Here is a 576,716-nt window from a genome sequence, read left to right on the forward strand (position 1 = left end):
TATGAGGTAAATAACCCAAACTAGACTTAACAACATAGCGACTTTATGGTTAGAGTGGGAAAGTCAGGCTCCATAACCTAACATTTCCCAAAGTGAGGACCCTGATTATCTTCGCCGCAGCCTGAATCTCACCTGACCAAAAAAACAATAAACACGAAATCACACTGCTGAAGATAATGACTCGCGCTGCTTAGGATGAGGTCCTTAACTCAAGAATTGTCATAAAAACTTTTGCTAAAGTTCTCTCATGGGAATTTGGCTAAGACGTACTCATACACACGCACCGTGGCGGAGTATTGTATCTAGTTGTAATATTGGAGGGGAACTGTAAGCAAGCGCTGATTTATGAAATGGGCGATAGATGTAGCATCGATAGACAGCGTCTGGCTGCAGGTGGACAAGCGGTGGGGCACGGGTGAACGGGGTATCCATATAATATAAGTTCCAGGTAACGGACTGGTGGGCCGATTACAAAGCAACTGATGTACATAAAAAAAAAATTATAACTTGGCGCGATTTACCTCCGAGGAGATTTGGGCCGAGATTCTCCTCCAACTTCCATCGTACTCTCCTAAGTTTTTCCCACAAATTGGCGGGACGGGCGGCATCTGAATTTTCACTGAGAAACTTTTCATGACAGAAATGCACTCGGAGTATTTGTCAAATCACTTCCGAGGGTCAACCCCGATTAGAAAACCGTTTTCTAATTGAAAAAACTTTTTCTAAAGTGGAACTCAGGACCCCCGATTTATACGGTAGCGTAGTCGTGTAGGGGTGGTGGACGCACTTGTGCCTGGGAGAAAATGGAGGTAAGAACTAGGTTTCTTCACGCCTATTCTTCAGATACACCTAGAAGAAGTTATTGCTTAGTTTTTGGGTACGTCATGTCCAGAGTATTTCCACATTCAAACCTTCAATCCAAGGAAACTACTAGGTCTCATGAAGAAAGTCACTTGGATAAGGTGAAGGAGATGAGGGCACAATAGACCAATGGCCGAAGTGTAGTCCTCAACAATTATCAACCTATCTTGATGCACTAGCCATTATACCCACACATTTGTTAAAAAAGAATGCACTTTTTATTTTTATTTGACAAAAAAAATCATATCGTTTTTGTTGTAAACGAATCATCGTCATTGCGCTTAATTGCTGATATTTTATCTGTGAATATTTTTTTATTTCTTTTTTTTTCTGTCTGAAGTATTTCATTCATATGTCCATATGCACATAATATATAGTGAAGTAGGTATGTAATATTGTTCATAAAAATATTTGCCGACATTCCCGAGAGAATTGTGGTACGGAAATTATAAAAAAATTTTTTCGAGTGGCAATTAAATTGTTGGAGTCAATGCAAATAATTGGATATCTATGAACTGAATAATGGTTAAGCAATAAATGTATAAAATAATAACAAAACAAGTAAGGATGGCTAAGTTCGGGTGTGACCGAACATTACATACTCAGCTGCCAAATTACACCTTGCAAAACTTTTAAATTACCTTCTTTTAAAAGTGGGCGGTGCCACGCCCATTGTCCAAAATTTTACTAATTTTCTGTTTTGCGTCATATGGTCAACCCACCTACCAAGTTTCATCGCTTTATCCGTCTCTGGTAATGTATTATCGCACTTTTTCGGTTTTTCGAAATTTTCGATATCGAGAAAGTGGGCGTGGTTATAGTGCGATTTCGTTCATTTTAAATAGCGATCTGAGATGAGTGCCCAGGAACTTACATACCAAATTTCGTTAAGTTACCTCAAAATATACTCAAGTTATCGTGTTTACGAAGAGACGGACGAACGGACGGACTGACATGGCTAAATTAATTTCTTTTTTCGCCCAGATCATTTTGATATATAGAAATCTATATCTATCTGGATTAGTTTATGCCGTTACGGGGTACCGTTATGCGAACAAAATTAATATACTCTGTAAGCCCTACTCAGCTGAGTCTAAAAACATGTACATACTCAAAATTTACTCAAGTTATCGTATTCATATATCGATACAATCCTAGGCATAGCGAGCTTTCGAAGGTGCAGGTAAGAGTTTACATTGAGTTTATCTACATGGCCGGTTCGAAAACACCATATTCAGAGCTTTTTTGGTTTGTTTTTTTTTTTGAACCGACCGTCTATCCTTCCGCTCGGCCGTTAACACAATAACTTGAGCAAAAATCGATATATCTTTACTAAACTTAGTTCACGTACTTATCTGAACTCACTTTATCTTGGTATAAAAAATGAACGAAATCCGACTATGACCACGCCAACTTTTTCGATATCGAAAATTACGAAATATTAAAAAATGGTATAATTCTGTACCAAATATGAAAAAAGAGATAAAATATGGTAATTAGATTGGTTTATTGACGCAAAATATAACTTTAGAAAAAACTTTGTAAAATGGGTGTGACACCTACCATATTAAGTAGAAGAAAATTAAAAAGTTCTGCACGACGAAATCAAAAGCCCTTGGAATCTTGGCAGGAATACTGTTCGTGGTATAACATATATAAATAAATTAGCGGTACCCGACAGAAGATGTTCTGGGTCACCCTGATCCACATTTTGGTCGATATCTCGAAAACGCCTTCACATATACAACTAAGGGCCACTTCCTTTTAAAAACCTTATTAATACCTTTAATTTGATACCCGTATTGTATAAACACATTCCAGAGTCACCTCTGGTCCACCTTTATTTCTATATCTGGAAAAGGCATCCACCTATATAACTAAGGCCCACTCCCTTTTAAAATACTCATTAACACCTTTCATTTAATACCCATATCGTACAACACATTCTAGAGTCACCCCTGGTCTTTATGGTGATATCCCGAAATGGCGTCCACCTATAGAACTATGGCGCACTCCCTTTTAAATACTCTTTAATACCTTCCATTTGAAACCCATGTCATAAAAGCACATTCCAGGGTTACCCTAGGTTTGTTTTGCTAAATGTTGATTTTCCCTTATTTTGTCTCCAAAGCTCTCAGCTGAGTATGTAATGTTCGGTTACACCCGAACTTTGCCTTCCTTACTTGTTTTATTTTATTTTATTTTATTTCATTTTATTTTATTTTATTTTATATTATTTTATTTCATTTTATTTCATTTCATTTACTTTAATTTAAGTTATTCAATTTTGTTTTATTAAATTTTTTTATTTTATTTTATTTTATATTATTTTACTTTATATTATTTCATTTCATTTTATTTTATTTTATATTATTTTATTTCTTTTTATTTCATTTCATTTTATTTTAGTTTATTTCATTTAATTTTATTTCGTTTTATATTATTTTACTTTTATTTAAATTATTCAATTTTGTTTTATTCAATTTTTTATTTTATTTTATTTTATTGTATTTTATTTTATTTTACTTTATATTATTTTATTTTATATTATTTTGTTTTATTTTATTTTATATTATTTTATTTCATTTTATTTCATTTCATTTCATTTTATTTTATTTCATTTAATTTTATTTTGTTTTATATTATTTTATTTTAATTTAAATTATTCAATTTTGTTTTTTTCTATTGTTTTATTTTATTTTACTTTATATTATTTTATTTTATTTTATTATATTTTATTTTATTTTATTTTATTTTATTTTATTTTATATTACTTTATTTCATTTTATTTAATTTCATTTCAGGTTATTTTATTTCAATACGCTCCCAGCATCGAAGTCTATTTCATCGTCGGCGCTGACCAGTGCTGAAGGCTCATCTTCGTTAGCGCTGGCAATGGTTAAACTTCTCAACCGATATCTGATATTGCCCTCCATACCAGACTCTGAAATTTCTTTTTCCGTGCTCACAAGGGCGTGCTTGAACAAAGAAAAAGTTCTTTGACTTCCAATAGCATTTGCAGACTATGTAGGTTAGGGTACAGCTCCATATCCTTAGAATTCGCTGGATCTGTAGGCCAGTTTGGTTTCTCGCTTACCATCTACCGCCGGCACTGGGGATCAGACCCTCTGCACCGTAAACTTTTCTCTTTCTTTGCCGCCCATAAAAGACGAACTTATTTTTCGACTACCCTTTTTAGTTTTTTTTTTTTCAGTCTATCACTTTTTTCAAAAGACTCGTACTCGACCGCCCCTAACAATAGAAAAATAGACGTCGTTTTGTGCCGCTCCTAACAGAACAGACACACATGTGCCGTCAAAGCAGTATGTGCCAGATGCCGCGCCTAACATGGTAAAAATACGCATCTGACGATCAAGATGTGCCATCCCTTACGTGGGTAAAACGCCAGTTCTTGGTAATTGCTCGCACGAAACCTAGAATATGTAAGTGGAGGAGGTCGGCGCCTATCGTTTTTGAATGTTCGTTGCCTCGTGAGAGCGGCATAAGCCCACGAATGGCACCAAGGGACCGTTCTACCATACGTTTTCGTGATTGACAACTGTTACAGGTCCTGAGATGAGCCTGCAGGACTTTAGACAATTCACTGCTGCGTTCAGGTTTTCAAGGTTTAGATCTCTTTTGAATAAATAAAATATGTAGGGAGTTTTGTAAGTAAAATTTTGAGTTTTTAAAGTTATTTTGATCTCAACTTAAAATTGCATATTTTTAACAATTAAAGCCAGTTATTCAAATCGGCAGTGATAACCACTCTCCATCCAGTCAAAATTCGTTCTACTCACTTCTAAACACTTGTCTAGCTTTTATGAATTTTCAAAATTGTTTCAGAATCATCGACAAGCCAATTGATGTGCACTTCCAGTAATCATTCCTTTATTTCCATTCCTCCTTTTTTATACCCAGCTGTACTTGTACACAGGGTATTATAACTTTGATTGGAAAGTGGTTGATTGTACAGGTTTAAAGGAATCGGGATAGATATAGACTTTCATATTTATTGTATTTTATTTTATTTTACTTTATATTATTTTATTTTGTTTAAATGAATTTTCGTATAACATTTTATTTTGTTTTATTTCATTTTATTTTATTTTATTTTATTTTATATTATTTTATTTTATTTTATTTTGTTTAAATAAATTGTTTATAACATTTTATTTTGTTTTATTTCATTTTATTTTATTTTATATTATTTTATTTCTTTTTATATCATTTAATTTCAGTTTATTTTATTTCATTTAATTTTATTTTGTTTTATTTTATTTTATTTTATTTCATTTTATTTTATTTTATTTTATATCATTTCATTTCAGTTTATTTTATTTCTTTTAATTTTATTTTGTTTTATATTATTTTACTTTAATTTAAATTATTCAATTGTGTTTTATTAAATTTTTTTATTTTATTTTATTTTATTGTATTTTTTTTTACTTTTTATTATTTTATTTTATATTATTTTGTTTTATTTTATTTTATTTTATGTTATTTTATTTCATTTTATTTCATTTCATTTTATTTTATTTCATTTAATTTTATTTTGTTTTATATTATTTTATTTTAATTTAAATTATTCAATTTTGTTTTATTCTATTGTTTTATTTTATTTTATTGTATTTTATTTTATATTACTTTATTTCATTTTATTTCATTTCATTTCATTTTATTTTATTTCATTTAATTTTATTTTGTTTTATATTATTTTACTTTAATTTAAATTATTCAGTTTTGTTTTATTCAATTTTTTAATTTAATTTTATTTTATTTTGTTTTATTTTATTTTATTTTATTTTATTTTATTACATTTTATTTTATTTTATTTTATTTTATATTACTTTATTTCATTTTATTTCATTTCATTTCAGTTTATTTTATTTCATTTAATTTTATTTTGTTTTATATTATTTTACTTTAATTTAAATTATTCAATTTTGTTTTATTCAATTTTTAAATTTTATTTTGTTTTATTTTATTTTATTATATTTTATTTTATTTCATGTTACTTTATTTCATTTTATTTCATTTCATTTCAGTTTATTTTATTTCATTGAATTTTATTTTGTTTTATATTATTTTACTTTAATTTAAATTATTCAATTTTGTTTTATTAAATTTTTTTATTTTATTTTATTTTACTTTATATTATTTTATTTTATATTTTTATTTATCTCTTCCTTGATCTCCACCTTGGGCTATACATTATACATCGGTTGTATACAACAAGACATATAAAACTATTTATACTAAATATACATAGGTAAATTCATAATAATCTGTAAATTACATGTCAATGTCTAAAAACGAACGAACAATGGATGTTGTTGATAGAATTACTGCCTTTTGAATAGGTAAAAGCTTATTTTCTAATTTTAGTTTCTCCAGGGTCGTCATAAGGGTTTTGGGTACCACGCCTGTTGACGAAATGATTATTGGCTTTATGCTTATATATATTATTTTGCTTTATTTTATTTTATTTTATATTATTTTATTTCATTTTATTTTATTTCATTTCATTTTATTTTATTTCATTTAATTTTCTTTTGTTTTATATTATTTTATTTTAATTTAAATTATTAAATTTTGTTTTATTCTATTGTTTTATTTTATTTTATTGTATTTTATTTTATTTTATTTTATTTTATTTTATATTACTTTATTTCATTTCATTTCAGTTTATTTTATTTCATTTAATTTTACTTTGTTTTATATTATTTAACTTTAATTTAAATTATTCAATTCTTTTTATTCAATTTTTTAATTTTATTTTATTTTATTGTATTTTATTTTACTTTATATTATTTTATTTTATTTTATTTTGTTTAAATAAATTTTTTATAACATTTTATTTCATTTTATTTTATTTTATATTATTTTATTTCCTTTTATTTCATTTCATTTCAGTTTATTTTATTTCAATTAATTTTATTTTGTAAAATAATATACTTTAATTTAAATTATTCAATTTTGTTTTATTCAATTTTTTAATTTTATTTTATTTTATTGTATTTTATTTTATTTTAATTTATATTATTTTATTTTATTTTATTTTGTTTAAATAAATTTTTTATAACATTTTATTTTGTTTTATTTCATTTTATTTTATTTTATATTATTTTATTTCTTTTTATTTCATTTCATTTCAGTTTATTTTATTTCATTTAATTTTATTTTGTTTTATATTATTTTACTTTAATTTAAATTATTCAATTTTGTTTTAATCAATTTTTTAATTTAATTTTATTTTATTTTACTTTATATTATTTTATTTTATTTTGTTTTATTTTATTTTATTTTATTATATTTTATTTTATTTTATTTTATTTTATTTTATTTTATTTTATATTACTTTACTTCATTTTATTTCATTTCATTTCAGTTTATTTTATTTCATTTAATTTTATTTTTTTATATTATTTTACTTTAATTTAAATTATTCAATTCTTTTTATTCAATTTTTTAATTTTATTTTATTTTATTGTATTTTATTTTACTTTATATTATTTTATTTTATTTTATTTTGTTTAAATAAATTTTTTATAACATTTTATTTAATTTTATTTTATTTTATATTATTTTATTTCCTTTTATTTCAATTCATTTCAGTTTATTTTATTTCAATTAATTTTATTTTGTAAAATAATATACTTTAATTTAAATTATTCAATTTTGTTTTATTAAATTTTTAAATTTTATTTTATTTTATTGTATTTTATTTTATTTTACTTTATATTATTTTATTTTATTTTATTTTGTTTAAATAAATTTTTTATAACATTTTATTTTGTTTTATTTCATTTTATTTTTTTTTTTATTTTATATTATTTTATTTCTTTTTATTTCATTTCATTTCAGTTTATTTTATTTCATTTAATTTTATTTTGTTTTATATTATTTTACTTTAATTTAAATAATTCAATTTTGTTTTATTCAATTTTTTATTTTATTTTATTTTATTTTATTGTATTTTATTTTATTTTACTTTATATTATTTATTTTATTTTGTTTTATTTTATTTCATTTTATTTTATTATATTTTATTTTATTTTATTTTATTTTATTTTATTTTATTTTATTTTATTTTATTTTATATTACTTTATTTCATTTTATTTCATTTCATTTCAGTTTATTTTATTTCATTTAATTTTATTTTTTTATATTATTTTACTTTAATTTAAATTATTCAATTCTTTTTATTCAATTTTTAATTTTATTGTATTTTATTTTACTTTATTTTACTTTATATTATTTTATTTTATTTTATTTTGTTTAAATAAATTTTTTATAACATTTTATTTCATTTTATTTTATTTTATTTTATATTATTTTATTTCCTTTTATTTCATTTCATTTAGGTTTATTTTATTTCAATTAATTTTATTTTGTAAAATAATATACTTTAATTTAAATTATTCAATTTTGTTTTATTCAATTTTTTAATTTTATTTTATTTTATTGTATTTTATTTTATTTTACTTTATATTATTTTATTTTATTTTATTTTGTTTAAATAAATTTTTTATAACATTTTATTTTGTTTTATTTCATTTTATTTTATTTTATTTTATTTTATATTATTTTATTTCTTTTTATTTCAGTTTATTTTATTTCATTTAATTTTATTTTGTTTTATATTATTTTACTTTAATTTAAATTATTCAATTTTGTTTTATTCAATTTTTTAATTTTATTTTATTTTATTGTATTTTATTTTAGTTTACTTTATATTATTTATTTTATTTTATTTTATTTTGTTTAAATAAATTTTTGTATAACATTTTATTTTGTTTTATTTCATTTTATTTTATTTTATTTTATATTATTTTACTTTATATTATTTTATTTTATTTTATTTTATTTTGTTTAAATAAATTTTTTATAACATTTTATTTTGTTTTATTTCATTTTATTTTATTTTATATTATTTTATTTCTTTTTATTTCATTTCATTTTATTTTAGTTTATTTCATTTAATTTTATTTTGTCTTATTTTATTGTATTTTATTTTATTTAACTTTATATTATTTTAATTTATATTATTTTGTTTTATTTTATTTTATTTTACTTTATTTTATTTTATATTAATTTATTTCATTTTATTTCATTTCATTTTATTTTATTTCATTTAATTTTATTTTGTTTTATATTATTGTATTTTAATTTCAATAATTCAATTTTGTTTTATTCAATTTTTTTATTTTATTTTATTTTATTTTATTGTATTTTATTTTATTTAACTTTATATTATTTTATTTTATATTATTTTGTTTTATTTTATTTTATTTTACTTTATTTTATTTTATATTAATTTATTTCATTTTATTTCATTTCATTTTATTTTATTTCATTTAATTTTATTTTGTTTTATATTATTTTATTTTAATTTAAATTATTCAATTTTGTTTTATTCTATTGTTTTATTTTATTTTATTGTATTTTATTTTATTTTATATTACTTTATTTCATTTTATTTCATTTCATTTATAACATTTTATTTTATTTTGCTTTATTTACTTTAACATTACATTATTTAATTTTAGCTAATTTTATTTTATTTTTTATTATTAAATTTGGTTTAATTATTTGTTGTTATATCGGCCTACTGATTTTAAGATCGCGGGTTCGAATCGAGCTCAAGGCCTAACAATAATTTTTTATCATTATTATTGTTATGATAAATTTTTTCTTAATTGAAAAAATTTTTAAATTAGAATAGAAGAAAGAAAAAATTTAGACAACTGCCAAAGCTCGTTGTATAGATCCATTTCGGGAACTGCTAAATTCCTTCATCGGCAACGTTTAGGCGCCGCTGCTATAACCATTCAGCCATCACAGCGGTTTTTTGTTTGTCTTCATTAATCCTACTTCTATTCTGGTTCGTGCCAATTGATATTCACAACACTGCGACATCTGTTGCAGAATGGCTGTGAAAATTGGACTTGTTTGTTGGCAATGCTGCCCTAGTGTCATATTTTATTGACACTTTTTCCCCGTGCTCTGGGATGTATTAACAATTTTTGTTGTTATATCGGCCTACTGATTTTCAGATCGCGGGTTCGAATCGAGCTCAAGGCCTTTCTTTCTTCTATTCTAATTTAAAAATTTTTTCAATTAAGAAAAAATTTATCATAACAATAATAATGATAAAAAATTATTGTTAGGCCTTGAGCTCGATTCGAACCCGCGATTTAGTTTAATTTTATTTTATTTTTGCTGTGGTTGTAGCGTACTCCGCCTACAACACCCAAGATTCTGGGTTCGCGCGCCGGCAAAGCAACATCAAAATTATAGAAAGAAGTGTTTTCAATTAGTACAAAGTTTTCCTAAGCGGGCCGCCCTTCGACAGTGATTTGGCAAGCACTCCGAGTGTATTTCTGCTTTGAAAATCATCTCAGTCAAAACTCATTTTCCTTGCAGGTGCCGATCGGAGTCGGCATAAAACAAGTAGGTCCAGTCCCGCCATTTTGTAGGAAAAATATAAAAGGAGCACGACATAAATTAAAAGAGAAGATCGGCCTAAATCCCTTCGGAGGTTATCGCGCTTTACATATTTTAATTTTTATTTTCTTTTATTTAAATTAATTTACTTTAGTTTAATTTAATTTAATATAATTTAATTTAGTTTAATTTAATTTAACATAATTTAATTTAATTTTAGTTATTTCATTTACGTTAATTTAAATTTGTAGGATGCCTTCGCTTTGTTATTGAAGTCAACCAATTCGAATTCACCCTAATTTCATATAATTTTCACCAAATTCATTTACAACGCCATCTAGTTGTGAGCTCTTTAAACGTCTACCCAATTGTAAACAAATAGCTGTCAGAACGATATGCGACATCTCATCAGCTGGTGAACTAATTTTTGTTTTTGTTTCAATTGAAGTGAATTTTTTCCGGTCGCAAATTGCGTATTTGATTACAAATTGTGAAATTATAGTGAATTTGTGTTTTCCATTTGTTATTGTATATCATAGTGTTTACAAAAATGTCTACCGGCAGCACGGACACGTTAAAACTAAATCATACAGCCATGTTTGCCAAAATACGCGCCGGTCTGCCGGCGGAGCGTAATCATACGCAAAATTTGTTAGAATGTAAGGATGATATGCTGTTTGCATGGGATTCAGGTGAAAATTGCCTTTTGGCAATTAACTGGCGTTTGGCGGCATTGGAGGGTTTTGACTCCATCCAATATCAGGTGAGTGCGAGATTGCGAAATTACATACGTTATATACTTTGCTAGATTTTGATAGTTGGCGGTTGGCGCCAAATATGCGCATTTGTTTACGTCGATCTAACTGCTAAATGATTATGCTCTTACGTAGCTAAACAGGACGATAAAAACGAAAGCTTTCCTGTGCAGTGGGTTCTATGTACTGGAGCGACTCCGGTGGTCATTTCGGTGTAAAACCATTCAATTTCTTGCATCTCTTGGTAATAGTCTAGTTGAGGGGTCGACTGCTAATACGCTACCAAAAATATCGAGAGAGGTGTCAAACGACGCGCCTTGACATCAGTATTAATAATCCGAAGGCGGAAAATAAAAATATTAACTCGTTCAAAAGATATTAAAGAAAAACCGTATTAGCAGTCGACCCCTCAACTAGACTATTACCCATCTCTTCTGAAAATTATAATCCTCGGAGCAGATCGTTGCAGCGAGACTGCTCCCTACTCTCTTGCTCCGGGAAGGTGTTGAACCTAACCCCGGCCCAGAGAAGTGGTTTTGGTGTGCTTTCCGGAAGCCAATTTATTCCCGCCGCTCTCACGCTTGTCAGTGTCTCACGTGCAAAGATAGTGACATCGAACGGGGTGTTTTGTTCTGGGCTAGATTCCAGCATACTTCGACCCATCATTTTTGTAAAACCATTGTGGCACCTTGCTCTTGTCGCCCTAGAGCGTACCATAGATTGCGCCTTTTCCATTATCTTCTAACAGCACCCGTTCTCAACAAGCTACAACAAGTACCTCGCTTATCTGAGAGCGATGCCGAGCATCAGCCCCTGACCCGTATTTTCCTCTTCTTTTCGGCACCAGCACAAGAGAACATCAGGGAGACAATACTCCTGGTTTCTGTCAGTCGTTTGCCAGGACAAAATATATACGTTTGGGACATCTGCCCAATACCGTTCCGGCACCCCGTAATTCGATGTCGAAAAAGAACGAGTATAAAATGAGTACCAGCAAAATTACAGCTTCAACATGGGTGGACCAGAGAGAGAGACGGGTGTTAGAGACGTTGGTTTCACGTTGCATTTGAAAAGCTGGTTGGTGTCATATGAGGACACATTACAAGCAGGACAAACATTGTGTATGTCGCTTCCCAAGGCAGTCGGTTCTATGTACCGGAGCGACTCGGGATTTTTCCCGACCAAGGACTGTCATTTCAGTGTAACCCCATTTAATTTGTTGGGTCCCTCCCACAAATTGTCATCCTCCCAGCAGCTCCTTGCAGCGGGACTGCTCCATATTATCTCGCTCCGGGAAGGTTTCGAATCCAATCTGGGTCCGTCTCCTGATCCTGGTCCTGAGAAATGGTTTTGCTGCATCTGCCGGAAATAGAATCTTTTTAGGACGGTCATACTCTGTTCAGTGTGTCTCGTGTAAGGGATGGTTGCATCGGACAGGTTGTTCTGGGCTTGACCCCCAAACCCGACGTCCACGTAACTTTTATAAATTTTTTTATGGCTCCTTCCTGTTCACGCCCAAGGGCGTCCCTTAGTCTACGCCTAAGCGCCCCCCCCCCCCCCCCCCCGCACTACCAGCCAGCAGCCCCGCTGCTCAGCTAGCCACAACAAGTACCCGCTGCTGCTCGCGCCCCACGGCGAGAACAACTCAAACAGCTGCTACCACTCATAACTACTATCTTCGTAGAAGAGTCGGTAGCAATGCTGAGCATCAGCCCCTGCCCCCGTCTTCTCCCCCCTCTTTTCCGGCAGCAATCGTGTAGGTCAGGGAAACATACTCTTAGTCTCTACCTCCGTTTGAACCGTTTGCCAGCACAGAATATATATGTTTGCGCCATCCGCCCAATGCAGCTCCTGCCTTGGGTGGTGCACCTTCCTAGATGTTCTGGTCTCCGCGACGGCAACCCCCCGATGGGTTTCATCGCGCCATGCTGCCAGGTCGCAAACCCAAATCATCCGGGTACCCAATGCTTGCCCAAGGACGCCCAGTCCCAGGGCCACAACAGCAATTGCATCCTAGCCTTCCTCAACCCAGGCGTAGTCACCCGTCACTTACCCACAGAGTGGCGACGTCCCCCCTATGCACTTCAGAATTCTGCAGTTAAACTGTAATGGACTAACTGGGAAGATTACGGAGATAGTCGATTTCATGAAGCGGCACAACATCCGCATTAATGCGATTCAAGAGAATAAACTCACAGCAAGATCTGCATTGCAGACCTGCTCTGGGTATAATGTCCATAGAAAAGATTGCGAGAGCGGAAATGGAGGCGGCCTCGCGTTATCATACACCACTCTGTGCAATATTATATATTTGATCCTGCATCGACCGCAGGGACAATGTCTTTGAACGATGCAAACCTAGAAATCATCAACATCTACATCCCTCGTGCCACCTGTTGCCCCAGTGGATACCGCCCTAATATCAGAGCCTTACTCACTGGCAACAATCGCATTATCTTAGGCGATTTCAATGCCCATCACGATCTATGGCATTCAAATTTGCGGGCGGACAGTAGGGGTGAGATGTTGGCGGATCAAATAGAAGAAACGACGTTCTGCACAATAAACGGAGACGCCCCCACGCGTATGGTAGGAAGCTGTCACAGTTCGCCAGATATCTCAATCGTGAGCGCAGAACTCGTAAACTGCGTCAACTGGCAGCCGATGGTAACATTGGCATCCGACCACCTGCCTATACTTATTTCGCTCGAACGTACCGCCGACTTCATCGTCACAGAAAAACGCACTTTCATAAACTTCAAAAAAGGAAAGTGGGACGAATATAAATCTTTTACAGACAACCTCTTTGCTGTCCTCCCTATCCCGACTGATGACTGCCAAGGGGAGCGTGCCTTCCGCAAGGTCATTGAATCCGCTTCGGCACGTTTCATTCCCGCCGGGAGAATTCCCGAAATTCGGCCCACTTCCCAGCGGAGGCCGCAAACTTAGCGAGAGAACGTGACCTTATAAGACAGCTTGATCCAGGCGATCCCCAAATAAGGGATATAAACCAACGCATCAGATTGCTTGTGGATGAACACAAGCGGGCGAAATGGGAGGTCCACCTAAGAGGTTGTAACCTCTCTACCGGTGTGGGTAAACTTTGGTCCACCGCAAAGTCCCTATCAAATCCGTCTAGGAACAAAGACAAAGTTTCCATCGCCTTTGGCTATAAAGTGCTGTCGGATGCGAAAAAATGCGCGAGCGCTTTCTGCCGACAATATATAATGAATTCTACGGTCGACAAAGATAGACGGAGGGCCAACAGACACGCACATAAACACAAATTCAGCGCTTCACCAATCACCATCACCGCTAAAGAGGTTCAGGACGCCATTGGTCACGCTAAACCATCCAAAGCAGTGGGCCCAGACGGCATAGCCATGCCGATGCTTAAAAGCCTAGGGAAAGAGGGTTTCAAATATTTAGCGCATGTCTTCAACCTGTCTCTTTCCGCCTTTGTTATACCCGAAAAATGGCCAAGGTGGTCCCGCTACTAAAGCCTGGGAAACCAGCTAACATAGGAGAGTCGTATCGTCCGATATCTCTCCTATCGCCAGTAGCAAAGACGCTTGAAGCCATTTGGCTCCCCTATTTCCAAGCAAATTTGCAGCTAGCCTATCATCAGCATGGCTTCAGAAAACTCCATAGCACTACCACCGCGCTAAATGCCATTAGGACCCAGATAAATTGCGGTTTAAATCAAAACCCCCACCATAGAACAGTACTCGTAGCGCTAGACCTATCAAAAGCTTTTGATACGGTCAACCATGGCTCGTTACTGCAAGACCTTGAAGGGTCTACACTTCCCCCATGTCTTAAAAGGTGGACCGCAAATTATCTGGGTGGTCGGCAGGCATCGGTGCAATTTAGAAACGAAACATCAAAACCAAAAAGAATTAAACAAGGGGTGCCACAGGGTGATGTCCTGTCCCCACTTTTATTTAATTTCTACATATCTAAGCTACCTTCACCACCGGAAGGAGTCACAATCGTTTCCTACGCCGATGACTGCACAATAATGGCCACAGGCCTAGACCCACAGATCGATGAGTTATGCAATAGAATAAACGGCTACCTCCCTGATCTCTCCAGTTGTTTCGCCTCGCGAAACCTGGCATTATCACCGACTAAATCTTCCGCGACATTATTTACAACATGGACGTCCCAAATGTCGACCATTTTGAACATCCACGTCGATGGCACTACGCTACCGACTGTCCTACACCCCAAAATCTTGGGTGTGACGATTGATCAGGATCTTCATTTTGGTGAGCACGCAGCCGCAATTGTTCCGAGAATTCAGAGCCTTAACAAAATCCTCAAATCCCTCGCTGGCAGTACTTGGGGAAAAGATAAAGAAACTCTCATGACTACATACAAAGCAATTAGCCAGCCGATTACGTGCTACGCGTCACCCATATGGTCGCCAAGCCTAAAAATTACCCACTGGAAGAAGCTACAGGCCTGCCAAAATACTGCTCTCATAATCGCCACGGGATGTCTTCTTATGTCCCCAGAACACCATCTGCATAATGAGGCGAGAATACTCCCCATTAGGGAGAGAAATGAGATGCTGACCAAACAGTTCCTGTTGAAGGTGGTCATATTAATCGTTCCCGAGATGGTCCGGCTAGTACCTAAATGGTGGTTTGTTACCGGAACGTACCGGATCTATATCCGGCAAAGAATAAACTCCCCAAAAAACCTTCGCGGAGTGTCTTTGTCGTTAATAAACAACAGCCACAACAACCGGCAACCATCAGATAAATAACTTGCGGCCAACCTTTTAAGGCAACGAGGAAGAGAGGTCCTACCAAGTTTGCAGTAACGTGACGTGGTTGACTCTATCAGGATCCGCAATTGTACCTGAATAAAATCCTCAAATCCCCTGCCGACACCACTTGAAGTAAAGATAAAGGGCACTCGTTACCACTTAAAGAAAAATTGGCCGGGCGCTTGCATGCTACGCGCCGCCGAGCTCAAAGGTTACTCACAAGATAATACAGGCCACCAACATCTGATTAAAGCGGTTCCGCCTGCCGGGGACTTAAGAAGTAATCTCCGCAAGCACAAAAAGCTCCTCAGAGATAACCACCAAAACCCGTCTTGCCTCCTAAAGTCAAATACCCTACTCTCGCAGTAGAGGAAAGCAACCTCCCAAGGTAGGCGTGCGTCACTCTAACTAATCGTCGATCTGGATACTGCACCAGGTTAAACTCTGACAACCCCGGCATATACATATAATGTATGTCCTGCTTGCAACGTGCCCGCACATAACACCAACCATGCAACGTGTCTCCACATGACTCCAACCTTCTTTCCGATTGCAATGAGGAACCAGCGCTTCTGATACACCTTTCTCTTTGGTCCACCCCTGCTGAAACTGCTTGTTTACTTTGACTTCCGTTAGAGGATATTGATGAACATGTGTGAGTAGTCGCACCTATTGCATGGGACGAAGCACTGCTACATCAACAACAAGTTTTGTGAAAATTTCATGGTCAAAAAATATTGGGGACTATCCCAATATCCTCGCTCAATGCAACCATCCTTTGCACGTGTCACATTGACAGTTGTATGGCCGTCTTAAATATATTATTTTCCGGCAGCCGCAGCACAACTACTTCCTTGGCCCGGTTTTGGGTTCAACGATATTTTAGCCCGCGTTTTCGATATAAACTACCTTGGTGTTGCCAATTAGGCCAAAAAAGAAGCGACTGGCGCGGCTTGTTGGACCGCTAAAGCCTTTAAAACGGTTAAGCGCTTATTAAGTAAGCAAGTAAGTAAATACATATGTATCATCGCATCACTCTACAAGGCCAGTTCAAACGAAAGGCACAAGTTTCTTGTCTAAATATACAAACTACTTAATGCTGTCAAATGGTCTTTGGAAATGCTGGGCTCCTATCCGCACCTTGTTGGAAATCTCGTGATGCCACTAAGCGGTTGCTTAGATAATTTAAAAATCTGCGATATGAAGTCAAAGGCTCGTAGGATTGCTTAGTTCAAAGCCATAGAAAGGTGCTGCTTTTTTTGTCATTGACAATTATTGGAATGCATTGGTAAATACAGCAAGCTTTTATTCAGCCTTCTTGCTCAAATTTTAGGATATAACTGACTTCAGAATGCCTTTAAGAAAAGTATTTTATCTGAGATAGAAAAGCAAAGTTATTTCAAGCAGAAGAAAACCATTCCATTGCAAAATTGTGTTGCTGGCCCTCTTTTTCCTATAGAGTTATTACATTGAAAGAAAAATACTGGCAAAATGACCGAAATACGGGTCAATTTAACCGAAATTTCTGTCAATTTTTATCCATCGGAACAAGATGTTGAATCAACTGCGCACAAATCGTTGATTCGTAATTGACCGTTTAGTTTAGTTGACATATACATACATACATACGTAAATATGTGAATACATAAATACGCATGCTTGCTACATTACTAACCGCACTTCAATTGGGCGTACATCAAATATGCTGGCACACGTTAAACATTATACACTTTATTATTTTGTTTTATTAAACGCACTTTCACCAAATTTTATATTTTATAATTTGTTTAATTTATAGTTTTGAACTTCGCTTTGCAAATAGAAATGAAAATAGTAGTCACAAAAGTGATTCTCAATTCTTTCCGTTGCAGCTCAGCTCATTCTCAATTTCTTCTCTCGCATGTAGTTGCCACACTTGATTGTTCGAACAAAACTTGTAGTCAGGGACGGAAAATAATAATTATTTTTTTTTTCGGAGTCGAAAAAGTTCTGGTCAAAAAACTTTTTCCATAAAAGTCCACATATAAAAGTAAAATCTGTATTTTTATTTTTTTTAGTCCGATAGAACTAGTTAAACTCGGACTTTTAAAAATAAAAGTTAAATCAAGACTATTTTTTAAGGCCGAAATAAAAGTCCCGCTTGATAACAAAGAAACGGCTTATCCGAATTAAAAAAATTTGGTACCAATAGATTCTCCTGGATTCCTAAAATTTAAAACCTTATGGACTTTTGAAAATTTATGTTAATAATACTAGAATTTTATCATAAACAAACTAGATCGAAAATCTCTTAGTATAAATGGTGAACTTGCAGTGTATTTTTGCAATAAATTTCGCTTCAATACAACTATTAGAGTGAAAATTTTTAAACCGCATTCTGCTAATTTGGGAAAGCTTTCTAAAAAAAAATGGGCGTAATCGGTCAGTAGCCAGCCCCTTTCTGTATATAGAAACTTCCGCACAGAACATGCGATATTTGAGTATCTAAAGAAACCACGTTATTTGAATTGCATGTAGTTGATCCACATAATTTTGTTGGACAATGGGCGTGGCACCGCCTACTTTCCAAATAAGATTTTTGGACTTTCAAGTGCGATAACTCGTACATCCTTTGAGCTATGTTTTTGCAAATTGGTAAGCGAACTTCATAAAAAAATTTTAAAATCGAATTAGTCACACCCACTTGTATATAAAAATATCGAAAATACACATTTTTGATACATACATACATAGCTCGTAATATCACTGCACTGTTGTCACTAGTCTTTACTAATTTCTACGTTGGAGAGCATTATTGCTAGCCACCCACTAATCACTGCAGCATACATCACAAGCATACATACATACATGTTGCTATGGATACAAACATATGTGTCTAAATACGGTCATACATAATTACAAGCAGAATTTCATATCATACTTTTCGCACCTATCATATTATAATTAGCCTTCTCATGAAATCATCCGATGTATAATTTTTGTATTTTGTCAATTTGAAATAACAGGACTTTTCCATGGAAAATTCCTATGACTAATTTTTTACAGCGTAAGAATCATTCAATTTGTAATCGTGATCAAGTGAAGTTGCTCAAATTAAAATATCTATATTAAAGCCAAGGTGTTCGCCCATTTAGTTTTTCGGTTAAACAATTGTAGGAAACGCTCTACAATTCTCCAGCATTCATTTAAGGTGTATCATTTTACCCATCATCTCTTTGTTTAAGCTTATAGTTAAGCGCCCGTTAGTCCCAGGTAGGAGCGCTAGTCATAGTGTTGCACTTCTTATATGTATTTTATATTATTTTTATACTCAGTTGAGCAGAGCTCACAGAGTATATTAAGTTTGATTGGATAACGGTTGGTTGTAAAGGTATAAAGGAATCGAGATATAGACTTTCATATATCAAAATCATCAGGATCGAAAAAAAACTTTGATTGAGCCATGTCCGTCCGTCCATCTGCTTTGAGGTATCTTGATGAAATTTGGTATGCAGGTTCCTGAGCACTCATCTCAGATCGCTATTTAAAATGACCGATATCGGACTATAACCACGCCCACTTTTTCGATATCGAAAATTTCGAAAAACCGAAAAAGTGCAATAATTCATTACCAAAGACAGATAAAGCGATGAAACTTGGTAGGTGAGTTGAACTTATGACGCAGAATAGAAAATTAGTAAAATTTTGGACAATGGGCGTGGCACCGCCCACTTTTAAAAGAAGGTAATTTAAAACTTTTGCAAGCTGTAATTTGGCCGTCGTTGAAGATATCATGATGAAATTTGGCAGGAACCTTACTCCTATTACTATATGTACGCTTAATAAAAATCGGAGAAGGATCACGCCCACTTTTAAAAAAAATTTTTTTTTTTACGTAAAATTTTAACAAAAAATTTAATATCTTTACAGTATATAAGTAAATAATGTCAACATTCAACTTCAATAATGATATGGTGCAACAAAATACAAAAATAAAAGAAAATTTCAAAATGGGCGTGGCTCCGCTCTTTTTCATTTAATTTGTCTAGGATACTTTTAATGCCATAAGTCGAACAAAAATTTACCAATCCTTTTGAAATTTGGTAGAGGCATAGATTTTATGACGCTAACTGTTTTCTGTGAAAATGGGCGAAATCGGTTGAAGCCACGCCCAGTTTTTATACACAGTCATCCGTCTGTCCTTCCGCATGGCCGTTAACACGATAACTTGAGCAAAAATCGACATATCTCTACTGAACTTAGTTCTCGTACTTATCTGAACTCATCTGGTATAAAAAATAAACGAAATCCGACTATGACCACGCCCACTTTTTCGATATCGAATATTACGAAAATAAAAAAAATGCCATAATTCTATACCAAATACGAAAAAAGGGATGAAACATGGTAATTGGATTGGTTTATTGACGCGAAATATAACTTTAGAAAAAACTTTGTAAAATGGTTGTGACACCTACCATATTAAGTAGAAGAAAATGAAAAAGTTCTGCAGGGCGAAATAAAAAATCCTTGAAATCTTGGCAGGTATTACATATATAAATAAATTAGCGGTATCCAACAGATGATGTTCTGGGTCACCCTGGTCCACATTTTGGTCGATATCTGGAAAAGGCGACCACCTATACAACTACCACCACTCCCTTTTAAAACCCTCATTAATACCTTGTATTTGATACCCATATCGTACAAACATATTATAGAGTCAACCCTGTTCCACCTTTATGGCGATATTTCGAAACGGCGTCCACCTATAGAACGAAGGCTCACTCCCTTTTAAAAATACTCATTAACACCTTTCATTTGATACCCACATCGTACAAACACATTCTAGAGTCACCCATGGTCCACCTTTATGGCGATATCTCGAAAAGGCGCACACCTATAGAACTAAGCCCCACGCCCTTTTAAAATACTCATTAACACCTTTCATTTGATACCCATATCGTACAAACATATTCTAGAGTCACCCCTGGTCCACCTTTATGGCGATATCTCGAAAAGGCGACCACCTATAGAACGAAGGCCCACTCCCTTTTAAAAATACTCATTAACACCTTTCATTTGATACCCCCATCATACAAACACATTCTAGAGTCACCCCTGGTCCACCTTTATGGCGATATTTCGAAACGGCGTCCACCTATATAACTAAGGTCCACTCCCTTTTAAAATACTCATTAACACCTTTCGTTTGATACCCACATTGTACAAACGCATTCTAGAGTCACCCCTGGTCCACCTTTATGGCGATATCTCGAAAAGGCGACCACCTATACAACTACCACCACTCCCTTTTAAAACCCTCATTAATACCTTTAATTTGATACCCATATCGTACAAACACATTCTAGAGTCACCCCTGGTCCACCTTTATGGCGATATTTCGAAACGGCGTCCACCTATAGAACTAAGGCCCACTCCCTTTTAAAATACTCATTAACACCTTTCGTTTGATACCCACATTGTACAAACGCATTCTAGAGTCACCCCTGGTCCACCTTTATGGCGATATCTCGAAAAGGCGACCACCTATACAACTACCACCACTCCCTTTTAAAACCCTCATTAATACCTTTAATTTGATACCCATATCGTACAAACACAGTCTAGAGTCACCCCTGGTCCACCTTTATGGCGATATTTCGAAACGGCGTCCACCTATAGAACTAAGGCCCACGCCCTTTTAAAGTACTCACTAACACCTTTCATTTGATACCCATATCGTACAAACAAATTCTAGAGTCACCCCTGATCCACCTTTATGGCGATATCTCAAAAAGGCGTCCACCTATAGAACTAAGCCCACGCCCATTTAAAATACTCATTGACACCTTTCATTTGATACCCATATTGTACAAACGCATTCTAGAGTCACCCTGGTCCACGTTTATGGCGATATCCCGAAAAGGCGTCCATCCACAGAACTAAGGCCCACTCCCTTTTAAAACACTCATTAACACCTTTAATTTGATACACATATCGTACAAACGCATTCTAGAGTCAACCCTGATCCACCTTTATGGCTATATCCCTAAATGGCGTCCACCTATAGAACTATGGCCCACTCCCTCATAAAATACTCTTTAATACCTTTCATTTGATACGCATGTCATACAAACACATTCCAGGGTTTCCCTCGGTTCATTTTCCTACATGGTTATTTTCCCTTATGTTGTCACTATAGCTCTCAACTGAGTATGTAATGTTCGGTTACACCCGAACTTAACCTTCCTTACTTGGTAATTTAGAAGTGTAACCATGGGTCGCAAACGTGACATTTATATACGTGATTATTTTGAATTCGATGATAGATGTGGGAAATGCAAGGTTTGTGGGCAAATGATTCAACACAATTTCACTACAAATCTGCGAAGGCATTTACAAAGCAAACACGCTAATTTATATCAAGAATATACCACCGAACGATCAAAGCCATCAAGCACTGCAACAGATTCAAAAGATAAACAAATTTAATTTTATTGTGAAATGGCCCAAAATGAGGACATTAATGCGTGCATTTACTTTACCACCAAAGAATCATTGCCTCTTTCGTTTTTCGACTCGGAATCTTTTAAAACTCTTTCTAATCAAATATTTGATGGATTAAATATGAACAAAATAACATCAAAGAACATAATGCAGTTGGCAGATGAAAAAGTAGCTAAATTAAAATCTTTTATTAAAGAAATTTTAAGTGGGAAGGTGATATGCCTCAAGATTGATACTGCCACTCGAAGTAATTGCGCAGTCCTTTGTATTAATGCTCAAATCTTCCTAAACGGAAAAATTGAAATAGTTACACTTGCTATGGAAGAAATACCGGGCCGACATACCGCTGAAAACATAAAACAAATAGTTCAAAAAGTAATGGTTAGTTAAGAAATAAAAAAAGAACAAGTTTATGCCATAACTAGTGATAACGGACGCAACTTAGTTAAAGCGGTGGAGCTTCTGTCAGAGACGGTCAGCGATAACGAGGATGATGAAAGTGAAAACGCGATATTGGAACAATGTATTAGCGATGATTTAAGACCGACTGACGGTGAGCAAATTATATCCATGAAATGTGCAGCACACACGCTTCAACAAGCTGTGAAAGATTTTCTAGAAAGCTGTTGTTTGGAAGTATTAAACAGCGCCCGCAGAGTTGTGTAACTTCTAAGGGCTCCACTTTTGCGGTACGTAACTACAAGTATACGCCTATATATATCATTATATTTTAGTTGTATGGTCTTTTGATTGATTATCATCATATTATACAGGGCGAAGATAAAAGATTTAGGTCTTTTGAAACCGCAACTAGATGTTCCAACTCGTTGGAGCTCTTGCTATAATATGATAAACCGACTTTGCCAGCTGAAAGGGTTTTGTTTGAGAAATTTAGCCGATTCTGAGAATTTATCTGATGACGATTGGCTATTATTAGAAAATATTGTGAAATTGTTAGAACTCCCTTTTAATCTCATATTAAAGCTTCAGTAGAGTCAATTACTTTTGGGTGACTTCTAAAAAAATTAGTTGGAAGTGCTGCTTCAGCTAAAAAACAACGAATACACCATCAGCAAACAATTTTTAAGCTGCGTCGAAAAAAGGGAGAGGTCGCTTCTTGACACAAGTACTATAAACGCTGCTTTGTTCTTGGATCCTCGGTTCCGGCGTCTTCTTTCTAGAGAAAAGATGGATTCTGCGAAAATGCACCTTAAAGCTCTTGTTTCTCGAATGGAGAGTTTGAAAGAGGTTAATTTTCTATTCATTATTTTAACTCACGCTATCTCTTTTTCTTATTTATTTATCATTTTTAGAATCCAAAACCTGCTTCTCAAAATCTTAGACATAGCGATGATATGTCATTTTTGATTGATGGAACATCTACGCAAAGCACGTCTTCACTTTTGAGAAGCTGTATAAGAGAGCTCGAATTAGCGGATTCATCATCGGATGAGGATTCCACGGACATCTGTGATGAAATAAGGAAGGCATTCTATCAAATTGACATGTATAAAGAAAAACGAGTGGATGTGGATATAAATATTATAGAGTACTGGAACTGCAAAAAATATAGCTTCCCGTGGCTTCGAAAACTTGCTTTCGCCATTCATTCGGTACCTGCTACGCAAGTTAGCGTCGAACCAGCTTTTTCAGCGTTAAAACTTGTTTTAACAGATTTGCGTTACAACTTGACCGAGCAAAATTTGCAAACGATCTGCTTATTAAAGCTTAACAGCAATATATTTAAAAATATGTAAATATACGCAGCCATACTAAAATATGTTCATATAAATGATACATTTACAGTAAGCGATAATAAAATATGTACAAATATATATATAATAAAAAGTATATCAATGCTATCTAAGTAAAATAATAGTATTAGGTATGAATAGGAATATAATTCGTATTACACATATATATAATGTACATTAATTGAATTGTGTATCTACCAGACGTGTAAAGAGTAAGTAATGCATTTGTACCAATATGTTGTTAACAACTTTAATAAAACAAGAATTAGAATTAAATTGCAGTAATGGCACACCGTTATCCAAATTTTTTTATATTTTATTTGGGGGCATCGAGAGTTAATATTTATTGCTCAATTTGAGATTCCTTTTCTCAATAGCTGCAGTGATATTACGAGCTATGTATGTATGTATCAAAAATGTGTATTTTCGATATTTTTATATACAAATGGGTTTGACTTTAATTCGATTTTAAAATTTTTCTGTCGGCATGCACAAATACAAATATGAAGTTCGCTTACCAATTTGCAAAAACATAGCTCAAAGGATGTACGAGTTATCGCACTTGAAAGTCCAAAAATCTTATTTGGAAAGTAGGCGGTGCCACGCCCATTGACCAACAAAATTATGTGGATCAACTACATGCAATTTAAATAACGTGGTTTTTTTAGATATTCAAATATCGCATGTTCTGTGCGGAAATTTCTATGTACAGAAAGGGCCTGGCTACTGACCGATCACGCCCATTTTTTTTTAGAAAGCTTTCCCAAATTAGCAGAATGCGGTTTAAAATTTTTCACTCTATTAGTTGTATTGAAGCGAAATTTATTGCAAAAATTCACTGCAAGTTCACCATTTATACTACGAGATCTAGTTTGTTTATGATAAAATTCTAGTATTATTAACATAAATTTTCAAAAGTTCATAAGGTTTCAAATTGTAGGAATCCAAGAGAATCTATTGGTACCAAATTTTTTCAATTCGGATAAGCCGTTTCTTTGTTATCAAGCGGGACTTTTATTTCGGCCTTAAAAAATAAAAGTCTTGATTTAACTTTTATTTCTGGACTTTTATTTTTAAAAGTCCCAGTTGAACTAGTTCTATCGGACTAAAAAAATAAAAATCCGAAAATAATTTTTATCTTGATCCAAATATATTTAAAGTCCGAAATTAACAGTTTTGCAAGGACTTATATTATAAAAGGAATAACAGTTTCAGCCCCTGCTTGTAGTATAAATGTTTGACGTAATAGAGAACTTGTAAGTTATAGAAAAGTAAAGAATCAAATCGCAGGAAGGTAATTCACCACTGGAGTAACTTTACATGTAATTCGGCAAGTTAAATTTTAGTAACACTTTAAGTGGAAACGATTCCAAAACAACTCAAACTTTTTTGTTGTCGGAAACATCAACATTAAAAAATTATATTTTTTATTATCTTACTAGATTCGTTCGCGTGAGTGGAAATTCGTAGAAACTTGAACAAAATGATACTAACTTTGGAAAAATCCTGTTCGTTCAAACAGAACTTTTGCAACAAGAGGGCGCAATTTCGCTTGGAGGAGAAGTTGCAAAATTGTACCCGATAAATAGGTGTACCGGTATCTCATAATTTTTTGCACAGTAAATTAAAAAAAGGGTTTTTCGTTTTGTATTGATAACTGAAAAACTAGTTTTTTGTTGTTTTCCCATTTTGTGTGCTTTTTCGATTTGGTGTTTTCTTATTTTGTTTTTTTTTTTTTATTAAGTGGCACCATCGTGATAAGTAAAAAGTAGAGAGCGCAGTGAGCGTAAAATTCTCTTTGAAATTTGCACATGTATTGACTGTTGATCGCTGTTGAAATGGCCAGTGAGATCAGTTGTGTTAACAGAAAAATCAGATTGATTAGGAATCTGTCAGTTTTACAGAATTTTGTTAACTTAAGAGCGACAATTTCTCTTCTGTTGGAATGACTAAACTAATTAAATGTTCGCTTGACAAAGAACTCGGTCGAATTAACCATAATTCGACCAATTTTACCGAATCTGCGTTAAGTCAAGAACAACAGAACCGATTTGTTGATTTTACTAGCACCATTTCTTTCAGTGTAGTTGACACCCTCCTTACTCACCCTGCGATTACTCTTACAAATTTTTTCTTTTTTTTTTGTTGTAATTTTGTATACTCTATCATACTCTTCTGAAAAAAATTTATCGTTTGCAATAATTCAGTGACTTAAATAGCAATTTTTCTCACATTTCTTCCCATTAAATTTGTAAATTTTTTTGTCGAAGGATAAAAACTCTTCACCCCCATACGTACGCTGGGTTCCTTAAATGGTTATTTTAGGATATTCTCGTTCGTTTCTTATACAAATTGAACTATTTTTTTTTATTTATTTTAGTAGACGCCACGGTCCAATGACTGAAAGTCGCTTCACTCAATGACATCTTCAATTTCGCTTTATTTCTTTGTTAGCACGCCGCTGTGACGCCATTCGCTAGCCTGTACCAGTCTTGTCAGTCATGCAATCGTTTGGGTACTTTGTCATACTCAAAGCGCTAGTTATTTTTTTTTTTTTGCATTTCATTACAACTTTTCTTTAAAAAAATTCAATTTTTTCCTTACACCCGAAAAGCACGATCTTACATGTCCGTGTGTCGATGATATGTCTATGCAGTGCTATGCATTCGGCCATGTATTCATGTAGTGCAAAGCACATTTACTGCCTCATCTATTTAATATCATAAATAATTGCATCTAATTAAATATGCTCAAATGAAAATGTCCGCTTTTTATACATTTTATATTTTTCTAAGTGCCATTTTTTCTCAATTTTTTTTTTCAATACTCGTTTGCTTCATTGTGTTGCGTGCAGCAAGAATGAGAGGGTGCCACACTCTGGGTTGCTGCTGGACTCAATGCCCTTTTCCGTACGCTGCAGTTGACGCGCGCGTGATGGAGCGAATGTCATTCGAAATGAAATTAAAGTTCCAATTTGAGTAGAAGCGAAGAAACAATTATAAAAGTAAAAAGAAAAAATTAAACAAAAACAAGCTCTATAAAATGGAAAAAGTGTGAAATAAAAATTGCGGATGCAAAGAATTTATTCTAGAAAAAAAGGCGCAAAAATTAACGCTAAAGAATGTCATTTTTAGAAAATGGCTGTTGATTAAGGCGGTATGCGGGTGCTTAGCACCCACCAACCTCTTGCTCACTTACTGGACAGCGCAGCAAAGGAATTTAATAGTTTTCAATTGGGAATCATTCGTTTGCAGACGCCTTCGTCCGCCTAAATGTGAGTGCGTATCATCCGCTTCCTGTAAATGTTAGAGCCAGAGCTCACTGCTTCTTCCGTTTTAACTGCTGCCTGACTACCCAATTCCTTTTTGCGGCTGTTATGCTTGTATGAAAATTTGCTTGCTGATTGTCTTCACATTTGCCTTGTTTCAAGTGTCAACAAATGAAGTCACGATTTAGTCGTTTGAAATGCTGGCCTGCCACCACATGCTTGCTCGCACCTCTACTTAAGTGGTGCCACTGTTGTCTTTGGTAGTGCCTTCTCTTTCACTTGTTCGGCATTTGCTATTATTTCAGGCATGCTTAACGAACGAAACGATATCATTTCGTTACGATAATCAACGCTAATAAACGAAACGAAGTCACTTCGTTTCGTTCGTTAAGCATGCCTGTATTATTTCAATGACTGCTGACGGCGCTTTTCACGGCATTTTTTCGCGCCATACAGTTTAATACAGTAAATTTTATTATACTCAGCTGAGCAGAGCTCACAGAATATATTAACTTTGTTCGCATAACGGTAATCCGTAACGGCATAAACTAATCGAGATAGATATAGACTTCTATATATCAAAATGATCTGGGAGAAAACATAAATTCATTTAGCCATGTCCGTCCGTCCGTCCGTCCGTCTGTAAACACGATAACTTGATTAAATTTTGAGGTATCTTGATGAAATTTGTATGTAGGTTCGTGGGCACTCATCTCAGATCGCTATTTAAAATGAACGAAATCGGACTACAACCATGCCCCCTTTTTCTATATCGACAATTTCGAAAAACAGAAAAAGTGCGATAATTCATTACCAAAGACGGATAAAGCGATGAAACTTGGTAGGTGCGTTGACCTTATGACGCAAAATAGAAAATTAGAAAAATTTTGGACATTAGGCGTGGCACCGCCCACTTTTAAAAGAAGGTAATTTAAAAGTTGAAGATATCATGATGAAATTTGGTAGGCACGTTACTCCTATTACTATATGTGTGCTAAATAAAAATTAGCGAAATCGGATGACGAACACGCCCACTTTTAAAAAAATTTTTTTTTTAAGTCAGATTTTAACAAAAAATTTAATATCTTTACAGTATAAAAGTAAATTATGTCAACATTCGACTCCAGTAATGATATGGTGCAACAAAATACAAAGATAAAAGAAAATTTAAAAATGGGCGTAACTCCGCCCTTTTTCATTTAATTCGTCTAGAATACTTTTGATGCCGTAAGTCGAACAAAAATTTACCAATCCTTGCGAAATTTGGTAGGGACATACATAGATTCCAGTTTTTATACGCAGTCGACCGTCTGTCCTTCCGCTCGGCCGTTAACACGATAACTTGCGCAAAAAACGATATATCTTAACTTAACTTAGTTCACGTACTTATCTGAAGTCACTTTATCTTTGTATAAAATATGGCCGAAATCCGACTATGACCACGCCCACTTTTCCGATATCGAAAATTACGAAAAATGAAAAAAATGCCATAATTCTGTACCAAATATGAAAAAAGAGATGAAACATAGTAATTGGATTGGTTTATTGACGCAAAATATAACTTAAAAAAAAAACTTTGTAAAATGGGTGTGACACCTACCATATTAAGTAGAAGAAAATGAAAAAGTTCTGCAGGGCGAAATCAAAAGCCCCTGGAATCTTGGCAGGAATACTGTTCGTTGTATGACATATATAAATAAATTAGCGGTACCCGACAGAAGATGTTCTGGGTCACCCTGGTCCACATTTTGGTCGATATCTCGAAAACGCCTTCACGTATACAACTAAGTGCTACTCCCTTTTAAAACCCTCATTAATGCTTTTAATTTGATACCCATATCGTACAAACACATTCCAGAGTCACCCCTGGTCCACCCTTATTGCGATATCTCGAAAAGGCTTCCACCTATAGAACTAAGGCCCACTACGTTTTAAATAATCATTAACACCTTTCATTTGATACACATTTCATACAAACTCTATGTTCATTTTGCTAAATGGTGATTTTCCCTTATTTTGTCTCCAAAGCTCTCAGCTGGGTATGTAATGTTCGGTTACACCCGAACTTAAGCTGCATCACGCTGGAACCCGCTTTGAAAAAATCCAAATTTTTTTTGTGATTTCTATAACTACAAACGATGAAATTGATTGTAGTGAAATTCATTTTTTTGTAGTTCTTATAGTTACTCCGAAAATATAATACATTGTGCGGAAACCAAGCAATTTAAGCAAATTCGGTTTTTTTCTTTTTGAAATACGTTTTAAATCGTTTGTAGTTTTTCATACGAAAAATAAATTTTTTTTTGGTCCACAGGTTTCGGAGATATCGCTAACGCATCTCAAAAAAACCAAGAACGCAGCAATTTGGAAGCACTAAAAGTACTTTTCCTATAACTACAAACGATGAAATTGATTGTAGTGAAATTCATTTTTTTGTAGTTTTTATAGTTACTCCGAAAATATAATACATTGTGCGGAAACCAAGCAATTTAAGGAAATTTGGGTTTTTTCTTTTTGAAATACGTTTTAAATCGTTTGTAGTTTTTCATACGAAAAAAAAATTTTTTTTTTGTCGACAGGTTTCGGAGATATCGCTAACGCATCTCAAAAAAACCAAGAACGCAGCAATTTGGAAGCACTAAAAGTACTCTTCCTATAACTACAAACGATGAAATTGATTGTAGTGAAATTCATTTTTTTGTAGTTTTTATAGTTACTCCGAAAATATAATACATTGTGCGGAAACCAAGCAATTTAAGGAAATTTGGGTTTTTTCTTTTTGAAATACGTTTTAAATCGTTTGTAGTTTTTCATACGAAAAAAAATTTTTTTTTTTGTCGACAGGTTTCGGAGATATCGCTAACGCATCTCAAAAAAACCAAGAACGCAGCAATTTGGAAGCACTAAAATACTTTTCCTATAACTACAAACGATGAAATTGATTGTAGTGAAATTCATTTTTTTGTAGTTCTTATAGTTACTCCGAAAATATAATACATTGTGCGGAAACCAAGCAATTTAAGTAAATTTGGTTTTTTTGTTTTTGAAATACGTTTTAAATCGTTTGTAGTTTTTCATACGAAAAACATTTTTTTTTTGGTCCACAGGTTTCGGAGATATCGCTAACGCATCTCAAAAAAACCAAGAACGCAGCAATTTGGAAGCACTAAAAGTACTTTTCCTATAACTACAAGCGATGAAATTGATTGTAGTGAAATTCATTTTTTTGTAGTTCTTATAGTTACTCCGAAAATATAATACATTATGCGGAAACCAAGCAATTTAAGTAAATTTGGTTTTTTTGTTTTTGAAATACGTTTTAAATCGTTTGTAGTTTTTCATAGGAAAAAAAATTTTTTTTTTGGTCCATACGTTTCGGAGATATCGCTAACGCATCTCAAAAAAAACCAAGAACGCAGCAATTTGGAAGCACTAAAAGTACTTTTCCTATAACTACAAACTATGAAATTGATTGTAGTGAAATTCATTTTTTTGTAGTTCTTATAGTTACTCAGAAAATATAATACATTGTGCGGAAACCAAGCAATTTAAGTAAATTTGGTTTTTTTGTTTTTGAAATACGTTTTAAATCGTTTGTAGTTTTTCATAGGAAAAAAAATTTTTTTTTTGGTCCATAGGTTTCGGAGATATCGCTAACGCATCTCAAAAAAACCAAGAACGCAGCAATTTGGAAGCACTAAAAGTACTTTTCCTATAACTACAAACTATGAAATTGATTGTAGTGAAATTCATTTTTTTGTAGTTCTTATAGTTACTCAGAAAATATAATACATTGTGCGGAAACCAAGCAATTTAAGTAAATTTGGTTTTTTTGTTTTTGAAATACGTTTTAAATCGTTTGTAGTTTTTCATACGAAAAACATTTTTTTTTTGGTCCACAGGTTTCGGAGATATCGCTAACGCATCTCAAAAAAACCAAGAACGCAGCAATTTGGAAGCACTAAAAGTACTTTTCCTATAACTACAAGCGATGAAATTGATTGTAGTGAAATTCATTTTTTTGTAGTTCTTATAGTTACTCCGAAAATATAATACATTATGCGGAAACCAAGCAATTTAAGTAAATTTGGTTTTTTTGTTTTTGAAATACGTTTTAAATCGTTTGTAGTTTTTCATAGGAAAAAAAATTTTTTTTTTGGTCCATACGTTTCGGAGATATCGCTAACGCATCTCAAAAAAAACCAAGAACGCAGCAATTTGGAAGCACTAAAAGTACTTTTCCTATAACTACAAACGATGAAATTGATTGTAGTGAAATTCATTTTTTTGTAGTTCTTATAGTTACTCCGAAAATATAATACATTGTGCGGAAACCAAGCAATTTAAGCAAATTTGGTTTTTTTCTTTTTGAAATACGTTTTAAATCGTTTGTAGTTTTTCATACGAAAAATAAATTTTTTTTTTGGTCCACAGGTTTCGGAGATATCGCTAACGCATCTCAAAAAAACCAAGAACGCAGCAATTTGGAAGCACTAAAAGTACTTTTCCTATAACTACAAACGATGAAATTGATTGTAGTGAAATTCATTTTTTTGTAGTTTTTATAGTTACTCCGAAAATATAATACATTGTGCGGAAACCAAGCAATTTAAGGAAATTTGGGTTTTTTCTTTTTGAAATACGTTTTAAATCGTTTGTAGTTTTTCATACGAAAAAAAAATTTTTTTTTTGTCGACAGGTTTCGGAGATATCGCTAACGCATCTCAAAAAAACCAAGAACGCAGCAATTTGGAAGCACTAAAAGTACTCTTCCTATAACTACAAACGATGAAATTGATTGTAGTGAAATTCGTTTTTTTGTAGTTTTTATAGTTACTCCGAAAATATAATACATTGTGCGGAAACCAAGCAATTTAAGGAAATTTGGGTTTTTTCTTTTTGAAATACGTTTTAAATCGTTTGTAGTTTTTCATACGAAAAAAAAATTTTTTTTTTGTCGACAGGTTTCGGAGATATCGCTAACGCATCTCAAAAAAACCAAGAACGCAGCAATTTGGAAGCACTAAAATACTTTTCCTATAACTACAAACGATGAAATTGATTGTAGTGAAATTCATTTTTTTGTAGTTCTTATAGTTACTCCGAAAATATAATACATTGTGCGGAAACCAAGCAATTTAAGTAAATTTGGTTTTTTTGTTTTTGAAATACGTTTTAAATCGTTTGTAGTTTTTCATAGGAAAAAAAATTTTTTTTTTGGTCCATAGGTTTCGGAGATATCGCTAACGCATCTCAAAAAAACCAAGAACGCAGCAATTTGGAAGCACTAAAAGTACTTTTCCTATAACTACAAACGATGAAATTGATTGTAGTGAAATTCATTTTTTTGTAGTTCTTATAGTTACTCCGAAAATATAATACATTGTGCGGAAACCAAGCAATTTAAGCAAATTTGGTTTTTTTCTTTTTGAAATACGTTTTAAATCGTTTGTAGTTTTTCATACGAAAAATAAATTTTTTTTTGGTCCACAGGTTTCGGAGATATCGCTAACGCATCTCAAAAAAACCAAGAACGCAGCAATTTGGAAGCACTAAAAGTACTTTTCCTATAACTACAAACGATGAAATTGATTGTAGTGAAATTCATTTTTTTGTAGTTTTTATAGTTTCTCCGAAAATATAATACATTGTGCGGAAACCAAGCAATTTAAGGAAATTTGGGTTTTTTCTTTTTGAAATACGTTTTAAATCGTTTGTAGTTTTTCATACGAAAAAAATTTTTTTTTTTGGTGGACAGGTTTCGGAGATATCGCTAACGCATCTCAAAAAAACCAAGAACGCAGCAATTTGGAAGCACTAAAAGTACTTTTCCTATAACTACAAACGATGAAATTGATTGTAGTGAAATTCATTTTTTTGTAGTTCTTATAGTTACTCCGAAAATATAATACATTGTGCGGAAACCAAGCAATTTAAGTAAATTTGGTTTTTTTGTTTTTGAAATACGTTTTAAATCGTTTGTAGTTTTTCATAGGAAAAAAAATTTTTTTTTTGGTCCATAGGTTTCGGAGATATCGCTAACGCATCTCAAAAAACCAAGAACGCAGCAATTTGGAAGCACTAAAAGTACTTTTCCTATAACTACAAACGATGAAATTGATTGTAGTGAAATTCATTTTTTTGTAGTTCTTATAGTTACTCCGAAAATATAATACATTGTGCGGAAACCAAGCAATTTAAGTAAATTTGGTTTTTTTGTTTTTGAAATACGTTTTAAATCGTTTGTAGTTTTTCATGCGAAAAAAAATTTTTTTTTTGGTCCACAGGTTTCGGAGATATCGCTAACGCATCTCAAAAAAACCAAGAACGCAGCAATTTGGAAGCACTAAAAGTACTTTTCCTATAACTACAAACGATGAAATTGATTGTAGTGAAATTCATTTTTTTTAGTTCTTATAGTTACTCCGAAAATATAATATTGTGCGGAAACCAAGCAATTTAAGTAAATTTGATTTTTTTGTTTTTGAAATACGTTTTAAATCGTTTGTAGTTTTTCATACGAAAAAAAATTTTTTTTTTGGTCCACAGGTTTCGGAGATATCGCTAACGCATCTCAGAAAAACCAAGAACGCAGCAATTTGGAAGCACTAAAAGTACTTTTCCTATAACTACAAACGATGAAATTGATTGTAGTGAAATTCATTTTTTTGTAGTTCTTATAGTTACTACGAAAATATAATACATTGCAAAATTGGGAAATTCGAATACACCCGGTTGGGTATTCCAAACAATGATTTTTGCACAGCAAATGGGTTCTTTGAATAATTCTCTCGATTTAAATTACAAGCATATTAAAGTTTTTGAATGTGCAAGTAAATATTGTTGCTTACAATTCATATGTTCAAAAATAAAACAAACTTCATTTCAGCATACCCCTTCTAACAAAAATTATTCTTACGCTCAAGCAAATGTACGTACATACATATGTATGTATGCTCATATGTAAGCTAAGAAATGTATGAACATGGTAATGTATCTGCTATGATGATCGTAGCGTATAAAAGAACTTAGATATATATGCAAACACATACATATGTATATTCTTAAACTAAAGATCAACCAACACCCCACTTCACTCCACTTCACACCCACCTCATTGATACCAATATATCCAAGCATAAGCTAACATATGTATGTTTGTACATTCACATGTTCAAAAAAAAAAAAAAAAAAAATTCTATTCAACCAACCACTTCCAACAATAATTATTCTTACGCACAAGCATGTGTACATACATACATATGTATGTTCAAATGTAAATCACAAAATCCTGAAAACTAGCTTCCTCTTTTTCATTCATAATGCTTCTTCTTAAGTTGTCCAAATTGGTGATGCAATTTGGCAATATGGCATTTGATAAAATCGTCAAAAGAAAAATGTTTGTGATTTTATAAATACCAACTTCGATGCATATTGAGGGCTTTCATTATAACGCGCATAACTACTTCCATAACTAGGCACTTTTCCTATGAAATAATACCAAACTATTTATATGCCCTAATCGAAGTAATAATATGGTAGTAAAAAATGCAAATAAAGATGCGAGTATATTGCCCAATAAATGCCCAGTAACGTATTAGCAATATAATCTAAATATTTTCATGCATTGTTCATATACATTTTTGCAAATAATTTTCCAATATGCCGAATTGCCGAGTTGGCAGAGCTTATGGAAATTTTAATTTGCTATTTGAAAAACCTGATCTTATTCTGTCGAAAAATTGTTCGCGCAGTCGAACAACCAAGTTTTCAGCAGCTGTGTTGCAGTTAATACATAAAAGTCGAGTTTTACCCGTTTCTGGCCCGAATTCGCACTGTGACGTCATATTGTATATTGTTTATCACATGTCAGTACAAAGTAAGAATTTTACACTATTTTCATAGATAAAAAGTAATAAATGGGAGGGGCGAAATGAATTAAAGTAATTTTGCAAAAAAAATAACATTATGTCGCAAAAGAGCAATAAATTCCTTTATTTTAGTATTAATAATAAATTCGCCTTTTAGCTGTCAGTTGATTAAAGCTGCAAACGGCAACACTTTTAACCACCGACGACACATAATTTGGCTCGTGCCTATTTTATTTCGTTGGCTAATTGCTACGAGCATTCATATGCATATATATATGTCTGTATACGCGGATTTACATAAAGTCTTTGGTCGCTTTAGAACGTAGCAAGCGGCAAGTTTTTTTCTTCTTATCTCAAGACGCTGCCACAGCATCAAAGCGACCAAAGTATTTATTTATATCTGCCTTTACTTTGGAGTATTATTGAATATGTATGTATGTACATTTCTAATTTGGTTCATATTTTCATACATATATATTCAATGATACAATGCTCAAAAGCTGATCGACAGGCACAGGCTTCTGTGTACATATGCACATACGTATTTAAGGGTGGAATTGATGCTAGTCAAGTGCTCTTTGACTTGGCTTATCAAACTACAAATGATGAAATTAATTGTAGTGAAATTAATTTTTTTGTAGTTTTTATAGTTACTCCGAAAATATAATACATTCTGCGGAAACCAAGCAATTTAAGTAAATTTGTTTTTTTTTCTTTTTGAAATACGTTTTAAATCGTTTGTAGTTTTTCATACGAAAAAAAATTTTTTTTTTTGGTCCACATGTTTCGGAGATATCGCTAACGCATCTCAAAAAAAACAAGAACGCAGCAATTTGGAAGCACTAAAAGTACTTTTCCTATAACTACAAACGATGAAATTGATTGTAGTGAAATTCATTTTTTTGTAGTTCTTATAGTTACTCAGAAAATATAATACATTGTGCGGAAACCAAGCAATTTAAGTAAATTTGGTTTTTTTGTTTTTGAAATACGTTTTAAATCGTTTGTAGTTTTTCATACGAAAAACATTTTTTTTTTGGTCCACAGGTTTCGGAGATATCGCTAACGCATCTCAAAAAAACCAAGAACGCAGCAATTTGGAAGCACTAAAAGTACTTTTCCTATAACTACAAGCGATGAAATTGATTGTAGTGAAATTCATTTTTTGTAGTTCTTATAGTTACTCCGAAAATATAATACATTATGCGGAAACCAAGCAATTTAAGTAAATTTGGTTTTTTTGTTTTTGAAATACGTTTTAAATCGTTTGTAGTTTTTCATAGGAAAAAAAAATTTTTTTTGGTCCATACGTTTCGGAGATATCGCTAACGCATCTCAAAAAAACCAAGAACGCAGCAATTTGGAAGCACTAAAAGTACTTTTCCTATAACTACAAACGATGAAATTGATTGTAGTGAAATTCATTTTTTTGTAGTTCTTATAGTTACTCCGAAAATATAATACATTGTGCGGAAACCAAGCAATTTAAGTAAATTTGATTTTTTTGTTTTTGAAATACGTTTTAAATCGTTTGTAGTTTTTCATAGGAAAAAAAATTTTTTTTTTGGTCCATAGGTTTCGGAGATATCGCTAACGCATCTCAAAAAAGCAAGAACGCAGCAATTTGGAAGCACTAAAAGTACTTTTCCTATAACTACAAACGATGAAACTGATTGTAGTGAAATTAATTTTTTTGTAGTTCTTATAGTTACTCCGAAAATATAATACATTGTGCGGAAACCAAGCAATTTAAGCAAATTTGGTTTTTTCTTTTTGAAATACGTTTTAAATCGTTTGTAGTTTTTCATACGAAAAATAAATTTTTTTTGGTCCACAGGTTTCGGAGATATCGCTAACGCATCTCAAAAAAACCAAGAACGCAGCAATTTGGAAGCACTAAAAGTACTTTTCCTATAACTACAAACGATGAAATTGATTGCAGTGAAATTCATTTTTTTGTAGTTCTTATAGTTACTCCGAAAATATAATACATTGTGCGGAAACCAAGCAATTTAAGTAAATTTGGTTTTTTTGTTTTTGAAATACGTTTTAAATCGTTTGTAGTTTTTCATACGAAAAAAAATTTTTTTTTTGGTCCACAGGTTTCGGAGATATCGCTAACGCATCTCAAAAAAACCAAGAACGCAGCAATTTGGAAGCACTAAAAGTACTTTTCCTATAACTACAAACGATGAAATTGATTGTAGTGAAATTCATTTTTTGTAGTTTTTATAGTTACTCCGAAAATATAATACATTGTGCGGAAACCAAGCAATTTAAGTAAATTTGGTTTTTTTTGTTTTTGAAATACGTTTTAAATCGTTTGTAGTTTTTCATACGAAAAAAAATTTTTTTTTTGGTCCACAGGTTTGGGAGATATCGCTAACGCATCTCAGAAAAACCAAGAACGCAGCAATTTGGAAGCACTAAAAGTACTTTTCCTATAACTACAAACGATGAAATTGATTGTAGTGAAATTCATTTTTTTGTAGTTCTTATAGTTACTCCGAAAATATAATACATTGTGCGGAAACCAAGCAATTTAAGTAAATTTGGTTTTTTTGTTTTTGAAATACGTTTTAAATCGTTTGTAGTTTTTCATACGAAAAAAATTTTTTTTTTGGTCCACAGGTTTGGGAGATATCGCTAACGCATCTCAGAAAAACCAAGAACGCAGCAATTTGGAAGCACTAAAAGTACTTTTCCTATAACTACAAACGATGAAATTGATTGTAGTGAAATTCATTTTTTTGTAGTTCTTATAGTTACTCCGAAAATATAATACATTGTGCGGAAACCAAGCAATTTAAGTAAATTTGGTTTTTTTGTTTTTGAAATACGTTTTAAATCGTTTGTAGTTTTTCATACGAAAAAAAATTTTTTTTTTTGGTCCACAGGTTTGGGAGATATCGCTAACGCATCTCAGAAAAACCAAGAACGCAGCAATTTGGAAGCACTAAAAGTACTTTTCCTATAACTACAAACGATGAAATTGATTGTAGTGAAATTCATTTTTTTGTAGTTCTTATAGTTACTCCGAAAATACAATACATTGTGCGGAAACCAAGCAATTTAAGTAAATTTGGGTTTTTTGTTTTTGAAATACGTTTTAAATCGTTTGTAGTTTTTCATACGAAAAAAATGTTTTTTTGGCCACAGGTTTCGGAGATATCGCTAACGCATCTCAAAAAAACAAAGAACGCAGCAATTTGGAAGCACTAAAAGTACTTTTCCTATAACTACAAACGACGAAATTGATCGTAGTGAAATTCATTTTTTTGTAGTTCTTATAGTTACTCCGAAAATATAATACGTTGTGCGGAAACCAAGCAATTTAAGTAAATTTGGTTTTTTTGTTTTTGAAATACGTTTTAAATCGTTTGTAATTTTTCATACGAAAAAAAATTTTTTTTTGGTCCACAGGTTTCGGAGATATCGCTAACGCATCTCAAAAAAACAAAGAACGCAGCAATTTGGAAGCACTAAAAGTACTTTTCTTATAACTACAAACGATGAAATTGATTGTAGTGAAATTCATTTTTTTGTAGTTCTTATAGTTACTACGAAAATATAATACATTGCAAAATTGGGAAATTCGAATACACCCGGTTGGGTATTCCAAACAATGATTTTTGCACAGCAAATGGGTTCTTTGAATAATTCTCTCGATTTAAATTACAAGCATATTAAAGTTTTTGAATGTGCAAGTAAATATTGTTGCTTACAATTCATATGTTCAAAAATAAAACAAACTTCATTTCAGCATACCCCTTCTAACAAAAATTATTCTTACGCTCAAGCAAATGTACGTACATACATATGTATGTATGCTTATATGTAAGCTAAGAAGTGTATGAACATGGCAACGTATCTGCTATGACGATCGTAGCGTATAAACAAACTTAGATATATATGCAAACACATACATATGTATATTCTTAAACTAAAGATCAACCAACACCCCACTTCACTCCACTTCACACCCACCTCATTGATACCAATATATCCAAGCATAAGCGAACATATGTATGTTTGTACATTCACATGTTCAAAAAAAAAAAAACAAACTTCTATTCAACCAACCACTTCCAACAAAAATTATTCTTACGCACAAGCATGTGTACATACATACATATGTATGTTCAAATGTAAATCACAAAATCCTGAAAACTAGCTTCCTCTTTTTCATTCATAATGCTTCTTCTTAAGTTGTCCAAATTGGTGATGCAATTTGGCAATATGGCATTTGATAAAATCGTCAAAAGAAAAATGTTTGTGATTTTATAAATACCAACTTCGATGCATATTGAGGGCTTTCATTATAACGCGCATAACTACTTCCATAACTAGGCACTTTTCCTATGAAATAATACCAATCCCTAATCGAAGTAATAATATGGTAGTAAAAAATGCAAATAAAGATGCGAGTATATTGCCCAATAAATGCCCAGTAACGTATTAGCAATATAATCTAAAAATTTTCATGCATTGTTCATATACATTTTTGCAAATAATTTTCCAATATGCCGAATTGCCGAGTTGGCAGAGCTTATGGAAATTTTAATTTGCTATTTGAAAAACCTGATCTTATTCTGTCGAAAAATTGTTCGCGCAGTCGAACAACCAAGTTTTCAGCAGCTGTGTTGCAGTTAATACATAAAAGTCGAGTTTTACCCGTTTCTGGCCCGAATTCGCACTGTGACGTCATATTGTATATTGTTTATCACATGTCAGTACAAAGTAAGAATTTTACACTATTTTCATAGATAAAAAGTAATAAATGGGAGGGGCGAAATGAATTAAAGTAATTTTGCCAAAAAAAATAACATTATGTCGCAAAAGAGCAATAAATTCCTCTATTTTAGTATTAATAATAAATTCGCCTTTTAGCTGTCAGTTGATTAAAGCTGCAAACGGCAACACTTTTAACCACCGACGACACATAATTTGGCTCGTGCCTATTTTATTTCGTTGGCTAATTGCTACGAGCATTCATATGCATATATATATGTCTGTATACGCGGATTTATATAAAGTCTTTGGTCGCTTTAGAACGTAGCAAGCGGCAAGTTTTTTTCTTCTTATCTCAAGACGCTGCCACAGCATCAAAGCGACCAAAGTATTTTTTTATATCTGCCTTTACTTTGGAGTATTATTGAATATGTATGTATGTACATTTCTAATTTGGTTCATATTTTCATACATATATATTCAATGATACAATGCTCAAAAGCTGATCGACAGGCACAGGCTTCTGTGTACATATGCACATACGTATTTAAGGGTGGAATTGATGCTAGTCAAGTGCTCTTTGACTTGGCTTATCAAACTACAAATGATGAAATTAATTGTAGTGAAATTCATTTTTTTGTAGTTCTTATAGTTACTCCGAAAATATAATACATTGTGCGGAAACCAAGCAATTTAAGTAAATTTGGTTTTTTTGTTTTTGAAATACGTTTTAAATCGTTTGTAGTTTTTCATACGAAAAAAAATTTTTTTTTTGGTCCACAGGTTTCGGAGATATCGCTAACGCATCTCAAAAAAACCAAGAACGCAGCAATTTGGAAGCACTAAAAGTACTTTTCCTATAACTACAAACAATGAAATTGATTGTAGTGAAATTCATTTTTTTGTAGTTCTTATAGTTACTCCGAAAATATAATACATTGTGCGGAAACCAAGCAATTTAAGTAAATTTGGTTTTTTCTTTCTGAAATACGTTTTAAATCGTTTGTAGTGTTTCATACGAAAAAAAATTTTTTTTTTGGTCCATACGTTTCGGAGATATCGCTAACGCATCTCAAAAAAACCAAGAACGCAGCAATTTGGAAGCACTAAAAGTACTTTTCCTATAACTACAAACGATGAAATTGATTGTAGTGAAATTCATTTTTTTGTAGTTTTTATAGTTACTCCGAAAATATAATACATTGTGCGGAAACCAAGCAATTTAAGTAAATTTGGTTTTTTTGTTTTTGAAATACGTTTTAAATCGTTTGTAGTTTTTCATACGAAAAAAAAATTTTTTTTTGGTCCACAGGTTTCGGAGATATCGCTAACGCATCTCAAAAAAACCAAGAACGCAGCAATTTGGAAGCACTAAAAGTACTTTTCCTATAACTACAAACGATGAAATTGATTGTAGTGAAATTCACTTTTTTGTAGTTTTTATAGTTACTCCGAAAATATAATACATTGTGCGGAAACCAAGCAATTTAAGTAAATTTGGTTTTTTTGTTTTTGAAATACGTTTTAAATCGTTTGTAGTTTTTCATACGAAAAAAATTTTTTTTTTTGGTCCACAGGTTTCGGAGATATCGCTAACGCATCTCAAAAAAACCAAGAACGCAGCAATTTGGAAGCACTAAAAGTACTTTTCCTATAACTACAAACGATGAAATTGATTGTAGTGAAATTAATTTTTTTGTAGTTCTTATAGTTACTCCGAAAATATAATACATTGTGCGGAAACCAAGCAATTTAAGCAAATTTGGGTTTTTTCTTTCTGAAATACGTTTTAAATCGTTTGTAGTTTTTCATAGGAAAAAAAATTTTTTTTTTGGTCCACAGGTTTCGGAGATATCGCTAACGCATCTCAAAAAAACCAAGAACGCAGCAATTTGGAAGCACTAAAAGTACTTTTCCTATAACTACAAACGATGAAATTGATTGTAGTGAAATTCATTTTTTTGTAGTTCTTATAGTTACTCCGAAAATATAATACATTGTGCGGAAACCAAGCAATTTAAGTAAATTTGGGTTTTTTGTTTTTGAAATACGTTTTAAATCGTTTGTAGTTTTTCATACGAAAAAAAATTTTTTTGTTGGTCCACAGGTTTCGGAGATATCGCTAACGCATCTCAAAAAAACCAAGAACGCAGCAATTTGGAAGCACTAAAAGTACTTTTCCTATAACTACAAACGATGAAATTGATTGTAGTGAAATTCATTTTTTTGTAGTTCCTATAGTTAATACGAAAATATAATACATTGCAAAATTGGGAAATTCGAATACACCCGGTTGGAGTAACTATAAGAACTACAAAAAAATGAATTTCACTACAATCAATTTCATCGTTTGTAGTTATAGGAAAAGTACTTTTAGTGCTTCCGAATTGCTGCGTTTTTGGTTTTTTTGAGATGCGTTAGCGATATCTCCGAAACGTATGGACCAAAAAAAAATTGTTTTTCCTATGAAAAACTACAAACGATTTAAAACGTATTTCAGAAAGAAAAAACCCAAATTTGCTTAAATTGCTTGGTTTCCGCACAATGTATAATATTTTCGGAGTAACTATAAGAACTACAAAAAAATGAATTTTACTATAATCAATTTCATCGTTTGTAGTTATAGGAAAAGTACTTTTAGTGCTTCCAAATTGCTGCGTTCTTGGTTTTTTTGAGATGCGTTAGCGATATCTCCGAAACCTGTCGACCAAAAAAAAAATTTTTTTTCGTATGAAAACTACAAACGATTTAAAACGTATTTCAAAAAGAAAAAACCCAAATTTCCTTAAATTGCTTGGTTTCCGCACAATGTATTATATTTTCGGAGTAACTATAAAAACTACAAAAAAATGAATTTCACTACAATCAATTTCATCGTTTGTAGTTATAGGAAAAGTACTTTTAGTGCTTCCAAATTTCTGCGTTCTTGGTTTTTTTGAGATGCGTTAGCGATATCTCCGAAACCTGTGGACCAAAAAAAAATTTTTTTTTCGTATGAAAAACTACAAACGATTTAAAACGTATTTCAAAAACAAAAAAACCAAATTTACTTAAATTGCTTGGTTTCCGCACAATGTATTATAATTTCGGAGTAACTATAAAAACTACAAAAAAATGAATTTCACTACAATCAATTTCATCGTTTGTAGTTATAGGAAAAGTACTTTTAGTGCTTCCAAATTGCTGCGTTCTTGGTTATTTTGAGATGCGTTAGCGATATCTACGAAACCTGTGGACCAAAAAAAAATTTTTTTTCGTATGAAAAACTACAAACGATTTAAAACGTATTTCAAAAACAAAAAAACCGAATTTACTTAAATTGCTTGGTTTCCGCACAATGTATTATATTTTCGGAGTAACTATAAGAACTACAAAAAAATGAATTTCACTACAATCAATTTCATCGTTTGTAGTTATAGGAAAAGTACTTTTAGTGCTTCCAAATTGCTGCGTTCTTGGTTTTTTTGAGATGCGTTAGCGATATCTCCGAAACGTATGGACCAAAAAAAAAATTTTTTTACCTATGAAAAACTACAAACGATTTAAAACGTATTTCAGAAAGAAAAAACCCAAATTTGCTTAAATTGCTTGGTTTCCGTACAATGTATTATATTTTTGGAGTAACTATAAGAACTACAAAAAAATGAATTTCACTACAATCAATTTCATCATTTGTAGTTATAGGAAAAGTACTTTTAGTGCTTCCAAATTGCCGCGTTCTTGGTTTTTTTGAGATGCGTTAGCGATATCTCCGAAACCTGTGGACCAAAAAAAAAATTTTTTTTCGTATGAAAAACTACAAACGATTTAAAACGTATTTCAAAAACAAAAAAACCAAATTTATTTAAATTGCTTGGTTTCCGCACAATGTATTATATTTTCGGAGTAACTATAAGAACTACAAAAAAATGAATTCCACTACAATCAATTTCATCGTTTGTAGTTATAGGAAAAGTACTTTTAGTGCTTCCAAATTGCTGCGTTCTTGGTTTTTTTGAGATGCGTTAGCGATATCTCCGAAACCTATGGACCAAAAAAAAAGATGTTTTTTCCTATGAAAAACTACAAACGATTTAAAACGTATTTCAAAAACAAAAAAACCAAATTTACTTAAATTGCTTGGTTTCCGCACAATGTATTATATTTTCGGAGTAACTATAAGAACTACAAAAAAATGAATTTCACTACAATCAATTTCATCGTTTGTAGTTATAGGAAAAGTACTTTTAGTGCTTCCAAATTGCTGCGTTCTTGGTTTTTTTGAGATGCGTTAGCGATATCTCCGAAACCTGTTGACCAGAAAAAAAATTTTTTTCGTATGAAAAACTACAAGCGATTTAAAACGTATTTCAAAAAGAAAAAACCCAAATTTCCTTAAATTGCTTGGTTTCCGCACAATGTATTATATTTTCGGAGTAACTATAAAAACTACAAAAAAATGAATTTCACTACAATCAATTTCATCGTTTGTAGTTATAGGAAAAGTACTTTTAGTGCTTCCAAATTGCTGCGTTCTTGGTTTTTTTGAGATGCGTTAGCGATATCTCCGAAACCTGTGGACCAAAAAAAAAGTTTTTTTCGTATGAAAAACTACAAACGATTTAAAACGTATTTCAAAAACAAAAAAACCAAATTTACTTAAATTGCTTGGTTTCCGCACAATGTATTATATTTTCGGAGTAACTATAAAAACTACAAAAAAATGAATTTCACTACAATCAATTTCATCGTTTGTAGTTATAGGAAAAGTACTTTTAGTGCTTCCAAATTGCTGCGTTCTTGGTTTTTTTGAGATGCGTTAGCGATATCTCCGAAACCTGTGGACCAAAAAAAAAGTTTTTTTCGTATGAAAAACTACAAACGATTTAAAACGTATTTCAAAAACAAAAAAACCAAATTTACTTAAATTGCTTGGTTTCCGCACAATGTATTATATTTTCGGAGTAACTATAAAAACTACAAAAAAATGAATTTCACTACAATCAATTTCATCGTTTGTAGTTATAGGAAAAGTACTTTTAGTGCTTCCAAATTGCTGCGTTCTTGGTTATTTTGAGATGCATTAGCGATATCTCCGAAACCTGTGGACCAAAAAAAAAATTTTTTTTCGTATGAAAAACTACAAACGATTTAAAACGTATTTCAAAAACAAAAAAACCAAATTTACTTAAATTGCTTGGTTTCCGCACAATGTATTATATTTTCGGAGTAACTATAAGAACTACAAAAAAATGAATTTCACTACAATCAATTTCATCGTTTGTAGTTATAGGAAAAGTACTTTTAGTGCTTCCAAATTGCTGCGTTCTTGGTTTTTTTGAGATGCGTTAGCGATATCTCCGAAACGTATGGACCAAAAAAAAAAATTTTTTTACCTATGAAAAACTACAAACGATTTAAAACGTATTTCAGAAAGAAAAAACCCAAATTTGCTTAAATTGCTTAGTTTCCGCACAATGTATTATATTTTTGGAGTAACTATAAGAACTACAAAAAAAAGAAATTTCACTACAATCAATTTCATCATTTGTAGTTATAGGAAAAGTACTTTTAGTGCTTCCAAATTGCCGCGTTCTTGGTTTTTTTGAGATGCGTTAGCGATATCTCCGAAACCTGTGGACCAAAAAAAAAATTTTTTTTCGTATGAAAAACTACAAACGATTTAAAACGTATTTCAAAAACAAAAAAACCAAATTTATTTAAATTGCTTGGTTTCCGCACAATGTATTATATTTTCGGAGTAACTATAAGAGCTACAAAAAAATGAATTTCACTACAATCAATTTCATCGTTTGTAGTTATAGGAAAAGTACTTTTAGTGCTTCCAAATTGCTGCGTTCTTGGTTTTTTTGAGATGCGTTAGCGATATCTCCGAAACCTATGGACCAAAAAAAAATGTTTTTTCCTATGAAAAACTACAAACGATTTAAAACGTATTTCAAAAACAAAAAAACCAAATTTACTTAAATTGCTTGGTTTCCGCACAAAGTATTATATTTTCGGAGTAACTATAAGAACTACAAAAAAATGAATTTCACTACAATCAATTTCATCGTTTGTAGTTATAGGAAAAGTACTTTTAGTGCTTCCAAATTACTGCGTTCTTGGTTTTTTTGAGATGCGTTAGCGATATCTCCGAAACCTGTCGACCAAAAAAAAATTTTTTTCGTATGAAAAACTACAAACGATTTAAAACGTATTTCAAAAAGAAAAAACCCAAATTTCCCTAAATTGCTTGGTTTCCGCACAATGTATTATAATTTCGGAGTAACTATAAAAACTACAAAAAAATGAACTTCACTACAATCAATTTCATCGCTTGTAGTTATAGGAAAAGTACTTTTAGTGCTTCCAAATTGCTGCGTTCTTGGTTTTTTTGAGATGCGTTAGCGATATCTCCGAAACCTGTGGACCAAAAACAAATTTATTTTTCGTATGAAAAACTACAAACGATTTAAAACGTATTTCAAAAAGAAAAAAACCAAATTTGCTTAAATTGCTTGGTTTCCGCACAATGTATTATATTTTCGGAGTAACTATAAGAACTACAAAAAAATGAATTTCACTACAATCAATTTCATCGTTTGTAGTTATAGGAAAAGTACTTTTAGTGCTTCCAAATTGCTGCGTTCTTGGTTTTTTTGAGATGCGTTAGCGATATCTCCGAAACGTATGGACCAAAAAAAAAATGTTTTTCCTATGAAAAACTACAAACGATTTAAAACGTATTTCAGAAAGAAAAAACCCAAATTTGCTTAAATTGCTTGGTTTCCGCACAATGTATTATATTTTCGGAGTAACTATAAAAACTACAAAAAAATGAATTTCACTACAATCAATTTCATCGTTTGTAGTTATAGGAAAAGTACTTTTAGTGCTTCCAAATTGCTGCGTTCTTGGTTTTTTTGAGATGCGTTAGCGATATCTCCGAAACCTGTGGACCAAAAAAAAAATTTTTTTTCGTATGAAAAACTACAAACGATTTAAAACGTATTTCCAAAACAAAAAAACCAAATTTACTTAAATTGCTTGGTTTCCGCACAATGTATTATATTTTCGGAGTAACTATAAGAACTACAAAAAAATGAATTTCACTACAATCAATTTCATCGTTTGTAGTTATAGGAAAAGTACTTTTAGTGCTTCCAAATTGCTGCGTTCTTGGTTTTTTTGAGATGCGTTAGCGATATCTCCGAAACCTATGGACCAAAAAAAAAATTTTTTTTCCTATGAAAAACTACAAACGATTTAAAACGTATTTCAAAAACAAAAAAACCAAATTTACTTAAATTGCTTGGTTTCCGCACAATGTATTATATTTTCGGAGTAACTATAAGAACTACAAAAAAATGAATTTTACTACAATCAATTTCATCGTTTGTAGTTATAGGAAAAGTACTTTTAGTGCTTCCAAATTGCTGCGTTCTTGGTTTTTTTGAGATGCGTTAGCGATATCTCCGAAACCTGTCGACCAAAAAAAAAATTTTTTTTCGTATGAAAAACTACAAACGATTTAAAACGTATTTCAAAAAGAAAAAACCCAAATTTCCTTAAATTGCTTGGTTTCCGCACAATGTATTATATTTTCGGAGTAACTATAAAAACTACAAAAAAATGAATTTCACTACAATCAATTTCATCGTTTGTAGTTATAGGAAAAGTACTTTTAGTGCTTCCAAATTGCTGCGTTCTTGGTTTTTTTGAGATGCGTTAGCGATATCTCCGAAACCTGTGGACCAAAAAAAAATTTATTTTTCGTAGGAAAAACTACAAACGATTTAAAACGTATTTCAAAAAGAAAAAAACCAAATTTGCTTAAATTGCTTGGTTTCCGCACAATGTATTATATTTTCGGAGTAACTATAAGAACTACAAAAAAATGAATTTCACTACAATCAATTGCATCGTTTGTAGTTATAGCAATCACAAAAAAAATTTGGATTTTTTCAAAGCAGGTTCCAGCGTGATGCAGCTCCGAACTTAGTCTTCCTTCTTGTTTTATTTTAATTTCACTGCAATTCGCTATATTCTCCAATTTACCTCCTGCCTCAACTTGTCACTGCACTTAATTGTTTATTTATTTTTTCTTTTCATTTCATTTATTTTATTTTTGTTTGTTCACTACTGGTTTGGTAGTAATTCTTTTCGTTTTAAGTTGGTTTACCTGTTGCCTTAGCTTAGCTTCCTTGCAATATGCTCTGGGTGTTTGTACCGCGGTTTGCTTTTGGTGGAAAATTCTTTATTGAAATGCTTGCCAGGCATTTGTCACGTGACAATTAAAAAAAACTGCTCTGTTATTTTTCCCGAGTTAGCATGGGTAGGTGGCGCGTTAATAGATACAGGATGAAAAGTGATTGCATCGACACCTGTTTGTTTAGTGGGTGGCTCCAACTGATTGCTAGTGTCAGCACAGTCGCTTAGCTGATTATAAGTGGCATGAAATAAGGGGTTTATTGCCAAATTTTGTAGGGTTTCGGCTTGGTTCATTAAATTAAGTGAAGGAAGTCAAGTTCTATTTAAAAGGTGCTTGTTTTAAACTTAAGCTTTTCGGACTTATAATTTCAGTTGATTATGTGTTAAGAGTAATAAGATAAATCAAGGTAAGTGAGTAACATATTTTTGTTTACTTCAAATATATTTGAACTCTTGGAACCATCAATTGTTCTCTTGGGTTCAATAGAACAAGCCAGTTCCTTCCCTAACTGATTGTAGTTGGAAACTCCCAGCCAAACCAAATTACAAAGTGGGGCACAAGTCAAAGGTACTCTCTTAAGTAAAAAAATTCAAAGAAAAATGTCAACTCGAATGCTTGTCGCATAATTTAGAAGTGGAATAAAACGTGTGCGGCATATCTTTAAGGTAAAACAAGATCAAAGTTTCTGTTTGATTTGGTTGAGAATGTTCTAAATACATACAATAACATAATTCAAGTTTCATCGCTCTTTTTTCGCAATGCGCATTTACATTTAAAGGCAAATAGTTGCACTTAATAAACTGCAATGCACTGAAACCAATGATGTCAGCCACAGAATTAAATCAAGGCAAAAATAAATTGAAAAATTTGCTTTTTACAACTTTTTGTTGTACTCACCGCTATTAAGCCACTAATTAATTGAACTCACTCGAGAACCGAGAGTACACGGAATATGGAATTTTATTATGTGTAACACTTTAATAAAGGGATAATTAAAAATTAGCGCCATTATTGGCAAAAAAGAACGAAAAGAAAATATATGTTTATATAAAAAACATACCAATATATGTTTTTTGCTGGCTCAAGGTCCAAATTAAAACACAAACGTTTCGTCTTTTTTGTCAATATATTTCGGTTACACTTCGGTAACCATCCTCAGGACACTATTAACAATATAAAAACATCACAATATAAAACAATGTACAATATAAAAAATTTTTTTTTTTTGTAAACAAAAAACCACATACATGATAAATATCCGATGTGTCTACTGTTGTCGCTTGCTCTCTAACAAATGCCTGTACAAATGTGCGCTGTGGTCTATGTCCGTTTTATAATTCTTTCGTATGTTTGTAGGTACGTTGATTATGTGAAGCATTTCCAATGTAAAACGTTTCCCGTAGTGTTGTTCTTGTTCAAGTATAGTTGCTCTGTCAAAGTTAGGAGAATGGCCGGTGCTTTTACAGTGGGACATAAGGGCTGTTTTATGAAAGTTTGTGTTGTGGGACTGTTTGTAGTCAGACTTGAGTTGTGACAGTCTGGTTTTTAACTTTCCTTTTGTTGTACCCACATATATGCTATTACATGGCTCATCCGTTTTACCGTTACATGGAATTTTGTAAACAACGTTACTTTTTTCGGGTGTTGGAATTCTCTGTTTAGTTCTATTAAATATATTCTTTAAAGTATTAATTGGTTTATGAGCTATTCTCACTTTTCCTTTATTATAACAATCAGATCTCGCTACCCGTTCTGACAATTCAGGTACATATGTTAATGATTTGAATATTTTCGCTCTTTCTGAGTTATTTTGATGGGTTTTTGTTGAAGATCGCCTTAATAGAGAATTTATAACCGATTTCGGAAAATCATTGTCTTTTAGTAATGATCTTATTTCTGTTTTTATCTCTTTGTGGTATATTTCGTCAGATGTTTGTAGCATTCGATGTATACAGGCCCTTGCTGTATTCATTATCATCGTTTTGGGGTGCTTTGAATTGAAGCTGATGATTCGTCCAGATGCGGTTGGCTTTTGATACCACTTTAATTTTAATTGATTTTGTCTTCTAATGATTATTGAATCCAGATAAGCTAATTTTCCGTTTTCTTCTAGCTCTATCGTGAACTTTATATGCTTGTCAAACGAATTTAGTGCGCTCAGTGTGTCTTGTACTTCATTTTCGTTAACTATGGCAAATAAGTCGTCAACATATTTTGTCAGTAGTCTTGGGGGACGTCGTAATCCTGTTATCGTTTTTTCTAAGAGTTCCTCCATTATGATATCCGCAATCACTGGGGATGTTGGTGATCCCATTGGTAGTCCTTTTAGCTGCGTGTATACCACATCGTTAAATTTAAAATATCTATTTTCCTGAATACAAAATGTTACAATTTCCATGAATATTTGTTTTGGTATTTTGGTGTGTTCCTTTATCGTTGACCATTTATTTCGAATTACATCTAATGCCAGCTGTATTGGTATGCTGGGAAAAAGTGAAACCACATCAAAGGAGACAAGTTTTTCGTCGTCACAAATTAGCGTGTTATTAATCCGTTCTTTAAATTCCATTGTATTTTTAACACTATAGACTGACTTTGAAGTTACATTTTTCAATATGTCGACGATGTATTTGCATAAGCTGTAAGATGGCGATCCGACGGCTGAGCAAATTGGTCTGAGTGGTGTTCCTGTTTTGTGTATTTTTGGCAGACCGTAAATTCTCGGAGCAAGAGCCGTGGTTGTCGTGAGTCTACTTCTTTCTGTTTTTGAGATAAGTTCTAATTTAAAAAGTTTGTCTACTAGGCAATTGTTTCTGTTCTGTAATCTGGATGTCGGGTCCTGTCTTTGAATTCTGTACGTAGTAAGGTCATTTAGTATATCTCCCATTTTTTGGTTATATTCATCTAATTCCATCGCTACAGTTTTGTTGCCTTTGTCCGATGTAAGTATTCGTATGTTCGGATTTTCCTTCAGAAATTTTCGTGTTTGCTTCACTGTATCTATTATTGCACAGTCTAATGCGCTTTTCTTTCTTGTTGTTGTGTGGTTCTTTATTAACAACGAAAATTTGGTACGTGATTCTTCTTGCTCTTCTTTGTTCTCAAGCGTCTGTATTAAATCTTCTCCATCCGCGATGTATTGGAAGAGGGGGAATTTGTTGTTTTCTACTGGTAAAGCGAACTTTGGACCCTTAGTCATCAGAGCTTTTATGTCTGGTGGGAACTCGACTTTGGTTTTGTTTACAAACCACTCTTCATTTTTGTTGTTGTCAGTAAACATATTGCTTCTTTCGTTTCTCAATTTTTTGTATTTTTCTTCCTGCCGCTTCTTAAGTGTTGTTGTTAAGCTGTTTGCTAAATTTTCTTCGTTTTTCAAAAAATCTGTAAAGTCTTCGCTGCTGAGTTGTTCTTTTAGGTGTTTTTTTGTTTCTTCTTTATGTTGTTGTTGTCTTTTTAATATGTTGTGTTTATGTTTAATAATTAGGCTAAGTATTTTAGTGTGGTAGTAATGTGTGTATCTGTCTAAGGTTTTGTATATACATATCTGAATGTATGTCAGAGTCAAATACAAATAATTGCTTACATCTGGTGGAATTTTTTATAAAGTTGGGGATTAATTTTGATTTCCTACACTTTAACAGATATTTTATACTGGACTTTAATTTTACCAACTTCTTTGAAACTCTTTGAAATTTATTGATTGATGTCTTGTTGTTATAGTTGTTCTTGATTGTTGCATACTCCATCTTTTGCTGTTATATGCTATCCGGCGTTAGAGAGCAAGCGACAACAGTAGACACATTAGACGGATCGGATATTTATCATGTATGTGATTTTTTGTTTACAAAAAAAAATTTTTTATATTGTACATTGTTTTATATTGTGATGTTTTTATATTGTTAATAGTGTCCTGAGGATGGTTACCGAAGTGTAACCGAAATATATTGACAAAAAAGACGAAACGTTTGTGTTTTAATTTGGACCTTGAGCCAGCAAAAAACATATATTAGAATATAAAGGTCGCTAAATCATCAATTATAAAAAACATATCGTTAACTTAAGCTAAATGTGTTCTTTTACTTTCATTACTTTCTGTAAACAAGGGAAAATAAGTATTTTACTAATTCATAAATATTTATTCATGTTGAAAAAATAAAAACAACATCATTCATGTTGAAAGTTATTCAATATTTTCCGGTGACTTGCTAAATTTTTTGTTGCTATTTTTTAATATGTTCTTACAAATGTATGCATGTTTTTATGCAAATTTGTATGCTGTCAGTCAACGCTAATTAAACGAAACTCCATTGTATGCTTTTGCGAAGCATGCAAGTCAATGAAAGGAAAGAGCTCCGGTTTCTCGAATGCTATTGGTGCGCGCTTTTTTAGTGTCCTTTTATAAGTATCACTTGGTCAGAGACAATGCACTGATTATTAATTTATTTTAACCAACATGCTAGAGGCATGTCCCTTTTTTCATTGCTATCATTATTTTCACCATCATCGTCGTTAGTGGCATCATCAGTGATGCCGAGTCATAAAGCATAGCTAATGTAGTGTTCATCGTAATTATTGCGTCTGTCACCAACTGTCGTAACTTTTACCTTTCAGCATTTGCGAAACTTATGCAATTGCCGTATTGTGTGCATTGCAATGAGAGCCACTGACACTACTACATATTTTCTCGTTACGGGCGCTGCTGTGCATCAGTTTGAGTTTTGCCTTTTTCACAACGGAAACGTCAAAATCCTTTCCTTTCACTGGTTTCGCTATACCGTCTACTTTTGCAATCCTAGTAACTACCTTAAATCACGCCAAACCTTCCTCATGTTAGACACCTAGTTGTACATAGCTTCTTTTTTCAATTGTACCGGGTTTTAACATCAATGCATCATAATTATGTTATAGATCTTTGTGAATATCGCTGCGAATTAAACATACATTTCAACAATTGATCTTACGCAAGGATAGCTTTGGCTCCTGTTGTTCCTTTGTCATAATTAACACGATTTCGTGTTGAATACCATTATTTTTTATGCTTTCTCAAGCGTATTTGTACTTCGGTTGCAATGGCAATCGTAATGACAGTGAAAAGATATACAAGGTCAAGGACATCATTCATGCCATGAAATACCTGTTACCAACATTCAGAAGTCCCTACGCCTGCGCCGTACTCACAGAAGCTTTCACGATGGCCAATTCTACGTATCCGTACGATTCGGTTACTTATGTTACTGGCCGAAAGAAAAATCCCCTCTGATCGCTTGTTCTTTTGAATTTTCGTCAGCATGAAAAATTAAGATCTAGTCGGTTTGAATAAAAATTGCTAATTACTTTGAACACAACTATTGCAACGAGCTTAATGAAAACCAGTAAAAGCATGGTTCTATCGTAAACTCGACCCCGATCTTGTCAACCGACTATGACCAACATTTAAACATGGTGCTATTTCACCTTACTGCTTTTGATCACCGCTTGACAAATCAGTACATACCTATGTACATCAGTCAAAACTATTCGTAGTCTTTAGCAGAATAGTCAAACTAGCAATTTTTTATTCTTTTTGCTCCCCGCAATTCCCTTCTTTGCATTGCATATTTATTGTTGTATTTGAAGCTGTGACCGCCATAGTTAAGTGTCATTTACTTAAACTAACTTTTTCCTTTTTATTTCGTTTTTCACCACGTTTTATCACCTCGCTGCTGTGCTGGCCTTGTATGAACTTTCGTGCGCTATCCCCTTTCGTTATGCTACACACAGCTACGCTTTTTCAACAATCAACCGGAAGCAATGTTTACAATTTTTTCCTTGTTACCTGTTCTGTTTGGCTTCACTGCGGTATTCATTTGTTGTTAATTTTTTTTTAGCTAGCTGGTTTTCGCCCTGCATCCATTGCCACTCAATGTTCGACGACTAAAAAGTATTGAAAAATCTCCAGACAGCATTTTTCCGCGCTTGTTTGTTTATTTATTTTTCTAATCTTTTTTTTTTTATATCCTGCGGTCGGTAAGGTAATTTGAAAAAATTCCAAACTCTGACAGGAGCGTGTAAGGTGAAAGTGGGAATACTGCGATGGGTCACCAGTTTTTGTATGGCTATCAATGGTTACTTTTCTCTAAGGAACAGTTCAATGTTTGTGGCTTGCAAAAAAAAAACGCAAAAAATTTATTTTATTTTTAATTTGAACTTTTAACGCAAAATCTCTCAAACTACTCAGTCGTCTGAATCACGTTTAACTTGTTCTAAAGTCATTCGAGTGTTATGCGTCGCGTAAAGGGTTCAACAACTGTTGTGTTTTGTCATTTTTTGTACATAAAGTTCAGTTATAAAGTATGAAAAGATAAAATTTATTGGACATTTACACTGTAATTCTTTTATTTATTTCCTATTCCTTTTTGGACCCTTTTTTATCTTTGCATATTTAAAATTTCGCGTACAATAGTAATTTATAAGAAAATTATTTGTATAACCACAGACTGAAAGGTGGCTAATGGCACTTACAAAAAAGTTCAATGGGCATAATAAATTAATGAAATGACAGATCAGGCAGATGAGAAAGACTACAGTAAAATTGTTTGGCTGAAGGGAGTTTTTTTGTGCTAATTATCGAAGCAGTGGTAACATTTCGAGAATTTAACTTTTAAGTTTTTTCTGATTTTAAGCAAACAAATCTTTATGTTCTGCTCTCCTAGAACATTCGTTGTTACTTCTAATACCTCTGTTTTCTCTTACGACCCCACTTCCTATATCTGATATCAACGACGAGACGTAAATTCAAACACGCCAGTATGTAGTGTCCAGTCAGAATATAAATCATGAGCGTACAGTTGCCTCTTTTAAATGATAATCTTGGCTGCTAAAAAAACAAGATGCGCCACGGGAAGGTGAGGCTGCCAATTGGGTTGGAGAAGCATTGGCAACCCCTTGAAGGTTGCGCTATACAACCCCTTGAATCATTTGGGTATTTTAGTCGCCTCTTACGACAGTTATACCTGCCGCGGGTATATTATTATTATTAATTGGTCTGGAAGCACTGCGACCTTTGTGCAGATCTATTGTGCAAGACCTTTCAGCCTAATTTTGTATCTGGAGGCTCTTGATATATCTAAGTACCTCTTCAGGCTTTTTACTCCATATCACATAGGGATTAAGAGTTGGTTATCAGATAGATTTAATTTACTTAGGTGATATCGTAGACCGCAGTGTCCCGTGTAGTGCCCAGTAAGAGTTCTAAGCAGGGAGGAATGCTTAGGTTAATGAGTTTGGCTTATACTTTCGTTAAACAGTTTGCCTTCCTTTGCCCTGGACAATCAATCCAGTGACGTCTGAATTGTTTAGTTTCCCAGTTACTTATAGTTTCCCTGTTGTGTGCCTCCAAGAAAGAATCGGCGCATTCATGCCTTGCCAGCCACGTCACTGTAGACGGATATAAATTCGATACTGTTAAGAATTTCGTCTATTGGGGAACCACCAAGAACAGCCAAAACAATGCCAGCTTAGAAATCAAACAGAGAATAACTCATGCCACTTGAACTGCTCAGTAGGCAATTGAAAAGTAAAGTCTTCTCTCGACGAACAAAAATCACGCTCTACAAGTTGCTCGTCCTACCTGTCCTGATGTATGGCTCGGAAAACTGGACGGTGTCGAGAGAAGATGAGATGGCGATTGGAGTGTTCAAGAGAAAAATTCTCCGGAAGATTTATGTTTATGTCCGTGATGCTGACGGCGAGTATCGAGGAGGTAAAATGATGATCTGTATGAGCTTTACGCAGATATGAAAATAGTGCAGAGAGGTTCTATTCAAGGGCGCGTTGGCTAGGTCATGTTAATCGGATGGGCGAAGACGCTCCGGCCAAGAAAGTATTCCAGTCGACACCGCAGGAAGACGTCCACTGAGTTGCAAGAGGCAGGTGGGGAAGACTTGACCTCTCTTTGTGCACCTAATTGGCGTCAGTTATCGCGAAATAGGGATAGCTGGCATGACTTGTTACGAAACGCCCAAAATCGTTTAGACGGTTAAGCGCCAATTAAGGATGATGTATAGGTGACACGTAACTAAACACGGCATACTTTTAGGCGCAAGGAGACTAAGAACACTCCAAACATTTATTATTTCTTTTACATTTATTGCCAATGTTTTCTTTACAAATTTTTTTCACGGCAAAAGACAATTTATCACGAAATCTCATATCTCAAAACTTAAATTTGTATAGAACATAATAATGAACAACAAATTTAAGTGTCATCAACACGAACATACAAAAAGTTTGCTCTTGGTATACAAATTATAAAAAAGACTAAGGAAAAGGGTTTTCTCCACTTGATTGTAATACAAAAACGTACAAAGAGTGCTTATTTTGGGCGCAAAAAAGAAAGATTTCATTCACACTTTTCATATTAAAAATCTATAAAAGGCACTCAAACGACAATAAAAGAACACGCAAGCCATAACAAATACTTCGAGTTAAAGCCACGAAAGAAGAAATATTTCCAAAAAGGAAAGCAAAGTACACAACAATTTCCTGTTGCATACTTTTGGGCAGGCAATGCGGAAGGCGTCTTCTCTCATATATTCCCCTTTTGTAAAGCACTTTTTTTATTAACACAAAAGCTAGTGTGACAAGCAATGAAAGCAAACACAAATAAAAAAAAATACAAGAAAATTGGCTACAATAGATGCTAATGATTTATTTAATCGATTTGAGCATATGTCGTAAGTTGCACATTTGTCTTGTCTAACCCCAACAGCAAAACTTGTGAGAACATACATAAAATACCATGTGACACATGACCTGCAAATGTGGTCAGCCGCATATACAGCAAGTATATCCTTTATAACGGGCGTGTACGTTGCAGCGCAGGTTTTTTTTTCCCTTTTTCCAATAAGTGTCATTTGTCGAACGGGCTTTTTCTTTATAGTTTTTTGTATGTGTTGGCCTTTTCTCATCCTGTTGCACGGACTTCTGCAAGCTGTTGACAAGGGTTATACGACCATATATTGTAAAGTATAAGGCAGGCACGTATTCAATAGCAAGGGCCACGCTAGTTTAAGTTGAAAGCAATAACTAACTGGGAGTAATCTTTTTTTCTGCTTTTTATGTTATGAAGTGCTGATAGTGGTCAAGTTAATTTCTGGGGGTCATAAAAGGTTCGGCTAAGAAAATTATGCTAAACGTTAGTCAATTTAGTTTTTCTTTTTTTGTAAGGTAGGTTTCATCTGTACAGAAAAGGATTGTGTGCGAAAAAGTAAGTAACATTGAAGTAAAGAACAAGTAAGTATTTGAAAAATGACACATTAATGGGTTTGACCCGCCTGTTGACTGTAGGCACGATCACGTATGGCAACACATTTTATAATGGCATGTAACTAAAAAAAAAATACTAATGATTTAAAAATAAAAGTATATAAAAGGAAAAAATATAGATAGCAAAACCAGAAAGCTTGAGAAAAAACTTTGATTATAGTACGTTTACTACGTTAGGTTAGGTGGTGATAAGGGAAGCTCACTTGGACAACATGAAGGTCCGTTGTGATACCTCATACAAAAAAATAATGGTGACGTAGATATAACTACTTAGAGAATCGTTGGGTAGCAACGATAAAGTCGCGACCGAAGTACTCTCGCCTAGTTCTGGCAAAAGCTGGGCAATCAAGCATAAAGTGATTTGATGATTCCACCTCATCATTCTCCATACAGCTGCAGCAGGATGGATTTTCCAGTACATTGAGACGTGCCGCATGGATACCCATGGGACAGTGCCCTGCCAAAACCCCAATGACCATTGATAGGTGAGCCTTAGAGAACCCAATTATTTCGGTACACCTCCTACCATCCACTTTCGGCCAGAAAGATCTTGCTACCCTGCAAGAGGTGGTGTACGCCCAACGTTTGCTGAGCTGACTCGAGGCCCAGCTATGGAGGAGCAAACCACAGGTGGCCAGCGGAATCCCTACAGCCATCTTCATCCGGTTCAGTTGTACCGATGCGGGCTAAGAGATCCGCTTGACAGTTGCCCGGGATATCACTATGGCCCGGGACCCAGACAATCTTAATTATAAAATAGTTCGATCTCAGTCAGTAATTGTTGCTCCCAATAGCTGATGTGTTTTGAACAAAGTTCACATCAAGATACTTTATACGTGAAAATGCAGGACAAAACAACAAGGGAAACGTATAGCAGACCGTTATTTTTTATCATGATTCAATCACAAGAGGTTTGCTAGACAGATACATTTTTTTGACAATTGCAGCCATTTTGCTCCCAAATCGAATTGACATCCGTTAACTGTGTTGTTTCTTTGCGAATTTTCGAATAATATTAGTAGTAGAAATAGGATGCAAACAGTTTACAAATACCCGATAAGTACTTAACTGCATAATTCCTTAGAGCATTTATTTTAATTTTATGATGAATTTATTAACTATGCCATGATCTATTAGTGTGGCTGAACATAGGTTTTATGAAAAGTGCGGACACCAAGGAATCGTGAACTTTCGTAAAGCTATGAACATACGAAACCGAAACCAATTAAAAATTCATCGTTCAATGTCAAAACCTCGACTATTAAATCCATTCACGTAAAAATGTCATTAGTAAATAATGGAGATGCGATAACGAAATGTACTCATTGTGCATGTTAACTCATTCAGGTAAAAGTGTAGAACAGGAGTCTATTGCTAATACGCGTCCAAAAATATCGAGAGAGGTGACCTCGACAACAATAATCCTAAGGCGGAAAAGAAAAATTGTATCTCTGTCCGGAGATATTTGCAGTTGAAGTTGGCAATTTTCATATGGTTGTTGTAATGTTTTTGTGCACTGAAAAAGATTTTGTGTACAAAGGGATTTTGCACGCATTTAATTTTGATCCCACCTCATTGGTCCAGGGTAATTTTGTATAAGCTCGGTTGAAGGCCGCCAACGCAACCCGGGGTCATTTTTCGGTTTTTCGTCAATATCTTTTGAACGAGCTAAAATTTTTATTTCCGCCTTCGAATTACTGTTATCGAGGTCAATATGCGTCTTTTGACACTTCTCTCGATATTTTTGGGCGCGTATTAACCACCTTCTGTTCTATTAAATCCGATGTTCAGAATATTCGTCTCCATTTAAGAATTTGGAGGTTCGGTTTATATTTGGAATATTATGCATATTCGGACCTCGTGGGGTAATATCAAATGAACGTATTCTGAATATTCTAAATTAATGGTTTATCCAGAACGCTTCCATGAATACTTAACGGAAAATAGCTTTCCGAAATTTCAGAATAAGAAGGTAAATACTCCCTGTGTAGCAGGACTGCACAAAAGCTTAACTCTTCTGTCAAAGTCTATGTAGGAATATAAAGTTCTAAGACAATAAGCCATTTTATTTTGTTTTTGTCAGTTCATTGCGGCTGCTGAGTATCGTATCACCCCATATCGGCTGCCTGTTCGTAATCATGCTATCTAAAAATATTTTTCAAAAATTTCCCAATTTAGGATTTGTCACAAAACCGCCCTTATTAGAGTTAGATTGCAGAACGCTTCATCTCAGAATGCTTTTCATTAACTCCCTCTTATGACAAAATGCATTGAACTTATGCTCATGTAGGGAGTTTTGGAAACAAATTTTGAGATAGTGCATTTTTGAATAAAATCCTAACGTACGGCATTTTTCAAACAATTTCTGAAAGAATGACCAAACCAACATAACTTTATCAATTCACGAAATATTTAGTAGAAAATTAATTATTTTCCCAAAAACTTTTGGCATTTACAAATTTAATATCACTACTAACATAGTACCAAAGATACTTTTCTACTACAATTTTCACTGAAGTGGATTGAATTATTCCCCGTTTTCCTTACTTCGCAAAAGCAACCCATGCAAATTTTTCAATTTGGGAGTGTCGAAGATCTGTCATCATTGAAGAACAAACCTCTAGTAATTGAATCATGATTTTTTATGGGTAAATTTATTAGTATTTTTTTACATTGCTTAATAATTTCATACACATATTTGGTTTCATTTAGTTATTCAAATTAACAATAGTACATCCAATTTTTTGACATCATTTTTAACTTCTGCATAGTTCATATTCACACAGTAAATTTAATTCTATTCTTCCCTATTTTTTTCTTCAAAAAACTTCTATAAAAAACTACCACCTTTTTTCGAGCTTGCGTGGTCACTGGCGATTAACTTTCTCGCGATTCTACTCTAATTGAATATGTGCATTGCAGTTTCTACAGAGATGACAAATGCTGATTCAATATGGTATCAACAGCGCAAATATTTCTGAGCATTGGACTGATTTGCATGAGCATTCTTACTGTTGAGCGCTAATATTATTTGAAAATTGATACTCGATTAAAGCATGCATACGAAAATTGCATTATGAAAAGTAACGATCAAATATCCATCATTATATTTCTACAAATACTGCATATAAATAGTGGGTTTCTGGGACTTCGTGAAACAAATTTTGTTCCGAATAAATTTTGGAAAAAAAATCTAGTCTGCCTCTACTTGACTCTTAGCTGATTTACTACTTAAAAAAAAAACAGTAAGATAGTAGTAGATATCGTCGAATATTTGATAGATTATGTCAAAATATGAAAAATTACATCAACTGTGATTTGACAGCATTGTACGTATGCACGAGTGTGTGTGCATGTGGGCGTGTTCGCATATATTAGATAGGACTTATACACTTTCTTAGAAAAATCTACATTCAAAGCACATATGTACATATGTATGATGTTTCCAACGGCGTATACGTTAATGGACGTAAATTGAGCGCATAATATCAGCCGTATGTGTGGATTAGCGCAAATTAAAGAATTGGGACGTGTGTGGAATTGTATAAAATACACAATAATCGACGGCTGAACTTATCGATGTCAATGTGTATTGAAGGTTTATACAGCTATGAAGCAAAGGAGATGATTGTACAGTCGTCGTACAGTCCCAAATGTCGACCATTTTGAACATCCACGTCGATGGTTCTACGCTACCGAATGTCCTACACCCCAAAATCTTGGGTGTAACGTTTGATCAGGATCTACATTTTGGTGAGCATGCAGCCGCAATTGTACTGAAAATCCAGAGCCATAATAAAATCCTCAAATCTCTTGCTAGCAGTACTTGGGGAAAAGATAAAGAAACGCTCATTACTACTTACAAAGCAATTGGCCAGCCGATTGCATGCTACGCATCGCCTATATGGTCGCCAAGCCTTAAAACTACTCACTGGAAGAAGCTACAGGCCTGCCAAAATACTGCTCTCAGAATCGCAACGGGCTGTCTTCTTATGTCCCCAGATCACCATCTACATAATGAGGCGCGAATACTCCCCATCAGGGAGAGAAATGAGATGCTAACCAAACAGTTCCTGTTGAATACCCAGAAACCTGGGCATCCCAACAGGTATCTGATTGATGAGCCAACACCGCCTAGGGGCTTAAGGAGTCATCTCCGTAAGCATTATGAGGAAATACGGCACCTGAGAACTCAGCCGTATGAAGCCAAAAACACACGCAGGTCCTCAGTGAACTCCACAAACAGGCGTCGAACCTTTATGTCGGGAATTGCCCGGTGAATCCAGTACTCAAAGAACAGTACCCAAAACTTGCGGAAGAGGAACGCACACTCCCCAGGGAAACACGAGTCACTCTAGCTCAACTTCGATCTGGATACTGTAATAGGTTAAACTCTTAACTATCCAGAATCAACCGCGACATACAAAATGTATGCCCCGCTTGCAATGTGTCCCCACATGGCACCAACCATCTCTTTAATTGTAATGTGGAACCAACGCCTCTAACACCCCTCTCATTATGGTCCACCCATGTTGAAACAGCAAGTTTCCTTGGACTCCCGTTAGAGGATATTGATGACAATTTGTGATGGGCCGCACCTATAGGATGGGGCGAAGCACTGCTACAACAACAACTTTGTACAGTCGTGTAAAGGCTCTTAGATCACATCTACGTATATAGGACAATTGGAGGTCACCTTATCTTATGCGTTTAATGGGAACACTGCCAGTTACATCGTAGGGAGTTGGTACGGAGGAGCCATATTCCCAACTCGGAGCCAGTAGTGGCAGTTTTGATGACTAGCATAGCCCTTTGTATGGAAGACACTGATTTTCGTATAGATGATTTGAGTAAAGCCCAGCTTCAGTTCCCTTTTTCATTTTCGCACCATATGTGTAGATTGTAATGCCATTACCACTGTTGTTGTAGAAGTAAGTTCAGCTATGGTTACTTTTCGTCATTAAGGAATATTTAAACATTCTAAAAGCATTTTTGGCCAAGTGTTCTTCCTTCCTTCCTTAATTGGCGCTTAACCGTCTAAACGGTTATGGCCGTCCAACAAGGCACGCCAGTCGCTCCTTCGCTCCGCCAACCGGCGCCAATTGGTCACACCAAGGGAGTTTAAATCGTTTTCCACCTGGTCCTTCCAACGGAGTGGGGGCCGCCCTCTACCTCTGCTTCCATAGGCGGGTTCCGACAGAAACACTTTCTTGGCCGGAGCATCATCTTTCATTCGCATAACATGGCCTAGCCAGCGCAGCCGCTGCGTTTAAATTCGCTGGACTATGTTGATGTCTGCGTATAGCTCATACAGCTCATCATTAAATCTTCTTCGGTACTCTCCATCGCCAACGCGTAGAGGCCCATAAATCTTTCGAAGATTTCGAAGAAGAAGTGTTCTTCAGTGCAGCAAAAAACAACTAGAGGCTCCCTGGCTAGAAACTAAGAAAGTTACATTGCTTGAAATGTCAACAAATCTGGTATGACAGCGGCTCCTCAGTCCTCAGAGAAAGGTCGTTTGAAACTACTGCACCACTTTTTGTTGCAAAAGGGCTTCGAGTTATCTTTCGTGATGGTTGTGATCTACTTCTTATTCTTCGAAAAGCGACAAAGATGCTTCCCGAAGGTTTTGATGAGTGTTTTCATTGTTTGCGCTTATTGCCGTGGCCTCAAAACTACTCCTCGTTTTTCGTTATTATTTTGCCATAAGAATTGATCAGGGGGGTGGGTTGCAACAACTGCTATTAAAGTAGGTGCGGAACTATTTTATAAACTGTCACCTCAGTCGAGGCAGACGTAGATGTGGAGGAAGCCCCCTTATACTTCGAAATTCTCTCTTGAACTAACGCCGTTTTAGTCCTAGTTGTATGCCCAGTAGCAAAACTAAGAGTCAAAACGGTAGTAGCGAGCTAAGCTGACGGATGTATGGACGAAAAGTTTCTTACTGAAGTTTTTTTTATTTCGGTCACCGTCTAAGAACTAAACGTGAAATACATTTTGCCGAGCCATTCGAATACAACCTAAGTTTTGGATAAGATGACTTCTTTAAGAAATACTTTAAGCAGCACATCCAAACCGTCCTGATATATTGTGAGGAGACAGTAAGTGGTCTAGTGATGAAATGAACGCGCAAGAACGCTGTGGAAGAAAGGAATTGATTACTTACCCCAAGGACTTGTAATAGCGAATGAACGATAAAGTAATTATTACTACCCAGCTCTGACAATAACCCCCACTTCCATTATCTTCCACCTCAATTTCCTTATATATGGAATCTCTATACCAAATATCGAATGTCTGCTTCGTCTGACCGACCAATTTCAATATTTTTGTTTATAGAAACTTAGTAGAGAAAATAAAGCAACTTTTAAAATCACAGTAAACGTTCTAATGCCCAATAATTTTCATTCTTTCGATATTACTGCCCTCCAAGTAAATAGAGGAATTTGTCATATTAAAGCTCTGCAAAACAAAATTTTCTATCTGCTTGCCTCTCCCTCTTCTGCAATTTTCTTTTGTTCTCATGATCTATTCATACATGTGGGAACAAGTCAAAGCTTTAAGATTAACGTTTTGTTGCACAACCGTCACATATTTATTGCACATCACCAAAAATTAAATCGTAACCATAAATAAGTATTTATTAATAGATAATACAAAAATGAATATTGTCATTACGATTTCAGAGTGGAATATCAACTTATCTCAGTTTCCATTTCGATTACGCCTTACCTTAGCATAAATTCAATATGATTTGACGTGAGGTGGGGACGATGGAAGATTTCACTTAGCAGTCGATTTATAACAGCACATCAACACTTCATTCTTTTATCTATAAAATTTCGAACTTTTTTATTAGTTATATTTGTATATACAACTGGACATCGGGTGGCTGCCCAAAAATTCCCAAATGATACCACCGCACAAAGTTCTCCTTTTACAACGCCTGGTGCTCCAGAATCACCACTAAATGCATCACATCCAGCAATTCCAGCACAAAGCATTGTTTTTGTTATAGTTATTCCTTCCGTCTTATAAATATTCGCACAAACTGGCGTCGCTATTATGTGCACGACAGTAGTTCGAAGTTCAGCTACATGATCCGTACTGAATACACTTGTTGAACCCCATCAACTAACTTGCATTGGTGTGTCTGGTGTTAATTCAGTACTGTAAATTCGAATGTGGCTTACTTGAGGACTCTTGATGAACGGTTCAGTCACTTTAATAGCACCTATATCCATATTAAGTGTTTTGGCTTTAAAATCAGATGGAATATATAACTTCTTCCCTTTTCGACATTGTCCAGTTTCGGTAACTATATCCGTTACACCAGCTTTAACCACGAGTAATTTGCTTATTTGCCTTTCAGGCAATGCCCAGCTGTAATTACCATTTCCATACTAACTAATGAACCAGCGCATTTATATTTTTCTTCATAATGTATCGATATCATATATGGGGTAGCCTCTATACTCGACACTTCGCCACCAACAATGCGAAATCGCGCGTACGCATAGCTGAAAAGGCAGCTATGCACGGCAAAAAGGAGCCTGAAATAGTTGCGTAGGTACATTCTAATTTGTGACTTTCACAGCCGAATGTTACATATAAATTAACGGAAGAAAATTCTTGTTGGTTTTATTTAAAGAAATATAGCTTGAGAAAATTTTTTAAATTTCAAAAGCAGCTGCACAAACAGTTTTTGTTCTACCAAAAAAACAAATGCAATATAATTAATTAAACTCCAGCGAAATGAAATTAACGCGAGCTTGGCAAAATATTTACTTATTTAAAAGAAAAATATCTTGTTATTGTTTGTTTTATTAATGTATAGTACAATTGAACTGTGGCATTAATACCGTGACTGTATTTTTAGTGATTAAATACAGAAAAGTACACAGACTTCACTCATTAATTTCTTTCTGTTTCCAAATTGATTATCTTATTACTTTAAACGAGTAAAAATTGTTTGTATTTCCGGAACGAACTCGGAAACGGGTTAACCCATTTGAATTAAATTTCGTACATAGATAGTGTATCACATTCTAGACTTTCTATCTATGTTTTCACAAGGTTACCACGTATTTGGAATTAAAAAAAAAATACATGAGATATTAGGGTTGACACCTCGGGTTGCCACCTCACCTTATAATTTATATCTCTTTGTACATCCAATACTATCGCGGAGACGACTGAAATTTTGAATGAACTTTGGTACATCGATAGTGTCACATTCAAAGGCTTTCTATCTAATAGAGTTTTCTTTTCTGGCAAAAGTGTTACGCTTTTTGTACGCCGCGCGAGGGCTGTAAATATATTTTGTTCTATTCTAAAAAGCAGGTAACGCCGTTACGGGGTATTTCGTTATTTTGTGAAAATTGTTGCCTGCTCGCAACGCAAAAGCGTTACACTTTTACCCTGCATAAAATGGCGGAGTGGCAGTGCAACTCTGCTAAACCAGCTGATCGTGACAATTTATTTTCGTAACTTCACAAATTTTTAGCGAAGAAAATTGAAATGAAGGAAATAAGTGCTAATGAATTTTTATTATCATTGACAGCGCGTTTGTGAATATCAACTAATACACGGGGTAGCCATTTATGTTCTTTGCATTCACTATAAATGTTGAAAATTTTCTGGGGTAGGAGTAACTCTATTCAGGCTTTACCATTTACTTAGGCAACAATTTATTTCAGAAAAGAAAACGCTATAAGTATTGCCACTGAGGATGTTCCTACAAGGTTGCCATCTTTTTGAAATTTGAGAAAAATTACATGAGATATGCCAATATGGGTATTAAGCGAAAGGTGTTTCACTCCGAATTCCAATAGATTTTTCTAAAAACTTATACATATGTATATGTATATTAGTGTGCATAGCCCCTACTATCTCGGAAACGGATCAATCGATTTGGGGGAAATTTGACACATCGATTCTAAGAATTTTCACTTGAGTAGGTGTGGTGAGGATGACGGTTTGACCTTTTAGAGTAAAATTTCCTGGATAGGTTTAAAATTCAGATACGAAAAGTAATTGACAAAGGTTTGTATTGATTTTGCACTATTCAAAAGTGTATGTTGTTGTTGTTGTATTAGCGATAAAGACACTGCCCGAAGGCTTTGGGGAGTGTTATCGATATTGATGGTCCCTTGCCGAATATAGATCCGGTACGTTCCGGTAACAAAACACCTTTAAGGTACTAGCCCGACCATCTCGGAAACGATTTATATTTTTATTTATACACTAGCGGACCCCGTTGCACTTCGTAGCAACCAACAAAAAAAAGAAATGAAAGATTATAAATTTTTTTTATGAAATCAATGCATTGTATTTCAAAATTATTAATGTCAATCCAAAACATTTGGATATACAATATTTTTAGTTTGCCCCTTGGAAGCGAGCACAAACAAACAATTTGGAGTTCAAACTCTTGAGCAGGCCACGTATAGCTGTCCATGTGAAAAGCACGGATCCTCCAAATTTAATCCGCATATTTAAAGCGTTTGTCCTTGTGCCTTTTTGATGGACAAGACAAATGATAGACGCACTGGGAATTGCAAACGCTTAAATTCAAATGGCATGTCTGTTGGAATCAGTGGAATACGTGGTATGAGTACAATTTCCTTTTTCGCTGTTGCGGTCAATATTGTCGCTTCAATTAAATTCGGTATAAATTTTTTTACTACTAATCTTGTGCCATTGCAGTTTTGGTGCATTTAAATTCCGCAGTAAAATAATTGATGAGCCAACCTTTAAATTCAAATAATGCGGTGGCATACCAGGTGGTTCCAATGAATTCAAAAATTCAATTGGATAATTCACTGCATCATCTGCATTCATTGCGCTATCAACAGATTTATATGATGTCACTGCACCTGGCAATTTTTCTTGAATCTGATAATTGATTGCATTGACGTGTAAATTTTTTGGTAGCAGTATTGCGCGTTCCTTCAACCAATTGTGATTCCTGTAATTCTGAACAATATTTGGAAACACACTTTCAATCAACTCTTCTGTTGATTGGAGAATGGTACAGAAATTGTTTGGCAATGTAATCAATCCATTTGTAATATCGACTCGAACTTTTCCATTGCCAATATCTAACAATTGCTTCGAGAACCGATCTGCAGATTGGTCGTTGTGGAATTGAACGCGCATATTTATGTTCAATGTCAATTTTTGCACATGTCGCCACAGAAGAGAAGACTTTAAATATGCGTTGATCTCATCCCCCGTTGTTGATCGTGGAACCACAGGCAATATTTGTCGAAAATCCCCTGACAATAATATTAATGCACCACCAAAAATTTCTAGATTCTGACGTAGATATTGCATTGTACGGTGTAATGCTTCCAGCGATGTTTTATGCATCATTGTACATTCATCCAATAGAATAATTGCTGCTTGTTGCAAAACTTTTGTCATCGCAGAATTTCTTGAAATATTGCACGTGGGATGTTCAATCACCTGTTAATTTGAAAATAATTACATTTTAATTAATATCAACAATTTTTGTTGTTATATCGGCCTACTGATTTGTAAGATCGCGGGTTCGAATCGAGCTCAAGGCCTAACAATAATTTTGTATCACTGTTATTGTCATGATACATTTTTTCTTAATTGAAAAAATTTTTAAATTAGAATAGAAGAAAGAAAAAATTTAGACAACTGCCAAAGCTCGTTGTATAGATCCATTTCGGGAACTGCTAAATTCCTTCATCGGCAACGTTTAGGCGCCGCTGCTATAACCATTCAGCCATCACAGCGGGTTTTTGTTTGTCTTCATTAATCCTACTTCTATTCTGGCTCGTGCCAATTGATATTCACAACACTGCGACATTTGTTGCAGAATGGATGTGAAAATTTATCATAACAATAATAATGATAAAAAATTATTGTTAGGCCTTGAGTTTAATTAATATCGATTAAATTTTAAAGTGATCAATCAATAAATTTAAGCATACCTGCACATTCAACGGCAATTTTAATGCCATCCAATAGAGTAGCAGCGATTCCCGGCGAAGCAAGTGCCAATGCAATTTTTCGTTGCGATCGAATGGATGCCAAAATGAGTGATATCACAAATGTTTTTCCCGTACCACCAGGCGCATCCAAAAAATATAATCCACCGACTTCATTTTGTACCGCTTGGATGATGGTATCATAGACATGTTTTTGATGGTCAAAAAAAATCATAACTCAAGAATGGCTAAACCGATTTGGGATTTCAAAATCAACTAACCATCATCTGTCCTTCCTGTATCTGTCCTAAAAATTTCATGGCAATCTTTCTATCCGTTCTCGAGTTATGGAGTGACAATCAAAATGTACACTTCTTTTTATATATATAGAAGATTAAACCTTCAAGGCCATCCCGCCCTCCCCACCCCCTAGTTCCATGAGGAACTTCGGGTCGACAGAGCCTCGACCGTAACTGAAACATGATTTGCCACGGGTAGGTTAGGTTGGCAATTGGGTTGGATAAGCTATATGTTGCGCTGGCAACCCCTTGAGAGGATTGCTCTAGATAACCCCTTGAATCATTTTGGTATTTTAGTCGCCTCTTACGACAGGCATACCTACCGCGGGTATATTCTAAGCTCCTAACCTGCTGGGGGGATTCAAAAGTGAATAATGTGATTAGGCGACTAGGTTATTATTACGTTCTACATACACATATTTTATTGAAGCTTTTAAGAAGTACATTAGCTGTATTTCGTTGCTAACTATTACAATTAAAACACTAGCTAGCTTACCGAATTGCATGGAAAGCAACAATAAAAAGTAATCGAGTTTAGTTAGCTAAGCGGTTTCAGTTGAAAGAAGGTAATTGTCGACCTGATTGATAGTGTTGTATAGTGTTGCATATTCAAAAATAGGGCACTATTGTGAACGAGCGAATGAAATGAACTTACGAATGTGCAGATAAACAAAAATAACAAAATAACAGCGTGGCTGCAGGGTGACATACATACAAACAAACACACGCATTTCATGTATTTTGTTTTTGTAATTCTCTGGTTGAGTGTCAAAAACATACTGCGGTAGAAGTAGAAATGTCATAGTAGCTAAAAAAGTAACAATTAGATGATACACTTCCATCATCTGTATGGTTTTGCCATAATGAAATTTGCCGTCTTCCAGTGAGTTTCACAGCTCCGGCTCACGCTCAATTCTCACGGGAATGCTCTGGATCACTGAGAGACTTGAGAAGCAGATGTCGTGAAATTTTCACACACGTGAAATGTGATAAGCAGATGCCGCCGCTGTTTTTCATTTAACTCATACGACTTAAGGCTCAGCAGCGACATCTATTTTTGAAAAAGTAGGTTTATTAAAGACAGCGTTGCCAAACGAAAAAGAAGTAATTAACAAATTATCTGGCTCACAAATTGAACCAGACTTCTATCTGGATTTATCCGGCTCAAATCGTTGTTGTTGCATTTACATGCAAAATTATTTATCTGGCTCAGGATTTTGCCACCGGATGATGGGAATCGTTTAGTTAGTTGAAGAGTTTTTTTCAAGCTCGCTTGCAAAAAAAAGCAACTATTATAGTTAAAATCTCCAGGGGACTAGGTTGTAATTACCCTTTAAATTTGTATTTTCTTTCAAGTTCTTTTTGCGGTTATTGATCGCACATTTTTGAATATATGTATAAAAAAAGTTGAATATTTATAATTACGACATATAGAACAAAGCATATTATGCGGATACTCGAAGAATACCAGCAACGCTCGGTCACCCAGGTACTATGTTATAATGCAGCAGTCGTCACCCCATAAGCGCTTTCACGCAATTTTTTTGCAACACGCTTAGGCAAGCGCTCCACACATCCCCGCGCGCACGTATTCTATCCTCTGGCCAACAACCGAAGGTGGTCTGCTGTGACCATTAGGAACTAAACTGCCATAATTTCGTGTAAAATGACTTTAACTAATATTTTTGGTTCCCCTGTACAAAAACAATAAAGCTTTGTTTGATTTATTTAATTGAAGGCGTGAAGAAGTATTTTGAAATGCATTCAAGAAAACAATGCGATACGTTAATTTTGAAAGCTTCCAAGTCCGAAAACAAAATGGAGAATAGACATGCACTGACAAAAATTTATTTCGTCTCACTTGAACTTAAAAATTTAATATGGAATATAAATATTAGTGAAAAGTTTGAAGTACATGCATGCTTTGTTTCACCATTATTAACCGGAGAAGATAATTTAAGATTATCACTCATTTATCTAATTACTAGATTCTAATAAAATATAATACAAAATAGCCGTGTTTTTTTACACGTATATACGTCTACGTTTGCGCTTACAAATAAAACTCTTATCCTCACATAGATAATACTTAGGAGATCCATCTAGCGGCAACTAGCTATAGAACATGTACCGAAAAGCAGAGACACAAACCTCTGTTGGGCATAGTGTATAAGCTATAGCTGAATCGGTTGCGGTGAATAGTGGACACACACCACTTGTAGGTCTTAGGTACTAGTCATCACACCAAAGAGGATAAATATAATAAGAGCCACCAGTCTGCTACCAGAGAAGAGTAACTCGCAGGAAATAATTAAATTGATGCCGAATGTTTTCAATGAGGGACATTTTAGAATTGTACATTTATCCCATTTATCCATGCGGTGTAGGCACCTTATACAAATGTGATTTCTGGAAAGAAAATTAATTAATTAACTAAATACGGTCGGAAAAATAAACACAAATATCCCAGGAAAATGTGTACAAGACATTTTATCCACATCTCGCCCAAAAAAAAAACAGCGACTACCTCATAGAAAAAATCGAGCAAATGGCTACAAAGTAACGAGTGACGTCTCTTATTACATTTATCCTCTTTGATCACACTCCTCATCAATCTAAGAATTAAATAGATAGGCGTTGATCAAAGAATTAAATAGAAGCGTTGGACGCCTCAAATTTATATTGATAGTCATAAGTAAGATCAACTGAACCCTAATCAGGTTATGTTGCGCCTCACATTGCTTGTCCCTCCGCGAACTCCCAAGTATTTTGATGTCACTTCTACCGGCCTGTATGTAATGCATGAACCAAATCGGACCACAAATACGAGTATTTTTAATATCTCGACCCTTGCCGCACCTAGCAGAATTTTTTTTCATAAAGTGATCTCTATTTCTAAATGTAATATGTGTTGCAAATATGAGCCAAATCGAACCACAAATACGATTTTTTTACTATGTCGGTCTTTGTGCCACCTGGCGGCAATTTTTCTTGCATATTCTATTCATTTATGTAATATGTGTTCCAAATATGAGCCTAATAAATAATATCATTTTATGAATTTTCGAAGTTTTTACAGTGTACTTTTTACTAGCTCCGTCGCCATTTTTTTATTTTTGGTTATCAACTCTGTTTCAAAGTAGCTGTGGTCACGCTTTCATAAGAAGTTTTTGGCGATCGCTGTTATAATGTAGAAAATAATGAATTTCTATTGTTAATACTAAACTTTTTATTTCAATATTCTTTTGTGGTTACATTACTTTAACTACCCTCTAAATCTAAATTCGTTCGGCATTCTCAACCACGCAAGATGTTATTTGCCTAAGAATATTTTGTTGACAATATCTTAGGTTAACTTATACACAATTAAAAGTTTTAGTGTAAATATAAAATTTTTTGTGTTAAATATATGTGTGACTTAACCAAACATGGCTTAGAATTCAAACATTTCAAATACAATATTTTGTATAATTAAAGTGTTCACCGACCGTTTTGTGTTATATAAATTTATTTTTTGCCTGCTGCAGGTCAAATTTTCGAATAAAAAGTATTTTTCTTGTTTACCAATATATTTCGGTTGCTCAACGGTAATCGTTTTCAGGGCGACTATTGACAAAAATTATACAATAAATAAAAAATCAATTAATTAACAAATTATAATAAATATTATTAACATACGTTTATTTACACGTCTGAACCGTGTGACGTGGAGTTCTGTATTATCTGTTTGTTAGTAAATGTTTGTACAAGTGAGCGCAATTTACTGTATCCGTTTTGTAGTTTAGTCCGATGTTAGTTGGTGTGTTTATAACAGACGTCGGCAAAATGAAAATGCAGATGTGTTTAGGCCGCGGCACAATGACATTTTTCATATAGATGAGTTTAACACAAGCTTATGCATTATGAGTAGATTGCAGTATTTTTATGGAGAACGGTAGAATGAGCGACACTGGCGCCATCTGATATTGAAAAGTAGCCAACTCCCAAATTTTGTTACAAGCAAAGCATAAGAAAATAATTTCACATTTGCTTTGGTTAAGAGTGTTGGCACACTTTGCAAGTGAAATTATTTTTCCCACTCGTTGGTAAATTTTATAACATTTTTCGCAAGTAAAAACTGCAATATAACAATCGAATACGACACAAAATATGTTAGCAAGTATTTTTGTTGTGTAGGGAGAATGTTTATATCAGTGCTTCGCGAAATTTTGTATGTGAATGGGCAAAGCGAAATACACTTAAATTGCCAAGTCTGAAGTTCCTTCATATTTACAAACGCAAAAGTTTGGTTGATTGTGGCGATGTTATTGGAATGCATAAGCTTGTGTTAAACTCATCTATATGAAAAACTGCTTATGTGTCGGGGCTTTTAGTGAGAGCGCGATGATCGCGCACATCATTTAATGCATCGTTCATTCGCTTATTAGCAAGCAACAAGACAAAATCGTTTATTATTTTTTTTTGTTTTTTTTTTCAATTTTGGCAATTCTACTCCGTAAAATAATGGTTTATCCTAAGATAAATTTTTTTGCAGAATATACAACCACCAATGCATATATTTGTTTACAAAATATGTACTCATAATATACATATGGACTAGAGGTTTACGCCGATCACTGTCGGCGGCGGCGGCGTAGGCGGCGCACCGGCGTACGCCGGTATTCTTACTTTAAAAAGCTTGATTTTTCTATTTAAAAAAATAATATATTAAGGTTTTCTTTGTATCTATTTAGGGAAATCAACGTTTTGGCCATTTCGAAAAGATCCGGGGTTTTTCCCTCAAAATCTCGCAGATCGTTTAAAAATTTTCAGGAGTAGCTCCTTGCGAAGCGATTGTCCCTCGTTCACTTACTCCAGAGAGGCTTTGAACCTAACCCCAGTCTTTGGGATTAGTACTGCTACGTCTGCTGAAAAGAAATAGAGATACATAAAATGGTCACACTTTTGTCTGTATATCTCGTGCAAAGCGTAGTGTGACCCGTGGGGTTAACTCCTAATAATCGTCGCGAACAAAATTTCTTTAAATCATTTCTGGCTCCTTGGCGGTCACGCACAAAGGCGACTTACGCTTGCTATTAATGGTCTATTAATACTCATAAATCTAGTGGCTCAGGGCGCCTCCAGTTTTTTCGACTGTTTTTAAGAAATACAATTCCCGATGTGCGAACAGTAGCAATCCCGGCCACCTGTAGGGCCAAGCCTCCTGACCCTCACACCATATGCCAGCACAGAAGCTATAGGACTGCGACTTCGAACTCATACCTTCGTCGATTTCACTTTCCTAGAAGCTCTAGGTGTAGCTCCGAAGACTTGCTAACGGATGTTTTTGTCGCGCTATGCTGCCAGCTACACCAGAGAAACACCTTGAAATGTTAGGGAGTGACTATTCGGTCAAGGATGCCGTGAAAGTGGGTGAAAATCGTATAATCCTCGGCGTATCTACAGCACTAAAAATTTACAAGGACCCTGGATAAAATTTTTAAAATGTAGACCAAAGTTTGCAGACGTTTGTGTTCACAACATTGATTTCAATAGTCTTCGTTAAATCAAAACGATATTATAGAATGAAAGTCAACCGATTTTAAGATGAAAGATGTTAACTGGTGTTTTCCGGTCTTATGATATAAGAGCTCATTATGGATGACCGCTTAGCTTCAGTTTTCAGACTAGTTCGACTGTCCACTACTTTAGGGTAGTAGCACACACGGTCATTAGTTCTACTGTATTGGGAAAGCTTTTGCTTCACCACTTTGAGTGTTCTTGCGAAGGACAAAGCATCACCTGGTAAAAGAATCCGTAACGTGTAGGTGATATTTAAATTTGGTTGATAGGCTATATATAATGTGGTTCCCTCCAAGGGACTATTTTTGGATAGGACCACCAACTTTAGGAGATGTCAAACCGGAAGACTTGGATGTTGAAGGATGGAATGTGAAAATCAAAATTTACAATTCATATGCTATTGTATAGTTGTGCAAATAAACAACTGATGTCTGAATGTAAGCCAAGTGATTTTTCAAACCCTTCTCATACGTACATATATCTTCAACTTAAGTATGAGGTAAGAACCATTTCAAAGTAGTGTTAATGCCCCTATAACCTACTAAAGGATTTTGCATCACTGATTTCGCTTATTCTTTCAACCAATGGCAATACAAATTTTTTTTTTTAATCGGCACCTTTTTTGGGTAATTTGCTCTTTTAACAACTTGGGTCAGTTTATTTGAATTCATTGTTTATTATTATATTTTTGAAAACAAATATACAAAGTTAGTATATAAATTTATTATATAACCTTTCTTTTAGTGTTTTGTTTTAATAACTTGGTGAATTGGGTGATCCAAAGTGCATGTTAAGCTGACATCGAAAGCTCCTATTTTTTTAAATAACTTTTGTACAGTTAGAAAGAGTTAAATTTCGCAATTAGGTTCTTATAACTGGCAGTGATGCACATCCGTTGATACCACTTTCGACCATATCCGACCAATTTTCGACATGAACAATAAATAGCCTAAACAATCTTAAACGAGTACAAAATATAATAACGCGCCGGACGCACAGTGTGATATATCATCAACCTAGCTTATATAAAGTCACGATTGGAACTAACGCTTTTACATAAAAATAAATATATTATTTGTAAATATTTATTATTATTTCACCACTTTTTAAGTTTTTATTGAGCTAAATAAATTTAAATTAATTAATTTAATTGATCTGGTAACCTTGCCGTGCGCGGACGTGTTTTTGATCGCTCTTCGAATTGTTATTCTTTTTACTTTGTAAACAAGTTTTATCTTTTATAAATATTTATTCATAGAATAGAAAACAGTTTAAAAGTTTAATTTCGTATTAAATCTTTACACAGTGCAATATACATAGTGGCTTTTTGTGCAATTTAAACATTCAGTCTGTGTGTTCATATATCATAGATTTTCACAAAAATTTGTGATAACTGCATACCTTTTTGTTGGTAGCTGCTATTAGCAAGTCATTGTGTGCCCTTTTTGCTTTGTGTTGTGTTCGCTGCTAGCTATACGCTGTCTTGCGATTTGCATCCAGTGCTCCAAAATAACTCTTGCCCATAATTTTTGAACAGCTGTTCAATTTATCTTATACTTATAGTTTCTTTTGCCTATTTTTCTTTTGGGTTTGTTTAACTTTGCAATTATGTTGGATTGCAGTGTCAAGAAGTGCACCAATCAAAAGAAAATTTCCCGTGGTGATACTTATGTTTGTTGTTGGCTCTGTGATAATATGGCTCATGTTATCTGTGCCGGTTTCTCTCACATAGGTGGTCCGGTGGTTGACCTAATATCCAGCAAAATTGGACTGAACTGGACATGTCATGATTGTCGTTCCGTAGAAAATGACATGCGAGCTTTTATGAGGCAAACTCAGAAAGAGTTCAACAACATTTTTATTGGGTTTCGTGACCTTAACGAAAGATTCAAAACGATGGAGGCTCACTTTAAAAAATTGAAAGTGATATCTGAATCCCCAAAACGAAAGAAATATATGACCAACAATGACTCCAACTTGTCTTCGAGTCAGGGGCAAAGCTGTCCTCCTACGAATGTCCCTTCAACCGCGTTGACTAATACGAACAGGCTAACCAAAGACGTTATGAACAATGCAGCTCAGAAATCTCCACAAGAATCTCCACAAGGTTGTGTCGAGACTTCCAGTGAGACGATCTCTGGCAAATTAAACGATGCACGAACTAATAGTGGTACCTTTGCGGCTGTTTGTTCTACGTCACCAATGTTGATTTTGCTGGACTCCCCAATTCATCCTACACCTCCACCGGTATTTTTAGCTCCAACAATAACAGTTACCGATACTGGGGTTGTTGCTAGCGATACAAGTGTACCTGAAAAAAAATAGTACGGGCTCGATAACCAACGCTATAACGGCCGCACCTTCCCAGCTCTCTGGTGCGCTATCCGCTACTCCTTTGCAGGTGACTGCCGTGCCACCTCGTAGGGCTGTATTTGTGTCCCGATTACACGCCTCGCTTACCGAAAATGACATTGCTCATTACGTTTGCTCTAAACTTGGTGTTGCACCCACTAGTAACATCAATGTGTAGAAATTTAACTTTAAATATGAGAGAGACATCTCCCCATTTAAAATATCCCTTTCAGATGAATATTTCGATAAGGTACTTGATTCCTCTTTTTGGCCCAAGCATACTGTGGTTCACTTGTTCACCAGAAAGGCGAGGGCCGAACCTGTTTTATTACAGCCAAAAAACGGTATGACGAACACAGTAATAACAACACAAAGGTAATTGCTGATCTGTCCCGTCTTCTCATTAATTATCAAAATGTTCGTGGTTTACGATCAAAACTTGTTCCATTCTTCCTTAATTCTTTCAACTTTTCTGCACAAGTTGTAGCTTTTACGGAGACCTGGCTAAAGCCTGATAATTACAATTCTGAGGTTTTTTCAAATAAATATGCTGTTTATCGGCGTGATCGCATCTCTAGAGCGGGAGGTGTCCTTATTGCTGTTGAATCTAACCTATCGTCTGAGTTGATTTCGCTGGACAATATCTCCCATATCGAATTCATAGCAGTTAGGCTTTCATTCGGTAGCTATAGCGTAATTGTTTGCTGTTCGTATATACCACCTCGTTCGGATATGGATGTTTATGCTAGTCATAGCTCGGCCATCTGTGATTTGCATTCGCAGTTGGGAGATAACGATCGACTTGTTGTTGTTGGTGACTTTAACTTGCCAACAGTTAGTTGGGTTAATATAAGTGATTCAAACTTTTTAACTCCCACTGCTCAACATGAGTTTCTCAATTGCTTGTTAGACTCATCTCTTTTACAGATTAACAATGTTCCAAATAGTGGAAATAAAATGCTGGATTTAGTATTTGTGGATGGCTCGGTGGGTACTGCCCTTACGCAAATACCACCTTTATCCCTTCCAGAAGACCCTCTTCACCCTACGCTAGAGATATCACTTGATATCAGCCTACCCCGTAGGATTCAAGTACAGTCTCGTCCCCGATCTAGATGCTTCTACAAAGCGAATTTCATTGTGCTCAATGATCTGTTGGCTTCCCATGATTGGTCGGATCTCTATGCTTGCACTGATGTCGATTCGGCTATCTCTATATTTTACAGTACGCTTGATAGCTTCTTTGATACCTGCATTCCTACTCGCTATACCCTATGTTCGAATAAGCCCCCTTGGTTTTCAAGGCAACTTATCAGACTTAATAACATCAAATCTAGGCTTTATAAGAGGTTCAAGAAATCTGGAGCATCTGCTGACCTCTCTAAATATCTAATAGCTCGTTCTAAATTTCACCGTCTTAATCAGCTTTGTTATAAAAATTACTTGAGTTGTTGTAAAGCCCATTTTTTTAGAAATCCAAAAAAGTTTTACAGTTTCGTAAATTCAAAGCGGAAAACTTCTGGGTATCCTTCCTCATTAACCTTTGGAGGTAAAAAAGCTTGCACTGATGACGACGTTACTGAACTATTTTCTGAGTTCTTTAAGTCCACGTATTCATCCAGTGGTTTTCATTCTGGTCAATATCCCTATCGCTTAGATAGCTCGAATTACATTAGGAATCCTGCTATTGATGGTAATATTGTTCTTCAGAGTCTTCAATCTTTGAAGCCCACCTTTTCTCCGGGACCGGACGGTGTTCCTAGCTGCGTGCTTAGGTACTGCGCCGAAAACATGTATGAGCCTATTTTAAAATTATTTGAGCTATCTCTGGGATCTGCGTCATTCCCGGCACTTTGGAAACAGTCTTTTATTATACCCCTGCATAAAAAAGGTAGTAGGTCAAAAGTTGAAAACTACAGGGGTATTGCTAAACTTTCAGTCATTCCTAAAGTCTTTGAACAGATTGTCACCAATCAACTGCAATATCAGTGTTCTAGTCTTTTATCTCCATGCCAACACGGTTTTATTCGTCAAAGGTCAACCACTACAAATTTGCTTGTATTCACCTCTATAGTTATGGAAGGATTTTTAGCGAACAAGCAAACGGATGTCATCTACACGGACTTCAGCAAAGCATTTGATACCGTCAACCACGAGTTGCTTATTCATAAGCTCGATTTACTGGGCTTTCCGTTTCACCTATTAATGTGGCTGAAAAGCTATCTTTCTAACCGGACCCAAAAAGTCCTGTTCAAGTGCAATCTGTCGGAATCGTTCGGAATTTCCTCCGGCGTGCCCCAGGGAAGTCACCTAGGCCCTTTGCTCTTTGCCCTTTTCATTAATGACTTGCCACAGACAATATTATATTCCCATACTATAATGTATGCGGATGATGTAAAACTTTGCTACACTTACTGTCCCACCGATTTGAGTTCCTTGGATCTTCTTCAGGCCGACTTGGACTCGTTCCAATGTTGGTGCACAACAAATTTATTAGCTTTAAATTGCTCTAAATGTAAGCATATAACATTTCACCGAGTGAAGCCAGCATTGAAATCTTATGTAATAGATGGTACGCCTTTGGAGCGTATATCTATTGCAAATGATCTAGGTGTCCTTTTTGATCCGAAATTGAATTTTAACATGCATATTTCATCTATAGCCAACAAAGCGTTGGGTTTACTTGGATTTGTTAAAAGATGGGCTAAACAGTTCGATGATCCGTACCTCACTAAGGTTCTTTACACATCGCTGGTTCGTCCATTACTCGAGTATTGCTCATGCGTTTGGCCCCCTGTTTCTCAAAAGCATATAAAGCGTCTTGAGTCAGTTCAAAAGCAATTTTTGATATTTGCATTGCGCGGCCTTAATTGGGACTCAAGTCTCCACCTTCCTCCATACAAAAGTAGACTTCTTCTTATTAACTTACCCACTCTGGAAAATCGGAGAATATTACTGGGGGTATTGTTCATCCATAAGCTCATTATTGGAGAAATTGATTCCGCGGACCTCCTCAGCCGCTTTTTTTTTGCGGTTCCCCCTTGAGTATCCAGACACTACGTTCCTTTCTATTTACCCCTTTGTCGACGAAGCTTTGCTAAAAATAATCCTCTTCTTATCTGGTGCGCGCACTACAATGACTTGTATAGCTGCATCAGTCTTGAATGTACTTTTGCCACTATACGTAATGCAATACTTGCCTATCTAATTTAAGAGATACAAGCTAATTTAATTTGCCGGCATTTTATTCTTCGATAAAAAAACAGGAACTATCTCGCTTAAGGATGGAGGAACATTTATCAACATGTCTCATTATGAAGGAACAAGGCAGTACTGTGTTGATTGGAATCTGGTGCATTCCAACAACGTAAAAAACATGCTTTTTCAAGAGTCACTGACCGGAATCGTATGCATTCCGGCAGTATAATCTTATGGGTCAGGCATCGAGCTGATTGGAATCCGGTGCATTCCAACAACACAGGTCATGTTACTTTTTTATGCCTTGTGATGGCGTATCCTCATTACACTACTCTTAGCAGTGCCGGATTCCCATGACATGCTGATTGGAATCTTGTTGCATTCCAACAGGGAGATTGGAATCCACTGCATTCCGAAATCATGCTGAGCGGAATCTGATGCATTCCGCCAGTATAAGATTTCGGCATAAGATCTTATTTCTGCTCATATTTCTTATTATTATTATATTCTGAAATTAAATAGTAATGTTCATTAAGATTTCTTTGTTTGTAATATAACATTGTTGAAAGCTCGATATATCTTAAATTTTATCTTTTGAGTTGTATATTTATATATCTTTTATATTATGCAGTCGACCATAGTTTGTCGTCGACTTTAAATAATAAATAAATAAATAAATAAATATCAAAGTTAAAAAAATGCATTAGAGAAAACGTATTATCGTGAAGAAAAGCATATTTTTGTATGTAGTAATAAGTAATTGCAATAAACTTAAATAATTGTAATCAAAATCAAAAAAATCTAAGTCGATAACGTTATGTTAATCGCTGAAGCTTGAGCCGAACTCTTCATCTAGGTCTGAGATGTCGGAGCCTTGATCAAAATTTGCTTCTGGGTTTGACAATAGTTTAAGTACTTCTTTGTCGTATTTGCCTTAAATTCCTTCGAGTTCTGTTCTGAAATAGAGTATATTAGGGGATCGACGACAAAAAACAAATATTGAATAAATCTTCCATTGTATATTTACGAGACATCTTTGTTATGATGTTTTGCCTGTACCTCTTAAAATCTTTATTTCTATTATCCAGTGCTTCCTCTGAGAGCTTTCCTGTTGGAAGTAATGCTTTATTAAAAATGTCTGCTCCATGAATCAAAATTTTGGGAATGTTCGATGGCATGTAATACCATCGGTACAAATCTACAAACATTTTTGTGGTCAACGGCGAATCCACATGACATAGTTTGAAGTATTACAGCGAATCGCTTAATTAGATTTTCGTCAACTCCCGTTATTTCCGTAGCATTTGAAGGGCATTGGAAAAACGTATTTCTGTGTTGCCATCATTGGTCGTCCCAAAACATGGTTCGTCGCTACTACCATTACATGGTATTGTAACGAATTTACTGTTATTCCCTTTATTTGCAACCTTCTGCTAACGTTCGAATCACTGAACTGTTGAATAAATAACTCCACTATTCAATAATGAAAAATGGCCTTTATTAAAGTACTTCACAATAACACTTCTATTGCTCGCCTGTACTGTTGCTGCCTTTTATACTGTCTGGTTTCCTCGTTGTATACTTCTAGGCTTTTCTATTCTAGAATTTACTAGTTGATTATCAGCTACAAAATCACCAGCCACAACTACGTTTATAGCTTCTTATATGCACGTGTATACGCGAGTAATACTGGCACAAATTATTGCCTTCTTTTGTGAGCATCTCAGATAAGATATATGCATGTGTTTGTGCGTCTCTTCTCCGCTGCTCGTATGGACATATGGGTAGACATAATGATTGATTTAATGATGTGCATACAAGTCACTGCTTAACATCGGCTTAGAGATGATAGTATCCCTTAGTGTTGCTAATATTCGTCACACTGCCCTCCACCTAAGTCTGATCGTCCCGATCAGACAAATCTCTCGATCTAAACGCTGCTAGCATCTCCAAATGTACCACTCTTCTACTTCGTGGTTTCCCAATGGTTTGTATGCGGTAGATGGTGTCACTGATCTTCTTCACAACTTTGTGAGGGCCTTCCCAACTGCACCGAAATTTGGATGGAACACCTTTCTGCCGGTGAGGGTTGTATAACAGTACCAAATATCCCTCCAAGAAACCTTCCGAATTATTGTTCACATCGTACCTGCGTTTCATCTTCCTACTCATTTTCCTGGATCGTTCCCTTGCACTCTGTTGTTTGGCCAATGAAGAACTACTTCGCAGAGCTTGATCTTGACGGATTGACTTTGCATCATCAGTATCGTCTTGACGTTTCACAACAGTAGTGCGCGCTGGCTTGAAATCACCCTTGCATTCTTTCTGGAAAATTCTTTCAGTCGTTTTAGAGCGTCCATTAGGGTTTCTCAATGCCAGTGTTTTTCTCGCAGGTACCTTTGGTTTTGATTTGTTTGGCCCATTCGTTCCATCAACCCTTGCCCGATCTGCTACCTTTGACTTTTTGGTTTTTGTAGAATCTCTTTCACCAGCACTCGATTACTGCCTTTCCACCTCCACATGGCGTGCTTTGAACGCTGGCTTACACAGAAGCGATGCTGTTTCCTGAATCAGAGCATGTGATACCGTTTCTGTGAATGCAGGTTTTGGGTTTGCGTATGTTGCTCGCTTCGTTTCGATATCCCGTATTCCATTAATAAAGCTCTGGATTTTTACCCTTTCGGTATATTTCACGGGTGCGTCCGCATTCGCTAAATGTGCCAGCCTTTAAACATCTGACGCAAACTCTTGCAATGTTTCACCAGGCCTCTGGAAGCGGTTCAGTAACTCCATTTGGTATATCTGTCTCCTATGCTCGGTTCCGTATCGTCTCTCTAGAGCGCCGATCAATGCTTCATAACAGTTCCGTTCGCCCTCTGGAATGGTTTGTAAGATCTCAGCTGCAGGCCTTTTCAATGCCATGAACAGTGCAGCAACTTTATCTTCAGTATTCCAGTTGTTCACTGCTGCGGTCTTCTCAAACTTTAGCTTAAAGACCTGGAAAGGAACAGAACCGTCAAAGGATGGTGTTTTTACCTTTGGATTACTCGCAGAAACTGCTGGGGGATTTAGTTGCAACTGCTCCATACGAGCTTTTAAATCATCGACTTCTGCCTGAAATTGAGCGATTTTTGCATCCTGCGCTTCCAGATTTGATGTTACCCTTGCTTCCTGTGCTTCTAACTGCAAAGACATTTGTGCCACCTGCAATCATAAGCGCTCCTCTTGTTCTTCTATCTTGGATGTTATACCTGTCTCTTGCGATTCGAGTTGGGATGATGTACTTGTCTTCTGTTCTGCCAGTTGAGATGACATTTGTGACGACATTTCGACTGTCGATGTTTGATTCATTTCACTCTTAAATTTTTGTTGTCTCCTCGCCATCAAGAGGAAAGACATACTTTTCCACGTTAATTCCATTGCCTTTCGTAGTCGTGCCTGAAGTTCGAGTTTATTGCCGGTTGTATTCAATCCACGGCTCTCCAACCCCTTCTTCAGTTGCTGGATCTTCAATTCACTCCACTTTGTCATGTCCAAGTTGAATTTATTCAACAATTCCTCTTCTGACACCAATTGTAACGAATTTACTGCCATTCCCTTTATTTGCAACCTTCTGCTAACGTTCGAATCACAGAACTGTTGAATAAATAACTCCACTATTCAATAATGCAAAATGGCCTTTAACTAAGTACTTCACAATAACACTTCTATTGCTCGCCAGATAGCGTCTTAAATCAAACTGATTGTCGTGCCTCTACTGTTGCTGCCTTTTATACTGTCTGGTTTCCTCGTTGCATACTTCTAGGCTTTTCTATTCTAGAATTTGCTAGTTAGTTATCAGCTACAAAACCACCAGCCACAACTACGTTTATAGCTTCTCTTATGCGCGTGTATACGTGAGTAATACTTGCACAAATTATTGCCTTCTTTTGTGAGCATCTCAGATAAGATATATGCATGTGTTTTTGCGTCTCTTCTCCGCTGCTCGTATGAACATATGGGTAGACATAATGATTGATTTAATGATGTGCATACAAGTCACTGCTTAGCATCGGCTTAGAGATGATAGTATCCCTTAGTTTTTCTAATATTCGTCACAGTATTTTTTATACTCAGTTGAGCAGAGCTCACAGAGTATATTAGCTTTGATTGGATAACGGTTGGTTGTACAGGTATAAAGGAATCGAGATAGATATAGACTTCCATATATCAAAATCATCAGTATCGAAAAAAAAATTCGATTGAGCCATGTCCGTCCGTCCGTCCGTCCGTCCGTCTGTCTGTTAATACGATAACTTGAGTAAATTTTGAGGTATCTTGATGAAATTTGGTATGTAAGTTCCTGGGCACTCATCTCATATCGCTATTTAAAATGAACGATATCGGACAATAACCACGCCCACTTTTTCGATATCGAAAATTTGGAAAAATAGAAAAAGTGCGATAATTCATCACCAACTACGGATTAAGCGATGAAACTTGGTACGTGAGTTGAAGTTATGACGCAGAATAGAAAACTAGTAAAATTTTGGACAATGGGCGTGGCACCGCCCACTTTTAAAAGAAGGTAATTTAGAAGTTTTGCAAGCTGTAATTTGGCAGTCGTTGAAGATATCATGGCAGGAACGTTACTCTTATTACTATATATCTGCTTAATAAAAATTAGCAAAATCGGAGAACGACCACGCCCACTTTTTAAAAAAAAATTTTTTTAATTCAAATTTTAAAATAAAAGTTAATATCTTTACAGTATATAAGTAAATTATGTCAACATTCAACTCCAGTAATGATATGTTGCAACAAAATTCAAAAATAAAAGAAAATTTCAAAATGGGCGTGGCTCCGCCCTTTTTCATTTAATTTGTCTAGGATACTTTTAATGCCATAAGTCGAACAAAAATTTACCAATCCTTGTGAAATTTGGTAGAGGCTTAGATTCTAGGACGATAACTGTTTTCTGTGAAAAAGGGCGAAATCGGTTGAAGCCACGCCTCGTTTTATACACAGTCGACCGTCTGTCCTTCCGCTCGGCCGTTAACACGATAACTTGAGCAAAAATCGATATATCTTTACTAAACTCAGTTCACGTACTTATCTGAACTCACTTTGTATTGGTGTAAAAAATGGCCGAAATCCGACTATGACCACGCCCACTTTTTCGATATCGAAAATTACGAAAAATGAAAAAAATGCCATAATTATATACCAAATACGAAAAAAGGGATGAAACATGGTAATTCTATTGGTCTATTGACGCAAAATATAACTTTAGAAAAAAACTTGGTAAAATGGGTGTGACACCTACCATATTAAGTAGAAGAAAATGAAAAAGTTTTGCAGGGCGAAATCAAAAGCCCTTGGAATCTTGAAAGGAATACTGTTCGTGGTATTACATATATAAATAAATTAGCGGTACCCGACAGATGATGTTCTGGATCACCCTGGTCCACATTTTGGTCGATATTTCGAAAACGCTTTCACATATACAACTAAGGGCCCTCCATTTTAAATCCCACATTAATACCTTTAATTTGATACCCATATCGTACAAACACATTCTAGAGTCACCCCTGGTCCACGTTTATGGCGATATCTCGAAAAGGCGTCCACATATAGAACTAAGGCCCACTCCTTTTTAAAATACTCATTAACACCTTTCATTTGATACCCATATCGTACAAACAAATTCTAGAGTCACCCCTGGTCCACCTTTATGGCGATATCTTGAAAAGGCGTCCACCTATAGAACTAAGGCCCACGCCCTTTTAAAATACTCATTAACACCTTTCATTTGATACCCATATCGTACAAACAAATTCTAGAGTCACCCCTGGTCCACCTTTATGGCGATATCTCGAAAAGGTGTCCACCTATAGAACTAAGGCCCACGCCCTTTGAAAATACTCATTAACACCTTCCATTTGATACCCATGTTGTACAAACGCATTCTAGAGTCACCCCTGGTCCACGTTTATGGCGATATCCCGAAAAGGCGTCCACCCATAGAACTAAGGCCCACTCCCTTTTAAAATACTCATTAACACCTTTCATTTGATACCCATATTGTACAAACGCATTATACAGTCACCCTTGGTCCACGTTTATGGCGATATCCCGAAAAGGCATCCACCTATAGAACTAAGGCCCACGCCCTTTTAAAATACTCATTAACACCTTTCATTTGATACCCATATTGTACAAACGCATTCTAGAGTCACCCCTGGTCCACGTTTATGGCGATATCCCGAAAACGCATCCACCTATAGAACTAAGGCCCACTCCCTTTTAAAATACTCATTAACACCTTTCATTTGATACCCATATCGTACAAACAAATTCTAGAGTCACCCCTGCTCCACCTTTATGGCGATATCTTGAAAAGGCGTCCACCTATAGAACTAAGGCCCACGCCCTTTTAGAATACTCATTAACACCTTTCATTTGATACCCATATTGTACATACGCATTCTAGAGTCACCCCTGGTCCACGTTTATGGCGATATCCCGAAAAGGCATCCACCCATAGAACTAAGGCCCACGCCCTTTTAAAATACTCATTAACACCTTTCATTTGATACCCATATTTTACAAACGCATTCTAGAGTCACCCCTGGTCAACGTTTATGGCGATATCCCGAAAAGGCATCCACCTATAGAACTAAGGCCCACGCCCTTTTAAAATAATCATTAACACCTTTCATTTGATACCCATATCGTACAAACAAATTCTAGAGTCACCCCTGGTCCACCTTTATGGCGATATCTCGAAAAGGCGTCCACCTATAGAACTAAGGCCCACGCCCTTTTAGAATACTCATTAACACCTTTCATTTGATACCCATATTGTACAAACGCATTCTAGAGTCACCCCTGGTCCACGTTTATGGCGATATCCCGAAAAGGCATCCACCCATAGAACTAAGGCCCACGCCCTTTTAAAATACTCATTAACACCTTTCATTTGATACCCATATTTCACAAACGCATTCTAGAGTCACCCCTGGTCCACGTTTATGGCGATATCCCGAAAAGGCATCCACCTATAGAACTAAGGCCTACTCCCTTTTAAAATACTCATTAACACCTTTCATTTGATACCCATATAGTACAAACAAATTCTAGAGTCACCCCTGGTCCACCTTTATGGCGATATCTCGAAAAGGCGTCCACATATAGAACTAAGGCCCACGCCCTCTTAAAATACTCATTAACACCTTTCATTTGATACTCATATCGTACAAACAGATTCTAGAGTCACCCCTGGTCCATCTTTATGGCGATATCTCGAAAAGGCGTCCATCTATAGAACTTAGACCCACGCCCTTTTAAAATACTCATTAATACCTTTTATTTGATACCCATATCGTACAAAATAAATTCTAGAGTCACCCCTGGTCCACCTTTATGGCGATATCTCGAAAAGGCGTCCACCTATAGAACGTAGGCCCACTCCCTTTTAAAATTATCATTAACACATTTCATTTGATACCCATATCGTACAAATAAATTCTAGAGTCAGGCCTGGTCCACCTTTATGGCGATATCCCTAAATGGCGTCCATCTATAGAACTATGGCCCACTTCCTCTTAAAATACTCTTTAATAACTTCCATTTGATACAAATGTCATACAAACACATTCCAGGGTTACCCTACGCTTCCCAAGGCAGTCGGTTCTATGTACCGGAGAGACTCGGGATTTTTCCCGACCAAGGACTGTCATTTCAGTGTGACCCCATTTAATTTGTTTCGTCCCTCCCACAAATTGTCATCCTCCCAGCAGCTCCTTGCAGCAGGACTGCTACATATTCTCTTACTCCGGGAAGGTATCGAACCCAATCCGGGTCCGTCTCCTGACCCCGGTCCTGAGAAATGGTTTTGCTGCATTTGCCAGAAAAGAATCTTTTTAGGACGGTCATACTCTGTTCAGTGTGTCTCGTGCAAGGGATGGTTGCATCGGACAGGTTGTTCTGGGCTTGATCCCAAAACCCGACGTCCACGTAACTTTTATAAATCTTTTGTGGCTCCTTGCTGCTCACGCCCAAGGGCGTCCCGTAGTCTACGCCTAAGCGTATCCCCACTACCTTCCAGCAGCTTCGCTGCTCGGCAAGCCAAAACTAGTACCCGCTGCTGCTCGCGCCCCACGGCGCCAACAACTCAAACAGCTGATACCACTCATAACTACTACCTTCGTAGTAGAGCTGGTAGCAATGCTGAGCATCAGCCCCTGCCCCCGTCTTCTTCTCCCCCCCTCTTTTCTGGCAGCAATCGTGCAGGTCAGGGAAACAGACTCTTAGTCCCTGCCTCCGTTTGCACCGTCTGCCAGCACAGAATATATAGGTTTGCGACATCCGCTCAATGCAGCTCCTGCCTTGGGTGGTGCCACTTTCCTAGATGTTCTGGTCTCCGCGACGGCAACCCCTCGACGGGTTTCATCGCGCCATGTTGCCAGGTCGCAAACCCAAATCATCCGGGTACCCCAATGCTTGCCCAAGGGCGCCCAGTCCCAAGGCCACAACAGCAATTGCGTCCTGGCCTTTCACAACCTAGGCGTAGTGACCCCTCACTTACCCCTAGAGTGGCGGCGTCACCCCTCATGCACTTCAGAATTCTGCAGTTCAACTGTAATGGACTAACTGGGAAGATTACGGAGATAGTCGATTTCATGAAGCGGCACAACATCCGCATTGCTGCGATTCAAGAGACTAAACTCACAGCAAGATCTGCATTGCAGACCTGCTCTGGTAATAATGTCCACAGGAAAGACCGCGAGAGCGGAAATGGAGGCGGCCTCGCGTTTATTATACACCACTCTGTGCAATATCATATATTTGATCCTGGCATCGACCGCAGTGACAATGTCTTAGAACGTCAAGGCCTATCTGTCCGGTCAGGCGATGCAAATCTAGAAATCATCAACATCTACATCCCTCCTGTCACCTGTTGCCCCAGTGGATACCGCCCTAATATCGAGGCCTTACTCACAGTAGGGGTGAGATGTTGGCGGATCAAATAGACGAAACGACGTTCTGCACAATAAACGGAGACGCCCCCACACGTATGGTAGGAAGCTGTCATAGCTCGCCAGATATCTCAATCGTGAGCGCAGAACTCGTAAACTGCGTCAACTGGCAGCCGATGGTAACATTGGCATCCGACCACTTGCCCATACTTATTTCGTTCGAGCGTACCGCCGACTTCATCGTCACCGAAAAACGCACTTTCATAAACTTCAAAAAAGGAAAGTGGGAAGAATATAAATCTGCAACAGACAGCAGCTTTGCTGCCCTCCCTATCCCGACTGATCCCCGCCAAGGGGAGCGTGCCTTCCGTAAGGTCATTGAATCCGCCTCGGCACATTTCATTCCCGCCGGGAGAATTCCCGAAATCCGGCCCCACTTCCCGGCGGAGGCCGCGAGCTTAGCGAGGGAACGCGACCTTATAAGACAGCTTGATCCAGGCGACCCCCAAATAAGGGATATAAACCAACGCATCAGATTGCTTGTGGACGAACACAAGCGGGCGAAATGGGAAGAGCACCTAAGAGGTTGTAACCTCTCTACCGGTGTAGGTAAACTTTGGTCCACCGTAAAGTCCCTATCGAATCCGACTAAGCACAAAGACAAAGTTTCCATCGCCTTTGGCGATAAGGTGCTGTCGGATGCGAAAAAATGCGCGAGCGCTTTCTGCCGACAATATATAATGCATCCTACGGTCGACAAAGATAGACGGAGAGCCAATAGACACGCACATAAACACAAACTCAGCGCGTCACCAATTACCATCACCGCTAGAGAGGTTGAGGACGCCATTGGTCGCGCTAAACCATCCAAAGCAGTGGGCCCAGACGGCATAGCCATGCCGATGCTTAAAAACCTAGGGAAAGAGGGTTTCAAATATTTAGCGCATGTCTTCAACCTGTCTCTTTCCACCTTTGTCATACCCAAGAAATGGAAAATGGCCAAGGTGGTCCCGCTACTAAAGCCTGGGAAACCAGCTAACGTAGGTGAGTCATATCGTCCGATATCTCTCCTATCGCCAGTGGCAAAGACGCTTGAAGCCATTTTGCTCCCTTATTTCCAAGCACATTTGCAGCTAGCCCCTCATCAGCATGGCTTCAGAAAACTCCATAGCACTACCTCCGCGCTAAATGTCATTAGCACCCAGATAAATTGCGGTTTGAATCAATATCCCCACCATAGAACAGTACTCGTAGCGTTAGACCTATCAAAAGCTTTTGATACGGTCAACCATGGCTCGTTACTGCAAGACCTGGAAGGGTCTACCCTTCCACCATGTCTTAAAAGGTGGACCGCAAATTATCTGGGTGGTCGGCAGGCATCGGTGCAATTCAGAAACGAAACATCAAAACAAAGGAGAATTAAACAAGGGGTGCCACAGGGTGGTGTCCTATCCCCGCTTTTGTTTAATTTCTACATATCTAAGCTACCTTCACCACCGAAAGGAGTCACAATCGTTTCCTACGCCGATGACTGCACAATAATGGCCACAGGCCCAGGCCCAAAGATCGATGAGCTATGCAATAAAATAAACGGCTATCTCCCTGATCTCTCCAGTTTTTTCGCCTCGCGAAACCTGGCATTGTCACCGACTAAATCTTCCGCGACCTTATTTACAACATGGACGCCCCAAATGTCGACCATATTGAACATCCACGTCGATGGCACTACGCTACCGACTGTCCTACACCCCAAAATCTTGGGTGTGACGTTTGATCAGGATCTACATTTTGGTGCGCACGCAACCGCAATTGTTCCAAGAATTCAGAGCCGTAATAAAATCCTCAAATCCCTTGCTGGCAGTACCTGGGGAAAAGATAAAGAAAAGCTCTTGACCACATACAAAGCAATTAGCCAGCCGATTACGTGCTACGCGTCACCCATATGGTCGCCAAGCCTAAAAACCACCCACTGGAAGAAACTACAGGCCTGCCAAAATACTGCTCTCAGAATCGCCACGGGCTGTCTTCTTATGTCCCCAGAACACCATCTGCATAATGAGGCGAGAATACTCCCCATCAGGGAGAGAAATGAGATGCTGACCAAACAGTTTCTGTTGAATACCCAGAAACCTGGGCATCCCAACAGACATCTGATTGACTAACCAGCACCGCCTAGGGGCCTAAGGAGTCATCTCCGTAAGCATTTTGAGGAAATACGGCACCTGAGAACCCAGCCGTATGAAGCGGAAAAACACAAGCAGGTCCTTGGTGAACTCCATAGACAGGCGTCGGACCTTTATGTCGGGAATTGCCCGGTGAATCCAGTACTTGAAGAAAAATATCCAGAACTCGCAGAAGAGGAACGCATACTCCCCAGGGAAACGCGTGTCACTCTTGCTCAACTTCGTTCTGGATACTGTAACAGGTTAAACTCTTACCTATCCAGAATCAACCCCGACATACAAAATGTATGCCCTGCTTGCAATGTTTCCCCACATGACACCAACCATCTCTTTAATTGTAATGTGGAACCAACGCCTCTAACACCCCTTTCCTTATGGTCCACCCCTGTTGAAACGGCAAGTTTCCTTGGACTCCCGTTAGAGGATATTGATGACAATTTGTGATCGGTCGCGGCTATTAGTGGGGCGAGCATTGCTACAACAACAACAACAACAGGGTTACCCTAGGTTCTTTTTACAACATGGTGATTTTCCCTTAATTTGTCTCCACAGCTCTCAACTGAGTATGTAATGTTCGGTTACACCCGAACTTAGCCTTCCTTACTTGTTTTCATTTTGTTTTATTGAATAAGTGTTTGTAGTTTTGTATGCTATGTTTATTTTATCTTTGTCGTAGCAGTCAGATTTTGTAAGACGCTCTGATAACTTAGGAACATATGATCCTGACATACAAATTACGGGATTTTTGGAATTTTGTTTCCGTGTGGAATTTTTCAATTTCTGGAACAGTATTTTTATGGTACGTTATAATGCGATCCATAAAATCTATTAACAGAGGAACGCCACAGGGTAGGGTATGATAACTAATACTTTGGACGCATGTAATCAACCAATTGCTTAGACGGTTCTACAGAGGACCATTCAAACTCACGGCGTATGCAGATGACGTTTCAGTCATCATAGGCAGGCAATATTTGCATGTGTATAAGTAGTGTATTTCATATTGTGACGACTATGAGTGACACTAAGTGATACTCACATCCCTAGTCTGATGCTAAGTAAATAAAGCCACAACAACAATAAAGCAGACAGTCACTTGTATCTACATAAACGAATCAATCATTATGTCTACACATATGTAGGTACACGCAGCTGAGAAGCAAAGCACAACCATATGCAGACATCTTATTTGAGCTGCTCCTAAATGTAGGCAATTATAATTGTGGAAGTGTCGCTCACACATACAAGCATGAGGTATGAGAGAAGCTATAAAATCGTGCAATTTTAGTTATAGCTGAGAAGTTTGAGAGCTCATGGACAATGCTAGTAGATTCTAGAAGATGCGAACGAGGAAACCAGAGAGTATAAAAGGCCGCAGATGTAGAGGCGCTGGAGTTCAGTTTGATTTGAGTTGTCAAGCAGTTACGACTAAGACGACGTCTAGCGAGCAATAGCAGTATTATTTTGAAAGTCAGTTTCATTTAAGCTATCAGTTTGGTTATTAAGCTATTCGTTACACAGTTTGAGTGTATTGTGAAGTATTTTAATAAAGGCCATTTTTCCATTATTCAATATTGGAGTTATTTATTCAACAGTTTAGTGATTAGAACTCAGCAGAAGATTCAAATAAGAGGATTTGCAGTAAATTCGTTGCAATTAGTGCCAGAAGAGGAATTGTTGAATAAATTCCAGAGGACTACAAGGACATGGCAAAGTTCAGTGAATTGAAGATCCAGCAACTGAAGAAGGAGTTGGAGAGCCGTGGATTGAATACAACCGGCAATAAGATCGAACTTCAAGCACGGCTACGAGAGGTAATGGAGTTGGAAGGAATTGATGTGGACGAGTATGTCTTTTATCCCGATGTGGAAGAGGCAGCGACTAAATTGGAAGAGAAGATAGAGACTCCGAATCCATTGGCGAGGGTAGACACTAACGCGATACTAGCAGTGCTGAAGCAAATGTCGTCACAAATATCAACCGATATGTCAACACAGCTCGAAGTGCAAAAGACAGATATAACATCTCAACTGGAATCGCAGGAGACACGTATAACATCCAAGATGGAAAAACAACTAGAATCACAGGAGACACGATTCTCAGAAATGTCGTCAGAAATAACATCTAAAATTGAAGCACAAGAGGCACGTATATCAGAAATGTCGACACAAATTTCAGCACAGGTATCATCGCAGATCTCTGCACAACTAGAATCGCGTATGGAAGAGAAACTAACGCAGTTTCAGGAAGGGTTCAGTGGTCGACAAGATAAAATGGAGGCCGAGATAGATGCTTTGAAAGATCGGATTCAGGAGTTACAATTGAACCGTCCAATCACTTCAACGTCTACTCTGAAGGTAAAATCCCCAACGTTTGATGGTTCTGTTCTATTCCAGGTATTTAAGCTCCAATTTGAGAAGACCGCAACAGCTAACAACTGGAATGCTGAAGATAAAGTTGCTGCACTGTTCATGGCGTTGAAAGGGCCTGCAGCTGAGATTTTACAAACCATTCCAGAGGGCGAACGGAACTGTTATAAAGCATTGATGGGCGCTCTAGAGAGACGATACGGAACTGAGCATAGGAGACAGATATACCAAATGGAGTTGCTGAACCGCTTCCAGAGGCCTGGTGAAACATTACAAGAGTTTGCGTCGGATATTGAAAGGCTAGCACATTTAGCGAATGCGGACGCACCCGTGGAATACACTGAAAGGTTAAAGATTCAGAGCTTTATAAATGGCATACGGGACATCGAAACAAAGCGAGCTACATACGCAAACCCAAAGCCAACATTCGCAGAAACGGTGTCGCAAGCTCTGATTCAAGAAACAGCGTCGCTTCTGTGTAAGCCAGTTTTCAAAGCACGCCGTGTGGAAGTAGAAAGGCCAGAGTGGGTAGACGCAATATTGGAGGCGCTGAAAGGATCGCAAAAGCGGAGTGAAAAAGTTATCAAATGTTTTAAATGCGGGAAGTCCGGTCACATTGCCCGTCATTGCGATCTTGATCCTAGTAGTTCCAACAATGTGGGTGGCCGTAAACGCAAAGCTGAAGGAGATGAGCAAGAGCGATTAAGAGGTAGAGATCGAGAGCTAGATCCAGCTATTGAATGCCCTGTGGTATCTGTGTTGCAAATTAGTAGAAAATCGAGCAGTCTTACCGTCAGAGGGAATGTGGATGGCAAAGAACATGTACTGACTGTAGATACGGGCGCATATCATTCCTTGATTCGATCTGATTTGGTCCACAGGAGAGTAAAGTCATTACCTGCAGCAAGGTTGCGTACGGTCACAGACGAGTATAACCAAGCCCAGGGAGAAGTGACATGTGAAGTCCTAATTGGGAAGGTCATGGTTTTACACAAATTCGTTGTGGCGGAGATCGTTGATGAAGTCATATTGGAAGTGACTTCTTGGTTGACCATGACATCAGGATCGATATGCGGAGAAAAATTATGCGCAAAAGGTTTCAGCAGTAATCGAGTACTGGTGGAGAAAAGGCGACAAAGGCCACGAAAGTCAAAGGTAAAGGTTGATGGATCGAATGGGCCAAATAAAGCGAAATTAAAAGTACCTGCGAGAAAAAGACCAGCATTGACAAAACCTAATAGACGCACAACACCGAAGCAACGAATTTCCCAGAAAAAATGCGAGGGTAGTTTCAAGACAGAGCGCACTACTGTTGTGAAATATGGGAACGATGCTGAGTATGCGAAACCAATCCGTCAAGCGCAAGCTCGACGAAGTAGTTCATTGGCTCAGCAGCAGAGTGCGAGGGAACGATCCGGGATAATGAGTAGTAAGATGAAATACAGGTACGACAAGGAAAATAATTCAGAAGGTTTCCGAGAGGGAGATTTGATACTGCTTGATTGATATACAACCACCACCGACAGAAAGGTGTTCCATCCAAATTTCGGTGTAGTTGGGAAGGCCCTTACAAAGTTGTGAAGAAGATCAGTGACACTATCTACCGCATACAAACCATTGGCAAACCTCGATGTAAAAGAGTGGTTCAATTGGAGATGCTAGCAGCGTTTAGATCGGGAGATTTGTCTTATCGGGACGATCAGACTTAGGTGGAGGGCAGTGTGACGACTATGAGTGACACTAAGTGATACTGACATCCCTAGTCTGATGCTAAGTAAATAAAATCACAACAACAATAAAGCAGACAGTCACTTGTATCTACATATGTGTAGACATAATGATTGATTCGTTTCGACTATGAGTGACACTAAGTCATACTCACATCCCTAGTCTGATGCTAAGTAAATAAAATCACAACAACAATAAAGCAGACAGTCACTTGTATCTACATATGTGTAGACATAATGATTGATTCGTTTATGTAGATACAAGTGACTGTCTGCTTTATTGTTGTTGTGATTTTATTTACTTAGCATCAGACTAGGGATGTGAGTATCACTTAGTGTCACTCATAGTCGTCACAATATCATTTAGTGTTCGTGATATTCCTCCTTAAATGTAGCCTTTAACTCACTAGGCTTCAGTCGCGACGTTTTATAATGCTTCATGTCGCCGACTCAAGTATTGCCCCTGATGGAGTTATTTTATAAACTGTCACTTAAGTCGAGGCAGACGTAGATGTGGAGGAAGCCCCCTTATGCTTCGAAATTCTCTCTTGAACTAACGTCGTTTTAATCCTAGTTGTACGCCCAGTAGCCTTTTCCGGTTCAGGGCATAGCGAATAAAGAGAGAGAGAGAAAAAGAAAGAGAGGTAGCGGGATAGACTGACGGATGTAATGACGAAAATTTTCTAACTGAATTTTTTTATTTCGGTCACCGTCTAAGAACTTAACTTGAAAGATCTTTTTCCGAGCCATTCGAGTCCAAGCTAAGTTTTGGTTAAGATGACTTCTCATGCGATTTTATTTACCTGATCTGGAAGAAATACTTTAAGCAGTAAATCCAAACCGTCTTGATATATTGCGAGGAGACAGTAAGTGGTCTAGTGATGAAATGAACGCGCAGGAACGCTGTGGAGGAAAGGAATTGATTACTTACCCCAAGTACTTGTAATAGCGAATGAACGATAAAGTAATTATTACTGCCCAGCTCTGACCCCAACTAACCCCAAATTCTATTCTCTTCCACCTCAATTTTATTATATAAGGAATCTATACCAAATATCGCATGTCTACTTCACCTGACCAACCAATTTCAATATTTTTGTTTCTTTTGCTTCTTGCGACGTTATTACCCTCCCAGTAAACAGAGGAATTTGTCATTTTAAAGCTTCTGCAAAAAAAAATTGTATCTGCTTGCCTCTCCCTTTTCGTCACCTTGTTTGTTCCTCGTCTCTACTTTGTATATTTCCACTTTCACATTCTATCCCAACCTCCCTCTATTTTTCTTCTTCTCCTTTAAAAACACTTGCTTTCTCTCCTTCATATCTTACCCTCGTACTTTCTTCATTCTTAACTCCATTTCCTATTCACGTTTTTATACTCAGCGTTCTTTGCACACAGAGTATATTAACTTTGATTGGATAACGGTTGGTTGTACAGGTATAAAGGAATCGAGATTTATATAGACTTCCATATATCAAAGTTATCAGTATCGAAAAAAAATTTTATTGAGCCATGTCCGTCCGTCCGTCCGTCTGTCCGTTAACACGACAACTTGAGTAAATATTGAGATATCTTCACCAAATTTGGTACACGAGCTTATCTGGACCCAGAATAGATCGGTGTTGAAAATGAGCGAAATCGGATGATAACCACGCCTACTTTTTATATATATAACATTTTGGAAAACATAAAAAACTTGATTATTTAGTAAATAATACACCTAGAATGTTGAAATTTTACGTGTGGATTGATATTGAGACTTGTGATAAAAATTTGAAAACATTTTTTTAAATCGGCGTGGCCCCGCCCACTTGTGATAACATCAATTTTACAAATATTATTAATCATAAATCAAAAATCGTTAAACCTATCGTAACAAAATTCGGCAGAGAGGTTGGCTTTACTATAAGGAATGCTTTGAAGAAAAATTAACGAAATCGGTTACGGACCACGCCCACTTTTAAATAAAAGATTTTTAAAAGGGTCGTGGAGGAATAAAATAAGCTATATCTTTGCAAAAAAGAGCTTTATATCAATGATATTTCATTTCCCAAGTGGATTTATAACAATAAGTAGGAAAAACTTCAAATTTAAAAAAATGGGCATGGCACCGCCCCTTTTATGACTAAGCAATTTTCTATGCTTCAGGAGCCATAACTCGAAGAAAAATTAACGGATCGTAATAAAATTGGGGACACAAATTTTCCCCATAGCAGGAAATATTTCTAGTAAAAACGGACGAGATCGGTTAAAGACCACGGCAACTCAGATATAAAACAAGTTTAAAAGGGTCGTAGACTAGAATAATAAGCTATAACTTAGCAAAAAATAGTTTTGAATCTATGATATTTCACTTATTAAGTTTTATTGTTAGAGGAAATGGGGAGACTTTTTTTAAACGGGCGGTGCCACGTGTTATGTAGAAGAGTAATTTATCTGAAATGAAATGTACAATTGAAGCTCACGCTGAGTATATAATGTTCGGTCACACCGGGACTTAGACACCTTTACTTGTTTTTTTCACAAATTTATTACGACTGACTGTTACATATCGTTAGCTTAACGTGAAAATGTGCTAAGTCACTTTTTTTGAAAAATTGTATTTTAATGCGGTTTTAAAACTGAACTCAAAATACAACGATCACAAAAAAAAAATATTTTAATTTTTAATTTTTACGTGCTGTGGGCAATGATGTCTAAATGTGCTAAGTCGTCAGCTGTTCAAAAAAAATGTGCTAAGTCAACCAGTCAATAATATCAATCTGAATTACTAGTAATTTCTTTGTGCGCGCATATTATTTACTTATTGAATTCATTCAGTCTAAAAGCACATGCTTTGTTGTTGTTGTATTAACTCTCCCCGAAGACTTTGGGCCGATGTAGATGGTCCTTTGCCGGATATAGATCCGGTACGTTCCGGTAACAAAGCACTATTAAGGTACTAGGCCGACCATCTCGGGAACGATTTATATGACCACATTAAACCTTCCAGGCCATCCCGCCCTCCCCTTCCCCTAGCTCCATGAGGAACTTGGGGTAGCCAGAGCCTCGGCTGTCAATGAAACATGTTTCGTCACGGGTAGGTGAGGTTGACAATTGGGTTGGAGAAGCTATATATTACGCTGGCAACCCCTTGAAATTGGATTCACCCAATTGAGACATGCCTTTGGTGTTTGATAAATGTTTTGCGCTGAGTTTTATCTACTTCAATTTTTACATGTCGATAACTACATGCTTTCTTACAGACTAGTTAAAAATGTAAAACAATTCACGTTTAAACTTATATAAGCTGTTATTAAACTTAATAACACTACTGAATCTATTTGCTATGTAGATGTATACTCGTAGTCCTAGTTATAGGTTGATTCATAGCATAATTCCTTTTATGAGTTATTTCGATAAATAACATAGGCTGACAAAATTCAACCAATATTCAGACCCAAAAATCAGACTATATATTTCCGAAGGTTTATGTTGCGCTCAATCCAAATCTGGGCTTGCTCTATCAGCTCTGGTTTTTGAGATATCCCAACCTAAAAGTGCGAAAAAGAGCGTTTTTTCCAATATTTGAGGTTATGTAGCCTTGCAGATATTTTCTCTCGCCAAAATAAAAGGATGGCATCTTTAAGTACAAGTCTTCTTCCTTCAAATGGCGTTGAGTTTGCTCAAATATCGTTTTGTCTCGCTGAGATATCGCATTTAGAAATTTTCATGTTTCTAAATTTCCCTACACCTGAAAATCGATTGAGATAACATAGACATGATATAGTCGATTACTAATTTTCTTTAATTGAGTCTTATTTTTCTTAAAATTTTGTCTCACACCATAAGTTTACTAACTCACCACACCCCTACACTATCTAACCCTCGGGTACCAAGTCACACACAGCCCTAACCTCTAGAAACCACCCCTATCATACCGCAAACAGGCTAACCCACTTAACCCTGGGGACAGCGTTTGCTCGTAAGACTTATTTATCTAGATATCTCACACGACAAGTGGGCTAACCAACTTAACTGTTAACCCATCAACTTCCATATCCCCTAACCCCTAGAAACCACTCCTACCACACCACAAAATTTCAAAATACGATATCTCAGCAAAAAAAATTATATTTGAGCAAACTCAACGCCATTTGAAATAAGAAGACTTGTATTCAAAGATGCCGTCCTTTAATTTTGGTGAAAGAAAACATCTGCATGGCTGCATAACCACTTGCACTTTTAGGTTAGAATATCTCGAAAACCAGTGCTGATAGAGCAATTTTGAGGCCAGATTTCGATTCAACGCATCAAAATGCTTCGAAAATATATAGTCCGGCTCCTCTGTCTGAGATGCTGTCGACCTGTGTAATCTATTATGCAGAAGATCACGCAGTGGAATATATGGAACGAACAAATTAGATAAATCAGAGCAATTCGTGCTAAATTTTATTACATTATAGGCAAGCATGAGTGAGATAAAAGTTCTTCTGCCATGCAAAGCCTGAAGCCCAAGCAACTTGCGCCTGCAGGTATGTGATGGGAGGCCGTCTGGCCAGTGAAGTTACGTAACGCAATATTTGTAAACATTTTTTGAACTCCCTCAATTTTATAGGAGTTAGATGCATAGAAAGGATTCCATATTATTGAGCAATATTCAATACCACTTCTGACCAAGGATATATAAATTGCGTTCAACGTCATAGGGTCCTTAAGGTCAGTGGTGTTACGTCTACTGAACCCAGCCATTGCAACAAATTTTGAAACAACGAAGTCAATGCGACTAGAAAAAGAGAGTTTGGAGTCAAAAATTACACCCATGTCTTTACTCTCTTGACAACGATTAAGAGATTTAGCATTTAGTTTGTAGATAAATGTGGCAGTTTTTTTTTTTTTTTTGGAGTAAGACACAATACAGCATTTGTTTGAATTTAAAAGTAAATTATTGTCTGCGCACCATCCGCCAAAAGAGTCCAGATCAGAACCGTTAGAAATAGTTTGACAAATAAATAGTATTTTTTGTAAAATATATAGTTTTAGTGTTATATTTCAATCATTAAAGGGGAGGAATGATGGGAAAACATATTGAGTAAAAAGTGCTAAGTCAGGAGAAAAAATTAGTTTTGAGTGCGGAAATTGTGCTAAGTCATAAAATAGCTGCTGGGTTGGCATACATGGTTTTTATTTATCTTTTTCAAAACTTCTACACTCAAAAGCCTTGCAATTAAGGTATCCTCATTCACAGTTTTGAAAAAAGAAGGGTATTTTAAAAATTATTCAGTTTTTTTCGTCTCCTGTAAAATTCGTAAAAGTTGACTTAGCACATTTTCACATTAAGCTAACGATATTCCGAAAGAAACTGATAAGCCTAAAATATATTGGAAAAGTCCAGTTAACTTGACATCGAATGATGTTGAGTGAAAAAATAGTAATAACAATTTACATTAGAATCCAGTTATTTTCAGGTTGAGAAATGTTCTTATGTGTACATTTGTATGTATATCCATGGACAAATGCCTCACTTACAAATCAAAGAGTAATTACGCATATATGTACATTAACCTGGGTCGATTTTTATTGACGAAAGTTAACCTATATCGCGCCATCGATTATTCGATAGCATTTGGCCTCAGGAATAAAAGTTCCACTACGAATACCCAAAAAAATAATTTTTGAGCCTGCAAAAAAAATCGAATTTTCGACCAAAATTCTTCTAAATCTCCATAAAAAAGTTTTTTATATGAATAAATCGGGGATTGCTCGTAGTGGGATGCGTAGTGGAACTTTTCTTTCCTGAGCCCAAATCCTATCGAAAAATCGATGGCGCGATATAGGTTAATAAATCGACCCAGTCTAATATACATAAATAAGGTAAGCACCCAGGCGGCCGTCGCATGATGTGCGTTATGTATGTAGATACGTATGCCAAAAAACAGGCACAGTGAGTGGTACAGCTATGGATGAAAGAAATACAAATTGAATTAATCTGCTTCAACAATTAACGTTTTGTTTATTTATTTTTATTTATTGCACATCACCAAAAATTTTAATCATAACCATAATTAAGTATTTATTAATAGTTAATACAAAAATGAATAGTGCCATTACGATTGTTGAGTGGAATATCAACTTATCTCAGTTGCCATTTCGATTACGCCCTACCTTAGCATAAATTCAATATGATTTGAAGTGAGGTGGTGAAAATGGGGCGATATTCCACTTAGCAGTCGATTTATAACAGCACACTAACACTTCCACATCACTTTTTTTATAAAATTTCGAACTTTTTTATAAGTTATATTTGTATATACAGTTGGAAATTCGGGACTTCCACAACCCATCCCAAATGATACTACCGCACAAAGTTCTCCTCCCACAACGCCTGGTGCTCCAGAATCACCATAACATGGATCACTTCCACCAATTCCAGCACACATCATTGTTTTTGTTAAAGTTCTTCTTATCCTCTGATACTTATTCGCACAAACTGACGTCGCTACTATGGGCACGACAATAGTTCGGAGTTCAGCTACATGATCCCTACTGTATACATTGATTGAACCCCATCCACTAACTTGCATTGGTGTGCCTGGTGTTAATTCAGTCGTGCAAATTCGAATGTAGTTTACTTGAGCACTCTGGATGAAGGATGCATTCACTTTAATAGCACCTATATCCATATTACGTGTTTCGGCTTTATGATCAGATGGAATAAATGTCTTCTTCCCTCTTCGACATTGTGCAGTTTCGGCAACTCTATTGGTTACACCAGCTTTAACCATGAGTAATTTTGCTGTTTTGTCTCTCAGGCAATGCGCAGCTGTTATCACTTGTTTCATACTAACTAATGAACCAGCGCATATATCTTGGCCATTATAATAAATTGAAACCATATATGGGGTATCCTCTATACTGGACAATTCGCCATCAACAATGCGAAACCGCGAGTTCGCGTAGCACAAAAGCCAGCTATGCACGGCAAAAAGAAGCGTGAAATAGTTGCGTAGGTACATTATAATTTTACACTTTTACTGCCGAATGTTAAGTATAAATTAACTGAAGAAAACTCTTGGTGGCGTTATTTAAAGAAATATAGCTTGAGGAAATTTTTTAAAGTATCGGCTAAAAATTCAAAAGCAGCTGAACAAACAGTTTTTGCAAAATAACAAATTCAAGATAATTAAGTATACTCCAGCGAAATGAAATTAATGCGACTTTGGCAAAATATTTACTTACTAGTCGAACCCGTGCGTTTATTGCGCAACAAAATACAAAAGATAGTTGGGAGTTATGAAAAGATAAAAATTTATTTTTACCATATATAAAGGCTATTTACACATTGATATTACAGATTCTAGCTACATATTTAAATATTTTTTACAATACTTCTTAGAATACAATATTAGACGTGAAAATAAATTAATTTTATTATTTTTGTCAAATCGTCTTACTCTAGAAAAAAGCTACATATAATTGCCCGTGTGAAAATACAGCTCTAGGCAAATATAAGCCAGCTTTGTGAAAGTTTTGGCCTTATGCTTTCTTAATTGTTCTAACGAAAGCTACTTTTAAAGGAAACGGTTTTCTTGTCATCTGGAAAGGTAGAGTTGAATCTGACGGGGTAAATTTAATACGAGGTATAATTGCTACCTTTCCCCAGTGGATTAATTTGACAGTGATTGTATTCTCGCCTAATATAAAGACGCCTCCATAAGCGGGTGTTACGCCTACAGATGGCTGTAAAGATCCTATTTGATGATATACTTGGCCGCGTAGCTTAAAGCAAAATGGACCTTTTCCGGGGATATTAACAAAGTTAGTTTGAACTGATTCAAATGCAAGAGCGTTGTTAAATTGACGTATGCTATCCAAATGGTTTCTTGTGACGGCATCATTGCGTTAGATGAGGATTTTTAATTCTTCGCATATAGCAATTTGCGGCAAACTCACCTTCCCTTTGTGACAACAAGTTGAGGAACTGTTATAGCTAATCTCCCCTGGATAAAGTTTCGCCGTGCAGCACAGACATTGTTTGTCCTTACGCCCAACGCAATGTCGTTCTACTGAATTGCCGAAGCGTGCGCAACAATACGTTTTTGGAAGCTTATCCTGCGCCCTCCTAGCGTTCACATCACTGCTTAAGGCTTAGTTTCCTCGAAAACGGTGCCGCTATATAGCGCCCGTTACATAGCGGTAGAGTATGTTGTCAAAAATCTTGCAATGTAAAAGTTATTATGTCGAGACTAAGAAGACGGTGAAGTTCACCGTAACGTAATATAGCGGCAGCGCAAAAAATATTACGACCGTCATGACGGTACAAACTCGTTCCGTCACCGTTTTTTTTCTCACCGCCGCACTCAAAGCGGTGAACAATTTGTCAAATTTTTGATTTCTTTGAATAAATTAATAAAAATAAAAACAGTTTTTAATTTAAAATTTTTGAGAAAACGTATACAAATAAAAAACGAAACTAAAGAAACCCAAAAAATGTGGAAAATGGTGAAATCAGATTGGCATGCACTGGCTGCGATGGTGGACCAACTTTACAACAAAGCGGTGCCGCTGATGGCGGTAGATAAAGCGGGTGATAATTAACGGCCGTAATAGAGCGGCACCGCTTTTTGAGGAAACCAAGCCTTTAGTCTTAAAATAATTGCCTGCTGCAAATCATTTCTACGTTGAACTATCGCTTGTTCATTTTAATCCTGTTGGTAGTTACGCATACGCTGGCTTAAACGCTGTATATCAATATTTCTTTGCTGACTTGTTTGACTCCGTCTAGCGTTTTGCCGTCTTTTTCGCTCAGCTAAGGGATTTAAGGTCCTCCTCCTAGGCATTGTAATCTCTGGATAGTAAAATAAAATGTGAGCAAAATTAATTGAAAAATACAAATGTAACAACTTACACGTATGTATGTATGTAGGTATTTAACTTAAACGGTTTTCAAAGTCTCATATCAAATATCAAGAGAAATCAGCTGTTCTATCAATCAATCAGCTATCAATAAAAACTTACATGCGCTGCCATCTGGCGAATGTTAGCAATTGCCGGTAATGCAGTGTTAGTTCTAATCAAATATTGACAATAGAAAATAGGATAAATATAATAAGAGCCGTCACTCGTTATTTTTTAGGCATTTACTCGATGTAAACTGTGAGGTAGTCGCTACTTTTTTTCGGCGTGATGTTTATAAATGTCTTCTATACATTTTCATAGGGTATTTGTGTTTATTTTTCCGACTGTATTGAATTAATTATTTAATTCTCTTTCCAAAAAACACGTTTGCATAAAGTGAGAACACCGCATGGATAAATGGGAGACAATTCAAAAATGTCCCTCATAAAACAAAAGTAGCGACTACCTCACAGTTTACATCGAGTAAATGCCTAAAAAATAACGAGTGACGGCTCTTATTATATTTATCCTCTTTGACAATAGTGCCATAGTGCAAATAGATTTCTTTGTTGTGATCACAATCGTTTATTTTTAACAAATTATTTTAATAAAATATAGCTAAACAAAAGCAATACGACCAATAAAGCCCAAAGCTCGCTAAAAGCACGAATATCCATCTTTACAACCAAAGCTTTATTTATAGATTTGCATTCCAAATAAGAGCGAAAAATCGAACTGCACATAAAAACAGCAATTAGAAATATTATTTAAGATTATTGAGCCTTGTAAAATATGCTTGTGTTTAATTCGAAAATGTAAATTGTTTTTGTTTTTTTGTGGCTGAAAAACTTCACAAAAATTTAAACAGTGCATGTGGCACTACTTTATAAACTTTTCAATCTGGAAAAATAAAACATCAATCAAAACAACAGTGGAGACAGAGCAGTTTAAAATATGAGATTTAATAAATCTTAACAGTTAAAGCTCTAGGTGGAGATATACCTGGATATTCAGAGTTCACAATATCTATCCCATATAATACCACCACCCATATCTGTCCATTCACAACGCCTGGTGCTCCAGAATCTCCGTAACACGTATCACTTTTACCACGTCCAGCACAAATCATAGATGATGTTAACTTTATCTTTTGGAACTTATAAAGACTTACACAAACCGGCTTTGCTACTATAGTTCGGAGAATATCCGAAGTAGTAACTTCTTTTTCATCTGTTAAACCCCATTTCGCGAAGCACTGTTATAAATATTCTCCCTACACACCAAAAATACTTGCTAACATATCTTGTGTCGTATGCATTTGTTATAACGCAGTTTTCAATTGCGAAAAATGTTAGAAAAGTTACCAACGAGTCGGAAAATAATTTCGCTTGCAAAGTGTGCCAGCACCCTTAGGCAAAGCAAATGTCAAATTCTTCTTCTTATGCTTTGCTTGCAACAAAAGTTACAAGTTGGCTACTTTTCCATGTCAGATGGCGCCGTTGTCGCTCAGTCTGTGCATCTATACGAAAAACTGCTTATGTGACGAGATTTTAAAGCAAGAAAACTCTTGTGGGCACTATTCATACATTTGTCATGGTTTCAGAAAATTTCAAGGCCACGTCAACCAACAGATTTTGCTCTACCAAATTTAAGATAAGTTTATATATTCCGGCGAAATGGATTTAGCGAGAGTTTGTTAAAATATTTTCATAATCTTTTTCATAAGAAATTTTTCTTTTATTTTTTATTAATATACTTATTTGTACAGTTGTGCTCTACTAAAACAACAAATTCAAGATAAGTTTATATATTCCAGCGAAATTAAATTAGCGAGAGTCTGTCAAAATATTTTGCTAATCTTTTTCATAAAAAAATTTTCTTAAATTTTTTATGATCAAAATTAAATTTTTAATATTATTTGTAGTATAAATAAAAATATTATTCGATGAATCAACTCTGGAGCAGGCTACGTATAATTGGCCATGGATGATTCCTTCTACAGATAATGACTGTACTAGAACTTTATTGGTAGGAATAATTAGTTCCTTCAATGACATTCCGTTTAAGTTTTATAATTATAAACCTTTTTCCCACTACATAAGAGCGAAGGATCAAAATTACGAAGCATAATAATTATGGAACTTTATCTATTTAAGGAACAATCGATGAGGAGGAATTCTTAATGGCTCCAAAGAGTTAAAAAATCAACCAGATAATGCACAGCCTGGGAATCTTCCACGGCTGTGTCAATATATTGATAAGTTGCCTGAGTTCCTCTTAGATTTTCTTGGATTTTGGCATTAATGATATTAACATAATAATTTTTAGGTGCCAAAATTGCCCTTTCACGAAGCCATCTGTAGTTTGTATAATTAGATTCCAAATTTGGAAAACCATTAGCTATTAAAGCTTCATGTGAAGTTTTAAGCTTGCAAAAATCTGGAGGAAAAGAAATGAAAACTGATAGTAAAAAAATATGAATTTTGCTACTACCGATTTCAAAAAGTTGTTTAGCAAAAGCTTCTGCTGAAGTCTCTCTGCCCAAATGTGCTCCCATATTTGTAGAGAGTGTTAAGTTTTGTACGTAATGCCATAGATATGAAATATCCAGCAAGTAGGAGGAAAGCACCGCATATGGGATAATCATTACCCCTCAAGTCCTACCAAGGCTATCTTTGTTTTGTTCACCACAAGTATCGTAAAGAACTGACGCTTTATTTTACCCCTTTGTTACAATGACACATATACAGAGGACCCATAAAAAATCTATACTTAAAACTCGTGAGATTCCTCCTAAACCGCTAGTTAGTTGCTGTTATTATGATGTTATAAACCACTTATGAGTAATGACGAAATAAAAACGAATCCTCATATGGGCATACATGACATAACCGTAAACAAATTCGCATTCATATGCAACGTAGAGTAAATAAAATTACATTAAGGACATGCTAATACCTATCTACACACAAACATTTGTCTGGACTTATGTGCGTGCACTTGTAAATAATTGCTTTGACACATGCAATTTTCAATTTGAGCAGCATAGACAAGCATTTTACTAATTAGATGCGAACTTTACACGATTCCAACAAACATACATACACACACAAAAATGAAAAAAAAAAACAGAAATAATCATAAACAACAAGTAAGGACGGGATTGTCTTCGACTGTGCCGAAGACTTCATACCTTTCATTAATGGGGCTGAACAATAATCTTATCCCATACGTAATATCCAAATAATCGACTGTATAAGATATGAAATATATAGCGAACAGATATACATTTTAAAATAAATAAAAAATATAATAATTTAAAAAAATTTTTAAGTTAAACGGTTTTATTGAAAACAATACTTACATGAAGTAATAATAATTCTAAAAGCTAGAAAATAATTAGGTAGGTCCTAGGTACTAGTCATCACACTCCTCAGCAATCTAGGGCGTTGATCAGACAATTAAATAAAAGCGTTGGGCGCGTGAAATTTCTAAAAATGTGAGGCGCAGCATAACCTGATTAAGGTTCAGTTGGTCTTATATATGACTATCAATAGAAATTTGACGCGTCCAACGCGTTATTTAACTTTCTGATCAACGCCCTAGATTGCTGAGGAGTGTGATGACTAGTACCTAGGACTTACCTAATTATTTTCTAGCTTTTTGTATTATTATTACTTCATGTAAGTATTGTTTTCAATAAAACCGTATAACTTAACAATTTTTTTTAATTATTTTATTTTCAAGTTTTTGGTTTTTATTTAATTGCCAATTATTTCTCATTCTATTTAGTGCATTTAGTGACTCATTATTACAAGGACTCTTTCCTGACAATTTGTTACAATCTAAGTCCTCAATACATAATCCTTCCAAAGACTTTACTCGACTCTGCGCCACGTATGATGTCACTTCTACCGGACTGTATATAATATTTGTTCCAAATGTGAGCCAAATCGGATATCCTAGGTCGCTTTCTATTCATGTATGTATTATGTGTTCCAAATATGGACCAAATCGGACCAGAAATACGATTTTTGTGAATATCTCGATCCTTGTGACAACTAGCGGCAATTTTTTCAAAGGTCGCTTTCTATTCATGTATGTATTATGTGTTCCAAATATGGACCAAATCAGACAGCAAATACGATTTTTTGAATATCTCGATCTTTGCGCCACCTAGCGGCGATTTTTTCATAGGTCGCTTTCTATTCTTGTATGTTTTATGTGTTCCAAATATGAGCCAAATCGGACCATAAATACGACTTTTGTAAATATCTCGATCCTTGTGCCACCTAGCGGCGATTTTTTTTGTTATTATTGCATTGTCATCGGGTTCTGAACTATATTCCAAGTTTCAAGCTTGTAGCTTATCGGCAAGTTACATAAATTTCAATTGCAAAATTCGTGCCAACCAGCCAACCATCCAGCCTGTCAAGTCAAGCTAAATAAAACCGTTTAAAAATAGGTAGGTACTTTGTGTGAAAATGCAAAGGTTCGCGTTTTTTGTGGTCAGCATGAAATAGCTTTGACAATGAATCACTTATCTTAACAATATATAACGGAAGCGTAAGTATTTGACGAAATTTAAAGCTTCTAGCCGTAAAAAAGGGGGCCAGAAATGACAGTTTAAATGGGGTATATACTATATATACCACCGATCTCTATTTGATTTTTTCAGACAATATATGCTATATACGTAAACATTTGGTGAAATTTGAAGCTTCTAGATGTTCAAATGGTGTAGAAATTGCGAAAAGTTTCTTATCTGAACAATCGGTTGTAGGGGACAAATGCTATATATACGAACGATCTCTTCGAAATTTTTAGACAACAATATTTGCTATACACGTAAACATTCGGTGAAATTTGAAGCCTCTAGCTGTTAAAATGGGGCAGTAGTTACAAAAAGTTTCTTATCTGAAAAATCGATTGTGGGGGAAATATGTTATATATACGACCGATCTCATCAATTTTTACAAACAACAATATTTGCAATATTCGAAAGTATATGGTGAAGCTTGAAGCTTCAATCTCATAAATTGAGGAAGATATGACAAAAATTCGCTTTTTCTGAAAAGTGCGTTGTATGGGGGATATATGCTATAGTGGTCCGATCCGGCCGGTTCCGACAAATGTCTAATCGGACACCTAAATATACCCGCTTACCAAACTTTATCAAGATATCTCAAAAATTTAGGGACTAGTTTGCATACAAACATACAGACGCACTGACGGACAGACGGACACGGCTAAATTAACTCAGCTCTTCATTCTGATCTTTTATGGACTTACAATTTTGAGATTCGGGACGAAGTTAATAGAGCATTTCATTTTCATGAAAGGCATAAAAACAACAAAAAATTAGGTACGAATTGGGTGTGTGCATCATCACAATGGCCAACTTAGTACTTAGAACATATGCAAACGCACTCGTAAACTTTGTTGCCTTTCAATAATTAAATTAGATTACTTAATTACATTCGCTAGTTTTCGCATTACATTGTTGGGCGGTTCAACACGTAAAGTGAGTTAGTGATTTTTATCACTTAAATGGGTTTTTATGTTTTTAGTTTTGAAACATTTGAAGAAAAATGAGAGCAAAATGGTTGCACCCAAATCATTAGAATGTCCTTAAGCTGTTTGGTCGCGCGTTTGTTGGTATCGTCATCCTCGAAAAAAAAATCTAATTAAGCGCAAACTAATGAAATACATCCGCATTTTTCTGTTGCCCTCTTTGCAATGCGAATTACAACCCAGCGGACAACTGTCGTCCAGCAGTTTTTGGAAAGTTTTGCAAAACTGTGTAGTTTGTATGTGAAATATGGCTCAACATGGAAATCAACGGCAATGAATCAAATTACTTAACAGCAAAAGCAAAGATGTAGTGAGTTTGCTAATGTTTTTTTAGACCGGAAATGTGAGTATAGAAGGGAAGTGGTAGCGGGTTTTCTGACAGAGTAGACGTCCTGTTTTTTTTTTTTTTGTTATTTGATTGAACTTTTTTCAGCGATGGTGTGCAAAGCACTTTTCTTTTTAGAAATTAGTATTTATTTTTGATTTATTATCTTTACTCCGGCACCCAGTCCTCACGAAGAAAACACAACATAAAATTATTGCGCTGTATCCCGATGGGATCGTGAAAACAGTTCCGCGACAGTCCAGAAAATAATCTTGAAATAGTCCCAAAATGATACCAACATTATAGTACACACAATCGCTCGATAGTTCGGATATAAAGCCACAATGATCCATAGAAAGAAAGATACACTGCATTTCTTAAAAAGGGTTGGGTTCGATACTCCCCTAAAATACTTTTTTACGAAGTGCTTCCCGAATGGTCTTGAAATCAGTAACTCCGAAAACAACCACGAAATGATGTGTTAACGCAAAATATTTGGTATCAGTCCTTGATATGATTCTGGCACATGCTCGAAATGACTTTCAAAACATTACCGAAATAGGCCTGAAATACTTTCGCAAACAATCTCAAAACTATATGAAGATAATTCCGAAAGATTCACAAAATGGTTTCGGCGATATTATTACTGTTCTAAAATAGTTCCGAGAAGATCTTGAACACGAATGGTACTGAAATAGTCCGAAAAATCATGAAAAAAGCTCCGAAAAGGTTCCTAAATATTGCTAAAGTAATAATCCTGAAACAATTCCTATCACCGTCCCAGACACAATCCCTGCGCAACGGTTCCGAAATAAACCTGAAGTAATCTGGAAATAGTCCCGAAATATCGCTTCTTCGCACTCACTTTTGTCCATGCCTCCTAAAATATTGCGAATAGGTTTATATGGCCTGTTACTGATTGGTCGTGATCATTGTTCTTGGCTAAGTCGGTGACTGCTATCTAAATGGTCGATGTTCATATTAAATAGAGAAATAGAAATGTGTGGAACGCCCATTAAGATTCAAACTTTGTGTTCTTGCGTGGCCTTTAAAAGTCAAAAATCCTAAAAACTCCTAGTCTAAAAGGGAAGATCAATAGGTTAAATAACCTTTACTTCCATCTAATATTCTTTTTATTTTAAGAGGTGACTAAAATATTCAAATGATTGAACCTTCGAGGAGTGTCATTGTCGCTACAACAACAAAAAGTATTCCTATTGAACTTCCCCTGCAGAAGATTAATAAAGACGGTATTGATTCCTAATCCATCTTCACCGACTTTAAACATAATGATGCCCTACGAAGTGGCATTACCACCCACTGCAGAACTTTAGTACGCGTTCTCGACTGTTTCAGTCATAGTCGACGCCTTTGCTTGTTTAATAGAAATCAGAATTTATCGCTGGCTATCGCCTCGCTATGCGTCCGACTAGCACCAGGTTGGAGATAGCCATACATTTTCTGGGTGTGCTTAACCATCTACCCCAGTTTTATATATTGAAAACAAACTTCAGGTCTCAATTCTCACTCCATAGTTGGTATTTTATTTCTTTGACCGCCTTAACCTTAAACTCATCTCTTTGATTACTCCGCTTTCATTCACATAAATCACTTTCATTTAAAGTTATTTCGCCGACATGCCCTCTACCCAAAAAAATTATTATTATCAAGGGTCTGTGCATCGTAATATATCTTAAAAAGCAATCGTGAAACCTTATATGTTCACAACTAATTTCACCCACTTCAGCCGTGCTAATACCTCAATTTTATTGCCTACTTTTTGGCTTTGTAAGTAATTAAAAATAACATTTGCTCATGTTGCAAACACATTATGAAAGAGATTATAAATATTTTGTATTATAAAAATCTATACTTGAAACCTCATTTAAACTCTATCGTTAATTATGCCACTCGAAACTTTTAAGCGTTAAAAGTATTACGTTGCATACTTACAGGCGCGCAAAATAAGTGCAATTCAAGAGTTATGGCTTTGTACATAATTTCAAATGTCGAAAATGACAAGCAAGACAACAGTAAATTTATTAGAAAAAAGCACGTTAATGATATAGTCACGCATGAGTTAATGCCTTTTATGAGACAAAGGCATTAAAATACCAAACCCACACACAATGCTGCTGCAATTCACCTAAAAGTATGCAATATCCAGCAAATAAAATATGACCGAAAAATTATTAGCAACAACAAAACACATTATAGCAAATGAATTTCGGCAGCAAATAACCATTTAACAGTTTGGAAAGTCACTCCATTGTGTAGCTGTTAAAAGGCTATAAATGTGGGTGTATTTAGAGCGCCGTGCAAAGCGTAGGGTATGGTGCGAGCCACATGTACGACTTAGCAATAATGTGAAACGCTGTTGAGCAAACCGAAGTGCAAATACTTACACGCATTAAGTGCCAAACGTTGGGAAAGGGTTAAAACAAGCTGCGGCCGCACCAATAAAGGTGTCATCAAATATACAAAATCAGCCGCTTTGTCCTTCCAATATATCTTGCGCAGAAAAAGTGTAGCATTGCTCAATATTTATAGGTCGTTCTAAGCTAGTGCTAACAAGTTAAGCATAGCTAGAGCATAAGCCATGAACAGTAATTTGGCTGAGGTGGCACAACATCAGACGTTTTGTCGCTAACACTGCGTGGGCACATACAATTTATGAGCCCATTGTCATTGCGGTAGAGATGGAGGCAGCTAAATGGTGGTAATGGAACCCCCACTGATATATCAGCCAACTTTATGTCAAACAAATCTTTCTTAGCTCAATAGGAAAGTTACTGTTGGGACTACTGGAAATTCAAAATTTTATGTTATTGCGCCTAAAATTCTGCTACTTACTTTGCTTTTATGGCTTAAAATACCTTGAAAACTACCAATAAGATATTTGTTCAATAAGTTCGTTTAACATCCGATCATTCTCGAGTAGGTACATCCAATTTAATTAGGTTGGTTTGGGAGTGCCCTGGATATGACTTTAGGTACATTTTAGGGGTATTTTGGAAACCTTGCTTTACCTTTATGTGATCAATATCCGGCAAAGGCCCATTTTCATCGATAATACTCGCCAAAATCGTTCGTTCGTTCGATCGGGCCCACCATCATTATCGATAATTTCCCCCAAAAGCTTTAGGGATCCTCTTTATCACTACAAGAAGAAGAACCTTGCTTTAAGACAGCTCTCCAGTTCCGCTGATATTGTCTGATAAGGGCAAATATCTCCGAATTATACTGCATTGGAAGTTGACCTGGGAACATGATTCCTACGCATCAACGCAGGGCAAAGAAAGTAGTAAAGGCGATACTTTGACATGGGTAGATTTGTCCGATTACTTAAGGTCCAGTGATCTTTTGCATAGTGGACTTAAAGTTTTCCGAATATAAATAAATGTAAGACGCGATAACCTCCGAAGACATCTTAAGCCGTGCTTCTCTGCCAATTTGCGCCGTGCTCCTTTTAATAAAAAGTTTTCCGAATAGCCCAACGGCAATTAAGACTCTGCCGGTGTGGTCGAGAGTGGTCTGACGAAGCATGACATCTTTATCACCACTAACTAGTCATTATTGCTTAGTATAAAATAACTGTAACATGGATATCTTGTAAATCAGATGTAGCGAGTAGAGTAATTCAAAACTTTGTTGGCCACCAACGGCCAGGTAAGCAAACACGGGACACACACCACCTCTGTTGCTATGCCAAGGTTCATATGCCCTAGTGATTAGTGTTTTGACAGGACAGAAGGATTAAGGGACTTCTAATATTCCCGCGGTAGGCATGCCTAACATAGAATACCGGTTTCATATCCCAAAAAAAACTGCGAACATCTCCTACACAATGGTTAGGGGACCTTTGTTTTTGAGGCTATAACAACAGATGGACACTTCATGTAATTTCATATTCACCTGCCAAGATTTTTTCAGGACTAGGCGAACATTTCTCGATATCGGTTTATTTGATAATTGGAGGACTTATACACTCTCGGAGTCTGTCTTATACAAAATTGTATCGTTGAAAAGCAGCTGTTAGCTTATTAAAGATGATTTCACGCCTATATTGTGTGGCATCACAACTGCTGCCTATTCTGACAAAGTTAGTTTCCCAAAAAAAATTGACTGGCCCATAACCAACGCTGCTCTTATCGAAGCCTCACACACCATATATTAGACTACGATTGGTCGCTCCTCTTTTCGTGTGCTGCTCTTATCGCAGCTATAAGAAAAAATCCTATTACACTGTATGTTATTCGCAACTCTATTCGCAGAATCTTTGCCCATCTTAAGCCCTTGTCGAAGCTCAAAAATGACAGTAACATTAAGCGAAACTTAAATGAACCTATCAAGGTTCCTAGTTTACCTGACCTCGGCCATGAACTGTTGGCATGGCATGGCTACATAAATGGGACGCAACAAATTAAATGGGGTTACACTGAAATGACAGCACGGCTGTCCGGCTGCTCTTTAGTACATCCGCCTAAAAGTATGCAATTATTTAGTCGCAAACGCATCACTGCTTATATTTCTATAACACGATTTTATAGCCTACTTTAGGGTGTTCACATATATTTATTACTTTGGGCAAATGTAAACAACATAAATAGACTCGCGTCTTACTCAATGACATCTTGCACAAATAAGCTTCATCTCTTTACCCTTTAGTTGCTGATATACTCGTAGCGCGTATCCCTTTTCATGGTCTTTGTAGGCATCATTTAACAAATATGCCTCTTTCGACATCAGATTTTATGCGCCTTCCTCATAATTATAATTTTACATTAACTTTTCGTTAATTCTAAGCCAAGAACAAGTTCGCCTAATGTTCAAATGCTGCCACACGCTTTCGCCGCCAATTTCTGCCCTTAAAATACAGGTTTTTACCTGCTGCTCATTGTTAACAAATGCCATAAAAAATATGTTCTTTGAGCATACTAATTTCCATCATAATCTGAATGATAGCATATTGGTGAATTAAAAATCTGTTGCTCGCTCTGTATTTATCCACTTTTCTTCTATAAATGTAAGAAAATTTCGTGTAATAATAATGGAAATTTGTATAAAAGTATTCTTAAGGGAGCTGTTAAACATATGTGTCATATATGCACGCGCCTTAAAGTATGCTATGTTTTTTGTTGACACGCGTTTTGATAATTTCGAAAGCTGTGCATCCATTACCTTTTGCTTATGGTGTACCTATGCTTAGAGAGATGAGTTTTAGAATTGAAAACTTACGTAGTTTAGTGTGAATGTAGTTCGAATCATAATACTCCACGACTCGTTATAAGGGGTGAGGTGGAAGTTAAACAAGAAGTAATTTTTTACTTAGTAAAATGTATATCTTGCATTAATAAGGGTTTACATTAATTTACTCCGAAGCACATTCAGCCATGTTGTTATTGTATTATTGAAGAGAAAAACACCAACGAAGATTTTTGGTATTCTCACCGTGATGACAGTTTTTTCCGCGCATAAACACGACAGTGGTGCGAAGGATTCAAATTTTTGTAAACCGAAACCATAACCGTTAATTTTATCTAAAAAATACCGAAAGCGTGTTTTCGATCTAACAAATAACGAAACCGTAGCGGTTTTCCGACCTTATAATGATCGAACCATGTTTGTTAAGCAAAAAACAAAACTATTGTAAATTTTTTGATCTTAAAAAAGCATGAGTCCCTAACCATTATTTCTATCTAAAGACAAGGGCTATGTTTTGTTTTCTAGATCGAAACCGTAGTCGGTATAGAAAAAAACGCAACCGCAGACGTTATTTCGGTTGAAGAAAGACCTAAACTGTAACCGTCTTCAACCAGATTTTTAAAACTACAACGACCTTTTGACCTGAAGGCACCCCTCCAGTAGATCGTGTAAGCACAGATGCCTCGAGCTAGATCTTTTCAAGAAATTACTGCAAATAGCTAAATTTGTATCCGTCCATTTGCGTTGCTTAATGGCAGCTCACATCGTTAGAACAATATTCTTTTGAGTAACCGGAACTTGTAGTTGACAATAGCCAATATTAAAAGAGAAGACTTTCTTGGTCAAATCTGTGCTCTGCATATAGCTGCAATTCATTTGGGATTCAAGGGATTGATAAGCGCAATACAAAGCTTTATAGCTACAAAGCTTCCGCAACCCAATTGTCTACCTCACCTACGCGAGGGGAATCCTGTTACAAATATGAATATATCATACACATATTTAGCAAGCGAGACTCTGGCGATCCCAAGTTCCTAATGGAACTAGGGGGTGGGGAGGGCGGTATGGTCTAGAAGGTTTAATGTGGTCATATTAATCTTTCCCGTGCTTTGTTACCGCAACCTACCGGATCTACATAGCCTTCGGGGAGTGTCTTTATGGTTAATACAAACACATTTAAGGTTGGGTTAGAGAACTAACCAGAATTTAATACGGTTTCTTTGGAACCCTCGTAGATATACTTTTTTCTTCTGTTAGCTTTGATCTTTAAATAGAAATTTTTATTATTTTCATCTAATCGGAAATATGGAACTAGTTTGGCTTTTAAATCACTACTTCTTGAAAGTCAGCATGGGTTTGGCAAATCTCGATACGTACCAATCCTTTGATCTGACTTCTGAAAAAAAGGTGACAGATACACGCTTTAGAAACTCGCTAGGTAGGCCTTTGATGAGGTATTGTTAATGATGTGGTGGTAGCGTGCACCGCCTACCACATCGAAGTTCGTGGTTTCTAGCACCGGACATAGCAACATGAAAAGTTTAAAAACAAGTTGTTTCAAATAGGAAAAAGTTTTACTAAGCAGTGCCGCCCCTCGGCAGTGACTTGGCAAGCATTCCGAGTGTATTTCTGCTATAAAAAGCTTCTCAGTGAAAACTCATCTGCCTTGCAGATGCTGTAAGCCATGTAGAATTGGATGCTAAGCTCGGCCTAAAATCTCTTCGGAGGCTATCGCGCAGTGCATTTTTATATTTTTATGTAAATGAAGGAAAGGCACCATCGATATGTAAATCACAAAGCAATCCTGTTGGCATCAAAACCTTCTTCTTTCGCTTTTGAACCTAGAGACTGTTTGAGAAATATGGCTACTTCACAAAAGTCGGTGGAAAACTTAAGGAATTTTCTGTGTTTAGGTCGAAGGTATTGTAAAGGAGATGTGTGATCCATAGATTTAAATATAAGAAAGCAACCCGTGACTTACTGCGTATTTTATCTGCTTGGTCAACGATACTTGGGGTTTTTGAACAAAGAGAACAAGCATATTCATTCATCTTACTGCCGCTAATTGTACCTGTATCTATAAAAAGCTTAAGGCTTCCCTGGTTGGTTCATGTTATGCAAATGGACAAAGATCCTCCGGCCAAGAAAATATTGCAATGGACACCCACATTTCGAAGCAGAGGAAGTGGTAAACCCCACTGAGTTTGGAGAGGCAGGTGGAGGAAGACTTGACTTAACATTCCATCGTAGGAAAGCCCGCTTGACTTGCTACTGTAAAAATCGCTTAGTAGTTAAGCACCAATTAATGATTATGATGCATTGTTCCTGTGAATAAAGCTGTAATTTGGCCTCAATTGCCATTTTTGGTAAGTATGATTCCAAACTTGCCGTCACGTGCAGTCACAGTGACGGCGATTTCTATCACACTTTCGCTACGATTTACTGTGGTACTTCAGTAGCAATTAAATAATCACATGTATGTATGTGAATATTAGCCTGCTTTAATCGTGCGGAGCCGATAAATCAGTAAATCTTGCTTACAGATTATACAGAGAGGGAGCTCCCGTCTGGAACTACTTTATGCCGGAAATTTCCAGATGGGATGATCCACCGTTTCCTTCTACTCCTCGTCTTTACACCTTCTACAGCATCGACGATAGGGCACTCCAAGCTTTTCTGTGTGCCTTCTGATTGGGCAGTACCCATTTAGTACTCCTTAAAGTGTGAAAATTGTATCCTTACTTATATTTGAAGCGATCTATTAATAACCCATTTTGGCCAAGTTTGCTTAAACATCCAACTTCTAGAATTTGTAGACATCCTTCGTTAGCTTGACGCTAAATGTATTCATTTAGAATTAGATTGCTTGTGGCAAATGACATACCTAACCGTCAGGAAGAATCTGCTTAGTAAATAAAGAGCCAAGAGATTTTATGACCGTTGGTTGTTGTTGAAAATTAAAGATTATGTTGCCATTAGTGTGTTGTCCTATGCAGACCGCGGCTTATATGATAGCTAATACTTCTGCTCAGTTCAGTTTTTTGTGCAAAACTACGCTTAGGGATTGGGCATTATCGGCCAAATTATGGCGCACACCATTCATTCGTAGGTTCAACGTTGGTATTTAGTACCGTTTTGTGTCTGCATACGTATCTGGAACCCTAATGGGCAGGCGATTCTTAAAACTCGTTTTATGGAAACATGTTTGGCTCATGGGCTTGTCCGTATTATCTTGTGATATTTTCATCGATACATTTCCCATCATTGCTCTTAAAAAAATTAATGTAAGGCACGAAAACCTCCCAAGAGATTTTAGGCCGAGCGGAACGGAACTGGGAAGCTTTTCATGGCTGAAATACACTCGAAGTGCTGGTCAAATCACTGTCGGGTTCGCCCCTCCGCTTTGATAGACTTTCTTCTAATTGCACTTATTTTATTAAATATTAATATCTGTAAAACTTCAGCGCATCGTTTAAAAAAATCTATTATCCAATTAAAATTCACCCAACAAACACGCTATAGCGCCTAAAACCATGCACCAACAATACACGCATCATCTAATCAAACACGCCTAAAGCTATATTATATTCAACATTTTACGCCATTCGAGTACCCCTAAAAAAATTACTAGCAATAAAACACAGTTTCCTACCAACAAATGAGAAAAAGGGTTGCAAGTAGCGCGCACTACCACACCGCAAGCGCACGCACACAACTGCACATGCAGTGACACAAATTAAGATTCCCTAGCTAAGCACAACCCACTCACAAGACACATTCAACTAAACGTACTCACAAATATGTTAGTGTGTGTGTAATATATATACTGTGCTGGCACGCCAAAAAACATGCGCCGTGTCCCTGTTTTTGCTTACCCCTTCCCCTTTTAGAAACGCAGTTTTGCTCTGTATCCATGAGTTCGCCTATTGAAATTCCATCAAAAATCAATAAACGACTTCGATTTCGGTGCTCTCGCATTAGCCAATGACCATGCAGCTGTGCGCTGATTGGTTGTCGCATTTATACCGTTAAATACACTTAGCGAAAAATGTGAGTAGTTGAGAAATTAATGAGTGGAATTTTTTGTGAGTGACTTGGAAGCGCGCTGGGTTGTATGTTAAGAGGTAAAGAAAATGTGTATATTTCGTTGTTGTTTCCATTTTGCGCATATTTGTAAATAACTTCGGCATTGTTTAATCAAATTTTCTTTTCAATTTAACAATTGTACCACAAAGTTAGTACTTCGAATTACTTACTTAGAACGTTTTCTACAACTACATGTATCCATAAGCGCTTAGCTCCTCGCACCCAACAGCCAACACTCATGGGATTCTAAGACATATTAATAAGGATTTCATTAGTTGTATTTATCAATTCGATTCGCACACCTCTTCTGAACCTCACGTATCAGAGATCTCTTTGTAAAATGAAAATCATTTGAAAGAATTTTTCATAAAAATAAAATTAATGTCTATCTTATCATTTGTTTTAAACCGCTTACAAAAGTAACCTTAAGCAAATACTGCCTCTGTAAAACTACCCAAACTAATATCCGGATAACGACCTACATTTCCGCTTAAACGAGGTCCGATACGTAAGTCTATACATACTATACTCCAAATCTGGCATGCTCAAGTACACTGCGGTCTTTCATGACAAAATAAAATGAACTAAAATAAAATAAAATTAAGTAAAATAATATAAAAGACTCTGCACTTCTGTAAAGTATACCTGTGGGACAGGAAGATTATTTTTCAATACACAATACAAGTTTTAGATATGTGCGACAAAACGCTTGCCAAATTGTTCTCCATTCGGCATGAACCTTCTTAACTCTCATAGTTTGTAGTCGTCTCAAATGAGGCAAAAATAGTTTTCAAAATTTGGTTTAAAGACATCCAGAATGCTATTGACCAATATGGCTAATATTTCGAGAAAATTCTTGGTACCGCAGTATCCCAAAACTTAAGGAGCGATCCTCGTATTTATTTTTGCGTAAGTAGCAACACATTCTACTCGTGCCTTTTTTGTGGTTAGGGTAGCATTTCCGTTGGTACAGCATCATCCACTATACGAATTCATCATTTGATGTGAGTGACCCAATTCATGCTTTAGGAAAATATGCAAAAAAAACAAGTAAGGACAAGACTCTCTTCGGCTGTACCGAAGACTTCATACCTTTCATGAATGGGGTTCAGCAATAATCTTATCCCATTTGTAATATTCAAATAATCGGATGTACATACCTAAGCGATTTTAAGATAAATATAAAATAAACAAGTAAAGGTGTCTAAATTTGGGTATAACCGAACATTATATACTCAGCGTGAGCTTCAATTGCACATTTCATTTCAGATAAATTACTTTTCTACATAACACGTGGCACCGCCCGTTTAAAAAGAAATGTCTCCCCATTTCCTCTTACAATAAAACTTGATAAGTGAAATATCATAGATTCAAAACTATTTTTTGCTGAGTTATAGCTTATTATTCTAGTCTACGACCATTTAAACTTTTTTTATATCTGAGTTGCCGTGGTCTTTAACCGATCCCGTCCGTTTTTACTAGAAATCTTTCCTGCTATAAGGAAAATATGTGTACACTATTTTATTACAATCCGTTAATTTTTCTTCGAGTTATGGCTCCCGAAACATAGACAATTGCTTAGTCACAAAGGGGCGTTGCCACGCCCATTTTTTTAATTTTAAGTTTTTCCTATTTATTGTTGTAAATCCACTTAAGAAATGAAATGCCATTGATACAAAGCTCTTTTTTGCAAAGATATAGCTTATTTTATTCGTCCACGACCCTTTTAAAAATCTGGATGGACATGGCTCAATCAAATTTTTTTTCGACACTGATGATTTTGATATATGGAAGTCTATATCTGTCTCAATTCCTTTATACCAACCGTTAACCAATCAAAGTTACTGTCTGTGTGCAAAGCACGCTGAGTATAATAATAGGTGGGTAGTTTGTGTGAGGATGGAAAGTTTCACGTTTTTTGCGGTCTGCATGAATTAGCTATGACAATGAATCACTTATGTATCTCAACAATATATGTGACCCGGTCTATGAAAAGATGGCTTATGACTCAAAAAAGAAATTGCGAGAAACAGCTGTTAAAGATAAACAATGCATTTCTTCAGGACGTTTGTGCTCTTCTTTTTTTGAATCATAAGCCACCTTTTCATAGACCGGGTCACATATAACGTAAGTATTTGGTGAAATTTGAAGCTTCTAGCTGTTCAAATAGTGTAGAAATTGCGAAAAGTTTCTTATCTGAACAATCGGTTGTGTGGTAGACTGGGTTGGTCCCCATACAAAAAACAAAAAAAAGTTGCCAATGTCCGCCCCGAAATGTAAAAAACGTGAAATGTAGAATACTTTATTTACTTAAGCCACAATCTCTACAAAAAAGTGGGTTTTGTCCAATACCCAGAAAAAAAGTTGATTTTGTCGCATAGTGTTATTATTTTAAATACGAAACAACAGGTCTGACTCACTTATTTACTTTGACTTCCCCTATTCATGATATTTGGCATATCTTTATTAACTTTTCAACGCAAATCCTAATAATAATTTTTCCTCCAAAAATATCATGAGTTTCAGGTCTAAGTATAATAAGAATCAGATAAAATAACAGTTGCAATAAATATTGAAAGTGCTATAACTTCTTTCTTTATTATTTTAGTAATATGGTTTCAAAGCAACATTTTTTTGAACTTTTAAGTACTTTCGTTTGGTAAGGAAAAAAACATACATTAGGGGGGTAAAATTTTGGTAGCTGACCTAATCATGTGAAAACGACTTCATAGCTTAAAAGGACATTAAACGGAAATGTGAAGCTTCTCAAGGCTAAAATAATGACATATCAATTTTAAAAATCGGACGTCAAATAACCAAGTTACAACGAAAAAACATTTTCGGCTATATTTCGAAGGACCAAAAAAAATTTAAAAAAAATTGTCCGAAACCCTCTCAACATAATCTTCAAATTTAGGAGCGGACATTGGCAACTTTTTTTTTCGACCCAGTCTATTGTGGGGGATATATACTATATATACGACCGATCTCAAACATTTTTTCAGATAACAATATGTGCAATATTCGAAAGCATATGGTGAAGTTTGAAGCTTCAATTTGTATAAATTGTGGAAAATATGAAAAAAATCCTCTTTTCGGAAAAATCGGATGTATGGGGGATATATGCTATAGTGGGCCGATCCCGCCGGTTCCGACAAATGTCTAATCGGACACCTAAATATACCCGCTCACCAAATTTTATCATAATATCTCAAAAATTTATGGACTAGTTTGCATATAAACAGACAGACGGACGACGGACATGGCTAAATTAACTCAGCTCTTCATCCTGATCATTTCGGTATACTTATTGGTGGGTCCATTTATTTTCCTTTAAGGACTTACAATTTTGAGATTCGTGACAGACTTAATATACCATTTCATTTTCATGAAAGGTATAAAAAAACAGACATAAGATCAAATGTAGTTTGTGATTCAAGGCAACCAAAAAAAACCACAAAACTGTAAAATGCGCTCATTTTGTCTAACAAATTAATCGTTGTCTATTTTTCTAACTTAAATGTTAACGATAAAGCATTTTGTACTACGAATGTCGTTAAATTTTTTTTTTTTCGCAGCCCAGTTAGTCATCCACTTCTGGTTACGCGCTACTCTCATTGCATTTGATTTTTATACTCAGTTGAGCAGAGCTCACAGAGTATATTAAGTTTGATTGGATAACGGTTGGTTGTACATATATAAAGGAATCGAGATAGATATAGACCTCCATATATCAAAATAATCAGGATCGAAAAAAAATTTGATTGAGCCATGTCCGTCCGTCCGTCCGTCCGTCCGTCCGTCCGTTAACACGATAACTTGAGTAAATTTTGAGGTATCTTGATGAAATTTGGTATGTAGGTTCCTGAGCGCTCATCTCAGATCGCTATTTAAAATGAACGATATCGGACTATAACCACGCCCACTTTTTCGATATCGAAAATTTCAAAAAACGGAAAAAGTGCGATAATTCATTACAAAAGACAGATAAAGCGACGAAACTTGGTAGATGGGTTGAGGTTATGACGCAGAATAGAAAATTAGTAAGATTTTGGACAATGGGCGTGGCACCGCCCACTTTAACAAGAAGGTAATTTAAAAGTTTTGCAAGCTGTAATTTGGCAGTCGTTGAAGATATCATGATGAAATTTGGCAGGAACGTTACTACTATTACTATATATGTGCTGAATAAAAATTTGCAAAACTGGATGAAGAACACGCCCACTTTTTAAAAAAAAATTTTTTTAAATTCAAATTTTAACAAAAAATTTAATATCTTTACTGTATATAAGTAATATAAGTCAAAATTCAACTCCAGTAATGATATGATGCAACAAAATACAAAAATAAAAGAAAATTTCAAAATGGGCGTGGCTCTGCCCTTCCGCTCGACCGTTAAGACAATAACTTGAGCAAAATCCGATATATCTTTACTAAACTTAGCCCACGTACTTATCTGAACCCACTTTATCTTGGTATAAAAAATGGCCGAAATCCGACCATAACCACGCCCACTTTATCGATATCGAAAATTACGAAAAATGAAAAAATGCCATAATTCTATACCAAATACGAAAAAAGGGATGAAACATGGTAACTGGATTGGTTTATTGACGCAAAATATAACTTTGGAAAAAACTTTGTAAAATGGGTGTGACACCTACCATATTAAGTAGAAGAAAATGAAAAAGTTCTACAAGGCGAAATCAACAGCCCTTGGACTCTTGGCAGGAATACTGTTAGTGGTATTGCATATATAAATAAATTAACAGTACCCGACAGATGTATTTCTGGATCACCTGGTCAAAATTTGGTCGATATCGCGAGAACGCCTTCACATATAAATCTAAGGGCCACTCGCTTTTAAAACCCTCATTAATGCCTTTAATTTGATATCCATATCGTACAAACACATACTAGAGTCACCCCTGTCCCACCCTAATGGCGATATCTCGAAAAGGCGTCCACCTATAGACCTAATGCCCACTCCCTCTTAAAATGCTCAGTAACACCTTTCGTTTGATACCCATATCGTACAAACATTCTAGAGTCACCCCTGGCCCACCCTAATGGCGATATCTCGAAAAGGCGTCCACCTATAGACCTAATGTCCACTCCCTCTTAAAATGCTCAGTAACACCTTTCGTTTGATACCCATATCGTACAAACATTCTAGAGTCACCCCTGGCCCACCCTAATGGCGATATCTCGAAAAGGCGTCCACCTATAGACCTAATCCCCACTCCCTCTTAAAATGCTCAGTAACACCTTTCGTTTGATACCCATATCGTACAAACATTCTAGAGTCACACCTGGCCCACCCTAATGGCGATATCTCGAAAAGGCGTCCACCTATAGACCTAATTCCTACTCCCTCTTAAAATGCTCAGTAATGCCTTTCGTTTGATACTCATATCGTACAAACATTCTAGAGTCACCCTTGGTCCACCTTTATGGCGACATCTCGAAAATGCGTCCACCTATAGAACTAAGGATTACTCCCTTTTAAAATACTCATTACCACCTTTCATTTGATACCCATATCGTACAAACACATTCTAGAGTCACCCTGGCCCACCATAATGGCGATATCTCGAAAAGGCGTCCACCTATACACCTAATGCCCACTCCCTCTTAAAATGCTCAGTAACACCTTTCGTTTGATACCCATATCGTACAAACATTCTAGAGTCACCCCTGGCCCACCCTAATGGCGATATCTCGAAAGGGCGTCCACCTATAGACCTAATGGCCACTCCCTCTTAAAATGCTCAGTAACACCTTTCGTTTGATGCCCATATCGTACAAACACATTCTAGAGTCACCCCTGGCCCACCCTAATGACGATATCTCGAAAAGGCGTCCACCTATTGACCTCAGGCCCACTCCCTCTTAAAATGCTCAGTAACACCCTTCGTTTGATACCCATATCGTACAAACATTCTAGAGTGTCCCTTGGTCCACCTTTATGGCGATATCTCGAAAAGCGTCCACCTATAGAACTAAGGATTACTCCCTTTTAAAATACTCATTACCATCTTTCATTTGATACCCATATCATACAAACACATTCTAGAGTCACCCCTGGCCCACCCTAATGGCGACATTTCGAAAAGGCGTCCACCTATAGACCTAATGCCCACTCTAAAATGCTCAGTAACACTTTGCGTTTGATATCCATATCGTACAAACATTCTAGAGTCACCCCTGGCCCACCCTAATGGCGATATCTCGAAAAGGCGTCCACCTATAGACCTAATGCCCACTCTAAAATGCTCAGCAACACCTTTCATTTGATTCCCATATCGTACAAACACATTCTAGAGACACCCCTGGTCCACCTTTATGGCGATATCTCGAAACGGCGTCCACCTATGGAACTAAGGATCACTCCTTTTCAAAATACTCATTAACAGCTTTCATTTGATACCCATATCTTACAAACATATTCTAGAGTCACCCCTGGTCCACCTTTATGGCGATTTCTCGAAAAGGCGTTCACCTATAGAACTAAAGCCCATTCCCTTTTAAAATACTCATTACCACCTTTCATTTGATACCCATATCGTACAAACAAATTCTAGAGTCAACCCTGGTCCACCTTTATGGCGATATCCCTAAATGGCGTCCATACATAGAACTATGGCCTACTCTCTCTTAAAATACTCTTTAATACCTTTCATTTGATACACATGTCATACAACCACATTCCAGGGTTACCCCAGATTCATTTTCCTTATTTTGTCTCCATAGCTCTCAACTGAGTATGTAATGTTCGGTTACACCCGAACTTAGCCTTCCTTACTTGTTTTATTTAAATTTTTTAAATGGCACTATTATTTTTAAGGATTTTTAAGGATTCTCCAATTTTTTTTTTCTTACGTATTTTTTTTTTTTTTTTTTTTAATTCTTTTTTTTTTCCTTCCACTTGCTTCCCATTGTTCCGTTTTGATGTTTATTTGTATTGCTTGCCTGTCATTGGTCCTTATCAATTCACTGCCAAATTGCACGATTTTTTCTGCAAAATAAATCATTTTGTTCAGTGTTTGTTTTTTTTTTTTTTAATTTTTCCTGTCTCTTCTTTTCTTGTCTCACTTATTCGCCATATTATCAACATCGTTTATGTCTCATTTAAGTTGCCAATTTTTTACTTTATTCGCCCATTAAAGGCTCTTAATGTGACATTTCAATCAATCAACGGAAATGACTTTTTCAAATGTCAAGCGTATTATACTTCCGCTATACGGTTGTTACGTAAGAGCGTAACGAGCGTGAATTATGTGCGCTTTGTATTTTTATTTAAATGCAAATGATAAAAAGTTTAACGTTGCTCACCGAAAAGTGTTCTAGTGAAGTATTTTTAAAACTTATTGTTGTAGCACTGTTTCGCCCTACCCAATAGGTGCGATCCCTCAAAAAACTGTCATCCAAACGGGAGTCCAAGGAAATTTGTCCTTTCAACAGGGTTGGACCAAAAAGATATGAGTGTAAGAGGTTGGTTACACATTGAAATTGAATAGATGGTTGGTGTCATGTTTGGGCACATTGCAAGCAGGATATACATTACGTGTGTCGTGGTTACTTCTGGATAAGTAAGAGTTTAATCTATTACAGTAAACAGATCGAAGTTCTACCAGAGTGGCGCGCGTCGCCCTGGAAAGACTGATTTCCTCAACTGCGAGTTTTAGGTACTTGACGTTGAGAACGGGGTTTGCAAGGCATTTATGAGCATGATATACTTTGCGTATGACTCTGAGGGCCTTTTATGCTCTTATCGTTCAAATCATTTGTGCCGAGTTTTTCGTAGTGCTTGCTAAAATGACTACTTATGTCGCTAGGAGGCGGGGCCTATTCAATCAGCTTCCTTTTGGGATGCCTAGGTTTCTGAATAGTCAACAAAAACTGCTTGTTGATTTCGTTCGTGCGCTCTGGTGACATGAGAAGACATCCCGTGGCATTTCGGAACGCTTTGGAAGGCCTGCAGTTTCATCCAGTGTGTTTGTTTCAAATTTGGCGACCACATCGGACATGCGTAAAATATAAGCGGCTGGTCAATTGCTTTATAGGTAGCTATGACCGTTTCTTTGTCCTTGTCTCAATTACTACCAGCGAGGGACTAGAGAATTTTTTATGGCTCAAAATGATATATGTTAATCGAACGCACATCCAGTATTTTTTGGTTAAGACAGTCGGTAGCATAATGCCATCGACCATATTGGGTCGACATTTGCGACATCCGCGTTGAAAATGAGGTCGCTGAAGATTTGGTCTGGGGTAGTGCCAAAAACTGGAAAGACTACGAAGATAGTTATTAGTTTTGAAGCAAAGCTCATTAATGCGAAGGCCAGGACCTGTTGTCATTATCGTGCAGTCAACGGCGTAGGACACAATGGTAACTCTTTCGGGTGAGAAGGGAGCTTCGATATGTGAAACTTAAACAAAAGTGGGGATAGGACACCACCCTGGGACACCCCTGTTCAGTTCTCCTTTTTTTTTTTTTTTTGATGTCCCGTTTTTGAACTGAACCTAGCCTGCCGACCACAGATAATTTGCTATCCAACTTTTGGGACCAGGAGGAAGGGTAGACCCTTCCAAATCTTGCAGTAACGTGCTGTGATTGACTGTGGCAAACGCTTTTGACAAGTCTAGCGCTACGAGTAGTGCTGTGTGGTGGGCTTCTTGGTTTAATCTGCATTATATTTGTGTGTTGATGGTGTGCTGATCAAGTGAGCTCTCTGATTGTTTTATAAAGACATTAGGGAAAAAGAAGCAATGTGAACTTAATCTTAAGCTGGTAATCAAGTTTCTGAGGGAATGATCAAAATCGGTGTTTCAATGAGTTTCGTCTATCATCTAAGACATGAATTTCTCCCACGTTCCACAATTTTCATTTCATTTCTTTAATAGTTAAACTCGCCATACTTTGGACCGCATTTAACATTACTTCGGGTACGGATGTGCGCTACGTGAGCTTCATGGCTACTCTCACGAACTAGGAATCCATGTTCTCGTTTGCTTAAAGGCCTCTGTTATTAATAACAGATAAGTCGCCAAGTGTGTGTTTTACGCTCCTTCATTGTTGGGCAAAGTATTCGTATTTGAAGTAGGTGTGACTTACATCGTCTGGTTCACTCTTCAGCGAGAATATGTATAGGTATGGTTCTCGTAAAGACCAGAACAGCTTCCGAGAATACTGGACCATAAGCTGAAGCGATTCGCAGCGCCCCACTACGCTGCTTTGACCTGATGGCGGTTCGGTGTTTTTTCATTGCATACGCCCGAATTTGAGCGCCGTATCTGGGGCTGATGCAAGCAGCTTCCAGTTCTCCTGCCATTAATCTACTCACATTCGATATTTTGTACGCAGCCCTTTCGCGGGTTCCACGAATGTGCTCCGTAAAATGACGGTCACTGTCTATCCTCAGGTGATTTGTTGAGGTGTGTATTTCTGTTTGCTGGTAGCAACTGTCATATTCCTGATAATGTGAATCGGCATGTTCGTGAGGATGGCAATCTCCGTTTTTGCTGTTGCTAGCCGATGAACTTAATTAGCTATCTATTTATTTAAACTGCGCATCGGCTGGCTTGATTAAAGCTGTGCCAGCTCGCAGCTTCATGCTGTTATAACAGATGCCACGTTGTCTGCGAAAGTGACGAGGAACGTGCTCTCTGGCTTGTCCAATTGAAGTAGGCAGTCGTAAGTAAAATTTCAGAGTTCGGGACCTACTACCGAACCCTGTGCTGTATGCTTTTAAACTTTTCAAGTATTTGGAAAGCTTAAAAAAGCTAGTCATGAGCTTTCTAACGTTTCTGGGATCGTTTTCTCGTGTAAACTTTAAAACTTTTTTCCCGCGAATAAATACAAAAATTATTTGTTCACAATACATTTTTTCAATTAGTCATAGTGGCTTTAACAGATATTTTGCAGACCTTTCTTTCGTCATTTTATAAAGACTGATTTTCATATATGGTCTTCGTCACCATATAAGAAGCAACTAGCCTCATTGCCGTGGCTTTGTCCAGCCAGACAATTTTTGTAATGCAAAACTGTACTTTTTTATAAAATGAAAGCTGAAAGTTTTTTACTACAAACAAAATTTCAAAAGTTTTTTTAAAGATTTCGTATTCGAATTTCACTATAAAATTGCTTCGTTGTTCTTTGAAGTTTAGAAGGATTAAAAGTGCCTGGCTAATCAAAGCCACTATGGAAAGTGTCGGCAATGAGGCTAGTGGCTTCTTATATCGTGACGAAGACCATATATGAAAATCAGTCTTTATAAATTGAAAGAAAGGTCTGCAAAATTTTTGCACAATATCTTTTAAAGCCACTTTGACTCAAGTTTTATAATAGACCAACGATCCTGCTTCAGTTGGAAGTATGTACTGACAAAATTTCAACTTTTATAAAATGACGAAGGTCTGGCAGTCACGGGCTCTTACTCTAAATTGAGAGCTTAATCATAAAGTTTTATAAGGCAACGGCTCTCAGCTTTACTAGTATAAAAAGCTTTTTAAAGCTCAAATTTTTGAAGATTTAGGATTCTTAAAGCTTACGCATTGCAAGAACGTTAGTATTTTAAAAGCTTTAATTCTTGTTAAGCTTTTTTAAGCCGTAAAGGGCTTATGAAATGTAGCCTAAATAGTTTTGCGCTCATCTTTTTGTATAGTTTTTAAGATTTTTCAGGATCAAACCGTAGTCTCGAAAACTTTTTCAATCCCTTAGCCTTTTAATCCCTTGTTACAATTTTACCCCTTTAATCAAAAAAAAAAAAAAAACAAAAAACAAAAAAAAAAAATATACAAAGCTTCGATATTTTTAAAGTTTTTGTAAGCTCTAGCCTTGTATGCTGTAACATTTCTTGCGGTTTCAGTAGGTTTGCGCTGAACTTTTATAAGTTATCAGCAATTTCGAGTTTGAACTTAAAGCTTTTTTGAGCTCTTTTGAAATCTTAAGCTTTGCTACCCTCTATAGTTTTTTGAAATGTTTGTGGTATATGGAAAAAAGAGGTTTCAAATCTGTTTAAAACCGTAGATTTCAAAATATTATTAATCTCCAATGTTTTTAGATCTTTAAGCATAAACGGAAAGGTATGAGTGGGTTTTAGCCATGCAAAGCGTCTTTTCATGCGGCTCGGAGTGAGTGCAGCAATAAAAGTTTTGTTGAATTATTAACAGATAAGCAAAAGTCTATAAAAAGCAAATTTACACACTCCTACATATATATTAAAGAAGAAAAACAATAAAAACAAAAGTAAAATAATGTTATCTTGCAGCAAACATGCTATTGTTTGATTAGCCGAGATAGGAGTACTACTCATCGAGTACATGTAAGTAGTATGCCTCTACATAGGTTACACACATACTTATGTATGCATAGTGATAAAGGGGAGGGGTTTACACGAAAGGCGTAAAAATGCAAAAGGTATGAGTGGCCTAATGAACTTACGCAGATAAATTTTCTCTTACGTGATTTCACAAATCAACGACTCAACACAAAAATTCTACAAATATTTACATACATTGAGCTAAACTCAATCCATTTCGAAAGTTATTCAAAGTCATACTAGATATGACGCTTTTTTTTATTGCCAGCAACAGAGGTGCATACAAGCAATTAATGTCCTTACACACACATACACATGCACGCATACAAACATATAATTTGCAAGGCTTAAGTAGTAAAATGTGTAGGCCAAAAACATTACAAGTATGATAAGCGACCAAGGGTGCTTACATTACCCCACACATGATCTAAGAATGTTTACAGGACATACACCCACGAAGACGCACAAACACATATGCATTCCGTTTGCATATGAAGAAGCAATAAATTTTTAGGACAATGGAAAAATGCAAAAAACAATTTTAATAGGCATTCTTCTTTTGGATTTTGTTTATCTTAGAAACATTCCGCTCAATGGCTTAAACAAAAAGGAAATTTGACTTTTCTTCGCCGTATCCTTCTACTTATAGGATTCGCCTGACCAGGGAGGAGGTCGTGGAAGCGTAAATTTTCTGGTGAATGAGTGAACCTCAAATGTAATATAAATCTGTAAACTTATAAACACTTCCCTCCCATTGTTTGTAAGAATGTGTGCTTGTAAGTACACATAAATACTAGAGATGCGCGCGTGATATCGCGGAACCCACTGGTATAAAGATAAAAATTATTAGACAAACTACTTCACTGCAGTCGCAACATAACTGACTTTTTTGACCTGCGATGCGTACACCGTGTGCTGCCATATAAATACCCTAACCAGAAGAACCTAGTGACACAGCATTGCGGTTTGTTAAGATCTTGTTTCGACTCTAATTGATGCGTAGTCCAAGTTTGCCAAAAAATCTCTCCAGAATTAACCCCCAGTAGGTTAGGGGTCTTAGAATAAACCCGCAACAGATATGGCAGTCGTAAGAGGCGACTTAAATACCGAAATGATTCAAGGGGTTGTGTAGCGCAAACCTTTCAAGGGGTTTCCAGCGCTATTTATTGCTTCTCCAACCCAATTGTCAACCTCACCTCCTGGCGAATCCTGTTCGTTTAGCAGCCGAGGCTCTGGCGACCCCAATTTGTTCATGGATCTAGGGGGCGGGAGGGCGATATGGCCTAGAACGTTTCATGTGGTACTAGGTCGTTTCCGAGATGGTCGGGCTTGTACCTTAATGGTGCTTGTTACCGGAACGTACCCGATCTGCATCCCCAAGCATCAAATGTGACAGTGCCCATTAGACTGGGTTGGTCCCCATACAAAAAAAAAGTTGCTAATGTCCGCCCCTAAATTTAAAGATTATGTTGAGAGGGTATCGGAAAAATTTTTTTTAATTTTTTTTGATCCTTCGAAATACAGCCGAAAAGGTTTTTTCGTTGTAACTTGGTTATTTGACGTCCGATTTTTAAAATTGATTGTCATTATTTTGGCCTTGATAAGCTTCACATTTCCGTTTAATGTCCTTTTAAGCTATGGAGTCGTTTTCACATGATTAAGTCAGCTAACAAAATTTTACCCCCCTTAATGTATGCTTTTTTCCTTACCAAACGGAAGTACTTACAAACTCAAGAAAATGTTGCTTTTAAACCATATTACTAAAATAATAAACAAAGAAGTTATAGCACTTTCAATATTTATTGCAACTGTTATTTTATCTGATTCTTATTATACTTAGACCTGAAACTCATAATATTTTTGGAGGAAAAATTGCAGGGTTCGCATTGGAAAGTTAATAAAGATATGCCAAATATCATAAATAATGGAAATCAAAGTAAATAAGTGAGTCAGACCTGTTGTTTCGTATTTAAAATAATAACACTATGCGACAAAATCAACTTTTTTCTGGGTATTGGGCAAAACCCACTTTTTTGTAGAGATTGAGGCCTAAGTAAACAAAGTACTATCTCCGTTTTTCAAAGTTAGCCTCCAAAAAATATCGGCTTTCGAAGTTCGAAATTCTACATTTCGAAATTCTTTTCTTTTTTGTTAACGCGTTCAGCAATTTGATAAAGTAAAAATGTGGTCGTGGTCCGCAATTGTCCATTATTTGAAGGGCTGAATTCTTTTTTTGAGAAATTTAGTATAACAGCTGTTATACGAGGTGAAAAGTCAGAAGTCAGAGTCTGACTGTAGGTCCTCCGAGTAGATGCCATTGCCGGCCTTGCTTGGAGCCATCCGAGAATGTATTCATTGGCAGTGAATGAACCTTGTAGATCTTATCTGATTTATGCCTCTCTTAGAGGTTACTGCCCAGAGTGAGGGGACTAAAATTGTTTATCTTAGTTGAAGAAAATTTTCTGGAATGATCTCCAGAAAATTATGTTTCCATATCTTATGTCGCTTCAGGCCAGGGCATTCGGCCTGACTGCATAGAAACTTAGCTGGAGCTTACAAACAAATCTATAGTAAACCTACACAACATTTGAGTGTGGAGAAAAAGCATTGCGGCGGCCCGTTGCATCTTACCCATCTGACCCCATTACCCATTCGAGTACTGGCCACCATACAGTATATCTTATCTTCTGTTGGTTGGTTTTGAGTTAGTTTACTATACAAAATTCAGCTGAGCTATTAACATCTGATCAGGGAACCTGTGGTTGTTTGGTTGCTGTGCTGTCCGGCCCGAGAGACCGCCCCAAGTACCGCTGTAGGCGCCATTTTCATGCATCAACTATTTATTGTTGTAACTTTTGCGCATTTTAGTATAGTCCATATGCCTTTTGTTGTCATTTATGGAGGATTTTGATGCCGCCCTTAAATCGGACAGCACAAAACTTTCTAAAGTACGGGACCTAATATTCGCTAGGGCTGGTCACTCGCATAGGTAATGGGTGACGAAAGTCACACCTTAAAATTCCTGTCAAAGTTCAATCTAAGCCTTAGTACAGTTGCAATGTGGCTAACTGAAATCTATCTATCTATAATCTATACAAATCTTATAAAATAAAGTCGCTAAATGCCATGTATGCACATAACTTCACATAGAATGCTCCGATTTTAAAACGGTTTTTTACATTTGAAAGCTTAGCTACGTGAGATGGTACATTTAATATAATTTGAAGATATATATTATAGGGGCGTGGCAAATTGCCAAAATGTAGCAAAAAATCATAAAATTTTTGTTTACACAGCTATAACTCATAAACGGATGGATGGATTTCAAAAATTCTACTTTTAAGTAAAACTTTGAAATATTTGCCTTCGATCTGCATCAAAAAAAAATACTTGATTCCTTTCTTATATCAGCCAAATTGTTTAAACAAAAGTAACATTTTTATCAAAAAATGCGTATGTGTGTTTGTTCGCTGTGAACTGTCCGCGCTAATTGCTTTTGAGTGGTGCTTGATGCGACACATTCATACGTACATATATAGCATTCGCTGCGTTATTTAACTTCGGGCGTAGGTTTATAGGTATGTATGGATGTACATCACTACATAGTATAAAACAAAGTCGCTTTTTCTGTCCCTATGTCCCTTTTAATGCTTAAACCTTTAAAAATACGCAACGGATTTTGATGCGTTTTTTTTAATGTGATTGAAGAGGAGGGAACCTATGAACATATTTGGCTGAAAATTGGTGGAGGGGAAGCTTAGAACCAGGAGACAGACATAGGATAATTTTTATCCCGTTCTGGCTAGGGTCTTGAGCTCAAAACGTGGACCTGGGTAATCCTGGGATATGTTTGTACAATATGGGTATCAAATGGAAGCTGTTTATGAGTACTTTGATACGGGGTATTTTTCGTACCCGCGGGTAACTAGGGTCTCGAGATATAAGCGAAAACGTGGACGCGGATATAAGCGAAAACGTGGACCCCTAAAATGTGTTTATAGAATATGGATAACAAATGAAAGCTGTTGATGAGTGCTTTAGTACAGGGTAGTTTTCATACCTATTTGTGAAGGGTCTCGAGATATAGGCCAAAACGTGGATCACGGTAACTCTAGGATGTGTTTTTACATTATGGTCATCAAATTGAAGCTGTTGATGATGCTCCATTAACTTGTAGTTTTCCATTGAGTTGTAACTACGAAAACACACCGCGAAGGTTCAGGAGACTGTTACTTGGCCGGATATGATTGCGGTACGCTGCGGTACCAGCACCCTCTGCTACCAACCGGACTGGCACTGGTAGGATATTTATTGACCCATTTGACCATCGGTCCTGTTATTTGCTGTGTTCTCTCACGATAGGCATGTCTTACCACGGGAATATTCTAAGCAACTAGCTCGCTAGGTTTGACAGCTGTTATTGGATTTCGGCGCTCTTTTCGCTGTGAAATATGAAATACTATTGAGAGCAATCGCCGCCACTTAAATAGGTTACAATGACATGTGTGGTGACTTGTGGGTGCTATCTGCACATTAATTTTGTTTTTTGATTTTTGACAGGCGTGGTAATTGATGCATATTAGCGAGATCGAATAAAACTCCTTATTAAATTTGATTCGTCTACGAACCAGTTTCGGCGTTGTGCCATCTTCAGTCCCCTTTTTCGTTCTCACTGGCACTGAAATTGCAAACAAGTTGTAAAATTGGCATATATTATAACGGTTTTCCGCACTCGCCCTTACCAAATATAGTTTGAATACAAACCAATTTCGGCGTTGTGCCATCTTCAGTACCATTTTTTGTTCTCACTGGTACTGAAATCACAAATAAAATCTAAAACTGTGGTATATTAGATCGATTTCCATCATCACTAGCTAAATTTGGCGTGGACACAAAATAATTTCGGCGTTGCGCCGTCTTCAGTGGCATTTTTATTGCCTATATTCTATGCGCCACCGTAATTGATAATTAATAATCACTCATAATTTAACAAAACGTTCAAAACGTCAAAATGTACTTGCTTCGGATCCAAGCATTACCCTGTCCCGAACGCGATTGAGCTTTTCGTCCCGCTTCCATCTGTAGTTCTAGTAGATATTTATATGCGCTATAATTTTGACATCCTTAATTAAATATTCACATACTCTTGTATATAAAATAGCAACAACTTAAACATGATAATGTCATGTTAGCGCATATTCAAGTATGAGTACTTATATCTATGAATATGCGAATGTGGCCAAGAAGCTCTCTCAAATGAAGGAAAAGAATAAATATAATAATGTATACAGTTTTATCTAAGAATATGATGTGAGTGCACTGGCATGTAAAATTTTACAATTCAAATGTCAAAAAGTCAAAAACATATACACAAACAAAGGTGTGGGTGTTTCGCGAAGATGATGAGTAACATAGACAAGACGGCGTGGGCGTCATTATCACTATGCCTATATATACAAGCGCGTTAGTCCTTTGGCTTGGCTTATGTTCCTTCTGCTCAGATGTGTGTGTGTGTGTGTTTATGCGCCATGTATGACTTTGACAATTTCTTGATACTTCTTTGTTTTCTTGTTTTCTTGTTTATCTTGAGCAATTAAATATTTTTCATTGCACACATAGTTTAACCATTTACAGTTGAATTCATTGCACACTTTTATGCGCAATCGTTCTGCTGCTCATCATATCAATTCTTTTGTTTGAAGTTTTGGGTTGTGCAATTTCTCACTCACTTTGCGCTAATTCGTATGTGACGGATTTTTATTTCGTTAATCGGCGATTTGGAAATATCAACATAATGAAGCAATTTGTAGTGAGTTTGACGTTTATCCTTCATTAAAGTATATTTTAAGGCGCAAAAAGTTTTGTAACAGTGTCTCTGAACAAAACCTTATTCACTGTACCTTGTAGGTTCTATGTATTTTTTCTTTGCTGCTCCTACTAACCTGAGCCAGTTTAGCCGCTAATGTCGCCACCTCTTCGCCAAATCCGCTAGACCCTACCTTTTTTTTGGCTAGATTACATGTTTTTCATCACTATAAGCGAAGCTTGACTACTGAATATTTCATAAAAGAATAGGATCTACGCTTTGGGGAGTATTAACTCGCGAACATTTCCGCCTAAAATCACACCACAGGAGAGCGGCAAGTCGCTTAATAATAACCTGCTAGACAACAAACAATCACACTAGCCCCCAAAACTGTCATATCACAAACGATTACATTTTTATTGACGAGGCGAGGCTTTAGTTCGTAACCGTTTCATAGGTTTGTGCATGTTAATGTGAGTAAGAGGCAGGGTACTTCTTCTGCTAAATTAGCTGACAATGACCTATGAATCAGGAAAGTTGAGGACAGAGGCGCGGGCTGAATTATTTCTAAGATCATTTGTAAACTCTACGATGTAAAACTCACGAACTTGCTTATATCTCTAAAGAGAGAAGACTTAATGGCTCACGATGGGGATATTAACTGGAAGCTGCCTTCTAGCGTTACGTGCTTATAAGTGAGGCCTCGTCAATAACAGCAGGAGGTGCGGGCTGCAGGAAGATAGGCTGAACACGTTCTATGGTCGTGTCCTGCGCTCGCGAGGTCACGGCTCCAGTTACTAGCGGCGGTATAGCCAGATCTCGAGGCAGCTATTAAGCTGGCTCCTACAATATTTCAAGTATTATCAAAAAGGGCGTGGTTATTTTATAACGTAAGTTCTGGTACCTAATTGAGGGGTTTCCGTTTGGTCTTCGAAAAAATGCTGGCAGTACTATGGACACATTCAGTCTATGTGTGATCCTCATTCACAACGTAACCTAACCTAGCTCAGATCTTGGCTTTAACCGTCTAGCTTGTTACAGGCGGCATTAATACTTTAATACCCAGCACAAAAAATGCTACTACAATCCTAATTCACGTTCCGACACGTACTTTAAGAGTGTGTACTGATGGGAAAGTGCCACATATTTCAAGGAAAGGGCAGCGAATCGGATTGAGGTTTCAAATTGAGGCAAAGCACTTTCATCGATGAGCACGTCCCCTGAATATAATTCTTCTTTCTTGGACTTTGATGTTTTACTGATGGCACGAATCTTATAGATTCATATGATAGTCTTGTAGCCTTAGGGAAAAACCAAGATCAAGTGGAGCTCACACAAACCCCCACAAAACAGGGAAGTAGAATTTATGTTTTAAGATTGAATACACACACCCACTCCACCTGGCGTAGCAGGAGCATGATAGAGCGATAGAACGGCGTATCTGCTTATAGACATATGACGGACGGAGCTACTAAATGTGAATCGTGTCGGAGATGCCTTCTGCGGTTGGGTGTTCGTCCGCAAAATTTTAGCGTCATTAAACGACATCGGAAACAACCGTGCAACTTAGATTGACCGAGGGTAGTAGCAGAGAGCGGATGGTATCGACACAGGCCACTTCACAGCGTTCGTACGTAGGTATGGTTCCATTGCGACTTGAGAGCAGCAGAACAGTTGACACCAAAAGCAGCGGAAGGGCGTACCAATAGCAGCAACATAGTGCTACGTATGAAATATGACGCAAACAAGACGCCATTCAAGATTCTGATCTGCAGCTAAACTCAGATTTAATAGCTGTGGCACGATGATAATAGAACGGTTTATTTGATTGATTAGGATTTTAGTTCTTCCACTTCACGTCGACGCCTTCATAATTGCTTGCTGCATGATCCGAATGAAAGGCATAGATGTACTAGCTGGACCTTCGTGGGGCGAGAGAAGTGCGCCTGAAGGACATAGCGATAACCTATTGTCCCACTACCAGAGCTGAGCTGAAGGGACCGTGCATTCAAGTACAATAGCCCTATTCGTGAGATTATATATGCTCGTCGATCCTGTTTAAGGTGGTATAATTTTAGGCGTAGTTTTGGCAAGTGCTACAGTGGGCGATTTATAGTTGTTACGCTCCGTTACAACCTCCTTGATGATTCGCTTAAAGTGGTTTGCAACAGTCTAACCTCGCTGCAGTATACCGCAAAATTTTTAGGCGATCTTACATGTTCAGAAACATTCCGGTCACTTTATTAAACAGACCATTTCTGAGTCGCAACTGTGCTTCTCTGGGATAGCTAAGAATATTATCTAAATTTATATGAAATTAGCTATACTTCTTTGCTCCTATTAAAGAAAAATTGTCTCTACTCTTTACAGAATCTCATTCCATCGGTGCCACAAAGCTTCCAAGTAGAACGTGTTGTCGCGTCCAACGAAGGTTCGCTCATCGCTTTGGCTGGCGCCAGAGGTGTCACTGTACTCGAATTGCCGCGTCGTTGGGGAAAAGATGGGCTCTACATGGAAGGAAAAGAAAAAATCACATGTCGGTAAGTTTCAAGAAAAAAAAAACACTAAGTAAAACGAATACAAAATAAATCAAAATATAATTAAATTTGTAAGTGCAAACAAATTTGTAATGCAAATGCGTGACAGCAATTAAAGTGGTGCATCCTTAGTTATACAAGTCACATCATAAGTACACCTGAAGGAATGCCGCATATTAAAATGCCATTAAAGGTCGCACCGAACATGTGTCATCAAAGGAGCTGAAGAAACGAAAAAAGATTTAAAATAAATATTGTCATAATTCAAGATTAAAATTAAAATTACCTTTTAGAGACTTACGCCAACAAATGAATGGCACCAACGGGCTCTAGAAGAATTGGAGCGGAAGCTAGACAAGAAATCCAAATGTGAACGAAAAGTTGTAGCGAGCTCAATTGGTGGAAGGGAGCGAAAGAAAATCCCCCAAAGTACATAATAAACTGCATTAAGAGCGCAACGCAACATTTTGTGCAATGAAAAAGTTTTTAGCGCAAAACAAGAAATAAAAAGTGGCAAGCGAACTTTATGCCATCGGCTGATACACCTTCACCTTTCGAGTGTGTCGTGTCTCTTAATGCCAACTTGTGTCGCTTCTTCCGGCTGCCACAAAATCACTGTTCAACGTTGTATCACTGCAGCCGGCGGCCGTAACTTTGCCAAATACTAAGCTTAGCTGCCGAAAAGCCATTATTATAATTTTAAAAACTTAAAAAAATATAAAGTAAAGGAAATAAATGTACGCAACGCCAGAAAGTATGCAACGCTAGATGTGTTTAATTGGTATATAAATGTGTAGACAGACGACAAATAGCAATGCTAATCGCGATTAACAAAGCACTTCAACCAATTAAAATTCGACACTGATATAATAGAATGAGCTAATTCACTGCAACCGGTCTATTGTGTCCTCTTCTCTGCACAGTAGCTAGTCCAAGCCGAGCCATTGAGCTTAAATGAGCCGAATATTTTTAGTCTCCTCGCAATAGCATCACAGCCGAGAAGGATATGCTGCACAATCTTATCCGCGCTGTCACAAAACCGACAGATTCCCAGCTTGTGCATGTGACTTTTAAGCCCGCAGTGATCTAACAATATCCTTGTTAGCATTCTCAATTTACCTTTAGAGCAAGTTTATAGTAGCTCTATCTCGCTTGTTTTTGCATCGCTCTAGCAATATCTTTGGCCGTCGCAGTCCTTCGGCTTGGTTCCAGTTTTGGACACAGATAGAGGATGAGTTATAGGCTTGCTCGTAAGATTTGCTGAAGTAAAATTATCCACCGTGATATCGAGGAATCTGAATAAGACATTAAAGATGCCCTGTTTGTAAAATGACTTCATATTATGCGAAAAGTAATCTTATCTGGAACAATTTGGTTCATTAAAGCCCGTATTCTGTCAAGAGATTGGAGTTAGTCTGCCTGAACACTGCAGCGTCTTCGGGGTGAAGGTCGCGATTATCATGGAGGCGCTGAACAAAAGTGCTATCCAGTGTATTATGTGTTATCGAGTTTAACATCTACTAGGACAGTCAAGCGGCTACCAAAGAGCTGAGCTATACAAATGTGCGATCGAGAGCAGTTGGCATGTGCCTGAAATCACTCACGCTCACAGCAAGCTACTTTTCTATAAAGACTAATTGGATGCCAGGGCATAGCGACGTCCCTGACAAATGTCGTGGATCTCTTAGTTCGTTCAGGAACGTGCGAACATGAGGTCAATCCCAGCAGGGACTTTGTTAGATCGCTAGCCACTTGCAGTCTGCTCGTTGAAAGGTGAGCCTCGACCAGTTAAGCAAGCGCTGGGCCGACGCCACCTCTTGCCGGGTCTCGAAATTCTTCAGGCCGCAAGTGGATAATAAACGCCCATCGACATTCCTAGGTTTTGTATGCTATACGTCCCTAATATGGTCGCCTAGCCTTCAGGAAACACACTGGAGGAAACTGCAGGCCTGTCAAAACAACCCGCTCAGTACTATCACGGAATGTCTTCTTATGTCCGCGGAACATTATCTACACAGTGAAGCGAGAATGTTCCCCATACAGGTGATAAATTAAATACTGAACAAACAGTTTCTGCTGAATACCTAGGAACCTGGGCATCCTTAAAGACATCTGATGGAAGGGGCTCCGCCTTATCTTCGCAAGCACTATGGAAAAAAATCCGGCATCCGTAAGAAAAAGGCTCCGATTACCCTGTGAACCCCGTTCTTAAATACAAATACCTTAAACTAGCAGTTGTGGAAAGCAACCTCCCCAAGGAGACGCGCGTCACTCTAGTTCAACTTTGATCTGGATACTGTAATAGAATAAACTCTTACTTATCCAGAAACAACCCCGCCATACTCAATGTCTGTCCCGCACATGACAAGTGTCTCCATGTTACCCCAACCATATTTTCAATTGCAGTATAAAATCAACGCCTCTAACACTGTAATTTTTCCTGTTGAAACTGGAAGTTTCTTCGGACTCCCGTTAGAGGATATAATAGAATGACAGTTATTGAGTGGTCGCACTTTTTTGATGGGGCGAAGCACTGCTACAACAACAACAACAGCTTTAATAACGACCATCTCAAAATGTTGGTTGAAGCGTTGGTGGAGAACTGCTCTATAGGAATGCATGGAGTGCGGCTCAGTATTCTGGAAAATCTTAACTGTGTTAGTTGCATTCACACTAATCACAAAGCGAGAATTTTCGACCATCTTGTCTTGCAAGTTAACTATTAAACTTTATGCTCAACTATTTAATGTAGATTAAGATCACGCCTGTTATGGCTATAAGACTGCGTGTCTGCTGCGTTCACTCACTTGACTAGAGCGTGCACGCCTTTGCCAAACGTTTACGGTGTAAAATGTGCCACGTTAAGCACATCTGTATTTTATTACTTTTAATTTGCCATTAATAAAGCATTTTTTCTTCGCTTTGACTTAAGGTGGTAGTGCTTCTTCCCTCCCCACTGCTTATAACTTACATTTTTCAATGTTGTTGTTGCACTTCATTACTCAAATATATATTTTTTAAGTTTCTCTTTATTGAGCGATTTATTTCGATGGCTATCGTCTATATCCATTTAGTACCTGATCGTTTTTATGTGCCGAATACCACACTATGTATGTGTGTAGTACGCCTAATAATATGCAATTAAATGGTTTTAAATATTGCTCACAGTGGTGCGGCTAATAAGTCAATAATATTGTCAGTTTTATGATGGCAATTTATTAAAGGATAATTTAATTGAGTTTGTAGAAGCGTGTCTGAAATGAGGTAGTGTATATGGCGTGAGGTGATGTGGTAATATATTTTTAGGCGCTTTAGAATTTTAAGAATATTTTATATATATTTTTTAATATACTGTAACGAATTTTCTGCAAATCCTCTTATTTGCAATCCTCTGCTAAGATCGAATCACTAAACTGTTGAATAAATAACTCCAATATTGAATAATGGAAAAATGGCCTTTATTAAAGTACTTCACAATAACACTTATACTTTGCTACTCGCTGGCTTAATAACCAAACTGATTGATAACTCAAATGAAACTCTACTATTGGCCGCCAGATCGCGTGCTTAATCAAACTGATTGATAGCTCAACTCAAACTGAATTACTTCTTACTCGCCTGCCCCGCTTTTATAGTTTACGCTGCATACTTCTAGGCTCTTCGATTTCCAAAAGTTACTAGTTAGTTTCGGCTACAAAATCGCCAGCCACAACTACGTGCACAAATTATTGCTCTCTCTTGTGACAACTCAGATAAGATATATGCATGTGTTTGTGCATTGCCGCTCCGATGCTCGTATACGTACATATGTGTAGACGCAATTATTTATTCTTTTATGTAGATACATAATGATTGAATTATTGATGTGAATGTTCGTAGTTTACAGTCTCTCGAGTACACATAGGCGTATAAGTAAATGCATCTGTGTGTGACATCTCTTTCGGCTGCCTTATATATGTGTATACATGATTTGATTATTGACGTAAATACTGCTTATCGTGGCCTTGGCATCGCCTTAGTGATGGTATAACTTAGTGATGTTAATATCCGTGACACTGCCCTCCACCTAAGTCTGATCGTCCCGATCAGACAAATCTCTCGATCTAAACGCCGCTAGCATCTCCAAATGAACCACCTTTCTATTTCGTGGTTTCCCAATGGTTTGTATGCGGTAGATGGAATTACTGATCTTCTTCACAACCTTGTACGGGCCTTCCCAAATCCACCGAAATTTGGCGGGAACTCCTTTCTGCCGGTGAGGGTTGTATAACAGTACCAAATCTCCCTCCCGGAAACCTTCCGAATTATTTTCCTTGTCGTACCTGTGTTTCATCTTACTACTCATTATCCTGGATCGTTCCCACGCACTCTGTTGCTCGGCCAATGAAGAACTACTTCGCAGAGCTTGCGCTGGACGGATTTGCTTTGCATAATCAGTATCGTTCCGACGCTTCACAACAGTAGTGTGCCTTGGCTTGAACCACCCTTGCATTCTTTCTTCGTTTTAGTACGTCCGTTAGGGCTTTTCAATGCCAGTGTTTCTCTCACAGGTACCTTCGGGTTTGATTTGTTTGGCCCATTTGTTCCATCAACCTTTACCTTTAAATTTCGTGACCTTCGTCGAGTCTTCTCCACCAGTACCCGATTACTGCTGAACCCTTTTTCCAAACTAAAGTTAAGTGGTATGTCCTGGTTCTCATAACGCATCACCCTTCTCCGCATATCGATCCTGACGTCATGGTCAACCAAGAAGTCCACTCCTAATATGACTTTATCAACGATCTCCGCCACAACGGATTTTTGTAGAACCATGACTTTTCCAATTAATACCTCACATACCACTTCGCCTTGGACTTGATTATACTCGCCTGTGACCGTACGCAACCTTGCTCCAGGTAATGACTTTACTCTCCTGTAGACCAAATCCGCTCGAATGATGGAATGAGATGCACCCGTATCTACAGTCAGTAACCGTTCCTTTCCGTCCACATGTCCTCCAACATTAAGATTGCTCGATCTTCTTCCAATCTGCGAGATAGAGATTATGGGGCATTCAATTGCGGGAGCCAGCTCTCGCCCCTTGCGGCTGACTCGATTTAGTTTAACGATTGAGTGGTCTTGGATATTTGCTCATCACCTTCTGCTCTGCGTTTACGACCACCCACATTGTTAGAGCTATTGGGACCGCTGCTGCAATGTCGTGCAATATGACCTGGGTTGCCGCACTTGAAACATTTAATAACTCCGGCATTTTTCTGTTGTGATCCCTTCAGTGCTACCAAAATAGTGTCTACCCAATCTGGTCTTTCCACTTCTACACGATGAGCTTTGTATGCTGGTTTACTCAATAGTGAGGCCGTTTCCTGAGTCAATGCATGTGATACCGTTTCAGCAAATGTCAGCTTTGGGTTTGCGTATGTAGCTCGCTTCGTTTCCATGTCCCGTATGCCATTTATGAAACTCTGAATTTTTACCTTTTCAGTGTATTCCACGGGTGCGTCCGCATTTGCAAGATGAGCCAATCTTTCAATATCTGAAGCAAACTCCTGCAATGTCTCATTTGCTTTTTGGTAGCGGTTTTGCAACTCAATTTGGAATATCTGTTTTCTATGCTCGCTTCCATAACGTCGTTCTACAGCAGCCATCAATGCTTCATAATTGTTCCGCTCTCCTTCGGGAATCGTCTGTAGAATTTCCGCTGCTGGCCTCTTCAATGCCACGAACAGTGCAGCAACTTTATCTTCCGCATTCCAGTTGTTCACTGCTGCGGTCTTCTAAACTGTAGCTTAAAGACCTGGAAAGGAACAGAACCGTCAAAGGATGGTGTTTTTACCTTTGTATTGCTTGCTGAAACAGCTGGGCGGTTTAATTGCAACTCTTGTATACGACCTCTCAAAGCATCGACCTCGGCTTCGATTTTTTCCTCAAACTGCGTTATTTTCTCGTCCATACGTGCTTCGAGTTTTGATGATATACGCGCCTCTTGCGCTTCGAGTTGTACTGTTATGCGTGCCTCTTGTTCTTTCAGTTGTGTCTCCATCTTTGATGTAATCTGTGTCGACATTTCTGCCATACGCGTTTCTTGTACTTCAATCTTCGATGTAATCTGTGTCGACATTTCTGACATACGCGTTTCTTGTGCTTCAACCTTCGATGTAATCTGTGTCGACATTTCTGACATACGCGTTTCTTGTGCTTCAATCTTGGATGTTATATCTGTCTTTTGCGATTCTAGTTGTGATGCCATATATGTCTTCTGCTCTTCCAGTTGAGATGACACGATGTTTGAGCAGATATTGCAGCTAAAATCATGTTCAAGTCTGTGCTGGTAACCGTCTGCGATGTTTCGTTTTTCTCTTCAATTTTTGTTGTCTCCTCGCTATCAAGATGAAAGACATACTCTTCCACATCAATTCCTTCTGCTTCCATTGCCTCTCGTAGCCGTGCCTGAAGTTCAAGTTTAACGCCGCTTGTATTCAATCCACGGCTCTCCAACTCCTTCTTTAGTTGCTGGATCTTCAATTCACTAAACTTCGCCATGTCCCTGCTGTCCTCTGGAATTTATTCAACAATTCCTCTTCTGACACCAATTGTAACGGATTTTCTGCAAATCCTCTTATTTGCAATCCTCTGCTAAGTTCGAATCACTAAACTGTTGAATAAATAACTCCAATATTGAATAATGGAAAAATGGCCTTTATTAAAGTACTTCACAATAACACTTATACTTTGCTACTCGCTGGCTTAATAACCAAACTGATTGATAACTCAAACGAAACTCTACTATTGGCCGCCAGATCGCGTGCTTAATCAAACTGATTGATAGCTCAACTCGCTTCTTACTCGCCTGCCCCGCTTTTATAGTTTACGCTGCATACTTCTAGGCTCTTCGATTTCCAGAAGTTACTAGTTAGTTTCGGCTACAAAATCGCCAGCCACAACTACGTGCACAAATTATTGCTCTCTCTTGTGACAACTCAGATAAGATATATGCATGTGTTTGTGCATTGCCGCTCCGATGCTCGTATACGTACATATGTGTAGACGCACTTATTTATTCGTTTATGTAGATACATAATGATTGAATTATTGATGTGAATGTTTGTAGTTTACAGTCTCTCGAGTACACATAGGCGTATAAGTAAATGCATCTGTGTGTGACATCTCTTTCGGCTGCCTTATATATGTGTATACATGATTTGATTATTGAAGTAAATACTGCTTATCGTGGCCTTGGCATCGCCTTAGTGATGGTATAACTTAGTGATGTTAATATCCGTGACAATACTACTTATTTCGAGATCTACCTGATCCAGCTTTTGGTGAGTTCCTTAAACATAGCTCTAATTGATATTTCACCTCTCTCGTTCAACTTATTTCCTTCATATTTCGGGTCACCTGCTTATGCCAATGATACTCAAGCGGTATTAGGAACCCTCTGGCACGAAGAACTGTCTCCGAGCAGTGTTAAATAAATACTCAGGTGAAACCCAAATTCCCCGGCCTGACAACCCCATATCATGGACTGAGATTTAAAACACCAAGGAATTATATTTAACTTATCTTGTTTGGTTGATTTTCCGACAGGGTGGATAAATGATGTATATTGGAACGATTTTCCGTCATCCCTTGTCAAATTTGGTTTTGAGACAAACCGGTTTCGGCGTTGTGCCATCATCAGTGTCGATTTTCGTTCTGATCTATTGTTGTCATTTGTCCTGTATTTATAGTTCGTAGGTATATGAGCAGGTATTGTCAAATTGATGCTTGTGTATATTTAGTTATGTGTATGTGCTGTGTGTTCGTTCAGAACCGAGGGTGGTTTACTAATCGATTTGTGTGGCTGACTGGGGTAGGTAGAAATCTGTGATTTTAGTCGTTTGACCTTCTTTGTCGGTTTTTTGTTTTGGTGTGTTAATTGTTTTGTGTTTATTTGTTGTTGTGCGTTTGTCTGTTGTACCTGTGTGATTAAGTTGTTTCCTGTAAACAAGTTTTAAAGGCTCGAATATTGTGTCAGAAATGGTGTTTATCTGTTCGTTTATTATTCTACCGTCGAATGTTTTCTGTTTGTAGATTTCCATGTTTTCGAGTACGTTGAGACGTCGGCCCTTTTCTTGTATGTGAAGAACCCTAACTGTTTTATTGATGTTTGCTGGGGAACATTCATTCTCGACCATGTGATTCGCGAAGTTAGACTCGGGTATAATGTTTGGATTCCGTATTTTTTTGTTGTAATCTCTAATATGTTCTCTGAACCTCGTTCTTATTTGCCGTCCTGTTTGTCCTATGTATGGAAAAAGACGGAGGAATCAACTATCTTGACCTCACGATAAATATTGATAAAGAAGCCAAAAGATTTAACTATGACATATATAGAAAGTCAACGGCCACCGACACAATAATACACAATACCTCAAATCACCCTCAACATCATAAAAATGCAGCATTAAGGCACTTGGTACATAGACTTGAAAGAACACCTCTTACACAAGAGGCATATAAGAGAGAACTTGAGGTCATATATAATATCGCTGCAAACAACGGATATAAAAAAGCACTAGTAGATAAGCTCAGAAGGACAAATGGAGAACCAAAAAGAAATAATGAAAAAGAAAATAATAGCTGGACGACTATGACATATACTGGAAAAGCAACATATAAATTGGCAAATTTCTTTAAAAAATACAACATTAACACAGCATTCAAAACATCGAACAATCTAGGGCGAAAACTAAGAACTAACATTAACTCAGAGGATCCGTTTAGCAGCCACGGCGTATACAAGCTTACCTGCGGATGCCAGCATAGTTACATAGGACAAACAGGACGGCAAATCGTTCCAATATACATCAATTATATTTAAAGTACTTTGAAAGTGATCAAATTCAGAAAAATGTCGTGGGAGGTCGTTGTCTCTTTCAAGCGCGATCTTGAAGGCGATGCATTTTTAAGATCTTCTTTGAATTCGGTGTGTTCCTTCTGAGTTGAGGGAGCTGATATATCAACGTAACTTGGCTTACGACAAATTGAAACATTCCATGCTATCCAAAGCGGTTTTGAAATCAAGGTTCTTTCCACACTTCAATAGGTCAATGAAAGTCGAATCGATATCATACACTGCTTCCTTATCAACTTGGCTCTCGTTAAGTATCTTACAAAACCCCAATCCCCAGCGGGTTAGGGGGCTTAACATATACCCTTGGCAGGTATGCCTGTCGTAAAAGGCGACTAAAATACCCAATCGTTTCAAGGAGTTGCGTTGCGCAACACTATCAAGCGAGTGCCAGCGCAATTTATAGCTTCTCCAACCCTACCTATCGGATTGGGTGAGTTTAAAAAAGGCTAGAGCTCTACCTCATCGTCAAGCAGAAAAGGCGTGGAACCAAGCCCTGGACTCGAGGAGGTCTTACAGCGTTAGATTAACAAAGTTACTCCTTATCATTGAAAAAATGGGACTATAGGGTCATAATGGGTATTCTGACTGGATACTGCCATCTGGTTTCAAATGCTTTTAAATTAGGCCATTACAGTGATAGCTGATGAAGGAAGTGCGGGTTGTGCTCGTTTACCTCGCAAGGCTATTAAAAGTGGCACAGCTATCAGATCTAGAGGCAGCTTATATTATTTGCAAAGAGGACGGAATTTCTGTGGTTTCTGATAGGGGTTTTCAGTTTGCTCGTTGAGGAAGCAGGTAACACTATGGACCATGTGAGGCTCTCACGGACCAGCCAATTCAACATAACGTAACTACCATGACATAAACGATCAGGCCCGGCAAAACAACATTTGATCCGACGTATCGACAGGCAAAACAAACAGTCGGTCATTTTCTGTCCGGTAAATATCGTAATTAGAGCACCAATTACAGAGGTAGGGCGTAATCAATTTGGGAAGACGTGAATTAAACTACAATCTTGGCACTGTGATAGCTTAAACTCTGCACGACGGCATCGTATACCCCTTCCAAATAACGTTTTAATTTCGCAAAAGCCACACTAATCACTATTCTATGCAAATATCAACTAAAAATCGCAATAAAAATAAGTTTCAACTTTAAAAGTTCGCTGAACGAGAATTGTACGTTGGCGGAATTCGCTGAGTTCCTTTGTAGGCAGAAATTGTTGCTACAGTATAAATAAAAAATTGTGCAGGTAGAATGTAATAAACTTTTACAACAACAAAATTTAACATTTGTTAGATGATTTTTTTTTTCACAAAGTTTGCTAGCCTACGTAGTGGTAAACGGAAGGTTGAAAAGCTTACGTGGGGTATATCGCGCTCTTGGTATGGGACGCAAAAATTGTTATTCGAATATAATAAGCAAATGGTAATAACGCATAAATAATTTTAGTTACAGAGCTACAAAAGTACCTTCACAATATATTGTAAAATTAGCAAGTTATTAAGTCGACTGTGGTTTACTAAGCTTTTGTCTCCATAAAAAGCTCCTTTGCCGCGTTTTTCTCTGCGCGCGAATTATTTAAAATCAAGCGACGCAATGAATTCCGTTCGCGTAACTCTGAAAATAGGAAGCAACGCTTGAGTATTTCTATTGCTTTGTTCTTGATTGTCATGTCCTGTGTGCAGTTGAATTGGTTGGCCGCTTTCGTGGCAATTTGCGTTTCGTGGTGCGTCCAAAACCAAGCGTAAGGACAGTGAAAGCTTTCAGCGTTAGTTGCGCGTATACTTTGTTAGGCATTAAGACAGGAAATCAGCGAAAATTTTCTACAAAATTTCATCAACAAAATAATCCTTTAAGTAACTACAATTTTTATGCTTTGTTATCTATTATTATGGCGGAAAGAGAAGCAGATAACTTTAAAAAAGAACAGAGAAAGCAGAATTTGCTTATTATGTTGCAAAAATGACAAATGAAATGAACAATCCAAAATTCAAATTTGTTGTTTCTCAGCAAACGGTAATGATACAAAGTAAGCTCTGTCTTGCAGCGTTGCGCTGCCCTTTGTTGCTTTAGTAGTGCGGTAGAAAGGGATATCACCAAATTTAATTTAGAGACAAGCATGTTTTGGCCTTGTGCCATCTTCAGTGTGATTTTTCGGTGTCATTTCATTGTAATCATCAATTCACAAATGAATACATTGAATCATATCGCGTCGTGTCGCGTATGGGTGTCATATTAACAAATGATATCATATCATCAATTGACATCACATCAGACTACTTTATCACATCTTAAGAAAGAAAATTGTTTGATTATAAGATTGTAAATATGCAAATTTGTTCTAATTCTTACAACTTGTAATTGGTTGGACTAAAATTTATTGAGCTACTAGTAAAGAGTTCGACATTTTCGTAAGAAAAAAACGACTTTCAGATTGGTTTGCATAATTTCAGTTGCAAAACTCATAGAAGTTTTTTCTTTCTTGAAATATCGAAAGTAAAGGAAGAAGAATTTATTTAATGAAAATTGCCACTGCTATGCTTCCATCATATTAGCAAATATTATCATGTGATTTGATATCACATCCAGACTGAAATTTCGAAGATGGCTAACATTTTTATGCAATACTTAATCGGATCAGCTTATCAAAATGTTGAAGATATTGAAATATGTTGCGCCGTACATATGGCCATCATATTGGCAAATGATATCATATCAAGTGACATCACAATCAGACTACCTTGTCGGAAATTGTTTGATTATTTCCCGAATTTTCGAATATTTTCGAGAACGTTTTTCAGATTGGTTTACATAGTTTCAATAACAAAACTAATTGAAGTTTTTACTCAAAATATCAAAAATAAAAGAGGAAGAACTAAGTTGATGGAGTTTGATAAAAACTGCCACTACTCTTTTTCCATCATATAAGCAAATGATAAATTGTCATATGATGTCACATCCAATAATATCGTAAGAACTAAATCGTTTACAAATAAATCGGTTTCAGTTGTCACCTACAAATACCTATTGAATTTCGTCAGTTGCTATAATTTCATCCTATAGCAAAGTTTCTCATTATATTAGCAATTGATATCTTGTCATATGACAACATAATCCAGACTACTTAAACACATATTAGGAAAATAATTTGAATATATAGGATTGCAAAAAAAATTGGTTTTATAGTTCACATACTAATACCTTTGTATGTATCTGTGTTACATAGTTTTACCAAAACAAATGACTTAAGTTTTTATGTCATATTAAGGTTATCAAATCACGTCGTACCAAAAGTAATACGCCACATGTTACTAAAATACTCTGATGGCAGAATGCAATTAGAAATCAGATTTTATTATCAGTAATATCAAATTAGGATCAATTCATATCCTACTACAATTTGTTGCAGAGTATCAAACGCAATAACTTCTAAGCATATAATCATATGATATAATATCACATGATATCGCAGCGCATCATCAAGTATTAAGGTGATATTATATCAAGCCATGTTATATGAAATCACATCGCCTCGTAACTAAATATCATATTACATTCCATTTATATCCTAACACAATCATAACTATATACATATGAAATCACATCACCTCGTAACTAAATGGATTCTAAAACAATACTGCTAATATATGAAATAGCAAGTGTTGAACTTAATCACATCTTTATGATTTAGAACATCTGTCCAAATAATATTAAAATGCATAAATCAATCAGCTGAATAGATGACTACTTATTAAATCAGATCCTAATTATTATATCGCATCATAATTGTGAATGATATCATAATTCTTCATATCACATTCTGGTATCAAATGATATATATCCAAAAGGAGTATTTCACTTCTCTGAAGCTTTTGTTTACCATCAACTGTCACATCACATCAACTTAACGCTTCAAAAGGTGTTTCCAAAGCAATCCACATGACGATCTTGATTCAACTTTTTCTGGTTTGTAACAGAAATATTTACCAAAGGGCAATTTTCTAAAATTTCCTATTCGATCTTTTTACGGAAATGCATATTAAAATACGCAAATACATATGGGCAACAATAAAATATAATCGACAAAGTATTTATGACTGTGACAAAGAGCTAACCAACTAAATTGAAACCTAACTGCTTTGAACAGCAAATTATTGTAATTGCAACCAGAAAATATGTAGGAAAATGTCGCGTGAACAACACTTCAAGAGCCAACATAGCAAAAACACAAAAGTTATGAATTAGAATTAAATATAAATAAATGTAGTATAGGCATGAATTTAAATGTTTACATACATATCAAACGAACATATTAAATCATTGTGTTGCGAAAGAACGATTCAAGAAAATTTACAGTGGCGGCAAGATAAGTATGCACTACAAACGGTAAGGTATGTGTCATTGAATTAATATTTTTTCCTGGTGTGCATTTTATCGAAATCTAAAATTCAGAAGTGGAATATGAATAATTTTGGTTCGATAAGCTTTAACAAATTTATGGTTAACTTTTCTTTATCTTGTGGTTCTTCTTCTATCGCTTTTCAAACAGTCAGATTTCAAGAACGATTCCATCAATATGGTACATAGCAGAAGTTTGTAAGAATAAGAAGCTTCTGGCATACTTTTCAGCCACTTATCATTAGCTTTTTTCGAAGTATTCATCTTCTTATATAACATTTTCCCAAGCTGCGTGTTCAGCATATCCTCCGCTTTGCTCCTCCGTAGGCCGAGAGACAGTAAGTACCTTCCAATCCTGAGTCGTTATATTTGTGTTCTGACTCTGCAGTAGGCGCAGCGTATCCTACGACTTCATCATGCATGATATACATATTTTGACTTTTAATATCGTGGGAATTTGGGCTCTATCCACCACGTAAATACGCCTGCTCGGAGGCATGGAACAACTTCCTTTAGCCACCGCAAGCTCGCGATGTTATCGCACGTTATCATCTTTTCACCATTGTACCACCTTCCCGAATCAAAGTTTGGAATGGGCTTACTTGGTACTTCCCGCAATATGTTGAGAATTAAGCTAACAAGCACCCTTTCTACAGACCTCCTCTACTTTCAGTAGTCATCTGTCGAAAAGGTTTGCAACGATCAAGCAGCGCCACGGCTTCGCAATATCACTCATCCTCTCGGAAACTGCCGCAGTCTTAGTTTTACCTCCCTTTGGCACCTCCGAGAAAGCCGAAGTTTTAGCGTTACCTCCCTTTGGCACCTGTTAGTCTTGTCTATGTGGCTAGCCCGCCACGCGGCCTTGGGACTGGGCCCCTTCTGTCTCTTGACAGCAGGCTTTTCGCCTTCAGCCGAGCTTTGCCTCTTCATTCTGCCACTCGAACCCTCTTCCTTCTCGTACCAGTTGCAGTACCGAGGGTTTCTCACGGCAAAACTCTTGAATTGGCTTCTACCTACTTCTACCGCCTCATGAGCCCTCTTCAGCCGCTCATTTTCGAGGTTTGCTGGGTCGACCACTGCTCTCTATCGTTGGACAATTTTTAGTGTTGCACGGTACTGCGAGAGAGCTCTCTTACTCCTTCTGCTGCGTACTCTTCTGCACTTACTGTTCAGTTTGAACTCACCTTCCGTTCCATCAAGAAGCTCGTTGACTCTCCTACTTTTGCTCTCCGAGTCCGATGCATCGCATATAGCGCTTTTGTCTCTCATGGCTTGAGACCATGTTCTCCCTTTCATATTCTTCTTATTACCATAAGATCTTGAGTTGCTCGAAGTTCAGCGATGAACATAATCTGTCCTACAGATGCTGTTCATATTCGGATTTAAACATGAAGTTCCCCTCCGCCAATTTGTAGGAAAAATTAAAAAGTAGTACGACATAAATAGGAACAAAAGCTCGGTCTAAGCCTTCCCGTATGTATTTCGCGCTAAGTTGTAATTATTATCTTCGCCAGAAGCAATAATTCGTGGACTTATCCCACTGCCTATGATGCTAAATCCTAATACAGAAAAAATGCAATATATTGTATGCAATAATTTTACTTGCGCGCACTTCACCTACATTGTACACATACTCGAAAAAGGATTGAGGTTACATACCTCCCACACGCGAAAACGTCATGCAAAATCCATGAGAGTAAGAACAATAGTCAGAATTGGAAGGTTTTGTACCCCTCTCTTCATATGCCGGCACTTCTGCACAGCTAAGCTCATGCGCACATACCTACATATGTTCTACATAAATAATTGCAAAAATAAAAGCGAGCAAAGAAAAAAAAAGAAAAATTCACAAGCCAACTACATCACCAATAATGACTGAAAATTGCTCAGGTTAGGTTGCTTCAAGTACCAACACCCCCTGAGTGTTTAGTATGATGTGCATTGTGGCAGCCGAAGGCAAAACTCCTTGAAAGCAAAATTTCGATTGTTTGATGGCAAGTTGAGAGCTTGGGTGAGTGTGTGGTAAAAAAATGCTAAAATCTCAAGTGTTTAATTTTTCGCATATGTGCACCTACGCCCACATGCACAACCTGCCACAGCACACTGCCCAGTTTCCTTTTTATTTTATTTTTTTACTACCTTTAAATTGTCGTCGTAAGCATATTGCTTTGCTTTTTTTTATACTTCGCTCACCTGCTCCTGATGAGATTTTTTTAGAAAACTCATGGTTATATTTGCAATCAAGTTACTTTTTCTTCACATGTCAACAATAAATTTTTTTTCTCATAATTTTATTTTATTACAATAGTCATAGCAATCGCTATCGTCAGGTTGGTATGTTGTACCTTGCTTAGTTAGTTGTAAAAACAGGGATGGGCACCTCGCATATGAATGTAATTTCCGCTTTGTTATTAATTTCACATGAATCATAAGGACGAATGACTGGTAGCGAAAAAACGCGAACATTGCCGTAGTTATGCTCGGCTACAAGTCTATACTTACAATAATTGAAGAAAAGTCAGAAGGCACACAGGACCCAGAAAATTATGTTTATAATTAAAATGGCATGGAATGAAATATCACCAATTTTAAAGAAGTCTTCTTATTCTAGAGAACTGTTACCATTTGACTCTAGCAGTGTTATACCAGAGCACATATTCACGCTGCTATAGAAATAATTTATAGAAAATCCCAATTTTCTGGTGTAGCCCTTTCACAGTGTGTTACATTTATAACCTTTACTACTCAACACCCTGAATCTCTTTGTTTTCCGAAATTGTGCATAATCTCGACAGTGGCTCATGTTTTCTATTTTTTTTTTTTTTACAAATTTAGCCCTACTCCAAGTGATCCTACGATATCAAAAAGATCTCTGGTCTTTAAACCTATTAAGGGTGAATCCTATTTGTGAGGATCTGGTGTCCAAACCTCACAGTGTTTCTAATCTGGAGGAAATGAGGAAAAAACAAAACTTTGCGTTGGCTCCACATTGCAATTGCAAAGATGGTTGGTGTCATGTGGGGATACGTTACAAACAGAACTTATGGGGTATGTCGTGGTGGATAAGTAAGAGTTTAACCTATTACAGTATTTAGATCGAAGTTGAGCTAGAGTGGCGTGCGTCTTCCTGGGAAGGTTACTTTTCTCTACTGCGCGTTTAGGGAATTTGTCTTTGAGCACGGGTTTCACCAAGCAATTATTGGCATAGTAATTTGAAGACTTTTTGTGCCTCTTTGAGGGCCTTTGTGTGCGCTGGCTACACATTTACAAATCTTTGAAGATAAGTTACTCCTCTTATATCTTTATTTAGAAACAGCTCGGCATAGTCATAGTCGAAATAAAATCTGTTTTGACTTTGACTGCGCTCTAATATTTTACCAGAAACTAAGGAGTCCCGTTTTCTTAACAAACTTTATGGATGCATAATTACACTTATCTGTGAGATGAGGCTTCCACGCAGATCCTTTTGTACAATATCGTTCAACATCCATAAATAGTGTTAAAAAGGTTCTTGCGAGAAGTATTTGAGATTTTGTCACTCTGTTCCCAAAGTTTAAGTTAGGTTGAACTGACCGGGCAATAAGGTAAGATACATTTTTTCATGGAATAACTCCGTCCTAGCTTAATCACTGCCTGCAGATCTCTGTCGTCTCTGACAAATGAGGCATGTGCTCAACCATTTCTTCCTACATCTGCTGTTACTGACCCTAACTTATAACCATGTGCGGCCAGAAGGCACTGCCCAGTTAGAATGCCCATCAGGAGCCTTAAGTCCTCTCTCTTTGGACATATGAGCAACTTGTTTAGTCTAATGTCGTAGGATTTGCACGTGATCTTAGAAATTTTGCACCCTGACGTTTCTTACCACATCTTTCTAGCTTCAGGGATCTTATGCAACTTCTGTCTCCTTTTGATTTCTACCAGGCGTACTGGGACTTCTACCATCGTTTCATCGATTGTTGCACCCTCCTCTGCCGAATCATCGACCTTTTCATTGCCTTCTATCTTTTCATGACGGGCTACCCAGTATAGAGCGATGTCTCATCAACTCTTGTTTGTATTCTAGGACACCTTTTGATGAAGTTATGTGTGAGATTGTTTCCTGTATCACAATGTATTGGCACGACTTTAGCTTAAACCAGCTGCCTTCAGAACTTCTGCTTCTTTCCTCACAGCTATAATTGCTGCCTAAAAGACAGCAGCCTGTAGGATCTACTATTTCTGGATCGGCACAGTAAACAGCTGACTCGACTCCTTCCGTTTCTTTGAAACTATCGGTTTACACGTGCATAGAATGTTCTGCCATTTCTGCACCCTGGCGCCAACCCCCCGGCTCAAGTGTGGCCCCAGATTCTTTCGAAGCTCTGGCACGGAACCATATATTCTGTTTCACTTTACTTAGATTCAACATTCCTATGAAACTAGTGGGTCCAGCTCCTTATACACTCCTAGAAATCTAAAAAAAACATTTGCGTTTTTAAGCAAGAAGATCTCATATCATCCGCTGTTGTGGACGTAGTTCCTGGCTTAGCTCAATCAAATTCACTGTAGTATTTGTGGGTAAACGTGGAATGGATTTGAAGTAGGTTGCATTAGAAGTTTATCGTGTTCTCCGCTTCGTTGCCTTAGTATCTTTTCCTTGCTTCTTTGATGGAGATAAGATTAGGAGGTCTGGTAAGCTCATTTTTAAGATGAACTCTAGGCTATCGAAAAAATAATGATGAACAAGAGTTATCAGTACCCCTGTGTTTGGTAGGAATCATAGGCGAAGTCGATCAGTATGCCTCAATGCCCGCTCCGAACGATACTTCACAATGGTTATAAAACTTGCAATCAACCCATCGTTCTTCTTCTTGTAGCTACAAGAAGACTCCCCGAAGGTTTTGGGGAGTTTTGTTGATATTGATGGTCCTGCCCTGGATATTTATACGACACGTTCCAGAAAAAAACACCATGAATGTACTAGCCGGACTATCGCGTGAACGATTTTATGTAACCAGGTTGAACCTTCTAGGTCATAACATCCCTCCTTCTGTAAGGAATTCGGTGCCGCCAGAGCCTCGCCTGCTAAATGAACAGAGTTTGCCAAGGGTAGGTTAGTTTGACAATTGGGTGGGAGGAGCTATAGATTGCACTGGTAACCACTTGAAGGGGGTCGTAACGTGACGTCTCAGCGTGAATTCCTCTGAGTAGCTTACGAAATAAATGTTTTAAAAAGTTGATTCTGAGATTCATCCTTATACACTCCATACACAGTTGAAACCGAGGGTAGCTGATAAGCAGCATTTTAATGACGTTCATAAAATATCACTTCACTCAATGAACGAAAATATTTGATTTTTGCTAAACAATTAAAACAAAAAATGCAAGCAATGCAAAATAAATCACATCAAATGAAAACTCTCGAATCAAAAAAGTAAAATCTTAACGCTTGAAACTTGCGCTTTCTTCAGTGAAATATTCAACAAGATTTACAACAAATTAATTTAATTAAAAGTGTGGTTTGGGGTTAAAACACCTACAGGCCACAATATTTAAAATGGGACGAGAACAAAAAAGTCACCTCCAAGCGAAGGAAGCAGCCAACGTAATTCCTTGGCGCTCCAAAACTGTAATGTCGACTGTCAAATGGCAACGCAACGCGTAACGGTAACTTTTCGACCGCATGTAAGCTATTGTACAACAGTGTTGCCCTCAAGAGCTTCCGAAAACTATTCGGCGTTCATTTACATGTCGTGCGAGTGCAGCAACAGAGATTCAGTAAAGCAAGCAGTCAATCAGTTTTATTTATTTATTTGTTTAGAGTTTGTACAAGGAAGACTTATACTGTTTTCACACAGACGGCTTATTGAATAATAAAGGCAGTTTTCTACATTAAGACGCTTATTGAGCTCAATCTTCCCTACAAAATTCGAATCTATAATTATTTCATTAGTGACTAATCGAATGCCTAATGAAGTCAAAAGCACAATGCAACTCTGTTGGTAGCGTTCAGTTTCTTAGTTCTTGGTGTGTTCAGTGCTTAAAAATGTCATTTGTCAAAGTAAATGTCATTGTCTGTCACACAGCATTGTCATTTTATTCGCTTGACATTTCATCCTTCGTACTAATAGAGCAGTTACTTCTGTGTGAAAGCAAAAAATTTACGATTTCATTAGAAGGTGAAATGAGATCATTAAGTTTCTGTGTGAAAACAGTATTAGTCTTTTAGGCAGTACATCAATCCGATTAAGTAATTATACGGAAATGTTACAAAAGGGAAATTTACTTATTCATCAAATTATCAAGCTCCGTTTTTAGGAGGTGTTTTAAAAAAATAATAAGAAATTTTTTATGGTTAGTTACTGAATGTAACATTGACACCAAACTCAAACACCAAACTGCCTTTATTTTCCTCAATTGCTCTTAGTTATAACTTAATTTAGCTTATCCAGTTTGATACCTAACTTATTTTACTATTTACAGTAACTGGACACTCGAGCATTGCATCAGATTAGCTAATGAAAACCGATGCGTGAGAAATGGAGTATTTGTTTATCAACATTTCGATCGGTATTGCATTCGCTTCTCTAATGAAATGCAAGTGGCTTGAGAAATGGAATATTTGTTTATAACTGCCATAAGGGTACTGTGGGAAGTTTACTGTTAACCACCCCCGTAACGTACGTAAAATCATATAAAAGCTATATGAATCGATTCGTATGGATCAGCCGCAGTGCATAGGCCTATGTTTATAATTAATAGAAAAAGTTTTTTGTAAATTCGAAAATCTCTGCAAATATCGAAATTGCCATCTGTAGGACCCATTATGTTAGTGCTCTAAGACACAAATCACGCTGAATTCGAAACTCCAAAAGCTGCATTGTCGCATAACATATATAAATACGGAAAAGTTAAATACATACAAATTTTCAATAGTACCCTGCAGTCAAGCCAACTAGTTGTATACTAGAAGTTTGCCAAAAATCCCAACTAGTATGTGTTTTGTCTTTTTTCCATATTAGCAACTGGTATTTTTAACACGGCGATGTCCTACGAAATATCAATTGCCAGCATCTGCATCAGCATCATACCAATTGACAAACTAGTCATTATATACACCAACATCATACCAGATGACATACCGGTCAGCATACCCATCAGGGTCATACCAATTAACATACTAGTCAGTCTTTGCGCCAGCATTATACCAGATGGCATACTAGTTATTATATACACCAATATCATACCAATTGACATACTAGTCAGTGTATTCAACATCAACATACCAGTTGGCATACTACTCAGTCTGTGCATCATTGTAATACCATTTGGCATACTAGTCGATATTTGCATCAGCATCCTACTAGTTAATATACTAGTCTCAGTTGGTTTGAAAAATTACTTGAAAATTGATAAATTAGCTCAAGTTCATGTTATTCATTATATTTCATTTTGTAACGAGTTTAGGGCAATTCCTCTTATTTGAAACCTTCTGCTTACGTTCGTATCGTTAAACTGTTGAATAAAACACTCCAATATTCTGTATTACAAAATAGTCTTTATTAGACTACTTTGAAAGTACTTTGCAATTAAACTTCATTTCGCAACTAATAGCATGTTCAAAACAAACTGATTCCTGCTTATTCAACTTTCGCTCCTTTTATACTCTCTGCTGTCTCGTTCGTTTACTTCTAGACGTTTCTGCTTCTAGAATTTACTACTTGTTTACCAGCTATAAACTACAGATGCACGTTTATACCCTCTCGCATAACCATATGCGCGTGTATATGTGAGTAATACTTCCATCGATGATTGCATACTTTTGTGAGTATCTCAGATATATGCATGTGTTTGTGCGTGTCTCGCCGCTGCTAGTATATACATATGTGTAGACATAATGATTGATTTGTTTATGTACATACAATTGACTGCTTAGTATCGCCTTAGAGATGATAATATCCCTGTTGCCAATATTGGTCACAATATGTATAAAAGGTATGTATATATATACTTATGTATATAACTTTAAAATTTATCACTTCAATACATTATAAATACTTTGGAATAAATTTTAATAAAAATAACTTTTAATAAAAATATATACATATATATGAAAACTAAAAAGTAACGGAATAACATAAGAATGTGACGGAATCTCAAAACGCAGAGCTAAGTTTATGGTTTCACCATGGCCAGAACATTCCCACATTAAATCCCTCAAGCCAATAGAACTGCTAGGGTTCATCATGGAAGTCGGATGGGATGAGGTTCTGACCAATGGCCGCAGTGCAATCCTCAATAAATTATCTATCTATCTAACGGAGAAGGAACGAACCAGTAGTGGTTGGCTGTGTCAAAACAGGCCAAGCTTCACTAGCGCCGTCCTGTTATGAGTGTTATTGGAGTTCAGAATGGTGGTGGTGATATGCACTTTACGGAAGTCATGCTTATGGCTGGATAACCGAAGAATTTCATTTAATTGAGGGAATCATAACGGCTTTAAACGTTTTCGTTACTGACTAAATGGATAATATCGGTAGATATTGGCTGGGTTTCCGGTCTCTCTTTGTTATTCTGGAAAGGCATAGGTTTTTAACGACTAGTAGAAAAAATGTCCTAGGCTACTGATGCCCTCATGGCCAAAGTGTTTTGTCATCGGTATAGGTCTTCCCTATGGGACTATTGATATGGAAGGCTTGGCCTTTTCAATAACTTCTTTAACCTCTGTCGAGGTAACGGTGAGGGTTGACTCGTCATGCTTGTGTTTATGTGCCCGTTGATTTGGACAATATCTAGCATTATCAACTTAAGTATGCATTGCAAATTGGCTACAGAAAGCACTCGCGCATTTCCTCGAGCCGACAGACGAAATTCTAGTCGAATAAATTATTTAAATACTAACTAGTATTAATGACACCACAAACTTATAGTCAATGAACCATTTAAAACTGACTAGTATGAATAAATCCGCAAAATTCTAGTCAATGAACTAAAATTTTTGCTGACTACTTTGGCTTTTGACTGCAGGATATATATTATCATACATTCACTTAAAACTTTAAAGATTTAGAGTAACTTAAGAGTTAAGAAAAGAAAATGCTGCTAGTTTGAAACATCCTGCTTTTTTACTAGTTTTTGTTTTGGAAGGAAGTGAACTCCATAGATAGATTGTACTGACAAAGAAAAGTCTTGAGGATGTTGTGTATTTAAACTTAGGGACCAATAGATTTAGGGTCCGAGTGGACTGACACAAATTTAGTTTTTCAAATAAGTAAGGGAGATTTTTAGAATGAAGCAGCTTATGCAAAAAGCATAGATTTCTAAGCTTTAAGATGTTATTAACATTACTTCCGAGAATTTGTTCGACATATGAAGAGATATGATAAAATTTCTTTTTAGAAAAAACGAAACGGGCAGCATTGTTTAAGGCAAGCTGCAATTTATTATATGAAGACGAATCAAGATTACCGTATATAAGTTCCCCATACGAAATTTGAGGAATTATAAGAGACTTGACCAGCTTCATTTTTGTTTCATGTGGTAGTAAATTGGCAGTTCTGTACAAATTTCGAAGAGTATTATATATTTTACCGACCATAAGGTTAACATGGTCAACACAAGTTAATTTAGACTTAATTCTGAAGCCTAAATTGGTGACCTCGTCTTGGAATAATATTTTGTCTTCATTAAGTATAACTTCAGGAAGGCTGTTCAAGTCACATGTTGCGCTTGATATTGCTAGCGCCTAAGATTTCGTTGCATTCAGATATATCTTATTTCTGTGAGTCCAATGTCCTATGCGTGATAAGTCTTCATTCAGCCAGACGAACAAGTCTTCGGTAAGCGCAATGGGGCGTGACAAGTATATTTGTGTGTCGTCCGCGTAAAGATGTATTTTCGCATTTTGGCAACGAGGAACTATGTCGTTAATTAAAAGTGTAAACAATATTGGACCCAAAATAGACCCTAGCTTGTACTTGAAGCAATAAACATCTCATGCGTCAAGTGCATGCTTAAACATTCTCCATGTAAACACATACTACTACAAAGTAAAATTTACGTTTGTATTCGATGCTCTGCCGGTGTTGTTATTGTTGTAGCGATAAGGACACTCCGAAGGCCTTGGATGGTGTTATCGATGTTGATGGTCCTTTCCCGGATGCAGATCCGGTACGTTCGGGTAACAAACAACATAAAGATACTAGCCCGACCATTTCGGGAACGATTTGGTATGACCACATGAAACCTTCTAGGCCATAACGCCCTCCCACCCCCTAAATCCATCAGGAGTTTGGGCCCGCCAGAGCCTCAGATGTTAATGAAACAGGATTCGCCACGGGTAGGTGAGGTTGACAATTGGGTTGTAGAAGCTATTCTAAACCCCCTAACCCGCTGGGGCGCTCTGCTGACGTTGTGCACCACTGTTGTGTAGAATAATGAATAAACGCGCGATATGCACAATTGAAAATGAAATGGAACGACAACGAAAATGTCAACGCAGCACATTTACACATTCTCGATTGGTGTAGTAATGGTATCTTGAGGTTGGAGGCAGTGCCAACGTTTTGTCCACCACACTCACCTTTAACGGTATTAACATGATGTGGTAATAAAATTCTTAATGTGCCATTAAATCCTTTCTTTATACCCCAACTTCCAGTCGAATATCAAAAGTCAACCCCTTCAGCCTTCAAGCTCCCATACATCCATTTGGTACTGCCGAAATTATCAAAAAAGTTTGCGACTTTGCTGCCGACGTTGCCAAAAATTCTTAAGTACTATGTACGTTGATGGAATTTGTCCAAGAAAATAAAATGTTTCCGTATAGCTTTGCTCTTTGCTCAAGACGCTACATTGTTGTTGTAAATAAATTGCGCAGATTTGTTGCCATCTTTGTTGTTGGTTTCGTTGACGGAAGATAAATACAACAAAAAAGTGTGGCGTAGGTGTTCAAATCGTTGACAAATGAATAAATATAACGGTGAATGGATATAACTGTGAATGCATAGAACTTTAAATAGCTTTAGCGGTGAATAGGTATAACGGTATTATTTCGGGTATGGTACATAGTTATATGTTTGTGGGTTTGAGTTGTCACTCTCTGTTACTGTTATTGTCAGTCTGTCAGTTTCGGTTGAAGCAATTCAATGCATTTAGATGACAACATTATAGAATTTAACAACAATTCCAACAACGAATCATCATAAAAGAGGAAGTTCGTTATTGTATTCGCATACTTTGTACATTTGGCAAATTGCACCATATTCCAAAATTATAATGAGCGTTAATTTTTGACATTCTTTTTACTATTGGAGGCATTTCAAACGTGATGGTAGGAATTTTGCTTTTCAAAACTTTTTGTTTGTACATAAATAAAGTAAAATAAATGTTCAAGTGTATTTCTTCAAGGCAAAGCCAAAATCTGAAAGGTATATAAATATATGTATGCAAGCCTATGTATGTACATATTTGAAAGACCTGTGAGGCCGATACTAAACCATGTCAATACTCTCGATACCGATATTTTCTTTTCGATAATTTTACACCTACTGATTTAGGCGTCGGGTAGTCCAACGCTAGCATCGCATCGAGCTCCTTTTTTCAATCAGCAGTGCTCCTGCATTTTCAAGTTCGTCTGCCTTCTCGTTGCTCTCAATATTCCTGTAACCAGATATCAATATTAGCATTATGTTTGCGAAGTTAAAAGGGGCTGCAAATAACCTCTTGCAACTGCTGAAGAACTTAGAAGAAGTGATGGGGGAGGTGGTTAGAAGAGTTAAAGTACTAAAAGACGCGCTGTGTTAGCGAAAGGCTTTTTTCGGTTTTCTAGGAAAATTAAAGGGAGCACGATGCAAATTGGAAGAGATGCTCGGCCTAAAGTCTCTTCGGGGTTTATCGCGCCTTACATTTACATTTAAAGGAGGTCAAATACCAAAAGGCCCATTGTGATAGAAAACACCTTTTCCTCTGTTTTCGAAGCAGACAAAACGTCTTGCAATATTCTCCACTTCTGGCAGTAACTGGATTGGTTGGTTGCTGTGTTTCTCGAATACTAGACACCCGAGCCCAAATAGCGCAAGGGAACTGAAACCAATTTCTGCTGTCGGCGGCCGCCGTGGTGCCATGGTAGCGTGCTCCGCCTACCACACCGAAGATCCTGGGTTCACGCCCCGGAAAAAGCATCATCAAAAACTTTTGAATCAAGTTGTTTCAATTAGAAGAAAATTTTTCTAAGCGGGGTCGCCCCTCGGCAGTGTTTGGCAAACATGAAAAGCTCTCAATGAAAACTGATCTGCCTTGCAGATGCCGTTCGGAGTCGGCATTAAAAGCAAGTAGGTCCCATCCCGGGAATTGGAAGAGAAGCTCGGCCTTAGATCTCTTCGGAGGTTATCCCGCCTTACATTTATTTTTTATTTATTCGGTGCTCTGTTCGTGTCAATGATATTGCAGATATCTTTTAAGGAAAATTTAGGAAATTCCTGAAGTTCCAACAGTTTGTTTCAGTTCTGATTTCTGATCCGAATTCAGTTGTGTGTTCCGGTCCCGATCCAGTCCGATTTCTTTGGTTTAGGTTTCGGTTTCTTGCCGTTTCTTTTATTTCCATTCCTCTCTTTTGCGTCTTCTCTCTCTTTCCTTTAATTTCTTTTCTTTATGTTCCAAATTTGATTGGGTCCCGTCCGGATTTCGGTTTCAGATTCGGTTCCGCTTTGGGCTTTTTGTCTTGACGCGAAGAGGAAAGGGAAACTCATACCTAGAACAGGATTGGAGACGCTGGCTGAAAGGAGTAATGCCAAAAAATTCTTTCAGAAAATCCGGCGAATGATGAAGGTTTTATGACTTAGAAGAATTTCTGCAGAAACAACAAAAAAGCACCCATGAGCTTCATCCTCCTTGTTAAATTATGACGGAGATGATATAAATAAACCCCATCGCTGGCGATGGAACCAGCAGTCCACCACACGACAATAATTGTCACTGTCGCAAAGCAGCCGGGCTTTTTTGGAGAATATCAGAATATCAACCTTTTGGGAATCGTCATCCACTACGGCACCGCGTTTGTCCATAAAAGTTTTATCATTAACAGTAAAGGCGCTAAGTGGGTTAATCGGCTTATCGGTAACTAGTGTGGGTTTTTGTATATCTCTTCTCGTTGGCCTCAATGTCTCTGTTTAGTGATGGAGGAGTCAAGCGCCATGAGCGCTGTTTGGCTTTCTATGTCCTCCGACAGGAGCATACAGAAAGATATTAGGCGAGTTGGGAAGACGGATTAATAGCGACACCGTAAGTTGCTCGAAAAAACACCTGATTTTACTTTGCAGTCCATTTTAAACCCGTTAAGTAAATATGCGTATTTTCTGTCCACCCCGTTCCGCGTCCAGTCCTCTCCTGAAGAAAACTTCACCTTATGTCACCTGTGAGCGATAGCGTGTGCTAATCAGATGACGGAGCCACGCTAGGAAGCCTTCTGAGGATACCTTTCTGTAACCTTATTGTCTCAAGTTCCAATAGTCAGACTCACGAAGTCTTACTGCCGAACAAGTTGCAGTTTCAGCTGTATGAAGCACCAGAGGTAGCTGGTTTAGGTGCATATTTAGTGCGTCAGTTAGACACGACTTTAGTGCTCCTGTTAAGAGGCCACTCGCTATATTCTATTATTGTCTTTAACATTATATATGTAGGTTGTCCATTGTCGACCACTATACTATAGCCCCATATATTCGTTTGGGTTTGAGGACGGCCGTTAAAGTATTTGCGAGTTCTTGCTTAAAATCCCGTTCGATATTCGTTTTCCAGCTGAACTTGTTAACTATGTCGACTCCCAAATACTTGATTCTCATAAAGATTGGGAACGCAGGACCACGAAGGGAGATGACAGTGGAAACTGTGCTATTTTGTTCTTGTTAGTAAACAGTAGCGGCTTCGTCTTACTAGGGTTTAGGTTAAGACTGCTTTTGGCTTCCCAGAAGTGAAGCCTTCGAAGCGTCCTTTCTAGCAGTTCACTTAAAATTGAGGGGAAGTTCCTGATACAGCGATTACGACTTTGTCTGCGTATGCGACTACCCCTTATGCCTTTCAGATAAGCTGTGTTAAGATTCAAAATTTCGCGGAAATGCCTATAAATAAGTTTTTTGTGTAGAAGATTGAATGCACAAAGTTTTTATAATCCTTGAACAATATAGTGAATAGTGATAGCAATAGTGATAGCAAACCCCGCCAGCCTTAGCTAAGAATCATCGGTAGAGATGAAAACGCTTCCGGCGTAGGCGTAGCAACTAGCTAGCTAGGGACCTCCCTTCTGGGAATGTCCAAATATGTCAAACGACAGCCGAAATAATTGAAAATGCCAGTGAAATATAACCAAATCTGTCCTCTTTACGGCGATTTCTTTAAAGTGAGATACGAAAGGGCGGTAGATATAATGATGGCCTTTCCTAACAGTATTGTTTTTATTCCCAGTTAAAAAAGAGTCATAGGTTCCTTAGAAACTTCTAAAAAAGAGTTGGTAGATTTTTAAGCTTGCGTTTTATGCAAACCCAACAGAAGTGCGCTCTTACTAAAAAACAGATGACTGAAACTCCAACTCCCGCTACTACACAAACAGCGGTCCTTGTACACCTGTCGGACATTATTGTTTATTATGTTCATACCCGACTTCCTTTCCTCATGCCTAAGCTCTGAGTCAATTCATATGTCGCTTACAGTTCACTGAACTGTAATCTTGTACCGCAAGAGACATTAAATTGATCAATTTGCGGGCCGCGTTACAAATGTTATCTTTATTAACTGTACATTATAAGCCTCAAAGAACAGCTTTTCCGTATCTCATAAGCGCTCTAACCGCGCTTGTTTAAACAAAGCATAATCATACAAAATAATACAAAAAAATTGTAAAAAATACAACAAATTCTTACTGAAACACAAAAAAAAAATGTAAAACAAATGTCCCAAAAAGGGATTAATTAAATAAAATTATGTGTTTCCGCTTTAAACGAGAAGGCGTTGTTCACTTATTTGCTTGGTTTCTAGTGGCGGTGTAGTAAATTCATGTGGATTTGGACATTAAAGGGGTTAAATCGGCGATGGAAAGAAAAAAAAGTATATAAAAACAAGTAAGAAAGTCTAAGTTCGGGGGAAACCGAACATAACATACCCAGCTGTGTACTTGCAATGATGTTGTTGTTGCTTTGTTTGGTTTATAGGCCGCGCAAATTGGGGAGCCCACTAACAACAAATGTAGAAAATATTTATGTGAATTTTGTTCTGATGGATTAATATTCGTGAAAAACCTTTTTTATTTATATACCTTTTTCACTTGGCGAAATATAGATTTTCGAATTTTACAGACACATTTTCACAGCTAATATAAAAAAGTAGGAGTGGCTTTCAGACGATTTCGCTCATTTTCATAGCAAAAAATTGTAGCTATGAAAAAAAAATTTATGCCAAATTTCGGGAGATTTGTTGTTCGATTTATGGCATTAGAAGTATTTCGGAAAGAGTAACAAAAAAGGGTCGGGTCACGCCCATTTTTAAAATTTGTTTAAGTTTTGTTCTTAGCTCAACCATACCACTATTGAAGTAGAATATCAGTGAACTGTAGTTAAATACCTTAGAGTTATTGTAAACTTTGTTAAGGCTAGACCTTTAGAAAAAGTGGGCGTGGTCTTTAACCGATTTTGATTATCTTCACTCAGTCTATATAATTTGGCAAGGATAATGTCTCTACCAAATTTCAATGTAATATTTTTAACGGCTTTTGATTTACGGCTTCTTCTCAATGTGGACGGTGCCACGCTCATATTCCAACTCACCTGCGAAATTTCATTAGCTTAGCGGTATTCGCTTTTGAATTATCTAATTTTTTCCATTTTTCTAAATTTTCGATATCTATTTCGCTCAGTTTCAATACCAATATATTCTGGGTCCACGAACGGACATGGCCTAATCAATTTTTTTTTTATTCTGAAGATTTTGATATATGAAAATCTATACCTATCTCGATTCCTTTACACCTGTACAACCAACCGGTATCCAATCAAAGTTTCAACAACTACAGCCGGGTATAAAAACTTATACGAATTTGAGTAGCGTAGAATTCCGCAATTTAATCTTTTTTTTTTGTATTCTCCCTTCCGTTTAAGAATGTTGTGTTTTATCCGTCAGAGTGACCACGAAGTGGTGTGTGTTTATAAATAAAAAATAAAAAACAAGTAAGGAAGGTTAAGTACGTGTGTAACCGAACATTACATACTCAGCTGCCAAATTACAGCTTGCAAAACTTTTAAATTACCTTCTTTTAAAAGTGCGCGGTGCCACGCCCATTGTCCAACATTTTACTAATTTTCTATTCTGCGTCATAAGGTCAACGCACCTACCAAGTTTCATCACTTTATCCGTTTTTGGTAATGAATTATCGCACTTTTTGGGTTTTTCGAAATTTTCGATATCGAAAAAGTGGGCGTGGTTATAGTCCACTTTCGTTCATATTAAATAGCGATCTGAGATGAGTGCCCAGGAACTTACATACCCAATTTCATTAAGATACCTCAAAATTTACTCAAGTTATCGTGTTTACGGACAGACGGATGGACGCACGGACGGACGGGCGGACATGGCTAAATGAATTTCTTTTTTCGCCCAGATCATTTTGATATATAGAAGTCTGTATCTATCTGGATTAGATTATGCCGTTACGGGTATGCGAACAAAATTAATATACTCTGTGAGCTCTGCTCACCTGAGTATATAAAAGAAGTCGTTGTAGTCGTTTAGTAGGTCGTTACGCTAGGGAGAGCTGCTGAACAGCCTCAAAAAAGAGCCAGAGTGAAAGGTGCAAAATGGAGAGTGCAAGAGACCAATATTGCAATGTGAGACCACCTACAAATATTTAATGATAGACAGTCGTGATTGAGATGGGCCCGGAGACAGTGCCAGTACATTGAAAGCATTGTCAATTCAGTTTCGCCGAAAAACAGTTTCCTATGGTGTTATACCCGCTTATGAGCCAACCAGCTATCTCTAAAAGTACAAATCAGAGAGAACAGGCCATTGATGATAAACTTACAACCTCAAGAGCGGTAAAGGTCTAGAAGAATTTCCAACTCTCAGACCAAACGCCGAATACTCAAAAAAGATGAACGATGTAGAGAAGCAACAACTAGCTGGCGCTGCTCGTAGCTCCTCTAGATAGGTGTTTGGTGGAAGGTATGGTTCTGTAGAGAGGTATCTACTCAGCGTCATTTTTAAGTGTTACGATACAAACTGGATAAGTCACTACCCACATTCGTGACGCTTCGTGCTTTGAATCTAGGACGGAATACTTAACGTTCGAAAGAGGGAATCGTTACATGGACGGTAGGAAGTTTTGTAAAGTTTCAGTCCTATGCTCACTTTGAGGCTTTCGGCGCATCCTCCTCTGAAACAAAAACTAGCCGCCCGGCGACGGTGGCAAAATAGTTTAAGAGCACAAAAATTATTAGGCGCAACGCCGCGATGACGATTACGATGACTAAAAGACATCGTGCCGAGCCGCCAAAGGCAAGAAAAGTCACAGTTTTGGAGGGGTGGGAGTAGCACTGATATCGGTAATACCTAAGGGAAAGGTATAAATTCCGAATATTCCGCTAACTGCAGCGTCAAACAACGAAGTACCGACTCGGAATGGGTAGGTTTTTCATTGCATCCAGACCCACGTAGGAAGGACACTGCAATAAATGTTGCATCCGGAGCTCGGAGATGTCCTAGGCTATTGACAGATTATTGTTGTGCCTCAAGAAAAGAAACCCAATTTAAGGGAATTAAATTAGAAGATGTCGGGAGAGAGCTCGAGAGCATGTAAATTGTATAAGTAAATGCGAAGGTGAATGTGATGGAGATAGCGAATGGCACGACCAACAGGAAGGGAAACCCAAAATACGGGAATCCCAGTACAATTCAAGCAGGATATGCCCGAAAGAAGGTCGATAGCTTTGAAAATTGTGAACAATGATGCTAAAGCAAAGATGGTGGAGGTGGAAGTTGGCGCTATCATTCGATTTATTTAAGATTCTTTTGGTGGATTCAAGGAGCTGATAAGCGCAATTAAAAGTTATATAGCTTCCCAGCTTCCGCAAACCAATCGTCAACCCACCTACGCTTTGGAAATCCTGTTAGACAAAATGAATGTATAATACACATATTTAACAGGCGAGGCTCTGGCGACCCTAAGCTCCTCATGGAACTAGAGGGTGGGGCTGTATAGCCTAGAAAGTTCAATATGGTTATATTAAATCGATCCCGAGATGGTCGGACTAGTTTTTTAATGGCGCTTGTTACCGGAACATATGAGATCTATATCCGGCAAAGGAACATCAACAACAGTTGCTAAAATCTTCGGTGAGTACCTTTATCGCTACAACAAAAACAACTACAACCGATAGCAACTACATTTCTTCTAGTCCGCCCCTAGTTATGTCGTTGATAACATTCGCATGTTCTCAGCTCTTTCTGAGATCTCATGTGAGAGATTGTAAATCACTTCTATTAGTTTCGCAGCCTCGATTGATACATAACTGAATGGGGTTACACTGAAATGCAGCCCGCGTCGTTCCGCTACATAGAACCGGCTGCCATGGGAAGCGTCTAACTCCTCTGCTCATAGTTTCTTATGGTTATTTGTAAGTAAGGTGCCTTTTTATACTCAGTTGAGCAGAGCTCACAGAGTATATTAAGTTTGATTGGATAACGGTTGGTTGTACATATATAAAGGAATCGAGATAGATATAGACTTCCATATATCAAAATAATCAGGATCGAAAAAAAATTTGATTGAGCCATGTCCGTCCGTCCGTCCGTCCGTCCGTTAACACGATAACTTGAGTAAATTTTGAGGTATCTTGATGAAATTTGGTATGTAGGTTCCTGAGCACTCATCTCAGATCGCTATTTAAAATGAACGATATCGGACTATAACCACGCCCACTTTTTCGATATCGAAAATTTCGAAAAACCGAAAAAGTGCGATAATTCATTACAAAAGACAGATAAAGCGACGAAACTTGGTAGATGGGTTGACGTTATGACGCAGAATAGAAAATTAGTAAGATTTTGGACAATGGGCGTGGCACCGCCCACTTTTACAAGAAGGTAATTTAAAAGTTTTGCAAGCTGTAATTTGGCAGTCGTTGAAGATATCATGATGAAATTTGGCAGGAACGTTACTACTATTACTCTATATGTGCTAAATAAAAATTAGCAAAATTGGATGAAGAACACTCCCACTTTTTAAAAAAAAATTTTTTTAATTCAAATTTTAACAAAAAATTTAATATCTTTACTGTATATAAGTAAATTAAGTCAAAATTCAACTCCAGTAATGATATGATGCAACAAAATACAAAAATAAAAGAAAATTGCAAAATGGGCGTGGCTCCGCCCATTTTCGTTTAGTTTGTCTAGAATACTTTTATTGCCATAAGTCGAACAAAAATTTACCAACCCCTCTCAAATTTGGTAGGAGCATAGATTCTATCACGGTAACTGTTCTCTGTGAAAATGGGCGAAATCGGTGGAAGCCACGCCCAGTTTTTATACACAGTCCACCGTCTGTCCTTCCGCTCGGCCGTTAACACAATAACTTGAGCAAAATCCGATATATCTCTACTAAACTTAGTCCATGTACTTACCTGAACTCACTTTTTCTTGGTATAAAAAATGGGCGAAATCTGACCATAACCACGCCCACTTTATCGATATCGAAAATTACGAAAAATGAAAAAAATGCCATAATTCTATACCAAATACGAAAAAAGGGATGAAACATGGTAACTGGATTGGTTTATTGACGCAAAATATAACTTTGGAAAAAACTTTGTAAAATGGGTGTGACAACTACCATATTAAGTAGAAGAAAATGAAAAAGTTCTACAAGGCGAAATCAACAGCCCTTGGAATCTTGGCAGGAATACTGTTAGTGGTATTGCATATATAAATAAATTAGCAGTACCCGACAGATGATTTTCTGGATCACCTGGTCCACATTTTGGTCGATATCGCGAGAACGCTTTCACATATACATCTAAGGGCCACTCGCTTTTAAAACCCTCATTAATACCTTTAATTTGATATCCATATCGTACAAACACATACCAGAGTCACCCCTGTCCCACCCTAATGGCGATATCTCGAAAAGGCGTCCACCTATAGACCTAATGCCCACTCCCTCTTAAAATGCTCACTAACACCTTTCGTTTGATACCCATATCGTACAAACATTGTAGAGTCACCCCTGGCCCACCCTAATGGCGATATCTCGAAAAGGGGTCCACCTATAGACCTAGTGTCCACTCCCTCTTAAAATGCTCAGTAACACCTTTCGTTTGATACCCATATCGTACAAACATTCTAGAGGCACCCCTGGCCCACCCTAATGGCGATATCTCGAAAAGGCGTCCACCTATAGACCACTCCCTCTTAAAATGCTCAGTAACACCTTTCGTTTGATACCCATATCGTACAAACATTCTAGAGTCACACCTGGCCCACCCTAATGGCGATATTTCGAAAAGGCGTCCACCTATAGAACTAAGGATTACTCCCTTTTAAAATACTCATTACCACCTTTCATTTGATACCCATATCGTACAAACACATTCTAGAGTCACCCTGGCCCACCCTAATGGCGATATCTCGAAAAGGCGTCCACATATAGACCTAATGTCCACTCCCTCTTAAAAAGGTTAGTAACACCTTTCGTTTGATACCCATATCGTACAAACATTCTAGAGTCACCCCTGGCCCACCCTAATGGCGATATCTCGAAAAGGCGTCCACCTATAGACCTAATGTCCACTCCCTCTTAAAATGCTCAGTAACACCTTTCGTTTGATACCCATATCGTACAAACATTCTAGAGTCACCCCTGTCCCACCCTAATGGCGATATCTCGAAAAGGCGTCCACCTATAGACCTAATGCCCACTCCCTCTTAAAATGCTCAGTAACACCTTTCGTTTGATACCCATATCGTACAAACATTCTAGAGTCACACCTGGCCCACCCTAATGGCGATATCTCGAAAAGGCGTCCACCTATAGAACTAAGGATTACTCCCTTTTAAAATACTCATTACCACCTTTCATTTGATACCCATATCGTACAAACACATTCTAGAGTCACCCTGGCCCACCCGAATGGCGATATCTCGAAAAGGCGTCCACCTATAGACCTAATGCCCACTCCCTCTTAAAATGCTCAGTAACACCTTTCGTTTGATACCCATACCGTACAAACATTCTAGAGTCACCCTTGGTCCACCTTTATGGCGATATCTCGAAAAGGCGTCCACCTATAGAACTAAGGATTACTCCCTTTTAAAATACTCATTACCACCTTTCATTTGATACCCATATCGTACAAACACATTCTAGAGTCACCCTGGCCCACCCTAATGGCGATATCTCGAAAAGGCGTCCACCTATAGACCTAATGCCCACTCCCTCTTAAAATGCTCAATAACACCTTTCGTTTGATACCCATATCGTACAAACATTCTAGAGTCACCCTTGGTCCACCTTTATGGCGATATCCCTAAATGGCGTTCATCCATAGAACTATGGCCTACTCTCTCTTAAAATACTCTTTAATACCTTTCATTTGATACACATGTTATACAACCACATTCCAGGGTTACCCTAGATTGATTTTCCTTATTTTGTCTCCATAGCTCTCAACTGAGTATGTTATGTTCGGTTACACCCGAACTTAGCCTTCCTTACTTGTTAGACTTACGAAAAGCCAACTTTCTGCATCCCTCTCATCCATCAATACATTGACAAAAAATATTTTCGTACTTACAATCATAACCTCAAAGGTATAGCTCAGTCCAAAGTTTAATACAAATAAAAATGTCATTCCATAAATACTTAAGAAATATTTTAAAACTTTTTAATCTAACGGCAACATAAAAATATTCAACTTAATAATCATCGCAGGATGAACAGCAGAACACATTCGCACTCACCTCTCATTCACAGCCACCTCTCCCACTCCAATGAAATTAATGCGCCCATTTCTATGCTAATCGAAGTAATTTGACAGTTCAGCGTAATTTCGAAAATAAGATGAAAACGGTAACGGTACTACTACCAACGACTCTCAGCCGATTAGCTAACACTGCCAAGGGATGTGAGTAATAACCAGTTTTATGCATAACACGCTTATACTTAACGGGGGGTTGCTTAGTTGGCAATCATTGGAAATCAAAATGTGCGCCAGTCATTGGCTTTGCAGTAAAAGGCAGGTGTGTGATGGCGTACGGAATTTGTTTGGTTGCATATAATCAAAAAGTGCTTATGAATGAAATGAAAATGAATAAGAAACAAGAAAGGACGGGACTGTCTTTTATGAATGGGGCTGAACAATAATCTTATCCCGTTCGTAATCTCCAAATAATCGGATGTATAAGATAAGAAATATATAGTGAACAGATGTACATACCTAGACGATTTTTAAGATAAATATAAAATAAAAAATGGCAAAAATCCCCTTATCTGAACGATCGGTTGTATGGGATATATATTATATATAGCTCCGATCGAAATGATTTTTTCAGAAAATCTTCTATGATATATTAAAATATATATCACCTAGTTTCACGTTTATACTTTCTAAATTAAGGGTGAAATGGCCAAAAATCTTTCTATCTGAACGATCGGTTGTATGGTATGTAACTATATATACACTATGGAGCAAAAGTGAACACTTAAGAATCAATTTTGCAGGTTATGTCATACAAAAAAACATAGTGTTATAATATGACAGAAATCAACCAGGTTATTAGCATTTCCATTGTTTTTGGAGCAAAAATTTATTTATAAACAAAAACAACAACAAATGCATTTAACACAATTCGTCTTTAAGTAAGGATAGGTATAGTGTTCACTTTTGCACTCATTCAAATTTTTTGCACTTGGATAAAGTAGGAGCGGCGTTAAATACCGTTATTCGGTATTTTACTAAGATAAGGAGTTTTTTTTATATTTTTTTTTTTAGCTATGATCAGTTTGTCCTAGTTCGCTGTGAAAAGTGGAAATATTAACCTTTATTTACAAAATGAAGCCGCGTAACAACAAAATGATTGCGGAGGTAGAAAAGCTGCTTCAGCTGGGCAAGTCTACACGGGAAGTTGCAAAGCAACCTAAACTCTCCCAACCACAAGTGATGAAAGTGAAGAAATTTAAAAATTTGGCCACTCAGTATTGCAAAAATGGCCGATCAAAGAAGATAAAGAGTAGCGAAGCGAAGCTTCTGGCACGTTCCTTAATGATCGGGAAAGCAAAAACAATGAAAGAGGCAGCGCAAAGTATTAATTGTGAAGCCAGTGTGTGGACTGCCCGGCATGCGCTTAAAGGAGTTGGTTGTTTACCCGCAAAAAATGCCCAAGAAGCCAACTTTTTCAGCAAAAAACCGATAAGCTTGCTTAGCGTTTGCAGCACGTCATAAAACTTGGACTAGCAAATACCAAGTCAACCCTTATCTTAGTAAAATACGAATAACGGTATTTAACGCCGCTCCTACTTTATCCAAGTGCAAAAAATTTGAATGAGTGCAAAAGTGAACACTATACCTATCCTTAATTAAAGACGAATTGTGTTAAATGCATTTGTTGTTGTGTTTGTTTATTAATTAATTTTTGCTCCAAAAACAATGGCAATGCTAATAACCTGGTTGATTTCTGTCATATTATAACACTACGTTTTGTGTATGACATAACCTGCAAAATTGATTCTTAAGTGTTCACTTTTGCTCCATAGTGTAGCTCTGATCAAAGTGATTTTTTCAGGATATCTTCTATGATATATTAGAATATATATCACCGAGTATCACGTTTATACTTTCTAAATTGCGACAGGAATGACCAAAATCGTCTTATCTGAACGATCGGTTGTATAGGAGATATATGTTATAGTGGTCCGATCCTACCGGATCCGACAAATGTCTAATATAATACAAAAATACATCCTTGTGCAAAATTTCTTTGAGATATCTCAAAATTTGAGGGACTAGTTTGCGTTCAAACAGACAGACGGACGGACAGACGGACATGGCTATATCAACTCAGTTCGTCGCCCTGATCAATTCGGCATACCTAATGGTGAGTCTTCTATATTTCTCAACGTTACAAACATCGGACCAAAGTTAATATACCATTTCATGTTCATGAAAGGTATAAAAAAGATGATATCCAAACTTATAACTTTCGACTTTTGTATGCATATTTTTGAATATTTTAATATAAGTAAGCTTAGACTAGAGATAGCGAACAAAAACAAAAGTTTGAAGATTATATGGCATGTAGTTCACGAAGTAGGTGGCTGCGTAATGCATCCACATTTGTGATCAATGATCTGGCATCTAACTTTTCATAGAGATAAAAGCTTTGCAGCCGACTTAAATGTTATATAAGTCTTGAAATCCAACGGTACAGGCGAATTTAATGCGATTTTCACATGAATTAGAATGAAATTGAGTTACTCGCAATATATATGCAATTCTTTAATAACTCTACACTTTTGGAGAGTTTGAAATTTACTTGGCATATAGTAAAAAATAGCTCTAAAATGTTTGCAATGTTAATTTTGTAGTAAAAAGTTTCTTTAAAAATTCTCTACAATGTTTGGAGAGTTTAAAAAAATATATAAGGTACATGCTAGAAGTTTAAACAGCAGAAGATTTGCAGCCGACTTTAATGTTATATCAGCCCTGGAAAACAACTGTACAGGCGAATTTAATTCGATTTTCACATGAATTAGAATCAAATTGAGTTACTCGCAATATTTATGCAATTTTTGAATAACTCTACACTTTTGGAGAGTTTGAAATTTACGTGGCATATAGTCAAAAATAGCTCTAAAATGTGTGCAATGTTAGTTTTGTAGCAAAAAGTCTCATAAAAATTATCTACACTTATTGGAGAGTTTAAAAAAATATGTGAAAAATGTACTAGAAGTTTAAACAGTGCTTATCATTATGTTTAGTTTCAAACAGAAAGTTAAATAAGAGAATTTCCTCTTTTTGAAGAGTTATTAAAAGTTGATTGAAAACGATATTACAAGGTAGTTTGAATAAATTGAACTACAATTACAAATAAAACTTCTTAATTGGAAAAACTGTTAAAGGTTTACAAAAATTTACGTATTTGCATATTAAGGCGGGAAAGCGCTTTCTAAACTTGCACTAGCGCAGGCTTGATTTGACTTAGGAAGTCAAGGGTTAATAAAAAGTGAAAAGAGTAGACAGAGAACCAATAAATTCTAAATTAAGTTGCTTAGAAACAAAAAAAAATATACTTATGAAAATTCACTGTAGCACGCTTAAAACTGTAATTAAGAAAGTGTCCACTTTTTGGAGAGTTTCAAAAACACTTTCTAAGGTATTTGCGGCTTCAAAACAAGACAACATGGCTCACGCATTTTTTGGAGAGTACACATGTCGCTCCTTTAAATTGAGTTAAAATTAAGTTTTTAAAAAATTTTAGCAAAAGCCTATTTTTGTATAACTTTCAAAATTTAATATTTTTTTACTAAAACTTATTTTCTAAATTTTTATTAAAACTTATTACATTACATTATTCCGGCGAGATTGCTTTGCCACCTGGGAAATATCTTGATGAACTGCATTCAAGTAATTCAATCCCTGCTCCCCAATTATTACCTAAAGATGTTTTATTGTACCTAAAGACTTAGGTCTTTTATATACGGCCCTGATTTAAATCCCACATTCTTTCTTAAAAAATATGCAGAATTCATCTGCAACCCTCTTACTGATCTGTTTAACCTATCTTTGAAGAATGAAATTTTTCCGAGGGCATGGAAGGAATCCTGTCTCATCCCTCTCCATAAAAGTGGCAATAAGTCGTCCATTGAAAAATATCGTGGCATAGCTAGAGTGTCCGCTATTCCAAAGTTGTTCGAAGCAATTGTTACAAATCACCTAACATTTTCGATTTCAACATTAATTGCAAGTTCCTAGCATGGGTTTTGTAAGGGCAAATCAACCATAACTAATTTACTTGAGTTCACAACTCACATTTCGAACGGTTTCGGAGAAAATCTTCACACAAACCTTATATACACCCATTTTAGTAAAGCATTCGATAAAGTGTGCCACTCTTTACTTGTATATAAACTCCACATGCTTGGGTTTCAACTTAGTCTCACTCGTTGGATTTCCTCCTATCTCTGTGGCAGCATCAAATTTCAATTCTTTGGGTCGTAATTTGACGAAAAAAAAATATATGACATGAAAAAGTTTGCTTTCCTATTTAGGAAACCGCTTGAACGAAATTTTTCAAAATCTGTGGTTTTAATTTTTACTTGAAAATGAAACAATTCAAAAAAATTTTTTTATTAAGTTTTAATATCGAAATAACTTACAAAAAGTGGAAAATGAGTTAAAAGTGTACACTTTTGTTTTTTCTTTTATGTTCATAGGTAATATCCCTCAATAAACACCAAATATAGTCTCGCATCATATTTTCATTATATTGGCCTTGATAACGTTGTTCGAAGAAAAGCCTGAAAGCTCTGCTTTACTTTTTGGTAAATTTAAATATCTAATCAAATCATTAAAATCTTCCGTATTGATGAAATTATGTTTTGGTTATTCTGGTGTCGGTAAAAACTCCTCATCGGCATTGCATTTATAAGAATTAAGAAATGAGCCATTTCTCTGCAATAATTTTTTCGGTGGCTCTGGTACTGTTCTTATCAAATCGTGTGCGACTGGAGAAGAAGAAGATTCAGATTAGGATATTCGGATTGACAATGCAAAAGTAGCAGTCTTTAACATGGTCTTTTTGTTCTCGCCAGATTCTTGGTGTTTCAAATTTTATAGATCTTTTCTCATCGCGATACCAACCTAAAATATAGAAATAGAAATCAATATGTCTACTTTATTTAATTTACTATTTAAATAAAATTTGCTTACCTTCCAAACATTTTTTACAATAACTACAAGCAACATGTGGAGCTCATGTCTTGTATTGATTCCAAACAATAGAGCCAAAATATGCTTCGTAGGCTTCACAGAGGATGAGAGATATATTTAACACGCCTATTATGAACTCATACGATACACAATAAACGCTTGAAATCTGTTATACCGTATTATGAAATAAATTCTAGCGTGTGAAACCCGATCGTTAGCGTTTATCGTTCATCGTGGTATTACCATACGCTAACTATCGCATCAGGTGTTCAATTTTCTACGCCAGCAATTGTAGATACATTTTTGCACGATACGTTAGGAGCTATTTAAATAAAATTAAATATAAAATTAAAAATCCAAAAGCATCTAACTAAAGCCTCATTCCCAACACTCTGTTTCAACACCCTGGAAAGAAACCTTAAAGTGGCACAAACCTCAAAATATTTGGGATGGATGACCTGTTTTACGGGCCCGTAAACTGCCTTCTACTTCTATTAAGACATACTCTGAAATCATTTTTTTTACTTTTAGTATGTTAAGTACTTACAGTGTACAGTTAATTTTAAGAAGATTCGAAGCATCTCTCAATTTTCTTCTTTCTATGGCCTTTGTGCGAGTTTCGTCAATTTGTTCATTTGAGTATATTTAAAAAGCAACAGAGGTTGCAGAAAACATGTTATTATTACAGCTTTTAAAAACTTTTGCCACTTTTACGTACAAGACAATTGTGGCAAGAAATCTTGGCATAGTTTTTAACAAACCATTGACCTGGAAAGACCATATCTTTACAACCTTTTAAAGGTTAGAACACTTATTACCTTACATAAGATAATCTACACGAAGGAGCCTTATTACCTATATCGAAGGCTTCAATTTCTTCATTCTACGAGTTCTTGCACATGTTAAACACCGTATGCTAATTTCTGAACGACAACTCTTCGTTAGTTCGATCCGTCTTTGGAACTCCCTTCCAGCCAGAATAAGACAAATAAGTAATGCACTGCATTTCAAAAAAGAATTAATCTTGTTTTATAATTGACTCACCTCTCCTTCTTCAACTGGCTCTCTTTAGTTATCTTGTGTCAAACAGTGTTAACTAACTTAAAATCATATTTTATTGTGACTTTGCCTATGTCGCGTTCAGTTTACAACTACTCATTCCAGATCTCTGATGTGTGGGTTAAATCTGTTTTAAAATAAAATTCCAACTTTCGCTTAGCTAAAATTCCATCGCCAAAAATCTGTTGTATACACAAACAAAGCGAAGTTACCTGCGTTCTTGAGCCGCTGTAGATTATTCACCCTCCCTCTAAACAAAGAACATGGAAGTAAGCGTGGGATGCACCATGTGGTAAGAAAATTTCTCATATAAAATGGCATGGTGAATCCCATTCCTGCGTAGTAATCGCATGGAATTGTTACAGCGGTTCGTGTCCATGGTTCTCGCAGTTCGTTAATATTGTCACGGATATTAGCATCACTAAGCTATACCATTACTAAGGCGATGCTAAGCGATATTTACGTCAATAATCAAATCATGTATACACATATATAAAGCAGCCGAGAGATGTCACACACAGATGCATTTACTTATACGCCTATGTGTGCGCGAGAGACTATAAACTACAAACATTCACATCAATAATTCAATCTTTATGTATCTACATAAACGAATAAATAATTGCGTCTACACATATGTACCATGTACGAATACGAGCAGCGGAGAGTCAATGCACTAACACATGCATATATCTGAGAAGTTTGAGAGCTACTGGACTAGTAGATTCTGGAAGCGCCTAAAAGATGTATAAAATTGTGCAATTTTAGTTATAGCTGAAAAGTTTGAGAGCTCATGGACAATGCTAGTAGATTCTAGAAAAATGCGAACGAGGAAACCAAAGAGTATAAAAGGCGACAGATGTAGAGGCGCTGTAGTTCAGTTTGAGTTGAGCTATCAATCAGTTTGATTAAGCACGCGATCTGGCGGCCAATAGTGGAGTTTCATTTGAGTTATCAATCAGTTTGGTTATTAAGCCAGTGAGTAGCAAAGTATAAGTGTTATTGTGAGGTACTTTAATAAAGGCCATTTTTCCATTATTCAATATTGGAGTTATTTATTCAACAGTTTAGTGATTCGAACTTAGCAGAGGATTGCAAATAAGAGGATTTGCAAGTAAAAGTCGTTACAATATGCAATATAAATATCTATGGTTACAAGCAACAATCGCCTAAGTCTCAGACTCCACGGATAGGTACCGCTGTAGCTAGGCCGGGTTTGTCTGGGACTTAGGCTTTTATTGCTTGTGAGCACAAATCTTTACCGATAACAATGCAAGTAATATTGCAATGTCATCGGAGTTATACATGCGTGCAAAATTTCAGCTCAATCGGACACCGGGAAGTGTATCAAATTTAACTTGCAAGATTTGATTACAGACGACAGCCAAGTGAAACTAAATAAAAGCTTATAATAAGCACACTTACACTTTCGCGACGACATTTTAGGTTATTCTAGATTTGTACAAAAACCTGTTCGTTGTTTAGTTATCACTATGAGTGCTATGAGCGCTATGAGTATTGTTACTATAACATTACGAAAGCAAACTTTATACCGAAAAAAGGTATTTTCTTTTCGTTTTTGTTTATAATAAAACAGAAAATCAGGAAATCAAATTTAGGACAAAGAACAACATTTTTTTGTAGAGTCGTGTAATCTCTAAAAATGTGTTTTCGAGTATCATTAGTGTCGCCTCTGGTGTTCCTCATGGCAGCCATCTTGGCCCGATTCTGTTTTTGCTATTTATAAACGATATCTCTACAACTATAAAATATTCTGAAATCTTGATGTATGCTGACGATGTAAAACTTTTTAAGACTTGCGTGTCGATTGAAGAACGTTCTTTACTTCAGACGGATTTAAATTGCTTAGCTGCTTGGTGCAATGTGAACCACATGCCGCGTAATCTTCAGAAATGTGAATTTATGTGTTTTTCGCGTAGAAGTTTACAACCAGCTTCTTACACAATTAACAACCAAAACCTTGAAAGTGTTAATGTTTTTCTAGACTTGAGAGTTACAATGAACTGCAAACTTAGCTTCAACACTCATATACAACTGTCACTGTCAATCGAGCTAAAGGTGTCCTAGCATTTGTGAAAAGGTGGTGAAAAGAGTTTAGCGACTCCTACGTTACGAAAACCCTTTTCACAACATTGATTCGACGGATATTAGAGTATGGCTCAATAGTCTGGAATCCGCGTTTTCAAGTCCATACTGACAAGCTCGAATCAATACAAAGACAGTTTTTACTATTTGCCTTAATGAATTTTCAATGGGACTCTTCATTTAATCTTCCACTTTGTATTAATCGATTAAAACTTATCCATCTTCCAACTTTTGCTCGTCGTAGATAAATGCTTGGCGTAATATATATGACAAAACTACTGAATGGATCGATTTCAAGCCCATTTCTTCTGAACGAAGTGAACCTTAGTGCTCCCTGTCGCACTACAAGACACTACAAATCTCTTGTTTTAAAGCAATGTAGAACGAATTTCGAACTTAACGAACCCTTCCAGTGTTTGTGCCCAGATTATAACTCTAACTCAAACACATTTGATATGTCGGACTCCCTTTTTTTCTATAAAAAGGACTGTCCTTATCTCTCTTAATCATTAATGTTGTTTATGCTTGTTTTTATATTTGACTAGAAGACCCGGCAGACGTTGTTCTGCCCTAAATTTGACCTATCTGCCCTACCCCTCTACACTTTTTCCTAATCTTTTTATTCACTCCTCCCTCCGGCATCTCCATCTTCGTCTCATTCTATCTCTTTTTCAGTCTCCGTCTCTCTTTTCTCTTCTCTCAAGGTTTTCTCCTTCTTCTTCATCTCTTATTGCCAGTCCCAGAGGGTGGTATGTATTTTGTTCCAGTCCCATTCCGAGTCTCAGTCCCAGTCCCACCCCGAGTCTCAGTCTCAGTCCCAGTCCTAGTCCTAATCCCAGTCCCTGGCCTATGGTATACTTCCCGGAAAAAAGCATCGTAAATACTAATATAGGCAAATTTATATATGAAATTTCAGGCAAATCGAATAGGACGTATGTAAATAGGTATGCGGGTATTATTAATTCTTGTCTTTATTTCCGCTTCGCATGCATATTTATCAGTTTTGGCTGGTTGATGCGACTAAATCGAATATCACAATGAACTTTAGAGCTCTCAGCAACAGCTTTCATTTGATATCCATAATACACACACATTTTATGGGTATTTGATATCCATATTGTTTTGGCCTATATCTCGAGACCCTAGTCACCTAGCGGCGTAAAACTTACTCTGTATTATAGCACACATCAACATCTTCAATTTGATACCCGTAATATAAAAAAACATTCTAGGTGTATCCGGGTCCATGTTTTGGCCTATATCTCGAGACCGTAGTCACCCAGCGGTGTAAAACTTACTCTGTAGTAAAGCATATATCAACAGCTTCAATTTGATACCCATAATGTAAAAACACATTCTAGGTGTATCCGGGTCCACGTTTTGATCTCAATACCCTAGGCACGTAGCGACAAAAAAGGTAGACGTTGGCCGATTCTCAGACCTACCCAATATGCTCACAAAATTTCATGAGAATCGGTTCAGCCGTTTCGGAGGAGTTCAGCCTCTAAAACCGTGACAGAAGAATTTTATATATTAGATTAATTTAAGTTTTACCCTCAGCTGATGATATTTCTTCTGTAGCTGAGCAGGTTTAGATCTCGACGCTTGACAAACCACTGCCCATCAATGACTCGGCAAAAAAAATATAAATATGTAATAAAATTAATAAATAAAAAAACTAAGGGACAGGATTAGCCTGGTGTCATTGGGCCACTTGAGGGGAGTGCGCTGCCCCAACGTCCAATTATTAAATACTCTCATAATTTAGAACTTGATGTTAAGCTTCATTAAATACAAATGAGTTAAGTTAATTATTTTTCTGTTTCTTGTTTATTAAATCACAAATCGTATGATAGAACATACTATTCCATCTTAAAGGTTAAAATAAATTTTTGTATACATACTATGCCCAGTTTTATAAGATAAATTTTTCTCGCACCAATGTTCACTTTCTCCTCCCTTCAGTATTTTATTCCAAAACGCCCTGTATTTAAATTCAATATATTTTGACGTGAGCTGAGACGTTTATATGAAATAAATCTGAAATGGAGCGTTCAGCCGAGATAGAGTAATAATTCAATCAGCACTTATTCACACGAACACTCTCCAGATCTACCATCAATGAATTGTTTTATGAAACTCTTAACTACTGGTTCAGTTACATTTATATAATATTGTGGATTTCCGTAGAACCCAATAACCGTAAATATTCCAATCGCACAAAGTTTTCCATTCACGACGGCCGGTGCTCCAGAATCGTTATTACAAACTCCATCACCACCTTTAGCACAAATCGTATATTTTTCCATTCTTCTTGTGTGGTAGTGGTGGTAATTCGAACATTCCTCTTGTAGTGCTATAGTTACTTCACGTTTTACGAGTATATGATGAAATGGGCTGAGCATTTGTCGAGACCATCCACTAATTTCCATCGTTGTGCCCACAAAGAGTTGACTTTCGCAAAGTGGTATTAGCCCCACACCATCATGATTTTCAAACGGTTTATCCAGTTCAATTCCAACTATATACATGTCGATTTTCTTGCATTTTGAATCCAATGGAGAAATTGTTCTCTTCACTTTGCGACGTGGTCCGCAGAAAGTTCCTGCATTTGCTGCATTAGCTGCAACGTTGATTTCACTTCTAAGTATGGGGTTCAGGCAATTTTCAGCTGTGATTACTATATGCATAGCGACTAATGAACCAGCACAATAATATTCATTTCCCCTAAGTAATGCTACCAAATAACGCCGATCGTCAGTTTGCGAATTTATATGGTCCAAAATAAAACTAAGCGTGAACACCAGGCTTGCGATATGATTGTTTAAATTCATTATAGTTTCCGTCTTTTACCACTGCTTGTCAAGTATAAAGAACTATAAAGTAACTAAAGCAAGAAACGTTTTGTGGGCGTTATTTATATACAGTGGTTGATGAAATTTTCGGGTGCAAGTACACGATTAGAAATCTGAACCTAAATTTTTAACCATTCATCGGCTTAAACACTTTTTAAAACATTTTACTACTAAATTGGAAACCTCTCCATTTACTATTGTCTTTTTTTTACAAGGTCCCGTCTGGCAATGTGTATTGAAAATCCAAAGGGAGCAAGACGAAAATTCGAAGAGAAGTTCGGCCTAAAAAATTTTCTCGGAGATAAGTCCCGCCAAGCGTTAAATATTTTTTTTTCTTTTTAATTTTACTTTAATTGTACTTAATTTCGTTTCTATATTTGTACAGTTGAATTGTGGTATTAAGTACACATTGGTTATTTAAAGTCGACGACAAACTTGGAATGGTCGACTACATAATATAAAAGATATGTATATATATATATATATATATATATCTACATATATAACTCAAAAGTTAAAATTTAAATATATCGAAATTTCAAAAAATGTTATATTACAAACAAAGATATATTATTGAACATTATAATTTAATTTCAGAATATAATAATAAGAAATATGAGCAGAAATAAGATCTTATACACTGAAAGAAAAAGACTGGTAAAATCAACCGAAATACGGGTCAATTCAACCGAAATTTCTGTTGATATTTATCCTTCGCAACAAGATGTTGAACCAACTGCGCACAAATCGTTGATTCGTAATTGACCGTTTTAGTAGTCAAATGAACAAAAAAAGTTGTTGCGACAGCTTTGTACGAAAGTACCTATGTTTCCATATAAATAAATAAATGTAAGGCGCGATAACTTCCGAAGAGATCTAAGTCCGAGCTTCTCCTCCAATTTGCGTCGTGCTCCTCTTGATTTTCCCTAAAAATTGGCCGGACGGGACCTACATACATGTTTTATGCGGACTCCGAACTGCATCTGCAAGGCAGATGAGTTTTCACTGAGAGCTTTTCATGGCAGAAATACACTCGGAGCGCTTGCCAAACACTGCCGGGGGACGACCCCACTTAGAAAAATTTTCTTCTTATTGAAAAACCTTACTTCAAAAATTTTGATGTTGCTTTTCCCGAGGTGCGAACCCAGGGCATACGGTGTGGCAGGCGGAGCACTCTACCATCACACCATGGTGGCAATTACTAACCGAACGTCAATTGGGCTTACATCAAATATGCTGGCACACATTAAAGACTTTATTATTTTGTTTTATTAAACGCACTTCCACCAAATTTTATATTTTAAAATTTATTTAATTCATAGTTTTGAACTTCGCTTTGCAAATAGAAATGCAAATAGTAGTCATAAAACTGATTCTCAATTCTTTCGGTTGCAACTCAGCTCATTCTCAATTTCTTCTCTGGCATGTAGTTGCCACACTTGATTGTTTCGAACAAAACTTGTAGTATAAATGTTTGACATAACATTTTAAATAGAGAACTTGTAAGTTATAGAAAAGTAAAGAATCAAATCGCTAGAAGGCAATTCACCACTGGAGTAACTTTACATGTAATTCTGCAAGTTTAATTTTCGTAACACTTTAAGTTGAAACGATTCCAAAACAACTCAAAGCTTTATGTTGTCGGAAACATCAACACTGAAAAAGGATTTTTTTATTATCTTATTAAATTCGTTCGCGTGAGTGTAAGTTCGTAAAAACTTTAACAAAATGTTACTAACTTTGGAAAAATCCTGTTCGTTCAAACAAAACTTTTGCATTTCGATTGGACGAGAAGTTGCAAAATTGTACCCGATAGATAGGTGTCCCGGTATCTCATAATTTTTTCACAGTACATTCAAAAAAGGGGTTTTTTGTTTTGTGTTGATAACTGCAAAACTCGTTTTTGTTGTTTTCCCATTTTTTGTGTTTTTTCGATTTGATGGTTTTCTTATTTTGGTATTTTTTTTTAACAAATGGCACCATCGTCATAAGTACAAAGTAGAGAGCGCAGTGAGCGTAAAATTCCTTTTGAAATTTGCTCATGTATTGACTGTTGATCGATGTTGAAATGACCAGAGAGATCAGTTGTGTTAACAGAAAAATCAGTTAGATTGACCAGGAATCTATCAATTTTACAGAATTTTGTTAACGTAAGAGCGACAGTTTCCCTTCTGTTAAAATGACTAAACTAATTTGTTCGTTTGACAAAGAACTCGGTCGAATTAACCGTAATTCGATCAATTTCACCGAATCTCCGTTAAGTCAAGAACAACAGAACCGATGTGTTGATTTTACTAGCACCATTTTTTCAGTGTACTGGCGGAATGCATCAGATTCCGCTCAGCATGATTTCGGAACGCACTGGATTCCAATCTTGCTGTTGGAATGCAACAAGATTCCAATCAGCATGTCGTGGGATTCCGGCAGAGCTCCGAGTAGTGTAATGAGGTACGCCATTACAATGCATATAAAAGTAACATGACTTGCGTTGTTGGAATGCACCGGATTCCAATCAACCCGATGCCTGATCCATAAAATTATACTGCCGGAATGCATACGATTCCGGTCAGTGACTCATGAGAAAGCATGTTTTTAACATTGTTGGAATGCACCAGATTCCACTGTCTTGTTTCTTCTTAATGATACAGGTTGAGGAACCCATCCATCCTTATACGATATCGTGCTTGTTTTTTACGGAAGAAATAATGCCGGCATATTAAATATATCATCGCATTTTTAGCCCTTTCACGGTGTCCCAAAAATATTTTACTTGTTTTTATACTCAGCTGAGCAGAGCTCACAGAGTGTATTAATTTTGTTCGCATAACGGTACCCCGTAACGGCATAAACTAATCGAGATAGATATAGACTTCTATATATAAAAGTGATCTGGGCAAAAAAGAAATTCATTTAGCCACGTCCGCCCGTCCGTCTGTCCGTGAACACGATAACTTCAGTAAATTTTGAGGTATCTTAATGAAATTGGGTATGTAAGTTCCTGGGCACTCATCTCAGATCGCTATTTAATATGAACGAAAGTGGACTATAACCACGCCCACTTTTTCGTTATCGAAAATTTCGAAAAACCAAAAAAGTGCGATAATTCATTACCAAAGACGGATAAAGCGATGAAACTGGGTACGACGCAGAATTGAAAATTTGTAAAATTTGGGCAATGGGCGTGGCACCTCCCACTTATAAAAGAAGGTAATTTAAAAGTTTTGCAATCTGTCATTTGGTAGTCATTGAAGATATCATGATGAAATTTGGCAGGAACGTTACCCCTATTACTATATGTGTTCTAAATAAAAATTTGCAACATTAAAAAAAAATTAAAAAAAAAAATTTTAAGTCATCAAAGTTGAATATCTTTACAGTATATAAGTAAATTATGTCAACATTAAACTCCAGTAATGATATGGTGCAACTAAATACAAAAACAAGTAAGAAAGTCTAAATTCGGTTGAAACCGAACATTACATACCCAGCTGTACACTTGAAATGCTGTTGTTGGTTTTGTGTGCTTAATAAGGGTACAACGCTGCACAATAATACATATACATATGGTTCTATTCTGAGCTAATTTTTCTTCGAGTTATGGCTCCCGAAACATAGAAAATTGCTTAGTCATAAAAGGGGCGGTGCCACGCCCATTTTTTTAAATTTGAAGATTTTCCTATTTATTGTTATAAATCCACTTGGGAAATGAAATACCATTGATATAAAGCTCTGTTTGCAAAGATCTAGCATATTTTATTCGTCGCCGACCCTTTTAAAAATCGTTTATATAAAAGTGAGAGTGGTCCTTAATCGATTTCATAAATTTTTCTTCATAGCATTCCTTATACTAAAGGCAACCTCTCTGCCGAATTTTGTTTATATAGGTTTAACGACTTTTGATTTATGATTAATAATATTTGTAAAATTTTTAGCCGAAATAACTGAACTTTGCCTTAAACAGATAAATATAATTCCTAACACGTTCGGGAGGACCCTTGATTTGGTTTTTGTTGACGATACATCAAAATTTTCTCTAACCCGGGGTGAACCTCTTACTGTACCTGAAGACCCCTACCATCCTTTCATGGAAATAGCATACGAATTTGAAAGAAATTCTCCGAGTAGCATTGCTACTTAATACGACTCTAGTTTCAGATTTGACTTTGCGAAGGCTAATTTTGGAAGCTTAATCAAACTTTATCTACAGTAGCTTGGCCCAAATACGGTGTAGATATGGAGAAAAATATTTCTGATTTTTATTCCACCATTTATGGTATTTTGGAAAAACACGTACCTAAGCGAAAACGTGTGTCTACCGAACCAATCCAAATATGGTTCACTAAAGAGCTGAGGTCTTTAAAAAACAGAAAATCGCGCTTCTTCAATTTATTCAAAAAGTCGGGCTCTCACTCCGATTATTTCCAGTACTCTATTTTGCGTCATAAATATTTTGAATTAAACAAAAAGTGCTATAATATGTACATCTGCAAGATGAAAAGGAAAATAACTTGCAATCCGAAAGCCTTCTATGATTTCGTGAACTCTAAACGTAGGGTTAAAGGGTTTCCCTCTGCCTTAAAATACCAGGATGATTTGTCTAGCGATGATCAAGATGTTGCTAACTTCTTCGCACAATTTTTCAAGTCCAACTATTCCGCTGAATTTAATTCTTTTTCAAATGAATATCCATTTCAACTTAACTCGCTTAACACAATTAATATTCCAGCAATATCTCCTGATCAAGTTTTTTCAAATTTAACGTCTTTGAAGGAATCTTACAAGTACGGTCCTGATTTAATTCCCACTGAATGTGCTCAACACATTTATCAGCCTCTAACTAATTTATTTAATCTGTCCCTAAAACGTGGAATTTTTCCATCTGCTTGGAAGGAATCTTTTCTCATACCCCTGCACAAAAGTGGTAGAAGGTCGTGTGTAGAAAACTGTCGAGTAATAGCAAAGTTGTCGGCCATCCCAAAGTTGTTTGAAGCTATCGTTACCAACGAGCTAACATTCCATTTCTACTTTGATTGCAGAACTGCAACACGGATTCTGTAAAGGTAAATCTACCATTACAAATCTACTTGAATTCACACCGATGTTATTTATACTGATTTCAGTAAAGCATTTGACAAAGTATCCCACTCCTTACTTATCTACAAGCTGGATCGGCTTGGCTTCGAACCTGGTCTCACCCAGTGGATCTCGTCGTATCTCTGCGTTTGAACGCAAAAAGTTATTTGTAACAAGTAAGGAAGGCTAAGTTCGGGTGTAACCGAACATTACATACTCAGTTGAGAGCTATGGAGACAAAATAAGGGAAAATCACCTCGTAGAAAAACGAACCTAGGGTAACCATGGAATGTGTTTGTATGACATGTGTATCCAATGGTAGGTATTAAAGAGTATTTTAAGAGGGAGTGGGCCATAGTTCTGTAGATGGATTCCATTTAGGAATATCGCCATAACGGTGGACCAGGGCTGACTCTAGAATTTGGTTGTACGACATGGTATCAAATGAAAGTGTTAATGAGTAATTTAAAAGGGAGTGGATCTAAGTTCTATAGGAGGACGCATTTTCGAGATATCGCCATAAAGGTGGACCAGGGGTGACTCTAGAATTTGTTTGTACGATATGGGTATCAAATGAAAGGTGTTAATAAGTATTTTAAAAGGGAGTGGGCCTTAGTTCTATGGGTGGGCGCCTTTTCGAGATATCGCCATAAAGGGAGTGGGCCTAAGTTCTATAGGAGGACGCATTTTCGAGATATCGCCATAAAGGTGGGCCAGGGGTGACTCTAGAATTTGTTTGTACGATATGGGTATCATATGAAAGGTGTTAATGAGTATTTTAAAAGGGCGTGGGCCTTAGTTCTATAGGTGGACGCCTTTTTCCAGATATCGCCATAAAGGTGGACCAGGGGTGACTCTAGAATTTGTTTGTACGATATGGGTATCAAATGAAAGGTGTTAATGAGTATTTTAAAAGGGAGTGGGTCTTAGATCTATAGGTGGACGCCTTTTCGAGATATCGCCATAAAGGTGGGCCAGGGGTGACTCTAGAATTTTTTTGTACGATATGGGTATCAAATGAAAGGTACTAATGAGTATTTTAAAAGTGAGTGGGCCTTAGTTCTATAGGTGGACGCCTTTTCGAGATATCGCCATAAACGTGGACCAGGGGTGACTCTAGAATGCGTTTGTACAATACGGGTATCAAACGAAAGGTGTTGATGAGTATTTTAAAACGGAGTGGGCCTTAGTTCTATGGGTGGACGCCTTTTCGAGATATCGCCATAAAGGTGGACCAGGGGTCCCTCTAGAATGTGTTTGTACCGCTAATTTATTTATATATGTAATACCACAAACAGTTATCCTTCCAAGATTCCAAGGGCTTTTGATTTCGCCCTGCAAAAATTTTTCATTTTCTTCTACTTAATATGGTAGGTGTCACACCCATTTTACAAAGTTTTTTTCTAAAGCTATATTTTGCGTCAATAGACCAATCCAATTACCATGTTTCATCCCTTTTTTCGTATTTGGTATATTATTATGGCATTTTTTTCATTTTTAGTAATTTTCGATATCGAAAAGTGTGGGCGTGGTCATAGTCGGGTTTCGGCCATTTTTTACACCAATACAACGGCCGAGCGGAAGGACAGACGGTCGACTGTGTATAAAACCTGGGCATGGCTTCAACTGATTTCGCCCTTTTTCACAGAAATAAGTTATCGTCCCAGAATCTAAGCCCCTACCAAATTTCCCAAGGATTGGTAAATTTTTGTTCGACTTATGGCATTAAAAGTGTCCTAGACAAATTAAACGAAAAAGGGCGGAGCCACGCCCATTTTGAAATTTTCTTTTATTTTTGCATTTTGTTGCACCATATCATTACTGAAGTTGAATGTTGACATAATTTACTTATATACTGTAAAGATATTAAATTTTTTGTTAAAATTTTAATTTAAAAAAATTTTTTTTAAAAGTGGGCGTGGTCGTTCTCCGATAATTTTTATTAAGCATACATATATAGTAATAGGAGTAACGTTCCTGCCAAATTTCATCATGATATCTTCAACGACTGCCAAATTACAGCTTGCAAAATTTTAAATTACCTTCTTTTAAAAGTGGGCGGTACCACGCCCATTGTCCAAAATTTTACTAATTTTCTATTCTGCGTCATAAGTTCAACTCACCTACCAAATTTCATCGCTTTATTCGTCTTTGGTAATGAATTATCGCACTTTTTCGGTTTTTCGAAATTTTCGATATCGAAAAAGTGGGCGTGGTTATAGTCCGATATTGTTCATTTTAAATAGCGGTCTGAGATGAGTGCTCAGGAACCTACATACCAAATTTCATCAAGATACCTCAAATTTTACTCAAGTTATCGTGTTAACGGACGGGCGGACGGACGGACGGACATGGCTAAATCAAATTTTTTTTCGATCCTGATGATTTTGATATATGTAAGTCTATATCTATCTCGATTCCTTTATACCTGTACAACCAACCGTTATCCAATCGAAGTTAATATACTCTGTGAGCTCTGCTCAACTGAGTATAAATACTCTTTCAAATGTCATCCATGTTCCCTCAGGCGTCCCACAGGGCAGTCACCTTGGTCCAATTCTGTTCTTGCTATTTATTAATGATATTTGTACCACTATAAAATATTCCAAAATCTTAATGTATGCTGATGATGTTAAACTTTTTAGATCTTATGCGTCTATCGAAGAAGGTCCCTTGCTTTAAGCGGCGTTAAACTGCCTAGTTAATTGGTGCAACGTAAATTCAATGTCGCTGAACCTTAATAAATGCAATTCATGTCCCTCTCTCGAAGATCTTTGCCAGCAGCCTCTTACGTAATTAATAATTTTTGTCTTATATCAGTAAACTATTTTGTGGACTTGGGAGTCACGATTGATGCTAAACTTGGTTTCAGCCTTCATATTAATGCTACTGTCAATAAGGCTAGAGGTGTTCTATCATTCGTGAAACGATAGTCTAATGAATTTAGTGACCCTTATGTAACTAAAGCGCTTTTCATCACTTTAGTTAGACCGATACTAGAATACGGATCAATAGTCTGGAATCCACAATATCGAGTTCATGCAGATAGACTTGAATCAATACAAAAGCAATTTCTACTTTCTTCTTTAAGGAATTTTCAGTAGGACTCTGCGTATAATCTTCCGCCTTATACTAGTGGGTGGAAGCTTATCAATCTTCCAACTCTTGCAAGTCGTAGAGAAATGCTTGGCGTAATATTTATGACTAAGCTCCTGAGGATTGATTTCTAGTCCAATTCTTTTAAACGAAGTAAACTTTAACGTTCCATCACGAGTGTCAAGACATTACAAACCTCTTCTTTTGAGGCAGTGTAGAAGCAACTTCGAATTGAATGAACCTTTTGGATGTTTGTGTCATGATTTTAACATCCATTCTAATTCATTTGATATAACGGATTCACTTTTTACCATAAAGAAAACTGTCTTATCCTATCTTAACTCGTAACAAAACAAAAAAAAACAAAAAAAAAAACAACAATCGAATAAACTAAAAATGTTCTCTAATTTAACAATGTAGTATGTATAAGTATAATTTCTAACTATTATCTAATTTCTAACTGTTATGTAGAATACTCAGCTGATGGTTTTAATTCTGTAGCTGAGCAGTTTTAGATCTCAACGCTTAACAAACCTCCGCCTATCAACAACTCGGCAAAAGCAAAAACAAAAAGAAATCCATGCGTCATGCGGTTGCGCCCCTCGCGCCGGTCGGGCGGGCTTTGGAGGGTATTAATCCGTTGGGTATTATTATTATTATTATTATTATTATTATTATTATTATAAAATTGATCTTATCACAAGTAGGCGGTGCCACGCCCATCTTGAAATATGTTTTCAAATTTTTATCAGGAGTCTCAATATCAGTCCATACGTCAAATTTCAACATTCTACGTGTTTTACAAAATGTTATATATATAAAAAGTGGGCGTGGTTATCATTCGATTTCGCTCATTTCCAATACCAATCTATTCTGGTCTAGATAAGCCCGTGTACCAAATTTGGTGAAGATATCTCCATATTTACTCAAGTTATCGTGTTAACGGACATACGGACGGACATGGCTCAATCAAATTTTTTTTCGATACTAATGATTTTGATATATGGAAGTCTATATATATCTCGATTCCTTTATACCTGTAAAACCAACCGTTATCCAACCAAAGTTATAATACCCTGTGTACGACTACAGCTGGGGATAAAATCGTGAAAATAAGTGGCAGAAAAAAATAAGCATTGCAAAAAAATGAAAAATTGTTGATAAATTCAACTCCTTTGTTTCTCCACGCGTTTCTGAATTGTGCAAATTGTTGAATTTAAAACCTTCTACTGTTTCAACTATCAACACATGACATTGTTCGAAAAAATTTTCTGAGCATACACCTAAGCTAAAATATGCAATATGTATGTATGTACTATGTATGTATGTTAACGGTGATAACCATTCTGAAATGAATTTTTATACTCAGTTGAGCAGAGCTCACAGAGTATATTAACTTTGATTGGATAACGGTTGGTTGTACAGGTATAAAGGAATCGATATAGATATAGACTTACATATATCAAAATCATCAGTATCGAAAAAAAATTCGATTGAGCCATGTCCGTCCGTCCGTCCGTCCGTCTGTCCGTTAACACGATAACTTGAGTAAATTTTGAGGTATCTTGATGAAATTTGGTATGTAGGTTCCTGGGCACTCATCTCAGATCGCTATTTAAAAAGAACGATATCGGACAATAACCACGCCCACTTTTTCGATATCGAAAATTTCGAAAAACCGAAAAAGTGCGATAATTCATTACCAAATACGGATTAAGAGATGAAACTTGGTAGGTGAGTTGAACTTATGACGAAGAATAGAAAACTAGTAAAATTTTGGACAATGGGCGTGGCACCGCACACTTTTAAAAGAAGGTAATTTAGAAGTTTTGCAAGCTGTAATTTCGCAGTCATGATGAAGTTTGGCAGGAACGTTACTCTTATTACTATATGTCTGCTTAATAAAAATTAGCAAAATCCGAGAACGACCACGCCCACTTTTTAAAAAAAAATTTTTTTAATTCAAATTTTAAAAGAAAAGTTAATATCTTTACAGTATATAAGTAAATTATGTCAACATTGAACTCCAGTAATAATATGTTGCAACAAAATACAAAAATAAAAGAAAATTTCAAAATGGGCGTGGCTCCGCCCTTTTTCAATTAATTTGTCTAGGATACTTTTAATGCCATAAGTCGAACAAAAATTTACCAATCCTTTTGAAATTTGGTAGAGGCTTTGATTCTCGGACGATAACTGTTTTCTGTGAAAAAGGGCGAAATCGGTTGAAGCCACGCCCAGTTTTTATACACAGTCGACCGTCTGTCTTTCCGCTCGGCCGTTAACACGATAACTTGAGCAAAAATCGATATATCTTTACTAAACTCAGTTCACCTACTTATCTGAACTCACTTTGTATTGGTGTAAAAAATGGCCGAAATCCGACTATGACCGCGCCCACTTTTTCGATATCGAAAATTACGAAAAATGAAAAAAAAAAATGCCATAATTATATACCAAATACAAAAAAAGGGATGAAACATGGTAATTGTATTGGTCTATTGACGCAAAATATAACTTTAGAAAAAAACTTGGTAAAATGGGTGTGACACCTACCATATTAAGTAGAAAAAATTAAAAGTTTTGCAGGGCGAAATCAAAAGCCCTTGGAATCTTGGAAGGAATACTGTTCGTGGTATTACGTATATAAATAAATTAGCGGTACCCGACAGCTGATGTTCTGGATCACCCTGGTCCACATTTTTGTCGATATCTCGAAAACGCCTTCACATATACAACTAAGGGCAACTCCCTTTTAAAACCCTCATTAATACCTTTAATTTGATACCCATATTTTACAAACGCATTCTAGAGTCACCCCTGGTCCACGTTTATGGCGATATCCCGAAAAGGCGTCCACCCATAGAACTAAGGCCCACTCCCTTTTAAAACACTTATTAACACCTTTCGTTTGATACCCATATTGTGCAAACGCATTCTGGAGTCAACCCTGGTCCACTTTTATAACGATATACCGAAAAGGCGTCCACCTATAGAACTAAGGCCCACTCCTGTTTAAAATACTCATTAAGACCTTTCAGTTGATACCCATACAGCACAGACAAATTCTAGAGTCACCTCTGGTCCACCTTTATGGCGATATCTCAAAAAGGCGTCCACATATAGAACTAAGGCCCACGCCCTCTTAAAATACTCATTAACACCTTTCATTTGATACCCATATCGTAAAAACAAATTCTAGAGTCACCCCTGGTCCACCTTTATGGCGATATCTTGAAAAGGCGTCCACCTATAGAACTAAGGCCCACGCCCTTTTAAAATACTCATTAACACCTTTCATTTGATACCCATATTGTACAAACAAATTCTAGAGTCACCCCTGGTCCACCTTTATGGCGATATCTCGAAAGGCGTCCACCTATAGAACTAAGGCCCACGCCCTTTTAAAATACTCATTAACACCTTTCATTTGATACCCATATTGTACAAACGCATTCTAGAGTCACCCCTGGTCCACGTTTATGGCGATATCCCGAAAAGGCGTCCACGTATAGAACTAAGGCCCACGCCCTTTTAAAATACTCATTAACACCTTTCATTTGATACCCATATTGTACAAACGCATTCTAGAGTCAACCCTGGTCCACTTTTATAACGATATACCGAAAAGGCGTCCACCTATAGAACTAAGGCCCACTCCCTTTTAAAATACTCATTAAGACCTTTCATTTGATACCCATATAGTACAAACAAATTCTAGAGTCACCCCTGGTCCACCTTTATGGCGATATCTCGAAAAGGCGTGCACATATAGAACTAAGGCCCACTCCCTCTTAAAATACTAATTAACACCTTTCATTTGATACTCATGTCATACAAACACATTCCAGGGTTACCCTAGTTGCTTTTTACAACGTGGTGATTTTCCTTACTTTGTCTCCACAGCTCTCAACTGAGTATGTAATGTTCGGTTACACCCGAACTTAGCCTTCCTTACTTGTTTATACTCAGTTGAGCAGAGCTCGCAGAGTATATTAGCTTTGATTGGATAACGGTTGCTTGTACAGGTATAAAGGAATCGAGATAGATATAGACTTACATATATCAAAATCATCAGGATCGAAAAAAAATTTTATTTAGCCATGTCCGTCCGTCCGTTAACACGATAACTTGAGTAAATTTTGAGGTATCTTGATGAAATTTGGTATGTATGTTCCTGAGCACTCATCTCAGATCGCTATTTAAAATGAACAATATCGGACTATAACCACGCCCACTTTTTCGATATCGAATATTTCGAAAAACCGAAAAAGTGCGATAATTCATTACCAAAGACGAATAAAGCGATGAAACTTGGTAGGTGAGTTGAAGTTATGGCGCAGAATAGAAAATTAGTAAAATTTTGGACAATGGGCGTGGCACCGCCCACTTTTAAAAGAAGGTAATTTAAAACTTTTGCAAGCTGTAATTTGGCAGTCGTTGAAGATATCATGATGAAATTTGGCAGGAACGTTACTACTATTACTCTATATGTGCTAAATAAAAATTAGCAAAATTGGATGAAGAACACTCCCACTTTTTAAAAAAAAATTTTTTTAATTCAAATTTTAACAAAAAATTTAATATCTTTACTGTATATAAGTAAATTAAGTCAAAATTCAACTCCAGTAATGATATGGTGCAACAAAATGCAAAAATAAAAGAAAATTTCAAAAGGGGGTGGCTCCGCCCTTTTTCGTTTAATTTGTCTAGGATACTTTTAATGCCATACGTCGAACAAAAATTTACCAATCCTCTGGGACGATAACTTATTTCTGTGAAAAAGGGCGAAATCGGTTGAAGCCACGCCCAGTTTTTATACACAGTCGACCGTCTGTCCTTCCGCTCGGCCGTTAACACGATAAATTGAGCAAAAATCGATATATCTTTACTAAACTCAGTTCACGTACTTATCTGAACTCACTTTGTATTGGTATAAAAAATGGCCGAAATCGGACTATGACCACGCCCAATTTTTCGATATCGAAAATTGCGAAAAATGAAAAAAATGCCATAATTCTATACCAAATACGAAAAAAGGGATGAAACATGGTATTTGGATTAGTTTATTGACGCAAAATATAACTATAGAAAAAAACTTTGTAAAATGGCTGTGACACCTACCATATTAAGTAGAATGAAATGAAAAGTTCTGCAGGGCGAAATAAAAAACCCTTGAAATCTTGGCAGGAATATTGTTCGTGGTATTATATATATAAATAAATTAGCGGTATCCAACAGATGATGTTCTGGGTAACCCTGGTCCACATTTTGGTCGATATCTGGAAAACGCCTTCACATATACAACTACCACCACTCCCTTTTAAACCCTCATTAATACCTTTAATTTTATACCGATATCGTACAAACACATTCTAGAGTCACCCCTGGTCCACCTTTATGGCGTTATCTCGAAAAGGCGTCCACCTATAGACTAAGCCCCACGCCCTTTTGAAATACTCATTAACACCTTTCGTTTGATACCCATATTGTACAAACGCATTCTAGAGTCACCCCTGGTCCACCTTTATGGCGATATCTCGAAACGGCGTCCACCTATGGAAATAAGGATCACTCCCTTTTAAAATACTCATTAACACCTTTCATTTGATACCCATATCGTACAAACAAATTCTAGAGTCACCCCTAGTCCACCTTTATGCCCATATCTCGAAAAGGCGACCACCTATACAACTACCACCACTCTCTTTTAAAACCCTCATTAATACATTTAATTTGATACCCATATCGTACAAACACATTCTAGGGTCACCTCTGGTCCACCTTGATGGCGATATCTCGAAAAGGCGTCCACCTATAGAACTAAGCCCCACGCCCTTTTAAAATACTCATTAACACCTTTCGTTTGATTGCCATATTGTACAAACACATTCTAGAGTCACCCCTGGTACACCTTTATGCCGATATCTCGAAAAGGCGACCACCTATACAACTACCACCACTCCCTTTCAAATCCCTCATTAATACCTTTAATTTGATACCCATATCGTACAAACACATTCTAGAGTTACCCCTGGTCCACCTTTATGGCGATATCTCGAAAAGGCGTCCACCTATAGAACTAAGCCCCACGCCCTTTTAAAATACTCATTAACACCTTTCGTTTGGTACCCATATCGTACAAACACATTCTGAGTCACCCCTGGTCCACCTTTATGGCGATATCTCGAAAAGGCGTCCACCTGTAGAACTAAACCCCACGCCCTTTTGAAATACTCATTAACACCTTTCGTTTGATACCCATATTGTACAAACGCATTCTAGAGTCACCCCTGGTCCTCCTTTATGGCGATATCTCGAAACGGCGTCCACCTATGGAAATAAGGATCACTCCCTTTTAAAATACTCTTTAATCCTTCCATTTGATACCCATGTCATACAAACACTTTCCAGGGTTACCCTAGGTTCATTTTCCTACTTGGTGATTTTCCCTTATTTTGTCTCCAAAGCTCTCAGCTGAGTATGTAATGTTCGGTTACACCCGAACTTAGCCTTCCTTACTTTTTTTTATTGATATTAGAGAAAAATTGCATGGCAATTGCTTGGGCGGTGGTATCTTAGCTATGAAGCTGTTCAATAACGCGAGAGCTATGGGCGACTGGGATTCATACAAAGTCGCGCTAACATCTTACAATAAAGAACTTAGGAAATCTAAAAGGGCTACCTGGAGAGAATACTGTGAAAAGATTAATGATCTTCCAGCAGCGGTTCGACTACAAAAAGCTCTGTCTAGAGATCACAGAAATGTAATTGGCACGTTGAAAAAAAAACAGATGGGAGCTATACCATGCGGCCGGAAGAGACGCGCAAACTATTACTCCATACACACTTTCCCGACTGCACAGCAGGCTATCAATCATCACCCATAACGGCAGATTTGCCAACCATCATCGGTAATGAAAAAAGCCTAGCGACAAAGCGCAACACTGTGAAACGAGTGCAATGGGCTCTGTCTAATTTCAGCCCATTCAAGTCACCAGCCCCGGATGGGGTCTACCATTGTCTGTTACAGCAAGGTATAAATCATATAGCCCTAGTCCTTTCCACTTTATATAAGGCATCACTACTGCTCGGCCATATCCCAACCAGATACGCAGAGGTTAAGGTAGTATTTTTACCAAAGCCAGGGAAACCCGAGCAACTGCCCTCGTCGTATCGACCAATAAGCCTGAGCTCGTTTCTCTTAAAAGGTATGGAGAAAATCTTAGATCAGCATATCAGGTAGGTCACCTGGTCACTGGCGGCCACCGTGGTGTGATGGTAGCGTGCTCCGCCTATCACACCGTACGCCCTGGGTTCAACTCCCGGGCAAAGCAACATCAAAATTTTAGAAATAAGGTTTTTCAATTAGAAGAAATTTTTTCTAAGCGGGGTCGCCCCTCGGCAGTGACTGGCAAGCGCTCCGAGTGTATTTCTGCCATGAAAAGCTCTCAGTGAAAACTCATCTGCCTTGCAGATGCCGTTCGGAGTCGGCATAAAACATGTAGGTCCCGTCCGGCCAATTTGTAGGGAAAATCAAGAGGAGCACGACGCAAATTGGAAGAGAAGCTCGGCCTTAGATCTCTTCGGAGGTTATAGCGCCTTACATTTATTTTTTTTTTTTTTTATATCAGGTAGGTCAATATAAATAAACTCCCTCTGTGTAGGAATCAGTTCGCCTACCAGTCAGGGAAATCCACGGAGACGGCTATTCATAGTCTCCCGGTAAAAATTGAAAAGGCTCTAGAGGCTAAAAATATAGCCCTCTGCGATTTAATTGATATATTAGGGGCTTTCGATAACACAACACATCAAGCTATGGAACAAGCTATGATTGACAAGGACATAAGCCCTATTATAATTCGATGGGTGCTGTCCATGTCAAAGAGTAGAAAAATCTATTTGGAACTGGGAGGGACAACTGAATAAATTGCGGCCACAAGAGGATGCCCACAAGGAGGTGTGCTTTCCTCTCTCCTGTGGACCCTGGTCATAGATGACCTACTTCAGTTAATGAAAACCAAGTCATTTGATACACAAGGATATGCAGATGACCTAGTTATTTGCATCACAGGGATGCACGAAGATAGAATATCAGTACATAGAGACGTGGTCCGATACCAAAGGATTGTCTATAAATCCTAACAAAACTGTTATAGTGCCTTTCACCCGGAGAAGGAAAGTATCCATCCCAGAACCATCCCTGGGTGGTACAAAAACACAATTCTCAATGGCGGCTAAATATCTAGGGGTCACACTGGATAGAACCCTCACGTAGAATACTCATTTGGATGCTATCCTAAACAAGGCAACAAGAGCTTTCATCGCCTCTACTCGTCTCTACGACAAAACATGGGGGATATGTCCAAAAATAGTATATTGGACATTTAATACTGTTGTAAGGCCAATAGTCACCTATGCTTCCCTAGTTTGGTGGCAGAAGGCCACGCAAAGAACGGCAACAGCTAACTAAGCAAACTGCATCGACTGCTTTGCGTTGGCATAACGGGTGCGATGAGAACCGCCCCTGCTGATGCACTTAGTGCTTTAGTGGGAATACCTCCCTTCCCTTTTCTGATAGAGAAAGAGGCAACACCAGGCGCACTAAGACTTGCAAATATTTTTGAGTTGAAGCAGGGAAATATGATAGGGCATATGAAAATAATTAGAAAATCCTAGAGACCAATTGCAAAGCGGGCAGCGGGGTATTCATATGGTTGAGTGGTTAAAGGCATCTGCCTTTACACTGTTATGAATGTTGGAGATTCGAATTCAATACTTAGCCCTCGAAAAGCTAGCTGATGAAGAAGTGAAATTCAGAAACATGTCCTAGTAACCACCGCCGTTTGTAAACTTTGCAATTTTCCTCTAATATTAAACGGTTTTATTGAAAACAATACTTTCATGATGTAATAATAATACTAACAGCTAGAAAATAATTAGGTAGGTCCCAGGTACTAGTCATCACACTCCTTATCAATCTAGACCGTTGATCAGACAGTTAAATAAAAGCGTTGGACGCTGAAATTTGTATCAATAGTCATATATAAGACCAACCGGACCTTGATAAGGTTATGCTACACCTCGCATTTTTAGAAATTTCACGCGCCCAACGCTTTTATTTAATTGTCTGATCAACGCCCTAGATTGATGAGGAGTGTGATGACTAGTACCTAGGACCTACCTTATTATTTTCTAGCTTTTAGTATTATTATTACATCATGTAAGTATTGTTTTCAATAAAACCGTTTAATTAAACATTTTTTTAAATTATTTTATTAAACATGTAGGTCCTGTCTGCCAATTTGTAGGGAAAATCAAAATGGAGTAAGACGCCAATCCCCAACTGAACCCTCCACGAGGGTGCCGACTGGAAATGGAGACTACAGTACTGAGCCTGTGTGATGTCAGGACGGTGTCCAGCTAAGATCAGGAATCAGGGCTGTGTGCCTCACTCATTAATAGCCTGGCTACACGCAAATGATTCTTGGCCATGGTTTCTAAGGTATCTTTCTCTCTCTTTCTTTTACTTTTTCTCTCTTTCCTTCTTTCCTGTTTCCTTTACTTCTCGGGGGCTGGATCAAGGCGTTATGCGTTTCCGTGCCGAGGATCAGCCAGGCTGGGGGCCCCTAAATAGCCCAGTCGCGAACGGAGCCCTCCTGGCACCAGGTCGCACCAGGTTGTATGAAGACCTTACCCGGGTATTGCGGATCTCTGCCCGGGTGGACGTTCCTTTTCTCCGCCACTCGTGGGAACATGAACGAAGGTAATAAAAAGAAAAAAAAACAAAAAGAGACCGGCGCTCTTCAAAGGCCGGGAGGGCTCCTGCCCACCACAACGGTGACCAGTGCGATGCAGGGTCATTCTAACCGCCAGAATATGGCTACAAAAGGGGATGGTTCAAGGCCAGTGGCGATGCCGGGTAGGAACCCTCTCCCCAACAAAACTTTAGGCAGTGAGCCAGGGCAAAGGGGTATTCTCCGGGATACACCTGGCACTAGCAGAGACACAGCAGGTATGCAGAATGGAGCCTCGGTTGAAGCCGGTGCACAGGCCCCGCGTGGTCCACCCCCAACGCCCACGGCCTTCACGAATCCTAGTGAAGTTGGATACAAGCACAGGAGAGCGGCTGCAAGGATCCTAACCAGATCCGCACGTATGCCAGACCTCGAGAGTAGAGCGGAAAGCGACAGCGTAGGAGAAATACTGGCAGAGATTCAATGGGCGAAAGAGGTGATACCCGACTTTCGTCTGGCAGAAGAAAGGGGGCCACAAGTGCCAACCAAAAGGGCAAGGTCGGCGGAAGTAGTGCCTACCAAACCAAAGAGGCGGAAGGTGTATGGGCGCTCTTTTGCAGAAGTGGTCAAGGACAAAATCCTGCTAGGGGTCCTGGACGACAATCAGGAAGACGGCGCAATAAAAAAAGACAAATGGAAATGGGTGAAAAGCGAGCTGTCGAATATCACCCTGGACGTTCTTACGCTAAATCCTGGACCGCCACCGATATACAAGGATGCAGGATGGTTCCAGGGTAGTATCAAAGTCGTAGCATGCGGAGACGAGAGGTCCGCAGCCATATACAAAAAGGCGGTAGTCTGTAGGTGAAGTCTACCCTGGAGCGAAGCTCAGGGCGGTCGATTTCAAAGACATACCGTCACGGCCACGAGCAAGGGTGTGGCTACCGGCAAAACCAGCTCAACCCGACGCTGCCAGCCGTCAATTGGAGAGTTGTCAGCGTGGAGAAGGGCGACAGAGCCACACGTCAGGCTGTCCCCCTACTGAATGAGGAATCGCTGACAGTATTGAGGAAAACTGGAGGCGAAATAAATTATGGTTTAGACACCGTGACTGTAATGGTCTACAGTAACGACGTCAACGCCGCTACGAACTTGGCAGCCGAGTTGGAGCCAGAAGAAGAAGGTAGCGACGAGGACGTGGTTACGAAGGCAGATGGGCGTGAGCCGGATACGCTGGACGGCTACGCCTTATCTACCTCATCCATGGGGATAGGCGGGTTACATCTGCATTACACGGAGGAGGAGCTGATGATGGAGGATGCGGCTATCTCTACGCTCAAGGAGGGAGAAAAGTGTGCGATGTTGGTGCGGGTCCTCCAGATAAATCTGCACCATAGTAAAGCAGCTTCCGCTGCACTGCTGCTCCGACTGACATCTAAAGGGGCAGCTGATATTGTCCTCATCCAGGAGCCGTGAGTGGTAGGACAAAACATTTGCAGACTCAAGTCCACCGGCTACACACTGGTAACTTGTGGCACCTCGGGAAAGCCAAGATCGTGTATACTTGTTAGTACCAAGCTTAATGTTTTGTTTCTTCCTCAATTTGGTGATGAAGATACAACACTTATCAGCCTGAGCCTGAGTATGGGTCAAATTAGGCTATCATCAATTTATCTATCCCATGAGAAGACGGTGTCGACATGGACCGTCAGGAAGCTGGTGGAAGCTACATCAGGTGCACTGATACTGGGAGGAGATGTAAACGCGCACCACTCCACCTGGGGGAGTAATGACGAAAACAAAAGGGGTGAGTTACTGTTTGATTTCATCCTAAACTCTAGACTAACCATAAGCAATAAGGGGAACTGAACCAACCTTTATTACAAAGACAAGAAGGGAAGTTCTCGACCTATCACCTTAGTCTCAGAAGATACGGAAGAGTTGGTCAGAGACTGGAGGGTCCTTAAGGACCACTCATTCTCTGACCATCGTTACATCCAATTCGACTTAGGCTTGGTGAAAAAGCAGAGCGCTGCCACCTGAAATATTAAAAATACAAATTGGCAAGGATACAATAGGGAACTAGTTAAGATATTGCCACTTGAGAGCGTACCCGAAACGCCAGGTAGCATACCAGAACTGGAAAGACTGGTAAATAACTTCACGGGGGCATGCCGCAAGGCACTAGATAAAGTCTGTCCCAAGAGAATTCAAAGGGGTAAGAAGAAGCCACCATGGTGGAATTCACAAATAGAAAACCTTCGCAGGTTAAGTAGGACCACTTTCAATGCAGCTAAAGCCTCTGGCGATGAGCAGCATTGGGAAGTATATAAAGAACATCTTAGAAACTATAAGTTTGAGCTAAGGAAAGCCAAAAGATCCTCCTGGCGAGATTTCTGTAGTAACATGGAAACAGTGTGTGTAGGGAGTAGACTCAGGAAAGTACTTTCCAGATCGGCTAATACGGTCCCAGGATGCTTGTAAAGGCCTGATGGTACGTGGACCGAAACTGGGGAGGAAACGCTGGATCTAGTGCTGGATACACACTTTCCAGGTGCAGCTAGGAACGAACCAGGGGATACACAAAGCTTGACACAAGCAACAGTGCAACCTATACTGCACAACCTAATTACAAGAGATAAGATATCTTGGGTCATCCAATCTTTTGAACCATTCAAAACTCCAGGGCCGGACGGAGTTACACCTATACAACTGCAACAGTCACTGGAATGCAGCACTAGCTGGATATATGCTATAATAGGAGGTAACGTGGCACTAAACCACATCGCAAGTATATGGAAAATATCTAAAGTGGTATTTATTACCAAGGCAGGCAAGGCATGCCACGCGAAGCCTAAGGACTTCAGACCCATCAGTCTATCTTCGTTTCAACTAAAGGTGATGGAGAGGCTGATGGAAACACATATCAGGGAGGCAGTGAATGACCAACTCTCTGAAGCACAACACGCCTTTATGAAGGATAAATTAACCGAAATGGCATTGCACAAAATTACATCGTGCATAGAGAGATCGTTTTCCTTCAAGGAATACTGCCTGGCAGCCTTCCTAGACATCGAAGGAGCGTTCATTAAACCTGACTCAATCATTAAGGTACTGACTGATCTGGACATCGATTCTCAGCTGGTGGGGCTTGTGCACCAATTGCTGCTATGCAGGGTAGTACAGGCAGAACTTGCAGGGGTATCGGTGAGCAGGTTCATCAGTAGGGGAACTCCCCAAGGTGGAGTCCTATCCCCTCTGCTGTGGGTCTTGGCGGTGAATCAGCTACTAAGGGACATGGAGGAGGGGAGGGGCTGTAATGCTATAGCATATGCTGACGACCTTGCATTGGTGATAAGTGGGAAGTTTCCACAAACTCTCTGCAATATGATGCAGGTGGAATTAAGAAGGGTCGAAGCATGGGCCGTTGATGGTCTGGGCGTGAACCCACATAAAACAGAGCTGGTGCTCTTTACGAGGAGGTATAAGATACCACGTCTCTCAACTCCAGTGCTGGCAAACACAGTGCTTAAGTTAAGTGAGTCCGCCAAGTATCTAGGGCTCACACTTGATAAGACATTGAACTGGACACAAAACACCACGGAACGTGTCCGTAAGGTCACGGTTGCCCTCTACACATGTAAAGGGGCAATTGGAAGGAAATGGGGTATGTCCACCATGATAGTACATTGGATATACACGGCCATAGTTAGGCCAATATTGCTATGCGGGGTGGCGGTATGGTGGCCCGCCCTGAATAAATCCTCGACGGTTCTTGCTCTTCAAAAGGTGCAAAGATCTGCACTACTATGCATAAGCGGAGCCATCCGCACAACGCCAACGAAGGCTATGAATGTAATACTGAACCTACTACCCATAGATATAGTAGGCATTAAATATGGGCATGTGCAGCTGTCAGGCTGAGGTCGCAGATCACTTAACGTGATGGCTGAACAGTTTACTCTGCATCTGGTATGGGTTACGGGACATAAGGGCATACCAGGTAATGAGATGGCTGATGAGCTTGCAAGAAAGGGTGCCTCCCTTCCACTTTCGCCATCCTGGAAGAGGTTGGGCATGCCGCTCTCCACCTGCAAGCTCAAGATAATGGAGGCTCTACCTATGGAAGCAGGAGCCAGGTGGAAGCATCATGATAGATGCCACACGGCAAAACTCACATGGCCGGAATGGAATGAGAAGAGATCGCGAGAGCTTCTCACCCTCCGTAAGAGGGATGTTTCCTTAGTTGTAGGTCTTCTTACGGGTCATGTTTGTATTGGACCGCATGCGGAAAGGATTGGCGCTCCATTTAATGATTATTGTAGAAGCTGCGGCAACGAAGAAGAGCCTGAAACTGCTGGGCATCTACTCTGTGAATGTCCAGCGCTCGGTAGAAGAAGGCAACGTTTTATGGGCAAGATGTTTCTCGTAGATCTGACTGATATAGCTGAGGTCAATACACGACGCTTATTTAGCTTCATAAACGCAACGAAGTGGTTTGATTAGAAAAGTAGGAACAAATCCGTGTGGTTTCACAATGGGCCTATAAAGGCCTAAGTGTGCCGCTCCAATGTGGACGGCAGCCACTTGAACCTAACCTAAGACGCCAATTCGAAGAGAAGTTCGGCCTAAAAAATTTACTCGGAGATAAATCCCGCAAAGCATTAAATATTTGTTTTCTTTTTAATTTTTTATCGTTAATGCGTCAGTTGAATAAACAGTTTTTGATCTATCAAAATAACCAACTCAAGCTAAATGAAATTGGCGCGTTTTTGGTAAAATATTTTGTTATTCTTTTTCAAAGGAAATTTTAATTGTACTTAATTGCTCGTTTCTATATTTGTACAGTTGTGGTATTAAGTTCACATACATACATAGGTTAAGTGATACGTGTACATTTATCATATGACATGCCTCATGTTTTTTACATAAGCAACAATATCCAGTTACTTATTGCGCATTAAAAATTTAAAAAATACTTGCGTGCTATTCCCATACCAAAGAGGATGAATACAATAAGAGCCGCCACTCGTTATTTTGTGGCGAGTATCTCGCTGGAAATTGAAAAAATTGATGCCGAATGTTTTCTGAGAGGGACATTTTTAATTGTCTCGCATTTATCCATGCCGTGTAGGCCCCTTGTGCAACTGTGATTTTTGGAAAGAGAATTAAATAAATTAATTAAATACAGTCGAAAAATAAACACAAATACCCCACGAAAATGTATAGAAGACATTTATAAACATCTCGCCCAAAAAAAAAGTAGCGACTACCTCTCAGTATACATCGAGTAAATGCCAAAAAAATAACGAGTGACGCCTCTTATTGTATTTATCCTCTTTGCCCATACAATCGGTAATCCAAACAATCTTCCTAACTCTGCATTGTTGTTGTAGTTTATCTATAGCAGCGATTTTTCGTTCATTAACAAAAATTCTAATATTTTGAATACCATAAACTGCGTGTGAGTTACTAAGTGCCTGCTTCGCATGCACTACCTGCCATCGTTAAATAAAAGTAGCCTCCTCTAATCATTCAGCGCTAACAACAGCTCCCACACTGCGAATGACCTCATTATTATTCCTTTAATATATTCTGCAGCTGAGCATATGCAGCATCTATTTTTGCTATACCCATCGGCTCATCTGTAAATACCATGTCGTTTTATTCGATTTGAAAATCTACGGTTACTATGGCTTTTGTATGTGTGTGTGTGTGTGTGTGTGTGTGTGTGTGTGTGTGTGTGTGTGTGTGTGTGTGTGTGTAAAGCTTTACTAAACGCCATGTCGATTGTCATTTTTGCTTCGTTGATTTTCGTTAATGCCGTTGCAGCTACAATGTCTTGCGCCAGCTTCCGCCTCGAAAATATATTTTAAAACGTTTTTATGTGTTTGTTCTGTGTTTTTTTGTTTTGTTTATGTTAATTCATATTGTCACGGATATTAGCATCACTAAGTTATCCCATTACTAAGGCGATGCTAAGGCCCTGCCAAGCAGTATTTACGTTAATAATCAAATCAAGTACACACATATATAAGGCAGCCCAGAGAGATGTCACACACAGATGCATTTACTTATACGCCTATGTGCGCGCGAGAGACTGTAAACTACAAAAATTCACATCAATAATTCAATCTTTATGTATCTACATAAACGAATAAATAATTGCGTCTACACATATGTACCATGTACGAATACGAGCAGCGGAGAGTCAATGCGCAAACACATGCATATATCTGAGAAGTTTGAGAGCTACTGGACTAGTAGATTCTGGAAGCGCCTAAAATATGTATAAAATTGTGCAATTTTAGTTATAGCTGAGAAGTTTGATAGCTCATGGACAATGCTAGTACATTCTGGAAAAATGCGAACGAGGAAACCAAAGGGTATAAAAGGCAACACATGTAGAGGCGCTGTAATTCAGTTTGAGTTGAGCTATCAATCAGTTTGATTAAGCACGCGATCTGGCGGCCAATAGTAGAGTTTCATTTGAGTTATCAATCAGTTTGGTTATTAAGCCAGCGAGTAGCAAAGTATGTGTTATTGTGAAGTACTTTAATAAAGGCCATTTTTCCATTGTTCAATATTGGAGTTATTTATTCAACAGTTTAGCGATACGAACCTAGAAAAAGGGCAAATAAGAGGATTTGCAGAAAATTCGTTACAATATTTTGTCATAAACTCGCAGAATGCCACAAGGCTTTGAACACCCTCAATCACACCTCACCTACTTCAAAAGTTCATAAAATTCATTGAACGAGCATGAGTGTGTGTGTGTATACATTCTTAACCCTTTAGCAGCTGCTGTTGTTGGTTTTGTTGCTCAAAATTTTAATCCTTTAATGAAAATTAGTTTTCTCTCAATACAATTTAATACATATTTCTTGCTAATGCTGTTTGTCTTTTGTGCATAACTGTACATTCACACATATACACTAGACTGGGTCGAAAATAAAGTTGCTAATGTCCGCCCCTAAATTTAAAGATTATGTTGAGAGGGTTTCGGAAAAATTTTTTTAAATTTTTTTTGATCCTTCGAAATACAGCCGAAAAAGTTGTTTCGTTGTAACATGCTTATTTGACTTCCGATTTTTAAAATTGATATGTCATTATTTTAGCCTTGAGAAGCTTCACATTTCCGTTTAATGTCCTTTTAAGCTATGAAGTCGTTTTCATATGATTGGGTCAGCTAACAAAATTTTAACCCCCCCTAATGTATCCTTTTTTTCCTATCAGACGAAAGTACTTAAAAATTCAAGAAAATGTTGCTTTGAAACCATATTACTAAAATAATAAACAAAGAATTTATAGCACTTTCAATATATATCGGCTTGCAAAGTTCGAAATTCTTCATTTCGAAATATAATTTTTTTGTTAACGTGTTCAGCAAATTGAAAAAGTAAAAATGTGGTCATGGTCCGCTATTTTCCCTTATTTGAACGGCTGAATGGTTTTTTTGAGAAATTTAGTATAACAGCTGTTATACGAGGTGAAATGTCAGAAGTCAGCGTCTGACTGTATTCAGAAGTCAGAGTCTGACTTTTCTCAAAAAACAATTCAGCCGTTCAAATAAGGGAAAAGAGCGGACCATGACCACATTTTTTCAATTTGCTGATCGCGTTAACAAAAAAAATAAAATTTTGAAATGCAGAATTTCGAACTTCGTATGCCGATATCTATTTTTTGGAGGCTAACTTCGAAAAAAGGAGTTAGTACTTTGTTTACTTAAGCCTCAATCTCTGCGAAAAAGTGGGTTTTGTCCAATACCCAGAAAAAAAGTTGAATTTGTCGCATAGTGTTTGTTATTACTGTAACGAATTTAGTGCAATTCCTCTTATTTGCAACCTTCTACTAACGTTCGAATCACTAAACTGTTGAATAAATAACTCCACTATTCAATAATGCAAAATGGCCTTTATTAAAGTACTTCACAATAACACTTATTCTTCGCAACTGATAGCTTGCTTAAATCAAACTGATTCATCGTGCCTCAACTGTTGCCCCTTTATACTCTGTGATTTCTCGTTTGCATACTTCTAGGCGTTTCCATTTCTAGAACTTACTTCTCGTTTAAAAGCTATAAATTTCTCAGCTATGACTACAGATGCACGATTTTATAGCTTCTCACATGGCCCATGCGCGTGTATATGTGAGTGATACTTGCACAAATGATTGCATACTTTTGGGAATATCTCAGATATATGCATGCGTTTGCACGTTACTCTCCGCTGCTTGTATGGACATATGGGTAGACATAATGATTGATTTGTTGATGTGCATACAAGTCACTGCTTAGCATCGGCTTAGAATTGATAGTATCCCTTAGTGTTGCCAATATTCGTCACATTATTATAAATACGAAACAACAGGTTTGACTCACTTATTTACTGTGACTTCCCCTATTCATGATATTTGGCATATCTTTATTAACTTTTCAATGCAAACCCGAGTAATAATTTTTCCTCCAAAAATATCATGAGTTCCAGGTCTATGTATAATAAGATTCAGGTAAAATAACAATTGCAATAAATATTGAAAGTGCTATAACTTCTTTGTTTATTATTTTAGTAATATAAAAGCAACATTTTCTTGAGTTTTTAAGTACTTTCGTTTGGTAAGGAAAAAGGATACTTTAGGAGGGGTACAACTTTGTTAGCTGACCTAATCATTTGAAAACGACTTCATAGCTTAAAAGGACATTAAACGGAAATGTGAAGCTTCTCAAGGCCAAAATAATGGCATATCAATTTTAAAAATCGGTCGTCAAATTACCAAGTTACAACGAAAAAACCTTTTCGGCTGTATTTCGAAGGATCAAAAAAAAAAATAAAATAAGAATTTTCCGAAACCCTGTCAACATAATCTTTAAATTTAGGGGCGGACATTAGCACCTTTTTTTTTTGTATTGGGACCAACCCAGTCTAATATACACCTGTTTAATATGTTTGTATTTATTCGTATTTGTGTTGCTGCTTTTCTTGTTGTTCCTGTCACTGTTTCGCGTTGTTTACTTGAATTATCGTAATTTCTGTTTGCCACCCTAAATCAACTTGCTCTCTGTTGCTTGTTCCCACAAGCGTTGTAGCTGCTTCGCTTATTCAACCCGTTCTCTTTATTCTGGCGTTTTATTTGAGGTTTATCGAAATTAATGTGACGTTTTTTACAACCTTTAATTTCACTTACCTTCTCCACCCCTGTTTTAGATACAATTTTCAGCATACCTGCTCGCTCGCGTACCCCGTTTCCCTCTTTTTTTTATAGCGCTGATATCCTCCTAAACAGTTCATGTTTTTGTTGGTTTTGTATTTTAGATAATTATTAATTAAATGTAATGCAAATGAAAATAAAATGAGTACGAATGATAAGCGAAAATACGTGCTCAAATGTATAATTTTGTTGGTATGTTTTTTTATTGGTGCTGTTGTTTTACTTACAGTCACTGCAATTCTCAGACGTTCTCGTTGAAAAATTCATTTGTCTTATATTTCTCTAGAAATAATCTTATATGCATTTGAGAGTGAAATGGGGAGGGCCTAGACAATCGTAGAGACATTACAATCTACACATAGTGCCCAAAAGTGGAATAAGGGACTATAGCCGAGATCTACTCAACCATCTTCAAGGCAGTCTATCCTATAAACTCTTGCAGTAGCGTGCAGGCGGAGGTCTATGCCAAAGGGAGAGTAGCTATGATTTTCGGGGCACAGAAATCTCAGAAACCAGCTTAACCCACAAGAAAAGTTGTCAAGCGCTTCCCCTAGGAAGGCATTACAGAACAGTTTCCAAGCGAGAGCAATGCACGTTACCGCAGCGCTCCATAGTGATCGGTTCTTGTGCTCCTTCTTGCGAAGCGAGTTGATAAGGTGTCGAACAAAAAAGCCGACAAATGCTTTGTTTGTCTCAACAAAAGTGAGTAGGCAATTGAAAAGTAAAGTTCTCTCTCGACGAACAAAAATCACGTTCTTCAAGTCGGTAATCATACTTGCGCTGATGTATGCCTCAGAATCATGGACGGTGTTGTTGTTGTATTAACGATAAAGACTCTCCCCGAAGATTTTATGGAGTGTTATCTTTGTTGATGGTCCTTTGTCGGATATAGAATTAGATACGTTCCGGTAACAAAGCACCATTAAGGTACAAGCCCGACCATCTCGGGAACGGTTAATATGACCACATTAATCCTTCTAGGCCACAAACGAAGAGCTCTAACAAGTCTCGAAATTTGGTATAAATCGGTATGTCGCAATTAAAGTTAAAAATATTGACAGCTGAAGAACAATGTTTTTGAAACAAATTCTTAAATACGGCCTTGTCACACTTAATCGTCCATATGCTCCATAAATCTAGTTAACTTAAGGCTCAATCTAGCTTATCAACATCATCATCATTCTTTGGCACCTAAACTCCTAGGAAGCCATTGCTAATCAAGGCACGCTTCTCCCAACTTACTGGACTCAGTACAAAGTATAAAGCAGCACTTGATGGTAAGAGTGTTTTAGCTGTTAATGCAGTTCCCAGATACACGAAGCGTTTCTTTGAATGCGCTGATTCTTTCTTGCTGCAAGTACTTCCACTTTCCTTCGGTGTTTATTACGATTATGTTGTGACCGCAAAAGAACTCCTTGAAGCAGTAGGGATTTTTGCGGATGTGGGCAGGACTTTGTCGTATTGAGTACGATGCAGGAGAGAAATGATCATCTTTCAGTTCCATGCGTAGTTTCTTCTTCCTTGTGTTACTGCGCGCACTTTCTTCGCTGGGCATAAGCGTGTGCAGTGCTCTGATTCGATATGTGGAGCTTGTAGAATCTGCACATTAGGTCCACTCCTGTTATGCCAGCCGTTTTTTACGACGGGACCAATTTGATTTCGTGTTCTTTGATGAAAAGACAACAAATAAGATTGGAAGTAATTTTATGCTAGACCCTGATACTAAAAAAAACGGTTTAGGGGGCTTAGAATATACCCGCGGAGGGTATGCCTGTCGTAAGAGGCGACTAAACTACCAAATTTATTCAAGTGGTTTCCAGCGCAATATATAGCTTCTCCAACCCATTTGTCAGCCTTACCTACCCGTGGCGAATCCTGTTTCTTCAACAGACGAGGCTTCTGCGACCTCAAGTTCCTCATGGGTGTATGGGGTGGGGGTATGGCCTAGAAGGTTTCATATGGTTATACCAAATTGTTACCGATATTGTCGGGCTGGTGCCTTAATGATGCTTATTACCGGAACGTACCGGTAAACCATGAAAATCGAGAACACTCCTCAAGGCCTACGGCGAGTGTCCTTATCGCTACAATAACAATAACAACTAAAAAAGACCATATCTGGAGCCGCTCTGAGGTCGATCGAACATGGAAGATATATCATGGTATTCGGATTTTCTGATTGTAGGGCTAAAGACCCGGGTTCAAGTACGCCAAAATTTACTTTGATGTCATGTGTGGTCGAAAATAAGATAAATTTTCTAGTCTTTCAAAGAGCTATAGTCCTTCTCGGTTGCATCAACTATTGGTGCATAGGCTCAGATAAATTTTATATTGAATCAATCAAGAATATTACAGATCGCGAGGTGATGATCGTGTACAGCCGCAAAGCCTCTTTCCTATCACTAAACGAAACCCGTGCCTACGTTTGGCGCTCCCCTTCTTTGTGGACGTCGTAAGCTCCTGTTATCGAACAAGGCAGCTGCATACATCGGGTTTCCTGTATGGCAGTGATGTCAGCCTTTGCATTCATTAGGACATCTTAAGGTCAGCGTACAGCCGGATGCAGACGCGCGCTTGCAGACGCATATCATAATGAACAAACGCAACAATAGTCTGAGAGCCCTAAAACCGGTTTTTTTTCGCTGTACAACCCTCTCTATTGAGGCTTCCTCTCTCTCTGCTGCAACCCTAGGTGTTCCACGAATGGCAAATAACGCGTCGCCCGTGCGCCTATGTGTGAATCGTTTTGAGCACTGCTGCGCCACTGGAACTGTTTTCCCTCCGCTACAATCATACTCCATTAAACTGACTCGTTTTTACGCCCAAATAAAGACACATTATTCGACTTTTACACATAAATAATATTCGCGTAATTTGTCCCACCATTACAAATAAAGGAGCAATAATAAAATGCACATTTCACAATTATTGCGGGAGATTTATGAATCCGTTGAGAAAGTGCAAATAGACAAATTTGTTTAGCAGTCAAAATTCCTATAACTCCGCTTCTAGCAACCCGTTTGCTCAAATTGTCATACATATTTGTTATTGTTATTTTTGGCACTGTCGAGTTATGCAAATGTGCACTTATGCGCGCAATTAAATCCAACAGTGTTACAACAACAAAAACAACAATGAATCTAAAAAGAAAAACACAAGCGCGCAGGTAAAATTTTGCATGCAATAAATTTTTTTTACACAAAAAAAATTTACAAAAATATGAGTAAACAAATAGGAACTTAGAGTTGAACTACAAAAGCGGATGCAACAAATACAATAACTATATTTTATATAAAATCGGCAACGTCATTTAGCGGATGAAGTCACTGGTGTGGCTTCTTGCCTGGCAGGCTGGTTGGCGCAGGCAAATCAACGATTTTTCGAAAATTTGCTTTCTATACCTTTCATGAAAATTAAATGGTATATTAACTTCGTCACGAATGTCAATATTGTAAGTCCTTACAGGAAAATAGATAGACCCACCAATAAATATACCGAAATGATCAGGATGAAGAGCTGAGTTGATTTCGCCATGTCCGTCTGTGTATTTGTACGCAAACTAGTCCCTCAATTTTTGAGATATCTTGATAAAATTTGGTGAGCGGGTATATTTAGGTGTCCGATTAGATTGTCGGAACCGGCCGGTTCGGACCACTATAGAATGTATTCCCCATATGACCGATTTTCCAGAAAAGAGGACTTTTGTCATATCTTCCTCAATTTATCAGATTGGAGCATCAAACTTCACCAAATGCTTTCATATATTGCACATATTATGGTCTGAAAAAATGGATGAGATCGGCCGTATATATAGCATATAGGGCCCCCCCCCCCCCCCCCCCCCCCCCCGAAAGGTCGAGGAATTTTATTTTTCAAATACTTTACAGAACAAAAATGAAATATCCAAAGAAAACAAATATTCAAATGTTCAATATTTAAAGTATTTGAAAAATAAAATTTTGTATGGAAAATCTTCAAGTCCAAGGTGTGGAAATGAAAATATCTAGCATCAATATTGCGGGCCGATTTTTTCTCAACGGAATATCGTAGACCGTAAAGTTTTGCTATGTGGTTTTCTTTGCGTGCAAAAATGTGCTCCATAACCATTTTTTTTGCACGGTTTTTGCAACAATTTTAAAAATAGAAATTTATTTCACAGAAATAAAAAATGTGCTCTTAAAGAGTTTTTAATTACAAGCAAATTGGTGTTTGAATTGTCGGTAAAAGTCTAGTTGAGGGGTCGACTGCTAATACGCTACCAAAAATATCGAGAGAGGTGTTAAAAGACGCGTATTGACCTCGACAACAATAATCCGAAGGTGGAAAAGAAAAATTTTATCTCTGCCGGGAGATATTTGCAGTTGAAGTTGACTATTTTCACGTGGTTGTTGTAATGTTGTTGTACCCACAAAATAAATGTTAAACATAAGTGTTTTTCGTGGATATAGTTTTCGTCCCAAACCGGTGTTGGACCCGCCCAGGGTAACTTTTTATAAGCGCGGCCAAAGGCCGCCAATGCAAAATGGTGTTCTGCACAAAAATACTATGGATACCACCCCCGGTTTCGAAGGGACCCCCGGGTCAAATTTCGGTTTTTGTTTAATATCTTTTGAACGAGTTTTCGTTTCTGCCTTCGTATTATTAATACTGAGGTCAATACGCGTTGTTTGATACCTCTCGATACCTCGATATTTTTGGTAGCGTATTAGCAATCGACCCTCAACTAGACTTTTACCGAATTGTCAAAATCAGTGGAACCTATCGGCTGCTATTCAACTTTAAAAGAAAAAGGACAAAGAAAATTCAAATGGCGATAATTAAGGATAGAGTATTTTTTGGAAAAATCGAAGGCGAGCATTTTTTTGTATTATCGATAGATATCAAATAATATCTTTGTTGCTCAAAAATAAATTATGAGGTTTTTCGGTGATCACTTTCAGAAATTTTCACTCTGTGTCTTTAAACATAACATTTATTTACATTGTTATTATTACATTGTTTTATTAAAATTATATAAGTATGAAATGTACACACCCAGTGATGATAAAAGTACCAAGTAAAAAATACAAAAGGTTTTTAAAAACAGAATACATACATACTTTCGAAAATACTTTGAAATCGAAATCTTAAATTTTGGTATTATTAAGCGCTGTACCCAGATCAAAAGCAAACATTCAAGAAAAATTTTGCATTTTTCTTGAGCATGAAACTAGCAGTAGGCAAAAAATGTTGGTATTTCGCAATGCATGGCAATTTATACATAAATACCGCTTTTATAAAAATAAAACAAAATTTATGAAACTTTTTGATACCATGCCCCCCCCCCCCCCACACACACACACACACACAAGCTGACGTTGCGCCACTGATCGAGATATATATATACTTCTACATATCAAAATGATCTGGGCGAAAAAAGAAATTCATTTAGCCATGTCCGTCCGTAAACACGATAACTTGAATAAGTTTTGAGGTATCTTAATTTAATTTGGTATGTAAATTCCTGGCCACTCATCTCAGGTCGCTAGTTCGGACTATAATATAACCACGCCCACTTTTTCGATATCGAAAATTTCGAAAAACCGAAAAAGTGCGATAATTCATTGCCAAAGATGGATAAAGCGATGAAACTTGGTGGATGGGATGACCTTATGACGCAGAATTGAAAATTAGGAAAATTTTGAAAAATGGGCGTAAGTAATTTAAAAGTTTGCAAGCTGTAATTTGGCAGTCGTTGAAGATGTCATGAAAAAATTTGGCAGGAACGTTACTCCTATTACTATATGTGTGCTAAATAAAAATTAGCAAAATTGGATAACGAACGCACCCTCTTTTAACAAAAAAAAAAATTAAGCCAAATTATAACAAAACATTTAATATCTTTACAGTATATAAGTAAATTATGTAAACATTCAACCCCAGTAATGATATGTTGCAACAAAATACAAAAATAAAAGCAAATTTCAAAATGGGTGTGTCTCCGCCCTTCTTCATTTAATTTGTCTAGGATACTTTTAATGCCATAGGTCGAAGAAAAATTTACCAATCCCTGTGAAGTTCGGTATGGGCATAGCTTCTATGACGATAACTGTTTTCTGTTAAAATGGGCGAAATCGCCCAGTTTTTATACACAGTCGACCGTCTGTCCTTCCGCTCGGCCGTTAACACGATAACTTGAGCAAAAATTGATATACGTATCTTTACTAAACTTACTTTTTCCACTTTTTCGATATCGAAAATTTCAAAAAATGGAAAAAAATGCCATAATTTTATATCAAATACGAAAAACGGGACGAAACATGGTGGTTGGATTGGTTTTTTGACGCAAAATATAAATTCGGAAAAAATTTGTAAAATGGGTGTGACACCTACCATACTAAGTAGAAGAAAATGAAAAAGTTCTGCAGGGCGAAATCAAAAGCCCTTGGAATCATAGCAGGAATACTGTTCGTGGTATTACGTATATAAATAAATTAGCGGTACCCGACCGATGATGTTCTGGGTCACCCTGGTCCACATTTTGGTGGATATCTCGAAAACGCCTTCACATATACAACTAGGGGGCACTCCCTTTTAAAACCCTCATTAATACCTTTAATTTGATACCAATATCGTACACATTCTAGAGTCACCCCTGGTCCACCTTTATGGCGATATCTCGAAAAGGCGTCCATTTATAGAACTAAGGCCCACTCTCTTTTAAAATACTCTTTAATACCTTCCATTTGATACCCATGTCATACAAACACATTCCAGGGTTACTCTAGGTTCAATTTCCTACATGGTGATTTTCCCTTATTTTGTCTCCAAAACTCTCAGCTGAGTATGTAATGGTCGGTTACACCCGAACTTAGCCTTCCTTACTTGTTTATTTTATATTTATCTTAAAAATCGCTTAGGTATGTACATCTGATCACTATGGGATAAGATTACTGTTCAGCCCCATAGATGAAAGGTATGAAGTGTTCATCACAGCCGAAGACAGTCCAGTCCTTACTTGTATGGTGTTGCTGCTAGCGAGCGGTAGACATCCAAAATCGCAAATCCTCAAGTACGGATGCGTAGATGAAACTTTTTGATAAAGTATTATTGTTGCATTGCTAAATCAAACGTAAATATATAAATCTAGATGGAATTGGAAAGGCAGGGTGTTGAAGGAGTATAATCCCTCACATGAATTTAGCACCGCCATTCCCTTCTACGAAACGAGGACTGCAAAAGAAAACTGAAGAAAAGAAAAGTACAGAAGGCAGATGTGTAAAATTGGGACTGAATCCGAAATCAAACTAAAATTGAAACTAGAACCAAAGCCAAAACTTTAGCCCTACCTAATCAGTACCAATTCAGATATCAGAAACCGAAACCGAATTCGGAATCGACACCGGAATCTAAAACGAATGCGGAACTAGAGACCAAACGGCAACTGCGAACAAAAACAATGCTGAAACCTAAACCTAAAGCTGAATTGTTTTAGCTTTTAGGATATAAACTCTTAAGCATTTGTTTACCTTAATGTGGTGCTTCTGCGCTAGTCACGCTGTCAAAGTGCATTTTCATGGTTTAAGCTGTGTTGCCTTGGTGATAGACCTATAACACTGGATCGCAAATTCCAATTTTTTTGCTGCACCAGAGACGCCATTATGAAATTCCTATGTAAAACCATCCCCTGATTTCGAAAATCAAGGTTATTTTTAATTCTATGGTAACGTTTTTGAGATATTTACGAATAACGGTTTTTTCCAAAAAAAAAAAAAAAAATGGGTCCACTTAATCATATATATCTCAAGAACAAATTCAGCAATTCCAAAACAGTTTGAAGCTTTTAAAATGTAATAAAGTTTTCTATAAACTGTGCATACAACACTTTTTGCTACGCCCTGCAAATTCAAAGATAACGAACAATCATTACGGATTTTTTCCATTTTTTTTGTAAAAATATTAAAAAATGTGTACTTTGCGAGGAAGGATCTCGAAAACTTTTTATTATTTTGCAGATTTGTTTTTTTCTGTCTAAGCTCTGTTTTATTACAAAAAAATAAGCTTTCATTCAACAAAATCGATGGACTAATACAAAAGTTATAAGCATTCAAGTAAATATATCCATTTAATACTTAAGTACCCTACTGGTACATATGTGTTAATATTCGCTAACTAACTGATATACGAATACTAACACATATGTACCAGTAGGGTACTTAAGTATTAAATGGGAATATTTACATGAATTCTTATAACTTTTGTATTAGCCCATCGATTTTGTAGAATAAAAGCTTATTTTTTTGTAATAAAACAGAGCTTAGAGAGAAAAAAAAATCTGCAAAAAAGTAAAAAGTTTTCGAGATCCTTCCTCGCAAAGTACAAGTTTTTTTTTATTTTTACAAAAAAAAATGAAAAAATCCGTAATGATTGTTCGTTATCTTTGAATCTGCAGGGCGTAGCAAAAGTACCTTTTAAAAGCTTCAAACCGTTTTGGAATTGCTCAATTGGTTCTTGAGATATATATGATTAAGTGGACCCAATTTTTCTTTTTTTTTGAAAAAACCCGTTATTCGTAAATATCTCAAAAACGTTACCATAGAATTAAAAATAACTTTGATTTTCGAAATCAGGGGGTGATTTTACATAGGAACTTCATAATGGCATCTCTGGTGCATTTTGGCTGTAAACCAGTGTAACTCGTTCCGTTGTTGTTGTTGTTGTAGCGATAAGGACACTCTCCGAAGGCCTTGCGGAGTGTATATTGTAAGCCCCCTAACCCGCTGGGGGGCTCATTCTAGGTGGGCTGTAATAAATAATTTAAGGACTTCAACGTCAATTAATAAAGCGCAACCATCGTCTTATAGTTGATTCGTGTAATATAGTACTGATTCTCCTCCCGCGCCAAGATATGTGAAGTAGCTCCCCATGCTTTTTCGGTCTACTCGGTTTCTGGCTCTGCGATTTCCACAGCGTATCCTCCATTGAATGTTAAGAGCAACTCTCTTTAGATATCTCAAAAAGGGTGCTGTGGTTGCAGATTAGCCTGTTTTGCTATTCTATGCAAAGGATGGCAGTACGATTACGTTTAGCTTTTTGAGGGATCGGGCGCCTGAGAATATACAGGTCTTGTTTACTAAGAGGTATAAGGTCCCAAATTTGACTAGGCCTAAGCTTGGAGCGGTGGACTTGTACATAATATGTAGGAATCATTTTAGATATTAAGTTTTGGCAGAAGCTCAATGTGGAGGAAAAAGTGAAGAAGTCCTCGACGGCACATTATGTATGTAAAAGAATACTGGGGTGTACGTGGATAGACCGCGCGCTCTCTCACCCATTTGGGATTTACAGCGATTGTAAAGCCTATGCTATACTATGGAGTCTTGTTTGGCGTACAGCAACACAAAAAAGTACTCAGCTCCAAACATAAGAAGGGTTTGCAGACTGCAGGTGTCGGCCACCGTGGTGTGGTGGTAGCGTTCTCCGCTTACCACACCCAAGATGATGGGTTCAATTCCTGGGCAAAGCAACATCAAAAATTTCGAAACAAGTTTATTCACTTAAAAACAAGTTTTTCTAAGCCTAGATCCCGTCCCGTCAATTTGTAGGAAAAATGAAAATGAACTCAACGCAAATTGGAAGATAAGCTCGGCCTGAAATCTCTTCGCAGGTTATAGCGCCTGGTATTTAGAAGCTCTGAAAACAACTCCGACGACAACACTGTTTGCCATTTTTTACATTCCATCTGTTAGCCTGGTAGTAATGGAAGGAGTAGGTTCTGTGATATGCTGCGGTGACCATAAAGTAAACAAACTGTATATTTTGGGCGGAAAGTAGTAGTGAAACCTGGAGAAAAGTAGCTTAAACAGCAGTCGCGTCAGTTTTTACATTGACAGACTAGCAGCAATTAAGGCAATAATCTCGCAAAGCACAAGATCTAAGAGTGTGTTAGTGTATGCAATCCCTGGAAAGACTCGGGATAAGCATTAACCTGGGTCGATTTGTATGGACGAAAGTTAACCGATATCGCGCCATCGATTTTTCGATAGGATTTGGGCTCAGGAAAAAAACAGTTTCACTACGCATTGCCAAAATTATAATTTTAGAGCCTGCGAAATATTTTTTGGGTTTTGGGGAGTATTTTGGTCGAAAAATTTACCCTTTCACCATTTTTTTTTAAGTTTTTTCAGCATACATGCATTCATTTTCAAGGCTCCAAATCATTTTTTATGTATTTATTAAAAATTCGTGGTGAAAATGTTTTAAATTTTTTATTTTTTTTTTCAAATAATGTGTAATGAAAATGAAATTTCGCAGGCTCGAAAATTATTTTTTTGGGTATGCGTAGTGGAACTTTTTTTCCTCAGCCCAAATCCTATCGAAAAATCGATGGCGCGATATCGGTTATTAAATCGACACAGTCTAATAAGCATACATATATATTGGTTCCAGGATATATGGGAGTAGATAGGAATGAAAAAGCAGGTGATCTAGCTCAAAACGGAGCATAACTGAAAGCTTGTACCGTAGACATCCCAATAAGATTGGGTGGAAAGGCATGATCCCAAGCGTGGAACTGTTAAGTTTAAAGTAATATTGCCTTCAGATCTAGGAGCAGCAAGTGGCATAGGTCCTGGTTTTCGATAGGGTTTTTCAGTTTGGTCGTTAAACACACTTCTGGTAACACACAATGGACTCTTTCCGTCTATGCGAGGTCCTCGCTGACCGCCCACTTCAACGTTAGCTAAACTTACCACCGTTTAGTCTACTATTTGTACATTTTTATACTCAGCTGAGCAGAGCTCACAGAGTATATTAATTTTGTTCGCATAACGGTACCCCTAAAAACAAGGAACAAAAAACACAAGGAAAGCTAGACGTCGAAAAGCTTCAATCACAACAGACTGCCAATGATTTCGCAACTCGACTCTCACACCTGCTCTCTGAGGGCATAACTCATCCTGAAGGAATACAGGAGCAGTGGGAGCATATCTCCAAAGCACTTCGTACCGCCACCGAGGAAAAAATTGGTTACCGGCGGCCACGAAAAAACAACTGGTATGATGAAGAATGCCGCGTTGCAATCGAAAGAAAAGACGCTGCCTACAGGGCTACGTTAAAAGCGAGCGCGACAAGAGGAGTGTGTGAACGCTATCGTGAGTTGAAAAGGGAAGCGAGACGCCTTTTCAGGAAGAAAAAAGCAGAAGCAGAAAGGCGTGAGTGCGACGAGCTTGAGCTGCTAGCCACCAGGAATAACGCCCGAAAATTCTACCAAAAAATACGGCGACAGACGGAAGGTTTTAAGACCGGGGCAAACTCCTGTAGGAATGAAAACGGCGACCTTGTAACTGATGTCCAGAGAGTGCTTAGATTATGGTGGGAACACTTCTCTGCTCTCCTAAATGGAGGCAGCAATTCACCGCGCAGAGATGAAGAACCCGATCCCGCAATCGATGATGATGGAATATATGTCCCCCCGCCCGATTATGACGAAGTTAGAATAGCAGTAACCAGATTGAAAAACAACAAGGCCGTGGGCGCTGATGGATTGCCTGCGGAGCTATTCAAGTTCGGCGGCGAGGAGTTGGTAAGGCGCATGCAGCAGCTTCTTAGCAAAATATGGGCGGACGAAAGCATGCCCGACGGTTGGAATCTAAGTGTTCCAGTCCACAAGAAGGGGGATACTGCAAAATTCACCAACTATCGTGGAATCAGCCTTCTTAATATCGCATATAAGGTGCTTTCAAGTGTATTGTGCGAAAGATTGAAGCCCACCGTGAACCGGCTGATTGGACCTTATCAGTGCGGCTTCAGACCTGGTAAATCTACCATCGACCAGATTTTCACAATGCGTCAAATCTTGGAAAAAACCCGTGAAAAGAGAATCGACACACATCACCTCTTCGTCGACTTTAAAGCCGCCTTCGACAGCACGAAAAGGAGCTTCCTATATGCCGCTATGTCTGAATTTGGTTTCCCCGCAAAACTTATACGGCTGTGCAAAATGACGTTGAGCAACACCATCAGCTCAGTCAGAATTGGGAAGGACCTCTCCGAGCCGTTCGAAACTAAACGAGTTTTCAGACAGGGTGACCCCCTATCGTGCGATTTCTTTAATTTGATGCTGGAGAAAATTATACTAGCTGCAGAACTTAACCGCACTGGAACAATATACTATAAAAGCTTGCAATTACTGGCATATGCTGATGACATTGATATCATCGGCCTAAACACCCGCGCTGTTAGTTCTGCTTACTCCAAGCCGGAAACAGAAGCGGTAAAGATGGGTTTGATGGTGAATGAGGACAAAACGAAGTACCTGCTGTCATCGAGCAAAGAGTCAGCGCATATGCGCCTTGGCAACCACGCTACTGTTGGCAGCCATAATTTCGAAATAGTAAAAGACTTCGTTTATTTGGGAACCAGCATCAACACTAGCAACAACATCAGCACTGAAATCCAGCGAAGAATCAATCTTGCCAATAAATGCTACTTTGGACTAGGTAGGCAATTGAAAAGTAAAGTCCTCTCTCGGCGAACGAAAATCGTACTCTACAAGTCACTTATCGTACCCGTCCTGCTATATGGGGCAGAAGCATGGACCATGACAACAGCCGATGAAGCGGCTTTGGGAGTGTTCGAGAGAAAAGTTCTTCGAAAGATTTATGGACCCCTACGCGTTGGCGATGGCGAGTACCGAAGAAGATTTAATGATGAGCTGTACGAGCTATACGCAGACATCAACATAGTCCAGCGAATTAAAGCGCAGCGGCTGCGCTGGCTAGGCCATGTTATGCGAATGAAAGATGATGCTCCGGCCAAGAAAGTGTTTCTATCGGAACCCGCCTATGGAAGCAGAGGTAGAGGGCGGCCCCCACTCCGTTGGAAGGACCAGGTGGAAAACGATTTAAACTCCCTTGGTGTGACCAATTGGCGCCGGTTGGCGGAGCGAAGGAGCGACTGGCGCGCCTTGTTGGACGGCCATAACCGTTTAGACCGTTAAGCGCCAATTAAGTAAGTAAGTAAGTAACGGTACCCCTTAACGGCATAAACAAATCGAGATAGCTATAGAATTCTATATATCAAAATGATCTGGCGAAAAAAGAAATTCATTTAGCCGTGTCCGTCCGTCGGTCCGTAAAGACGATAACTTGTGTAAATTTTGAGGTGTCTTAAAGAAATTAGGTATGTAAGTTTCCGGGCACCCATCTCAGATCGCTATTTAAAATGAGCGAACTCGGACTATAATCACACTCATTTTCGATATCGAAAATTACGAAAAACCGAAAAAGTGCGATAATTTATTACCAAAGACGGATAAAGCGATGAAACTTGGTAGATGGGTTGACCTTATGACGCAGAATACAAAATTAGCAAAATTTTGGACAATGGGCGTTGCAACGCCCACTTTTAAAAGAAGGTAATTTAAAAGTTTTGCAAGCTATAATTTGGCAGCTGAGTATGTAATGTTCGGTTACACCCGAACTTAGCCTTCGTTACTTGTTTAACATAGAAATAAGATAGTAAGCGGTTGAAATTTATTTGAGCTCAACGAGGAAGAAGGTATAGCAATATTAGCCTCTCAATGATATAAAATTTCGTATCAGAACAATTTTTTTTTTAATTTTGTAAGGGTTGCCTATTACTCCTTTGCGATCGCCAATTTAGAGACAATAGAGACAAGTTCGGAAGGTCCCCTTCCTTTTCCTATTCAAAAACCTTTCATCTTGCTTAGTAATCATATGGCCTCCATCTGTATAGAGCAGTGCCTTTGATTTTCAGGCTAATTTAACTTTTTTCAAAAATATCACAAAGTATAGGGATTGCTAATTAAATTGACTTACTACAATTTTGAACTATTTCATCAGGTATAACTTAATAAATTTCTAATTCCGCATCTCTGGCAACGATTGTTGAACAATGAGCTCTCAACTAGGACCGGACAAATACTCTGCCAACAATTAGAAATTAACTACCGCAACTACTAGGATACATACATACATACTATCATTCTGACTAATTGAAATAATTTGTATTTTGATTACTGATAAATGATTCGTTTTATGTACCTGGCCACAAAATGCTGTCGAAACGTCCACATGCTCCAAATACACACGCACAAGGGAGGAATGCATGTGTGAGGCGCATAGCACAAATATGAGTCAAAGGACAAGAAGTATACTCTTAAAGCCCAGTAGCACGTAAAACAGTTAACAGTTGTTATTCTTGTTGTATAACAAATCTAAATTTGACTTAATCACAATTTTCGACTCGACTCGACTCGATTGCGCTTCAAGCACTTTCGTCAACAGCAAACTCGAACCCTTTGTCGCTCTACGCTAGCTTCAATCCAACAGCAAGTAATGCAGAGCAGCGTTGGATGCATTCGTTGGTAAGCAAGGGGTACACACAAAATTGTAACAAGAACTCAGCCAAGTGAATGATTCGTTTAGGATTTTGTGTTGTTGGTACAAATGCAACTCCCAAAACAACAGTTGGCCAAGTCAAGTCAAGTCAGCCCAGCCAGCGGTCGAAGAAATCGACTGTCTGTTGCGCTGAAGCCAAGGTAGCCGGCTCACTACAAACAGAAGCTGGTTCCACTGATTGTGTGTTATACTAATGCCGAACAAAAGTTGACTTTTGGTATAGCTTATAACGAGTTAGTGCACTAACAACAATGATTTCGCACTGCTTGCCCCCTACTCGGCCATGCAGTAGCAGCAATTCTCTCTTGCTCTTGACTCACATTTTATATAATTTTGTCCAGCTTTTTCCTTTATTTACCACCTGTTTTGGGTTAACTTTGATGAAACTCACACACAACAAACGCACTTATTTATAGCTCACATGCTTTCTTGCTCTCTGACTCGTCCTCGCTCTCTATCTCTAAATACAACATACCTCTCTTCGAAATCTCAATCAAACCACTCATACCCATTCCCCCATTCGTAAGTCCTTTCCTCGTTTAGATCTACAGACAAATACCTTAAATTACATTTTGAAAAGTTAATTGAAATGGAAATTAGTTGAAATTGTAAAACGAATTGAATTGTGTATGTGATTAGCCTCGAAAATTTTGCAATTGGTTTATCATTTGCCAGTTTTGTTGTTGTGATTTAGTTTTTTTTTTCAACTCTGGTTTTTGGCCCTAAATTTTGTGTGTGCAATTTGTAGTTTTCAAAAGTATTTGTTCCCCCTTGATGCTGTCCTTCTCTCTTCTTAATGATCTAATTTGCCTTCCATAAATTTGTGATTTCGGCTTTGATGTTTTTTTGAATTGAAATGGTCAGTAGATTACAATACAATTATTAAAATTAATATTTTCAAACATTAATGGTAAACTTTGAAATTGGTGAGAGAGACACTAAACGATGAGTGAGATAAAAAATCTTTATATATAAAAATCACGTGTCACTATGTTTGGCGCAAATGGACTCCTAAACTACTGAACCGATTCTTAATTTGTTTTGCACTCCGTGTGTAGTTTGATCTAACTTCAAAGATAGGATAGGTTATATCTCAGTTTATACTCGCAATATTATTTCTGAGGGGGCCGCGATTTAGAGGTACTATGACATTTTTTTTTTATTCAGGAGAGTCTTTAGTTGTACCATGTGCAATTTTTAAGCCGAATTTCAAAAGCAACCAAAATCTGCATTTCGTTTTAATATTATAGTGAAGTGTGAAAAATAAAAATCTATATATGTGAAAAGAAAGGCTAAAATGTGTGTTAGTTGGTCGCCGGTGTTTGAAGAGATGCGTCGACGGATTTTGTTCAAACTTTCACACAAGTTGCGTAAACCATGTTATGGTTACTACATAGCTTTGGTTGTGATCGACGTACAGGGTCTCGAGATATAGGCCGAAACGTGAGCCAGTGAATGCCTAGACAGTGTTTATACAATATAGATATCAAATGAAAGCTGTTGATGAGTGCTTTAGTACAAGGTAATATATTATCCAGAGACGGACTGGGACTGGGATTAGGACTAGGACTGGAACTGAGACTCAGAGTCAGACGGGCAGGACAACGTCAGTAGGGGGAGAGGACCAACCGGGAAAAGTCAATCTTTATTCCAAATGTAGTAAAACCATTATTCGAGCAGCATAACGTCTGCCTGGTATGTTTGTAACTTATATATTCGCGAAAGCTTTGAAAGCCATTCTCGGTGCTCTACGCCGAGGTATTACCTTTACTAAAGAGGCTCAGTATGATCAACATCATTTGCAACGATATTTCTTCGAGGCTTGCTTGGCAAGCCTGCCTTAGCCAAAAATAATTTCTCCGCAAAGCCTTTATCAGTCCGATTGGCTGTGCGTGCAGGGTACAGAATAAGACACAAATATTTCGAATACCTAAGCACCTTACATGCGCCGTACTAGTACTGTACACAGCGCTCCTTAGAGTGGCTGCAAACCTAACCAGCATTGCTTTCTTGTACTGCACTTCATCTTTCTTATACCATTCTCTGATTACATATCTTGTTCCGTAAAACAGAGTAACACTGCAATTGCAGCTATTTCTGCCTAACCTCTGTTTCGAACTAACCTCTCTTATCGTCCTATCTATTCATCTCTTTATGCTTTGCCTCTTCGCACTGCTTCTCTCTGCCTATCTCATCATCTCTTCTTGTATCTTCCGCTATAACTGTTTTTCTATCATTACTCTCATCCTTCCCCACTGAGTTTCCATAACTTCTTTAAAGTTTTGCGGATTTGATGCGTTAGGAGGATTACTTTTGTAATGCTGCCTTTACTTTTTAGAATATCGCTGTATATATCTACCACAACCATCAGACGTTTCCCTCTTCCCCTCCACTTCCTAATCCTGATGGAAATCTTTCTTTTCCTCTCTCATATATAGAATCTTTGGCGGCTGCCGTGGTGTGGTGGAAGCGTGTTCCGCTTACCACACGGAAAATACTGGGGTCACACCCCGGGCAAAAATTTAGAAACAAGTTTTTTCAATTCAAAAACAGTTTTTCGAAGCGGAGTCCCCCTCGGAAGTGTTTTGGCAAACACTCCGAATGTATTTCTGCCATGAAAAGCTCAGTGAAAACCCATCTGCCTTGCGGATGACATTCGGAGGCGGCATAGAAAATGTAGGTTCCGTACCGACGATTTTTAGGAAAAGATAAAAAACGAGTACGACGCAAATTGGAAGAGCAGCTCTTCTAGAATTTTTAAATATAAAGAACATAGCTCTTTAGAAGTAGCGGACGCGTCTTCCCCGATTCATGTATATTGATCAGGCGTCGTTCTGGCTACCCCAAGTCCTTACGGTTGACGGGGGTTGGATGATCAAAAAGTTTAACTTAGTCATATCAAATCGGTTTTGCAGTCGCCAGGCCCTAATGGTGCAATCAACATCGATCAATCTTCCCAAAATCTTCGAGGAGTCTCCTTATCGCTACAAGAAAAGAAGAAGATTCATGGTTAGAGTACATATACCGAAATTTTTAACCACATTGATCCCATACTTATGAAATAATGAAAATACCTCGTTATTTCCTGGAGGAAACGGGAACGGCTATGGCCAACGTTTAAAGGCAGCTTGGAGCTATAGAAAATTGAAGAATCACAGTTGACGAAGGAATGCTGTAGACAGGCTCTTACTGTGTCCCACAAAACTTGTTCAATCATAAATAACAGCTTGAATGTTAGTACGCACTACACTTTTCTATGCCTGTAAGAAGAGAAGGATTACTTTTTCCAATTTGCTCTGTTAAATGCTGATGTGGCACCCGAGCGACAATTCTCCTACAGCGCATCTTTTTTGATAGATTCGTTAGGAAAGATTCTCGAGGGTATAATAAGCTGACCAAAGCAGGCTCTAGAGATCACAGTTAGCTTATTAAATAAAGGAGGAGAATAGAGTGCGAGAGGGAGTATGGGAAAATTTATAGAATGTGAGGTAATAAAAAGTGAAAAGAAGAGTGAGAAAGAGCGGAAGGAGACGATTGTTTGGGGCATACCTAAATAAGTGGGCAGTCTGAGATAGAGCGAGAACATAGAGCTATAAAAAAAGAGTGTGTGAAATGAAGAGAGAGCCTACGTAAGAAAAAAGATGAAGGAATAAATACGAGATGGGTGAGAGGAGAGGAAGAGTAAGCAATAGAGAGTTCTTAAAATTAAAAAAGGCTAAAAAAAAGCTTTGGCTCCAATATTCAACGTAGATAGCCAGCGCGACTATGCCACTCAATGGGTAGCGGTTCACCACGATCCAACCGAGGTAGAATAAAATACCTGTAGAGTACCCCTGCTTCCTATTATATGGAACACAACTTCGACTTTATGGTATAATCGCAGACAGTTTTTTTTTTTTCTAGATATCTATGACAGATCTGCATTTTAATTTGCAAGTTAAGTACAAATTTCAGCAAACCATATTCGAATCTGAAATTCATGCGTATTAAGCATAATTGTAGAATATTTTTTGTACAAATACATACTGAGAGCACATAAATTAAATTAAAAATGAAAATGAGCAGAGCTTAGGGAGAGAAATGTGACACATGGAAAAAATGACATTTTGGACTGAGGATAAAAAGTGCACATTTCCTTTGGTTTTATTTAAAATTTTTATTTTAATTGTATATCTGCTCAGCATAGAGTATACAAAAAGACCCAAAGAGGCATAGATTTTAAAAGAAAAAACTACTTGGGAAAAAAATACGCTGCGTTGCCAGGACGATAAAATTGTAAGTCGGGAAATAGAAAATAGTACTTAGGTAAAAAAATGGGAAACTTTTTTAAAATAAAATAAAAATAATAATAACCATGCTTAAATAATATTCATTATATGTGTTTTACACACGCACACAAACACTCAAACAAACATATGTGTGCTCCTATCTACAAATTGAAATGCAAAGTTAATCCCTGCGCTCCACAAACACGACGAGGCGACTTATAAAAGTTCGAAAAAACTGAGAGTAAAAAGAAACTTAATTCATTTCATTTCTATTCTTAAGCTTGTTGTTGCCGTGGTACATAAACGCTCAGCCGGTGGTCCTTTTATATTCGGTGCCGCCGCCAGCTTACTACAATAGCCTACGATTAGGCCTCTGGCTGTTCTGCCTTTTTGTTTTCATTTTACCAACGTTTGAAGGTAGCATATAACTGAAACACGTTCGGCAATGTTGGAGAGCGACTCGAGTAGTCTTTATACAGGAAGCGGAAAGAACGAATTATCTGCACCCGAAAGACTACGAGCTTATTAGTTTGATATCTTTTCTGCTGAAAACCTTAGAGAGATTTATAGATGTATACATTAAATCAAATATGAATGAAGCATTATTCTCTTCAGAACAACATGCTTCCACCAAAGTAAAGTCAGTTGATTTGCGTATTGTGGTCATGAATATAGAGGAAGCCCTAGGACAGTCTCAACTCGAATCAAGTACAGCAAGCCTTAACAAATTGGTTTGGCTCCGTGATAAGCTGCAGAATGACAACTTCGCAATGGAGTCCATGCGAGGACACAAAACCTGTAAACAGAGCAACGCTGAAGGGTGCGGTATTATCACCAAAGCTGTGGACGCTTGTCATCAACCAATTTCTTGTGAGGATAGGACCAGTAAACTCACGGCGTATGCGGATAACGTTTCAGCCACCATAAGCGGCAGATTTCTGCATACAATTAGCATTTAGATGGATCGAGCGCTTCGGAATGTATATGCCTTGATATCTGCAGCCGGATTAACCGCCAATACGGGAAATATAAGGTCCCTAATTGGACTAAGCCAAAGCTGCGAGTGGTAAACCTACAAAAAAAAAATACAGCACAAAATATATAGGAACTAAACTTGATAGTAAGTGTCGTGGAAACTCCAAGTGGAAGAGAGAGCGAAGAAAGCCCCTCTTTGGGTATTTATTGTCAAGCCTATATTTTACCATAAAGTCTTTGCTTGGTGGACATTCACACGAAAAACTGCGTACTCGTATACTAAAAAACTAGAGGGGGTATGCATTTTATTAGTATAACAGGAGCCCTAAAAACTACCCCGAAAGCTGTGTAGCGCCATATATATACGACGAACAGACTACATGGTTCCATGCCTGCGCTTCGAAAGACATCTTGGGGCCACAATAGAGCCACTACTATACACGTGTAAACGCATGATTCCAAATTAGCTGAAGGGGTCGGATGTACTGTTTACTGTGTCGATCCGGAAAAAAGTAGATCCTACTAGCTGCTAGATGACGGCAGTGTCTTTTAGGCGGAAATTATAGCCGTGAAGAAAGTAGCATACATTCTGGAGGAGGCGTGCTTACGCTGCAGTCGAGTCAACATACAATATATTGATAGTCAGGTGGCAATTATAAGGCAATAATCTCACACACAAGTAGTGTACTGGAATGCAAAGAAGCATTGTGAGAGACTTCGTTGAGCCGGACCATACATCTATACTGGGTTCCCGGTCAAAAAGGGATAAAAAGTAACGAAAAGGCAGATGAGTTGGCAAAGAAGGGTGCAGCAATATGCAAATCCTATGACGTTAGATTCACAAAAATGCTCATATATCTAAAGAGGGAAGACTTAAGGCTCGCGATGGGCTTGCTAACTGCACACTAATTTCTGCCGTTACATGCTTCTAAGTTAGGTCTCGTCAGTAACAGCAGAAGTAGGAAGTGCAATCTGCAGTAAAAAACGGTTGAGCATGTTCTGTGTTCGTGTTCTGTGCTCGCGCGGACAATGCTCCAGCCACTAGAGGCGGTGGAGTTGCTAGAACTCGAGGCAACTATTAATCTAGGTTCTAGAAAATTTCTAGTATCTGCCAGGAGGATGGACATAGTTCCTGATTTTTGACAGGCTTTTTCAGTTTGATCATTAAACAAACTTCTGGTAGCACTATGAAGTCATTCAGCCTATTTGAGGTACTCATGGACCGGATAGTTCCACCTCACCAGTAGAGTACAAGTCCTCCTGTATTCTTGTCAAATTCGCGACATAACGGCTGTGTACTCATCGGCAGAATTCTCTCGGTCTGTATAAAGTAGAAAATTCATTTTAAACACTCAACCCATATAAATGACCAAAACAGCGCTGGAAGGAAATGGTCCCAAAAAAGAAAGTACAACCGTGAAAAATGGAGCCGAATCACATCGCGAACACCTTTTTGTGTTAGTTGTGGATGGCTCATTGATCAGCTGTTTTGCGTCTTTAGTAATTTGGTTCTTACTCACCCAACCTTTTAGCGAACATTTGTTAGTACCCTAATATGTTATGAATACTCTCGCTCACATATTTATGCATTATCTAAGTAGGTATATGAGAACATGTGTACTTATGGTTATAAATTTGTGTGAACACACACTTTTAGCAAATTATAAAAATTTATTACGCTCAGAGCGGACCAAAGAAAAAAATTTGTAAAAAAAAAGAGGTGAAGTGAAAAAGAGAACGAAAAACGGAAAACAAAACCAAAACGAAGCGAAGTGAAAGGACATGAAATAAATTAATAGAAAATGCCAAGCACTAAGAATGGTAGGAAGGGTGAAAGGAAAATCGAGTATCAGCAGTAGCGTGGGAAGAGAATGGGTTATAAGAAAAATATGGCACAGAAAAGGCTGAGAAAAAAAATGTCTTTAAACAAAAAAAATCGCATATCTCAACACCCCGACTATTGGGTCCATACCCCTCTCCCATACACAATTTATTTGCCCACCCATACTCATTTGCTTATAGAAATGGACACCAATGTCCATCCGGCGGATATGAAATGTAACCGAATCGTTGGCAAGAAAAAAAGGCGAATAAAATTACAAAGTAGCTAAGGGAAAAATGAAGCAGAAGAAGCTGCTTATATGAGTTGCATAAGGGGTGTGGGCGGCATGTCGTATGAGCATGAAGTGATATTAATAATTGGTTATGAACAGCGGGTTTGGGTATTGCGTAATGGCGGTAAAAGTTTTTCATATTTTTGTGTTGCTCATTTTTATACTCAGCTGAGCGGAGCTCACAGAGTATATTAACTTTGTTCGCATAACGGTAATCCGTAACGGCATAAACTAATCGAGATAGATATAGACTTCTATATATCAAAATGATCTGGGTGAAAAAATAAATTCATTTAGCCATGTCCGTCCGTCCGTCTGCAAACACGATAACTTGAGAAAATTTTGAGGTATTTTGATGAAATTTGGTATGTAGATTCCTGGGCACTAATCTCAGATTGCTATTTAAAATGAACAAAATCAGACCATAACCAGGCCACTTTTTCGATATCAAAAATTTCGAAAAACCCAAAAAGTGCGATAATTCATTACCAAAGGCGGATAAAGTCCTTGAAACTTGGTAGGTGAGTTGAACTTATGACGCAGAATAGAAAATTAGTAAAATTTTTGGACAACGGGCGTGGCACCGCGCACTTTTAAAAGCAGGTAATTTAAAAGTTTTGCAATTTGGCAGTCGTTGAAGATATCATGACGAAATTTGGCAGGAACGTTACTCCTATTACTATATATATGCTTAATAAAAATTAGCAAAATCGGAGATCGACCACGCCCACTTTTAAAAAAAACATTTTTTTAAAGTCAAATTTTAACAAAAAGTTTAATATCTTTACAGTATATAAGTAAATTATGTCAACATTCAACTCCAGTAATTATATGTTGCAACAAAATACAAAAATAAAAGAAAATTTCAAAATGGGCGTGGCTCCGCCCTTTTTCAATTAATTTGTCTAGGATACTTTTAATGCCATAAGTCGAACAAAAATTTACCAATCCTTGTGAAATTTGGTAGAGGCTTAGATTCTAGAACGATAACTATCTTCTGTCAAAAAGGGCGAAATCGGTTGAAGCCACGCCCAGTTTTTATACACAGTTGACCATCTGTCCATTCGCTCGGCCGTTAACACGATAAATTGAGCAAAAATCGATATATCTTTACTAAACTCAGTTCAAGTACTTATCTGAACTCACTTTGTATTGGTATAAAAAATGCCCGAAATCCGACTATGACCACGCCCACTTTTTCGATATAGAAATTTACGAAAAATTAAAAAATGCCATAATTCTATACCAAATACGAAAAAAGGGATGAAACATGGTAATTGGGTTGGTTTATTGACGCGAAATATAACTTTAGAAAAAACTTTGTAAAATGGTTGTGACACCTACCATATTAAGTAGAAGAAAATGAAAAAGTTCTGCAGGGCGAAATCAAAAGCCCTTGGAATCTTGGCAGGAATACTTTCCGTGGTATTACATATATAAATAAATTAGCGGTACGTGACAGATGATGTTCTTGGTCACCCTGGTCCACATGTTGGTCGATATCTCGAAAACGCCTTCACATATACAACTACCACCAATCCCTTTTTAAACCGTTATTAATACCTTTAATTTGATACCCATATCGTACAAGCACATTATAGAGTCACCCCTTTATGGCGATATCTCGAAAACGCGTCCACCTATAGAACTAAGGCCCACTCCCTTTTGAAATACTCATTAACACCTTTCATTTGATACCCATATCGTAGAAACAAATTCTAAAGTCACCCCTGGTGCACCTTTATGGCGATATCTCGAAAAGGCGTCCACCAATAGAACTAAGGTCTACTCCATTTTAAAATACTCATTAACTCCTTTCGTTTTATACCCATATCGTACAAACAAATTCTAGAGTCACCCCTGGTCCACCTTTATGGCGTTATCTCGAAAAGGCGTCCACCTATAGAACTAAGGCCCACTCCCTTTTGAAATACTCATTAACACCTTTCATTTGATACCCATATTGTAGAAACAAATTCTAGAGTCACCCCTGGTCCACCTTTATGGCGTTATCTCGAAAAGGCGTCTACCTATAGAACTAAGGCCCATTCCCTTTTGAAATACTCATTAACACCTTTCATTTGATACCCATATCGTAGAAACAAATTCTAGAGTCACCCCTGGTCCACCTTTATGGCGATATCTCGAAAAGGTGTCCACCAATAGAACTAAGGCCCACTCCCTTTTAAAATACTCATCAACACCTTTCATTTGATACCCATATCGTGGAAACAAATTCTAGAGTCTCCCCTGGTCCACCTTTATGGCGATATCTCGAAAAGGCCCACCAATAGAACTAAGGCCCACTCCCTTTTGAAATACTCATTAACACCTTTCATTTGATACCCATATTGTAGAAACAAATTCTAGAGTCACCCCTGGTCCACCTTTATGGCGTTATCTCGAAAAGGCGTCTACCTATAGAACTAAGGCCCATTCCCTTTTGAAATACTCATTAACACCTTTCATTTGATACCCATATCGTAGAAACAAATTCTAGAGTCACCCCTGGTCCACCTTTATGGCGATATCTCGAAAAGGCGTCCACCAATAGAACTAAGGCCCACTCCCTTTTAAAATACTCATTAACACCTTTCATTTGATACCCATATCGTAGAAACAAATTCTAGAGTCACCGCTGGTCCACCTTTATGGCGATATCTCGAAAAAGCGTCCACCTATAGAACTAAGGCCCACTCCCTTTTAAAATACTCATTAACTCCTTTCGTTTGATACCCATATCGCAGAAACAAATTCTAGAGTCACCCCTGGTCCACCTTTATGGCGATATCTCGAAAAGGCGTCCACCAATAGAACTAAGGCCCACTCCCTTTTAAAATACTCATTAACTCCTTTCGTTTGATACCCATATCGTACAAACAAATTCTAGAGTCACTCCTGGTCCACCTTTATGGCGTTATCTCGAAAAGGCGTCCACCTATAGAACTAAGGCCCACTCGCTTTTAAAATACTCATTAACACCTTTCATTTGATACCCATATCGTAGAAACAAATTCTAGAGTCACCCCTGGTCCACCTTTATGGAGATATCTCGCAAAGGCATCCACCAATAGAGCTAAGGCCCACTCCCTTTTAAAATACTCATTAACACCTTTCATTTGATACCCATATCGTACAAACAAATTCTAGAGTCACCCCTGGCCCACCTTTATGGCGATATCTCGAAAAGGCGTACACCAATAGAACTAAGGCCCACTCCCTTTTAAAATACTCATTAATACCTTCCATTTGATACACATCTCATACAAACACATTCCAGGGTTACCAAAGGTTCATTTTCCTACATGGTGATTTTCCCTTATTTTGTCTCCATAGCTCTCAACTGAGTATGTAATGTTCGGTTACACCCGAACTTAGCCTTCCTTACTTGTTTTCTTTAAATTTTTTTGTTTTACTTTTGATTTGGTTAAAAAATTATGCGACTAACACAAAAAATTAGCTACATTTATTTTTGCATATGTAAGTCTATATTTTATGTTGAATTAAAAATTATGATATATAAGATATGTTCAAATGAAGGAAAGCGCCATGCATTAGTTAGGTTTGACTGTTATCTCTTTTTAGAAGGCATAGCGATAGAAAAAAAGAAACTGATACATGCGTTTTTAATGCGGCTTATTTTTCTTGTGAAACCTTTTTGAAATGCCTATGAGAACAGATTTCAAAAGGCAATTTAAACAAGCATGTTGTTTCATTCAAAAACACTCAATCACACGCAAGCATATACGTACTTCCTGAAAACACGGGTACCGGTACGTATGCGTAACATTTTCTTTTTTGTTGTGGAACTGACAGGTCCGCTAGGACCCTACATAGACTGAATGAGTCCATAGTGTTCGAAAATTTGATTGAAGATCAAAGGGAAACCCCACAATTAGGCACCTGGACTTATATTGTAGAATAACTCCGTCCTGTTGGTAAATACTAGAAGTTTTCTAAGACCTAACTTAATTACTGCCTCGAGGTCTGGCAGTTTGGTCGCTCCTAGTAACTGCAGCCTTGAGCTCACGAGCGCGGGACACGAAGAGAACGTGCTCAACCGTCGCTTCGTGCAGCTCGCACTTCCTACATCTGCTGTTACTGACGGGGCATAACGCCGTGAGCCTTAAGTCTTGTCTGCTTAGAATTATGAGCAACTTTAAGGGTCTAACGTCGTAGGATTTACTCATGATATCTAAACTTTTCAATTCCCGCGCTTCTGACCAGAACCCACGTTATAAAATAATCCCGATTCATGGCTAATTCTAGAAGCTTTCTAGGATCTATGCCGCTTCCTGCTTGTAGATCTGATAGCTGTATCACTCCTTAAAGCTGGAGTCTTAGCCTGGAGAGCGCTAGGCACGAGCACAAAACATGCTGGATCGTTTATCTCTTCTTAATGATAAGAGTGACCTAATTAGTCTAAGGTTGTAAGACCTGCACATGTTCTTCGACACTGTACAGGACCGCGCTTGGAAATATATTTATTTCCGGATACAGCAGACGCTACTCCTTCCATTAACTTGGAACCAACTGTGTACGCGTATCGTCTGTCATTTGGCCACCAAGCACCTCCACTTTATCTCTAAGAGCCCTTTCGAAGGTAGTCTGTTATCCATATGAGCGCGTTTATAAGTAAGGAGTAGATTGTATTGGGATGTGCCGAAGGTCTTATAGCATTTATGAGTAGTTCATCTAGAGCGAACTTTACTTTTCAATTGCCTAGCAAATTAAAGCTCTTATGTACACTGATGCTAGAGTTATATTCTGCAGCATCAGGCTAAAGTACTCGAGCAATAAGGAATAGGGTTTCCATAGCTTTTTTTTTTTTTTGTTTCGAATGATTTCTAGAAGTTAGTCTCACTCCTGGCAGAGCTACCAATCTTATACAACGTCATTTGGTTTAGCCGGATAAGCTTTATAGGGGACTAAACTTCAGACAAAGCAGCACACAGACAATAGCTGCTTTCAAAGATACTACGTGTCTATTATATTATCATGGGTCGCCTCCAAGATTTGCGCATTTTGTTGAAATCTGGTCGATAGTTGATTAATCCGGTCTGAGGTCACACTTATAGGTGTTTGTCGACCTAGGTCTTCAGTCTATCGCAAGCTAGTTCCCTGGTTGTTGATGTAATTTGTGGGATCGCTTTTCTAGTGGATCGGGTAGGTTAGGCTGGTTAGGTTAAAGTAACTTCCCTACACCAAAGCTGAGGTCTTCAGTGCGCACTTAGGCCTGCTAGCCCATTTTGATTGCATGAACTAATGTACTTCCTGCCTTTTAAATATAAGTGGTTGTCCCAATTTGCTCGTCTACAGTAGCGCAGCTGTGCCTGCCATTTCAGCGGAGATAAGCTCCGCTAAACATCCAGTAAAGTACATGTTCAGACGTACCATATCTGCCCTGGCTAGAGCAGGGCATCTGCAGCGGCAATGTTCAACACTTTCTATCCCCTTTTTACTCCTAGAGTTCGGACAGAAGTCATTTCCATATGCATTATGCTTGCTCTTCTCATCAGATAGTGTTTCGTTAGTGATGATTGAGATAATCAATGAGCTTAAGAATGGACTATTAAGAATAACTAGAAACCTAGTTGGGTTCTCTTTGGGAACGTGTGGGCTACAGTTCACTACTGACATTGGCTCTCTCGGTAAATATAGACATGAGGCAGTGTTTGCACGAGGCGAGAGAAGGAGCGATGTAGCTAAACTGAATTTACTCCTTCTCTTCTGTGACTTTCTGCACTAGTTCGTTAGCAACACAGTTCCTAAGTAGGCCACTGTACGCTGGGATCCTCATCATGACCTGGCACCCCGCTGCTACCTTTGATGAAATGCCACTGCTCTGAGGAACTACGATCATTGATTGGTTGGTGAATGAATTGCAATCGACGTGAAATTATTCTTGAAAGCTAAATTTTTATAGGTAGATACCACTGCCCACATTGCCACTACGTTTTAAGTCACCCATGTAGATTATGGATCTAGAGTGGAGATATCATCCCATTTGTGTCACTCTGGAATTCAAATATAGAATTTGTTGCTGCAGGAAGGATCGGAGTAATCTATCCTAGTTGACATAAGCTTTCAGGGATGATTCCTATTGATAAACGCATTAGAACTCGCCCGGAGCTTAACACACAGATCCATGGTTAAAACTTGAGCATAACCTCCAACGCCTTTTTAGTGCGGAGAGGAGTTCTTCTAACATAAAAAATGCAGCTGACCGCTGCACTCTGATAATCCTGTTGACTGTGCTGTTTCGCTTAAGTAGCAGCCACCAACCTGGAACCAAACGATCGCGGCCTACAACCAGTGTCTAATTTATGGCTTTAAACCCCACGTTTTGCCTACGACTGCTTTAGGGGCATAGGGGGATCTATGGCCTTTCTAGGTCTCTCTTCGACAAGTCTGTTCAAGTTTAACTGTCTAAAATAACGTCGAAGTATTTAACCCCCTTGGCGGCCACCGTGGTGTGATGGTAGCGTGCTCCGCCTATCACACCGTATGCCCTGGGTTCAACTCCCGGGCAAAGCAACATCAAAATTTTAGAAATAAGATTTTTCAATTAGAAGAAAATTTTTCTAAGCGGGGTCGCCCCTCGGCAGTGTCTGGCAAGCGCTCCGATTGTATTTCTGCCATGAAAAGCTCTCAGTGAAAACTCATCTGCCTTGCAGATGCCGTTCGGAGTCGGCATAAAACATGTAGGTCCCGTCCGGCCAATTTGTAGGGAAAAATCAAGAGGAGCACGACGCAAATTGGAAGAGAAGCTCGGCCTTAGATCTCTTCGGAGGTTATCGCGCCTTACATTTATTTTTTTATTTTATTTAACCCCCGATGAAAGTTTGAGCCTCACTCCGTTTAATTGAGCTGGTTTGAAATATTACATTCTGTAGCGCCTGGTGCATAGAACCATTTCAGTCCTAGCAGTATTTACTTTGAGGTCGCTTGTATGGGACCAGTCCTCTGCGAGATTGAATGCGGTATGTAGTTGCCCGCCTAAGATCTGAAGAAGTTTTTCGTTGTCTTTTAGAGCTATGCCAACGTTTAAGCGTTAACTTGGCAATCATTCCTTTTTAAGTTTCAATGTTAAGGAGTCCATTGTTCTGTCCCAAAATAAATGAATAACACACCACGTTATGGAGTACCCCTGAACACGTACCGTATTATGGAGGGGGTCTCCAAAGCTTGGTTTGACAGCTCTTCTCATTTGCTCCACCAAGTTCACATGTGCGGACACACTTTGTTAAACGATCCCTTTATATCGAGAAAGCTACCTATAGTGATGTACTTGAAGGTAATCACTTTCATTATTCTAGTGGGGATCATCGAATTTGACTTTGGAATATGCGTGACTAGTGCACATTTAGCAGTCGCTTATTGGCGTAAGGTTTTTGTATTTGAAGCCCGTCAATTAGTTAACCGCAGTCTGTCTTCTAGTTGTTGCTGCTATTGTAGCGATAAAAACACTCCCCTACAAGCACTGTTAAGATACATACATGACCTTCTCGGCAACGATTTAATATATTTTTCCATGGAGACCCGGGTATTTAAATGCATCGAAGCATTTGATGGCCATTCGACCTAGTGATTAGTGATTAACCCTATGCATCTTGTCTTTATGTCCTGTCTCTAGCGAACTGTTGTGCTCTCTCTCCTTTTTCGCATTCGTTTTTATCACCTCGTAGCCATTTTCTTACCCCTCCCTTTCATTCATCTAATTTCCTTCCTCGATTTCAACTTAAATAAAATTTATTACATTTTCATTGTTTGCTTTTAATTAATTAATTTATGATTTATGCTTTTTAATGAAGAACGACACAATTCGCACTTGCTTTTGTTATGAACTCATTTCCTTTGGATTTATAAAATTAAAAGAATAACTAAAGTTCACGTGGCAAGTTGGTGGCATCATTGCGCGCTTAACTTTTGTCTAGTTGGGCCACTTAAACTTTTGACCGCTGTCATGCGTAAAGCAGCAATGAACTTTAGTTATCGCAACAACAATAAAATGTAGGTTTAACATTTACAGAAAAAGTGCGTTTTTACGCAGATGTTATTTCATGTCTTTTTTGTTTTTTTCGCTTTCGAGTGCTTTGGAATAAGCTGAAAGGGCTGAAAGTAAATCATTATATTACGGCAGCCTGGATAACGTCAAAATGACCAAGAAACCAAGATGGACTACCATCTAAATTGGATCGTGTACCAGAAGGCGGGTTTGATTCACCCAAAACACAGAAGTTGTCACCAAGGCGATTTTTCTTAGAAACTGCAGCTAGAACATTACCAACCAGTAAAGCTCTGTGCACTGAAAAATTTGGATATTAGAAATGCTTTTAACACCGCGAACTGGATGCATATAATGATAGCGCTTCGAGACTTTGGCACACCTGCTTACCTGCTCAGAATAATTTGTAGCTATTTAAGCGACGAGTACTCCTTTTTGATACGGAAAAGGGACCAAGAAAGCACAACATCGCGGGCGGTGTCCCTCAGCGATCTGTTCTAGGTCCAACGCTATGGAATGCGATGTATGACGGTGTGCCACAAATCGACTTTTCCGGAGGCACGGAAAATGTTGACTATGCAGATGATATTGTCGTAGTAGCAGTGCCAAGAAACTTGAGCTGCTCCAAGCATAGTCATTACATAAACGCCGTGAGAAAAATAAAGGAATGGCTGACGAACATGGGGCTGGAGATGGCTAGCAATAAGACAGAAGTGGTTTTTGTGAGTTCAAAGTGGACTGTGGATGAGTTAGTCTTAACCATAGGAGATAATCAAATAAATTCTTGAAATATCTGGGAGTAAACATTGATTCAAAACTAACTTCTAAGGAGCATTTCAGGGCGGTGGGGGAGAAAGTTTCTATAGTTAGTGTAGCCCTAACGCGAATAATGCCCAACATCGGCGGCCCAGGCGAAGCTACTCGTCAGCTATTATCCAACGTAACCAGCTCGATAATATTATATTATATTGGAATCAGCCGAACATCTGAAGATGCTAAGAAAAGCGCAAGGTCATGAACATTAGTTAGGGGGTAGGAACGGTGGGAAGAATCGAGAAAGAGCGCTGGACCTTCATGCTAGTTCGGAATATAGCGGACTAGTACGAGCAAAACACGGCGAACTAAATTACCACCTCACACAGATATTGAGCGAGCACGGCGGCTTCAAGGAATATGTACATAAGCGTGTGATAGATGAGGATCCTTTCTGTAAACACTGCCCTCCGAATTGGAAAGCGCAGAACACGTAGTGTTTCACTGCGCTCCTCTTTAACGGCGAAAGACTCTCTGTACACAGAGTTTTTGAAGATGAGCCTTCCATTAGGAATTCAGTTCTCCAAATGTGCATACAAATAGATTGTTGGACTGCTGTGAGCAAGATAGCCTTTATAGTTATGACGCAATTGATGCATGCTCAAAGGGAGCGCAGAGAAATGCGCATGCGAAATAGTAGCGACTAAATCGCCTTTTTTGGCCTGAGTATCATCTTTCAGGTGCATAGCATAACCTAGCCAGCGTAGACACAGTCTTTTGATTCGCTGAACTGTGTGGGTGTCCGCATAAAGCTCGTAGAGCTCATTACTAAATCTTCTTTGGTACTCGGCGTTGCGGACGGGTAGAGGTTCGTAAAAAGAACTTTTCTCTCGAACACTCCCAAAGCTGCCTCATCTGATTTTGTGCTGGTCCATTCATCTGCCTCATATAACAGCACAGGCACGGTAAGTGCCTTGTAGAGCATGATTTTCATTTGCGAAAAGCGTAATTTACTTTTCAATTGTCTAGTCGGCCCAAAGTAGCATTTGCTAGAAATAGTGATTCTTCGCTGGATTTCTTGACTGGCGTTGTTGCCAGGGCTGGTTCGAGATTTCTCGTCGTAAGCCTTTGGTAGCGCGGTCTCACACCAAAGCTATGATTTTCTCTTTGCTTTTTCTTATAACTTGCGCTTTTACTTTTATTTTTTCAGAAAGACTTTTTGCATACATAAGAACCTTAACAAATTCGCCTTCAGATCGTACTTTAGAGGAGAACTCCTAAAAACACGCAATAGTATATATAACAAGGAAGCTGCAGCAATGGCGACGCCCTTTTAAGTTTGTATAATTTCCACATGTAAGACCTAGCATATGAGAGCTCATACCAATTCCCAATGCTATTCACTTCACTGCCTGCTGCGCTAATTCCCTCAACATTACACCCTTCTACATAGAATTTTATATTGTTTTTTTTTGTTTTTTCTGCTGTATTTTATTTCATTTCGTGACACTTTTTTTCTATGCCTTTTCGTTGCGCTATGAATGTATTTAACTCATCTCACATGTGTCCTTTATTTTTTTGTGTGACAACATCGGGATATATTCTTCATTATGTAAATGCACCGCTTTACACGATGTTTTTGTTTTTGTTGTATTTGACCATTTCCTTCTTTACAACAATTTGATACATATTTTGTGCATATTTTATTTTTTCGCATTAACGTTTTTTCTTCTGCGTCGGTCTTCTTCTTTTTTTGCTAACCATTTTCATTTGCACTTGTTTAACCGTGGCTTTTCTGCAAGAGCGTTGAGTCGCACTACCTCTCTCTCTCTCTCTACCTCCTCTCACATTTCCTTTATTTATGTGTGCTTGCCGTGCATTTAAAACAACGAAATGTAGTCCTGGCGATCTCTGTGAGGAGTCTATAAAATTTAAGCTCTAACAGATTTGTCGTAGCTTGTTGTTATCCCTTTGACTTGCCACACACACGCGCACACACACGGTGCATGCAGCGAAATAGCAGCTTCCTTCCGCTTTCCAATACTACACGCGTTTGTCAATGTGTTTCTTATCGCATACTTTTTAAAAGCCGTTTTTAAAAAATTAAAAGCACATCCTAAGTCCACATTTGGTCAGCGTCTTTTACCAACTTTTGACGGCTGTGTGAGCAAGCTCGCGGTATAAGGGATGCGGTTTGAAGGTGCTTATAAAACCAAACCCAAACATGCGTCGACTGTGTTTCTTCAAGTGAATGCGTACCTGTTCTGTAAATAATACTAACCAGCTTAGTATGAGGATGGAAGCGCCTTTAATGTTGTCTTGTCAGTTTTTAGCGAGACTAAAAGAGTTAATACACTTACGTTGCTTTCTTTTGGTGTATTTATTATGGACCTGCTTGTCTAAACCTAATTTTGGTGGTTTCACGTGCTTTGAAAAATAACTAGGTTACTCATTTTTTAGATGCACTAAACGCTCTCTAAAGTGGGGTTAGGTTAAGTTGTAAATCATTTGCAGCCTGATGCTGAGGCGATAAGTGGGTATTTTTTTATTGGACGTTGGAGTAGTGCACTACCCTCAAAAGGCGCAATGTAACGTCACGGGGGAGAAAGGCGATTCCCGCGCTCTTGGAGAACTGCTCGTGTAGCTTTTCTACCGAAGGCGGGGAAGATCGGTCACGTGTATACCAAAGACTATAGACCCATTAGCTTAACATCATTTCTGCTCAAAACCTTTGAGAGGCTGATAGATGTGTACATAAAGTCCAACGTAGATGAAAAGCTGCGCTCCACAACACAACATGCGTACATTAAAGGCAAGTCGGTAGACACCGCATTGCATATTGTGGTAATAAGCATAGAGAAAGTCCTGGAATATAAGGAATATGCTCTAGGAGTCTTCTTAGACATTGCCGGGGCTTCCAATAATGTTTCTAAATGGGCAATTATGGATGGTCTTAATTACATTAAGCACATCCAGCCTTAACTAGATGGATCGGCTGCATGTTAAATTGCAGGAAGGTTACATTACAATGGGGATTGTATGAGGCCACGAATTCGGAGCACAGGGGCGTCGCCGCAGGGAGGGGTGCTATCGCCTCTGCTGTGGACGCTGGCATCAACAAATTGCTCAGGCGACTCGATGAGGGACCCGTAAAACTTACGGCTTACGCAGATGACGTTGCAATTGACATGGAAAGTGCCTTCCAGCGATTAGCTCTTTGATGGATCAGGCATCTCGGGATATTCATATCTGGGCATCTAATGTTGCATTGACAGCCAATGCGGAGAAGACGTATATGGTCTTGTTAAAAAAAGGTACAAGGTCCCAAATTGAACCAGGCCTAAGTTAGGAGAGGTGACCCTTTAGGAGAGACCTTGCACAAAATATCTAGAAACATCCTAGACAGTAAGCTGTCATGGAAGCTCAACGTGGAGGAGAGGGTGAAGAAGGCCTCAACGGCACTTTATGCATGTAAAAGAATGCTGGGGTGTACGTGGGGTTTATCACCCTCTCTTTCTCTTTCTTGGGTTTTACAGGGATTGTAAACCCTATTCTATACTATGGAGTTCTTGTTTGGTGGAAAGCCACACAAAAAATAACATGGCTCAAAAAATTAGAGGGCGTATACAGACTATCAATGCTTAGCATTACGGGAGCCCTGAAAATAACGCCAACTGCACTGTATGCCATTCTACACATTCCACCTCTAGACCTGGTAGCAAAGAACATAGTGTTAACAACTGCAACCAGGCTCAGTGCTTCGGGGCAGCTTGAGCGCCGACCATACGGCCATAGTAGTATAGCGTCATCAATTAAAAGACGAACATACTACCTGATTCCCTACCTGCGCTTCGAGGGAGATCTTAAGGCCACAGTAGAGGTGGACGGTTCTCGTAAGGGTGGTCAAATGGCGGAGGAGAAGATACATGTGTACACAAATGGTTCCAAAGTAGTGGAAGGAGTATGGTCTGCGGTATCCTGTGCTGGTCCGGAAATAAACACATCCTACAAGCTGCCAGACTACTGTAGCGTTTTTCAAGTGGAAATATTAGCCATAACCAAAGCAGTAGAAACACTGGAAGAGAATAGCTTAAACTGCACCCGTGTTAACTTTTATATTGACAGCCAAGCAGCAATTAACGCAATAATCTGGCATAGCACAGCATCTAAAAGTGTGTTAGAGTGTAAGCAGTCTACATCTATATTGGGTCCCAGGGCATATGGGAATAGATGGGAATGAAAAATCAGATGAATAGCTAAAAAGGGCGCGTCCCTTGAAGCTTGCATCGCAGACGTCCCAATTAGATTGGGCGAGATTAAGAGAAGGTGAGAGGTGCACATGATCGACCAAGCGGGAAAAGCGTGGGTTCAATCGCGGGGCTGTTAAATGTCGGAAGATTATGTGTAGGTCTTACAACCTTAGACCAACAAAGTTGCTTCTATCATTAAAAAGAGGGGACTGTATACTCATGACGGGTATTTTGACTACTAGACACTGCCTTCTGACGCCACATGCCTTTAAATTAGGCTTGATCAGTGAAAGCAGATGTAGAAAGGCGGGTTGTAGGAGGAAACGATCTACCGCGTTTTGTGCTCGTGTCCTGCGCTTGCCAGGCTAATACTCCAGCTATTAGGAGTGATACAGCTCTCAGACCTAGAAGCAGCAAGTGGCGTAAGTCCTAGAAAGCTTCTAGTATTTGCCAAAAGGACGGAGTTATTTTATAACATGGTCCAGGTTTTGATACGGTTTTTTAGTGTGGTCGTTAAACTTCTGGTAACACTACGGACTCATTTAGTCTATGTAAGGTCGTCGTGGATCGGCCAGTTCAACCGACTTGCCAACCACTTGTTATCTCCCTAACCGCAGTGCGACCATAAGTGGGCAGTCAAAAAATACGCTTTCGCACGAAATATTCGTTTTTCCGCCAAAAAATCGTAACTTATTGCTAACGATTTACGGTTGAAACCACAGGGGGGCGAACGATGGTTGAATGCTTGGTAAAGGGTTGTAGTACAGTTATTTAGCAAATTGCAAATCAACAAACGCCCTAAACACTGAAAAATATACGAGCGCACATGTAAAACCACAACAACAGCTATAATGGCGCATAACGCAAAGACCAGGGCTCCAGAATAACTCTTAACTAAGATGGCAACTCTTTTTTTTCGGACTATAATCTAAAGGCGGCTACCGTGGTGTGATGGTAGCGTGCTCCGCCTACCACACCGTATGCCCTGGGTTCACACCCCGGGCAAAGCAACATCAAAATTTTAGAAATAAGGATTTTCAATTAGAAGAAAATTTTTCTAAGCGGGGTCGCCCCTCGGCAGCGTTTGGCAAGCGCTCCGGGTGTATTTCTGCCATGAAAAGCTCTCAGTGAAAACTCATCTGCCTTGCAGATGCCGTTCGGAGTCGGCATAAAACATGTAGGTCCCGTCAGGCCGATTAGTAGGAAAAATCAAGAGGAGCACGACGCAAATTGGAAGAGAAGCTCGGCCTTAGATCTTTTCGGAGGTTATCGCGCCTTACATTTATTTTTTTTTTATTTTTAATCTAAAGGCATATACTAAGTGATGTATATTGGAACGATTTTCTGTCATCCCTTGTCAAATTTGGTTTGGAGACAAACCGGATTCGGCGTTGTGCCATATATCTGGTTTCGTATAAAAGAAGGATGCCAGTTAGCTGACGTCTTCTTGAACGCAAAGGCTGCCATTAACGCCCTGCAGGAAATAATACGTACGAAGAAATGAATGGTGTCCAAGGAAAGAAAATTCTTCTACAATCGTTTATCTGCTCCTGAGTATCTACAGAGCTCCAAATACGAAGCTTGAATACCAAAGTGCTGCATGAAAGGCTGCTTTCAGTACAATAAATTCAATACGTGAAGATCGACCGAAGGCAAAGCTCCGCCGTTCTGGATATGCGCACTATACGAGGTAATAATATCAACTCAGATCATCATCTTGTAGCAGCCAAGATATGCGCACGCATCTGTATAGCGAAGAAGGTACGCACAGTAACACAAGGATAGCTTGCGGTCCAGAAGCTACCCACCAAACAAATGATTTAGCTACTCGGTTTAAAACCTATTCTCTAAAAGCAATATTTGAACTGGCACCAGCCAACCTAGATGACAAACATGTATAATGAGGAATGGCGTACCGCCTTGGAAAGAGATGGCGAGTAGTCATGATCCGTTGAGGTAGAATGCATACATGAGTAGTAAGAAGAAACGTGAAGCAAACAATCGTAAGTGCTAAGAGCCTTAGATCCTTTCTGATTGCAGTACTTCCCGAAAATTCCACTAGGAAATGTGTAGCCTAGCCACCAAGTTACAGGAGGAAGAAGCACTTCTTTTTATTGCTAAATAGAATAATAGCGTCCCCGAATTATCCGGGGAATCAAACATGGAGCGAAGAGTAAAAGGTATGCATCAAAACGTATGAGAAATATAATCGGAGGAGAACTTGAGGGTGCCTTGAATCTGAACCCAAGTGAAGAGGATCCCAATCCGTGCAATTACAGCAGAATTTTGTTCAAAGAACCATCTATGTCCGGACTGGACCTTATCAGTTCACTATAGAAGCAGTCTATGCCTAAGTTTGCTATGGTAGCATCAGGATTGTGAAATACCTCTTCGATCCATTTGAGACCGCAAAAAGTCAAACCGTAAATTCTATATCCTGTAACCAAACTCAAGAGAGAGAAATGATGGACATTTCGGTGAATCAGGTCAAGTCAAAGTAATGGCTACCATCACGGAATCGGTTGTTGTTGTTGTTGTTGTTGTTGTAGCGATAAGGTTGCTCCCCGAAGGCTTTGGGGAGTGTTATCGATGTGATGGTCCTTTGCCGGATACAGATCCGGTACGCTCCGGTATCACAGCACCATTAAGGTGCTAGGCCGACCATCTCGGGAACGATTTATGTGGCCACATTAAACCTTCAGGCCATCCCCTCCCTCCCAACCCCCAAGTTTCATGAGGAGCTTGGGGTCTCCAGAGCCTCGTCTGTTAGTGAAACAGGATTCGCCGCGGATAGGTGAGGTTGACAATTGGGTTTGGAGAAGCTATATATTGCGCTGGCAACCTGAAGGGTTGCGCTACACACCCCTTGAATCTGGTATTTTAGTCGCCTCTTACGACAGGCATACCTACCGCGGGTATATTCTGACCCCCTTACCCGCTGGGGGCAAAAAGGAATCGGTTCATTCGCGTCTATGTAACTAAGTCACTATTGACAGACGTAAACGATGGAAGACTTCATTTAAATTAATAGTAAATTCCTCTCTGGACGAAAATAAGTCACACTGTGTAAGACATTTGTCATAATCATGGGCGTTATCGAAAGAGGACTGGCTCTGTTTTAGAGTATTCACAATAAAAGCTCTTCGAAGTATATATTGACCCTGCAGAAGGGATGAACGCGGTCCGTAGGCCCAAACCGTATTTCTAGCGACAACCGAGGTTTGTGGCAAAGAAACGGGATGACCCACTAAGGTGAAGAGGATTGGTAGAAAGCGCATCAGACTCCCTAAATTTTAAACGAGTCTTGGGGATGTGGGTAGTCCATTGCAGTATATGAATCTGGCACTTTCCGAATGTTCGTGTCAGAATTTTATCGGCCTGTTACGACAAACATGCTTTAGGAAAATTGTAAGCCCCATAACCCGGTAGGGGCTAGCCTACCTTGTTTTTTCAGGTACCGCCAAAAAACGGATGGTTGGCGTGCTTTGATATAAGCGAGGAGTTTTATTTAGGGGATTTAATTGTTTCCCTTCTTGAAAAACAGTTATCTTGAAAAGGATTAAAAAAACCGAAAAGGGTAGAATTGGCAAGGGATGACGGGAAGTTCTTCAAACTTATTCAATGTCTAGGAATTGAAGCTAAAAAAATATAAGAGGAGGGGGATGGATTTTCGGTACGTGCTAGATTAGTTCATTGTCCGGAAGATAAGGTTAGGTTGAACTGGCAGGTCCGTGAGGATCTCACATATACTGAATGAGTTCGTAGTGTTATCAGCAGTGTGTTTAACGACCAAACTGAAAAACACCATCAAAAACCAGAACCTATGTTATAAAATAACCCCGTCCTTTTGGCAAATACTAGAAGTTTTCGAGGATCTATGTCACTTGCTGCTTCTAAATCTGGCAGCTGTATCACTCCTAATAGCCTAGCAAACGCAGGGCACAAGCACAAATATGCTCGATCGTTTCCTCCTCCAACCCGCACTTCCTACATTTGCTATCACTGACTAAGCCTAATTTAAAAGCATGTGGCGCCACAAGGCATCGTCCAGTTAGAATATCCTGTATGAGTCTACAGTACTCTCTTTTTAATGATAGGAGTAACTTTGTTAGTCTAAGGTTTTAAGACCTACACATGATCTTCGACACTTTAAACCGCCGCGCTTGGGTCCACGCTTTTCCCGCTTGGTCGATCATGTGCAACTCTCGCCTTCTCTTAATATCGCCCAATCTAATTGGAACGTCTAGGGAAGAAGTTTCGAAGAAAGCGCATTTTCCGGGAAGTTCTTAAGGTTGTCCTCTTCTCTGGATTCTGAAGCTGATACATGTATGCTCTGAGAAGGATGGCTGTCAAGTACCCTAAGTCATAAATTAAGCTCAAAACTCAATGGAGAACCAACCACATTACTTGATGTTGTAGGAACTCTGGCCCTGTTAGACACTTGTAGACTACTCCGGAGTATATGCAAAATAGAGCTCAACTCAACCATTAATATCGAACCCTCCCTCTTTTGGTGGGACTTCCTCGTTGTGAACCTTGCACTAGGAGGCCAGGATAAGGGAGTCCTGTTTGTCCGCAGTACTGCTACCCCCGCCAGGTCTTCAGTGCTCACGTTAAATAATTTAAACGAGTATAGGTAGTTTCATTTCATGACAAGAGGCTCTTAGTGTGCACCAAAATGATTTTTCACTTCACAATTTTATTTTGGAGCGCTGACAAAACTCCTCAAACCTTGTATTTGGTATTTGTAATTTGTTTAACTACAACAAAACAACCGCTAAAACAAAGCGCAGCAATTCGAAGCAAAACAAAGCAATGCAGCCAACTTCACAACGCATAAACATTTACCGTTCATCGTTCACGCCAATGTCTGCTATTCACCTACTTCTCTGCGCTCGGCTCTCCGCTGCCAACATAACTTCGATGAGAAACGTGCCGATGCATATTCATCGAAGCCATTATCGTCCATCGTTCTATATTCGCCCACACCAACAACAACATTCGTGCTTATGTTTCGATATTTTTGCTACACACCTGTTTGCTGTCAGTGACGTCTCGTATCTTTGTTTGCCATTATTTTTGTTTACTGCATTTTACATCGAAAACTAAACTCTATCACAGATCGCGCAATTTTAGTAAACGGGTTAAACGGATTTTTGTTTACGTATGATTTCCCATATTTTGCTTGTTCGTTTGCCCATTTTTTGGTGTTGGCCCATATTCGCTTCATTCCACGCACCACTTCATTTCGTTTGAGTTTGTTTTTGGTTTGCTCTAAATGCGCTACCTTTAAAGAGTTTCTTATTTATTTTCGTGTATCTGGTCTGTATTTGGTCTTTTGTATTATTTGTTAATTGGGTATTTTTGTTGCTCAAATGTGTACATAAAATGCTGATTTGTACATATAAATTCTCTCACTTCTATTGCAAGTGCATCATCATTTTTATTTCCATTTTTTTTTTTTTTGCTTCGAGTGTTTGACACTCGACGCCGATGTGGTTAGCCTAAATAAATGTTTGCTTTGGCACTTTTCGCGGTTCATGAGAGCTTTTTTTTCGGTACAATTAGTCGTTTAGTGCTTTTTAATTGCATACTTTTGTATCCAACAACTCAAGATTGGCATTTTTTTGGGCGTACATTGTTTTAAATTTGATTTACCCTAAATAATTTTTTGGCAGCTACTTGACTGTTAAAGAAAGATAAGCGCTAGCTGGTTTAATGCGTTGTAAATTTTGTTATTAATGAAAATAAATAAACCGTAAAGTTTGCATCTCCGCTCGCCCTACAGACCAAGTAGCCTCAGCTACCTGCTCTAAAAAGGTATGGAAAAAGTTGTGGAAGTCAATTTAAAGAAACCCTCTCTACACTGAAAGAAAAAGACTGGTAAAATCAACCGAAATACGGGTCAATTCAACCGAAATTTCTGTAAATTGTTATCCATCGCAACAATATGTTGAATCAACTGCGCACAAATCGTTGATTCGTAATTGACCGTTTTAGTAGTCAAATAAACAAAAAAAGTTGTAAATAAATGTAAGGCGCGATGATCTCCGTAGAGATTTTAGGCCGAGCTTCTTTTCCAATTTGCGTCGTGCTCCTCTTGATTTTCCCTACAAATTGGCCGGACGGGACCTACATGCTTTATGCCGACTCCGAACGGCATCTGCAAGGCAGAAGAGTTTTCACTGAGAGCTTTTCATGGCAGAAATACACTCGGAGCGCTTTGCCAAACACTGCTGAGGGACGACCCCGCTTAGAAAAATTTTGTTCTAATTGAAAAACCTTATTTCTAAAATTTTGATGTTGCTTTGCGAACCCAGGGCATACGTTGTGGCAGGCGGAGCACACTACCATCACACCACGGTGGCACTTACTAACCGAACGTCAATTGGGCTACATCAAATATGCACTTTACTATTTACACTTTATTATTTTGTTTTATTAAACGCACTTTCACCAAATTTTATATTTTATAATTTATTTAATTTATAGTTGTGAACTTCGCAGCTCAGCTCATTCTCAATTTCTTCTCTCGCATGTAGTTGCCACACTTGATTGTTTCGAACAAAACTTGTAGTATAAATGCTTGACGTAACATTTTAAAAAGAGAACTTGCAAGTTATAGAAAAGTAAAGAATCAAATCGCAGGAAGGTAATTCACCACTGGAGTAACTTTACATGTAATTCGGCAAGTTTAATTTTCGTAACACTTTAAGTTGAAACGATTCCAAAACAACTCAAACTTTTATGTTGTCGGAAACATCAACACTGAAAAAAGATTTTTTTATTATCTTATTAAATTCGTTCGCGTGAGTGAAAATTCGTAAAAAGTTGAACAAAATGTTACTAACTTTGGAAATTCCTGTTCGTTGAAACAAAACTTTAGCATTTCGCTTGGACGAGAAGTTGCAAAATTGTACCCGATAGATAGGTGTCCCGGTATCTCATAATTTTTGCACAGTACATTCAGAAAAGGGTTTTTTTGTTTTGTGTTGATAACTGAAAAACTAGTTATTTGTTGTTACAAAAGAAATTAAAAGGGCTATATAATCTTAAAACATAGATCTTGGCACCGTTAATGGCACACCAGGGGCTTTAAAAAAATATGACTCATTTATTATTCTGAAGATCAATAAAAAAAAGTCTTGTGCTGATTCACTGAATTGTAACATAATACTAGACCCACTCAAAGGAGTGTATTCTCTAGTCTCTTGTGGTCGCAGTCCTGCGCCTACTAAAAAACCGCGGACTCCCGAAAATGTAAAAGAAGAAGGGGGAACAAGATGGAATAGTTAAGATTATTATAGTTTAGGGTGTTGATGTCGGTGGTAATGATGATGCTGATAATGATAATGAGAAAAGTTGACGAATACTAGGAAAGAGGCAAAAATGAAGAATACCAAATTCAAAATAAGAACGCTCTTTACAGTTCCAACCTGGAAACAAAAGGATAGTAAAAAAGGAAAAAATATGAGAAATAATTAAGGGAAAAGAATGGAAAACTAAAGTACAGGAAAGAAAAAAAGAGCGAAACGGTAAGAAACCGAAGCAAAGCGGAACAGAATCTGAAACCGAAACCCTGACGGGACCTGATCAAATTTGGGACATAAAGAAAAGAAATTAAAGGAAAGGGAGAGAAGACGCAAAGGAGAGGAACGGGAATAAAAGAAACGGTAAGAAGCCGAAGCCCAAAGCGGAACCGAATCTGAAACCGAAACCCGGACGGGACCGGATCAAATTTGGGACGTAAAGGAAAGGGAAATCAGACGCAAAGAAGAGGAACGGTAATAAAGTAAAGAAGCACGAAACCGTAAGAAACGGAAGCCCAAAGCGGAACTGAATTTGAAACCGAAACCCGTACGGAACCTGATCAAGTTTGGGACATAAAGAAAAGAAATTAAAGGAAAGGGAGAGAAGACGCAAAGTAAAGGAACGGGAATAAAGGAAACGTGAGAAACCGAAGCCAAACCTGGACGGGAACACGCAACCGAATCAGAAATCAGAACTGAAACAGAAACCGAAAACGGGACCCAAACCGGAACCAAAGTCGGAGCCGAGAACAAAACCAGAATCAACATTAGAACCGAATGGTAAACTGACAACAAAGAAACCGTATTCAAAGCTGGGACCGAAACCAGATTCGCAACCGAATACGTAACAGATACCGAATTCGGAGCTGTAGCCGTAAACCGGATCCAGAACTGAATTTCAAACACTGGTACACGCACATGGGTATTATTACGTAAAACATGACGAATACTTTTAGGATAAAACAGCTGTTAGCATAAAATAACTGATTTTAAGTCTAGCGAGAATTTCATTTAAAAATAAAAAAAAAATGTCAAAAACCATAAAGAAACATATGCAGCCTGAATTTAGGGGTTTCGGGATCAAACTTTTAGATCCCTAAAATCCCGAAAAAGTTATTCATGGTACACACATACACAGACGTAAAACATGACGAGTACTTGCTACTCACGCTTTTAGGATAAAACAGCTGATTTTATGCTAAGCGAAAAATTTCATTTAAAATTAACAAAAACAAGTAAGGAAGGTTAAGTTCGGGTGTAACCGAACATTACATACTCAGTTGAGAGCTATGGTGACAACATAAGGGAAAATAACCATGTAGGAAAATGAACCGAGGGAAACCCTGGAATGTGTTTGTATGACATGTGTATCAAATGAAAGGCATTAAAGAGTATTTTATGAAGGAGTGGGCCATAGTTCTATAGGTGGACGCCATTTAGGGATATCGCCATAAAGGTGAATCAGGGTTGACTCTAGAATTTGTTTGTACAATATGGGTATCAAATGAAAGGTGTTAAAGAGTATTTTATGAGGGAGTGGGCCATAGTTCTATAGGTGGACGCCATTTAGGGATATAGCCATAAAGGTGGATCAGGGTTGACTCTAGAATGCGTTTGTACAATATGGGTATCAAAAGAAAGGTGTGAATGAGTATTTTAAAAGGGAGTAATCCTTAGTTCCATAGGTGGACGCCGTTTCGAGATATCGCCACAAAGGTGGACCAGGGTGACCCTAGAATTTGTTTGTACAATATGGGTATCAAAATAAAGGTGTTAATGAGTATTTTAAAAGGGAGTAATCCTTAGTTCCATAGGTGGACGCCGTTTCGAGATATCGCCACAAAGGTGGACCAGGGGTGACCCTAGAATTTGTTTGTACAATATGGGTATCAAAAGAAAGGTGCTAATGAGTATTTTAAAAGGGAGTGATGCTTAGTTCCACAGGTGGACGCCGTTTCGAGATACCGCCATAAAGGTGGACCAGGTGTGACCCTAGAATGCGTTTGTGCGATATGGGTATCAAATTAAAGGTATTAATGAGGGTTTTAAAAAGGAGTGGTGGTAGTTGTATAGGTGGTCGCCTTTTCGAGATATCGCCATAAAGGTGGACCAGGGGTGACTCTAGAATTTGTTTGTACAATATGGGTATCAAAAGAAAGGTGTGAATGAGTATTTTAAAAGGGAGTAATCCTTAGTTCCACAGGTGGACGCCGTTTCGAGATATCGCCATAAAGGTGGACCAGGGGTGACCCTAGAATTTGTTTGTACAATATGGGTATCAAAAGAAAGGTGTTAATGAGTATTATAAAAGGGAGTGATGCTTAGTTCCACAGGTGGACACCGTTTCGAGATATCGCCATAAAGGTGGACCAGGGGTGACCCTAGAATTTGTTTGTACAATATGGGTATCAAAAGAAAGGTGTGAATGAGTATTTTAAAAGGGAGTAATCCTTAGTTCCATATTCCAAATTTCATTTAAAATTAACAAAAACAAGTAAGGAAGGTTAAGTTCGGGTGTAACCGAACATTACATACTCAGTTGAGAGCTATGGTGACAACATAATGGAAAATAACCATGTAGGAAAATGAACCGAGGGAAACCCTGGAATGTGTTTGTATGACATGTGTATCAAATGAAAGGCATTAAAGAGTATTTTATGAAGGAGTGGGCCATAGTTCTATAGGTGGACGCCATTTAGGGATATCGCCATAAAGGTGAATCAGGGTTGACTCTAGAATTTGTTTGTACAATATGGGTATCAAATGAAAGGTGTTAAAGAGTATTTTATGAGGGAGTGGGCCATAGTTCTATAGGTGGACGCCATTTAGGGATATAGCCATAAAGGTGGATCAGGGTTGACTCTAGAATGCGTTTGTACAATATGGGTATCAAAAGAAAGGTGTGAATGAGTATTTTAAAAGGGAGTAATCCTTAGTTCCATAGGTGGACGCCGTTTTGAGATATCGCCACAAAGGTGGACCAGGGTGACCCTAGAATTTGTTTGTACAATATGGGTATCAAAAGAAAGGTGTTAATGAGTATTTTAAAAGGGAGTAATCCTTAGTTCCATAGGTGGACGCCGTTTCGAGATATCGCCACAAAGGTGGACCAGGGGTGACCCTAGAATTTGTTTGTACAATATGGGTATCAAAAGAAAGGTGCTAATGAGTATTTTAAAAGGGAGTGATGCTTAGTTCCACAGGTGGACGCCGTTTCGAGATATCGCCATAAAGGTGGACCAGGTGTGACCCTAGAATGCGTTTGTACGATATGGGTATCAAATTAAAGGTATTAATGAGGGTTTTAAAAAGGAGTGGTGGTAGTTATATAGGTGGTCGCCTTTTCGAGATATCGCCATAAAGGTGGACCAGGGGTGACCCTAGAATTTGTTTGTACGATATGGGTATCAAATGAAAGGTGTTAATGAGTATTTTAAAAGGGAGTAATCCTTAGTTCCATAGGTGGACCCCGTTTCGAGATATCGCCATAAAGGTGGACTAGGGGTGACCCTAGAATTTGTTTGTACAATATGGATATCAAAAGAAAGGTGTTAATGAGTATTATAAAAGGGAGTGATGCTTAGTTCCACAGGTGGACACCGTTTCGAGATATCGCCATAAAGGTGGACCAGGTGTGACCCTAGAATTTGTTTGTACAATATGGGTATCAAAAGAAAGGTGTTAATGAGTATTATAAAAGGGAGTGATGCTTAGTTCCACAGGTGGACACCGTTTCGAGATATCGCCATAAAGGTGGACCAGGGGTGACCCTAGAATTTGTTTGTACAATATGGGTATCAAAAGAAAGGTGTGAATGAGTATTTTAAAAGGGAGTAATCCTTGGTTCCATAGGTGGACGCCGTTTCGAGATATCGCCATAAAGGTGGACCAGGGGTGACCCTAGAATTTGTTTGTACAATATGGGTATCAAAAAAAAGGTGTTAATGAGTATTATAAAAGGGAGTGATGCTTAGTTCCACAGGTGGACACCGTTTCGAGATATCGCCATAAAGGTGGACCAGGGGTGACCCTAGAATTTGTTTGTACAATATGGGTATCAAAAGAAAGGTGTGAATGAGTATTTTAAAAGGGAGTAATCCTTAGTTCCACAGGTGGACGCCGTTTCGAGATATCGCCATAAAGGTGGACCAGGGGTGACCCTAGAATTTGTTTGTACAATATGGGTATCAAAAGAAAGGTGTTAATGAGTATTATAAAAGGGAGTGATGCTTAGTTCCACAGGTGGACACCGTTTCGAGATATCGCCATAAAGGTGGACCAGGGGTGACCCTAGAATTTGTTTGTACAATATGGGTATCAAAAGAAAGGTGTGAATGAGTATTTTAAAAGGGAGTAATCCTTAGTTCCATATTCCAAATTTCATTTAAAATTAACAAAAACAAGTAAGGAAGGTTAAGTTCGGGTGTAACCGAACATTACATACTCAGTTGAGAGCTATGGTGACAACATAAGGGAAAATAACCATGTAGGAAAATGAACCGAGGGAAACCCTGGAATGTGTTTGTATGACATGTGTATCAAATGAAAGGCATTAAGGAGTATTTTATGAAGGAGTGGGCCATAGTTCTATAGGTGGACGCCATTTAGGGATATCGCCATAATGGGGAATCAGGGTTGACTCTAGAATTTGTTTGTACAATATGGGTATCAAAAGAAAGGTGCTAATGAGTATTTTAAAAGGGAGTGATGCTTAGTTCCACAGGTGGACGCCGTTTCGAGATATCGCCATAAAGGTGGACCAGGTGTGACCCTAGAATGCGTTTGTACGATATGGGTATCAAATTAAAGGTATTAATGAGGGTTTTAAAAAGGAGTGGTGGTAGTTGTATAGGTGGTCGCCTTTTCGAGATATCGCCATAAAGGTGGACCAGGGGTGACTCTAGAATGCGTTTGTACGATATGGGTATCAAATGAAAGGTGTTAATGAGTATTTTAAAAGGGAGTAATCCTTAGTTCCATAGGTGGACCCCGTTTCGAGATATCGCCATAAAGGTGGACTAGGGGTGACCCTAGAATTTGTTTGTACAATATGGGTATCAAAAGAAAGGTGTTAATGAGTATTATAAAAGGGAGTGATGCTTAGTTCCACAGGTGGACACCGTTTCGAGATATCGCCATAAAGGTGGACCAGGTGTGACCCTAGAATTTGTTTGTACAATATGGGTATCAAAAGAAAGGTGTTAATGAGTATTATAAAAGGGAGTGATGCTTAGTTCCACAGGTGGACACCGTTTCGAGATATCGCCATAAAGGTGGACCAGGGGTGACCCTAGAATTTGTTTGTACAATATGGGTATCAAAAGAAAGGTGTGAATGAGTATTTTAAAAGGGAGTAATCCTTAGTTGCATAGGTGGACGCCGTTTCGAGATATCGCCATAAAGGTGGACCAGGGGTGACCCTAGAATTTGTTTGTACAATATGGGTATCAAAAGAAAGGTGTTAATGAGTATTATAAAAGGGAGTAATCCTTAGTTCCATAGGTGGACACCGTTTCGAGATATCGCCATAAAGGTGGACCAGGGGTGACCCTAGAATTTGTTTGTACAATATGGGTATCAAAAGAAAGGTGTTAATGATTATTTTAAAAGGAAGTAATCCTTAGTTCCATAGGTGGACGCCGTTTGGAGATATCGCCATAAAGGTGGACCAGGGGCGACCCTAGAATTTGTTTGTACAATATGGGTATCAAAAGAAAGGTGTGAATGAGTATTTTAAAAGGGAGTAATCCTTAGTTCCATAGGTGGACGCCGTTTCGAAATATCGCCACAAAGGTAGAGCAGGGGTGACCCTAGAATTTGTTTGTACAATATGGGTATCAAAAGAAAGGTGCTAATGAGTATTTTAAAAGGGAGTGATGCTTAGTTCCACAGGTGGACGCCGTTTCGAGATGTCGCCATAAAGGTGGACCAGGTGTGACCCTAGAATTTGTTTGTACGATATGGGTATCAAATTAAAGGTATTAATGAGGGTTTTAAAAAGGAGTGGTGGTAGTTATATAGGTGGTCGCCTTTTCGAGATATCGCCATAAAGGTGGACCAGGGGTGACTCTAGAATGCGTTTGTACGATATGGGTATCAAATGAAAGGTGTTAATGAGTATTTTAAAACGGAGTAATCCTTAGTTCCACAGGGGGACGCCGTTTCGAGGTATCGCCATAAAGGTGGACCAGGGGTGACCCTAGAATTTGTTTGTACAATATGGGTATCAAAAGAAAGGTGTGAATGAGTATTTTAAAAGGGAGTAATCCTTAGTTCCATAGGTGGACGCCGTTTCGAGATATCGCCACAAAGGTGGACCAGGGGTGACCCTAGAATTTGTTTGTACAATATGGGTATCAAAAGAAAGGTGCTAATGAGTATTTTAAAAGGGAGTGATGCTTTGTTCCACAGGTGGACGCCGTTTCGAGATATCGCCATAAAGGTGGACCAGGTGTGACCCTAGAATGCGTTTGTACAATATGGGTATCAAACGGAAGATGTTAATGAGTATTTTAAAAGGGAGTAATCTTTAGCTCCATAGGTGGACGCAGTTTCGAGACATCGCCATAAAGGTGGACCAGGGTTGACCCTAGAATTTGTTTGTACAATATGGGTATCAAAAGAAAGGTGTTAATGAGTATTTTAAAAGGGAGTGATGCTTAGTTCCACAGGTGGACGCCGTTTCGAGATATCGCCATAAAGGTGGGTCAGGTGTGACCCTAGAATTTGTTTGTACGATATGGGTATCAAATTAAAGGTATTAATGAGGGTTTTAAAAGGGAGTGGTGGTAGTTGTATAGGTGGTCGCCTTTTCGAGATATCGCCATAAAGGTGGAACAGGGGTGACTCTAAAATGCGTTTCTACGATATGGGTATCAAATGAAAGGTGTTAATGAGTATTTTAAAATGGAGTAATCCTTAGTTCCATAGGTGGACGCCGTTTCGAGATATCGCCACAAAGGTGGACCAGGGGTGACCCTAGAATTTGTTTGTACAATATGGGCATCAAACGAATGGTGTTAATGAGTATTTTAAAAGGGAGTGGGCCTTAGTTCTATAGGTGGACGCCGTTTCGAAATATCGCCATAAAGGTGGACCAGGGGTGACTCTAGAATGTGTTTGTACGATACGGGTATCAAATTAAAGGTATTAATGAGGGTTTTAAAAGGGAGTGGTGGTTGTTGTATAGGTGGTCGCCTTTTCGAGATATCGCCATAAAAGTGGACCAGGGGTGACTCTAGAATGCGTTTGTACGATATGGGCATCAAATGAAAGGTGTTAATGAGTATTTTAAAAGGGAGTAATCCTTCTTAATATCGCATATAAGGTCCTTTCAAGTGTATTGTGCGAAAGATTGAAGCCCACCGTGAACCGGCTGATTGGACCTTATCAGTGCGGCTTCAGACCTGGTAAATCTACCATCGACCAGATTTTCACAATGCGCCAAATCTTGGAAAAAACCCGTGAAAAGAGAATCGACACACATCACCTCTTCGTCGACTTTAAAGCCGCCTTCGACAGCACGAAAAGGAGCTGCCTATATGCCGCTATGTCTGAATTTGGTTTCCCCGCAAAACTTATACGGCTGTGCAAAATGACGTTGAGCAACACCATCAGCTCAGTCAGAATTGGGAAGGACCTCTCCGAGCCGTTCGAAACTAAACGAGGTTTCAGACAGGGTGACCCCCTATCGTGCGATTTCTTTAATTTGATGCTGGAGAAAATTATACTAGCTGCAGAACTTAACCGCACTGGAACAATATACTATAAAAGCGTGCAATTACTGGCATATGCTGATGACATTGATATCATCGGCCTAAACACCCGCGCTGTTAGTTCTGCTTACTCCAAGCTGGAAAAAGAAGCGGTAAAGATGGGTTTGATGGTGAATGAGGACAAAACGAAGTACCTGCTGTCATCGAGCAAAGAGTCAGCGCATATGCGCCTTGGCAACCACGCTACTGTTGGCAGCCATAATTTCGAAATAGTAAAAGACTTCGTTTATTTGGGAACCAGCATCAACATTAGCAACAACATCAGCACTGAAATCCAGCGAAGAATCAATCTTGCCAATAAATGCTACTTTGGACTAGGTAGGCAATTGAAAAGTAAAGTCCTCTCTCGGCGAACGAAAATCATACTCTACAAGTCACTTATCGTACCCGTCCTGCTATATGGGGCAGAAGCATGGACCATGACAACAGCAGATGAAGCGGCTTTGGGAGTGTTCGAGAGAAAAGTTCTTCGAAAGATTTATGGACCTCTACGCGTTGGCGATGGCGAGTACCGAAGAAGATTTAATGATGAGCTGTACGAGCTATACGCAGACACCAACATAGTCCAGCGAATTAAAACGCAGCGGCTGCGCTGGCTAGGCCATGTTATGCGAATGAAAGATGATGCTCCGGCCAAGAAAGTGTTTCTATCGGAACCCGCCTATGGAAGCAGAGGTAGAGGGCGGCCCCCACTCCGTTGGAAGGACCAGGTGGAAAACGATTTAAACTCCCTTGGTGTGACCAATTGGCGCCGGTTGGCGGAGCGAAGGAGCGACTGGCGCGCCTTGTTAGACGGCCATAACCGTTTAGACGGTTAAGCGCCAATTAAGTAAGTAAGTAGGTAATCCTTAGTACCATAGGTGGACGCCGTTTCGAGATATCGCCACAAAGGTGGACCAGGGGTGACCCTAGAATTTGTTTGTACAATATGGGTATCAAAAGAAAGGTGCTAATGAGTATTTTAAAAGGGAGTAATCCTTAGTTCCATAGGTGGACGCCGTTTCGAGATATCGCCATAAAGGTGGACCAGGGGTGACCCTAGAATTTGTTTGTACAATATGGACATCAAACGAAAGGTGTTAATGAGTATTTTAAAAGGGAGTGGGCCTTAGTTCTATGGTGGACGCCGTTTCGAAATATCGCCATAAAGGTGGACCAGGGGTGACTCTAGAATTTGTTTGTACGATATGGGTATCAAATTAAAGGTATTAATTAGAGTTTTAAAAGGGAGTGGTGGTAGTTGTATATGTGAAGGCGTTTTCCAGATATCGACCAAAATGTGGACCAGGGTGACCCAGAACATCATCTGTTGGATACCGCTAATTTATTTATATATGTAATACCTGCCAAGATTTTAAGGGTTTTTTATTTCGCCCTGCAGAACTTTTTCATTTTCTTCTACTTCATATGGTAGGTGTCACAACCATTTTATAAAGTTTTTTCTAAAGTTATATTTCGCGTCAATAAACCAATCCAATTACCTCACCATGTTTCATCCCTTTTTTCGTATTTGGTATAGAATTATGGCATTTTTTTCTTTTTTCGTAATTTTCGATATCGAAAAAGTGGGCGTGGTCATTGTCTGACTTCGTTCATTTTTCATACCAATATAAAGTGAGTTCAAGTAAGTACGTGAACTATGTTCATTAAAGATATGTCGATTTTTGCTCAAGTTATCGTGTTAACGGCCATGCGGAAAGACATACGAACGACTGTGTATAAAAACTGGGCGTGGCATCAACCGATTTCGCCCGTTTTCACAGAAAACAGTTATCGTCGTAGAATCTACGCATCTACCAAATTTCACAAGGATTGGTAAATTTTTGTTCGACTTATGGCCTTAAAAGTATTCTAGACGAATTAAATGAAAAAGGGCGGAGCCACGCCCATTTTGAAATTTTCTTTTATTTTTGTATTTTGTTGCACCATATCATTACTGGAGTTGAATGTTGACATAATTTACTTATATACTCTAAAGATATAAAATTTTTTGTTAAAATTTTACTTAAAAAAAAAATTTTTTTTAAAAGTGGGCGTGGTCCTTCTCCGATTTTGCTAATTTTTATTAGGCGTACATATAGTAATATGAGTAACGTCCCTGCCAAATTTCATCATAATATCTTCAACGACTGACAAATTACAGCTTGCAAAAGTTTTAAATTACCATGCTTTAAAAGTGGGCGGTGCCACGCCCATTGTCCAAAATTTCACTAATTTTCTATTCTGCGTCATAAATTCAACTCATCTACCAAGTTTCGTCGCTTTATCTGTCTTTGGTAATAAATTATCGCACTTTTTCGGTTTTTCGAAATTTTCGATATCGAAAAAGTGGGCGTGGTTATAGTCCGATATCGTTCATTTTAAATAGGGATCTGAGATGAGTGCTCAGGCACCTACATACAAAATTTCATCAAGATACCTCAAAATTTACTCAAGTTATCGTGTTAACGGACGGACGGACGGACATGGCTCAATCAAATTTTTTTTCGATCCTGATTATTTTGATATATGGAAGTCTATATCTATCTCGATTCCTTTATATATGTACAACCAACCGTTATCCAATCAAACTTAATATACTCTGTGAGCTCTGCTCAACTGAGTATAAAAATTTGTCAAAACCATAAAGAAATCTATACAGGCTGAATTCGGGACAATCTCGGAATCACGGAAATCCCGAAAAAGGGGGCCATAGTACGTATGTACATATAAAGACGTAAAACATGACGAATACTTGCTGCTCTCGCTTTTAGGTTAAAACAGCCGATTTTAGGCTCAGCGGAAAATTTCATCCCTAAAATCCCGAAAAAGTCATTCATAGTACATATATGACGAGTAGGTACTTGCTACTCACTCTTTTAAGATAAAACAGTTAAATTTAATTAAGAATTAAAAAAAAGTTGTCAAAAACCATAAAGAAATCTATTCAGGCTGAAATCGGGACAATCTCGGGATTGAACTGATCAATTTTTCAATCAAAATTGATTAGAAAATATATACATGCTGAACTTTTGGACAATCTCGGAATCCCGGTATTGTACTTTCAGATCCCTGAATTCCCGATAAAGGCCTTCATAGATAGATACATACACAGACATCAAACATGACGAGTACGTGGTACCCTCGTCTTTTTTCTCACAATTTTTCAACAAAAATTCTAAAATATTTTCCGAGCATTTTTTCTTAAAAATACCATTTTAAGCGCGATATTTATGCTTTGAAATTAATTTTTTATGTAATCTAATACTTTTTACGGTATCTCAATTTCAAGCTAAATGGCAAATGCTGTCAAAAATGCCCTTTTCAAGTTGGAAACATGTTTTATTAATATGTGTAATGCACTTTGAAATACATTCACATATACAAAAATGAACACACGTTTTTTCACATTTTCCCAACCAAAGGGATTTCTTTTTTTTTTTTTTGTCATATTTGAGCATTCATTATTTTTATCTACAACTCTTAAAAGGCGGACCGCGCATTAGTAAGCGTACGGAGTGCATTTGTGGCAGCGGAACATAATTTTAAATAAAATTAAAATTATTAGCTGAAATAAAAGGCCAACGTCCGATTTTGTGCACTCACACACATAAGCACACACATACTAAGGCACGTTGATACGCACACATGTCCTGCGGCAAATGCTCATAATGAGCAGCAACCGTGCTACTGTCATTCTTTAGCTCAGCATTTAGAACCGCAGCTGAAGCTTTATTTTTTTATTTTTTTAGCGTGCTGTTTGCTTGAAGGGGTGAATAGCAGTGAAGACGAAAAAAATAATGCTTGAAAAGTTTTGTTGATTTTTGCTATAAGAAAAAAATTACTACAAAATAAAAATGGTTGTGTGTGCGCTGATGGCTGCTTAGCATAAACGCGCTTCGAAGAGAGAGAGAGCTGTGTGTGTGAGCCAACTGGGTGTCATTACTAAAGATTTGTTGCGCTTAATACCCTGCAAAAAATGCGATTAGTCTAGGATGAGTCTGGGATGAGTCGCAAAAGAGTATGCGACCAATGCCAGTTTTGATGTCTTTGTATGCGTTGAACTATTTCCTTATGTTTGAGCGTGTCCTATGAAGAGACTAATTGTACACACTTATACTCAAACGCGAACGATAGGACCAACCCCGTTTGTACCCATATGGAAACGAATGAAGACTAATCTCTTTTCTAATTAAACACTGTTAGTTTTCGTATGGTACGAGGCTATGTACATTTTAAACGCAATATTAAAACTTGCGAAAAATTTTTAGATACATCTATGTAAAAAAGTTATCAAGTCGCCAACTCATTCCAAGAGACATGGGTCGACGGTAATGGTACATATGGTTCAAGTCATTTATGTTCGGTAGAGGGCTCCGTATTTTTATACCTTTCATGAAAATTGAATGTTATATTAACTTCGTCACGAATCTCAAAATTGTAAGTCCTTAAAGGAAAATAGATAGGCCCACCAATAAGTATACCGAAATGATCAGGATGAAGAGCTGAGTTGATTTAGCCAAAACCGTCTGTCTGCCTGTCTGTTTTTATGCAAACTAGTCCCTCAATTTTTGTGATATCTTGATAAAATTTGGTGTGCGGGTATATTTAGGCGTCCGATTAGACATTTGTCGGAACCGGCCGGATCGGACCACTATAGCATATATCCCCCATACAACCGATTTTCCAAAAAAGAGGATATTTGTCATATCCTCCTCAATTTATCAGATTGAAGCTTCAAACTTCGCCATATGCTTTCGTATACCTCACATATTGTTTTCTGTAAAAATAGATGAGATCGGTCTTATATATATATCATATATTACAACCGATTGTTCAGATAAGAAGCTTTTCGTAATTACTGCCCCATTTTAAAAGCTAGAGGCTCCAAATTTCACCGAAAGCTTACGTATAGAGCATTCATTGTTGTCTAGAAAAATGTTATAGATCAGTGGTATATATAGTATATATACCATACAACCGATTGTTCAGAGTTTTCGTAATTTCTGCCCCATTTTAACAGCTATAAGCTTCAAATATATTGTTGTCTGAAAAAATCATAGATATCGGTTGTATATATAGTATATATACCATACATCCGTTTGCTCAGATAAGAAACTTTTCGTAATTACTTCCCCATTTTAAGAGCTAGAGGCTTCAAATTTCACCGAATTCTTACGTATATAGCATATATTGTTGTCTGAAAAAATTATAGAGATCGGTGGTATATATAGTGTATAATATCCCATATAAACTGTCATTTCTGCCCCCTTTTTTACGCCTAGAAGCATCAAATTTCATCAAATACTTACATTTACGTTATATATTGTGATTCGTGGTCATAGCTATTTCATGCAGACCACAAAAAAATGTTAAACTTTGCATCTTCACACAAACTACTACCAATTTTTTATTTTATATTTATCTTAAAAATCCCTTAGGTATGTACATCTGTTCACTATATATTTCATATCTTATACAGCCAATTATTTGGACATTACGAATGGGATAAGATTATTGTTCAGCCCCAATCCTGAAAGTCCCGTCCTTACTTGTTCTTAAACAATTCGTATCAATCACCTAAAATCTTTTTTATTTAACTCACTTCTTTGCCGCTTGTTTTTATGTTTCTTAAAATGGGGTCATATATTTCAACCTGACTAGGCCCAACTGGACCCAAAAGGGACTAGAGGGGATCAATTATGCCCCAATGTAGACAAAAGATATCAATCGAAGACCGCTTCCTTTAGGGATGAGCCTCGCTATTTTTTGCAAGGTATGTTGCATGAGTGTAGAGCTATGTTTTTGTGTGTGTGTATCTTGATGTGTGTGTGTTTAACGCTTCTAACACTCCTTCTTGACCATTTCGCATACCATGTGGCTCTATCTATAACAGCGCTCGCTTAAAAGTACCATTTAAAAATAGTTGTATCCTCCCAATTTTGGTTTTTTTTTTTTTTTTTTTTTTTTGTTGGTCAAAAGTTCTTTTTGCTGTTATTTGTGTTTTTAATTTTTTCGCATTATTTTTTTATTTTCGGTTTTGCCTTACATTATCCGTTTTTATTCGTATTCGAATGCACACATACATATTTAATACCGCCTTTTACATTTATTTGACATTTTTTCGCGCATATCCTTGAGTTTTGTATGATGTTGCACTTACGTTGGCTTATGAGTTTTTTTTATCTTCTTTAAATACATACACATATGCTCATTTCTATGTATGTCCACATTTGTCACATGTCCAATGAAGATGTATCCATTTGCCAAAAAATGGTTTTCTGCTGCTAGCCATTATTGGGTGGAGCCATCATTAAATATGCAAATTATTGCGAGAGTTGTTTTTAGCAACAAATTGTCGTGAATTAGCCATGAAAAGAAATAAAATAGTTTATATCTTTTGTAAAAATCTTTTCAAAAGCTTATTGTATAAATTTAAAGCATCTATGATTTGCGTTATCGAGTTGATAGGTTTTGACTGCAAATTCGCTCTAATAAATTGTTGTACATGTCGTATGAGTAATAGTTTTACAACGTGCACAAGAGATGGGTATAGGCTATGATGCAATTACAAGGTGACGGACGTTGGCAGCTTCTCCTTCTAATCCGCCATCTTGAACTCCCACTCTGAAACTCAATTTGCCTCTTTACAAAACTACTTTTTTATTCAAAGGAAAAAGTTTAGTAAAAACTACACAAATCAGTTTTCCTCCAAAAGTATGCAAAGGCATCACTCTTTTCTCCAATTCTATTTTGTGTTGACTTTTCTATCATTCAAATTCCTGATAAAATAATTTTGTTTACTAAACAAAATTTTAGAAATTTGGTTATTTTTGTTAAAACATGAAGGTAGAATGTTTAAAATAACTATGATAGTTCACTTTCTAAACACTTTCTTACAAGTTGGCCTTCTCATTTCCTTTTCCAGGTAATCTGCCTTTTGCTTTCGCGAGTTGGATGCCAATTTGGGTTGCGCACATCCAAAAATCCACACATTTCTTCCACCTGTAACAATATTTTTTTAATTTTGTTTTTTGCGTCCGAAAGGCAGGACAGGAGTATAAAACATGTCTCGGTTGCAGGCAAAGACGATCAGTCTCAATTCATTGCGCCTAACGCAGTTTGACATGTAAAGTGTAACATCACAGCTTTGTACAGGTAGCTGCTAGCTGCCAAAGCAATCCATAAGAAGTTCTCAAAGATAGTTTTATTTGATCACATCATCACACATCCCAAAAGAATATTTCTGGTCATTCCCACATGAACGGTCATTATAAGGTTTCCTCCGTGAGTGAACTTCTACATACGACCACAACCTCCTAGGATCTGTGGGTCGACAGAATATCACCCCTCCACTGGATCGCTACTTAGTACTGATTATAGGATGGAGTTATAAGACTTGCGACTTATAATGTAGCCGTCACCCGATTCGATGCTGATAAACTAACAACGCCCGACACGGCAAAAAGTATTGTCTCCACTAGGCTTATGAGTAATTATAGCAGCCCTGCTAAATCTCCACTGGCGGACACTTTCAGTTCGCCCAGGCCAAGAGATCAGCTTAACGTGGACGACACTGCGGTGATGGGGCATTCCAATTTTCGGACTAACACCGAACTAATGGCAGAATACTCCACCCTTAACCCTGCCGTTCAGTCTGGACCCATCCGTCATCAGGCTCACCAGCCTCTCGTCCATATTAATACCCAACTTCATTCATCCCTTATGTTTTATGCAAACTTTGAACGGAATCTGCTAGGGCTGCTGAATTCTCTCAGAAACTTTTTATAGCAGAACTAGAAGTTTGTTCGGAGAGCCTGCCATTAACATATATTAATATAAGAAATTTTTCATGAAACATGTAAAAAAATGTACTTATTTCTTTGATACAAAATAGTACTAAGTTTAATACCATTTCACAAAACAGCATCTTCTTTTCTTCCCCTTTCTGTCATCCTTCGTTTTGTATCGGAGTTTTCAAAATGAGCTGTCACTACATAGACCACCTTGTCGTTATTACATCATGGGTATAGGCATTAGAGTTGCAGTTGCATTCAGTGTTGCCAGAACTTTTTCAGAAAAAAGGCTAAGAAAAAACGCTAAAAGGTTAGGGCAACTTTCTAAGCGTTTTATTAATTAAAAGACATAACAGAATAAAAAAATTTTATTAATTTTTACTCCAATTTCATAAAAAAATAAAAAAAAATCGATAGCAGCTATCTGTGCTTTAATTTAAACGGGATACATGATAAATAAAACTCCACTATAGCCTATAAGTTTTCGTAATATGTTTGAGGTAAATAATTTTTTATTTACCAAATTAGAATGCCGATAAAACTGTTTTCAATAAGGAAATCTATTTATTGTCCTTTTAAAGAACCCATGAAAGATGTAAACTCTATATTTCACACTGTCTCAGAACCTCTTTTTCAAGTTTTTGGAGGGAATATTTTCATGACACTTTCTGGGCTGGCCGAACCACGGCCGATGAGTGACCCCGGTTAAGTAGAGTTTTGAAATAGTTATTATGAATATGAGGAAAGGAATTTGAAGTCAGATGGTCTCTTATTATAAGTTCAGGCAATTTTATATGTGAAATAAAACTTATAATAAGGTTATACTATAATACACCAATCCTTATTCAACCTCGTTATTATAACAGCTTATGTAAGCCTGATTATTGGTGGGCTATATATAAGCCTTAATTAAAGGCCCTAATGCAAAAAGTAGTTCCTTTAATTTGGTCTTATGTAAGTAAATCTTATTTTTGTTGGTCCATAAGCCTTATAATAAAGTTGTTATATTCTACCTTGTGGCTTATAATAATTCCTTACGTAAGTTTTACTTTATATGACCTGTAAGCCTTGCACACAACGGTATCTTTCAAATAAATATTATGCCTGTTGACATAAGTACAGAAAAACATGGAATTATCCCATTCGTGTGGATGTGATTTGCAACGGGTCGAGTCCGTCATTTTACGCAGCATATATGTATCATTGCATAGCTCTTTTGTCTACTTATGTGGACTTAGAAACCCAGTTAAATGTTTCTGAAATCGAAAATTCAATTTGGCTCGGAAGCGGTTTCGAAGCAGATGAAACCGTCATAGAATCGAGTGGCAAGCACACGGAACGAAAATGATATTAGGTTGATGTTGCCTTAATAAAGTTACTACGCCCGATTTCTGCCTACCATAATGCCAATATCTATTCCTTAGCCCCTCAAATTTTTAAACAGTTTTATTTAGGTTGACTTGATGTACTGGTTGGACAGCACTTTTTTGTAATTGAAATTTGAGTAACTTTCCAATTAGCTACAAGCTTGAAACTTGGAATATAGTTCAGAACCGCCGCTAGGTGGCGCAAGGATCGCGATATTCACAAAAATCGTATTTGTGGTCCGATTGGGCTCATATTTGGAACACATAATACATACTAGAATATAAAGCGACCTATGAAAAAAATCGCCGCTAGGTGACGCAAGGATCGAGATATTCACAAAAATCGTATTTGTGGTCCGATTTGGCTCATATTTGGAACACATAATACATACATGAATAGAAAGCGACCTATGATGTCCGATTTGGCTCATATTTGGAACAAATATTACATACAGCCCGTGACATCAAAATATATTGGAGTTGGAGGAGGGGCAAGCATACGTGGCGCAGAGTCGAGTAAAATCATTGGAAGGATTATGTATTGAGGACTTAGATTGTAACAAATTGTCAGGAAAGAGTTCTTGTAATAATGAATCCCTAAATGGACTAAATAGAATGAAAAATAATAGGCAATTAAATAAATACTAAAAACTTGAAAATAAAATAATAAAAAAAAAATTTTAAGTTAAACGGTTTTATTGAAAACAATACTTACATGAAGTAATAATAATACAAAAAGCTAGAAAATAATTAGGTGGGCCCTAGGTACTAGTCATCATAATCCTCATCAATCTAGGGCGTTGATCAGACAATTAAATAAAAGCGTTGGACGCGTTAAATTTCTATTGATAGTCATATATAAGACCAACTGAACCTTAATCAGGTTATGCTACGCCTCACATTTTCAGAAATTTCACGCGCCCAACGCTTTTATTTAATTGTCTGATCAACGCCCTAGACTGATGAGGATTATGATGACTAGTACCTAGGGCCCACCTAATTATTTTCTAGCTTTTTGTATTATTATTACTTCATGTAAGTATTGTTTTCAATAAAACCGTTTAACTAAAATTTTTTTTTTAATTATTTTATTTAAATTTAGCCCAAATTCATTCAATGTTCTTAAAATTGAATCTACATAAAACTTTTTATATTTTCTAAAATTTTCAAAAAAGCTAAAAAATATATAAAAACAAAGCTTGAAGCTAAATCGCAACATGTCATGCTAAACGGAGAAAAAAAACTAAATCTAACTTGAAAAAAGCTAAAAAGGCAACACTGGTTGCATTGTATCTAGACAAATGCCTTATGGCGTAATCTTTTCTGAAAATAATGTCGCCCTGCCGGTTTTTCTCAGCTCTCTCGTGAGTTTGTGTGTTCCTTTCACAAAATGTTTTTCAATAGATAAGAAAAGGGGTCTCATTACCTACAAATACTGTCATAATGCATAGCTCCAGGAAACCCAGTTCAAAAGTTAGAATTTAAGAGTGCAACATGAGGGTCACATTTTTTCTAGAAAAGAACACACAATAAGTGTGTAACAGTCCTAATTGAACTCCGATGGATAAACACCTACTTGCGAAGTCAGTTCTCGCAACGCTTAAGCTGATTCTTCGGTTTGTAACCGAAAGCGCGCTTTCTAGTTGTTGTTGTTGTAGCAGTGCTTCGCCCCATCCAATAGGTGTGACCGATCACAATCAATGTGGTTTTACGTGGCAGATGCTCATCATAGCGCCTAACGCAGTTTGACATGTAAAGTGTAACATCACACATTTGTACAGGTAGCTGCTAGCTGCCAAAGCAATCCATAAGAAGTTCTCAAAGATAGTTTTATTTGATCACTGTGGATATTGAAACCACGTTTTAAACTTTATACTATATTTTATTAATACGCCTAAATGTATGCGTCTATTTTATTTTTTATTTTTCACAACAACGAATATTTTAGAAAATTCAAAAATCAATATTGAAACTTAAAATATTGATAATACATTTGAAAATTACAAAGTTCAAAGTAACTAAAATACAAAGTTAAATAAAAATAATAAGAACCCTACATTACTCCCCCTTCAAGAAAATTTATCATTAAACAAATTGAATGTAACTCTCTTTTTATGTAAATTCTTCGTGTTGTTTGTGTCCGTTGTTTCAATTATTGCAGGTTTTAATCTATCAATAGGAATAGTTTTAATATTATTATCTATTTCAAGTTCAAAACATTTTTGGTCTTTTTCCACAATTTTGTAAGGTCCTTCATATGGTTGTTGTAATGAATGTTTATTAATGACTCGAATAAATGCAAATTTACAAGTTTGAAGATCTTTTGGAACATAAATTCCAGTATCAGCATCTTTATGATGACTTAAATTTGATCTAACATTTCGAAAATGTTCACGTAAATTACTTAAAATTTCAGTTGATGAGAAATTTTCAGCTGATGGTACAACAAGTTCCCCTGGCAAACGTAAATTCTGACCGAAAACCATTTCCGCTGGTGTAGCCGAAATATCTTCTTTGTAAATAGATCGCAAACCAAGTAATATGACAGGTAACTCGTCATACCAATTATTTGTGTCCTCTCTAGCTATTATAGTAGTCTTTAATTGTCTATGAAACCTTTCAACCATACCATTTCCTTGAGGGTGATATGCGGATGTTGTAATTTGGTGACTACCAAGTAATTTAGTTAACTCTGAAAACAATTTCGATGTAAATTGGCTACCTTGATCAGTTGTTATCTTTAACGGAACTCCAAACCGAGAAATATACTCTAAAAAACTTATTTGCAATTGTAGATGCTGAACTATCTTTTAATGCATATGCCTCAGGCCAACGGGTAAATCTTTCAATAATCGTTAAAATATAGCGATGTCCTTTTGAAATAGGTAATGGTCCAACTATATCTAAATGAATGTGTTCAAATCTATTCTTGGGAATTTGAATTTTGACAATAAGGGATTTTGTATGACGATAAACTTTAGACTTTTGACAATTAAGACACTCTTTTGACCAAATATTAATATCCTTATTCATATTAGGCCAATAATATTTTTTTAACTATGAGCCGTCGTGTAGCTCTTGTACCCGGATGTGCTATTCCATGTAAAATATCAAATACTGTCTTTCGCAAATTACTCGGTACAAATGGCCTAGGAGTTTCTCCTGAAATTTCACACCAAATATTAAAATTTAAAATGGGAATATTAATTAACTTTAAATTTAGATATTGAGAATCAGATACAAGTTGATTTAAGTCATCATCTTTTTGTTGTTCAGTTTGTAAAATTTAAAAATTCAGTTCTGTATTATATATTGCATTAACCTCAAAAGCTCTAGATAGCGTATCTGCTACAACATTGGATTCTCCTTTAATGTATTGTATGTCATCAGTAAATTGTGCTATAAATTCCAAGTGTCTCGTTTGTCTAGGACTTCGTTCTTTTTTTGAATTTAAAGCAGTAGTCAAAGGTTTATGGTCCGTATAAACTGTAAATTGTCGTCCTTCCAAGAGATATCTAAAATGTTTTATATTTAAATAAATCGCCAATAATTCCCTATCAAAAGCACTATACTTAATTTCAGTTGGAGAAAGTTTTTTAGAAAAGAATGCAATGGGCTCGGTTTTATTATTGTAATTTTGTTGTATAACGCCCCCAATCGCTGTGTTAGATGCATATACTGTTAAAGATAATTTAGCATCTTTGTTAAAATGATTTAACAATATCGCAGATGCAATTTTATCTTTAATGCATTCAAAAGCTTCATTCGAAATCTCGTCCCATACCAAAGTTTTGTCACGTTTCTTACTTACTTTGTTAATTAGATCATAAATTTTGTTTGTAAATTCTGCTAGTTTTGGAATGTATCTATGATAATAATTTACCATACCAATAAATTTCTGTGCCTGCTTAACTGATTTTGGACGTTCGAAATTGCGAATAGCTGATACCTTTTCATCGGAAGGTCGAATACCTGTTCCAGAAATGTTATGTCCTAAAAAATCTATATTGGTTACACCAAAAGTACATTTACTTGGTTTAATGTTTAAACCGTACTCTGTAAGGCGTTGAAAAAGGATACGTAAATCTTTTAAATGTTGTTCTTCGTCTTTACTTGCAATAAGTAAGTCGTCAATGTAAGCATATACAAAATCTAAGTCACCTACTACCTCATTTATAAATCTTTGAAAGGTTTGTGCAGAATTTCTAAGTCCGAAAGGCATTCTCATGAATTCAAACATACCGAAAGGAGTTGTAATAGCAGTTTTATAAATATCTTCTTCAGCCATAGGAATTTGGTGATATGCCCTAACTAAATCTAATTTTGAAAATATATTTTTGTTATAAAGGTTCATATTAAAATCCTGAATGTGAGGTAAGGGATAACGATCAGGAACAGTTACAATATTCAATCTTCCAAAATCACCACATGGACGCCAATCATTCAACTCTTTTTTAGGTACAAGGTGAAGTGGTGATGCTACTGAAGAATTTGAAGGCCGACAAATGCCTGTTTTAACTAAGAAATCAAACTCCGTTTTCGCGACTTTGTATTTTACCGGATCTAAGCGCCTGGGCTTAGAAAATGGAAGACTACCTTCTGTTACAAGTCGATGTACTGTTGTATGTTTAACAGGTTTAGTATAATCTGGCTCTGAAATAAGTGACGGAAACTCTTTTAATAATTTTGTAAATTTATTTTCAATCACAAATAATTTGGGTAATGGAATATCACAAAAGTAAGATACTGTATTAACTGAGAGATTGTTTAATGGATCTACTAAACGTTTATGTTTAATATCTATAAGAAGACCATATTTACAAAGAAAATCAGCGCCAATTATTGGCTTGGCTATATCCGCAATCAAAAATGTAAAGGGAAATTCACGTCTTAAACCCAAATTTACGTTTAAAAGCCTTTTCCCGTAAGTGGCAATTGTTGAGCCATTAGCTGCAGTGAGAATTATGACGGAACGTTTCGTATGAGAAAATTTAGACGCGGGTAATACCGAAATTTCTGCTCCACTATCAATTAAAAAATTTTGTTTGTTTTCTCTATCAAAAATAAATAAACGACGCGTCGAAAATTCTAAATTTCCGCTGTTCGTCGCTGCAAGAACTGAAGAATTTTGTTTGCTGAATCTTTGTTTTTTGTTATAAGAACAAGGTTGTTCACAACTTCTAGCATAATTTCCAAATTTGTAGTGAAATCTACACGACCAATTTGGATTATTACGCGAGTTAGAACGACGCCTAAAAGAATTTCTAAAATAGTTCCTAGAATTGGAACGCGACCTAGATTGATTCCGATACATTTCTGTTTTAATTTCAGCTAACTCCAGAGAAAGTTTCTGAAAATTTTCACACATTAAAGAAGTGGTTTTAACCAAGTTTTCAACAACAGAATTTTGTGCTTTTGTATCCGAAAAATTATTAACCGAAAATACTTCATTTTTGTTTATTACTTCCCAAATATTATCTGCTAATTTTGTTAATTCGGTAATATTATTAGAACTCGAACTAGCCAAAATCATACTCTAATTTTTAGGAAGTTTACGCATCCAAATTTTCTTTAAAATATTTTCACTAAAATTTGATCCGGCTAATATAATTAATGAACGATAAAATTCTGATGGCTTACGATCACCCATCTCAGAATCGTTTAAAATTTTATGAAGTTTCGAATTTTCGCTAAGTGAGTGTCTTTCTATCAACACTTTTTTAAGTTCAGTAAGTTTGTTATTAATGGGGTATTTTGAATAAAATCCAAAATAGTTATTACCACTTCCTTCGGAAGTGCTGTAATGATGTGTTCGTATTTAGTGTTTTCTTGTGTAATTTTTTTAGTACTAAATTGTGTTTCTGCATGAATAAACCATGCTTCCGGGCAATTAGTCCAAAATTGTGGAAGTTTTACGGAAACTGACAAGATTTCATTTTGAGTAATATTTGTAGACGGATTTGTAATTTGTTGTGGGGAAGTGTCATTTGATAAATCTATCAAAGAGTCATTTAAATTGTTAGTAAGTGTAGATGTTTGTGTATTATGTTGTGCTGAACGAAACATTTTGAATTAAATAAAAAAAGAGTTCACTAACTAAAGAGTAAAATAAATTAGTAATTCTATAAAAAAGGAGTTTACAATAATAATAAGAATAATATTTTTATATTTTAATATGCATACATAAAAGATGATATTATTATTCAAATACTTGCGAATATTTATTTATTTATGCAATGGCTTTTGATGATGTTGAGTTTGTAGTCGATACTGTTGCTGCTGCTTCCAGCTCTTTTTGGTTGATATTTGTTTAATGATTGCTGTTTTTATTGCAGTTTTTGTATACGCTCTGATAAGTGTTTTTGTTTATATGTTCCAATTTCCTCACGCTGCGTTTCTACACACCAAGAGACTTCAAAGTAATACGTCGTAGAGTTGCATCACAAATAGCACCGAAAATAGGCAGCGTTGGGTAGCACACCTCGTATTTGATTTGATGTTTGATTGTCTATTATTGTCTAGTCTATTGACTATTTAGTCTATATATGAACCGATATTGTGATCTATGAGATCTCTGTTTGTTTTACCAGTTTTTTATGTATATGCATTTAATCACAATTCCTTTGGTCAGCTGGATGTCAAACAAGTACTTCTCTCACTACTTATATATAATATGTAGCTTCACACAATACTAAACAAGTATTTCCAACTGATAAATACAGGAAAACCCAGCAGACGCCATTCTGTTTATAGATCAATAACCAATAGTTCCAGCAACTTGATTTGCATTACAATCTGATTGATTTGATTATGTCAGATTTTATTTATCGTTGTTGTTATTGGATTCACTTGCATATTTATTTACTTCTTCACTTTCTACTTCTGTTAAATTGCAATTAGGTTAGAATTTATCACAAATCGTCACATCGTTCAATATTTCATTTTTTTTTTTTTTAAATTAGCCACATTTTCGACGTTTGATTTGGATTTCATCAAGTTGTTTCTGTGTTGTAAGCTCTTTATGTGGCCTTTGGTTGGTTTTACATTCAAACACTTTTCTTTTTATTGAGTTCTTCCAACAGCATATTGCACTGATTCAAGTTTTTCTTTTGTGAATTTTCTACTTTCACTTTTCTATTTTTCTATGTTTCTATTTTTCACTTGTCTCCGTCTGACTTCCAAAGTCGCGTTGGTTTTTGCTATTTTGTAAACAACTTTTGTTGCGAATTTTTGAACTTTTTTTTTTTTAATTTGCACACAACACAATTTTTAAAATAGGCAGAGATCGCCAATGTGGAGATTGAAACCACGTTTTAAACTTTATACTATATTTTATTAATACGCCTAAATGTATGCGTATATTTTATTTTTTATTTTTTACAACAACGAATGTTTTTGAAAATTCAAAAATCAATATTGAAACTTAAAATATTGATAATACATTTGAAAATTACAAAGTTCAAAGTAACTAAAATACAAAGTTAAATAAAAATAATAAGAACCCTACATTCACATCATCACACATCCCAAAAAAATATTTCAGGTCATTCCCACATGAACGGCCATTATAAGGTTTTCTCCGTGAGTGAACTTCTACATACGACCACAACCTCCTAGGATCTGTGGGTCGACAGAATATCACCCCTCCACTGGTTCGCTACTTAGTACTGATTATAGGATGGAGTTATAAGACTTGCGACTTATAATGTAGCCGTCACCCGATTCGATGCTGATAAACTAACAACGCCCGAAGTCAGTTCTCGCAACGCTCAAGCTGATTCTTCGGTTTGTAACCGAAAGCTGGCTTTCTAGTTGTTGTTGTTGTTGTTGTAGCAGTGCTTCGCCCCATCCAATAGGTGTGACCGATCACAAATTGTTATCAATATCCTCTAACGGGAGTCCAAGGAAAGTTGCTGTTTCAGCTGGGTGGACCATAATGAGAGGGGTATTAGAGGCGTAGGTTCCACATTACAATTGAAGAGATGGTTGGTGTCATGCGGGGACACATTGCAAGTTGATTCTGGATAGGTAAGAGTTTAACCTGTTACAGTATCCAGATCGAAGTTGAGCTAGAGTGACTCGCGTTTCCCTAGGGAGTGTGCGTTCCTCTTCTGCAAGTTTCGGGTACTGTTCTTTGAGTGTGCTTGTGTTTTTTGGCTTCATACGGCTGTGTTCTCAGGTGCCGTATTTCCTCATAGTGCTTACAAAGATGACTCCTTAAGCCCCTGGGCGGTGTTGGCTCATCAATCAGATGTCTGTTGGGATGCCCAGGTTTCTGGGTATTCAACAGGAACTGTTTGGTTAGCATTTCATTTCTCTCCCTGATGGGGAGTATTATCGCCTCATTATGTAGATGGTGTTCTGGGGACATAAGAAGACAACTCGTGGCGGTTCTGAGGGCAGTATTTTGGTAGGCCTGTAGCTTCTTCCAGCGAGTAGTCTTTAGGCTTGGTGACCATATCGGGGACGCGTAGCATGCAATCGGCTGGCCAATTGCCTTATAAGTGGTAATGAACGTTTCTTTATATTTTCCCCAAGTACTGCCAGCAAGAGATTTGAGGATTTTATTACGGCTCTGGATTTTCGGTACAATTGCGGCTGCATGCTCACCAAAATGTAGATCCTGATCGAACGTCTCACCCAAGAGACGGGGTGTAACACAGTCGGTAGCGTAGTGGCATTGACGTGGACGTTCAAAATGGTCGACATTTGGGGCGTTCATGTTGTAAATAGGGTCGCCGATGATTTAGTCGGTGATAATGTCAGGTTTCGCGAGGTGAAAACACTGAAGAGATCAGGGAGGTAGCCGTTTATTTTGTTGCAGAGCTCATCGATCTGTGGGCCTGGGCCTGTGGCCATTATTTTGCAGTCATCGGCGTAGGAAATGATAGTAACTCCTTCCGGTGGCGAAGCTAGTTTTGATATGTAGAAGTTAAACAAAAGTGGGAATACGACACCACCCTGTGGCACACCCTGTTTAATTCTTCTTGGTTTTGATGTTGCGTTTCTGCACCGATGCCTGCCGGCCACCCAGATAATTTGCAGTCCATCTTTTAAGACGTGGGGGAAGGCCCTTCCAGGTCTTGCGGTAGCGTACCGCGTAGTGAACCGTATCAAAAGCTTATGATAGGTCTAGCGCAACGAGTACTGTTCTATGGTGGGGGTTTTTATTTGAACTGCAATTTATCTGGATGCTAACGACATTTAGCGCGGTGGTGGTGCTATGAAGTTTTCTAAAGCCATGCTGATGACAGGCTAGTTGCAAATTTGCTTTGAAATAGGGGAGCAAAATGGCTTCAAGCGTCTTGGCTACTGGCGATAGGAGAGATATCGGGCGATATGACTCTCCTATGTTAGCTGGTTTCCCAGGCTTTAGTAGCGGGACCACCTTGGCCATTTTCCATTTTTCAGGGATGACAAAGGTTAAAGACATGTGCTAAATATTTGAAACCCTCTTTTCCTATACTTTTAAGCATCGGCATGGCTATGCCGTCTAGGCCCACTGCTTTAGATGGTTTAGCTTGACCGATGGCATCCTCAACCTCTTTGGCGGTGATGATAATTGGGGACGCACCGAATTTATGTTTATGTGCGTGTCTGTTGGCTCTCCGTCTAACTTTGTCAACCGTAAAATGCATTATATATTGTCGGCAAAAAACGCTCGCACATTTTTCGAATCCGACAGCACTTTATCGCCAAAAGCGATGGAAATTTTGTGGTTGTGCTTGGACGGATTCGATAGGGACTTTACGGTTGACCAAAGCTTTCCCACACCGGCAGAGAGGTTTCAACGACTTAGATACTCCTCCCATTTCGCCCGCTTGTGTTCATCCACAAGCAATCTGGTGCGTTGGCTTATATCCCTTATTTGGGGGTCGCCGGGATCGAGCTGTCTTATAAGGTCACGTTCTCTCGCTAAATTTGCGGTCTCCGCCCGAAAATGAGGCCGAATTTCGGGAATTCTTCCGGCGGGAATAAAGCGCGCCGAGGCGGATTCCATGACCTTGCGGAAAGCATGCTCCCCTTGGCGAGCATCAGTCGGGATAGGGAAGGCAGCAAAGTGGCTGTCTGTAAAGGATTTATATTCATCACACTTTCCTTTTTTTAAATGTATGAAAGTACGTTTTATTTATTGTGCAGAACGTCGTTTCTTCTATTTGATCCTCAACATCTCACCCCCGCTCTCCGTCTGCAAGTTTGAATGCTTTCTAGTCGGTTTGTGGTATCCGAATAGTGGCGAAGCTTCGATTAATCGATTAGTCGCTTTGTTTCAACTACTCGACTTGTGTGGCAAATGGAAAGAGTTCTAGTCAGCTAAAAAATTGCAGGGAGCAGGTAGAAGGATAGTTGGCGTTCGTAAAACTGCTCTCAAAACAGACGGCTAACTATTACTTTGGCTCTTATATCTGCTCACTAGAAGCTATTTTCTTTTTAACGATGAGAGCAGTAGAAACACATTTCTATCGCTCTTCCAGCGAGCCTGCGAAAACCTCTGGTACGATCAAAAACATCGGGTTGCGTTTGCAAAAAAGGACGCTGCCTACGCCCGATCAACACAGAATAAACTGCTCCAACTAAAAGTTATCTGTGAATGATGACTTCTCAGCGGGAACTACTCTGTCGATGACGTTCGCACCCGCATAAACTAACTTGTAGGAAAAATTAAGATAAGTGGCCTTAATCTTCTCGGAGGTTCATTACTCCAAATTTTGTATTTTCAGTAAGTGTCAATAAGAAGAAAAAGGCAGTTCTATATTTTTCCAAAAGCAACAAATTGTGAGACAAATATGTAAATCCTATCCATTCCTAACCATTTTCTTATATGAGTTGCTCGTCTATTACGCTTATCAGTACACGATCAAATGCTGTAACTAAAAAATGAATTAAACAAAAACAAACTTGTACGTACGAGATGATGCGTGAATATGCAAATAGGTACATGATTATGTAAACTGCATTTTATACCGCGCTTTATGCATAATTTAACATCGCTTGTAATCCGCATAAAAAATCACACAAGCTCTATATATAAGCATCTTGGGAATTGCACACGGCAACAAACCGTTAGATAACCCATTTAAGCATTGCTTAAGATGCTCTTTATCATACGGAACTATGTATGTATGTATTCGTATAGGAGTGCTATGCCTGTATGACATCCGCTTTGGAGTATGACAACTTACGCGCATAAATTGAGCTTATCAAAGTTGTGGCGTATATGAGTATGTACTTATGTAAACTCTTAATATGTATGCTAAAGTCAGCAAGTAGTACTGGATGGTACTTATCGTTGTTTTCTTAACCCATCCCTTGCTTTTTCAGGTACATTAACTCATTAAGTAAGTCTCCTGTGATTTTTTAATGTGAAAACATCTTCGCTCATGTTGTGGGGGAGTTCAGCAAGTTTCGCGTAGTTCCTAATGTAACTTGTTACTCGTAAGTACATGGTGGAGTTGATATGAGCACAATCTATAAATAAAATACATGCAAAGCGCGATAACTGCCGAAAAGATTTTAGGTCTGAGCGAATCAGACACCAAGAAAAGAACTCCAGGCGCGGACAAACCAAAACAATCAAGAACTGCAATAGCGAATTGAGAACAGAGAAGAGAGAAAGAAAAAAAGTATGACTGCGATCAAGAGTAAAAGGTTGCCACATAACCTTAATTACATTTATTAATTATTGAAGGGTAAACATCTTTACTCATGCTATAAAGGAGTCCATTCGTCATCATTAATTGGCGCTTCACAGCCTAAGCGATTTTGGGCGTTTCGTAACTAGACACGGCAGCTATCTATGTTTCGTGATAACAGACGCCGATTGGGAGCACCAAGGGAGCACAAGTCTTCCTCCATAGGCCTTTCCCAACTCACTGGAGGTCTTCCACTTCCTCTGCTTTCAAGCTGTATGGAATACTTTGACCGCAGTGTCTTCGTCAATTCGCATAACATCACCTAGTCAGCACGCCTAGGCGCTTTTATTCGCTGCATTATCTATATAGATGCGTAAAGCTTGTACAGCTGCTAATTATTCCTCCTTCGATATTCGCCGTCGGCAACACGGACAGGACCGAAGAACTTTTCTCTCAAACACTCCAAGAGCCTTCTCATCTTCTCTCGACACCATTCATGATTCTGAGCCATACATACAGGTATGATGAAACAGCTGCAGAGCGTGATTCTTGTTCTTCGAGAGAAGACTTTACTTTTCAATATCCTAGTCAGTCAGAAGTGCACTTGTTGGCAAGAGTTATTTTCAGTTTGATTTCTGACCCGGACATTATTTTTGCTGTTAATGCTGGTTCTCAGAAAGACGAAGCCCTTCTTCACAGTCTTGATTTTATATCCTCATTGAAAGTGGCTGCCAAGGTGCGAATGTGCCCATTTTTCTTGGTACTTCGTCTTGCTTCCATTTACTGCAAGATTTGCCTTTGGAATGGCTCGGAGAGGTCCTTCCCGAGCCCTATGCTCCTCAAAGTAAACTGACAGACCGATTTGCTGTCGATGTTAGCGAAAAATTGTCGATTTGTTTTCAGAACGTTATCAAAAAATTATTGATTATGTATCGAAAAGTTATCGATACGTGTTATCGACTTGTGATTGAAAAGTTAAAATTGTTTATTAAAGACCACCGATTTGCTATACCGAAAAAATGTCAATCTAAGATCAATTACACAGTTGCAGCCCGTCGATAACGAGTAACGATAGTAAACCGCTATTAAAACATTACGGCGGGTACCGGTTATTACCAATAGGAAGTCGACGAAACATTTCTCAGTTACGTCTATTTTGGTTTAACTTCAGCCCTGGGGCGAGCTCTAGTTAATATTTATCTATTTAAAGTCGACAAACAACAATAACATTAGTTTTCTTTACGTACACCTTTTTGCTTTTGCATTCCTAAATTACATGTTTTATGTTAAACACACACATATGCAATATATAAATTGCAGCAAGATGCAGGGGCTGTTGTTTCTGTTTTTGTTGGCTCAGAAAGCGGCTTTTCTAAGTGAATTTATTTGGTAACATTTTAAACCGCATTAAGCCAACTAAATTATATAATTTAATCGCCAACAAATACAAGTAGCTAGCGAAGCGTATGCTTTCTTGGTCTCCCCTCTTTGTCATCCCCTCTGTCTAGCTCGGTTCCCTCTTCCCCCTTATGCAAAACGTTCCTAATTAAATAAATATTCATATTTTAAGTACTTAAATATTGAGCGTATTATGTGTACTCTGTTTATACTCTTTACCGTTAATTGTCTTTTTTTTAGTTTTTTCTTTGTCTAATTTAATTGTTTTTTTTTTCGTCTTGTTTCTTTATAGCGCCATAAATTTAGATGCTCAACTATTTAGCAACAATCCACACCTAGAATTGCGTCAGTTGCGCTGGCATCCATTTTCGCCCACGGATTCACATTTGCTGGTTTTACTCTCTGACAATACAATACGGTAAGTGTTGCTATGGCTAAAAAATGGTATTGTAATTTCATTTTCTAATCCAAGCACCTAATTTATTGTTAAGTTGGTTGCACTGCGATTAGCTGCAGTGTTAGTGTTTTTACGATTTTTATTTTGTTTAAACAAAGATATAAGTTAGAAGTAGATTACAATAGGACATTCGAAATGTATGAAGCATGAAGAACACTTAGCCTGAACAAACGCGCTGTGAGTCCGAGTCTTTGGATTCGATAAAGAAACAAAAAAGTGAGTATTGCGGTAAATGAGGAGAAAACTTACAAAGTTTACAAACGGCGAGGGTTACTAGGCCATGTTTCTGAATTTCATTTCTTTAGCAGCTAGCATTTCGGGAGCTGAGTATTGAACTCCAAACCTCCAACAATCATAATTTATACTAGTGTAAAGGCAGATGCCTTTATCCGCTCAGCCATATGAATCCCCGCTGCTCATTTTGCAATTTATCTCTAAGTGTTGCATTTTTGTTGCTATTCCTTTATTCGCCATTTAGGTACATACTTATGCTTTTTAATCCTAATTGTGTGGAATAATTATAGGCGCGCTCAAAGATGGTGAATAAAGGAATAGCAACGAAAAGGCAACGCATATATGTACATTCGAGACTGAAAATGTGCTTTTTTGGACTGAGTAGGCAATTGAAAAGTAAAATCACTCTCTACAAGTCCGTCATCATACCTGTAGTGATGTATGATGTATGGCTTAGAATCATGGACGATGTCTAGAGAAGATTAAATGGATGTTGAAGTGTTCGAGAGAAAATTTCTCCAGACGATTTATGGTACTGCCCATAATGCCGACGGCGAGTATCGAAAGAGTTATAACGATGAGCTGTATTAGCTTAACGCGAATGTGACGATAGTGCAGCGAATAAAAGCCAAAAGGGTTCGCTGGCTAGTTCATGCTATGCGAATGGACGAAGAGCAAGAAAGTATTTCAGTCAACACTGCAGTTTGAAGCAGAGGAAGAGGAAGACCTCCACTGAGTTGGGAGAGGCAGGTGGAGGAACACTTGACCTCGCCTGATGCCTTGATACTCCCTATTGCCGTCAGTTATCGCGAAATTTGGATAGGATAGGTTAATCGCTTATTAATGATGATAATGATGAAGAGCACTTAGATACTCACATGTAATTAGAATATGTTAGTTAGCCTTATCTCAAGCGCTGCGCTCCTCAGTGTTCGCTACATGAAGTGATCGCGATGTGTAGGTATCGATTGAGAGCCAAGAGATAATCTTTGCTGTGTTTCTTGGCATAGAAAGGACGATAAACGCTTTTCTCTATGCTTCATTTTGCCTATCGACTTTCCGACAGTTTGGGAAGTTGAAGTTTGAGAACGAAAAATGACACTGAAGATGACACAACTGTAAAACCGGTCTGTATGCAAACATAATTCGATAAGAGATGGCGGAATTTTTTTCGAATATACATCAAATGATTCCCATGCTCTTGGTATTTAAGGCCCTTCCTTGAACTTGTCAGGACCTAGTGAGGTTAGACTGCATCCGTGAAGCAGGTCTTCATGAAGCAGTGTCTTTCAGTGTCATTTCACTGGATTTGTATTACATAAAGCATAAGTTTTGTTGTTATATCGGCCTACTGATTTTAAGATCGCGGGTTCGAATCGAGCTCAAGGCCTAACAATAATTTTTTTATCATTATTATTGTTATGATATGGCAGTTGTCTAAAATTTTTTCTTTCTTCTATTCTAATTTAAAAATTTTTTCAATTAAGAAAAAATTTATCATAACAATAATAATGATAAAAAAATTATTGTTAGGCCTTGAGCTCGATTCGAACCCGCGATCATAAAGCATAAGTAATGAGTCAACTTAACAGGTATAGCTATAGTGCATGCTTATACTGGTGACGAATGACTGGTAGTGGTATCTGGTGTGTGTCCCAAGGTGATAAGTAGAATCATGCAGGAAATGTTAGGAAAGCTGGGTGATACGCGGACGCCTCACGATCCAGCATAAGCTCATCAAAAACTGAGCTAGGTCGAACATCCGAAAAGGTATTTGCCTTTGAGAACGGAATTCACAGAGCAATTGTTGGCATACTTATTTGCCGACTTTCAGTGGATGTCTCTGGGCTACATTCTGTGCTCTTTTTCTTCGTACGGCTGACTTTTTGAGTGCCAAATTTCTTCACAGTGCGTACAGAGTTGCCTTTTTAAGTTCCTCGGAGGTATCTTCAATCTGTTTGGTTGTGTCGCATGGTTTTGTGGCTAGACTCGATTCGGATGCGGAAAATGTTGTTGGAACAATTGTATAAAAAATTCAAGGCGGGTTCTATTGTAGAAAGCGTTTACAAGTAATGTGGTAACTAGAGTTTTCCTGAAGAGCCAGGTTATTAAAAGGGGAAATTCTTGCCAGAGTCGTTCTTAAACACAGATCGACCATTTGAGCGGATGCTCGTTTTTTGATTTCGTTAATTTTTAAATTCTACTAAAAATTTTTTAATAATTTTCAAATGTTTCGCTTTGATTTACAGCGTTTACGACAATTCCACTTTACGTCATGTTTGGCAAGTGGGCCCAGTACCGATTAAATCCGATAACAGCCTCAACAGCTCATTTCCAACACCATTCTTGCTTGGCGAGATGTCGGTTGATTTTGACATAGCACCGGCGGTAGCTTTGAAAGACGAAGGCGTACTGGACTCTTCTTCTACAACAACAATAAACAACAAGAGTAAAAAAGATGCGCTGAATAACAATCGTAATACAACGAAAGCTTTAAATGAGACAACCACGGTGAGTTTAGTTGAACTGAGTTAAAGTTGTTATAGCAAAAGAAACAAAAATTTTATTTTAGAAAAATTCAGAACGCATTGAATGGCCCGTCGTTGTATTGCGTGAGAATGGCAATATTTATGTCCTAATGGCTGGACTTGATAGTTACAAGTAAGTTGTTTCAATATTTCCTGCCTTTATTGTTTGTCTTCACTAACCAAAACTCCAACTTTCACATGCAGACCACGCCTACAAGGTCCGCTTACAATTACACCAGAAAGCAGCGATAATTATGGTTTGGATTCGTGCGCTATTTTAATCATTCCATCATTACCACCTACTCTAATCATTGCCGAATCGAATGGTAATTTACATCACGCACTCTTCCTCGAGGCCGAGGAGGCAGAAGAGGTAATTAATAAAGCGCAGACTATGTTTGATCATCGACATATAATATATCTTTCATTTTCTTGCAGTCTTTTAATGAAGTGGACGCCAGCTTGGTCATCCATCCATCCGAGTACACAGTTCATGTTTTGGAGACCGTATTATTAGAGTTAGGTTTGCCGAAGGACGATCCAAAATCGAAGATATACAATTGCCCGATACAATTGAAACGGTTGGTTAAAAACATTAAATATGTCAATAAGCTTTAACAGCCAATGCTTCCGCGGAATATCCGGTCAGCCAGAGAGACTGTGCTCATCCTCGCATATCAGATAACAAGCTATATCTACTATAATCACTTGTTTGATTCCATCCTTTAAAGTTCAGGAACAATTTACCATGGGTTAAATTTCCTCCGTGAGTTAGGAAAAGTTGAAAGCGTTCAATAATTTCAGAGCCAATTTTTAATTATTGGACGTCATAGGGTGCCGCCTTATTTATTTGATTTTTTTCAGGCTTGAAGTTCCTCTTATCAGAAACACCAGAAGTAAATGGTGGATGAGTTGTCAAACCTTTTGTAGGCGCCGAAGAATTCGACATGACTTTCGCCAAATTCAATGGATACCTTTCCGTTGTGTTTGGCTGGGATAGATACATATAACTTGCCTAGCCCTGCGAGGAGGTTGCATATCCTAAAGTTTTCTTTCCACTTGGTCTGTTTTTGTACTGATCGACCAGTCACGTGATTGCCACATTGAAACTCCCAATTAATGAACCCTCTGTATTTATAATGTTCTCCCTAGCACTGTTGTCTTAGTTCAGGGTTAAGACGCTTGGAGCCGTTGGGGAATTAAAATACTTCGTTGCCGCCACAGTCGGGCTGGGGTCAAATATAATACCTACTACTGGAGCGTACCGCACTCATTTCCATAAATGGAATGCAAATATTCGCCACACTAAGGCTTGAGAAATGTTTGCGCAGTTACAACAACAAAAGGAACTGCGAGCGTATTCCGGTATTCTTCTACTTAGGAGGGGTGCCGTATTATGCCGGTTTCGCCCCTAAATGGCGCATTAGATAATCTTTTTTAGTAATCTCTCGGGAAGTTGATAACAAGGGTAGGTATGTATGTATGTTCGTACGTACTGTCTACTCGGCAGACATACCCATCTCAATTTCGGGGACTCGTTTTAGCGTTAAGCTTGGTTGCTTGTCGTAATCTTTAAAGAAAGTCTTTAAAAGTATAGTGATAGTAATTTGAAACGCGCCTGGGGGTAAGAGAGGGAAGCATGCGTCTAGATAGTGTAAGGCTTGGATGCTTGCGTCGTAGCAGCGTTGGGGCCAAAAACTCAGACTACCCACGGTTCGCGCCGGTGTATTCAGCGTTCTTGATAGCACAACTCGACAACATGGTGAAATGACTGCATCCGTCAGCATGTTTCTTTCGCGGAGACCAGAGTATCTTTGAAAGTGGCATGGTCGTAAGGCATGAACTGCATTCGACCGATGTTAGGATCGTATATATTCTATGATGGCATTAGGTGAACGGGGGTTCCAATTGACGATGGTCAAACAGTCGTTCGTATCCCAGTCAAAGAGGGGAGAGGGGCATGGGCTGCTGCTAGACCTTGTTTTTCTTCCTACCACGGGATTGAACTGGCTGTTTCCTGAAGACCTAACATAGACTGAATGAGTCATTCCACGCACACTGTAGTTATATTAAGCAGCCGTGGAACTTGATGTTGCAGAAGAGTAAATCGGATTTCCCAAGGGTTCACGAGTTGCTATGACCCTACTTCGGTTCGTATATTGTTACCAGGTAAACTCTTACTTATCCAGATATCCATATTTTCTATTGTAAGATACAAAGGACCAACTCCTATAACAGCAATATCCTTATGGACCAACCGTTTAAAACGACCAGCTTCCTTTGCCTTCGATGCCATGCCTCTTAGGATTATTACCCATTTTTCGTCTACGCATTTTATTGTTTAACTTTTGTTTTTTCCTGCAGTGATTACATAAACGAGATGCGTTACTTTGCTTACCACAATGCCGGATTGCACGCGATCACCATAAACTTCATATCCGAACTACAGCGTTTTGCAGAAAGTGATGGTGGGTACTTTCCGTGCTAAAAATATAGCAAGAACTACAAATTCTCAAAATTTTATTTCCATCCCACACAGTCGACGAAGACATCAGCCCTTTGGCAATACCCTCGCATGCCGAATACATCGTTTGTACTAAAATCGATACAAGCGAACGCATCAACGCCGTACTCGGTTTCGTGCTACTCCAAATGCCCTCTGGTATTGTATTGCTACTCAGCAGCGGCCAAGTTATCAGTCTTAAGCTCATCATTGATCCGAAAGTGCTAGTGGAGTCTGTCAAAATTAAAGAGGAAACAGAAAAGTCTTTACCCAAATTAGAAGCCAAATCTGAATTGGATCGCATGTTAGAACCATCATTTGTGGATCACATTAAGAATATGCTAAAACGTGATGTTACACAACCCATACTCTCTGTTGATAAGACAAGTACACCAACACTACAAGAATCGTATGAACTACTCACACAAGCCATTGAAGTGCTACGCACACAATATTTGAAACGACACGAACAGGTGCGTGCTGAGATTACGAAACGTATTAATACAATAAAATTGCGCAAAGAGCAACAAGAGCGCGAAATTGCTGATTTGGAGAAAGAGCGTGAAAATATACGTGAGACTGCACATCGTTTAGCCGAACGTTTTGAGGAGATTAGCGAAAAGCAAGAGATCATAACTAAAAAGTGAGTGGAATGTATGTGGATATTAAGTGGAACTTGTGTTAAAACGTTTTTTTTTTTGTCGACAGATGTCAACTTCTTGTACGTCAGGCTCATACCCGTCTTCCTACCAATCCTGTTGCTGATAAAGAATTTGCTCAAGAGGTGGAACGTATTAATAGGGAGACTAAAGACTTGGCCAATGCTATGCTACAGGCTCGTGATGCTATAAACAAGCAGAGTTATCATGTAATTGTCGTGAATTTTGTGTCTAATAGGTTCAAAAATTATTTTCAAATATTCTTACAGATCTCTAAATATAATCAGACAGCTAAGAAGAAAACGTTCCATTTACCCGAACGACAGGAGAAGAATATCAAAGAGATTCTAATGCAAATGTAAGTTCAAATTTATATAACTGTAGTAGCAGATACGGTAGATGTGCTCTCTTCTGTTCCTCTGTTGTTGTTGTTTTAACAAGATAATATTCTCCGATGATTTAGAGAAAAGTTGCAGGAGTGGGCATTCAGTTGCCGAATGTTAATTTGATATCGACTGCTTAGTGGAATATCACGTTGAGCTGGGAGGGACAACTAAGTCAATTGTGTTCACTAGGGCATGCCTTCAAGAGGGTGTACTCACTCGATGACATAGATCCTAACAAAACTGTCCTAGTGCTTTTACCCGGAAAAAACACTATCCATAACAGAACCATCACTGGGTGGCACCAGAAGCCGCTTTTCAATAGAAACAAAATACCTAATAATTACACTAGTCAGAAGCCTCGCGTAGAATGATCATATAGATGCTAGCTTAAACAAAGCATCAAGAGCTTTCCTCGCCTGCACTCGACTCTATTGCAAAACATGCGGGCTATCTCTCAAAAGTGTATACTAGACATTTAACACTGTTGTGAAGCCAATAGTCACATATGCTTCCTATTGGCTTTATCAGTACAACAACAACTCGACAGGGCATATGAAAGTAACAGGAACCTCCACGGGTTAGGGGGCTTAGAATATACCCGCGCAATATATAGCTTCTCCAACCCAATTGTCAACATCACCTACGCGTGTCGAATCCTGTTTCATTAACAGCCGAGGGCTGGCGACCCCAACCTCCTGATGGATCTAGGGGGTGGAAGGGCGGTATGGCCTCGAAGGTTTCATGTGGTCGTTCCCGAGATGGTCGAGGTAGTACCTTTATGGTGCTTGTTACCGGAACATACCGGGTCTGCATCCGGCAAAAGACCATCAACATCGGTGATACTCCCCAAGGCCTTCAGGGAGTGTCATCGCTACAACAACAACAAGGTAACAGGGAAATTCATATATAGCGTTCTTTGGTCCAGAGCCCTTCTGTGGACTCACACAGGCACATACTAGGGATGCCATAAGTAACTGGGAAACAAAGCAGTTCATACAACGTGGATTGAATGCCCAGGGTAAAGACAGACCAAATTCTCTCCCAGCAACGTAAGTATGAGCCAACCAAACTCTTTAATATAAGCAAAAAGGATTTACGAAGTCTTCCATCGGTAATATATGGGACATTGTAATCTACGATATCACCTCAGTAAGTTAAATCTATACAATACAGACATCTGTAGGTTTTATGAGCTGGAAAATAAAACGCTCTCTCTGCGAATGCGTTGCTCTGACAAGGTTGAGACTCCCATCGTGTGACCCTTAATCAATTCGTGATATGGAGTAAAGAGCCTTAAGAGGTACTTAGCGCCATTAAAAGCGTCCACTTAAAGTATGAAGCTGAAAGGTCCATCACAGTAGGACTAAACAAAAGTCGCAGTGCGTCGAAGTCTAATAATTAAAATAACTTGTACTTCAACAGTCGCCAAACTAGTTTTTGTAAGAATTCTATAAATTTTATGACTTCCTATTTACCTATAGGCATCCTGTTGCTTCAGTAGCTTATCCCAGACATAAACCCCACACGAAAACTAAAGAGAGAAAATGTTTTATTCACCCTGTGCTGGGTTCCAGTTGTACAGTACGAACTAAAAGTTATTCAAACTGCGAAACAGCAAAGAACAACTTCCGGTAGCGAGTTGCTCACAGCAATACTCTCAAAAACGGTTTTATGGGATTGATGATTGTCCTTATTTTTATTTTATTCATTGTTATTGTTATCAATATGATTACTGTAAATTTTTTTGGTTTTTGCTTTGCAGCGCTGCCGAGGTGGATTTGCAAATTCGTGATGTCAAGCATATCAACCAACAACTTGGAGTTTAAGTTCGTCCTAAGGAAACGGCCTTCACGTTCTAATATTAACAATAACAATTATATATATATATTAAAGGCAAAAGAACAAGCCGCTTTATAAGTTTCCTTTAATAAAAAGAGTATAATATCTTTATTCAAAGTCATTTTTATGTAAAATTTACTTTCAGCCAAGCAGCCCCAGTTTTGCGGACATGTCCAATGCCAAGTCTTTCGTCTTCATTCGCATCGTGCGTAATCTAGGTAACAAACACTTCGCGTAGGATACTTGCTCGGCATAAGAACCCAGCGAAGTTTTCAGCGTCCGTTTACCATGAGGTGCGGCTTCAAACGACGGCCTGTATTTGATTAAGGGGCCAGCTCTACAAATGTGTAACTCGTTACTAATCCCGTATGCAATTGTTCGCTTGGAATATAATTTGAGGTCATGTACCCAGAAATGTTAAACTTGTGAATGCAAATGCTGGCATCACCGCCATACAGGAAAAGCGATTAATGGACCAAAGGAACACAATAGGGTCCGTAACAGCTCTCACAGTTGCCGGGAAAAGTGAAACGTAAAACGTAATCGGTGTGTTGATGCTGTGATAGAAAAAACGTCACCTCTAGGTACTGTGAACCAAAGCATTGAAATCGCGCTTTTCGATTTTCATGCTAGGGCTTCACACTTTGGGTTCCTCGTTCTAAAAATTTAGCGTCTTCTGCACCAACGCGATGAGTATGATCGACTGCGACGTAACTAGAAATATGGTCCCTCGTAGCACCAGTTTCTACGTACTGCGCCATTTCCTACGCACCACATATTACTGGACATTATAGGATATCAGCGAGCTCGGAAATATGGTAATGAGGTGTGCAACACCGGCTTGGAAAATAGAATCTTATCGTGACGCGAAGAGTACAGAGAAACTCTCATAGCTAGAAGAGGAGCTTGAGACGTTGGCTGCAAGTAGTAATGCCGAAAAATTCTTACAGAAAATCCGGCGGATGATGGAAGGTTTTGTAACTTGGAAGAATTTCTACAGAAACAACAAAAAAGAAGCACACATCGGCTTCCTCCTCGTTGTTAAATTACGAAAGAGATGATATTAATAAACCACATCACTGGCGATGGAACCATCACTCCACCACACGACAATAATTGTCACTGTCGCAAAGCAGCCGTCCTTTTGTGGAGTACGGGATATCAACCTTTTGGGAATCGTCGTCTACTACGGCACCGCGTTTGTATTACTTCCCAGTGTCGTTCCATAAAAGTTGTATCGTTAACAGTAGAGGCGCTAAGTGGGTTATTCGGCTTATCGATAACTACTGTCGATTTGTGTATATCTCTTGAGCCAAGCCAAATTACAATCTTTTATTTTTTGTAGGTACCCACTTGTGAATTAATCCCCAATTTCACATAAACTTCTTTCATTAACCCTTCAAGGTAAAAATGGCAATTATCGGTAAAAAATGACACAGCACCTAATTTACCCTATATCTCTTCAACCAAGCAAGATTTTGTTAACTCTTGTTTTGCATTACATTGTACCTAAATGTAGATTGGTCCGCAATTTGTTTCAAAGTTCTAATATAAACGATTCAAGCGATTACTGTGTATATCTCCTGAACCAAGCCAAATTTCAAAACTTTTCTTATTGCATTATATAAGTTGGGTTGGGTCGATTTGTATGGACGATTTTTCGATTAAAATTCTTCTAAATCTCCATAAAAGAATTTTTTTTCCAAAAAACTGCATTTACCAATTTTGCGTTTGCCAATTGACACGAAAAAAATACATAAAGAATGATCTGGAGCCTTGAAAATAAAAAAAATGCATAAAAAATCGATGAAATTTCGCAGGCTCGAAAATTATTTGCTTGGGTATGCGTAGTGGAACTTTTTTTTCCTGAGCCCAAATCCTATCGAAAAATCGATGGTGCGATATCGGTTGATAAATCGACCCAGTCTAATGTAGGTACCTGCTCGTAGATCGAGGCACAATTTGATGCATAGTTCCACCGTTATTGGTTCGAAAGATATGCACAAGTGCACAATTGTTAACGAAAAACCGATTGATTCACTTGGCGGTTTAGTCTTAAACGATAGAACCTTGAATAAAATTGAGACTTTATCTACAAGTAGGGAGCTATATAATGCAACAAAAACAATTTTGAAATTTTGCTTGATTTAAGAGATATACACAATTGTCTGTTTAGTCGTAAGTAGTTGTCGATAAACCGGATATCGCTCGTAACGCTTGAACCGTTAATGATGGAAGCTTGAACCAAATTGTATCTTAATCTACAAAGACGTAGCTATGCAACGCAACAAAATAGTTAAGTAAGTCTGGCTTTGTTCAAAAGATAAAGGGCAATGTAGGTATTGGGTCTTTTGTGTGCCAATAAACTCCATTTGGCCTTGAAGGGTTAAAGATGGAACTTTATATCACATTATGGTCTTATCTAGTGGTAGGTACGTATATATTGCAAAAACAAAAAATTTGTCATTTGGTTTGGTTCAAGAGATATACACAAATTTACAATAGTCATAAGTAATTTGGGAAGATTGGCCTAAAAGTATGCAATGGTCGTTTTGAGTTAGAGTAAGCAACAAAATTTGACACACACACCCGTTATCACACTCCTTAGCAATCTAGGGCGTTGAGCAGACAATTAAATAAAAGCGTTGGGCGCGTGAAATTTCTAAAATTGTGAGGCGTAGCATAACCTGATTAAGGTTCTGTTGGTCTTGTATATGACTATCAATAGAAATTTGACGCATCCAACGCTTTTATTTAATTGTCTGATCAACGCCCTAGACTGATGAGGAGTGTGATGACTAGTACCTAGGACCTACCTAATTATTTTCTATCTTTAAGTATTATTACTACTTAATGTAAGTATTGTTTTCAATAAAACCGTTTAACTTAAAAAAATTTTTTTTAATTATTTTATTTTCTATCTTTTAGTATTATTATTACTTAATGTAAGTATTGCTTTCAATAAAACCGTTTAACTTAAAAATTTTTTTTTATTTATTTAATTTTCAACTTTTTAGTTTTTATTTAATTGCCCAATATTTCTCAGTCTATTTAGTTCAATTAGTGCCTCATTATTACAAGGACTGTTTCCTGACAATTTGTTACAATCTAACTCCTCAATACATAGTCCTTCCAAAGACTTTACTCGACTCAGCGCCACGTTGGCTTTGGCGTTGCCTTGCTAACCTGGCCTCACGCTGCTCAGATGTTTCTGATGCACAATTTGCTTTAAATTTTTGTTTCACCTTTTCAACCCTTCTTTTTCTTTGGGTTGCAGTTTCCTTTTTATTTTTGAATGTTTTCGTTTTCTTATTATTCGTGACCATGTTGTCTCCTTGAATTTAACTTACAAAAATGTGTCACTTCTATCGGGAATTGAATTTTTTGACTGAAATTTCACTAGCAAAATTTGAACTTATGTGCTCCAAAGTATGTTGACGTCACTTCTACCGGGAAATGAATTTTTTTACTAGAATTGCACTAACGAAATTTGATCATATGTGCTCCAAAATATTTTGATGTCACATCTACCGAACTATATATAATATTTGTTCAATGAGCTAAATCTGACAGACAAGTACGAGTTTTTTGAATATCTCAATTCTTGTGGCACCTAGCGTGATATTTTTTTACTAAAGCGGTTTCTATTTCTGTATGTCAAATATTTCTTCCAGATATGGGCCAAATCGGACCCCAAATAAGATTTTTTTGACTATCTCGATCCTTGCGCCACCTGGCGGCGATTTTTTCATATCTCACTTTCTATTCATGTATGTACTATGTGTTGTAAATATGAGTCAAATCGGACCACAAATTCGATTTTATTCAGTATCTCGATCCCTGTCGCTTTCTGTTCTTGCATGTATTATGTGTTCCAAATATGAGCCAAATCGGACCACAAATACGATTTTTGTGAATATCTCAATCCATGCGCCACCTAGCGGCGATTTTTTTCATAGGTTGCTTTCTATTCTTGTATGTATTATGTGTTCCAAATATGAGCCAAATCGGGCCGCAAATACGATTTTTGTGAATATCTCGATCCATGCGCCACCTAGCGGTGATTTTTTTTTATAGGCCGATTTCTATTCTTGTATGTATTATGTGTTCCAAATATGAGCCAAATCGGACCAGAAATACGATTTTTTCGAATATCTCGATCCTGCGCCACCTAGCGGCGATTTTTTTTTTTTATTATTGCATTGTCATCGGGTTCTGAACTATATTCCAAGTTTCAAGCTTGTAGCTTATCGGGAAGTTACTTAAATTTCAAGTACAAAATTCGTTCACAACGGCCGTGCAGCCTGTCAAGTCAAGCTAAATAAAACCGTTTAACCCATTTTCGGCCGCTGGTCGATTTTTCGACCACCAACTTTGGACTCTCATATCTCTGAAACTAAGTGTTAATTTATTGATCCGATTTCATGACTAGAAAATATAGAGTTTAGTTAGTTCCTAAAACATAGATTTGTTTATAAAAAGAAATGCGCGGAACATTTGACCAGTAACTGGATCATAACCAGGAAATATTGACTGTTCGGTGGAACGATAATGCCTTTGTCAAAGTTATAACTAATAACACCACAGTCGCACCAATTGTTTCCGCTAAATGGTATTGTCGGAAGCAAAAAAGACTATAACAATCCCACTGCCAGAAGTTATTCAACAATATAATCACGGCATGGGTGGTGTGGACCTTCATGATAATGCGATGGCAAATTACGGAATATGTATACGAGGAAAGAAATGGTGGTGGCTAATATGGACAAACGCTCTTGGTAGCGCAATTGTCAATGAATGGAAGCTCCACTGTATGATATCAAAAATCGAAAAGACGAAACCACTTTCACAAATTGATTTTCGTTCCAAAGTCACAACCGAATTATTGACTTACGACAATAACGACGAGGATTAGGGTGATGATGAAGATGAAGATGACGACGAGGATGAGGATGGAGATGAAGATAAAGACGAGGATATACGTCATCCGTCAAATCTTCCTCGCAGCAACGAAAGAGTACACGCCGTCATGAAAAGCATTGAAAACAAATGTCGGCGATGTAAGTTATGCAAAAAAGACGCTATTTTCACTTGGAAAAAATCAAATATTTATTTACATACTAAATGTTTTGATGATTATCATAAAGAATTTTAAGCTGATGTATCTATCAATGTCACATCAAAAAATACTTTTACTAGAAATAAAATGAAATAAATTGACTTTGTGTGCTAAATTTTTTTCAAAATAGAGTTTTTTTTTGCATACTAGACCGTTTTCGGCCAGCGGTCGAATTTTCGACCAACCCATATCTAAAAAAAGGTTGTTCGGATTTTTTTTTTGTTTAATTTTCTTTATTATGGTCATAAAAGCCCTGCTTTAAAAGGAAATTGATAAATTACAGCGGGTTCTTGTAGCGGCCGAAGATGGGTTAATAATGAAACGCCTTGCCTGTTTCTTCGCATTGAAGTGGCAAAAGCGTTTATGTTAAGTAGTGGCTACCAAACTCAGCACAAGAAATATGTAGGTTTCGGAATCGGTGAATATGATTTCCCAATTTATTAAACAAGCCGCTGGCCTGAAAATTTACCAGAGCTTGTAGTTGTACCGGTGTGTAGAAGCTGCATACAGCAGTGATAATTTAAAGCGGGTACGTACTATGAAATACGCATATATATTGCGGCTCCGTCGCCTTACGACTTTGCACACTGCCAGGAAGGTCGGAAGACTAAAGACTACTTGCGGTCACACAACGCGCCAGATTGCGCTACTTACCGTCAGTAAATAACTCAAGATCAAGACTCAGAGGAGATTTAGACCGATCCACGCTTGAGTTTTTATGCCGCCTCCGAACGGCATATATCGAAACTTTTCTTTGCCGAAATTTTCTCAAGGTGCTTGCAGAATGAAGCTTTCATTTAGACTGGTTACACGCCTGTACACTGATCTTCAAGGGATCAGGAACCCGATGATCTATCCATGACTTTTACTTGCCCGACTTTTGACGGCAAGAAGACTTATAGGGTTCCACGTCGTCAAAGCAGATCTTTTGCTCGATGCTCAGGCTTAGCCCACCGCGGTGACGCTACAATTTTAATTGATAGTTCCGGGATATGGTGGAAAGCAGGTAGCAGAATGCTTCGGAAGTGTATTGTGGAATTGATAAAGCGCGTTTGCATCTTCTGCACTAAACAAAAAATGGATGGGACACTTTTATCATCTAAAACCCACACACAGATCAAAAAATGCCGTCGTCGCCGCGTAAAATTTTTTTCCATTCGCATTTTTCGTTTTTCTACATTGATCACATTGATGAATTACCAGGCCCGCAGAACTATAAAAGCAGAAAATTTTCAATGCTACGTGTGTGTGTGTGTCAAATTTTGTTGCTTCCACTAATTCAAAACGAACGTTGCATACTTTTAGGCAGATGTTCCAAGTGCAAATTACTCATATGACAATTGTAAAGTTGTGTATATCTCTTGAACCAAGCCAAATAAAGTTTTTGTTTTTGCAATATATACGTACGTGCCTCTAGATTAATCCATAATTGGATATCAAGTTGCAGCATTGACCCTTTAAGGCGAAAATATGAATTTATCAGTACACAAATGACCCTTCACCTACATTGCCCTATATCTTTTGAACCAAGCAAGACCTACTAAATTTTTTTGTTGCCTTATATAGCTACCTATTTGTAGATTCAAATACAATTTGATAAGAGGTACCATCGTTAACGGTTCAAACGCTACGAGAGGTATTCGGTTCATGTACAACTTCTGACACCTCAATCGATTGTTGTGTATATCTCTAGAATCATGCAAATTTTTAACAGAAAAATGTATTGCATTATATAGCTACCTACTTTGAGATTAAGACTCGATTCTAGTTTAGGTTCTGTCGTTAACGATTAAGGCGCCAAGTGGTTTAATCGATTTTTACTGTTCCTTTTGTGTATATCTCTTAAACCAAACCAAATGACAAAGCTTTTGTTTTTGAAAACTATAAGACTTAATCGCAGATTAATCCAAAATTTAATATATAATTCCATCATTAACCCTTCAGGCGAAAATCGAAACTTATCGGTACATCTAAACTTTGTTTTGCATTCTATAGCCCTCAACAAATAGATTAAGATACAATTTGTCTCAGCATGATGTCAAAACCAAATGGTTAATATTGCGACTAAAATCATTGATTTGTATCCAGCTAAGGACTGTCAAAATGACTGAATAGCAAAATATTTAAGGAGATTTCCAGCGCTACTCATCTCCAGCCACAAACATCCAATCTTTGCAGAAAAAAAAATCAGTTAAATCAAACAGATAATATATTTTGAATGTTTCCTTTTTTTCTTTCTTATCTTTCTCGCTTTTTTGCGCGATTCATTAAATTTTCTTATATAATAACAAATGAAATGTTTAATATCGCCACGTTCGTATAAACGCCACGTAATCGTCATTAAAACTAACGTATTCACATAAAAAAATAGTCTTAGCAGCAAAGGGTTGCCATTGCCATTTGTTTTGTCATTATGAATTTCATTACGAATTTTACGAAAATGCTCCGAGACATTTTGCATGCAGAGCGTGATGAGAATTTGTCGTGCGCGTTGTATGTCATGCATGCGACCGCGCAACAACAATTCCAACACAGCAGTGTACGCATGTTCATCAAGTCAATGATCGATTAATGGACCCCAAAACATTTTCGATATTTTTGTATCATCTTCGGTTAAGAAAAATTGACGTCCCAAATGTAGGAATTCCTTTAAGGACAATTGGCCATCGCCATTTTTGTCTATCACAGCAAATGATATTGCAGCGTCTTCATTCGAAAGACCCAAGCAACGGAAGAACAATTTATATTGTTCGAGATCCAAATGGCCTGTCTGATCGTAGTCAACGGCCTGCAAAGAAAAGCAAAAATTGACATTTGTTATTGCTTTGCAAACTAACCTCAAAATTATTGCATCACAACTCACCTTAAATAAATATGGCAAAAAACGTCCCATACGCTTTCGCAAGTTTTTATCATTTAAACAATGATGTAACTCGGTAAGGAACTGCTCAACAGTTATTAAATTATATGGCGTTATTTCGCCAAATTGCTCTTCCCACGTTTGACGCATCACCTGTTCGAATTCGGCCGATGTCTCGGGTGTAAGATGACCCAAGTCCGTAAAACGTTTGGCAATCAATTTGAAATCATCGAACGATATAACACCATCACGATTTACGTCGAGTATGCGATGGAGTGTACGCATCTTGCGACGCCAGAACTCGGAATCGCCCTGGAAGGAGAAGAAAAGAAAAAATTTAATTAGTGACGTAGCTCGATAGATTTGTCTGCAATGTAAACTAGTGTCCCTGCCGAGGCAAAGCTTTTGTTTACTATTACCCAATCAAGTCTAAGCTGAGATCATAAGAAGAGCTTGATATGTGTAACTTTAGACAGCCGACGCGTCAGACATACTTCTTTTATTAATTTCAATTTTGTTTTAGACCGGTAAAACCTTCTAATACACCGGATTGAAAGGGGAGTTTAAGTGCAATACATACACGCTTCTCTAACCTACGGAGCATGACCAAGAAGGTTCTTTGTAGTCAAAAAGAGCCAGTTCCGGACCACGCCTAGATCTAGCGTCCGGCAAAGGTATGCCAGCATTGATAATATTCCACAAAACCTCCTACAACAAATATCTCCGCATCAGAGATACCTAAAGACTCTGTGATCTCTGAGCATCGAAAATGTCTTCTACTTTGACTAGCTAGGTCAAAATTTCCATACCGATTGCTTCCAAGAACGAAGAGACGTTATTACTACTGCAGGGTTCATATTAGAGAATGACTCGGAAGCATACTCGCCTCATCGATATGAATATTCAGCTAATCAACGAGGAACCACTTAACAAAATTTCAAGCAGATCACGCCATTATTTTTTTTTTTTTTATTTAGAATGAATCGCTCCCAGGTGCACTTACCGGAAAGGTAAGAAAGGAAACGGACGATGAAGCATCTCACGCTCAATGGTGTTTGAGCATACACACAAAATGTCATCAATATCGCATCGGTCGTTTAGGAGTTCAGTCACAAACACACATACAAAGGAAATATATTGTGGCCCACTCCTATATACATCTCCACATTAAAGCTAGCAACACTTATGTAGAAGGCGACGAAGAGATCTCACACAAACACACACACACATGTAGTCATAAGCCGCAGTAATTACTCACACATAAACACGCATATGACTATAAACTAGAAATATGCCCGTATATAGCTGGTAACCAAGCATGATCTACATGAGTTCTAGAAGGTGAAACGTCTAGACCTTTGGAAAAATATGCGGACTATGCAATAGAGAATATAAAAGCAGCGCAAGCTGAGTAATAACGGATCAGTTTCGATTTAAACACGCTTTCAGTTGCGAATTGCATTTTGCAATAGAGAATATTGAAGTGATTTATTCAACAGTTTAGCGATTCGAACGTTAGCAGAAGGCATAAATATCAGAAATCCCTAGAATTCGTTACAATATATACTAAGATGGTAAATTTGCCAGGGTTTTAAAGTTTTTATTCTGCAATTTTCTTTTGTTCTCACTATTCATACATGTGGGAACAAGTCAAGACTTTAAGATTAACATTTTGTTTAGTTATTTTTATTTATTTCACAACACCAAACATTTAATGGTAACCATAAATAAGTATATATTAATAGATAATACAAAAATGAATATTGTAATTAGGATTGCTGATTGGAATATCACCCTATCTCAGTTGACATTTCGATTACGCCCTATATTAATTCAATAGGCTTTGACGTGAGGTGTTGTGAAGTTGGGGTGATATTCCAGTTAGCAGTAGATTTATAATATCACATTAACAATTCATCACATATTGTATAAATTGTAGAACTTCTTCATTAGTTATATCTGTATATACACCTGGAATATCAGAGGTTCCACAACCGATCCCAGATGATACTACCGCACAAAGTTCTCCTCGCACAACGCCTGGTGCTCCAGAATCACCATAACATGTATCACTTTCACCATGTCCAGCACAATGTTTTTTTTAAAGGTGTTTTTGTCATCTTATACATATTCGCACAATGTGGCGTCGCTGCTATGGGCAGTTCAGTAGTTCGGAGTTCAGCTACATGTTGCGGAATGTGTTCACTAATTGCACCCCATCCACTAACTCGCATTTTTGTGTCGTTAATTCAGTACTGCAAATTGGAAGTATGTCTACTTGAGGACTTTTGTTGAAGGGTTCACACACTTTAATGGCACCTGTATCCATATTACGTGTTTTAGTTTCATATTCAGGAGGAATAAATGGCTCTACCCCTTTTCGATTTTGTCCAGTTTCGCGTACTCTATTGGTTGCACCAGCTTTAACCATGAATAATGTTGCTGGTCTGTCTTCCAGGCAATGTACAGCTGTTATTACCTTTTCCATACTAACTAATGAACCAGTGCATACATGTTTTTCGTCAAAATATATTGATACCATATATGGGGTATCATCTATCCTCGACAATACGCCACCAACAATGCGAAACCGCGAGTTCGCATAGCTGAAAAGGCAGCAATGCATGCAAAAAGGAACGTGAAATAGTTGCGTAAATACATTATAATTTGTCACTTTTACTGCCGAATGTTAGATATAAATTAACGGAAGAAAACTCTTGTTGGCTTTATTTAAAGACATATATCTTGAAAAAAATTTTTAAAGTATCGGCTAAAATTTCAGAAGCAGGTGAACAAACAGTTTTTGTAATACCAAAATAACAAATTCAAGATAATTAAGTATATTCCAGGCATGCTTAACCAACGAAACGATATCATTTCGTTACGATAATCAACGTTAATAAACGAAACGAAGTCATTTCGTTTCGTTTTTTAACGTTAAGATCGTCAAATTAACGTTAATTTGACGTTCTTAATGCCTGGTATATTCAAGCGAAATGAAATTACCGCGACTTTGGCAAAATATTTACTTATTCTTTCACTGAAAGAAAAAGACTGGTAAAATCAACCGAAATACGGGTCAATTCAACCGAAATTTCTGTAAATTTTTATCCATTGCAACAAGATGTTGAATCAACTGCGCACAAATCGTTGATCGTAATTGACCGGTTTCGGCACCAGAAAAATGTTTGAGAAACTTTCTTGATGGTTGCGACAGCTTTGTACGAAAGTAGCTATGTTGCGGCATTTGCAAGGCAGATGAGTTTTCACTGAGATCTTTTCATGGCAGAAATACACTCGGAGTGCTTGCCGAACATAGCCGAGGGGCGACCCCGCTTAGGAAAATGTTCTTCTAATTGAAAAAGCTTGTTTCTAAAATTTTTATGTTGCTTTGCCCGGGGTGTGAACCCAGGGTCTTCGGTGTGGTAGGCGGAGCACGCTACCATCACACCACGGAGGCCGCCATATACATACGTAAATGTGTGCATACATATAGTACACAGCATACATAAGTACAAAGTAGAGAGCGCAATGAGCGTAAAATTCTCTTTGAAATTTGCTCATGTATTGACTGTTGATCGCTGTTGAAATTACCAGTAAGATCAGTTGTGTTAACAAAAAAATCAGTTAGATTGATTAGGAATCTGTCAATTTTACAGAATTTTGTTAACTTAAGACAATTTATTATAACAATTTCTCTTCTGTTGAAATGAATAAACTAATTTGTTTGCTTGACAAAGAACTCGGTCGAATTAACCATAATTCAATCAATTTCACCGAATCTCCGTTAAGTCAAGAACAACAGAACCGATTTGTTGATTTTACTAGCATCATTTCCCTCAGTGTTTTCAAAAGAAAATTATGTTATTGTTTGTTTTATTTATGTATGGCACAATTGATCTGTGGTATTAATACCGTGACTGTGCTTTTAATGATTAAATACAGAAAAGTACACAGACTTCTCTATTTAATTTCTTTCTGTTTCCAAAGTGATAACCATTATTGCTTTAAACGAGTAAAAAGTGTTTTTATTTCCGGAACGATCTCGGAAACGGCTTAAGCCATTTGAAAAAAATTTGGTACATACTAGATAGTGAATCACATTCTTATGCCCGGTTATTCAGTAGTTGGTTAAGCTAAGCTTAAACTAAGTTTGCTTAAACTCTAGTCAAGTTTAAACTCCAGTTACACTACTGAGCAGTTTTTCAGTCACAGTTTAAGGCCGCATTTTGGGTAGGCTTTTTGGTACGGCAAAATTGGTTTTTTATTATCTAGATAATTTTTAGATACGACAACAGCTAGATTTTGCTTACGCAACAAACATTCAAAAGATACTAGCAGGCCAGGCAGACGTTGTTCTGCCATAAATTTGGTCTATCTGCACACATTTTAATAAGATTTTTCCGTCTAACTCTGCCCTCGCTTCTCTACACTTTTTCCTAATCTTTGTATTAACTCCTCCCTCCGCTTCATCTATCTTCATCTTCGACTCATTCTATCTCTTTCTCAGTCTTCTTCTCTATATTCTCTTCTCTCAAGTTTTTCTCATTCTTCGTCATATCTTATTGCCAGTGCCAGAGCGTGGTATGTATTTTGTTCCAGTGCCATTACTAGTCTCAGTTCCAGTCCCACTCCGAGTCTCAGTCTCAGTCTCAGTCCCAGTCCTAGTCCTAATCCCAGTCTACTTCCCGGAAAAAAGCATCGTAAATACTAATATAGGCAAATTTATATACCAAATTTCAGCCAAATCGATTAGAATGTATGTAAATAGGTATGTGAGTATTATTAATTCATGTCTTTATTTCGGCTTCGCATGCATATTTATCAGTTTTGCCAGGTTGATGCGACTAAATCGAATATCACAATGAAAATTAATTTAAAGCTCTCAGCAACAGCTTTCATTTGATATCCATAATACACACGCATTCTAGGGGTATCCGGGCCCATGTTTTGGCCTATTTCTGAGACCCTAGTCACCCAGGGGTATGGAAATTACCCTCCACTAAAGCACTCATCAGCAGCTTTCATTTATTATCCATATTCGATAAACACATTCTAGGGGTACCCGGGTCCACGTTTTGGCCTATATCTCGAGACCCTGTGCGCCGATCCTGAATTTTCTTTGCTATAAATCTCACGGAGCCCGAGACCTTTCCAACGAATGCAAAACCGTGGAAACCGGTTCGCGCGTTCTGGAGTTATAGCGTCAGGAAGGAAAACCCGACTTATTTTTATATTATAGATTTCTCCAACGAAATATAATCTAGTTCGGGAGATGATATACAACAACATTATCGAATCTTTGAGAATTTTTGTAAAATTTATAGTTCTCGAGTTGATCTCAACGTCATTAGCATTTTCAAATTATTATCCAATCTTTGAGAGATTTCGGGAAACGTACAGTTCGCAGATGAATATTCAACACGTTTCTCCAGTTGATATCCTACATTGGATATCGACTTGCGGTGCAGTTGAAACAAAACCTCCAAAGTGGTACCACCAAAGCCAACAGCTATTTATTGTGAAAAATAAATAACTGATTGATAGCAGTAATGAAGCGTAATTTATCAAAAATTAAATGTTTTTATTTTCGTGAAGATACTGGAATCTTATACTCGAGTCTAGTCAAAGAAGCGCAATCTGGGAACTATCACTTCTTCAACTTAAGTAATAGCATTTTTCGCTTTATAAAAAATTCCCTCTTTTGCTGATACACTATGAATCTCAAGTTGAGCCACTGTTTCGTAACAACTCTTGAGATTTTAGAGGTATGCTAGTTATCTCATGGTACTCAAGCCAAAATGCTTGTTGGGCCTATTCGACGCCATTTCGAATGAACGCAAATCAGCGATAAGTTAACTAGAGTTTAACCCTGCCAGTTTGGCCGCTTAAGTTCAGCTTAAATATCAGTTAAAGTAGACTGAAAAACTGCAAAATAAGTTTAAGCGTAGTTTAACTGGCAAACTGAGTTGAACTTGTACTGAAAAACCGGGTCTTAGACTTTCTATCTAGGTGTTGCCAATGTTTTCACAAGTTTGCCAAATATTTGGAATTTAAAAAAAAAATTACATGAGATATTAGGGTTGACACTTAGGGTTGCCAACTCGCCTTATTATTTATATCTCTTTCTACATCCAATACTATCGCGGAAACGACTGAAATTTTGAATGAACTTTGGTACATCGATAGTGTCACATTCAAAGACTTTCTATCTAAGTATTGCCACTGAGGATATTTCTACAAAGTTGCTATCTTTTTGGAATTTGAGAAAAATAACATGAGATATGCCAATTTGGGTATTAAACGAATGGTGATTCACTCCGAATTCCAATAGAGATATTTCTAAAAACTATATGTATATTAGTCTGCATAGCCCCTACTATCTCGGAAACGGATCAATCGATTTGGGGGAAATTTGGCGCATCGTTAGTGTTTTTAAAATACAGATGCGAAAAGTAATTGACAAAGGTTTGTATTGATTTTCAACTACTGAAAAATGAATAATGCGACTAGTTTATTATTACGTTCTACATACATATATTTTATTGAAGCTTTAAAGAAGTACATTAAAGTTAAAATTTTTAAGGCACTAGGTTGTAATTACCCCTTTGAATTTGTATTTTCTTTCAAGTTCTTTTTACGGTTATTGATCGAATGTTTTTGAAACCTATTTTAAAAAAGCTCAACAGTAAGTAAAAATATATTGTGATGAATATTAGCAACACTAAGGGATACTATCATCTCTAATCCGATACTAAGCAGTGACTTGTATGTACATAAACAAATCAGTCATTATGTCTACACATATGTACATGCCAGCAGCGGAGAGATGCTCACAAAAGTATGCAATCATCAGCAAAGTATTTCTGACACATACACATGCATATATCTGAGATGCTCACAAAAGTAGGCAATCATTTGTGCAGGTATCACTCACATATACAGGAGCATATGAGAAGCTATAAACATGCATCTGTAGTTTATAGCTGGTGAGTTTATAGCTGGTAAACGAGTAGTAAATTCTAGAAGAAGAAACGCCTAGAAGTATGCGAACGAGACATCACAGAGTATAAAAGGAGTTAAAGCTGAGTAATCAGTAATCAGTTTGTTTTAAACACGCTATCACTTGCGAAGTGAAGTTTAATTGTGCAGTATTTTCAAAGCAGTCTAATAAAGACCATTTTGTAATACAGAATATTGGAGTGTTTTATTCAACAGTTAAGCGGTACGAACGTTAGCAGAAGATTGCAAATAAGCGGAATTGCACTAAATTCGTTACAATATGTATTTAAAAACAATTTAATATTTATAATGAAGACATACATATAGTACAAAGCATATTATGCGGATACTCGAAGAATACCGAGCAGAGTTCGATCGCCCAGGTACTATGTGATAATGTATACACAGTTAAAAGTTTTAGTGTAAATATAAAATGTGTGTGCTTAATATATGTGTGACTTAAACAAATTTGGTTTAGAACTCAAACTTTTCAAATACGAATAAAAATTGGACAGCTGAGTTCGGTTTTATTTAAAGACTTAATTTTTTTCAAATTGAAAACACAGTTATATATATTGTAACGAATTTACTGCAAATCCTCTTATTTGCAACCTTCTGCTAAGTTCGAATCACTAAACTGTTGAATAAATAACTCTAATATTTAATAATGCAAAATAACCTTTATTCAAGTACTTCACAATAAATAACTCTACTATTGCTCGACAGATAGCGTGCTTAATGGAAACTGATTGTAGCCCCTCTACTATTGCTGCCTTTTATACTCTTTGATTTCCTCGTTGCATCTTCTAGGCGCTTCAGTTCTAGAATCTACTAGTTGGTTATCTGTTATAAATATAACTACAGATGTACGTATATAGCTCTCATATGCGCGTGTGTTTGTGAGCGACACTTCCACAATTAAAATTGCATATCTCAGATAAGATATCTGCATGTGTTTGTGCGTTGCTTCTCCACTGCGTGTACATACATATGTGTAGACCTAATGATTGATTCGTTTATGTAGATACATAATGATTGATTTATGGATGTGCATACAAATCACTCTTAGCATCGCCTTAGAGATGATAGTACCCCTTAGTGTTGCTAATATTCGTAACAATGTCTTAATTTGAAGAAAAAAACTTTAATATCAAAATGATGTATATTGGAACGATTTTCCGTCATCCCTTATCAAATTTGGTTTCGAGACAAACCGGTTTCGGCGTTGTGCCATCATCAGTGCCGCTTTTCGTTCTGATCTGTTGTTGTCGTTTGTCTTATATTTATAGTTCGTAGGTACATGGGCAGGTATTGTTAAAATTGATGTTTGTGTATATTTTGGACCTAGTGATGGAGTCAAGAGGAAAGTAAGCCAAAATTTCTTCTTTGTAATTAGCCCTCTGAAAAAAGTTTAGTCTCATATGGGATCGATGAGATCTAGTTATTAGCTATCTGCGGACCACGGATTCAATCCCAAATGTATCTCCTAATTGAACAAAGTATAGACATTGCTCGAAACCTTCAACTACATGACAGTGCACTGAAGTTCGTCGTATTTGTTACCTGATGTTCAAGAAATTACCGTTTTTGAAGAACAACCTCAACTTACAAGGAAAATCTGAGATCACCAGGGAACTGCAGAATATTACACTAATTCCGATCTGAACTATACTAGAACCATAAATGTCCCGAGCTAATACAACTACTAGTTGCCGTTTGTACTTTTCACCGTAAATGGTACGGACCTATACGACTCCATTCCGTTTTAAGAGGTTAGTGTGACCTTGAATAAGTATATTTGGTGATTTTCGCCCACATTTTTTGAATGTTATTTGTCCCGACACATAAACCTTGTACCTTCGGTATGGTACCACCTCTTATCATAAATGACATATGCGCGCAGTATAGTTGCCTCCCAGCTGCTTAAGTAAGCGTCTACATGATGAAATCCTCCAATATATGCGTTTATAAATCAGCCTTCAAAGGCTTTTTAAGTAGCTATCCACGGTATTCATGGATGTCCGAAAGTTATGGTGTCAACATGCGGCCTTATTATGGTGTTGAGCCTGTCGCAAAGGAAAAACGCAAATTGCCGTGAGAGTACCGTATTCCTCTTACATAACATCCTTAGAAACTCTTTAGCATTGTTTAGTTATCCTGATTACTCTTTGGCATATCCCCTTGGAAGAGTCCACACAGTACACAAACCATCCTTCAATCTTGCACTAAACACTATGGTCGTATCCCGGGTGAATATATTTACTTGTCTTATCGTTAGATAATCTTTATGACGTCACCAGCTCCCATATAAACGTCTTTGTTCTCAACAATTCCAACTAAAAGCCAATAACTTGTTTTTACTGATTTTGTTGGCAGGCTTGTCTTTCTTGTCTTTGCCTAAATGCTATTTAATTATACGAAAACTTGTTTACCGCGCCACGCGTATCAGCTCTCAAACAGGCACCAAGAAATCCGCGGTTTCTTTTACCAGCTCCTCATTAAATATACAGTCGTGTGCTCATTGCTCATACCTTTTTAGGTATGGCAAGGCGTGCTTATTTATGTGATTTAAAACCACTTAAAAAGCGGTAGAAAAATTGCTTCAGTTTCTGTGCTTGTCTGGCCAAACGGGTATGTTTGTTTGTATTATGGAGTGAACTCTATTGAGTTTGTTAGGTTATGTCAATGAACTTCTTACTTACTTTGAAACTCAACGCGTTATATCGCTATCTACTCTGTCAGTCAAGCTGAGATCAAAATTCTTCTCAAGAGTACTCAAAGAGAAGAAACGTGGATTTACCAAAAATCAGTCTATCCTTAATAGACGTCAGTCATCATATTCTGTTTATCTGTTAGCACAGGCTAGTGTTTCTCTTTATTGGAGGGCCAGATAAGTACAAAAGTCTACTAAGAGAGTGACTAGGCAGGACTTGCCCTCCACCGGTTAAATTAAATGTCTCTTAGCCTATTGGTTGCGCTTCTAAAAGCAGGTATGCGACTGCCCGAATATTACTTACTTGTCCTAAAGAGAGAACAACTTCGATGCATAATAGTGACACAACTCAGATCCTAACATTGTTAAATTCATTCATATTTAGACGGAACACATAGATTTAAAACCAAAACTCAGTACGTCTACAATGACATGCCATCAATCACCTCTTCCATGCCAACTCAAACCAAATAGTTTTACCTTATCTAAGAATACTTTAACTAAGAGGGAAAGGAATACTTTTTCGGATAAATCGAACGATCTCGGCGGAGATACACTCGATTTTGTAACCGGTAAGGAGTTCGCTACAAATCGTCTGGATGCATTGACGTATACTAAGGCGGCTATATACCGTGGAAGACCCGACTACTATGTAAACGATTTCTTTATAAGAACTTAGTCTATTCTTACGACAATATATTTCAATATACATTGAAAATATAGTAATTCTACTAAGCGATCTGGATTTCTGATCTGTATGTGGACTTCACAAAGTTCTTGTTTCCAAAGTTTAAGCATTTGCCATTCTCCATAATTATTTCACTCATGTTTAAAACCTTTCACCTATTTGGAGTCTAGTTGAATGTCCAACCTCTTAGACCTTGTTGCACTGGCAATATCGCGCCTTTCTCTTTTAATTGCAAACTCTCGCTATCCGAGTTATAGATGGTTGCATTGTGGTCTCTATTAAGACTTATTGTGATTTGTCGTTAATTATCTAAGAGGACGGGACTGACAACTTTAAAAACCCAATGCGAACTTGTTTTTCTTTTTCAAATGGAAGATTCAAGGGAGACTACATCGATCCTTATTAAGCTAATACAAAAATATGGCATATAGCCTCTTACCGAGGAGCTGGCTAAGATCACTGTGTTATGTGTACCTATCGACGACAAATTGACGACGGGATTTAAGGAGTTGATAAGCCCAACTTATAGCCTCCGCAACCCAATTGCAACCTCACCTACGCGAGGGGAATCCTGCTACAAACATGCATGTAACATACATGTATTTAGCAGACGAGGCTCTGGCAACTCCAAGTATCTCATGGAATTAGGAGGTGGGGGAGGAGGGTTAGCGATCTGACCTAGAAGGTTCAATAAGGTTATATTAAATCGTCCCCGAGATAGTCAGGCTTGTGCCTTAATGGTGCTTGCTACCAGAACGTTCCGAATCTGCATCCGGCAAAGAACCATGAACATTGGTAACACACCCCAAAACCCTCGGGGAGTGCCTTTATCGCTACAACAAAAACTGTGTCACGTGTTTACGTATTTGGCGGTCATTTTGTTTGCCATTCAAGAGATTTGGCCTATTTCTCCCCTAGACAGTCTTTCCACTGATGATTGAAATTCTAGGCCTTCCAGTATTCAAATGTTTTGACTTTCTTTGTATACGCAAAAACTTTAGTCCCGAAAATACCAGCACATTTCAAAAGGTGGTCCAATAACAAATTTTGTACTTTATGTCGTTACTTGCGGAGTCTTAGTTTCAAGCCTCTCTATCTTGTTGCTAATATAAACCAAAAAATATTTCCAAAGCAAATAGAAATTACTTATGTAAATGCTTACCCTCTGACTGTGCTTAGGGCGAACACTGGTACGTTTGCTCTCAAGTTCATCATCCGAATCAGAATCGCTGTCACTGCAATACAAAAAGAAAATTTTATTAAATAAACAAGGAACATTTAAGAAAAAAGTTCGACCTCTATAACATAATAAGAGGTGTCTTATTTATTTATTCCTCTCATAACTGTACATATACATTCTTCTCTCGTTCAAGGGAACTCACCTCTCTTCTTCGCGTTTAGTTGACGCGACAGTGGAAGCTCGTTTATTTGAACTACTTTGACGTTTAGCCATGTTCGAAGACATTCTAGGCTTCAATAGACAATATCTACCATTGCAAATTGGTATCATAGTACCGTTATGTGAGTTAAGTGACGTAGTAGTGGTGGCAGTGCATGCCATGCGATGTTGCACAAGAGCAGTGGGGGAATGCTGAAAAATAAAAATAAAAAGAAGGAATAATTAATTCAAGTTGCAAAAATTTTATTGAAAACAGAATAAATTTGATCATAATTTGTTCTTGTTTCTGCTTCTCTAATTTTAATTTGCTTGCTGAGTATAACGAAACCTCTCTATTACGACACAAATACAATAAGGTATTTACATTCAACTCTGAGTGGCTACCCTGCAAATAATCGTGCTACTTATCCTCAAAGAGAGTGGTCTGCGATTGATCTCTTTTATTTACAGGCTATAATTGATACCCTCTAGACCCTTTTGCGTGCAGTTGGGATTACTCAGTTTGAAATTTATGTATGTAGCTAATTTTAAGAAACAATAAAAATAGGGCAACGAAATGGGTAAAATAAAAAAAATTTATGAATTACATATTTAAGAAAAAATGCGTAGCCCCATGTCGAAACTTAAATAGTAGTACCCTATGTTCCATTATCATAGACTTTGCTTTTGTTTTATTTTTTTACAATACCAATACAAAAACAAAATTGTTTTGGTGTTTAAAAATTATTATGAAATCTGTAGGAATTCCGTACGAATAGAAAGCGGACTTGTCTGACAGTACACGTAGACGAAGAAAGAGGAATTGTCCGACATTACCCGTGAGTGTACGAAGAGGATCTAACCAACAGTTTCCGGAGGGATACAAAGAGGATCTGCTGAATAGTAACCGTAATAGTAGAGTAGAAAAAGGACGTTTCCGACAGTACGCATAGGGGTATAAATGCAACCCGTCCGACACTAATCCTTCAGTCATAAACAGGAACAAAAGGACATGCTCAAAAGAAAGGGATCACTGCAACCCATATAAAGAGATCAAAACTGGCTGTAGTCACATACTCCTTCGGGACTCATGCCGGATTCAGTCTAGAGTAATCGCATTTTTTGCGGGGTATGTATTGGTATACATATGTACATATGTACACATTTCATGCGTCTGCGCATTTCATTTACGAAATTTGTTTATCTCTGGTACATACCTATTCATATTTAAGTTTTTGCAAATTACGAAAACAAAAGAGTTCAATAAAGCAACGAACTTGGCCTTTAATTATTATGTATGTATGTATGTGTATCTAGTCTTACTTGCAATCTTTAGTAATGAAGGCGGTTACATATGATATGAATGTACAGCAGCGAACAGAAAAATATCACTGGCAATTTATATCAAATATCGTAAATTATTTTTTTATTTTCCATATTTTAAGAAAATATTTCAATAAATTTTTTAGCTGAATCCATGCAAACCGATTATGCAAAAACGTTTTTGTAGAAATTCGAAAATTGGAGAAAATTAAAAAAAAAAATTCGAATGTTTTATTTAGAGTTCTCCCAATTTTTTTGAAAGCTTTTTTTCCGAAAATGTGAAAAAAAACTTTTTACATAAAAGAAAGTCTTAAACGCTTCTTTAAACTGGATTGCGTAGTTTCAGTTAAAAGAAGTTTTTTCTTAAAAGAAAGGAAATAAAAAAAAAATGTAAAAAAGTTTAATTGATGAAGTTTAAAAAAAACTTCCCACTGCTATTTTTCTGTTCGAGGCTGTATGTATTCTAACAAAAAAAATACATAGCAATATAGTATAACGTAGCTTCCTATTCAATGTCATACTAAATCGTTTCCGAGATGATCGGGCTAGTACCTTAATGGTGCTTTCTTACTGGAACATACCGCATCTATATCCGGCAAAGGACCACCAACATCGGTAGCTCTCCCCAAAAACTGCGGGAAGTGTGCTTATCGCTACAACAACAACCTCATTTCGATCGTTTGCTTTACTTTCCGAAAGGCTGTATTGGCGCTTGCCTGACAATTTCAGTTTCACTCGATGTTCCTAAGATCTGCTACATGGTTAAACGTTTAGCCTTAATTTCAAACGTTTTTGTACTACATACGTTTGAAGCTTAGATCTTACAGGTTTTCGTGACCTTCATTTCTGAATAGCTTTGCGGGTGCTGAGCTTTGAACTAGTGTAAACCAGGATTCCTACTGGTGTTAAAGCAGATGCCATTATCGGCTCACACATTTTAAGCACATTTTGTTAAGAATATTTTTCGGCGCACTCAACAGAACTTTATCAGTACAAAGTAAATTACAAATTATAAAGCATTCTGTGGGGCAAACAAATGGCTGAGCATATAGAGGCGTCTGTCTTAATACCAGTAGGAATGTAAGTGTACACGAATTCAAATCTCATGACCCGAAAAGCTAGTTGATAATGACAAGTTAAATTCGTGACCTAGTAATTATCGCCGTGTGCAATTTTGTAATTTTTCTCTAATTTCATTAACAGAAAAGCAACAAGCTTTGATTCGCCTATCTAATATGGGTTTAAACTTTAGTCCTCATATCTGGACCATTTCCCGCAAATGTGAGCTGCAGCTCAGCACATGTTTTTGTCTTAACGACACCAAGTCGGACTTATCATTGCCTGTCTTTTACTTCTGGTATGTGTGGTAACTTATGTTCGTCAGTCTCAAATGCTGTTTCAAGTGTTTTCTGGCTCACTTGAAGCACTTAAAGTTTTTAATTTTTTTTGTTTGTTTTTTTTTTTTTTGTGGTTTTCACATAGAACAAGTGTGACACATATTGCGAACAGATGTTAAGCATTAATATGGTTTTGGCAGACAAAATAAAATCAGATAAAAAGTGAAATAACAATTAAAATACTTATTTTATATTAAGCACAACCCCGATATGCTTGGCCAGCTGAATACCGACTTCTGATATTGGTTATGAAAGTATGTACGAATGTGCAAATTCAAGCAAAAAATGTTTCACTAGAAGTTTTAATGTGGTCATATAAATCATTCCCGAGATGGTCGTGCTAGTACCTTAATGGTGCTTTGTTACCGGAACGTGCCGGATCTATATCCGGCAAATGACCATCAACATCGATAAGACTCCCCAAATCCATCGGGGTGTGTCTTTATCTTTAATACAACAACAATAACAACAAAAAAACAGTATTTTGCGAGTGCCAACTGAAATTTACCTTTTCAATTCGGAAAGTCTTTGGAGCATTATAAATCCGGTAGTCTTTTTTGCTTTTCAAAAAGATAGCATACTTTTAAGCAATTACTAATAGCATATAATCCATTATTAGCTGTTATTATTATTTTTTTTTTGCATGTATATACATATTAGGGCGGGTCGATTTGTATGGACGAAAGCTAGCCATAGATTTTTCGATAGGATTTGGGTTCAGGAAAAAGGTTCACTACTCATACCCAAAAAAATAATTTTCCAGCCTGCGAAATTTAATTTGTTTGCTTTTTTTCGACTTTGATTTTTAAGGTTCTTTTCATGACCTACTAAAAAATTTTCATTTGTAAACCCTGTCCGACCCAAAAATGTCCGCTAAAAACGTTGGCGATAAATATATTTTTTTTAACTGTTATCGCCAACGTTTTTAGCGGACATTTTTGGGTCGGACAGGGTATACATGACAATTTTACAATCAAATGAAAATTTTTTTAGTTGGTCATGAAAAAAAACCTTAAAAATCAAAGTCGAAAAAAGTAAAAAAAATGAATTTTCGCAGGCTTGTAAATTATTTTTTTGGGTATGCGCTTTGAGCTTTTTTCCTGAGCCCAAATCCTATCGAAAAATCTATGGCGCGATATCCGTTAATAAATCGACCCAGTCTAATACATAAGCACTTAAATTTATATGGACTGCTAAGTGCATAATTTCATCTAAACTTATGAAATTGTTGCGCATCAAATTAGTACTAAAAAGTGTGTGTCTCCACTATTCTCCACTTTCAACTTTGGAATTCTTATTTATTTTATTACATAGGTCCTGGTTTTTGATAGGGTTTTTCAGTTTGGTCATTAAAACAAACTTCTGGTAACATTGCGGACTCATTCAGTCTATGTGAGGTCCACATGGACCCGCCAGTTCAACCTAACCTAACCTATATAATATGACCTAAAAGCTTTGTGTCTCCCCTATCTCTCCATATACTTCTACTATGTGGAATTCCGCATGGCGTTTCTTTTAGTTGCAAATGTAGATGTTTGTATATACATGTAAAAAACACACGGCTACTATTCAGCGATCGGCTAGCTACTGAGATCGATACTCACAATAGCCGAAAGGGGATCCCTTTCTCTCTCTCTGCGGGAGAATTTTGTGGATAGGCATGAGAGGTCTTGTAACGCCTATATATGCGCTTAGACAGTTCGCAAGGTCTCCTATTCCACATATGTGCTACGCTTTAGTCAAATTTCGTATTGGAAACCATGGAAACAACTAAAAGTTTAAGACCTTACAACAAATACGATACCTTTTTGAATTGCCAATTGTATTATTGTAGGAACTTAATTGGAGTAGGCAAAGTGAACTTATAGGACTAGTCGGTTTAATAGCTAGCAGCAGCACTGCCAGGTTTGCTTGGTTCTAATGATCGCTAATATGATTTTTTGATGGGTATGTATGTATACAACTATGTTCTGCACATTATAATAAACCCAACAACAAGCTCCTGATAATAGAAAAAAGCAATGGCGGTATAATAAAGGCACCAGCAGAGATTATAATTTATTTCGTTTTAAAAGTGAAACTCATGTGGACCTTAAACTGTGATGTCGCCAGACATTATTTTCGAGCGACATATATGTATAGCGACAAATATACATATTTACTTACATATCGATCTGTTTATATTTACATTTGTATAATATACTGAAACCCAATGTCCTACATCCCACTAGGAAATTAAGAAATTCTGTCACAATTTTAAGCGATAGAGAAGACAAGGGATACGTTTCCAAGTGCTGAAGCGATATTTGCTACCAATGATCCAAATTTCCCAAAACAATAAGCTGTCTGTGATTCAAATTGTTAGTAGTACTAGTGGCAATTACACTGCGACCTTTAATTAGAACTATTGTGCTTGGCCGCACAGTCTACATAATACTGTATGCGGAGTCTTTTAATGTATTTAAGAACCTCATCAGGTCTTTTGTGCCATTTCACGAAGGGATTAAGAGTCACGCTACCTATCCCCACCTAGATCGGGAGTCTCTACCTTGCCAGTGCGACGCATTCGCATTGAATGTGAACCGGTGTTTCATCTCCAAGCTCATAAAAGCGACGGATTTGTTCATCGTATAGATTTAAGCTAGTAGCCAGTTTTGGGCTGATACTCTCGTTGCTGAGAGTATAAAAATGTTTGCCTGTCTGCGCAATGTCGTCTGAACTGGTTTGTTTCCTAGTTACTTTTGGTTTCGCTAGAGTGTGCCTCTATGAGTCCATGTCCATGGAAGGGCCCTGGACTATTGAATGTTGCTAAAGCACCCTGTTTGGCTAGGAAGTCTGCCTGTTCATTACCTACATGTTCCTGCTGCCCGTGAACCCATCCTAACAAAACCTTCTTTTTGGCTCCCAGATCATTTAGAACTCCAACCCACTAGCTTAGAAGTAATTGTTTAAGACTGCAAAGCACATGCCTGGCTGTATGACATAACAGGGATACTCCTCGAAGATAAGCCTCTTCGTAGACATGCTCTGCCGCAAACTTCTATTCCATGCATTTTTGCCTGAAAACTTGTGGGGTAGCATTCCATTGGTATCGATTTCTTGAAGTTCGGTCCAAGTCCAAAGATGACAGCTCCCGTTTTTTGTAATCAAATTTTGATCCATCGGTGAACGAGATCTCTGAGTCAGGTCTATATATGGATTCTCTGTTTCCCAAAGACTTCTGTACACAATGCACACTTCGAAATTCCGTGAGATTGCCTATGAATTTGTTTATTACTTTCATATGCCCTGTCATTTTTCCGCTCTTTAGCTCAGAGATATTTCGAAATCTTAGTGCAGCAAGTTTTGTCGTGCCGTTTCACTGTTGGTATTTCCTACAGGGTTCCTGTTATGCTGATTCGTAAGGTAAACACCATGAGCATGAGTATATAAGACTTCGCATTTAACATTGACCTGTTGTTCGCTACCTGACGTACTTTTTTTTGCTTTTGTTTGTCTATTCTTCTATTCTATCAAGGTTCTGGTATTGTTATCTGAGTTCTTTAACTGGAAATACTTCAATACATCTATGCACTTCATTTCATACCCGTAGTTGTTTTTTCTTTTCAATCTCATGCACACGTTCAGTCTATGTTTGGTCGTTGTTGATCGGCCAAATCAACCTAACCCAACAATCTCAGACAGGTTTTAAGACTTTATATTTGAACAGTGTTTCTTAAATAAATAAAAAAATTAAGATAAGGTTGTGCACAATTCTTCTGTCTGCAAAATGAAAAAAAACAACACATTTTTGCATTTTGGCATCGAAACTGCCTGAACAAATGAGAACACGATTTCTTAATGATTTTTAGCGAACTTGTGAAAAATAGAAAAAAAGATTAAACTAATCTGAGATACTGATTATAACATGAGCTTTGTATTTATATGATTAACTAGAAATGGTATCTCTTTTCCATATAGAGAATTTTTAGATTTCTGCACATAGTCGTTGAAATTTTAAGCTAAATATCTACCATATCAGGAAGAAAACTTAATCTTGTAACCAATATTTAGTTTTATTACTCACTTAATTGAATAATTATAGTTTGACCTAGTCGATCTATAAAGAAATCAAATAGACTAAGTTGCGTATAATATTTTAACTTAAACTCTGAATTAAGTGCTTGATTCTGATTCATCATTAATAGATTTATTTTAAATATTGATAAGCAAAGATGAATATATGTTGAGTATGTGTTGAATAAAACTTTGGTATTAAGTGATAACTAAAAATTTAATCTAATTTAATATTCATGAATTCAAATTTTAACTAAACGCAATCGATTCATTCTAATTTTTGACTAATGAGTGAAAAAGTGATTTGAGCAAGCAGTTTGTTAGATAGTTAAACAGTGGTTTAGAAAGAACTTTGAGCTTAAATGATTAACCAAAATTTTAATTAATTACTTCTTCAAAAACTTAAGCTTTCATTAGTAATTTTTGATTCATTAGAAAGACAGTTTAGTTGATTGATCGAAATTTTACTCAATGAATAGTTCAATACTAATTCTTGGTTAGTTAAGAAAAAAGTTTACTCCAGTGGTCAAAATTTTATTTAGTTTAATCTATATTTACTCATATTTTAACATAACTAATCGATTCGTGCTAATTTTTGACTAATGAGCGAAAAAGTTGATTCGATCGATCAGTTAGCTAGATTGGTAAAATGTAATTTTAACTTTAAGAACTTTGAGATTAGATGAACCAAAATTTTAAAAACTTCAGGGTTTAATACTGATTTTGTATAATTAAGATCGATTTTTGAATTTTCACTTAATGAAAAGTTTAATACTATTTTTTGATTAATTAGAAAGTTCAGTCGAGTGATCAAAATTTGATATATTTTAATCTTCGTTTACTCAGATTTTAACCTAACTAATCGAGCCATTCTAGGTTTTGACTAATGAGAAAAAGAGTTTATTCGAGCAATCTGTTTATTAAAATGTTGAACGGGTTTTTATTATAGTACCTTAAGCTTAAATGATTAATCCAAATTTAAATTAATTACTTCTTCGTTTAACCGTTTAGTACAAGCTTTGTTTAATTAGGAAAATAGTTCTTTCGAATGATCAATTTTTACTAAATTAATAATTTAATACTAATTATTAATTAATTAGTATCAAAGCTTAGTTAAGTAATCAATTTAATGTTTATGAAAAATGAAAACAAAAGGTGTGGTTAATCAGATGTTTTGAATGTGCTTTGGGAAGAACCTTAAGACTATTTTGTTACTCAAAAGTGTGATCAATATTGTCTTCAAGTACTTAAATAGTCACTTTATTCCAATTCTTGTATTAATCGCAAAGAAACTTAAATCAAATGATCGATAATGTGCTCTTTACTGAATAAATCGATTAGCTCGAGTTGTTTTTATTAACCGGGATGAAATATAGGTAAATTTATGGACTAGTTCTTATTTTTATACCTTTCATGAACATGAAATGATATATTAACTTTGGTCCGATGTGTGTAACGTTGAGAAATATAGAAGATAGACTCACCATTAAGTATACCGAATCGATCAGGGCGACGAACTGGAGTTGATATAGCCATGTCCGTCTGTCCGTCCTTCCGTCTGTCTGTTTGAACGCAAACTAGTCCCTCAAATTTTGAGATATCTCAATTTGGCACAAGGATGTATTTTTGTATTATATTAGACATTTGTCGGATCCGGTAGGATCGGACCACTATAGCATATATCTCCCATATAACCGATCGTTCAGATAAGACGATTTTGGTCATTCCTGCCGCAATTTAAAAAGTATAAACGTGAAACTTGGTGATATATATTCTAAAATATCATAGATGATATCCTGAAAAAATCACTTCGATCGGAGCTATATATAGTATATATCCCATACAACCGATCGTTCAGATAGAAAGATTTTTGGCAATTCTCCCTTATTTCCAATATAAAAAAGTTAAACTTGGTGATATTTATTCTAACATATCATAGATTTCCTGAAAAAATCACCTTTATCGGAGCTATATATAGTATATATCCCATACAACCGATCGTTCAGATAGAACGATTTTTGGCAATTTCTCCCTTAATTTCCAATATAAAAACGTTAAACTTGGTGATATTTATTCTAATATATCATAGAAGATTTCCTGTAAAAATCATTTCGATCGGAGCTATATATAATATATATCCCATACAACCGATCGTTCAGATAAGGGGGTTTTTTTCAATTTTTTTTTTTTTTTGTATTTATCTTAAAAATCGTTTAGGTATGTACGTCTATCTGTTCACTATATATTTCTTATCTTATACATCCGATTATTTGGAGATTACGAACGGGATAAGATTATTATTCAGCCCCATTCATGAAAGGTATGAAGTCTTCGGCACAGCCGAAGGCAGTCCCGTCCCGTGTTTAATTTGAATCATTATTTCTTATTTATCAGCAAGAAAATTGATTGATTAATTAAAATTTCTGTATAATCAGGAAAAAAGTTTAGTCGAGTGCTGAATATTTACATTAATTGCTCAATCAAGCAACTAATTCAAATTGTTGATAAATCAGGAGGAAAATTTACTGAAGTAGTCAATCAAGATTTTTATGAAGAACAATATTTTTTATGTATTTGATATTTGAATGAAGTTATGAATAAAATATGACATCTAATCAATTTGTGGATTATTCGATTAGTTACACGTTTGACTATTTAAAAACTTGATTCTTTTTTCTCAAAACTAAATATTTTTTTTTTTTAATTTATAATTTTTCAAACTTACATTAATTTCCATATCCATTAAGCAATGAGAAACGGCAACACCGCCGCTGGCAAGACTGCGATCCAGAATTTCTTTGGACGTACGCAAAAATCCACGGCTTATTATTGCAAAAGCCATTTTGAATTGTTGAATTTTTGTTCAAAACACAAAAAAGCCAATTTTTCAAAATAATTGAAAAAAATCACAAAAACAAAACACGTAGGCAGGTATGAGTGGACGCACAAAATGGACACTATCAGGATAATAACTGAGTGATCATTTAAAATGTTTTGTCACGCTCCAAAAATGATTGAAAATTTTTATTTTTTGAATTAAAAAAACTGTTTTTTTTTTTTAGCTTAAAGCCTTCAAATTTGGCAGCACAATTTAAAATTGTTTTGTTATAGTATAATTATTTTTAGTTCAATATTTTACTGGACAAATACGGTTTTTTTTTTCAATAGCTGTTTTTAAAAAGTTTCAATAACAACTTTAAAAATGTTTGTTTTTATGCAAACAGTTTTTTTTTAATATTTTCACTTTCACTTTACAGTTAAAATCTGCAAATTCTTTGTTTCAAGCAGCTCTTTTTTTAATTTGTTACAAATTTTTTGTTCATTGAGTATTTAAACTCCAACAGTTTTGGAAATGTACGACCGTTCGCTTCAGCGTTCGAATACAATTTAAACGAAAATCGGCGTCTGCACGCACAAATATACCCCAGCCACGCACAGCCCACAATGCGGGAAGCGCTGCTCCGATGGTATACGTCGCAGTCACTGCAGACGCCAACAGCGCTGCTCGTGGAGACAGATATGTTGTTTGCGACGCTGGAATCATAAAGTTGAGGAAACAAAACAAGTCGAAAAGCAATGGAAAAAATGCACACAAAAATAGACGAAGAAAAAGAAGAGCCAACAACAAAGGGATTATAATTAAAATCATAAAATGAAAAAAAGTAAAATTGAATAACAACATGTACGCCAAGAAGAGGGAAATTAAAACAAACTCCATGTACCCGTACATACATGTAAATATACTTATGCGTGTAGCAAAGTAGGCACACGATCGCTTCGTAAATCAGCCAACATAAAACAAGTAAGGAAGGCTAAGTTCGGGTGTAACCGAACATTAAATACTTAGCTGCCAAATTACAGCTTGCAAAACTGTTCTTAAATTACCTTCTTTTAAAAGTTGGCCCGTGCCACGCCCATTGCCCGATTTCGTTCATTTTAAATAGCGATCTGAGATGAGTGCCCAGGAACTTACATACCAAATTTCATTAAGATACCTCAAAATTTTCTCAAGTTATCGTGTTAACGGACAGACGGACGGACGGACTAAATGGATTTTTTTTTTCACCCAGATCATTTCGATATATAGAAGTCTATATCTATCTCGATTAGTTTATGCCGTTACGGGGCACCGTTATACGAACAAAATTAATATCCTCTGTGAGCTCTACTCAGCTGAGTATAAAAATGGTACGCCCAAAGTCGAGATTTCGACAACAACATACCTATGTATGTGCATGCATATGTATGGTTATAAATATTGTTTTCATTCCTCGGCCGCCGGCTCTTCTGCTCTCTGCAGCCGGCTGAAAGTACTGGAATGACTTGATCTCTTACCGACAAAGACTGTGAAATTACGTCCTCTCGGGACAATATAATTACTCCACATTTACTGGTCCCGCTCCTGCTGCTACGCAATTAGTTTTTACATATGTCACCACTCCAAAGCCATGGTCCTGTCCAACTTCATCGACCACACACAACAACATTGACATGACCGCTCCCTAATTTTATTTTATTTTTTCTGAGCAGAAATCATCGAAAGCCTTAAAGTCAGTGTGAGACTTTACCCAGTACGAAAACGTGTACCATCTAAGTACCATTTCCACCCGGCACTGCCGGCCTTTATTCCGTCGGGAGGTGGGATGAGCACTGGGCTTTACGTCAGTTCGGGTCACTTTGCAGTATTTTTTTCAGTCGAACGGTATTATATTATGTTTTTCTAAGAGAAACTGAAAAGAAAGGAAGAAACATTTACTGGCATATTGCGATGGTACCATTTTGAAAACCGCCACGAATTCATCATCAGACAATTTTGTAATGTTGAAAAACATAATAATTGAATATTCAATTTTTATAAGCCTGTGCTAAGCTCATGAATTCTTAATAATAAGTGTAAATTGAACACACCATTAAAACAAACAAACATAAACTTTCAAGACATTTTTATCCCTCGCTCTGTATCTTTACCATTAAATAATATTTTTTCGAACAACTACGTGGCCAATCCATTTCTCCAAAAGAACATCTCAGGAAAACTATGGGTCTTTATGAAGATACCTTTTCTTTTCGTCTGTTTATCTTTCTGTTTCTCTGTCCCACTCCCTAATCCAGCCTATACCTACCTGAACTTCAACAGCCCCTCTTTCATTCCTTAAACCATTTTCAAGAGAATCGCAAAATAAAAAAATAAAAAAAACAAAAAATATTACCATTATCGTTGAAAAGATTTTTTTTCGCTTCTTGAAGAAAATGCTGTCTAGAGTACTTTATCGAAGGTAGTAATAGGTTACAGACAGCAGATAAACGAACTGGCTTTACAGTGCACCACTATGGATCCAAGAAACCAGCGGGGACGGCCACTGGGTACACCGGGCCGAGACGATTGGGGAACATCGCTCAACTCGTTGCTACGTGCAAACAATACCTAATCACATCTAGAAACCGGAACCCACAAGTAATTTGAATGCACCTCATAATTCCGATATGAGCTTTCTTCAGCCCTTAAAGCCTTGAGTATTCTTGGTTCGTTCCTTAAATCACGTCGAAAAGGCAAAACTACTCACGTGCTTACGAACACGATTTCATTCTTCAATCTGTGCAATTAATGGGTACAAATAAATGTATAAATTATATAATTACATACTTATCTGTAGCTGGTCATTCACAGATAAGGTAAGGGAGAAGTATAGTTGTTAGTGGGAGGGTATACCTATAGCAAAAAACGCAGTTATAGAACAAAACATTCCGTCATAAAAAAAGACGAATTACTTTTTAATCAAAATTAGGTCAAACGCATACATACATATATACAGGCATACGTAAATTTTAATGTGTATATTATTTTGAAAAAGAAATAAACAAAAATTGTAGTAAGACATGCATAGTATGCATGCATGGAGATTCAAACATTAGAGTGTATCGAATAATATTGCGGTTCAAAGTATACACCCGATATAAAGTACGACGGCTGAGTGGAATATCAACCTATCTCACGACCTATCTGAGAATATTTTTCAAAACCACCCTAATTCATAAATTTGCTTCCAAAATGACCCAGCTAATGTCAAAATTTCTTTATTTTAAGCTCAAATAAAGAGTTTTTTAAATAAAGGACGTTTTTCACCCAAATTTAAAGAAAGGGCCGTTATTCAAACGTTTTCCGAGATAGGGCGTGTTCGAAATGGCTGCTGGGATAGGGTGATATGCCACTCGGAAGTCGGTTTACTAAAATAAAAAAGTATAAATTTGAAACTTTCTGCAACAGAGTAAGTATGATATTTTTCATAAGACGGACTTCGTACAGATAATTTCGCTTATTATATTTATAGTATAGTACGTCTTAGTTAGTCTGGAAGAGTTACAACTTTGGTGTCCTAGAAAATATTGATCCCTGTACGAATCTTAACATTTCAGACTAACACTTGAACTCTCCATGATTAGTCCTTTCATACTTTTTTACCCCACAAGTGAAAATGCCGGCTAAATCTTTAAAGCATGTAGCCTTCCTGATAGCTCTCTGTCAAAATGTGAAAAAGTGGCAGAGAGAGAAATGTTGGAATTATAAGGACTAATATTGCTAGGGAACGAAAGCTTAAACACCTCAGTATTGTGCATATATGACCAAAGGACAATTTGTGGCCAGTTTAACGTTCAAATGGAGGGTGGAGCCGTGTGTATAAGTCCACGAAAGCTTCTGACCGCCATTACCTGCCGGTCGCTTGCGGCCAAGTGTCCTCTGGTTAGCCGCTAAACATCCGTTTAGCGGTGAGCTAATGTGAGAAGGCGACAACCTGGCTAGGCCACTCTGACATAATCGGTTTAAGGGCTAGCCTGGGGAGATCTCATCGGCAGCGTCTGTACACCTCTAGTTGCGGCTGCAAGCGGGCGTCTGTTTTGAGCAAGCGGCTCGCTATATAAACGTGCCAAGTAATATTTTCACCCCCGCTGAGCGGGTTGTGCGCTGGGCTTGGGACCCGCCACGTAAAACCATACTCCAATGAAATATAACAACAAGCCTCGGATAAATACACTCTCTATTGATGACGACCATGGCAAACGTTTGAAGGACAATGAATTGAGGGCATGCACCTGGAACGTCCGCTCCCTGAATGGGTTTGGTGCAGATGCCCGGCTGGTTGATGTCCTCGTCAAAGCAAAATCTGACATCACCGCCATCCAAGAAATGCGTTGGACGAAGCAAGGAAGAAAGAAGATCAAAAAGTGTGACATCTATTGGAGTGCCCATACGAATAAGCGCAGTTTCGGCATCGGATTCGTGGTGGGAGAAAGACGTTGTCGCCAAGTTCTGGCGTTCACACCTGTGGACGAACGTCTCGCCGCTGTCCGAATAAAAGCAAATTTTTTTAATATATCATTTATCTGAGCCCATGCGCCGACAGAGGAGAAAGACGATGAGGTGAAAGACACTTTTTATGAACAATTAGAACGCACATACGATCGCTGCCCCCGTCACGATATAAAAGTCGTGCTTGGTGACTTTAACGCCAGGGTGGGCAAATAAGGTGTTTTTGGCCCTACAGTCGGAAAGTTCAGTCTACACAATGAAACTTCTCCTAACGAACTGAGGCTGATTGACTTTGCCGGTGTCGAAACATGGTCATATCCAGCACGAGGTTCATGCATAAAAAGATACATCAAGTTACATGGCTGTCTCCTGATCGAAATACTCGCAATCAGATCGATCATGTTGTGATAGACGGACGGCATGCCTCCAGTGTTTTAGATGTGCGCACGATCCGAGGACCTAACATCGACTCGAACCATTATCTCGTTGCAGCCAAAATACGCACCCGCCTCAACGCGGCTAAAACCAAGGAACAAAAAACACAAGGAAAGCTTCAATCACAACAGACTGCCAATGATTTCGCAACTCGACTCTCACACCTGCTCTCTGAGAGCACAACTCATCCTGAAGGAATACAGGAGCAGTGGGAGCATATTTCCAAAGCACTTCGTACTGCCGCCGAGGAAAAAATGGTTACCGGCGACCACGAAAAAACAACTGGTACGATGAAGAATCCCGCGTTGCAACTGAAAGAAAAGACGCTGCCTACAGGGCTACGTTAAAAGCGAGCGCGACAAGAGGAGTGTGTGAACGCTATCGTGAGTTGAAAAAGGAAGCGAGACGCCTTTTCAGGAAGAAAAAAGCAGAAGCAGAAAGGCGTGAGTACGAGGAGCTTGAGCTGCTAGCCACCAGGAATAACGCCCGAAAATGTTACCAAAAAATACGGCGACAGACGGAAGTTTTTAAGACCGGGGCAAACTCCTGTAGGAACGAAAACGGCGACCTTGTAACTGATGTCCAGAGAGTGCTTAGATTATGGAGGGAACACTTCTCTGTTCTCCTAAATGGAGGCAGCAATTCACCGCGCAAAGATGAAGAACCCGATCCCGCAATCGATGATGATGGAATATATGCCGCCCCCCCCCCCCCCCCCCCCCCCCCGCCCGATTATGACGAAGTTAGAATAGCAATAACCAGATTGAAAAACAACAAGGCCGTGGGCGCTGATCCTTTGCCTGCGGAGCTATTCAAGTACGGCGGCGAGGAGTTGGTAAGGCGCATGCAGCAGCTTCTTAACAAAATATGGGCGGAAGAGTGCATGCTCGACGGTTGGAATCTAAGTGTTCTTTGCCCAGTCCACAAGAAGGGGGTACTGCAAAATGCACCAACTATCGTGTAATCAGCCTTCTCAATATCGTATATAAGGTCCTTTCAAGTGTATTGTGCGAAAGATTGAAGCCCACCGTGAACCGGCTGATTGGACCTTATCAGTGCGGCCTCTACCATCGACCAGATTTTCACAATGCGCCAAATCTTGGAAAAAAAACCGTGAAAAAATAATCGACACACATCACCTCTTCGTCGACTTTAAAGCCGCCTTCGACAGCACGAAAATGAGCTGCCTATATGCCGCTATGTCTGAATTTGGTTTCCCCGCAAAACTTATACGGCTGTGCAATATGATGTTGAGCAACATCATCAGCTCAGTCAGAATTGGGAAGGACCTCTCCGAGCCGTTCGAAACTAAACGAGGTTTCAGACAGGGTGACCCCCTATCGTGCGATTTCTTTAATTTGATGCTGGAGAAAATTATACTAGCTGTATAACTTAACCGCACTGGAACAATATACTATAAAAGCGTGCAATTACTGGCATATGCTGATGACATTGATATCATCGGCCTAAACACCCGCGCTGTTAGATCTGCTTACTCCAAACTGGAAAAAGAAGCGGTAAAGATGGGTTTGATGGTGAATGAGGACCAAGCGAAGTACCTGCTGTCATTGAGCAAAGAGTCAGCGCATATGCGCCTTGGCAACCACGCTACTGTTGGCAGCCATAATTTCAAAATAGTAAAAGACTTCGTTTATTTGGGAACCAGCATCAACACTAGCAACAATCAACAACATCAACTGAAATCCAGCGAAGAATCAATCTTTCCAATAAATGCTACTTTGGACTAGGTAGGCAATTGAAAAGTAAAGTCCTCTCTCGGCGAACGAAAATCATACTCTACAAGTCACTTATCGTACCCGTCCTGCTATATGGGGTAGAGGCATGTACCATGACAACAGCAGATGAAGCGGCTTTGGGAGTGTCCGAGAGAAAAGTTCTTCGAAAGATTTATGGACCTCTACGCGTTGGCGATATCGAGTACCGAAGAAGATTTAATGAGCTGTACGAGCTATACGCAGACATCAACATAGTCCAGCGAATTAAAACGCAGCGGCTGCGCTGGCTAGGCCATGTTATGCGAATGAAAGATGATGCACGGGCCAAGAAAGTGTTTCTATCGGAACCCGCCTATGGAAGAAGAGGTAGAGGGCGGCCCCCACTCCGTAGGAAGGACCAGGTGGAAAACGATTTAAACTCCCTTGGTGTGACCAATTGGCGCCGGTTGGCGGAGCGAAGGAACGACTGGCGCGCCTTGTTGGACGGCCATAACCGTTTAGACGGTGAAGCACCAATTAAGTAAGTAAGTAAGTTAACGTTCAAATTTAAATTAAAAACTATACGAACTAAAATGTAAGTTTCTTTAGAAAAATGTATCGATACAACGTTTCAGGAAAATGGAGTGCTTGCCTTATTGCAAAATTGCTGTTGCGCAGCTGTGCGTAGATTGGATACAGGTTTCGGTACCTACCGCTCTTTCATCAGACCCTTTTCAGATAATGGGACTCGATCCTATATGCCAACATAATAACCGTTGTTAATGCAATATAATGCCTCGATATATATTTGATAGACATTCTAAACATGCTTACCTAGGCATCTACTTTTTTGAAACCGCCCAAGCTTTTGTCTTTTCGGTATTTGTATGTGTAAAGAGAGGTATGTTTCTTTATTTCTTGAAAAACTAAACACATGTGTGATATAAGAATAAAGAATGTAATAAGATAAGATAACATTTTTTAAATAAATTTAGCACGCTTACATTGTATATTGTTTATATTTGTTTATGTATGTTGTTTATATTTGTATGTACAATGCATTGTGGGCCAATAAACTTACTTTTGCGGCGTAATAATAATGACCAACCATTAATGGCAAAAATGTTAAAATATGTGGATGGAATATAAACTTTCAGGTCAAATGAAACTTTTTCCTAATTAAATGAAACTATTTTCAACTAAAATACAACTTTTTTAAGGCAAGTAAAACTTTTTTGAAATCAAATGAAACTTTTTTCAATTCAAATGAACCTTTTTTCAAATCAAATTAAACCTTTTTTGAAATAAATTGAAACTTCAAATCAAATAAAACTTTTCAAATCAAATGTACTTTTTTTCAAACCAAATTAAACTTTTTTCAAATCAAGCTAAACTTTTTCAAATGAAACCTTTTTTCTAAGTAAATAAAACTTTTTTCAAATCAAATTAACCTTTTCTCAAATGAAACTTCAAATCAATTGAAATTTGTTTCAGATGAAGAAACTTCATACCAAATGAACCTTTTTTCAAATCAAATTAAACCTTTTTCTAAGTAAATAAAACTTTCCGAAACAAGCTAAACTTTTTTCAAATGAAATTACTTTTTTTTTTTAATGAAATGAATTTATGAACAATAGCTTTACCGCATCAATCGCTCAATTCTTCAACCGGAATGAGGTGGAAGAAGCTTCGGGGGCAATGAAAGGGCAGCATTTGCTCTTTAAAAAAGTCCCAGAGACGTAAGGAGAAACCAAAAGGTGGTAACGCTGTGAACCCGACCGTCCACGAGAGGTTGAATGCGTGGCCAAGCAGCGTTAAATGATCGGCGCAATCCCTTTCGGCATAACATCATCTAGCGGTTGTCATCACGGAGGACCATAAATCGCCTGCAGGGCTTTTCTCTCGTACACTCCAATGGTCCATCCCATTGTCTCTCTTACGGTCCATTATTCCGATACATACATCAAAACAGGTATGATGAGAGATTTTTAGAGCGGCTTTGACAAGAGTTAAGCGATTAAATCGAGTCCAAAAACCGATTTTTCAAAAAATCGAATCGAATCCAGCTCTACTTCATGATCAAGATGCTGCAGCTTAAACCGAATGAGCCGCACCACCCTTTGATTATGCTGGGGGTTACAAAAGGGTTAAGTTGCTGGTATGGGGAAATACCGCGCCTAGAGTATGCTATAGAGAGTTGTTCCTTATCTCCAAACAAAGGAGATGAGGGCACGTCTTGATGTATGAGATATCACGCAAATCCACAAGATATGACTCCCATGCGTGGTGAATTCGGAGGATGCGTTGCTCCTTTTACTACGCTACATCCTCCAAACAAACGAGAGGGTATTCGGATCTCGAGAAAATTTCCCAAAAGCGATCTCTGATATAGACAACCTGGTGATTCAGATCACTGGCAAATTTCTGCCAACGATTCGCGAGGTCATATGTACGGCCCTTTTCGGCATTTTACGATGGTTAGGGCGAAACGGGCTGAGGATAAATCGAACAAAAACGGAACTTTTTCTGTGCACAAGCAATACAAAAATCCCTCCTGTAACTTACCATGGCTAAACGGCACAATGATAAATCTGTCGTCTGAGGCCAAATATGTCGGCATGATACTCGACTCCAAATTAATTTGGAAAAGGAACCTTGAGAAGAAATAAAAGACAGCTCTGGCGGTATACTTTACCTGCAAATTGGCTTTCGGTAGGAACTAGGGACTGTAACCACATATAATCCATGGCATGAACAACACAGTCATTCGAGCAATACTAACGTTTTGAGCTATTGTCTGGTGGAAGGCGCTAGACAAAAAGAGCAATCAATATAGGGTTGGGAAACTGCCAAGGCTACCATGCCTGGGTATGTCAGGCGCAGTGAGCAACGCACGTCAGGAAGGGTTAAACGTATTGTTTCAGTTGATGCGAGTGTTCGTGCAAGGAACATAAGATATCATTGAAAGGAGGAATAGGAGGTAGGCCTAGACTGTAGAAAAAAAGAAAAGTTGAGCTGGAATTCATTCAAATCATATGCAGGTAAGTCAATCATAGCAATGTCTTTCAGGCGGATGTTTATGCCATAGAGAGAGCAGCCAAACTGCTCCAGGATTGTATGGTCTAAGACATCAATGTAACGATATTTCTCGACAGCCGGGCCGCTTTAAAGCATTAGAATCCAACGTGAGGAAGTCGGAAGGGAATGAATTTGCAGATGATATGGCCAGGATAGGTTACTAAATAGTTATTAGCGAGATGGATAGCATCGTACGACCACCGCTGGGTTATCTCTGTAGGAGAATTGAGGAATATGATACTAGGGCAACGGATTAATTTCGTCCAAGTGGATTGATTGCGGGGTCTCAAATCATTATGAGCATTTTTTGATATGAAAATAACTATATTCCATCTCAAGCTAAGCATATCTCTGCAGTGAGAGTAATTACGGGTGTCATCACAGACCACTCCGCTATTGCACCAAGGTGGCGCATACCAACCAATGTTCAGGATTGCAAACAACACGACTCAGATTTCTTAGCGCATGGTTGTAGGAAGTAGTCTGGTTGGACGCATTTGCCGCCACCCGGCACTCATTGAGGGCATTCACAATGGACAAAAATGTCTCGGAGTGGAAGTGTGGGATCTACGCATACCATCTTAATCTCACCTAACCTACGTATGTATATGTAGAAATGTTTGATCACCGAAACGGGACGCTTGACCCACAGCAATGTTTCACATACATATATATATGAACATACAAACATATTCACGTTAGATTAAAAGCAAGTTTTATATTCGTAACTTTACTTCCAAAAATAGAGTAGCTAATCAGTAGGACGGAAATAAAAAAAATAACATTCCAACAAACGCCCACAAACACAAAGAAATGAAGCCAATAGTTGTTATACATACATACACATATGTATATATGAGAACAGCTGTCCCATTATAATTATAACAAGTAAGGACGGACTGTTTTCGGCTGTGCCGAAGAGTTCAACCTTTCATGAATGGAGCTGAACAATAAATTTATCTCATGCGTTATATCCAAATAATGGGCTGTATAAGATAGGAAATATATAGTGAACAGATGTACATACCTAAAAGATTTTTAAGATAAATAAAAAATAAAAAATTGGTAGGTAGTTTGTGTGAGGATGCAAAGTTTCTCGTTTTTTGTGGTCTGCATGTAAAAACTATTGATGAAATTTGATGCTTCTAGCCATAAAAAGGGGCAGAAATGACAGTTTATATGTGATATTATTATACACTATATATACCACTGATCTCTATAATTTTTTCAGAAAACAATATATGCTATATATGTAAGAATTCGGTGAAATTTGAAGCCTCTAGCTCTTAAAATGGGGCAGTAATTACGAAAAGTTTCTTATCTGAGCAATCGGTTGTGGGGGATATATACTATATATGTATACGATCGATCTCATCCATTTTTTTCAGACAACAATATGTGCAATATACGAAATCATATGGTAAAGTTTGAAGCTTCAATCAGATAAATTGAGGAAAATGTGGCAAAAATCCCCTTTTCTGTAAAACCCTCGTGGATATATGCCGTAGTGGTCCGATCCGGCCGGTTTCGACATATGTCTAATCGGACACCTAAATATACCCGCTCACCAAATTTTATTGAGATATCTCAAAAATTGAGGACCTAGTCTGCATACGAACAGACAGACGGACCGACGGACATGGCTAAATCAACTCAGCGCTTCCTCCTGATCATTTCGGTATACTTATTGGCGGCTCTATCTATGTATTTTCCGTTAAGGACTTACAATTTTGAGATTCGTGACAAACTTAATATCCCATTTCATTTTCATGAAAGGTATAAAAATGTTTTTGTGTGGACATTTGTCATTAGATTTGGGCTAATGTATTTGTTTTTCTACGCTCCGAAGCTAATTAGCTCGTACTTGATGTTAACTGAGACGCGAAGTCGCAAACCGGCGCCAGCAGAATAGCGTCTACCTGACTGCTAGCACTTCGCCAATATTTGTTTACTTCCCAATTAAATAATAACAATAACAAACAGACACCCTCACTTTTGGCAACGTCGCACATGCGAAATTTCCAAGTTTGTTAGGTATTATTTTTGTCTGGGGTTTGATACAGGAAATTAATAAAAAATTGTATTTCGCGTGTTTCGTTTTTTTTGGTAAACAAGTTAACATCCAAAAAAAAGTGCGGTGGCGATACACGTTTATGCAAACTAGTACTTGAGTTGTCAATGAAGGAGATGAAGCCTTTAAAGTCAGTATGGGACTCCTAACTCCAGCTAAACCTTATACAGAACAACTTTTGCTTCCCTCTGCACTTCCATCCTGTATTCCGTAAGAATTCATCAGCGATAGGCTCAACGTCTGCTGGGGTCGCCCTGCTGGTCTTTAGCTTGTTTTGTAAAATTTGTTTCCACATTAGAGGTTTACGCCGATCACTTTATCGGCGACGGCGACGTTGGCTCTATTATATACCGGCGGCGCGCCGGCATACGCCGGTGTTCTTATTTTTTTATTTTTCTATTTAAAAAAATAATATTTAGGAAAGGCTTTGTTTGTATGTATTTAAGGAAATCAACGTGTTGGCCATTTCGGAAGGATTCGGGGTTTTTGCCTCAAGCTCTCGCAGACCGTTCAAAAACTTTCGGGAGTAGCTCCTTGCGGAGGGATTGTCCGTCGTTCGCTTAGCCAGAGAGGCTTCGAACCTAACCCCGGTTTTTGGAATTGGTACTGCTGCGTCTGCTGAAAAGAAATAGAGATACATAAAATGATCACACTTTTGTTGTATATCTCGTGCAAAGCGTAGTTTCACCTGAGGTTAACTCCTAATAATCGTCGCGAATTTCTTTTAATCATTTGTGGCTCCTTGGCGGTCACGCACAAAGGTGACTAACGGTTGCTATTAATGATCTATTAATACTCATGACTCTCGTGGCACAGGGCGCCTCCAGTTCTTCGGTTGTTTTTAAGAGCTACAATTCCCAATGTGCGAACAGTAGCAATCCCGACCACCAGTCGCTACCACGCCTCCTGATCATCACACCATATACCAGCACAGAAGCTATAGGACTGCGACTTCGAACTCATAACTTCGTCGACGTCACTTTCCTAGAAGCTCTACGTGTAGCTCCGAAGAATTTCCAACGGATGCTTTTGTCGCCTATGCTGCCGAGCTACACCAGAGAAACACCTTGAAACGTTAGGGAGTGACTATTCGGCCAAAGATGCCGCCCTCGAAATCATATGCAGTCTAAGTTGATGTCATTGGGTAATGGTTGAAAATCGTATAATCCTCGGCGCATCTACATAATTAAAATTTTACAAGGACTCTGGATAAAATTTTTAAAATGTAGACCAAAGTTTGCAGACGTTTGTGTTCACAACATTGATTTCAGTATTTTTCTTTAAAACAAAACGATATTTTAGAATGAGAGTCGACCGATTTTAAGTTGAAAGATGTTAACGGCACCTTTTTAGGTATTTTGCTTTTTATAACAACTTGAGGACAACTTGAAAATATGTTCGACTTGGGACATTTTATTTAAATTCATTGTTCATTATTAATTTTTTGAAAAAAATATGCAAAGTGGGCACATAAATTTATTATATAACTTTTCTTTTAGTGTTTTGTTTTAATAACTTGGTGAATTGGGTGATTCAAAGTCCATGTTAAGCTGACATCGAAAGCTCCTGTTTTTTTAAATAACTTTTGAACAGTTAGAAAGAGTTAAATTTCGCAATCAGTTTCTTATAACTGGAAGGGATGCGCATCCATTGATGCCACTTTCGACCATATCCGACCAATTTTCGACATGAACAATAAATGGCCTAAACAGTCTTAAACGAGTAGAAAATATAGTAACGCGCCGCCGCCGCCGCGCCGTTATTTTTGAGATTCGGCGGCGGCGTGCGAAAAACCACAGAAATCGGCGGCGGCGGCGGCGTATATCTCTATTCCACATGCACCTCATCAATATTTTACATGCATACATTGCCGTGGAAGCTGAGCCGTCATAGCACTTCATACTACTACGTACATCCATGGTTGCCCATAAAAGTCTGCATTGAAGTTTTTCCATGAGAATCTCTTTGCTCAGCCATTTTCTCTACTGAATTGGTGATTCAAAAGTATGTGGCTAATATTATCTTGTGAAGAGTAGTAAATCCGTATTGTACGGATTAAGTTCAAGTGTAGATTCCTTTCTCCTCCTCCTCCTTAGTTACTCGTTCTTTTTATGATTTTACACATCACGGAAGGTAAGGAACCCGAAACTAAGATCGCAACGTCGTCTACTTCTTTTCCTTATTTATCGTAAGACCTACTTTTTTGCCTCTTGATCTAAATCAGAGAAAGCAGAGCTCACTGTGTATTTGTACACGCCAATAATAATCAGCATGCCCCAACAATTTGCACGGTCTTAAAATAGATTGCGCCATCACGGCTGAGTTCTGCTGCTGCAGTTGCCTTATCTTAAGCCTCGTTTTGTTTTGATTTGAGAGGTCCTCCTCAATCCTTTCTTGCTTTGAGGCCGATAAAAAATTGGTGGGTGTCGTGACGTAATATTAAGCTGGCCGCAGCAATTAGCAAGGTTTGTAAGATCCCATTTCTCGTGGATTAGACAGAGCATACATAAATTCAAATCTGGAGACATGTGCTCGTCTGACCAGATTTTACGTAGGAGTAACAGGTAGGGAAAACATTTGACGGCGTTGGGTTTAGATCGTAGGTCTTTAAAAATTGAACATGATTACATTTTCGCATAAACAACGAGAGCAAACTATTGAAGGCAGACCCCTGGTTTAGATGCATGGCAAATACAAATAAGAGGCTGGCTGCAAACCATACACCCTATGGTCTAGCAGCATCTCATAAAACTACGCTTTAGACACTGAAACAGGCCTAGCATTTATTTATCATCATAATTAGTCGCTAACATATGCAATGTATGCCTGCCAACAATTCGTTCTCTTATGGATCAGGCGCTACCGGGTGTACATTCTTGGGGATCGGATGTTGAGTTAACCACCAACGCCGAAAATATGTACGTTAATTATTTTCAAGTGTTGCAGATAAAGCAAGTTCGATCAGGGCAACGTTCATGTAACAAAACTTTATGGCTCCATCGTGTGGAATCAAATAGTTTCCTAGGCCAATCCCTTGTATGATCTTCATGACAACTAAGTCAAGGAAGTGTTGGTTAAGACGGCTTAAATGTTACTAAAACAACAACTAGCACGAAGAAATTTTGATAAATTGAAAACAAGAACTTCAGGCAGAGTTCTAGAAGATTTTTACTGTCTAGAATTATGCCCCGAACATTTTTGGTAGTCATAACTTTACCTTCGAGCTGAAAAACCGCAGAAAGAACTGAGTTGGTGAACCATTTTTCATTCAGCTGAGCATAGCTCACAGAGTATATTAATTTTGTTCGCATAACGGTACTCCGGAACGGCATAGACTTCTATGTATATATCAAAATGATCTGGGCGAAAAAAGAAATTCATTTAGCCATGTCCGTCCGTCTGTCCGTAAACACGATAACATTAGTAAATTTTGAGGTATCTAAATGAAATTTGGTATGTAAATTCCTGGGCACTCATCTCAGATCGCTATTTAAAATGAACAAAATCGGACTATATCCACACCCACTTTTTCGATATCGAAAATTCCGAAAAACCGAAAAAGTGCGATAATTCATTACCAAATACGGATAAAGCGATGAAACTTGGTAGGTGGGTTGACCTTATGACGCAAAATAGAAATTTAGTAAAACTTTGGACAATAGGCGTAGCACCGCCCACTTTTAAAAGAAGGTAATGTAAAAGTTTTGGAGATGGAGATGGAGGAAGACCTGACCTCACTTGGTGCTCCCAATTGTTGTGAGCTATCGCGGTGTTAGCTCAACTTTTTTTTTGTCTCCCGAGAACCATAATAGAGTCGATTAACTATAAATTTGAGAAGTTTTGTGCCGTCGTCTATATAGTCCAGTTATCCGACAGACAAAATGGCCTTGGTTGAATTCGAAATACTATCTAGGGAGTTGGGACCCAATCAAGAACGTTGAATAGATTAAAGTTTTTTTGTTTAATTCTCTCGTAATGAGCTTTTCTCTTTAACTTAAACAGAAGGTAAATGGTCTTTAAAGACTGTAAAAATATTTACGAACTAGTGCGCAGGGCAATCGCCGAAATGGGGTTAATGATTTTGTTTATATTACAACTTGTATGCTACTTTCACATTGTTTTCAGCATTGTGCGAGTTAACATGGCAAGTGTATTCGACTAGCATAATAATGGTCTTAGGTGCAGATCTCAGTGCAGGTGTGGTTTTCAAATTAGGTCAGCAAACCCTGCGTGCCTAACCCTGTGCCGAAAAACGTGTCATCATAAACTCATCTGGTTTGGTAGATGCCATTCGAAGTTTGCCTGAAAACACTATAGACTCCGCTCATATGTGTCAAAAACGGAGAGTAGGAACCACAAATCGGGGAGAAAGCCGGGCCTAAAATTTCACGGAGTTTGAATGCGCCAAATTATTGTTCACACATATTTACTTTGGCATGTGAATATGTATACAAATAAATACCTAAAACTGCATATCTTTTCTCGCCTTTCTAAAATTTTGTTCCTATTCAGTCGCGTCGAAACTTCAGGTAGCATTTATTTCTTACCTTTTTAAAATGTTTGTTTGAATTTGAAGTAAACAACATAATTTGTCAAATATGTATATACATATTTACATAGTTTCATACATAGGTTTATATAACTATGTATGTATATCCATAAGGAGAATATTTTACCTTTCCTTTGCAACCATATCCGACGAATGTGTACCTACTTATCCATATCCCATCCAATAGAGTTCACAAGAACTTTCTGAACAGTGTGCTCGCTGGTGAGGCCCCCTTAATAGCAGCACGATATCAAATGGAAGAGTTGATTCGGCACTCTTTGCAAGTGAAAATATTGAGTAAATTCCGTCCAAACGTCAGGAAACCACACAGGACATGAATACAGAAGGTACTAAACCATTTCTTCTTGCAGCTCGTACTTCCTACATCTGCTGTTATTGACAAGGCCTAACTTATAAGCATGTGGCGCCAGAAGGCAATGTGCAGTTACAGTGCCCATAGTGAACCTTAAGTATTCGTTCTTTAGAGACATAAGCAACAATCATAAGTCTAATGTCGTACGGTTTGCAAATATAATCTTAGAAATTTTGCAGCCCTTGGTACGTCTACCGTCGGTTCATCGAGTGTAGCACCTCCTTTGCCAACTCATCGGCCTTTTCATTACCTTCTATTCTTTTATGCATGGGAGCCCAGTACAGATGTATGGCCCGGTCTGAGCGAAGTCTCAATAATGCTCCTGGGCATTGTAGGACTTACATATATATTGATGAAATAATGAGTGAGGTCATTGCCTTAAACGCCGCCTGACTATCAATATCTATATTCACTCGACTGCGCGGTTACAGTTTCCTCTTTAAACACACTGCAGTGGTCTGGTGGCATCCTGTAGGACCTATTTATTTCTGGGTGGACACAGTAAACAGCACCCTTGCGCCAACTCTTCGCCTCTATTGTGGTCCCAATATTTCTTTAAAAGCTCAGGCACGAGACCATGTAGTCCGTATGGCGATATACTACTATGGCCTTTATTCAAGGTGCCCGAACCCTTCAGCTTGATGCAGCTGTTAACGCTAAATTTTTTACCAACTTTTTGATAGTAACTCACCCTGCAGCGTTCCTCTGTTTAAAGATTTTGTGGCCTTGCATAAACCACATTGAGACGTGAGAAAATCGCCTAAGCTTAAGATGTTATTGCTTATGATGTTATACATAACGAGGTGATCAAGTGTGCACTTATTCCACTTTGATGTGATTAGGGGGTTTACGGTTTATTGAATAGCATCGCAAAATAACAATTACCAGAAATTAATGAGCTTTAGTTAATAAAATAAGTTTGCCTGAATAGCAGTGATTCGCAAATATCAGTTTGGGCCGAAATACCGGCGCTGCAACTATACGAGTACATAGGTCAGGCACTGCTCCAACAACAACATAGGCATTCCCAGTCCACTCTCGACCGCGATCGTACCGCTACGTCATGGTTTCCAAGTATCAACTTGGGCTGAAATATCGGTGCTGCAATTATACAGGCCAGGTCCGGTGTGCCCAGACAACTTCCGAATCGACCGCACAACTTTCGAGTTCAGAGCTTTGAATATGGTGCTAACCTCGAACGCATATCAAAATACCTCATAACCTCCCATTTGCAAGCAAGTTTACCAATGCACCAGATGAGTTCCTCATCGTATTAATACCTCGGGAGTCTGAAGGTGTTAAAGATTTCAAATGGGCAGCTTTGGAAGCCTAAAGCTTGCATCACAAAGCCCAATGAAAGTTTGTAAATTCAGCACAGACAAGTTCTACATTGAAATAGGATTTGATTGACCAGTTTGTCAAGACAAGAGCGTACCCATAAAGAGAGACCCCAGCTCATGCTGACAACCATCAGCCACAGTATAAGGCCACCGAAGCCAACCTAGCCCACATATCAAGTGTACAGGACAGCCAGTATGATTCCAAAATATTAACTTTATGAGCAGAGAAATATTATTTTCTCCCGTTGGCAGCCAATCCACAAGACTATGACCCCCTAATTACCATCTGCACAGAAGCTGGTTCGCGACCATAATCCAGAGTAGAGAGAGCAGATATCATATTTATGGCGCATCTCTGCACCGTAAAGTCTCTTCTGATTGTGCCAAACTTACAAGAAGACTGGATGAAAAAAGTTTGGCTACTCCATTTTCAATCTTGACCATTATGGAAGCAAGAGTGTAACCCCTTTCGTTCTCAAGCTTGTTTACATACTTAGCACAGTTGCCAGTACTGTAGACTGAATCTCTTTTATCTGAGAACAAAGGCTTTTCTTTGCTCACATCAACTTGAGAGATCTCAGAGTAATGCGGTTGAAAAGAACTTTTTTTAGCAAATTACGCAAGGTCCATCCAAGTTTCCTATTGTCTCAGCTTCGTATGTGCTTTAAAGGCGGGCGAACTATCATGGAAGCTACACGTTATTACGTTGCCAGAACTTCCCAATCTCTCAGAAGTCTAACAGGGCTTGTTGCCCAGTCTAAGAACGAAAGAACTGATAATTACGGAGCGGAAAAACCTGTAAGCTGACAGAAGGGACGTGATGGCTGATAAGCAGACATTATTTACCGAGTCATAGAATTTTGATGTGTAGATGTTTGTACGCTTCTCGCTCCATTTATGCATGAAGTTTCGACATCAACCTTACTGTTGCATATCTTTCTTAAACTAGAAAAGCGAATAGAGCACTAACCTCCACCACAACTGGTATTTCTAAAACAATCCATAACTAATAAAAGTCTGCAACTGAAGTGCTCAGTGCATGATTTCTTTAGTATCCTTCGAGGTAATAGTCTAGTTGAGGGGTCGACTGCTAATACGCTACCAAAAATACCGAGAGAGGTGTCAAACGACGCGTATTAATCTCGAGAACAATAATCCGATGGCGGAAAAGAAAAATTTTATCTCTGGCCGGAGATATTTGCATTTGAAGTTGGCGATTTCCATGTGGTTGTTGTTGTGTTAGTACCCCCAAATGTGCAATTGGTTATACCACACACCCGGACTTGGCATGGCGTAGCCCAGGGTTATTTTTTATAATCGCGGCCGAAGGCCGCCAACGCAGAAAGGCGTTCTGCGCAAAAGTACTATGGATCCGACCCCCGGTTTCGGAGGTACCCGCGGGTCTTTTTTCGGTTTTTCGTTAATATCTTTTGAAAGCGTTAAAATTTTTATTTTCCGCTTTCGGATTATTAATACTGGTGTCAAGACGCGTCGTTTGACACCTCTCTCGATATTTGGTAGCGTATTAGCAGTCGACCCCTCAACTAGACTATTACCTCCTTCGGTCCCACACTTTTCCTCGCTTTTACTTTTACCAATCCATTCAAGAAACTACGCATCAAATGTTTGAAGTGATTGGCGTACGTGCTGCACATGAAAGCTAGAAAGGGCGCATGCAGCTACTTCTAAAAGCAGCGCCGAGACGGATGTGTGTTGCGCCATTTCCACGACAGTGTTTACCGGCGAAATACTTCACATGCTGCCGCGCCTTCAAGTGCTGCGGCAGAATTCGTCAACAGCCAACTAACTGTCTGAAGTGGTTGTACCAGTACGGATTAGTGGAGCTTTGGGTTGGCCACTCTACGCGTAGCCCGGTTTTACGACACCCAAAGAAAAACAAACAAACACACGCACACGTATATCAACAAGTATAGAATATTTAACCAAAACAAAACGAACAAAATATTTACGTATACATTTTCTTGATACATACATACTTATGTGTCTCCAGCTCCTTAAGGGCGGCTGCGGCCGCTGCGTCGTTGTTTACCACCACCCGGCATCAATCAAGCATAACAAATGCATACATATAGACTAGGGTGGTTTTATCTCATAGGATAAAAAGAAAATTGAAGCTTGTTTAGATACCTCATTTAAGTTTTATTTTTTGATTTAGGGCCCATTTTCATAATTTTTCTCAATAAACATTTAAGGCATAAAACTGATTTTTTTTTATCTTTAAGATATACACATTCGCGTGGTTTTATCTCATAGGGTAGAAAAATGTCAGAGCACAATTGGAAGACGTTAACCCGTGCCACTGGGGCCACTGTAAAGCCTGGTTTAGCGCCCCCAGAGCGTGTTTAGCACCAAAACAAGACCTTGACCTCACTGATAATCTATTGAAATACGAAAGCATTGACAAAGAAACATCAGAAAAAGGAATTAACGAAATGATAAATCACCAGTGGTATCTTAGTTCTGAACTTATTGCCCTGGCATTGTTTGACCCGACAGTGCGAAACACCGTAAAGAGCCAAATGGGAATGCAAACGTAACCATTGAAGTTTTTGTGTGTTGTAAGAAAATGTTTTCAATGTTTTGGTTTCATTTTAAGTTTGCCATCTTCTTTTGACAATCCCTACTCCAGTGAAATGAAAAAAAAAAAATCAGCTGATGATATAAGCCAACCATATATTTGAGCCATGCGTAAAACTGACGTTTAAATCTACACAATAAACACACTTCACAAGGTTGCATTTGGAATTTGAAACAATTTATTACGCATTTTTTTTTTTCTTAAATTGGCAATTTATTATTACAATTTATTATATCATAAATTGCGTAATAAATTGCCCAAATGGTATAAATTGCAAATTTGATGTGTGTTTGTACACATAAAATCGGTATTTTCAAAACTTTGAGGCCCTAGTGGCACGGGTTAATATCTTCCAATTGTGCTGAAACTTTGGCAATCTTAAAATCTGACAAAATTAAACATTTTAGGGAGGTGCCCGCAAAAAAATCCGGCATTGATTTTTTAAAACCACCCTAATATAGACACAGTTGCCATTGTTTGTTTTCATTTTTCAGTTATTGGAATATGTACCAGAAAACTATGAAGTGTGTGAACTGCGAGAAGAGTTGGGGTGCTAAACAACAATAAAAATTCCAGTTTAAGTTAACTCAGCTGGTACGGAAATATAAGGCACATACATACGTCCCAATTGACCATAAGGCGGTAAAGATTTCTAATCGACGTCGTTAAATGTTCCTTTTTTCATACAAAACAAACTTCTAACGTCGTTCCAACCCAGGCTTGGAAAACTTGAAACGTCGGTTTAGGTCGATTTAGGTTGAACTGGCCAACAAAAAAACCGCATAGCATGAAATAGTGCACAGGATTACTCGCGTTTATTTGATTATCAAATTGGTACCCCCAACTAAGTATCAGGACTTTCAGATTTTAGATCTGATACGTGGCCTCCTCCTAATTGGCAGAGCCTCAATCTAACAAGCGCCTTAATGGCCGCATGAAAATAAATATTTATATTAACGCGCCTGCAGTTCAAACACGCTTCCTCCCGTATATCTGCTGCCTCTCTCACAGCAATCATTCCCGCCTGAAAGGCACTCCAGAGATCTGACAACTCGTAGGATCTCCCAATTTGCGGATCCAAATAAAACACAACAGATACCACCTTTTGCATTCGCTTAGAGCCAACGGTTTACAGTGTATAAAAACTTGCGTTATATCCGCACCTTTATGGATCTGATATTCCTTTCGAAGCGCAGACGGACATGAAGGTTATAAAACCTGCCGAAGAGCTTTTTCAGGAGTCATTTTCATTTAGCAAATTGGGTTAAAAAAAAAAATACAAAATAGCACACAGCAACCATACAAATACACACATAGTACATACATACATATGTATAATTTAATAGTTTCTGGTAAGGTCATTCGAAATTGTTTATGAATATCTACCCAATTATGAAAACAAATATTTAAACGAAAAAAAAAACAAGTGCGGAAGGCTAAGTTCGGGTGTAACCGAACATTACATACTCAGTTGAGAGCTATGGAGACAAAATAAGGGAAAATCACCATGTAGGAAAATGAACCTAGGGTAACCCTGGAATGTGTTTGTATGACATGCGTATCAAATGGCAGGTATTAAAGAGTATTTTAAGAGGGAAAGGGCCATAGTTCTATAGGTGGACGCCTTTTCGGGATATCGTTATAAAGGTGGACCAGGGGTGACTCTAGAATGCGTTTGTACAATAAGGATATCAAACGAAAGGTGTTAATGAGTGTTTTAAAAGGGAGTGGGCCTTTGTTCTATGGGTTGACGCCTTTTCGAGATATTGCCATAAAGGTGGACCAGGGGTGACTCTAGAATTTGTTTGTACGATATGGGTATCAAATGAAAGGTATTAATGAGTATTTTAAAAGGGAGTGGGCCTTAGTCCTATACGTGGACGCCTTTTCGGGATATCGTTATAAAGGTGGACCAGGGGTGACTCTAGAATTAGTTTGTACGATATGGGTACCAAATAAAAGGTGTTAATGAGTATTTTAAAAGGGAGTGGGCCTTAGTTCTATGGGTGGACGCCTTTTCGAGATATCGCCATAAAGGTGGACCAGGGGTGACTCTAGAATTAGTTTGTACGATATGGGTACCAAATAAAAGGTGTTAATGAGTATTTTAAAAGGGAGTGGGCCTTAGTTCTATGGGTGGACGCCTTTTCGAGATATCGCCATAAAGGTGGACCAGGGTTGACTCTATAATGTGTTTGTACAATATGGGTGTCAAATTAAATGTATTAATAAGAATTTTAAAAGGGAGTGGTGGTAGTTGTATATGTGAAGGCGTTTTCGAGATATCGACCAAAATGTGGTCCAGGGTGACCCAGAACATCATCTGTCGGGTACCGCTAATTTATTTATATATGTAATACCACGAACAGTAATCCTGCCATGATTCCAAGGGCTTTTGATTTCGCCCTGCAGACCTTTTTCTTTTTCTTCTACTTAATATGGTAGGTGTCACACCTATTTTACAAAGTTTTTTTCTAAAGTTATATTTTGCGTCAATAAACCAATCCAATTACTATGTTTCAACCCTTTTTTCGTATTTGGTATAGAATTATGGCACCTTTTTCATTTTTCGTAATTTTCGATATCGAAAAAGTGGGCGTGGTCATAGTCAGATTTCGGCCATTTTTTATACCAATAGAAAGTGAGTTCAGATAATTATGTGAACTTAGTTTAGTAAAGATATATCGATTTATGCTCAAGTTATCGTGTTAATGGCCGAGCGGAAGGACAGACGGTCGACTGTGTATAAAAACTGGGCGTGGCTTCAACCGATTTCGCCCTTTTTCACAGAAAACAGTTATCGTCCTAGAATCTAAGCCGCTACCAAATTTCACAAGGATTGGTAAATTTTTGTTCGACTTATGGCATTAAATGTATCCTGGACAAATCAAATGAAAAAGGGCGGAGCCACGCCCATTTTGAAATTTTCTTTTATTTTTGTATTTTGTTGCACCATAGCATTACTGGAGTTGAATGTTGACATAATTTACTTATATACTGTAAAGATATTTAATTTTTTGTAAAAATTTCACTTAAAAAAAAAAATTTGTTTAAAAGTGGGCGTGGTCGTTCTCCGATTTTGCTAATTTTTATTAAGCATATATATAGTAATAGGAGTAACGTTCCTGCCAAATTTCATCATGATATCTTCAACGACTGCCAAATTACAGCTTGCAAAACTTCTAAATTACCTTCTTTTAAAAGTGGGCGGTGCCACGCCCATTGTCCAAAATTTTAGTTATTTTCTATTCTGCGTCATAAGCTGAACCCACCTACCAAGTTTCATCGCTTTATCCCTCTTTGGTAATGAATTATCGCAATTTTTCGATTTTTCGAAATTTTCGATATCGAAAAAGTGGGCGTGGTTATAGTCTGATATCGTTCATTTTAAATAGCGATCTGAGATGAGCGCTCAGGAACGTACATACCAAATTTCGTCAAGATATCGCAAAATTTACTCAAGTTATCGTGTTAACGGACAGACGGACGGACGGACGGACGGACATGGCTTAATCAAGTTTTTTTTCGATACTGATGATTTTGATATATGGAAGTCTATATCAATCACGATTCCTTTATACCTGTACAACCAACCGTTATCCAATCAAAGTTAATATACTCTGTGAGCTCTGCTCAACTGAGTATAATAATTAGGAAATTGGTTATGTATTTATCCTTGGTAGATATATTGAAAAAATTTCTTTGTCATGCATTTTTGGCATATTTTCGGCGGATTCACGCTCTGTTCCCAAGAATTGCCTTTTCAAAGTGCATTTTCTCCATGTCACCTTAGCGCTGACCATCGGATGGCCTTTGAAATGAGGTGTCAGTGTTTAACGGGCATTGAGGAAACGTCAATTAGGATAAGTAGGAGTTGTTGTTGTAGCAGTGCTTCGTTCCATCCAATAGGTGCGACCGATCACAAATTGTCATAAATATCCTCTAACGGGGGTCGGGGTTGATTTTGGATAGGCCTGAGTTTCCTCATAATGCTTAGGTCATCTCCCTCTTAAGCCCCTGGGAGGTGTGGCCTCTTCAATCAGATATCTGTTGGGATGCCCAGGTTTCTGGGTATTCAACAGAAACTGTTTGTTCAGCATTCCCAGGCAGCAGGTTCTATGTACCGGAGCGACTCGGGATTTTTCCCGACCAGGGGCTGTCATTTCAGTGTAACCTCCCAAACCCCCATAAGTACGACTAAACGTTAGTTGTAACCCAAGGAATGGAAACTACATATTAGTTTTTTCATGCCGCTACTTCTCGTATAGCAACTTTATAACATTTTAGTAAACACAAATTGCGTTACGAAACTCCACCTCTAAATAGAATCGTTATAAATTTTATTTTTCTCATATACATAAGTCTGCAACTACACAGTGGCGGCGAAATTAGAGGAACGATTCAACTTCTTCTCAATGTTTAGATAAAATAAACGCATTCACGAGAAATGGTAAGAATATATCCGTTTATGGCTGTCCAACAAGTTGTGCCAGTCGCTTCTTTCTTGTACTAGCTGGCCCCAATTGGTAAAACCAGGAGAATTTAAATTTGTTTTCCACCTGGTCCTTCCAGCGGAGTGGCGTCCAGAGGTCATCATCTTCCATATGCACATCGGATCACTATTTCGTGGCAGCACGACTCTCACATATGCTCTCTGAAGCATTTCGTACTGCCGCGGAGGAAAGAATAGTTTACCGGCGACCATGGAAAAACAACTGCTACAAGTAGGAATGCCGCGTTGCAACAGAAAGGAAAGATGCTGCTGCAGCAGAGCTAGGTTAAAAGCGAACACAACAAAAAGAGTGTGTGAAAGCTACCGCGAATTTAAAAGGGAAGGGAGACGCCATTACTGGAAGAGAAAAGCAGAGCCACAAAGAAATAATGGCCGCAAAGTTTACCGAAAATTTCGGCGACCAGCGGAAGGTTTTAAGTCCGGGGAAACTGTTGTAACAATGAAAACTGCGACCTTGTAATCGATGTCCAGAGAGTACTTAGATTAAGTAGAGAGAACGGCATCTGCAAGGCAGGTGAGTTTTCACTAAGATCTCTTCTAATTGAAAACAATTTTTTAAAAAATTTTGATGTTGCTTTTCCCGGGAGTGAACCCAAGATCTTAGGGGTGGTAGGCGGTGCACGCTACCATCACACCACGACGGCCGCTAGACTACCAATAATCACATCAAAAACCCACAAAGCTGCAGGCGCTGATGGGTTGCCTGCGGAGCTATTCAAATACGGAGACACATGGAACAGCTACTTTGCAAATTATGGTGGGACGAGTGCATGCCTGACGTTGGAAATCTAAGTGCACTTTACCCAGTCTACAAGAAGGGGGATCCTGCAAACTCGAAAAATATCAAAATTGGAGCTTTGGCTAATCCCACCATGGCTTGTAATTACTATAATTATAATTTTTCTGTTTTCCAGAACTATTACTAGCACCCATAACTTATGTATTGAGTATCCAAGCTCTGCGGTATTTGAATTATTTTACCTTGCCATTATTGAAATAGGATTGGTTAGTCTAATTGAACTCTGGTACTTATAACTAGTTGATTTGACCGCAGCGCAAGAACTTGAATATAAAGTAGGAATGTATAAAATGTATGCTGTAGGAATAAAATACGCTTCGCAAATAAAATACGCCATCGTCTCCGCTTCGAACAAATCAATAACATACAACACTTTGCCCAGAACTTGCCAGAACTGACAGATTAATTCGATAAAAGGCCTAGGTATGATCTTGCTCTACGGAGTTTGTTGAACGCGTTCTTTTGAAAAGCCTTTTTCCAACTGTGAAGTCTTTATACAAATTCTTGTTGTTGTTGTAGCGATAAGGACACTCCTAGAAGGCCTTGGGAGCGTTATCTATGTTCATTGTCCTTTGCCGGATGCAGATCCGGCACGTTCCGGTACCATTCCCGACCATCTCGGGAACGATTTGGTATGACCACATGCGACCTTCTAGGCCATAATGCCCTCCCACCTCTTATATCCATGAGGAGTTCGGAGTCACCAGAGCCTCGGCTGTTAATGAAACAGGATTCGCCATGGATAGGTGCGGTTGACAATTGGGTTGGAGAAGCTACATATATTTGTCGCTTGCAATACCTTGAAAGGGTTGCGATACACAAGCCCTTGAATCTATTTGGTATTTATTCGCCTCTTACGATAGGCATTCCTTCCGCGGGTATATAAAGAAATTCCTTTCGGATTTGAAACGAGTTACAGAATAGGGCCCCTATAATTGAAAGTTTTGTCCGCTACTGTACGCCGCTTCATGTTTTTCTGTATTTATTTTCCACGGCGCATAAACACGGCATATATACATACATACATATGTAGATACAAATATATTTTTCTTTATCACTGAGGGTTGAATCAATCCGTAGCGACGCATCTTTGCCTTGGTCGCTTTTTTTCATTGTTATTAATATTACGCTGTATGCGTCCTATTCATCCACCGGCATAAGCAGGCGGCCCAAGTTTTGGTCTACGTGCCATTTGTAACGCAACGTGGCTCGCACTTGCAGATATTGCGATGCAGAAACAAAACAAAAACAAAAAATTTAAAAAGATTTTTGATGCAAAATATGCATGTGCAAAAATTCATTGATTTCGTAGGACATGCATATGAACAGATGCTTACGTGTGTGTGTGTATGTTTTTATGGCTTCAAAGTACATGTCAGTTATTTTGTTGCATATTGAGAAAGTGTAAATTATGAACAAAGCCGGCTTACAAACGAAAATGAAAACAAAAACAAATAAACAAATGAATTGGCACTAAGTGCATTGGCCTTAATTGAACTAAATTCACGGAATTGGAGGGGCTACATGCTGAATCAACTCAATTGTTTCTGTCTACCCATGACTGTGCATAAACTTTCATACTCTCAGATATATGTACATATTGTGGCGAATAAGATCGCGGGTTCCAATCGAGTTCAAGGCCTAACAATAAATATTTTATCATTATTATTGTTATGATAAATTTTTTTCTTAATTGAAAAAAATTTAAATTAGAATAGAAGAAAGAAACAATTTAGACAACTGCCAAAACTCGTTGTATAGATCCATTTCGGGAACTGCTAAATTTCTTCATCGGCAACGTTTAGGTGCCGCTACTATAACCATTCATCTATCACAGCGGTTTTTTGTTTGTCTTCATTATTTCTACTCCTATCCTGTTTCTTGCCAATTGATTAACACAACGCTGCGACATCTGTTGTAGAATCGATGTGAAAATTTGACTTGTTTCATGGCAATGATGCCATAGTGTCATATTTCAAAAAAAAAAAAAAAAAAAAAAATAAGCATCACTATGCTGTTAGTAAATAAATGCACAACAGCAATAAAGCAAACACCCACACTTGTGTACATGAACACCAGAGAACGGATAAATTCGAACACAACATATCTTCTCTCATTCTGCAACATGACCAACTTCAACGATACAACTTGTTCAAATGAACATACTCGCCATTGATTTGAAATCAACCAAATCACTTGCAGCTTCATGCATGTGCGATTTCATTCATTTTTCCCCGAATTTAATCAATTCAGGCGTTTGTTCGTTTGATTCAACAACGATTACATTGATCAGAAGGAAAAGGCAATATGAAGGGCTCAATGTGCATGAATATGTGCAACCGTGACTGGACAATGCTAGAAAAGTAGAAAAGTAAAGTAACAAGCCAAATTAACGTAACAAAATAATATTTATTTTCATATTTCAGTCTTTCAGTATTATGAATATATACATACACATCAACTTTGCAAACATAAATTTCTTTTCACAGAACTTTTTATAAAAGAAAATAAAATGTTTGTATCCTTTAAAGGTTGATTGCAGTAAACTCAAAGGAATGCAACCTTGCAGACATTACAGACGGCATTTTCATCAAAAATCTCCAACATCAGCAAGTAAAGGCGTTTTAGTTTTGATTTTTCACTTAATCTTGGTATTTTTTAATTTGTATAACAATCAAAAAAATTTTTTTGGAAATAATACAGCTGAAAAACAATCAAGTTTATCAAGAGTATTACTAGGTGCGTTCATATAACCGCGTGTGTAAATGGATATAATTTTACACCTTATAAGTTTATATGCTATCATGAGTCCCCCTATTGTTTGTATGCCGACCTAACCGTTACTGATTGTCGTGATTTGAATTTATTCTACACCAGCCTTCGTTCGATCATACATGCTTATGTATAGCATGTTCGATCATTGGTGCGCAATCATACCAATGGAGTCAAGTAAGCAGAGATGCTGAGTTTAATCATTTCTGAGTATATTCGCATGATTAAATGTGAATAGAAATTTTGTTGTATGATGAAATCAAGCAATCTGTGATTTTGTCCGTTCTCTGATGAACACATCAAAGTACCCTGCAAAAATCGCGAGTACTCCATGCATGCATGTATGGAGTACTCGCTATGGACCAACCGAGTGCTCCAAAATTAACCACAATTCATACAAAAAATATGGTCCAATTAAAATTGCGATGTCCGAGGACTGGACCATATACTCCAGCTCCGCATTACATCAGAGTAATCCATGGAGTACCCACAGTCCAATAAACATCGTGTAGTGATTACAATCGTTAAAAACGAGCAATGATCGGCTTACAATATGTTCGTGTAGAAACATGAGTTGGTCCATTGCTGCATTACAGTGGAGTACAATGGTAAGTAATCCAGTGAACCACATGATCCAACGATTTTTGCAGGGTCCATTTACACAAATACATAGACGAAGAATATTTGACACACATAAGCATAGCAGCTTAAAGAAAAGAAATTATCTCACATACACATATGTAGTCATCAGCTAAGAGCAGTTGTTATTCACACATACACACGCATGTAACTAAATAACCAAGCAGGAGATACAACCCAGCCAGCATTTTTTGAAATATTTGATCATAAAATATTGAAATATCATACCCCAAGATGATTAAAAACGTTCAAATTTAAAGGTATTTTCAATTCGAAAATTAATGTATCGTCGGGAGAAAAATGTACCGTAAATGTGATTATTTTTGAATAATCATGTTTGATTCATGTTTCGAAACACTTTTTATTCATATTTGATATCATTGTAAAATTGAACTTTAATTTTTTTTAGAGTAATATTTGACTGCTTTTCACGGTCATTGTCTGAACATATTCGTGAACATATTTCAATCGTTTTAGTTGAGATTTTTGAATCTATTTTGAATACGATTATAATGATTTATTCTTCATATCTCATACAAAATAAGATACTACATGATAATCATATTTTATCAGCATGCGGAAGTGAGCTATTTGAACCACAGGTCACTCGCAAACAAACTAGACCGATATACACCTGCGACTACAACATCCAACATCAGTTATGATCGTCAATATCTTAAAAAACGATAAGGTACGGGATGTTGAAGCCGTATTCAGGTATGTCAAGAGAGTTTCACTTACCTGTGGTTCAAATAGCTCACAAACTTTGTATTGTCCAACCATTATGTATTTTCTTGGAAGTCGAAGGCGGAGAAATGATTGGGGACATCTTTGGTTACGAGCAGCATTTACAATATCATTTGTATAAATAAAAAAATTGTATATATTTTTTCTAACTTCATGATTGAAAAAATGTGTGCACGTGAAAAAATAAGATTTTCAATGAAAAGTAAAATTTTAACAAGTATAAAATTTATTGTTCAGTCAACAAAGATAGTCGGAAAAGATTCAGAAAGCTGATTGAAAAATTTTTGATCACCTAAAGTAAACATATTTGATTCAAATATGATTGAAAAATGTGATTGAAAAACAATATTCAGTTTTTGATCATCAAAAGTATTCATACTTGATTATTCCCTTTGTTCACTTGTATGATAACTCATTATTTAGTCAGAAAGAGTAATCAAATTGTACTGATATGTAGGGAAATTCAAAATTGAATCACCTAAATGCTGAGTGGGAAGGTGAAATGTCTAGACCTTAGGAGCAATATGCGAACGAGGCAACAGAGAGTATAAAAGCGGCCCAAGCTGAGGAATAGCTAATCAATTTGAAACACGCTATTAGTTGTGAAGTATAATTGTGAAGTGCTAGTCCCAAAGTTGTATAATAAAGACTATTTTGCAATACTGAATACTGGCGTTATTTATTCGACAGTTCAGCGATTCGAACGTTATAGTCCAGGAGCCCACTGCAAAAAACATGTTGCATGTTGTACTCAAATGGGACCAGTATAACTCTTTTACTGGTATTTTGGGCAACTTCAAACCGTGGACTTGCCAGATCCAGCATGGCAAGATCGTGGTAATTTGTCGATGAAAAGTCCATTTTCGGCGAAAATATGTTGCATAGTGTATTCAAATAAAATGTTCAAATTATGAGAGCTGGCAACGCCCCGACCCCAAAAGTACCGCCTAGCAGGTCCAAAGAAGGAGCAATTGCACCAAAATATGTTGCATAGTACATTCAAATAAAATATTCAAATTATGAAAGCAGGCAACGCCCGACCCCACAAGTACCGACTTGCCACCTCTTATCCTGGAAGAAACTCTTGGCAAGTCGGTTCAAAGGTGGTGCACTATATGTTACATCTTTTACCGATCTGAAATTTTGCATTAAGGGTAGTCTTTAATTTCTCATACACGTGGCACTAGAAAAAATTGCAGGTTTTAAGTTCACAGTTGTTTGCAAGATGGGTTTGGTGGTGAATGAGGACAAAACGAAGTACCTGTTGTCATCGAGCAAAGAGTCAGCGCCTTGGTAACCACACTACTGTTGGCAGTCATAATTTCGAAATAGTAAAAGACTTCATTTATTTGGGAACCAGCATCAACACTAGCAACAACGTCAGCTCTGAAATCCAGCGAAGAATCACTCTTGCCAATAAATTCTACTTTGGACTAGGTAGGCAATTGGAAAGTAAAGTCCTCTCTCGGCAAAAGAAAATCATACTCTACAAGTCAGTTATCATTCCCGTCTTGCTATATGATGCAGAAGCATGGACCATGACAACATCAGATGAAGCGGCTCTGCGAGTGTTCGAGAGAAAAGCTCTTCGAAAGATTTATGGACCCCTACGCTTTGTACGAGCTATACGCAGACATCAACATAGTCCAGTGAATTAAAACGCAGTGGCTGCGCTGGCCATGCCATGTTATGCGAAAGAAAGATGACGCTCCGGCCAAGAAAGTGTTTCTATCGGAACCCGCCTATGGAAGCAGAGGTAGAGGGCGGCCCCACTCCGTTGAAAGGACCAAGTGGAAAACGATTTAAACTCCATTGGAGTGACCAATTGGCGCCGGTTGGCAGATAGAAGGAGCGACTGGTGCGCCTTGTTGGACGGCCATAACCACATAAACGGTTAACCGCCAATTAAGTAAGTAAGTTGTTTGCACAATTTCAAAAAGATTTAATACTAATATAATCCATATCCGCATACGGTTTAAAGATTATTTATTAATGCATATTCCAAACATGATGAAATAACCAACTTGGCTGTATTCATAAATTAATGAAAAAATGTTTACATTAGTCTGCGCTTTTATTGTACATATGCATATGAAAAAATTGTACGACTAGCGTGCTGCAATGCCAATAAAGATCACAGTTGCGAAATAAAGAGTACCGTAATGCACGTTTTTTCTAAATATTTGCAGTTTCATTTAGCTCAAAGTGAATATATTTACATTATTTTATTTTAACTGTGCAAAAAGTACTTATTCTATATCAGATTCATCTCCGGAGAACACTATTTCATCAAAGTCTTCAGTCTCCACATTTTCTTCCGAACTGTTTATAGAAAATCTCAACACCTTATCAACATCAAGGGGTACCGATTCACCGTCGAACCAGCGTGGTCATTAAACCAACCACATTCTTCCGTAGGAAACTTAACACAAATTGATTCAGTCGCGTTTAGCTACATGGAAATCCCTTAATTCACTTCATAAGTTTTTCATTATCTTTTGTTGTTCCGTACATCCTTTGGAAAATTTGTAACCTTGCATTGTTGACACTACCGCAGCATTTCACATTATACATATTACAAGTGAATTCTTCCAAATTTTTTTCATCACATACGTCGGTTGGATCAGTCAGAGAAGCGAACGCTTGTTGAAAAAGTTTATTACCTTCCAAAATTTTAAAAGGCCCGCTTTCCTTCGATTAAAAAACGACGCTGTATAATCACATCCAGTGAAAGCATGGTATGGTGACAGAGAGAGGATGGACGCTAGTTCCGAACAATCTATGCACTCTTGATCTAGGATGCGATTCTTTTTCCTTGATTGAGGACAAGTCATCCAAATTTGCTTGTCAGGAACTTTATATAAATTACTTAGTAAAATAATCAGAACAACAGTGTCCGATGCTTTACGAGAACTTTTGGTTGGGCGCCAATTTCGATATATGAAACATTATTCTTGTATCAGCCTCTTCGTGCTGGCATTCTAAATTTCCTTCCACTATTTTAAACGGAAAACGAAAAACACTGCTCCTGAACTGTTATGAAAACTTTCTTGTCGTGTATAATAACCGCCATTTCGTTATTCTCCCAAAGAGTTGCTAAGAATCTCACGAAGCACTCTTTAAAACGAAAAATTTTCAAGCTACCTACAAAGTCATCTGGATGTGGTTGAAGCTGACCACGTATAGTGAATGCAACGTCAAATTATTGAATGCCTTTGAAGATCTTTGATTGATGGATGATAGTATCTATCGAAGACTAAATGAATTTCTGTTGACGAAGTGCTACATACTCTTTGCAGGATGGATTCGGCCAACTTTCTGCATGTTTGTGGGAGTGAGGATCCAAGATGATATAAAAAAGAGAAAGCGTCGATTATATCCACATTAACAGAAGGGGGACACACTGAGTTGACGCGAGATGTCAGAAGTTTTGCCAAGGCTGATTTTTCGGTACGATTCATTTCTCCCGAATACTGAAATAATGCTGGAGGTACTGGGGCTAGTGGAAAAGTGAGGCAAAATTCAATATCTACTTTTTTCGGCAGCTATACCCAAAAGCTTTCCAAAAACATCTCTTTCCATCTTAAGAAAAGCCGTTTTGCTTCCATCTTTACTGCAAATTTTCTTTTTTGCACACTGAGAGGAAAAATTGGAAATTATATTCCGCTTAATCGGTTTTTCAAAACTACCAGGTACCGCAGAAACATTTTCCATAAAAGTTACCTTCTGTTTTTTCCCCAGTGACACGACGCTTAGAAGGAAGTCTGCAAGTTCAGACGCAGCTGCTCTCTACCAGTGGATATATTGAAGTTTTTATCTTGCCAAGATCAGCTCTGCAAATTACATGATAATAGCGGCTTCTTAAAAAATACCCTTTCATATATAGTGAGAAAGAAAGTAGTCAAGAAACCCGTTATACAAATTGAACAAGTGATGCAGTAATTTAGATTGCCAATATATTTTGAATGGTTTATATGACATTTTACCAATTAACAATTTGTACACTGTTGTTGTGTATGTAGACTATTATATGAATCAACTTATGAAAAAGAGTTTTTGACCCCTAACTTTAAAATTTGAGGGTCTATTAGAAACTCTAAGTTCGCAGGTTTTATGTGCTCGACTGTGGTGCAAACTGAGGTATATCTCGCCAGAAGAATATTTTCATTGCCAAACAGTGTAATTCATATTACATGATGATGCACTAAAATGCAATTTTCTCAAAACGCGCTCGGGGAATTTTCGTTAACTTTTATTGCTGAACTTGATTTAACCTACGAAGAAGGAATCCGCAAAAAAACCGAGATAGTATGACTTCGGAATAAAACATCGTTCAAGCATACCGTGTCCTTTGTACCGACTTGCCAAGGGTTTCTTCCAGGATAGGAGGTGGCAATTCGGTACTTTTGGGGTCGCGGCGTTGCCAGCTCTCATAATTTGAACATTTTATTTGAATACACTATGCAACATATTTTCGCCGAAAAGCTAAATTGGAAGAGCAGAAGACATATATGGCATCTAAACTAGAAGAGCAAGAGGCACGTATATCTAAAATTTAGTTACAAATTAACACGGTCCCTGTCCCATGTATCATATATGATTCATGTTAGCAATTTTGTACCGTGTCCGATACGCTCGTGTATCATATATGAGCAACCTTATATATACCTTATACTACGGAAATTACTTAAACGTGGTGAGTTATTTCTGTTTTTCGTATGAGACGTGGCTGTATAGTCTTTGTAAACTGTAAACTTAAAACAAATAGATGATTTTCAAATACTTCCTAAAAATTCGTCAAATTTTTTTTGATGGTTTTGTATATTTTTTTTTTTACTATTAGATATCTTTAAAAAGCTTATACCTTCAATATTTGTTACAACGTAATTACGAATCTTGAAAAAAATCTTTGGACGTGGAGCACTTCGCGGATATTGTTATATGGAACAGGGAACCTTTTTTTAATCGTCCAGCTGTTGCAGCGAGCAATCCCAAGGTAAAAACTTCATCTTTTGACGGCTCTGTTCCTTTCCAGGTATTTAAGCTTCAATTTGAGAAGACGTCAGCAGTGAACAACTGGAATGCGGAAGATAAAGTTGCTGCACTGTTAGGGCCTGCAGCTGAAATCTTACAGACTATTCCGAACGGAACAGTTATGAAGCATTGATGGCCGCTGTCGAGGGACGTTACGGAAGCAAGCATAGGAAACAGTTATACCAAATATAATTGCAAAACCGTTACCAAAAAGCTAATGAGACTTTGCAGGAGTTTGCTTCGGATGTTGAAAGGTTGGCTCATTTGGTAAATGCGGACGCACCCGCGGAATACACCGAAAGTGTAAAAATTCAGAGCTTTATCAATGGAATACGGGATGTTGAAACGAAGTGAGCGACAAACCAGCATACAAAGCTCATCTTGTGGAAATAGAGAGTCCAGACTGGGTAGACACAATTTTGGAAGCACTAAAGGGATCGCAACAGAAAAATGTTGGAGTTATCAAATGTTTCAAGTGCGGAAATCTAGGTCACATTGCCTGTCATTGCAGCACCGGTCCGAGTAATTCCAACTTGGCTGGTCGTAAACGCAAGACTGAAGGAGATGAGCAAATCCCCAAGAACACTCAATCGTTAAATTAAAGTGAGTCAGCCGCAAGGGGCGACAGCTGGCTTCCGCAATTGAATGCCCCATAATCTCTATCTCGCAGATTGGAAGAAGGTCGAGCAATTTTACTTGGACATCGGAGGACATGTAGATGTCGGAGGACATGTACATAGATGGAAAGGAACGATTACTGGCTGTAGATACGGGTGCATCTCACACCATCATTCGATCGGATTTAGTCAATAAGGATATAAGACCATTGCATGGAGCAAGATTGCGTATAGCCACTGGAGAGGACACCCAGGTAATGGCAGAAGTAGCACGTGAAGTAGCAATTGGGAACGTCACGGCACTACACAATTTTATAGTGGCAGAGATTGTTGATGAAAACATAATTGGAGTGGACTTCTTAATAGACCACAGCATCAAGATCGACATGCAAAGCAAGACGACGCGATATAAGAACATGAATGTGCCACTTAATTTCGGCTATGAGAGAGGCTACAGCAGTAAACGAGTGCTGATGGAAGTGAGAGTCAGCAAATACCACCAAAATCGGAAGCAGCAATCTGGGCAAAGGTTGAGGGAGATTATGGGACAAACCAGTTGTGGGTTGTAGAGACAGCAAATAAAGCAACATCAAATATACTTGTAGGAAGAACCCTGGCTATGGCAAAACAAGACAGGCGTGTTCCGGTAAGAGCTTCTCATTACGGTCTTCAATATAGAGAACTTCCGCCTCTGGGATTTTAGTCATCCTATGCGGTAGGCATACCTTACCTCGGGAGTATTCTATGATACTTAACCCACCGAGACATGGAGCTTTCTCCCTTGCTGTCCATTCACAATGTAGGCAATGTTTCCTAAAATATAGGACGAGATCGAAGTAAGTGTTGGTGCTCAAAATTTAGTGAACTGCTCCCAACTCTAGTTTTGTAGCAGTGTACCATGGAATATTAGCAGCTTAGAAACAGATAAAACTAATTACGTGTACCTTTTTTTACTTTTCATAAAAAATACATTCATTATACACGTTTCAACTTAATAACACAATTCAACTTTGCAAATACATATGGGCAAGTCCTTGGAAACGGACGCGACATTAGCAAGCATTTCAACTTGCATAAAAGAGAACATTAGCAGCGGACTGAGCGGATATTACAATATTTGAAGCAAAAATTGTGGGTACCTCAAAAATGGAAGTGCATATGTATATGTGATCATATATAATAAGGCTCGGACACGACAAGAAATAGAAGTAATTTTTTTAATGCTTGTGAAAGTATGCAACACTTAACGAAGCTAAAGGGAAATTTTACGTTCCCTATGCCCATAGATTTTCGAAATCTGAAATATCTTTTTAAAACGCTGGTATACGCTCAAGTACGGTTACGGAAGCGACAATTTTTTCTCAATTAATAACACTATATGGCATTGAAAATATATTCTTTGCGAGACATCAAGGTTTAGGTCTAGTAGAATAAACAAAATCTACAAACCTAGAATTTCGAATACGCCCTCAAAGTCCGGGCTAAGGGGCCAAACCCCCCTTTTCATAAGCGGAGACGTATACTGGTATATAACTTTCCTTCTGTTTATTCTTCGATAAATTTTTAGGTCATTCAATAGAGTACGTTCTTGTGCTTTTAACGATTTACAAATGTTAGTTTTATAGAAGAAATAGAAAAAAAGTACAAAGTAAATTAAAACTTTAAAAAGGCCATATGTAATTTTGCGTTTAAAAACTCGCCAATATAATGAATTTATTGAAATTTGGATAAGATATTCCCATTTAAACATTTCTAGTCGATAAATATATATATATATTTTTTTCAAGCAGATAAGATTCACAAGAAAAATGCAAGCTAGTTTGTATTGCTTTCTTTTGTGTCTTCATTAAAATTCATAATTTGTTGAAATCAGAACTGATTTTAGATTTTCCCGTGATAATCCTCTATATATATAAATTAAAAAAAAAACGATACAACGAATTATACGTTCGTCATATTTTGTAAGATTTCTCTAACATCTCCAAGAATCAATTAACAGTTTATACACTGCTGAAAGCGCAAAATTCCCTCTTTCTGACAACATATAAGCTTTGTTCGTTGGCTAAACAGAAATAAAGTTATAGGTCAATATATGGATCATCTAATGGAAGAGAGGTAATAAAATTGACAAATTGTATACACCAATTGTTACCCGAACTTTCTGGAAAAATCTTAGTAAACAGACCTATTTAGCATCTGAAAACTTTTTAGTTTAAAGTTCACGTTTGCTTGCCGGGAAAATAATAAGGACAAGGGCAGGATCAATTTAAAAAACCTCCGTTTTTCAAAGTCATGGTCTAACAGCACAACAATATAAAGAAAGGACGTTATATTTTGTTAGAAAAAAAAAACCGATGAAGCATGTCTTTGAAAACAATGTTTCGCTGTCCAGGATGAGGGGAAAGAATAAACTATATATTTCCACATCATACACATATTTGTCCTTTAATCACAAGTGATAGAAAGAAAGTCTGACCACATTTAATTTTCGTTTCGTGATGGACCTTATTTGGGATTTGCCCATATATAAACAAACAATTGCAAGGAAATTTCCATTTAAAAAAGTATAGCAACATGTTTTGTCATTTTTCATTTCGTGAGAATATCAACAGATACATTTAGTTTGTTATTTTGATAGAGCAAAATCTGCTTGTCCAGCTAACTAAAATAAACAAAAAACAAATAAGGGTGTCTAAGTTTGGGTGTAACCGAATATCATATACTCAGCGTGAGATTGAATTATACAGTTCTTCTAGGATAAATTACTTTTTCGAATTTTGTTACGGGGCATTATTTTGGTTGAGGCTCTAGAAATGTTTTATAATGCTTGATCGAAATAGGTGCGTGGGCCACCCATTAACAAAATTTGTCTCCTAATTTCTTCTTACAATAAAACTTGGTGAGTGAAATATCATTGATTCAAAACTATTTTTCGCTAAGATAGAGCTTGTTATTCTAGTCTACGACACTTTTAAAGATATTTGATATAAGAGTGGGCGTGGTCTTTAACCGATCTCGTCCATGTTTCCTTACCTTATTACGATCCGTTAATTTTTCTTCGAGTTATTTCTCCCGAAACATAGAAAACAGCTGGGTCATAAATGGGACGGCGCCACGCCTATTTTCAAAAAGAAATTTTTTTCCTTTGCTTGTTACAATTCCACATGGAAAATGAAACACCAATGATATAAAAGTGGGCGTGGGCCTTCAACGATTTCGTTAATTTTTCTTCGCAGTATTCTTTATAGAAAACGCAACCTCTTTGCCGAATTTTATTATGATAGGTTTAACGGGTTTTGATTTATTTTAATCAAGGGTCTTAATATCAGTCCACACATCAAATTTCAACATCCTAGATAAACTATTTACTAAATAATCAGGTTTTATGTGTTTTCCAAAATGTTATATATGTAAAAAGTGGGCGTGGTTATCATCCCATTTCCCTCACGGGGACAGATGGGCGGACGGCTAGATCAACTCCTTTTGGCATTTTCGGCATTTTGATATATGGGCAAATCCCAAAAACTTTAACTTTTTTGTATACTCGGGTTTTACACTCGGGCAAAAAACTTAAGGTCAGAAAAAGTACAAGGACATTAAGTTTGACCTTTTGACTATCCGATTTGATGATTTTAAAAATCAAGAAAGTTGATAGTAAGTTTTTACAGAACTTCGAAACGTAAGAAACTTCGATTTTTACACTTTTTCAAGCGATACCCTTGATTTTTTTTTTTTGAATTTTTTCGATAAAATTTTGAGGCATCGCTGAAACGCTATGGAGTTTAAACTGAATGGTGTTTTTGAGACTAAAAGTATGAGCAAAATTAATGTGCCCCTCCAATACTCAAAACTATCATCAATCAAAATAGCGATACTTTTTTTGTCATTTTCAATATTGACAGTTTTTTGCTTCTAAATTTTGAGGCAACTGAGTATTGAAATTTGGATTATGCACGATGATAGCCTATCAGGGACTAAAAATACCTGGGGCTTCAAATTCCATGTGCCCCTTTCAGTTTTGAAGGTAGAGGCAGAAAAGTGGAAGCACTTGGTTGCGTACATTTTTTTCAGGAGCATGTTTTTTTGTGGGCACAGCTACAATTTTACTTTTATCACTTCATACCCATTTGTTAATTTTTCCTCTACACCACAGTAGTATACCATCAATTGCCTCATCTTGGAATATTCACGCAAGGAAAGTTATTGATGTTTGTACATGGGGCAAATATACGAAATTTTCGACAAAAATTGGCAATCGTCAAAAAGTGTAGACAAATTTTTTTTAATTTTTTTTTAAACCTAGTTTTATTTAAAAGTAAATGAAAAGAAACACAAATTTGGTACAGAAATTAAAAAAAAAAATGTCTACACTTTTTGACGATTGCCAATTTTTGGCGAAAATTTCGTATATTTGCCCCATGTACAAGCATCAATAACTTTCCTTGCGTGAATATTCCAAGTTGAGGCAATTGTTGGTATACTACTGTGGTGTAGAGAAAAAATTAACAAACGGGTATGAAATATTTGACGGTTACCCGGTTTCATATTTTTGCCGATATCTCTAAAACCGGGTTTCGGGTATCAACAAAATTTTACCTAAATATACCCCACATAGATATGTTCATCCTGACAAAATTTCAACAGAATCGGTGAAGAAGTGTTTAAAAAAGTAAACAAATTTAAGGTTTTCCGGGTTTTTATTTTTATCAATATCTCCAAAACCGGATCTCGGGTATTAAAACTTTTTTACCTAAGCATACTTCGTTCACATATCTATATGTTTTTAAAGTTTCAAAGGTAGAAAGGTGTTAAAATAAATGTGCAGTAAAAAATAGTTGGCGGTTATTCGGTTTTATATTTTTACCGATATATCTACAAAACCGGGTTTCGTATATCAAAAAAATTTTACATAGCTAACAGCTGCATATATTTCCATCTTTTGTTGAAATTTCGATATAATCGGTCCAGAAGTGTTGAAATAAATGTATATTTAATATTGCGACTTCAATTTATATATATTTTGCTCGATCTTTTGACTATATCTTTTTGAGGCATTATGTAAGACGAGTAACGGCGATGCACTATAGCTGCAATTTACCCCTCAATATTCCTAACAAAAAGATATCCCATGTTTCAAAAAAAAAAGTTTGGCGGATTTCCCCATATGGAAGTTTATATTTATCTCGATTCGTTTATGCCGTTACGATCAACCGTTATGCTACCAAAGTTCATAGACTCTGTGCTGAGTATAACAAGATTAACCTTGAAGAGCTTTAACTTAAATTTAGGTGAATTTTTGTTATTTCAAATTCCTGAAATCTTATTTTTTTCACACGACTCAATTAGGTATAAATAGCGCCCGCAAAATTAATCTCGATGTACTTCATACGTGGTAGAACAAGTTTTAATCTAAAATGAATCTAAGAAATCATTTCGCGCTGCTGTTTGTCCTGCTTAGCTGCGTTTGGACACATACGAATGCCGAATATCGTATTATAGATGGCCAAGATATACCTATAGAGGACAGCCCACATCCAGTAGCAGTAGTACATAATAATAACGGCTTTTATTGTGCTGGTTCCATAGTCAATATTCAATCGGTGCTTACTGCTGCGCATTGCGTAATAAATGTAGAACTGCGGAATATCGTCGTTCTAGCTGGTGTAACCGATACACGTGCAATAAACAGAGGAATAGGGCAACAACGCAGGGTGAATGGTTTTTATTCTGATCGTGCTTATGATTCAGAAACAAAATTAATGGATATAGCTATTATTAAAGTTACTATACCCTTTGAACGGAATTGTGCAGTACAAATAATACCACTTTGCGATGTTCCATTAGTACCGGGCTCATGGATGAAAATTAGTGGATGGAGTTTGTTAGATAAAAACAGTAAAACTATTTCTCTTCTTCTCAAAGCAAAGTCTGTGCAAATAGTAGACGGGCAACAATGTAAGGATCCAGATACGAATATGCCATTACCGGTATATTTTGCGGAAACAATCATGTATGCTGGACGTAGTGGAGAAGATATTAGTTTTGGAGATTCTGGAGCAGCAGGCGTTCTGAATGGACGACTTTGTGCGGTAGCACAAGGTGGTTATAGAGACCCCGGTTTTCCGGGTTTATATACAGATGCAACAAATCCAAGAGTTCGACACTTTATATTAACCAATATGTAACTGAAGGGTGTCATTATAAATTGACTGTTTATTGGAATATCGCCCCAACTCGACTGAGCGCCGAATTTCGAAACATTTTGAGATAGGGCGTTTTCGAAACAGCAGTTGAGATATAGTGATATTCCGCTCAGCAGTCGAAATGATGATATTTTTTTCTTGTATGATGTACAAATAAATTGTTATAAATGTGAGTAAATAAATATTTTTTATTGTATGCTATGAAATGACGCATGTGAATGAATTAAGTTGTGAGAAAATTCGATTAGAGAACTATTTGGGAAACATTTGAAATGCGATGCTGTTAGTTATCAATTATTTGTATGATCATCGATTATTTCTTCCAGAGTGTTATACAAAAGTATGAAAAATAGTCAAAAGCTTTGCCAAAATATTGGTACTTGCAAAACTAGTTAAAGAGTGAAAGTGAGCAAAATGTTAGCATACTATTTGACTGGCATTAGGAGGAGCCACATAACCAGCAGCTTGAAGCAGAGAGATTATTTCACATACATATATGTAGCCGGCAGCTAAGAGCAGAAGCTCCCCGCTTCCCAAGGCAGCCGGTTCCATGTACCGGAGCGACTTGGGATTTTTCCCGACCACGGGCTGTCATTTCAGTGTAAGCCCATTTAATATTATGCGTCCCTCCCACAAATTGTCATCCCCCAGCATATCCTTGCAGCGGTACTGCGCCATACTCTCCTGTTCCGGGAAGCTATCGAACCCCATCCGGGTCCTTCTCCCGACCCCGGTCTTGATAAATGGTTTTGCTGCGTTTGCCGGAAAAGAATCTTTTTAGGGCGGTCATACCCTTGTCAGCGTGTCACGTGCAAGGGATGGTTGCATCGGACAGGTTTCTCTGATCTAGATCCCAAGACCCGAAGTCCTCGTAACTTTTATAAATCTTTTGTGGTTCCTTGCTGTTCACGCCCGAGGGGTCCCGTAGATTACGCCTCATGTCCACAGAAAAGATGGTGAGAGTGGAAATGGAGGCGGTCTCGCGTTTATCAAATATATTTGATCCCGACATCGGCCGCAGGGTACTAGAACGTCACGGCTTATCTGTCCAGTGAGGCGATGTAAACCTAGGAATCTTCAACATCCACATCCCTCCTGCCACCTGTTGTCCCAGTGGATACCGCCCCGATATCGGAGCACTACTCACTAGAGATAATCGAATTACCTTAGGCGATTTCAATGCCCACCACGATCTATGGCATTCAAGCTTGCAGGCGGAGAACAGGGGTGAGATGTTGGCGGATCAAATAGAAGAAAATACGTTCTACACAATAAACGGATACGCCCCCACTCGTATGGTAGAAAGCTGTCAGAGTTCGGCAGATCTGTCCATCGTGAGCGCAAGTCTGGTAAACTGCGTAAATTGGCAGCCGATGGTAACATTGGCATCTGACCACCTGCCTATACTTATTTCGCTCAAGCGAACCGCCGACTTCACCGTCACCGAACACCGCACTTTCATAAACTTAAAAAAGGAAAGTGGGATGAGTACAAATCCTTTACAGACAGTCGCTTTGCTGGCCACCCTATCCCGATGCTCGCCAAGGGGAACGTGCTTTCCGCAAGCTCATTGAATCCGCTTCGGCTCGTTTTATTCCCACCGCAAGAATTCCGGAAATATGGCCTCATTTTCCGGCGGAGGCCGCAAATTTAGCGAGAGAGCGTGACCTTATAAGACAGCACGATCCCAGCGACCCCCAAATAAGGGATATAAACCAACGCATCAGATTGCTTGTGGATGAACACAAGGGATTGTAACCTCTCTGCCGGTGTGGGTAAGCTTTGGTCCACCGTAAAGTCTCTATCGAATCCGTCTAAGCACAATGACAAAATTTCCATCGTCTTTCGCGATGAAGTGCTGTCGGATGCGAAAAAATACGCGAGCGCTTTCTGCCGACGATATATAATGCATTCTACGATTGACAAAGTTAGACGGAGGGCCAACAGACACGCACATAAACATAAATTCAGCGCGTCCCCAATCACCATCACCGCCAAAGGGATTGAGGATGCCATCGGTCATGCTAAGCTATCTAAAGCATTGGGCCCAGATGGCATAACCATGCCGATGCTTAAAACCTTAGGTAAAGAGGGTTTCAAATATTTAGCACATGTCTTCAACCTGTCCCTTTCTACCTTTGTCATCGCCGAAAAATGGGAAATGGTCAAGGTGGTCCCGCTACTAACGCCTGGAAAACCAGCTAACAAGGAGATTCTTTTATATTGGTTTCCGATCGGTTTGATTGTTATGCATATATTTTTTGGTAAGCTTTTCCGATCTATTCTGGAGTAGTGCAAATAAAACAATTTATTTCACCTTACAGCTCGACGTTTCGCCAAATTTCCTTGGCTTCTTCTGGAGCGGTTCTGTATTTATCAACAATAAAAACACAAAAATAACAACAACATTAATTTGAAATTATCACAAATACACATATTTGCATTTAACATTGATTTATAAATTTTTAAATTTCACTTACATTTAGATTACGGCATTAAATTAAGGGAATGAAACATAATTTACAGAAGTAAAAAATAAAAATACAAAATGATATGTATGAGAAGGAAACAATTCCTTTCCCTTTCTAATACACTGCCGTTTGACACTTCGGTCAGTGTCAAACTAATGTGGAACTCAGTGGAACCTGCGTGGAACATGCGTTTACACTGAACGAAGTGTCAAAACTACCGGGGTTGCTGTCGTGGAAGCGACGCAGGGAAACAAAAAAGGAGCGGAATATCAGATATGGGTTGCTGTGATGGTAAATTTTTTTGAACTAATTTCCCTGCAAAAATCGCGAGTACTCCATACATCGCTATGGACCAACCGAGTGCTCCAAAATTAACCACAATTCATACAAAAAAAATTTGTCCAATTAACATTGCGATGTCCTAGGACTGGACCATATACTCCAGCTCCGCATTACATCAGAGTAATCCATGGAGTACGCACAGTCCAATAAACATCGTGTAGTGATTACAATCGTTAAAGACGAGCAATGATCGGCTTATAATACGATCGTGTAGAAACATGAGTTGGTCCATTGCTGCATTACAGTGGAGTATAATGGTAGGTACTCCAGTGGACCACATGATCCAACGATTTTTGCAGGGTTAGTATGAAAATGTACTGCACCTAAATAGGTCCTACAAAAAATTATACAAAAGTCTTGAATTGGTCTATCTGAGGACACGTAGTTATTCCAGTATTAAGAATACAAACACGGGTGCTAAGTTTTTCTACCCGTTCAAAAGCTCTCCGCGAAAAACAGTTTAACCCGAGGTCGACTGCAATAACCCGTCCAAAAATGTGGAAAGAGAAACGAAAAGACGCGTTTTATCCTGTTATCAATAGTCCAAAGGCAAAAAAGCATTCGAATTTTTGGAAGCGAGGCTAAAACACTTCTATTAATACCTCCCCCGACGAGTTTGGTCGTGTTTTAGCAATCGTCACCGGTAAAAAAGTATCACAATTTGGTAATAAAAGTTGTCCAAAACATATGGATTTTAAAGAGAGATTTAATTAAGTGCTCGTTTGAAAGTAAATAAGGATATTTTGTTTGTAATTTTACAACAAAAATTTTACGCAATTTTCGTTAGCAGCTACTACACTTTTCTTGGACCTAAGAGGTACAACAGTGCCAAGTAGCATCCACAAAAAAAAAACGAACAAGAACAAGCATTTTATCAGGTGAGCGTGGCTGTGTATGTGCGTGCTGCTGCATATCCTACTTGCAGACCTGTACTATGATCTACTGTGGTACACTTGTCATACAAAAGTAAAATCTTATAAGCATAATATGTAATACTGTTTTCACACAGAAACTTAATGATCTCATTTCACCTTCTAATGAAATCGTAAATTTTTTGCTTTCACACAGAAGTAACTGCTCGATTAGTATGAAGGATGAAATGTCAAGCGAATAAAATGACAATGCTATATGACAGACAATCATGGCGGAACGATACAAGGTGGCAGCATGGTGACATACCTACAAACATAAAAAAATTCCATGTAGTTGTAAATTCGATGGACAAATGTCAAAATGGTACTGCGCCGGTAGTTGATGTATCAAATCAGATAAAAAAGGTTATAATCAGCTGTTCGATGCGGCCACCTTGTATCGTTCCGCCATGTAGACAATGACATTTACTTTGACAAATGACATTTTTAAGCACTGAACGCACCAATAACTAAGAAGCGGAACGCTGCCAACAGAGTTGCATTGTTCTTTTGACTTCATTAGGCATTCGATTAGCTACTAATGAAATAATTATAGATTCGAATTTTGTAGGGAAGATTGAGCTCAATAAGCGTCTTAATGTAGAAAACTGCCTTTATTATTCAAAAAGCCGTCTGTGTGAAAACAGTATAAGTGGCAGCGATACCATCTGTGTCCTCTTTCTTATTCATAGTTTTTTCCCCATTTTGCAAAATTCTAATGTATATCGTGTTTTTCCTTTAGCTTCTTTGTCTATTATTTTGCGAAGTCAGCGATGTGGTTGTGTGTTATTGCGTGTTGTGAGAGAGCCTTATTTTGTTTTTGTTTCCTGATAATAGCTTCATGTTCGGCTAATCGTGTACCCAAAGCGCGCTTAGTTGGTCCTATATAGACTTTGTTGCATTCTTATCGTCCGATATCTCTCCTATGACCAGTAGCCAAGACACTTGAAGCCATTCTGCATCCCTACTTTAATGCAAATTTGCAACTAGCCAATCATTAGCATGGATTCCGAAAATTACATAGCAGTACCACCGCACTGAATGCCATTAGCACCCAGATAAATTGCGCATTAAATCAAAACCCCCGCCATAAGACAGTATTCGTTGCGTTAGACCTGTCAAAAGCTTTTGACACGGTCAACCATGGCACGTTATTGCAGGAACTGGAAGGGTCTCCCCTTCCCCTAAATCTTAAAAGGTGGACCGCAAATTATCTGTCTGGTCGACAAGCATCGGTGCAATTCAGGAACGCAACATCCAAATCAAGAAGAATTAAACAAGGGGTGCTACAGGGTGGTGTCCTATCCCCACTTTTGTTTTACTTCTACATATTATAGCTACCTTCGCTACCAGAAGGAGTCACTATCGTTTCCTACGTCGATGACTGCACAATAATGGCCATAGGCCCACTCCACACTTCTCTGATCTCTCCAGTTTTTTCGCCTCGCGAACTCATCGTCGGCGATCTTATTTACAACATGGACGCGCCAAATGTCGACCATCTTGAACATCCACGTCAATGGCATTACGTTACCAACTGTCTTACACCCAAAAATCTTGGGTATGACGTTCAATAAGGATATAAATTTTCAAAGAGGATGCAACCGCAATTGTACCTAAAATCCAGAGCCGTAATTCAATTATCAAATCTCTTGCCGGCAGTACTTGGTGTAAAGACAAAGAAACGCTCATTACCACTTACAAAGCAATTGTCAGGCGGATTGCATGCTACGCGTTCCCGATATGATCGCCAAGCCTAAAGGTTACTCGCTGGAAGAAAATACAGGCCTGCCAAAATACTGCCCTCAGAACCGCTACGGACTGTTCTCCCCAGAACACCACCTACACAATGAGGCGAGATTACTCCCCATTAGGGAGAGAAATGCAATGCTGAACAAACAGTTTTGTTGAATACTTGGGCATCCCAAAAGACATCTGATTGATGACGATACACCCCCCAGGGGCTTAAGGCGTAATCTCCGTAAGCATTATGATGAAATAATGCACCTTAGAACACAGCCGTATGAAGCAAAAAGCACAAGGAGGTTCTCAAGTGGCGTCCAAGATGTTTTCATGCTCCCGGGAAAATTTTTTTTTTTTGTGAGCACTTCGGTATGAAAAGCAAAATTATGCAAAAATATTATTACACTGAAAAAAAAGTTATTCAAAAAAGATTCATTAAGAAAATTTAAATTACTTTATCCATTGGGTTTGACCTCGGAATTTCATATAAGACTTGGCAACTTGCATACGCACAACCTTATGTTAATGGAATTAAAAGCACGATAAGTTGCATGTGCGCGTCCAGAGATGTTCGAGACCAGGGGTCGCAAAACTTAGTACTTCGCAAATATCTCGCTTCCTAAGTTTTGCTCGAGTGCTCACTTCGAAGTTGAACATCATGAAATTCTCCACAAGTCCAGCCTGAAGTAGTTTTTCATGAACTCAACCATTTCTGAGTTAAGCTCAAACAGTTGCAGAACTTTGCATCGATCTAGGTTAGATATTAATAAAACGAAATCATTACGAAATGTTTAGGGAATCGACACATTAAAGCTTTTGAGAACGGAAAGTCAACTTTTTAACTCAGAGTAAACCTGATATGAGATGTTCAGCTCATACATTTTTGACAAATTTAGGGCAATGAAATAACTTGCTATACTGCAAGTGAGCCCTAAAATTTTAGTTTTATTTTTTAACAACAAAAAAACCAAAATAAAAAAAAAAGGACGTGTAGCACTCGGGGACTGCCGCGGTAAAGCTATTGCATATTATCAACATATGCAATTATAATATTTATGCAAAATTTTGTTTTCTTTAATATTAATTCAAGTTTTGTCTTTGATATTAATTCAAGTTAACCTTTTTAAGCGTGGTGACCGATAAGAAAACAAATTTTTTACTTTTATTGAATAAATAAGAAGTTAATATTTAACTTTCACTTTAACTTTAACTTTATTTTTAACTTTAACTTTCACTTTAACTTTAACATTCACTTTAACTTTAACTTTATTTTTAACTTTAACTTTAACTTTGACATTCACTTTAACTTTAAATTTAACTTTAACTTTAACTGTAACTTTAACTTTAAATTTAACTTTAACTTTAACCTTAACTTTAACTTTAACTTTAACTTTCCCGCGGGGGTATCGGTCCCCTACCGGGCGCCTCCTCAGGTGGTGGATAGAGGAACGCTTCCCACAAGACGGGAGGTACTGAGTGAATTAAGTACTCAGGGCGAACCAAAACGAGCAATCCAGTGGAAAAATGGGAATGTGTTGCTCTAAGGGCAACACATCCCAAAGTTCCGGTGGAAGGGCGATAGGATGCCGCCCTAAAATACCCCATCAAGCATCCACAGGATCGAGACCAGTAAGATCCTGTTGACCAAAACTGGAAATATGATTATGAACTGATTGCTACGGGCTGGCGATGACGATAGGCTACTACCTTAATAAGCAAGGGTGACACCTTGCCGAAACGGCTGGTAGGTTAATATCGGCATCGTCTCCGTCTCGTTAAAACCTTGGCAGGTCTTCAAGTACGTTCGAAGCACGTCGCCATTAAGTTGGTGGTGCAGGCTCAGTTGAGACGACTCCTGACTAACGCTGTATTCTGGCTCTGAACACAGACTCCCATAAGGACCTGTGTCAACCCACGCGTGGCCTCCCTGCTTCTGCAAAGATAACCACGGGAATTGAAGACGGCGACTGCACATCGTGCGGAGATAGCGGCTTGAAGCGGAGACCCAATAGAACAAATGAGCAACAAAATAAAAACAACAAAGGAAGATAAAAGTAGAGAAAGCGAGAAAGAAAGGGGCGATGAAGCGGTGTTCAAGAAGAGCACTAAACTGCTGAGATCGCCGGTTTTAACAACCCCCGCTAAAGCGACCTTGTCGGTAATGCCAACACAAGGCACCGAATCGGCGGAAAAGACAAAGGCAGCGAAAGCACAGCTGCGCAATAACCCCAGCCAGTCAACACCTGCTACTGCAAGGGAAAAAGCGTCGGTCAGCTCACCCAATGTCGTTGCACAGCGCACTGTTGGGAAGGAGAAACGCGCGACTCCGCCAAGAGGCTCACTCTCATACACAAGCCTCGAAGGGAAGAGCCAAGACGAACTGCTGGAGTACGCGGTATCAGTGCTGCGCGAGATGCAGGAAACCGCTCTCAAGCAGAAGACCGTGTCCAAGGACATAAAAACCGGTATGGCTCTTCTCGAGGAAGCGTTAAGCTGCATGGGATCGTTAAGGGCCCAAAAGGTAGATGAGAGCAGAGAATCGGGCCGAAAAAGCAAGAGGGCACGAACGAGCTCAGATTCCCACTCGGAGGACTTGGAAGCCAAAAAGAAACGAGATGAAAGAACAAATACGCTTTCACAAGGTGAGTCTTGGTCCAAGGTAGCGCGCCTGAGGCTGAAACAGCGGGCCCAGCCAGCCAAGCAGGCAACCCCCGTCCAAGCTCCTAAAGCTCAAAAACGGGCGAGAAAGAGGAGACAAGCAGCAACTTTTGTGGTAAAACCTGTGGAAGGCAAAAGCTATGCCCAGGTACTAGGGGCCATACGCGGCCAGCTCCGCCCTAATGACACAGGTACGGTGGTACGGTCAGTACGAAAAACCAAATCTGGTAACGTACTGATTGAAACGGCGCGCTGCAGTGACCAGACGGCCTTCAGAGCAGCTATAGGTAGTGCAGTAGGAGAGGTCGGTGAAGCACAACAGCTCTCCAAGCGGATGAAGTTGGAAGTACTTGGCATGGACTGTCTCACAACTGAAACAGAAATCCAAGACGCAATAAGGAGGGAGGTCGGGAAAGAAGAAATCACTAGACCTCTCCGTGTCTCTGTGTTCGCAGCAAACCAAAGAGAACAGAAAATGGCGGTCGTCGAAGTGGACGAGAATATTGGCAACGCCCTACTCAAAAAAGGTAAAATTCCGATCGGATGGATACAGTGCCGAATCAGACAGCGAGCAGAAGTACAACGCTGCTTTAGGTGTCTCGGCTACGGACACCGGAAGGCAGAATGCAAGGGTCCAGACAGGAGTAACGCCTGCTGGAAGTGTGGGCAAAGCGGCCACAAAGCTTCGGCCTGTACCGCAGTTAACCTTAACTTTAATTTAACTTTAACTTTAATCTTAACTTTAACTTTAACTTTAACTGTAACTTTAACTTTAAATTTAACTTTAACTTTAACCTTAACTTTAACTTTAACTTTGACTTTAACTTTAACTTTCATTTTAACTTTAACCTTAACTTTATTTTTAACTTTAACTTTAACTTTGACTTTGACTTTAACTTTAACTTTAACTTTGACTTTGACTTTAACTTTAACTTTAACTTTAATTTTAACTTTAACCTTAACTTTAACTTTAACTTTAACCTTAACTTTAACTTTAACTTTAATCTTAGCTTTAACTTTAACCTTAACTTTAACTTTAACTTTAACTTTAACTTTCACTTTAACTTTAACTTTAACCTTAACCTTAACTTTAACTTTAACTTTAACTTTAACCTTAACTTTAACTTTAATCTTAACTTTAACTTTAACTTTAACTCTGACTTTAACTTTAAAATTAACTTTAACTTTAACTTTAACCTTAACTTTAACTTTAACTTTGCCTTTAACTTTAACTTTAACCTTAACTTTAACTTTAACCTTAACTTTAACTTTAACTTTAACTTTAATCTTAACTTTAACTTTAACCTTAACTTTAACTCTGACTTTAACTTTAACTTTAAATTAACTTTAACTTTAACCTTAACTTTAACTTTAACTTTAACTTTGCCTTTAACTTTAACCTTAACTTTAACTTTAATCTTAACTTTAACTTTAACTTTAACTGTAACTTTAACTTTAAATTTAACTTTAACTTTAACCTTAACTTTAACTATAACTTTGACTTTAACTTTAACTTTCATTTTAACTTTAACCTTAACTTTATTTTTAACTTTAACTTTAACTCTGACTTTAACTTTAAAATTAACTTTAGCTTTAACTTTCACTTTACCTTTAACTTTAACCTTAACTTTAACTTTAACTTTAACTTTAACTTTAACTTTAACTTTAACCTTAACTTTAACTTTAACTTTAATCTTAACTTTAACTTTAACTTTAACTCTGACTTTAACTTTAAAATTAACTTTAACTTTAACTTTAACCTTACTTTAACTTTAACTTTAACTTTAACTTTAACTTTAACTTTGCCTTTAACTTTAACTTTAACTTTAACCTTAACTTTAACTTTAACTTTAATCTTAGCTTTAACTTTAACCTTAACTTTAACCTTAACTTTAACTTTAACTTTCACTTTAACTTTAACTTTAACCTTAACCTTTACTTTAACTTTAACTTTAACTTTAACTTTGACTTTAACTTTAACTTTAACCTTAACTTTAACTTTAACTTTAATCTTAACTTTAACTTTAACTTTAACCTTAACTTTAACTTTAACTTTAACTCTGACTTTACCCGCGGGGGTATCGGTCCCCTACCGGGCGCCTACTCAGGTGGTGGATAGAGGAACGCTTCCCACAAGACGGGAGGTACTGAGTGAATTAAGTACTCAGGGCGAACCAAAACGAGCAATCCAGTGGAAAAATGGGAATGTGTTGCTCTAAGGGCAACACATCCCAAAGTTCCGGTGGAAGGGCGATAGGATGCCGCCCTAAAATACCCCATCAAGCATCCACAGGATCGAGACCAGTAAGATCCTGTTGACCAAAACTGGAAATATGATTATGAACTGATTGCTACGGGCTGGCGATGACGATAGGCTACTACCTTAATAAGCAAGGGTGACACCTTGCCGAAACGGCTGGTAGGTTAATATCGGCATCGTCTCCGTCTCGTTAAAACCTTGGCAGGTCTTCAAGTACGTTCGAAGCACGTCGCCATTAAGTTGGTGGTGCAGGCTCAGTTGAGACTACTCCTGACTAACGCTGTATTCTGGCTCTGAACACAGACTCCCATAAGGACCTGTGTCAACCCACGCGTGGCCTCCCTGCTTCTGCAAAGATAACCACGGGAATTGAAGACGGCGACTGCACATCGTGCGGAGATAGCGGCTTGAAGCGGAGACCCAATAGAACAAATGAGCAACAAAATAAAAACAACAAAGGAAGATAAAAGTAGAGAAAGCGAGAAAGAAAGGGGCGATGAAGCGGTGTTCAAGAAGAGCACTAAAGTGCTGAGATCGCCGGTTTTAACAACCCCCGCTAAAGCGACCTTGTCGGTAATGCCCACACAAGGCACCGAATCGGCGGAAAAGACAAAGGCAGCGAAAGCACAGCTGCGCAATAACCCCAGCCAGTCAACACCTGCTACTGCAAGGGAAAAACCGTCGGTCAGCTCACCCAATGTCGTTGCACTGCGCGCTGTTGGGAAGGAGAAACGTGCGACTCCGCCAAGAGGCTCACTCTCATACACAAGCCTCGAAGGGAAGAGCCAAGACGAACTGCTGGAGTACGCGGTATCAGTGCTGCGCGAGATGCAGGAAACTGCTCTCAAGCAGAAGACCGTGTCCAAGGACATAAAAACCGGTATGGCTCTTCTCGAGGAAGCGTTAAGCTGCATGGGATCGTTAAGGGCCCAAAAGGTAGATGAGAGCAGAGAATCGGGCCGAAAAAGCAAGAGGGCACGAACGAGCTCAGATTCCCACTCGGAGGACTTGGAAGCCAAAAAGAAACGAGATGAAAGAACAAATACGCTTTCACAAGGTGAGTCTTGGACCAATGTAGCGCGCCGGAGGCTGAAACAGCGGGCCCAGCCAGCCAAGCAGGCAACCCCCGTCCAAGCTCCTAAAGCTTAAAAACGGGCGAGAAAGAGGAGACAAGCAGCAACTTTTGTGGTAAAACCTGTGGAAGGCAAAAGCTATGCCCAGGTACTAGGGGCCATACGCGGCCAGCTCCGCCCTAATGACACAGGTACGGTGGTACGGTCAGTACGAAAAACCAAATCTGGTAACGTACTGATTGAAACGGCGCGCTGCAGTGACCAGACGGCCTTCAGAGCAGCTATAGGTAGTGCAGTAGGAGAGGTCGGTGAAGCACAACAGCTCTCCAAGCGGATGAAGTTGGAAGTACTTGGCATGGACTGTCTCACAACTGAAACAGAAATCCAAGACGCAATAAGGAGGGAGGTCGGAAAAGAAGAAATCACTAGACCTCTCCGTGTCTCTGTGTTCGCAGCAAACCAAAGAGAACAGAAAATGGCGGTCGTCGAAGTGGACGAGAATATTGGCAACGCCCTACTCAAAAAAGGTAAAATTCCGATCGGATGGATACAGTGCCGAATCAGACAGCGAGCAGAAGTACAACGCTGCTTTAGGTGTCTCGGCTACGGACACCGGAAGGCAGAATGCAAGGGTCCAGACAGGAGTAACGCCTGCTGGAAGTGTGGGCAAAGCGGCCACAAAGCTTCGGCCTGTACCGCAGCTCCAAAACGTTACCTGTGTAATACACAGAAGCTCGATCATGTCCCTGGATCTGGAGCATGCAGCATTTTCAGAGCGGCACTCGCTGTTGCAAAGGCCAAAGTCTCAATTCAATAGTGATTAGTTTTATCCAAGGCAACTTAAACCGGAGCAGACTTGCTGATGAGCTACTACAACAGTTGGTCTTAGACCATAAAGCTAACAGCGTTATCATCAGCGAACCCTATAGAGCCCGAAATGATTGGCATATAGACAACACCGGCACCGCCGCAATCTGGATGACAGATGCAAACGCCAATATTGTGAACCGTGTTGCCGGACAAGGCTACGTCCGCCTAACTACGAATAATACCACAATAGTAAGCTGCTACTTGTCCCCGAATGATCCCATTCAAACGTTCAGGGAGAAGCTTGAACTTATTGAAGACGACCTGAGGGACTTAACTAGTAACCTGGTTGTGGCGGGAGACTTTAACGCAAGAGCCGTCGAATGGGGAATGCCGCAGACTAACACCCGTGGAAGGTTAGTCCTTGAGATGGCAGCCAGGCTCGGTTTGAACGTGCTTAACACTGGTACGACCCCTACATACCGACGGCCAGGCTTTGGATACTCGATCCCCGATGTAACACTAGTGTCAGAAAGCCTGCTGCTGACCGCTGCTGGATGGAGAGTCATAGAGGATCTGACTGGCAGCGATCACAACTACATCACTTTCCACCTAAACGATCCCGGTCAGAGGCAGATTCCGAACGGGCCACGCAGAACAAAAGCATGGGACGCATCCAAGGTCGACTCTGCCACGTTCTCCGCATTAGTACTGGGGGATGCCCGACGGATAATCAACAACTCCAGTCCGACGGAAGAGACGGTTGAAAAGACAATGAGCTGTCTTCGCCACGCTTGCAACCTCTCTATGCCACGGAGGGGAGTGTGGAGGGGTAAAAAGCAGGTATACTGGTGGAATAGCGAAATCGCGGAGCTGCGGAAAATATGCCACAGGATGCGAAGGCTAGCAACTCGCGCGCGCGGCAGGCCTGAGGCTCTAGAAAAGTCGGAAGCGTACAAAGGAGCGAAGAAAGCTCTTAGTGCTGCCATTAAGCAAAGCAAGCTTAAGTGCTGGAAAGCGCTTTGCGAGGAAGTGGATCGAGACCCATGGGGGCAGGGATATAAGATAGTAATGAAGAAGTTCCGTCCGCCAAACCAGCTGATGGACGAGAACCAAATAAGGAACATTGTGGATGGCCTGTTTCCCACCCAACTGCCTAGGGAGGGCGGGTACGTTACCCATGAAGATCGCAACGTGGAACCATTCCAAGAAGAAGAGCTTAAAACTGCCGTGCGAACTATGAAACCTAGGAAAGCATCTGGGCCCGACGGAATACCCGCGGAGGCAATTAGACTAGCTGCAAACGACTGCCCAGAACTTATGTTGCACATGTACAACAAATGTCTCGAAGAAAGAATTTTCCCCACCATATGGAAGACAGCACGACTGGTTCTCATTCCAAAAGGGAAAGGAGATCCCAACTCTCCATCATCCTACCGTCCCCTATGTATGTTGGACACAGCAGGGAAATTGATGGAGAGTCTCCTGAAGCAACGCCTCACCAGAGCGTTACAGGACGCCGGAGGACTGTCGCCCAGACAGCATGGTTTTCCGGAGGGGGCACTCTACAATGGATGCCATAGCAGAAGTTATAGACGCAGTCAAGAAAGCCGAGACAGCGTGCCACAGAGCAAGACCTATAGTGTTGCTGGTCACGCTGGACGTCAAAAACGCTTTTAACTCAGCTAGGTGGGAGGACATGCTTGAGGCACTAGAAAGCACTTTCAAAGTACCGCAATATTTGTTAGAAATTTTAAGGGACTACCTAAGAGAGAGGTATCTAATATGTGAAAGTACTCACGGTCAAAAAAAGGTAAAAATAACAGGTGGAGCAGCCCAGGGTTCGGTACTAGGTCCCGATCTCTGGAATATAACTTACGACAGTCTTCTTCGATTAGACATTCCAGAAAGCACCTTCCTCGTTGCATTTGCAGACGACGTGGCAGCTGTGATAACAGCACCAAGCTGCGAGCTGGCACAGCTAAAATTAAACCAGGTCATGCGTAATGTAAATAGGTGGATGGCTGAGCACGGTCTCCAGTTAGCAACAGCCAAAACGGAGATCGTCATCCTCACAAAGAGACGTATTCCCACTACCAGGAACATGATGGTTGGGGATCAGCCAATAGAAACACTCGCTTCAGCGAAATATCTGGGAGTGAGGTTAGACAGCAAACTCAACTTCTCGGATCACATACGAGGGACCTGCGAAAGAGCTGCGCGCATAATAGCGCAGTTGAGTAGATTAATGGCAAACACAGGTGGCCCAAAGCCATGCACAAGGAAGTTGCTTGCATCAGCCTCGGATTCTATACTCTTATATGGTGCAGAAATCTGGGCGGACGCAATGAAATACCGGAAGAACCGAGTCGCCCTCACCTCGGTCCAACGCAGAGGGGCGCTGCGAATATCTTCGGCTTACCGCACGGTATCAGCTGAAGCTGTCCTGGTCGTTGCGGGAACCATACCGATATATCTTCTCGTTGAGGAAAGAAAAACAATATATGACAACGGATCGCAAGAAAGTAGAGCTGCTGTTGCCATGCAGGCGCGAGAAGAATCGATCCGAGTTGGCAAGATCAGTGGAGCAACAGCATCGTAGGAAAGTGGACTAGGGAACTAATCCCTGAACTTGATCCATGGTTGAAGCGACCGCACGGAGAGGTAGACTTTTACCTGACCCAGTTTCTAACGGGACATGGTTACTTCCGCAAATACCTACACAGAATGGGTAAGGTTGATAGCCCGAGCTGTCTGTACTGTGGGGAAATAGACGATGTACGCCACACCTTCTTCGAATGCAGGCACTTCTCCCATCAGCGAAGGAGGGTAGAAGAGGTACTTGGCGACCTATCCCCGGGCAGTGTCATTAATAACATGACCTGTCGAAGAGACAGATGGGATACGGTCAGCACATATGTGAGGCATATACTTACCAGTAAACGAGAAGACGGATGCCTAGCCCATTAGCGTGAGAGTAGCCATAGAGCTCACGTAGCGCGCACCCGTACCCGAAGTAATGCTAAACGCGGTCCCAGGTACGGGGATTTGCGCGGGCCGTGGGAGGTTAGGTTTTAGTGGGTAGGCCTTCATGGCAGAAGGGAGTCGTACACTCGGAGAGTCTCGCAGTGAGGCTTAAATATCCCGGTCAGTGCATAAAGCATTTCCTCCTTCCACGAAACACAAAAAAAAAAAAAAAAAAAAAAAAAAAAAAAAAAAAAAACTCTGACTTTAACTTTAAAATTAACTTTGACTTTAACTTTAACTTTAATCTTAGATTTAACTTAAACTTTAACTTCAACTTTAACTTTAACTTTAACTTTAACTTTGACTTTAACTTTAACTTTAACTTTAACTTTAACCTTAACTTTAACTTTAACTTTAACTTTAATCTTAACTTTAACTTTAACTTTAACTCTGACTTTAACTTTAAAATTAACTTTAACTTTAACCTTAACTTTAACTTCAACTTTAACTTTGCCTTTAACTTTAACTTTAACTTTAACCTTAACTTTAACTTTGACTTTAACTTTAACTTTAACTTTAACCTTAACTTTAACTTTAACTTTAATCTTAACTTTAACTTTAACTTTAACTTTAAAATTAAATTTAACTTTAACTTTAACTTTAACCTTAACTTTACCTTTAACTTTAACTTTAACTTTAACTTTGCCTCTAACTTTAACTTTAACTTTAACTTTAACCTTAACTTTAACTTTAATCTTAGCTTTAACTTTAACCTTAACTTTAACTTTAACTTTCACTTTAACTTTAACTTTAGCCTTAACGTTAACTTTAACTTTAACTTTAACTTTTACTTTAACTTTAACTTTCACTTTAACTTTATTTTTAACTTTAACTTTCGCTTTAACTTTAACATGCACTTTAACTTTAACTTTAACTTCAACCCTAACTTTAACTTTAACTTTAACCTTAACTTTAACTTTCACTTTAACTTTAACTTTATTTTTAACTTTAACTTTCGCTTTAACTTTAACATTCACTTTAACTTTAACTTTATGATCCGGGGTGGGCGTGAGCTTAGCACCTGCCAACAAGCCAACCTAATATAAACGCACGCAAGGCATTTTCTGGCAAAAATTTCTCATGCACATACAACTTGTATGAGAGCAACTCAAATTGAATTTGCTGCGTGAAAACCTAACTCGATTTCCAAGTTTTGTTCTGCGTGACATTTAGATTTGACGTTTGCACACATGCGTTACATCGTCGCAACGCATGCTTATTTGGGTTAGGGCAAAAAACGCATGTTGTTTGCGTGCGCTAAAAAAACGCAGTGCGGTTTTATATATGTATACGATAGCACAATGGCTTCTTCGTGGAAATCAACGACAGCTCTTTTAGTTTGATTTCGATGGTCGCACGGTGAGGAAGTGTCGCACGCGCGCTTAAAACAGAGTACCAAAGAGTTCTTGTGACACGTGTTTACCGTTCAAGCATTGTAAATTTTACCAAGTAGCGCAACTAACAGCTGATCGGTGAAAATTCGCACATTCACACGCGCAGTTCTCGACTCAGTTTCAAAAAAAAACTTTAGATTATTTAATTCAAATTTTAAAGTGAGATAATCCTTACAAATTTATGTATACAGAATATATATGGCGTTTTTGTTGTTATTAAAACAATAGTTTTATTTATATTACAGCTTTTATAATTTTTTTTTTAACTTTGAAAAATCTCCGAACACCATTCCTTCATTATATGACATTCGACTGCCTAGTACACTGCCTTCCACTCTATTCGCAACATAACCTCTACTTAAGCTGCCAAACTATATAGTAAACAATGATTGAAATCAAACTAAATAAATAATTGATTTTGCTTTCGTGCTCGCTACGCGTTCGTGTTTACTAACACATTCTCAATTTGGTAACCGTGTAAATGTAGTGGTGGCCACCGCTGTTTATGATAGAGATCCATTTTATGTATTTGGCCTGTTGCTAACACCGAACCTTTACGAATCTTTTCGAACCTTTTTGAACCTTTTCGAGCCTTTTCGGATCTTTTTTGACAAATATCCGTTACGGTTTTTTTTTTTTGATTTAGTCGCCAAGCCCGCGATAAAATCTATGCAATAGCTTAAACATAAAAAAATGTTAAACATTTCCTTTATATAAATGGACAAAAATTAGCGAAAAATGTCTCCTTATATAAAGACATATTCTTGCAATACTTTGATTTTTAAATTTTCACATAGAAATTGTAAAACTATTTATGAGAAGTAAAAATATAAAAGTGGAGCACACATTACTTGGATTGGAACGTTGGTAGGAAGGGAGATATTTTTAGTCAATTAATTGCGCGCCATCTTTATAGTTTTACTTCTCATAAATATTTTTACAATTTCTATGTCAGAATTTAAAAATCTAAGCTTAGCAAGAATATGTTTTTATATAAGGAGACATTTTTCGCTGATTTTTGTCCACTTATATAAAGGAAGTGCTTAAAATGTTATTATTCTATTTTTATTTTCTCCGTCTCTTACATTTTCTCGGTGTCTTAACCTATCTGTTAAGTTTTACGCTTGTAGCTCAATGAGAACTTACATAAAAATCAATCCCAAAATTCGCTCCGTTTCGATTTTTCTAAATAGTAGTAGTAGTAGTGATTTATTTATTTTCTTTCAACTAGTAATTACAAAAGTAAAGCAAAGTGAATTAAACTATAAATATATAAAAATAAATAAAGATTCCAGACAATAACACATATGTTCATAAGGTCAACGCCAATAAGATCAATTTGCCTTATGACCATTCATATGTCGTTAGGTCAATTGATCTCAGGTGAAAGTGTTCAGTGTAACCTTTTTAAGTTTCTCTAAATAGCCGTTTTGAAAGTTTTGGTTTCACCTTATTACTACTTCAGGAACAAGGCCATTACCATTTTTGTTGAAATGAATCCAGTTGAAACAAGCTCAACAAGATTAATCAGACCTTTAATTAAACTACTTTTTTTCCTACCCTTTCCGGAACAGTTCTTAGTCCAAATTAAAGTAAAAACAAGCCAGATCTTTTGTTCCGAATTTTTCTAGAATATTTGAATAGGTTCTTCATATTTCAAAGAAGTAAACGCTGAGCTTGTTTTTAACCAGATTTTTTGCTAAAATCAAAATCAAATACAGGAAATGGAGTGCCGAAAAACGTTTCTGCGGAAATTATTAATGTACCTATTCGAATGCTGCCCTAATTGCTATATTCATTCGAATAAAGAAATATATAGCAGAAATAATAAAAACTAACTATAGCCCTGAAAGGAAGTTAGTATCTAGTGATAAAAATGTCTTGTTCGGAACTAGACCTAAAGTGCCAAATAAGTAATAGTTCGTTGGTAGCTTGATTTTCTCCAGTTATAAAATCGACAGTTTGAATTTTTATATTTCATATTTAACATATATTTGAGAAACAGGCCACCAACAACCAAAACAAACTGCGACTAGCTTTCGGGAGCTTTGACTATTAGTTTGCCACTTTTCCCACACTTTCTTACCAGTTCGGAACTATCGAAAACGGGGATAATATCGCACTGGACGCAACATGTCAATTTTCGTATATTGTATCATATATTGGTATATCGTAATATGGCGGCCACCGTGGTGTAATGGTAGCCTGCTCCGCCTACCACAACGTATGCCCTGGGTTCACACCCCGGTCAAAACAACATCAAAATTTTAGAAATAATGTTTTTCAATTAGAACAAAATTTTTCTAAGCGGGGTCGTACCTCGGCAGTGTCCGAGTGTATTTCTGCCATGAAAAGCTCTCAGTGAAAACTCATCTGCCTTGCAGATGACGTTCGGAGTCGGCATAAAACAAGTAGGTCCCGTCCGGCCAATTTGTAGGGAAAATCAAGAGGAGCACGACGCAAATTAGAAGAGAAGCTTGGCCCTAGATCCCTTCGGAGGTTATCGCGCTTTACATTTATTTTATTTTAATAGTTTTGTGTTGTATTTGTATATGTGAAAGATGAACAGACGTTTAAATCCATAACATCTTAACGTCTCATTAATACTTAAGGCAAGATCTTGATTATGTCAACCTACTTAAGTTGTAGGTGTTGCTGCTCCAAATTTAGTGCACTACTCCCAACTCTGGTTTTGTAGCAGTGTACGATGGAATATTAGCAGCTTGGAAACAGATAAAATTAATTACGTGTACCTTTGTACTTTTCATTGAAAACACATTTATTTATTTATACACGTATCAACTTAATAACACAATTAAACTTTGCAAATACATGTGGGCAATTCCATGGTAACGAACGCGTCATGCGCCCGCTTTTCAACCTGCATAAAAGAGAACATGAGCAGCGGACTGAGCGGATATTACAATATTTGAAGCAAAAATTGTGGGTAACTCTAAAATGTAAGTACATATATACATATGACAATATATAATGAGGTTGGAATGCGACAAGAAATATAAGTAATTTTTTAATGCTTATGAAATTGTGCAACACTTAACGAAACTAAGGCAAATTTTACATTACATGAGAGACAAAAGGTGAAATAAAGACCCAAAGCCCGTTCATTTTCGAAATCTGAAATATCTTTTTAAAACGCTGAGTATAAGGTCAAGTACGGTTACTGACGCGATAATTTTTCCTCAATGAATAACACTATATGCCATTGAAAATATATTGTTTGCGAGACATCAAGGTTTAGGTCTAGTAGAGTAAACAAAATGTGCATACATGGAATTTCGAATACGCCCTCAAAGTCCGGGCTAAAGTGCCAAACCTCCATTTTCATAAGGCAAGAGACGTATACTTGTATATAGATTTCCCTCTGTTTATTCTTCGATACATTTTTAGGTCATTCAATAGAGTACGTTCTTGTGCTTCCAACGATTAACAAATGTTAGTTTTATAGAAGAAATAGAACAAAAGTACAAAGTAAATCAAAACTTTAGAGAGGTCATTTATAATTTTGCTTTTAAAAACTCGCGAATATAATAAATCCATTGAAATTTGGATAACATATTCCCATTTAACCATTTCTAATCGATAAAAATATATATATATATATATATATTTTTTTTTTTCAAGCAGATAAGATTCAGAAGAAAAATGCAAGCCTTCTTTTGTGTCTTCATATGAAATTGTTGAATACACCAATAAAGCCTACATTAATCTTTAAAATTCATGCCTTCTTGAAATCGGAACTGATTTTAGATTTTCCTGAGATAATACTTTGTATATATAAATTAAAAAAGGGGTACAACAATTTACACTTTCGTCATAAGAATCAATCAATCCAAGTATCAATTAACAGTTTATACACTGCTAAAAGCGCAAAATCCTCTCTTTCTGACAATATATGCACTGTGGAGCAAAAGTGAACACTTAAGCCGCGTAGCCTTATGTTTTGGTTAAAATTCATACTTTATTTGAAATTTTCTAAACATATATAAACTTAATCGAATACCTTGTACATAAGAGAATATATGTGACTGGCAGACCCGGCAGACGGTGTTCTGCCCTAAATTTGGTCTATCTGCATACATTTTAATAAGCTTTTTCCGTCTAACTCTGCCCTCGCCCCTCTACACTCTTTCCTAATCTTTGTATTCACTCCTCCCTCCGTATTTTTCGCCTCATCTATCTCCATCTTCATCTCATTCTATCTCTTTCTCAGTCTCCTTCTCCTTCTCTATTTTCTCTTCTCTCAAGTTTTTCTCATTCTTCTTCATATCTTATTGCCAGTCCCAGAGGGTGGTATGTATTTTGTTCCAGTCCCATTCCGAGTCTCAGTCTCAGTCCCACTCCGAGTCTCAGTCTCAGTCTCAGTATCAGTCCCAGTCCTAGTCCCAATCCCAGCCCCAGTCCGCCTCTGATGTACTTCCCGGAAAAAGCATCGTAAATACTAATATAGGCAAATTTATATACCAAATTTCAGGCAAATCGAATAGGACATATGTAAATAGGTATGTGGGATTATTACTTCTTGTCTTTATTTCAGCCTCGCGTGCATATTTATCAGTTTTGCCAGGTTGATGCGACTAAATCGAATATCACTGAGATATATATATTTTTTTTTTTCAAGCAGACAAGATTCACAAAAAATAATACAAAAAGCGGAAAATGCCATCTTTCTGACAAAATATAAGTTTTGTTCGTTGGCTAAATAGAAATAAAGTTATAGGCCAAAATATAGATCATCTAACGGAAGAGAGGTAATGGACTTCACAAATTTTAGACACCAATAAAAAATGTTACCCGAACTTTCTGGAAAAATCTTAGTAAACAGATTTATTTAACTTATTTAATAATTTGGGAAAAATTTAAACAACGGACAGACAAGGCGATTTTCGATTATACCTTGTAAATCTCTTCATACATTTAAAGCAATACGGGCAATACCCGCTTAACTCATCGAGATTTATTTAACATCTGAAAGCTTTTTTAATTTCAAGTCCACATTTGCTTACTAGGAAAATAATAAGGATAAGGGCGCAAACAATTTATAAAACCTCCGTTTTCCAAAATCTTATTAAAATTTTACATATGGGTTTAACAGCGCAACAATATAAAGAAAGGACGTTATACCTATTTTGTGAGTAAAACATCGAAATTCGCAAAACCGATGAAGCGTTTCTTTGAAAACATGTGTCTCTGTCCAGGATGAGGGGAAAGAATAAAATATTTGATTTCCACATCATAGACATACCTGGCCTTTAATCCCAAGTGATAGAGATAAAGTCTGACCACTTTTGAATTTCGGTTCGTGACGGACCTTTTTTGGGATTTGCCCATATATAAACAAACAATAGCAAGGAAATTTCCGTTTGAAAAACTATAGCAACTTGTTTTGTCATTTTTTATTTGTTTAGAAATGTTTTATAATGCTTGATCGGAATAGGAGCGTGGCACTGCCCCTTAACAAAAAAATGTCTCCTAATTTCCTCTTACAATAAAACTTGGTGAGTGAAATATCATTGATGCAAAACTATTTTCCGCTAATATATAGCTTATTATTCTAGTCTACGACACTTTAAAACATCTTTTATATAAAAGTGGGCGTGGTCTTTAACCGATCCCGTCCAGTTTTCCTTATCTTATTTCGATCCGTTAATTTTTCATCGAGTTAGGTCTCCCGAAACATAAAAAATTGCTTAGTCATAAAAGGGGCGGTGCCACGCCCATGATTTTTTTCTTTTGCTTGTTACAATTTCACTTGGAAAATGAAACACCTGTGATATAAAAGTGAGCGTGGTCCTACAACGATTTCGTTAATTTTTCTTCGAAGCATTCTTTATAGTAAAGGCAACCTCTTTGTCGAATTTTATTATGATAGATTCAACGGTTTTTGATTTATGATTAATAATATTTGTAAAATTGATTTTATCACAAGAGGGCGGTGCAACTCCCATTTTCAAAAAAACATTCACTTTAACTTTAACTTTATTTTTAACTTTAACTTTAACATTCACTTTAACTTTAAATTTAACTTTAACTTTAACTTTAACTTTAACTTTAACTTTAACTTTAACTGTAACTTTAACTTTAACTTTAAATTTAACTTTAACCTTAACTTTAACTTTAACTTTGACTTTAACTTTAACTTTAACCTTAACTTTAACTTTAGCTTTAACTTTAACTTTAACTTTCATTTTAACTTTAATCTTAACTTTATTTTTAACTTTAACTTTAACTTTGACTTTAACTTTAACTTTAACTTTAACCTTGACTTTAACTTTAACTTTAACTCTGTCTTTAACTTTAACTTTAAAATTAACTTTAACTTTAACTTTCACCTTAACTTTAACTTTAACCTTAACTTTAACTTTAACTTTAACTTTAACTTTGACTTTAACTTTAACTTTAACTTTAACTTTAACCTTAACTTTAACTTTAATCTTAACTTTAACTTTAACTTTAACTTTAACTTTAACCTTAACTTTAACTTTAACTTTACCTCTGACTTTAACTTTAAAATTAACTTTAACTTTCACTTTAACTTTAACTTTAACCTTAACTTTAACTTTAACTTTAACTTTAACTTTAACTTTAACTTTAACTTTAACCTTAACCTTAACTTTAGCTTTAGCTTTAACTTTAACTTTAACTTTCACTTTAACTTTAACATTCACTTTAACTTTAAATTTAACTTTATTTTTAACTTTAACTTTAACCTTAACTTTAACTTTAACTTTAACTTTCACTTTAACTTTAACTTTATTTTTAACTTTAACTTTCGCTTTAACTTTAACATGCACTTTAACTTTAACTTTAACCTTAACTTTAACTTTAACTTTAATCTGAACTTTAACTTTAACCTTAACTTTAACTTTAACTCTGACTTTAACTTTAACTTTAAAATTAACTTTAACTTTAATCTTAACTTTAACTTTAACTTTGCCTTTAACTTTAACTTTAACCTTAACTTTAACTTTAACTTTAATCTTAACTTTAACTGTAACTTTAACTTTAACTTTAAATTTAACTTTAACTTTAACCTTAACTTTAACTTTAACTTTGACTTTAACTTTAACTTTCATTTTAACTTTAACCTTAACTTTATTTTTAACTTTAACTTTAACTTTGACTTTGACTTTAACTTTAACTTTGACTTTGACTTTGACTTTAACTTTAACTTTAACTTTAACTTTAACTTTAACTTTAACCTTAACTTTAACTTTAACCTTAACTTTAACTTTAACTTTAACTTTGACTTTAATTTTAACTTTAACCTTAACTTTAACTCTGACTTTAACTTTAAAATTAACTTTAACTTTAACTTTCACTTTAACTTTAACCTTAACTTTAACTTTAACTTTAACTTTAACTTTAACTTTAACTTTAACTTTAACTTTGACTTTAACTTTAACTTTAACCTTAACTTTAACTTTAACTTTAATCTTAACTTTAATTTTAACTTTAACCTTAACTTTAACTTTAACTCTGACTTTAACTTTAACTTTAAAATTAACTTTAACTTTAACCTTAACTTTAACTTTAACTTTAACTTTGCCTTTAACTTTAACTTTAACTTTAACTTTAACTTTAAATTTAACTTTAACCTTAACTTTAACTTTAACTTTAATCTTAACTTTAACTTTAACCTTAACTTTAACTTTAACTTTCACTTTAACTTTAACTTTAGCCTTAACGTTAACTTTAACTTTAACTTTTACTTTAACTTTAACTTTCACTTTAACTTTATTTTTAACTTTAACTTTCGCTTTAACTTTAACATGCACTTTAACTTTAACTTTAACTTCAACTCTAACTTTAACTTTAACCTTAACTTTAACTTTCACTTTAACTTTAACTTTATTTTTAACTTTAACTTTCACTTTAACTTTAACTTTATGATCCGGGGTGGGAGTGAGCTTAGCACCTGCTAACAAGCCAACCTAATATAAACGCACGCAAGGCATTTTCTGGCAAAAATGTCTCATGCACATACAACTTGTATGAGAGCAACTCAAATTGAATTTGCTGCGTGAAAACCTAACTCGATTTCCAAGTTTTGTTCTGCGTGACATTTAGATTTGACGTTTGCACACATGCGTTACATCGTCGCAACGCATGCTTATTTGGGTTAGGGCAAAAAACGCATGTTGTTTGCGTGCGCTAAAAAAACGCAGTGCGGTTTTATATATGTATACGATAGCACAATGGCTTCTTCGTGAAAATCAACGACAGCTCTTTTAGTTTGATTTCGATGGTCGCACGGTGAGGAAGTGTCGCACGCGCGCTTAAAACAGAGTACCAAAGAGTTCTTGTGACACGTGTTTACCGTTCAAGCATTGAAATCATTGTAAATTTTACCAAGTAGCGCAACTAACAGCTGATCGGTGAAAATTCGCACATTCACACGCGCAGTTCTCGACTCAGTTTCAAAAAAAAACTTTAGATTATTTAATTCAAATTTTAAAGTGAGATAATCCTTACAAATTTATGTATACAGAATATATATGGCGTTTTTGTTGTTATTAAAACAATAGTTTTATTTATATTACAGCTTTTATAATTTTTTTTTTTAACTTTGAAAAATCTCCGAACACCATTCCTTCATTATATGACATTCGACTGCCTAGTACACTGCCTTCCACTCTATTCGAAACATAACCTCTACTTAAGCTGCCAAACTATATAGTAAACAATGATTGAAATCAAACTAAATAAATAATTGATTTTGCTTTCGTGCTCGCTACGCGTTCGTGTTTACTAACACATTCTCAATTTGGTAACCGTGTAAATGTAGTGGTGGCCACCGCTGTTTATGATAGAGATCCAATTTTATGTATTTGGCCTGTTGCTAACATTTACGAATCTTTACGAATCTTTTCGAACCTTTTTGAACCTTTTCGGATCTTTTTTGACAAATATCCGTTACGGTTTTTTTTTTGATTTAGTCGCCAAGCCCGCGATAAAATCTATGCAATAGCTTAAACATAAAAAAATGTTAAACATTTCCTTTATATAAATGGACAAAAATTAGCGAAAAATGTCTCCTTATATAAAGACATATTCTTGCAATACTTTGATTTTTAAATTTTCACATAGAAATTGTAAAACAATTTATGAGAAGTAAAAATATAAAAGTGGAGCACACATTACTTGGATTGGAACGTTGGTAGGAAAGGAGATATTTTTAGTCAATTAATTGCGCGCCATCTTTATAGTTTTACTTCTCATAAATATTTTTACAATTTCTATGTCAGAATTTAAAAATCTAAGCTTAGCAAGAATATGTTTTTATATAAGGAGACATTTTTCGATGATTTTTGTCCATTTATATAAAGGAAGTGCTTAAAATGTTATTATTCTATTTTTATTTTCTCCGTCTCTTACATTTTCTCGGTGTCTTAACCTATCTGTTAAGTTTTATGCTTGTAGCTCAATGAGAACTTACATAAAAATCAATCCCAAAATTCGCTCCGTTTCGATTTTTCTAAATAGTAGTAGTAGTAGTGATTTATTTATTTTCTTTCAACTAGTAATTACAAAAGTAAAGCAAAGTGAATTAAACTATAAATATATAAAAATAAATAAAGATTCCAGACAATAACACATATGTTCATAAGGTCAACGCCAATAAGATCAATTTGCCTTATGACCATTCATATCTCGTTATGTCAATTGATCTCAGGTGAAAGTGTTCAGTGTAACCTTTTTAAGTTTCTCTAAATAACCGTTTTGAAAGTTTTGGTTTCACCTTATTACTACTTCAGGAACAAGGCCATTACCATTTTTGTTGAAATGAATCCAGCTGAAACAAGCTCAACAAGATTAATCAGACCTTTAATTAAAATACTTTTTTTCCTACCCTTTCCGGAACAGTTCTTAGTCCAAATTAAAGTAAAAACAAGCCAGATCTTTTGTTCCGAATTTTCTAGAATATTTGAATAGGTTCTTCATATTTCCAAGAAGTAAACGCTGAGCTTGTTTTTAACCAGATTTTTTGCTAAAATCAAAATCAAATACAGGAAATGGAGTGCCGAAAAACATTTCTGCGGAACTTATTAATGTACCTATTCGAATGCTGCACTAATTGCTATATTCATTCGAATAAAGAAATATATAGCATATAGTGATAAAAATTTCTTGTTCGGAACTAGACCTAAAGTGCCAAATAAGTAATAGTTCGTTGGTAGCTTGATTTCCTCCAGTTATAAAATCGACAGTTTGAATTTTTATATTTCATATTTAACATATATTTGAAAAACAGGCCACCAACAACCAAAACAAACAGCGACTAGCTTTCAGGAGCTTTGACTATTAGTTTGCCACTTTTCCCACACTTTCTTACCAGTTCGGAACTATCGAAAACGGGGATAATATCGCACTGGACGCAACATGTCAATTTTCGTATATTGTATCATATATTGGTATATCGTAATATGGCGGCCACCGTGGTGTAATGGTAGCCTGCTCCGCCTACCACAACGTATGCCCTGGGTTCACACCCCGGTCAAAACAACATCAAAATTTTAGAAATAATGTTTTTCAATTAGAACAAAATTTTTCTAAGCGGGGTCGTACCTCGGCAGTGTCTGGCAAGCGCTCCGAGTGTATTTCTGCCATGAAAAGCTCTCAGTGAAAACTCATCTGCCTTGCAGATGCCGTTCGGAGTCGGCATAAAACAAGTAGGTCCCGTCCGGCCAATTTGTAGGGAAAATCAAGAGGAGCACGACGCAAATTGGAAGAGAAGCTTGGCCCTAGATCCCTTCGGAGGTTATCGCGCTTTACATTTATTTTATTTTAATAGTTTTGTGTTGTATTTGTATATGTGAAAGATGAACAGACGTTTAAATCCATAACATCTTAACGTCTCATTAATACTTACGGCAAGATCTTGATTATGTCAACCTACTTAAGTTGTAGGTGTTGCTGCTCCAAATTTAGTGCACTACTCCCAACTCTGGTTTTGTAGCAGTGTACGATGGAATATTAGCAGCTTGGAAACAGATAAAACTAATTACGTGTACCTTTGTACTTTTCATTGAAAACACATTTATTTATTTATACACGTATCAACTTAATAACACAATTAAACTTTGCAAATACATGTGGGCAATTCCATGGTAACGAACGCGTCATGCGCCCGCATTTCAACCTGCATAAAAGAGAACATGAGCAGCGGACTGAGCGGATATTACAATATTTGAAGCAAAAATTGTGGGTAACTCTAAAATATATGTACATATATACATATGACAATATATAATGAGGTTGGAATGCGACAAGAAATATAAGTAATTTTTTAATGATTATGAAATTGTGCAACACTTAACGAAACTAAGGCAAATTTTACATTACATGAGAGACAAAAGGTGAAATAAAGACCCAAAGCCCGTTGATTTTCGAAATCTGAAATATCTTTTTAAAACGCTGAGTATAAGGTCAAGTACAGTTACTGACGCACCAATTTTTTCTCAATGAATAACACTATATGCCATTGAAAATATATTGTTTGCGAGACATCAAGGTTTAGGTCTAGTAGAGTAAACAAAATGTGGATACATGGAATTTCGAATACGCCCTCAAAGTCCGGGCTAAAGTGCCAAACCTCCATTTTCATAAGGCAAGAGACGTATACTTGTATATAGATTTCCCTCTTTTATTCTTCGATACATTTTAGGTCATTCAATAGAGTACGTTCTTGTGTTTCTAACGATTAACAAATGTTAGTTTTATAGAAGAAATAGAACAAAAGTACAAAGTAAATCAAAACTTTAGAGAGGTCATATATAATTTTGCTTTTAAAAACTCGCGAATATTTTTATTATTTTTTTTTTTAATCTTTAAAATTCATGCCTTCTTGAAATCGGAACTGATTTTAGATTTTCCTGAGATAATACTTTGTATATATAAATTAAAAAAGGGGTACAACAATTTACACTTTCGTCATAAGAATCAATCAATCCAAGTATCAATTAACAGTTTATACACTGCTAAAAGCGCAAAATCCTCTCTTTCTGACAATATATGCACTGTGGAGCAAAAGTGAACACTTAAGCCCCGTAGCCTTGTGTTTTGGTTAAAATTCATACTTTATTTGGAATTTTCTAAACATATATAAACTTAATCGAATACCTTGTACATAAGAGAATATATGTGACTGGCAGACCCGGCAGACGGTGTTCTGCCCTAAATTTGGTCTATCTGCATATATTTTAATAAGCTTTTTCCGTCTAACTCTGCCCTCGCCCCTCTACACTTTTTCCTAATCTTTGTATTCACTCCTCCCTCCGTATTTTTCGCTTCATTTATCTCCATCTTCATCTCATTCTATCTCTTTCTCAGTCTCCTTCTCTATTTTCTCTTCTCTCAAGTTTTTCTCATTCTTCTTCATATCTTATTGCCAGTCCCAGAGGGTGGTATGTATTTTGTTCCAGTCCCATTCCGAGTCTCAGTCTCAGTCCCACTCCGAGTCTCAGTCTCAGTCTCAGTATCAGTCCCAGTCCTAGTCCCAATCCCAGCCCCAGTCCGCCTCTGATGTACTTCCCGGAAAAAGCATCGTAAATACTAATATAGGCAAATTTATATACCAAATTTCAGGCAAATCGAATAGGACATATGTATATAGGTATGTGGGATTATTACTTCTTGTCTTTATTTCAGCCTCGCGTGCATATTTATCAGTTTTGCCAGGTTGATGCGACTAAATCGAATATCACAATGATATATATTTTTTTTTCAAGCAGACAATATTCACAAAAAATAATACAAAAAGCGCAAAATGCCCCCTTTCTGACAAAATATAAGTTTTGTTCGTTGGCTAAATAGAAATAAAGTTATAGGCCAATATATGGATCATCTAATGAAAGAGAGGTAATGGACTTCACAAATTTTAGACACCAATAAAAAATGTTACCCGAACTTTCTGGAAAAATCTTAGTAAACAGATTTATTTAACTTATTTAATAATTTGGGAAAAATTTAAACAACGGACGGACAAGGCGATTTTCGATTATACCTTGTAAATCTCTTCATACATTTAAAGCAATACGGGCAATACCCGGTTAACTCATCGAGATATATTTAACATCTGAAAGATTTTTTAATTTCCAGTCCACATTTGCTTACTAGTAAATTAAAAAGGATAAGGGCGGAAACAATTTATAAAACCTCCGTTTTCCAAAATCTTATTAAAATTTTACATATGGGTTTAACAGCACAACAATATAAAGAAAGGACGTTATACCTATTTTGTTAGTAAAACATCGAAATTCGCAAAACCGATGAAGCGTTTCTTTGAAAACATGTTTCTCTGTCCAGGGTGAGGGGAAAGAATAAACTATTTGATTTCCACATCATAGACATACCTGACCTTTAATCCCAAGTGATAGAGATAAAGTCTGACCACTTTTGAATTTCGGTTCGTGACGGACCGTTTTTGGGATTTGCCCATATATAAACAAACAATAGCAAGGAAATTTCCGTTTGAAAAACTATAGCAACTTGTTTTGTCATTTTTCATTTATTTAGAAATGTTTTATAATGCTCGATCGGAATAGGAGCGTGGCACTGCCCCTTAACAAAAAAATGTCTCCTAATTTCCTTTTACAATAAAACTTGGTGAGTGAAATATCATTGATACAAAACTATTTTCCGCTAATATATAGCTTATTATTCTAGTCTACGACACTTTAAAACATCTTTTATATAAAAGTGGGCGTGGTCTTTAACCGATCCCGTCCAGTTTTCCTTATCTTATTACGATCCGTTAATTTTTCATCGAGTTAGGTCTCCCGAAACATAAAAAATTGCTTAGTCATAAAAAGGGCGGTGCCACGCCCATGATTTTTTTCTTTTGCTTGTTACAATTTCACTTGGAAAATGAAACACCTGTGATATAAAAGTGGGCGTGGTCCTACAACGATTTCTTTAATTTTTCTTCGAAGCATTCTTCATAGTAAAGGCAACCTCTTTGGCGAATTTTATTATGATAGATTCAACGGTTTTTGATTTGTGATTAATAGTATTTGTAAAATTGATTTTATCACAAGTGGGCGGTGCAACTCCCATTTTCAAAAAAAATTTAAATTTTTATCAAGAGTCAGCCCACACATCAAATTTCAACATTCTAGATGAATTATTTGCTAAATAATCAGGTGTTATTTGTGTTCCAAAATGTTATATATATAAAAAGTGGGCGCGGTTACCAAATTTCAATATTTTATTCTCAATATTTACTCAAGTTATCGTGTGCACCGAAAGAGGGACAGACAGATGGACGGACGGCTAAATCAATTCCTTTTTTCATCCTCAGCATTTTGATATAGGGAAGTCTATATTTCTTTCGATTCGTTTATGCCGTAACGATCAACCGTTATGTTACTAAAGTTCATAGACTCTGTGTGGAAAGCACGCTGAGTATAACAAGATTAACCTTGTATAGTTTTAACTAAAATTTAGATATATTTTTGTTATTTCAAATTCCTGGAATCTTATTTTTTTACACTACTTAATTAGGTATAAATAGCGCCCGCAAAACTAATCTCGATGTATTTTATACTTAAAAAGTGGTTGAACAAGTTTTAATTTAAAATGAATCTACAAAATCACTTCGGGCTGCTGTTTGTCCTGCTTAGCTGCGTTTGGCAACATACGAATGCTCAATTTCGCATTATAGGTGGGAGTTATATAGAAATAGAGAGCAGCCCACATTCTGTAGCAATATTCCTTAATGATAACATATATAATTGCGTTGGTTCCATAGTCAAAATTAGCTCGGTGCTTACAGCTGCGCATTGTGTAAAAGATAAAAATATGCAGAATCTCGTCGTTCTAGCTGGAGTTACCAGCATAGAAGCAATAAATACAGGAAGAGGGCAACAGCGCAAGGTGGTGAATATACATATTGATCCTAATTATAATCCACAAACAAAATTTATGGATATAGCTATTGTTGAAGTGGATACACCCTTTGAAGAGAATCCTGCAGTAAAAATAATACCACTTTGCGATGATCCATTAGAACCGGGCTCATCGATGGAAATTAGTGGATGGGGTTCGTTACATAAAAACAGTAAAACTTGTTCTCATCTTCTCAAAACTAAGTTCGTGCAAATAGCAGACACGCAACAAAGTATGGATGCATATGCCAATTGTAGAAAATCGAAATATTTTGCAGAAACAATCATGTATGCTGGACGTTGTGGAGAAGATATGAGCTCTGGAGATTCTGGAGCAGCAGGCGTTTGGGATGGACGACTTTATGCGGTAACACAAAGTGCTTGTAGAAACCCCAATTTGCCGGGTTTATATACAGATGTAACAAATCCAACAGTTCGAGACTTTATAAGAAGATATATGTAACTAATGGCTTTTATTATAAATTGACTGTTGAGTGGAATATCACCCTAACTCGGCTGAGCGCCGAACTTCGAAACATTTTGAGATAGGGCGTTTTCGAAATAGCAGTTGAGATATAGTTATATTCCGCTCAGTAGTCGTAATGATGATATGATGTGCAAATAAATTGTTATAACTGAGAGTAAATAAATGTTTTTTATTGTATGTTATGAAAGTGTGACGCATGTAAATGAATTAAGTTGTGAGACCAAACTTTGGTCACAACTTTATAGTTCCCTCGTGTATGAATAGACCATGAGTTGAAAACGCTTCCCAAGGCAGCCGGTTCTATGTACCGGAGCGACTGCGGATTTTTCCCGACCAAGGGCTGACATTTATTTATTTATTTATTTCAGTCTTAAACTACATGCTTTCTTACAGACTAGTTAAAATCGAAAACAATTCAAGCTTAAACTTATATAGGCTTTTATTAAAATTAAGAACACTACTGAATCGATTTGCTAGATGTATAGTCCTAGTTATAATAGGCTCATTCATAGCATAATTTGTTTTATGAGTTATAAATTATAGCATAATTTGTTTTAAGAGATATAAATAATCTATTACGTCGAAGGTCACGCAATGGAATATATGGAGTGAACAAATTAGATAAATCAGAGCAATTTATGGTAAAGTTTATTACATTATCGGCAAGCATGAGTGAGATACAAGTTCTTCTGTCGTGCAAAGCCTGCAGACCAAGCAATTTGCGCCTGCTAGTATACGATGGGAGGCCGTCTGGCCAATGAAGCATACGTAAAGCAATTTTTGTAAACAAATTTTGAACTTTCTCAATTTTATAGGAGTTAGATTCATAGAAATGATTTCATATTACTGAGCAATATTCAAGACGACTTCTGACCAAGGATATGTAAAGTGCCTTCAACGTCATAGGGTCCTTAAAGTCACTGGTGTCACGTCTAATGAACCCAACTATTGCAAAGGATTTTGAACCCCATTTAATTTGTTGCGACCCTCCCACAATATGTCTTCCTCCCAGCAGCTCCTTGCAGCGGGACTGCGCCATACTCTCCTGCTCCGGGAAGGTATCGAACCCAATGCGGGTCCTTCTCCCGACCCCGGTCCTGAGAAATGGTTTTGCTGCGTTTGCCGGATAAGAATCTTTTTAGGACGGTCATACTGTTGTTGTTATTGTTGTAGCAGTGCTTCGCCCCATCCATTAGGTGCGACCAATCACAAATTTTCATCAATGTCCTCTAACGGGAAACTTGCAGTTTCAACAGCGGTGAACCATAATGAGAGGGGTGTTAGAGGCGTTGGTTTCACATTACAATTAAAGATATGGTTGGTGTCATGTGGGACACATTGCAAGCGGGGCATACATTTTGTATATCGGGGTTGATTCTGTATAGGTAAGAGTTTAACCTGTTACAGTATCCAGATCGAAGTTGAGCTAGAGTGACTCGCGTTTCCCTGGTGAGTCCGCGTTCCTCTTCCGCAAGTTTTGGTTACTGTTCTTTGAGTGCTGTATTCACCGGGCAATTCCCGGCATAAAGATCCGACGCCTGTCTATGGAGTTCGCTGAGGACCTGCTTGTGTTTTTTGGCTTCATACGCCAATTTCATAGATGTTCTGGTCTCCGCTGCCGCAGCCCCCGACGGGTTTCATTGCGCCATGTTGCTAGACCGCAAAACCAACTACACCAGGTACCACAATGCTTATCCCGGGGACGTCCAGTCCCAGGGCCACAACAGCAGCAGGGCCCTGGCCTCCCACAACTCAGGCGTAGTCACCCGTCACTTATCTTAGAGTGACGACGTCTCCCCCGCTGCACATCAGAATTCTGCAGTTAAACTGTAATGGATTAACTGGGAAGATCACGTAGATAGTCGATTTCATGAAGCGGCACAACATCCGCATCGCTGCGATTCAAGATACTAAACTCACAGCAAGATCTACTCTGCAGACCTGTTCAGGGTATAATGTCCACAGAAAAGATCGCGAGAGTGGAAATGGAGGCGATCTCGCGTTTATCATACACCACTCAGTGCAATAAAATATATTTGATCCTGACATTGGCCGCAGGGACAGTGTCCTAGAACGTCACGGCTTATCTGTCCGGTCAGACGATGTAAACCTAGGGATCATCAACATCTACATCCCTCCTGCCACCTGTTGCCCCAGTGGATACAGCCCCTATATCAGAGCACTACTCACTGGCGATAATCGCTTTATTTTAGGCGAATTTCGGTTCGTGATGGACTTTTTTGAGAGTAGTCCATATATAAACAAACAATTGGAAGGAAACTTCCGTTTGAGAAAGTATAGCAACATGTTTTGTCATTTTTCATCATGTGTTTGTTCAGCTAATTAAGATAAACAAAAAACAAGTAAGGGTGTCTAAGTTTGGGTGTAACAGAATATTATATACTCAGTGTGAGTTTGAATTGTACAGTTCATTTCAGATAAATTACTTTTTATACTCAGCTGAGCAGAGCTCACACGATAACTTGAGTAAATTTTGAGGTATCTTGATGAAATTTGGTATATGGGTTCCTGGGCGCTCATCTCAGATCGCTATTTAAAATGAACGAGATCGGACTGCAACCACGCCCACTTTTTCAATATCTAAAATTTCGAAAAATAGAAAAAGTGCGATAATTCATTACCAAAGACGGACAAAGCGATGAAACTTGGTAGGTGGGTTAACCTTATGACGCAGAATAGAAAATTACTAAAATTTTGGACAATAGGCGTGGCACCGCCCACTTTTAAAATAAGGTAATTTAAAGTTTTTGCAAGCTGTAATTTGGCAGTCGTTGAAGATATCATGATGAAATTTGGCAATGGTGGTCGGGATTGCTACTGTTCGCACATCGGGAATTGTAGCTCTTAAAAACAGCCGAAAAAACTGGAGGCGCCCTGTGCCACGAGCGCCATGAGTGTTAACAGACCATTAACAGCAACTTTGTGCGTGGCCGCCAAGGAGCCACAAATGATTTAAAGAATTTGTATTCGCGACGATTATTAGGAGTTAACCCTAGGTGAAACTACGCTTTGCACGGGATATGCAGACAAAAGTGTGGCTATTTTATGTATCTCTATTTCTTTTCAGCAGACGCAGCAGTACGAAGCCTCTCTGGAGCCAGTGAACGAGGGCAATCCTTCACAAGGAGCTACTCCTGAAAATATTTGAACAGTCTGCGAGATCTTGAGGCAAAAACCTCGGATCTTTCCGAAATGGTCAACACGTTGATTTCCTTAAATACATACAAGCAAACCCTTTCATAAATACTATTTTTTTAAATCGAAAAATCAAGCTTTTTAAAGTAAGAATACCGGCGTACGCCGGCGGGCTGCACACGCCGCCGCCGCCGATTAAGTGATCGGTGTAAATCTCTAGTATGTGAATATTATTAATTCTTGTCTTTATTTCGGCTTCGCATGCATATTTATCAGTTTTGCCAGGTTGATGCGACTAAATCGAATACCACAATGAACTTTAGAGCCCTCAGCAACAGCTTTTATTTGATATACATAATACACACACATTCTAGGGGTAAACGGGTCCATGTTTTGGCCTATATATCGAGACCCTAGTCACTCAACGGAGTAAAACTTACTCTGTATTATAGCACACATCAACAGCTTCAAGTTGATACCCATAATATAAAAACACATTCTAGGTGTATCCGGGTCCACGTTTTGGGCTATATCTCGAGACCCAAGCCTCCCAGTTGTATGAAAATTATCCTGTACTATAGCACTCATCAACAGCTTTCATTTGAACTCCATATTGTATAAACACATTCTAGGGGCACCCGGGTCCACGTTTTGGGCTATATCTCGAGACCCTAGCCTCCCAGTTGTATGAAAATTATCCTGTACTATAGCACTCATCAACAGCTTTAATTTGATATCCATATTGTATAAACACATTCTAGGGGTACCCGGGTCCACATTTTGCGATATATCTCGAGACACTAGACTCCCAGTTGTATGAAAATTATCCTATACTATAGCACTCATCAACAGCTTTCATTTGATATCCATATTGTAATAACACATTCTAGGGGTACCCGGGTCCACGTTTTGGCCTATATCTCGAGACCCTAGCCTCCCAGTTGTATGAAAATTATCCTGTACTATAGCACTCATCAACAGCTTTCATTTGATATCCATATTGTATAAACACCCGGTACCCGGGTCCACGTTTTGGCCTATATCTCGAGACCCTAGCCTCCCAGTTGTATGAAAATTATCCTGTACTATAGCACTCATCAACAGCTTTCATTTGATATCCATATTGTATAAACACATTCTAGGGGTACCCGGGTCCACGTTTTGGACTATATCTCGAGACCCTAGCCTCCCAGTTGTATGAAAATTATCCTATACTATAGCACTCATCAGCAGCTTTCATTAGATATCCATATTGTATAAACACATTCTAGGGGTACCCGGGTCCACGTTTTGGCCTATATCTCGAGACCCTAGCCTCCCAGTTGTATGAAAATTATCCTGTACTATACCACTCATCAACAGCTTTCATTTGATATCCATATTATATAAACACATACTAGGGGTACCCGGGTCCACGTTTTGGCCTATATCTCGAGACCCTAGTCATCCAGGGGTATGGAAATTATCCTGTACTATAGCACTCATCAACATCTTTCATTTGATATCCATATTGTATAAACACATTCTAGGGGTACCTGGGTCCACGTTTTGGGCTATATCTCGAGACCCTAGCCTCCCAGGAGTATGAAAATTATCCTGTACTATAGCACTCATCAACAGCTTTCATTTGATATCCATATTGTATAAATACATTCTAGGGGTACCCGGGTCCAGTTTTGATCTCAAGACGCTAAGCACGTAGCGAGAAAAAGGTAGACGTTGGCCGATTCTCAAACCTACCCAATATGGTCACAAAACTTCATGAGAATCGGTTCAGCCGTTTCGGAGGAGTTCAGTCTCTAGCACCGTGACAGAAGAATTTTATATATTAGACTAGCCTTTACCCGCGGCCCCGTCCGCAAGGAGAAAATAAAATATATGTGCTATTCACGTTAGCCTGCTTATCAAGTTATCTGTTTAAAAATTATTTTTATCTAATGTATTTTATTTTTGTAATTTAGTAAAAAACAAGCAAGGAAGGTTAAGTTCGGGTGTAACCGAACATTACATACTCAGTTGAGAGCTATGGTGGCAACATAAGGGAAAATAACCATGTAGGAAAATGAACCGAGGGTAACCCTGGAATGTGTTTGTATAACATGTGTATCAAATGAAAGGTATTAAAGAGTATTTTAAAAGGGAGTGGGCCATAGTTATATAGGTGGACGCCATTTAGGGATATCGCCACAAAGGTGGATCAGGGGTGACTCTAGAATGCGTTTGTACAATATGGGTATCAAACGAAAGGTGTTAATGAGTATTTTAAAAGGGAGTGATCCTTATTTCCATAGGTGGACGCCGTTTCGAGATATCGCCATAAAGGCAGATCAGGGGTGACCCTAGAATTTGTTTGTACGATATGGGTATCAAATGAAAGGGGTTAATGAACATTTTAAAAGGGAGTGGGCCTTAGTTCTATAGGTGGACGCCTTTTCGATATATCGCCATAAAGGTGGACCAGGGGTGACTCTAGAATGCGTTTGTACAATATGGGTATCAAACGAAAGGTGTTAATGAGTATTTTAAAAGGGCGTGGGGCTTAGGTGGACGCCTTTTCGAGATATCGCCATAAAGGTGGACCAGGGGTGACTCTAGAATGTGTTTGTACGATATGGGTATCAAATTAAAGGTATTAATGAGGGTTTTAAAAGGGAGTGGTGGTAGTTGTATAGGTGGTCGCCTTTTCGAGATATCGGCATAAAGGTGGACCAGGGGTGACTCTAGAATGCGTTTGTACAATATGGGTATCAAACGGAAGCTATTAATGAGTATTTTAAAAGGGAGTGGACCTTAGTTCTATAGGTGGTCGCCTTTTCGAAATATCGCCATAAAGGTGGACCAGGGTTGACTCTAGAATATGTTTGTACGATATGGGTATCAAATGAAAGGTGTTAATGAGTATTTTGAAAGGGCGTGGGGCTTAGTTCTATAGGTGGACGCCTTTTCGAGATATCGCCATAAAGGTGGACCAGGGGTGACTCTAGAATGTGTTTGTACGTTATGGGTATCAAATTAAAGGTATTAATGAGGCTTTTAAAAGGGAGTAGTGGTAGTTGTATATGTGAAGGCGTTTTCCAGATATCGACCAAAATGTGAACCAGGGTGACCCAGAACATCATCTCTTGGATACCGCTAATTTATTTATATATATAATACCACGAACAGTATTCCTGCCAAGATTTCATGGGTTTTTTATTTCGCCCTGCAGAACTTTTTCATTTCATTCTACCTAATATGGTAGGTGTCACACCCATTTTACAAAGTTTTTTTCTAAAGTTATATTTTGCGTCAATAAACTAATCCAAATACCATGTTTCATCCCTTTTTTCGTATTTGGTATAGAATTATGGCATTTTTTCGTTTTTCGTAATTTTCGGTATCGAAAAACTGGGTGCGGTCATAGTCGGATTTCGGCCATTTTTTATACCAATACAAAGTGAGTTCAGATAAGTACGTGAAATGAGTTTAGTAAAGATATATCGATATTTGCTCAAGTTATCTTGTTAACGGCCGAGCGGAAGGACAGACGGTCGAATGTGTATAAAAACTGGGCGTGGCTTCAACCGATTTCACCCTTTTTCACAGGAATAAGTTATCGTCCCAGAATCTAAGCCCCTATCAAATTTCACAAGGATTGGTAAATTTTTGTTCGACTTATGGCATTAAAAGTATCCTAGACAAATTAAATGAAAAAGAGCGGAGCCGCGCCCATTTTGAAATTTTCTTTTATTTTTGCATTTTGTTTCACCATTTCATTACTGGAGTTGAATGTTGACATAATTTACTTATATACTGTAAAGATATTAAATTTTTTGTTAAAATTTGACTTAAAAAAATTTTTTTTTAAAAGTGGGCGTGTTCGTTCTCTGATTTTGCTAATTTTTATTAAGCATACATATAGTAATAGGAGTAACGTTCCTGCCAAATTTCATCATGATATCTTCAACGACTGCCAAATTACAGCTTGTAAAACTTCTAAATTACCTTCTTTTAAAATTGGGCGGTGCCACGCCCATTGTTCAAAATTTTACTAATTTACTATTCTGCGTCATAAGTTCAACTCACCTACCAAGTTTCATCGCTTTGTTCGTTTTTGATAATGAATTATCGCACTTTTTCGGTTTTTCGAAATTTTCGATATCGAAAAAGTGGGCGTGGTTATAGTCCTATATTGTTCATTTTAAATAGCGATCTGAGATGAGTCCTCAGGAACCTGCATACCAAATTTCATCAAGATACCTCAAAATTTACTCAAGTTATCGTGTTAACGGACAGACGGACGGACGGACAGACGGACATGGCTCAATAAAATTATTTTCCAAACCTGATGATTTTGATATATGGAAGTCTATATCTATCTCGATTCCTTTATACCTGTACAACCAACCGTTATCCAATCAAAGTTAATATACTCTGTGAGCTCTGCTCAACTGAGTATAAAACAAGTAAGGAAGGCTAAGTTCGGGTGTAACCGAACATTACATACTCAGTTGAGAGCTGTGGAGACAAAGTAAGGGAAAATCACCATATTGTAAAAAGAACCTACGGTAACCCTGGAATGTGTTTGTATGACATGTGTATCAAATGGAAGGTATTAAAGAGTATTTTAAGAGTAAGTGGACCATAGTTCTATAGATGGACGCCATTTAGGGATATCGCCATAAAGGTGGACCAGGCCTGACTATAGAATTTGTTTGTACGATATGGGTATCAAATGAAATGTGTTAATGATAATTTTAAAATGGAGTGGGCCTAAGTTCTATAGGTGGACGCCTTTTCGAGATATCGCCATAAAGGTGGACCAGGGGTCAATCTAGAATTTATTTTGTACGATATGGGTATCAAATGAAAGGTATTAATGAGTATTTTAAAAGGGCGTGGGCCTAAGTTCTATAGATTGACGCCGTTTCGAGATATCGCCATAAAGATGGATCAGGGGTGACTCTAGAATTTGTTTGTACGATATGAGTATCAAATGAAAGGTGTTAATGAGTATTTTAAGAGGGCGTGGGCCTTAGTTCTATATGTGGACGCCTTTTCGAGATATCGCCATAAAGGTGGACCAGGGGTGACTCTAGAATTTGTTTGTACTATATGGGTATCAAATGAAAGGTGTTAATGAGTATTTTGAAAGGAAGTGGGCCTTAGTTCTAAAGGTGGACGCCTTTTCGGAATATCGTTATAAAAGTGGACCAGGGGTGACTTTAGAATGCCTTTGTACAATATGGGTATCAAACGAAAGGTGTTAATAAATGTTTTAAAAGGGAGTGGGCCTTAGTTCTATAGGTGGACGCCTTTTCGGAATATCGTTATAAAAGTGGACCAGGGTTGACTTTAGAATGCGTTTGTACAATATGGGTATCAAACGAAAGGTGTTAATAAGTGTTTTAAAACGGAGTGGGCCCTAGTTCTATAGGTGGACGCCTTTTCGGAATATCGTTATAAAAGTTAACCAGGGTCGAATCTAGAATGCGTTTGTACAATATGGGTATCAAACGAAAGGTGTTAATGAGTATTTTAAAAAGGAGTGGGCCTTAGTTCTATATGTGGACGCCTTTTCGAGATATCGCCATAAACGTGGACCAGGGGTGACTCTAGAATGTGTTTGTACGATATGGGTATCAAATTAAAGGTATTAATGAGGGTTTTAAAAGGGAGTAGCCCTTAGTTGTATATGTGAAGGCGTTTTCGAGATATCGATCAAAATGTGGACCAGGGTGATCCAGAACATCATCTGTCGGGTACCGCGAATTTATTTATATATGTAATACCACGAACAGTATTCCTTCCAAGATTCCAAGGGCTTTTGATTTCGCCCTGCAAAACTTTTCATTTTCTTCTACTTAATATGGTAGGTGTCACACCCATTTTACCAAGTTTTTTTCTAAAGTTATATTTTGCGTCAATAGACCAATACAATTACCATGTTTCATCCCTTTTTTCGTATTTGGTATATAATTATGGCATTTTTTCATTTTTCGTAATTTTCGATATCGAAAAAGTGGGCGTGGTCATAGTCGGATTTCGGCCATTTTTTACACCAATACAAAGTGAGTTCAGATAAGTACGTCAACTGAGTTTAGTAAAGATATATCGATTTTTGCTCAAGTTATCGTGTTAACGGCCGAGCGGAAGGACAGACGGTCGACTGTGTATAAAAACTGGGCGTGGCTTCAACCGATTTCGCCCTTTTTCACAGAAAACAGTTATCGTCTTAGAATCTAAGCCTCTACCAAATTTCACAAGGATTGGTAAATTTTTTTTCGACTTATGTCATTAAAAGTATCCTAGACAAATTAAATGAAAAAGGGTGGAGCCACCCCCATTTTGAAATTTTCTTTTATTTTTGTATTTTGTTGCACCATATCATTACTGGAGTTGAATGTTGACTTAATTTACTTATATACTGTAAAGATATTAACTTTTCTTTTAAAATTTGAATTTAAAAAAATTTTTTTTTAAAAGTGGGCGTGGTCGTTCTCCGATTTTGCTAATTTTTATTAGGCAGGCATATAGTAATAAGTGCAACGTTTCTGCCAAATTTCATCATGACATCTTCAACGACTGCCAAATTACAGCTTGCAAAACTTCTAAATTACCTTCTTTTAAAAGTGGGCGGTGCAACGCCCATTGTCCAAAATTTTACTAGTTTGCTATTCTGCGTCATAAGCTCAACTCACCTACCAAGTTTCATCGCTTTATCTATATTTGGTAAGGAATTATCGCACTTTTTCGATTTTTCGAAATTTTCGATATCGAAAAAGTGGGCGTGGTTATTATCCGATATCGTTCATTTTAAATAGCGATCTGAGATGAGTGCCCAGGAACCTACATACCAAATTTCATCAAGATACCTCAAAATTTACTCAAGTTATCGTGTTAACGGACAGACGGACGGACGGACGGACATGGCTCAATCGAATTTTTTTCGATACTGATGATTTTGATATATGGAAGTCTATATCTATCTCGATTCCTTTATACCTGTACAACCAACCGTTATCCAATCAAAGTTAATATACTCTGTGAGCTCTGCTCAACTGAGTATAAAAAGAACTAAATGAGAAGGTAAGCTGAAAGGCACGCTTTCATGAATAGTACAATACAGTTTTTTCGAATAAAAAAAAATACATTTTGTTTTTAAATTAAATTAACTTATATGAGAGGGGTGAAAGAATTACTACTCATAGAACAAAGGAGTAAAACTACAATTAACTAAAACCAAAAAGAATTTTTTAAATGAAGGTAGTGTAGCTTTTTCGTGTATTTAGTTGGTTAAAATATTACAAAAATTGTAATTATAGTTGTAACAGTTCGTTACAGGATTCATTTAAAAATAGAACGAAAATGCTGTGTTAGATATTAAAGATAAAACATACCGAATTTTAATTACGAATTATTTGCAGTAAATCCACGGCCATGTGTGCTGAATTACCGGTTTCGAAGAGACCTAAAATGATCCCGGAAGGGTCCCTAAATGACACCAAAATAGTCACGAAATGATGCCGACGGGATCCCGGACAAATCCCGAAAACTATCCAGAAAGGATGCCGGAAGGGTCGCAAAATAATCCCGAAGTAGTCACGAAAGTCCCGAAATTACCCTGACGGGATCCCGGACGGATCCCGAAACCCATCCAGAATTGATTCCTGAACGGTCCGCAAATGATCCCGAAATAGTCCGGAAAAAGTCCCGAAAAAACTCCGACGGGATCCCGAAAATCACCCAGAAATTATCCCGGAGGGGTCCCAAAATGATTCCTAAATAGTCCCGAAAAAAGCCCGAAATGACCCTGACGGGATCCCGAAAACCATCCAGAATTGATCTCTGAAGGGTTAGCAAATGATCCGGAAATAGCCCGGAAGAAGTCACGAAAAAACTCAGACAGATCCCGAAAATCATGAAGAAATTATCCGGGAAGGTCCCAAAATTTCCCCGAAATAACTCCGACGTGATCCCGGATATATCCCGAAAATCATCCAGAATTGAGCTCTGAAAGGTCCGCAAATAATCCAGAAATAGTCCGGAAAAAGTCCAAAAAAAACTCGACGGGATCCCGGACAGATCCGGAAAATCACCCAGAAATTATCCCGGAGGGGTCCCAAAATGATTCCAAAATAGTCCCGAAAAAGTCCCGAAATTACCCTGACGGGATCCCGGACCGATACCGAAAACTATCCAGAATTGATCTCTAAAGGATCCGCAAATTATCCCAGAAAAAGTCGCGAAAAAACTACGAAGGGATCCCGAACAGATCCCGAAAATCATAGAGAAATTATCCCGGAAGGGTCCCAAAATAATCCCGAAATAGTCCCGAAAAGGTGCGAAATAACCCTGACGGGATCCCGGATGGATCCCGAAAACCACCCTGAAATGATCTTTAAGGGCAACTGACCCCGAAATAGTCGTTAAAAAGTCCCGAAATTACCCCGAAGGGATCCCGAAACATCCAGAAATTATCCCGGAAGGATCCCCAAATGATCCCGGAACAGTCTCGAAATTACCCTGACATTTTCCCGGAAAAGTAAAAATTAAACCCGACGGGATCCCGAAAACTATACAGAAATGATCCCGGAAGGTTCACAAAATGATCCCGAAATTGTCCCATAAAAGCCCCGAAAGGACCCCGACGGGATCCCGGACGGATCCCGAAAACAATTCACAAATGATCACGGAAGAGTCCCAAAGTGATCCCGAAAAAGTCCCGAAATGGCACCGACGAGATCCCGGACGGATTCAGAATCCATCCGTAATTACTGATGGGTTCGAAATTGACAGCGAAATAGGCCTGAAAAAATTACCATGGCAGGATCCCGAAAACAATCCAGGGGGGGGGGGGGGGGGGGGGGGGGGGGGGGGGGGGGCGGAGTGTTTCACTGCTTACTTTGTAAGTCCTCGACTTATTTGACCCCTTGCGTCTGTGATATTGGTGAAGGCCAGTATGCGTAAAGTTATAATGTGTAAAAATTATTAAAAAGTAATTGCTCGAAGGGGTCGTGGGACCCCCACCCCTCTTTCCATGTTCGAAAAAAATTTCGCTAGTAGAATACTGTCTGTGTCCCAAATTTCATCAAAATCCGTGTAGCCATTCTGGAGTGATTCAGTCGCAAAGACGAAAAAATATAATAATTAAATTATAACTGTTCCTAGGGGGCGGGGACCACGCCCCTTTTGAAAAATATTTAGCTAGTAGATCCTTCTAGACTATTGGCTATATGTGTGCAAAATTTCATCCAAATCGGTCAAGCCGTTCTTGCGTTATTGAGTCACAAAGACAAACGTCTGGACAAACATCCAAACATCCAAACATCCAAACATACAAACATCCAAACATCCAAACTTTCCCATTTATAATATATATTAGATAAGATATTAGATTAGATTAGATTAGATTAAACATATATCTGAGAAACAGGCCATCAACAACTGAAAAACACTGCGACCAGCTTTCAGGAGCTTCGACTATGAGTATGTCATTTGCACTGGACGGAACATGTAAATTTTCGTATATTGTATTATATATTGGTATATCGTAATAGTTTTGTGTTGTATTTGTAATATGTGAAAGATGAACAGACGTTTAAATCCATAACAAATTAACGTCTCATTAACACTTAAGGCAAGATCTTGATTATGTCAGCCCACTTGAGTTATAGGTGTTGCTGCTCAAAATTTAGTACACTATTCCCAACTCTGGTTTTGTAGCAGTGTACCATGAAATATTAGCAGCTTGGAAAGAGATAAAACTAATTACGTGTACTTTTCATTAAAAGTACATTCATTGTACACGTGTCAACTTAATAACACAATTAAACTTTGCAAACACATGTGGGCAAGTCCATGGTAACGAACGCGACCTTCGCCAGTATTTCAACCTGCATAAAAGGAACATGAGCAGCGGACTGAGCGGAAATTACAATATGTGAAGCAAAAAATTGTGGGTACCTCAAAAACTGAAGTACATATATATGAACATATATAATAAGGCTCATACGCGACAAGAAAAGGAAGTAATTTTTAATGCTTGTGAAAGTATGCAACACTTAACGAAACTAAGGTTAAATTTTACATTACTTAAATGAGGGACAGAATGGGAAATAAAGGCCTTATGCCCGTAGATTTTCGAAATCTGAAATATCTTCTTGAAACGCTGAATATTAGCTCAATTACGGTTATGGAAGCGACAATTTTTTATCAATGAATAACACTACATGATATTGAAAATATATTCTTTGCGAGACATCAAGGTTTAGGCCTAGTAGAGTAAACAAATTCTGCATACCTGGAATTTCGAATACGTCCTCAAGTCCGGGCTAAATGGTCAAAATCCCCTTTTCATAAGCGCGCCTTATACTGGTATATAACTTTCCCTCTGTTTATTTTTCCATAAATTTTTAGGTCATTCAATAGAGTACGTTCTTGTGCTTCTAACGATTAACAAATGTTAATATTATAGAAGAAATAGAACAAAAGTAAAACGTAAATCAAATCTTTAAAGAAGCCATAATTATCTTAGTAAACAGACCTATTTAACATCTGAAAGCTTTTTTAATTTTAAGTCCACGTTTGCTTACTAGGAAAATAATAAGGATAAGCGTAGGATCGATTTAAAAAAACCTCCGTTTTCTAAAATTTTATTAAAAGCAAAAATTTACATCTGGGTCGAACAGCGCAACAATATAAAGAAAGAACGTTACATTTTGTTAGTAAAACGTCCAAATTAGCAAAAACGATGAAGCGTTTCTTTAAAAACATGTTTCTCTGTCCAGAATGAGGGGAAAGCATAAACTATTTGATTTCAACATTATACACATATTTGACCTTTAATCCCAAGTGATAGAGATAAAGTCTGACCACTTTTGAATTTCGGTTCGTGATGGACCTTTTTTGAGATTTGCCCATATATAAACAAACAATTGCAAGGAAAATTACGTTTGAGAAAGTATAGCAAAATGTTTTGTCATTTTTCATCATGTGTTTGTTCAGCTAATTAAGATAAACAAAAAACAAGTAAGGGTGTATAAGTTTGGGTGTAACAGAATTTATATATTCAGCGTGAGTTTGAATTGTATAGTTCAATTCAGATAAATTACTTTTCCGAATTTTGTTACGACATGGTCTTCGAGCAAGCCTCAAAGGTACGCAATATAGTTGCATTCTTTAAATCCTCTAAATGTGACCATCACCTTGCTAACCCAACATTGTTGGAGTCACTATTATTAAAACTACCCCCATCAAAGCAATTTGAATGGAGCAGGCGGGCCGCCGAAAGTGCGTCGTATCCAACTGTGGAGTGTTTCGCGAAATGGCTAAGTGAGTTAGCCAGAGTAGTAGCCCTGATGCCAAAGGTTGCCGACAGAAGTGCTACCGTACCACGACCCGCCAGTCAATCAGCCAATAACAGGCAAGCCATAGCAGGAGGTGGTAATCGCCGACTACTACATACACAGGAGATGCCAATTGCTCGTAAACAACAACGGTGCGTTATGTGCAGTCAAATGCATAAGTTAACAGAATGTCGTCAGTTTGTGTCCAATAATGTCAGTGAAAGGTGGGCTGTGGTAAAACGTCACCAGTTATGTTTCGGTTGTTTGGTCAAAGGCCACAATCTACTAACATGTCAGAGGTGTAAGGCGTGTGGTATTAACGGATGCGAACGCAAGCACCACCAGCTCATACATGCACAAAACGAGTCTTGGCATAATGCTGGCGAAGGCCAAGTAGAACGCGTGTACAATTGTCGTCAAGACAGTCAATCAATTTTATTTAAAATCATACCCGTAACATTAATAGAGCCCCGAGGTAAGATGGATATCTACTCCATGATCGACGAAGGTTCTTCGATTTCGCTAATCGACGATAAAGTTGCCAACAGCCTGGGCCTACAAGGCCAATCATCACTGCTATCGTTACAATGGTATGGTGAAAACAAAACCACCGAAAAGTCGCGTGGCGTAACAGTAGAAATTCTAATGTACGAACTATATGCAATCTTTATCTGCCAACCCAGTCATTCAATAAAAACAGTTTTGATTATCCGACGTCAGTACCACTGTCAAGTTACGTGTCTGAAAAGCCCGATCTTCAGCTAGGCCTGGATAACTCCTTCCTAGGTATTGCGCATGAAACCGTCTACAAAGGACCTAACCAACTGGTCGCCGCCAAAACTAAGTTGGTTTGGGTAATGTACGGACCGTCAGGAAAGTATACCAGCAGCGAGACTCGGGTGATGGTGGTGAGAGAACCAACAACGATGAAGCAGCTACATAAAATGGTAGAAGAAGAAGAGTACATTACGGGTGAGACGCTAGTCCTAAGCTCATCACACAATACCACAATTGAATCTGACGATGATAGCAGGGCCAGGAAAATTCTCTCTGCCACCACAAAATTTGACGGAGGTAGATACGAAGTAGGTCTATTATGGCGCGAAAACGACGTCAAGTTACCAGAAAGTTATGACATGGCACGAAAACGTTTGCATAGTATTGAGACTCGCATGAAAAGAGATGGCGAATTTGCAACTAAATACAAGCATGAGATTAACAAATACATATACAAAGGCTACGCCAGACTGCTTTCAGATGAAGACGTTAATAAAAGTAAGCCAACCACATGGTACTTACCTCACTTTGGAGTTATAAATGTTCATAAGCCGGAGAAATTGCGCATGGTATTCGACGCGGCGGCAAACATATCAAACGTGTCTTACTTACTTAATTGGCGCTTAACCGTCAAACGTGTCACTCAACACCAATCTGCTTAAAGGCCCAGAGAAGGTACAATCATTAATATAAATTTTGTTTAAATTTCGACAGGGAGTAATCGCCGTTGCTGGAGACATCGAGGAAATGTTCTCCCAAATGCGAATCAGATCGGAGGACCAAGACTCTCAACGTTTTTTGTGGCGAGGGGACGACTTAAGCCAGCCAGTTCGCGTTTATACTATGACGTCAATGATCTTTGGAGCTGCATGCTCACCGTGTTGTGCAGAACATATAAAAAACCTAAATGGCGCCAAATTTAGTTGCCAAATGCCGAAAGGTGTCGACGCAGTCTTGAACAAAACTTACGTTGATGACCTTGTCATTGGTTTTAACGATGTTAAAGAAGCCGAAGCAACCGTTCGTTAAGCCACTGAAATCAACGCCGCAGCCGTGTTCCGACTACGGAAGTTCATAGCCAACGATAAATTGTTGCAAGCCAGCCTTAATGGTGAAAGTAATACGCAGGGAAAGGTTGTCAATATGGAAAAACAAGCAGCCACCGATAAAATACTCGGCATTTTTGGAATACAGCAACAGATACGTTCAAATTTGAGTTTAGATTCCTAAAAGTAGCCAAAGATATTATGCGTTGCCAGCGGCCGCCGACGAAGAGAGAATTGTTGGGCATTATAATGTCCATTTACGATCCATTCGGATTTTTGTCACATGTCTCTATAATGGCAAAATTAATTTTACAATCAGCATGGAAAAAAACATTACATAACAGTGGAATAGCTGGTGGTCGAAGTTCCAGTCTGTCAGCTCATTATCGATCCCGCGTTGTTATTCGAAATTGCTACCAAAAGCTGAAAACATTCAGTTGCATATTTTTGTTGATGCAAGTACAAGTGCGTACGCTGCTGTCGCTCACTTACGCGTGCCAATGACAGTTCCACGATTGGAACTGCAAGCAGCAGTTCTCGGGTGCCGCCTAAAAACATTAATAGAAGAAAGTCACGAGTTTCGAATCAACAGTACGACTTTTTGGTCGGATTCACAGACAGTTATTCTGTGGATACGTTCCCACTCACTATCATATAAGACATTCGTAAAACATAGGATTGCAGAAATTCTGACAACAACAACAGTCAGTCAATGGCACTGGGTGCCAACAGATTTAAATGTAGCAGACGATGCTACACGAGTCATGTCAATACATACGTTCCCGCAGAACACCTGTTGGGTTCGCGGACCTGAATTTTTACACCAGGATGAGGAACACTGGCCTCAATAAACTACGCTTACGTTCGTCGAAAGTAGCAGCGAAGAACAAACTAGGCGACACTTGTTATTTTGTGGAACAGGTGAGAAGTTTATCAATTTCACTAATTTCTCGTATTTTCTTAAGCTAGTGAGAGTGGTTGCCTGGGTACGCCGTTTCATTAACAACGCCAGAGGTAATAAGCTTACAGACGAACTACGAGCCGGCGAGTTAATCGCTGCCGAAAATCTGATATGCAAATTGGTACAAAGGGAAGTATATCAACATGAAATCGAATTGCTGCAAAAGAAAAGGGTCATACCTAAAGATAGTACTCTATACGCATTGACGCCATAATTGGATGATGATGGTTTACTACGAATTAATGGAAGAATCGATGCAGCTTACTGTTTGCCAATGTCTGCGCGTCGTCCGATTATTTTGCCATGGAGTCACTACGTCAATAAATTAATTGTTACGCAACATCACATAAAGCGACACCACAAGAACTAATCAACGAAATTCGTCAGCGATATTGAATCCCAGCAATTCGCGACGTTTTAAATTTCGTTAAGAAAAGATGCCCAGGGTGCATATACGATAGAGCAAAGCCGGCCGCACCACTAATGGGCCAGCTGCCAGTGGATCGTTTAACACCGTATGTTCGGCCTTTTATATACAGTGGAGTCGACTATTGTGGACCGTTTCATGTTGCCATTGGTCGCAGGAGAGAAAAACGCTAGATTGCCTTATTTACGTTTATTACAACGAGTGCAGTGCACCTGGAGCTATAAGAGAGCCTGTCTACGGATGCCTTCATCCTATGTCTTCGAAATTGCATAAATCGTCGTGGGGTGCCAGTACGTATGCGCAGCGACAATGGCACTAATTTCGTTGGGGCGCAAAGGGAGATGCGAGAAGCTGACAGAATTTTTGATTTCAAATCCATTGATCGTGAAATGGCTAAACAGAAAATTGAATGGGCTTTCAATTGTCCTATAGATCCGGAGAGCGGAGGCTATTGGGAATGCCTTATCCAATGTACTAAGCGACTATTACACAAGGTATTTGAAAGAAGAAGCACCTAGGGTGGAAAAATTTTGTAGCGTTATCATAGATATTGAGAACATCATCAACAGCCGACCATGAATAAATGTATTAAACTATAAGTGTTTGAAGTTTTCATTTGCCGGTCGTCACATAACAAACATTGTTCTCATTAAGAGTACATTTGGTCATATTTAAAGACCAGCCGTTCTCTTTTCAAGAAAATGGTTGTCAATTCAAGAACAAGGTTGTTGTTTTGAGAACAGGTCGTTCGTTTTTCAAGAACGAAGAAGTAAGGACATAAAAAGCTTGAAGTGAGTCCGGTGGTGCTGGATTTTAGAACGGCGTTTTTCTCTGAGTGTAATTGCTGTTTTTATGTGCGGGCTCCTTTTTCGCTCTTATTTGGAATCCAAATCTATAAATAAAGTTTTGCTTGTAAAAATGGGGATGAGCGAGCTTTGGGCAATTTTCATCGTAGTGCTTTTGTTTAGCTATTTTTGATTAAAATAATTTGTTAAAAATAAACAATTGTGAGCACACAAAGAAATCTATTTGTACTATGGTACTATTGTGAATATTTGCACTGCATTACCGGCCGTTGCTACCATACGCCCGATGGCAGCGCAAGGTACACGTTTTAATTGATTGATAGATCAGCTGATTTCTGTTGATATTTGATAAGATACTTTTATATTCCTCGTGTTCCAATGACACGTGAACCATATGGTTCACATTGTTGTTGCATTTGCATGTTAAATCTCTATCCGTATCTGGTTCACGTGTCATCGGAGCATGAGGATTGATTGCACAACATGCGCACGGGTCCGACTCATTAATAATAATTGTAAAATGGATTTTATCACAAGTGGGCGGTGCCACGCCCATTTAGAAAAAATTTTATTTTTATCAAAAGTCTTAATATCAGCCCACACATCAAATTTCAACATTGTAAATGAATTATTTACTAAATAATAAGGTTTTATGTGTTTTCCCAAAATGTTATATATGTAAAAAGTGGGCGTGGTTACCAAATTTCAATATTTTATTGTCAATATTTACTCAAGTTATAGTGTGCACCGACAGAGAGACGGACAGATGGACGGACGGCTAAATATATTCCTTTTTTCATCCTCAGCATTTTGATATATGGAAGTCTATATTTAGTTCGATTCGTTTATGCCGTTACGATCAACCGTTATGTTATCATGTTATGTGCAAAGCACGCTGAGTATAACAAGATTAACCTTGTATAGCTTTAACTTAATTTAGATGTATTTTTGTTATTTCAAATTTCTGGGATCTTATTTTTTATTTACACGACTCATTTAGGTATAAATAGCGCTCGCAAAATTAGTCTTGGTGTACTCTATACTTAAAAAGTGGTAGAACAAGTTTTAAACCAGAGCCGGCCAAAAGTTGCTCATTGTGCAATTTGAGTTCGTATTTGCACACAGACACTAACGATGTGCGATCACGATCGTTTGCTTTCGCTTGTCACTCACTAAAATCAACAGTGAATGCAAAAGGAAAAGTCCATGCTACTTTTTGGGCACATAATAAAAACAATATGCTGCAATGTTAAAGTGACTTTTAATTCGTTTTAGTTAGTATTATTAAGTACCTCTGAACATACATATTAATATTGACAATTTAAATATTAATTATTAATAATTAATTAATTAATTACAACTTTATGCGGTAGCACTAAGTGCTTGTACCGACCCCAATCTTCCGGGTTTATATACAAATGTATTAGATGCAAAAGTTCGAGACTTTATCACAAAAACGATAGAAATAAAGGGTGTTTTTATAAATTGACTCTTGAGTGGTATATTACCCTAACTCGACTGAGCGCCGAATTTCGAAACAGCAGTTGAGATATAGTGATATTCCGCTCACTAGTCGAAATGATTATATTTTTCTCTTGTACGATGTAAAAATAAATTGTTATAAATGTGAGTAAATAAATATTTTTTATTGTATGCTATGAAATGACGCAAGTGAATGAATTAAGTTGTGACACCAAACTTTGATAACAGCTTTATAGTTCCCTCGTGTATGAATAGATCATGAGGTGAAAATGAAATTGCGGAATAACTACTTTAAGGCTCTGGCAAACACCGTGTAAAACAGCTGATCCAACGAAATCAATACAAGTCAGTCTAATCGGTTATTGAAGTCACTGAATAACGCCTTAGTCATAACGATACCATAGCCAAACCATTAGTTTTTGGTTTTCCGCACTATTCATAATGTATAAATTTTTGCGTTGGCGAATTTATTCACATTTTGGGGACTGTATTTTTCGTTTCGAAATTTTTCGTATTTTCTATTTTATGAAGGTATGACATTTTTTAGGTTAAGGCATCAACAAGCGATCCCAATATACATTTATCTATGATTAGTTGAAAATATGGTTACGAATTGGGCGTTATGAACATGTCAATTTTTCCAGAGTCTTTTAAAGAGGCGATATTTTACCAAAATAGGATTTTACTTTGGCACTAGGTGTCGCTGGATGTCGCACTGATCGAGCTTTTTAGAAGACCCTCGGAAAGCGGTGCCACTATTTAAGAAAAAATACTTGGCGCGTTTTACCTCTAAGGAAATTTAAGCCTAAACTTCGCTTCCAATTTGCATTGTGCTCCTGTTTAGTTTCTCCTACAAATTGGAGGGATGTGACCTACATGTATGATGCTGACAGAGTGTAAGTGTTATACAAAAGTATGAAAAATAGTCAAAAGTTTTGCCAAAATATTGGTAGTTGCAAAACCAGTTCTTCGTTTGTAATAATTAAACGTTGTTAGTGAAAATTTATAAAAAAAAAGTTAAAGAGTGAAAGTGAGCAAAATGTTAGCATACTATTTGACTGGCATTAGGGGGAGCCACATAACCAGCACCTTGAAGCAGAGAGATTATTTCACATACATACATATATATATGTGACCCGGCCTATGAAAAGGTGGCTTATGACTAAAAAAAAAACAGCTGTTAACAGCTGTTTCTCGCAATTTCTTTTTTGAGTCCTAAGCCACCTTTTCATAGGCCGGGTGACATATGTACCCGGCAGCTAAGATCAGAAGTTGCCTGCAGTCAAACTAACTAGTTGTATACTAGAAGAATACTAGTTTGCCAAAAAACCCACCTAGTTAGAATTCTGTCTTTTTTCCATATTAGCAACTGGTATTTTTAACACGGCAATGTCCTAGGAAATATCAATTGCCAGTCTCTGCATCTGCATCATACGTGTATACAAACTAGTAGTCCGCCATGACATACTACTTAGTTAGTTTATGCAAGAGTATGTTGATAACAGCGTTCACCGAGTGCGACCAAACGAAGATATTTACCGACTCAGTGTCCTTATGTTTATCTGGATTAACCGGCTGAATTGGTAGGTGCCGTATCTAATCGTAGTGCTTATGGAGATATTTCCTTATCCCTTTGGGAGGCAGGGCTAGATCAGGCAGGTATTTATTGAGATTCCCCGCCTTGTGACAATTCAGCAAAAACTCCTTTAAGTTGTGCTATTTTGGCTCAATATGTAGGTGGTTTTCAAGAGTCCTAAAAAGACATGATGTGGTAGTTCTGAGGGCAGTATTTGGAACGCCTACAGCCTTGTCGACGGAAAGGCTTATCCTCGAGGGGTATCCTCATTATTCAGACTACCTAGCCAAGTAGGGTGCCTTAGCATCATTCTATGGTCCAAAGACCTTCTGTCGACTCACAGAGGCACACATAGGGAAACCATAAGTAATTGGGAAATAAAGCAACTCAGACAACACTGAGTTAAACGCCCAGGGCAAAGACAACACTGGATTGAATGTCCAGAGCAAAAATAAGCCAAATTTCTTATATTCCCAGCAACGAGAGTATCAGCCAAACTCATTAATTTAAGCAGAGAAGACCTACCAACTTTCACTGGCTACTATACGGGACACTGCAGTCTACGATATCACCTGAATAAATCCACTAATCCGCTACACAAATCTGTCGCATGTATGTGCGGGAGGATGAAACGCCAGTTTATATGGCATGCTTGACCTTTCAGCCTAACAATTTTTGTATAAATACATTAAAGGTCTCCAGATACTGTAATAGGCTGAAAAGTCAAGCACAATAGATCTAAATAAAGGTCGGTTTGTATTTATCCATTCATATCCACTCTTAAACGCACATATCAAACATAACTATCTCATTGGTTGAAGTCTGCAATTCACACGAAATATACTAAGAAGGCGCCCTAGAGACGCACGTTTTATAAGTGCTCAAGTTGGTAGGACAAGAAGGAGAAGAAGGCTCAAATCCGATTACTGTATCGTTTTGTGTGCTCAAGATATTTCATACACTGCCAAAAACACGAGTTTGAAGGAGAAATAAGACAGTAAATTGTGATGAGTTTACCCCAAGACGTAACGACAGGTCGGTAACTGATACGTGGATTTTTTGACCTAAATGGGTAGAGTAGGTGAATCATATTTTCTACGTTCGTTCTTGCATAATGTGCTGCCCCGCGGGATAGATCAAACTCAATTAGCGGACTTTCACTTGAAACTATTTTTTATGAAATTTTTGTTACTATGTTCATCTCTACCTAAACCATTTGGTTTGGTTAATAAATAATAAACCTTTTTGATGTCATTAATGTGTTTTTAAGGTTTTCTGTTTCCCCTTCAATATCCTAGCCAACCTTGGAAGGGAACTACAAAGTGCCTATTTTAGCGCTTCAGGGATGTCTAAACTGAGTCCGTCTGTGTAGTGTTTGATTACTCCTACATTGAGCAAGCTTTTGGTAAAAGTTCCTATTTTATACATATTTGTAAAAAACTTATTGAAATAAAGTGAATAAATCTAATCTAATCTAATTTATCCTAACCTATGGACCCATTCAGTCTATGTTAGGTCCTTACGGTGCGGCCTGTTCAACCTAACCTAACATAACTCTATTCAGAAATGTCTTTCTCCAGTTCTTTGCCTAGATAATGTGTTGTGGCATTTAATGACTACGGATACCACTATGGCCAGACTGCTTTTGGTTCCACCACCGATGCTCTCTAAAAAAAATATCTGAACCGATTTCCGTTACATGTAGGAGAAGGTTCAGTGTTGGCTAGTCAAGCTTTATTGACCAGTGCTTTCATGTAGTAAAACCTAAGTTACAACTACACACGGCCCCTATTCTGTTCTGCTTGTCAATCACACTAAAGCCCCGTACGCTATGGCACCTGTGTAAATCTACATCACAAGCTGTGATCTTATGATAATTCTTTTGTATGACTAGTAGGCAATGCAGTCCTTCCCTATTCTTCTTTTGATGTACGTTTCAACTTGATGTCTATTTCAAAGATGAGGTGCTCGACCCTCGTGTGGAATAAAAGCTGCGTTCCATTAAGAGAAGACATTAAAAATTGTAGTCCACCCACCTTCATTACGTTTTCATCTGGTTTCTCAAATCTTAAATATTTTTCAACGTAGGCAGGCATGTGACCGATTAGTTTTTCTTACAAGACTTATCAATTTCGCAGCATTAATCGGTTACAAGATCTTATCAAATAGACGTCGAGGTTTTGACAGTCTACCTCGAAAATATAAAATGCGATAACACGAAACGTACACATTCGTACATAACTACATAGTTTTCCAAATAATTTTATTGATAGCATTGTTAGCATGGCGCAACGATACAAGGTGGCAGCATGGAACAGCTGATTATAAACTTTTTTTATTTGATTTGATACATCAACATACGGCGCAGTACGGTTTTGACATTTGTCAATCGAATTTACAAAATCAAAGTACATGGAATTTTTATTTATGTTTGTAGCTATGTCACCATGCTGTCACCTTGTATCATTCCGCTATGATTGTTAGCACACATTTTTGGTTTCTTAATATGAAAAAAAATGTTTTATAGACTTAGAAATGTAAACACAGACATTTGTACTATAATACCGAACCCAACCATCGAGCAGAGCACGCAAGTTGCTCAAATATGACTACGTGTACGATTGCATAGTTGTGTATCTTTCGAATTCAGACCCTTAAGGAGTTTACGCAAAGGGAGTCAAATGAATGTATACGGAGGAGTAGGGGTCTCTCTTAATGTGTGTGAAAACTGTGCGCTTACAGACTCTGTGGGAGAATGATTTCTATATATTTGGAAGGTTTCTGAAAAATTACACAACGTAGCTTCTAATCAGTTTGAATCGTTGCATTTGAGCTTTCACTTTTTTAAGTCATATATGGATGGCTTCTTCCAGATACAATAATGTAGGAGTAGCTTTCGCTGCTTTCGCACTAAACGCCATTAACACACCAATAAACTGCGGATTAAATCAATACACCCACCATAGGACAGTATCCGTTGCGTTGGACCTATGTAAAGCTTTTGATACAGTCAACCACGGCACGTTACTGCAAGACCTGGAACGGCCCCCTTCCCCAAGTATTAAAAGGTGGACCGCAAATTATCTGTCTGGTCGGCAATCATCGGTGCAATTCAGGAACATAACATCTAAACCAAGAAGAATTAAACAAGGGGTGCCACAGGGTGGTGTCGTATTCCCGCTTCTGTTTAACTTCTACGCATCGAAGCTACCTTCACCACCAGAAGAAGTCACTATCGTTTCCTACGCCGATGACTCCACAATAATGGCCACAGGCCCAGGCCCACACATCGGTGAGATTTGCAATAAAATAAACAGCTATCTCCCCGATTTCTCCAGCTTCTTCGCCTCGCTAAACCTGACATTGTCACCGAACAAATCTTCGGCGACCTTATTTACAACATGGACGCGCCAAATGTCGACCATGTTGAACATCCACGTTGCTGGCATTACGCTAGCGTCTATCCTACATCCAAAAATCTTGGATGTGACGTTCGGTCAGCATCTATATTTTGGAAAGCATGCAACCGCAATTGTTCCTAAAATCCAGAGCCGTAATAAAACCTCAAATCGCTTGCCAGCAGCACTTGGGGTAAAGACAACGAAATGCTCATTACCACTTACAAAGCAATCGACCGGCCGATTGCATGCTACGCGTCCCCGATATGGTCGCCAAGCCTAAAGGTTACTCACTGGAAGAAAATACAGGCCTGCTAAAATACTGCCCTCAGAACCGCTACGGGCTATCTTTTTATGTCCCCAGAACACCACCTACACAATGAGATGAAAGTACTCCCCATTAGGGAGAGAAATGAAACGCTGAACAAACAGTTTCTGTTGAATACCTGGCCATCCCAACATACGTCTGATTGATGAGGCTACACCTCACAGGGGTTTAAGGGGTCATCTCCGTAAGCATTATGAGTAAATACAGCACGTGAGAACACAGCCGTATGAAGCAAAAAAGCACCAGCAGGTCTCGGTGATATCCACAATCAGGCGTCGGACCTCTATGTCAGGAATTACCCGGCGAATCCTTCTTAAAGAAAAATACCCAGAACTCGCAAAAGAGGAACGTACTCTCCCTAGGGAAACGTGCGTCACTCTAGCTCAACTTCGATCTGGGTACTGTAACAGGTTAAACTCTTACCAATCCAGAATTAACCCCGACATTCAAAATGTATGTCCTGCTTGCAATGTGTCCCCACATGACACCAAACATCTCTTCAATTGTTTTGTGGAATGAGGAGTGTGATGACTAGTACCTTGGACCTACCTTATTATTTTCTAACTTTCAGTATTATTATTACTTAATGTAAGTATTGTTTTCAATAAAACCGTTTGACATAAAATTTTTCGTTTTATTATTTTTTTTTTTTTGCAAGTTTTAGGCTTTATTTAGGCTGTGTGCGAGTTGGTCTAAATTTCTACCTAAATAGAGAAAACACCTAAATCACTGGAAAATGTCGGTAAGGCAGTGCTAAATAAAAATTTAGAATTTTTATGAGCATATTTTTCAACCTAAATTCAAATGTCAAAACATTCAAAAACAAAAATATTGATTTTTCAATATTTTATATGCAAATAAATGGCTCTTGTCCATTCAATTTAAGTAAATCATAGATCATAAAGCGATGATTCCTGATGCGATTAAGGTCCGATCGATTGTACGTGATGGCGAGCTCAATTTTGTTCAAGCTGATGTTGGCGACACAAGAATTGGATCCTTCTCAAATATGGACCGCAATCTGAACATATTTGGCAGCCAAGTGCACTAATTGGCCTAAAGAAGTTATTGGAGGCGTACCAATATCACAGTATTGAATTCGAGATTGTGGAAAAGGTCATTGGGCACGTGCTCCACTATGTCCGAAAAAAAGCCTTATAAAACGGAGCCACTGCATTTTCTTGAACTGCTATCTTAGGATAGGTACTTACCGTGAACCCTAATTGACCTCTGTTCTTTTTAAGCGTGAAAACGCATCAAAAATACCAAATTTGCCGTATTGTTATTATTTTCTTAGCAGAAATAAACAATTTAGGTTTTCAAATCAACTCGAAGAGTTTTGACAGCTTTTTCCTTAATTATTGCAGTGCTGGAAAGTTCCAGTGGAATATTAGCTTAGGTACCTAAAATTTAGGCGAACTCGCACCCACCCTTAATTGCCTATTCTTTCTCATTCTATTAAGTTCATTTAGTGACGCATTATTAGAAGGACTCTTTCCTGACAATTTGATACAATCTAAGTCCTCAATACATAATCCTTCCAAATACTACTCGCCACTACTTCGTATGCGCATTTCTCTGCGCTCCCTTTCAGCATTCATCAATTTCGTCATAACTATAAAGGCCATATTGCTTACAGCAGTCCAACACTCTATTTGTCCGCACATTCGGGGAAATAAATTCGTAATGGAAGGCTCCTCTCCAACAAAAACTCTGTGTACAGAGAGTCTTTCGCCGTGAAAATGAGGGCAGTGAAACATTACATGTTCTGCGCTTTCCAATTCGGGGGGACAGTGTCGACACAAAGGATACTCCTCTATTCCATGCTTATGTAGATATTCCTTGAAGCCGCCCTGCCGCTCAATATATGTGTGAAGTGGTAATTAAGTTCGCCGTGTTTTCGATTTTAGATCCGTACCATACTGGTTTTAATCTTATAGAGCTGGTTACGTTGGATAATAGCTGATAGCTTCGCTTGGGTCGCCGATATTGGGCATTGTTCGCGATAGGGCTCCACTAACTCTAGAAACTTTCTCCCCTGAAGTGCTCCTGAAAAGTTAGTTTTGAGTCAATGTTTACTCCTAGATATTTCAGAAAGACTTGGAATTTATTTGATTATCTCCTATGGTTAGGACTAACTCATCCGCAGTCCGCTTTGAGCTCACCAAAACCCCTTCTGCCTTATTGCTAGCCATCTGCATATATTGGTATATCGTAATAGTTTTATGTTGTATTTTCTTCGTGTGGACTGGCCGCGGGTATTGGCTAGTTTTACGAATTGTGAACGATGAACAGACGTTTAAATCCATAACAAATTAACGTCTCATTAATACGTAAGGCTAGATTATGTCAGCCCACTTAAGTTGGAAATGTTGCTGCTCAAAATTTAATGCATTGCTCCCAACTCTGGTTTTGTAGCAGTGTAGGATGGAATATTAGCAGCTTGGAAACAGATAAAACTAATTACGTGTACTTAAGTGTACCTTTTGTACTTTTTATTAAAAATATATTCAATGTACACGTCAACCTAATAACACAATTAAACCTTGCAAATAGTACATATGGGCAAGTCCTTGGTAACGGACGCGACATTCGCCCTCATTTCAACATGCATAAAAGAGAACATGAGCAGCGGACTCAGCGAATATTACAATATATGAAGCAAAAATTGTGGGTACCTGAAAAATGGAAGTACATATATATGAACATATATAATAAGGCTCATACGCGACAAGAAAAGGAAGTAATTTTTCAATGCTTTTGAAAGTATGCAAAAGTTAACGAAGCTAGGGGGAAATTTTATATTCCTTAAATTAGAGACAGACGGCGAAATAAAGACGCATTTCCCGTAGATTTTCGAAATCTGAAGAAATCTGAAATATATTTTTAAAACGCTGAGTATAAGGTCAAGTACGGTTACGGAAGCGACAATTCTTTCTCAATGAATAACATTATATGACATTGAAAATATATTATTTTCGAGACATGAAGGTTTAGGTCTAGTAGAGTAAACAAATTCTGCATACCTCAAGTCCGGGCTAAAGGGTCAAAATCCCCTTTTCATAAGCGCAGACGTATACTGGTATGAAACTTTCCCTCTGTTTATTCTTCCATACATTTTTAGGTCATTCAATAGAGTACGTTATTGTGCATCTAACGATAAACAAATGTTAGTACTATAGAAGAAAACTCGCAAATATAATAAATTCATTGAAATTTGGATAAGATATTCCCATTTAACCATTTGTAGGCGACAAATATATATAATATATATAAATGCAAAAAGCGCAAATTGTCCACTTTTTGAGAACATAGAAGTTTTGTTCGTTGGCTAAACAGAAATAAAATTATTGGCCAATATATGGATCATCTAATGGAAGAGAGGTGATGGACTTGACAAATTTTAGACACCAATAAAATATGTTACCCGAACTTTCTGGAAAAATCCTAGTAAACAGATTTATTTAACTTATTTAATAATTTTGTAAAAATTTAAACAACGTGACATCAGGACGGACAAGGCAACAGCTGTTTCGATTATACCTTGTAAATCTCTTCATACATTTGAAGCAATACGGGCAATACCCGATTAACTCATATAGATTTATTTAACATCTGAAAGCTTTTTTAATTTCAACTCCACGTTTGCTTACTAGGAAAATAATAAGGATAAGGGCGGAAACAATTTATAAAACAAAACCTCCGTTTTCCAAAATCTTATTAAAATCAAACATTTACATCTGGGTTTAACATCGCAACAATATAAAGGACGTTATATTTTGTTAGTAAAGCGTCCCAATTCGCAAAACGATGAAGCGTTTCTTTGAAAACATCTTTCTCTGTCCAGAATGAGGGGAAAGAATAAACTATTTGATTTCCACGTCATACACATATTTGACCTTTAATCCCAAGTGATAGAAATAAATTCCGACCACTTTTGATTTTGGTTTCGTGATGGACTTTATTTGGGATTCGCCCATATACATATAAACAAACAATTGCAAGGAAATTTCCGTTTGAAAATTCGCTAGAATATTTATAAACACTTTTAATTTCTTATTTTGATAGAGCTAAAGCTGTTTGTTCAGCTAATTAAAATAAAAATAAAAAAACAAGTGAAGGGAGTCTAAGTTTGGGTGTAACCGAATATTATATACACAGCGTTAGTTTGAATTGTACAATTCATTTTAGATAAATTATTTTTTTTTCTGAGGCTCTAGAAATGTTTTATAATGTTTGATCGGAATAGGGGCGTGGCACTGCCTATTAGCAAAAAAATGTCTCCTAATTTCCTTTTTCATTAAAACTTGGTGAGTGAAATATCATTGATACAAAACTATTTTTCGCTAATATATAGCTTATTATTCTAGTCTACGACACTTTTAAACATCTTTTACATAAAAGTGGGCGTGATCTTTAACCGATCCCGTCCATTTTCCATTGAAATACTTCCTGCTATAAGGAAAATATGTCTACCCAATGTTATTACGATCCGTTTATTTTTCGTTGAGTCATATCTCCTGAAACATAGAAAATTGCTTGGTCATAATAGGGGCGGTGCCACGCCCATTTTAAAAAATTTATTTTTTTCCCTTTGCTTGTTATAATTCCACTTGGAAAATGAAACACCATATATTTTCATCCTCAGCATTTTGATATATGGAAGTCTATATTTATTTCGATTCGTTTATGCCGTTACGATCAACCGTTATGTTACCAAAGTTCATACGCTCTGTGTGCAAAGCACGCTGAGTATAAAAAGATTAACCTTGAAGAACTTTAACTTAAATTTAGATGTATTTCTGTTATGTCAAATTCCTGGAATCTTATTTTTTTACACGACTCAATTAGGTATAAATCGCGCCTGCAAAATTTATCTCGATGTGCTTTATACTTAAAAAGTGGTAGAACAAGTTTTAATCTAAAATAAATTTACAAAATCACTTCGCGCTGCTGTTTGTCCTGCTTAGCTGCGTTTGGACACATACTAATGCCCAATTTCGCATTATAGGTGGCCAAGATATACGTTTAGAGCGCACATTCTGTAGCGATAATACATAAAATTAACGGCTATTATTGTACTGGTGCCTTAGTCAATATTAAAACGGTGCTTACAGTTGCGCACTGCGTAAGAGGTGTATATCAACGGAATCTCTTCGTTCTAGCTGGTGTAGCCGATATAAGTGCAAGAAACACAGGAAGAGGGCAAAAGTGCAATGTGGATCGTAAATATAATCCACAAACAAAATGTATGTATTGTTAAAGAGGATACACGCTTTGGTCTGAATCCTGCAGTACAAATAATACTACTTTGCGATGTTCCATTAGAACTGGGCTCATGGATGCAAGTTAGTGGACGGGGTTCGTTAGCTATGAACAGTAGAACTCGTTCTCCTCGTATCAAAACTAAGATCGTACAAATAGCAGACGCGCAACAATATAGATATGAGAATAAACCAATAACGGAATATTTTGCAGAAACAATAATGTTTGCTGGACGTACTGGAGCAGATACGAGTCATGGAGATTCTGGAGCAGCAGGCGTTCTGAATGGACGACTTTATGCGGTACAACAAAGTCTTTGTAACATCCCAGATTTTCCGGCTTTATATACAAATGTAACAAATGCAAGAGTTCGAGAATTTATAACAAGGTGGATGTAACTGAAGTGTGTTATTATAAATTGACTATTATAAATTCGACTGAGCGCCGAATTTCGAAACAGCAGTTGAGATATAATGATATTCCGCTCAGCAGTCGAAATGATTATATTTTTCTCTTGTATGATGTAAAAATTTCAATTCAATTCAATTCAATTTATTTAAACTTTTTAAATACACGGTTTTAGATGATATGGCTTCTTAAATAAACCTTACAACTATAGTATTATAAGTGAGTTTAAAATATATCGATTGCTAAAAATTAAAGTTGATATAAGGAAAAAAATCTAGCTTAGAAGACTTAGGATTTAGCTTAGAAAAACAAACCTTGGTAAGTATCTTTTGCATTTAAGTTAATACTAGCTATAAATACTATTCAAAAATATAGTACGCAGTTCAATTATATGATAAACTACGAGTTATTTAGATTGTAAATTAGTGGATTTGTAGATATATCACAGAGGCGTTCAAATTTTTCAGTTATTTTTTCTATACGGTCCGAAACGAGACTGATTTTGTTTTGTGTATGCAACTTTGTAGTTGAAAAATGCCACGGCAAATCAAACATCATTTTCAACAACTTATTTTGTTTAACTTGTATTTTTTCAATGTGCGTTTTGGCACATTTACCCCAAACTGGGCACCCATATAAAATTATAGATTGAAAAATAACTTTAGCAATTGTGGCCTTATTTTCGTTACTGAGCTTAGATGTTCGGTTTATTAACGGATACAGAAGTTTTAGAGCTATACTAAATTTAGTTTGAATATATTGGGTGTGCTCTCTAAAAAGTAATTTTGGGTCAAGTACAATTCCAAGATAATTGATATTGGTCGACCACTGCACCTCAGTATTGCATATATTTGGTTTAGAATTGGGATAGTAACAAGAACTTCTTTTTCTTGTGAAAAAGAGGGCTTGAGCTTTGTTAACGTTGACTTTAACTCTCCATTTACACAAATAGTCGATGATAATGTTTAGAGAATACTGTAGTATTTCCACAGACTTTTCACCAAACTCGTGGGAATTAAAAATAGCAATGTCATCTGCATACAATGCGTAGTTACAACCAGGTAATGTTGGTATATCTGAGCAGTAGATAATATAGAGGATGGGGCCAATAACTGATCCTTGAGGAACCCCAGCAGGAATTAGTTTAAGGTCACTAAACTCATTGCCAACTTGTACACAAAAATATCTATTAGTTAAAAATCTTCTAATAGTTGCGATCAAATGCAGCGGAAAACCGTAGTTAATTAACTTATAAATTAAACCATTATGCCACATAGTATCAAAGGCCTTCTCAATATCTAAGGATACGAGGGCAGTGGATTTTTTTGCATTAAAGTTTAGTTTTATATGCTTCCATAGTCTTTTAATTTGATGAGTAGTACTATGAAATTGTCGAAAACCAAACTGTTCGTCTGGTATGATATCGTTGGAAGATAGAACCTCCCAAATTTTACATTTCAAGACCTGTTCTAGTATCTTGCTGAGGCTACTTAATAGGCTGATTGGTCGAAAGCTAGTAACAAGATTTTCTGGTTATCTGCTTTGTGAATAGGAATAACGTTTGCGACTTTCCAAGTGTCAGGAAAGTATTGTATTTTAAGGCACGAATTAATTAAAAAGGTTAAATAATCGATTGTACTTTTAGAAAAGTACTTTGCCATCACATTTTTGATGTCATCAATTCCAGCTGCCTTTCTTGTACGCAGCTGACCAATGATATATGATACAGTTTTGGAATCTACATAGTAATAACTAGGGGTATTTATTACAAGACGATCGAAGTCACTTATAGTATAAGTGACCAAATTAGCATTGCTTTGCGTACCTAAGTTTTCCGCAACTTTGTGATACTCGCAAAAGCTTTCAGAGAACAATACCGCTTTTCTCTCATTTGTATAAATAATTTCGCTTTCAGAGACTAGTTGTGGATGATGGAAAAATGAATTGTTATAAATGTGAGTAAATAAATATTTTTTATTGTATGCTATGAAAGTGTGGCGCATGTAAATGAAGTAAGTTGTGAGACCAAACTTTGATCACCACTTTATAGTTCCCTCGTGTATGAATAGATCATGAGATGAAAACGAAATTGCTGAATAACTACTTTAAAGCACTGGCAAACTCTGTGTAAAACAGCTGATCCAGCGAATTCTATGGAAGTCAATCTATTTGGTTATTGAAGCCATTGAATAACGCCTTAGTCCAAACGATACCATAACCAACCCATTCGTTTTTGGTTTTCCTCCATATCCATAATCTATACATTTTTGCATTGGCGAATTTATTCACATTTTGGGGATTGTATTTTTCGTATTTTCTATTTTATGAAGTTATGACATTTTTTAGATTAAGTCATCAATAACCGATCCCAATATACATTTATTTATGATTAAGGGAAAATATGGTTACAAAGTTTTCCAGGGCCTTTAAAGGGGCGACATTTTACCAAAATACGATTTTACTGTGGCAATAGGTGTCGCTGGATATCGCGTTTTAACGCACTAATCGGTTACAAGATCTTATCAAATAGACGTCGAGGTTTTGACAGTCTACCTCGAAAATATAAAATGCGATAACACGAAACAAATAGTTTTATTGATAGCATTGTTTGCACAAATTTTTAGTTTCTTAATATGAAAAAAAATTTATTTATAGGCTTAGGAATGTAAATACAGACATTTGTACTATAATACCGAACCCAACCATCAAGCGGAGCACGCAAGTTACTCAAATATGACTACGTGTACGATGGCATGGTTGTGTATCTTTCGAATTTACACCCTTAAGGAGTTTACGTGTCAAATGAATGTATACGGAGGAGTAGGGGTCTCTCTTAATGTGTGTGAAAACTGTGCGCTTACAGACTCTGTGGGAAAATGATTTCGATATATTTGGAAGCTTCCTGAAAAATAACACAACATGGCTTCTAAGCAGTTCGAATCGTTACATTTGAGCTTTCACTATTGTAAGTCATATATGGAGCGCTTCTTCGAGATACATTAATGCACTCTAGACTACCCCGTATTTCGCTCGTTGGGTAGAAAAGGACATTCCATGCATTCATTGTGGCATCGCTAGGCTATGAAAACTAGCAAAGATTTGTTAATTGATTTTACATCAAATCATTGGACAGACAGCTTTTTGGCATTTATTTGCTAGAATCGATTTTTAAAATTAAGGGCCCGACTATGTATGACGCTGTGACACTTTGCAGCGCAGTCACTGGCATGCAAATGCATCACGCATTCACATAATACTAAAAATTTCACAAAGGTAATCAGGTTTACTTACATTCACTCACTGAGGCAAATGAATGCTCTTACATCATACTGTGGCAAATGTTGACATCACTAGGCTGTTAGTAAATAATCACGCAACAACAAAAACATTAAAGCGAGCCAAACTTGTGCACATGAACACATAAATCATCATTTACACACGTACATAGAAGGCGACGAAGATATATATCACACACACACATGTAGTCATCATCCGAAGTAGTTACTCACACATACAAAAGCATATGACTATGAGAAACGCATAAACTACAAATATACATGTATATCGCTGGTAACCAAGCGGGATATTCTAGAAGGTGAAACGTCTAGACCTTTGGAGAAATATGCTGACGAGGCAACAGAGAGTATAAAAGCAGCGCAAGCTGGGGAATGACGAATCAGTTTGATTTAAACACGCTATTAGTTGCGAAGTGCAGTATAATTGTGAAGTATAATTGTACTACTCCCAAGGTAATCTAAATAAAGCCCAGTTTGCAATACTGAAATTGAAGTCTTTTATTCAACAGTTTAGCGATTCGAACTTTAACAGAAGGTGAATAAATATCAGAAATTCTCAGAATTCTTTACAATACGAAATCTGGGTCACACGAGAAAATACGACTCGTTGCGTTACACATAATATGCCCCTAATTCTTTTATCAAGCGTCGTTTAACTATTTATCGTAAGCATGGTTCTCATGATCAACCTCGCGTTTTTGTTTTGTTCCTCCAGGGATAGCGGAAGCGTACATATTTTGAATGTTCGCGGCTTCTCGACGACAAAATTCCCTTGCCTTACTGCGCTTACTTTGTTAAGCAAAGGGAGGTGCGTATTTCATATCTCATATCATGGACCTAACAATTATTGCCATTGATTACAGGGTGATTTAATCCGTTGATTGCATTAAAGGTAAGACTGGTGCAGTGGGGGAACAAAATTCTCAGTCAAACAATCTTTGAGAGCGGGGAATGGCTTGCTAAATTCTTAGCAGTTTTCTCCTTGATGGTGATCCTCTTATTAGATTAAGTCAGCGAGATAGGGGTGTAAGGTGGCCAGCTCAGACAATATCCTTCCCCTAGTTACGACCCGAAGTAGGGAAGCGACGGCGTAGTTACACCCACTGAAATTCCCGGCCACCTAGCAGAAGGAACGACGTGTTGTACCAAAGAAAAATTATATAGACCAAACGCAGATGCTCTAGGTATTACGCAGATGAGAGCATACTTGAGGAGATGATAGAACTCTTACAAGCCGTGGAAAATGTTTGGGAAGCAGTTTGCTGCCTAAAGCTTTAAGTATGAGAAATCTCAACAGAACAAAAGTCTTAGGTTGACGGATGTTATCCCAATGGAGGTGTTTGATTGATTGATGGACATAGCGGCACCCAAATAAGCTGACAAAAAGGATGTGTACTATGGCATCGAATCGACTAACTAAACTGCTGGGAATGCAGACGAAAAAGTTGGCAAGATGCACGCCAGCTTTCCTTTTGGCACTTATAACTCAAGGCCAAGCGCAGAATATTGAGGCAAAACGGACCTATGGCGATACAGGCCTAGTTGATGAAGTAGAGCTTGAATTTCTATTTGCACTACCTACCGAAGAATAGAGACAGAATATTAAGGCAGCATTACAACAGTCGTCTGCTTCCACGGTACCATTCGGAAGACATGCTTTACTTGGGACGAAAGAAGGAGGATCTACCCTCGGAAACAAAGTAGATTAGCGATAGCCAAACATCGCCGAATCCACTAGAGGGAAGGAAGGAATCTCTTTGATCGTGTTTTTTGAAGAAAAAGGGAAGCCTCTTGTTTATTCATACATATAAATTCATATAAAGTATTCAATACGGCTGGTCACGGAGGCGTCTGCATTGAAATAGATAATTGACTCAATCAAAATTTAAAAGCGAAAATGAGTACGTACTAATATACATATTGAGATAGATATGAGGTACATCAGTATTATAGTACCACTTTCGGGATTTCTGCGATTTGGGAATTTTCTGCGGTAAGAAAAAGCTGGCTTTGCTCAGGAATGCTTTCAAGTCCGACTAAGGGTAAATGGATATGTTCTCGAAGTTCTCAAGGATATCATGCTTCTAGAATTGGAAAGTCAAGTCTGGCAAACAAGAAAGATTTAAATGATAGCTGAGAATATACTAATTCAATCTATCATAATCTTGAACGGACTGCCATCCCATACCTGCGCTTCGAAAGAGCATCAAAATACACGTGTATACTGATGGTTGCAAATTAGCGAAAGAGGTCGGGTCTGATGATTACTGTATCGATCTAGAAATAAGTAGATTTTATAGGCTGCCAGATCACTGAGGTGTCTCTCAGGCGATATTTGTAACCGTGACTAAAGCAGCAGTCATGTTGGAGGAAGCGTACCTAACCTGCAATTGCGTCAATATATTGGGTTCCCGGTCATAAAAGGATGGAAGGTAACGAAAAGGCAGATGATGTGGGAAAAGGGGGGTGCAACCCTTAATGAAATGACGGCAGGTGTCCCAATCCATTTTGGTGAAATCATCTTCTTGCTTATGATCTATTAAGCAGAAAAGACGTGCATAGAAGCTCCCCAGCGGGTTAGGGGGTTAGAATATACCCGCGGTAGGTATGCCTGTCGTAAGAGGCGACTAAAATACAAAATAGATTCAAGGGGTTGTGTAGCGCAACCCTTTCAGGTTGCCAGCGCAAAATATATGTAGCTTCTCCAAACCCAATTGTCAAAATCACCTATCAGTGGCGAATCCTGTTTCATTAACAACCGATGCTCTGGCGACCTCGAACTCCTCATGGATCTAGGGGGTGGGAGCGCGGTATGGCCTGGAAGGTTACATGTGGTCATAACAAATTGTTCCCGAGATGGTCGGGCTTGGTACAAGAACGTACCGGATCTGCATCCGGCGAAGAGCCATCAACATCGATAACACTCCCCAAGGCCTTCGGGGAGTGTCCTTATCGCTACAACGACAACCACATAGAAGCGCCACGTATGCAAATTCTACGACACTAAACTCACAAAATTATGCATATCCCTAAAGAGGAAAGACTTTAGGCTCACGATAGGCATGCTAACTGGTCACTACCTTCTGGCGTCTCAGCTAATAAGTTACACCTCGTCAGTAACAGCAGATTAAGGAAGTGGGAAATGCAGGAAGAAACGCTTGATTCTGTGGTCGACTCCTGCTATCGCTAGTACCAGGCTCACCTACTAAGTGCGGCAAAGTTGCCAGAACTCGAGGAAGCAATTAGGCCAGACCGTAGAAAACTTCTAATATTTTCCAAGAGGAGAGATCTATTCTATGACATAAGCCCAGGTACCTAATTGAGGGTTTTCCGTTTGGTCGTCAAACGAATTCTGGTAGCACTATGAACACATTATTCAGTCTATGTGTGGTCTTTACTGCCTGGCTAGTCCAACGTAACCTCTGCCATGCTAAACTATTAAAGAAAGCTATTTATCGTATTCTTGATACCGAAACGCGAGAACGAGATTGTCACTCCTAATATATGTAAGTGTGCAAACCCCTACATCATCCACAAACCAACGTGAGTGCACGCCTGCTGTACGCGCAGAACACATCAAATGAACAATGGCCCTGACCAGCAATTGCACGCATTCGAGCTTACGAAAGCGATTAACGAACCAACGTGGCAGAGTTTTAGTACACCAATTTTCGAGTTTATTTTTAGTTTGCTCAAAATCAGGCATGCTTAACGAACGAAACGATATCATTTCGTTACGATAATCATCGCTAATAAACGGAACGAAGTCACTTCGTTAGCGTTGATTATCGTAACGAAATGATATCGTTTCGTTCGTTAAGCATGCCTGCTCAAAATATTTAAATTAATTTTGAATATAATAAATTATGTATCCGCCTTCGTGTGAGATTCAGCATACGTCTGGTAAACTGTCATCTGTGAATTAATGGTAGGCAGTCCAATTTTCTGTGGCTCGCGGTGGCTATGCACGTAGCACTCGAGCTAGATACTCTAAATATAATGAAAATGTGCGATATGCCGCTACATATAGATGAATGCAGCCTTTAACGACTCGGTCAATGATCAAGCCGATGTAGTAACAAAAATTTTCGAATATAAAGATATTGCATGCGCGAACTTCGGTGGAAAGCAGCGGAGCGTAACAAAATTCTAGTAGGTCATTTTCACCACACCAAAAACTTTAACACAATTTTTAACATAATTTAAGCACAGAAATACACTGATTGGAGTTTTAGTGAGTAAAAGTTAAAATTCTGAACACATTAGCTGAATAAAAAGTGTACAAATAATTATTAAATAACAAATACAGACAGTGGTAGTTTAACAAATTCTGCTGTGGTAAGTGGTGAATGTGACCTACTAGAAGTTTTGTGAAGCTTGCCTCACACGATTTTTCGTCTATGCAATGTCTCTATATTATACCGTTTTTGGTAGTAACGCCAAAGAGGATAGATAATAACAGAAACGGTATAATATAGAGACATTGCATAGACGAGAAATCGTGTGAGGCAAGATTCACAAAACTTCTAGTAGGTCACATTCACCCACTTACCACAGCAGAATTTGTTAAACTACCACTGTCTGTATTTGTTATTTAATAATAATTTGTACAATTTTTATTCAGCTAATATGTTCAGAATTTTAACTTTTACTCACTAAAACTCCAATCAGTGTATTTCTGTGCTTAAATTATGTTAAAAATTGTGTTAAAGTTTTTGGTGTGGTGAAAGTGACCTACCAGAATTTTGTTACGCTCCGCTGCTTTCCACCGAAGTTCGCGCATGCAATATCTTTATATTCAAAAATTTTTGTTTATGCAAAAGTATTGATTGAACTTCATAGGCTGTATGTGTGTAAATTGTGCTCAGTGACAGTGGTTGGGGTTGAAGAAGAGGAAAGCTAAAGTCACTGAAATGTTCTTGTTCGTGCCATGGATTTGGCTAGAGGCGAGTGGGTTAAGGGCAGCGCGGTAAGGTAGATTTTCCTCAAAACACGACAAAATTCCGTACACAATTTTTCCCATCCGGACTCTTAAGCGACAAAGGATTTTTAACTCGGCAACACTGCACTAAAATATAAGGTTGGATTTAGTTTAGGAATCGAAATAATCCGTCATTATATTGTACATCAGTGAAAGTTTCTTAGATTGGATAATTGTTTTTAAAATTTTCCTCATGTTCAAGGGGTAAAACTAATTGAAAGGAGGGCAACAAATTCCAGAAATAGGCTCATTGGGTCAATTGTTCTCAAGAGATTTCTTTGAATTACTTCATTACTAAATCTTTTTGCTAGTGTTAGGTTGAAAGTTAATGTATGGCATTTCCAACAAGTCCAATCGGAAACATTTATGTACATATGTCCATTGTAAATGCACTCAGTGAATAGCGGCTGCAGGCAATTTTGTCCAACTAGAAATTTTTACACTCAGCTAAGCAGAGCTCACAGAGTATATCAATTTTGTTCGCATAATGGTACCCCGTAACAGGATAAACTAATCGAGATAGATATAGACTTCTATATATCAAAATGATTTGGGCGAAAAAAAGAAATTCATTTAGCCATGTCCGTCCGTCCGTCTGTCCGTAAACACGATAACTTAAGTAAATTTTCAGGTATCTTAATGAAATTTGGTATGTAAGTTCCTGGGCACTCATCTCAGATCGCTATTTAAAATGAACGAAATCGCACTATAACTACGCCCACTCTTTCCATATCGAAAATTTGGAAAAACCGAAAAAATGTGATAATTCATTACCAAAGACGGATAAAGCGATGAAACTTGGTAGGTGGGCTGACCTTATGATTTAGAATAGAAAATTAGTAAGATTTTGGACAATGGTGTTTTCCCCAACTTTTAAGACTGCGTTGAAAATGAAAATATAACGCAATGATTCCGTGTAACTCGAATTATTGGGAATTAGACGGCTGGATACATGGAAAAATTGGGCTCTGAATATACGTTCTTGGGTCCGCAATTCGTACTAGCACTCACTTTTGCAAAGCCTAAATTTCAAATGTTGTGGTATAACTTACTGAGCAGATGAGCCTCGCGGCAACTTGTGCAAATGCTTAGAGATTTTTGGGAAGTCCTTTGCAGGTATGGTGATAGCACGCCTGATTCCAATGTGATTTTTAACCCTCTACTCTGCGGGTAAAGAGAAGGGGAGAGTTGCACATAATAGACCAAGAAGAAAGGTCTGACAACCTTACACTAACAAGGTTACTCTTATCATTTAAAAGAGAGGGCTGTATGCTTATTATCGCTTTTATGGCTGGACACTGCCTTCTATAGTCACATGCTTTCAAATTAGGTCCAGTTAGTAATAGCAGATCTCGGAAATGCGGGTTGTAGAAGGAAACGATCAAGCACGTTTTGTACTCGTTCTCTGCGCTCGCCAGTCTAAGACTACAGCTATAAGGAGTGATATAGCTATCATATCTAGCAGCAAGTGCTATAGGTCCTAGAAAGCTTATAGTGTTTGAAAAGAGAACGGAGCTGTTTCATAACATACGTCCTGGTTCTTGAAAGGGGTTCTCAGTTGGTAAAATTCTGGTAACACTATGGACCCAATCAGTATACACTATGGACTCATTCAGTCACGGACCGATTCGTTCAACCTAACCTACCTTTACGGCTTGTGGATTTTATTCGCCTCTTACGACGGGAATATATGAATACATAACAAACCAATATGCTCCTTCAGCTCTTCAGACGTACAAAACGGCAGATTGGGTTTCAAGGGGTTTTGCAGCGCACAATTTACAGCTTCCGTATTCCAATTGTCATCCTTTTCTATGGGTGCAGAATCTTGTAACAAATGTATTATACCCATATTTATTAGAAAAGTCCCTAACGATCTCAAGTTCCTCACGAAAGGCGAGGGTGGCATAGTCTAGAAGGTTCGACGTGATCAGATCAAATCGCGTCCAAGTTGCTCGGGTTAGTACCTTAATGGTGCTAGAAAGGATCAACATAGATATCACTCTCCAAAACGTTCGAGGAGCATATTGATCACTACAAGAAAAAACAGCAGAACTTATTTTGTTGTGCTCCACCAGTCGAAACCCGGTTTTTTTTTGTTAACTTTGAGACACCGGTTCACGTTCTTTCCGCATCATCAAAGAAAATTCCAGCTCAGGCAGCTCAAAAAAACTTCGCAACGGTTTGCAAAGTTATTAATTTCATGCTGATAGCAAATTAAAATCGTCGCAATTTTTTCATAGCTTTTTCGTTTAGTTTTCTTTAACTCAGAACATAAATGTTAATTTAATTGCTTATTTTTGCTAAAAAAAAAAATTGATAGCTTTGCTTACTTCCATACTCGTTTTAGTGATAAGCTGAGCTGCGCTGCTTCTCATCAACATCGCCTTTAGCCGCTGATTGGACTGGGTGACCTCCAAAAAAGGCACGTATACCGTCTGCTAGCGTCTCGTTGGGTGTGTATGAAGCTTATGAAGCTATTCATTTCGAAGTAGATTTGTTCGGTTTTCGTTTTCGAATTGCGATAAACAAAAAACTCTGTCGGTCGATCGGCTGAATAGAACAAATAAAACAAGTGCTGAGTTTGGTTAATGGAGTACAGATGTTGTTGTTATTCTTCAGTTTGTATTATTTTTTGTTTTCATTATTATATTCGTTTAAAACATTTATACTTTGTTACAATTTTTGTTTTTATTTTTGTTATGCTAATGTGTATGGACGTTTAATGTTTGCACCGCTGCTCCATTATTTCAGAAGCCGGTGTCAGTTTATTTGTTTGCTTTGTGTTAAATATTTATTAATTATATGTGCTTTTATCATATCCAATAAGCACACTGAAATAGTTTCGTTTGTAGTTAAGAATTTTAATTTGATAATAAGAAATCCGTTGAGCTTGGCAAACGTTTCAAAAATCACGTATACCACTTTCTGGAACAATTTTCCTTTTATATTATTATCCCATAAGGCCCAGAAACGGCTCTTCATTCGGACGTCAAAATCAGAGAGAGATCACTCGAGAGCGCTGTGCACTGATTATTTTGGATATTAGAAATGTTTTTAATACTGCGAACTGGATGCAGATAATGATAACGCTACGAAACTTTGGCACACCTGCCTACCTGTGCAGAATAACTGGCAGCTATTTTAGCCACAGAGTACTCTTCTTTGATACGGAAGAAGAACAAAGATAGCACAACATCCCGGGGACGTTCCTCAGGGATCTGGTGCCAAAACTGTGCAATGCGATGTATGACGGTGTTCTACAAATCGAACTTCCCGAAGCACGCTAATTATCGGCTACGCAGATAATATTGTCTTCGTGGCAGTGACCAAGAAACTGGATGTACTTCAAATATAAAGGAATGGCTGGCGCATATGAGCCCAACAAACATTTAAGTTAGAAAACGATTAGAAGACGAATCGAATTCTAATGTATTTCTCTAAGGTAGAAGGTTAGAGGACGATTTGCGAAACTGTCGCGAATTATAGCATTCTCGACAAAAAGGGGGCATCGTTCTCGATATCGAGAAAAGGGTTAGAATTCTAATCGAATTCTAACGTAAAATTCTAATGAGTTTCTAATGAGAATTTTCAAGTGATGCGCAATTAAATTCAATTATTTAAAATCAGCGAAATTTTCTTTGTTTCATTATATCAAATACGTTTATTTGGTTATAATCTTATGTATTAAGAATGAACATATTTCAAAGGCTTTTTCTGTTATAATAAATTAAAAACGTACTTAAAGATTGAGCTCAGCGTTGGTTTGAGGTACGGATGAGGAAGCGTTTTCTTCATGCCATTCAAGTAGCCGTTCAATAATCTGCTCGCTTTCCTTTTTTAACCTTTTTTGATTCATTTTCACTTACTAGTATTTATTATTATAAATAAAAAAACTTATTTCGTAACTTTTAATATTTCCACTATTTTCATTTGACACTAAGAATGAGTGATCATGTCTTGCAAATAATCGATAACTGTGACAATAATCATAACATCGCATTTCTAGTGTTATTCGAATCGTTTCACAGTCGAATTATAACCTAGTTCTCTAAACTAGTTTTTGATTCGAATTGCATTAGAGAACTACATTCGAATTCTAATGTAAAATTACGATATTTCTCTAACGTTAGAAACTGTGTTTGCTGGGAAGCTGGAGATGACTAGCAATAAGACAGAAGTGGTCTTGGTAAGCCCAAAGCCCCTTCCCCCCCGGCGGGTTAGGGGGTCAGAATATACCCGCGGTAGGTATGCCTGCCGTAAGAGGCGACTAAAATACCAGATTCAAGTTGTGTAGCGCAACCTTTTCAGGTTGCCAGCGCAATATATAGCTTCTCCAAACCAATTGTCAACCTCACCTATCCGTGGCGAAGCCTGTTTCATTAACATCCGAGGCTCTGGCGACCCCGAACTCCTCACGGATCTAAGCGGTGGGAGGGCGGTGTGGCCAAGAAGGTCGCATGTGGGTCATAACAAATCGTTCCCGAGATGGTCGCCGCTGCTAGCCTCTCCAAATGAATCACCCTTCTGTTTCGTGGGTTCCCATTGTTTGTATGCGGTAGATGATATCACTGATCCTCTTCACAACTCTGTACGGGCCTTCCCAACTGCACCAAAATTCGGATGGAACACCTTCCCGCCGGTGAGGGTGGTATAGCAGTACCAAATCTCCCTCCCGGAAACCTTCCGAATTATTTTTCTTTTCGTACCTGTGTTTCATCTTACTATTCATTACCCTGGGCCGTTCCCTCAAACTCTGATGTTTGGCCAATGAACTACTTCGTAGAGCTTGCGCTTGACGGATTGGCTTCGCATAATCAGTATCGTTCCCACGTTTCACAAAAGTAGTGCGCCCGGCTTGAAACTAGCCTCGCATTCTTTCTGGGAAATTCGTTCCTTCGTGTTTGTGCATCCATTTGATTTTGTCAATGCCAGTATTTCTCTTGCAGGTACTTTTGATTTGGCTTTATTTGTCCCCATCAACCTTTGCCTTTGACTTTCGTGGTCTTTGTCGAGTCTTCTCCACCAGTACTCGATTACTACTGAACCCTTTCTCCAAACTGAAGTTAAGTGGTATATCCTGGTTCTTATAACGCCCTTCTCTGCATGTCGATCCTGATGTCATGGTTAACTAAGAAGTCCCAATATGACTTCATCAATAATCTCCGCTACAACGAATTTGTGTGGAACTATGACCTTCCCAATTAAGACTTCACAGATCACTTCTCCCAGGACTTGGTTATACTCGCCAGTGACCGTACGCAACCTTGCTCCAGGTAATGGCTTTACTCTCCTGTTGACCAAATCAGACCGAATCAAGGAATGAGATGCGCCCGTATCTACAGTCAGTACAAGTTCTTTGCCATCGACATTCCCTCTCACGGTAAGACTGCTTGATTTCCTTCCAATTTGTGACACAGATATCACAGGACATTCAATAGCTGTGGCAAGTTTTCGATCTTTACGTCTGACTCACTCTTGCTTATCTCTTCCAGCTTTGCGTTTACGGCCACCCAAGTTGGAACTACCAGGACCGGTGCTGCAATGACGAGCAGTGTAACCTGGGTTACCGCACTTGAACCATTTGATTGCACCATTATTCTTCTGCTGCGCTCCTTTTAAAGCTGCTAAAATTGCGTCTACCAACTCTGGCCTTTCTACTTCCACAGGGCGTGCTTTGAAAACTGGCTTACACAGAACCGACGCTGTTTCCTGAATCAGAGCATGTGATCCCGTTTCTGCGAATGTTGGCTTTGGATTCGCATATGTAGATCGTTTCGTTTCCACATCTCGTATGCCATTTATGAAGCTCTGAATTTTTACCCTCTCTGTGTATTCCACGAGTGCGTCCGCATTTGCTAGATGGGCCAGTCTTTCGACATCCGACGCAAACTCCTGTAAAGTCTCATTCGCTTTTTGGTAACGGTTTTGCAATTCTATTTGATATATCTGTTTCCTGTGTTCGCTTCGGTAACGCCTCTCGACAGCGGCCATAAACGCTTCATAGTTGTTCCGTTCTCCTTCGGGAATCGTCTGTAGGATTTCGGCTGCTGGCCCCTTCAATGCTACGAATAGAGCTGCAACTTTATCTTCAGCATTCCAGTTGTTCACTGCTGCGGTCTTCTCAAACTGTAGCTTAAAGACCTTGAAAGGAACAGAACCGTCAAAGGATGGTGTTTTTACCTTTGGATTGCTTGCTGAAACAGCTGGACGATTTAATTGCAACTGCTCCATACGACCCTTCAAATCATCGACTTCTGCCTGAAATTGAGCGATTTTTGCATCCTTCGCTTCCAGTTTTGATGATACCCTTGCTTCCTGTTCTGACAGTTGCGAAGATAGGCGAGATTCTTGTGCTTTCAACTGCTCAGCCATATATTCATTCATCATTCATTTATTTAAATAAAAATTAGTACAATTAGACTTAACATCCTTTATAGTACAACAATAAAGAGGTGTAAATATATTAATAAAAATGTATAAATAATATGTATTCTGTTCTAACTGTGTTTCCATCTTAGATGTAATCTGTGTCGACATTTCTGAAATACGCGTTTCTTGTGCTTCCATCTTGGATCTTATACGGTTCTCCTGGGATTCTAGTTGTGTTTCCATATTGGATGTTATACGTGTCTCCTGTGATTCCAGTTGTTTCCATCTTGGATGTTATACGTGTCTCCTGTGATTCCAGTTGAGATGCCATTGTCGATGTTTGAGCAGATATTGCAGCCAAAATCATGTTCATGTCTGTGCTCGTAACTGTCTGCGATGTTTCGTTTTTCTCTTAAATTTTTGTTGTTGTCTCTTCGACATCAAGATGAAAGACATACTCTTCCACGTTAATTCCTTCTGCTTACATTGCCTTTCGTAATCGTGCCTGAAGTTCGAGTTTAATGCCGGTTGTATTCAATCCACGGCTCTCTAACTCCTTCTTCAGCTGCTGGATCTTCAGTACACTTAACTTTGCCATGTCCTTGTTGTCCTCTGGAATTTATTCAACAATTCCTCTTCTGACACCAATTGTAACGAATTTACTGAAATTCCTCTTATTTGCAACCTTCTTCTGACGTTCGAATCACTAAACTGTTGAGTAAATAACTCCACTATTCAATAATGCAAAATGGCCTTTATTAAAGTACTTCACAATTAACACTTAAACTTCGCAACTGATAGCTTGCTTAAATCAGACTGATTGTCGTGCCTCTACTGTTGCCGCTTTTATACTCTTCGATTGCCTCGTTCCATACTTCTAGCCGTTTCCAGAATTGACTTAGTTACTGTTATAAAATTATAACTACAGATGCACGTGTATAGCTTCTCATATGCGCGTGTATATGTGAGTCACTCTTCCACAGACAATTGCCTACTTTTGGGAGCATCTCAGATAAGATATATGCATGTGTTTGTGCGTCTCTTCTCCGCTGCGTGTACGTACATATGTGTAGACATAATGATTGATTCGTTTATGTAGATACAAGTGACTGCCTGCTTTATTGTTGTTGTGGCTCCATTTACTTAGCATCAGACTAGTGATGTTAGTATCACTTAGTGCCACTAATATTCGTCACAATATGTTGATAGTTAGGACGCGATCAATAATCTCAAACAGTACTTCATCAAGAAGTGTCCTGGAATGCGCATAAGCATAACAGAGATTTCACTCATGCCGGACCATACATCTATACTGGGTTCCTGATCATAAAGGGACAGAAGGTAAGAGAAAGGCCAATGAGTTGTGCGCACTTGATGAGTTGGCAGCACTCGAGATATCAAAAGGAGACAGGAATAACTATGATCCATCAAGCAAGCAATTTCTATGGTCATGTGCAAATTCTATGATGTTAGACTCACAAAGTGGCTCATATCTCTAAAAGAGACAAGACTCAAGGCTCACGATGGGCATACTAACTGAACACTACCTTCTGGCGTCTATCCTTATAAGTGAGGCCGCGTATGAAGTGCGTTCTGCAGGAACGGTTGAGCACGTTCTGTGATAAATGTAAGGCAGAACGGCATGATTGCAAGCAGCTCCAGAATCTACCTGTTAGTAATAATGACAGAAGATTCTACTGTGGAATATTAGTACAGGAATGATAAAGGTAACCGAGGTACAGTGTGTGCTTTAGTTGTGGAGGTAGCTATTCTCCAGTGAAAGATATGACGATGGCGATATTTAAACCTCTGTTGACGAAACATATGTTCCGCCACCCGACTATGACAAAGTGAAAATGGCAATATTCCTGAGAAGAATAGCTGGCGAAGTGTTGATAAAGAGCAAGGACCAACCCCTATACACAAAACCCGGAATCCGTTTAAACGGTTATGTCCATCGAACAAAGCGCGCTAGTTGCTTCTTCACTGCTTTCCTGGCGGGTCCCGATAGGAATACCTGTGTCTGAATCAGGCACGAGAAGTGACTTGCAGAGCATGATCTTCGTTTGCCGAGAGAGGGCTTTACTTTTCAATTGCCCTTGGTGGTGAGAGTGATTCTTCACTGTGTTTCTAGACCAGAGGTCTGCATTCCATAGCATAATTGTGCTCTCATTGCGTATGCGGAAGGGCAATCCCTTAAAATTTTTGGAGACCCAGTTTGTGCAGCAGCCTTGGCAAAATCATGTTTTTGAGGGTCCTCAGTATTGCGCCAATTTGTTTATTTCGTTTTCTGGCGTCAAGGGTTTTATAAGACTTTCTTTGACTATTTTCATACTCGGGAAATAATTCGAGTATGCAGGTTGAGCACCTGTGCTAGAAAGGGACGGCAGGTAGATGCCTTCCTAGCCGTTTAGCTGGGATGCGTTGACCTCGTTCAGTACTTTGCGGACCCAGGTTGGTTGTCTTCACGTCGTAATTGTATAAGTTACGTCATAAGGTGATCTTCTCGGTTTTACTAGTCCCCTTTGGTAGGGGGAATGGGGTATTGTTTTCCGTGTAGGATGGCAAAGGTCAGCTGATAACGATTTGCCCGAATAAGCCTTTTTAATTTCATATAGAAGCGTTGATCTCTTTCAATACAGTTAACCGACTTTACGGGGATTTAGACAGCAACAGCCGCTAAAGGAAACTCAGTAATCTAAGGGCTATTTAACACCAGTCTATTTTCGGCCATGGCGGCCCCGTGGTTTTGTGGTATCGTGCTCCGCCTTCTGCACCGGAGATCCTGGGTTCGCGCCCCGGGCAAGGCAACAACAAAATTTTAGAATTTAGAAACAAGTTTTTTCAATTAGAAGAAAGTTTTTCTAAGCGGAGCGGGGGGTTTTTCGGCAGTTATTTGGCAAGCACTCCGAATGCATTTCTGCCATGAGAAACTGTGAGTAGGCCTTTGCCGGTTATGAATCCGGTATGCTCTGGTACTAGCACGTTCTGTGTCTAGCCCGACTAGTCGAGCTATTATCTTAATTGTGGCAATTTCCGGAATATACCGTATCAATACCCGCAAGGAACCATCAACATACATAACAATTCCCAAAACTTTGTGGAGATGGTTTCATTGCTACAAGAAATAAAAGTAATGCCGCCATGGTGTGTTGGTAGCGTGCGCGCCCATAATACGGAAGGACCTGTGTCCCTGGAAAAGCCACATCAAGAGTTTAGAAACAGTCCTTATCACTACAACAACAACAACAACATAAACAGTTTTTCTAAACTGCCGTGGAGTCTGGCAGTGGTTTGGTAAACACTGCGAGTATATGTCTCCCAAGAAAATCTTCTCAGCGAAAACAGATGCCGTTCGGAAGTCGGTATGAAACATGTATGTCGATCCGGTATAGTCAATTTGTAGGAAAAGTTGAAAGGGAGCACGACAAAAATCAGAGGGATTCAAGTGGTTGTGTAGCGCAACCCTCTCAAGGGGTTGCCAGCGCAATATATAGCTTCTTCAACCCAATTGTCAACCTCACCTACCAGCGCCGAATCCCGTTTCCATTAACAGACGAGGCTCTGGCTACCCCAAGCTCCTCATGGAACTAGGAGGTGGGGAGGGAGGGATGGCCTGAAGGTTTAATGTAGTCATGTAAATCGTTCCCGAGATGGTCGGACTAGTACCTTAATAGTGCTTTGTTACCGGAGCGTGACGGATCTATATCCGGCAAAGGACTATCAACATCAATAACACTCCCCAGGGCCTTCGGGGAGTGTCTTTATCGTTAATACAACAACAACAATATTTTGTTTGAAAAATTCATAATTTCGCCTTTTGACATGGAATTACCCCCAAACCTTTCATTTGCACCAAAAAAGAAATATACCGTTGGAATCATCATAAAAAATCTCTATAAAGTCCAATTTTTTATTTTTTTTTTTTTTTTTTTGATAAATGTATGTATTCTGCACTTAAGACCCTTTTTCTACATTCTTATCATAAAAAAATTTAATATTTACTTAAAAATCTATCGTTTCGGTAAATTAAATACATTAATTTCAAATTATTCAGAGAATTACAAAAACAAAATACATTGATAGTGTATGTTTGTTTGCATTTATTTCGACGTGCGACCACCTTATAATGTTCTACCTAGATAAAAAGATATTGTTGCGGAGCCGGCAACACTATTCACCACCTTCATATGTTTTCGTTTGTTTAATTGCAACAACGAAAAAATCGACAATAGTATCGACGGGTTTCCGCGAATAACTTTTAAACGAGATAGAAAAAATATAGTTTCTGCTTTCGGATTCTTAATCTTGACACAAATACGCGTCTTTTGATACCGCTATCGACATGTGCGACCCGAATTTTAAGTGCAGGACTTAAGTTGAAATTTTACTAAATTTGGAAATTAAAAAGCTTATATTTCTTAACGCAGAGTTTTCTAGAGTTGCGGATGATAATTTTGTAATTTATAGAACCCCCTCCACCCCTCGAAAAAAAAATGTTGGAAAATCGCGGCACCTTATTCAAAATATTCTCCGAAAGCGCGTCTTTTGCACCTCTGCCGATATTTTTGGACGAGTTTTAGCAGTTGTGATCTGAAGTAAAAAAGTACCAAGTCGCAGAATGCTTAGCAAATTTTCTAATTGAGAAATCTCTCCATCTGGCAACACCAAACGCTGTTTATTTGTTTCGAACTCCAGCTGATCAAATATAATTTTTTTGGCAATTTTGCACGCATTCCGCATTAAATTAAAACTGTATAGTATTTTTCTTAAATTTTAGTAGTTGTGATCAAAAATAATGAATTAAAAATGGATTTCGATTTAGAAACAAAAGCAGATGAAAACTTCTTTGGGGCGTTAAAGAGGTAAGTGAGACGATACAGAAAATTACGAGATAAGGGATTTGTTTTTTTTTTTTCTCCATAGACACAACACAAATTTGGGCCATCTCTTTGAGCATGAAAACCAAGGTGTCGAACAGAAAGATTCGTTAAAATATCAACCTATGACGGTGACAGAATTAAAAAGCCCTGCAACCACCAGCAAAAACTTGATGGGAGCTACCACGACCACCAGCCCCATTACAACAGTGCAGGCATGGCAGACGTTGTTGGCAAAGGTAGCACAAGCTTACAAAGGAGGAGTGCCTGTAGGCAAAGTAGGTGTGGCGTTATTGCAAAATGTTGAAAAAGATTGCCGCATTATCATCTACAAAGCTAAGTTGAATGTGCTTAGCACTTGCTCGCTGCGCGCTGATATGCCGCAAGTACATCGACGGAATAACTATTTACAGTTCTATGATGACGACTTCTTATGTTGGAGTATTTATTTCGATGCGGATGCGAACACTGAAGAATTTGTTGCAAAACTAAATGAGTTGAAAATTGAAGTTAAAACCGACGATGAGCAGAAGACGGCAAGTCAAGAATTAACTACAGATAGTGAATATGTGGCCGATGAGAAATCCGAACTGTGCAAAAGTAGGCAGTTAAAAATTATAGAAGTCATTGAGAAACCACCAATTATTGCTAATAAACCAACAAAGTCGGCGCTTATTACACGCATGACCAAAATGGGTGGACAAGCGCTACCAAAACTACCACCACTGCCACCTCATGTGCAAAGTAGCGTAGATGCGACCGATTCGTCAGACACTGAAACTATATCTACGCGCATGGCATTGGCGCCAACGCATCACAAACACCAACCAACACCGCGCAACAGTAATAGAGCATTGGCCAAACCGCAAGTTTTGCCTGTAAGCGAATTAAGTTACGTTGCACAGCCCGCTGCAGCAGTTGGTGCATTTGAATCACAATTTATGCAAATGATGCTTACTGAAAATCGTACGCATAACTGTGAGCTACGCATGAATGTGGGAAAATTAGAGAGCAAAGTTGATAAAGTACTGGATAAAATAGATTTGCTGCGCTCAAGCGCCGTTGCTAAGTCAGGTCATAAAGAAGATGAGCTGATAGAGCTTGAAGAAAAAGTGCTAGAGCTCAAGAAAGAGAACCGCCGTTTGCGCCAAGCAATTGAAGAAAATCCACACAATACACCCACACCCAGCTGTGAACAAATATTGCAAATGTACAGCGCCGAGCTGGCGGCAGTCAATCTTAACAATATCGATAGCTTAGAACGTTTAGTTGGCGATTTGTTGCGTCAGCGCGCTTCACTGCACGAGAAACTCGAACAATGGGAACGTGATTTAGCTTTAAAGAATATAGAATTAAAATCACATCAAACACGTTTAGACGACGATGAAGATATGTTAGCAAAGACAATTGCCAAAAACGAACATCTCGAGGTGGAAATAAAGTCATATCAAAAACGTTTAATCGATAAAGAGAAATTAGAATGTGATTTGCGGCATCAGCTCGCCGAATCGAATAAGGAATGCATTGTGCAGCGCCAGCAATACGAGGAATGCAAGCACATGGAGATGAAAGCAAATGATTTGATAGCAGAGTTGCGCGCGCAAAAGCAGAAATTGCAGCTCGAATTAGACGAGAAATCAAGGTCAGAAATGGTGATACGTGAAAATCATAAAAGCCGCCACGAAGCTGCGATTGAGGATGATTATTCGAATCCGAAACTTCCTATTGAAAAGCAAATCGAAACAGTATTGAAAAAAACTATGAATAATTTATATGCGAATTTAGCTATTAAATTAGAAAATATCGTGCCAATGCAAAAAAATGCCATAATAGCTATTGTTGGTAAAACTATACGAGAAGAAACGCTCAGAGCTATGGATGAATTAAAAAAATAAGGAAATCGTATTTTTGATTTTTGGTGGAATCTTTAAATTGATTGTATTGGAATGTATAAAATGAAAATGTAAAAATGCCGTAATGCTTTGAAAGCTCATTAACCAATTTAATTTTTATAAAAAAATATTATGTTTAATATCAGTTCTTGTTTTTATCTTATTCTTATTGTAAGAATATAAGATTATCCTTCATAGCAACTCTTCCTAAAAATATGTGGCTGAATGGAGATCCCAGCTTATCCGTAAGGTAGGCGTGGGAATTTTAACAGATCCGACATACGCAAGAAAATAGCTCAAACTGTATTAATATGAACTAATTGTGGTAGACGATTTTGAGACAGTAAAAGTTCGGTAATCCCAATAAGAACCTCAAAATCCAACGCCTCCGTTGAGTGGCATGTTTATTGCATGGTTATCTGAGCGGATATTAAAATTAATCTGGAAGGAATGGTATTTTTTATCCTGCGTGCCTTATTGAGGAGCGGATGAGTTGATCCAAAATATTCGAAGCTGTTCAGAAACATACCGGATCTATATCCGGCAAAGGACTACCGAAAACACTCCCCCAAACCTCCGGCGTGTCTCATCATCTCGCTTTTTTTTTAAATCGGGGATAAATTATGGATGCACCATAGTGTCTTAATATGCAATAATGAATATAGAAGTTCAAGACGGCTGAACATATTGGAAAACAGAGTTCGGCTTGCGCTGCAAGATATTTGTCTCCAATATCCAGTAGAAAACGGTAGAACATGTTAATGATGCTGCTGTCTAGCACGATCCCGCACATCATATGTGGCATGTGATATTTATAATAACTAGAACGATCAAGGCTTGTGGGGTGTTCTAAATATCACATCCACAACATTTTCCATTGTAATGCGCAACTGACGCGTGTAACAGCAACTTAACTATGTTCCAACCCTGTTGAATCTACCAGTTTCCTTGGACTCCCATTAAAATATTTTAATGACATTTTGCTCCCGCCCATTGAGTGTGGCTAAGCGCAAGAACTGGAAAGATTATGGATTCAAGGGTTGGAGAAAGTTTTGGTCGCTCTTGATGCTTTCGATTGGCTGACAAGCATACTCCAAAGCTAGTATAACTGCACCTAGGGTATGCAAAGAATGATTTTCGATAGCATAACTCGTTTTTCTTTATTATTTTCGAAATGAGCAGCTCACTGCTTACAAGCTGAATATAAATGTGTGTGATCTTTTAGTTACACACTAACAAAGTTGAACGCATGCAAAATTAGAAAAATGTTTAGTTGTTTTAGAAAATGGGTTTCCATACAAATTTTGAATGGTACATTTTTTCAAATGCCCTCAACTTTTTCATGATTTGAGAGTCAAGGCTTTAATATGAATTTCAGCAATTATTTAAGAATGTTTTTGTATTACAATGTTTAATTATAATAATAAAGCTATATTTTCGCTGAGAAACATAATTCAACTAATCATATATTGCGATTAAACATTTTCACATTACGTACATGTGTATGAACATTATTTTTAATACAATCAACGGTAAGTTTAAATAAGAATTGCAATCCTAATTAACATCTTGTGTTGCTTTAAAAAAGGTTTGAAACATAATGTTTAGCTATGAACTAAAAATGTAAGTATGTAGTATCGGGCAGTGGGTATGCTAATATCTACATATATGTACGTATGTATTTATATATATAACGTTAATACCTGTTCTGTTAGGCTTCTTAAATCTACAGCGGCTTTAACTGAGGACAACTTGAGTTTGTATGTACATATGTATGTATGGTGTTAACGCTTTCAATTGCTTATACGATAACTTTAAATATTCTAAATGCCTTTCTAATAAAATATGTACTAGTATGTACATATAAAGGTAATAACCAATGAAAACACTCACCATACAGCCTGCCAAGTACATACTTATGTTTAAACATTTATTCAATCAGAGCTTGTCTCATCCTCTTCACTACTGGATGGATGCGCTGAAGCACGATGCCTTTTACGCTTCACACTCGTTTTCTTGCGTCTCAATGCTGGCGTATCAGGGGCTTTACGCTTATATTTTCCTTGCTTCTTTTTCTTGCGTCCATACTGGTCATCGCCGCCGGCTTCACTGCTGGTAGGCGATTCTTCATTGTCGCTGGAATCAGATTCAGTTTCTGATTCCTCGCTACTACTAGAATCAGAGCTACTGCTACTACTACTGCTACTGCTACTACTCTCACTCGAGCTTGAGGTTTCTTTATGTTTTTTGTGTTTCTTACTTTTACCACCCTTTTTACCCTTCTTGCGTTTTCTATCGGTTGATGGTTTCTTTTTTTTAGATTTCTTTTTCGATTTTTTAGACTTTTTAAGTTTTTTCTCACTTTTGCTCGTTTTGAGCAGTTCTGCTTCTTTTTCTTTCAGCTCTTTCATGCGTAGCTCAGTCAAGGGGGTTAGATAATCCAGCTCAGAATCCGAACTGGTGCTGGATACATCTAGCACGATTTCCTTATTGGGGTCAACCTGTTGAGAGGACAATGATTTGTCAAACGCTTATATGCATTGATGTTCGATATATTCTAGAATTTCTTACCTTAAGAAAATTCCGGCATTGATAAGTCAAATGTCCTGCATATCCACATTTTTTGCACACCGCTCGTATCGTCTCCTTGTTGGGGTTCGTCAGTGGGAAGCTCATCGTGAATTTGTGGTCACTTGGTATGTATTCCAATTGCTTATTTATTGCTTTTATGCTGCTGTAAGCTTGGGATTGTAATGTTATTCAATTTTTTCTGTCACGTCCATTAAGTTTTCCGCTTAACCTTATTTTCATTGCCAGGTAAACAACAAATTTTCTTGCCGCACAGAAAAAAAATAAAAAAAAGTGTTGCATTTGAGTCGGTAGTCGCACAGTGGTCAGTTTTCGCAGTTATATGCATTAAGAACCGTTTACATATGACGCGTTCAGCGAACAGCAACATTGTTTCCGTCAGCGGAGTCATGGAATGTCAAAAGACGTGGTTCCGGCTCATGATCGCGAATCCGAAAACGTAAGGTAAGAATTTGGTAATTCTTTACGACCGCATGACACTGCTAATACGCTTCAAAAAATATCGAGAGGGGTGTCAAAAGACGAGAACAATAATCCGAAGGCGGAAAAGAAGATATTTGCAGTTGAAGGTGACGATTTTCATGTAGTTGTTGTAATGTTGTGGTACCCACAAAAAAAATTGTGAACATAAGAGTTTTGCGCGGATATAGTTTTGGTCTCCAAACTGGTTTTGGAGCCACCCAAGGTAATTTTTTACAAGCGCGGCCGAAGGCCGCCAACGCAAAAAGGTGTTCTGCGCAAAAACACCATGGATACCACCCCCGGTTTCGGAGGTACCCGCGGGTCTTTTTTCGGTTTTTCGATAATATCTTTTGAACGAGTTAAAATTTTTATTTTCCGCCTTCGAATTATTAATACTGATTTCAAGACGGGCCGTTTGATATTTGTATTTGTATTTATTTGGCAATTCATCCCAGCACAACAATTTGGCAAAAATTATTTTATAGTGCTAGTCGGCATAAAATAGGAACAATTTAAACTTGAATCTTAAAGCTAATGACTATGGCTAAGAAAAGGTTACAATAAATAATATATTTAATAAATAGTAAAAAAAATAAAATAAACGAATGATAGAGTACATTTGCTTAGAAGAAATCAGTATTTTAATTGTCTAGGTTATTATAGAAACTTGTTAATTCTTTATTGAAGAGCAGAGCATTGCTTATAAGCCTAAGTCTAGAAGGGAGCGAGTTCCAAAGACGTATGGAAGTAATGAAGAACTGGCGATCAGATATTGGCATACGATGTCTGAAGTGGGTAAGGAGAACAGATCTAGACGACTGGAGAAAATTTAGCCTCTGATACAGATAGTCAGGTTCCTTCATATATATTAATTTATGTAGCGTAGTGATCATTTTAAGTTTAATAAGGTTATCGAATGAAATGTTTAGCAACCTGTAAGCATGATGAGAGACGTGGTCAAGTCTTTTCAACCCATAGACGTATCTAGCAATGTTGTTATAAACAACATTAAGTTTCCTATTACATACATAGTCACAATTAGAGTAAACCTCACAACCATAAAGGAGCGTAGGTATTAAGTACGCTTTTGCTATTAGTAGACGAATATGCAACGGAGTAAAATATTGTATAAGCCAGAGTGTACGAAGCATCCCATACACTTTTCCCACTGTGCGGAAGATGTGATCTTTCCATGTCAAGGTTTTGTTAAAAACTACACCTAGATTTTTTGCCGTGTCAACGTATTCTATGATAGTGTTGTCTAAAATTAAATTTTCCATTCCACTTTTATCTAGTGACCTTCTATGAATGACTATACATTTCGACTTCTTAGGACACAGATCGTAATTTAAGTTATTAATACATGAACTGGTATGATCACTAGGACAGCACATATACAATTGTACGTCGTCAGCATAAATGTGAATATTACAATACTTTAGAAAACCAGGCAAATCGTTTGTATACAAAAAAAATAACAGGGGACCAAGGATTGAGCCTTGTGGGACTCCTCTTAAAACACTGACGAAGTCAGACTTACTGCTACCAACACTTACTGCCTGAGTTCGGTCGGCCAAATATGATCTGATTAGGGCTGTTGCACAGTTGGAGAAATTAAATAGGTTGTCCAGCTTCTTGCAGAGAACGGTGTGGTCGACCGAGTCAAACGCTTTTGAATGGTCGAGAAGAGTCAGGAAAGCAGTAAAATTTTTGTCAACTTGTTCTCGAATATCCTCTATCACCGATAGGAGCGCCGTTTTACAGCTACGATTTGACCTGAATCCAGACTGGGAATCTGTGAGAAGGTTATTATCCTGCACATAAGTATTTATCTGGCAATTCAAAATTCGTTCGACGGCCTTGGAAAGGAAAGGCAGAATAGCTATAGGTCTATACTCCTTGTTTTGCTTTGGGATTGGGATTACCTTAGCAACTTTCCAACATTTGGGAAATACACAGGACGTCAGCACAGAGTTAACCAAGTAGGTTAAGTGAGGAAGAATTTTAGGAAGAATTATTTCTAAAAATTTCGGACATATACCTTCGAACCCCATAGCATTAGACTTTACTGAAAGAATGGCTTCAACGACATCACAATCATCGTCACTAGCAAACTCAAGAGGACCAAAATCAACATTAGCGCGAATACAATAATTGTCAGCACATATATTGTCAGTTGAGATTGGCAGATTTACAAAATTTATATTTATCTCGTTAATGTCTACATCAGGGACGACAGAAATATCGCATTTGGATTTTGCGATACCAATATGTTTAATCGACTTCCAGGTTTCCTTCGAACTCAAAGCAGCACTAAACTTGTTATTATAAAATCTCTGCTTAGCTGACCTAATGGCTTTGTTTGCAGCGATCCTAGCTGCTTTGAAGCAGTTGTGAGCCTCCAGGGTTTTGTATCTTCTCCATCGTGAGTAAGCAAGGTTACGCTGGTGAATTAAGTGTTTTAGATTGGCACTAAACCAAGGGGTATTATTGTGTGTAGCAGCCTTGAGTTTCACTGGCACATGGTTGTCGAAAAGCCTAATAATATGGTTCTGTAGGAATGATGCCTGATCATCGACCGATGTCAGCGTACGAATCAAGCTCCATTCGACCGACTCCACCGCTGCATTAAGGGAACTGTAATCTATGCTTCGAAAATCACGATACGTAAAGGAACATTGAATGTGTGACGTTTGAAAGTTGTAACTAAGAAATATCAGATCGTGTTTTGAAAAGCAAGATGCCGACAATTGATCGTAGTGGAGCAATTTTAGGGGATCATTCACAAAAAATAAATCCAGCAAAGAAGAATTTGAGTCAGTAAAGTGTGTAGGTGAAGTTAAATTGGTGGAAAAAAGTCCAAGAGACTCCATACTTAGCTTTAGAGTTGAGTCGACGAGAAGGTTGGAGTTGAAATCCCCAGCGATGATTATATTATCATAGCTTATAAGTAGAGGCTCGAGAAATTCAATAAAGCCAGAGAAGTCAACTCCACGATTAGGTATGTATGCACAGCCGATAAGAAGCCTTTCATTATTTACAGAGAACACATACCTCTCTCGATATTTTTGAACGCATATTAGCAGTGTCATGCTGTCGTAAAGAATTACCAAGAAGTTTGCTTCCGATGACAGAAATAACATTTTGTTAATTCCATACGAAAGCATATCGAGATGTATCAGAAGACGCGTTTTGGATCCAGCATCGCGAATCTGAAATTCTATATGAAAACATGACACATTGCTAATACGCGTCCAAAAATATCGAGGGAGAGATTTCAAAAGATGCGTATCGACCTCGACAACAATAATCCAATGAAAAACTTTTGATGTGATTGTTGTAATTTTGATGTATTTGGGGCTCTCACAAAAAAAATTCTGAACATAAGTGTCTTGCGTGGATATAGTTTTGATCTCCGAACCGGTGTTGGACCCACCAAGGATAATTATTCAATCAATTTTTGTAGCTACATGCAGGTCGAATTATGAAATGCTCGAACCACTTCGCTGTTTATGTCGTGATTTTAATAAACACTGTAAAAATTTAGACGTCTGCGACTCGTTTCTTGGTATTAAAAAATACCTTTTAACTACATTAAATTTGTAATTCGAAATGAAGCAAAGAACGCTAAACCGTGATATACCGTTAAACCCTCTGTTTAAAATATGAAGTATCAGTTACTTGAAACTTGTTTGCAAAATTTCGTTGTGATCATTATTTTTATATGTATGCAATCAAATTTACTCTGTATAAATTCTATTCTGTATATATTTTATCTACTATTAATTTGCTTTATTGTCAATTTCATAAATTATTATTTAATAGCTCCTTCATGAGTACATTTTAACATATTTACAACGTTTTAACTTTTGCTTACTTCTAAGTTTTTAATTGAAATTGTCAAGCGTTTAATCAAATACTGTTTAAATATTACTTTAAAATTGATGACTGCTTATGTTGTTTATATCGTGTATTACATCTGAGAATTAAGTGTCGGTATATTTGGTCTGTATAATTGTTTAATTTGTAGACTGATAAATAAATAAAAATAAAAAATAAAAAAATAAGCGCGGCAGAAGGCCGCCAATGCAGAAAGGTGTTCTACACAAAACTACTATGGATCCTACCTCCGGTTTCGGAGCACTCCGAAACATTTTTCGGTTTTTCGTTAATATCTTTATGTTAAATTTTTACCGGTATCTGGATCACTGTTCATCGGAACGCGAGGAAAATTTCATATTTTACGCGGAAATTGTTAATGGTGCACTAATAGAACGCAAGGCAATTTACTCCATAGGAGTAGGTTGCAACTACCGATGCACTAAAAATCATCAGAGGGCTTTAAGCACGTACCCAAAACGATAAAAGCATATACCTAAAATAACTTTGCTTCTGGGCTTTTGTTTAAAGGTGTTGGCAACTTTGCCTGCAGGTTTTAATATCTGACATTTCACCCAACTGACATCTGGTAATAAACGTCATCAATTTTGCATTGAACAAAAATTGCGATAAAGTGAAAAGGCTGTTGTGTTATCTGAAAATTTTGATCATTTGTGAGAAAATAAAAGTTTAAAAATGCAGATAAACTTCTAAAAAGTGCGAAAAATTAGGAAATGTGAACCATTTATATATTTCTTCGCGATAATATTGAATTTATCAACGCCTTGGGTTTTTCATACACCCAGTGCATACGCCCCCAAATATTGAGAAGCCGTAAGAACACAACGTCACAATTTCCTAAACTTTAACAAAGAGCATCATTATTACATTACGTATTTATTTTTTTGCAGTTTATACGCACATCTTTTTTCGCTTGCATTACAGCGCTGTGAATGATCTCTTCCGCATCGCCGGTCGGTCTGTTCGGAAGTGCTTACAGTAGCCGGAGCATTAGCAGCAGTACTAGCATCACTATGCAGCAAAACAGCGCCTCCTACTCCTCATCTACATCTAATCCCCAGATGGGGTTAGATGTTGAGTTTGGCGCCGATCCAGCAAGTGGTGCATTCTTCCAAACTGAAGGACGTAAACATGATGACCTCAAGCAAATGTTAGATAGCAATAAGGATGGTCTTAAATTGGAGGCAATGAAACGTATTATTGGCATGATAGCTCGTGGACGGGATGCAAGTGATTTATTTCCGCCTGTTGTGAAAAATGTTGTATCCAAAAATATTGAGGTGAAAAAATTGGTTTACGTATATTTAGTGCGTTATGCTGAAGAACAACAAGATTTAGCTTTGCTATCTATATCGACATTCCAACGTGCATTGAAAGATCCGAATCAATTGATACGTGCATCTGCATTGCGTGTTCTCTCATCTATACGTGTTAGCATGATTGTTCCGATTGTTATGCTGGCTATACGTGATAGTGCTATGGACATGAGTCCATATGTGAGGAAGACAGCAGCGCATGCTATACCAAAATTGTATTCGCTTGATGCTGAGCAAAAAGATGAGTTGGTGACGGTGATTGAGAAGTTGTTGTCAGATCGAACAACACTAGTTGTGGGTTCGGCAGTGATGGCATTCGATGAGGTAAGGAGGATAACTTCTAAGTTGGTATTTTTTTATTAGAAAATATCACCGGAGCTGCTAGAGTGTCGCTTTTAAGCAAAATATATTTTCTTCTACTTAGAGACTTGTAATTGAGCTGTAAGGCTGAACTACCCTCAAAAAAAGCTGCAAAGTGTAATTTTCGATGCTGCTTTCTCTTCTAGATGGTTATATGCTTTTAGACTGTGGTCTAATTTTCATATAAGAGAGCCATGTTCAAAGCGTTTAGTACGTTTCCTTTTTAGTTACAGAATTCCTCATGCCTTCTTTTAAGGCTTGTCGTGCCAGTAAAGCTTCAATGGCTATTTGTTTAAAAGGGATTCTTGGTACAAATTTAGGTAATTTAATTTTCTCAACTTTATAACATAAATTGGTTAGGTATTTCAATTATTTTATACGATGTTTAATGATTAAGTTGAAAAACGACTTTTCTAGTCTTTAGATTTACCGGAAGTGCCGGCCACCATATTTATTTTCAATGCTGCCCTCTATTTTCATGTCGATAGTTTTACAATATTTACAATAGGGTTGCTTAAGTTCTAATAACTTAAGCTACATGTACGTAATGGGTTTACAACTTGGCCAATCTGCCAAGAGATCGGCCTCGATCGTAGATATATTTACTTTTTTTCTTTACATACGCATGTCTAACTAATTTCTAAAGGATCTACTTCAGAACCTCCATCCTTAAAGTGATTCGTTTTTTCTATCCACCGTTGGATGCGGTGAGCTTCCACAAGCCCGTCATATGGTAACTGTGTTAACTGACAGTTCTCAATATCGCGGACGACATATCGATCATTCCCTAAGACGTACGGTCCCTTGTATTTAGGTATAAATTTCTTATTGACTCCGGCAGTCGTATCTATATTTCTTATCATCACATAATCGCCTACCTCATATTTCTTACAACTAGTTCCATCCGCGAGCTGTCGTTTCGAGTCGTAATCCTGTCCAGCTTTGATGGCGGCTGATGCTTGTGCACGGATGTATGTTACATTTCGATCATCATCTGGACATAACTTTTCTTGAAAATATTCAGTAAACTCATCGACTATACAACCCCGTTGTTCAACTCCAAACAAAAGTCGGCTAGGAGTGTCTCGACACGTGCTATGTACGGAATTATTCACAGTATATTCTACTTCTTGTAAGCTCTTACACCAATCGGCATTGTTAATGGGATCGCTAATTTTACCTAACATCGTTGTTGTTGTTGTTGTAGCAGTGCTTCGCCCCACCTAACAGCCGCGTCCGATTACAAATTGTCATCAATATCCTCTAACGGGAGTCCAAGGAAACTTGCTGTTTCAACAGGGGTGGACCATAAGGAAAGGGGTGTTGGAGGCGTTGGTTCCACATTACAATTAAAGAGATAGTTGGTGTCATGTGGGGACACATTGCAAGCGGGGCATACATTTTGTATGTCGGGGTTGATTCTGGATAGGTAAGTTTATCCTGTTACAGTATCCAGAACGAAGTTGAGCAAGAGTGACACGCGTTTCCCTGGGGAGTATGCGTTCCTCTTCCGCGAGTTTTGGATACTTTTCTTTGAGTACTGGATTCACCGGGAAATTCCCGGCATAAAGGTCCGACGCCTGTTTGTGGAGTTCACCAAGGACCTGCTTGTGTTTTTTCGCTTCATACGGCTGGGTTCTCAGGTGGCGTATTTCCTCAAAATGCTTACGGAGATGACTCCTTAAGCCCCTAGGCGGTGCTGGTTAATCAATCAGATGTCTGTTGGGATGCTTAGGTTTCTGGGTATTCAGCAGGAACTGTTTGGTCAGCATCTCATTTCTCTCCCTGATGGGGAGTATTCTCGCCCCGAGTATACCCCCCCCCCCCCCTACCTAACATCGTCTTGAGGGTTTATTAACCCGCTCCACTTGGCAATTCGCAGCTTCCCAAGGCAGTCGGTTCTATGTACCGGAGCGACTCGGGATTTTTCCCGACCAAGGACTGTCATTTCAGTGTAACCCCATTTAGTTTGTTGCGTCCCTCCCACAAATTGTCATGCTCCCAGCAGCTCCTTGCAGCGGGACTGCTCCATATTCTATTGCTCCGGGAAGGTATCGAATCCAATCCGGGCCCGTCTTCTGACCCCGGTCCTGAGAAATGGTTTTGCTGCATCTGCCGGAAAATAATCTTTTTAGGACGGTCATACTCTGTTCAGTGTGTCTCGTGTAAGGGATGGTTGCATCGGACAGGTTGTTCTGGGCTTGATCCCAAAACCCGACGTCCACGTAACTTTTATAAATCTTTTGTGGCTCCTTGCTGTTCACGTCCAAGGGCGTCCCGTAGTTTACGCCTTAGCGCCCCCCCCCCCCCCCCCCCCCCCCCACTACCTTCCAGCAGCACAGCTGCTCAGCAAGCCACAACTAGTACCCGCTGCTGCTCGCGCCCCGCGGCGCCAACAACTCAAACAGCTGCTACCACTCATAAATACTATCTTCGTAGCAGAGTCGGTAGCAATGCTGAGCATCAGCCCCTGCCCCCGTCTTCTCCCCCCTCTTTTCCGGCAGCAATGTTGTTGTTGTTGTTGTAGCAGTGCTTCGCCCCACCTAACAGACGCGACCGATCACAAACTGTCATCAATATCCTCTAACGGGAGTCCAAGGAAACTTGCTGTTTCAACAGGGGTGGACCATAGGGAAAGGGGTGTTAGAGGCGTTGGTTCCACATTACAATTAAAGAGATGGTTGGTGTCATGTGGGGACACATTGCAAGCGGGGCATACATTTTGTATGTCGGGGTTGATTCTGGATAGGTAAGAGTTTAACCTGTTACAGTATCCAGAACGAAGTTGAGCCAGAGTGACACGCGTTTCCCTGGGGAGTATGCGTTCCTCTTCCGCAAGTTTTGGATACTTTACTTTGAGTACTGGGTTCACCGGGCAATTCCCGGCATAAAGGTCCGACGCCTGTTTGTGGAGTTCACCAAGGACCTGCTTATGTTTTTTCGCTTCATACGGCTGTGTTCTCAGATGCCGTATTTCCTCAAAATGCTTACGGAGATGACTCCTTAAGCCCCTAGGCGGTGCTGGCTCGTCAATCAGATGTCTGTTGGGATGCCCAGGTTTCTGGGTATTCAACAGGAACTGTTTGGTCAGCATCTCGTTTCTTTCCCTGATGGGGAGTATTCTCGCCTCATTATGTAGATGGTGTTCTGGGGACATAAGAAGACAGCCCGTGGCAATTCTGAGAGCAGTATTTTGGCAGGCCTGTAGCTTCTTCCAGTGGGTAATTTTTAGGCTTGGCGACCATATGGGTGACGCGTAGCACGTAATCGGCTGGCTAATTGCTTTGTATGTAGTCATGAGCGTTTCTTTATCTTTTCCCCAGGTACTGCCAGCAAGGGATTTGAGGATTTTGTTACGGCTCTGAATTCTCGGAACAATTGCGGCTGCGTGCTCACCAAAATGTAGATCCTGATCAAACGTCACACCCAAGATTTTGGGGTGTAGGACAGTCGGTAGCGTAGAGCCATCGACGTGGATGTTCAAAATGGTCGACATTTGGGACGTCCATGTTGTAAATAAGGTCGCGGAAGATTTAGTCGGTGATAATGCCAGGTTTCGCGAGGCGAAAAAACTGGAGAGATCAGGGAGGTATCCGTTTATTTTATTGCATAGCTCATCGATCTGTGGGCCTGGGCCTGTGGCCATTACTGTGCAGTCATCGGCTTAGGAAACGATTGTGACTCCTTCCGGTGGTGAAGGTAGCTTAGATATGTAGAAATTAAACAAAAGTGGGGATAGGACACCACCCTGTGACACCCCTTGTTTAATTCTCCTTGGCTTTGATGTTTCGTTTCTAAATAGCACCGATGCCTGCCGACCACCCAGACAATTTGCGGTCCACCTTTTAAGACATGGGGGAAGGGTAGACCCTTCCAGGTCTTGCAGTAACGAGCCGTGGTTGACCGTATCAAAAGCTTTTGATAGGTCTAGCGCTACGAGTACTGTTCTATGGTGGGGGTTTTGATTTAAACCGCAATTTATCTGGGTACTAATGGCATTTAGCGCGGAGGTAGTGCTATGGAGTTTTCTGAAGCCATGCTGATGGGAGGCTAGTTGCAAATTTGCTTGGAAATAAGGGAGCAAAATGGCTTCGAGCGTCTTTGCTACTGGCGATAGGAGAGATATCGGACGATACGACTCTCCTATGTTAGCTGGTTTACCAGGCTTTAGTAGCGGGACCACCTTGGCCATTCCCCATTTCTCGGGTATGACAAAGGTGGAAAGAGACAGGTTGAAGACCTGCGCTAAATATTTGAAACCCTTTTTCCCTAGGCTTTTAAGCATCGGCATGGCTATGCCGTCTGGGCCCACTGCTTTGGATGGTTTAGCGCGACCAATGGCGTCCTCAACCTCTTTAGCGGTGATGGTGATTGGTGACGCGCTGAATTTGTGTTTATGTGCGTGTCTGTTGGCCCTCCGTCTAACTTTGTCGACCGTAGAATGCATTATATATTGTCGGCAGAAAGCGCTCGCGCATTTTTTCGCATCCGACAGCACTTTGTCGCCAAAGGCGATGGAAACTTTGTCTTTGTGCTTAGTCGGATTCGATAGGGACTTTACGGTGGACCAAAGTTTACCCACACCGGTAGAGAGGTTTCCGGCAGCAATCGTGTAGGTCAGTGAAACAGACTCTCAGTCCCTAACCCCGTTTGCACCGTTTGCCAGCACAGAATATATATGTTTGCGACATCCGCCCAATGCATCTCCTGCCTTGGGCGGTGCCACTTTCCTAGATGTTCTGGTCTCGCGACGGCAACCCCCCGACGGGATTCATTGCGCCATGTTGCCAGGTCGCAAACCCCAATCTACCGGGTACCCCAATGCTTTTCCAAGGACACCCAGTCCCAGGGCCACAACAGCAGTTGCGTCCTGGCCTTCCTCAACCCAGGCGTAGTCACCCGTCCCTTACTCCCAGAGTGGCGACGTCTCCCCCTATGCACTTCAGAATTCTGCAGTTAAACTGTAATGGACTAACTGGGAAGATCACGGAGATAGTCGATTTCATGAAGCGGCACAACATCCGCATTGCTGCGATTCAAGATACTAAACTCACAGCAAGATCTGCACTGCAAACCTGTTCTGGGTATAATATAGTAATTATAACTAGTATCGCCCGTGTTCGAAATTCGACCAACTTGTATTTTTTTCAACTCACTCTATGCATCCAGTGTTGGGGTAGTGCAATAATGCGTTAATAGTTGAGCAGTGAGTGGAAATATAGCAAACTAATCTATCTTACTTAAAGTCCTCATTAAAATTTTGAATTTGACCTAAGACGTTATAATCTTTGATTGTATTTTCTTAAATTTTCTACAAACTTTTCAAATGTATTTATAAGTTTTGGTATGGAGCTGCTTAAAAAAAATATAAAAAATATGTAAAATCAAATGAAATTTACATAGAATTGTGGTGAAATTACTTGAAATTGAATTGAAAATTTGCTTTTTCCACACCACCCGGTGTGGGTGTAGGAATATGAATAGGAATAGCACGGGATGGGCATGGTAGCGAGAGTAGCAGGAGTTGCACTGGGAGTAGGATTAGTGTTCGTGTGGGCAGGAGTGGGAGTGGGGGTTGGTAAGGGCAAAAGGATGGGATTGAGAGTGGGAGTAGGAGTAGGAGTATCATGGGAATAGGAGTTGGGGTAAGAGTGGAAGTAAGAGTGGGAGTGGGATTGGGAATAGGAGTAGCAGGAGTTTGAGGGGAAAAGGATTAGTAGTAGCTGGATTAGAGGTGGAAAGAGTAGGAGTAGGAGTGGGAGAAGAAATGGAAATAGGAGTCGGAGTGGGAGGGGTGGGAGTAGGAGTGCTAAAAGGAGTGGTAGTGGGAATAGGAGTATGGAGTGATGATAAGAGTGGGAGTAGGAGTGGGAGTTGGGGTGGTTTCCAATGTAAGTTTTTTGAACGGGTGGGATAAAATATAAACTTACCTGATGTTGATGATAATATAAATGATATAGAATAATGTATGCGTGTGTGATGTGCTTTTTTTTGCTTATCCTGAAAATATAAAAATTTTAAATTTTAAATTTCATTTTAAAATTTGCAAAAAATCACTTTCTTTTTACTCCTCCAGGCACGAATTTTTCGAAGTGAGGCAGCGGATGACGAAGGCCATAATTTAGTCATTTATTTCATATTTTGTGTGTAACTCTCTCTTTATCACTTAAAACTCAGTAACGATATAGTTGAGTACTTTTAAATAAGTAAAAACCCAACATTCGTGTTGCCACCCCTTAAGATTTCGTAGAATATTTGAGACTTTTAGGGGTCATAAAATAACGCGGAATTTTTAGGTCTAATAGCACATCTCCACCTAGAGCTTTAACTGAGAAGATTAAATAAATCTCCTATTTAAACCTGCAGTGTCTACACTGTAGTTTTAATTTCGTTTTTTTTTTTTCGTATTAAAAATTTATAAAGTGGGGCCACGTATACAGTTTCAACTTTTGTGAAGGTTTTCAGCCAAAAATTTTACATTTTCGAATCAATGTAATGGGCATATTATAATCGAACAAAGTTAACTTAATAATAGATATAGTAGAGTAATATACGGCCTATGCAATATTTCGACCTAAAATCGAAAACGTTTTTGGGTCGTTTTTTTTCGTTTAATATACAACGTGAAATTTTCCGATTCAATCAAGTTGCATTTAAATAATAATAAACTAAGTTGAAATAAAAGATAATATAATAAAATAAAATAAGAAATATCAAAATAAATTTGCATAAAAGACAATATAAAAATTTTAATGTAATATCTTTGTAGCAAATTTAATATACAACGTGATAAAAGATAATATAATAAAATAAAATAAGAAATATCAAAATAAATTAGCATAAAAGACAATATACAAATTTTAATGTAATATCTTTGTAGCAAATTTATTTATTTTTTGTTCACTATAAGACGTGCTATATCTAAAATGAGCGTAAAATCTGGATGCAAACAACATTTAGGTAAAATTTGCAATTAATTGTTATAAATAAATCAATTTAGTGAGTTTGAACAAAAGTTGACTCATTATTTCTGATTTCATTTTTTTTAAGTACCTAAAATGAAAAACAAAGAATCTGTTAAATATAGACCTATGCTTTTACGTGTAAGTAAAATTTGTCCAAAAAAATATGCCGGTTAGGTTATTACTTCTCTTTAAAGTTTTTTTGTGCACTAACAATTATTTTAGAACAATTTTTTAAGGATTTTGATACAGACCAATATAGGTAATTGGCAACAATGGGAAACAATATTTTATTTCAACAGAAAATGAGCGAAGCAGTAGTTCTCTCAACGTTTGGCGTGTACAAATATATACATATGTAGAGATGAAACATTTGAGCAACGCGACAATTGAGAATTTGGAGCTATGTACTCAGGGGGGTTTGTGAACATAATGCGTCCTACAGATGGCAATTTCGATAGTTGCACAAATTTTTGAATTTACAAAAAACTTTCTATTAATTATAAACAAATAGAGTAATATTTGTTAACAAAAAAAGGCCTATGCACTGCGGCTGATCAATACGAATGGATTCATATAACTTTTATATGATTTTACGTATGCTAACTATGCGAAACGGCCTGTCAATTGATTGTATGGAAATTTTGTTAGCGTATTAATATAATACTAATTTATTTATTTACGGTCTTTAAGACCTAGTTCAGGGTAAAAAAATATATATATATATAAATAAATTGTATACATTACATGCTTAATGACTTACAGTATAAAAATAATTTTGCTTTAAACTTATTAATATTTTCACAGTCTTTTATCGCATTTGGTATTCATTGAACATTTTATAACCTATATATTCGAAAGTCTTCTTCGCGAACTCCGTTCTTACTCTAGGCAGTCTTATATTTCCACTGCTTCTAGTTCCATAGTTATGTATTTCATGATTAAAATGTATTCTCCCGTTCAAATAGTTCGGTGTTATTCCTAATTTCATATGATGTATAAATTTCAATGTGAAATAATATATCGACTGTTTTACACTGAGCCAGATAAACATATTTAGCATTGTAGTTTTTGGTGTTCTAAGCGAACATTTTAAAATTAATCGCATTGCCTTGTTTTGTTGTATCTGCATTTTTTTCTTTGTGTGTCATTTGCTAATAGTTGGACAATAGATAAAGTGCGGTTCAATAATTGATCGATACACTAATATTTTGTGTCGTTGACTATAATATATTTACAAGTTCTGTACATAAAACCAATTTTTTTGCAATTTTGTTTTCTAAATAACTTATGTGTTCTCCAAATCTAAGGTTTTTGTCGATCCAGAAGATCGCATGAGCGGAAATGGAGGCAGCCTCGCGTTTATCATACAAGACTCTGTGCAATATCATATATTTAACCCTGGCATCGACCGCAGGGACAATGTCTTAGAACGTCAAGGCCTATCTGTCCGGTCAGGCAATGCAAACCTAGAAATCATCAACATCTACATCCCTCCTGCCACCTGTTGCCCCAGTGGATACCACCCTAATATTAGCGCCTTACACACTGGCAACAATCGCATTATCTTAGGCGACTTTAATGCCCATCACGATCTATGGCATTCAAACTTGCGGGCGGACAGTAGGGGTGAGATGTTGGCGGATCAAATAGAAGAAACGACGTTCTGCATAATAAACGGAGACGCCCCACACGTATGGTAGGAAGCTGTCACAGTTCGCCGGATATCTCAATCGTGAGCGCAGAACTCGTAAACTGCGTCAACTGGCAGCCGATGGTAACATTGGCATCCGACCACCTGCCTATACTTATTTCGTTCGAGCGCACCGCCGACTTCATCGTTACAGAAAAACGCACTTTCATAAACTTAAAAAAAGGAAAGTGGGACGAATACAAATCTTTTACAGACAACCTCTTTGCTGCCCTCCCTATCCCGATTGATGCCCGCCAAGGGGAGCGTGCTTTCCGCAAGGTCATTGAATCCGCCTCGGCACGTTTCATTCCCGCCGGAGAAATCCCGAAATTCGGCCCCACTTCCCGGCGGAGGCCGCACATTTAACGAGAGAACGTGACCTTATAAGACAGCTCGACCCAGGCGACCCCCAAATAAGGGATATAATAAACCAACGCATCAGATTGCTTGTGGATGAACACAAGCGGGCGAAATGTGAGGAGCACCTAAGAGGTTGTAACCTCTCTGCCGGTGTGGGTAAACTTTGGTCCACCGTAAAATCCCTATCGAATCCGTCTAAGCACAATGACAAAGTTTCAATCGCCTTCGGCAATAAGGTGCTGTCGGATTCGAAAAAATCACAAACGTTACAATTTCACAAACTTGGTAAAAGCGTCGACCACAACTAAAATATGTTTTCGTTTTGAATTTATAGACGGCAGTGGACCGAAGTGGGCAATATGGAGCGTATCGAACGGCAAGGGAGATTTAGGTATGAGATATAAATTCCTCTCCTTGGAGCGAGGAGGTGTAGCATACATAAGGCACTTTAAGCAATTTCGGATAAATATTTCTTCCTTCGTTCGCATTTTGGGAAACCAGTAATACGTTACTAGCTTCTCAATAGTCTTATCGACTGACTGGTGACCTAATTTTTGGTGAATCAGCCGTATTATATTAGATTCCATTTCGCCCGGAGCAAACAACATTTTCCTTCTATTAGGCTTGCATTTGTATACAAGGCCGTCAATCAGCTCATGGTCCTTCAATGAACCATTTTCAAGACGGGTTCGAAGAATACTTATATTTTCATCGCGTTCCTGGGCGATCTGAACTTGAAATTCCACTTCCTCAATGTTAAGGACGTGTGCAATTTGCGCTCTACTCAGAGCATCGACATGTGCCATAGACGTGCCCTTCCTATGTTGTATTTTATAGTTGTGTTTGTTTGTGTCGATAATTGTGATGTTGTCCAAGCCATACTTTCTGTGAAGTCTAACGCAATGGGACTTGATGGTATATGTTCAAAGTTTTTAAAAGTCATTCTTCCCAAAATCCTTCCCCACATTACTTATTTGGTCAACTCAATTTTGACGACCGGTGTCTTCCCAATATACTGGAAAGCTGCAAAGTTATTCCAATCCGTAAACAAAATAATGAGTATTGACCAATAGCCATACTCCCTTTCCTGTCTAAGTTCGTTGAACGTATTCTACATGGGCAAATCGTATCAATGTACATGAATACAAGCTCCTGTCAGACAGTCAGTCCGGTTTCAGGTCAAAGCGGAGCTGTACAACGGCACTATTATCTGTGACAGAAGAAATTCGTGAGCGAGTGGATGAAAGGCATTGCCTTCTCAACATTTCGAAAGCGGAAATTAGAAATTTTATTTCTGTCGCAAAATATTTACAAAAACCCATAAAATGGCCCAGAGAGCGTCCGAAATATGAGGCCCGATCCACAGTTTTTTTTTGCACAGAAGTTCTTTCTGTGTTGGCGGCATTTGGCCGCGATTTGTAAAAATAACCCTGTGTGGGTCCAACGCCTTTCTGCATTAGTGTGTACAAAAAATCTGGTAAAATACAACCATATGAAAATTTGAACCGAAATGATTTCGGATTCTTAAATCGGAGGTCGAAACGTGTCTTTTGATACCAACTTTAAAAACAACTGCAAAATTGTATGAGACAACTGCTAGTAATCAGTTGTAAGATTTTGACGTCTTTGACAACTATACCAACACAAGGTTGTAAACGGTAATGCCACAAAATGTTGTTAGACTAGACAACTCAACCGAAATTTTTTTTGACAGGTTGAGTTGTAATCGGTAATACCAAATTGCGAAATTTCAACTCAACCAGAGTTGAGTTGTAAACGGTAATAGGGGCATTAAGAGGCGTCCCTCAAGGCTCTATCCTGGGTCCTCTGTTATTTGTTCTGTATATCAATGACTTACCCGATGTCCTTAAGTATCGTAATGTTCATATCTACGCTGATGATGTGCAGTTGTTTATGTGTTGTCCTCGTGATCAAACTAGCTTGTGCATAAGTAACTTAAACCATGATTTGAATCAAATATTTTCATGAGCTACTATGAATGGCTTATGTATAAACCCGAATAAGTCAAAATGTATTGTTATTCATAGAAGGTCTTTTCCCACTAATGATTTAGAGAATGTAGTGTTCGACAATTCCGTTATAGAATACGTAGATACGGTGAAAAACTTAGGTGTAATTTTTAACAAAACATTGACATGGAAAGACCATATTTTTAGAACGGTTGGAAAAGTGTATGGAATGCTTCGTTTACTATGGTTAACACAGTATTTCACGCCTTTGCACATAAGACTACTTCTGGCTAAAGCGTACTTAATACCTACGCTACTCCATGGTTGTGTGATTTACTCAAACTGTGACTATCTGTGCAAGAACAAACTAAATGTTGTTTACAACAACATTGCTAGATATGTTTATGGGTTGAAAAGACTTGATCACGTATCACAACATGCTGAAAAATTGCTAAACATTTCTTTCGAAAATATTTTAAAAGTCAAAACACTGTCCTTCCTCCATAAATTGATACACACGAAGGAACCTGACTATATCGTAAGCTTATTTTTCTGCAATCATCATGATCGGTGCTTCTTCTTAAGCACATTAGATACCGCACGCTAACCTCTGAGCACCAATTCTTTGTTACTGCAATACGTCTTTGGAACTCCCTACCTACAAGTCTTCGACTCTTAAGTAATGCTCTGCACTTCAAAAAAGAGCTAACATCACTTTTTAACGACTCTTAAACTGGATCTCAAATTGTTGTTAAAATGTTCATTTCTAAGCCCTTTCCTTTCTCTGTGTCTTCTTTCTTTATTTGTTAAATACTATTCGATCTATAACCAGCCAAAGGTTATCATCACTACTGCTGTCTTTTAATATTTATTAATTACTTTTCTTTAGTTTTAAGATTTACATTTACACACATAAATATTTCACTATTATCCGTTATATTTAAATTAATTTGATTAATCTAATTTGTTATTATTATAAATGTTCAATTTTTATAGCTCACGCTATTCATGACTAGCACTGTTAAATAATTTGTCAAAATTTTTGTGCCAGGAACAAATTTTCAAATAAATACATACATACATACATACATTCATACATACATACATACATACATTCATACATACATACATACATACATTCATACATACATACATACATAGTTATAGTTCTCAAGTTCGAGGGCCAATCCAGCAATTCTAGGATTAAGTTGTTTCTTTTCAAGAGTCATGGTTAACGAATTACAATCTGTAATAATTTTGAACTGCATGCCCTCAAGATAGGTTCTAAATCTCCTTAGGGCATAAATTATTGCTACAGTCTCAGGCTCAAAGCTATGGTATCTGGATTCTGCACTGGAAGCAGTTTATGAAAAGTAAGATATAGGGTGAAATTTTTTGTAATCCTGTCGCTGTAAGAGAACTGCACCAAATCCAATGGAACTTGCGTCACAATGTAACTCAGTTTCCTTCCCTCGGTGATAAATAGCTAATACTGGGCTATTAGTCAGGCGATTCTTCAATTCATTAAAGGCATTAAGGCAGTTTTCATCAAAATTAAAGTCAGTGTTTCTTTTCAGCAGATTCTGTGGGAGTTTAGCAATCTGAGAAAATGACGGCACAAAACGTCGAAAATATGAAAATAATCCTATACAAGACTGCAGCTGCTTTTGATTGCTAGGTATTGGGAAGTTAGCGATGCTTCGGATATGGGATCCGATTGGCCGCATTCCCGATTGGGTCACTTCATACCCGAGATATTCAATTTCCCGGTATCCAAATTTGCTTTTTTCTAGGTTAAGTTTTAGTCCTCTCAAAGACAATCTTTCCAAAACGATTTTCAATAGGGTCCTGTGCTCTTCAAAATCGACTGTGGCGATAACAATGTCATCCATGTATATTATTATTGCTCTACGGTCTACTAAATCTCGGAACACTATTAAAAAATCGTTGGAATACGGCAGGGCCATTCTTTAAACCGAACGGCATTTTCAGATATACGTATTGCCCATTAGGGGTCACAAAGGCAGTGTATAGAATGGATTCGGGAGACATTTCCATTTGGTGAAACCCGCTTTTTAAGTCTAGTACGGAGAAATATTTTTTATTTTCTAAGAACTCGATGCAATCGTCAATAAGGGGCAATGGGTAGTTGTCCCTAACAGTTATTTTATTTAGAGGTCGATAATCCACACACATACGAGTCTTTCCGTTTTTCTTTCGTACCAGGACTATAGCGGAGGCGTATGGTGAATTGCTTGGTCTTATTATTCCTTCCGTCTGCAATTCATTTACTATTGATTGCACGTTATTTCTTTCAGCATAAGACAGACGTCGAGGAGCACAATGGAACGGCATATCTGTTGTCAGATGAATTTTCATGTGGTATTTAAGTGGTTCGACCTCAACGTCATTCTTAACATAGCTATTCTCAATTAATAGTTTCATGCAACTATATTCTTTCTTTGAAAGTTTAGGATTTATATCAAGACAGTTAATATCTGTTGCTATATCCGAATCTATACTAAAAATATCTGGAATGTCAGTATCAACAGGTACCATACTACATAAGGGGTTACTAGTCTTAATATTGCATACAGATCCAGACGCCGCAGCATTTGGTATATTGAAGGCATTAGTAATATTTGTTTGCTTGTTGACAATTGGGCGGATATCGTAACCTGACAGCAATTGCTTTTTTTCACTTATGTATTGCTTATTGACACTAATTAATTTGATGTTAAATAAGTCTAAGAAATCACGTCCCAAAATAACCGGCAGATTCATGTGTTCATCAGATAGTATTTTCAATTCAATTTCTCTTATTTTATCATGAAATTTAATATTACATTTAATATTGCAAAGATATTTAATTAGATTTCCACCGATCGCTTTATATTTGGATTTTATTTCCGTCTTCCTTTTTATCAGCTGTTTTGGGACCACTGATTTCCTAATAAAACTAACCGGGCTGCCAGTATCAAAGAGACAAAATAAATTATTAGTTTCTACCTTTTCTTTTAACTTAAACATAACTCTTACGTAATTATATGCAGCAACCGTGGCTAATTCCTCATCAGCATCGACATCAGCTTCATCTACTGCAGCCATTTGGTTTTTTCGTTTGAGTACCTTTTTGGGTCGGGTCCCATCTTCCAGCACTTGAAGCATGACTCGTCTGGCCTTAGCGGAAATGGGCAGTTATGTTTTATGTGCCCATGTTGAGGGCAGTTGAAACATAATGGTTTCACCTCACTTTTTTGCCTCGCCGCTTCGCTTGTTTGGCTCTTATGTGCATTTGTAGTTTGTGGGCCGCTCTGGACAAAATATTTATTTTGATAGCGGCTTATGAGTCCTTTTAGCTCTTCAATACTTCGAGCCGTCAGCAAGAGGTTAGCATTTGGCACTGCATTCCCAATGCCGTCGATGACAAAGTCAATTATTTCTTCTTCTGAGATGTTGGCTCGTTTGGCAATTGTTTGCATGTGAACGACATAGCAATGCAATGTTTCATCCTTTTTGCGCCATTTCCTTTGGGACAGCGTTTTATATATTTCTTGTTTCATAACTGCGCTTTTTAAGTCATCGTAGCTCAATGCCATTGTAGTGTTCAGAAACACTCGTGCCGTGCCGATCATTCAACTTCAAATGGCAAGTAATTTGAAATTTTCCTCTGCAGAGATTGAATCGAGGATCTCCTCTAAGTCCCGGATGAAGTGGTGGACAGGGTATGCCACATCGTCCCCACTAAATTTCGGCAACGCATGCTCGATATCAGCAAGATCTAATCTGCGTTTATTTTTTACCGCGGTGTAATTTTGCAATTCCTCGATCTGCTGCATTAATTTCAGCATTTCTACTCTTTTTCTGGAGCAACGTTATTTTCTCATCGACCTTACCCAATATCATTTTCCCAGCGTTGGTAGTATTCACATTATTAATACCATTAGGAGTAAAGTCATCGGCATTGGTAGCGGCAGCGGCGTTAGTGGCGGCAGAGGCGTTAGTGCCGGCATTGGTAGCGGCAGCGCCATTAGTGGCGGCATCAGGATTGATGACGGCATCGGCATTGGTAGCGGCAGGGGTGTTAGTGACGGCATCGGCGTTTGTGGTAGTACTGGCATTAATTACGGCATCAGCGTTAGTGGCAGCTTCGGCATTTTTTCCAACATGGGCAGTAGTAGTGGCCTCGACGGCATCCTCATTTTGCACTAGGCATGCTTAACCAACGAACCGATATCATTTCGTTACGATAATCAACGTTAATAAACGAAACAAAGTCATTTCGTTCCGTTTATTAACGTTAAGAACGTCAAATTAACGTTAAGAACGTCAAATTAACGTTAAGAACGTCAAATTAACGTTAATTATACAATACTGCCCAGCAATTTGCGTAATTGAGTTGTGGTGGCCGATTGTGGAAAATTCACATGCGCTTCAGTGAGCACATTTATAATTTCCTGTCTCGATTGGTTCATTGTAAAAATTTTGTATCACACTTTTTAGGGTTAACCCCACACCTGAAGTTATAAATTGGTTAGGTATTTCAAGGCAGTTATCCGCAAGGTATAAAGAAAAATGCAAGCAAATTAAGAAGTCTGCTAGAAAAGACAAGAGGGAATGGGCTGACACATTAGCAAGTCGAGCTGAAACGGCAGCCAGATTAAATAATATGAGGGAACTCTATGAGATTAGTAGGGAACTCACCGGAAAATACAGGAGTGGTCAAAAACCAGTAAAAGACTTAAACGGAAATCTTATTACTGAAAGCGAACAACAAATGAGTGTATGGGTGGAACACTTCAAGAAAGTATTAAATAATCCTGTAGGTGAAGCGACCTTAAATTCCAACACTATTGCAAACTACAACAGCCAAACCCACTTCAATGGGGTAAACAGCGCGCCCCCTACGAAAAATGAAATAATTTCAGCAATCAAGTCCTTAAAAAAGGGCAAGGCCCCAGGAACTGATGACATATATGCTGAATACCTCATAGCAGATCCAGATACCGCAGCTGAAACCTTACTTCCAATCTTCCGTCAGGTATGGGAAGAAGAATCCTACCCTCGTCAGTGGAATGAAGGCATACTTGTAAAAGTCGCAAAAAAGGGAGATACCTCTGATTGTAACAACTACAGAGGTATCACCTTACTCTCGATTCCTAGCAAAGTGTTCTCCACGATCTTACTGTCCCGAATTCAAGAGGCGGTGTATGGAACTCTAAGAGAAAATCAGTTTGGCTTTAGACAAAACCGATCCTGTGTTGATCTAATAAATACCGTCCGAATCATTGTTGAACAATGCTGTGAATACAGAACATCAGCTTATTTACTTTTTATCGACTTTAAAAAGGCTTTTGATAGTCTCGACAGGAAATATATTTGGGAAATACTACGAAAACGAGGGATGGCCAATAAAATAATCAACATTATAAAGGCAATGTATGCCGAATTTAAGTGCCGGGTCAGTCACGATGGGCGCCTCTCAGAACCCTTCGAAATTAAAAGCGGGGTGCGACAGGGATGCATACTCTCGCCGCTCTTGTTTATCTTGGCATTAGACGAGATTATGAGGAACGCAGAAAATGGTGGACACGGTGTACAGTGGACGCCTTTCACTCAGCTAGGGGATTTAGAATATGCAGACGATGTCTGTCTGCTAAGCCACAGAAGTACTGACCTTCAACACAATTTAGAAGCTGTCAACACACATGCAAAGGAGACCGGACTAAGCATCAATACAGCGAAAACCAAAGTCATAAGATGCGGCTATAGTATTTCATCAAGGCCATTGACGCTTACGGTTGACGAAAATGAAATCGAAGGTGTAGAGTCCGTTGTTTATCTTGGTAGTATTGTCTCAAATAAGAGCGGTGCAGATGAGGACGTTCAGTCTCGCATAAACAAAGCAAGAATGGTTTTTGGGCAACTGGCAAACGTGTGGAGGTCCAGCCAAATATCTTTAAAAACGAAGCTTCGACTGTTTAATTCGAATGTTAAATCAGTACTGTTTTATGCTTGCGAGACGTGGAAAAGCTCAACTTCAATTCAGAAACGTCTACAAGTTTTTATTAATAAATGTCTGCGCCGAATCCTGAAAATTCGATGGCCGGAAAGAATTTCAAATGACGACTTATGGTCTAGAACAAATCAACCTAAGGCTACCACAGAAATAACCAAGCGTAAATGGTCGTGGATTGGTCACACTCTCAGAAGACCTCCAGTAAATATAGCCAGACAAGCATTGCGATGGAATCCACAAGGAAGCCGACGATCTGGTGCACCTGCGAAAACTTGGCGCAGAACTGTGGATAAAGAACTCGAAGACGCAGGATATACGTGGAATGACATCACAAGAACTGCACCTAACAGAATAAGATTTAAGTCGGTGGTCGAGGCCCTATGCTCCAATAGGAGTTGAGGAGGATGATGATGATGATGATAGGTATTTCAATTATTTTATACGATGTTTAATGATTAAGTTGAAACACGATGCATTGGCAACTCTGTGCGTGGTAAGACCATCAATAAATATCGTCTGCATAAAATAATTAAATTACTGTGTTTAAAATCACTATATATTAATAAAACACGAGACAGGCAAGTAGCATTAAATTTTTAGTGCTGTGAATTGTGATATACACTTGAAGCGTCATTTGGCAGTGTCATTGACAAAGTTAAAACAACAAATTTGAAATTTTACTTTCTGACACACGTACATACACTATCTAAACATTATTATTATTGCGCAAAAGTTAAACGAAAGACGACAAAAATAATTTCCAAAACACCACTCATTTTCCCCAGTGAACAGGGTTGCCAGTCAACTGACATATATTAAGGTATCGAGAAATCCACATTTTCTTTCAATTTGCATTCGTCACGTCCAATTGTTGTTATGCCTTACACTGCTCTTCCTGCTGCCCCGAAACGTCGCTTGAGCAAAGGTTCTCCCACACCGAAGACTGAGGTACAGTTGATGTCACCCTAACAGCTGTATATAATACACTGAAGGAAGTAGAGTCGAAGGTACACCAACAGACTGATCAGTTACGAGTATTAATCGAGAGTGTCTCTCAGAGAATTGGTGAGGTGGAAGCGAAGCTCACAAAACGGATCGAAGCGGAGATTTCATCGCTTTCTGCTGCTGTTTGTGAATCATCGGAGCGTATATTGCAGCTGAATGAGAAGCTGGAAAAATCTGAAGCTGAAGTTGAACGAATAATGGTGGATCTTGCAAAAAGCTTAGAGTAGATCGACTCTTGACATTTCTGCTGACGCTGTCGCCTTCAGCGTTCCGTTCAAGGAAGGAGAAAACCTTAAAAGCATGTTCAACCTTGTTTGTCTGTCAATTGACTTCCAGTCTCCACAAATTAGAGACATTTTTCGAACTAAGACCGCGCGAGCTGGAGTCAATGCCGCAATCATCATTAAATTTCATTCACCGCTGGATAGGAATCGTACTCTTCGAGCTTTTGGCGACTACCGTAGGCGTACGAAATCCGTCGTTACGTTGGCATCTTTTGGAATACAGGGTAATTTTAATCTTCATGAGAGCCTTCCTAGGGAAAAGCGCATTCTTCTCCAAGCAGCGATTAAATTACGACGAGAGGGGAAGCTGCATGCGGCCTTCAGTTTTCGTGGCTGTGTTTACATCAGGCAAGGTAGCGACAAAGCCATGCAGCCCACAAAGATCTCATGTGAAGAGGATCTGGAGCAGTTTTGCTAGCCCTAAGCTTATATATTTGTTTGTTTTTTTGTATTCTATTTATTTTTATTTTTGTTATGTGAAGATGGCGCAAATTTTCTGTTCGTATTTGTTTTTACGGTATTTGTGTTTTCAATCATTTAAAGTTGCTTTAGCCCCCATTTCCTCTCCTTTTAGTGTTTGGAAACAATAGATATTCGAATAGCATTGAAGACAATAGCCTTGCTATGCTAAACATATTATGCAAACGCCAAAAAGGGTTTAATGTTGTTCATTTCAATGCGCGTAGCCTGAACATCGAAAAAATGGATATTATTAGAGCTGTGTTCGAACCGTCGTGTGTTGACGTTATTTGCGTATCCGAAACCTGGTTTAGATCTGAAGTCAAGGACGCCCATTTTGACATAAAGGACTACGTACTGTATAGAATGAATAGGAAAGATAAGGGTGGTGGTGTAGCTATATATTGTAGAAAGTATCTTAGGAGTCGGTTAATATCAGGTATATCTGATATCGGTACTGAGCATTTGTTAGTTGAAGTGTCTAGTCCATTGTCCAAAGTTCTTTTATTGTGTGTTTATAATCCTCATAAATATTGTAGTGTTAAGGAATACTTTACAATGTTGTCCTCAGTCGCTGTTGATTTTACTGATATTATTATATGTGGAGATTTTAATGTAAACCTTTTATGTAGTGACGTATATAGCAGCCGCCTGTTAGACGATGTTTCCGGTGTTGGTCTTGGTGTAGTTAACATGTCTGTTCCCACAAGGTTCGGACAAAATTGCTGTCCTAGTCTTCTCGATTATTTCATTGTGTCTGATGTGTCAATTGTTCTAAAGTTTGATCAAATGTCGTTTGTCTCGGACCATGACCTAATTTTCTGTTCGTTTGACATTAAGTTTAATGACAATGATATAGTTTCTAGTCCGCCCCTTTTCCCAGATTACCGAATGCTGAACGTAAAAAATCTATTAGATGACATTGCTCACATTAACTGGTCGGTTTGTTGGGGTCTAAGCTCGGTACATGAAAAATTAAGATTTTTGAACGGTATCCTGGGAAATCTCTATACGGCTCATGTTCCGGTACGTGCCTATCTGGGTAAACCATCTTGCCCTTGGTTCAACAGATCAGTTCGAACAATGATCATCAAGCGTAATAAAAGATACTCCGTTTGGAAAAGGGTCCGCAATGAAACCAATTGGCGTGAATACAAGCTTGTCCGGAACGAGACCACTGCTATTATAAAGCGAGAGAAGTGTAAATATTTTAGTAAAATGTTGGACACATCATTGCCGAATCATGTTTTGTGGAGTAATTTAAAATATCTTCGTGTACATGTAAGTGACAGTTCTGATTGTTCCCTCTGCCCCGACCTCCTAAATAATGCATTTGTTTGCCGCGTCTCCCAGTCTTGTGTTAGTACTAGTACCCCCGCCTATACTTCCTCTGTCGTGCATGTGTGTCGAATCTTTGAGTTTAAAACTGTGTCGGAATATGATGTGGCTAGATGCATTTACAATATAAAATCGAATGCAATTGGTGAGGACAACATACCAATTAAGTTCGTGAAATTGATTGCACATTACATTTTGCCAACCCTCACCCATATCCTGAATCACAGTATCACAACTTCATGCTTCCCTGATGGGTGGAAAGTGGCCACTGTTCGACTCATCGCCAAAACTAAGTCTGCATGTTGTCCCAGTGATTTTCGGCCAATAAGCATCTTTCCTGCTCTCTCAAAGGTCTTCGAGATATTGCTGTTCGAACAAATACTTGACCATATTAAAAAGTTTGCCCTCTTGTCCCCATATCAGTCAGGCTTCAGAGCTAGGCACAGTTGTTCCACGGCTATATTAAAAATTTTAGATGACATTAGGGGATCCTTCAACAAAAATCAACTGACTTTACTATGCTTACTTGACTTTTCAAAAGCGTTTGACTCGGTGAATTATGACTTGCTTTGTATAAAGCTAAACAACTACTTTGGTTTTAAGGATTCCGCAACGCGTCTCATGCGGAGCTATCTGACGGGTAGATCCCAGCGTGTCAAAATGGGCTCCGAAGCGTCTAGTCTAAAGCCGTTACTCACTGGGGTACCGCAAGGATCTATTTTGTGTACATTGCCGACAAAAGCCTAAAACTAGTACTCAAAGTAACCAATCTTGGTTTCATTATCAATACTATTTTGACTTGCAACGACCATGTGAACTCTGTTGTTAGTAAGGTGTATTATGTTCTGAGGAACCTGAAAATGTCTGCAACCTTTACCCCCGCTAACATTAGGAGAAAGCTTGCCATACAATTAATTATGCCGATAATTTGCTTCTCTGAGCTAGTGTACAGCAAGTTAAGTTCCCAGTCTGCACACAAAATTGATGTAGCATTCAACCATGTCACCCGTTATGTGTTCGGATTAAGTAAGTTTGACCACATATCTGGTTGGAGATCGCGTTTGTTGGGCTGTGAAATTTCTAATTACCTGAAAGCCAGAAACTGTATTTTTCTCTATCGACTTATTAGTTATAAAGAGCCAAGCTACTTATATGATAAGTTAGATTTCCCCAGATCTGCCCGAATCAACGATTTAATAGTGCCAACTTATAACTATTTAACTTCGACCCGGCTATTCTTTGTCAATGCTATTCGTACATGGAACTCTATTCCAGTACCTATTCGAAGTAGTCTTAATAAAAGCAACTTTATAAATATTATTTATACTTATTTCAGTTAACGTAAATATGTATATCTGAGTTTTCGCTATCTACAATGTCAACTAGTCTACTAGTCAATGTGAATGAGCTTTCCCACTATGTTATTCTCAAAGTGTAATAATTTATTTATTTATTTATATATTAACTATAGATGCTAGTTTTAAATACAATTTTCCTATTAAATTTTTTATTTATAAATTTCAGTTTGTTATTAAGTTTGACATAGTTCGACTTATTTTATTATTTTTATTATTATAAGAGTTATTCATCTTGGTTGTACTATAAAAGATCCTAGATCTTATTGTACTAATATCTTGCCAATAAATACATACATATATACATACATACATACATACGACTTTTCTAGTCTTTAGATTTACCGGAAATGCCGGCCACCATATTTATTTTCAAGGTTGCCCTCTATTTTCATATCGATAGTTTTACAATATTTACAATAGGGTTTCTTAATTTCTAATAACTTAAGCTACATGTACATAATGGGTTTACAATAACGTAGCTCTGGGAATGATTTGAGCGATTACTACTATACAAAAATATAGGGCCGACTATCCCTCACACCCTAACAAGTTTTCGATGAATAATAAACCTTTTCTTTACACAGCAAACATTTGGAGTCTTAAAAGATTCAGAAATGTGTCCTAAATTGGAGCGTATGCACTAGGGCGGGTCGATTTAAAAATCGCTCATTGCTCTGTGAAAATCGTATTCTAGGGATCAAAATAAGAAACTTTGCCGAAGGAACCATACAACTAAAACGAATTCTGATGTCCCCCCCTTTGGGTCGAACTTTTGGGTAGGGGCAATTTCAATTCTACCTGCTGTGTCTTGTGGTGGCTTAAAAAAACCAACACAAGCAATTTTACGATCTGCAATTTTGTCACATTGATACCTTAATTTTTTAAAACGGTTGAATAAAAAACCCACACAACTATGTTTACGACATGCAAATGCATCACAGTGATGCCTTGGTTTTAAAAGGGGGTTGTAAAAACGCTAATTTCTAATAATTTTTTTTAATTTCTTTTCTATTACTAAGTTAAATTCATTTTTTCATTTACATATGTTCTGACTAAATAAATTTCTAAAGAGAAAAATAAACTCCAAAAAGAAAAACATAGGCATTTCAAAGTGGGATTTTTCAAAATTTGAAAGTTCGACCCAAAGGGGGGGACATCAGAATTTGTTTTAGAGGTATGGTTCCTTCGGCAAAGTTTCTTATTTTGATCCCTAGAATATGATTTTCACAGAGCAATGGGCGATTTTTTTGCTTCCCCTTAAATCGACCCGGCCTAGTATGCACTCTTTATGTGCTCATTTTGGAGTCCGAGATAAATGCGTTTCCCTTCTTGAGATGGTCGTCCGATATGAGCCTTATTCCATACATTATGTGAGTCTAAATAGGAGTCTGATGAGACTGTTGTTGTTGCTGTAGCAGTACTACTCCTAAATAGTCCGATCAGGTCCCAAATGGTGTGCGATCAGGCTCCTATTACCCTCATAAATAGCTCATAATTTACTTTTTATAAGACCCTTTTCGGAGTCATTGATTAGATTAGGCGAAACGTTTATGAAAAATAGGCGTTTATGCGAATTTAGAAAGGGAACAGAAAAAAACATTATTATATTAAAATTTAATTTGAAAAATAAAATATGAATATCCATTCTAAATTTGCTTTTTTTGCTGAACACTTTGCAAAAGGCGACCACCGTGGTGTGATGGGAGCGTGCTCCGCCTACCACACCGTATGCCCTGGGTTCACACCCCAGGCCAAGGAACATCACAATTTTAGAAATAAGGTTTTTCAATTAGAAGAAAATTTTTCTAAGCGGGGTCGCCACTCGGCAGTGTTTGGCAAGCGCTCCGAGTGTATTTCTGCCATTAAAAGCTCTCAGTGAAAACTCATCTGCCTTGCAGATGCCGTTCGGATTCGGCATAAAACATGTAGGTCCCGTCCGGCCAATTTGTAGGGAAAATCAAGAGGAGCACGACGCAAATTGGAAGAGAAGCTCGGCCTTAGATCTCTTCGGAGGTTATCGCGCCTTATATTTTATTTTTTATTTTCTTAGCAAAATGCTCAAATTTTTCATCATATCGGAGTCATAAAGGCTCCTTTATGATCATATTTCTGAGGCTCTCCGAGAATGTTTGAGGGGATATTAATTTTTTTTGTTTTTGCTATTTGATTTGTTAGGTTTGCCCAGAGCGCGTTGATCTCATACACAAAAACTACCGTAAACTTTGTAACCTTCTTGTGGATGTTGACGAATGGGGACAAGTAATTATAATAAATATGCTAACACGCTATGCACGTACCCAATTCGTCGATCCCAACGCTGATGAACCTGCGATAGACGAAAAGCTTGTTGCTTGCCTTGGGAAAGAGAATTTCTACGAAGAGTCATCCAGCGAATCTTCCAACGGCAGCAACAGCAAAGAAAAACAAGAGAAGAAAAAATCAAAATCAAAGTCTGAAACGACGAAAAAAGAACACTCCTACTCATCATCTTCATCATACCACGTTGATTTAGATCATCGTTTACTTTTGCGCCAAACCAAGCCATTGCTACAATCGCGTAACGCTTCGGTAGTTATGGCTGTGGCTCAACTCTATCATCATTTAGCACCGCGGAATGAGGTGCAATTAATTGCTAAAGCTCTTATACGCTTGTTGCGATCTTATAAGGAGGTACAAAGTGTTGTGCTTACGTGCATTGCATCGATGTCAACGAAGCGTAAAACCATTTTTGAGCCATACATTAAATCGTTCTTTGTACGCACCAGCGATCCAACGCATATTAAATTACTTAAATTGGATATATTGACAAATTTGGCTTCGGCAACAACAATCGCGATTATTTTGCGCGAATTTCAAACATACATTTCCAGTAGTGATCGCTCATTTGTTACGGCCACCATACAAGCTATTGGACGTTGTGCAGCATCCATCAAGGAGGTCACGGAAACATGTCTCAGCGGGTTGGTGCATTTATTATCTAATCGGGATGGTGAGTAGTGGAGACAAATTTCAAATATTAAATAAAATTGGTTTTTTATAGAACATGTCGTTGCGGAAAGTGTGGTCGTCATAAAAAACTTACTACAGTCCAAATCTGCTGAACACTATGAAATAATCTCTCAGATGGCCAAATTGATTGACTTTATAACCATACCAGCAGCGCGAGCCTCTATTTTATGGCTCATTGGTGAATATAACGAGAAGGTACCCAAGATTGCGCCTGATGTTCTACGAAAAATGGCAAAAACTTTCGCGGATGAGGTAAGTGAGGTAGATTTTTTTGTTTGGTACCATGTATACAATGTATTGTGAATGAAATGTGGGCACAGAAGTTAACGTACCATTTTATACGAGTTGCTCTACATATCCTGCCTTACCCATAATTGTGTTACCTTTTTTTAGGAGGATGTCGTTAAACTACAAATTCTAAATCTTGGTGTGAAACTTTTCCTCACAAATCCCGAACAAACATCTCTACTCCTCCAATATGTGTTCACAGTAGCGCGTTACGATGCTAATTACGATGTGCGTGATCGGGCACGCTTCTTACGTCAATTCATATTCCCAGCCAATGGGCGCACAACTGTCCTGTCGGAAAATGCTCGTAAATTCTTTTTATCCCCGAAACCCAAACCATCACTTGAGAGCAAACATCTTGAGCGGAATCAGTATCAACTCGGTTCGCTCTCGCACTATTTAAATATGCGCGCCATTGGCTATAAAGATTTACCACCGTTTCCTGCCGAGGCACCTGACACTTCGGTGCGTAACATTGAAGGTTATATGCAGGAATCTAGCACGCCTACTGATGGCGCAACAACTAGTTCAACTGCAGTACGTACGCCACATAAAGAAAGCAGTAAAAATTCGCATGATAAGAGTTTCATGTCCGAATCTGAAAAATCTCCTAGTTATTCTGAATCAGATTTTGGTAGCAGTTCTTCGTCAGCTTCGTCATCGAGTGATGGTGAGTCTACCGACGAGGAAGCGGAACAAATGAATAATGCAGGCGCTGCTGCTGGTAAATCTAAAGCGAAATCAAAAACAGTGTTAGTGAATGCATCAGCTAGCGATACAAACAATATGCATGCAACTACTAATAATGATGGCGATAACGGTAGTGGTACTTCGGACAGCGAATCGTCTTCGTATGGTTCTACTGAAAGTAGCTCAGAGAGCGGTTCCGACTCTAAAGACGGCTCAGAAAGCTCAGAATCGGAGACTGAGAGTGAAAAAAAACGTAAATTTCAGCGTGTTAAAGAGAAAGCTAAAGAAACGAAAGCTAAAGAGAAGCAAACAGAAATTTCGACGGGTGTGAATGCTTCGTCAGCTGCAAAGGCAGAAAAAAGCAATTTGGATTTGCTTTTAGATTTAGATGACATACTACCTGTTGGACCGGTAATGACACCTTCGCTTGGTGGTTTTCTAACGCCTGGTAAATTAACTGAATTTCGTTTCATCCCCATTTGATTAATTTCCTCTCTTTTTCAGCCACCCCTCTGGGGAGCGGCGCCGTTGGTTTACTACCCGTAAACGGCGCTAATCGTATCGATTTAGTCGGTCCGTCATATATCGAATTCAAACATCGTGAATTGTTAAACAAACTCTCTGGACATGGTCTAGAAGTAAGTTTCCGCTTTACTCGTGCTCCACATTTATACTCTTCCGCAATGGCGTCGATTGAGCTACAATTCATCAATCAATCCAATGCAGAAATTACTAATATTCATCTCAGTCATCATACACTCTCAACTGGCATGAATCTTAATGAATTTGCTCCTTTGCAAAGTTTACAACCACAACAGTTGGGTACTAGCATTTTAGGTATTGATTTTAATGATTCCACGCACGCTGTAGAATTGCAAATCAGCACAAGCGCTGGCAAGTCACGCGTTACACTCAAGCCACCTGTTGGCGAATTAGTGCGTTCAGTGCAAATTAGCGAAACGTTCTTCAGAGAGGAACGCACCAAATTGCGCGGCATGAATGAGCATCAAAGTCGCTTACAGCTGCGTTTTGAGGCAGTGGACGTAACTGCATTAAAGCAACGTATATTCGAATGTATTAATGTGGCGCATATGAGCACATATGAGCCCAATAGTGATTTACTTTACTTTGTCGGTCAGACTTTGAATTCGAAAAGCCTAGTGCTTATCACATTAGACTGGCAGACGGAAAAGGGGGAACAATTGGTATTGCTGGTGAATTGTGAAAAAATGGTGATTGGCTCGATGGTGTTGAATGAGTTGCGGAATGCACTGAGCACAGCTTTTCAGTCTTGAGAGTAGTATTGGAGAACGGCGAGAAACCCGACTTAAAAAAACTGCTTTTTTATCAATTATTATATTTAAGAAAAAGTTAAATGAACAAATAGCATTATATGAACAGAAATATACTTTATTGATTTGCTTCGAAAAAAATGTATTTCGGCTAAAAGTGGCATGAAATAATTAACGAAAATACTGTATCAAATGTGAAGCATTGAAAAGAAATAACAACTGCTTGTACTTATAGAATTAGCAAAACATCAGCTAAGGCATCATTGTCTAACTCATCTCATTCCAGAAAAAACAATTGTAACTCTGAAAAATCAGGAGAAACAAGAAAGAAGCGTGAGCACGATAAATTACCCTCGGAGGAGTGCAGAATAGTTGAATTGAAAACAGGAAACTTATTGGAACATGCATTCCTTTTATTAATTTGAATAATTTCTGTATATTATACTTTTTTCAGTTTCGCAGAAAAAATATGAATGAAAAAGGGACAATTTTTAAAAATGGATAACAGCAACAAACACATCAAATAAAATAAAATGATTAAAAAGAAAAAAAAAGAGAAAGTCCCAAATCAATTCAAATGAACAAGAAACACAGAAGAGATCAAATGAATTGAAAGGAAGCCAGTACGAAAGTAGAAGTTTGAGCGAAATCGGACAGTGGCTTGCCTATACTGTGTTCCAGTGTGGTGCGGTGGTAGCATGTTCCGCCTGCCAAACCGAAGCTCCTGAGTTCAACTCCTAGGCAAAGCAGCATCAAAATGTGGAAAAGAGTTTTTTCAATTTTCTAACCAGGGTCGCGCCTCAGCAGTTTGGCAAACACTCCGGGTGTATGTCTGCAACGAAAAGCTTCTCTGTGAAAACTCATCTATCTCGCAGCTGCCGTTTGGATCAGGCATAAAAAATATAGGTCCCGTCCCGCTAATTTGTAGAGAAACATAAAAGCAGAACGACGCAGGTTGGTAGTGAAGCTCGGCCCAAATCTCTTCGGAGGTAAGTCGCGCCAAGTATTTATTTAATTTTTCTCAAAATCTTGGGTCAATACAACTTTGGCCTAAAATCTCCGTTTATGTATGTTTCGACATGTTAAGCAGAAACCCGTTTTTATAGTGTCCGATTGCTGCAAGGTTTACAACTCGTGCTTTGTTAAAACCGCATCATCTATTTAATTTAGTATACCTTGTAGGCTACAAAAGCATTCTTCGTTTGGTTGATTTAGGGCAAAATAGACCAATGGTCGCAGTGCGATCCTCAATTAATTATCTATCTATCTTGGTTGCTCTCGTTGGAAATTAATGAGATATAAAAGACGAAACGAGGGTTTCGACATTAGCGCGGTATCCACATCGCAAAAAAATGAAAAATTCAATGCAAAAAAAAGGTCAAGAAATGCCCAAGAAAAATTTAGTTTGTAAAGTAGTGTCCACCTATCGGGAAAATTCATACTCTCATAAGCTAAAGATTTACCAAGGATGGCCAACCTACGCCTACTAAGCGCTGGACAATGACAGAGAAGGTGCTGAACGCTCTCCTCCTATTATGTACATCTGCAGCTGCGACAATAGTCGAAGGTCGTTACCCCCATTCTAGCACCATTCGTGACTATTAAACAATGTCCTGTTCTAAAATAAGCATTTTCTTAATAACTACGTTATTCCACCATGATAACTACTTGTTACTATCTACATCAAGTGTGCATATAATCTATTGTTGTAAGTCTGTTGCCTTCAAATGAATCTGTAAACAATATACATATTAATGTTCGTAAGCCATTATAATATAATTCGTAAAGAAATACAATTAAGGGCCTCATTCTCTTTACGAAACGAACGTTCGTTTCGCCTTAGAGACGAATCGGTAGTGTATTTTCACTATGTTGAACGATGGTAACATATCGCTTCCCAAGGCAGTCGGTTCTATGTACCGGAGCGACTCGGGATTTTTCCCGACCAAGGACTGTCATTTCAGTGTAACCCCATTTAATTTGTTTCGTCCCTCCCACAAATTGTCATCCTCCCAGCAGCTCCTTGCAGCAGGACTGCTCCATATTCTCTTGCTCCGGGAAGGTATCGAATCCAATCCGGGTCCGTCTCCTGACCTCGGTCCTGAGAAATGGTTTTGCTGCATCTGCCGGAAAAGAATCTTTTTAGGACGGTCATACTCTGTTCAGTGTGTCTCGTGTAAGGGATGGTTGCATCGGACAGGTTGTTCTGGGCTTGATCCCAAAACCCGACGTCCACGTAACTTTTATAAATCTTTTGTGGCTCCTTGCTGTTCACGCCCAAGGGCGTCCCGTAGTCTACGTCTAAGCGCCCCCCCATTACCTTCCAGCAGCCCCGCTGCTCAGCAAGCCACAACAAGTACCCGCTGCTGCTCGCGCCTTACGGCGCCAACAACTCAAACAGCTGCTACCACTCATAACTACAATCTTCGTAGTAGAGTCGGAAGCAATGCTGAGCAACAGCCCCTGCCCCCGTCTTCTCCCCCCCTCTTTTCCGGCAGCAATCGTGTAGGTCAGGGAAACAGACTCTTAGTCCCTACCTCCGTTTGCACCGTTTGCCAGCACAGAATATATATGTTTGCGACATCCGCCCAATGCAGCTCCTGCCTCGGGTGGTGCCACTTTCCTAGATGTTCTGGTCTCCGCGACGGCAACCCCTCGGCGGGTTTCATCGCGCCATGTTGCCAGGTCGCAAACCCAAATCATCCGGGTACCCCAATGCTTGCCCAAGGACGCCCAGTCCCAGGGCCACAACAGCAATTGCGTCCTGGCCTTCCTGAACCCAGGCGTAGTCACCCGTCACTTACCCCAGAGTGGCGACGTCTCCCCTCATGCACTTCAGAATTCTGCAGTTAAACTGTAATGGACTAACTGGGAAGATTACGGAGATAGTCAATTTCATGAAGCGGCACAACATCCGCATTGCTGCGATTCAAGAGACTAAACTCACAGCACGATCTGCATTGCAGTCCTGCTCTGGGTATAATGTCCACAGAAAAGATCGCGAGAGCGGAAATGGAGGCGGCCTCGCGTTTATAATACACCACTCTGTGCAATATCACATATTTGATCCTGGCATCGACCGCAGGGACAACGTCTTAGAACGTCAAGGCCTATCTGTCCGGTCAGGCGATGCAAACCTAGAAATCATCAACATCTACATCCCCCCTGCCACCTGTTGCCCCGGTGGATACCACCCTAATATTAGAGCCTTACTCACTGGAAACAATCGCATTATTTTAGGCGACTTCAATGCCCATCATGATCTATGGCATTCAAATTTGCGGGCGGACAGTAGGGGCGAGATGTTGGCGGATCAAATAGAAGAAACGACGTTCTGCACAATAAACGGAGACGCCTCCACACGTATGGTAGGAAGCTGTCACAGTTCGCCAGATATCTCAATCGTGAGCGCAGAACTCGTAAACTGCGTCAACTGGCAGCCGATGGTATCATTGGCATCCGACCACCTGCCTATACTTGTTTCGCTCGAGCGTACCGCCGACTTCATCGTCACCGAAAAACGCACTTTCATAAACTTTAAAAAAGGAAAGTGGGGAGAATATAAATCCTTTACAGACAACCTCTTTGCTGCCCTCCCTATCCCGACTGATGCCCGCCAAGGGGAGCGTGCCTTTCGCAAGGTCATTGAATCCGCCTCGGCACGTTTCATTCCCGCCGGGAGAATTCCCGAAATCCGGCCCCACTTCCCGGCGGAGGCCGCAAACTTAGCGAGAGAACGTGACCTTATAAGGCAGCTTGATCCAGGCGACCCCCAAATAAGGGATATAAACCAACGCATCAGATTGCTTGTGGATGAACACAAGCGGGCGAAATGGGAGGAGCACCTAAGAGGTTGTAACCTCTCTACCGGTGTGGGTAAACTTTGGTCCACCGTAAAGTCCCTATCGAATCCGACTAAACACAAAGACAAAGTTTCCATCGCCTTTGGCGACAAAGTGCTGTCGGATGCGAAAAAATGCGCGAGCGCTTTCTGCCGACAATATATAATGCATTCTACGGTTGACAAAGTTAGACGGAGGGCCAACAGACACGCACATAAACACAAATTCAGCGCGTCACCAATCACCATCACCGCTAAAGAGGTTGAGGACGCCATTGGTCGCGCTAAACCATCCAAAGCAGTGGGCCCAGACGGCATAGCCATGCCGATGCTTAAAAGCCTAGGGAAAAAGGGTTTCAAATATTTAGCGCAGGTCTTCAACCTGTCTCTTTCCACCTTTGTCATACCCGAGAAATGGGGAATGGCCAAGGTGGTCCCGCTACTAAAGCCTGGTAAACCAGCTAACATAGGAGAGTCGTATCGTCCGATATCTCTCCTATCGCCAGTAGCAAAGACGCTCGAAGCCATTTTGCTCCCTTATTTCCAAGCAAATTTGCAACTAGCCTCCCATCAGCATGGCTTCAGAAAACTCCATAGCACTACCTCCGCGCTAAATGCCATTAGTACCCAGATAAATTGCGGTTTAAATCAAAACCCCCACCATAGAACAGTACTCGTAGCGCTAGACCTATCAAAAGCTTTTGATACGGTCAACCACGGCTCGTTACTGCAAGACCTGGAAGGGTCTACCCTTCCCCCATGTCTTAAAAGGTGGACCGCAAATTGTCTGGGTGGTCGGCAGGCATCGGTGCTATTTAGAAACGAAACATCAAAGCCAAGGAGAATTAAACAAGGGGTGCCACAGGGTGGTGTCCTATCCCCACTTTTGTTTAATTTCTACATATCTAAACTACCTTCACCACCGGAAGGAGTCACAATCGTTTCCTACGCCGATGACTGCACAGTAATGGCCACAGGCCCAGGCCCACAGATCGATGAGCTATGCAATAAAATAAACGGCTACCTCCCTGATCTCTCCAGTTTTTTCGCCTCGCGAAACCTGGCATTATCACCGACTAAATCTTCCGCGACCTTATTTACAACATGGACGTCCCAAATGTCGATCATTTTGAACATCCACGTCGATGGCTCTACGCTACCGATTGTCCTACACCCCAAAATCTTGGGTGTGACGTTTGATCAGGATCTACATTTTGGTGAGCACGCAGCCGCAATTGTTCCGAGAATTCAGAGCCGTAACAAAATCCTCAAATCCCTTGCTGGCAGTACCTGGGGAAAAGATAAAGAAACGCTCATGACTACATACAAAGCAATTAGCCAGCCGATTACGTGCTACGCGTCACCCATATGGTCGCCAAGCCTAAAAATTACCCACTGGAAGAAGCTACAGGCCTGCCAAAATACTGCTCTCAGAATTGCCACGGGCTGTCTTCTTATGTCCCCAGAACACCATCTACATAATGAGGCGAGAATACTCCCCATCAGGGAAAGAAACGAGATGCTGACCAAACAGTTCCTGTTGAATACCCAGAAACCTGGGCATCCCAACAGACATCTGATTGACGAGCCAGCGCCGCCTGGGGGCTTAGGGAGTCATCTCCGTAAGCATTTTGAGGAAATACGGCATCTGAGAACACAGCCGTATGAAGCGAAAAAACACAAGCAGGTCCTTGGTGAACTCCACAAACAGGCGTCGGACCTTTATGCCGGGAATTGCCCGGTGAACCCAGTACTCAAAGTAAAGTATCCAAAACTTGCGGAAGAGGAACGCATACTCCCCAGGGAAACGCGTGTCACTCTGGCTCAACTTCGTTCTGGATACTGTAACAGGTTAAACTCTTACCTATCCAGAATCAACCCCGACATACAAAATGTATGCCCCGCTTGCAATGTGTCCCCACATGACACCAACCATCTCTTTAATTGTAATGTGGAACCAACGCCTCTAACACCCCTTTCCCTATGGTCCACCCCTGTTGAAACAGCAAGTTTCCTTGGACTCCCGTTAGAGGATATTGATGACAGTTTGTGATCGGTCGCGTCTGTTAGGTGGGGCGAAGCACTGCTACAACAACAACAACAACAACAACATGGTAACATATCATTTGGCAATTGCTTTTGCCTTCTTGTTTGACATAAAGTAAAAAACGTAAAGCCGGAGTCATTGGTGCCGTATGTCGTATCGCTGTATCCGTATCCCTAACGTAATCAGCTGTTTATCGTTACGACGGTAAACCAAAACCCAATTGGTTGGCTACGATACGGTTACGACCTTAGCGGCACCAATAATCGATTTCATTGATTCTCATAAGGTTGGTCGAATCAGCTGTTATAAGGTTACCGATACGGTTACCGATAAAGCACCAATGTCTCCAGCTTTAAGGCCGAACGAAAATAATAAAGAATACCATTTTTAGACGAAATCAGATACAACAAGTAAGGAAGGTTAAGTTCGGGTGTAACCGAACATTACATACTCAGTTGAGAGCTATGGTGACAACATAAGGGAAAATAACCATGTAGGAAAATGAACCGAGGGAAACCCTGGAATGTGTTTGTATGACATGTGTATCAAATGAAAGGCATTAAAGAGTATTTTATGAGGGAGTGCACCATAGTTCTATAGGTGGACGCCGTTTAGGGATATAGCCATAAAGGTGGATCAGGGTTGACTCTAGAATGCGTTTGTACGATATGGGTATCAAATGAAAGGTATTAATGAGTATTTTAAAATGGCGTGGACCTAAGTTCTATAGATGGACGCCTTTTCGAGATATCGCCGTAAAGATGGACCAGGGGTGACTCTAGAATGCGTTTGCACAATATGGGCATCAAACGAAAGGTGTTAATGAGTATTTTAAAAGGGAGTGGGCCGTAGTTCTATAGGTGGACGCCGTTTCGAGATATCGTCATAAAGGTGGACCAGGGGTGACTCTAGAATGCGTTTGTATGATATGGGTATCAAATGAAAGGTGTTAATGAGTATTTTAAAAGGGAGTAATCCTTATTTCCATAGGTGGACGCCGTTTCGAGATATCGCCATAAAGGTGGACCAGGGGTGACCCTAGAATTTGTTTGTACAATATGGGTATCAAAAGAAAGGTGTTAATGAGTATTTTAAAAGGGAGTGGGCCTTAGTTCTATAGGTGGATGCCGTTTCGAAATATCGCCATAAAAGTGGACCAGGGGTGACTCTAGAATGTGTTTGTACGATATGGATATCAAATTAAAGGTATTAATGAGGATTTTAAAAGGGAGTGGTGGTTGTTGTATAGGTGGTCGCCTTTTCGAAATATCGCCATAAAGGTGGACCAGGGGTGACTCTAGAATGCGTTTGTACGATATGGATATCAAATTAAAGGTATTAATGAGTATTTTAAAAGGGAGTAATCCTTAGTTCCATAGGTGGACGCCGTTTCGAGATATCGCCATAAAGGTGGACCAGGGGTGACCCTAGAATTTGTTTGTACAATATGGGTATCAAAAGAAAGGTGTTAATGAGTATTTTAAAAGGGAGTAATCCTTAGTTCCATAGGTGGACGCCGTTTCGAGATATCGCCATAAAGGTGGACCAGGGGTGACCCTAGAATTTGTTTGTACAATATGGGTATCAAAAGAAAGGTGTTAATGAGTATTTTAAAAGGGTGTGGGGCTTAGTTCTATAGGTGGACACCTTTTCGGAATATCGCCACAAAGGTGGACCAGGGGTGACTCTAGAATGTGTTTGTACGATATGGGTATCAAATTAAAGGTATTAATGAGGGTTTTTAAAGGGAGTGGTGGTTGTTGTATAGGTGGTCGCATTTTCGAGATATCGCCATAAAGGTGGACCAGGGGTGACCCTAGAATTTGTTTGTACAATATGGGCATCAAAAGAAAGGTGATAATGAGTATTTTAAAAGGGAGTATTCCTTAGTTCCATAGGTGGACGCCGTTTCGAGATATCGCCATAAAGGTGGAGCAGGGGTGACCCTAGAATTTGTTTGTACAATATGGGTATCAAAAGAAAGGTGTTAATGAGTATTTTAAAAGGGTGTAGGGCATAGTTCTATAGGTGGACGCCTTTTCGAGATATCGCCATAAAGGTGGACCAGGGGTGACTCTAGAATGAGTTTGTACGATATGGGTATCAAATAAAGGTATTAATGAGAGTTTTAAAAGGGAGTGGTGGTAGTTGTATATGTGAAGGCGTTTTCCAGATATCGACCAAAATGTGGACTAGGGTGACCCAGAACATTATCGGTTGGATACCGCTAATTTATTTATATATGTAATACCTGGCAAGATTTTAAGGGTGTTTTATTTCGCCCTGCAGAACTTTTTCATTTTCTTCTACTTAATATGGTAGGTGTCACAACCATTTTATAAAGTTTTTTCTAAAGTTATATTTCGCGTCAATAAAACAATGTAATTACCTTACAATGTTTCACCCCTTTTTTCGTATTTGGTATAGAATTATGGCATTTTTTTCATTTTTCGCAATTTTCGATATCGAAAAAGTGGGCGTGGTCATAGTCCGATATCGTTCATTTTTCATACCAAGGTAAAGTGGGTTCAGATAAGTACGTTAACTGAGTTTAGTAAAGATATATCGATTTTTGCTCAAGTTATCGTGTTAACGGCCATGCGGAAGGACAGACGGACGACTGTGTATATAAACTGGGCGTGGCATCAACCGATTTCGCCCATTTTCACAGAAAACAGGTAAAGCCATAAAATCTATGCCCCTACCAAATTTCAAAAGGATTGGTTAATTTTTGTTCGATTTATGGCATTAAAAGTATCCTAGACAAATTAAATGAAAAAGGGCGGAGCCACGCCCATTTTTAAATTTTCTTTTATTTTTGTATTTTGTTGCACCATATCATTACTGGAGTTGAATCTTGACATAATTTACTTATATACTGTAAAGATATTAAATTTTTTGTTAAAATTTTACTTTAAAAAAATTTTTTTTTTAAAAGTGGGCGTGGTCCTTCTCCGATTTTGCTAATTTTTATTAAGCGTACATACAGTAATAAGGGTAACGTTCCTGCCAAATTACATCATGATATCTTCAACGACTGCCAAATTACAGCTTGCAAAAGTTTTAAATTACCTTCTTTAAAAAGTGGGCGGTGCCACGCCCATTGTCCAAAATTTTACTAATTTTATATTTTACGTCATAAGTTCAACTCATCTACCAAGTTTCGTCGCTTTATCTGTCTTTTGTAATGAATTATCGCACTTTTTCGATTTTTCGAAATTTTCGATATCGAAAAAGTGGGCGTGGTTATAGTCCGATATCGTTCATTTTAAATAGCGATCTGAGATGAGTGCTCAGGAACCTACATACCAAATTTCATCAAGATACCTCAAAATTTACTCAAGTTATCGTGTTAACGGACGGACGGACGGACGGACGGACGGACATGGCTCAATCAAATTTTTTTTTGATCCTGATTATTTTGATATATGGAAGTCTATATCTATCTCGATTCCTTTATATATGTACAACCAACCGTTATCCAATCAAACTTAATATACTCTGTGAGCTCTGCTCAACTGAGTATAAAAAAGAAGGTACTTCCACTCAAAATTTTTTGACGTATTTGGGGATTTTTGAAGTTTCATAATGTTCGTTGTTTTGCCAGAAGCATTGCCATACCGTTAAATTGTGGTTTTTCCGGTTGGAAATTTCCTTTAGGATGAAAACGCAATGGTTATCTGAGACAATAATAATATGCTTTAGTACGATTTATGTGCATTCATATCGATTGAGAATACAGTAAAACATGCAATTTTATTGAAAAATAGTCGATAATGACTTATACATTGGTTAATGGCTCATATATTTATGGCAGCTTGACCCCTAGGCAGAAAAAAAAAATACACGAAAAATCCTGTTGTTCTAGCATAGCCCTATTATCATGCCCCTACAGTGGATATTTCTCATGGCATGTTGAGAAAAAGTGTACCTCCAAAGTCTGCATATCGATCTCAATGCTAAAAGGGCACAGAATGTGCATAGGCGTGACTGCCACAAGGTGACCCCTGGTACAAAGGGCAAAAACGCTCTCATAACTAGTGGCTAACCTGCAGAGCTACAGGGTAATGTTCTCCCTAAAAAGTGGTTTAACAATTCCCTCATAAAGCGCAACGCTTGAATTATACAATAAATAGAAAAATAAAAAATGTGGACTTGTAGCCCATTTATCAAGAAATTGCGGTGTCGGTTTATAAGGACCTCTTTGAGCAAGCAATTGACAAACGTATATGTTTTGTCAAAATGTTCTGAGCAAACGTACGGACACTTAAGAAGGCTATATTGCTTGCATTGCATATTTCGATCCATGTTTCTTCCACCAAAACAATTTTCGGGAGCTGGAAAAACTTATTACAAACCTTCTTTTCTAGGCTGATATTTCGTATTAAAATATTTCCAAGGCATGGGGCTCGTTTTTTCTTTTTTATTTAAAATAACTATGAAAGAAATTTAGTCGTATTCCTTAATATGAAATCCATCAAAATTTGAAAAATTCGTAATATTTTTCAATCTGGTAGCTTGTTTTTGTTGAAATTGTCATTGTCCCCGCAAAAGTTAAGTGGCTAACGTCACACTAAATGGAACTACCTCCATTTTTTCTATCATGGACGAAATCGTTTGGAGGCGAATCGTTCGTTTGAGCTATTGTTCGCAATACAGAATGAAGCCCTAAGTTGAGATGCCTTTTCGTGCTATGAAAAAATAAAATTTCTAGAACTTAAAATTTAAAAATAATAAAAAACAATCCTTCATATTTTGCGAAATAGAGTTGAAAAGAAATAATATTGGGTGCATTTGAAAATGCAACATGCGCTGTACTACAGAAACGACGAACTGGTTCCTTATTCCTAAATTATAATTAATGGAAGTCTGGGTGGCGCAATTAAAAAACAAGTAAGGAAGGTTAAGTTCGGGTGTAACCGAACATTACATACTCAGTTGAGAGCTATGGTGACAACATAAGGGAAAATAACCATGTAGGAAAATGAACCGAGGGAAACCCTGGAATGTGTTTGTATGACATGTGTATCAAATGAAAGGCATTAAAGAGTATTTTATGAGGGAGTGGGCCATAGTTCTATAGGTGGACGCCATTTAGGGATATAGCCATAAAGGTGGATCAGGGTTGACTCTAGAATGCGTTTGTACGATATGGGTATCAAATGAAAGGTATTAATGAGTATTTTAAAAGGGCGTGGACCTAAGTTCTATAGATGGACGCCTTTTCGAGATATCGCCGTAAAGATGGACCAGGGGTGACTCTAGAATGCGTTTGTACGATATGGGTATCAAATGAAAGGTGTTAATGAGCATTTTAAAAGGGAGTAATCGAAAGGATTTAATGAGTATTTTAAGAGGGAGTGGGCCTTAGTTCTATAGGTGGATGCATTTTCGAGGTATCGCAATAAAGGTGGACCAGGGGTGACTCTAGACTTTGTTTGTACGATATGGGTATCAAATGAAAGGTGTCAATGAGTATTTTTAAAAGGGAGTGGGCCTTCGTTTTATAGGTGTTCGCCTTTTCGAGATATCGCCATAAAGGTGGACCAGGGGTGACTCTAGAATTCGTTTGTGCAATATGGGTATCAAACGAAAGGAGTTAATGAGTATTTTAAGAGGGAGTGGGCCTTAGTTCTATAGGTGGACGCCTTTTCGAGATATCGCCATAAAGATGGACCAGGTGTGACTCTAGAATGCGTTTGTACGATATGGGTATCAAATGAAAGGTGTTAATTAGTATTTTAAAAGGGAGTAATCCTTAGTTCCATAGGTGGACGCCGTTTCGAGATATCGCCATAAAGGTGGGCCAGGATTTACTCTAGAGTTCGTTTGTGCAATATGGGTATCAAACGAAAGGAGTTAATGAGTATTTTAAGAGGGAGTGGGCCTTTCTGGACCAGGGGGTGACTCTAGACTTTGTTTGTACGATATGGGTATCAAATGAAAGGTGTTAATGAGTATTTTTAAAAGGGAGTGGGCCTTCGTTTTATAGGTGTTGGCCTTTTCGAGATATCGCCATAAAGGTGGACCAGGGGTGACTTTAGAATTTGTTTGTATGATATGGGTATCAAATGAAAGGTGCTAATGATTATTTTAAAAGGGCGTGGGGCTTAGTTCTATAGGTGGACCCCTTTTCGAGATATCGCCATAAAGGTGGACCAGGGGTGACTCTAGAATTCGTTTGTGCAATATGGGTATCAAACGAAAGGAGTTAATGAGTATTTTAAGAGGAAGTGGGCCTTAGTTCTATAGGTGGACGCCTTTTCGAGATATCGCCATAAAGATGGACCAGGTGTGACTCTAGAATGCGTTTGTACGTTATGGGTATCAAATGAAAGGTGTTAATTAGTATTTTAAAAGGGAGTAATCCTTAGTTCCATAGGTGGACGCCGTTTCGAGATATCGCCATAAAGGTGGGCCAGGGGTGACTCTAGAATTCGTTTGTGCAATATGGGTATCAAACGAAAGGAGTTAATGAGTATTTTAAGAGGGAGTGGGCCTTTCTGGACCAGGGGTGACTCTAGACTTTGTTTGTACGATATGGGTATCAAATGAAAGGTGTTAATGAGTATTTTTAAAAGGGAGTGGGCCTTCGTTCTATAGGTGTTCGCCTTTTCGAAATATCGCCATAAAGGTGGACCAGGGGTGACTCTAGAATGAGTTTGTACGATATGGGTATCAAATTAAAGGTATTAATGAGAGTTTTAAAAGGGAGTGGTGGTCGTTGTATATGTGAAGGCGTTTTCGAGATATCGACCAAAATGTGGACCAGGGTGACCCAGAACATCATCTGTTGGATACCGCTAATTTATTTATATATGTAATACCTGCCAAGATTTTAAGGGTTTTTTATTTCGCCCTGCAGAACTTTTTCATTTTCTTCTACTTAATATGGTAGGTGTCACAACCATTTTATAAAGTTTTTTCTAAAGTTATATTTCGCGTCAATAAAACAATCCAATTACCTTACCATATTTCATCCCTTTTTTCGTATTTGGTATAAAATTATGGCATTTTTTTCATTTTTCGTAATTTTCGATATCGAAAAAGTGGGCGTGGTCATTGTCGGATTTCGTTCATTTGTCATACCAAGATAAAGTGAGTTCAGATAAGTACGTCAACTGAGTTTAGTAAAGATATATGGATTTTTGCTCAAGTTATCGTGTTAACGGCCATGCGGAAGGACAGACGGACGACTGTGTATAAAAACTGGGCGTGACATCAAACCGATTTCGCCCATTTTCACAGAAAACAGTTAACGCCATAAAATCTATGCCCCTACCAAATTTCAAAAGGATTGGTTAATTTTTGTTCGACTTATGGCGTTAAAAGTATCCTAGACAAATTAAATGAAAAAGGGCGGAGCCACGCCCATTTTTAAATTTTCTTTTATTTTTGTATTTTGTTGCACCATATCATTACTGGAGTTGAATCTTGACATAATTTACTTATATACTGTAAAGATATTAAATTTTTTGTTAAAATTTTACTTTAAAAAAATTTTTTTTTAAAAGTGGGCGTGGTCCTTCTCCGATTTTGCTAATTTTTATTAAGCGTACATATAGTAATAAGAGTAACGTTCCTGCCAAATTTCATCATGATATCTTCAACGACTGCCAAATTACAGCTTGCAAAAGTTTTAAATTACCTTCTTTTAAAAGTGGGCGGTGCCACGCCCATTGTCCAAAATTTTACTAATTTTCTATTTTGCGTCATAAGTTCAACTCATCTACCAAGTTTCATCGCTTTATCGGTCTTTTGTAATGAATTATCGCACTTTTTCGGTTTTTCGAAATTTTCGATATCGAAAAAGTGGGCGTGGTTATAGTCCGATATCGTTCATTTTAAATAGCGATCTGAGATGAGTGCTCAGGAACCCACATACCAAATTTCATCAAGATAACCTCAAAATTTACTCAAGTTATCGTGTTAACGGACGGACGGACGGACGGACGGACATGGCTCAATCAATTTTTTTTTTCGATCCTGATTTTTTTGATATATGGAAGTCTATATCTATCTCGATTCCTTTATATATGTACAACCAACCGTTATCCAATCAAACTTAATATACTCTGTGAGCTCTGCTCAACTGAGTATAATAAATGAGAGGCGATATAACCTTCGATTTTAGGCCGAGCTTCTCTTCTAATTTGCGTCGTGCTTCTTTTAATTTTTCCTACAAATTAGCGGGACGGGACCTACGCCTATGCTACCTAAGCTTATTTAATCAATTGTGATATCCGAAACTCTTAATTTTTTTGTTTTAGGAATAAGAGGAGCCGTTTTTTTCGGTAAAAGTCCCGTAACATAAACAGTTTTTCATATAGATGCGTTTAATTCAATCTTATGCATTACACTGGTGCCATCTGACATAAAAATCCAAATTTTGTTGCAAGCAAAGCATAAAAAGAAGATTTTGAGATGTGCTTTGACTAAGGGTGCTTTCACATTTTGCAAGTGCAATTATTTCGCCCACTCGTTGGTAACTTTTCTAAAAATTTTTTACAGTTAAAACTGTTATATAACAAATGAGTAGGACACAAAATATGTTGGCAAGTATATTTCTTGTACAGTGAGAGTGTTTATAACAGAGATTCGCAAAATTTTGTATGTGAATGGGCAAGGCGAAATAAACATCAAGTGCCAATTCTGAAGTTCTTTAATATTTACAAAGGCAACATTTTGCGTGATTGTGCCAGTAACATGCATAAGACTGCGTTGAAATCACCTATATGGAAAACTTCATTGTGGCTCGGCTATAATACTGCATTATGATGCATTTTCGAGCGCGCCCATTTTTCAACCCCAGTTTAGATATTTATTTAGTTATATGCCCACTGATGTTTAGTAATATATTGAGAAACTGTTCGAATAAAACTGCATCTTTTCGAAAATAATTGTTTGATCTCTGACGAATTCGGATCAAATAAATATCTTTCAAAAGATCCAGGAGTCTTGTTTTACGATCACGGATTGAAAAGTTGTTTCCCTCAAGCTACAAATATGACACTGTTAATCTTTTTTAAAAAGTAATAATAATAAATTATTTATCTAATGAGTACGCATGGTTACTAGTTCAAATATCTAAATGTGTTGGGCGTTCCTGAGATATTGTGTTTTCAAAAATGTGTTTCGATCACGGATCGTAAAACAAAATACGGACCAAATTTAATTAACACTTCATTGAGCGTTTTTGAGAATAGCCACTGAAAAGCCGATCTTTAAGTTGTCTAATTTATATTATAGTTGAGCAGTTCACAAGAGTGTCGTATTCATGTAAAATTTTAAGAATTCAGTTGTTTCCATGGTTTCCAATATAAAATTTGATTGAAGCAGAGCACATACGGCGAATAAGGAGACCTTGTGAATTGGCTAAGTATTCTCAGTTCTTTATACTAACTAAACTGCATTACGCGTTTCTTAAAATAATCAAAAGTAAAAAATAATTTACAGAAATAGTATTGCATCAAAAACTAAATAAATCATGGAAAAATTAAGTATGTACGTAAAGTAAACTACAACTTTTTTTTGACAAAATTTCCTAATCTGCAAAAAAAGCTGCAACTAAATTAAAGTACCTACTAAATTTAGACTATGAATAAGACCCCCTTAGATATGTGTTTGATCAAATTTCTATTATTTTAGATAAGCAAAAAAAAAAAAAAAAATATAAAAATATGCATGGGATATGTCGACTGCTGAGTGGAATATTACCCTATCTCGACTGCCGTTTCGAAAATGCACCATCTCAGAAAACGTTTGAATAACGCGCTATTTCAGATTATGTTTCAAAAACGACCTATCTCGGAATTTATTCATAAACACCTCAGCTAATGTGAAAATGTATTGGATTTGAGCTCAGATAGCGTGTTTTTGAAATAAATTCTGAGATGGGATATTCTTCAACCGATTGCTGAGCTAGGGCGTTTTTGAAAGCAATTATAAGATAGGCTGTTTTTCAAAAGTTTTATGAGTTACAGCGTTTTAGAAACGGTAGCTAGTCAAGTCAGTGCCAATGTGTTGGATAACATACATAGATAACAGTATCCAAAACCTACCGGGAAATGTCTTTATCGCTACAATAGGAATCACAATCAACTCTGAGGGATCAGGCGCTTCGGGACTTACAAGCTTGGGTATCGGGAGTCAGGTTAACTGCCAACGCAGAAAAAACCGACCTAGTACTTTTTACTAGGAAGTATGAGCTTCCCAAAGCGAAGTAAGTCTTAGCCTGAAGGGTAACCCAACAAGAACAAATAAGAAAGTCTAAGTTCGGGCGAAACCGAACATTACATAATCAGCTGTGCACTTGAAACGCTGTTGACATCAAAAGTATTTTGGAAAGAGTAACAAAGACAACGGCGGGTCACGTCCATTTCCAAAATGTTTGTTCTTAGCTCAACGACACCACTACTGAGGAGAATATCGATAAAATGTAGTTAAATGCCATATAGTTCTTACAAACTTTGTTAAAGTTAGACCTTCAGGAAAAGTGGGCGTGGTCTTTAACCGATTTTGATTATCTTCACTCAGTCTATATAAGAATGCTGTCCCTGCCAAATTTCAATGTAATATTTTTAACAGCTTTTGAATTGCGGCTTGTTAAACTTCCAAATTTTCTTCAAAATGTTTGTGATGCCACGCCCATATTCAAAATTTTTTTTGGAATTTATGCTTTGCGTCATAAAACTAATCCTACCAAATTTCATTAGCTTAGCGGTTTTCGTTTTTGAATTATCTCATTTTTTCCATATTCTAAATTTTCGATATCGAAAAAGTGGGCGTGGTTATCGTCCGATTTCGCTCATTTTCAATACCAATCTATTCTCCAGATAGTACAACCAATCAAACGGCAGCTTAAGTGCACGCCGTATGGCGATAGCAGCATAGCGCCATCTAATATTGGCCGAACGGATACTTGATTTCGTGCCTAAACTTCACAAGAGATGTTAGGCACACAATAGTGACGGAAGGGTGCAGAAATGATGAACATAGTATACACGTGTATAAGGATAGTTCCAAAGCATGGGAAGGAGTCGTGTCTGCTGTTTACTGTAGCGATCCAGAAATATGTAAGTAGACTCAAGAGGCTTTGAGATCATCACTGGAGTGTCTTTCAGGCGGAAGTTGTAGCCGCGAAGAAAGCAGGAGAAATTTTGGAGGAAGCGTGCTTAAGCTGCAATCGCGTCAATATATTAATTGATAGTCAGGTGGCCATCAAGGCAATAATCTCACATAGTACTGCACCAAGAAGCGTCTTGGTATGCAAACAAGCATTGGATAATTTTCGCTCAGGCCGAACTGTATAGCTGTATTGGGTTCCCCCTCGTAAAGGATTAGAAGGTAACGAAAAGGTTGATGAGTGGGCAAAAGAGGATGCAGCATTCTATTAATCGACTTTAGATGTGCCAATCCGTTTGGGAGAAATGGAAGGAAGAGAGGAGTTAGCAGGAGGAAGCTAACTAAGTAGTAAATTCTAGAAACGTCTAGAAGTATGCGAAATCGAAGAGTATAAAAGAGCGCAAGCTGAGCAATCATGGAATCAGTTTTGATTTAAGCAAGCTATTGGTTGTGAAGTATCAGTGTTATTGTGAAGTACTTTAATAAAGGCCATTTTGCATTATTGAATATTGGAGTTATTTATTCAACAGGTTAGCGATACGAACTTTAGTAGAAGGTGTGAAATAAGCGGAATTACACTAAATTCGTTACAATACTAACTGGGCTCTTCCCTCTCGCGTCACATGCTCATAAGTTAGGCCTCTTCAGTAACAGCAGGTGTATTAAGCGCGCGCAACAGGAAGAAACGGTTGAGCACGTTTCGTATTTATGTCCTGCGCTTACGAAGTCAATTCTACAGCTACTACCGGCGGCCGAGTTGCCAGATGTAGAGGCAGCAATTAAGCTAGGTCCTAGAAAACTTATAGTATGCGCCAAAAAGGACGGTATTATTCTATAACATAAGTCTTGGTACCTTAGTCGAGTATTTCCGTCATCAAACAAATTCTGGCAATGTTATGGACACTTTCCGTCTATAGGAGGTCAACGACGCAAACAAGGGATCCTTCAATACTCAGTTTTAATGGAGCTCTCCGTGTTATGACAAGATAGGCTGATTTTCCTAATGTACTTTGGGATTACCTACCGGCATGATTCCTTTTTACGATGTGACTTATGAAGCTGAAACAATTTGGTTGTCGCTACAAGTCATTCCTTGGTATAGCAAGCAGTGGGCATTGCAAGAGAGAAAAAGAGAGAGAGTGACCCATGGCTTAGACCATTTCAGATTTACCTTTCCTAAGAACCTAAGTACTTTGGATATTGTTTCTCCGACAAACTATAGATTTTTATTAGCTATATTAAATGATTATTTATATATTTTTTGTTTTTCAAGTTGGCCTTTATTTTTTCTTCAACCAACTCAGGGTCTGGCGTGTGGATTAAAGGGTGGTGTTGTTATTATAGGACAGCCTGTTACACGTCCCACTGGTGGTCGACGGCCCCAACCTCCTACCCATTGATCACGGTAAGCATGCGCCATGTGTGTCGTCAATGCTATGAAAGCCAGAATGAGAATTGTAAGAAAGCTTTTACCAAACATTGCTCGAACTTTACAAGTTCTTGACTTAGGTATAGTCCGGTTGTTTATTATGCCGACGATGAATGATTCCAACAGCAAATTCAAGACTCAATTTATACTTTGGCTATTTTAGGTAGAATACACGAGGCTGCCGTCTTACAATACTGAGAACCATGTCCATGCATCTGGAACTTACACGAGGTTTAATAAAAGAGCATTGTGTAACTTTATTCATTAAGACTTTTGGAGGTTAACATAAAAATTGTATTGTCACAATGTAATATCAATAAAATTACTATCTACATTTTAAACATGTCGTTTTATACATTTGTTTTCGGCAAATTCATCAATTATATCATCAATATTGATTTTGTTCAATAAATCTGACTCAATGCAAAGTATACCTAACATCTCGAGTCGCTCTTGTCGCGTTGTAGCTCTTTCAGCAGCTTTGATTCTTTTTAATTGCGAGAAAGATCGTTCGGCAGAACAATTTGTGATCATTAATGTTAAAAAAAAACCCGAAGAGCTATTTATATATATATGTGTTAGCAAATACATCGGCTAATTGATTTTCCATTAGAATCTTATACAAATGACTATGATTTTTTTGTGCATTAATGTATCTGGAGTTCACGTAACTTTGGAATTGTTTCATTTCAATCAAAAATTCTTCCAAATCTCTAGAACAAAAACGAACTAAGTTATTTATAGCTTCGTGGAGATCTCCATCACTTAGAGAAAAGTTGATGAGAAATGCAAATCTCTCTGAAACTTCCATATACACTTCGTCGTTTGATTTCACTGTGAAGATTGTCGATGATTTCGAGCAAACCTTTTGTTCTAAAATCATCGCGAGGCGAAAATTCTACTTCTGGACTTCCGTACAAAAAACCACACGTTTACAAATCTGCTTTTTCACTTTGCAATGACCTACTTACTCACTGAACGCATAGCAGTCAAAATATAGTTCCATAAAATCAACATGAAACCAAATTCGACTTTGCATTTTATTCGCGATACACGTCGCCTCATAAAGATTGTGATTCATCATCAGAAATGAATGAGAGCCTCTAATATGATATCAAATGAATCGTAAACTGCATTCGTCGCATTCGAATGTGCTTCCCAGCGTGTAGTTGACAATGTCTTCAAAGTTTCCTCATTGTTTATTTTATTTTTTAATACGCCCCAACGTTAGGTGGAAGCGGAAAAAAATTATATAATGTCTGCATAATGGCGAAAAAATGTACTGGATAAAAACAGCACTTCACAGCATGCTTTCCAACCAAATTAAGGGAATGCGCGGAACAGGGAACATCGATCGCATTCTCATTCAAACTCAATATTCTTGCTTGCACACCTTTATACTTCCCGGACATGTTTAATGCGTTGTCATATTATTGTCCTCTACAATTTTGAATATCTAAACCACAGTCTTCAGTAAGAAACTTTAAAGTTTGATTCGCCAGACTTTCACCAGTATGACCTTCCGACTGAAGAAAATTTATAAACCTTTTTTTATTATGATACTCAGTTGAGCAGAGCTCACAGAATATATTAACTTTGATTGGATAACGGTTGGTTGTACAGGTATAAAGGAATCGAGATAGATATAGACTTCCATATATAAAAATTATCAGGATCGAAAAAAATTCCGTCCGTCCGCCCGTTAATACGATAACTTGAGTAAATTTTGAGGTATCTTGATGAAATTTGGTAGGTATGTAGGTTCCTGAGCACTCATCTCAGAGCGCTATTTAAAATAAACGATATCGGACTATAACCACGCCCACTTTTTCGATATCGAAAATTTCGAAAAACCGAAAAAGTGCGATAATTCGCTGCAAAAGACGGATAAAGCAATGAAACTTGGTAGGTGAGTTGAACTTATGACGCAAAATAGAAAATTAGTAAAATTTTGGACAATGGGCGTGGCACCTCCCACTTTTAAAAGAAGGTAATTTAAAAATTTTGCAAGCTGTAATTTGGCAGTCGTTGAAGATATCAAGATGAAATTTGGCAGGAACGTTACTCCTATTACTATATGTATGCTTAATAAAAATTAGCAAAATTGGAGAACGACCACGTCCACTTTAAAAATTTTTTTTTTTGTTTTAAGTCAAATTTTAACAAAAAATTAAATATCTTTACAGTATATAAGTAAATTATGTCAACATGCAACTCCAGTAATGATATAGTGCAACAAATTCCAAAAATAAAAGAAAATTTCAAAATGGGCGTGGCTCCGCCCTTTTTCATTTAATTTGTCTAGGATACTTTTAATGCGATAAGTCGAACAAAAATTTACCAATCCTTGTGAAGTTTGGTAGGGGCTTAGATTCTAGGACGATAACTTATTTCTGTGAAAAAGGGCGAAAGCGGTTGAAGCCACGCCCAGTTTTTATACACAGTCGACCGTCTGTCCTTCCGCTCGGCCGTTAACAAGATAACTTGAGCAAAAATCGATATATCTTTACTAAACTCATTTCACGTACTTATCTGAACTCACTTTGTATTGGTATAAAAAATGGCCGCACCCACTTTTTCGATACCGAAAATTACGAAAAATGAAAAAATTGCCATAATTCTATACCAAATACGAAAAAAGGGATGAAACATGGTAATTGGATTGCTTTATTGACGCAAAATATAACTTTAGAAAAAAACTTTGTAAAATGGGTGTGACACCTACCATATTAAGTAGAAGAAAATGAAAAAGTTCTGTAGGGAGAACTAAAAAACCCTTGAAATCTTGGCAGGAATACTGTTCGTGGTATTACATATATAAATAAATTAGCGATATCCAACAGATGATGTTCTGGGTCACCCTGGTCCACATTTTGGACGATATCTGGAAAATGCCTGCACATATATAACTACCACCACTCCCTTTTAAAACCCTCATTAATACCTTTAATGTGATACCCATATCGTACAAACACATTCTGGAGTCACCTTTATAGCGATATCTCGAAAAGGCGTCCACCTATAGAACTAAGCCCCACTCCCTTTTAAAAAGACTCATTAACACCTTTCATTTGATACCCATATCGTACAAACAAATTCTAGAGTCAGCCCTGGTCCACCTTTATGGCGATATCCCTAAATGGCGTTCACCTATAGAACTATGGCCCACTCCCTCATAAAATACTATTTAATACCTTTCATTTGATACACATGCCATACAAACACATTACAGGGTTACCCTAGGTTCATTTTGCTAAATGGTCATTTTCCCTTATTTTGTCTCCAAAGCTCTCAACTGAGTATGTAATGTTCGGTTACACCCAAACTTAACCTTCCTTGTTCACTTCGATACACTTCTTTGCACGCTCATACAATTTGTCAAATGATTCGGAAATGTCCTCTGATTATATTTTTCTTTCACTCTCTAGAGTTTTATGTTTGTAAGAAAATTTTAGAAATCTTTTTCATTTTTCGGGGGCTCCTTAAAATCGGGGGCCCAGGCAACTTCCTATTCTACCTTCCTGTTAATCCGCCCTAGATAGCCTCGAGCTGGCTTATATGCAAGTATACCAATGGATGGAGAAGCACAAAGTGATTTTATTACTCCAAAGAGAACGAAAATACTTATCCCTGGCGAAGGCATTTAGACCTGTAAGTTTAACCTTCTTTGTTCTGAAAGCAATGGCGAAAAAACGCAGGATTAGATAGCATGCTCTGCAACGAATACCGTTACATAGAGGCCACACGCCTCAATAGGCTTATGTTGAAATTGTGGAAACATGTTTAAAATCTGTGAAGGGATGTGTATGCCATGCGAGACCCTCCGAGTGTAGGACTCCCGTCTTCCCTGAAGGGCTATCCGCTAAAACCTAACCTCCTGGGACGGCAGTTAGTATTGCTATCGGAGTGGTTTCAGTCGCGATCGCTTGGACGGCAGAGAGACCACTATCAAATACCACACCCAACCTTTAGGCTAGCTAGCCGTCGGCCACATAATAACCGCGTAACATATTGTCAAGCTTCAAGAGACAAGAAGGCTATAGGGAGAAAGACGCTTACTTTTGACTAAGTTATTTGCAAGAAGTATCCTTTTGCCATTATCGAATGAAGGTCCGATTTGTAAACTTTAACAAATTTTTGAGGACAGCACTTTGACACCTTCTTACCTGGGATTCAAGGCATCATGTAGCTCAACTCTTGCAAAGGAACGCCAGCGCAACTTAAATATTCTTTAGTCCAGGTCTAAACCACACCTAAGCGAAGTGAATCCTGTTACAAATATGAACTTATCATATACATACATACATATATAGCAGGCTCTAACGACCACAAGCTCCTCCCTCCCCCCCCCCCCCCCCCCCGGCAAGTGGGTTAGGGACTTTGAATATACACGCGGCCTGTTGTAGCAGGCGACTAAAATAGCAAATCCATTCAAGTGTGTAGCGCAAAGCTTTCAAGGGGTTTGCAGCGCAATTTATAGCTTCTCCAACCCAATTGTCAACCTCACCTACCCGTGACGAATCCTATTTCTTAAACAACCGAGGTTCTGGCGACCCAAAGTTCCTCATGGATGTAGGGAGTGGGAAGGCGGGATGGCCTAGGTTTCATGCGGTCATACTAAATCATTTCCGAGATGGTCGGCCTAAGATCATAATGGTGCTTGCCACCGGAACGTAGCGGATCTGCATCCGGCAAAAGACCCTAAACATCGATAATGCTCCCCAAGGCCTTCGTGGAGTGTCCTTAACGCTACAACAGCAGCAACAACAACCACAAGCTCCTCACGGAAGGAGAGGGTGCCCAACTTGGTCATATCAAATCTTTTCCAATATGGTCGGGGTAGTACTTTAACGGTGCTAGTTTGCGAAACTTATGGATTTATATCTGGGAAAGGATCATCAAAGTCGATAACACTTCTCAAAATATATGGGAATGTCTTTAAGTAAGCTACAAGAAGAAGAAGTAAAACAACCTCTCATCCATACGTGAACGGTTTCGCTGGTTTTTAACTACGTATTTTGTCCCAAGTAAGTTCACTATATCCACTAAATATCTAATTTTGCTAAGTACTCCAGTGACTGCCGATGGCGCTACAGCAGTGGCTTCACTTCACTGTTGACCTCGCTAGTTAGAAGCACCAATGGAGATAAAGTCTTCGTCAGCCTGCTTTTCCCAACTCAGTCGAAGTATGCCTTTTCCAGTGCTGCGTACTTCGTGTGTCCAAAGAATACTATCTGAGAACTACGGTCTACATCCATGCACGCAACATGACCTATTCAGCGGAGCCCTCTGGCTGCTGTTCGTCACTACTCTTCCTTTTAAAGCGAAACTCGTTTGGAAGAAATAGTTTAATTTTTTTTATTTTTTAAACGTTTTATCCATGTTCATTTTGATTTGTCCTTCGTCACATCGAACTTCTAACCTCTGCCGTTGGGATTGTAAGGTACAATGGGTGGAGGGCGTTGGTATACTGGACGATAATTTCCTTTATCCCACGCTAAACTCCGATGTAATGCCAAAGATACAAGAATAAAAATGAGAATAGCACAAACCCGTTTACCGAACATTTTTAATATCATCTCTAAGGGTTTTTTAACGTAAAAAGCAGAATGATTAGTAACGATAGTGAGGGCTCTATTTATATAGGTACATACATCAGGTGAACTGATAAGAGTCTGACAGCACCAATACATACTAACTGGAGTTCATAAATTGGAGTAGAGAGATATCTGTGTTGAAAAGATAATTTAAAAAACTTTAAGTTAATTTTACCAATTTTGACAAACTATAAAACCTTACTGCCCAAATTGTGAAAAACTTCATTAAACTTGGAAGGAGGGAGGTGAGCTGGAAGGCCAGCCGACACCCTACCTTGAGAGATCCGCACAGTTAAAAATAAAGAAATAATAATTCCATCTTAGTATTCCAAGCTGTTGCAGGAAGAACGATTTTCAGTAAGTTGAGTCTACCACAGCAGCTTCGCGGATGGAATATACATACCACCCGGAAAGGTGCGCCTGTCGTGAAAGGTGAATAAAATTCCGGCTTCTTAGGACGATGTAAGTTCTACTGCTCAACTGGCAATAAGTTCTGTATCTTTACTGCCCCTCCTGCTGCCTTGCGGAGGATGAGGTACAAAGCATTTTCTGAGTATGTGGCAGGCCTTCGCTAATATGAGGTCTAAAGCTTTCGAGAGACTGTAATAGAAGACGAACACCTGAGCTCTTTGACACACTTAAGATTTCTAATTGAAAAAAATTTCTTCTAAATTATTGATGTTGCTTTGCACGGGACTTGAAACCAGGACCAGGTTTGTTAGGCAGAGCAAAGGCAAATGACGTTGTCATAAGTGGAAAGTATCTTCCAATAATTAGCTGTTTGATAGATCGTGCACTTTGGGACATACATACCTGGGCATCTAATGTCGGGTGGAGCGCCAACGTGGAGGTATAAGTTGCCGAATTAAACTAGGCCAAAGCTAGAAGGGGTGACCCTGCAGGAGAATCCTTGTGCAAAATATCTAGGAACCATTGTAGACAGTAAGTTTGCGCGGAAGCTCAACTGGGAGGAGAGGGTGAAGAAGGCCTCGACTGCACTTTGTGCATGTAATAGAATGGCTAGGGTCTACGTGTGGTCTATCGCCTTCTCTCTCTCATTGGATATTTACAGCGATTGTAAAGCATATCCTATACTATGGACTCTTTGTTTGGAAGACGGCCACATAAAAAAGAACGCACCTAAAAAATTTAAAGTGAAGGTATGCAGGCTATTAATGCTTAGCATAACGGGAGCCTTGAAAACAACCTCGACAGCTGCATGTGCCATTCTGCACATTTCACCTGTAGATTTGTCGACTATGTTGGAACATAGTTTCTTACCTGTACTTCGATGGGTCTCTTCGAGCTACAATAGAGGTAAAAGGTTGGCGCAAGCGCGCTCAAATGGCAGACCAGGCGATGAACGCGTACACCTATGGTTCCAAAGTGATGGAAAGAATTTGCAGCCAATCAGATTAGGTGCGATTTTAAGAAGGCTACAGCTGCACATGATCGACCAAGCAGGAAAAGCGTGAAACCAAGCGCGGGGCTGCAAATGTCGTTTGGAGTCGGCATGAAAAGATTTTTCTTTGCCAGATTGCTTAGGTTATGAGGCAACTGCAAGTTTGAGTAAATCGCTTAATTATTAAATTATTTTGACTGATTTATAAATAGTGGGAAAAAAATTCATTCCAAAGAAATCTCCTCGTTGTCGTGAAGCCAGTGAGATAAAAGCTGTAGTCACATCAATCTTTATAGCTTTACCTATGTCTCGTAGATGTCTCGCAGAAAGGTTCTCTTTTATTATAAGTTCTCTTGTTCCAAGGCCTTTAACTTTATACTTCTTTTTGATGTCTTAGTTAGTTCATAGAGCTATGATTCGTCTCTCCGTTGCTTTGGTCTACTTCAGTCTTAGGTTTTGGAAGAGCCTTATTTCTTTTGGTTCCATTTATCTTCGTTTCAGCTGCCCCTGCTCTCCAGTATCATGGATAGCTGGACGTTTGAACAACTCGCATGTGAACAGCGGTGCACCCAGGTGGGCTAAGAAGCTCGGAATATTCCCGCAATAGGCATGCCTGTCGTAAAAGACCAAAAACGAACGTTCAAGAGTAAAAAGAAAGGTGACAGTGCCGGATTCACTCCCTACGCCTTCGGGAAGTGTTGTAAGCTTAAAAAAACAATAATTGCACAATAACACCCTAGTAGTGCCTTAGTGCCATTTTTGCACATCTTTTTGTCGGCTGTGTCCTACTCTGTAAACCTTCAAATGCAGGCTTCCGTAGAGGTAACTTCCGTCGACCTCAGGTCTTTTGTATATTCAGAGCCAATAAGGGTAAGAAAAGCCGCAAAATTTTTTCTAGAGTTTCGCTGACTCGCTATACTTTCACTCCACTTCCGGCGCAATGACCGAATAAGTATTTGGGAATCTGTAAAACCTCTCCACTCCATTCCAGAATGCGCTCCCTCGTATAAATACTGAAGACTTTATATTTTGGTCCTATACAATCCGTGCCACTAAAACTTTTTCCTAGGCAGCATATAAGCCCTTTTCCCTTTTTTACTTTCTTCCTTAGCACTTTATACTTACCGCCAGGTGGATCTGAGTCGCATCTTAGGAAAGGCATTCCTCACAGAAACCTTTTTTTTGGTAGTTACCATTCAATATAAAATGCTATACATGTTTGACAAATTACCCGGATATCTTTTTTTTTTGGAAAGATACATGGTATCGCCCATTCTTTATTAAGTACCTTAACATTAAAAAAAATAAAGCTATTCTTAAGTTGACCTGGAATACTTCTCTACACATCGAATGTCTAGCGTTTTCCATGTGGATTGAAAGGCGGAGTAGTTATTGGGCGACGTGGTGGGGGCCGACGATCCCCACCACTGCCTCCACTCCAGTTATAACGTTTTGCGTGACTCTGTGATGCCAAAGCTATTAGAGCGAGAATGAGCATAGCAATAACAATTTTACCAAACATTTTTGAAGAGTTTTTCGATGTCGAACTGTAACTTATGATGCAGTTGTTGAAGTGTGTAGGATTTGAGTGATACTAATATTAAATCCACAGGTCCATTTATAGTAAATCATCGAATTTAGGTAGATACAACCCCACGAAAGAAAGACTGTATCAAGTGAATTGTCATCAACATTGCTTTATAAATCCTACTCATCTTTTTTCGAGTGGGTTTAAATAAGATTAAATGTCATTATTTCATTCATAAAGACTACATAGAATTTGGGATTTACAAAAACTCTGAAATTTTTTTAGACAAAACAAGTGTTATCGCCTTTTTGAATCTTTTTTACTTATTTGTCTTTCTTTGCATGGTTCAACTATATACAGGTTGGCTCTGGCTCATCTGTAAAGCAACAAAATATGTCTGTTCAAAATGTCAAAATCTGTGTATTGGTGTTGGTGAGAATGGTATGGAATGGAAACATACAACTTAGCAGTTTTTGCATGTGTAAGTAAAATGTTGCCAATGTGTTGATTTCATTTTGAGTTTGCCATCTCCTTTTGACAATCCCTTCGACCATGCAATGACATAAATAAAATCAGCTGATGAGATGAGCCAACCTGTACATAATTGAACCATGTTTCTTTGTCTTGCTTTTTTGTATGACATAGTCAGCTGTGCTAACACATAAGGGGAATTCGCTCTGTCGTGCAAGGTGCACGGACTGCACGGATTGTTTATATCCGCCGGCAAAATATGCAAGACTACGAGAACACTCCATTGCTAAGTTCTAGCATGCAACAGCACGAAACGTCAAAAAATTGGCACATCAAATAAAAAAGCACGAAAAAAAATATAAAATCAATTGCTCAATCTTCTCGTGAGCGAAACGGGAGGATTGATAGGAATACCGTTAAAGCGGGGTTGATTTTTACTTGTTTCCATTCGTTGCACGAAGAAATACTTACATTTAAGCAGAAAATAAATTGCACGAATTGCATGTAATTTTTTGCGTGTATTTTGTTGCGACTTTACAATCCGTGCATATAAAGATTATTATAACAGTGTAAAGAACTCGAGGTAGACTACCCTGTATAATCAATATAAGACTTAGTGACAGCAGATTTGCAGTGTAGGCCACTTGAACGACAAGTTAGGTACGAACGACACCCTGTAAAGCTGCTGGAGATTGCAAACAGCTAATTGCAATATGAGATAAATAAACCTGGACTAATTTCAGCCGGAAGGATATCGCCACCTTGCAAGGAATGGCTCTGCTCAAAAACAGATTTCAATTGAATAAAGAACAAATTGTAAGTGCTCAACGAAGCCACAAAGTCACTACAACTAACCTTGTACGGTTCGAACGGCCCCTCCGTTCGAGAAATTCGAGTTACTGTCTGTGCAACTAATGTTTTTGCTAACCGTGAGAAGACTGAGAAGCCATTCAACATTTCGCAGGTTTACCAATCCACTTACCCAGACGATTTTGGCTCCTTTCCCCTCCCTCGATAGCATTCCTTTGCATCCGTGCACCTGTCTGACTAAACGACAATTGAGGTCAGGTTAAGCTTTCCACTTTCTTTGTTTACACTAAATTTCACTGTTTATCTTGGTTTAAGCAGCCAAACAAGACCAAAAAAGTGGGATTAGATCCTCTTAGGCTGGTTGATCGGTAAGACGGAATTTCACTGCGCACAATTAACTTAGCCCTTCACGGTCTACCAGTAAGAAGCAATGTAACTACTTGAAGGTTCAGAGAGCTTAATATCAGTATCCCAACTGCAACTTCTTTAGTAATCAGTCTTAGTGTTTGGACTGAATTCGGTTGCTCTCGAATACAAGATTAAATAATAGACGTTGTCGAAATTTGGACTATTGGTTGTACAAGTATATCCCGGTCCAACAAGTATCTGTAATAGCCGTAAAAACCTTCGGGCAGTATTCTTACAGCTGTTGATATGGAAAATCCTTTTTAGCATATAAATCCGGTTCGTTCCGGTACTAGCACCTTCCTCTGTAGAAGCCCGACCTACTGATTAGCTCTGACTTGATCGATATTTAAAAACTTGGTAGCAACCTTTGGAAGTTTACTTTCATGAAGGGGCAAGATGGGTTATAAAAAAGAGATTTTATCTCCGGGAGCCACTTATCATCTTATTTACCTACTTCAACGAAAAACATTTGTCAACAACGAACTCTAACATTTTTTTAATACTCCTTATTTAACAGATTTTAAAAATCATTGAGATTTAAGAGGGAATTTTCCTCTTTATCCTGATACGGAATCTCTGGATGATTTATTTTACCGTGATGACCACCTTTACCAAGATTAATAGGTTTAGGGCGATTTCTATGCCAAGGCCGTTCAGTCCAAGGTAGACGAATTACCAACTCCGCTTCGGCCATGTGACTTACCAATGCTATGACAGCCAGGATGAGAATACCAAAGATGCTTTTACCTTACGAAGTAAATTGATGTTTCGAATGATTGGGATAGGAAATTGCGAGTTGATTTTATATGTGTTAGCTCGACGGATATGAATAATTGCGGGGGAGCTTACAGAGAGTGCAACATTTCTAAATTTATGGTTTCATAAATAATAAGGGATGTGAAATATTTACATGATAATTCAAAAATTTTAAGTTTAACATACGCTTAAAATTAATTTTTTTTAAACAATGCACTAGCGTTGAACACGGGAGTCCTGAAAACTACTCCGACAACTGCACTCTATGCCTTTCTGCACATTTCAAAGGTAGACCTGGCGGCGAAGAACATAGCGTTAAAAACTGCATTGAGACTCAATTGCTCGGGGAAGCTTTAACGCAGACCACTAGCCATAGTAGAATAGCATCATCAAATATAAGACGAACAGACTACATAGTTCCTTACCTGGGCTTCGATGGGTATTTTAGAGCCACAATAGATGTGGATGGTTGTCGCAAAGGCGCCCAAATGACAGACGAGGCAATACACGTGTACACCGATGGTTCTAAAGTAATGGAAGGAAGAGGGTCTGCAGAAAAGTGCGCTTGGCAATAAACAAATCGTCCAAGCTACCAGATCAATGTGGTGTTTTTATTCGGAAGTAGTAGCCGTAACTAAAGTAGTAGAAACACTGGAGAAAAATAATTTGTTACATTGTCAGCCATGTAGCAATTAAAACAATAATCTCTCATAGCACATGTAAAGGTGTGTTAGAGTGTAACCAATCCCTGGAAAGAATCGGGATAGGGGGAAATGTACATCTATATTGTGTCCCTGGGCATATGGGAACAGATGGGAATGAAAAAGTGGATGAACTAGCTAAAAAGGGCGCATCCCTTTAAGCTTGCTCCGTAGACATCCTAATTAGACTAGACGAAATTAAGCGAAGGCGAGAGGTGCACATAATCGATCAAGCAGGAAAGGCGAGGGTTCAAGCGCGGGGCTGTAAAGTGTTGAAGATTATGTGTATGTCTTACAACCTTAGACTAACAAAGTTGCTTCTATCATTAAAATGAGAGCACTGTAGACTCATGACGGGTATTCTGACTGGATACTGCCTTCTGGTGTCACATGGCTTTAAACTAGGCCTGGTCATTGATAGATGTAGGAAGTGCGGGTTGGAGGAGAAAACGATCGAGCGCGTTTTGTGTTCGTGCCCTGCGCTTGCCAAGCTAAGACTCCAGCTATTAGGACCGATTCAGCTGTCAGATCTAGAAGCAGCAAGTGACTTAAGTCCTAGAAAGCTTCTAGTATTTGCCAAGAGGAGGGAGTTATTTTATAATGTAGGTCCTGGTTTTTGAAAGCGTTTTTCCGTTTGGCCATTAAAATAACACATTAACATTAAGGTAACACTACGGACTCATTCAGTCTATGTGAGGACTCATGGACCGGCCAGTTCAACCTAACCTAACCTGGGAATCCCTTTTCCTCTGCTGTGAGTGAAAAATAAGTTTGTTTTAGACTAAAAAAACAGCAGTTCCAGACATTTTTTTAATGGACTGAGGCTGATCGATATCGCTGTTGCCCGAAACATGTTCATACACAGCTCGAGGTATAAACGTGAAAAGATCCATCAAATGGCATTGCTGTCGAAAAACAAACAACCAGATCGTCCATGTTTTGACAGGCGGATGGCATGTCTACAGTTTTTGAGATGCTCGCACTAATCGCGGTCCCTGCATAGAGTCGGGTCACTATATCGCCGGCTCCTCTTAGAGAACGTCGTGCCGACGACGAGCAAAATATTGGAATTGGAGCATCTGGTACGGTAAGGAATGCCGAAAAATGGATGTTGAAGAAGCATGCGATGTGTCTTTGCCCGATTTTACAAATTTGGCGAAAGACTGGAGGTTCGTTGGTCCGTCACTGTTTTGGGTTCATCATCTTCTTCGGTCCTTTATAAAGAGAAAAAAAGTTCACGGCGTTATTGTTCTTACAGAAATTAATAAAACCGTCTATCCTTCGCCTATATTTCGGTCAGAAGGCACTAAAATCTGCAAACCCAAAGGTGCAAGTGGTAAAAAAAAGTGCAGATGCCTAGCACCGGTGCGCCCGCATTCATATCCTTTAAGGGACTGCGCGCATCCACAACACTTCCCTAAACCTTCGTAAAGTTTTTTTTTTGAATGCATTATAGCGGTTCGAGATATGGTAGTGAAGAGAAGGTAATATTGGGAGAAGAAACTAAGGATGAAGTTTAACAATATGCCCATATAGCCCTAAATAAAATCAATGACTAAAATTTATCAGTGTTGCGTCAGACCTGATAAATCTACTATCGTCCACCATCCTCGCGCTGCGCCAAGAAAACGCTTACTTAGAGAGAACCGACACATACCATCTTTTTCTCGACTTCAGAACAGCATCTGATACCACGGAATCAAAAGCAAAGCGTAAGCTTTTGTCATATTACGTTGAGCTCCATATGGAGTGGGAAAACTCTTTATGCTGATGAAACAAAGCGATCAGGTTCTGAATGTATTCCTATCGGCTCCCATTTTAGGAATCAGAGAGAGGAGGACACCTCCAACTGAAACGGACAGGTGAAGGAAGACTTGGTCTGGATTCATGAGCAAGAGATAGCTAGCGTAAGTTATTACACAACTTCCATGGTATTCTCCTCTAATTTGTTTCCTAGAATTCTGTTAATTTATGCGCGAGACGAGATGAGCATAAAGATGTCATTCTTCTTTTTTATGAATACACTAGCTTTATCAGGCGCACGTTGTAACGCCCGAGATCGAATGGATGTTGCGTTATTTTTTTTTGTTGATAATTTAATTTATTGTTCTGTAAATTGAATTGAATTTTGTACGCATATTTGGTGAAATTTTCTGTTAAAACATTTTATTCTTGTATCTTATTGTATCTTATTTTATATTATTGTATTGCTTTTACCGCTGATGATTGTTGCCTTGATTGCATTCCGAAGAAGCATGACTGGTGAGCCAATTTTCAAAGTTGATGTTCTTTCGCATAGCCAAAAAACAAAAACATTTAAATTTAAAATTCTTAATTTTGAAATCTGAAAAACTTTCGTCTTGATCGAAGGAACCTCGAGCCAAAATTTGGTGATGATCGAAGTATAGCAAACACGTTTTCATAGGGAACACACACACCGAATTTGATTTTTATAGAAGATGTAGATAGACTGAAGCTAAACAATTTTTTTAACAGCGGCAGATTACTAAACGTCCAAAAGGCATAACAGCTAAACTCAACAATGCAGTCAAACTTTAGGTGTTAAAATAACTTAAGTTTGTACGGCAGCCATAGGTTTTCCCATTCCACATTTTACTAGAGGTTTTAGGACTTAACGTCACATAGCTCCTTACCAATTTTAATTATCCTACCATTACGACATCCAGATATATGCAGTATAATATATTCCATTTGTATGGGAGGTGCCACGCCCCCTTTTTCCCATTTCCGCCTTTTCTTGGTGGTGTTAGAGATTGACCTCATATAACTCCTCATTGAATTTCAATGTTCTGGCATGTATACCTTCAAAGGTATGCAGTACTAAAGATTCCATTTGTATGGAAGGTGCCACGCCCCTTTTATATATCGAAATTATTTTTAGCCTAAAACCTTCCCGTTGATCGAAGGAACCCATAACCAAAATTTGGTGATGATTGATGTGTGGGAAATACGTTTCCATAGCGAACACACACACAGAATTTGATTTTTATATATATATGGCTAAACCGATTTGGGATTTCAAAATCAACTAACCATCATCTCTCCTTCCTGTATCTTTCCTAAAAATTTCATGGCAATCTGCCGAGCCATTCTCGAGTTATGGAGTGACAATCAAAATGTACACTTCTTTTTATATATATAGAAGATGTACATATTGAATTATTGCTTCCCCTATGGGGATTTACGTCGAATGATTTTGGAAATTCGAAATAATCAACTGCGTCGTGAAAAATGTTGGGTAGAAGCTGCTTTGGTATTGTCACTCTCGTTATCATAGCTTTGATGCATCGACCCTGGATGGATCAACCCTGGCATAAAGGTGGTAGTAGTAGAAATGGTGGCTTTCATCCTCCACCACCGGGAAGCACTCTACCATTCAAACCATTAAGTCGCGGACGTTAATAAATCTAAAGAACTAGGTACAAGAAACTAAAATATATACTTAATTCAAATAAAAAATGTTCAACTTTAATGTTTTCTCAGTCCTAAGTCCCATAAAAAGGATCTTTTGGAATGTGAGTTGGTAAGAAAGCAAGCTGAGGAAGGCTACTCAAAAGTAAAAAAACTCCAATTTTGGGACAACAAAATATGTATAATGAACCGCCTTATTGGAAATCTAATCCACTGTCCCCAGTGATTTACTTAGGTACTGCAAGAACAGATCTATGCCGGGGTTCAAGGTACTTTATGCGTAGATTGTAGCATCTTAGCTTCTCCAACGCAATTGTCATCCTCTCATATCGGCAGCAAATCCCATTACATATGTGAGCATATCATTCAAATATTTAGCAGTTGAGACTCTGGCGACACCGATTTCCTTGCTTGCAAAGGGCGAGGGTGGAAGAGGAAATGACCCCAGAAGGTGAGACGTGGTTTTTATGGCAGAAATAGCTCCATACAACGGTTGCTGCATTGTACAATTACAGTCCAAAGTAAATACTATCTTGGGAACGATTTGCCCAAACAAGGAAATATCTTGTGCAAATCCTTCCCAAGATCAAGAGTCTTTATTTTGGACTGTACTTGTAAAGTGCGGCTGCGGTGATATGAAAGTATTACTGCCCTAAAACGCCTCTCAGCAAAAAAGTCGTTCGGAGTAGAAGGATAATTGTAAATTATCTATTTCCTGCGCTTTGATTGGGAAGCAGCGAAATTCTGACAGTACTATAGATAAATAGAACTTTCTTTTAGGCAACATTAAGTAGAATGATGGTGTGCTTATTAGCGTGGTTTGCTGGATCCCCTTACGTGCTCGCTCGACCGTACTTAGCTTTTCGCTTACGAAGTACTGTCATGGTCATAGTTGGGTGGCGGAACATATGTATATTCCGTCACAAGGGATTGGAGTATCGGGCTCATTATTCCCCTCGCTATCTATCAATGACGAAGAGTGTTCTCTCTATATCCTAATCCCTCTCTGTACTTCGGTTGCCATGTTGCCTTATTGATTCGCGCAAGAATTTTCCCAGATCTTGGTAGAATTTGTATGCTGTATTTCTATGAGCCAGCTCTGAAGTTTGTCGTAATCTTGAACGATGACGCTCTTATCCGGAAAGCTGGAAAAGTTTAGCGTTACACTCTATCACGTAGGGGAGGGAGAGTCACGTCACACTTGATACTTTCTCATCTCCTTATTTAAACTTTCAATTAAACTTCCTTTTTTACTAATTCATCCGTTAAAGCAGCGTACCAAGACCTTAGTCCTGAAATGCATAAACGCTTTTGCCGATTTTTTTCGCTTTAACAAGGTCATGGAATTATGGAGGAGGAGTCTGAGTAATGAGAGATGAGTCGAACAGCAGCAAAATCCGCGTCACGTAATTTTTGGATCACCCGTTAGCGCTGATTGTCGGATGCCCTAAACCAAATATGTGGGTTCTCCATTGAAGATCACACCTTTTTTCCCGGACAATTGACGCTTCCTACAACCCCCTCTTAATAAAGCTTTTGTCGGTGTATAGTTTGAAAACTTTTTATTTGACACATTTAGTGTTTTTCTGTATTTCCGCAGATGTTATGAGATAGTATCCCTGGGTTCATTTTAAAGGATATCCTTAATATGACCACATTAAGCCTTCAAGGTCCTCCCGGTCCCTACTACCTAGTTTCTTGAGAAACTTAGGGCACCAAAGCCTCGCCTGCTAAAGAAACACACAGGTAGGTAAGGTTGACAATTGGCTTGGAGAAGCTATAAATCACTTTGGCGGATCTTTGAAAGAGCTGTGCTACACAAACCCTTGAATCCCATTTCAAGGTCGCCAACTGACTTATTACTAACAGGATGACAATGTCAAAAACTCGGCTACCTAAATTCAATTATAAGGACCGGTTTTTTAGAGATAAGAAGTACCGGGGAAAACGGGGACGAAATATATCAAAATTTATGTGTGCATAAATAAGTGCGGTGGAATCTTAGTATTGAAATGCCAGTTCCAAATTATGAGTCTTACCTACATACGGGGTATTCCATCCCATTTCGACCAATTTTGAACCCGACCCCTTTAGAATTGGCTGAAAGTTTTTCTTCTTTTTCTAGCTTACGAAAGACGTTTTTCAGAATTTTTTCATCCAACTCAAAAAAAGTTATGAATTTTTAAAAAAACACCGTTTTTGTTTTCAAAATGCTATAACTTTTTCAAAAATTGACCGTTTGGGATCTTTTTTTTTTTTAAATTTGTTTTAAATGTACTTTTAGGGAAAAATACAAAAAAATGTTTAAAGTTTTTTTTAATTTTTCAGAGTTTCGAGATTTTTCGAATTTCGCCATTTTTTTTTTTTCTCATAAAAAACTTCAATCAATTCTGCAATCATCCCCACTAATCCCGGAGCCGAATTTTTTTATATTTTTTTATTTAATTGAAAAAAATTTTCAAAAATATAAATTTTTTTTTATCATTTTTATTTATATAACAAAAAAATGTAAGAAAATGATTTTCAAGTATTCTATATATATATTTTTTTTTGTTATATAAATAAAATTGATAAAAAAAAATTTTTATTTTTGAAATTTTTTTTTTTCAATTAAATAAAAAAAAAAATATATAAAAAAAATCGGCCCACTCCGGGATTAGTGGGGATGATTGCAGAATTGATTGAAGTTTTTTATGAGAAAAAAAAAAATGGCGAAATTCGAAAAATCTCGAAAAACTGAAAAATTAAAAAACAAAAAAACTTTAAAAATTTTTTTGTTTTTTTTTTCCGAAAAGTACATTTAAAAACAAATTTTTAAAAAAAAAAAGATCCCAAACGGTCAATTTTTGAAAAAGTTATAGTATTTTTAAAACAAAAACGGTGTTTTTTTTTTAATTTATAACTTTTTTTGAGTTGGATGAAAAAATTTGAAAAAACTCTGAAAAACGTCTTTCGTAAGCTAGAAAAAGAAGAAAAACTTTCAGCCAATTCTAAATTCGGGTTCAAAATTGGTCGAAATGGGATGGAATACCCCATATGTTAATTAAATTTTACGACTTTGGAAAATCTAAAATTTTGTTATGAACATAAATTCCGCTTTCGGGCTTTCCCTAATTTTTTTTTAACACGCTTTTATTAGCTTGGCCTGTATGTAACGGAATCTTTGAGCTTAATTTTCACCGGTTTCTAGAAGTCTGATTAATTTGAAACTTTGCATACGTATCAAGGACCGATGACAATGTATTAATGTGATGGTGTGGTGACATAAGGTCAATTGGCCTTATTACCACTTTGAATGGCCATAAGTTTGATTGAAACTTTGCACACGTATCAAGGCTCGATGACAAAGCATTAATGTGATGGTGTGGTGACATAAGGTCAACGGCCATAAGGTCAATTGGCCTTATTACCACTTTGAAGGGCCACAAGTTTGATTAAAACTTTACACACGTATCAAGGCTCGATGAAAATGCATTAATGTGATGGTGTGGTGACATAAGGTCAACGGCCGTAAGGTCAATTGGCCTTAATACCACTTTGAATGGCCATAAGTTTGATTGAAACTTCGCACACGTATCAAGGGTCGATGACAATGCATTAATGTGATGGTATGGTGACATAAGGTCAACGACCACAAGGTCAATTGGCCTTATTACCACTTTGAATGACCATAAGTTTGATTGAAACTTCGCACATGTATCAAGGCTCGATGACAATGCAATAATGTGATGGTGGGGTGACATAAAGTTAACGCACATAAGGTCAATTGAACTTATGACCACCCGAAATGGCCATAGATTTGAAACCTTGCACATAATGCGAAAACCGCATTCCTTTATTAATGATAGAAGTGGATACATGGCACATCTACGAAAGAGCATACTGGAGCCCTTTTTTAACACGCTTTTATTAGCTTGGCCTGTATCTATGTAACGGAATCATTGAGCTTAATTTTCACCCGTTTCTAGAAGTCTGATTAATTTGAAACTTTGCGTACGTATCAAGGACCGATGACAATGCATTAATGTGATGGTGTGGTGACGTAAGGTCAACGGCCATAAGGTCAAGTGGCCTTATTACCACTTTGAATGGCCACAAGTTTGATTGGAACTTTGCACACATATCACGGCTCGATGACAATGCATTATTGTGATGGTGTGGCGACATAAGGTCAACGGCCGTAAGGTCAATTGCCTTATTACCACTTTGAATGGCCATAAGTTTGATTGAAACTTTGCACACGTATCACGGCTAGATGACAATGCATTAATGTGATGGTGTGGTGACATAAGGTCAACGGCCATAAGGTCAATTGGCTTTATTACCACTTTGAATGGACATAAGTTTGATTGAAACTTTGCACACATATCAAGGCTGGATGACAATGCATTAATGTGATGTTGTGGTGACATAAGGTCAATTGGCTTTATTACACTTTGAAGGGCCACAAGTTTGATTAAAACTTTGCACACGTATCAAGGCTCGATGACAATGCTTTAATGTGATGGTGTGGTCAATTGATGATAAAAAATGTTGTGCGAGCCTCTTTGTAGACATAACAAAGGCATCTGATATGGTTGATCATAGTATTCTAATAAGCAAGCTTAGCTACGCAGGTTTTCGTGGTAACATTATTAATTGGTTTACGTCATATCTAGAGAATAGAGTTCAGAGAGTTAAAGTTGAAAATAATCTAAGTGAACCCAGGTCTATAACCCTAGGAGTTCCACAGGGTTCGGTTCTTGGACCAATCTTATTTTTAATATACATTAATTCAATATTCTCTTTGCCTTTTATTGGTAAAGTAACAGCTTTTGCTGATGACATTGCCATCGCATATGGATCGAAAAATGAATTTAATCTTTTTGCTGATATTAATCACGATGTTTACCTTTTAAGATCTTGGTTCGCAAGGCATAAGCTCGTAGTAAGCAGCAAAACGAAGTTGATGTATTTCAACCTTTGCGGGAAGGAAATACCTAAAAACGAGGTTGTCTTTCACAGTTCTATATGTATGCGGCATCGTTTGTGTTCAACTACTTGTACTCAAAATAACAAAACTGTCAGTTTTGACGAGAAAATAAGTTGTGACAGTAAATGTTTCGAGATCGAAGTCGCCTCTAATTTCAAATATTTGGGTGTTATAATCGATCAAAATCTAAGTTGGTCATCACATATTTCTGCAATGAAATCTTATATGTTATCAGCTCTTCGTTCTTTCTATAACTTAAGAAAACTGTGTTCCAATAGAATATTGTTATTGGTGTATCATGGACTAATCCATTCAAAATTACAATACGGAGTCAGTTGTTGGGGTGGTGCCTACGCTAAGATGCATCCGCTTTTAATCCTACAGAAGTATCTAATCCGAAGAATATGTAAAGCTGGTCGTTTAACACACTCTATGGAGCTATTCAAAAAATTAAATATTCTTCCTGTGCGACACTTATACTATTTTAAAGTTTTAAAAATTTTTTTTATAAGGAGCGGGTATACGCAAAACCCAATATACAACCTTTACAATCTGAGAAATAAGACGTTATCTCAAACAAAAGTTCCTAGCTTTCGCACCACACTTTTTCGTAACTTCTACACCATCGTATCACGTAATCTATATAACAAACTACCTGCTGAGATACGACTCATTAGAAGGCTAGCAGCGTTTCTGAGGGAAGTGAAACAGTGGCTAATGGTTTCAATCATGAGGGCATTGAAACTCGTTTGAGACCTATAATATAAGTACCTGTGTCAATTAGCATCGAGGTTTTTTTTTTTTTTCTTTTTCCTTTTTGCCATTCAATGAAAGTACCTTGACTTCTGCAATTTTTGAATTTTTTGTTTTCCTTATACATATTTATATCTTTTCAATTGTAAGCAATTAGTTATAATTTGTTAATATTATGCGCCCCATAAGCATTTATAATACTAAACGAATGAAATGGCATTTCCTCTGCTCTTTGAATGCGCATCTAATGTCATTATCTATTTTCTTATTTGTATTTTTATTTCATATTGTAATACTCTAGAAATTGTAAATATTTACGAGAAAATAAAGACTATACAATACAATACAATACAATATATATATGGACCAGCATCTGCATGTACACACACACAAACTTACAATCAAATAAAATGCCAAACAAAATGTTCACTCTGCCCCTGATCGGGTGCCCGACAGGCGCGTTTTGTAGACGAGAAAAAAAAAAGGGGGCTGGGGGGGGGGGGGGCGGTACTACAAGTGCCCATCGACTCCTTTTTGTAGACGAGAAAAAAGGGGTTGGGGTTGAGGGTTGGGGGTTGGGGGTTGGGGCTGGGCGGTACTACAGGTGTCCAACTGCTACTTTTTGTAGACGAGAAAAAAGAGGGGGTGGGGGATTGAGGAGCAGTCGCTCGATTAGAAATCTATGGGACTCTTTAAAAACGCTCGGGTGAAGGCTAGGACTCATTAGAAATATGAGGGGACATTTAAAAATTTGTGGCCCTTTAAAAATGTAGGGCCCCCATTTAACGATCCTCTCCTGAACGGCTAAGCTCTGCTAAAAGCTCTAAGCTTTTTCTTATACTTCAGCCAGAACACAAACCTGAAGAACGGATGCGCCACCTAGCGGAATTGTTTTGCTGTATATATATGTGTGTCGGTGTGTATATACTTTTCCTTTCACATTTTTCCTTTCACTCAGAGAGGTTGCATTTACTATAAGGGATGTTTTGAAGAAAAATTAACGACATCGGTTAAGGACCACGCCCACTTTAATATAAACGATTTTTAAAAGGGTCGTGGACGAATAAAATAAGCTATATCTTTGCAAATGGTATTTTATTTACCGAGTAGATTTATAACAGTAAATAAGAAAAACTTCAAATTCTAAAAAATGGGCGTGGCACCGCCCATTTTATGACTAAACAATTTTCTATGTTTCGGGAGCCATAACTCGAAGTAAAATTAGTTCCGAATAGAACCATATATATATGTATTAATGCGCAGCCTTGTAACACTATTAAGCAGACAAAATAAACAACAACAGCATTTCAAGTGTACAGCTGGGTATGTAATGTTCGGTTTCACCCGAACTTGACTTCCTTACTTGTTTTTTTTTTTTTTTTTTTTTTTTTTAATAATATCATCAACATACGCCAGTAATTGTACGCTCTTATAATAGATTGTGTCATGACTCATGACGGTTTAGTTTTGCTGCTAGTATTATCTTCTCCAGCATTTGCTTGAAGAAATCTCACGAAATGGAGTCGCCTTGTCTGAAACCTCGTTTGGTTTCAAAAGGCTCGGAGAGGTTCTTTCCATTCCTTATGAAGCTGGTGGTGTTGCTGAAGGTCATTTGGCAGTCCCTCATGAACTTTGCAACTTCGTTTCGCGCTGACATTTGAAGTCGATATACATAAAGTTGGGTCGTGCTGATTCTCTTGTAATGACTTTTCTCCAGGATCTGGGTCGTGAAAATCTGGTAATCAGTGGATTTACCAGTTTGTTGTTGTAGCAATAAGGACACTCCCCGATTACCTTGGGGAGTGTTATCGATGTTGATGGTGGATGCAGCTCCGGTACGTTCCGGTAACAAGCACCATTAAGGTACCAGCCCGACCATCTCGGGACATACCGCCCCTACCCCCTAAATCCATGAGGAACTTTGGGTCGCCAGAGCTTTGTCTGTTAAAAAAAAAACAGGACTCGCCACGGATAGGTGAGGTTAACGATTGGGTTGGAGAAGCTATATATTGGGCTTCCGCAACACAACCCCTTGAATCAATTTGGTATTTTAGTCGCCTCCTACTACAGGCATTCGTGCCGCGGGTATATTCTAAGCCGCCTAACCCCCTGGGGGAATTTACCAGGTCTGAAACCACACTGATGAGGTATAATCGGTTCGTTGACTTGGGCCTGCAGTCTTGCGCGCAATATGCCCTCCATCGACCATGTTTGGTAGAGCAGTTGATGTATGCTCTTTACCAACTCTTCGTCTATGTGTTTAAACAGCTCGCACAGTAGTCCGTCGTCACCAGGCACCTTGTTATTATTTAGTCAAGAAATTGCCATCTGCATATAAATATTTCATTTACTTATGTAGAAACGAGTGAATTTTGTTATATTTTGCTTCCGCTATGTATGCTTTTTGTTGGCTACTGTCAGAAAATTCCCCTGCAGTGATTCTTATCAGTCGCGTTGCTGTATATAAATTGAGCTCTCGTTAGGGTTATCTCATCATTCAGAAAAGAAAACTGTATCGTCAAAAATGTTCGGTAAAAGTGTATTTGGTATACTAATTCTGGCGGTCATAATAGCTTTGATGTGTCAGTTTGTCCACGCCAAGCCTGGAATAAGGAACCCAATACCGACAATACCCAGAGGCCCTCCACCATACAATCCACGCGAAAACAGACCACAGTTTCCATGACGAGGGCAAGCTCTAATTGGTTCTAAAATTATATTTTAAAATAAAATGGAATAATAAATAAAAACTATGGATTTCTTATTTGTATATACAAAAGTAGCCTTAAGCATTGTGTGCAAAACAAGTGTGATATCTTATCCGTCAACTGCCTGACAGGATGTTCAAGATGGCTACTTTTTAGCAATTTGACAGGATGTTCAATATGGCGACGCATGCGGTCGGCTATCTTCAGCGAGTGATAGAAAGAGATACATATGGGATGAGACCACGATAAAATAAATGCAAGGCGCAATAACCTCCGAAGAAATTTTAGTGCGAGCTTCTCTTCAAATTTGCGTCGTGCTCCTTTAAAATTTGTTTCTACAAATTGGTGGGACGGCATCCACATGTTTTACGCAGAATCCGAACGTCATCTGCAAAGTAGATAAGTTTCCACTGAGAAGATTTACATGGCAGAAATACACACGCAATGTTTGCCAAATCACTGCCGAGGGGCGTTCCCGCTTAGAAAAACTGTCTTCTAATTGAACAAGCTTGATTCTGCTTTCATCGAGTAGGTGAGATCAGGGCCGCAGAGAGCCGAGCCGGGCCCCTGGGACAGTTCGCTTTACGGGCCCCCCTAAAAAATAAACTCAATCCATTAAAAAAAATAACATAACATACATAAATTTTTCAATTCACATTGTCAGTTTTATTTCATATAAAATAAGATTTACCGGAGCACTTATGTACATAAATGAAATGTAAGATTTCATTGTTTGATTGCCTACATTAACTTTTTCTAAATATGTACATTTTAAGAGCTTGAATCAGCCATGGAAACCCTTCCGTGCTTTTTGATCTGCGTATATGGAAATTGCAGATTCAAAACTAATACTGCGAGCAAGGCTGGACTCCAACGCCAATGTTCCAAGGCTTGTCAAGCGATTTTGGCTCATAGTAGAACGTAACAAATTTTTCACGCGAGGCAATAGACTAAAAGAACGCTCCCCTTCAGCCACACTGACTGGAAGTGTGCAAAATATTCTTAATGCTATGCAGATGTTAGGAAATAATACTTCCATCTTTAAGTCATGAAATTTTTTCAGAAGTTGAAATGGTGGCAGCGAATCACATACCAAATTTGCTAAGTGGATTGCTTTGAGATGAATGATTTCATCTATTAGATCCGTAGAAATATCGATACCATAAATCGTGCAGAATGCCGCTGCGTTTTCTCTGAGCTCTTCTTCCGTCAGATCCTGATACTTCCACAAAAAACTAAATTTAATCGCAATGTCATTTACGGCTTCGAAACGTCTTGTCAAGCAGTCCAAAAGAACGTAAAAAACTTGCTGTTTGAATTGAGTTTCGGAATCACACTCAGGTGATTCGCCAGGTAATTCATTGAACTGGCGCTTTCTTAACATCCTTCTTTTCTCTGCGAAGGTATTCACAACTCCTATACTCCCTGCCAGAACCTTACATTCTTAGTTTAGTGATTTTCAATTTTAAAACAATTTTTTGTAGCAACAAAATATGTATGTATCTATGAAATCGTAGTTAGAGTACTGCCAATACTGCTTTGCTTTGGCGGGCCCCCAAAAACCTTCTCTCCACCCCCCTCTCTACGGCCTTGGGTGAGATTGACAATTGGGTTGGAGAAACTATGAGGTGCGTTGGCGATCCCTTATAGTGGTAGGGTTACACATCTCTTTGAATGATCCCCAAGCAACGGGAGTACAAGCAAATTTGCAGCTTCAACTGTTTGATGCCTGGGTTCCACCTCCATCCATCCACACATCGCATACTGGGCGGAGCACGCTACCACCACACCACAGCGGCCGCATGAAACCACGCAAGGCGAATCCATACCTGGTGGTGGCAAAGCGAATTCAACCAATTCGCCGTGCAGAAGAATGTCAAGTAAAAAGAAAAATTTGCTGAAGATATCACACTGTTCTTATCCAAAAAGAAATCAAGCAACCAAATAAACACGTTGGGTGAATATAGCGAAGGTAAAAGTCTAGTTGAGGGGTCGACTGCTAATACGCTACCGAGAGAGGTGTCAAACGACGCGTCTTGACATCAGTTTTAATAATCCGAAGGCGGAAAATAAAAATTTTAACTCGTTCAAAAGATATTAACGAAAAACCGAAAAACGACCCGCGGGTACCTCCGAAACCGGGGGTGATATCCATAGTATTTTTGCGCAGAAAACCTTTTTGCGTTAGCGGCCTTCGGCCGCGCTTATAAAAAATTACCCTGGGTGGGTCCAACACCGGTTTGGAGACCAAAACTATATCCGCGAAAAACACTTATGTTCACAATTTTTTTGGTGGGTACTAGAACATTACAACAACCACATGAAAATCACCAACTTTAACTGCAAATATCTCCGGACAGTGATACAATTTTTCTTTTCCGCCTTCGGATTATTGTTCCCGAGATTAATACGCGTCTTTTGACACCTCTCTCGATATTTTTCGACGCGTATTAGCAATGTCATGCTGTCGTAAAGAATTACCGTAATTTTTTATAAGCGCGGCCGCCAACGGATAAAGGTGTTCTGCGCAAAAATACTATGGATACCACCCTCGGGTTCGGAAGGACCCGCGGGTTATTTTTCGGGTTTTCGTTAATATCTTTTGACCAAGTTAAATTTTTAATTTTCTGCCTTCGGATTATTAAAACTGATGTCAAGACGCGCCGTTTGACACCTTTCTCGATATTTTTGGTAGAGTATTAGAAGGCGACCCCTCAACTAAACTTTTACCATAGCGAAAAAATGTTGCTCAGTAGTTTGGCCAAAAAGGTTTTTGGTTTGGCGCAAGATTCAAACCGTGTATCAAATATACTTATGGCCGAGCCACAGTGAAGTTTTTCATATAGATGCGTTCAACGAAATCTTATGCATTCCTGTAGCATCGCCAAAATCAACAAAGATATTGCGTTTGTAAATATAAAGGAACTTCAGACTTCGCAATTGAAGTTTATTTCGCCTTGCCCGTTCACATACAAAATTTCGCGAAGCACTGTTATAAACATTATATCTATACAAGAAATAAAATTAAAGAAAAAAAACTTTTTAAAAATAAGCTTTTATTATTGGTTAATAAAATTAACTAAAAAGTAAACAATAAATTGACTCTAAAGAAATATAACACTTTATAAGTTCATTGTAAGCTTTAACGATAATTAGGCTTTTTCGTCTGCGACAAAAGAATTCTATATTGTACATAATTATATATTTTTAACATTAAAACTTTACACCTAAATTATTAAACCGTACAGTTTATATCACAGTTCTAATTGTTCTAATAAAAAACGTGTTGAATTTTGATGGTATAATTAAGAACATTTAGGATCTCATTTTCTTGCTATCGCAATGTAACACGCTTTTATTAGAACAATTAGGACTGTGATATAAACTGTAAGGTTTAATAATTTAGTAAAGTTTTAATGTTAAAAATATATAATTATGTACAATATAGAATTCTTTTGTCGCAGACGAAAAAGCTTAATTATCGTTAAATCTTACATGAACTTATAAAGTGTTATATTTTTTAGAGTCAATTTATTGTTTACTTTTTAGTTAATTTTATTAACCAATAATAAAAGCTTATTTTTAAAAAGTTTTTTTTTCTTTAATTTTATTTTTTACTTTTTAGTTCGTTTTATTAACAATAGAAGCTTGTTCTTAGAAAAGCCTTTTTCTTAAATTTAATTTAAATAGGAATTTTTTTAAATTTTTATTAGGGTAAAATATTGTTTAAATTAGTTACGTAATCTTTACTTAGTTTTTTGTAACGTTTCTCATTCTATCCATTTCTTTTAATGCATCAACTTACTTTTTAGTTAATTTTATTAACCAATAATAAAAGCTTATTTTTAAAAAAGTTTTTTTTTCTTTAATTTTATTTTTTTCTTTAATTTTATTATATCATAATCCGAATATATTGGGGCATATTCATAATCGAAATAAAATGTGACTAAGTTAGTTGAAACATTTTTGACAGAGAGCACATATAAAATTGTGTCAAACAGTGTTAAATAACTTAACTTTGCCTATGCCGCGTTCTGTTTACAACTACTTATTGCAGATCTCTCATCTGTGGGTTAAATCTGTTTTACAAAAAAATTCCTACTTTCGCTTAGCTAAAATTCCATCGCCAAAAATCTGTAAAACAAAATCAAGTGCGCAGAAAAGTATGCAACATTTACCGATAACAGCCTAACGGCGTTAGCGTTGGTTGTATCACAGAATTTTTACACTTTGAAAATGACGGCTGTTGTTTGCAAGGTTGCATTCCTTTGAGTCTTCGTTTTCACCATCTGGATTAACAAAGTCATGAGCCTGGACATTCGTGCAATTTTAGTGATGTAAATTGCATGGCGCCAGCGCCAATGCGGTGCCAGCTCAATGGTAGCTCATTGACGAAATGACTCCAATCGAATTTTTGACGCTACTTAGTAGTGAGTGCGTAGTAAATTTCACTTGCACTATTGAGTGAAACGGATTTTGTGTGTCAGGCACGAGTTTGGTGTTATTGGCGCTACTGACAATGATGACACTGAGCTGATGGCGGTAGCGCTGGTAGTTCAGCTTTTGAATCAGAGAAAGAATTGATGACCCGTGCAAATTATTATGGCTTTGGCCGTGTAAATTATTATGTTGTATTTGCACCAAATAAATGCTGCGGACATAACAACTGGAGTTATTTTTGAGTTGTATATTTTTAATTTAATGCAAATTAATATGGGTGTGTTTGAGCGGCCAAATAATAACAGTAGTATTGCTAAAGTGCTGCTAAGTTGATGGAATGTCGCTAATTTCCTAGCGATGATCAATAGATTGTCAATAGCCGTGTTTTTTAACACGCGCGTATACGTTTCGTTTGCGCGTGTTAAAAAACGCCTATCTTCGCTTAGATAATGCTTAGGAGACCCATCTAGCGGCTGTGGTTATACAACTAGCTACAGCAACACGGTGTACCGAAAAGCGGAGACGCAACGCTCTGATGGCCATAGGGTATAACATATAGCTGAATCAGTTGCGATGAATTGTGGACACACATAGAATACATAGAATTAGTGTAGAGGGTGACACAAAGGCACATATTTCAGTTACATCTGAGTATAATGCGTATTGAAATTTAGTAGGACAAAATTTATGCGCAGCAATTTCAGAGGTGTATTTATAGTTTGTCCCTTAGCAGTCAATATAAAGTTTAAGCGTAAACGGATATACGCGTGTTAAAAAACACGGCTAATATTTCGTACAACGTACACGCGAAATTGCCACATCTGCTCAAATTTTCCAAGATTTTCCATTCTTGATTTAACTTAAGCTGTTATGCCAATATTTTTCAGCCAGCTTTTTTCAAATAGGTAATTTTTCCAAAAGCAAAATAAATTACAGAAAAGATTACAGAGTTAAACAGCCTTAAAATTTCAGCTATGTTGGTTACACACAGAAATACAACAGAGGGTTGTGTCTCCGCTTTTCACAAGCGTCGAGATTCACCACGCTTGATTCACCACGTCCAAATATCACAATCCACGGATAGGTACCGGCGGGTTTGTATGGGACTTAGGCTGTTATGCCAAAGTAAATACAAATCTTTACCGATAACTGTGTTATCGATTAATTTATCGAATTCTAACAATGTAATATTGCATTGTCATCGGAGTTATACATGTGTGCAAAATTTCTGCTCAATCGGACACCGGGAAGTGTATCAAATTTAACTTGCAAGATTCCATTACAGACAACAAAAGTGAAACTAAATAAAAGCTTATAAAATACTTGCAAACATATTTTGTATCCTATTTATTTATTAAACTGCAGTTTTAAACTGTGAAAAATTTTAGAGAAGTATCAACATGTGGGCAGAATAATTTTTCTTGCAAAGTGTGAAAGCACCCTTGGTAATAGTCTAGTTGAGGGGTCGACTGCTAATACGCTACCAAAAATATCGAGAGAGGTGTCAAAAGACGCGTATTAATCTCGGGAACAATAATCCGAAGGCGGAGATATTTGCAGTTGAAGTTGGCGATTTTCATGTGGTTGTTGTTGTGTTTGTACCCACCAAAAAAGTTGTGCATCACCGTGGCGGTAGCCACGGTTATACCACACGCCCGGACTTGGCATGGCATAGCCCAGGGTTATTTTTTATAAGCGCGGCCGAAGGCCGCCAACTCAGAAAGGTGTTCTGCGCAAAAATACTATGGATCCGACCCCCGGTTTCGGATTTTCGTTAATACCTTTGAATGAGTTAATATTTTTATTTTCCGCCTTCGGATTATTAATACTGATGTCAAGACGCGTCGTTTGACACCTCTCTCGATATTTTTGGTAGCGTATTAGCAGTCGACCCTTTTATGGTATCGCATCTTCGGTGGAAGCAGTAAGGAAGGCGGTCGGCATGATGTGGTGGTGCACAGTGGCTAGTCATTGTCGGCTGGGGGGGGGAGGGTCCTTGCCAACCTTACTGTTCCTGCGCCATAAACAGAAAAAAGTTCCTATCATGCCTATCAAACTAGCAGCTGTCAAATTTAAAATCAACTGACAGAAGCGCAGAGGCGACTCAAAACGCTTATAATTCAAAATAAAACAACATCCGGCCGAACCGGATGTCACGAACAGACCGTTAACATTCAAAAATTTAAATTAAAATTCAAAAAAAAATAACGCAAAAAAAAAATACCGAACCGGAAGCGACCGGTTACCAACTCTGAAAATCAAATAATAAAAAAAAGCTGAAAAATTAAAATAAAGAAGAAAAGGGCCGAATATATATAGGGGGCGCCGCGGGTGTTGTTGCGACGCTCGGTGCTTATACCCACCCTCAAAATCCATGGCCACCGACGCACCTAATCTTTCGGTGGCCCCTTACCTGCTTTACCCTATGCCTTCTAAATAAAGGGCGACGTCAGCATTCCGATTATAAATTACACAATTTATTCACAATTCATATTAACGTATGTATGCAACAAAAAAAAAATGCGATAGTGCAGGTTTCTTAACCAGGGCTACAGCATTGTTGAACTACGAATAGCTAATGACACTATGAAAATGTAGGTAAGTGTGTGTAGTGCATAAGTGAGAGAAAAAAAAAATGATACAACAGATCACACTTTATTGGGCCGAAATCGAAACGAAATCTAATATGAATACTTAAGTCTGACTAAGCTTGTTCTGTTGGGGGTTCTTTTCTTTTCTCTTACTTTTGCTCGTAATATTTTAAATTATACAATTATTTATGTCTCCGCTTTTTTTTTGATAATCGTTATAAACGCTATGTGTGAAAAAATATGTAATTAAATGTACTTATATATTGTAAATATACTACCTACAAAGTAAGAATTTGGTTGAATTTTTTTCCTTTTCATTCACATTCACAAAACATATTTTAAGACTATAAAGTTTGGATACAAATTTCGATATTTGGGGCTCTCTTACAAAATTATTATGTGGTCGTAGTAGAACTTAATTTTGAGTGTAACAAAATATCAATTTGGTATAATGCGCATAGTACGATGAGAATAATATGTAATATGTGCTAAGAAAATTTGTTATAAAAGCAATAAAGATCAAATTGTGATAGTACTACGTATTATATGCACGTATATTATTTTCTTCTGGTTGTTCGAACGATATTGCTAGCAATATTGATTCATATGTATACATGTATATATATATATATATATATTGTATTTGTATGATATAAGAAAAAAAACCAATGGCTGCGGTCGCAATTTTTTTTTTTTTTCTAACAATTTATGGTTGAGCTCCAAAAATGGATCGCTAAAACGTTTCACGTGATGAAGACGGCTTATTATGAATAAAATTTATAGAGCTAACTTCAATTATTTTAAAGCAACAAAATATATTATTAAAATGATATAAAAAATGTATGCCCTTTGTTGTAAAGCTAACAATTCGAGTATTCAATAATACAATTTGACGAAAAAAAATCGGCCCTTGTTAAATGGTTTAACCGGGCTGTATAAAACTCTCTAGGTACTGCTTAGAAGTTTCTTTAACTACCCTGCAAAAACGCTCTCGTCATTCCACGTCATTTGACTAGCTATTATACAGTCATAGGTTATATTCCTAGTCACATTTGCATGGGCGTGGGTAAGTTTTATGACCAAATTTTTTTGTAGGGTAATTATTTTGAAGTTCATACATGGCCGCCAGAGTACGTACCGTGGGCCTCTGCCGGCGTGGTTACTGGTGATGTTGTTGTTGCTGGTGAAGTTGTCGCTGTTATTGGTTATGGGGCGCGGTCTTGGGCGCGCTGTGTTGGTACTGTTTGTGGTTGTTGCGCTCTGGTCCGAGGTGATCAAGTGAACCTGGTGGCAATAAAACTTCGTGTTGACCTTTACGATCTGGATGACTTGGTGCTAACTTTAGCGTTCGTTGTATTACGCTGCAGTGTACTGCTGGCCCTGGAGGAGGAGGTGGTGTTGGACGCTTATCCAAAGGTGGTGGTGTACGTCGTAAACGTAGAGAAAGGAATTTATCTTCGGATACCAAGGGTTTCTCGTCAACAATTTGTTTAGTGCCTTCCGAATCCGAATCGGAATCACTAGAACTTTCCTCACTAGGTGCGACCATGAAACGCCGACCTACTACTTCAACTGGATATTCTTTACGTTGAGCTTGTGTCCACACAACACAACCGTTGTAAGGTTTATTACCACCCAAAATAGACGAGTAAAAACGAGGTTTGACGGAATGAACTGGTCGGTACTTTGCGCTATCGACTCTTTCCTAGTTTCTGGGCATTTTCCCGTTTGTTATTTTGGTAGTTGGGTGAAGGAATCGGCCTGCAATTCTTCGTTGCGGTCTTGTGGTTCTTCACAATACTCTCTTGAATATGTGCACAGCACGGCGAGGGTGTTTTGCGATGAGTTGAATATAGTCGGGGATGTGCAGTTGATGTAAGCAATAGTGTTAATGAAGCAGGAGCTGTGCTTGACGCCTTTGCCTCTTTGGTTTATAAAATTTTCCGATAAACTGCGCAAAAGAAAAGCCAACTCTTGCTTTTTCCCGGCCGGAAAAACGTGCTATCTTTTTCTAAATTTTTTCCACGTCTTCTTCGTTTTACTTGCGGCCGGAAACTCCTGGCAAAATTTTCTTTTCTTAGTTTCTAAAATTTTTCACGTCTTTTTTGTTTTACTTGCGGCCGGAAACTCATGGCAATTTTCGCTCGTGATCGCCGGTCTGGTTTTTTCTTGTTTTCCGATACTTTTTTATCGCAACTTTCGCCCCATCACCAGTCACTAGGTGTGTTCGCGCGAACACGCTCGCAAGTGGACCGTAACCGTAGACCATAACAGCAGATCGTAACAACCCCTCAACTAGACTATTACCGCACCCTTAACCAAAGCAAATATAAAATTCTTCTCCTTATGATTTGCTTGCAACCAAAGTTGGAAGTTGACTACTTGTTCATGTCAGATGGCGCCAGTGTAGTTCAATCTGTCGTTCTCCATAAAAAGACGTGCTATCTACTCATAATGCATAAGATGGAGTTAAAGGTTTTTTAAAAGAAACTCTGCTTATGTGACGGGGCTTTTAAGGGCGTGTTTATCAGTTATCTCTCAACGATTGATCAACAGTTGTATTCGATGAATGTACTCAATGTAACCACCATTCGATATACCGATAGTACCATCGATAGTTTTAGGGAAGCCCCTTTTAATGCTTTCATTAATTAATTTTATTGTGCTGCCGTTTAGAAATACATCATTCAAAGAATCTTAATGTGCAAATTATCAATAAAAAAATGGCTAAAAATAACGACGATGGCTTCAGAACTATTTTAAAGTTATCACATCGTGACTTAAACGATAAAAACAACGCGCAGGCAATTTACTTTAGTCGTCCTGCCATACAGGCGATGTACCAAAAATCTAAAACTGAGGAAGTTTTCGATGATTTAGTACGTCTAAAATATTTAAAATTACCAAAGCCAACATCCTATCCTCTGGATTTGGCTCAAGGATTTGAACAGTATATTTTTCTGCAAGAGATGAGCCAGGCTTTTCTGTTGAAACTAGTCGTAAAGTTTTTATTAGAAACCGAAAATAGACTCATTCCCCGAAATACCACTGAAAAAGTTGAGACGTCGAAAACTGACAAGTCTTTAGAGCCACAAGTACCGAAAGTTGGAAAATCGATATTGCCTCCAAAGCGTAAATTAGTGCTAACCCACTGGGGAGTATTATCACGTGCCATGGTAGAACCGTATAGACGGCCGGGCTGGCCAAAAGAGGTCAGTACTTTCTATGGTATAAAATATTGCGGGGTCCTGCATATTATCGACAGTAAGGTGTTCGCCGATCGAGAAAAACATCAAACATACCATGGAAAGTTCGAACAAATATGCTTTTCCGGTGAGTTGGTGGATATATATATTCATAAGGGGCTGATTCTATTTCGAATCGAACGTGCGTATTGACTTGGAGACGAATCGTCCATGTTGTTGTTGTTGTATCCATAAAGACAATCCCCCAAGCTTTGCCCTTTGCCGGATGCATATCCTATAAGTTACGGTAGCAAACAAGATACTAGCCCGACTATCTCGGGAACGATTTGCTATGACCATACTTGCGCTTCCCAAGGCAGTCGGTTCTATGTACCGGAGCGACTCGAGATTTTTCCCGACCAAGGACTGTCATTTCAGTGTAACCCCATTTAATTTGTTTCGTCCCCACCACACGAAACTTTCTAGGCCATCCCGCCCTTCCACTCCCTAGATCCATGAGTAATTTGGGGTCGTCTGAGCCTCGGATGTTAAAGAAATAGGATTTGCCACGGGTAGGTGAGGTTGACTATTGGTTTGGAGAAGCTATATATTGCGCTGTCAACCCCTTGAGAGGGTTGCGCTATACAATCCCTTAATCAGTTTGGTATTTCAGTCGCCTCTTACGACTGACATACCTGCCGCGGGTATATTCTAACACTGGGGTGATATATCGCCCATATTTCCGCACGATTTTAAACGATGGCGATATGTTGTTGTTGTTGTTGTAGCAATGCTTCGCCCCACCTAACAGCCGCTACCGATCACAAATTGTCATCAATATCCTCTAACGGGAGTCCAAGGAAATTTGCCGTTTCAACAGGGGTGGACCATAGGGAAGGGGGTGTTAGAGGCGTTGGTTCCACATTACAATTAAAGATATGGTTGGTGTCATGTGGGGACACATTGCAAGCGGGGCATACATTTTGTATGTCGGGGTTGATTCTGGATAGGTAAGAGTGTAACCTGTTACAGTATCCAGAACGAAGTTGAGCAAGAGTGGCACGCGTTTCCCTGGGGAGTATGCGTTCCTCTTCCGCGAGTTTTGGATACTTTTCTTTAAGTACTGGATTCACCGGCAATTCCCGGCATAAAGGTCCGACGCCTGTTTATGGAGTTCACCAAGGACCTGCTTGTGTTTTTTCGCTTCATACGGCTGGGTTCTCAGGTGCCGTATTTCCTCAAAATGCTTACGGAGATGACTTCTTAAGCCCCTAGGCGGTGCTGGTTCATCAATCAGATGTCTGTTGGGATGCTCAGGTTTCTGGGTATTCAACAGGAACTGTTTGGTCAGCATCTCATTTCTCTCCCTGATGGGGAGTATTCTCGCCTCATTATGCAGATGGTGTTCTGGGGACATAAGAAGACAGCCCGTGTCGATTCTGAGAGCAGTATTTTGACAGGCCTGTAGTTTCTTCCAGTGGGTAATTTTTAGGCTTGGCGACCATATGGGTGACGCGTAGCACGTTATCGGCTGGCTAATTGCTTTGTATATAGTCATGAGCGTTTCTTTATCTTTTCCCCAGGTACTGCCAGCGAGGGATTTGAGGATTTTGTTACGGCTCTGAATTCTTGGAACAATTGCGGCTGCGTGCTCACCAAAATGTAGATCCTGATCAAACGTCACACCCAAGATTTTGGGGTGCAGGACAGTCGGTAACGTAGTGCCATCGACGTGGATGTTCAAAGTGGTCGACATTTGGGACGTCCATGTTGTAAATAAGGTCGCGGAAGATTTAGTCGGTGATAATGCCAGGTTTCGCGAGGCGAAAAAACTGAAGAGATCAGGGAGGTAGCCGTTTATTTTATTGCATAGCGCATCGATCTTTGGGCCTGGGGCTGTGGCCATTATTGTGCCTCATCGGCGTAGGAAACGATTGTGAGTCCTTCCTGTGGTGAAGGTAATGCAGATCTTGCTGTGAGTTTAGTCTCTTGAATCGCAGCAATGCGGATGTTGTGCCGCTTCATGAAATCGACTATCTCCGTAATCTTCCCAGTTAGTCCATTACAGTTTAACTGCAGAATTCTGAAGTGCATAAGGGGAGACTCCGCCACTCGGGGGGTAAGTGACGGGTGACTACGCCTGGGTTGTGGAAGGCCAGGACGCAATTGCTGTTGTGGCCCTGGGACTGGGCGTCCTTGGGCAAGCATTGAGGTACCCGGATGATTTGGGTTTGCGACCTGGCAACATGGCACGATGAAACCCATCGGGGGTTGCCGTCGCGGAGACCAGAACATCTAGGAAAGTGGCACCACACAAGGCAGGAGCTGCATTGAGCGGATGTCGCAAACCTATATATTCTATGCTGGCAAACGGTGCAAACGGAGGTAGGGACTAAGAGTCTGTTTCCCTGACCTGCATGATTGCTGCCGGAAAAGAGGGGGGCAGGGGCTGATGTTCAGCATTGCTACCGACTCTACTACGAAGGTAGTAGTTATGAGTGGTAGCAGCTGTTTGAGTTGTTGGCGACGTGGGGCGCGAGCAGCACCCAGTACTTGTTCTGGCTTGCCGAGCAGCGGGGCTGCTGGAAGGTAGTGGGGGGCGCTTAGGCGTAGACTACGGGACGACCTTGGACGTGAACAGCAAGGAGCCACAAAAGATTTATAAAAGTTACGTGGACGTCGGGTTTTGGGATCAAGCCCAGAACAACCTGTCCGATGCAACCATCCCTTGCACGAGACACACTGAACAGAGTATGACCGTCCTAAAAAGATTCTTTTCCGGCAGATGCAGCAAAACCATTGGATTCGATGCCTTCCCGGAGTAAGAGAATATGGAGCAGTCCTGCTGCAAGGAGCTGCTGGGAGGATGACAATTTGTGGCAGGGACGCAACAAATTAAATGGGGTCACACTGGAATGACAGTCCTTGGTCGGGAAAAGTCCCGAGTCGCTCCGGTGCATAGAACCAACTGCCTTGGGAAGCGACTGGCTTGGGAACGATGGCGACATATTATTTGACTATTGTTTTTGTCTTTTTCTCTTGACATGACGTTATAAACCAATGAATACCATTCCTGTACGAAATTCGAGCAAGACTATTCGCTCGTCTGAGCTATCGTGCGCAATACTTAATGTCACAGTTCATACACAGACACAAATTGTCGGCGACAAATTTCTTTTCGACCGCTTGGTGGGTGAGAGCGCTACGAGGAAGGATTTGATTAACGGCTTGCAAAACTATGCAATTGTTTCTAAATGTTAGCGGTGCCACCCACATTTTCGAAGACTACCAAATTTAAATCTTTCGTCTAAAGTCAACCCGCATATCAAGTTTCATCAATTTATCGGTCCTTGGTAATGAGTTAACGCATGTTTTCCATTTCTTGAAGTTTGGATATCGAAAAAGCGGGCGTGGATATCGTCGGTTTCGCCTATTTTCAATACCAATCTATAGCACTTCTGACTTTCCAACGAAGTGAAACTTTTCTTCATAGCTGGCTTTGGGGGTTATTATCGATGTGATGGTCCTTTGCCGGATACAGATCCGGTATGCTCCGGTAACACAGTACCATTAAGCTGCTAGCCCGACCATCTCGGGAACAATTTATATGGCCACATTAAACCTTCAGGCCATTCCTTCCTCCCCACCCCCAAGTTCCATTAGGAGCTTGGGGTCTCCAGAGCCTCGTCTGTTAGTGAAACAGGATTCGCCGCGGATAGGTGAGGTTGGCATTTGGGTTTGGAGAAGCTGTATATTGCGCTGGCAACCTGAAGGGTTGCGCTACACAGCCCTTTAAATCTGGTATTTTAGTCGCCTCTTACGAGAGGCACACCTACAGCGGGTACATTCTAACCCCCTAACCAGCTGGGGGAATGCTCGTGATGTTGTCCTTTTACAATTTGCGTCGTGCTAGTTTTTAATTTGTCCTACAAATTATAAGAGAGGTGGGGGGCTATATGTTTTTATGCCGCCAAGCACGCCACCTCCACACTACAACGATCGCCAAACACCTATTTATATTTAAATAACGGGATGGAAGAAACAATGTGAACAACTTCGTTACTAAAGTGTTACTTTTCTTCGACTGCTTCTATTATCGACAATTAGAACACATTTTTAAAAACTTTTTTATGTATTTTATTTATTTTAGATGATCCCGATTTGGAGCCCATCACTAATGTTCCCGTCGATAGGAATGATGCAACGTTTGGTATATTTCGCTCCACATTAAAAGAATTCGATCTAATCTATTCCGCACAAATTAATGGAGTAATTTCTGAAAAAAAGATAGATGTGTAAGTAATGTTATGGATAAGATCGCATACCAATGTGTAACTAATAGGAGTTATGCCAATTTCACAGAGAAGTTCAAGGGAATCCGTTTTTTTTTTATGCAATATCGAAGTTTTCTTTTTCCCAGCAGGCTACCTGCTCCATTAACGAACATCTGTCGTTAGCCCTCACATTTTTTTTAGTATTTACAAGAAATGTCTTTGATATTACATTGAGCTCTGAACGTCTTGATGTATCGCGTTGATATGATTGGATGGTTCTTGTTAGACAATTCTTCTGTGAACATGCGTATATCAGCAGAGGAGCCAGCAGACAACACAATATTCCTTTAGGATTCACTATGTTGTTGTTGTTGTAGCAGTGCTTCGCCTCACCTAACAGACGCGACCGATCACAAATTGTCATCAATATCCTCTAACGGGAGTCCAAGGAAACTTGCTGTTTCAACAGGGGTGTACCATAAGGAAAGGGGTGTTAGAGGCGTTGGTTCCACATTACAATTAAAGAGATGGTTGGTGTCATGTGGGGACACATTGAAAGCGGGGCATATATTTTGTATGTCAACCCCGATTCGGGATAGGTAAGAGTTTAACCTGTTACAGTATCCAGAACGAAGTTGAGCAAGAGTAGCACGCGTTTCCCTGGGGAGTATGCGTTCCTCTTCCGCAAGTTTTGGATACTTTACTTTGAGTACTGGATTGACCGGGCAATTCCCGGCATAAAGGTCCGACGCCTGTTTGTGGAGTTCACCAAGGACCTGCTTGTGTTTTTTCGCTTCATACGGCTGGGTTCTCATGTGCCGTATTTCCTCAAAATGCTTACCGAGATGACTCCTTAAGCCCCTACGCGGTGCTGGCTCATCAATCAGATGTCTGTTGGGATGCCCAGGTTTCTGGGTATTCAACAGGAACTGTTTGGTCAGCATCTCGTTTCTTTCCCTGATGGGGAGTATTCTCGCCTCATTATGCAGATGGTGTTCTGGGGACATAAGACAGCCCGTGGCAATTCTGAGAGCAGTATTTTGGCAGGCCTGTAGCTTCTTCCAGTGGGTAATTTTTAGGCTTGGCGACCATATCGGTGACGCGTAGCACGTAATCGGCTGGCTAATTGCTTTGTATGTAGTCATGAGCGTTTCTTATCTTTTCCCCAGGTACTGCCAGCAAGGGATTTGAGGATTTTGTTACGGCTCTGAATTCTCGGAACAATTGCGGCTGCGTGCTCACCAAAATGTAGATCCTGATCAAACGTCACACCCAAGATTTTGGGGTGTAGGACAGTCGGTAGCGTAGAGCCATCGACGTGGATGTTCAAAATGGTCGACATTTGGGACGTCTATGTTGTAAATAAGGTCGCGGAAGATTTAGTCGGTGATAATGCCAGGTTTCGCGAGGTGAAAAAACCGGAGATCAGGGAGGTAGCCGTTTATTTTATTGCATAGCTCATCGATCTGTGGGCCTGGGCCTGTGGCCATTACTGTGCAGTCATCGGCGTAGGAAACGATTGTGACTCCTTCCGGTGGTGAAGGTAGCTTAGATATGTAGAAATTAAACAAAAGTGGGGATAGGACACCACCCTGTGGCACCCCTTGTTTAATTCTCCTTGGTTTTGATGTTTCGTTTCTAAATTGCACCGATGCCTGCCGACCACCCAGATAATTTGCGGTCCACCTTTTAAGACATGGGGGAAGGGTAGACCCTTCCAGGTCTTGCAGTAACGAGCCATGGTTGACCGTATCAAAAGCTTTTGATAGGTCTAGCGCTACGAGTACTGTTCTATGGTGGGGGTTTTGATTTAAACCGCAATTTATCTGGGTGCTAATGGCATTTAGCGCGGAGGTAGTGCTATGGAGTTTTCTGAAGCCATGCTGATGAGAGGCTAGCTGCAAATTTGCTTGGAAATAAGGGAGCAAAATGGCTTCGAGCGTCTTTGCTACTGGCGATAGGAGAGATATCGGACGATACGACTCTCCTATGTTAGCTGGTTTACCAGGCTTTAGTAGCGGGACCATTGGCCATTTTCCATTTCTCGGGTATGACAAAGGTGGAAAGAGACAGGTTGAAGACCTGCGCTAAATATTTGAAACCCTCTTTCCCTAGGCTTTTAAGCATCGGCATGGCTATGCCGTCTGGGCCCACTGCTTTGGATGGTTTAGCGCGACCAATGGCGTCCTCAACCTCTTTAGCGGTGATGGTGATTGGTGACGCGCTGAATTTGTGTTTATGTGCGTGTCTGTTGGCCCTCCGTCTATCTTTGTCGACCGTAGAATGCATTATATATTGTCGGCAGAAGGCGGTCGCGCATTTTTTCGCATCCGACAGCACTTTGTCGCCAAAGGCGATGGAAACTTTGTCTTTGTGCTTAGTCGGATTCGATAGGGACTTTACGGTGGACCAAAGTTTACCCACACCGGTAGAGAGGTTACAACCTCTTAGGTGCTCCTCCCATTTCGCCCGCTTGTGTTCATCCACAAGCAATCTGATGCGTTGGTTTTATCCCTCATTTGGGGGTGGCCTGGATCAAGCTGCCTTATAAGGTCACGTTCTCTCGCTAAGTTTGCCGCCTCCGCCGGGAAGTGGGGCCGGATTTCGGGTATTCTCCCGGCGGGAAAGAAACGTGCCGAGGCGGATTCAATGACCTTGCGGAAGGCACGCTCCCCTTGGCGGGCATCAGTCGGGATAGGGAGGGCAGCAAAGAGGTTGTCTGTAAAAGATTTATATTCTTCCCACTTTCCTTTTTTAAAGTTTATGAAAGTGCGTTTTTCGGTGACGATGAAGTCGGCGGTACGCTCGAGCAAAATAGGTATAGGCAGGTGGTCGGATGCCAATGTTACCATTGGCTGCCAGTTGACGCAGTTTACGAGTTCTGCGCTCACGATTGAGATCTCGTATCCCAAGGCAGTCGGTTCTATGTACCGGAGCGACTCGGGATTCTTTCCGACCAAGGACTGTCATTTCAGTGTAAGCCCATTTAATTTGTTGCGTCCCTCCCACAAATTGTCATCCTCCCAGCAGCTCCTTGCAGCAGGACTGCTCCATATTCTCTTACTCCGGGAAGGTATCGAATCCAATCCGGGTCCGTCTCCTGACCCCGGTCCTGAGAAATGGTTTTGCTGCATCTGCCGGAAAAGGATATTTTTAGGACGGTCATACTCTGTTCAGTGTGTCTCGTGTAAAGGATGGTTGCATCGGACAGGTTGTTCTGGGCTTGATCCCAAAACCCGACGTCCACGTAACTTTTATAAATTTTTTGTGGCTCCTTGCTGTTCACGCCCAAGGGCGTCCCGTAGTCAACGTCTAAGCGCCCCCCCCCCCCCCCCCCCCCCACTACCTTCCAGCAGCCCCGCTGCTCAGCAAGCCACAACAAGTACCCGCTGCTGCTGGCGCCCCACGGCGCCAACAACTCAAACAGCTGCTACCACTCATAACTACAATCTTCGTAGTAGAGTCGGAAGCAATGCTGAGCAACAGCCCCTGCCCCCGTCTTCTGCCCCCCTCTTTTCCGGCAGCAATCGTGTAGGTCAGGGAAACAGACTCTTAGTCCCTACCTCCGTTTGCACCGTTTGCCAGCACAGAATATATATGTTTGCGACATCCGCCCAATGCAGCTCCTGCCTTGGGTGGTGCCACTTTCCTAGATGTTTTGGTCTCCGCGACGGCAACCCCCCGACGGGTTTTATTGCGCCATGTTGCCAGGTCGCAAACCTAAATCATCCGGGTATACCAATGCCTGCCCAAGGACGCCCAGTCCCAGGGCCACAACAGCAATTGCGTCCTGGCCTTCCTCAACCCAGGCGTAGTCACCCGTCACTTACCCCCAGAGTGGCGACGTCTCCCCCATGCACTTCAGAATTCTGCAGTTAAACTGTAATGGACTAACTAGGAAGATTACGGAGATAGTCAATTTCATGAAGCGGCACAACATCCGCATTGCTGCGATTCAACAGACTAAACTCACAGCACGGTCTGCATTGCAGACCTGCTCTAGGTATAATGCCCACAGAAAAGATCGCGAGAGCGAAAATGGATTCACTATATTTGGGCATATTGCAGTTAATTTTCAATTATTAAGGCACTCCACTGCTGCTAATATATTTATGCAATTTTTTTTAAACATATGAATAGAAAATTCAGTGGGAGTAAAACATCTTTTTTATCGCTAATATATTCCTTTTAACGTTTTGCTCCAGTAATAATTTGGATGAAGTAAACGAATGTAACTTTGTAACAACGAAGTTACTTTGTGCAACCAGCGATTCGTTTCTGAAACACCCGAAATGCTTATATTTTTGGGCACAATTATATTTAACAAATACAAGCGACATCTGCATCGGTATTAGGAAAAGGAATGATGAATTTTTGCGTGATCCACCTAAACTCCTTAAAGTAAAGGATTTACCGAAGGTAATATTGCAATCCTGATTGAATGACTTTTAAAGTAACTAGCGTATGTATTTTAAATGTAATCCTTTTTTTAGGATCAAAAATGGAAACCAGTCGTTTGCTTACGATTTTTGAACACTGTGTTAAACATGATCGAAAAAACTATGTCTAAAGTTGACTGCCCCTACACAGTTTACGAATTTAAATATGACTTCCACGCAAAGTGTTTCAAATCTAAAATTCACCATGGCAAAACTGATTTGTCATTCTTACCAGAGAATTATATTGAACACTGTAAGCGACAACAACAACAACAAAAGCAGTAAACTATACACTGTTAGCAGTAAATGAAGATGAAAAATTTTTTTTATTCAAATCAACCGTAAATATAGCAAACCGATCAACCGACCAACCAACTTTATGTGAAATAACACAAAGATTAAGGCATTAGCATTTGTTAAACCTTGAGTGTTCACACCAGTACAAATGGTCAGGCGTCAAAATGCAGAGAGTAAAACATCGTATTCTCTCAAATACAAAACTTGCAAAGTTTTCGGCGAACAGTTGCAGTTTAACGTTTTTTAGAATAACTTTTGCGTAGATGTGGGAACGCACCATAAAAATTGTTATAGTTTTGCATTAATTTGTACTTTTATATGAATATGTATGTTATGTAAATTGAATTACATGCATTTATTTGCTTTTTTATGCTGATTTAATTTTTTAATTTAAAATAAGAATTATGTTATATAAATCATCTGAGCTTGTGAGGTTTACTTAGTTATATGGCATTTGCACATACAATACGAAACCTCTAAATACCTATGTACATATATTATAAATGAAGACTGAAAATATACTTATGTTATTTTGAAATCAAATCATTTCCTATTTTTAATACCTGAGTGCCATTATTATTATTGTTTAATTGAGGTTTTGATTCCGATTTCGATAAAGGTGGTAGTTTTTTGGATTCGCCTTGATGTTAAGTCTAAATAATATTTTCATTGTTTTCGATTAACTGACATATTGCTGTACAACGCGCCAGGCGAATTCAGTACAAGGTGTTGTTATCCCAACAGCTGATTGCTTCTCTTAATAATTTTCCCAAGGCGAATTCAGTACCAGGTGTTGTTATCCCAACAGCTCATTGCTTTTCTTGATTATTTCCCATACAACGTCTGGTGCTACAATATGTCAGCTAATCGAAATCAATGAAACTATTCTTTTGACTTGACATTCTTCTGCACGTAGAATTGGTTGAATTCGCTTTGCGACCAGCTAGTATGGATTCGCCTTGCAACGCCTTGTACAACAATATGTCAGTTAATCGAAATCTATGAAATTTTTCTTTTGATTTGACATTCTTCTGTACGGCGAATTGGTTGAATTCGCTTGACCACCACCTGGTATAGGTTCACCTTGACAAGGCGTTGTCACAAATCACACACGAATATTGCGCAATGCGCTTGTAAACATTAGATCAGCTGTTTTTTATGACGTATGAATTGACCCTTTTCGTTTAGCTCTTTTAATTGGTCCAAGGGTCAACTGTGACGTTAACGCGCAGAACGAAGCAATTTTGAACTCGTGAATACGCATTCAGGGTAGGTGATTTGTGAGGCGCTGTATAGGAAACAATAAAGAAGATGCAATCAGCTGTTCGTATAACAACACCTGGTACTGAATTCGCCTTGGTACAAAACAAGTGTGTTAAGTTATCCATTAGCTGCTTGATAGGATGTTTACGATGGCTTCCTTTTAAGGTTTTGGCGCATTTTGACAGGATGTTCAATATAACGACGCATGCGGTTGGCAATCTTCGGCGAGTTGTAGAAAGAGATACCACGATAAAAACAAAAATAAATGCAAGGCAGACAAGATTTTAGGTCGAGCTTCTCTTCCAATTTGCGTCGTGCTCCTTTTAATTTTTCCTACAAATTATCAAGACGAAGCCTAAATGTTTTACGCCGACTAAGAACAGCATATGAGAACTTGCACAATATACGGAGACGCCCCCACTCGTATGGTAGGAAGCTGTCACAGTTCAACAGATATATCAATCGTGAGCGCAGGACTCGTAAACTGCGTGAACTGACAGCCGATGGTAACATTGGCATCCGACCACCTGCCAATACTTATTTCGCTCGAGCGTACCGCCGACTTAATCGTCACCGAAAAACGCACTTTCATAAACTTCAAAAAAGGAAAGTGGGATGAATATAAATCCTTTACAGACAGCCGCTTTGCTGCCCTCCCTATCCCGACTGATGCGCGCCAAGGGGGGCGTGCTTTCCGTAAAGTCTTTGAATCCGCCTCGGCTCGCTTGTTGTTGTTGTAGCGATAAGGTTGCTCCCCAAGGCTTTTGGTGTTATCGATGTGATGGTCCTTTGCCGGATACAGATCCGGTACGCTCCGGTAACACAGCACCATTAAGGTGCTAGCCCGACCATCTCGGGAACGATTAATCTGGCCAAATGAAACCTTCAAGCCATCCCTCCCTCCCCACCCCCAAGTAGGTGAGGTTGACAATTGGGTTTGGAGAAGCTATATATTGCGCTGGCAACCTGAAGGGTTGCGCTACACAGCCCCTTGAATCTGGTATTTTAGTCGCTTCTTACGACAGGCATACCTACCGCGGGTATATTCTGACCCCCTAACCTGCTGGGGGGCCTCGGTTCGCTTCATTCCCGCCGGTAGAATTCCTGAAATTAAGCCTCACTTTCCGGTGGAGGCTGCAAATTTAGCGAGAGAACGTGACCTTATAAGACAGCTTGATTAAACACCAGCAGATCCTCAGCGAACTCCACAAACAGGCGTCGGACCTTTATGCCAGGAATTGCCCGGTGAATCCAGTACTCAAAGAACAGTACCCAAAAATAGCGGAAGAGGAACGCATACTCCCCAGGGAAACACGAGTCACTCTGGCTCAACTTCGATCTGGATATTGTAACAGGTTAAACTCTTACCTATCCAGAATCACCCCCGACATACAAAATGTATGCCCCGCTTGCAATGTGTCCCCACATGATACCAACCATCTCTTTAATTGTAATGTGGAACCAGCGCTTTTAAAGCCCCTCTCATTATAGTCCGCCCCTGTTGAAACTGCAAGTTTCCTTGAACTCCCGTTAAAGGATATTGATGACAATTTGTGATCGGTCGCACCTATTGGGTGAGCGAAGCACTGCTACAACAAAAATAACAATATGCTTTCTGTGAATAGCGCAAGGTTCAAGGCGAATCTATACCAGGTGGTGGCAAAGCGAATTCAATCAATTCGCCGTGCAGATGAATGTCAAGTCAAAAGAAAATTTTCATAGATTTCGATTAACTGACATTTTGTCGTACAAGGCTTTGCATGGCGAATCTATACCAGGTGGTGGCAAAGCGAATTCAATGAATTCGCCGTGCAGATGAATGTCAAGTCAAAAGAAAATTTTCATAGATTTCGATTAACTGACATTTTGTCGTACAAGGCTTTGCAAGGCGAATCTATACCAGATGGTGGCAAAGCGAATTCAATGAATTCGCCGTGCAAATGAATGTCAAGTCAAAAGAAAATTTTCATAGATTTCGATTAACTGACATTTTGTCGTACAAGGCTTTTTATGGAAAATTATCAAGAAGAAGCAATCAGCTGATGGGATAACACCACCTCTACTGAATTCGCCTTGAGGATTTCTATGGTAATTTATCAAGAAGAAGCAATCAGCTGATGGGATAACACCACCTCTACTGAATTCGCCTTGGCAAGATTCTATCGTCCAAAAAATAAAATCATACATGCCGATACAGCTCGTAAGAACTTCAATCAAATGCATGGTGATCATTTGAGATTGTTGCAATTATAATTAATGGCTTGATACAGATTATAGGGCCAATTCATGCATAGTGTACCTATACAAGTGTGTCAGCTAAGCGATAAACGTCAAAACTACAAACAGCCTCGCTCACCTGATGCAAATCTCAGGTCTAGAGTTGCATTTTTGGTACGTAAGAGTACTTCAAGCTGAGTTGCATTTGATAGTTTAATAAAACTTTGTAGTATTTATAGATGAAATAGTTGCATATATTTCCGCGGAAATAAGAATACTAGAAGATTTGTAGCCCGCAACCAGGCATGCTTAACGAACGAAACGACTTCGTTTCGTTTATTAGCGTTGATTATCGTAACGAAATGATATCGTTTCGTTCGTTAAGCATGCCTGCCCGCAACAATGCGGAAACATACGGAAAGCAAAATTTATTTAAATTAAAGTCAAAATATAAAGCGCCACGCGTGTAACATGGAAAAATTTCACTTCTAAGGCTGTTTACACAAATGCATAACAAGCCAACCTAATATAAACGCACGCAAGTCATTTTCTGTCAAAAATGTCTCATGCACATACAACTTGTATGAAAGCAACCCAAATTGAATTTGCTGCGTGAAAACCTAATACTAGGTTCAAACACACACCAAATTGGCAACTTATACTGTTTGGGCAATTTATTACGCAATTTGTCATATAATAAATTGTAATAATAAATTGCCAATTTAAAAGAAAATGCGTAATAAATTGTTTCAACCTGCAAATGCAACATTGTAAAGTCTGTTTATTGAGTATATTTAAACGTCACTTACGCATGGCTGAACTATATGGTTGGCTCATTTCATCAGCTGATTTTTTGTCTTTCATTTCACTGGAGTAGGGACTGTCAAAAGAAGATGGCAAAATCAAATTGAAAACAAAATATTGAACACATTTTCTTACAACACACAAAAATTTCAAAGTTTTATGTTTTCATTCCATTCCATTCACCTAATACCAACACGCACATTTTGACAGTCTCAACAAAGATATGTTGTTACTGTAGAGATGAGCCAACCAGCTATCAAATTACTGTTGTGTAAGCTAAATAGAGTTGTATGAACACCACTCAATTTAAATCGAAATAGCCTCAATTTATTTTTCTGTTTGAACATAGTATAACTCGATTTCCAATTTTTATTCTGCGTGGCATTTAGATTTGACGTTTGCACACATGCTTTACATTGTCGCAACGCATGCTTATTTGGGTTAGGAAAAAAGCGCCGGTTGTTTGCGTGCGCTAAAAAAACGCAGTGTGGTTTTATTAGGTTGGCTTGTAAGGGCAAAATTATATAAACGTTTTGGTCGCTTCAAAGCAAAGATAACGTACAGCGTTTCATTGTTTTTCGTATGGCGTTGTCAGAGCGTAGGCACGCAACCAAAGCATTTATGTAAATTTTTCGATACTTCGCCCGACAGATGAATTAATGAATGCAACACAACAACCAAAGCGTCTGTGCAAATCCGCCTTAATTTTTGTAGCTGTGAAAGTCTCCTGCTAATAAAATGGTGCTGTAAGTGCAAACAAATCAAACTCCTATATGACACTACTTTATTTTATATGTATTTTTCTTGTATTTTCTCTTATATTTTTTTTCGAGGGAGCCAATAAGGTTTCAGTATTGGTGTAAGTGTGTGAACTATATTTAAAAAAACTAACGAAATACAAGAAAAATACAACGTAGTTCATTAACAACAAACAAGCCACAGTTTGTATTTCGATAGGGTTTTTTGACATTAGGCCGTTTTTTCTTCGTTTTTTCTGACAAATGAATATTTTGTTTTTATTTTCAAAATTTTGTGCATAAAAACACAACTAAATTCAAATTGTAAATTGTGTGTACAAATGAATTTTCAACAAGTGTACATTTTTCAGTTTTTCATAGGTAAGGGATTGACCTCCTCCTCTTGTGTTACACAAATATAGTGAACTTTGGTACAGAATTTCAAATTAAAAAGTTTTTCACAATAATTTGAAAAACTCTACGTTTTCTCTGCTTTTTACACTGAAAGGAGTAATCCTCCGTAATAATTTAAACTTTTAATGAAAATCAATAACTCTGAACTGAACACTTTTCGCCATGATATAAAACTAAAATGCTGTGGAACAGGACCACCACCTTTGTGACTACATAAACCCTGTTTCAATCTTTTACGTCTCTGCACAGAACCCTAATTGACCGTTTTCAACCGAAACAAAAATGGCAACCCAGATTTTCCCGTTATGCTTACTTAAGCGAGTGCCTGTCAGAAAGAAGTCAACACACTTGTACTTGTACACTATGCGTTTGCGGACCACCATCAGCCGATCATTGCTCGTTTTTTAACGACCGTGATCACGACACGATGACGATCGAACAGAGTTGCCGAAAGTAAAATATTGCAAACAAATAACTGATAATAAAATTTTACTATGCCAACTCTGATAAAATACAACCGCGCACTGGTACCTGCTGTCATCGAGCAAAGAGTCAGCGCATATACGCCTTGGCAACCACGCTACTGTTGGCAGCCATAATTTCGAAATAGTAAAAAACTTCGTTTATTTGGGAACCAGCATCAACAATAGCAACAACATCAGCACTGAAATCCAGCGAAGAATCAATCTTGCCAATACATGCTACTTTGGACTAGGTATGCAATTGAAAAGTAAAGTCCTCTCTCGGCGAAAGCAAATCATACTGTACAAGTCACTTATCGTACCCGTCCTGCTATATGGGGCAGAAGCATGGACCATGAAAACAGCAGATGAAGCGGCTTTGGGAGTGTTCGAGAGAAAAGTTCTTCGAAAAATTTATGGACCTCTACGCGTTGGCGATGGCGAGTACCGAAGAAGATTTAATGATGAGCTGTACGAGCTTTACGCAGACATCAACATAGTCCAGCGAATTAAAATGCAGCGGCTGCGCTGGCTAGGCCATGTTATGCGAATGAAAGATGATGCTCTGGCCAAGAAAGTGTTTCTATCGGAACCCGCCTATGGAAACAGAGGTAGAGGGCGGTCCCCACTCCGTTGGAAGGACCAGGTGGAAAACGATTTAAACTCCCTTGGTGTGACCAATTGGCGCCGGTTGGCGGAGCGAAGGAGCGACTGGCGCCCTTGTTGGATGGCCATAACCGTTTAGACGGTTAAGCGCCAATTAAGTAAGTAGTTAAGCACTGGTTTTATGTATACATACCATAGTATGTATAGATAAATATTAGTTTCTTTATTCACGCAAATGCTATATAACATAAGAATATTCGTAGTATAAAATATAAAAGTTTTATTGCCCCCCTTAATTTACTTTCATTTTAAATTAAATTCACTTCGATAATTCTTTCCGACACAATTCCTCTTTAGTACTTTGGCATATGCTCCTCTGTGGGTGCCCATGGAGTACTACAATGAAAGTACTTTGGAAAGTAATCTCACGTATGTACTCTATGGCGTACTCACAAACAAAGCGAGTGTGGGATCACCTACTCCTCTCCTAGGACATCACAATTTTAATTGGAGCACATTCTTTGTATGAATACAGATTAGTTTTGGAACACTCCTATACTGCTGAAGGAGTATTCCTTACACTATTTATAGAGTACTCGCGTTTTTTGAAGGGAAGATAACACACTTAGTTATCATTCACAATAGCCATCATCCGGTGGCAAAATCCTGAGCCAGGTAAATAATTTTGCATGTAAATGCTACAACAACGATTTGAGCCAGATAAATCCAGATAGAAGTCTGGTTCAATTTGTGAGCCAGATAGTTTGTTAATTACTTCGGTAATAGTCTAGGTGAGGGGTCGACTGCTAATACGCGTCAAAAAATATCGGGAGAAGTGTCAAAAGACGCGTATTAATCCGAAGACGGAAAAGAAAAATTTTGTCTCTGTCCGGAGATATTTGCAGTTGAAGTTGGTTGTTGTTGTTTTAGTACCCCCAAACAAATTTGTGCATCACCATGGCGGTAGCCACGGTTATACCACACACCCGGACTTGGCATGGCGTAGCCCAGGGTTATTTTGTATAAGCGCGGCCGAAGGCCGCCAACGCAGAAAGGTGTTCTGCGCGAAAATACTATGGATCCCACCCCCGGTTTCGGAGGTACCCGCGGGTCTTTTTTCGGTTTTTCGTTAATATCTTTTGAACGAGTTAAAATTTTTATTTTCCGCCTTCGGATTATCAATGCTGATGTCAAGACGCGTCGTTTGACACCTCTCTCGATATTTTTGGTAGGGTATTAGCAGTCGACCCCACAACTAGACTATTACCATTACTTCTTTTTAGGTTGGCAACGTGGCCTTTAATATACCTACTTTTCCAAAAATAGATGTCGCTGCTTAGCCTTTCGCCGTGTGAGTTAGATGAAAAACAGCGACATCTGCCTATAACATTTCACGTGCGCGAAAATTTCACGACATCTTCTTCTCAAGTCTCTCAATGATCCAGAGCATTCCCGTGAGAATTGAGCGTGAGCCGAAAGACGGCAAATGTTTTATATCCTCTCGTACATATTTCGTTGCACTATGCAGTTGGCTGAGCAATTCCACAACTCAACTAATTTCGCCTTTTCAAAGCGCAAAGTTTGGTAACGCTTGGTTAAATTAACATCAGTTTGACAGCTGGTTATCACACACACACATACAAATGCCAAATAAATAAAAGTAAATGCATTTTTTTTTCTAAAACAAAATTTTTCTTGGCAACAAAAATCGGGAGAAAAATCACACCTACAAGACTAACATATAAAATCATAAAATAAAGGCAAACAATAACAAAATTAAATTCAGTAAACATTAAAAACGGTAAAGAAGCAGCCAGCTGGTATGCAAGCTGCTTATGGCATGCAAAGCTAATTGCCTGCGTGGAACTCCATAAGCAGAGATAAACAAAAAAAAGCTAAAAAAGTATAATATAGGGCGCATTGTGTTAGTAACCTCATTAACGACGAATCATCATCACAAATAACAATGAGTAATAGCGGCGGCGGGGGAATACGTGCTAACGGCGGCGAACGTCGTCAAGTCGATTGGAATCGCTTTGGATTGGATGATGATGGACCAGGCGATGTGGTCATAGCAAATTTTCGACAAAGAGGTAACTCCGGAGGTTTTGTAGATTTAGGTAATGAGTACACATATGCGGCGGGTGGTCATCAAGCATCCGGGCGTAATGAAATATTCGCTGATGAACAAGGTGATAAGCCTTGGTAAATAATAAAAAACAACACATCTGATAACAATCAAACATGGAATCATCCATTAATTTATTACAGGTGGCGTTCAAATTTCTTCATATCACAACCAGTGCTATTTGGCACATGGGATGGCGTATTCACCTCCTGCCTTATCAATGTCTTTGGCGTAATTGTTTTCTTACGTTCTGGTTGGATTGTAGCTCAAGCGGGTATACTATATGGCGTAGGTATTGTACTCTGCACGGTAGCCATTGCGTTGGTATCCGTACTCTCAGCGGTTGGCATCTGTGAACGTTGCCGCGTAGAAAGTGGTGGTGTTTACTTTCTTATAGCGCATACACTTGGCTCGCGCTTTGGTGGCTCGCTTGGCTTACTCTATTGCTTTGGACAAGCAGTAGGTTGTGCTTTAAATGTTATGGGTTTTGGTGAGAGCATGGCTGGTTTAGTAGGGCTCGCAGGCAACAAGTGGGCTATACGTGGTTTTGCTACAGCTGCAGTGCTGCTGCTTGGTTGTATTAATGTGGCAGGCGTTAAATGGGTCATCAAACTGCAATTTATTTTGCTTATGATCATCTTAGTATCGGCGTTAGATTTTATGGTGGGGAGTTTTGTTGGCAGTGATCCTGGTAAGTTTGAGCGTGCAATATTTGATTCGGAAAAAAATTTATTTTTTAAAACTATATAGCTAGCGGTTTTGATGGTTGGGACAGCAGCAATTTTTGGGATAATCTGCTGCCGAAGTATACGGATGGTTATGATTTCTTCGCTGTGTTTGGCGTATTCTTTCCAACAGTTACTGGTGTGCTTTCAGGCATAAATATGAGCGGGGACTTGCGCGCTCCATCAACAGATATACCAAATGGCACATTGGCAGCATTTGTGACATCGTAAGTAGATTATTTACTGAACAAAAATTTTTTTAGAGGAATTCAGGCAACACGCTACATCATACACTGTATCCAATAGTATTTTTTCATGAAACCTAGCGAATACCGGGGCCCAGTGCGGCAGCCGCCTACTAGGTGGGCTAAAAATTATGTTCCTGTATCTAAAGCACAAATTCCATGAAAATATACTTCCCAAAAGCGTGCAGTTGGTCTTCTGCTTCTTGTAGCGATAAAGAAAATACCCGAATATTTTGAGGACTATTATCGATGATTGTCCTTTGGCTGATATTGATCGGGTTCGTTCCGTAAGTAAGCACCGTTGAGGTTCTAGCTCGACCATCGCGGAAATGATTCCATATGAACACGTCGTGTTACGAAATCCTTCTAAGGCCGGTTCTTTGTCATTATCGACGAAACCAATACCACTAAATACGATTGTTTGTTAGGTGGGGCGAAGCATTGCTACAACAACAACAACATTGTTTTCCTCTGGATTGTTTCTTGCGTTGTAATCTGGGCTTGCTGATTATAGGTTTCAGCTATATTGATGCGAATTCATGAACAGGATTCATTTCACTAGCCCGACCTTCTCGGGAACGATTTGGTATGACCACATGAAGCCTTCTATGCCATCACGCCCTCCCACCCCCTTTATCTATCAGGAGTTCGTGGTCGCCAGAGCCTCGGCTGTTAATGAAACAGGATCCACCACGGGTAGGTGAGGTTGATAATGGGGTTGCAGAAGCTATATATTGCGCTGGCAACCCCTTGAGAGGGTTGCGCTACACAACCCCTTGAATCAATTTGGTATTTTAGTCGCCTCCTACGACAGGCATACCTACCGCGGGTATATTCTAAGCCACATAACCCGCTGGGGCGAGATATTACCTCTCTTGAATCCTGCTGCATTAAGTGCTGTGAAATGGATGATGGAGAGATGTTTAAATTTTCCCGAGAAATTTCGTCGTGTAAGCATTTTCCTTTTTTTTCAGCACCTTCCTCTACTTAGTGTTCCTGTTGTTTCTAGGCGCTACCTGTACGCGACCTACGCTACTAAAGGATTACATGATATCTGTGAAAGTATCAGCTGTACCATTTCTTCTGCTCGCAGGTATATATGTATCCAGCATGTCCTCGTGCTTGGGCGCTATGTATGGCACACCACGCGTTTTACAAAGTATTGCCAATGAGAATGTAATTCCAGGACTTGATTTGCTTGGCAAAGGTGTAAGTAATTCAAAGAACTATTTCTAGATAATATCAACTAATTTTCTCCAATTACATATACAGCGCGGTCCGAACAAGGTACCACTCTACGCCATGGGCGTTGTAGCGGTCGTAACGGTCTCATTCATCATTGTGGGTGATATAAATTTTCTCGCGCCAATCGTCACTATGCCTTTTTTGCTAACTTATGCTTCTATCGATTATTGCTACTTTGCTTTGGCTCAAACATTCGATATACAAGAACAGCGTGAGGAACGTTTTCGCATACAAGCGTCCAGTCCATCATATGAGACGCGTCGTTATGGAACTACACAAGATAGCAATGATTTGGATTTGCTATTCCCAGATCGTGTACGTCATAAAAACTTGAAACAAACTCCACAAAACTCACCACATCATGTGCCTTCAAATAACATAACATCTCTTGCTGCGGCGGCAGCTGCTACTCATGAGACTGAACGTAATCACATACAATTGCAACATAATGGCAATGATGCAAATGGTTTCTCAGCAACTTTTCGCGATGGTCATAATAGCACAAATGCGCAGGAAAATGGCGCAGGAGAACAGGTTGCAAATGCAGATGAAGAACCAATAGCGCCTATACGTTTACCAATACATTCAAAGACGAAGAATTGGTATTCAGCGTTTTGTAATCGTTGGGCGTCACTATTGGGAGTAAGTAAACTTCAGTAGATGTTATTGTAAATTAAACTAAAAGATAAAATTATTTATTCTTTTCATTACAGTCATTTGTGAAGCTCGCCATGATGTTATTTGTGAACTGGTATTACGCGCTTACTTGCTATGTAGTTGTGTTTATTGTGTGGTTTTATGTTGGCACAGCCAATCCAGCTGTGAAGCCTGGCTTAACGGCGGAATTCAATTTCTTCGCGTGGCTTAAGAGTGTCATATTCAGATGTTTTGGGTAAGTGTGATACTATGTAGACCAAATCTATTCTTTCTGCCGCTGGGTATATTTGAAATTCTATAACTCTTCGATGGTTGAAGCATCTATTTTTTTATGAATCTTTTTCATTGTTGAAGCAGTACTTTGCTCGTCGCAGTACCAAGTATCTAGATCAATTATAAGTTACTTTTTAATCAATCGCACGAATTATTTTCATAATTGGAGCGCAAGCAATAAGCGAGTGAAAATAAGCGTAGGCTCTTAAATGGAGTCTCCTAAGAATCGATATATGCTATTGTTGCTGATATAGGCTACTCCAATGTTTTAAGGGGCTTAGAGTATTTCGGCGGCAGGGTTGGCAATCCAAAATTGCGAATGAAAAATTTATAGAGTCAACAGTCAGTGGGTCACAAAATCATTCCCCAGACAATCGGGCTTGTCCTTAAATTCCACCTAATTAACAACTTGTTCCTTTCCTCTTCCAGCAAACGTCTGCACGAATACGAGCAAGTTGTCGTGACACCCACCTGTCCTGGGGTCGACTTTTCGCCTACACAAATGAATGAAGAAAATGAAGACTTTTCACAACGGAGTCGCTATCATCACTCTGCTGTGGTGGAGGGCCATCTTATTGATGACGTTTAAAGTCTTGAGAGAGCAAAAAAAGCAATGCAGCGTACAATAATTTTTCCCCCACACACTAAAACACTAAAACCCTCCAAAATGGTAACAACAATTGGACTTAAGTGAAAACCGAAAATGTATTTTTGAAGCAATATTTTCAAGAAAAGGATTTAAGAGCACTGACACAGCAAACACATTCCTGCAAGTAGAAAAGCAAGAAAAATAATAAAACGATATAAAAAGAAAAAATCACATCCACACGGATTCTTTCCTCAGCTCAAATAACCAGAATTCGACACGCAACGCAGTAAGCGCACTACTCCTAAATGCATTTAGATATCAAGACACAGTTTTAGTTGCATCTGAAGTCTATCTTCAAATTTGTTAAGAAAGATGCATCTACACTGTCGGCCACGTGCGATTTGCCCCTGTTTTTGGGAGCGCTTGACCGATTTGGATATTTGTTGTTTCGTTCGTTATGATTCAGGGTGATGAAAAAGGGAATAATACAAAAATTAATTTTCAAAATACAAAATTAGAAACTTTGAGTGGACACGGTATGGACAAATATAGGAGAAATGACGGATAACGTAGAATTCGAGTGCTTTATCGGCGCAATTATTTGTGCAAGTATCTACTATTTTGTGTAAAGATTCCATATATTTAAAGGTGGTAGAGGGAGTTGATAGAGTAAGAGTGAATGGTTTTCGGAACGGGATAGAGAAATATAGATTTAGGGATGGATAAGAATAACAAGAGATAAATAGAAAATACTTCAACCTTTAGAAGACACTGGAATAGAGAGTGAAGAAGGGAAACGAGGCTGACTTTTCAAATGTATGTAAAACAACTTTCGGACGGAACTAAGTCTGGCGAGTACGTTGGTTTCCGGATAAATGCGGCATGCTGTCTCCATTTAAGAGGGCAGAGAAGTGTTCCCTGCACAATGTAAGTACTCTCTCGATATCGGTTACAAAACCGACGTTTTCGTTTTTACATGAGTTTGCTCCGAACTTAAAACCATCCGTCTGCCGCGGAATTTTTTTGGTAAAATTTGCTGCGTTATTATTGGTGGCTAGCAGCCATCCTTTCTGCCTATGTTTTTCTTTTCTTCCTGCAAAGGTAACTCGGTTTCCTTTTCAGCTCGCGGTAGCGTTCACACACTCTTTTTGTTGCGTTCGTTTTCAACGTAGCACTGTAGGCAGCGTCTTTTTATTTTGTTTGCAACACGGCATTCTTTATCGTACCAGTTTTTCCCTAGACGCCGGTAATCAGTTTATTACTCGGCAGCGGTACGAAGTGCTTTAGAGATAAGCTCCCATTCCTTCTGCTTACCATCGCATTGACTTGTGCTCTCAGAGAGCAGGTGTGAGTGGGCGACGAGTTAGTGATCACAACTTGGTCGATCTGGTTGCATTTCATTTCATTTTATTCCATTTATTTATTACGGCAAAAAAGCCTAATTCATAAATTAAATTAGATTACAATTTACTATCTTATTGCTAAGGTTTTACAATATTCGTAAAGCTTTGCTTTAAAAGCTACGATTTCATTACAACTTTTTATATCTATAGGCAGTTCATTGAAACTTTTTAGACCTTTATAAAAAATATTTTGCTGATCTATTTCAGTTCTGAATAAAGGCAGTTTGAAATTATGTTTATTCCTTGTAATAATGTTATGTGTTTGCTTAACTAATACTACGTTTTTACTTAGATATTCAGGTACATTTTCAGGATATACCTCGTGCTGGATAAGACCATGTTTCGTATATAGTGTGGTGAGTTATGCGTGACCGATAGGGTAGTTGCACTACATTAAGAAGTTAATAATTTGTATTGCATCTTTCGGCTTATCCATACGTAATATCTTCACTTACTTACTCACAAGTGCACTGTGTTGTTGCTGATGGAAAGCTTATGCGTAAGGCTTATGTTTTTGCTGAATGATATACTCTTCGAAACCATTTATATTTAATTATGCAAAAAGGCAATATTTATTTCCTTAAGTTAAAGTAGCAGTGCAGCTTTTTTATGTGTTTTTTTATCACTTGAAGATAACGTGTTTTTATGAGAAGTAAACAACAACGGTGTTTTGTTTTTAGTAGTAATTGATGTTTGTGATTAGCGGATTAGCATAACTGTTGAAATTAAATATGTATTTTTCCTTTGTGTTGCCCTTAATGGTCTAAGCATAACTTATTGCATATAATAGGAAGCATATGTGATACTGAGATAATAAGTAATGCATTAAAAAGTTAAAACGTGCTAAATTGAAGCTGAAAAAGAGTATAATTTGTATAATCAAAATGCAGGATATAACTTACTTACAAAAAAAGTGTAATATAACGTAAATATTATTTATTAACTTAGCTGGGTTGTCTTGTTAAGCACTTCTTTTTTGAACTCTTGCATTTTTATGTAAAAGAAAGCGAAAAGTGGTTCCTTTTTGGTTTAATTTTTTACATTAAGAATCTAAAAGTAAATAGAAGTTACCCAATATAACATTTTGAATTTTGCGCACGCCTGTACATTAGGATAACTCTCATTTAATAGCACCCTTCATAGTCCTTCATTCATAGCGGCACGAATTTCGATACGATACTTTAACATATCGATACCGATGCTTTATACTCTACACTTTTATGACTACCCTTCAAAACACACGAGTACTCCATAAATATTGTAAGGAATACTCCTTTAGGAGTATAGGAGTGTTCCAAAACTAATCTGTATTCATACAAAAAATGTGCTCCAATTAACATTGCGATGTCCTAGGAGAGGAGTAGGTGATCCCACTCTCGCTTTGTTTGTCAGTACTCCATAGAGTACATACGTGAGAGTACTTTCCAAAGTACTTTCACTGTAGTATTCCAAGGAGCACCCACAGAGGATCATATGTTAAAGTACTAAAGAGGAATTTTGTCGGAAAGAATTATCGAAGTGAATTTAATTTAAAATGTAAGTAAATGAAGAGGGGCAATACAACTTTTATATTTTATACTACGAATATTCTTATGTTATTTAGCATTTGCGTGAATAAAGAAACTAATATTTATCTATACATACTATGGTATGTATACATAAAACCAGTGCGCGGTTGCATTTTATCATAGTTGCCATAGTAAAATTTTATTATCAGTTATTTGCATGCAATATTTTACTTTTGGCAACTCTGTTCGTTCGTCATCGTGTCGTGATCACGGTCGTTAAAAAACGAGCAATGATCGGCTGATGATGGTCCGCAAACGCATTGCAAAGGAGTATTGTTAGAGTACTCCAACATGGAACACGTAATCCAACAATTTTTGCAGGGTAGGAGTGCCCCAAAACTAATCTGTATTCATACAAAAAATGTGCTCCAATTAACATTGCGATGTCCTAGGAGAGGAGTAGGTGATCCCACACTCGCTTTGTTTGTGAGTATTCCATGGAGTACATAGGTGAGAGTACTTTCCAAAGTACTGCCACTGTAGTACTCCATGGAGCACCCACAGAGGATCATATCCGGAACAGTACTCTAAACTGCTCTCAAAACATTACTCCTTGGAAAACTAGCAAAAGAGTACTCGTTAAACTACCCACGATGGATTCTTAAGAAAGTACTCTCAAAGCATTACTCCTTGGAGTAGCTATGGAAGAGTAATTTTAAAACCATCGCTAAAGAAGAAGCCACCCAAACTAAAACATAAAATTTATAAAAAAATCACATTAGTTTCTTTATTCACGCAAATGCTAAATAACATAAGAATATTCGTAGTATAAAATATGAAAGTTGTATTACCCCTCTTCATTTACATGTATGTAAATAAAGTAATTTGTATGCTTCAATTTAAAATTAACATGAGAAATTCCGAAGATGGCGAAAAATGATTGCCTTCTGGTACTATGCTAGGAGAACTGTCCAATTCCATAACCTCGGATCCTGCGGCATAATTTGGATTTTCAATATGGAGCGTCGCATTTTCTCATTTTTCCAATCTACGCGCAAACTTTTCCCTCTCCATTTTCAAAACAAGAGAAATGATCGGCTGATGTTGGTCCGCAAACGCATTGCAAAGGAGTATTGTTAGAGTACTCCAACATGAAAAAAAAGGAACACTTACTTAATTGGCGCTTAACCTTCTAAACGGTTATGGCCGTCCAACAAGGCGCGCCAGTCGCTCCTTCGCTCCGCCAACCGGCGCCAATTGGTCACACCAAGGGAGTTTAAATCGTTTTCCACCTGGTCCTTTCAACGGAGTGGGGGCCGCCCTCTACCTCTGCTTCCATAGGCGGGTTCCGATAGAAACACTTTCTTAGCCGGAGCATCATCATTCATTCGCATAACATGGCCTAGCCAGCGCAGCCGCTGCGTTTTAATTCGCTGGACTATGTTGATGTCTGCGTATAGCTCGTACAGCTCATCATTAAATCTTCTTCGGTACTCGCCATCGCCAACGCGTAGAGGTCCATAAATCTTTGGAAGAACTTTTCTCTCGAACACTCCCAAAGCCGCTTCATCTGCTGTTGTCATGGCCCATGCTTCTGCCCCATATAGCAGGACGGGTACAATAAGTGACTTGTAGAGTATGGTTTTCGTTCGCCGAGAGAGGACTTTACTTTTCAATTGACTACCTAGTCCAAAGTAGCATTTATTGGCAAGATTGATTATTCTCTGGATTTCAGTGCTGATATTGTTGCTAGTGTTGATGCTGGTTCCCAAATAAACGAAGTCTTACTATTTTGAAATTATGGCTGCCAACAGTAGCGGAAAACGAAGTAAATCTACGTCGATTGGTGTTTTATTTGTCATGCTAGGTCCATGCATTGATGAGATATAAGCTTTCAAAGTTGACACCTACGACTTCTTATACCCGGGTACAGGTGTAGCCAGTAGCTTTTTTTCTCGTTTTTTATCATTTTTTGAAGGAAAAAAATTTTTATTTATTATTTTCTTTATAAAATATTATTTTATTGATTATTTCTTATAACTAAATATGCAAACAAATTTAAATTATTCAATTGTCTTCATTATTTTCACAAATATTACATGTAAATGTATTTGAAGAATGCTGTATGCATATTGGGCGCTGACATATTCTGCACATGTTACGCGTTCGTTGTTGTTGTTGTTGTAGCGATTAGGTTACTCCCCGAAGGCTTTGGGGAGTGTTATCGGTGTGATGGTCCTTTGTCGGATACAGATCCGATACGCTCCGGTAACACAGCACCATTAAGGTGCTGGCCCGACCATCTCGGGAACGATTTATATGGCCACATTGAACCTTCAGGCCATCCCTCCCTCCCCACCCCCAAGTTCCATGAGGAGCGTGGGGTCGCCAGAGCCTCGTCTGTTAGTGAAACGGGATTCGCCGCTCGAAGGTGAGGTTGACAATTGGGTTGGAGAAGCTATATATTGCGCTACACAACCCCTTGAATCCCCGTTCGTCTTCTGTGTTGGTCATGGATGTAGCAGAGAAAACAGCTTCCAACCTGCTGTTTCTTTGGTTTTGCACCAGCATCTGCAGACATTGATGGCCTATTGTCAGCACTTTCTTGCAAGGCCGTTCTTATGAAACTCGATACTGCAATTTTTGTGTTGAAGTTCCGCATCACTTGCTGATTCACCGACCGCTCTTCAATTATGGGCATAGACAGTTCCTTGGCGAGCTGGCGAAGAAATCTCTTACGCTTCGCATTGGCGCATCTGATGTTGGGATTATTCTCATAATATATGATGTACGCTGCCAATGCCGTCAAATCAATCACATTGAAGAATAGGGACAACGGCCAACGCTTTGTCATCCTTTGGCAAGTATATTCTCCAAGCAATTGGTCCATCACGTCCACTCCTCCTTTTGTCTTGTTATAAAACTCGATCATTTCTGGTTTGCCGCTTTCGTCAATGTGATCATCGTTATGCATTGATGATAGTAATATAACTGCCTTGTTTTTTCTCGGCACATAGGAGCAAATGGATATGTTGGGCCTAAAACCGAATGTACTTGACCTCTCTGCACGATCTTTGTGTGCCAACATCTCCTTTGGTATGTAGGGCTTATTTTTCCGCAGAGTTCCAACTGCCGTCAAATTCATGGATGACAAGCTTTCCAGTAGATTTAGGGATGTAAAAAAATTGTCCATCGTTATATTTCGGCCGGTTCCATGAAAGCGGCTTACTAAATCCTTGACCACGCGTTCACCCTGGTTAGTTTCCCGTCCCGTAGGTGCTTGGCCAGTATATATTTGTCCATGCAGTGGATATGCGTTTTTGGCATCACATACCCACCACACTTTGATGCCATATTTTGCCGGTTTCGATTGGATGTATTGCGTGAAACGGGTGCGGCCACGATATGGAAAGAGCTGCTCGTCTACCGTTTGATATTCACTTGGCTTATATGACTGCTCAAAGTTGTAGTTCATCATGGTCCACAGCTCGGATATTGGTGCAGCTTTGTCAGTTACCAAACGTTGTGCCCGTGTGTTGCCATCGTTAAACCTTATAAACCGCAGTATGGCCTGAAAGCGGTTAATGCCCATTGACGCACGATATAATGGAGGACAATTTTCCACCGACCACAAGTCCGGCGCACATTCGGCATTGCTGCGGTTAGCGCCAGTCATAATAAGCACTCCAATGAACGCATACATTTCGCTCAAAGTAACCTTCTTCCATGTTTTTGGTTCCGCCTCTGGATGTTTTGCGTTTAATTCCGCATATGTAGCTTCTGCTTTTTTGTTGGTGTAGCGTACTATAATATCCACCATTTCCGGAATCATAAAACATTTATATGTATTGACTATTGACATCATAGTAGTTGATCGGATTCATTGTCAGATTCTTCGTAATCAGCCTCATCTACCTGGGCATTGTCAATTGTGTAATCAGGGTCTTCTACATCCGATTCAACCACGCCATCTGCTACTGCTACTTGTTCGCTCTCATCCCCTTCAGGGTCGGAAAATAATTCATCATCTGAGATTTCGTCAAACAGGTTTTGTATGTACTGCTCTTTTTCAGCGTCAGATAATCTATATGAAAATAATTAATTTTTATTCCATTTATGAAATTATATTTTAGTTATTTGTATTTACCTCATATATTGATTCGAAGACAAATATTCCATCTTCCTTCTGCTATCCATGTTGTAATATTTTAAATTTTTTCTGACTTGTTATTTTCACAAATATAAATCAATTTCACACTTCAAAAGAACGCTTTACATTGAATATAAACTCACAAAACTGCCGTTTATATAGCTGCAACCCTTAAGTTTATGGAAGCATTTCTTACCTGCCAGGTAGTTGGATTATATCAAATGTTGTTTGTCAGCAAATTCTAGCAAGGGTACAAAATAATGTCTTCTTCTAAATAATTAAGAGTGCGCGAAAAAGGTTGTATTCTAAAAATTCTAACAACAATAGAAATTATTGACTTCTTAGAAATAACTTAGAATGCGCGCAATTCTTAGAAGCAGGCTACAAATATATGTATATAACTACTTAAAATGTTCGTAAGACAGTCAGCTACAACATTGCATTAAAAAAAAGTAACTTGTTTCTCATAAAAAATTAGAAAAAACGGGTAAAACAGGCTACTGGCCACACCTGTACCCGGGTATAAGAAGTCGTAGTAAAAGTTGGATATAAGTCCTAGGGTTAAGGGCTAGCCGGGGGAGATCTCATCGGCAGCGTCTGTACACCTCTAGGTGCGGCTGCAAGCGGGCGTCTGTCTTGGAGCAAGCGGCTCGCTATATAAACGTGGAAGTAATATTTTCACCCCCGCTGAGCGGGTTGCTGGGATTGGGACCCGCCACGTAAAACCATACTCCAATGAAATATAACAACAAGCCTCGGATAAAAAAGTAACACGTAATCCAACAATTTTTGCAGGCTATATTTTTTAGGCCCGGTTTTTCAGTACAAGTTCAGCGCAATTTGTCAGTTAAACTACGCTTAAACTTATTCTGCACTTTTTCAGTCTATTTTAACTGAAGTTTAAGGTCTGATCTGAAAGGGTTAAACTCTAGTTAACCTATCAGTTATTTGCGTTCGTTGGCAATGACGTTGAATATACCCCACGCATTTGGGCTTAAGTACCACTACATCTCTTGTTGATAACAAGGCAAAAGTTGTTTCGAAACAGGACTCAACTTGAGATCATAACGTTCTGAGCAAAAAAGGAAATTTTTTATAATGCAAAAAATGCTATTACTTAGTTAAAAAAAATTTAGTTCCCAACATGTATTTATGTGTGGTTCTCTCACTGGGCTCAAATATAAGATTACAATGCTACAGTATTTTCAAGAAAATAAAACATGTATAACTTATTTTTAATTAATAGCGCTTCTTTACTGCTATCAGCCAGGTGTTTATTTCTCACAATAAACAATTGTTGGCTTTGTTGGTACCACCTCGGGGAAGATTTTTTTTCAACCCACCTCAACTCGATATCCAAAGTAGGATATAAACTGGAGAAATGTATTGGATATCCATTTGAAAGCAGTGCATTTCACAACATCTCTCAAAGGTCTGAAATTAATTTGAGAATGACGTTGGAGGTCAACTCAAGAACTATACATTTTACGAAATTTCTCAAAGGTTGGATAACAACTTGATAACTATCTGGTTTAAGAATTATTACATCATGATGTTGGATACCAGCTCTATATTTCTTTATATTTCTTTAAGGCTGGAGACATTTTTTCCATGTTTGTTGGGTAAACTAAATCCAACTGTTGCCGTATCTACAAATTATCTGGATAACAAAAAACAGTGTTGCTGTACAAAAAGCCTACCCCAAACGCGGCCTTGAACTGTGACTGAAAAACTGCTCAGCAGTTTAACTGGAGTTTAAATTTGACTAGAGTTTAAACAATCTTAGTTTAAGCTTAGCTTAACCAACTACTGAAAACCGGGCCTAAGCATCGGGCATTTCGACCGCAGTAAAAGGTGGCGGCATACACGCAAGTAAAGAGGTAATCGACCAAATATTCAGTTTTGAGTTTTCTATCGTATTATATTCGATCCGTGATCGTATGTTACGATTCGGCCCCAGAAAATTTCACATTCAAAGTTCCTGTGTCGTATGTACACAGAACGCTTTGCCAGTTTTTCGTTTTGGCAGTTGAGTTAAATGTATAGTTTAGGTAGGGTCTTGCTATACATCGATTGTGGAATGTAAAACAAAGAGAAAAGTTGAAGCTCTTCTGTCAAAGTTGGCAGCGCTCTTTGCAATTCCGGCCTTATTGCAACAAAGATGTATTGCGATCTCATTTCAATTCAGATTCGAGTACTTTGAGTAACGAGTCTTTCTGATTCGATCCTATCGGGTGCCCAAACTTATTATGAATATCGTATCGATTCACTCAATAGCACAAGCACACGCTCTTACTTCATTTTATATACCGTACAACATATTTTTGTATAAATAGCGTGCGATAAACCTGAAATCTCAATTAAAATTTCTATAAGCCGCATGGACTTGATTTGACATTTCTAGTTGAAACTCGTGAATTGATTGAAGGACATCGATACTGATGATGGCACAACGCCGAAGCCGGTTTGTCTCAAAACCAAATTTGACATTGCAAATCTTCATTGATTCCAGTAATAGCGGCCAAAAAGCGGATATTTTGAAGCAGTAGCGGAAATCTTATCTGAAAGGCTTCGCTTTTAAAAGTTTGTCCAAGAAGGACTTTAAAAGCGAAGTCGGCTTTTTGACAATGGACTGAGATCTCCTTGCCGCCACTGATTTTCATCACACCAATAATTGGCAATTAGGTTAGGTGCGTTGGAATTACCCACACTTGCACTCGCAGACGTTACTATCCATTGTGAGTATCCTCAGTGAGTGCGGATTGGCGGTATATTCGTTCAACCTAGTAGCGCTCAACGAACCACTTGCTTTCTTTGATGATATTCAGTAGGAGTCCCTGCCAGTCTGTCGAAAAACCGAATTTTGAGTCATCTTGCTTGCAGTACTGGACATCGCTCTACCTAGTGTTGAATCGATTCCTCTTCCTCCCCATCCTAATAGCTTCTGCAGCGGGAGCTTGTTGATATCCGCCAACATCAGCGCATTGCTGTAATAGCGCAATGTCCTGTGAGGACACCCGTAAGTATTGTCACTGCATATTTGTTGAGTTTGAGAAGTAAGCTAGTTCCTTCCTAGCTGGTTCTTTCCTATCCAAATATGGGCATAAGGATCTTCATACCTCGCAATCATCCCGGTTCGGCCATAGCGAGTACGTTACACTAATCGCATACATATACCTCTATTCTTTAAATAAATAAATAACCCAGCGGTAGCCGTATGGTGCTGCCCGCCTTGCTTATGTTCATTTTGGAACCTTTCCTGGCTATCGTCAGCAAATATAATCCCTTCCGCACGATAGCTGACCTTGTAAAGTTGGACTCTAATGTCTTTAAGGCAGTCTGGCTGTTGACAAATAAAATTGTTGTATAGGACGGTGATGTCTAGCCTGACTGTTCTCTATATAGCATAGAACTCCGCCTCGAAGACACTGCATGAGTCAGGGAGTCTGTACGATTGATTTACCTGCAGATGCTTTGAGCACATTCCAGCTCCAGTTCCTTTTTTCATTTTTGGTATTGGTCTTAGAAAACTTTTAGTATTTGCCAAGAGGACGGAGTTATTTTATAACATAGGTCCTGGTTTTTATATGGTTTTTCAGTTTGGTCGCAAACTTCTGGTAACACTTCGGACTCATTCAGTCTATGCGAGGCCCTCAAGGACCGGCCAATTTACCCTAACCAAACCACTGACTAGGCCTTCTTCCCATTCCTCCCTTGAAGAATGACTTATGTATTCGCAGGTTAAGATCGGTTATGTGTGCGAGCGCCATATCTTGGTGCATTCTTTTTAAGTTATGCTACTTCCTACCACAGGTTTAATCAGTCACACGACCCAGCTCTTACATATAAGAATCGAAAATGAAGTTAAAGAGGTTGCTATAATGAAGATATCCGGAGTGTACACGTGAGATATGAGAGAAATCTAAAAGCCTTAAATAAAAAACATAGTTAGGTACTGTTTTCTACTTCTATTTTGTGTTCGAACTACATAAATAAAAAAATGTATACTAAACTTTTGTAAGCTTAATCTTCTGCTAAAAGTATAATCACATAAAAAACTGTATGTTATATGTATTTATTGAATTTTTACATATATATTGGAACACATACAAACAACAACAATATATACATTTACAATAATTACGTAATAATATACATGTTTACCAATTTAAAAAAAATATATTACAAAGAAAGATGTGTATTATTTAATAAAAAAATCTTAATTAATTATAAGTACATAATAGCCGTGTTTTTTTTTTAACATGTATATACATCTACATCTGCGGGAAAAAAACGCTTATCATCACTTAGATAATCTTTAGGGAACCCATCTAGCGGCAATTATTGAAGACTCGTGGCAGTAGTAAAAAACTCGCTACAAAACTGGTTGTTCTGAATAGCGAAGACACGCACCTTCATAGTGTATAACCTATAGCTAAATCGGTTGCGCTGAATAATGGACTCACCATAGAGACAAAATGGAGAGACACATTGCAGTTGCAACTGAGTGCAATGCACTGAAATTTAGCGGTACTAATTTTCTGCACAACAATTTCACAAGCGTAGATAAAGTAACGCACTTAGCAGTTCATATAAAGTTTAAGTGCATATGTATATACATGTAAAAAACACGTCTAATATAAAATATATACACAAAAAAAAAAAAAACCGAACATGGAAAATAAGTTACAAAAATAAATATACAATTTATTTAACAAAATTATTAGTAAATGAATTGCATATATTGTAAAGTGTAGTTAAACTAATTGTGAGACATAAAGTGTAACTTGAATTTGTAAGAACAATAAAAAAATATATATCATACTAACAAAATTGAGATAAATTACTAAGTGAGATTCTTGTTCGTCGAGATAGGACTTAACTTTTCAATTGCCTTTTCAGTCCGATGTAGCACATTTGTTTTTTAAGCCGACATTATTTTCGCTGTTAGTGCTGGTTTCTAGATAAACGAAGTTCTTCGCGGCCATATATCCGTCAACAGTTAGGTGGCTTCCAAGACTGATGGGCTGATTCCTTGAATGGCAGCAAGTACTTCGTCTTGTAGATTCATCTTAAATCATCTACGCCATTAACGCACGCAAGAATTGCAATACTACCACTACCAGCACTACAGCAGCATTAACGTAATCGCGGAAACCCCACATTATCCAACAGATATTCCCAAAGGGCACATAAAAACTTTTTCACGTATTCGCCTTGGTCACACACTTCACATTCACCAATACCTCCTATCTGGAGAACCAAAGCCGTCTTGTCCATTCTGTCAAACGGATCTAACATTAAAACATATATTCATGGAATGCCCTGACCTCGAAGAAACCAGAAAAGGCTACCTAAAAAGCAACTTGATTGAGCTAATAAAAATACCCACGAATTAATCAATAACTTCGTCAAAGCCATTAAAGCACATATCTAACATTGCTTTAAAACTTACAAAATAAAAAAACAACAAGCAAGGAAGTCTAAGTTCGGGTGAAACCGAACTTGACATACCCAGCTGCACACTTGAAATGCTGTTGTTGTTTGTTTTGTGTGCTTAATAGTGTTACAAGGCTGCGCAATAATATATATACATATGGTTCTATTCTGAACTAATTTTCATTTAAAAGAAGCAAAAAGGATACAGAGGCTAACACCAATGACCTTGAACGGGTAATAATGCAGTTTTCCTTCAGATATGGGGATTTCCCTACTGTTTATTTTAAAATAAAGATATAACAGAACAATAAAGATACGATTGGTACAAAACAATTTTTCGCTAAGATTTAACTTATTATTTTTGCCTACGACCCTTTTTAAAGTCATTTATATAAAAGTGGGCGTGGTCCTTAACCAATCTTATCCATTTTTACTAGAAAATTTCCAGCTATAAGGAAAATATCTTTACCCAATTTTGTTACGATATGTAAATTTTTCTTCGAGTTATGGCTCCCGAAACATTGAAAATTGCTTAGACAAAAAAGGGGCGGTGCCACACCCATTTTCAAAAATTTTAGTGTTTTCCAATTTAATGTTATAATTCAATTTAGAAAGTAAAATTCTATTAATACAAAGCTCTTTTTCGCTAAGATATAACTTATTTTATTCGTCCACGACCTTCTTAAAAATCGTTTATATAAAAGTGGGCGTATAGTAAAGGCAACCTCTCTGCCGAATATTGTTACGATAGGCTTAGCGATTTTTGATTTATGATTAATAATATTTGTAAAATTGATTTTATCACAAGTAGGCGGTGCCAAGGCTATTTTAAAATTGTTTTTCAAATTTTTATCAAGAGTCCCAATATCAGTCCACATGCCAAATTTCAGCATTCTAGGTGTATTATTTACTAAATAATAGGGTTTTTTGTGTTTTCCAAAATGTTATATATATAAAGTGGGCGTGGTTATCATCCAATTGCGCTCATCTTCAATACCAATCTATTCTGGGTCCAGATAAGCTCGTGTACTAAATTTGGTGAAGATGTCTCAATATTTACTCAAGTTATCGTGTTAACGGAAAGACGCTAGGACGGACGGACGGACATGGCTCAATCAAATTTTTTTTCGATACTGATGATTTTGATATATGGAAGTCTATATCTATCTCGATTCCTTTATACCTGCACAACGAACCGTTATCCAATCAAAGTTATAATGCCCTGTGTACAATTACAGCGGATATAAAAAAAATTATTCGATATAACTAATTCCCATCGAGCGGATAGCCCTGGCAGCTGATGCTCATTAGACATATTAACTTGCTAATTTATTTTAATAATGTTAATAAATAATAATAATAATAATAATAATACCGCAATGACCCACTTGCCTCTTCATCTAATCCGTTCTGCCTCACGTTTTCTTTGTTCTCGTGTCACGATAATGATCCAATATACTGCGCGTTGCAGCGTGGTTCTATAAGCAGCGTCCTGTTTTTCCAAGGCAGCGCAACGTTCCTCATCGTACCCTTGTATACATACTGTAACGAATTTAGTGCAATTCCTCTTATTTGCAATCTTCTGCTAACGTTCGAATCACTAAACTGTTGAATAAATAACTCCAATATGCAATAATGCAAAATGGTCTTTATTAGACAACTTTCACAATAACACTTCTACTTATCGACAGATAGGGTGCTTAAATCAAACAGATTACTGCTTACTCAGCTTTAACTCCTTTTATACTCTGTAATGTCTCGTTCGCATACTTCTAGGCGTTCCTATTTCTAGAATTTACTACTCCTTTACCAGCTATAAATTTCTCAGCTATAACTACAGATACACGATTATTATAGCTTCTCGCATAGCCATATGCGCGTGTATATGTGAGTGATACTTCCCCAGATGGTTGCCTACTTTTGGGAGTATCTCAGATATATGCATGTGTTTGTGCGCTGCTCTCCGCTGCTCTCCGCTTCTTGCATGGACATATGTATAGACATAATGATTGATTTGTTGATGTGCATACAAGCCACTGTTTAGTATTGGCTTAGAGATTAAAGTATCCCTTAGCGTTGCTAATATTCGTCGCAATACATATAATCAATATTTTATCTCGAGTCCGGCAAACATCTGCTAAATGAGCTTCTTCGTCAAGGAAGGTTAGGTTAGGTTGAACTGGCCGGTCCATGAGGACCTCACATATACTGAATGAGTCCGTAGTGTTACCAGAAGTTTGTTTTAACGACCAAACTAAAAAACCCTATCAAAAACCAGGGCCTACATTATATAATAACTCCGTCCTCTTGGCAGATGCTAAAAGCTTTCTAGGACTTAAGCCACTTGTTGCTTCTAGATCTGACAGCTGTATCACTCCTAATAGTTGGAGTCTTAGCCTGGCAAGCGCAGTGCACGAGCACAAAACGTGCTCGATCGTTTTCTCCTCCAACCCACACTTCCTACATCTGCTATCACTGACCAAGCCTAATTTAAAGGCATGTGACGCCAGAAGGCAGTGTACAGTCAGAATACCCGTCACGAATCTACAGTACTCTCCTTTATAATGATAGAAGTAGCTTTGTTAGTCTAAGGTTGTAAGACCTACATATAACCTTCGTCACTTTACAGCCCCGCGCTTGAAACCACGCCTTTCCCGCTTGGTCGATCATGTGCACCCCTCACCTTCCCTTGATCTCGCCCAGTCCAATTGGGACGTCTACGGAGCAAGCTTCAAGGGATGCGCCGACAAGGAAGAAGTGAAAGAAATTGTTCGATTGTTTGTCGAATTGATGGGTTAGCTCAAAAATCTAAGTTTGACATACTTCGTTTACAACGACGAGTTCGAAGTAATTTGATACGTGTTTTACGGAATGAAGTTTATTATGACACTTAGGCCAGTTTTTCAGTGCGAGTTTAAACTCCTGTTAAAGTTGAATAGAGTTTAACCTTGCCACTTTGTTTGTTTGTCGAAAACATACAATTTTCTTGCTCATCTCAGCTTAAGCGTCCGAAGCGTTAGGGTTAAACTCTAGTCAACTTTAACTGGAGTTTAAATTCGTACTGAAAAACCGGGCATAATAAATATAGTTTAAAAAACTAAAAAACACGCAAATATGGAGCCGTTTTAGTATCTACAATCCACTTAGGTATTTGATGTTGATATCACCGTAGCACAGAGGTTCATGTCTCCGCTATTAAGCACAACTGGTTTTTAGGGAGTTACTTAATCACTACCGCGAGTCTTCAATAATTGCCGCTAGATGGGTCTAACTCTCCTTTGCGTGTTTAGCCTAGAGAGTTACAAACAAGCATACATACAAGTGAGGCTAATTATAAGCGTGTCAATCAACATACGCGTTCATAATGATCGTTTCCAATTACTCATCCTTAATAATCTTCAATAGCTTAACAAAAGACTTAAGCAACGAACTTGATAGGCAACATAATTACACAGCGGACTCAACACCATGCTGTTGGCAAGTAATTACGAATACGAAATACAAATCATGTACTTCTCTCAATTTGTAAATACAAGAAGATTAAAGATAATAGAAAATAAAATAAATACTTTAAATTGCGATATTTAGTTATGTGAGGTTATGTTTCTTAATAAAAAGTACGCGGCTTTTGAATATGAAATAAAACGAAAAATTTAAATTGCTGATTGTATAAATAGCGCTTTTTTTTTGCTGTGAAATGTGTGCTAATCTTCTTTAACACAAATATTGTGTTATCCAAAGAAAAAGTGTGTCAAAATTGATTACACGAAATGGAGTGCGTTTAGATTTAAGTATAATTGACATTTGAACCAGGCGAATGCTTCCTCAATTGGCGTGGTGAGATCACTTTATTTTAAATGCCTTCATTTTTATTTACTTTTGGTTTTTGTAATAAACTGAGTTTATTGGTTTGTTGTTTTTGGATTACTTGTTGCTTGAGTGCTATTAAAACCAACTGGCACCGTCGATGCCAATCGAGCCGGCCAAATGAAGCAGAGATAAATGTGGAAGCGTAAACAACACGAATATGGAATGAAATAAATAAAAAAAAGAAAATACTAAAATAAAAGTAAAAAAAAAACATACAAAGTATTTGCACCGCTCTTACTTTCTCTTGTAGACGATGCGTCAAAATACAGACTGCTGAAAGCACATTTGTGTACACCCGAGACACATACATACACACAAACGGCATATTCCACGGTAATCGATATAACAAAATGAGGCAGCCAAAACTCATGCTTTAACGCATTATTTCACCGATTGAAAGGAAGACCATCAACAGCTAGTGGTAAGAAAACACCCCATCTCAGCAAACGAGCATGCTGTATCGAAATTGGTTTGAAGAATAGAGTCTCTAGTTCTCAAAACGGCTACTGCGAAGACTCCCTTTAAGGTATTCATCATAAAGTTAGATAGGCCTCAATTAAGGCCTTTTTTCGCCTAATATAGCCATGGGTATAAGGTGGAGCCGAAAGCCATACAAACCACACCGGTAGTACAGGGTATACTTAGCTTATTGTACGGCGTTAAAGTATAGCGGGCAGCTCTAGAGCAAAGAAGCAATACTACATAGTTTCAGTGGGTAGAATGCAAAGATCAGTCGGCCCGTTTATAACAGTGACTATTCGCGTACAGACTCACAAAATATGCAGTGGTTATACTCAACTTTATTCTGGTAGACCCGTCTGGTAAATTCTCAAAGCATCTATGCTACCCCATCCGGCAAAAACTGTTATGAACTGAGTAAGATAAACATCTACTTTACCATGCGTTCGGGTCTGCCAGCGATTTAGGATTTGAATATACCGATATGTGCAACATCCTTTTGTTGAGTTGGTCTATCCAGACCGCATATTTTTCTTTTTAGAAATTATCACTGCTTTAATTGCCAATATGTCGATTGAATACATTCTTGCTATTACTAGTGCTGCCTCGTCTGAAACGGTTTTAAACGCACTGGATACTCGGAGAGCACAAAGGCGGTACGCTGACTTTAATACGTGGAAGTATGACGAATAGTCTGTGGCGTGGTGCCAAACAGCAGCAGCGTAGAGCTTTTTACAACGCCTAATTGACGACGTCTTTGATGGTAGGTAATCGGGTTTGCATGCTCGCCACATCCGTCACAATGGCTTAAGTGTATAAAAATTAAATCAGTTTTTTCTTTAACAAAGTAATTGCTTTAAATATAATTTAAGAATTTAACTTAGAAATGAGTGTACATAGAATGTCTGCCCCTTCACTGTGGAATGAGCCATATGTACAAGCGCGCTCATATGCATATTTATTTTTACACTTCAATAATATTTCATTTATTTTTTACTTTTAAATACCTACTAAAACAATTTTATGCTTCACTAATTTTGGCATGTCTCCAAATTTCATCCTTAACTTTTTTTCCATTTTCCATATATTTTGTTTCGCATTAATTTTGAAAATGTTTAATGTGTTTTTTATTTTCCTCATGCATAAAAATTAAAAGCAATATAATTTTTGCTAAAGTCATTTGTTGAAAAAAAAAAATCATTATTTGTTTGATAACAACTGACTTATGCAAATTTGGTATTACATAATAACACTCACCATAACAATATCTTACATGCTTACATACTTACATCCCCTCAAACATTCTCGGGGCGCTAATAACTTATGATTCCGATATGAGTCCGAAATATGTGAAAAATATGAGACTCAGAAATAGAATCTCATAAGAGTCTTTTATGACTCCAATTTCATAAAATTATGAGCAAACGAAAACTATGATGATTATAAATATAGCAAACCGAATCTGTACGAGTACAAGGTGATGGCAAAGCGAATTCAACCAATTCGCCGCGCAGAAGAATTTCAAATCTAAAGAACATTTTCATTGATTCCGACTAACTGACATCAAGGCGAATCCATACAAGGTGATGGCAAAGCGATTTCAACCAATTCGCCGTGTAGAAGAAGGTGAAGTAAAAAAATATTTTTATTAATTTCGATTAACTAACATCAAAGACGAATTCATACAAGGTGATAGCAAAGCAAATTCAACCAATTCGCCATGCAGAAGAATGTCAAGTTAAAAGCAAATGTTCATCGATTTCGATTAACTGACATTGAGGCGAATCCATACAAAGTGATGGCAAAGCGAATTCAACCAATTCGCCGTGTAGAAGAAGGTAAGCCAAAAGAAAATTTTCATTAATTTCGATTAACTGACATTAAGGCGAACCTATACAAGGTGATGGCAAAGCGAATTCAACCAATTCGTCGTGGAGAAGAATGTCAAATCAATAAGCAAGAAGAAGCAATCACCTGTTAGGATAACAACATCTGGTACTGAAATCGCCTTGTAAATTTAGGCAGCTTCGGAAACAAGGCGAATTCATACCAGGCTGTGGTAAAGCGAATTCAACAAATTCGCCTTGCAGAAGAATGTTAACTCAAAAGAAAATTTTAATTCATTTCGAATAACTGACGTATTAAAGTACAATGCATTGTATGGAAAGTAATCAAGAAGAAGCTATGAGCTATTGGGATAACAACACCTGGAGCTTAATTCTCTTGTTCGGAAGAGAAATTAAAAAATTTCAAACATTTAATTTTAAATAAAAATTGAAGTGCAATGCACTTGATTTCAAAAAGCGATGGATTAGCTGGTTGCTTCTCTTACAACGTGCCTACCGGTTCCCTTTTTTGTAATTG

General features: G+C 38.0%; 7 protein-coding genes and 1 long non-coding RNA gene across 9 annotated transcripts; 5 read left to right on the top strand and 3 right to left on the bottom strand.

Moving 5' to 3' along the window:
• The first annotated feature begins 10,721 nt into the window (after nt 1–10,721).
• Nucleotides 10,722–292,928, top strand: mbo (Nuclear pore complex protein Nup88). The gene is made up of 12 exons (XM_067781281.1): nt 10,722–11,075; nt 138,636–138,805; nt 284,504–284,629; nt 287,152–287,413; nt 287,475–287,563; nt 287,635–287,803; nt 287,869–288,011; nt 289,795–289,898; nt 289,970–290,576; nt 290,642–290,801; nt 290,862–290,950; nt 292,741–292,928. Exons 1-12 carry the CDS (start codon nt 10,863–10,865, stop codon nt 292,802–292,804), a joined length of 2,196 nt encoding a protein of 731 aa, XP_067637382.1. The 5' UTR covers nt 10,722–10,862; the 3' UTR covers nt 292,805–292,928.
• Nucleotides 292,929–300,127: 7,199 nt separating this feature from the next.
• On the bottom strand, nt 300,128–322,744 carry CBP (sarcoplasmic calcium-binding protein). Its single transcript, XM_067781282.1, has 5 exons — nt 322,079–322,744; nt 312,582–312,790; nt 312,362–312,434; nt 300,800–301,108; nt 300,128–300,724 (listed from the first exon to the last, which is right to left on the bottom strand). The coding sequence occupies exons 1-5, from the start codon at nt 322,193–322,195 to the stop codon at nt 300,494–300,496; spliced, it is 939 nt and encodes a 312-aa protein (XP_067637383.1). The 5' UTR covers nt 322,196–322,744; the 3' UTR covers nt 300,128–300,493.
• A 123,755-nt stretch (nt 322,745–446,499) lies between these two features.
• On the top strand, nt 446,500–450,040 carry LOC137249620 (FK506-binding protein 15). The gene is made up of 2 exons (XM_067781283.1): nt 446,500–446,693; nt 446,755–450,040. The coding sequence occupies exons 1-2, from the start codon at nt 446,638–446,640 to the stop codon at nt 448,601–448,603; spliced, it is 1,905 nt and encodes a 634-aa protein (XP_067637384.1). The 5' UTR covers nt 446,500–446,637; the 3' UTR covers nt 448,604–450,040.
• Nucleotides 449,599–451,464, bottom strand: LOC137249621 (protein SREK1IP1). The gene is made up of 2 exons (XM_067781284.1): nt 451,172–451,464; nt 449,599–451,101 (listed from the first exon to the last, which is right to left on the bottom strand). The coding sequence occupies exons 1-2, from the start codon at nt 451,274–451,276 to the stop codon at nt 450,535–450,537; spliced, it is 672 nt and encodes a 223-aa protein (XP_067637385.1). The 5' UTR covers nt 451,277–451,464; the 3' UTR covers nt 449,599–450,534.
• A 4,652-nt stretch (nt 451,465–456,116) lies between these two features.
• On the top strand, nt 456,117–484,111 carry rb (adaptor related protein complex 3 subunit ruby). Its single transcript, XM_067781285.1, has 6 exons — nt 456,117–456,364; nt 456,442–457,191; nt 480,851–481,664; nt 481,716–481,936; nt 482,078–483,110; nt 483,167–484,111. The coding sequence occupies exons 2-6, from the start codon at nt 456,484–456,486 to the stop codon at nt 483,955–483,957; spliced, it is 3,567 nt and encodes a 1,188-aa protein (XP_067637386.1). The 5' UTR covers nt 456,117–456,364; nt 456,442–456,483; the 3' UTR covers nt 483,958–484,111.
• A 51,505-nt stretch (nt 484,112–535,616) lies between these two features.
• Nucleotides 535,617–545,696, top strand: LOC137247837 (uncharacterized). The gene is made up of 4 exons (XM_067778771.1): nt 535,617–536,297; nt 540,300–540,444; nt 544,629–544,842; nt 544,917–545,696. The coding sequence occupies exons 1-4, from the start codon at nt 535,688–535,690 to the stop codon at nt 545,145–545,147; spliced, it is 1,200 nt and encodes a 399-aa protein (XP_067634872.1). The 5' UTR covers nt 535,617–535,687; the 3' UTR covers nt 545,148–545,696.
• LOC137247838 (uncharacterized) lies at nt 540,263–546,155 on the bottom strand. The gene is made up of 2 exons (XR_010951901.1): nt 545,723–546,155; nt 540,263–540,425 (listed from the first exon to the last, which is right to left on the bottom strand). It is a non-coding gene; the product is annotated as an uncharacterized lncRNA (long non-coding RNA).
• Nucleotides 546,156–553,257: 7,102 nt separating this feature from the next.
• On the top strand, nt 553,258–560,742 carry LOC137249623 (solute carrier family 12 member 8). 2 transcript variants are annotated; one of them, XR_010952459.1, is made up of 8 exons: nt 553,258–553,866; nt 553,933–554,480; nt 554,540–554,741; nt 555,734–555,968; nt 556,032–556,646; nt 556,718–556,896; nt 557,364–558,450; nt 559,219–560,740. XR_010952459.1 is itself a non-coding variant. In XM_067781286.1 (7 exons), exons 1-7 carry the CDS (start codon nt 553,628–553,630, stop codon nt 557,521–557,523), a joined length of 2,178 nt encoding a protein of 725 aa, XP_067637387.1. In that variant the 5' UTR covers nt 553,258–553,627; the 3' UTR covers nt 557,524–560,742. The 2 variants fall into 2 exon arrangements, 1 of the variants encoding a protein (XP_067637387.1); XM_067781286.1 differs by having other exon boundaries at nt 557,364–560,742.
• Nucleotides 560,743–576,716: the final 15,974 nt, after the last annotated feature.

The sequence above is a fragment of the Eurosta solidaginis genome, chromosome 4, assembly GCF_040869045.1.
Source record: "Eurosta solidaginis isolate ZX-2024a chromosome 4, ASM4086904v1, whole genome shotgun sequence".
In the NCBI taxonomy this organism is placed as follows: Eukaryota; Metazoa; Arthropoda; class Insecta; order Diptera; family Tephritidae; genus Eurosta; species Eurosta solidaginis.

Bases quoted from the DNA above. Each gene is read 5' to 3' on its own strand.
- CBP (XM_067781282.1), bottom strand. From the start codon at position 322,195: ATGGCTTTTGCAATAATAAGCCGTGGATTTTTGCGTACGTCCAAAGAA. The intron at 312,791-322,078 runs GTAAGTTTGAAA...TTTATTTTTCAG, and splicing joins TAATGGATATGGAAATTAAT to CATTCCCCCACTGCTCTTGT. The intron at 312,435-312,581 runs GTGAGTTCCCTT...TTTGTATTGCAG, and splicing joins ACTAAACGCGAAGAAGAGAG to TGACAGCGATTCTGATTCGG.
- rb (XM_067781285.1), top strand. From the start codon at position 456,484: ATGATCTCTTCCGCATCGCCGGTCGGTCTGTTCGGAAGTGCTTACAGT. The intron at 481,665-481,715 runs GTGAGTAGTGGA...GGTTTTTTATAG, and splicing joins TTTATTATCTAATCGGGATG to AACATGTCGTTGCGGAAAGT. The intron at 483,111-483,166 runs GTAAATTAACTG...TCTCTTTTTCAG, and splicing joins TGGTGGTTTTCTAACGCCTG to CCACCCCTCTGGGGAGCGGC.
- LOC137249623 (XM_067781286.1), top strand. From the start codon at position 553,628: ATGAGTAATAGCGGCGGCGGGGGAATACGTGCTAACGGCGGCGAACGT. The intron at 553,867-553,932 runs GTAAATAATAAA...AATTTATTACAG, and splicing joins GAACAAGGTGATAAGCCTTG to GTGGCGTTCAAATTTCTTCA. The intron at 554,481-554,539 runs GTAAGTTTGAGC...AAAACTATATAG, and splicing joins TTTTGTTGGCAGTGATCCTG to CTAGCGGTTTTGATGGTTGG.
- mbo (XM_067781281.1), top strand. From the start codon at position 10,863: ATGTCTACCGGCAGCACGGACACGTTAAAACTAAATCATACAGCCATG. The intron at 287,414-287,474 runs GTGAGTTTAGTT...ATTTTATTTTAG, and splicing joins CTTTAAATGAGACAACCACG to AAAAATTCAGAACGCATTGA. The intron at 290,577-290,641 runs GTGAGTGGAATG...TTTTGTCGACAG, and splicing joins CAAGAGATCATAACTAAAAA to ATGTCAACTTCTTGTACGTC.
- LOC137247837 (XM_067778771.1), top strand. From the start codon at position 535,688: ATGGCTAAAAATAACGACGATGGCTTCAGAACTATTTTAAAGTTATCA. The intron at 536,298-540,299 runs GTGAGTTGGTGG...TATTTATTTTAG, and splicing joins CGAACAAATATGCTTTTCCG to ATGATCCCGATTTGGAGCCC. The intron at 544,843-544,916 runs GTAATATTGCAA...TCCTTTTTTTAG, and splicing joins AAGTAAAGGATTTACCGAAG to GATCAAAAATGGAAACCAGT.
- LOC137249621 (XM_067781284.1), bottom strand. From the start codon at position 451,276: ATGAGCTTCCCACTGACGAACCCCAACAAGGAGACGATACGAGCGGTG. The intron at 451,102-451,171 runs GTAAGAAATTCT...TCCTCTCAACAG, and splicing joins AATGCCGGAATTTTCTTAAG to GTTGACCCCAATAAGGAAAT.
- LOC137249620 (XM_067781283.1), top strand. From the start codon at position 446,638: ATGGATTTCGATTTAGAAACAAAAGCAGATGAAAACTTCTTTGGGGCG. The intron at 446,694-446,754 runs GTAAGTGAGACG...TTTTCTCCATAG, and splicing joins TTCTTTGGGGCGTTAAAGAG to ACACAACACAAATTTGGGCC.